Source organism: Lissotriton helveticus, chromosome 2_1 (assembly GCF_964261635.1).
Source record: "Lissotriton helveticus chromosome 2_1, aLisHel1.1, whole genome shotgun sequence".
Lineage (NCBI taxonomy): Eukaryota > Metazoa > Chordata > Amphibia > Caudata > Salamandridae > Lissotriton > Lissotriton helveticus.
The window spans coordinates 1,510,746,981-1,511,323,696 of record NC_136059.1 but is presented as its reverse complement, the minus strand read 5'-3'; the positions used below and the strand labels follow the sequence as shown (position 1 = coordinate 1,511,323,696).

The 576,716-nt window shown below is 45.3% G+C and overlaps 1 protein-coding gene across 2 annotated transcripts; it reads left to right on the top strand.

Moving 5' to 3' along the window:
- The first annotated feature begins 198,417 nt into the window (after positions 1–198,417).
- Positions 198,418–453,031, top strand: LOC144819826 (uncharacterized). Of its 2 annotated transcripts, XM_078677551.1 has the most exons (10): positions 198,418–198,639; positions 265,518–265,572; positions 289,664–289,726; positions 295,194–295,256; positions 307,918–307,996; positions 372,044–372,109; positions 408,570–408,632; positions 448,672–448,740; positions 450,134–450,196; positions 452,430–453,026. In XM_078677551.1, exons 1-10 carry the CDS (start codon positions 198,518–198,520, stop codon positions 452,603–452,605), a joined length of 819 nt encoding a protein of 272 aa, XP_078533677.1. In that variant the 5' UTR covers positions 198,418–198,517; the 3' UTR covers positions 452,606–453,026. The 2 variants fall into 2 exon arrangements, with proteins under 2 accessions (XP_078533677.1, XP_078533678.1); XM_078677552.1 differs by lacking the exon at positions 408,570–408,632 and having other exon boundaries at positions 452,430–453,031.
- Positions 453,032–576,716: the final 123,685 nt, after the last annotated feature.

The window sequence follows — 576,716 nt, the reverse complement described above, 5'->3', positions numbered from 1 at the left end:
AGAAAAAACACATCTATGCCGTTTTTCTATCTCTCTACAGAGAGCCGGCAGCCAGGACCTGGAAGGGGATGGGAGTGACACCGGAAGTGATCCTGCGAAACCAATGAAAGAAGAGGACCGCGAGGAGGAAGACGTTCACTCGTGTGGAGCTGGAAATGGAGAGAAGACGTCGGGAGGAGAGGCGGAAGTGAAGAATCCCTGAGGAGAGGCCAGCGCGAAGGAACCAAGGAGAGGAGACGCCGTGGACGAGGAACCGGACGAACCTTGGTGTTAGGAGTGGTGGAGTCCTCCGGAGGATGCTGAAGAGCTGCCGCAACTCTGGAGAGTTGCGGCAGGGCCGGTGAGTGAGGGTGTACCAAGGGAATTGGAGGCATGAACCAGGGAGGCGGGTAGGTAACCGAGGGGTGAGGGAGGGGTGAAATTTAACACAAAGTGCTGGTTGAGTATTCTACAGTTCCGGGTGGGGTATCTACCAGACAGCATATAGCTCAACCGTGACCCGCAGTACCCTGACACATGTTACCGCCTAAAGACTTTGTATTGTACTTTGATTGTTAACGGAGATATTACCTTTGTTTCAACTCCGGTTATAGTTTTTGGGTGTTTCCTTCACTCAGTCTTGTCCCCTCGGCACACTAATCCTTACTTCACGACTCACTTACCCTAAGAAACTTCATTTTGTTCAATTGCTGGAACACTGCAAGGTGTTCTTGACGGGTTAACCCTATAGCTACTAAGGAAACTTGTGTTCTGACGGCCCCTTCTTTTTCCTCTTTTATGAGCCTCCGGGGAAACCCCTTAGACTCCGAAGACGAGGAGCTGGAAACATCACCTACTACACAACCATTAAAAGAGGTAGAGCCACCTAAAGAAGATTATTGTGACGCACAAACATTTGTTTCTCCTGAAAATAAACCTACTGAAAATAAACCTCAACGTGTTCGCAAAAACATACAGCCTCCTCGCTTGTATATCAAACCTGCGCTCCCACAGGTCCCTTTGTGGCATTCTTCATCATTAGGTTTTTCCGCGCAGCTGCAGGACGGGGTGTGCTATGACCGAATGAGACGTGGGAGCACTTTGTAGGGTGTGGCCTACATAGTGATGTGAGAGTGGAAGGGTCAAAGAAATGTGAATTAAAAAATACCTGTCTACGTGGAACCTAACCTTTATTAAATCCTGTAGCTGGTATTGTTAAAAAGGGGGAAGAGGGAGAAACACAATATAATGAGTGTATGGCTCCTAGTCTACATGTTTCTAGCCTATCACCTTTTAAATACCTTTTCCTGGACCTTACAGTGTGCATTAATACTACCCAGATTTTCAAAAAGACTACTCAATCCCAGCTATTGATTTTTAACATATTCAAGCCATGGAACAGCTGTCCAATTACTTTGCTCTAGACAGTCCTCTACTATTCTGTGTGATCAAAATAATTCAGTAGTGGACTAATTTTTGATCCATATTAAAATAGGGGCCAGCCCTACCCTATCTTCTAGGTAGTTTACGGCCAATTAATTATGAGATATAAGGCTTGGAGTAGATTTTGGAGATCCTAGTAGCCTTTTTATAAATGTGTTCCCCATAACCTGTAGGAGTTTAGCTGCTGTATACCCCAAAGCAACAGCCCTGTATGTGCCAGCAGTCATGCTTTTATAAAGGACAATCATTTTTTGGGTGCTTTTGTCCTCTTTTCTTGGTGATCCTAAACATTGATTCACTCAACGCCTCCATGGATTGAGACCTCTGGGTTAATAAACTTTCCCACTTCCTTTTGTCATTAAACAAGATAACAAAAAAATGTGTCCTTTAAAATTGGAATCTCAACAATGAAAACAATTTTTGACAGGGTTTTTATTGGACTACAGGTCATAACATAGGTTTTCGTATGGTTAACCTTCAACTTCAACCCGTGCATAAAATTATTAAAACCATCTAAAAGTGCTTGTAATTCGTTTGCTGTATGAGCTATTAAAACCGTGTTGTCCGCTTACTGAAGTATGGGGAATAGATATAAGCCAATTTTGGGGATGTCAGGTGTACACAAATTAAAAAGGTATAGAGTGCATACATATATAAATAAACAAGCATTGGCATAGCCAATAGGTCTCGCCTTTGGTACCTTTTAAGTGTTTAGCTAAAGCTATTGGCTATGTCAAAGTGTTAAAGTTATGTTGTAGAAAATGTAGTGAATATTTTTCAATATGCTAGATAGCAGTCTAGCATATTAAAACATTTTCATAAATAAAAACAATGAAAAATGTGTTGGTTCCTCTGATCCACTTCGTAAATGGAGACCCTGATATTGTCCTTCTGGCTTCTGCTTATGTTACGGTACACTGGTGTACATAAGTGTAAAAATTGGTGGTGCAACAGCAAAATGAAATATTGTCTGTTGAAGCGCTCCATTACATTGGATTGTGGCTGTTCTTGCCTTACTCATCCAATTCTGCAGCCAGTGCACATATTTTTAGTTGCCCTCATTGTTTGTTTATTTAATGAATGTATTTTGTTGTGAGAGTTTATTTATATTTTAAACAGAGTGTGTTGGCAAATTGTTTTACTATTCTTTTATGTGCGCTTGGATTTTCCGGTTTAAATTATGTATTGTGTACTTTATTTATTTTTTTTTAAATCTGGATCCGCGGCACAGACATCAACGCAGGCGCACCACTTTCAGACAGGTCGAGAGGTCACCACATGGCTACGAGGTAATAAACTCGCCTTTTATGGCCAAGCAATTGGAAAGGAGGCAGGGAGCAGGATGTGGTGGGTCATATGGGGGGGTTCAAAAGCATTGGTTCGTTGAAAACAGCAACTACGGAAGGGGTGGGGGGTAGTAAAGATGGCTGCAGATGCACTGGTTGCTACGTGTCCCTGTGTAATGTAAGTGGTGCTCATGCAAAGCACTTCAGTCCCTTAGGGTTGAGATTTTTGTTTTGCAGATTTATATAGCGCGAACTCAACCCGAAGGTATCTGAGCGCTTTATATGAGCACCAGTTACGTTACACATTCATTATTTGGTCGGCACGGGGAGATTAAGTGATTTGCCCAGAATCACAGGAAGCTCAGCCGAGGCGGAGGCTTAAACCTTGTTCCCCAGCTCCAAAGTAGGCAGCTCTGGCCCTAAGGCCACAACCTCTCCCCCGTTAGTGCTACTTGAATGCGTGATAAACGGAAATAAATAAAGGGCACTGCAGTGCTGGATCCTTGTGTAATGTAAGTGGTGCTTATGCAAAGCACTTCAGTCCTTCGTGGCGAGTTGGCGCTACGTGGCGATAAAAAATAGTGCCTACGGACTTATGAAGGAGACCATGTAACGCCACAAGTAAAAGATCCAGTCCTGATGGCGGTCACAAAAGGAGATAGGGCGGTAACAAGGAGGGACTAAGGAGCCTCATTTACAATGGACGATGATGCCAGCCAATGAAATATATGGGCGGAGTTTCCACTGCACTTCCACATCTGTCCCTACTAAAATATGCCTCGCAGAGCGAGCAGTGCATTTGCTGCAACGCTAGGCTCGACCTAAAAGGGAGCTAATACACAACCCTGTCTGACACCTGACTAACTTGAATGGGGGGCAGATGGTCTCCATTTTGGGTATAACGTACCTGTGTATAGGTGTCTCGTGAAGGCTTTTCAAAAAGTGCAATATGGCCGGGTCAACCCCTGCTTTTCCTGGTATAACAGATAGGGTAACTCTGTCCACTATATCAAAGGCACAGGAGAGGTCCACAAAAGTCATGTGTATTGTCTTTCCCCAGGCCTTCACATATTTACCAAGAATCAGGGACAGATTTAGGGCCTGCTCAGTGGTACCCTAGTCTGGGCAAAACCCATATTGGGCTTCTGAGAGAAAATATTTTTCTTCCTCCCAAGCTCTGAGAGACGAGGTTGAAACAAGGGGATCAGCTGGTACCAAGGGTTTCACCTCTCCAATAAATCCATTAAATATAAATATTTGTGGAGGGAATTATAATCTAGATATCGGATTGCCCATAGTTAAACCAGCATACCTAACTTCTATTTATTATATTTCAATTTTGTTTTCAGGTGCACAAAATGGAAAAGTAAATATATTACTGAAAAATTATTTCTTAAAATGTCCAATTTAAAACACATTACATCTTTAACTGCAACATTCCACTTGAATATAAATGAATGTTTTACCTAACATAGAACCTAAAAAAAACTATGTATTTTGAGTTCCTAGTCCCTGCGATTCACAAAGTCATAGGGTTTGAAAACACAAAATGCCTGTTTAATATGCACTAAATATATTTTGCAATTTAGTAAAGCCTTTCAGACTCCCCTTTCAACAATAATTCCCTTACAGCCACCTGGCATTATCAGCATCTGCCCAATAAAATCATGTGCTTGGCCCCCTTCCTCGCAGGTCCATAGCAAATGCTTTGGTATCACAGTCTCCCTTGTTATACATGAGAGGAGGATTTTAGTTTGAAAACTAAAATTGCAATGCTGCTACACATTCCTGTTATTCCGGTATGAAAACACAAACGTACTTTGTGGAAACAATGAATGATAAGGCTTTCATGCTGTTTATGTGTACAAAACTCATTAGACCCTACACAGTTCTTCACATTTTTCCATTTCAGGTGTAAGTACTTGATGCATTGCATTCTGGTACTTGTAGTCCTGTCTATAATGGGAAAAGCAAAAAAAAAAATAAGAAGCAGGTTGGTAGAAAATAAAAGATATAGCTGACAAGAGAGAGTTGGAGATCTCTGCTTTACAATACTGCAACTTAAAATGTTTTTTTAAATATTGGATTCACTGAATGTTTTTATGTAACACAAAGGTAAATTTCTTTGTAGACTACTTTGGTTTAGAAAACAAATGCACAATGCGCTTGGAAATATGTTAGTAAAGCCGGTCACTTTCATATTCCAATGTTGTGCTTTTATTGGTTTATATATGTCAATTAATTTTAGACTCTGTGTATTGCATGTTGCTTTTAACTTTTGCCTGACACCTTATTCAAAGCATGCTTGAGGGAAACAAGAACTCTGGGGTTCTATTCAGATCCTTTAATAGAAACATTGGGAAATCACTTGCAATGACTAGCATTCTGGGCCCTCCCCAGAGTGTGGGGGCTGCGCGGCTGTCTGTTATGCCCCTGGTTACACTGCCCTTCACGAAGAGGGACTAATGGGGTCCATTTCCGTGAATCGTGAGGGAGGAGAGGTCACTTTAAGTGCACAGTGAATGGCACCAAAGATGTGCACATGGTGAAAGAAGCAGTGATTTTTTCAAGAAGCACTTTTAGGTCACGAATGTGCATGCAGTGGTGGCCTCCACCAATGTAAAGTGGAGAGGCGCGGGGGGTTGGGGAATAACAACCCCCTAAAAAAACATTTACCTGCCGTTGACGCTTCCGGCTGCCTTGGTGCTCCTCTCTAGTCCTCATACCAGCAGTCCATGGACCACAGCAAAGGTTCCTCCCCCAGTCCAGATGCTGCTCTAATGCTATACCTAGCGCAAGAGAAGCTTCCGGATTGGCCTGAGCAGGCTGGTCTGACGCTCGCTCAGGCACAGGGAGCCTGTGGCTTCTCTCCAACCCGGCTATGCAACACAGCTGGGTTGGGTAAATATAAGTGTGCATGTCTGTTTGGTTGGCCTTAAACAGCTAGCCAAACTGACATGCACACTTATAAGGGCTCACCACTCCTCCCTGCCGTGGCCTGGCCCCACCCCACCCAAGACGCCATGGTTCAGGCTGCTCAGGCAGGGATAAATAAAATGATAATAACATTGTTTGATTATCATTTTATTTTTCACCTGCTGGTAGTGGGTAAATGCTCCTCCGCTATTACGGAGGAGCCTCGGCTGTCAGTGCATGCAGCCACGACAACATGCACATGCGTTCCCTGAGGTCATCATCACACAGATTCAGCTCTCTTCTGAGTTCATGTCACTAAAGTATGTGTCTGTGGCCTCAACGTAGATTGAGCCTTTTTCACACCTTACAAAAAAGTGAGACTTTTGTGAAATGTGCGCTATACAAGAAATTATGACTATGACTATGACAAAGTCCCTTAACAAGTGTGTGCAGAGCAATGAGCAAAAACCAGCATTCCCTCCACACACCTCTAAGGATCACCTGGCAGGGACAGTAAAACAGTGGTAAATAAAGAGTTTCAGCACCCACTGTAACTGGAGACGTGACTCATCACTTATCTGAAAATCCAGTCTGAAAAAATTACTTTTATGAGGACTAATTATTCCACAGTTCCCATTTGTGGCAATTACAGGTAGCCTATAGATAGAGATTGGGGTACAAGATCCCTGCATGCAGCAAGGCTCACTGCTGAAGAGCACAAACCAAGCGGGTGGGAAGCACATTGAAAGGATTATACCAATGATACCCACACTTAGCAGCTACAGATACCCACATTTGTAAAGGAAGGTTCAAATTAAGAATGTGTGACCCAAGGGATTTTTAATGACAGTTTGCCGACAAGTCCTCAGTTCCATAGGCCCGCCTCTTTTGAAGGATCCTCATGTTCACTTCTTAGACCACCGTCTCTTCAGAGACTCCTCACCTTTTTCAGTACAACCAAGATGGATCGCACACCGCTAGCCTCTCCTCCGGGTCACCCTTTAGCACTCTGGTACATGTAGTGCATGTAGATGGACGAGTAAAAAGTAGTTCACCACAGTTGGTGCGAGTGGTTACTCGTTATCCCCAAGATCTCTGGACCCGAGACATGTCCCGGGTTTCGGGACAGTTTCCCTCGTCAGCAGAGCAGTGTTTGGGGTGGATGAGAAGGCCGCCAAGTAACCGTCACAGGCCCTGATGCCTCTCCGGCGCGCAGGTGCGTCTCCAAGAGCTCGTCAGCCCAAGGCTCACGGGAGCCGTTTAAGTACAACCAAGATGGATCGCACACCGCTAGCCTCTCCTCCGGGTCGCCCTTTAGCACTCTGGTACATGTAGTGCATGTAGATGGACGAGTAAAAAGTAGTTCACCACAGTTGGTGCGAGTGGTTACTCGTTATCCCCAAGATCTCTGGACCCGAGACATGGCCCGGGTTTCGGGACAGTTTCCCTCGTCAGCAGAGCAGTGTTTGGGGTGGATGAGAAGGCCGCCAAGTAACCGTCACAGGCCCTGATGCCTCTCCGGCGCGCAGGTGCGTCTCCAAGAGCTCGTCAGCCCAAGGCTCACGGGAGCCGTTTAAGTACAACCAAGATGGATCGCACACCGCTAGCCTCTCCTCCGGGTCACCCTTTAGCACTCTGGTACATGTAGTGCATGTAGATGGACGAGTAAAAAGTAGTTCACCACAGTTGGTGCGAGTGGTTACTCGTTATCCCCAAGATCTCTGGACCCGAGACATGTCCCGGGTTTCGGGACAGTTTCCCTCGTCAGCAGAGCAGTGTTTGGGGTGGATGAGAAGGCCGCCAAGTAACCGTCACAGGCCCTGATGCCTCTCCGGCGCGCAGGTGCGTCTCCAAGAGCTCGTCAGCCCAAGGCTCACGGGAGCCGTTTAAGTACAACCAAGATGGATCGCACACCGCTAGCCTCTCCTCCGGGTCGCCCTTTAGCACTCTGGTACATGTAGTGCATGTAGATGGACGAGTAAAAAGTAGTTCACCACAGTTGGTGCGAGTGGTTACTCGTTATCCCCAAGATCTCTGGACCCGAGACATGGCCCGGGTTTCGGGACAGTTTCCCTCGTCAGCAGAGCAGTGTTTGGGGTGGATGAGAAGGCCGCCAAGTAACCGTCACAGGCCCTGATGCCTCTCCGGCGCGCAGGTGCGTCTCCAAGAGCTCGTCAGCCCAAGGCTCACGGGAGCCGTTTAAGTACAACCAAGATGGATCGCACACCGCTAGCCTCTCCTCCGGGTCGCCCTTTAGCACTCTGGTACATGTAGTGCATTTAGATGGACGAGTAAAAAGTAGTTCACAGTTGGTGCGAGTGGTTACTCGTTATCCCCAAGATCTCTGGACCCGAGACATGGCCCGGGATTCGGGACAGTTTCCCTCGTCAGCAGAGCAGTGTTTGGGGTGGATGAGAAGGCCGCCAAGTAACCGTCACAGGCCCTGATGCCTCTCCGGCGCGCAGGTGCGTCTCCAAGAGCTCATCAGCCCAAGGCTCACGGGAGCCGTTTAAGTACAACCAAGATGCATCGCACACCGCTAGCCTCTCCTCCGGGTCGCCCTTTAGCACTCTGGTACATGTAGTGCATTTAGATGGACGAGTAAAAAGTAGTTCACCACAGTTGGTGCGAGTGGTTACTCGTTATCCCCAAGATCTCTGGACCCGAGACATGGCCCGGGTTTCGGGACAGTTTCCCTCGTCAGCAGAGCAGTGTTTGGGGTGGATGAGAAGGCCGCCAAGTAACCGTCACAGGCCCTGATGCCTCTCCGGCGCGCAGGTGCGTCTCCAAGAGCTCGTCAGCTCAAGGCTCACGGGAGCCGTTTAAGTACAACCAAGATGGATCGCACACCGCTAGCCTCTCCTTCGGGTCGCCCTTTAGCACTCTGGTACATGTAGTGCATTTAGATGGACGAGTAAAAAGTAGTTCACAGTTGGTGCGAGTGGTTACTCGTTATCCCCAAGATCTCTGGACCCGAGACATGGCCCGGGATTCGGGACAGTTTCCCTCGTCAGCAGAGCAGTGTTTGGGGTGGATGAGAAGGCCGCCAAGTAACCGTCACAGGCCCTGATGCCTCTCCGGCGCGCAGGTGCATCTCCAAGAGCTCGTCAGCCCAAGGCTCACGGGAGCCGTTTAAGTACAACCAAGATGTATCGCACACCGCTAGCCTCTCCTCCGGGTCGCCCTTAAGCACTCTGGTACATGTAGTGCATGTAGATGGACGAGTAAAAAGTAGTTCACCACAGTTGGTGCGAGTGGTTACTCGTTATCCCCAAGATCTCTGGACCCGAGACATGGCCCGGGTTTCGGGACAGTTTCCCTCGTCAGCAGAGCAGTGTTTGGGGTGGATGAGAAGGCCGCCAAGTAACCGTCACAGGCCCTGATGCCTCTCCGGCGCGCAGGTGCGTCTCCAAGAGCTCGTCAGCCCAAGGCTCACGAGAGCCGTTTAAGTACAACCAAGATGGATCGCACACCGCTAGCCTCTCCTTCGGGTCGCCCTTTAGCACTCAGCTACATGTAGTGCATGTAGATGGACGAGTAAAAAGTAGTTCACCACAGTTGGTGCGAGTGGTTACTCGTTATCCCCAAGATCTCTGGACCCGAGACATGGCCCGGGTTTCGGGACAGTTTCCCTCGTCAGCAGAGCAGTGTTTGGGGTGGATGAGAAGGCCGCCAAGTAACCGTCACAGGCCCTGATGCCTCTCCGGCGCGCAGGTGCATCTCCAAGAGCTCGTCAGCCCAAGGCTCACGGGAGCCGTTTAAGTACAACCAAGATGGATCGCACACCGCTAGCCTCTCCTCCGGGTCGCCCTTTAGCACTCTGGTACATGTAGTGCATGTAGATGGACGAGTAAAAAGTAGTTCACCACAGTTGGTGCGAGTGGTTACTCGTTATCCCCAAGATCTCTGGACCCGAGACATGGCCCGGGTTTCGGGACAGTTTCCCTCGTCAGCAGAGCAGTGTTTGGGGTGGATGAGAAGACCGCCAAGTAACCGTCACAGGCCCTGATGCCTCTCCGGCGCGCAGGTGCGTCTCCAAGAGCTCGTCAGCCCAAGGCTCACGGGAGCCGTTTAAGTACAACCAAGATGGATCGCACACCGCTAGCCTCTCCTCCGGGTCGCCCTTTAGCACTCTGGTACATGTAGTGCATGTAGATGGACGAGTAAAAATTAGTTCACCACAGTTGGTGCGAGTGGTTACTCGTTATCCCCAAGATCTCTGGACCCGAGACATGGCCCGGGTTTCGGGACAGTTTCCCTCGTCAGCAGAGCAGTGTTTGGGGTGGATGAGAAGGCCGCCAAGTAACCGTCACAGGCCCTGATGCCTCTCCGGCGCGCAGGTGCGTCTCCAAGAGCTCGTCAGCCCAAGGCTCACGGGAGCCGTTTAAGTACAACCAAGATGGATCGCACACCGCTAGCCTCTCCTCCAGGTCGCCCTTTAGCACTCTGGTACATGTAGTGCATGTAGATGGACGAGTAAAAAATTAGTTCACCACAGTTGGTGCGAGTGGTTACTCGTTATCCCCAAGATCTCTGGACCCGAGACATGGCCCGGGTTTCGGGACAGTTTCCCTCGTCAGCAGAGCAGTGTTTGGGGTGGATGAGAAGGCCGCCAAGTAACCGTCACAGGCCCTGATGCCTCTCCGGTGCGCAGGTGCGTCTCCAAGAGCTCATCAGCCCAACATGTCTGTTTGGTTGGCCTTAAACAGCTAGCCAAACTGACATGCACACTTATAAGGGCTCACCACTCCTCCCTGCCGTGGCCTGGCCCCACCCCACCCAAGACGCCATGGTTCAGGCTGCTCAGGCAGGGATAAATAAAATGATAATAACATTGTTTGATTATCATTTTATTTTTCACCTGCTGGTAGTGGGTAAATGCTCCTCCGCTATTACGGAGGAGCCTCGGCTGTCAGTGCATGCAGCCACGACAACATGCACATGCGTTCCCTGAGGTCATCATCACACAGATTCAGCTCTCTTCTGAGTTCATGTCACTAAAGTATGTGTCTGTGGCCTCAACGTAGATTGAGCCTTTTTCACACCTTACAAAAAAGTGAGACTTTTGTGAAATGTGCGCTATACAAGAAATTATGACTATGACTATGACAAAGTCCCTTAACAAGTGTGTGCAGAGCAATGAGCACAAACCAGCATTCCCTCCACACACCTCTAAGGATCACCTGGCAGGGACAGTAAAACAGTGGTAAATAAAGAGTTTCAGCACCCACTGTAACTGGAGACGTGACTCATCACTTATCTGAAAATCCAGTCTGAAAAAATTACTTTTATGAGGACTAATTATTCCACAGTTCCCATGTGTGGCAATTACAGGTAGCCTATAGATAGAGATTGGGGTACAAGATCCCTGCATGCAGCAAGGCTCACTGCTGAAGAGCACAAACCAAGCGGGTGGGAAGCACATTGAAAGGATTATACCAATGATACCCACACTTAGCAGCTACAGATACCCACATTTGTAAAGGAAGGTTCAAATTAAGAATGTGTGACTCAAGGGATTTTTAATGACAGTTTGCCGACAAGTCTCAGTTCCATAGGCCCGCCTCTTTTGAAGGATCCTCATGTTCACTTCTTAGACCACCGTCTCTTCAGAGACTCCTCACCTTTTTCATCCCCCCGATGATGTGAACCATGATGTTCAAAATATGAAACACTGCATTACCTTATATGCGGTTCCTAAAAATATGCTGCTGACATAACTGGAATAAGTTACAAAGCTAGCACATGCTATGACTAACACACAAGATGAACATTTGCTCTGAGAGATGTGATTTAGTCCTCTGTGTCATTTTTAGGTCTGGCCTGACATCGCAATGTTACAATACGTTATGTGATCAGGGGCCCTTGACCTTGCCTGGTATGTCGCTCCCCCACCGCTGCAGCGCCGCCAGCGCTTGAGTGCCCCTGTGCCCGGTTGCCTGCTGCTCCTTGGTGCTCTTTTTCCCTTTAGTTCCCCGCTCCCCGCTGCAGTTCCCGCCGCTTCTGCCCCTGGGGCCCGCCCCCCGCGCCCATTTGCATGCCCCTGCCACCCGCCTCCCAGCTGCTCCCCCCCCCCTTTAAAATGGCGGCCGCCGCGCGGCGCACCTAAGGCAAGCCCGTCTGCGCCCGGACCGCGCCCAGTGCCAGAACCCCTGGCCCCTGCACCAGCCGTGATGACCACCTCCGATACGACGCCAGCACCCTCATCGCTCTCAACCCAGGACGAACCCTCACCTGCTGCCGGGCTACCCCGAAGCGCACCCACGGTCCCTTCGCCTGCCAGAGCTTCAACTTCTCCTACATCGAAAATTCAGAAAAATGCGCCACGACAAAACACAACCAGCTCTGTTGCATCCTGATTAACACCCGCTCCACACGCAAACACGCCGTCGAGCTCTGGTACCTACTCGACACCGCATCTCCAGACATCGCCTTCCTGACCGAGACCTGGATGAACGAAGCCTCCTCCCCAGACATCGCAACAGTAATCCCCGACGGACACAAGATCGCCCACAGAGACTGCACCAACGGAGTCGGAGGAGGAATCACTATTGTCCGCAGGAAGACCATCAGGGTCTCAACAAACACCGACGACACTCTCAGCACCGCCGAACACATGCACTTCCAGATCCACACGGACCCCTAGACCTCCCTTAGAGGCACCCTCATCTACAGACCACCCGGACCCCAACCTCAATTCTGCGACACCATCGCCGACTTCATCAGCATGGACGCACTGACCTCCACCAACTACATCCTCCTCGGAGACCTGAACTTCCATCTGGAGAACAACAACGACAGCAACTCCTCCACCCTGATATACAACCTCGTCAACCTCGGACTGGAACAGCTCATCACGTCGCCGACCCACATTGCCGGACACACACTCGATGCCATCTTCTCCTCAAGCCCACACGTCTCCTTCAGCCACGTCTCCGAACCCACCTGGACCGACCACCACTGCATCCACTTCACCTTCCGGAAACCAGTCGCACATCACCGCACCCTATAAATCCCCCGTCGCTGCTGGGGCTAAATCACTGAAGTAGAACTACAGACAAACCTCGCACCAACCAACTCCTCCAACCCCGACGATGGCGCACGCACCCTCAGATGATGGATGGATGACTGCGCCAACACCTTAGCCCCGCTGAAAAAACAAACGATCAAAGACACCAGCAAGAGAGTGTTGGAGTTGCGAGTTGCTCTTTCCCCTTCAAGAGCGGCTCGCAATCTCCACATCATTCTATCTGCATTGTGAGCGTGCTTTCACGCTCTGTTATCTTTTGAATATGCCATGTTAATATTAGTATGTTGTATACCTCGTGCTTTGTTATTCTTTAAGACATGTCCTCGCAGCTGCGTTTTCGTTGTAACTGCCTTTATAGTTGTTGAAGGCAGTTGCAACAAGGACGCTGCTGGAGTCGCTTGTGGGCTTATTTCTGTGAACCTACTTTCTTGAATTAAACACTTATTAATCAAGTGCAACGCATCTGGTACCTCATTTCAATCTCTACCGAGAGCCAACTTGTTCACCCCGGAACTCCTAGCGTCCAAGCGCACCTGCTGGAAGTTGGAGAACATATGGCATGGCAAGAAGTCGCTTGGCAGCCGCGCAGCCCTCAAAGACGCCATCCGCAACCACCACCACCACCTCATCAGGACCTCCAAGAGGACCTCCTTCAAAGACCGCCTCAACAACAATGCACACAACAGCAAGGAGCTCTTCAACGTCGTGAAGGAACTCTCCAAACCCAGCTCCAACGCCAATGACATCCCGCCGTCGCAAGCCCTGTGCAACTCCCTCACCACCTTCTTCCACAGCAAGATCCTAGGATGCTTGATTCCGGTCCAGGGAAGACATGGCTTGGCAGTTCGGGCTGGACTGTTCCCATGAGGCACAGGGTCAAGACTGATTTGCATATGGCCATGTCTGAACTGGGGTGGCTTGGTGAGCAAAATAACAGTGGATTAAACCCAGATCTGTGACTGGGGGTGAATGTTTTGCCATTGTGCAACATTCCGTCCATCATCTTGTGTGTTTTGCTATTCACCCTATGTGGGAACGGTATGCCCAGACGTGGGTCCCATGCTAACTAAGCCACTGGAGTCAAGCTATCCTGTCTGATGACGACTGATAGCCAGAAACCGGTCCTAGGATGCTTGATTCCGGTCCAGGGAAGAAATGGCTTGGCAGTTCGGGCTGGGCTGTTCCCATGAGGCACAGGGTCAGGACTGATTTGCATATGGCCATGTCTGAACTGGGGTGGCTTGGTGAGCAAAATAACGATGGATTAAACCCAGATCTGTGACTGGGGAAGAATGTTTTGCCATTGTGCAACATTCCGTCCATCATCTTGTGTGTTTTGATATTCACCCTATGTGGGAAGGGTATGCCCAGACGTGGGTCCCGTGCTCACTAAGCCACTGGAGTCAAGCTATCCTGGCTGATGACGGCTGATAGCCAGAAACCGGTCCTAGGATGCTTGATTCCAGTCCAGGGAAGACATGGCTTGGCAGTTCGGGCTGGACTGTTCCCATGAGGCACAAGGTCAAGACTGATTTGCATATGGCCATGTCTGAACTGGGGTGGCTTGGTGAGCAAAATAATGATGGATTAAACCCAGATCTGTGACTGGGGGTGAATGTTTTGCCATTGTGCAACATTCCGTCCATCATCTTGTGTGTTTTGCTATTCACCCTATGTGGGAAGGGTATGCCCAGACGGGGGTCCCGTGCTCACTAAACCACTGGAGTGAAGCTATCCAAACTGATGACGGCTGATAGCCAGAAACCGGTCCAATGATGCTTGATTCCGGTCCAGGGAGGACATGGCTTGGCAGTTCGGGCTGGACTGTTCCCATGAGGCACAGGGTCAAGACTGATTTGCATATGGCCATGTCTGAACTGGGGTGGCTTGGTGAGCAAAATAACGATGGATTAAACCAGGATCTGTGACTGGGGGTGAATGTTTTGCCATTGTGCAACATTCCATCCATCATCTTGTGTGTTTTGCTATTCACCCTATGTGGGAAGGATATGCCCAGACGTGGGTCCTGTGCTCACTAAGCCACTGGAGTCAAGCTATCCTGGCTGACGAGGGCTGATAGCCAGAAACCGGTCCTAGGATGCTTGATTCCGGTCCAGGGAAGACATGGCTTGGCAGTTCAGGCTGGACTGTTCCCATGAGGCACAGGGTCAAGACGGATTTGCATATGGCCATGTCTGAACTAGGGTGGCTTGGTGAGCAAAATAACGATGGATTAAACCCAGATCTGTGACTGGGGTGAATGTTTTGCCATTGTGCAACATTCCGTCCATCATCTTGTGTGTTTTACTTTATTGTCAACACCAGCGCTTATGACAGTCTGCCACATGGTGGCGCTGTCTGTCTAATTTAGAGATGAGCACAACAGTTGTATATTAATTCAATATACATTAAAAATGAATAAAACCTGCCGCCCAAACCATTCTTATAGCTTCTGGCTTGGAATAGTCCGAATTGTCACACTTGTAGAGTGTGATAGTTAGTAGCTGTGCTGGTAGTGTTAAAACCTGAGTCGGGTCGGGGACAATCGATATTTGCCCGGCGGTATTGCCTCTGTGACCCTCTAGTTATTTAATCAATGAAGAGGCAGGCGCTGGAGACTGGAAAGCAGGAAACAAGGTTTTTATTCTCTCCGGAGGAGAACACAACAAAACCGGCAGAAGGTATCGTTCTGAGGTGCTCTAGATACATTTCTGAGGCCTGGCCTCTTATACACTGTTTTATGACTTTATTGTAGATTACACATTCATGTTAAAGCTTTGATGTATGGAAAAGACATTCCCGGAACTCCCCTTTGGGCCCGTTCCCACACACATTTACAGTTGAAGTCCCCACCCTAGTCACAACAGGTGATGAGTATCACGCAGCTGGATATTCCGCCGATTCACGGAATGTGGGGGGTTTGATCGGATCTCATGGAGTGGGGGCTTTGATCAACCCGGGGATCCTTTGATGGGGGAAGCTTTCTATTGTACGGGGAGGGGCAAGGAATGGTATCGGCAGAGCTGGGTGTCGGCCTGGGAACGGGGAAGACAAAACGGGCACACGGGGAAAAAGGGGGTTTGCATCTAAGGGCCGGAGATCATGAAAGGGAAGCAGGGAGGTGTCGCGCTGGGAACAGGATGAGGGCCTGGGGCAGAGCAGCGCCGAAGAGGGGTTTATGACTCAAGGCAGGTGCAAGCAGGGGGTGGTCAGCGTGCAGGCTTAGTGAAGGCGAAGGGCTATGTCAGGGGCCAGCGGCATGCAAAAGGGTTCGTTCTGATCGGGGCATCTTAAAAAAATGGCGGGCGCGCACGACAAAAGTGTGGCATCAGGGGAAGAGGCAAGATGGCGCAGATAATGTTCACCAAAACGTACTAATTTTCAACAGTCCTCCCTTTAACATATTCAAGACATCTTGCTGGTTCATTTTCTACTCGGTTCTATTGTGGTGGGCATGAGAAAGAAAACGGTAGGAACCCTAGATGAAAAGAGTTGTAAACAATACATTTTAACATTTCTAGTTTTTAGGAGGTGGGCCTATTTGATAAACTTTGATCAATTTGTTTAGCAGGAAAGTCATAGGAATGCAATACAAAAACGATTCTGTAGCGAGAGCAGCAAGTATAGTTCATACTGGCAAGTTATTACATATATATCAGGTTCGGATTGGAGCATGATCAATACAATGGCGGCTGGGAGAGAAATTAGGTCTAGCAGAAACGGCGATTGGGGATGTCAAATGTTCGAAGTTTAACGAGTTCTCATCATTCTTTGTTGCCTTTCGTTGGCGCTGTTGAGCACCGGCGGTGGAGCTACAAGTCCAGCTCTGTTCTAAGTTCTGCGTTGCAGGGCACGACCCTTTCCTCGCGTTTCTGGTCGGAAAGGTCCTTTTCGCCCTGTGTCCTTTGAGGTGATTGTCAGAAAGTTCAGATGGAAGAAGAGCGTACAAAACAGTCCATAGGGTAGGTCAGAGGAAAAGGGGGATGGAGCAAGGCCAAATTAGGAACAAACTAGGGGAACGAGAGACTTCAAATAGGCGGGCGTGTGACCGAATTCAGAGAGCGGGGACTTGTCGACAGACACTGGACATCGAGCAGGGGCATCAGGTCGACCCTTTCTTCTCATGTTGTCGAAAACAGTGCCTCGTCCTGCAGCTCTTTTCTGTCGTGGTCTCGCCTTGGCTAATGTCGCAGGTGTTCCTTAGTCTGCAGTCAGGCCTCGTGCTCCCACATCCGGTCCTTCTCTCCTCCAACAGCAGTACCCTTAAACAAGTTTGAAAAGACAGTCTTTAGAGAATTTGCAGATGAAGATAATCAAAAAGTCTATTTCTCTCCCAGCTCCAGGCAAAGAATGAAAATGCCCGTTATATTAGTGTTCACAACTGGCATATGAATGACCGGTGACGGGCCTGTTGGATTTACTATGACTTTCCTTTACAATTATTTATTACAGTCACGACAGTTCATCTGATGGTGACCCACCTTCGTGAGACGAACCTGGCAAAGATATGCCGTTCTCTAGAGTTTTACATTTACAAAGGGTACTGTGAGTCGTCAACATGGTACTACACAGGTATTTTGCTGAGAGACGAACATGGCTAAACATTTCCTTTCTATCGATGCATCCTGCTTTTCAACTACTACGGGGTTTATTTCGATGATTTCTTTACCTTGGACTAGTCTGTTAACCTTGTAAAACATCATTCTGGATCCTACGTAACCTTTTACAGCCCGATTACTTAATTAGGAAGGACAGGGGTTTTATGGGAAACAACCAGGGACATAGGAAACTTGTGGTAAGGGCATAAATCGACCCATCTCTCGCAACCGGAAATGAGGGGTAGTTTCATAATTCCAGTTTTTGGGCGGCTGATACAGGGGAGGTAACAGGGGTGATCATTTTTCCGGTTTGGGTATTGCGACAATTCGGGGAGGGGAGGGTCGCGTATTCTGAGGTCCTTGTTTTATACCATAGGAGCCGTTGACATGTAGTTCCCTTATTTCGGGTCAGATTAGGGAACCTCTGTCGTCTTACCTGTCCTTTCCCTTACGGCCCAACCTCGGTTCATTGACTTCTAGCGGAAAAGGAGAGGTAATGACGCGGCCTCAGGGTGATTGTATTAAAGACAAGTTTTTGTGCAAATACTGACGGTATTTGAAGCCAATTAGGTGGTGTGCTAGGGGTGGCAGTCTGCCAATTTCGGGGTCTGATCACTCGGAAGAGTGGGAGTGCAAAAATAGAGGGAGAGAGAGAGAGAGAGAGAGAGAGAGAGAGAGAGAGAGAGAGAGAGAGAGAGAGAGAGAGAGAGCGCAACGGCAGGCTAAATAGTACACGTGCAACAGAGAGGGTGGCAGTGTATTCAAGAAAGGCTATTTAGTGCGTTACACAGTAAAGGGCATTCACGGGTCTGCGTTAGAATCTTGTAATCATGCAGTTTGAGCATTAGACAGGGTAGAGGGGACGTGCCTTGAGAAAAAAGAAAGAAGAAAGGAGGTACCATTTTGTCGCACTTTCTCGCATTCTCGGTCCTTCGACCAGTTGGGTCAACGCCTCAGTCACACACACACATTCCCTCATAGTTTCGCATCATACGTGACATGGGTTCATTCGTCCGGTCTGGTTTAAGGGTGATCACTTTTTATCAGGTTGTGCTAATTTTTCGGGTTTGTTCGATACGTGAGTAGTTTGCAGGCGTGCTTAGACACCACCTTGCGGCGCTAGTCCGCTTCGTGTATTAGACATGGCAAGGCTTCAGATCTTCGCCACACCTCGGCTGTAATCTCTGATGTAACCTGCAGAGGGAGGAAAAAAAGGGGGGTGGGGGAGACAGCATTCGCGCATATTCAAATACATGGATTCATAAGTCCTTTACTTACCTCTTACTCGTCTTTCCTCCTCGGGGCAGGGTCCCCGGGGATATGGTTTCTGGAGTCGAGGGGGGGTAGTGTGTCCATATAGGTCGTGTGCGGGGAAACGTAAAAAGGAAACCAGAGGTGCTTAGTGCGAGGTATCTAGTCAAAGGATGTATCTCACTATCGGGATCCTTAAACCTCTTTCAACGCTGTGGCGTTCTAAGGTTCTTCGGTTCTTGGGTCAGCTCCGTTCCCTGATACTTTGGAACGTTGTACTTTATAACATTTACATTATTTCATTTCACCCTCCTTTTACATTCCCTCATTTACACCGTTCGTTTTACCCATCCTTGGAAGTCAAGGTCTTCCTCTACGCGAGAGTTCATGGGTCAGTCGCGTACTTTGAAGGCGGAGTGTCGTGTTGTCGATCCGATCCGTCCTCCAGGGCTGGGCAACCATCTTCTTTTAACCTTAAAGAGAGAGCAGAGTAGGGTGCACTGAAAAGAACTTTCCCACCGATCCCACATTTTTAAAATAAAGCATGCAATACCCGTCCATAGTTTCAAAAACTTTATTTTGCAAAATCATTTCAGCATGTGGATTATGAGGGTGCGGTCGTATTTGGCCGGTCGTGGCAATGGCTAAAGTGCGTACAGTGGGGGGTGTCGTTTGCAGCAATAAAAACATCGGAAAGTTTTACTCATTCATTTGTAAGAAACTAAAACGTCTATTAATTGGCTGGGGGTTCGGGGGCGTTTATTTTCATAATTTAGAAGCATAATCATAATAGTTGTAATCAGATTTCCTATATGCATACCGTACGTGTGCGTCGTAAATGAGGTTTACATCAGTTATAAAAATATAATACATTGTACATTTGTAATCAACATTTGTAACGGGGATCCTTTCATACTGTTCGTCGAGTGAGTTCTCCTTGTCTTTTCTAGCCAAGTGTACAAAGGATCATATAAAATCTCAGAACATCAAGTTTATATTAGTGCGAAGGAACACCACGAGGTGTTCGTAAGTTCCGATTGATACCAGCGCCATTTTGGGCGGGGCCGGCTCAGTCCGGAAGCAGCATCAGGGGGAAATGTTTCCCATTACTGGCAGTTTGGACCAGAGTCCTTTTCGGCAGTTCTAGAATTCATGCTAACAGAAGGAGTGGCAATGTCATGTTTGTTTCGTTGGCGATCAAGGCAGCCGTCCCTTACCGGAAGCCTGCAAAGGCCGAAGGTTCCGCCGGGGACCTTTGTAGGATCTTCGAGGCTGCGGAGATGCTGTCGGAGATGGGGGCTCGTGCTCCAGGGGGCAAATGTTCGAGTTATATTGCTGGTCGAAGTTACTCTAGTGGCCGGGGCCCGCCTTCCAGCGGACCCAGACGCCATTTTGAGGCCCTACAGGGGCCACTCTCGTCGAGTTTGCAAGAGTGGGAGAGATCCTTCGGAGTGAAAGGAAGAGGTCCCTGTTGTGTGAAAGCGGGACGTTCAGCTGGGGTGCAGCTGTGATGCCCCCACCTGGGGGGGGGGGCGAGGGAGACTCGTCCGCATCGTCTCCTTCTCCCGGTGCACTCCATGCCGCTCCTTTTCATCGCCCCGCATGAAGGTCTCTCCACATCCGGTGTTCCCCAAGTCCTGTGCTCAGTGCTGTGGGAGTATGGCCACCGGTGGCGCGCATTCGGCGCGGCACGAGTATCAGTGCAGTCATTGCAGGTTCGGTGTTCCGAAAATATGGCCACCATTGCACGTTCGGTGCTGCGCAAGTACTGGGGTGCCACCATGGTGTGTTCGGTGCTGTGGAAGTATTGGCACCATCGCCTGACTGGGGGTGTTCGGCGTCGGGCCGGGGGCTGGGAGACCTCCTATCGGTGGAGGTGGGAGAGGCTCGTCCGCGTCGCCTCTCCCTCCCAGCCCAACTTGGACAAATTGTTGTGGAGGTACGTGCAGGACATCCCGCCGTCCAGAGCTGCTGCGGCTGTTACGGAAGGGAAAAGAAAGAGGTGCCTCGTTCTTCTCTGGACATGTGGCGGGACTACTTAAGTCTATCCAGGCCCGTTGCGGCTGGCTGAGGAGACATGTGGCGGGACTACCTACAACTGCCCGGGCTGCTGGCTCCTGCCTCTCCTCCGGCTCCCCCATACGTTAAGATTTCCTGACCAAGAGTTGGCGGCCGGGCCCGCCTTATATGGGTTGCCGTTGGTTGGGCGTAGCCGTAACCCTGCCCTACTTTGGAAGGTTCCAGAAGGGGGGGGGGGCGAATGTTCTGTTTGACTTTCATTTTCTACAGTTTACCGTTATTATTCCTTGTTTGTTGTGCTAAATTAAAAGTTCAAGTTCATTAATGGTCTACGGATTTTGTTTTACCATTTCTTTCTTTCCAGGTTGCTTTTATGCTAAGTTTCTGCTAACAGAGGTTGAGTAACACGGAAACACGTGTAGAGGGATGACGCAGATTTGTACATTACATACACACAAACTCAGACGGGGGACAGTACAAGTACGACATACAAAGACCCAAGACGAATATAAAACAGTTATTGGTCATAATTATCTCTTTCCGTCTGTGAATTTGAAACGAGGCTGGGTTCCCGTCTTGACGTTGCCCGACCTAGGAGAACTTGAGCATGCCGCTGAAATTGTCCTGGCGAAATCTGTGCCATCGGGCATAATCAAACGTGGTGGTTCTGTCTGGTCTGTCTATGTAAGTCGGGTTCTTCTTTGTCTCGCGCTTTTTCTCGTACTGCCGGTCTGTCGTTCCTGTCGGCCCTTTGCCTTTACTCACGCTCAGTAGAGTCGGGCATTGGGCTTTCCAGTGTCCGACATACCTACAAAAAGCGCATTGGTCTGGCCCTAAGTCTGGTCGTCTTTTGCATAGTGTCGGGGGATAAGTTGTGGGTAGCGGTGTCCTGGGGTTGTCCTGTCGGTATATTTCTCTACTTGGTTTGTCCTCGTCTTTTCTCTGTCGTTGCATAGCCTCTCTGCGCCACATACCGAGACTGTCGAGCATAATTGGCGTTGTCTTATTATTTCGAAGGGCTATTTCTAACGTTTCTATTTTATCAAGGTCAAAGGATCCTGCCAGTGGCCACTGTTTGTCTTGACTCTCTTCGGTATACCTGTGCCACAATTTATTATAGGCTATGGTGACTAATCCATAGTTTATGAACATGTCCTTATTAGGGGTGCCTTCTAGTGGAGCTATATGGTCCACCTCTAATACACGGTCCGGGCTAAACAGGCTATTAATCAGTGGGGAGAAGACAGACATGACGGCTCGTAACGAGGGACTAAAAAGTCAGCACTGCCTATCTTATCACTAGGTGCAAAGACTGGACAGAATATTTCTATTCAACGTTGTTTGCAGGCAGTGAATACCTCATGGATCAAAAATAACAAAAAGACCAATAAATAACAATGGGGAGAATGAGTAGGTCCGCAAAGATCTGCGTTACCTACCCTTTTCACTATCTGCAAAAAGGGTGGTCTCTTCCCTGTTTGCAGACAGGGAATCTCCAGGAAACAATAGTTTTGCGAACAACAGTTCAGTTTCAAGTAATTATTGAGTGGGGGAGAAAAAAATAAGCACGGCTGCTGCCCTACCTATCCTCCACTGCTTGCAAAGAGAGAGCCCGTTGTTTCTCCGTTTGTAGACAGTGAATCTCCAAATAAATAAAGGGCAATACTAGTATTTTTAAACAATCAAACAATCAAGCAATCATTTCGCAACTTGTCGTGATTACACGACCTTACCCGGACCATGTGGACAGTTTCTTGTCTTCCGAATCCAGCGCCCGATCGTCCTCTTTTTCTCGTATTTCTCACGGCACTCCTGATGGTCCCCAGTCAGGACCGTAGATCACTCGAGAGAGGTCTGTTCGGAACTAGTGAAGTTCGGATGATCGGCTGCCAGACGAGGGTCTATTGGGCAAGAGCTCTCCCGATCGTTGCAGTCGTTCACTCTGTCGTCGGGACCTCTCCCACTGGATCCACGAGTCGCTGATGGGCCCCACGCTTGGGACGCCAATTGTTAAAACCTGAGTCGGGTCGGGGACAATCGATATTTGCCCGGCGGTATTGCCTCTGTGACCCTCTAGTTATTTAATCAATGAAGAGGCAGGCGCTGGAGACTGGAAAGCAGGAAACAAGGTTTTTATTCTCTCCGGAGGAGAACACAACAAAACCGGCAGAAGGTATCGTTCTGAGGTGCTCTAGATACATTTCAGAGGCCTGGCCTCTTATACACTGTTTTATGACTTTATTGTAGATTACACATTCATGTTAAAGCTTTGATGTATGGAAAAGACATTCCCGGAACTCCCCTTTGGGCCCGTTCCCACACACATTTACAGTTGAAGTCCCCACCCTAGTCACAACAGGTGATGAGTATCACGCAGCTGGATATTCCGCCGATTCACGGAATGTGGGGGGTTTGATCGGATCTCATGGAGTGGGGGCTTTGATCAACCCGGGGATCCTTTGATGGGGGAAGCTTTCTATTGTACGGGGAGGGGCAAGGAATGGTATCGGCAGAGCTGGGTGTCGGCCTGGGAACGGGGAAGACAAAACGGGCACACGGGGAAAAAGGGGGTTTGCATCTAAGGGCCGGAGATCATGAAAGGGAAGCAGGGAGGTGTCGCGCTGGGAACAGGATGAGGGCCTGGGGCAGAGCAGCGCCGAAGAGGGGTTTATGACTCAAGGCAGGTGCAAGCAGGGGGTGGTCAGCGTGCAGGCTTAGTGAAGGCGAAGGGCTATGTCAGGGGCCAGCGGCATGCAAAAGGGTTCGTTCTGATCGGGGCATCTTAAAAAAATGGCGGGCGCGCACGACAAAAGTGTGGCATCAGGGGAAGAGGCAAGATGGCGCAGATAATGTTCACCAAAACGTACTAATTTTCAACAGTAGTGTCATTGACAGCACTAGAAGGGGCAATGAGTGGTGCAAGCTGAAATGGCCTCCAGATGAGTTTTTTTTAAAACAAATTAAGCACTGTGTTACACCATTTTAGGAGTGGTTGCATATTGTGTGCCCACTGTAATTCTGTACACATTTGTAATTTTACAGCTATATGCCTGAGAGTTGCCTTGTGGAAAGTCGTATTTTTGATCTGCAAGAATGAGTCATTGGGTGGATGCTTGAATGCACAAGTGTATGGATTAGGGACAGAGTGCCATACTGAGCCTAAACTCACCAGTGATTGAAGAGGCGTTTTCTGTTGCAAAGACAACTTATTGTGGTTGCCAAATGCTTTTTAAGGTCAAGGGCTCTAAAACACCCCAGGCCATGTCCTGCACAGAACTGTTCTGATTTACACTTTGCATTGGTCTAATATATTCGGTTTAACAGCATGGGTAAGTAACACAGTTGTTTTCCAAAATGTGTTTATTCAGATTTTCAAATTAGAATACAAAGTACAACATGGCAGCGTTTGTTCACATGTTAACAGTTACATTAGCATTGAGATGTGGTTGGGGGCAGCAGGTCCTAGTCAGTATGGAATTCCAACACATATCATCAGGGGTAACACAGTTGAGTAACTCTTGCCATTACACAGTCACTTTCTCAATATATCTGTGTTTCACCCAGGCTCTGCCCAAGTCTCTGTTGAAATTGGCTCCTGGACTACAAAGAGCGTCCAGGGTGCCAAAATGCTCCTTGTTCCGCCCTCTGGGAAAAGAGGATTTGATTTAGTGCATACTTGGAGCAGCCACTGTCACAGACCAAATAGCAGACGGAGACAATGGCCGCACACCGAGCACGCATGCCAAGGGAAGCTGTCCGGAAGTGACGTGACACTAGGCCTCGCGAAAGATGTAGAGGGCACGTTGCATACTATGCAGGCCAAGGTTAGGCGCGCTGGTGTGATTTATTTCTTAAATAAATCAAGAGTAAGAAACGCCCACGTGGAGCTTTCCTCAGTAATGAAAACAATCTGAGTTAATGTGTCTTTTTTATTTATTTTCAAAGCATCAAGCCCACAGAGTAAAGTCAAGCACACAGTGGCACGCATGCATGCTTTGAGAATCAGCATTGGCAAAGCCAATTGGTCTCGCCTATGTGAGAACAATTGCCTTGGTTGGAGTGGAGTGGAGTGGAGTGGAGTGGAGTGGAGTGGCGTGGCGTGGCGTGGCGTGGTGTGGGGTGAAGACCAGTGCCATTGTTGTGAGTGCAATTGTGTGCATTGCAATTGTGGGGCGTGGAGTGGAATTGTGTGCTGTGGATTTGTGTGGGGGTGGCTTGAAATGGAGTATAGTGTAAGGGAGTGGATGGAATTGGGTCGAGGGGGATTGTGGCGAGTGGAATTATGTAGAGTGGAGTGGAATTGTGTGGTATGGATTTCTGTGGTGTGGAATTGTGTTGGATGGAGAGGGATTGTATGGCATGGAGTAGAATTGTGTGAAGTGGAATTGAGTGGCTTGGAATTGTATGATCAGGAGTGATATGTTATGCTTGGAGTGGAATGAAATTGTATGGAGTGTCTGTGTGACGTGGAGTGAAACTGTGTGGTATGGAATGGCATTGTGTGGAATGGAGTGTAGTTACATTGAGTGGAGTGACATGCTGCAAAGCACTTCAATGCCTCATCAGGGGTAGTAAGTACTATATAAATACAATTATAACTGAGTGGCGGGGCAGTGTGTGGGGTGGAATGAAATTGTCTGGCATGGGGTAGCATTGAGTGGAGTTAAGATTGATATTTGATATTTATTAAGGTGCTTTCGGCCCATATTAACAAACATAGCTGCTTTTGCACAAACAAGTTAAAAACGCACTATACAAATAAAATAGGTTAAAAACAAGACTAAAACACGATATGTACAGGATCAGGGATATATAAAACGGGCCTGAGAGAACCAGTTGTAAAGCAGTAGTTCGGGTCAAATAGGCGGGACAATTCGCAGAATGATAATAGAGCAAAGTGGACACAAAAAATAAACATATTAAATATTCTAAAGTTTTGTATGGATAACATAAGCCTGTTGCCCTGGTTGTGATGCTCATAAGGTCACCTACTAAAAAGAATATGTGGTCTGCTCAGTTTCTAGGCTGCTCTTTGCATAGAGACTTCGCGAGTTGAGTGGAGTGGCATTGTGTATTGTGGAGTGGAACTGTGTTGCGTTGAACTGTGTGGTGTGGTGCAGAATTCTGTGGAGAGGAATTGTGTGGAGTGGAATGGAATGGAATTGAGTGGAGTGGAGTGGTATTTTGTGGAGTGGAATTGTGTAGAGTGGCATGGAGTGGAATTGTGTTGACTGAAATTCTTTGGCGTGGAGCGGAATTCTGTGGAGAGGAATTGTGTGGCGTGAAATGGAATTGAGTGGAGTGGTATTTTGTGGAGTGGAATTTTGTGGCATGGAGTGGAATTGTGTGGAGTCGCATGGAGTGGAATTGTATCGACTGGAATTCTTTGGCGTGGAGTGGAATTCTGGGGCATAGAATTGTGTGGGGTTGCGTGGAAGTGTGTGGAGTGGAATTGTGTAGCGTGGAGTGGAATTGTGTGACATGGAGTTGAGTGGAGTGGTAATGTATAGCATGGAGTAGAATTGTGTGGCGTTGAGTAGATTTGTGTGGTGTGGAATTGTCTAGTGTGGCATGGCATTGTGTGGCATGGATTGCATGGCACAGAATTGAGTGGCATGGAGTGGCATTGTGTTGAGTGGAATTGTGTGGTGTCGATTTGTGTGGCGTGGAGTGGAATTGTGGCATGAAGGGAATTGTGTGGAGTATTGTGGAATTGCGTGGCATAGAGTGGAATTGTGTGGCATGGATTTTTATGGAGTTGTGTAGCATTTAGTGGAGTGGAATTATGTGGCATTGTAGGGTTTGGATTTGAATTGTGTGGCAGAAAATTGTGTGGCGTGGCATTCTGTGGAGTGCGACTGCATGATGTGAAGTGGCACTATGATGTGGAGTGTCACTCTGGCGTTCAGTGGAATTATGTGGAAGGGAACTGTGTGTAGTTGTACTATGTGTTGTGCCGTGGTATTCTGATTGGAGTGGCACTCAGTGGTGTGAAGTGGAATTGTGTGGCATTGAGCGGTGCTATGGGGAGTGGAGTGAAATTGTGTGGCATGCAGTGGAATTGTGTGTCAGGGAATTGTGTGGAATTGAGTGGAATGGAGTTGTGTAGCATGGTGTGAAATTGTGTGGTGTGGAATAGAGTGGTATTGAGTGGAATTGTGTGGAGTGCCATGGTGTGGAGTGCCATTGTGTGGCGAGGTGAGTGGGGAGGCATTGTGTGGAGTGAAACTCTGTGGCCTGGAGAGGAATTGTGTGGTGTGGAGTAAAATTGTGTGGCGTGGCATTGTGTAGTACTACTGTGTGGCTTGATTGGTGAAGTGGAGTAGCATTGTGTGGCATGGGGGTGAAGTGACATAGTATTGTGTGGTGTGAAGTGGCACTGAGTGGTATGGAATGTTGCCATAGTTGCCACTGAATTGCTCTATAGCGCTTGAAAGCCTCATCCTATTTAAATGCAGTTATAATCCAACATGTTACCAATTATGTCGACTTACGAATTGTGTAAACATCTGGGGCCTTTGACCCGATGAAGAAGCTTGTTAGAATGTACAATCCTTTTGCGAGAACTGGTTTGTTTACAAATAAATGTGTTTTAAACTGGGAGGGGCAAGTGTGCGAGGGAGCAACATATCTTTTACTGGTTGGGGAGCTGCAAATGTTCAAATCTTTTTCCAAACCGAAGTAGCAGGCATGCTCAATACTCAATCAGGATCGAGAATGATAGTGAGTAGCATCAACTTGTCAGAGATTTAAACCAAAGATATTCCAGATTTGAAAATCGAGGCAGCTCTATGACGAATCTCTCATATGTAGGAGGTGCGGATGGGAGGGGAAGAAGCCACATGGAGAATGGGAGGGTTTAGGGGGAAAGAAGCTATAGTACCTCAACCACACCGCAAGAAGTGGATGGACATTAATTAAGATGAATCAATCTGTGCTTGGTCTGTGCTCCACAGGAAGAAAAGGAAATAACACCTGACACGTGCTGGCCAATGAGGAGGCATAAAAAAAAGTGACAATAATGGTAATGCCAATGGACGGTAAGCAATGGGTGAGCTGCAAGTACTTTCTAGTGAACAATACCCTTTGCAGTGACAGTGCATGGGCTGTCTGCAGGCGGGACTAAAAACGGATGCCTATGTTTCACAAAGGGCCTGATTCACAAACGATTTATTTTTGACTAACTCATGGCTTATTCCTCAATTCAAATAGTATTGCTGGGGACGTGGCCAAGATGGCGGCAAGGTAGGACGCAATCTTTTGAGCTCCTGCCCGCCGTCCTCCAACATTAGCATTGTAAAGCCCCTTGAGAGCAGCGAAGACAGGTTTCAGCACTGGAGAGCCTCCCTGACTCGCTGTAGTCCTTGATCTCAGGGACGAAGAACGTCGGAAGTCGAATTCCCGACGCTGAGCCGGGCGGCGGTGGGAGTGGCCTGTCCTGCGAGGAGGCAGAGGTCTCGCTCAAGCGGCGGCCTGCGCTAGGGCCATCGAGGCTGGCTTCTGTAGCTGAGGCCTCTGCCGCCTGTTTGGAAGTCGGTGTCTCGCTGGCCGCACACCCTAACTGGTCCAGCTGATTCCCTGACTGACACGGCTGGATTTATCGCGGCCGGCGGAGCAGCCGCGAGGTGCCCTCGGCCCACCCCTGTGACGGCGTTTCGGAACTGGCGCCATTGCAGATCCCGGACTCCAGCAACAACAAGTGGTGGCACGGACAGCAGACCGACTGACGGGGAGGCATCGGAAACCGGCACGGAGCACCCTCCTTGAAACAGGAGGAGCCGGGTAAGAGACTGCGGCAGCCATTAAGGGGGGGGGGCCCTACTACACTTTTGGCACCCTTCTTTGGCAGGAAGCGAGGAGGAGTACGTGCCTCTGAGTTGAGACCAGAAGGGCGATGAAGGACCTCTACAGCGCTAAACCCCGGGGCCGCCCAGGTCATGCAAGCCACACGCCGGAGGGTGAGGCCTACGCCGGGAGGCAGCTTGAGGGGGTGGGAGACCCCTGGGATGACCTGCACATCTGTGGCCTCCGTAATTAGCGGCAACATAACTGGCCTGGTGCAACGAGTGCTCCCTATTGCTCTGGGACAACTGCACGCCCAACCTGTTGACGGCGGTGCCAGGCCTCTCCGTGGCGGGCCGTAGTACTTGCCTGGATTCCCCGTTGGGACTCACAATCCTCTCAGCGGCCTGGTCAGCGGTGCGCCCTTGGCTTAGACACTTGGTATTGACCTGCCGGAATCTCCCCGAGGGGGTTCCTTGCTGCCTGGCCCTGCCACTGTTGACGGTACGCAGTGCCCAGACCCTCTGCACCGTGTTGATCCCGGCCGTCCCACCACGCTTCCGCAAGCAAGCACACACCTCATCCCTTGGGCAACACCATAGCACATGTAATCCAGGGCTGGTCATTACTCACTAACGCATTGAGCCTGTCCTAACATCGCAATGGTGAACGGACAGCCCGGACTATCTCTACTGAGGCTGCCAACTGACTGCTCCTACAACCGCGGAACTCTCACTGGTTGACCTTTACCCCGAATCCTTTGGGAGTATGACCTCAGCTAGGACAAGGAAGCAAAAATCCCTGAAAGACATATTTGGCAGGGCACATTATATCCCTGACCTGGTGTCTCCCTCAACTAAAATGGCGGCATCGCAGCAGTCTCCAGGCAAAGGCGACGAACCTATTACGAAGGCGTTTCTGGAGTCGCTCTTTAACACCCTCAGATCCGACTTGCAAACGGTGAAAGCGGAGTTAACAGCAGACATTCGCAAGGATGTCAATGAGGTGGGGGACCGCGTTGCCACACTTGAAGACAAAAGCGACGCCACCAAGACTGACATCAATATGCTCCAACAGGAGATACTCCACCTCCAGGATCAACAGATGGACACACAGGTATACCCCGAGGACTTGGAAAACAGGTCACGCAGACACAACATCAGGATCAGAGGAGTGAAAGCCACAGACGACACTAAGGACCACTTTCCTTTCACTGTGGGTCTTTTTCGTCACATTCTGGTGGTCCTGGATGACACAGACATTGTCCTAGACAGGGCACATCGCGTGGGCTAGCCACGCGCACTCAACGCTCCCCCAGCGGATATTCTGGTATGCATGCAGGACTTCAAAACTAAAGAAGACATTCTCTCCAAGGCCAGGTCTTTGCATCCAATCTCATATAAAGGACACTCCCCTGTACTGTACCAGGATTTAGCCTTGATCACCCTCCAGCGTCGCCGGCAGTTTCGTCCAGTGAACGAGCACCTTAGGCAGAAGGGCATTCAGTACTCATGGGACCATCCATTCTGTCTCATATTCAGACTTAACGGTAAGCTACATCAGCTATGCTCACTCACTGAATCTTGCCAGATCCTGGGGTTGGCACTTCTGAGCGACGATGATGATCAACGGAGCACCACCTCGGAGCCTCAGGTCTCACCCTCTGGGTGGCAGTGACAAGGCCGACGGCACCGAGCCCGGAAGCATAACGAGGCGGATATAGCAAAAGGTCAACAGGATGCTTTGGCTTCGGCAGCGGAAGCACTGGCTGGGGCGACCCAGACATCCGAGTGAGTAATTGGGACTCTCCCTGATCACAATGACCTCTCTATCCTATGGGGGAGAGCGGGGGGAGCCAGACCCCGCATTTTGGTCTCACTCCACTAGCCCCGCTTTGATGACTTCCTGGACACTCAAGGATGGCGGACACTTTTTTTGAAACTTGCCATTTTTCCCCATTCCCCTTCCCTTGGCTGTTGTTGAGATTCTTTTTTAGATTGTATTGTTTCTGTTTTTGTTTTTTTTTGGGTTCTGTCCACCTCCCATCTACGATCCCTGGCACTTTACTTGCACCTGCACTCCTACACCGCCCGGCCAACCCCAGCACATTGATAGCCCGCACACTATGTTTGATTAGATCACCGCCCCCTGATGTTGCATGATACCCTCAAGGTCCTCACACTTAATGTGCGGGGATTGAATTATCCAATCAAGCGCAGGGCAGTCATCCACTATTTGGAACAATCCAAGGCGGACATCTGCCTCCTTCAGGAGACTCATCTCCTTCCCAGGGACCACCATAGACTGAAATCCAGGGGTTACCCGACACAGATGTTTTCCTCTTGTGGGTCCAAATCTTCAGGGGTAGCTATCCTAGTCTCCAACTCCTTTACAGGCAAGCCAATTTACCTTGGGGGGGGGGGGGGACACATTCGTAGTAGGTTCCATATACGCACCCAATGATGGACAGAATAGGTTCCTCCTTCACACACTTAGTGAGGCAACCGTTTCCACAGACCGTCATTTACTGCTGGGGGGAGATCTCAACCTTGTCTTCGCTAACGATATGGACCGTTCCTGTCAGAGAACACACCAAGCCGGGGACTTACTGCCGAGGGATGAGCCCATCTTCACGATTTGGGACTAGACGACCTCTGGCGACACTTCCACCCACGCACTCGCAGCTACACTTTTTTACTCGGGGGCACATAAAATATATGCAAGGCTTGAGTACTTTCTCTGTTCTTCCTCGCTCCAGGCTCACGCACTGAATGCCGACCTATTGACAGCCTCTCTCTCCGACCACTCCCCCTTTCTGGCCACCTTTCAATTGCCGCTTGTAATGCGACCTCACAAACACTGACGCCTGCGCGACACACTGCTTCAACACGCATTGGTTACTGAACAGATCCAGAAGGCCATCACAGATTTCCTTACCCTCAATGCTAATCCGCAAACATGCAGAGCTCACGCAAAGAGTTTCTGAACTCGAACAGATGCATCAGCGTACCAGTGCATCACGTGCCTGGCGTCAGCTTTGCGTGGAACGCAAGCACCTTGCTGCCCTGTACCAAGAAACTCCTATTACAAGGGGGGAGACAAATGTGGCCGGCTCTTAGCCAGCAAACTACAGGAGGCTAGGCAGAGGCAAGGGGTCCATGCCATTCGGACGCAAGGAGGGGAGTCAGTAACTGACGATGTGGCCATAGCCGAAACATTTCGGGACTTTTATGCCAACCTTTATAAAGCAGATCCTATAGATGCCCAGGTTAGTGCTGAATATATAGCTGAAGCCCAGATGCCAGCTCTGTCACAGGCTCAGGCCGAATACCTTGACAGGCCCATTCAGACAGAAGAAGTCGTCTCCGCAATCTCCCGCCTCAAATTGGGCAAATCACAAGGCCCGATGGATACACGGCTGCCTTTTATAAAACCTTCTGCAGTCAACTTGCCCCCATTCTGACGACCCTGTTCAACACCTTTGACCAAACGGGGGCCATCCCGGGGGAAATGCTAGAGGCGGCCGTTGTCGTTATCCCCGAACCAGGGAAAGACAAATCAACCTGCGGTGCCTACAGACCCATTTCCCCTTTAAATATCAACATCAAATTATTCACTAGCATCATGGTGGCCCGGCTAGCCCCATATATGGCTCAGCTGATTGAGCCAGACCAGACGGGGTTTATCCCACAGAGACAGACCAGTGATAACACCAAACGCATTCTGCACCTGATCGAACTGGCATCCCGCATCCCGGGTGAATTCATGCTCCTGGCCATTGACGCCGAGAAGGCCTTTGATAGGGTGAACTGGCCATATCTAGAGATGTTACTCATGGCTGCCGGTTTTTGTGAAAATCTGCGGACCCGGATCTTCAATTGTTATCGCTCTCCTATGGCGACAGTACGGGTCAACGGTCATACGTCCACTCGGCTCCCTATTGAGAGGGGGACCAGGCAGGGATGCCCCCCATCACCCCTTCTCTTTGCCCTGTACATGGAACCCCTAGCACTTAGGATTCGGCAACATCCTCTTATATCTGGAATTAAATTTGGGGGCGATATTCACACGGTGAGCCTCTACACAGATGACGTTTTGCTCTCCCTCTCTGACCCGATCACGTCCCTGATTGCCCTTCTTGTTGAACTACATGGTTTTGCGATAGGATCGGGATTTAAGATTAACATGGACAAATCCATGGCCCTTAACATCTCCCTATCTTCACACACTTTGGCCCACCTGCAAGAGAAACACCCGATGATCTGGGAGCCGGATGCAATACCTTACTTGGGGCTGCAGTTGGCCCCCACAATACCTTACATTGCCGAGCTTAATTATTCCAATCTCCGCACTCGCATACGTAAAATGCTTAGTAGATGGAAACATTGCCCGATGTCCTGGTTAGGACGGATTGCAGCGGTTAAAATGTCCATTCTTCTCCAAATCTTGTACCTTTTTCAGACGCTCCCTCTTAAACCTCCCAGGGCTGGATTCAGCAGTCACAGGCGAAACTATGGAGATTTATCTGGCAAGGGCGCAAAGCACGATTTCGATACCAGGTAGCGTTCCTACCGCCAGAGAAGGGGGGGAGTAGGGGTACCGGACCTCCAGTTGTATTTCCATGCCGCCCAACTTCGATATCTTGTGGTGTGGCAGCGCCTGGAATCTGGGAAACACTGGTTGTTTCAGGACCAGGCGGTGGCGGGCAGGCCGCTACAGGGGTTACCCTTCCTGCATAGGCAACACAGACCCCCCCAATCTCTACGCTTCTTATGTCACGAGTCCCATATTAGATTCCTGAGACCATACTAATATCTCAAGCCAGTTGACCCACTTCCCCTCGCCCCTCACACTGTTATTTGATAACCCTGAGTTTCAGCCGGGTACAGCTCATTCCACTTTTAGGGCATGGCGCTTCTCTCCCTGTAGATCACTGGGCCACCTCTTTGACTTGGAGGGCATAATTCCGTTGTCACGGATTAAGGAGGATTATGGCCTCGCGGAAACAGAGCGTTTATCATATTTACAGGTTAGACATTGGACTCTACACCCTACCATCAGACCACATGCACAGCGCCTCCTAACTCCATACGAAAAGTGGCTTGTGACACGTTCCTCTGACATGAAACCTATCTCGGATCTTTATAAAATGATGTTATCCAACATCACACACACACACAATGCGGGCCGCAATAGATGGGAAAAAGATTTGGGGAGAACGTTGACCCACAAAGAATGGGAAAGTATTTATCACAGGGCAAGGCACTCCGCATATCACATGGGCCTCACGGAGACCCTAACCAAAATCGCCACTTACTGGTACTATACACCTGAGCGTCTTCACCGTTTTGACCCACGTCGGAATGAGCTCTGCTGGAGGGAGTGTGGGGAGGTGGGCACCCTGGAGCATGTAATTTGGAGCTGCACATGTGTACAACCATACTGGACCCAAATCCTTGATGAAATTGACTCCCACTTTGAGACACAAATCCCACACTTTCCCACCTACATCCTCTTGGGTCTGCCAAACCCTCTAACATACCCCCTTAAGTCACGAAGGGGTTGATTAATCACTATCGCTTTAGGTGCAGCGGCGCGAAACATCCTCATACACTGGCGGTCCAATCAACTCCCGACACATGCAGGCTGGCTCCAATGGTTGTGGTCGGTGTTTGGTATGGAGAAACTTACACTGGCAGGCAGAGGATCTGAGTTCCCCACACTATGGCGGCCCTTCCTCACTCTATTGGTTTCGGAATTCGGGGAGCTCACATGCCCTCGGTACCTTAGTCTCCTCCGCCTTCCAGACACACAGATCTAGAGTGCTGACCCCAAGACCAGTCGCAAGGTACGAAGATGAGCTTCACTTGGTCCCTTCTTATCTCCTTCTTTTTGTCATCCTTTCCCTTTTTTGTTGTTCTAGGTGGACGAGGGGTGGAGGGTGGGTGGATGGGGGGAGGTTGGGGAGAGTATGTTATATTCCTTTTTCTTGTTATGTGACAAGAGCTCGCTCCATGCTTTTACCTTTGGGTAACAATATTCATTGCGACTTTGTTGTCTCTTATACACTGATACGGAGTATTGAGCTTTGTTTTATGTTCTTTGTCTGAAATCAATAAAAAGATTTAAACCAGATAGTATTGCTGGCTTTTTTGGGTGAAATCCATGAGTAAGCCAGGGTTACTCACACCCACTCATGCACTAATCATTATAAAGTAGAATCAAACACTCCCAGAAGCACGCCTGGAAAGCTGTGACAGGTACAGGTTTCCAGACATGTTTCTGGGAATTCGTGTGATTTTCTATAAAGCCTTCCCTTCCTCGTGTATAGTCCTCATTCTATGAAAATGCACAATTTGTTTCTCTACAGAAAAATGTTATCCCATGTGGAACAAATCCTCCTAAACGCCCCACAATTTTGTCAGCTATCCGTTCCCCTTTCCATCCTGCCAATGGGGTTACTCCAGCCCTCAGCTGGCATAAATCTCTGACCATTTCCAGAGAGGAAAGGGGTCAGCAAGGAGTTTGTGAATGCCCACAAACGTATATGTTAGTGGGTGCTCCAAACCTTCCATGGCAACCCACCTACAAACACCCTATTCCCACCTCTTGAGAGGGATTTACTACTGTGCATTTCTTCTCACTCGTGGCAGAGAAATCTGTAGTAGCAAATAAATTTACAGCCATCAAGAATGCCATTGTGGATTCCTGGAAAGCATAGATAAGGTAAATGTTGAAGACATACATTTACAACCAAATTTACCTTTGTGAATAGGTCCCAGTATCACAAGGAGAACCATTTTATTTTATAAAATAGTGTTCGTTCTTTAAAATGCAGTCTATTTCCGACAGAAAACAATGTTTGCCCACAACATCTACTGCCCACCCAGAGCTGACAGGTAAGAAATGAAGAGCTGTATTTCACATATCATGAAATGTTGTCACCAGTAGGCACAGCACACATATTTTAGGACCACGTTGTGCAACTTCAAAGAAGAAAAGTAGGCAAAGATGCACGGTTCTGTAAGTCAGTCATTTTTTTATATTTCTTTTTATTAACATTAGGCATTTCAATCAGTGTACAGTACAGAGAGTGAATCTTCCCACAATTATTACAACACGTCAATAATACTTTTTTGTGGATACAAGAAGAAGGGAGGGGGGTTGTAAACCTTTACTTACACGGGTCAAGGGGATGCGGGCATATCTGGTATTAAATCAACTGGAGGCACACAGATGTCACCCCTGTACCGATTCCATTGGCCCCAGGCCGTTTCTCCCTTGCGAGGTCTACCTCTTGCCAGATAAACCATTTTCTCCCGAAACATGCACCCGTCCATACTTTCTTTCCAGTCCTCTAGCTTAGGTGGTGTCTTGGACCACCACAGCTGTGCTATATTTCTTTTCGCTATCATAGCCCCTAGAGTAGCCCACCTCGTCTGTGCTATGTTCAGATCTGTAGGTTCCCAAATGTTAAGGGGACATCTTCTAGCCTCCGGTGACACTGTTACTCCCAATACCTCTTGCATAACCTCGTGTATCGCACCCCAATAATCCACCCCATAATGACATTCCCAGAGGACGTGGAGGAACGTGCCCACTTGACCACAACCTCGTCTGCACAATTCATCTTCAGATAGCCCCATCCGGACCAAGCGTGGGCCTGTGATATACACCCGGTGTAGTATTTTCAACTGGACTAACCGCAATCTTGCTGGGATCGCAACCTCCCTCGGGGAGGACACAGCCGATTGCCAGTCCTCATCGTCAAGCTCAATGCCATCCCTCATCCATTTATCTCTCAATTCTAACAATAGTTCTGCTCTATGGTTGATCAACTTCCTATAAATGAGGGAAACAGTTTTCTCCAGCAAATGACCATCCAATATTCTATCTTCCAGAGGTGAAGCCTCAGGCACGTCCTCCCCTACCGGGATCGCCGATCTCAACGCATGTCGAACCTGCGCATAGCGGAAGTATTCTACCCCATTCAACTCAAACTCAGTTTGCAGTTCAGTGAACGTCTTTATCCTATCCTTGACCCAGACATCACCAAGCCTAGCAATCCCTATCAAGTTCCACTTGTCGAAACCTTTCGTGTTCCAAAGTTTATCCAGCTTCTCCGAGTCAAATAACGGAGTGGCCAGCGTGATGCGGCCCTTCCATCCCAAAGAGTTGGAGGCGTCATGCCATATCCTGACTGCCACCTTAGTGGGTCCTGTCAAACTTTTCCTCGGCGATTTGGTATATAGGGCTCTATTATAATTACCACCTGCGAGTAGCCACCTATCCATTGCATATCCCGGGTCTGAGCCGGGCCCATACGTGCCTTGCTTTATGGCCGCTAATTGAGAAGCCCAATAATATCGTCTGATGTCTGGAAGGGCGATACCGCCATCATACCATGATAACGTCAACTTAGCCAGAGCGATACGTGGTCTACCCTCCCATAATAGTTTACGCTGTACTTCCTTCACCTCTCGGAAATAACTGGCTGGAACTATATCTAACGCGTTTTGAAGGGCGTAGAGAAAGCGAGGTAGGGACATCATCTTAAAAAGTGTGGCCCTTCCCAAAAGGGAAAGAGGTAACTTCCTGCAATTGTCTACATCACTTTTTAATCTAGCCAAAGGGGGAAGAAGATTCCTTTCGTACCGAATTTTAGGATCGAGTGAAATAAAAATCCCCAGATATTTAAATCCATCAGTTGCCACTTGTATCGGGTAATTTCGCGGGGGAATCGGGGTATCACCACTTAGAACATACATATAAGATTACCCCCAGTTTATAGTGAGCCCCGAATTTCTACCATAGGAGGCCAAAACATCACAGACGACCATTAGGGACTTTCTGGGTGATGTTAAATATCATCCGCATATAGGGAGATCCAGTCTTCCACCTGAGAGGACCACCGTATACTTCGGATAGAGGGCTCCCATCGAATCCAGGCTGCCAACGGCACAAGCGCAAGTTAAAACAACAAGGGGGAGAGTGGGCATCCCTGTCGGGTGCCTCTTCCCAAACCAAATGCCACCGAGACTCGATTGTTGACTACCACTTGCACGAGAGGCTCAGTATATAATAGCATAACCCATGCAATAAATTCCGGTCCAAATCCAAATTTAGCCAAGACCGCCCATAGATAGGGCCATTCTATTGTATCAAAGGCCATTGTTCCGTCCAGCGACGCTATTATCGCTTGTTCTTCCAAAGTATGAGCCCTGGCCAAAACTCTGTGTAACCTGCGAAGGTTCAACGCCGTATTTCTGTGGGGAATAAAACCGGATTGATCGTCGTGTACTAATCCACTAATGACCTTGATAAGCCTATTAGACAACACCTTTGCAAGAATCGTAGGCTCTGCGTTTAATAAAGAAATGGGCCTATAAGAGGCACACTTAGCCCTTGGTTTCTCTTCCTTGTCGATAACAACTATAGAGGCCACTCTTTGGTCATAAGGCCCTTCCTTCCGAGCTGCTACAAACATATCCCTAAGATAGGGCGCAATCCTATCAGGTCTGAGCTTATACAGTTCAATCGGGAGACCATTAGGGCCTAATGTCTTACCCGAATTCAAGGCGCGTATTGCCAGGGCCACCTCATCCGCAGTGAGGGCACTGTCCATAAATTCACGATCTTCCTCAGTTAGGCCAGGGAGTTGGATATCTCGCAACAACATGCGGGAGTCTTCTTCTGGTCGTCCCGCAACCAAAGTGTATACTGTGCGAAAATGATCTGCAAAATTGTCTACTATACTCTGGGGATCCAATATTTTTACGCCCTCCAGTGTCTCCAGTTCCGGAACCACCCGATCAGCCCTGTCTTTTTTTTATCCAGCCATGCAATAAGCTTCCCGGCCTTATCACCAACATCGTATAGCCGGCCCTGCTGCTCTCTACTCAGTCAGCCTGTGTTTGCCCAGGTAAATCTCTCCTCCCTCCAGCATGCTCTCTTGGCGGGGGGGGGGGCAGAGAGAGGAGAGGTGTTGGGTTAGTGTCAATGGGCAGTTTTGTGTAACATGAAACATTTACATTGTTGTTTATGACTCCTCTGACCTTTGTTGGAGACAGTGTGCTCCTAGAAGTTCATAAACATGACCTCTTGCAGTGGAGGAAAAGGATGAAGGGAGATTTAATGAGAAGAAAGCAAGGGGAGAAGGATGGAGAGAGATGGGTGAACGAAATAAGAGATGGATGAAGAAAAAGATGGAGTGATGATTAAGAGAAGGATGTATGTAGAGAAGGAGGGATGAAACGAGATGAATGGGGAGGACGATAGTGGTGACTGGAGGCAGGGAAAAGTGATGAGTGGTAGGGAGGCAGGAAGGATAGATGGATGAAGTAAAGAACAAATAATGGATGAGAAAGGAAGGAAAAAAGACAAATAAGGAGGAAGAGAAGTAAGGAAGGATGGTAAAGACAGGAACGGATGGATGGATGAAAAAGTGCATGAAGATGGGAGGAAAGCACAGTGATAAACAGGAAAGGTGGAGATAAGGAAGGGCAAAAGACTGAAAGACGGATGGAGGAAATGCAAGAATGTCCTAAGGGGAAGCAATTTCACTATCAACTGCTGGGTCCACTTGCCTCATCCCTTCTCTCTGAGCTATCAGGAAGATGGTTTAAAGTGGGGGTTATTTTATTTCCTGTGTCCATCCATGATCTGGCACCTTCTGGAATAGTGACCATTTGTGTGGAACGTACAGAAATGTCCTGAGTGTATCTGGCTAAGGATCTAAATAGAAGCATAGGGCAAGGATATGGCCAAAAAGGCAGGGGTGATACATTTGATTTCCTGTAGCATCCCACGTCCCCTAACCCCTGCTGTATTAGACATAATGTTCAAATTAATCACAAAGTCCCTTCCTGACCGCGGAGCCAGGGACGTCTTAACAGCATTATAGGCCCCGGGCAAAACAGTGCACTCGCCCTGCTTACACAACCACTCACAGCAATAAAAATGTTTAACGGAAAATTAGTCTTAAATTCTGACCTGCATGGGGCCCCTGTGCTCGTGGGGCCCTCGGGCAACTGCACAGCGTGCCCATGCATTAAAACAGCATTGCATGGAGCTACAAAATGGCGAATCATTGCCAGTGTGTAGTATTGTCTATAAGTGCTCCTTAGTCAAAGGACCTACAGAAATCGGGATAGGGTGTGACTGCAACAAGGGCCGGCTGTAGTAAAGCAAGACGCATAACCTTCTGTGTATCATCAGGACAAGATGCCTGTTTCGAATTTATTGTATTGTAATTGCATTTATATAGCGCTTACTACGCCGGACGAGGCACTGAAGTGCTATGCACTGTGCAGCATGCTGCTCTGAACCCCAAGGTTAGTGGTTAATTCAGTGATTATTGTTTATGTTGATCATTTGCTTTAGGCTTGTCCTCTACCGCAAACCCTTCTGTATGCTTAAACTGCAATTTCCTCGCTCCTATTTGAATATCCTGGTGATTAGAGCCCCAGCAATCCACCCCAGCGATCTGTTATCACTGACTCCTACATAGACGGTGTGCTTGGACTAGGTTTCTGTCGACAAGACCCTATAATTGAAGTTGTTTGGCTTCATGTCTGCACTTTAACCCTTTGCGTGCTGGTGACGAAACCACTCCGTCACCAGCCATGGACGCGCTGTGCTAATGACGGAGTGGTTCCGTCACGGCCCGGCCACCGCGCCTGCGCGCCATCAATTCCGCGCCTGCGCTGAGCGTTCTATTGAGCGGGCGGGGCCTTGACGGACCCACTCCGTCACAAGCACAGCACGTCCGTGGCTCGTGACGGAGTGGTTCCGTCACGAGCATGGTGGCACTGCGCGGCACCCCTCCCCCCCAGCGCCATGGCAGAATTACCGCCAAGGGGTTAACTATTTCCTGCTCTCTCTATTATGTTGTTGTCAGTCCGCTCCCAATACGTCTCCTAAAAAAATCTCCATTCATTTCAGCAACACAGCTTTAATTCCTGCCCAACCCCAGCTTAGCTTGTCCCTTGTCCCTAGCCTTCCCAGGCTTCCTTCCATGGCTCTCTTCTGTATATCTTACTAAGGAAGTCCTTTGACCCTGGTTAAATTCTTCATGCACAACATATCCGGCCAGCCCATCCACAGCTGCAGCGAAACAGGCACATTTGATTGGCTGTTCCGCTTTTAAACATTGACCAATAGATTTAAGAATACAGGAAGAAGCCAAATATGTTTGTCATTAGATAGGTATCAATTCACAATGCTTTTGTGGCCTTCGTCAGAGATGCTTCAAAAGAAAACGAATGCCATTTTTTAAATTTTTTTACCGAATTGGCAAATAGTAAGTATATCTACAATATATCCACACAGGAGTGTGGTGCACACATGTAATGTGTCCAAACAGGTTAACTTTCCGCACAAGTAAATTCCAACCGGGGTGGAAAAGGTGGGCACACTCAAGTTTCACAGCTGCATGAATCAGTAGTTGAACAAAACAAGTTAAGTTCTTTCTTTTCATTATGGTCTTTGTAGTCCTGTTTATCCCATTACAAAGCTAGGGCTACAAGTTCAAGAATGCAGATTAGAAAAAATGGACTGCATATGCTACTCACCCATGGACATAACAAAGTGACACTGACAGACTTGGCAACCTAGGGGGGCGTCAGAGTAGCGCCTGAGGCCGTGCAATGCTAATGTGTGCACCCCCATAATAATAACTTTTTAAACGTTCCCAAACGTGTACGCATGCACTTGCATCCGAACACCCACATGGCTTTGGTGTTAGTAGTTCACAGAATGTGATAACTTTCCCCAATCATTGTTTACTTTTTACACCAAGTTGGACAAACAGGTTAAAAATACCTAAAATCGGTCAAAACAGTTCAGAAACAAAAATACATGTTCTCTGCATGGGTAATGATGAAACTGACTAAACTGGTTGGGACATCTTTGAAGGTGTGGGCGCTACAATTTTAAACGTTTCGCATCCCCAAAAGTACTCAGATTAATCAGTGATCAGCAGAGATTTTTCTCTTGATAGAAGGTAGGGCTGATTGAAGCCTCATGATTGATGAAGCCCACCTGGTCTCGAAGGGGTAGGTTTCAAAGAGCTGCAAACTCTGAATACATAACTTCCTCTTTTATTACAAGACGTCTTTACTGGTTGGTGAATCGGACTTTTCTTTACTCGGCGGTTCAGGCGTCACTGTGCTTAACTTGTATCTTCAGCGGTGCCTAATTTCAATGGCCTTAGTGTTTGCAGCAAAAATGGAAAGATTCTCGTTTTGGGACAGAAAAGTAGACCCAGAAGTGTAGAAACTTGTAAAAGTGATGGCCAAAGAAAACCTACGAACTCGAAACCATGAACATTCTTAAAACAAGCCTTTGCAATGCAATAGGTCTCGCAGTTACGCGAGTTTAAGCTATCGGCATTGTAAATAACAATGCCTTTTATTTACTTTTTTAACCCCTCTGCTGCGCCGAACGTTCCGCGCTGGTGCGGAACGTTCTATTACGCGGGCGGGGCCGGAACATTCAGCGGACGTGCGCAGCACTACCGAGGTAGTGCACGCGACGTCCGCTGAACGTGCGCCGCACGGAAGGGGTTAATAAACAAAAACAAAAATAAAAGGCATTGTTATTTGCAATGTCAATAGCTCAAACTCGCGTCAATGCGAGACCTATTGCATTGCAAATGCTTGTTTGTTGTTGGGCTGCCTTGCCCCAGCAGGCATGATTTCGAAGGATGCCTTTATGGGGTTTTCTTATTTCATTTCGGAACTGCAGCCGTCTCAACTAGGCCTGGGTAAATTCCATTCCGTTAGTGGAATTTGGGTAATTTCGCGTTCTGCGGAGAACGCAAAATTGCCTAAAATTCTGCGTTCCGCGACTTCGTGAAATTTTTTGCTTGTTCGCGTTCTCAAATGCGTGTTCGCAAGATATTTCCCCCCGAGCACGCAAACAGCAATTGCAAACAGTAAAAAAGCATTGCGAACAAGCATTTCCGCGTGTTCGCGGAATTTCTACGTGTTTGCGGAGATTTTTTACCGTTTAGCGGAGATTTGCTTAACGCGATTACGCAAATTCTGCCCACCAAGCCTATTCAAGCAAATTAGACAATGTAAAAAAGATATTAAAAACATGCTTCACTGTCCAAAACTTCAATGGGTCTTGTGACATTTATCAACCACGTGCCACTCATCTCAAAGTATTTTTTCATTAGGTTACAATAAACCCTCAAATGTGTTAAAAGACCAGAAAATAAAACATCACAGTACATAAAAAAGATGCCTCTACTGTTATCTACATCAGGAACGTAAGTTGTTTTTTGTGCACTTAATTAACCCACTTAATTAACCCAATGGGCGCTGACCGGTAATCCATCTGATAATACTTCAATATGTACAGCAAGTAAGAGTCCGTAATATAAGGGGGGGGTGGAGATAGGTAGGAAGGGGGCGAAAATGTGGTCCTGAATAACTGAGTACGTACCTAGTGAACATCCTCCTCATGATTATATATATATTTATCACTGATGCAGTCCCATCCCCGACCTTAAAATTCTTTTTTACAATTAGTGTATGAACTGCTGGACTAAGTTATTGTGCTTCACACAATAGAGAGCTGAAAAACCAAAAGGGTGTATACTGCGACTAGCCACAGAAATACCACCCTGTTTTCCATATCGTATGTTTCTTTCCTGGAGGGCGGGCTCAATTCAAACAGGCTCACTTGTAAAACCCGTTTTTCAACAAATCTTTGAAAGTTGTCCCCTGCTTCATTATTTTGTTGTTAAATATGAGTGGCTATTTTTTAGAGCTCGGAAACGGCAACATAGCCACAGTCGTACTGTTGTTGAACTCTCCTGACTCCATTTTCATAAACAGTCCATGTCACGCTGAATAATACTCTCCCTAAATCACAGCCCTACCACACTTTCTCTCCGAGAACTGCGCGATAAAGACCCTTACCCCTTGACGTAAGGCGTTCTGGTGCTCCAAATAAAGCGACATTTTGCAAACCCCTAACGTGGCAAAGGTAACGATACATTGATGGCTCTAAGCCCTATCTGACATCCCAAGCCAATGGGGTTCTAGGCAGCCTCCTATATATCACCTTTAGGTGGTGCCAGTATAGGCCACGTGCAGGCCCACGCAATCAATCAATCAATCAATCATAGCATTTGTATAGCGCACAACTCACCCGGCGGGTCTCAAGGCGCTTTGGGAGGGGGGGTCCGCTACTGCTCGAACAGCCAGGTCTTGAGCTGCTTCCTGAAGGTGAGGTGGTCTTGGGTCAGGCGGAGGTGGGTCAGGAGGGAGTTCCAGGTCTTGGCGGCCAGGTAGGAGAAGGACCTTCCTCCTGTTGTGGCTCTTCGGATGCGGGGGACGGCGGCGAGGGCGTGGCTGGTTGATCGGAGCTGGCGTGTGGGAGCGTAGAAGTTGAGGCGGCTGTTGAGGTATCTCGGGCCTTGGTTGTGTAGGGCTTTGTGTGCGTGGGTGAGGAGCCGGAAGGAGATTCTCTTGTTGACCGGGAGCCAGTGCAGGTCTCTCAGGTGTCCGGAGATGTGGCTGTGTCGGGGGATGTCGAGGATGAGTCTCGCTGAGGCGTTCTGGATTCGCTGGAGTCTCTTCTGGAGCTTGGCGGTGGTTCCGGCGTAGAGGGCGTTGCCGTAGTCCAGTCGGCTGGTGACGAGGGCCTGGGTGACCGTCTTCCTGGTCTCAGAAGATCTTACGTAGCATGCGCAGGATATTGAAGCAGGACGAGGAGACGGCGTTGACTTGTCTGGTCATGGAGAGGGAGGAGTCCAGGATGAAGCCCAGGTTGCGTGCGTGGTCTGTCGGTTTGGGTGCGGTGCCCAGGGCGGGGGGCCACCAGGAGTCGTCCCAGGCGGAGGGCGAGGAGCCCAGGATGAGGACTTCCGTCTTGTCTGAGTTCAGTTTCAGGCGGCTGGTCATCATCCACTCGGCTACGTCTTTCATCCCTTCGTGTAGGTTGGCTCTGGCGGTGGCGGGGTCGTTGGTGAGGGAGAGGATCAGCTGGGTGTCGTCGGCGTAGGAGATGATGTTGAGGTTGTGTTGGCGTGCGATGGCCGCAAGGGGGCTCATGTAGACATTGAAGAGGGTGGGGCTGAGCGAGGAGCCCTGAGGAACGCCGCAGATGACTTCGGTGGCCTCTGATCTGAACGGGGGTAGGCGAACTCTCTGTGTCCTTCCAGCGAGGAAGGAGATGATCCACTCCAGTGCCTTCTCCTGGATTCCGACGTTGCTGAGGCTCTGCACTAGGGTGCGGTGGCAGACAGTGTTGAATGCCGCGGAGAGGTCTAGGAGGATGAGGGCTGCTGTTTCTCCGTTGTCGAGCAGGGCTCGGATGTCATCGGTGGCTGCGATGAGGGCGGTCTCGGTGCTGTGGTTGGCCCGGAAGCCAGACTGTGAGAGGTCGAGGGATCCATTCGTCTTGAGGAAGGCGGCCAGTTGCTTGTTGACGGTCTTCTCGATGACTTTGGCTGGAAACGGGAGGTGCGAGATGGGGCGGTAGTTTTTGAGTTCGGTGGGGTCTGCTGTTGGTTTTTTCAGTAGAGCGCTGAGTTCGGCGTGCTTCCAGCTCTCCGGGAAGGTGGCGGTGTCGAAGGAGGTGTTGATGATGTCCCGCAGGTGGGGTGCGATGACAGCGTCGGCCTTGTTGAAGACGTGGTGAGGGCAGGGGTCGGTAGGAGATCCGGAGTGGATGCCATTCATCGTGCGGATGGTGTCTTCGGTGCTGATCGGGGTCCAGGCGCGGAGGGTGGTGGTGGGGGGCATTGGTGCGGTCGTGGGGAGCGTTGGTTGAGTGCAGAAGCTGTTGTGTATGTCAGCGATCTTGTTGTGGAAGTAGGAGGCGAGGGAGTTGCAGAGGTCTTGAGATGGGGTGATGTCGTTGTTTCCGGCGTTGGGGTTGGAGAGCTCTTTCACGATGTTGAAGAGTTCTTTGCTGTTGTGTGCGTTGTTGTCCAGTTGTTCCTTGAATGCGGCTTTCTTGGTGGCGTGGATCAGTTGGTGGTGCTTTCGGGTGGCGAGCTTGAGGGTGGTTATGTTGTCCGGAGTTGGGTCTCTTCGCCAGGCTCTCTCGAGGGCTCAGCAGTTCTTCTTGGAACTCTTGAGTTCGTCGGTGAACCATGGGGCTTTCTTGCTGCCGGGTCTGTTAGGCGGGGTCCTCAGTGGGGCGAGGTCGTCTGCGCAGTTGTTGATCCATTTCGTGAGGTTGGCGGCGGCCTGGCTGGGGTTGGCAGAGCTAGTGGGAGGGTGCTGGCTCAGGGATGCGGCGAGCTGGTCAGCTGTGATCTTGTTCCAGCTTCTTCGTGCAACCTGTTGCTGGTGGTGGTGGATCGTGTTCTTTCTGAAGCTGAAGTGGATGCAGCTGTGGTCCGTCCAGTGGAGTCCGGTGGCGTGGCTGAAGGTGATGTCCTTGCTGGATGAGAAGATGGGGTCGAGTGTGTGTCCGGCGTAGTGGGTGGGGGTGGTCACCAGCTGCTTGAGACCGAGGTTGGCGAGGTTGTCCAGCAGGGTGGTGGTGTTGCGGTCGTTGTTGTTCTCCAGGTGGAAGTTGAGGTCCCCGAGGAGGATGTAGTCAGCGGAGGGGAGGGCGTGCGGGCAGATGAAGTCGGCGACGTCTTCGCTGAATTGTGTGCGTGGTCCCGGGGGTCTGTAGATGAGGGTGCCTCTGAGGGTGGTCTTGGGGTCGGTGTGGATCTGGAAGTGCAGGTGTTCGGCGGTCGTGAGGGTGTCGTCGGTGTTGGTCGTGATGCGGATGGTGTTCCTGTGGATGATGGCGATGCCTCCTCCCGTCTGGTTGGTGCGGTCCCTCCGGGTGATCTTGTAGCCTTCCGGGATGGTGATGGCGATGTCGGGCGCTGAGGAGGCGTTCATCCAGGTTTCCGTGAGGAAGGCAACGTCTAGAGATGTGGTATCGAGGAGGTTCCAGAGTTCGAAGGCGTGTCTGTGGACGGAGCGGGTGTTGAGCAGGATGCACTTGAGGTGGTTGCTGCTGGTGTTCGGCTTAGTCGGTGCTGGTGTAGTGCCGGTCCGGTTGCAGGTGTACTTGCAGGAGTGGCAGCTGAAGGGTCCGTGGGTGCGTCTCGGGTTTGGCTCGGTAGCATCCCGGGATTCGGCCGGTGTTGAGTGCGTGGAGTTTGGTGCAGTTGTAGGTCCGGCGGGTGGGCTGGTGCCTGCGGGGGCCAGGGGTCCTGGCGCTGGACGCGATCCAGGTGCGGAAGGGCGCAGACGGGCTTACCTTTGGCGCACCTTCGGCGCTCAATCGGTGCTCCCGCTGCGCGCGTCGCGTGGTCGCTCAGGGGGCGTCATAAGTAATGCGCCGGGAGGGCGGGTCAGCTGGGTGGCGGGAGCGGGGCGGCCAGTGGGCAGGGGGGGCGGAGTCGGCTGGAGGTCAGTGGCGGGAAGGAGGGCCGAGGGCGGCTCAGCGGCGACTGGGTCGTCCGGCGGCTGGAGAGGAGAGCTAACAGGTAGGGGGAGAGCAGCAGAAGGGGGGGAAATAGGTGTACAGAAGGCAAAAGGGGAAGGTGAATACAGGAGGCAGAAAACCAACAGAAAAACCAACAGGCAAAGGGGATACAGGCAGAAAAAAACAGAGGCAGCAGGAGGGGGGGGGGGGAAACACAGAAGGCAACGCAGTCAGCAGGCAGCGCACTGGTAATCAGCGGGCAGGAGCAGCGGTGGGTGGGGGCGACCTCGCCTGGAGCAGGCTCAGCGGTCGCAGGGCCATAACGCAAAATAACTGGGCCCCTGGAGAATGTGAATAGGCCCCTGGCTCTCCCATCTCTCACATATATTTATTGTCATGGGCTGAATGGGAGGCCCTGGGATTGGTGCGCACCCTTCCACTGCAGGGCCCTTCCATATGCACCTGGGTCAAAGAACTGCTTGAAGCCCTGCAACTGTCGCAATTTGAAGCACGGCACATTAAAAAAAATCACATATTATTAAAATAATTAGCGATGTTCTGTTCTAATATCTGATAAAAGTTAATGACATCTGCATCATATAGATAAGATACCCACACATTAAGCTGAACACGAGGCCATGATAACTGTGTGTAAACAATTCAACTTTCTAGCGGTGCTTCAAAATAGTTTGATGGTTTAGTGAGGGCGTAATGTCGAGAATATATATTTCCACTATTTTGTAAAAGGTTTTCCGTTAATTTCCTCTCCTGCGTTTCTTTTGTTCAACGCAAGACTGATCTCAATCTGTCTCAGTATCAAGTGGCGATGAATAATTGATACATTTAAGATGTCCCAAAACAGAAACATTAATCCACCTGTTGACTACTGGGCACTTTCTGCTGTACACAATCAGTCCTATCCTGCTACACAGATAAGTTGTGTACGGTATTTTTCCCCTGATTTGACATTACCAGCATTTCACCGACCAAAAAGGAACCAAGAGAAACCCAGTGGGCATAGGAAAGAAATGAACCAAAGAAATGTTTTTAAAATAACAGTGCCTATGCACGCTACTCCCCAACCCAAACTTTTGGAATACATTCACTACTTGTGGTAAAAGCTAAAAAGCTGAATCAAGCGCGCGGTGGGAGCGTGTGAGGCAGAGAGGAGACGCCATGCGCGTGCACATCGCCTGTCCGTGCGCACACATGGCTTGTCTCCCTTAGCGCACCAAACTGACAATAGTGTCGCCAAGGCGAAGCAGCGCATGTGCTGCGTTCACTAGGTGAGACCTAAAAAGATTGTACTAATCATGTGGGAATCTTTGGATTGGAATTTGCGGCAAGCGCCACACCTGGGCGTGCAGGAGTGGGCCGATGGGCCTGGCCAGCATAAATCTTCACATTTTGTGTCTTTGAAGGAAGAGCTGGAATGTGCAAGCCTCGAAGAGGGCGTCAAAGAACAGAAATAACGATTCAAGGGGGAGACAGGGCGGCTTCTCCATTTGAGCGGAGGAGCATCGCCCCACAAGCCCCAGAGCTGAAAAATAAAATGGTAATAACGTTTATTTATTACCATTTTATTTTTCAGCTACCCATCCCGAACTAAATATCAGGACATGGCGGGGCCAGTGCTGCTGAGTGGCAGAAGCAGGGAAGTGTGCGCTTTAAGATGCACATGTCTCTTTGGCTGGCTGTCTTGGGACAGCCAGCCAGACATATGCATTTTAAACTTCTTGAACCTAGCGGTCCTAGGCAGCTGGGTTAGAAAAAGCGCAGCTCTCCAGTGCTCTTTAGAGCACTGAGTGAGGCCGCTCCCTCCAATACTGGTGCTTCTCTCATGCTGTGAGAGCAGTGCCAGGGTTGGGTAGTGCAGTTTCCTTGTTCTGGAGCTTCCAGAAGACACCCAAGGGAGGAGGATGTCGAGCTGCAAACCAGGAAGGTAACTCTATTTTATTTTTTAGTATTTTGTGCGCCCTGCCTCATCACCCTCAGTACATACAAGCCACCACTGGGAGTCAAAGTGGGTAAGTCCCACTAAGCTTTCCCTAGAAACTTCAGCTAACTGTAAGGGTGTAGCATGGCACCAAGAAAGCAACAGATGCAGTGCAAGAGAGCCAGAAGCAAAGTAACATCCCAATATTAAAGTATCTTTTTGTCAAGGCATTTGTAGTGAGTGTTAGGCCTACTTTTATACTACCAAAAGTAAAATGTTTTAATCCAGTTCTGACTGTAATCAAAAGCGGGCAATGAACACAAGCCCATCAATAAGCCACCCGTCAAGCCGTGAAGGAATACGTGGGGGGACTCACCAGTAAATTAGGAAGATATCCCATAAAACAATGTTCTACAATCTCCAGAGATCTATCATCAATGTAGCCCCAGAGTTCCTCCCCATAAAGGGCCGCGCCAAGAGCTTGGGGATGGTAGATTTCAAAGGGCAGGAGATATTGGGCGAAAGAAAGATCCTCATTACAACCTCAGAATACCCCCAGAGTACTGTTCAATTTTAGCCTGCACTTTTGAATATGAGGTAGCCAATCAAATCGCTCAGTAAGCGTAACCCCCAAGTAGTCAAATACATGAACTCTCTCCAGCGGTACACCATTGAGAGTCTGTTTGGATCGGGTCACTGGACATGGATTAAAGACCATATATACTTGGTTTTGCCAATGTTAATTTCCAGGACCATCTGTTTGGAGAAGAACCCAAACCGATCCAGGAGCTTCTGAATCCCCATTGGTGTTTTTGAAATCAGAGGTGTGTCACCTGCAAATAGAAGGGCTGGAATCTTCACCCCAGCCATGCCTGGGCATCGTTCTTAGACTTCCCTAACTGGAGCATCAGGTCGTTCATATAAAGAAGGAAAAGGATTTGGGCCAGCACACACCTTTGCCTCATGCCCTGTTTGGCTGGGATGGGGTGTGTCGGCTCACTCTGTGTCCCACATCTAATCTGGGCAAAATTATTAGTGTGTAGCCTAATGATGACATTCAAGAGATATGATGGAACCCCAATGTCCAGACTTGTGTGCCGTGCTCACTGTGTCACTGGAACCAACCTGTACCCGGCTGATAACCCATAATTAGGGCGAAAGCGGCCCTAGGTTTCTTGTGTTCCAGTTTAGGGAGGACCTGGCTTGGCAGTTTGGGCTGGACTGTTCCCATGACTGATTGGCATATGGCTGGGTCCAAACTGAGGTAGCATAGTGAGCAAAAGAACAATGGGTTGGAGTGCTGCCCGAGCTATTGTCACTGGTTAGATTTCCTGCAAGCAGCCTCTCATCACCATTTGTGTGTTTCATGTAAACAGTACTACAACATTACATCACTGTCCAGAGAGGGTTTTTAATGACCACACAGCAGTGGAACAACTGCAGCCTTCTGCTCAGTGAACCAAACGTAGACCTTGAACAATCTGAGAAATATGAGGGCATTGTTCTTTTTCTCTCCTAAGTGCTTGAACGTGCAAAGCCTTATGCTAAAAAACACCATATTGCAGGCCTGGCCACAGCCCTAAAATGAGGAGTCTATTTCCTTGACAACCTTGGTGTTGTGGGGATAATTTCTAACACCAGCTATTTGCATGACTCTCTGGTTTCGAGTGTTGTTGGTGTAGTGTCTTCCTGGGCGAGGGCTTATGCCTCATTGTTTTGGCCTCTCTATCCATGATTGTTTCTCTGTCTGTGCCTACTCTACAAAGCTATTTTGGTCACCAGTGTTCATAGCCAAGTGGTTGTGCCTTTATAGGTGTGCTATTTGCTTGTGTCCTGAAGTATGTGCCAATCTGTCAACGTGCCAGTATCTTGGCATGTTTGGTCTCCAGTGTCCCATTGATAAGTCCTAGTGTTTTTTGTCTCACTGTCAGTTTAACGTGGTTTCTGTCCCAGTGTCTTTGTGTAAAAATAATAGAAATAAAATACAAACATTAAAATATGCAGTCCACCTTAGTTCGATCAAGTCACACATTCTATAGACATTTAGTACAGTTAAAAAAAACAGCAAGCCAACCTATCATTCACATCATTATAAGCTAGGCACACATTATTTTTTTCTAGTATAGGGCTCCTTTTAGATAGTCGATGACCGCCAACATCACCACATGATCAGGTAATAACTGTAAATGTAAAAAGGCAGGTCGAAATTGAATTCAACCCCTCGATTTTAAAAGTGGTAATAAATACCGCTTACGCAAAAAATCATAACATTTACAGAATAAGACCAAGTGTATTAGGGTCTGGGGCGAGCAACCATCACAAGGACAGGTTAAAAGTGCATGGGGATCATACTGACCAGGGGGAAAACAGATCATTCTACGGATAAAACCCAAGTGAAATTTTGTGAACAATGATCTATCCCTAGGATGTCTAACTGCAGTGAGGTACGGTTCAGTGCCAGTGCCAGTTTTCAGGAGCAAATTACAAAAACAGAGGACCTGGATTCCCACTTCTTTAATTTCCAGAAACCACACTATATTCCTTTGGTGATTAGGTTTTTATTCAACCGTTTATTTTCTTAAATTTACTTTTTTTTTAAATGGACTTTCTTCCATTCTCAGAATCACATACAATTCATACAGTACAAAACATTACTATACATATATACAAATATTTTTTGCAAAAAATAATTTGCCAACAATCACATAACTATAAACACCAATAGATCAGTTTGTGAATTTCAATGCCTGTTTATCAAAAGACCATATCACAATCAAATTTTCAGCCGCGTCGGCATTTATTCGTGACTGTGTCATTTAGGACTTGATTTAGAACTTTCCTCATAAAGTGATGTAGATACTCCCCTTGTTCACAAGAATTAATTTGATTGTGATATGGTCTTTTGATAAACAGGCATTGAAATTGCCAAACTGATCTATTGGTGTTTATAGTTATGTGATTGTTGGCAAATTAATTTTTCGCAAAAAATATTTGTATATATGTATAGTAATGTTTTGTACTGTATGAATTGTACGTGATTCTGAGAATGGAAGAAAGTCCATTTAAAAAAAAAAGTACATTTAAGAAAATAAACGGTTGAATAAAAACCTAATCACCAAAGGAATATAGTGTGGTTTCTAGAAATTAAAGAAGTGGGAATCCAGGTCCTCTGTTTTTGTAATTTGTATCTTAGGCCCTACCTGGTTCCTGTCATTGGGCCTAACCCCTGTATGCATTAGTTTTCAGGAGCAGGCAGGATCTGTTGGAGTATTTCTCCTGTGCCCTAGTTTCCCACTCATCTTTCAATCTATTTAGAAATTGTTCCCTAAAAAGGCTCTGATCTCCTTTTTAGGTCTCGCACCTGGCGATTACAACGCGAAAGCGCTGTCTCGCCTGCGAGACCTCTAGTCACCGGCTGTGCTTCCCAGGTGACAGGAGATGGGCACGCGCATCCGGAATCGGATCAGGTCACGCGCGACAGCATGCCGGAAACACACGGGCGCGCACACACACAGACACACGCACACACACACACACACGCACGCACACACACAGACACACGCGTGCACACACAGACACACGCACACACACTCACACAGACACACGCGCACACACACGCGCACACACCCCCTCCCCCCACCCCACTCACCGGGCTCTTTCCGCTACAGGCTCCGTCACTCCGCCGCATCAGCGTACCACGCTGGTTGTCCCTCTCTCCCTCGGCAGCGGGTCAGTCTCGGCAGCAAGCGGGGCTCTCCACAAGCACGGAAGCCCCACTAGCTCACACGCTGACTTCATGGGCACAGGAGCGCGGGGTAGGCTCTTGTCTGCTTCCTGTATTTTTGCGACCCCGCCCCCGTCCCAACACAGGTTGCCTGGCTTCCTGTCCAAGCCGGGCTACTGCGGTGAGTTTGTCAATTAATGTGCTTGTTTGCCGCGTCTGTCACTGCTGTAATGTTTGTATTTTCCCCCATTTGCTTGCACTGGCATCAGTTCATTACAGAATGGTGTTGTTCAGGCCCTGCCTTGGTTGTTCACAAGCCTGTGTTTAATGAACAGCTTCATTAAGCTTTCTAGTAGGGCCACCTGTCACCCTCCGGACTCATTAACATATTAATGACCCGACATTGTATTCCCTGACAGGCAACAGGGTTTTCTGATTTGTTATCTGGACATGGAGATTTTATGCAGGGACCAGAATGGAAATGGAGACCAAAGGAACAATTGTGCCTCTGCACAATATTTGGGTGCATTATCATCAAACACGCTGGATCCTAGAGTGTTATGTGAGCCCTTCAAAATACATATAACTGGAGGTCACTTCAGTATCCCGATTTATATTTTATTTAATTAACGTAAATCTGCATTGAACGTATGTTACGTGGCCTAAATTCACTTTAGCAGTGCTTGACCAATGCTTCTCTCAATGTTTTATGATGTCGAATAGAAATTCCTGATAAATATTTAGGTTTCAGATATAACTATGGAATGGACAAGAGGGGGTGGCCAGGCAAGATGGCGGAATAGACGTGCTTAGCTAAGGCTCCCGTGTCCCGTCAGTGAAATTATATGGAAGCATCCTGTGTACTTTGCACAGCGGAAAGTACAGTGTTCTGATTCTACGAGTCACGTGCTCTTTCTGGTGATCATCTGTAGTCCGTTATCCCCATCCTGCAGGTAGTCAGCGAGGGGACGGCAAAAGAGGCCTGCGAATGGGGAGGCGGCCAGCTCTGTCCATGCCGGAGACCGGGAGAGGTGTTCGTGGACGAAGAACACCCACCCACGCCTGAAACGATGCACTGGGCCCCCCAGAGCTGCGGCAAAAAAATAAGAGCTTGGCACCTGGGGATAGACTCTGATCGGGCCGGCGCCGGCTCCGCCGCGATGGTGAGAAGACAAGGGGATACCCGGCGACACCCCCAGAGGGAAATACGACATGTGGGGAAGATATATGACCCCAGTTCCCCTAGAAACACACCGCAACATCCTGGCAGCGAGATCGATTTACCTGGAGAGCTTCCAATAAGCAGGGGCGGCTCTAGGGTCATGGCGGCCCTGGGCAGGGAGCGTAGGTAGGGGGCCCCAGAAGAGGGGTCCGGGCAGGGCGGAGCGCGGAGACCAGTGAAGGGGGAGGGGGTCAGGGTGTTTGGAAGTGGAACAGAGCCGGAGGCCGCCAAATCCCTGCCAGGGGCCGCCACGCAAATATGTATCCATCCTCAGAGGAATATTATATTAAGGATATATATTGGCATGGTGGCCCCTGGGGTCTGGTGGCCCTGTGCAGGTGCACAGCTTGCACATGCCTAAGGCCGCCCCTGCACTAAGACAGTGCATTAAGGCTGATCGCCTGACTAAGAAGGAAGAAACGGCAACCACAATCCTGCTGGTGTGGTAGGGCAGATCAGGAGCCGAGATAATAGCCGCGCAGAAGATTGCTCCTGGGTGGGTCTGGATGGACTGTTTTGCCCCCCGGGAGGAAACAATTGGGAGAGCTAGAGAGAGACTGCGCGGCTGCCCCAGGCTAGGTGTGATCCTCTGTGGAGCCTAAGTGATCTTGGCCATTATGACCTGAGGAGGCTGGTGAGAGGTGCCGGGGACGTCCTGCGAGAGTCACCACGCTGGAAGGATTTACCCCATAGGTTTGCCCTGCGACTGATGATGTATTAGCAAGGCAGGCGCACTGATTGCTATCATACGCCAGCACTGGGACTCCTCGAGCTGATCACGAGTTGATGACAGCCCACGTGGAGAGATACCTTCCCTAGATTTCCGGTGAGGGAGAGCCTACCTACAAATGTGGAGTGCCGGGGGAGGGGGGGGGTGTGATTACCAGAAGATACGCTCAACCCACTGATCCAACCTGGGGGGCGTCTGCGGTCGTCATCTGAAACTCCCTGCGAGGAGGAGGCACGGTGAAGTGGACAATCCCTGGAGGGCACGGATATCCTGACTAGGCCACGGCCCGTGCTGGCTGGTGGCCTGGGCCTCACAGGAGACAAATGAGAAGACCGGACGGACTAAAGGAGACCACGGGCTGTCCCAGTGTAATTATGACCTGAGGGGTTTGTCCGAAGAAGTCAGGAGTGCAATTACATTGTGTAGACATTAGTAACAAGACAAAGCTTATCAATAACAAGCATTTGCAATGCAACAGGCCTCGCATTTATGCGAGTTTAAGCTATTCACATTGCAAATAACAATGCTTTTTATTTTTGTTTTCGTTATTAAAACATAAATAAAAGACATTGTCATTTAAAATGCCAATTGCTTAAACTCACATAAATGCGAGACCTATTGCATTGCAAATGCTTGTTTAAGAAGGTGTGGCCTGTTGACAATTTCCATACAGTCTATGGAGCGGACGGTGGACTTAATATCCTTTACCCACAGTATCCTGTGGCCATAGGTATACCCAAAAAAGTCCTCAATCACACTACTGTTAAGCCCCAGTCTCTCATCTGCCCAGACTGAAATCCAAAGTAACATTGGTGCCAGTTTGACTTGATCCTCAACATATTCCAGACCCAGATCCTCGTGAGCAAAGAAGGATGCACTATTTAGACCCAGGCCCAATAATTTGCCACAGAATCTGTCCTCTTCCTGCTGGATCACCTTACAGTTACGGTACCACCATATGGCTGCACTGCATCTCAAGACTGGAAGACATTTCATTCTATAGATTTGCAGTAAGGACAGAATGGGTTTATTACCTATTGACAAAGCAAATCTAAACAGAGCACAACAGGCTTGACTAAATTTAGAACATCGATTTAGCCAATTGTTCAGTTGGTCAAATAATACTCCCAGGTAAGGAAAGGTAGGAACCCTAGTAATTTTACGCCCCTTGATGTCAATAGGTCTGGTTTTAGCAACCTTCCTCCCACAAACCATATAACTAGTCTTTAAGATGTTTGTGTCCAGATCCAAATCATCCATAAAGTTGACAAACTTATCAACCAATAGCTTTAACCCATTTGCCTTTCTAGCCATCAGTACTGCATCATCAGCATGAAGCTGGGTGGGCACATTGACTGACTTTATCTTGGGCAGGTCCACCCCATTTTCGATCAAACAGGTGTTCAAGCTATTTAAATATAACAGAAACAAAATTGGCCCCATCACACAGCCCTGCTTTACCGCCCCCCGTGGTAGGCTAAATGATTGGGATGTCTCCCCTACATGCCATATCTGATACAAGCCTTTATGTCCATGTTTAAGGCTCTAAGGAAATTGATCCAATGCACTGGTAGTCCCAATACATCAAGAATATCCCACAGCGTTGACCTGTTTACCCAGTCAAAGGCGCTGCTGAGGTCCATGAATGCAAGAAAAATGGACCCGTTTCATTGTATTTGTGTACATACATGTACCTCAGCAGATTTTATGTGTTTCTACATCTGTGTTTGTGTTGTCCCAGAACATTGGTCCCAATGGGCACTGTTCCACTATCTCTGTAAGTGTCCATGTGCTAGTTCCAGTCTTTGTGTGCCTGTGTTTACCTCTCTTTTCATGTCTCTATGACTTATCACACTCCACCTTTCCCAGTATTTGTGCCAGGTTTTGTTGTCCTTATGTCTTGTCCGTGTGCATGTGTCCTTGTTTAGTGCTCTTGTTCCAATATCATTGTTTTTTTTGGGGGGGAAATCGGTTTTATTCATGTTTATTACAATACAAATCGAGTCAATCCAAGACCTCCACTCCCTCTCACGTCCCTCTCCCAACAAGTGGCATACGTGTTTGGCAGTCAGATAAAGTCCCACGAGGAGTCCTTGCAGCGTGGTGCAATTCCTTGGTGCCTGGTCCATTCATCTTTCATCCCTTTGTACAACATAATTGACCCTCGTTACTACTCTCCGACCCATCCACCCCTAGTGCAGATCGTGATCTAGCTCCTTCCATGGGTTCCACACCTTGTGGAATTTGCCGGGACAACATTGTGCAATGTAAATTTGTTCTTCCGCTTCCATGCACCAGTCCATATTTGCCTCCCAATGGCTTACTGTTGGCATTTGCGAGCTTCCCTATCTCTGTTTGATATCTCTCCTGGCCCCCATCAGGGCCAAATTACAAAATAGGAGCGCATCTTCTCGAATGTTTGACCCCCCCGGATTCCGAGGCGTGCCGCCTGGGATTCTCTCAAGTGTCTTATCTAAGTGTTGGGATACCCTTCGCAGGACCCCCTGCCAGAAGGGGCGCAGCCATGGGCAATCACACCCTGTATGTACAAGTGTACCTTGTTGTGTACAGCCCTTGAAGCTGCGGTCTATTGCGATTTTGCACATGGCAAACAGTTTTGATCTGGTAAATAACGCCCGGTGGAGGATCTTGAGCTGAATTAATTTGAAGCCTGCCCGGATCGCCACCTCTGCAAGTTCATCATCTTCTGGTTTGCCTAAGTCTCCCTCTCATCTCCCCGATAGCGCCATCAACGGGGGAGTGCTCTTTGACCGTAGCGAACAGTATATCACCAAAGTCAGATGTTGGTGGAGTGGGGCCCCCAGAACTCTGTAGTCTAGTGGAATTTCAATGGGTATCCCCACCTCTCGGGCCAATACAACCTCGTAATAAGTGCCTGAGTTGGACATCTCACAAGTATTGGCTCTTGTCCAATGTCCTTGTTCCATGTGGTATTGCAGCCCTGCTGTTGTCATTTGATTTCTAAACAGCTTTAGACATAGTCGGCCAGTGGATGTAGTAATGTGATTCACATTTCTTTAGCTCACAGTCTTCTATTGGTAGAGCATCACAGTGCTTTAGTAGTCTGGGTTGACTTTACCCATGACCTTTTGTCAATTTCAATGAGCTTTGGCTCAATATTCTCCATGGGTGCTGGCGAGGCCAGAGTGATTCATCAATTTACTTACACACCTGCTAGGGATTTAAGCATGCACAATGCTCAGCAGAATTATGTGTTTCTTTAATTTTGCTAACAGTTTGCAAAATTGCTGTTAGACAGTGCTTAATTTGAGCCGGAGGATTCTGGTTCTCGGTACCGGCCAGCACTCTGCACTGGCCTTTAACTGCCTGAACCTGCAATTATGACAGTTGCCACATGGGGGCACTGTTTGTATAATTTAAAGATGAGCAGAAAAATTGTTGTTTGTTATTTCAATATACATTAACAACAGATAATAACTGCCACCCAAGCCATTCTTAAAGCTTTGGCGGCCTCGAACAGTCTGAATAGTCACTCGCAATTCAGTGTGATGGTTAGTAGTTGTGTAAGTACAGTGGCAATGTGTGGTGCAAACTGAGGAGGCCTCCTGATGAGGGACCGGCACTTATTTTTTTACAAATCAAGCAATGCTGGTAGAAAATGCAGTTCACTGCCATATTAGACAATTAATGGCATATTTGGATTTTGTTGTATGTATGCTAACTTTTCTGTCATAATGGCTTCTGTTGAATGTAACTCCATTATCTGCCCAGTTTGAAAGCGCTGGGTGAGCCCTGTGATACCCAAATATATGGCACATCTGTGCTGTGTCGAGTGTGTATGCGGTATTCTGTAAAGACTGTATTGTTGAGTGTTGGGTATGTGGTGTGTGGTTAGAGAGGTGTTCTTCTGTGAGCACAGAGAGGCCCACCCATGGCATATCCTTGTTGTGCTGGATGTGTCTGCATGGTTATGCCTAGTTTGTGTAATGAGAGTTTGTGTGTGTTGTCCATACCCAAAGTTGTTTCTGTAAAGCAGGAACAAAGTTAGGAACCAACCAAGCAATCGCATGAGGTGTGAGGGGGAAGAGTGACTTCAAAGTGGCACTGACAAGGAGAATGCATACAGCACTGAGGCTGGGGCGTGTGCATGCTTGGCCTCATAATCAGCCTGTGTCAGCTGCAGGGCTTCCCGTGCCCACTAGTTTGTTCATGTTTTGGTCTTTAGTAAAGTTCTAGTTGTCACCTCGCTGACACTTCAGAGCGCTAGCCTGCCAGGGAGCTACTGTGCAGTTGGGAAGCTGTGATGAAGAATACATTATTTTGTGGTTGTTAAGATCCGGACCCTCAGAGAGAAGATGTGGCAATATCAGGTGGTAAGCGAAGTGCCCCAGTTCTCCTGTATGCCAATACTTTGGAGCTTTGGACGATACTAGGATTAAGTATGTCGTTCCCTGCTTTTGCCACTCTGCAACAAACACATCATGTAAAAGCAGGGGAGGGGGGGGGTGGAGGGGCTGCCCCCAAAACTTGTGCCGCCCAGGGTGGACCACTCCCCATCACTTCCACTTGCTACCCCACTGGTTCTCCAATGCTAGATCAGACCCGCTTTGATGAGTGCGAAGGCAGCAAAGCTGGGCTTGGCTTCTGGACCACTGACCATGCCCGACAAAGGCTCTACAACACTCGGTGTCTCTCTCAAATACATTCATAACCTCGCTGACTTCCTTTCTCAAAGACCTCCAAACTTTATTTGACTTTCATCCAGATCTTCCAGTTCTTTGTGTATATGTATAATTTATAGTGGTCTACAAATGACAATGCACAATAACAATACATACATGGAGGTAAAAATAAATGTATTATCCTCATCATCATGTCGCAGATGTCTATTTATAATTTCAAAATGGCGCGTGGTCCTCTGTACTCCCCTATATTGACCTAGCACGGTTATGTTTGAGAGAAGTGCTTTCTGTAATAGAGGGTTATCTGGATTTGATAATCCTAACTTTCTCAAAATCTTCAAGAACAATTTTTTTTCATAATCTTATTTTATTGAATTTCATGCCCTGGTAATACCCAGCCGGGCCGCATGTATATACGGATACATGCAAATATATTGGCATAATTTCTCCATTTGATGATACATATACTGAACCGTGCAACATGCTGCAAGAAAACTTGTCTGAGTCTCTTTGCTGGAACACCATGCGTTACCCCTCTACCCATTGTCGAACAATATATTGTGTTATGTATCCCACCCATATGACTCAACCTCTGTGTCTAGTGTTAGAGCCATCGATGGCTGAGGCTCCAAAGGGAGACCCCTGTAGTCCAGCCATCACTTCCAGATTCTTGAATGTTTCTGGGGACATCCCTTGGCTCGAAAAACTGGCACCTCCAGCCTCATGAACAATTTATGCCCCTCTTCCAGACGCCCACCAGGGGTGGCGTATCTGCCTTCCATAGTCGGGCTATATCTCACTTAGCGAGTGTTAGGCATAGGAATAGGAGATGACGTCTATACTGATTGCCCAAAATCCCTTCCGTGTTATGTAATAGAGCTAATCTAGGAGATCTAGGGAGCTCCCACCCCAGGAACTCTGCCATAAAGGCCATCACCCCCTTCCAAAATCTGTCTAAGGTGGTGCAAGTCCTCACTGTGTGGAGGAAGGTGCCGCTAGCTTTGCCACACTGCAGACACAACGGGGATGCCTCCATTCCCTCCCTCCAGAGTTTAGGATGTGTATAGTAAGCCCTAAGTAAATATTTGAATTGAATCAATCGCAATCGTGACCAGATCTCCACACCCCTGAGGGATTTCAAGGCCTCCGTCCAATCATCATTATCAATGGGTCCAAGATCTGACTGCTAGGAGAGCCTGGAGCGTAGAGGCACCATTCGTAACTAATGATTGGTATATTTCCGACATTTTATGCTCCACAAGACATTCCATCAAAAGTTTGCCTTCTAGTGGGTAAAAGCCGGGTAGTTCACAAGGGCAGCAATGTATGGCATCAGTGCATTACGTAGTTGTAGGAATTTCTAAAATTGACAACGGGGCATAGAGTATTCCACCTGCAGCTCTTGGATTGATTTGAGAGCACAGCCATGTAAAACATCTCCTTAAGAGGAGATCCCAGTCTGATCCCACCCCTTAAAACCCTGAAGAATCTGCCAGCTAAGGAAGCAGTCTATTGCGCCATAATGGGGTTCCATGCGTGAGGCGGCCCCACCACCCCATCCAACGGAGAGATTGATGCCACACGAGTATTACCGCCACCCTCTCGTCCCTGTCTTTCCAGTTCAATAATGTGGGCTTCTAATTGTATTAAAGTGTGTCTGCAACGCCTATGCTCAGCTGCACAGAAACTGATGTTGACCCCCTACATAGTTGACTTCATGGCCTTCCATAACGTGCCCTTGGAGGATGCTGTTACCACATTATGAGAGAAGTAATAATTCAAGGCCTCATGCAGATGGGTTCGATACGCCTGGTTCTGTAAGGGCCATGTGGACAGCCACCACTGGAATGGGGGTCTGCTCGGACCAAATAGGAGTCGAACCGCTATCAGGGAGTGATCTGATGGTCCTCTGGCATGATCATGGCATCCCCAACTCTATGTGTGAGACTCTGTGGGGTGAAAATGTGATCAAATCTAGAGTAGGAGGCATTAACTGGGGAGTAGAAGGTAAAACCTCGTCTTTGGGGTGGCGGGCTCGCCGTGTGTCCTCCATCCCATAAGTCCACAAGGGACTTTAGTTGAGACTCTGTCAGAGCACGTTACATCATTCCTGTCCCCGCCAATAACTGCCAAACTCTCCGGCAAGGATCCCCACACGTCCACCAGTGGGTCCACATAGCTCTGACCGAGGGGCGGAGGAGCTTAGCTGCTACCCAGCACAATATGTTCCCCGAATATAGTCCCATGTACCAATATGTACCTGCCTTGTGAGACTGTCCACAACTGCTCTAGAGTGAAAGGGATTCTGCAGGATATCCTGATGGTTACCTCTCTGGAGCCCCTTATGAAGTCAGAGTGAAATGTGTGTTTGTATCTGTAGTGGGTAAACAGGGAGTCTTGGTGCCCATGTCCAAGAACAATTTTTGAAGAAATGTTTTAACCAGTCTGAAAGACATTTTGAGGTCCAATACTGCTCTTTGACAGCCACAGACTATATATACACAGAATACTCTTGTGGGTCCACACATGCAGGATTTGTGGTGTTAGCCTAAGACTTTAACAAACAAGCATTGGCATAGTTAATAAGTGTTGTCATTGCAAGATCCATTGGCTTTGTCAATGTTTTTTTAGCTATGTTGCAAATGACTGGAAGTAAAGAAAAAAAAGCTTTATGGCACAGTCAGAGTTGACTGTGTTATAGCTTTTTAAAATGTTCTACTTGCATCTATGCTGCACTGAAGCCAGTGCTGCTGTATAACCTATACTAAAACATCCCTATAGATATATTGCCTGGGTGCCGCAGGCGCACTCCTGACCTTTGCATGCAGCCCCCTTTTTAAACGGGCAATATTTACTTTATAAGTTAATCAATGTGAAAGAAAGCAGGTAACGAGGGTGTCCTGCACAGTTAGCTTTTGGGCCACCTTCATTTATATAAAGACATTAAATGTTAAATGTTAAATGTTGTATACTTGTAAAGCGCACAGCTGCCCCAGCAAAGGGGCGTCCCCGCGCTCTATACTGCTGGGGAACCCATCCTGGCTTTCCCTGTGAGATGGTCCCTCCTGGGCATCTCCAAGGTGAAGACAAGCATCCCCGGCTCTGATGGGGCCGTAAGTGGAGATTAAGCAAGCTATTGCCCAGAGTTGCTGAGTGGGATCCATGGTTAGAGTAGGCACCGAGGCGAGAATTTTCGAGTCCGCTGACCTTGACCCAAGACCCTGCCGCGTCGGGAATCGAACCCTGGTCCCAGGCTGACCTCTGCTTCCGGGTCTGCCGCCTCTAACCAGTGAGCCACACCACTCCACTTTTACACATTCTACTACAAATGTGTAAAATATGAAAAAGTGTCTTCAAAAATGACATGAATGTAGTTTATTCACATGCAGAACTGTTTCATCTCAGTAGTACATCAGACTAAATGAATGCAAGTATTTTATTTTTTAGGAATAGTACTCAAACATGAATTTTGAAACGTTCATGCTTCCACCCTCCCTGACGATGCCAATAGTAAACTAAGAGGCAAGTCAGTTATGTGCACCCTTTAGATGGCCTGGGTTGCTATTCTACATGGACAACATTTTAGTAAAATCAAATGTTGGAGATGTTTTCATACAGCGCACATCCTGAAGGTATGTATTTTAAGATCGTATTATATGTAATAATAAAGAACTAGCATTGACAAAGCCAGTAGGTTTCGCCTATGTAAAATGTATTGTCTATGTCAAGGTTGTTGGTACATATTGTGGATGACTATAATAAAGATGTGAAATAACGGAAAGAACTGACATCTCAGGGACCCAGGCCTGGGTCTTGGCGTCGACTCAAAATCTTGTGATCCTGGCCAAATCATGTAATCTCCCCAGTGCCATAATTAGTGTTTTAGTCCAATATCGCTGGTGCTGGTGCTCTTATAAAGTGCTGAAATACTTTATAAAACTTTTAAGTGCTTCTTATAAAAGCTGCCCGTACTGTGAGAAAAGGTGACCCGTACACTTTTAAGGTGTGCCATTCTCCTAGGTGAGGAGAGGAGAAAGCCTGCGGGGGAGGAAACCAGTGAGGGGATAGAGGAAGGATCAGGAAGAGCGGTGATGGAGGAAGCGGTGCTCGCACTGTGCCACGGGGGCACAGACAGTTGCTAGAAAGCAGGGATATAACAGCCAGAGCTGGTTCCGATTAGGGAGTAGTAGTAAAATGTATCAATAATCGATATTCTATGGGTTTTCTGGAACTTTTGTCCCCTGTGCCACTGCACCTGCTGCATCATTCAAAACATGACCCTAATGCCTGCAAGGTAATTGCACTTGTGACTGCTTCCTTAGTAGTAAGATATAAGAATAACTTGTGTTCAGTGGGTTTCCTAGCGCTTTTGGCTCCTGTGCCACTGCACCTGCCGCACCATGCAATTGATTACCCTAGTGTGTCAAAGGTAACTGCACTTGTGACTGCTTCTTTAGAAGTAATATATAGTTATTTTGAACTGGAGAAGTAAAATATAGCAATAATCGGTGTTCCATGGGTTTCCAAGACCTTATGACCCCTGTGCCACTGCACCTGCCACACCATTCAAATCACGGCCCTAGTGCCTGCAAGCTAATTGCTCTTGACTGCTTGTTTAGTAGTAAAATACAGCAATAATCTGTGTTCAGTGGGTTTCCTTGAGCTTTTGGCCCATGTGCCATTGCATCTGCTGCACCATTCAACTCATGACCCTAGTGCCTGCAAGGTAACTGTACATGTGGCTGCTTGTTTAGTAGTAAAATATGGCAATAATCTGTGTTCAGGGAGTTTCTAGATCTTTTGGCTCCTGTACCACTTCACCTGCTGCACCATTTAAATTATGGCCATAGTGCCTGCAAGGTAACTGCACTTGTGATTGCTTAGTTAGTAGTACAGAGAATATGATAACACAATTTGAAAAGCAGCAATGGAAGCATTAAGCATACAAAAAAGCTGTTGTAGGTGAATGCACAACAAAGCAGGTAAAACTAGACTGAATACAACAGGAAGATTGTCATCGATTACGACGTCCTCCAGGATGTGAACACGAGATACCACACCACCAACAAAGATGAGATCCACACTTAACCTGGCACAAAACGTAAACACACTTTTAAAAGCTGCCAACAACAACATTACTGTTTGAGCCGGATTTGTTTGTTTATATCCGTATGCTAGCCAGCGAAGCTGCAGTTCTGGCGCGACTACCAAGCCCCTTGGGCAATTATTCACAATTCTACTTACAGTAATAACGTTTCCCATTCAGTAAAGCCATGTTCTTTCATTTTTCTTTTTTGTTTGAGCGCCTTCAAGCTGAAAGAATGGGCTTCTTACCATTCAACATGAGAAGAATGTACTAATAAACAGAGCTACTCAAAATGGAACACTTCCTGAATAACAGTGAAAAACAGACCATTCCTGAGAACAGAGATCTCAAGTGGGCTCATGTCAGGTGTGGATTAGTTTCCCCCAGGAGTGTTTCCTTGTGCATTCTGGTACATGTAGTTGTGTATTTACCATCTGGAAATGCACAATCACAACCAGCCGTTTTTTTGTTGTTTTTTTTTAGTAAAAATGAAGATAAAGTTCCAGGAGAAAGCATAACTAAGAAAGAAAATGACTGCATGTGCTACTCACGCCTGGCAACTTGCGATCTTCGAGTGCTGACTCACAAGTGATACACACTTACTGATGATAGTAGTGGTGCATGTGTGCGCGAGTCACTCGCTACAGCCAACATTTCTTGGCACAGGTAAATCTTTCCCAGTACCTTGAACCTTTCTCCCAGTGCAAGAAACATAAGCTCCAATTTTCATTAATAAGAAAAAAAATGATTTCTTTCAGAGGTACAAGCAATGCAACATCACGCAAAATGATGGTTTTTGTTAACCAAAAAACAGCGACACGAGGGTCCGACTCAAAACCAGCCCCCACCCCCTCAACATTAACAGACAAGAACCTGATTGTAATGAAACTGTGAAGAAGCACTATGGAGCCAGTAGGGTAAAACAGTTTCTTCTTTATTTGAAGTTACATCAGTAGAATAGAAATGGCCTATCCACAGGGCACCCCAACAGTAACTGAACCTTGGGGTTCTAGTGCTAACACACTCTAAACAACATAAAAACTCTAGAACGTAGAAAGCTTCTAAATAGAATGTGTTAGAGGGAATGTCCTGCAGAGACAGGTTACACACTAACTACTACACACCTTGCCTCTACACATTAGAGAAACTTAAGAAACATGAAACAAAGAAAGTTCAGTGCAAAACAAAGTCACGTAATGCTTCAGGAACTTTACAAGTGCAGGAGCTCCTGCGTAAAGGTGACAAAGTATCAGGAAGCACCACAGGAGCGTCTGGTTTGGTGTGACTACCAGAACGCATGAGAGCAATCCTACCCAGATTCCATATGCAGCCGTCATCAAGTTTAACCGCATTATGAAACAACTTTGTCATCTTAAAAGGTGGAGAATATTTAGAAACATTAGACTTCTGCGGATAACGCACTCTCACTCTGTCGCCCACACATACATCCGTGTGAGAAACAGCATGCCTTTCATCAAAGTTCTCTTTTCTTTTGATGGACTTCAGTTTCTGGGTTATCTGCCAGCAGAGGCGCAACTAGAGTGACATTTCGGGGGGGGAGGGGGGGAGGGGGGGGCTAAGACATTTTTTTGGGGGGGGGCTGAAACTTTACGCAATAAGCTGAGTGGAGGGGCAGGGGCTCTTTGAAGGGGTAAAACAACAACAAGGCCTCATTAACATGCACATGGTCTTTTAAAGACCTGTGAAGTGCTCGGGTGCGGCTGAGTGCGTGCCCGGGAGCTGTCTGAGCCCGGGCTGCCACACACGACGGGGGGGGGGGCTGAAGCCCTTTGATTCCACTGGGTGTTGCGCGCCTGCCTGCCAGAGTACTACATCAGGATTCAAAACACCTGTACACTTACCCCTCATCCACGATTGGAACATATAAGTGTTGGGACTCCGTCCTCTAAACAGTTCAAAAGGGATTTTACTCGTAGAGGAGTGAGGTGTGAGACAGTAGGCCATCACTGTCTCCACAATCTCAGACCTCCAGTCCCTGCCCTGAGCCATAGCTAGTTGGATAGATTCTTTAGCACCCTGTTGAACCTCTCTACCATGCCATTTGTTTCAGGATGATAGAGAGCACAACGTTTGTGCTGGTGCCTCTCTTTACCAAGAATTCTTCCCTTTCTTTTAAGACCAATTGGACACCATTGTCCATCAAAAGACATTCAGGGAGCCCTTATCTGCAGAAAATGTTGTTGAAACACTTAACAACATCTCTTGTCTCAATGCTTTGTGTAACTTTGATTTCAGGCCATCTTGAATAAATGTCCATCAGAACAAGAACATAAGACTGGCCAGATATGCTTGTTACTGGCCCCAAGAGATCTAAGGCCGGCTCTTGCCGACAGCGAGTGAGAGCGTCATGTATGACCATGGGTTGAACCCTAGTGTTGTATATCTTGTTGCATGCATTACACTCTGTGCAGTCTCTCACCACACGTTCCACAAGAATGTCAATTCCCAGCCACCAGAAGTGTAAACAAATTCTCTCTTTGGTTTTTGAAATGCCTTTGTGGCCCTGATGAGCTAATTGGATAATTTTCATCCTAACCAATGATGGAGGAACGAGTCTAGTGTACCCTCCATACACCATTGTCCATTAAAAGACATTCAGGGAGCCCTTATCTGCAGAAAATGTTGTTGAAAAACTTAATAACATCTCTTGTCTCAATGCTTTGTGTAACTTTGATTTCAGGCCATCTTGAATACATGTCCATCAGAACAAGAACATAAGACTGGCCAGATTTGCTTGTTACTGGCCCCAAGAGATCTAAGGCCACCTCTTGCCGACAGCGGGTGGGAGCGTCATGTATGACCATGGGTTGAACCCTAGTGTTGTATATCTTGTTGCATGCATTACACTCTGTGCAGTCTCTCACCACACGTTCCACAAGAATGTCAATTCCCAGCCGCCAGAAGTGTAAACAAATTCTCTCTTTGGTTTTTGAAATGTCCTTCTGGCCCTGATGAGCTAATTGGATAATTTTCATCCTAACCAATGATGGAGGAACGAGTCTAGTGTACCCCCCATAGTAAACCTCCACTTACAGAAAGTTCATCTCGTATATTCCAGAACTTGTGGAACTACTCCCTCAAGTTCCTTATGCCAGCCCTACCTTCTGTCACCAACCTACACACTTCACCGACAGCAGCATCAGTCTTCATAGATTTCCTCCACTCTTCTTCACTAATCACTTCCTCCATGATCTCACACATTTTGTACTCATCATCCTCCTATAAACTTTCTGGGTCGTCATGATTGTTTAGGAACTAGGCGTGAGAGACAGTCAGTGACTTTGTTCTCCACATCGGGTGTGTGATTTACAACAAAGTCATAGTCCTGTAAAGCAACAACCCACCTACAAATCCTGGATGACACTGCATCTAAGCTTGTCTTGCAAATCAGATCTTTTAAGGGTTTGTGGTCAGAACGAACCACAAAAGAGCTTCCCCAGAGATATTTTTTAACTTCCTGATAGCCCAAAAAATAAATAAAGCTTCTTTTTCAATTAATGAATACTGTACCTCTGAACCCACAAGTGCTCTAGACAGAAACATGATAGTCACTACCTTATCACCTTTTACTTGTTTGAGTACCACACCCAAACCCTTAGAACTAGCATCTGTAGTCAAGACAGAGTGGGCAGCAGTGTCAAAACTTTGAAAAGAGGGTGCACAACTCAAGGCTTTCCTAAGATCAGCAAATTCAGCTTGACAATGAGGGGGCCAAAGGAATTTTGCACCTTTCTTTAGGAGTGTCCTTAATGTGAATGTGCGGCAAGCAAACTGGGGAACAAATTTATTATAATATTCCACCATACCTAGAAAGGTGACCAGATCATCCCTTATTGTGGTACAGAAAGATCCTCAATGGTTTTCACAAGATGATCCTTAGGTCTAACTCCTTCCTTTGTCAACTTGTGACCCAGGAAGTCAATTTCTGAAAGATTAAAACTTACACTTGTTTTCCTGCAAAGACAAACCCCGGTACTTAAATCTCTCCTGTGTTGCCCTGAGCCTATCAAAATTTTCTTTTCGGGATGAGCCATGAACCAGAACATCGTCTTGGTACACACTAACCTCAGAAAACTCCTGCAAAAATGTCTTCCATCGCCCTCTGGAACACAGAGGCTGCAGAATTCAGGCCAAACAGAAGGCGAATGAATTGATATGTTCCGAATGGAGTTATGAAAGCTGTTAAGTCCATGGAATCATCATCAATTCTGATCTGATGACAAGCGACCTTAGGTCTAAGGTGGAGGAAACCACAGCACCCTCAAATAGCATCAGCATCTCAGCGATATTAGGAAGGGGATACCTGTCAGTAATGACATCCTGATGGAGGGCTTGCAGATTCACACATAACTTCTCCTCTCTTGAAGCCTTGTGCGCAAGAACTACCTGAACCAACCAATCACTCACTTCTGTTTCCACAATAATGTCCTCCTTCAACTTCTCAAGTTCATTGAGCATGGACTCTGTCAAAGCTAAAGGTACACTGGTGACATCAGCTCTAAGAGTGATTTTATGCATATAACCTGAGAGACACCCTAATTTTTCACTAAAGACTTGTTCAAACTCATCACACAAGTCACACATCTGGTCGATCTTCAAAGGGTCAGTGACAACAACATCCCCAGAAACTTTAGAAGAGGAGATGTCCCCGAGAACAATACAAGGATTGCCACTTGGAACCAAAATTACTCCCAGATCTGCTTGATGGATCCAGCTGACAATACTGTCTCCTCTAGAGGAGACATAAATCTTCCCCGCAGTCAATATCACCCATGAAGTAACCAAATAGTTTTATGGGCTAGCCTCCATAGGCAAGAGGCTTGATGGCAGGTTTAAAAACCTTCACTTTCCCCATCAACATTGTGTCAAAGAAGTCTTTAGGAATCAGAGAGATCTTTGCCCCTGAATCAAAGAGCACATTGATGGTATTGCCATTCACCTTGACATTTTCAACGGGGCTCTTACCCTTGCTCAGGCGAACCTGAAGCAGCACCCCCCGCAGTGTAACTCATCACAATCAGAATCACACTCGTTTTGTAAGGACATTTCTTTCACCCATTTACTCTTCTTGTATTTTTGAGCCCCACAAACTTTTGCTAAATGGCCTATTTTCCCACAACTGTTACATTTGGAAGTTAAGACAGGACAGGCCCGATCATAAGCCAGGTGACCAACCATATCACAACGGAAACACTTCCCCATAAAGCCCGTCTTAGATGTAAGAGTCAAAGGTGCATGATTCAAAGAATCTGTTTGTTTCAAGGAAGCTTTTATAACACTCTGCACCTTCTCACACAAAGTACCATTCTCTTTCTTCATGACCTCTACATAGGCGAGAGAGTGCTCTATTCTTTTTGCGATTAAGATGACCTCATCCAATTTTGGGTCATCTTTTTGCCATAACTCATCCTTAATCTTCTCTATGTTGCAACCCAACATGAATTGGTCACTGATATGTTCTTCGAGTGAGCCTTCAAACTTGCATGTGGCGCCTAATTTCCGAAGATCCATCACATACACCTCAACAGATTCTTGAGGCTTTTGCACACGCCTTCCGAAGTGGTACCTCTCTAAAATAGTACTCATCTTTGGAAGATAGTGTTTATCAATTTCTTTTAAACAAATTTCAAATTTGTTTAAGTTATCTGACTCACCCTCACTCAGGTTAGGAAGATGTTCATACACCTCTTGCCCTTCCGGGCCCAGACAGTACAAGAGTAGTGCAGATCCCCTTTCAGGACTTAAAGAGACACCACAAACTCAAGCATAATTAAGTAAAACCTTCTTCCACTTGGACCAGCGAATAGTAGGTTCACTCAGGTTTGTAAGAAAAAATGGAGGCGGGATGACATTTTGCCTATTGGCACAAAACTATTACAAATAAATATTTAAAATTCACAAATGTGATCTACAAAGCGGACGCAGAAAGTAAGCTTTGCGCCGCTTGGGTCAGCCTTTGCTTGATTGAAATTGGAGTGGAAGTTGTGGGACATAGTGAGAACGGTTAAAAAGTAAAAAAATGTTACCTGTGTATTCTACCCCAAATATTTTATAATACTATTTGCACTGTGCACCTTACCTGATCTTAGTTCACAGGGGGCATTCTACTAGTCAGCTGGTTCAACTCTTTGGTCCGCCGCCGGGTTTTTCCCATTTGTTGTGGAGGGAGTTGGTACATTTGGATCACGCTTGATCCACTTCCGGCTGACCTCCATCTTTGTCAGGTGACGATCTAGCCTATTTTCACTACATAAGATGGGCGAAACCCGGGCATACAGCGGACGCAGAAAATAAGGATTGCGCCGCTTGTGCCAGCCTTTGTTTGATTGAAATTAGGGTGGAACTTGTGGGACATAGTGAGAACGGTTTTTAAAAAGTTTTTTAATTTTACCTGTGTATTCTACCCCGAATATTTTATAATACTATTTGCACCGCGCACCTTACTTGATCGTACTTCTCAGCAGGCATTCTACTAGTCAGATGGATCAACTCCCTGGTCCGCCACTGGGTTTTTCCCATTTGTTCCGGAGGGAGTTGGATCAATTGGATTGCGCTCGATCCACTTCCAGCCGACCTCCATCTTTGTCAAGTGATGGGGGCGTGGCCTGATAGCATGGCTGGATAGTCACATATCTGCGTAGCTCCTGCCCCATCAGTCGAAATTCAACTGGCATCGGAGCACCCTCAGGCCCGAGGGTCTTGGTCGGGGCATGAAAAGACAGCCCGCTGCTGGAGAAAACAACTTTGGACCCCTGGGGACGCGGCAGAATGCCAATAACCAAGATGGTGGCCCCGGACTGTCCAGAGAGATAAAAGAATGCTGTAAGCTGCCCCGGATTACTTACGGGATGAAGACTTGAATCTGGGACCTAACCGGGGCCTCTACTCTCCCTGTAGCGATTGGGGGCCGACAGAGGCGGAGCCAGAAATGAGGGGCTGCCGTGGATTGCCTTGCCGAGGTGAAACCAGAGGCCCAGGTGCGCAATTTACGCGAGCCCGGTGCTGCATGAGTGCCGCAACCGGCCAACCCTATCTCCTGCCGCACATGCCCGAACTCATCACCGGGGACGTTGCGGTGTTCGCACTGCCAGGCGGACATTTGAACTGAAGGACCGAGGCACCTGTTCTGGTGGTGAGTCTACCCCCCCTTGTGATGACACCAACTGCAGCAGCTGGGCCATGCGGCGGTGACCAGTGGCTGGGGCACTCGCTCCATTGATCAGTGGAGGCACTGATTGAGCAAGGATTCGCACGTTACGCGACTTGCTTGTACTCATGAACCTCGAATAACTATAACAAATTAACTCAACATGTTTGTCTTACTAATTTCCCTGTTATTCTGACATTTTGGGTGTCCCAGAGACGCTTGCACATGTGTGTATTAACATTAACAACGCTTGTCATTAAAATGGCCGCGGCTTAGCGGGGTTTTCTTCTGCGCATGCGTTGGTCACAATCACGTGACGTGATGTACTCGCAGTTCTGGTGGGAATCTTTTGCACTTGCGCACTAGCATTAAGATGGCCGCTTTGTGTTTTCACATGCCGAAGCTTGCGCTGCTGCTTTTGCGCTACTGTTTGTGTGCCTCTAACACTAATGCTATAGTTATTATAAAGTAAGGGGTATAGAGTAGCTATTCATGGTATACAGTGTATTCATTTTTTTTTTTGTATTTCTAATTTGTTTTCGCTTACTTTCCATGTATCGTAACTCTTGGGCCTGGAAGGGAAGCAAACCCCATCTTAGAAGTCCCTACTGCGCATGTCACCCTGGCAGAGGGAAGAAAACCTTGTAACAGTGGAACTCAGCCAGCTGGCAGCCACAGCCAAGATGCTCCTGAGAAAGTGACCTGTGACCCAGCCGAACGAAGCTGAACTGTCCTACAAAAGCTACAATTGTATATATTCCATTGTATTCTGTAGAACATCTCATGGGAACCCCAAATTCAATAGGCGGTCCCAGAGTATGCTAATGAAGTCTTGTAAAGGTGAAATGTGGTTGGTGTGTTAACCTGGCCTACTTGTGGACCAATCGAAATTGGGGATTCTTACACTTGCAACATTTGGGGGGTGGTACACTGACCCGAAAACAGTATAACTAGCCTAGGTTTAGCTAGAGAAATTGTCCGACTTGTCCGAATAGCTGACCTGTCACTGACCCATCGCACTCAATAGGTGACTTGATACAGAGGGCTGCGGAGCACTCTGTCCGGAATTTCCATAGACTCGAGGGTTTGTAGAGAAACCCTAAGTTCTGGCGAAGCACTTTGCTGGGAAAGTCGATAACCCAATCGGGGTTCTGACCAATAGCTGCAGAGAGGGTGGAGCGCAGGCGTTGCTTCCGAACTGCGGGTGCTGGTCGTGCCTTGGTATTCCTGTCCTGATCCTAATCTGGGTTTCCTGTCCTGTCCTGGGGTGTCCCTTCCGTACTTGCTGTCCTACTGGCGACTGTCCTTCCTTGGGGTTTCCTCCCGTCCTTAACTGACCCGTGGCCAGGGTTAGTCTTCACACCACTCTAGGTAAATATAGTGCTGAAAAGTCTACTCTGCACCTTCTATATTTTCCTTTCTTTTGCTTTAATAAAGTCATTCTCTTGCATATTTGATTTTCCATGCTTTCCGCATTGCCAATTAAAAGATCATACTTTATGGTTGTTATTCTAGCATGCTCCTTATTTTTCCCCCGTCCATTAGTCACTTCATATTAAGTCTAACATTCTGAAACTGCTGTCTAGCATGTTCCCTGTTCTTACCTTCCTTTAGACTCTCAAATGGTTGGTTTCATTTACTTCCTTTATGGATATGTGTTCTTTATAATCTTGGTTATCGACTGTTTACTGGTTGTGAACCTTATGCTCTCTGATATTGATGAATTTTAGATAAAGGTTTTCGAACCTTCTTGAGTTTGTGGTTATTATGAAAATACAAAAATTGAATATAAAATATAGGTGTTTTGGTGTCTGCCTTTTTCTTCACAGCTAGCTCCCTGATCCATTGTGGTCATTAGGTACCCGTAGCAGTGGAGTGGTAAGTCGGGTACACTGGAAATGAAATAGGAAGGAAACTGGGATACTGGTAGTAGAGCGTAAGGTTACCTGATCTAGAATTATGGTGAATTGAATTTTATGGGCCCGACACGTGTATGGTAAATTAATAGTCGGGTGACCTGCGCGCTCTATCAGCACCACCCGGCCATGCGCCTGTGGAGGTGGACTGGGGCGTGAACAAGTGGCCCATAACTGAGATCGGGTTTGGGGTGACCGTTGGCAGACCTCGGACATTGAGTGCGGCGGACTGAGAGGCCCACCACCCTACTGTGGCATACTGTCCCGGACCAGGTGTAGCGCAGGGTGTTTGCGCTGATATCCTTAGGTTCCAGTTGGTCCCTGGGCCGGTCCTTGCACCCTTAGCCAGTGAGCGGGCGATCACCAGGGAAAACCTTGCAACATTTCCACTGGCTATGGGGAGAGATAGACTCCTTAGAGGCGCCCAATCAAACAAAATCATGCAGTACACTGTGCCCGGCCCGACCTCCTCCGACCGCATTATACCAGATCCTGAACGGGTACCTCATCAGGGATCAGGAGCCCGCGACAAGTCCAACATTTTGGAGGCCATACGAGAATCGTGAGTGGCGCTGGAGTCGAAAGTGGATGGGATGGCCATGGACATCAACCATCTGTGCCTAGATTTAAGAAAGGTGGCAGACCGAGTTACCACCACTGAAGGAGACCTGGGCACATTGAAGACCGAAGTCCAAAGACTGCGTGTGACAGTATCTGCACTCTAGCAGCAAACAGCCCATTGAAGATAGGGCAGACAACGCAGAGGGGCGGTCAAGGAGGAACATCCTCCAATTTCTGGGTTTTCCAGAAAAGGCGGAGGGGCCGGCGGCAGATCTATTTCTGGAAGAATGGATTGGCTCAACATTCCCAAACCTCAGGCTCTCTTAGATGATCGCAGTAGAAATGGCCCATCGCTCCCTCGGTCCCCCACTGAAACCGGGGTCCCCATCCAGAGCTCTGATCGCTCTTTTGTTCAACTTCAGGGACCTAGACACGATCCTGCAATTTATTCGCACAAACGGTCCGCCCATGTTTGAAAATCATAATATTCACATTTACCCGGACTACACCAAAAAAGTACAAGACTTGCGAAACGACTTCCTAGGTGTCAAACGACAACTGCAAAACCTCACTATCAAATACAGTTTAATGTTTCCGGCCCGACTCTGGGTACAATATGAGGACAGGGTCCACTTTTTTGGTACTCCGCAGGAGGTTACGGACTGGATGGACTAATTGGGCCTGGCTGGTCAGGACCAAAACCAAGGCTGGCAAGAACAGAAGAGGCGGAGTGGTCGGCAATGGAACCAACAGCGCCACACTGGAGAACAAAGACCCAGGCTACGGGAGTTATCAGACGGAGGTCGCATCATGGTGGGGCCGGATGGCACCCTACTAATGGAGATGGAGGCGATCCTGACACAGAACCAGTTTTCCCCATTGTGCCTGGTGCAGGAAACTCAGTCGGAGCCGGGGGACGCCACCAGTCCAGTCGATGGTGGTTCCTGAGACACTTGAGGGCCAGTTAACGAACTGAAACATTGGGGTAACTGGCAATTGAAACTGTAAATAGGGGACTTGGCCCAGATGGGATTAGAACTTGATACGGAACACCTACAAGGGGGCCCTGAGCCCCAGGGACGACAGGGGGAGGCTGAAACATTATTGAGAGGACTGGCACTATTCCGCCAATTTATATTTCAGACACTCCAACTATAGTGCGCTGAGGCGGCCTAGCTAGACCACCAGTCGGGCAGCGGCACGCGATGCCAGACAGCTTAGCTGTATATCTGAGAACGGGGAGGGTTATTTTTCTTGTGAACGTTCTACAGATCATAGTTGTTGATTCAAGTTGGGGGGGTGATCTAGGGGGAGGGTGGTAGCTGTGGAGCGGAGTCCTGAGTCCTCAGACCAGGGTTGGGTTGTGAGAATGAAGTACTACTGCCTGTGGGAGGGGGGGCAGATGGGATTGGGAGTTTACAATGTTATGTTTTACAGTTTAATGCCGGGACTGTACTATGCCACATCACCAGAGGTCCTGAGAGACTTCTGAGCGAGGGGGTCACACTGCAACACTATTGGGTTTCCTCCCCACGAGCAACGGGTGTCAACGCACCAACAGATGTCAAACTCATGCCAGGTGACAAACAAAAGTATAAAGTCATAACGTGGAATGTTAGGGGGCTTACCAACGTGGTCAAACGGATTCGGGTGGCGACGCATCTCAAACAATACGGGATAAGTTTAGCCCTTCTTCAAGAGACGCACCTATGGGGAGACTGTCTTAAATATGTCCAACGCAGGTGGAGAGGACAGTTTTTTGCAACCTCCTACTCTGGGTTTGCTAGAGGAGCGCTTATATGGGTGGCGCCAGGAGTCCCCTTTAAGGCTGTGAACACTAGACTAGATCCAGACGGGAGATATGTGGTGGTGGAGGGGACACTAGATGGGCAAGGCATATGTTTGGGAAATATATGCCCCGAATAGTGACGATGGGGAGTTTTTTGGGACGGGTCCTGGGGCAGTTAGACCTGGATCCAGATACAGAGCTGCTTGTCGCAGGAGATTTTAATTGTGCCCTTGATGGGGAGTTAGACAGGCACCCCCCCAAACTGGATGCCAAACCTAAAGTGAGAGAGGCTGTGTGCCAGATGCTCATTAACTATTGCTTGCTGGATATATGGCGACACCGCAACCCCTGCTGTTGAGTGTACTCATGCCACACACCTGCTGCCAACACATATAGTAGACTAGATGATTTCTTTATCCAGATGGCGTCTGCTCATCAGATACGGGAGACTCAGTATCTGGCCCGCTATCTGTACAACCACTCCCCCCTGCTGATAACATATACTTTGGGCCGGCCGTGATCCAAGATACTGTTATGGACCCGACCTGCAAAGATGCGATAACAAAAAGGCTTGATGACTTTTTTATATGAATTGGGGTACGGCCAGCACTAGGGCGCTCGAATGGGATGCGATGAAGGTTGTGTTGCGGGGGGTGTGTATGTCCACGGAGGTGGGGGTTAAAAGAGTGCCGGAACGAGGTTTACAACACCAACAGGAGCGATTGGCGGTTCTGGAAAAAGAGCTTCCCACAGACAGGGAGGGGCCCACTAAGTGGGCAGCACTATGACGGAAGATAGGGGACATCTGGGACTCATTGGGCAAATATAATAGAACCACGAGTAGACGCCGATGGTACACGGAGGGGGACAAGGCGGGGCGCCTACTGGCACACCTGATCTGGATGGAGAGACAGCCTCACCCGAATTTGACAATTAAAACTGAGCATGACCACATGGTCTATACACAACACGAGATCGATAGGGCATTTACCAACCATTTACAAAAGACATATTCTGAGCACCAACCCCCCACCACCCCACAGGTTGTGGAGGCCTACTTTGCTGAGGTGGAACTGCCTTGAGAGTCAGGAGTCCTTGGGGGCCCCATTCAGAAGGGAGGAGATAAGAGCGGCTATCGCCCATTTGAAGACCGCTAAGTACCCCGGGATGGATGGCCTAGCGGCAGAGCTCTGCAAAGAATATGGGGGGATCTTAATTCCTAAACTCCTGGAAATTACTGTGGAAGCTGGCAAAAACCACATACTCCCAGATTCCATGCGCAAAGCACTGATCGTGATGATCCCCAAACCGGGGAGGGATCCCCTGCTCCCCAGTTCGTATTGCCCAATTTCCATGCTGAACGTGTATCTCAAAATTATCATCCGAGTGCTGGCAAGTATGCTCTTTCCATATCTCAGACAGTTGGTGCATGAGGACGAGTCAGGTATTATGCCAGGCAGGAATGCATTACTGAACATCCGCCGTCTTGCACACGTCATGCAATCATTGAAGGGTAGTGCCCAACAGAGTACCTTAGTATTCCTAGATATCGAGCAAGCGTTCAATTCGATCTGATGGGAATATTTATGGCAGGTGCTTCTAAAAATGGGGATAGGCGAAGGATTCGTAAACTGGGTGAAACTACTCTTTGCTTAGCCCATGGCGAGGGTCAGCACGGGTCGGTACGTGTCGGATGCAATATCAATAGAAAGGGGGACACGACAAGGGTGCCCGCTCTCCCCCTTGCTGTTCACCCTGGCAGTGGAGCCATTGGCATGTCATCTCCGTGGGGTGCTCCAGGGGCAGGGCATCCGAGTGGGTGGTACGGAACATATTGTATCACTATATGCCGACGATGCATTGGTGTACCTGCGCCAGCGACATAAAAAGCTTCTAAATAGAATATGTTAGAGGGAATGTCCTGCAGATACAGGTTACTTACTAACTACTACAGAAACATACCTACAATGCATGTTACACTAACAAAAACTTGCTTCAGGACAACTGTTGATAAGAAGAAAACAGACTGCAGCTCAGGGAAATGAGCTATAACCGTGTTACTGTTTCCTATGCCCGATGTTTCAAGCATGGGGCTTGTTTACAACATGTGATCTAAACTTAAAGGCTGTATCTTTCACGAAAATGTTACCGCTATGTAAGGCAGAAGAAAAACAGCAATAAGCAAACGTATAAAGCAGATAAAAGTAATCCTGTTTTTGCCCATTTTTTCCAGGTACAGTTCAGAGAGGTCTGGCTATACACACATGAGACTCTTGGGCAGTTTAGGCTATTTGTAAGTGAGATCCCCTGACACACCAACCAGCAGAAAATAAAAAATTGCCAATGCACTTGGAAAGTGAACAAGCAAACGTAGTTCGGCATTCTAGATCGCAGTTTTCACTTACCAAAAAAACAGGCGCTCGCAGGGACAATTCTTTTCCAAAGTGGCAGGCCTGTTTATTACAGAAAACGAGTTTGTGAAAGAATACTGCAAACATGTCTTTCGCATGGGGAGGTACGAACTCAAACTGGACAGCCTAAAGCAAATAAAGCTAGCAAATGGGAAGCAAGAAAACGTGAGTTACAAACCACTAGGCCAACGGCAAGCAGTGGCCAAATGCATTCCCAGGTCAACTTTCTGAAACTCCCCAAGATGTCTTTAACACACCTTACAGTTGCCCTGTCTGATAGGTAGAGACCTCAAAATGCTTTGAAGAAGGTTCAAGATCGGCCTTGCAGTAGAGGAGTTTAACCTAATGTTGGCTACATCCTTGGGCCCGTCTTACAAAAACTTGACCAAAATCCAGATCAATTTAAATTGGGCTAAACCCCCATTCCTGCATTGACTCTATGTATCTTAGGAACTCTCTCACTCGAAAACTGTATCTAGAAATGGTCTTACTGGTGATCGAAAAGGTGACATGCACGTTTATTTTTCTCCATCCTTTGCTTGGAATTGGACAGCCAATGGTTGAAACCAATATATGTCAACATTGGGAAGGCTTAGTACTCAAGCTTTCAAGTTATGAAAATATTGCACTCATATTCATTTTATTGCTGCTAATTGTATGTGGAGGGCCTGAAGGAAGAGAGCAAGATTATTATTAATGGACTACTAATAGTCCCACAAAATTGGTTACCTCACAACTGGTGTCCATCAAAAGCTCATGCATACCAAGTGGGGATGTATACCAAGTTTATGTTGACTGATGGGTAGGTTTGGGCCATACCTACTAGAAAATAAGTGTTTGCTCATGATTCTTACGTTTATTTTATATTTTTTAATTTGGAGGAGTAAGCTCTGTAATCACAAAACAGTCGTATCAACATGTAATACATATGCAGCAGGGCAAAAAGAACAAAAGGGAAAGAGAGTGCCATTATACTTTAAGTAAATACATAAACAAGTAAAATATAAGAGTAAACGAAAATGTATATTCTTCCTTGCTTAATCTATCAAGGGTACCCAAATTCGATAGAACTTCTTCCCAGATCGAATGCCTCTGCTCTTAGCGATAGCCATATCTCTCTCTAGAATCTCCCTTAGCGTTGCCCACCATTCAAAAGCTCTAGGCGAAGTTTTAGATATCCAGGCACGGGCAACGCAAAGTCGTGCTGTTACTAACATAATTGATATTAGAGCTCTTAATCCTAGGAATACATCTGCCTTATAGCCAAGCATAATCTCTTTCTCTGCTAAATATACAATCAATTTTTAGACGATCAGTTATAATGCCCCGTATCTCCTTCCAAAAAGCAGCTAGGTCTGGGCAAGTAACAAACATGTGTAAGCAATTTGCAGCTATCATTCCACACTTGGCACACTTTCATTTATCGTTTGTGATTATGTTACTAGGATCTATCCACTTAACTATACGTTCTGGTGTGTAATAAAGCATAAACACTGTTTTAAACTGTTGCAGCTTGAGGTTGATAGAATGGACCGAGCTATCTAAATTCTCCAATGATTCTTCTAAATCAGCAGAACTAACATCTTGGCCGAGTAGCTCAGCCCATTTAAGTGTTATCTTAGAATTATCATTCTCCCAAGTTTGGGAAAGTAATTGATACGCCTTACTAATAGTCCGTTTTGATTCTGAGTGTATATATATATATATTGAAGTATATCTGATCCCATAGGTTGTTTTATACCTTTAAATCCCAGTAAATAATCTCTTATCTGCAAGTATTTATAAAACATGTTTTTAGGGAGACCGAATGAAGTCTGCAAATCTAAAAACGTACAAAACCCAGCAGCATTATACAGATGGCTAAGCTGTCTGATACCAAATCTAGCCCAGGATTTAGCTAGCGCATCATGAAAGATATCTGGGAACCTAGGATTACCCCATAATGGCATGTTAAGATGTATCAGAGGCAGAGAGTGATTAGCTGTAATTTCACACCATATATAGGCTATATCTTTAAGAGTCTTAAATCGAACTGTCTTAAAGTAGTTTGGATCATTTATTCTGTATATAAACATAATACTATCATTACCGATAGCGAGATTATAACAGCTTTGTTGTCTTCTATCGTCAAGAAGATCTCGCAGACGTCCTACAAAAGAAGCCCACCAATATAATTTAAAGTCCGGTAATTTAAGCCTGCCCTGGCAGTAAGGAAGTTTTAAATACTTTATAGCATGTCTCTGCTGTTTATAGCTCCAAAAAAAGCTACTAATGGCCCCCTCGAGTTTTCTGAAAATAGTTTGGGACTCTCAAAGGTATTGCCCTGAATAAATAAAGAAATGTAGGCAAAACAATAATTTTTATAATATTACAGCGTCCTATAATACTAATTGGCAGCTTGTGCAGACCTTCATTTTAGAAACCATTGATTTAAGTAGAGTATCATAATTCAGTTTCATGACCTGCCGTATGTCTGAAGTAAACTGAACAACTAGGTAAGTAGCTGACGCACAGGCCCCAGTTATAGCCCTTCCTGGTTGAAAGTTAAGGACAGTCTGAGTTTTACTAACATTAAGCTTACACCCTGAGAAATGTCCGAATATACTTGCTTCAGCTTGGATTGCTTCAATTGCTTTTGCTGGGTCTATAGAGAATACAGCAATATCATCGGCATAAGCCGTGATTTTCAGTTCTTCAAGAGCCTAGCATAACTGGCGGGATAGATGGATTGGAGAGCAAGGATTTAATGTATGGTTCTATAAATAAAGCAAAAAGTAAGGGTGATAGAGGGCTTCCTTGCCGAGTGCGCCTCAGAACCTTAAATGGTGTGGACTGGTAGGTTAGATAGATTAATTTGGAATTCGGACACCTATATAAGGCTCTTACCCAATCATAAAAACGACCATAAATATTATATGCCGTGAGTGTAGCCCATAGACAGTCCCATGTTACATAGCTGAATGCCTTTTCTGCATCATGCATAATCATTCCTATGTCCAAATTAGTTTTAGAGGCAGCATCAAAGGCAACAATAGCAGTGTTCACATGCGCGGTCGTGTCTCTGCCGGTTATAAGCCCATGTTGTTGGGCGGAAGCAAGTTGTGCCATAAAAGGTGCATTGCCAATATTTTTGCAAACATTTTTGCATCAGCATTTATTAATGATATTGGGCGATATGATCCACACTCTTTACTCAGCTTGTTCTTCTTTAAGAAAAAAACAATATTTGTCATATCCCAAGTCTTAGGTATCGATTTTTTTACAGTGATATGGTTCATAACTTTAAATATTATAGGAATTAGGCCGGCCTTAAAAGTCTTCTAAAATTCAACTGTTAAAGTATCTTCACCAGCTGCTTTCCCAGAGGGAAGAGCATCGATGGCCGCTGATATCTCTTCTGCTGAAATTTCTAGGTTCAATAAGTCTGCCTGCTCTGTTTCCAATCTAGAAGTCGTTTCATTAAATCCACACTTTTCCAGAGAACTGAGAAATGTTTCTTTATTAAACATGTTAGAATTACTGTATACGGTCTGGTAGAAGCCAGAAAATTGTTCGACAATCTCTTCAGGTTGTGTGTAGAGTTGCCCACCATCACCTCTTATGCCCATTATTACCTGTTCTGCACTTTTATCAGAGAGTTGGTGTGCAAGCACTTTTCCAACTTGCTCACCATATTCATACTGTAAGGCTTTATGTTTATTATAATTTGTGGCTGTTCTTTCTTTTAAGGACCAACTTAGCGCTGCACATTTTTCAATTAGAAGAAAATATATTTGGGAGTGTATAGGAGCTGCCGAATATTGAGTAGTATCTTTCATAATTTTATTTGCGTGTTCTACTTCTAATTGTCAAATTACGTCTCTAGTGTCCTTATTTGCCTGATTTTTAATTCGATTCTGTCTTAAAACATATTGATGAGTAGCTCCCCTTATATAAGCCTTAAGTGAATCCCAGACAGAAAAAAGAGAGGCAGAACCTTCATTGTCATGTATAAAATTACTGATGCATTCCAGCATGAATACTTTATATTCTCTATCTGTCAACAAATAGCGAGGCAGCGAGAATTGCCGAACTGGTTTAACAGATGAGCTAAGTGTTAGGGTCAAAAGTAAGGTGTTATGATCTGAGAGTAGTTTAGGGCAGACCTCACACCTGGCTACTTTGAGGAGGGAGTCACAGGTAAAAAACATATCAATTCTTGAATATGATGGTGTGGTGCACTATAATATGTATAACCGGGTGATGAAGGGTGCAGTATCCGCCAGACATCTTTCAAGCCATGTAGTCTAGCCATTTGCACAATAGTAGCCCTAACTTTCCTCATTCTAACCGAGGCACCTTGATTTGTCGAGTCAATACTAGGGTTCATAGTGAAGTTAAAATCACCTATAAATATTAAGTCTCCCTGCCAGTCAGAAAGCTCCATGGGTAAGTTCTCAAAAATAGGTGTATCATCAATATTGGGTCCATAGAAAGTACATAATACTTATTTATGACCATTGATAAGTAGCTGCACTATTATTCACCTGCCTCGATTATCATAAAAGGCTCTAAGCAAGGTGTAATCTAGCCATTTATCAACTAAGAGAGCAGCCCCTCTAATAGAGACTGTCTGAGATGTATAAACAACTATCTTATGATCCAGTTGTTTAAGTAAATGTCTATCTTTGTACGCCAGATGTGTTTCAACCAAAGCAGCAACATGAGGTTTATAATCATGAATTTCCGTCTGAACCAACTGTCGCTTGTTTTCTCAATTCAGTCCAGCTACGTTCCAACATAAACACTTTATGACTCCCATTATTTTAGTATTAGAATCATACAGAGGCCCCAAAACCAAAATACTGTAGTCCCTTTATCATAATTTTTCAGTAAAATAAGATCCGTTAAGCATTCCTAACATTACATGTGTATATGTTATTACAAATATAAAATATTAGATCAGACATATTCTTTCTGCTTGCTCTTTACAATGTTTTCTGGTTAACCACTGTACCCCAGCATCCCTAAGCCCCGACCAGCCCCACACTGGCCAAACCAGGGGGAAAACCTTCCCCCTCCCTGTTCCTTGGGGAAAAAATCACCCCATCCAGGCTGTTGATGGACCTGACAGCCAATGTGAACTTGCACCACCCTGAGTGCTACCCGCTCCATCCTTAACACACGCTATAATTATTTAAGGTAGATTACAAAAAGAATGAGAAAAAAAACCTTATGAAGAAAGAGAAAGACCCCACTAGAGCCTAATGATATCTCTAAGTCATATGGCTATCATAAGCACTATCAAAATATACATTCAACGCTTATAGAGTCTTAGGAGGCTGGTTGATTTGGAGACTTCCATTGATCAAGAGTTTGCTGAGCCTCTTTGAGTGGAAAAGCCAAGTATGGCCACCGCGAATAGCCTTAAATCTGGTGGGTTCTTGAAGGAAGACTTGGGCACCCGTGGCTTTCATAGGGTCCATCAGTTGGCGTAAATTCTACCGGCGCTCCATAGTTTCCTTACAATGATCTGACATCACAGAGAACGAGTATGAATTGTAATGAGCTAGGCCGAGAACGAAGAAAAACAGCCTGTATAAGCAAGACATTCCCGAAATAAATAATCAAAGGTCTAGGATGCTGGCTGCTAGCTCATGCTTCTCGGTTAAGGAACAACGGAAGCCTATGGCCCACTGAATCTGGGAGTCCCAGTCCCAATCCGAGAGATCTGGAAAAGATTTCTGGAATAGCTGGACCACATAGGCCCTAGGATTAGTACCATCCTTTTCCTCGGGGATTCCAAACAGCCGTAGGTTATTCCTTTGTTGTCTGTTTTCAAGGTCCTCAACCTTATTTTTTAAAGATATAATTTGAGTTTCATGTGTGTCTATTGTCGATATTGACACTGCAACAGTGTCCTCCGTATTCAACAAACGGTGTTGCAGTTCCGTTATTTCTTGAGTAAGTCCAGTTACTTTAGTTACTACCTCAGATAAACCCTGTTGTATCATAATACTATCAGCTGTGGCTTGGCTAAAGCTATTTAACATCTCCTTTCTCTATTCGTGAATTAATTGAAAAATAGAAGATAAAGTAGGTTCGGAATTAGTATCTTGCCTTTGATTGCATACATTTGTAGAGATGGTAGAAGTGAGGGCAGAGATAGTTGAAGAAGATAGGTCCTGGCCCGTACCGGTCTTATTGCCAAATGGGTGCGTTTCATCAACATAAGCACCAGGACCCGAGCTTGATCCTGGTTCCGATCCCGATGATTCTTGCATTTCATTGTTGGGAGAAGATCCATTTAGCCTTGAAATCATAGCTTTTACATCCCCTTTAGCAGTAAGCCATTTTCTAACGGGGCTAATTCTGTTAGTGCATCCATCTGATGCTATTGATTTTAACGCAATAGAGTGTAGCATAGCCTGTCCTTTAGCCTTCTGCTTCTTCTTCAGTTTTGCCCCTTTATTATGGCCGCTATCAGCTTCAAGTTGTCTCAGTTTTATGTCAACAGTCCCCTTCATATCAGATGAAAAATTGCTGCCTTTAGAAGCTGGATTGTATGTATCGGCAGAGGCAGAGGAGTAATTAGGGGAGTGAGCAGAGACCGAAACGGCATTCACAGAGTAAGTTAGCTTGGTCAGTAACCTGATCTGAGGTTGGGGTAAATATATAACAAGGCTCACCTTCACACATTACTTTCTCTTTGATATCTGTTTCCCCATGGTCGCTGTGTGTCTCCTGACCATTCCTAACTTCATCACCTCTATTTATTTTTTTTACCTGGTGATAAAATAATTACTGTATTATCAAACTCTGCCCGCTCTGTAGCACAGTGTGTGCCAGCCAGCGCCTTAACGTTCATAGTTAGCCCATTACAAGTATCATTACCAGCGTTTGGTAGGCTTAATTGGGTTACAGTTGCAATTGTATCCAGCTCTGCTAAAGTATCATGCGGTAGGGATTTCTGCAAGTTCTCATCAGGCAAGCATTCAGAAGCAGATCGGTTGTATCTAGCATTAATTTTTGTTATTGAATCATTACCTTGTATCTTTGCTGAAGTCGTCAAACTAGCATTCAGTTCGCTAGAAGGAGAACAAGCTACAGAAGTGTCTCGATCTCTCTCCTGTTCTCTCTCCTGTTCTGTCTCCACTGACTCCAGCAGAGCTGCTGCCACAGACTGTTCCATAGGAGCAGCTGCACAGGACTGTATGATAGCAGCCACCTTGCCTGATTGTAGCAATTTGAGGACAGGTCTCTCCATGCAAAAATGTTCCCCTCGCACATCACTGGTAACACGCAAAGCGGCAAGCTCATTAATTTTCATGCCCTTGCTTTGTCCCACCGGTGAGGCATTAGAAGGCGCTGTAACAGGGACACGCTGATTCCGGCCGCGCTGCGGAGCCATAATCTTCCCCAGGTGAGGCAGACACTGCAATCCAGAAAAGCAGAGGGAGTAAGCGTTCCAAGAGCCATAACCACAATTCAGATTCTGCTGCGATACACCTGCGAGCCAGACAATAGCAAGGCAAAGTCGCAGCGGTCGACAGGCAGCAGTTATCATCTGTACTTTCTCCCCTGAAGTCTTCAAAGCCGACAATAGCGGGAAAGAAGGATAGTTGAAGTCAGCAATAGCAGGAGCAGGGATAGGACCGGGAGCACCGGGGTTACAAGCTCACAGCGGCGGCATCAACCCGCCATCTTCCTTCCCCACGTGACCAGCTCACAGTGGCAACCAGCTCACAGCGGCCTAGTGATAGCAGGAGCAGGGATAGGAGCGGGAGCAGCCGGGGTTACAAGCTCACAGCAGCGCCATCTGTCTTCCCACGTGACCAGCTCACAGCGGTACCTTACATTTATTTTTAAGTTGCTAATGGATAGCTAGACTTGTTTGGAAGCCTTGGCCATAGTATCCTATGGATGCTGCTCTGCATATGTTTTTTTATATATTTATTGAAAGCTAATTTTGTATTGAGTTGATGACTTTTCTATAATGGGTGCCAATCATACCTGGAAATCTGTAAATTCTTTTACTTTTTATGTTAATTTTAATCCAGAATAAGTCAATAAAGCAATGGTATGTTCGAAATAAATAGAGTGCCCACACACATCTTCAGGTTTAAAGGAATAGTAATGTAACATGCAGGTTTTTCCTGTGTAGAACCCTTTCCCCCAGTGGTAGATGTGTGGCTGTGTTCTACTCAAGCCCAGACTTGTGCCACCTCTACTGGCTAGAGACTGGATTTCAGCTGCAAGTTGAACCTTGACTCATGTTCTAACGTTGTGTATCTTGTTTTCACTTCTGCAGGGAGTACACAGCAGGAAGATCCCAGAGAAGCCAATTCATATATGCATAGGATCTCCAGGCATAGAATGGCAGACGCGTAGAAAAATATTCTGGAATGCTTGAATTCTCACCCTCCCAAGCAGCTTATGCACCCTCCCAAGCACTTTATGGGGAATGTAACTGGAGTGGACTTATTTATTCACCTTTGAAAATAAAATTATTTGGATTGTAAGATCTGAGATATTCAGGTTTTCCCACAATTCTTCATCTCTTCAACAAATCCCAACATGGCATCCTTAGATTTGAGCAAAAGCCAGGGTTACTTTGGACCCACCTTATCTGCGTCGCCTCTTTCCTCTGTGTCCAGTGGCAAGAGTAATAATCACATTTGTTAGCTTCCTTTCACATGCACTCCCACCAAAATCCGAGACCCTCTTCACTAGGACCTTTTACATAGGGTTACTGGAATATTATGCTTGCTTTTTAAATTAGCAGTGTAAACTGCACGCTTGCGGACATGCTGTCTCCCTAGAGCTCCATATCCGCTCGTCCAGTGGCGCTTCATTGATTTCCTAGCCAACGTTTAATGCCATTATGGTGAGTCTGGAATGAGTTCATCCTACAGCATCTGCTATGGTGCCACTGCATGCTCTGTTCCCTGGTTGGATTCGGTGATGTTGGATGGGCACAAGTGGACCAAGGGCAGATCACTGAGATAGTTAATGATGGAATCCCATACAGCGGCAGCTCGCGACTCTTGTTCCCAACTTCATGGGTGAGTACCTGCTTTCAGAAACCCCCAAGCTTGAATTAGAGGAACCAAGAATGTGCAAGAATAGAGGACATACGTTTCCCTAGGTTTTAAAAAGAGTTTTAATGTAATATCACATGGAACTGTTAATAGATTTGAGGGAGATTTATTTACTTTGAGGTCTCATGAAAACAGATGTTAAAGGGGCATTTTTAGGGGTATATTTAACCCTGCAGAGGGGTGAAGTTTGGGGATGTGACATCTTAATATAAAAGAATTAAAAATGTTCCTATGAGAGTACATGTTCTGGAGACACACAGCAGAATGCAGGTTATGTGATCACAAATATCAGAGCGCGCAATGATGGTCTTAATTAGTGTGGCCTAGATTATACTGTGACGATCCTTTACAAAACCTGTCAAACAAAGTATGCTGGAAATATTCAGTTTCATCAGTGTACTGACATACAGAAACTAACTGCCAAAGTACTGCAGACGATACTCTAAAGTAATTCGCCAATTTGTACTTGTTTCACCAACTTTCGCAAAAATGTAATAGAAAACTGAACACGGGTATTCCCTTGATACTGACGCTTTGAATGTAAAGTACACAAACAACAATATTTTCCCCACTCAGAGTCTTTCTGTAATTTCAGAATCCAGTTGATATGTGAAGTTGTTAGCTTGGGTGGAAATTTCACTTGACCTATTACGAATTATTCCTATCGGATCCAGAAGCAAATTGGCTCTTGCATTGCCACCAGACATCTATTGAAAAAGTTTCACTTTTATTGTATCAAGGAATTGTTGAATGGTGTCTATTGATTTAGACTGGCTCTTTTATTTAACTAGTAAAAGTTCACATGTTTTAACTGCTGGACATGTGTAGACTATAATCCCAAAAGCTCTATAATAAGTAGCAGCCATTTGTAACAGGTCACCTGAAATTTTACGAATGGAGTGTCAAAGATTTGACTCATTTTCTATATGCAATTCTGTTCCCTGGTGCAAGCTGACATCTTTATATTCCAGAGGTTGCGCGTCACCATAATCGCTGCATGCAGAGGTGGCCTGAGATGGACACCTGACCAGTCCTCTGAAGATCTAAGTAGAGAGCACCACACTCTCCAGGTTTTTTTTAAACATAGTTTTTGGGTTTTATATGACATGTTACAATAATCCAGTACTTTAGCCAATGGTACATTCCAACATGGTTTCGAGCTTTGTGGTCATTTATATTTCAGCGATATCTTATCATAGAAGTAGCACAGGTACATCCGCTTCTTCAGTTATTGTACAGTCGCTTTGCATGTTCTACCATTGGCTTCAGCTGTTACAATTACTCTCTTCCGAGGGAAGAAACAATTTGTATAATAAAAACCCTTAACTTCACATAATTACCCACCCCCACCCACTTGACTGGCTCATCTATTGATCATGTGATTTGGAAGAGGGTAATACCTATCATACACAGATATAGCCTATGGAGAGAGTAAAATGTTTTAGCAATAGCTTTCAATAATGAGTAAACTAGTACTCAGCAAATACTCGTGCGGTATAACTATACAATGATTCAGCAGGAGGGGGTGACGTGTTTTGTGTATCGAAGGGCATAAAGGGGTCAATGGCCTTGTGTGATTGATTCTAACATCTGTTCCCATTCCAGGGATATGGGTGTTTTACTCATCCCTCTGAGTTCCTCCCTCCTGATGGCGACACTCTCAGCTCTGCCCCAGCAGACCATGTCTTTATGCCAAGCTTCTAGCGTGGGGAGGGGGGAGGACTGAATTCCATCTCATTGTGATGGCATGTTTCGCTATGAGGATGGCCATATCTGCAAAGCGGGGTTGTACTTTCTGTGTTTTCGGGGAGCAACGTAGACCAAGCAAGCAGCTCTCTGCTGTGATCCTACAAGCAGTACCCATAGTGTCTCTCGCTACCTGTCCAACCACACGCCAAAACCTGCCCAATTGTGGGCAGTCCCATAACATGTGCATTATGTCCACATCAGCCCTCTGCCATCTAGGGCAACAGACATGTGCCTCAGGGTATATACAGTTAAGGCGATGTGGGGTAAGGTTTGCCCTGTGTAGGATCATGTATTGGATACATTTAAATTTGTCATTGCGAGACACCTTTTTTGGGAACTCCAGGAGAGAAGACCATTCCTTGTCAGTTAGGTCTCTATCTATATATCTGGTCTATTTCTCTCGTAGAGCCATGAGGGATGTCCCTGCATGTGCCCAGACTCCTCTGTATAGTCATCTGATTAGGTGTCATCCCTCCCCCATTAGATATACTGCAGATATGAATTCATGTGTAGGAAGTTCGCTCCCGTCTGGGGACCAGTATTTTTTAATGTATCGAGTAATCGTGGATTGTAATATGAACGGGGAGCGAGGGACTCCTTGACTATTAGCAAAGTTGTTATGGTCCGTTAGCGTACCGTCAATTAATAACGCTCTCACTGTGCATACCCCCTCTTTTGTCCAGTATGAGATACTACGTCTGGTGACTAGTCCTGTTGCGGTGGGAATTCCGAGTAAGGGAGTATTGGGTGTATATGGAAGGTTCCATCTGGTGTATTGTAAGGCCCGTTATAGAAGTGCCATACGAAGCAGTGGGGGGATGTTTAGGGGGGCTTAGTCACAGGTAACAGTAGGGTGTGTACAGGGCCCCGGCCCAGGGTTTGTAAAGTGTAGTCTATTTCTTGTAAGTTGCGGCCTGCAAGCCAATATGATAGCCATTGTAATTGGCTAGCTAAGCAGTATGTGCAAAAGTCCGGTTATCCCAGCCCTCCCTCATCTGGCCTCAGTTGCATTTTGGCCAGGCTCACTCTTCTGTGCCCCTTCCCCCATATAAGGTCTGATAGGAGGGTGTCGAAGGTCCCAAAAATAGAGGCGGGGACCAGAACCGGAAGATTTGTGAAGAAGTATAATAGGCGTGGGAGAACCACCATCTTGGACATGGCTATTCTGCCCATCACTGAGAGAGGTAGGGATGTTCAAAAGGAGACCAAGGCATGTAGTGCTCTGATTACTTTCAGTAAATTGCCTTCTATAGGATCTTGGGAGGTCCTGTAGATTTGTATGCCGAGGTATTTAAAAGTTTGTGGGGCGACAGCTAGGGTGAACTGCCCGAATTTGACGGTCTCCAGATTTTCCCAGCGTGTGATTTCTTTTCATTGATAGCCAACCCTGAAATGCATTCAAATTGCTGAAATATACTCAGTATAGGTTCTTAGTCTGCTGCCAGGTCATGAATATATAGAATAAGGTCGTCGGCATATGCCGATACTACATGTGTCATATCTCCTATTATGATCCCTTTGTTTCCCGCCTCCTTCCAGGGCTAGATGGTAAGGGGCTCTAGAGCTAGTACAAACACCAGTGGTGACAAGGAGCAGCCCTGTCGTGTACCTTTTGCTACTGGATAGGAATGAGAAATGTGAGAGCCAGTACGGACCCGGGCCTTTGGAGCCGTATATAATAACTTAACCCAACCCATTTATCTCGGTGGAATGCCAAATTTATCCATGGCCGCCGCCATGTATTCCCAATTTAAAGTATCAAATGCTTACGCCAAATCAAGAGAGATGCATCCAGTTTCACGAGAGATGTCAGGGGCGGCTTCCATGACATAGTGCAGGCGCCTGATGTTCAGGGACGTACTGCGTCCCGGGACAAAGCTGCACTGGTCAATGTGAATTGATTTTGGAAGGAAGGGGAGAAGATGACTGGCAAGTTTTTACTTCGGATTTTGTATTCTGTGGGTAAGAGGGAGAGAGGACAGTAGCCTGATAAATCTCCTGGGTCTTTGCCTGGTTTGGGAAGAGACGGAACTAGGGCTTGCATAGTAGAGAGCGGAAGAAAATGAGTCATGAGCTGATTTGTACATACGCTCGAGATGTGGTGTTAATTTGTCTGCAACGGTGGCATAGAATTCTGCTGGGATACCATCCAATCCTAGGGTTTTATTGCTGGGGAGTTTGCAGATGGCCTCATTAATCTCAGCCAATGTAATGGGGCCGTCTAGCTCCTCTTGAGCGGCCTCTGTTAACTTGGGGTAGGTTAATCAATCCAAAAAGGTCGCTATGGACTCTGTTATTTCTACATTAGGGGCACTGTATAATGCCTCATAGTAATTACTAAAGGCTAGGTTTATTTCTTCCTGGGTATACACTATGGTACCATTTGGAAAGGCCACTTCATGTATGGGAACAGAGGGGGGTGTCTCACCTATCAGTTGCGGCAATAATGTTTCAGATTTATCTGCTTCTACGTGTTTATGTTGGGTGTATGCCTGATAGTCTATCAATCGAAGTTGTTCTAGGAGTTCTGCGTGCTGTATTGCCCTTCTTGCGGTGTTTCTTGTTTGGTGGGATTGTTGCTCGCCTCTTGTTCTAGTGTGTTTAAAGAGGCCTCTAGTGCTGTTAGGTTTTCGTGGAACTCGTGTCAGGCCGCCACCATGGCACAGATAGAGGTACCTCAGATAACAGTCTTGAATGCATCCCACTCTATGAGTGAGGTTGGATGAGGCAGAGTTGGTATTCTAATTTAAATAGTTTGTGATAGTCGACGCTAAAGTGTCACAGAAGACTGCGTCTTCCAGCATCTGCGGCCATAGCCTCCATGTGGGGACAGGGGTGAGAATTCTTCCCCAAACTAGGGTGATCTCGAGTGGATTATGATCAGACAGGTTTTCCCCAAATATGTAGCATGAGAGACTTGGGGTGTAATAAGGAGGGAGCAAAATATTCTGTCGAGTCTGGTGTGTACTTGGTGGGGTGGGGAGTAAAATGAATATTCACGGTGGTTAGGATTTTTTAACCTCCATACATCTTTTAGTGTCCAGCCTTCCGCCCGGTTAATAAGGATTCTGCTTGCTTGATTGCGGCGGCCCCTCAGAGAGGCGGGCGAGAACGATTTAAATGGACATCCAATATGGAATTATAATCCCTGCCTAGTACCCATGGGAACTCCACCCAGTCTTCCAGCACTGCGTTTAGATTCGTGAGGAATTTGTCTTGTTAATAATTTGGGGCATATATGCTACCAATAACTATATGTATGCCATACAACATGCCATGAACAAGCACGTATCTGTCCTGAGTGTCTGTGCGGTGTTCGTTGGACACAAATGGGACCCCATGCCTAACCCATATGAATGTCCGCCTCACAAATGCAGAGTATGATGTAGTAAATATTTGACCTCTCCATTTCTTGCGGAGTTTAACTGCCTCGGAGTCAGGGAGATGGGATTCCTGGATCAAGGCAATCAGCGCCCTTCATCGATTCAATTGCACATGAATCCTATAACGTTTATGCACGGATCCCATCCCCCTGACGTACCAAGTAATTACAGTATATTTACCTAGTGTGGCCATGTGCATGTTTATTCTATGTTACGGCAATCCTAGGGCCCTATTATTAACAATGGTTGTGATTTGGTGAGTGAGCCAGATACCCAACAAAACATTGCAACTGTAACTCCCAATACTCGGACTAACGCATAAACTATGCTTGTCCAAATGTTATATTAAACAATCTAAACTGCCATTTGGTTTTGAAATGTATTTGCTGCGGGTGGCGGTACCCATGTGTTGCATAATACATCACCTAGAGCGGAGCTACATGAATAACATTTAAAAGGGAACTGGGGGGGGGAGTTAAGTACATATGTAATGTCTTACTCCCCTTTGTTGTAGCTGCCTGGCAGTAGTCTTGGAGAGTCATCCAGCCTTGGGATGCCATTAGCCGAATAAATTTTGCACTGTTTGTGGAGTGATCAAGGGAAATAATATATTGTTACTATCAGAGTCTGAGTGCATAATATTCTCATCCGACTGTTCCAGCGATGAAGAGGGTTCCAATCTCAAATGGCAGCCGCCGCTGCCAGTGCTGGTTCCTGCCCCTGTAGAGCCTGCTCCAGTGAGGGGCTTTTGGCAGGATTTGACCGAGTCAATCGATCTCGGCGTGTTCTTTGTCCTGTTGCTTTTTTCGGGTCTCGGCGAGTTTTCTAGTGTAGTCTCTCCAGCACTTGGAAGGAGTGGGTAGTTTCCAGCCAGTCATTTGCTGCCCCTGGGCTGTCAAAAAAATGTGACTTTTGTTCGTAGATGATTTTCAGGCAGGCCAGAATCAGCAAAGCATATTTAAGATCCAGGGCTTGGAGCTTCTTTTTAAGAGGCTAATAGGAAGTTCTTTGTTTTTGGACCAGGACCATGTAATCTGGGTAGAGAGAGATCCAATGGTTTTTATACTGTATAGGTGTTTTCTCTCTTGCTTTTTGAAGCAGGATATAGTTCATGATAAGGGTTATCATTGCGCGCAGGGGCACACCCGGTATTGGTTTACCAGTAGGAATCTGGTGCGCTCTCTCTACACAAAAGAAGTCTGACAATCCCTCCAGGTATATCTGATTCCGGAGCCATTGTTCCACAAAAAGGGTGGCCTTGGGTCCTTCTGCTCACTCTGGTAGGCCTAATAAGTCAGACATTGTTTTGTCTTGCCCTGCCCTCAGTATCTTCCACCCTATTGAGAAGACTTGTCAGTTGCCACTGCATTTGTGATATGTTCTCTGAGTGTTCCTTGTGTTGAGGTAATAAGTCTGATATAATCTGTTTGCTGCTTTTTTCTGTGCTGGAGAGATTTTCGTGATCCGCCTTAAGGAGGTTGAGACCAGTAGTAAGGGATCTGATTTGGTGCTCTATAGAGCTCAGCGAGTCTCGAATTTCCTGTAGGATTAGATCCAGTTTGTCCGGAATAGTGTCCATATCAGTTGGCAGGATGCCGCTTAATGAGAGCGCTTGGGAGGCTGCCAGAGACTCCTTCTGTATCTGAGAGTCTGTAGATGGTATTTCTGGTGTCTTGCCTTTCATGCACCCCATGGTGAAGTATTCGGCGAGTACCAGCAAGATCACTATTGCCTGCTAGGTGATACGTGGCCCGAGCCGAGCGCTGAAATATTCCTCAGTGTTTAGTAGTTTGTGTACAGGTCACCCGCGTAGACTGAGAGGAGGGGAAAGGAGGGAAAGGGTCCTCGAAGACCTCCAGTGATGCAAGAGGGGGCAGCCCCAACAGGCTCTGCATTCCAGTCCGCAGGACAATTAGGTCTGACCCATGTTGACAGCAAAGGGAGAAGGGCCACTCAGTGCGGGGAATACTGATCAGTGACTTCACTAAGGGTCCCAGGGCCCCGATGACTCCTGTGTCAAGTTGATCCAGTGAAACCTTTTGGTACAGAAGGGGGTCACCGACTGCAGAAGCCAGACCTCAGCAGTTCAGTACATTGACTGGAAGCCCAAAACTGTAGATTTTACAATGTCCCCAGTGCTCTGGGAGGCAACTCAGGTTCAGCACTCTCATTGCCCAAGCAGGGCACCACATGGCAGGGGGGGGCCAAAACAGTCTTAATTATTTCCTGGGGGGCTTCAAAGGTGTGGGACTCATAGTCTGAAAAGGCCTACAAAATGGGTGTTGCTCTCTGCCGCGTCAGGGGAGGAGTCAACTCACCAAACTCTTCACATGCGTGCACCCGCCTCTCTCATTAATCTGGGCTGTCCGGGGAGCTCTTCACCGCTGCTCGTATTTGGCCCTGCGCATTCCTGGTACAGCAGTGCTCTCTTAGGCCCACAGGGCTCCCACTGCGCTCCGCAGCAGGATCGCTGATTTTTGGCTGCACCGCAGGGCCGTCATCAATGCAGTTCACCCAGGGCAGCCGCTTAGAGGGGGGAGGGGGCGCTGGCTCCCTTTAGGCCTGGCTGCCGTTTTCTGTCATCAGCCCAGCTCCTCCGCTAATCCTCGCAAGATGAGGGCATCGCCTTCGCTGGTAAGTCAGTCTCACGTTCCCGTAGTTTACCTTGAGGGGAACTTCCGTGTCGAGGGCAACGGCAGGCTTTCAACGCGGTCTCTGTGGCCGAGATGTCGACAGCGTGACAGCGCAGCCTTGGCTGGGTTAATCTCGTCGGCAGTAGCTCGTTGGGGCCACAACTCACACAGTTAGTCGCCCTTACTGCTACACGTAGTATAGGGGAGAGAGTTCTATTTGATCGCCCCCAGTTCCCGTGCTATTGCAGGATTCTCTGGGTCCCGCAGCGGAGCTCCACTAGGTTGCGGCCGCCATGTTCGGTGGTTAGCCACACCCCCTAACCACACTCTCCTAGTTTAATAAGAGAAAAAACCTCATCAGACATGAGCTTGTCCAAAGATCTTAAAGTCAGATTATTTTTCTTTAATATACTGTTAATGAACAAAGTTCCAAGCCATCATTGGTAAATACTGTATGGTTTATTTATCTTTTTTTTTTTTGTTTGTCCTCATCTTGCGATTACTGTATGCATACGGAGTATCAGGTGTTTGCCTCTTTGCTCTTTTCCGACACTGCCCCTTGATCTATCTTGGCTGGGGAGTTTTGACCTCTTGTTGGTTTTGAGGAGTTCCTTTACTCGTTACATAACAATGTTTCTGGCTTAGATCGAGGGGAGCTAGCCGACTTGGCTACTCGGCAAGTACCATACTTGTCCACCAGAAGATGTATCGCTTTAATCATAGGACTTAAGTTGAAATCTTATTTGGGCTTTAAGAAAGTTTCAAAACTATCCCAGAACTTAAATCTTTTGCTTATATTTCTTAACTTATCCAGTTTGTTAATTCTTATTACCGAGTTCAGCCATTCTGCATGAGTTGGGCATGAGGATCCTATCCATTTGATACAAATTTCTCTCCTTGCCAGAACTATTAACACAAAGAGGAGATTTTCCTGTTCTTTAGTAAGCCCCCCTTCATTACCTGAGTCTAAAATCCCAAAAATAGTAAGAGTAATACTCACAGTTATTTGTTTCAACAGGATAGTGCTCAGGGTCTTACCGACTTGATCCCAAAACTCTTTCAATTCAGGGCAGTTTTTAAACATGTGGATGTCGTCTGATTTTTCTTCTCCACATTTGGGGCATTTCTTTATTCCAGCATTTTTAAATTTGGAGAGTTTTTTTGGTGTCCAGTACGCCCTATGGATTGTATACAAATGATTCCTCTTCAGAGCCGCGGATTTCAAGTTGGACCAGCATTTATCTACTGATTTTTCCCAAATTAAGTCCAGATCCGTAATTACAATGTCTTTCCCCCAAATTTGGGTTTCCATATTGACGTTGATATCATTGGCCATTATCAAGGCCCAGTACCACTTTGCTACTTCTTTTGGTAATCGTGCTGTTCTAATCATGTCATCTTCTAGTTTTTCATTACCATTTGTACTGGGTAAAGTTCTAGACCAGCTCAGCATTTGATAGTATTTAAATTTAGACAGAGTATTGTTTGTCATTTCTTGCAGTTCTAACCATGTTTTTAAGTTTGGACCATTTAATATTTGTCCCCAGTATTTAATGTCGGCTCTTTTTAATGCCAATGCTAGAGTGTCTTTTAAGCATTCTGGGGTTCCAGGAGATTCCCAGATGGGAGCCCACTTGCTATAGTAGGATATTTTTAGAATGCTTCTAATTTGTGTCCATATCTTTGCTGCATCTCTTAGTATCTTGAGCTTTATTTTTTTGAAGTATTTGGGGTGTCCGAACTTAAGCAATACATGGTCCTCCAATTTTGTAATTACTTTAAAATAAGTAGGGTAGTGTTCGTGGTTTTTTAGTAGTACTTTAATGTTTTTAAATTGGAAAGCTCTGCAATACTCCACCAAGTCTGGGCTGGCCAACCCACCATCTTTCTTACTCCTCCTGATCTTTTTCCATGCAATCCTCGACCCTTTTGCTGCCCATATGAAGCTTGTTATGTTTCTCTGTGCTCGAGCTAATTCCGTCTTTCCAAATTCCATTGGTATCGCATTAAATAGGAAGGTAAACTTTGGTAAGATGGTCATCTTGATTATATTAGATCTCCCAATCAAGCTCAACGGTAGAGAACTCCATTTCTCAAGCAATTTTTTTACGTCTCCGGCAACTTTATTTAGGTTTCTGTTTGCAATCTTCGCTATATCATGGTTTATTAGAATTCCTAAGTACCTTATTTCGTTTTTCATACAATTGCTTTGAAAGGTCGTATTCCATGTCATGAGCTCTGTCTTCGTTTGATTCACCAGATATCCTGAGATTCTCCCGAATGTCATTAAAGTTTTCTCGATTCTTACTTTAGCTTTTTGATAATTATCAGTAAAAATCATTAGGTCGTCCGCATAAAGAGCGATTTTTTTCTCCCATGTGCCATATCTGAATGGAGTGATTTTGTTATTATTTCTTAGCTTATTTGCCAGTGGTTCAATATATAAATTGAATAGCAAAGGGGAGAGTGGACAACCCTGTCTTGTTCCTCTGGTTATCTTTATATTTTCTGTTAAGCTGCCATTAATTAAGACCTTGGATCTTGGATCTTTATAAATCTGGTTTACCATGCTGATAAAGTGAGGTCCGAAATTGTTCTTGACCATGACCTTCTCCAGAAAGGCCCAATTGACTCTATCAAAAGCCTTTGCGGCATCGACAGCAAGTATGGTAAGTGGAATTTTCTCATTTGTTGCGATATCTATTGCAGTTAGGAGCTCTTGTGTTACTTCATGTAAGTATCTTCCTTTAATGAAACCTTTTTGATCTTGATGTAATAATTTTGATAGTACTTTCCCTAGTCGAGCTGCCATTATTTTAGTAAAAATTTTATAGTCCGCGTTTAGTAATGATATTGGACGATATGACTCGCATTTAAGAGGGTTCTTACCGGGTTTCAGAATGATTGTGACTATGGCATCATTCCAAGAGTCTGGTATAGTTTTCTGTTGTGTTAAAATTAGGTTGATTATTTTAGTTAAATGAGGGAGTATAGAATTTTTCAGTTTCATATATAATTCGTTTGGCAAGGCATCCGGCCCCGCTGCTTTCCCCTTCCTCAACCTTTTAATGGCGTCTGCCACTTCTTCTTCTTGAACTTCTTTATCCAAAACCTCTCTTTCGTTCTCTGCAAATCTTAAAAGTGATGCATCTTCCAGGTAAGAATTAATCATTTGATCTGAGGGATTTATATCTTCCGTATATAGATCCTTAAAAAATTTCCAGAATTCGTGCTTGATAATGTTTTCATCAGAGGTAGGAATTGTTTGATCGTCCGGGATAATACTTTCCACTTTGTTTTTAGCTAGATCTGATTTAAGCTTCCATGCCAACCATTTTCCGCAACCTTCACCAAACTCATGTTTTGCCAGTTTGCTAGAATCCCATTTTTTCTGTAACCTCTCTTCCAAAATTTGATCAATTTTATCTTTTTGCGTCTGTCTTTTGTTAAGAAGATCTTGTTTCTTTTCCTCCTCTTGTTCTGTGAATATAGCGATGTCTAAGGAGCTAATCTCTGATTCCAAGTCTGAGATCTCTTGTTTTACTTGTTTGTTTTTATGTGCCCCTAGACTCAAGAGTTTACCCCTTATGACAGCTTTAAAAGTATCCCACGTTATCTGTTCTGTGGTGCCTGACGCGTTTAACTCAAAGAAGATGTTTGTCTCAGTTTCCAGCTCCTTTATAATTTCTTCGTCTTCCAGCAAAGTTCTTTCGACTGTGAATCTCCTTTCAGTTATGTTTTCTGTGATTTGTAGTTCTAATTGTACTGCTGAATGATCTGACAAATGAGCTGGTAGGTGAGATACTCTTTTCACTTTCTTAGATATTTCGTTGCTGACCAAAAAGAAGTCAATCCTGGATTTATGTCCCAGTTTTTTGTTGTACAGCGTGAACGGTTGTGATTTTTCTCCTTTGCTTTTCCAGATGTCTACCAGATTGAGATCCCTTTTATAAGACACGATCCATTGTCTCATATTCTTTAGGTTAGTATGTCTACCCGGTGGTGATCTATCTAGTTTTAAATCCATTACTAGGTTAAAATCGCCTCCTAGTATTATGGGAGAAGTAGCTAGTAGTAGTTGCGAATACAATTTTTTCAGTGGATCAGCATCGTCCAAATTCGGACCGTAGTACCCTGAGATAATAATGGGAGAATTTCCTATTTTGACATTGGCTATGGCCCATCTTCCTTTGCTGTCTGCTTCTGAACTGGTTATAATGGCTTTTAAGGACTTTTTAAAGATAATCGCTATTCCCTTAATATTACACTGTTGTGTAGTGCATATTAAGGCATCTACCCACCATAGGTTCTTAATTATTTGATCCCATTCTTCTTTTAACAGATGAGTTTCTTGTAATATTATTATCTCGCTTTTCTCAGTTCTGATATACTCTAAGATTTTATTCCTTCTACTTTTTGTCCTCAACCCGTTCACGTTCCAGGATAGGATTTTTACTTCTCTACATACACTCCCCATTTATTCTGTTCAATTGTTTGAGAATTTTGCTTCACTCCTAGTTGTTTTAGTTTTCTGGATATTCGCAGATGAGGAATTTTTTGATTTTTTTCCCCTATTTTGCTCCCCACCCTTTTTCGTGTAGTTTTATACTTTCCAATTTGTGCTTTAAGGTTACCCTCCCCGGGGAAGCCTCCATCTTCTTCTCCTTCGGTTATCTTCGTAACCCTTTTGGCTTCCCGATCCCATCCCCGTGATTTGTCTATGTACATTTAAAAAATGAATTTGTTGGTTGGTTTATAGCTCCTTCATTGTATTTTCAGAGTTTATACAGGATTATATGAAGTTGCAAGTTACCAAGTTGTCTATATGATTATATGTGGATTTTTAACTCGGAGGTCCTTCAGAACGCGTTTGTTCTCTGATTAGCTCTATCAAGTTTTTCACCTCTTCAGGCTCTTTTAAATTCCGCATTTTATTTCTCCACATAATTCGTAATGAGGGTGGAAATTTCATTTGTACTGTGGCGCCTAGTCGTTGCAGTTCAGACATTAGATTTCCCAGTTCCCATTGTCTGGTCTGAGAGGCTTTTGACATATCAGATCTTATTTTAAAATTCCAATTGTCTTTGTTGAACGTCCCTTTTTTCAATGCCTCTCCCAAGATCCTATCCTTCAGCATGTATGTTTTGAAATTGACTAGGATCTTTCTAGGGGTTTTCCTTTCTTTACTCTTTCCATAAGGATCTCTATGTACTCTCTGTATGTCCTCATCTAGAGTTCCTTTATCTGCCCATGGGAAATGTTCCATCAAAAGTGCCACTACAAATGCTTTTACATCATTACCTTCTTGATTCTCCGGCACATTTAAAATCCTTATGTTGTTTTTCCTAGCTTGATTTTCTAAGGATTCCATTTTTTCATTCATAGTTTTATTTTCCAGTCTCAGAGAGTTTATTTCCTTTCTGTTTTTCTCCACCTTTTTGTCCAAACTGGCAACTTCATTTTCTACTGCTGTGACTCTTTCACCTAGTGCGTTCAACTTGTTGTCCAATTTCTCGCAAACCTCCTGTATTTTATTTTGTTTTGATTCGGAGATGGAGAACTTCTCTTTCATTTCTATCCATATTTTTTCAAGAAGTTCGTCTGTATGAGTTTTTGTTATATCCATGTTAAATTCTACAGACCTAGAGTCGTCATCTCCCTTATCTTCAACCTCTTCGGTTATATTTGCAGTTATATTTGTTGCTGCCACGGAAGAAGCAGCTCCTCCCTCTGGTTTATTTATCTTTTACAAAGATATGAATCGTTCATAGTGCCTACAGCTCAGACACAGGTACAACACAGGACCCACAAAGACTGAAAATAAATGTGCATATTTCTGTTTACAGCTTTCTAAACGGAAACATGCTAATTAATTGTTGATCCTCCAGTTCGATTAATTCTTAACTACAGTTTGTGATGCTCAATTCTGTTATGCTAAAAACAATGAGCCCCACCATAACACACATCACTGCTGCTATTTTTTTGCTGTTTGCATTTAAGAAATGTCAAAAACCTGTGCCCTAATAATCACCACACAACCTGCTCTTCAAAGCCAGTTTACTCTGTACTCAGGGGTGGCTCTTCCACTAAGGCGGAGGAGCGTTATGCCACTGCTCTCAGAGCAGTGAAAATACGAAAAAATAAAATGCTAATAACTCATTATCATTTCATTTTTTTTGTAGCTGTGGGGCTGGCTTAGGGCAGGCCAGTGCTGGTATCACAGGGGGAGGAGTGGTGGCACACTATAAGTGCGCATGACTGTTTGGCCAGCTGTCTTTGGCCGGTCAAAAGGTCATGCACACTTTGCATGTTCCCCACCAGGCTGTAATGCACAGCCTGTTGACGAACATGCATAGGCTCCCACTGCCTGGCTGAGCGCTGAACCACGACACTCAGACCAATTACATGGCTGCATTGCAGCGTTGTGATAGGCTTAGGGGAGCCTGTGTGCTTCCTCCCTCAGGGACTCGCCATGAAGAGCTGCCTCGACAGAGTAGAGACGGCGGCCAACAAAAGGTAAGTGTTTTTTTATTGCTTGTTTTTTGGCTGTCGGGTACCTTTATCCTACCACACAGTAACACAACAACACTACCAAAAGGGCACAGTCTGCACCATGCCCATTACCTTTTCATCTCCCTGGTTCTGCCTACGAGGGAGCAGTGATGCGCATGCAGTGATGCATATGTGGCGTCCGCAGTACCTGCTGAATTGGAGTGAGAAAAGAATGCAGAAGTTGTGCAGGGAGAGGAAACCGGAAGGAGAATGGGAGATCGGCGATACCTACTCTGCAGGCAAACTTTGCATCAGCACACCTGTGAGGGGATGGCCACACTTACATATCATAAGGACCCACATCACAAGGAAGTGGAGATAAAATCATGACTCAGCTATTCGCAAAGTAACTCAGCTACAAGAAATATCAAACAAAAGCAATGCAAACCACTGCAGCCACGTTCAGTGGCACTAAAGTGCGACCCTGCTATTGCACATTCCTTCACCCAACTGAAGTTTAAAGGATGACCACAATATATGCAAGTCAAATTTAGCATGACCCAACAGCAAAGTCCAAAGTGTACAAACCGGACTCGAGCCTCGGCAGGTACGCTCAACATCCTGTTATTCTGGGCAAATCACTTAATCGCTGTGTGCCTAACAAAATGAATGTGTCCCTCTGTAATGCAACTAGTGGTCATGTAAGGCGATCTGATAAGTTTGGGTCGAGTTTGTGCTATATAAAGCTCCAGGAAAAAGAGACTGAGCACCAGTCTGTCGGTTCTCTTGCAAGTGGCCTTTTCAAGTCAGGCACCCACAGGACCCTCCATTGATACCAATAAAGCAGCCATCTTAAAGTCAGGCACTCTGAAATAAATACATTGCAGTCTGTGGGGAGCAATTTGAAGTCAGGCAGCCAAAGAAACAAGCATTGGCATAGCCAATAGGTCTCGCTTTTGGGACCTTATAAGTATTTAGTTATGTAGCAAAATATCCTTGGTGAAACAACATCAACTGTTGCATGGCTAAACACTTATTAGGTCCCAAAGGCGAGACCTATTGTCTATGTCAATGCTTGTTCTATTAGTGTGTGCCCCTTGTTAAAAAGCTTCGAGTCATTCAAACAAATAAATAAAAATACTATAATATCGCAACTGATGATTTTTTACAGCACCTGGGTTTTGCATTTAAACCCTTGGGCAACAAGACAATAGGTCATGTATTTCAATTTAAAATTTTCTGTCCGAAAAACATTTTAAAATAGTAAATAACCTCCACTGGTTGCCTTCATCTTTTTAAACAAGAATTGTTAAGCTATGAATTTAACTATGGTGTCCAGTTTTCATTCTGAAGAAAATGTCTTCTTATCACGGTATGTTCTCTGCTACTGCTTCTCTCAAATAGCGGGTTGTTAAAGATGTGCAAGTGTGAATCTGCAATGAAGTATGTCAGAGCAAGCCACGGTGTACCATAATCACCTTGTATGCTGTTGTGCTTATGTTAAATGTTCTGTGAAATTCCCTAAGAGTGACCTCCCAGCCAGAGTGGATCTGAACATCTGCAATGAATCAGAGTCTCAGTGGGGTGAAGGCCTGGGCGCACTCAAGTCACTGAGAGATGTCACGGCGCTGTTGGCACATAGGGAAAAACAGTGGGAGATGCCGGCAGCGCTGTGTGACTGTCACAAGTCACGTATTCTATAGGAGATATTGCTGCAGGAGGCCATTCCTGCAGTTGTGCTGTGGACACCTGGTTTTGCTGGGTTGTACATTGACCTGGAAGTGGTAAGAGAAACTGACCTCTTCTTATCCGCTCATGATGAACGCGAAAAGGCACTGGTCATCTAGATATCATTAAAAACAAGCATATGTGGCACGACTGAGAGGCCACAAGGAAAATCATGTTCTGGTAGGGAGCTGAGGAGCACCATTGCCAAGTCAATACTGCCATCTAGAGCACAGAAGTGTAAGACAGGTAAATGCTCTGATCCAGAAAACATTTAGCAGATTTAAGGAACCATGTTAAACAAGCGCAGCCAAGTGGCCGCAAAAGGAATGCGAGGTATGCAGCTGGCACCCGGCCACGCTGCTGCTCGCACACAAGAGGAAAGACAGATGGCGCCTGTGCTAGAGGAAAGCCAGATGGCACCTGTGCGCGTAATTGTGCGCGTAACCGCACGCTCTATGCCACAAGCAAAAGCGTGTGGTCAGATTTTTGAAACCCACTCACTAAATGTCTCGCCAGACCAGCGCATGCACTGGTTCAGGCGAGACCTAAAAACAATTTAAGTCTATTGGAGTGCCATTTTACAGTCAGGCACGACCTGAAAACAAGTGAAAAATCCTTTACATAACTTGGCAAATTCACAACAACCTACAACCACATCTCAACAAATGATAAACGATGCTCTGAAATGAGAAATAAACCAGTACAAAGCTAACCCAGAGTCAAGGAAGGGACGAGGAAATGCAGACAGAGACGGAACCAGGAAGAGGGGCAGCAACATATTTCCAACCCCCAGAACAGCTTCCTTTCTTGTCAGGAAACAACATGATATGACCAAAATGGAAGGAATGGCTAGAGGACTTCATGGAATTCGTAGAAGCATCTTGGGAAAAGAAGATAAATAAACATTAGTCACTATGAAGAACTTCACCGGAAAAGAGATATGCAAAATCATCCGAGAATTACTGTCCACAGATCTACTCCTCATCGTATGCGCCACTGAATATGAAATTCCAACCAAAGAAAAACGTTGACTATGAGCAGTACATGTTCATTCTTTCATTGCAAAAAAACAAAGATTCAATGGGTGATTTCATCACCAGCTTGCACCTGTTGTTCAAATATTGCGAATCCAGCAAATTTTCTGACGAGGACGCAATCTGCCTACACATCTTAGAAGGATGCCAGTCAGAATTTCTCTGACGACGATTATTGGGAAAGAGCTACTCACTAGACAAAATTGAAGAGCTGTTGCAGCTGCACGATCAAGCAAAAGCACAAGTGAAGAGGACTGGAAGGAGGAGCAGAGAAGAGAGAACTTCCATTCTGGCTCCAAAATCAGTCCAAAAATATCAATGAGACAAACACAACAGAAGCCACTATTAAAACAGCAAAGAAAATGCTATTTCTGTGGCGAGGCATACTCTCATGATGGCACATGTTTCGCGATGAGACAGGAGTACTCCAAAGGAGAAAAGGATATTCATTTTTAGGTCTCGGCTAGTAACGCGCTGAAAGCGCGTTCTCGCCAGAGAACTATAGTCGGCGTCTCAGCAGTCTGAGAACGCCGAAGTGAGACAAGACCTTGTCGCGCGCAGCGTTTTCCCATAGGATAACGTAGTGCGCGCGGCCAGGTCTTGTCTCCACAGCATGCCAATGCAGACCGGATCGCGTCGCGCGCCTCTCTGGAATGCAGGGGGAGTCTGCAGAGAGGCGCGCGGCGCTGATAAACAGGCTGTCTGCAGACGCCGTGGTGCGGCACCGATAAACAGGCAGGCATTGCTTCCTCCCGGCCGCTGTCCGTGTCCCGCCCGCTGTCCGTGTCCCGCCCACTGTCCGTGTCTTGTCTTTATTGAGATTGTGGTGGCCGCTTGTTTGCAGTGCCATAATATATGCGAGAACTATGGCATAGCAAACATCAGGAATGGTTTTTGCACAACATAGGGTGGTTCTTAAAACTTCTGTTCAGGACTTCTTGCACGTCTGTTCCCTCCCTGTGGCGAGGTTTTAAATGTAGTTTGAAATGTAATTTCCACAATGCACATTTGTCATTCTACTGTAGACGCGGTTTTGATCTTTGAAGCTATCGTTTCACTACTGGCGCGCGCGTCGTTCTCTGTTGCGGGTTAACACGGCTTCAGCATAGAGAGCTTCTACTGCACGGCAAGGTTTTAAATGCTGTTCCCGCAACTGTCAATCTACTGTAGACGTACTTTTGATAATTGAAGCGCGGTTCGATCTCTGTTGCGGTTTATCACAGCTTCAGCAAAGAGAGGTTCTACCGCACGGCGATTTTTTATATGCAGTTCCCACCTTTGTTAATTTAAAACACTTTAACTATAGAGGCGGGTTAGATAATTGACATTTGATCTCTTTTGCGGGTTAACATGGCTGCAGCACAAAGAGCTTCTACCGCACGGCGAGTTCCCGGACCAAGCGACCCTGCACTTAGTCATGTGATGCAACAAGTGGAAGTGCAGCGTTTGTTCACTTCACACCAGTCTGCTCTGCACCCGGAGAGTTCTGCCAGAGGCGCGAAGCAAGCTTCCCCCAGATGGTCAGCTGACAAGCAACAAACTTCCCCATCACCGGAATTGTACCGATTTCATCACTGTAGCGCCTCGAATCCGTAGCTACAAGATGGTGGCGAGCTCTTTACTGCACCAGGACAATCAGTGCACACGCAGCCACTCCCCCCAGCACAGGACGGAAGCCTCCCGGGAAGTTGCGAAGATTATTTCCAAACACCAGAAGCTGCACAACAAAGTAACCCATAAAACAATCAGCAGGCAGCATCCCAAGAAAGCAGCCAGGGTTTGCACAGACGTCTGCCAACCATCTCCCACAGCATTCTCTCTCTTCTTAAAACTCCTTGGGCGATGAATATGCTTTCATGCATTTTGTTTTCCTTTTCCACAGTTTTTGCTCGGCAGATTTCTGTCCACGGTGGGGAGCCGCCTCTTGGCGCCTGTGAATCAGCAGACCTTCTTATCACTTTCTTTTCTATCTTTCTTCTATTTCTCATCTCCTTTCCCTTGATCCTCCTGTCTCTCTATTTCAGAATTGTTAACTTCTCCGCCTCTCTAGCCCTTCTCTCTTTCGTAGTGTTCCACCTATTTTAATTCCACTCTTGCCTGTTCTTTGTGTGGAATATATGCTGCCTACTTTCCCTCCGCTTTTTCTCGGGTGTCTCTACTTTCAGCGACCGCCCTCCCTTCATCCTGTTCTACCTGTTCACTGACCCCTCCTCCTTCCTTAGCTGCTCGTGCCTTGTTCATCTGTGTTCCATCACAGATACTGTTTTGCTTTCTCAATATTCCCTAGGTTAAAATCCAAGGAAGAGAGCGATGCAGTGAGCTTTTCTAAGTCTGCCCACTTCCCACCTCCCAGCGACATCTCCTGCCGGAGAGGTGATGGAGCAATAATTTGCACGTAAAGCGGCTTGCTTATATCAAGAACCTCGAATGCCAATAATGAGATATAACCAACATGTTTGTCTTACTAATTTCCCTTTTATTCTGACATTTTGGGTATCCGAGTGATGCTTGCCTATGTGTTTATTAACCTTAACAAAGTTTGCCTCTAAAAATGGCCGCTGCTTGGTGGGATTTTCTTCTGCGCATGCGTCGGTCACAATCACGTGACGTGACGTACTCGCAGTTCTGGTGGGAACTTTTCGCGCTTGCGCACTTGACTTAAGATGGCCGCTTTGTGATCTCACATGCCGAAGCTTGTCTTGCCGCTTTCTGCTTTCTGTTCGTATCGCATTCATAATAATGCTATAGTTAATATAAAGTAAGGGGAGTCATATAGGGATTCCTGGTATACAGTGTAATCATTTATTTTCCATGTTCTAAATTGTTTTCGCTTACTTTACATGTATTGAAAATCCGTGAGCATGCGGGATGAAAATACTCCATATTGAACAGCCTTTCTGCGCATGACAGTCTTCTGCCGGTGGCCTTGAAACCCTGCCAAGCCAAAGTCCCAGCCAAGATGTGCCTGGGAAGATGCACCTTCACCTAGCAGAAAAAGCTGAACTGTTCTAAATGTATCATAATTCATAGATGCACTATTGTAACGTTAAGATTTATGTCATGGGAACCCCAAATTCAATAGGCGGTCCCAGAGTATGCTAATTAAGTCTTGTAGAAGTGAAATGTGGTTGGTGTGTTGACCTGGCCTACTTGTGGGCCAATCGAAATTGGGGATTCTTACACTTGCAACATTTGGAGGGTGGTACACTGACCCAAAAACAGTATAACTAGCCTAGGTTTAGCTAGAGAAATTGTCCGACTTGTCTGAATAGCTGACCTGTCACTGACCTAACGCACTCAATAGGTGACTGATACAGACTGCTGCGGAGCACTCTGTCCGTAATTTCCAGAGACCCAAGCGGGGTTTTGACCTTAAGTGCTGGCGGACCACTTTGCTGGGGAATTTGATAACCCAATCGGGGTTCTGACTGATAGCTGCAGAGAGGGTGGAGCACAGGCGTTGCTTCCGAACTGCGGGTGCTGGTCTTACCTTGGTGGTCCTGTCCTGATCCTAACTTGGTTTCCCTGTCCTGTCCTAGGGTGTCCATTCTGCACCTGTTGGCCTACTGGCGTGTTTTTCTTTGGGGTTCTTCCCGTCCTTAACTGACCCGTGGCCAGGGTTGGTCTTCACACCATACTAGGTAAATATAGTACTGAAAATCTATTCAGCATCTTCTATTTTTCCTTTCTTTGCTTTAATAAAGTCATACTCTTGCATATTTGATTTTCCATGCTTTTCGCACCACTAAATGAACAGGTCATACGTTATCATTGTTATTCTAGCATGTTCCATTTCTTACCCATCCTTTAAGTACATTCCTGTTTTCAGTTCATGATATATAGATGTTCCTTTTCTTTACCCTCCTTTAGCCAATTATAATAAATCTGCATTGAAATAGTAGTGTGTGTGTGCCACTTCTACCCTTCCTAATAGTCACATGTTATCTTTCGAGTCTCTATAGACTGATAAAAATTCTCGTACCATGTCTACCTTTGAAGGATATATATTCTAGTATGTTCCTTATTTTCCCCGTCCTTTAGCTGCTCCACGCCTAGTCTAAACCTGAAAATTCTTACTAGTATGTTCCCTGTTCTTACCTTCCTTTAGACTCATAAATGGTTGGTCTCATATACTTCCTTTATGGAAACGTGCTCTTTGTAATCTTGGTTATTGATTGCTTACTCACTGTAAATCTTATGTTTTCGGAATCTGATGAAGTTTAGATAAAGGTTTTAAAACTTCCCGTGTCTCGGGTTATTATCTGAGTGCAAATATAGACAAAGTACGTTTGGTATCTGCCTCTCTTTTACAGCTAGCTCCCTGATCCATTGTGGTCATAGGTACCCGTAACGGTGGATTGGTAAGTCGGGTACACTGGAAATAAAATAGGAAGGAACAAGGATTTCTGGTAGTAGAGTGCAAGGTCGCCCGATTTATGAATATGGTAAACTGGAAATTATATGGGCCCAATACGTGTATGATAAATTTATAGTCGGGAGACTTGCGAGCTCTATCAGTAATTTTCTGGTAGCAGAGGTGATGGTTAGGGACTAGTTAAAGGTAGGTAGAACTAGTTAAGATAGGTAGGTAGGTTAATTGCTGCTAATTGTGAAAATGTTGCTGCTAAACGAATTTACAAATGTTTTATTGCTTTGAAAATTAATAAATGTTTTAAATTGTTTTTCTTGCTGTTATATTGACAAATGTACTAATATTACTCGTTAGTGACTGTTATATGTTTGTCTGGAATCCCCGGGGGAAATTGAATAATGGGTGGTGAGGAGAATCCACGCCGTAGAGAGGTCACTTGCTAGAGGAAAATTGGTGCAGATTAGGCAGAACTGGAAGCACTAATTAGGGTTTTCTGAATGTATGATTGAATAAATGGTAGCAAAGAGTTCGCTGGCAAAACTTCTATTGTGATAAAACCTAGTAAGGGTCACACGGAAGGAGTAGCAGGTTCGTCTAAGCTTGATTGATTGCAAAGGAGTTCACTGGTGAAACTTTTGGCTTAGTATATATCCCGCAGTGGATGAGTCGAAGGAGTAGCAGGTTCACTAATGCTTGTGTGAAGAGTAGGCAGAAGGGATCTACTCGTAGTATTTGAAAAGTAAATAGAAGTAGTTTACTTGCAGTGAAAAATCTTTCCTTTCTAGACACTCGGGTACAGTGGCGAATGTGTTTTCGTTGTAAATTAAACTGAGCACTTTCACTTTAAAGGGTAGAAATCATAGCGTTTCTTACCTTGTGAAAGAGGGAGTCAGTTGCGGAGCTGCGCTGACGTCATTTTGTGCCGCGCTGGTATTGGTCGAGACAGCGGGCGTGTAGCTGAGGCGAAATTGTAAAGGAGGGGTGAGTGCTGAAGCGTGAGAACCTGTCTCACGAAAAGGCCGCGCACCCATTGGTCGAGACTATTTGAAATTGCACATTTGATTGGTTGCACGAAAATAAAAGACACAATTGGATTGGAAGTGACTTGTAAACAAAGTCGCTTGCGGAAAAGTATATGTGGCATACGTCTAACCCAGAGACCCGACCTGATCCAAAATATTTAGGGTTTGGAAAAGAGAAGTGGAAAGGTCGTAGATACAACATTATGTACGGAAACAAGAGGAAAATGACTTTAGTAAACAAAGTAAAGAATTATTTCAAAAAGGACAAGCCTATCAAAACTAGAGAAGGAGTTGTCATTCCACCACCTAATACTCCCGCATCATTCATGATGTTTGATAAAGGGTACCACTCTTGTGTATGGTTGGAGAATTGGGTGGAATACACTAAAAATGACGGAGTTTTGGTATTTCCGTTAGAGGGCACATTTAATGGCAGGATTCTGTTCAATTTGAGAACCCGAATGAACGATTAACATCCCAGACCCAGATTAACGCAGTACGAGGCCTTAGAAAAATGGGATATAGAGGCTTTTGAGCGAGACAGGCCCCGAATGGATAACGGGTTAACCAAATGGTATCCAAAAGTGAAACAAGAAACCCGAGAGAAAAGAATGAAAGAGTGGAGACAGAACATGATAGTGGAGGGATTATACCCTATGATGGCACTAGGAGAACCCATGGAAGGAAAAAAGACAGAAAAAACCAAACATTGGGTGACCAGTGGGGATTCAGATGACGATTATTTGGAGGAATTGTTCATGAAGAATCCACCTCCTTATAATGAAGGACCCAGATCCTCAAGTGTAGGGGATGTTTGCCCAAGACCTCCTCACCAGGAGGGATCTAGACCTGTAAATGTAAGAGAAGGCTGTCAAATACCTCCTTATCAGGAGATGCCGAGACCTTTAAGCACAGGAAATCCATTCATGAAACCTAATTATGGTGAGGGACCAAGTATGACGCATCCAACTGCCCCAACCCTGACTCCGCAAATAGTACCTGAAACAAGCCTGGAAAGAGTACTGCAGGAAAGAGAGCGAGAAGCTATAGCTAAACAGAGAATAGAATTAATTCAGAAAATCTCCCAATTAAACACAAGTCCTGAAGCCTTGACAATTCCAGTAACTATTGGACCAGTGGTTCCTTTGTATGGGGATAAGCAGGGGCGTCCCAAGACACCGATTATTTCCCCGGCTGTAGTACAGCCAAGAAAAGAGCCTTTAATTGTAGATGATCAGGCAAGCGAATGTGAATCTGTAATTTCCTTAATGGATTTGCCAGTAAAAGAGCTGGAAAGGGGTTCACAGAGAAAGAACACTCCTTTCTATTCAGGAGAAGTGCTGATTGAGTCAGCTTCTGGTACTAGAAGTGCCACTGTAGTGACTCCTGACGAAATTGAGAGATGGAGTAGAGAATTAGAGAAGCAAACTCCTCAATCAAAACCACTAGATATTTACAAATTAGGAATAGAATTAGAAGAACTGATGGCTGGAAATGTGGGGTTAGACAGACTGAATACCTTTTCGGAGGAGGAGTTGCTGTTTATCTGCAAGAGTATCACCCGTAATACCAGGGTGTTCCATGAGAAATTAGTGGACACCGCGGCTAGTATGGGAATAGATATTAGCAAATCAAAGGGTTTGCAGAAACCATATCGAGCAGAATTTTCTGACAAAGATTTGGAAAACATGAATGTGTCAGGGAGCAAGGTGCAGATCAGAGAATTGCTAAACCTATTACAAAAGTGGGGAGACTTAGAAAAATGGAAAGCCAGATGGGCAAAGAAAAAGGAGGAAATTAGATCAAAACAGATGGCTTCAGAGTATGTCTTAAAAGAAGCAGACAAGGCAAAAAAATTATATCCTATGCGAGAAGTGCCAGGTGGAAAGTATGTACATGTTCCATGGTCCCGACAGGCTATTGTGTCCTTTACCAATGATTTCCCAAAATTGCGAGAGAAACCTGTGGATTGGTACAGGCAGGTAGAAAGGTTTGTAAAGGTACAAAAATGCCTGTGGAAAGATCTGGATGGGTTTTTCGATATCGTAGTTCCCGTAGATTTGGGGACAGAATGTAAAATTGCTATTGGTTGGCCTAGTGAGGAATTCCCGAGGGACCCTATTACAGGAGCTCCTTCCGATGAGGTAATGAAAAAATACCATCAAGTAATGTTGCATTTGAAAGGAAAGGTGCCTGCAAAAGAAACTGATTGGACCAGAATAGATAGAACTACCCAGGATAGAGATGAAACTGTGCATTCTTATTATGAACGATTGTTACAGGTGTTCAAAACTTACAGTGGCCTAGATAACATCGAGATGAAGGACATAACCCATTTCATTTACAGGTTTGTAACAGGTTTAAGACCTGAAATTTGCCAATGGATCAAAGACAATAAAATCTGTTGGCAGTCTAAGAAAATTGATGAGGTTTTAAGGTATGCCAAATACTGTGAAGATGAGATGGCTGACAAACAAAAGGCCTTAAAGGAAAAAGTCATGTGGGCTCAAGTAAAATTAGCAGAACAACAAGAAAAACAGTTGAGTAACATGAATAGTAATACCCAAAATCAAGGGTCTGGGGGTGGAGGAAAACCCAGAGTAAAGATGAGCAGAGAAGAAGCCAAAAAGAAATTCCCCTGTCACGGATGTGGCCAATAGGTCATTGGAGAGACGAGTGTCCTTATGCACAGAATGGTAATATCCAAATCAATGATTTAAATCCACAGACGCAGAATGAGAAACCACGAAAGACCCAGCAACAGGTAAAGCAGAATCAGTTGCCACGTGCACCTAGGCAGAATTATAAAGGCAAAGCACAGCAAAGGGAAGACACTGAAGTGTGGGAAGGAAGGGAGGATAGAAATGCAGCTGTTTCACAATTCCTGTTAAACGACACATTTCTCTGTGATGATACCTACTGACGGTGCCTGAGGGGGGAGGACGAGGAGTGCGTACTTGGCGCCTCCTTACCTGTTGGCCAGACAGGGCCATACATTGAAGGAAAGGTTGAAGGAAATGATGTCACCTTTCTGTTGGACACTGGTGCCACTCGTTCTACTGTAAGAACAGCAGACGTTCCAAACCTACCCCTCTCGGGAGAAGCAATCCAGGTAGTTGGTATCTCTAATCAGCTAATTAGTACCCCAGTCACAAAACCCATGGAAATTAAGATTGGAAATTTTAAAGAAATGCACAGATTTGTTGTTTGCGACTCCAGTCCTGTAAACCTGTTAGGGAGGGATTTGTTGTGCAAAATGAATTGCACCATCTTTTGCACACCAAATGGCATTGAAATACAGACCCTAGATGAAGATGGAATTTACAAACTAATGTTAGCAAGATCCGATTCTGAAATTAAAAAGCTGACAATAGAAGATTTACCTGAAGAACTCCAAGAAACAGTAAAACCAGAAGTATGGGATTTTACTGGAAAGGATGTAGGATTAATGGCAAGGGTAGACCCGATTAAAAGAACCATAAAGGAGAATGCAGTGTACCCAAACATTAAACAGTACAAGATGAGTGCAGAAGTAAAATCAGGAGTTGCCATTGAAATTAAAAGATTGTTAGAAGCCAAAATCATACAGGAAGTGATGAGCAGTCCATGCAATTCACCCATAATCGAAATCAAGAAACCTAGCGGTAAGTACACGGTAGTACAGGACCTGCGAAGGGTTAACAAAATTGTGGTTCCCTGTTGTCCTGTCGTGCCAAACCCTGCAGTGATTTTATACCAAATTCCATGGAATGCTGGATGGTTTACCGTCATTGACTTATGTCATGCATTCTTTTCAATCCCATTGCATCCAGACAGCAAATTTCTATTCTCATTTGAATTCGACAGTCACGTGTTCGTCTGGAATCGCGTCCCTCAGGGGTATACAGAAAGCCCCTCAATCTTTAATCAGATTCTGAAAAAGTACCTTGAGACCCTAATTTTGCCCGGAAAATCAGTTCTGGTACAGTACATAGACGACCTCTTGGTGGCGTATAGGAGTCGAAAAGACTGCATGACTGACACCATTGCCTTACTGAACGATTTAGGTGAGGGAGGGCATAAAGTGTCCCCAGAAAAGCTGCAATTCTGTACTACATCAGTGAAGAATCTGGGGCACCAGATAGAGAGAGGTATCAGGAAAGTCACCTCAGAAAGAATCAGGATAATTCGAAACATGGAATTGCCAAACACTCAGAAGGAAATCAGAATGTTCCTTGGAGTTGTAGGTTACTGCAGGCAATGGATTGTGGAATTTGCAGTCCTAGCAAAACCATTGATAAAAATGACCAGGAAAGGAGCAAGTGACCCAGTGGAGTGGGATGACGAAAGCATGTCAGCTTTTACCAAATTACGAGATTGTCTCTGTACTGCTCCTGCATTAGGAATGCCCGATTATTCAAAGGATTTTGCACTGTTCTGTGACACACGGAACAATTGTGTACTTTCAGTCCTGACCCAAATTCACGGTATGACTCGACGTCCAGTGGCATACTTTTCTTCCACATTGGACCCAGTAGCAGCTGGATAACCTGGGTGTTTGAAAGCTGTAGCTGCAACCTGCATGAGTCTTGAACAGAGTGAGTCCATTGTGATGGGACATCCAGTAACTGTGTATGTTCCGCATTATGTTGTGATTTTACTGACAAGAACGAAAACCCAGTATCTCACACCTAGTCGGCTGACTAAGTACGAGAGAATCCTTGTAGGTGCAGGAAATGTAACCATCGAAAGATGTAACATTTTGAATCCTGCAACCTTACTACCTAGCTCATTCGCAGAAGAAGTGCGGGAAGAATTTGCACATGATTGCATTGACTTAACTGAATTCAGTACAAAACCACGCCCAGATATTAAAGAGCACCCTTTGAACCATGGAGATTATGAGCTGTTTGTAGACGGCTCATGCATGAGACACGAGGACTGTGGCTTAAGTGCTGCCTACTCGGTGTGCACTCTGGATCGTCCAGTGGAAGCATCTTATTTGTATGGAGTTAAGTCTGCACAAATAGCCGAATTAATTGCATTGACAAAAGCTTGTAAATTTGGGAGAAATTTGAGAATAACCGTGTATACTGACAGTCAGTACGGTTATGGGGTTGTGCATGACTTTGGCCATTTGTGGCTACAGAGGGAGTTCCTGACTTCTTCAGGTACCCCTATCCGAAATGGAAAATATGTGCAGGATTTACTGGAAGCAATCCAGTTACCAAAAGAATTGGCTGTGGTCAAGTGTGCTGCTCACAAATCTGGCAATGACGATGTGACAGCCGGTAATTGTTATGCTGACCAATTAGCCAAACATTGTGTAAAATACAAAATCTCAATCAATATAAGAGTTGGGGGAACTGGAAGCAGCTGCCAACTTTTGATGCTAGAGGGAGTGAATACATGGGAAGAGGTGAGAGACTTACAGGAAGCAGCAGAGCCACAGGAGAAACAGAGATGGAGAAACTTTGGGTGCCGCCGGAGAGATGAAGATGGTGTCATTGTTTACCTTGATGGGTTGCCTGTGTTGCCAGACTGTATGCTTGCTCCTATGGCTAGGCTGATACATGGACATACACATGTGGGCAGAGATGCGATGATTCGCATGTTCCGCCGAACATGGTTCAATTCGAATTTCAGAAGAGTAGCAGAGGCACTCTGCCAGAGGTGTTTGACTTGCCAGCAATTTAACCCTGGAAAAAAGACCATAGTGTTACCAGGGAAAATTGGAAAGGCAGAAGGCCCCTTCATTAGACTGCAACTTGACTTCATTCAGTTGCCTCTTTGTCGAGGAATGAGATACCTGCTTGTCATTGTCTGCCTGTTTTCAAAATGGGTAGAAGCTTTCCCTACACGTAGAAATGACAGTATCACAGTAGCAAAACTATTACTTAGAGAGCTTATACCTCGTTACGGCTTCCCGGTCTTAATTGAATCTGATAGAGGAAGTCATTTCCAGAACAAAATAATAAAACAAATCTGTGAAGCATTCAAAATCACGCAACATCTGCACTGTGCATATCGTCCAGAGGCTTCTGGAGTGGTAGAACAGATAAATGGCACAATCAAGTCAAGATTGGGAAAGATGTGTGAATACACTCAACTGGAATGGCCAGATGCTCTGCCTCTTGTGCTGATGGGACTCAGAAGTATTCCAGACCGGAACACGGGCTTGAGTCCACATGAAATCCTTGTGGGAAGAGCAATGCGGCAAGCATGGGTGCCAGGATACAAAATAATAAGCATATCTGATGATTTGGTGCTGGAGTATTGTAAGGAGCTGGCTGACCAAGTACGTTCTATCTCTTACCAGGTTGGGGGAGAAGACGTCGCCAGGGCAACGACTCCAACACATAACCTGAATCCTGGTGATTGGGTCGTAATAAAGAAGCACACCCGGAAGAGCTGCCTTGAGCCGAGGTGGGGAAAGCCACGACAAGTGATCCTGGTAACCACCACAGCTGTAAAGTGTACAGGAGTACCTCGCTGGATCCATGCCAGCCACACGAAGAGAGTGACTGAACCAGACCTAACTGAAGCTGAAGGTTGCCCAGCTGAAGGATCCCAAGCCTTTGGTCCTGACGCAGCTGAAGAGGGACAACCGAGCTCCAGTCGAGACGATTGGGTTCCACTCATCGATCTGACAATTGACCCAATCCGAACCAGAAGCCAAGCCCAGCTAGACAGACAGTGGGATAGTGAGGACGAGACAGGTGAAGAAGAAGCTACTCAGATCATCGAAATCCATGTAAGATCTGACTCTGAGGAGGACCAGATAGGGGAAGAGCAGGTAATTTACATTCTACCCAGAACACCTGCACCAGAAGAGGGACAGATAGAAATTAGGGCGGAAGTTCATGCAGAAGAAAATCAAGAGTTCGAAGAGTGTGAACAGGAACAGACAGGATTAGACAATTGTGTTCAGGAAGAAGAGGTCGAAACAGATCAAAGTCAGACTCAACAGATACCTGAACAAGGCCAGTTTAGGGACCAGGCAGAAGAAACAGAAGAAAGACCTGGACCTAGTCAGGTAGGGAACACTGTTGAAGACGAACAAGACTCCAATGTGCCACAACTAAACGAAAATAAAAGAATATTGGACAAAAGCCAAGAGACAGTGCCATTCAAAAGACTCCGAAAGGGTGATTCAGTACCTCGATTTGTGAAAAGGCTGAGACTACGTTTGAAGACGATAAACGAGGAGCCTGAACAAATAAATGAGGTGTCGAGTCAGACTGACCCAGTCCACACCAAGGTAAAGAGAAGAAGTGCTCGCTTAAAGAAACTGAATAACAAGTACGCAAGTTCTGAGTGGACATATTACGTATTGGAGGAGTTTGAGAATTTGGAAATAAGTGACGAAAGTGATGAAAGTGACGAAGAAGTGATTGCTGAACAGATCTGTGAAGAAGCAAACGCAACCTGAAAAGTTGCTCGAGTAAGCAAGCTGTGTAAATTTACAAAGAGGGGTTGCAACCTCTTTTGAGATAAAATGTCTGATTCTTCTGAGAGCGGGAGACCGAGACGAGGTTGTTGTAAAACATGCTGCCAAGTATGTTTATGTAGTGTAGCCATAGTACTGATCCTCTGGATAGGACTAACAATAACACTTCCTTCTATGATGAGCAAGAACCCAAGTCTGTACCCAAATAATAATTTACCTGACGACACTGTAGAATCACATACTAGGAAGACACCACGAAGAATAGACTCATTGGACAAACCACTTAGCCTGAAACGGAGACAATTAAACTTAGACGCATCAGATGAGGAAGGATTACACTTTAACAAGATTAAGAATAAGACACATTTGAATGTTTTCGCAAACCTGTTATTGCATTATGTAGAAACTATGGAAATAGACGACTGTTATGTCTGTATGAAGCTACCTACTTCTGTAGCTGAAGGTGTGACTTATCATCACCTGCCCTTAACCTATGGAATTTCCTGTAGTATACTAACTAGCTTATTCTACAAAAGAGGACCTTTATAGTATTACTATTCAAACTCTGATGTGACATTTTCTGAACTTCCTGTTCGAAGAAACCTGAACCCTGTACATACGACTAGAGATGTAGCTAAATACATGAGTGATTATTTTCTAACTGTAGGGAAAATTAATATAGATGATGCACACAAAAATAACCTGACCTGTTATTTACATGAAAAGGAAAAAGAATTTCTAGACATGGTAGAGAAGAGAAGAGAGAGTTTCCAAAAGAAGGCCAAAGACAAGAACAACAAGGTTCCTAAATGGGCAGAGAGTATAGGGAGCACCTCAAATGGTGGAACTAATGCTGCTATGCTTCTGGATTTTGAAAAGAAAGGGAAACTGTCTTCAAAGAGAAATGACTAGTTATTATAACAATGTTTTCATTGGTTCCAGTGAATGTGAACATAATTACAAGGTAATTGGAGGTTGGGGTTTCAAAGATGGGAAAGAGCCTGTGTTTCCTGGAATCTATTTTATTTGTGGGAACAAGGCTTACTTCAAATTGCCCGACCATTGGTACGGGAGTTGCTACTTTGGTATTGTCTTCCCAAAGATATACCATGTGGGGAAAATCACTGGAAGCAATGAAGAAACTAACCAATTAGTACGCAATAAAAGAGAAACTGCTGGTGAGATTGTAGGAGACATTTTCAGCGCAATAATACCTGCAGTGGGAGTGGTTCTGAACTCACATAAAATTTGTAAATTGTCAACAGTAGTAGATCAGTTATCTACTGATACTGCTGAGGTTTCCTGATGGTCAATACCGAAATGGTTGCGGTCAGATCAATGGTTTTACAGAACCGACTTGCCCTTGATACTCTATTGGCAAAAGAGGGCGGAGTCTGCAGAATGTTGAAAGCGCAACATTGTTGCACTTACATACCAGATAAAAGTGTGGAAATCCAGAGGTATGTAAGGAACATTACTAATTTGGCAAAAGAACTCAAACCACTGGAGGTTGACAGTGCCTGGAAGAGACTTACTGATGGTCTTTCCGCCGTAGGTCATTGGTTTGCTAATTTAGGTAGAAGTCTTCTGATTAAGGTACTAATGCCAATTGCAGGAATAGGTTTAGTAGTATTCACTATATTCGTTTGTTGCAAATGTCGAAAGCACCAGAAAAAGTATACTGTGAACCAGAGAGGGGTGAAACGGAATGTGGATGAACTTGAATTAGAAGAAATGAATAATCTGCTTTATAAAAGGGTGAAAATTCTCACCCTAATAAAGAAACAAAAGAGAAATTGAACAGAATGTTTGAAGAAATCGAATTGGGCAAAATATGAAAAAAGTTGGCATCTGGTTCTATTTTGTTTGTGATGATATAAAATATCATCAAAGAGGGGATTGATGGAGCAAGAATTCGCACGTAAAGACGCTTGCTATTATTAAGAACCTCGAATAACAATAATGAGATATAACCAACATGTTTGTCTTACTAATTTCCCTTTTATTCTGACATTTTGGGTATCCGAGTGATGCTTGCCTATGTGTTTATTAACCTTAACAAAGCTTGCCTCTAAAAATGGCCGCTGCTTGGCGGGATTTTCTTCTGCGCATGCGTCGGTCACAATCATGTGACGTGACGTACTCGCAGTTCTGGTGGGAACGTTTCGCGCTTGCGCACTTGACTTAAGATGGCCGCTTTGTGATCTCACATGCCGAAGCTTGTCTTGCCGCTTTCTGCTTTCTGTTCGTATCGCATTAATAATAATGCTATAGTTAATATAAAGTAAGGGGAGTCATATAGGGATTCCTGGTATACAGTGTAATCATTTATTTTCCATGTTCTAAATTGTTTTCGCTTACTTTACATGTATTGAAAATCCGTGAGCATGCGGGATGAAAATACTCCATATTGAACAGCCTTTCTGTGCATGACAGTCTTCTGCCGGTGGCATTGAAACCCTGACAAGCCAAGGTCCCAGCCAAGATGTGCCTGGGAAGATGCACCTTCGCCTAGCAGAAAAAGTTGAACTGGTCTAAATGTATCATAATTCATAGATGCACTATTGTAACGTTAAGATTTATGTCATGGGAACCCCAAATTCAATAGGCGGTCCCAGAGTATGCTAATTAAGTCTTGTAGAAGTGAAATGTGGTTGGTGTGTTGACCTGGCCTACTTGTGGGCCAATCGAAATTGGGGATTCTTACACTTGCAACATTTGGAGGGTGGTACACTGACCCAAAAACAGTATAACTAGCCTAGGTTTAGCTAGAGAAATTGTCCGACTTGTCTGAATAGCTGACCTGTCACTGACCTAACGCACTCAATAGGTGACTGATAGAGACTGCTGCGGAGCACTCTGTCCGTAATTTCCAGAGACCCAAGCGGGGTTTTGACCTTAAGTGCTGGCGGAGCACTTTGCTGGGGAATTCGATAACCCAATCGGGGTTCTGACTGATCGCTGCAGAGAGGGTGGAGCGCAGGCGTTGCTTCTGAACTGCGGGTGCTGGTCTTACCTTGGTGGTCCTGATCCTAACTTGGTTTCCCTGTCCTGTCCTGTCCATTCTGCACCTGCTGGCCTACTGGTGACTGTTTTTCCTTGGGGTTCTTCCCGTCCTTAACTGACCCGTGGCCAGGGTTGGTCTTCACACCATACTAGGTAAATATAGTACTGAAAATCTATTCTGCATCTTCTATTTTTCCTTTCTTTGCTTTAATAAAGTCATACTCTTGCATATTTGATTTTCCATGCTTTTCGCACCACTAAATGAACAGGTCATACGTTATCATTGTTATTCTAGCATGTTCCATTTCTTACCCATCCTTTAAGTACATTCCTGTTTTCAGTTCTTGATATATAGATGTTCCTTTTCTTTACCCTCCTTTAGCCAATTATAATAAATCTGCATTGAAATAGTAGTGTGTGTGTGTACCACTTCTACCCTTCCTAATAGTCACATGTTATCTTTCGAGTCTCTATAGACTGATAAAAATTCTCGTACCATGTCTACCTTTGAAGGATATATATTCCAGTATGTTCCTTATTTTCCCCGTCCTTTAGCTGCTCCACGCCTAGTCTAAACCTGAAAATTCTTACTAGTATGTTCCCTGTTCTTACCTTCCTTTAGACTCATAAATGGTTGGTCTCATATACTTCCTTTATGGATACGTGCTCTTTGTAATCTTGGTTATTGATTGCTTACTCACTGTAAATCTTATGTTTTCGGAATCTGATGAAGTTTAGATAAAGGTTTTAAAACTTCCCGTGTCTCTGGTTATTATCTGAGTGCAAATATAGACAAAGTATGTTTGGTATCTGCCTCTCTTTTACAGCTAGCTCCCTGATCCATTGTGGTCATAGGTACCCGTAACAGTGGATTGGTAAGTCGGGTACACTGGAAATAAAATAGGAAGGAACAAGGATTACTGGTAGTAGAGTGCAAGGTCGCCCGATTTATGAATATGGTAAACTGGAAATTATATGGGCCCGATACGTGTATGGTAAATTTATAGTCGGGAGACCTGCGCGCTCTATCAGAGGTGTGTGTGGGTGTTGGAGCTATGTGGGAGTCGGGAATTTTAATTAGATGGCAGGGTTTATCTGCTTTTGTAGTTGTTCGCGTTTTTTTATTTTTTCTGTCTTCAAGGGTTCCTTTTGACAGAGCCTAGGAGAGGCAAAATAAAAGCGGTGAAGAGCTTCTGTTTAGACTTTGCATGGGACCTCCGGGTGACCTAGGACTGCCATCAGTGCATTTTGGGCCCTCGCCAGTCGCCTTAAAGTGCTTCCTCATTTCCTTCTCAGTTTCCCTGTTGGGTATGCCTCCTGGCGCCCTCTGTGAACCCCATTTTGCTTGAGGCTTTTGGTACTGGTTTGCTTTGTGTGGGTGGCTCTGTGTTTGTGTGTGTGTGGCTCTGTGTCCGCTAATACTCTCTACTACTCTCTAATGCTCACCTATTGCCCTTGTAAATGACAATACCATTTATTTATGTTTTCAAAAAAACAAAAAATGAAAAAAATGACATTTGCAATGCCAATAGCTCTAACTTTAACAAAGCCGAGACCATTGCATTGTAAATGCTTATAAAAGATGTGTAAGGCATTACAGAAACTCATACAATCGTAAAACCGAACATCATGCAGTAAGGGACACTGGCAGCAGCATGTCAAGATCTCGCACATCATGAACAATGACTCAGATTAAGCAGTCAACATCCAGGTCATCAACTGAAAGCTCCACATCACCCTCAGTTTCTTTCCAGAGTGGTGAATATCTGCTAATGTTAGCTCATGGCGAAGAAGGCAAGAACAAGTGTCCATGAATCCAAATCACCAGGGTGAGTACCGCATCAACCTTGTCCTAGAGGGGCAACACTGAACTTCATCTGTACAGAAGAATACATGAAGATGAAAACAAAGGTAAATAAGCTACATCCAGCCATTGTGCAAATATAAATGTGGATGCTGAAAAAGACACTACTGTGTCTAGAAAAATTCACAATATTGACATGTAAAGATCGAACCACAGAGACCGACATACATGTAATGGATGGCTCAGGACCAGCAGAATGTCTACTCAGCCCTCACATGGCAGAACAATTAAACTAATTGCAGTCCTATACATCATGGATGATGGCAGTGAACGAGCACCCAAAACTGTTTACAGGCCTGGGGAAAATGAAAGACTTCACAGTTGGACTACACATTAAAGATCAAGTTAAATCTGTAGATAAGCACCACAGGAGGACACCCTATCACCTCCAGAAAGCAGGTGAAGAGGAACTACAAGAACTGCTAGAAGATTACATCATTGAGCGATTACAAGGACCAACGCCATGGGTTTCACTGCTAATGATAGTCCCCAAGCGTATGTTCACTTGGGTGTAGACATGAGAATACTGAACAACGTGATCTAACAGGAGCAACACCCAGGTCCATATCTCTGAGACATGATCCCACTCCCAAATGGGGCTGGAATACTCTCAAATCTTGACCTTAACAAAGGATACCACCAGCTGGACGCCTACAAAGACTCAAGCTATATCACAACATTTATTACACATCTAGGTTTATTTTTATACAAACAGTTCAGCTTTGGAGTGCTGTCAGTAGCTGAGGTTCTTTCAAGAGGTCAGCAGATGCATAATTAGCCCCATAGTGAATGCACTGTACTACAGGAACGATATCCTGATATTTGGAACAACAGTAGAAGAATACGACCAAGCATTAGAACTAGTATACCAAGTACATAAAAAAAACTGACACTTAATCCGGGCAAGTGTGAGGTTCACAAGACGCAACTGAAATTTTATGGACACATTTTCTCCAGCCATGGCATGAAGCCAGATCCAGATAGCTAAATAAGACATAAGCGCTAAGAGACTTCGGGGATATGAGGTTGTTCCTAGGGGTAGCGAGCTACTATGCTCACTACAACAAGAACTATGTGACAATCAGCACCGCTCTGACGGATCTAACCAAGAAGAGCCACAAGTTGATTTGAACCCCAGAATGTGAAAAGGCATTTCGAGAAACCAAAATAAGTCTCAGCATGGCCACAAACATTGCATACTTTGACCTGTCATGGCACACAGAATTCACTGTGGACAAAGGTCCAGTGCACCTAATAGTGATCCTAGCCCAACATCGACACAGCAAGGAAAGACGCTTAGTATCAAATGCAAGTCACAGTTTATCAGACATTGAACGATCATACTACCAAGCGGAGAAGGAAAGCTTAGCTGAAGTTTGGGCATGCAAGCACATCTTTGTGTTTCAGAAACACTTCAAAATAATAACAGATTACCAAGCACTAGCGACAATCTGTAGAAATCCCCCAGCAAATATGCCACAGAGAATAGAGTGCTGGGGAATCCTCATGCAAGAAAACTTGCATTCTATATGACATCACCTGGGAAAGACAACAACCTGGCAGATTGCATGTCCACTTGTAATAGGGTGGATAGGATATCTGTCATGTTTGTGATGGAATAAACTGTCTGCCGAACTCTAAATCAGGCCCTGTTTTGCAGGATGTTGAGCCGAGACTGGGGTCTCAACCTGGTTCCAAAATTGGTACCTCTGTAGGCCATATCTCCTCCCTTCATGGCTAAGTTGCTACCACTTCTTGATAACTTCAATACACTCATCAGACATACAAATATTAAGGCTGCCCGCAAATACTCTATAAACATGGGGGGAGGTTTCTCTGCACTCTTAGAGACAAATGCACTAGAAATATTTCTGCGGCAAGCAAAGATGGTGATTGCCTAATTTCACTGCCCACTCAGACCATCCCTCTCTTCGTCAATGACCTGTGGACTTACGACTGGTTTCACCTGGAGGCTGCGGGCCTCGCGGGCCTGCCGCATAGTACTGATTCATCGTAGTGGAGACTGGCTGCAGCTTGGCTTCTGGACTGCGGTTTCCTGGATCGGTGCTCGGACCGGGAGGCGGAGCAGAATTACAATTGTGAGGACAAACATGACGGGGCATGGAGTGAAGACTGCTAAGCCACGGACTGCCGGGTCTACTGTAGCGAGTGGCGCAAGCTCTGGAGAGGCAATATAGGAGTCTAAACAGCGAGAATACAACAGCAGCGCCAGATGGGAGCCCAGAAGGCCAAACAAACAATCAGCGACGGCTCTTCCAGGTGATGGGCTGCAGGAGGGTGGGTCTCTGCAACCAACCATTGCTTCCTGGTCCCCCCCTCCCCCACGGGAGGGGTGAAAAAGAAGATTGGCGAGCTCCCTATTGATTCAAGCAAAGCTGCCCATATACAAGGAGATGGAAACTTAATGCCTGAGGGGGCAGAACGATACCGCAGACAATGGAAATAACCCTCTTAAAATAGTCTCAGGAAACAAACAGAGTGTAAATCTTAGTGTAAATCTGGAGGCTGAAATGAATCCAGTTATACAAGGTGCAGATCAAAGGGATCAAGGGGAGGAAGAGGAGGTTGCCCCTAAAGAGATTACTCCGTCGAGACCTGGGAAGTTGAGCTTTAAACTGACGGGAATTCTATCCCCTGAATGGCCCGGGTGAGAAGTGTTTTGCCTTGACAGAGGGATCAGACTCTTCTAAGCAAGAGTGCTCATCCTATCCTCTAACAGTGAAGTTACTCTGGATTCCGACAATAGCACCTATCTGGACGATCCGCAAAAAACGCAAAGAAAGAAGAAGGCCTCAAGGATGAAACAGAGAGGGGGGAATGGAGGGCTCAGTAGGGAACAGTAAGCAACAGCTGAAATGGGACTATTCCTACGCCCATTTATCTTTTCAAGACCCTGGACTTAGCGACATGGATAATGTTAATGCAGGAATAGTAGGTGGGGGACACAAACTGTCACCACTATTTTCCTGTCCCTCAAATACAGGAGGATAATCGTAGTGAAAGCCATCGGGCAACGGTTGTCTCAAAGAAATTGCAGGCTAGGATACGAAAGTTGAGCCAAGTCTGTGGAGAATTTGCGGATCGACTGACTACAGTAGAGGGCTGAACAGAGTCCCTAGACACAGAAATGGAAACTCTGGAAGCTCAGAATTCATCGCAGGGCAGATGCCATACTCAAATTGGAGGATCAGGAGAACCACCAGCGGCAGAATAACTTATGCCTATTGGGGATTCCTGAAGGGGTCAGGGTGGTAATCCAAGAGAGTATGTGGTTAACCTGCTGAGATGAGCCTTTCCGGACCAAGATAAATGGGACTGAAACACAGAGTTCCAACAGGTCCATCGTTTTGCACTAGTGGTGAGAAAACATCCACAGAGTGAAGTCGAAAGACCCAGGGCAATGCTTGTTTATTTTGGAAATTTCCTATTGAGGCAATACACCTATGACAAGGCATGCCCAAATTGTAAAGAACTCTTTGAAAGGTTATCATTCTTAGATATACCGGACTTCTCACATGCTACTGTGGAGCGAAGATGGGGTCTTCTGCAGGTAATCAACCCCTTCCAAAAAGTAGGGACAGAAGTCTATCTTTTAAATCTGGCCAGGTTCAAGGTTATTATTAGAGGACATACCCGTAGTTTCACATCGGAGCTACAAGCCCAAGAATATTTGACAGAACTGAGCCCAGGGAATAGCAATAGCAAAGTGAAATTATATTTAAGGATTAATCCTTAATTGTACTACCTAGAAGAAGTAGTAGCGAAGGGCTGATGGGGAAAAGGACGCTTTTTTATTTACTGTATGGAGGGAGGAGTGGCGGGTGTAACGGGCTGGTGCCCACATCGTTCAAGCCATGCCTGATTGCTCATTTTTTGGGGGGTGGGAGAGTTGAAGGGGAAGGATGAAGGGACCGCACAAATTAATTGCATTTGGTGTTTGTTTTGAGAGACCGGGTACTTTTGTAGTTCAAGGGGTAAGTGTGTTATATGTGGTCTGTGGCTCAAGGAAGACAAAATATAACATGGTGGTATGGATGACAGGTGTCGGGAAGCTTCATATAGCCACAGTCTATACATGTGGGTTAAATGCCGTCAAGAAAAGATAGAGGGTGTATCTAGGGTTGCAAACACTGCAAGCAGACATTGTCTGTCAACAGGAAATCCACATGGAAGAGTCAAGGGTGGGCCTATTAAAGAAATTGGGCTATAGATTGATAAGGGAGGACCACCCAAGGATCATGTACACGTGGTGTTGCTTTTCTAGCTCAACACAATTGAATACAGTTTCCACAAACGCGATTGGATCCTTTGGGGAGATGGGTGATCACCAAGTGCAGTCTTTTGGGGACTGACACTTTCACGCTTTGTTCCGTGTATGGGTCCATAGTGGACGATCCCGGGATTATCAATTGGTTACCAAACAAGTTAGCACACTGGCAACTACCCATCATCCTCTGTGGAGATCTTAATGTTAATTTACCTAATTACTGGGAGTCCACTTTCAAAGTACGTAGGGAGGAAACCTAGAGTGATTCAAGCACTTTCACATTTATGTAGCAGGCATGGTTTGATAGACGTTTGGGCAATGGTGAGGACGTTAGAAGATAGCTTTACTTTTTTCTCAGGAGGGGCACGACAAGGCTGCCTATGTTCCCCATTGCTTTTCTCATTATATATAGATCCTTTTTTACAAAAATTGGAAGTTAATCCAAGTATACCACCCGTATTAGCTCATGGCTATAGAACCTCAGTTTTGGCATATGTCGATGATCTGGCCGTGGCTACCCCTAACCCCGAGCTCGCTATATAAGCTTTAGAAGAAAAGCAATAGTTTTTGGGGAACTTTCAGTGTATTCTCTGAACAGAGAAAAAACGCAGATAGTTATCAATGAGCATGTTATAATGATCAATAGCAGAGTAGTCGAGAGTGCTAGCTATTTGGGGGTTATAATCAGGGCAGATTTGGATGCTATTGTAGACAAAAATCTAACACCTGTATCGGAAATAACTAAGCATACACTGAGGAAATTGAATAATTTGCACTTAACGTTGTTGGGTAGGTGCAATTTAATAAAAATGGTGTATTTTCCCAAATTAGTATACCTAATAGGAGCCATTCCCCTTCTTTTTTCTAATCATTGGTTTCAAAAAAATTCGAAAATATATTTTCATAATTTATCTGGCTGATTCGAAACCCAGGTCAGTCAAACTGCTGACACTTCCTAAAGAACGCGGTGGGCTGGCACTACCCAATTTAAAGCTATACTATTGGGCCACGGCTTTAGTGCATTGTACGATTCTTCTGAGGAAATCACCTAGTGACGATCCACCGTCGTACCCATCTCCTTTTGAATTGATAATTGGGGTCGAGGCCCAGGGATGCCTACGGAGTCAATTAGAGCTGGGGTACTATAAAAGGGTCAGATTCAAGACTCTCATGACTGCCTATAGAATATGGGTGCCTATTCGTCGCCTTTTGGGATTAGGCAGGCTTAATTTCTATACTCCACTCCAGGGTAACACAATACTACCAGAGATATTCTCTGATTCATGTATGACTAAATGGCTGAGGTCCGCGATTAACAAAATAGGGTGATTTTATTCAGCCTCAAGTTTTGTTCCGTACGATGAACTTAAGACCAAGTTTTACCTTACACATAAAGAATTGTTTTAATTCCTCCAGATAAGGGATTTCTTACAGAAGAAAGGGTGGGCCAGGGAATATAGTAAAAAATGAATTGATGGAGAAATTAAATTAGTAGAGCCCCTCCCACCCCCGTATCGGGATTATATATTGTCTTCTAAATGGGTTTATGAAGGATGATATGGAGAAGTACTCAGAAAAATGTTCTTAATAATGTTCTCAATAAAAAAAAAAAAAAAAAAAATATTTATCACTGACATATGGCACAGCTCTGTAAACAGGACTGTGGAGTCTCCTGCTGGTTCCCTTTTGCATGAAATACCGACCCAACTCACAACCCTGAATCCACATGGGTGTGAACGCCAACTACAAGTAAAACATTTAAAAGATGAGTGAACACAAATTGAATTAGTGATGATTCCTCGCCCCGCTCTGTCATCTTCTCTGCTCGGCTGAAAAAAGCTGCCAACCGTCTGTGATCCGGATTTGCTGCTTAGTTGAAGGGATTGGATTTATCAAGGCGATAATTCAGGTGAAAGTCATCTCTGTCATTATCCGTTAATCACGCTGTATTTTGGGTCACGTGCAGAGGCGTCTTCCGGCACAACAGTACAGCTCTTTGCAGTTCACCAAAACCTGAAGGGACAGCGATCACGTGCCTTCCATCATCCCTCGCTCCCTAACGTCTTTCCGAACTCGCACAGCGGTTGGCTGACTTGAAGCTATCCAATAGCAGCTCTCTGTTTAAAGGATGGCCTAGCATCCGTCACGCTGCTCAGGTCATCACATGGAGACTACGGCGGGAAAAGGTCGAAGTAGGGTGACCAACCGTCCGTAAATTTCACGGACAGTCCGTAAATTAGGGCTTTTGTCCGTTGTCCGTGATGAAGGTCTTAACGGACGGCATTTGTCCGTAATTTTAGCTACTCGGATAAATAACAAAAGTTGATTTGCACAATTCAGATTCCCCAGCTGACGAGCAAGGGAGCCTCCTCTGCTGCATTCCGGAGGGAGGGGCAGACGGTGAAAAGAAATAAGGCCAGGGTGTCTGCTTCCCCAAAGAAATGCAAATGTGTGTAAATGGGTAGGTGGCAAATGTAAAGGCCGCTTGAGAGGCGCTAATTGATGATAGAAAGTAACCTGGGGCGCACCAAGCACACAGTTCGTGAACCACTGCATGGAGCTCGATGCAAAAAATAAAAGCTTAGCTGAGGAAAAAAAGGTTTCGCTCAAAAAGGCAATGACTGTGAACAAAGCGCAGGCAGCTTCGACTTCACTATAGACACTTGCTGAACTAGGAAGCGTTACCAAACCATCTTCCAGCGTGATGTGCTTAACCAGCGCCAAGTCCACGTTCACTCCACTCCTCACTGAGGTTTGCATTATGTTTATCCTCTCTCTGACTGCCAGAGCTATTTAAAATGCACGAAGGTAGGATTGACGTAATGCCACAGGCTGTCTTTTGAGCCAGGTATGCCATACGTGGCAAATAATAAACAATTTTCCAATCCTCGTGCCGAGGTGTGCTGTGGGGGGCAGGGGAGAGGGGCATGCAGGTTTTGGAATCTGCTGAAACCCCTATGTTCTTAGGAAATGTCTGCCTTTTTTAATCTTCTATTTCTTTTCCACTGAATAGCAGCTGGAACCGCTGGTTAATCCGACTATAAAATTCAAGTACGTACATGCCAATATCTGGAAAGAGATAAGAGGGAGGTTTAGATAAAATCCCGTGAAGGTATTGTCTCTGTTGGGCTTTTATTGAACAGGGGGATCTTTTTGGCTGGGGGACATGTAAAACAGTCTGATTGTTGGGTTAAACAGTGTCCCACCATAATCAGGAGTGCTGGAAAGAATGGTGGTTCTGTTATTTTACTTCTGGCCTTTAACATTAAAATAAATGTTTAAATTGGCTGCATATGCTCAGGTCGTGCATCTGTTTTGTTGCTAAGGATTGGCAGGGATTTGCATTCAGTTTCATTCAGTGATATACAGGGTATGATGCAAGATGCTGCCATTGAAGGCTTCAAGGCCTGGAGTTTAAAAGTAGAAGAGGTTAGGCTGATAAAGGAAGTGCTTGATTACGGCACCAGTACGGTGACACAATAAATGCTACACAGGGCATTTAAAGGTATTTGGCATTTATGTTTTTTGTGGCTGGCCTTCCTATATATCATGGTAAATAAGTAGCACGTTAAAACGCATTGGCTGTAAGCTATTTCCTTAGCTGTTGTATTGGGATCTAATGGGATGAAAGTGACAGTGCCTGTGCATGGGTGGGTTTTCTGAGTGTATTGCACAGTGACAGGGCACAGTGACAGGATAAGCCACGAGAGGGGCTTGGGAGGAGTGAAAAAACCACTCCTATAGAAAGGCAGAATCGAAAATTTCACTCAAACTTTTGCATATACCTCCTTCCATGATTTCAGCATCTGGCACACAAAACAGTTTATCAGCAGCCATAACATGTAGCACCCATGCATATACCTTTTAGAATTAGGTATTGTTAGGGGTGGAGCCTAGCATGAAGCATTCCTTCACAGTTCCCTTATCTAAGAACCCGGTATCCCTCCAATTAGTCATTGACACCCCATGGGGCTCTGCAGTGAATAAGATAGGATTACATCTGTGATTATAAAAGCATCATCCCAATTATTTTCAGGAAGAAAAACGAAGTACACCTGAGGCCAGGCTTACATTCCCCCACACGTCAAGAAAAGTGACATCATGGGGAGCCGTAGCTAACAGCCAATAGGTCAAGGGAGCCATGGGTCGAAAAAGTTTGGGAACCACTGGATTAGGCCAAAGCAAGCTGTGGAAGGGGATTTCGGGACACACAGAGAAGTATACTGCAAACTTTGAGAAAGAAAAGGGCACCAAGATCGAACACCTCAATACTAGGTGCTGTTTAATTTATTTTCAACTGCTGGGTGGCAAACGTTGGATAGCCACTTAGAAGTTTGGCAAAGAGCATATAGTCCTCCAAGTTTTTTATCCTACTTTATGGCACATTATGCAAAAGTGTGCAATAGCACCATAAAGGTTTGAGTGAGCACAGTTTTGTGTCACTTCAGCATACATTATTTCTTGGATATTCTGATGTTTTCCTTTGTTTGATTAGGAACTTCAACAATTTGTTTAGAAACGTAAACTTTCTTCTGCAGTATTTTTTACCAGCTTTTTTGTATCTCCTCTGATTCCTACATCTGGCATTGCCACCCTTTGACATGAAGGTGGAAATTTTCATTATGTACCACATTACCATTTAATTTTGGTCATCTCGTAATAGTGCCACCTGAAAGCAGAAGTATTAGATTTTTTTCCTACAACCTGAGGAGCCATTTTGTCCATCAAGTTCTGGCCTGCTACTTAGACCTCACATTTGTTTTTGTTGCGTTCTCATGTGCTTTCTTTGTTGCTCTTTGCTGTAGTTGCTGAAGTGGCTGACACGCCAGATTTTGTGGGGGCAGGACTGGAAGCTTCAGCCCGCACCAGCACACTTGAGGCCAGAAAGCAGGGTCCTGAAATTTGCACCAGTCGGGCGCATAAACAACGGATCTTTCACCCGCTGCGCAAGATACTCCCAGGCAAAGACTGGGCCAAAAGTGGGCCTGTTTGCGCCTGGAAGAGGCTGCGCTGGGCCATCGCCCGTGGCTGCTAGGGGAACTGTAATTTCGGACTACAAGCCTGTAATTAGCGTGACCTGCGACTTTAATCAGATGTCATTGTCTATTAAAAGCACCCTAGCTTATCTTGTTTTCTGCCCACTAGCATTGTTGGATGGCTAAGCGAAAGCTAGGTCCTAAGATGGAGGGAGCCACTGCCAAAAAAAAAAGATCAGTACATAGATTGGTATATTAAAAAGGATTGAAGATTCCCTGACTTAAATATATCAAGCTGGAACAGACGAATCTGGGAAGGCCGGCCCTCTTCTCTAATCCAACCGCCATGACTAAATCAGATATAGTCTGGGCTAAAAAATGTTTAACGCACTGTGCACTGCCAAAGGGAGGAATCCGAAATCTCAAAAACTACTATTAGGAAGTATGTTATGTTACAAACCTCACCATCCTTGGAGCCGTATCTTGAGTGGGTGGATAAACTGAGACAGATTGCCCTTAATTTGGTTTAGACTAGGCTTTGTGAGATGGCACCTCGGTGTCCCCCTTGGGCAGAGAGTTCATGTATATTACATACAGTGGAATCCAATCTCATATGTAATGATATGCCCTCTGTGGTGAGGGGCGATATGTCCTTTTTGTTGAAGGGTCATAAGAGGTACACACATCCTAGCCCTTGCAGTGTATTGCCGCTGACTTTGGGTGGCACTCATCCTGAATGGCTGCTATGGTCTCGCAGCACTCTCTGGCCTTTTCCTCAAATGTCCTCTTTTGTATCTCTCCGCTGGCATAGTCAGTGCTCGTCCAGACAGAAATTCACACTAGTTCACACAGCTTTTCTCTCCCTCAGTCGGAATCCATGGGCTGATGATGCCATTCTGGAGTTCATCCTCATCTGAATTATTTACTATTGCGCGACCTCCTCTGATGTGTCTGTAAAACTTAATTTTTGTCCCAATTTTTTTGTCCTGAATTTTGACCTTTTGTCCTGAATTTGTGTCCTGAATTTTGACCCTTTGTCCTGAATTTTTACACTCACTGTCCTGAATTTGCACCCATGCCAGTTGGTCACCCTAGGTCGAAGTCTCAGAGTTTACATCAAAAAAACGACCGGTGCTTGGTGGCTTGGAATAGATTTTGTGTTTTCTGGACACCCCACCTCATCCTTCCACTGGACGATTTATACTTAGTCACGAGTAAACCCCACCAGGGGCCTTACAGCCCCTTAGACGCATGGCTGCCCACACTTCAGTAGGAAGGCTCAGTGGTCCCTCGCCACATTCTGTGTGTCTGTTTGGGGGGGCGATCATTTTGCCTTACACCACATAACTACACGTTAAAATCAAATTTAAATGGGACTTCTGAAACTTATTTTGTGGATGCGAGGGCTTTATTTATAGCTCACTGGGAATATGGTTGCGGCAGGAAGCAATACATGCAAAAAAGATTTGTTTCAAATGTTAATCTGAGTTTTCAGTGCAGTGGAGTAGGAAGGGAAGTGCGGTGGGTACGGGCCGCCCCAGGTGTCATCACTGAGGGGGTGACAAAATGGCAAAAATATGTGTTTTAAACAAATTGTTTTGCCATTTTGTCAAGCCGGGGGTGACAAGTGTCATCACTGAGAGGGGGTGGCAAAATGGCAAAATTACATGCTTAAAACCCATATTTTTGCCATTTTGTCAAGCCGGGGGTGACAAGAAATGTTCCGCACCGGGTACCACCACCAATACGCCAGTGTTTAAGTGGTACCTTTTGTGAAAAATATCTAATGTTCGCAGGACTACCACGATTATAAAAATAGAATCATGATTAGGCATCAATACAATTGAAATGGGTATTAGCAACAACTTTAATTTATAGTGCTTAGATATAAAAAACTGATGTGAATCGCGGCATGAAACAATTTGTTCCTTTTGCCAAGATATTTGCTACCATCCTCAAAAGTGACAGATCTCCGTCAAAGCTCGTGTACTCAGCACAGCCTTTCTTGCAGTGCGTTTTAGATTCCTATGTGTTTAGAGAAAGGGACATCTCGCTGGCAATGTTGCACACGAAAATAGACCTGACTTGCTCCCATTACTCTGGATGGGCAGAGCCTGCCAGGCCTAGCCTCCCAGATGCCCCACAGAGGCCTGGGGGGTTGGGGCAACCAACAACTACTGCTGTCTACTCTGACCTATTATCATTAAGCCCTCCCTAACCGGTCTTGACCGCGGGCCTATGAAGACCAATCGCAGACCCCAGTGGTCGAAGTGCATTAAAAAAAAGTATGGGAACTGTGATGCTGCCCGCAATGGGACTGAGGTGAGTGAAAGGCGTGGCTAAATAAAATATTCTGCAACTTTTTTCGGTCTTTCACATTCAGGTAACTATATTTCAGCTTTAGGTTGCTACTTTTGTGGAGAAGTGTGGCTCAATGGTTAGAGCAGGCAGACCTCGATGTAGAACTCTGGCCAGGGACCAAGGTTCGATTCCCGCCTTGGCGGGTCTCGGGCTCATTAATTCCACTGACCGGATATTCTTGCCTCAGTGCCTATTCTGATCATGGGTCCCACGCTGCAACTCTGGGCAATAGCTTGCTTAGTCTCCACAACGGCCCCCACAACGCGAGGGATGCCTGGTCTGCACCATGGGGGTGCCCAGGAGTGGGCACTTCACAGGGAAAGCCAGGAAGGGTTCCCTTGCGGTATTCGTACAAGCGCCGGGAAACCCACTGCGGGTAGCTGTGCGCTATACAAGTACAACAAAAACATCTTCTAAAATAATGCAGAGCTTAAATGAAAATTAAATGCAAGTTATGTTAATCAGTGGGAAATGCACTATTGTACATTATGAAACCTCTAATAGTTAACGCACTGCACCAGAGAGCCACAGAATTGAATCCTGGTTGGTGCAGTGCATGTTTTTTGCTACAATGTCCCAGTCTGTGACAGAAAGCACTGTGAAAATGTAAGTCGTTATTTTAAACTTGCATACATACACTATAAAATAGGCTGATACAAAATGTGCAAAAAGGTTTAAGATAAAGTGGTTCCAAAATAAATAGTTTATTTTACTGTCTTTTAAAACCAAACACTTCACAGCTTAGATGGTAGCTCCCTTACAATACCGCTCAAAAAGAATACATTTGTGTAAACAGGAAGAATTTTTTTAATTTACTGTCTTTTAAAAGCACTCAGTTAACAGCGTAGCTGGGAGCTCCCTTACAATAGCTGCTTCCAAGCACCCTTTACATTTGCAGATTGACCAGTTGCTCACATTTACATTTCTTTCAGGGAAGCAGGCACCTTGGCAAGAAGGCTTGTTTCTCTTTCTGCCCCTCCTTCGTTTCACTTCACAAGAGGCTCCGTGCCATACACTTCATCTGAAGCATTTCAACTGTCAGAATCAACTGCCCCAGGAGGGTTGTCTTTTCACAAAAAATAGGGGATCTGTTTTTCTAAAACTAAAAAAGTATGGGCAGGCCTTGCTTTTCAGACCCCCCACACTTCAACCACTGACAGGCATCACTGTAACATCTTCTTGGCCCCCGATGATGGGACCAGGGACGCTCAGGCAGACAGTCAAAGGTGCTGCTAATCCTGATGAGCTATACACATGGCGTGCCGAGGGATCCTCAGCAAGCACTATGCAAGAGTCCAGGTCACCAGGTAGTGTTGTTTGGGAATATACCACAAATGATGATGCCTCTCCAGCACAACCCACAATGGGAGCAGAGTTTTAGTTGTATGGCGAGTCTGCCAGAATATGTTCCTGAATGGGCTGCCTTACCAATTTAGCCCCCCTGGCTTAACATTGGCTTTAACCAGGGATACACATTATATATTTCTTGTTGTTAACCAGACCCTTAAATGGGCAGAGAAAGGTGACAGGCTCCACCTCCATTTGCTTCAAAGGGTCAGGGAATTTGGTAATTGTGACACCAAAGGGAAAGAGAGACTGTTTCTTAGATCAGTTCAACATCCACAGTTTGGAGGTCACTCCCCTCCTTGTTCATTCTCAGGGATTGGCTGGACGGGCCTTTCAGTTACTCTGTAGGATGGAGGGCTTCTGGAGGCTTGCGACAATACCCCAGAGATCTTCAGAACCACGTTACGAAAGATGGGTGGATTACTGATTACAAGAGTGCTTAACAAAATCCTGAACTATAATGAAGTGTGAGAGGGATTCATGGATCAGTACCTTTGGACCCAGTTGTAATAATGTAATCTAACTAATAACACATATTCCCTCTTTATTTTTAGGTGTCAGCAGGATGGATGAAAGTCTCTTATGGAGATGCTTTTAGGATCAACTTTCTCATTGTCCAAAGTAGAACACACTCAGCCAAAAGACACTCTCATCATGCATTCCAACCTGAGCAGAGAGATATTCTGTGATAGGACATAGTATTTGACATACAGAAGACCCAACACAACACTGTGTGCCACACATCTCCATTCTTATACAGAGAATAGAAAAGACAACTGAACTCTAACTGTCCTCCCCAAGGACAGCACTACAGAAAGCCACACACCCTTAACACACTTTTCACGAAGTGCAATGTTCCTTGCGTGTTGGGGACCAAGAAACAAGCATGCTCACAACAAATACAACACCACACCACACAGGAACTGGAAAACTACTCAGTGTAAAGGTTTCCAGCCCACCAGTGCTCACTGTCTGCTAAGGACATTTCATAAGACACATAGCGTACATGGTGTTATATGAGAGGATTGCATCTACATTGGCTTATAGTAGAGGGGGTTATTTACAAGAGGCCTGCACCACCGGAGCGTGACTTTTTGCGATGCTCTGGTGGCGCAGGCCTATTAATCATATCCATGAAGCGATGCAAAGCCACCCTGCGTAGCTTTGCATTGCCTCATAGATGTGGAGTAAGGCGAGGCAGTCAAAGCGCTGCATTGTCTTACTCTGCGTCAAGGAGGCGTTCCATGGGCGTTGAGTTCAGTGTTCCCACACAACACCCATGGATTCCGACGCTGGCCCAGATTAGCAAAATCACGTAAACCTGGGGCAGCGCCAAAACCTTACTTCTCCCCAGAGCAGGCATAACGAGGAGAAAAGTTTCATTACTCCTCGTTTTTTCCTCTTTCCATGAATGCTGCGGAATAGAACGAGGAAAACACCTCCATGGATTGGTTTTGTGCAGGAAGGCAGTAGCGGCCCATGGTGTTATTGCTGGAGGGCGGTGGGGCGGGGAGGAGCAGGATGGGGGTAGTAGACTACAGCTTATGGCCTAACAGAGGTAAGTAAACAAATAAATAAATATAACGAATTTTGTTGTGCGCGCTGCATTGTCAAATGTGATGCAGCGCGCACAACGAAATTCGTTTAATTTATTTATTTGTTTACTTACTTCCGTTGGTCCATATTCCATAGTTTACTACCCTCGTAAATACGGTGCATCTCTGCCCTTTCGATGTGGCATAGGACAGCGCAGCAAAAAAGGCTTACAGTGCTGCCCTATGCCAAATCATTATAATGAGGCCCCATGTCAGTGCAAAGACACAATTCTGCTTCTGCATCTTTTCCCCTGTAATTACGGATGTGAAACACTTGCCAAATGCTCTCCCATCTGTAGATTTTAACATAAAATGTTTGGAAGTCAAATAGCTCAAATGTGACAAAAAGACTGATACACATAGGGCAGCGCAGAGGCAGACATTTTGCACTTGTTGACTGTTTAACCTTCAGCTTCTGATTACTTTTTCAGACCGTTCAATGATGAATGCTTTTGCCCAGGTAGTGTGAACGCCCCCAATTGATAGCTCGCTTGAAAAAATCCGTATATTTTTAAATGTCACTTATTCCGTGTGGAAATCATGATTTTGTATTTGTCATGAAAACGATTTGTTCTATTATTTTTGTAAATCAGTACTTCACCTCATACAATCTTTCTAAAGAAGCAGTTTTTTTACATGACATTAAGAGAAAACCCACACATTTTCCTTCTCTTTTTAAGTTCTGACGTCCTGAAACTAAATTTGCCTCCTAGTGTGACACTTAGGATACACATTTGTAATTTACATGAATGTTGTGTCAAATATGTTCTTGGTGGGAAAAGTACTTCCAAAACCCCGAACTCTGGCAATTGAGCTAATCCAAAAAGGAAGATGAGCTCTAAAATATCAAGGGTATATGCAAAATAAAAGAGGTGCTCCTTTTTTTTACAAGAAGAATGTACATTTAGGTTTGTTCTCTACTTAATGAAACATTGTATATTTTGCACAAACTATTTTATTTTGGGAGTTAGAAGGACCAGTGTTCAGTGCCTAATTTGTAAAAGAATGAGTATTGGTGGCCAAAGCTCTGGTCAGAAGCCCTCGGCCGACGCTATTGAGTGTAGGCGCTCCGAATATCAAGGCTGCGTAGCCTTAAATTCCATCTCATGCCTTTTCAATCCTCTACCAGACACTCCCTGCCCCTTTATCTCACCGTTGCGGGGCCCTGCGTTCTCCCTTTGTGTGGTGTATCCTTCTTTCTCTTTCATTTTTGAGGCTGCCCACGGCACACACATTGTGGGCTGTAAGAGGGCGGCCCCCTTAGTGCCGCATTAGGCACATTCCCGTGCCCTGTGTCCTCTGGGAGTTCCTCTTACATGCAGCGCCTCTGAGGCATCATTTCTGGTGTGCAGTGGGCTGGGGACAGGTTTATATACCTGCCCTTACCCACTGGTCACCCTCTTTGTTCTCCGCTGGACACGCTGTGTCCATGTCTCGCCGTCATGACGTGTGGCATTCAAGAGGTCGGGAAGTCCAGTGAGTCTGCCCCCACCCCATTTGCGGGTTTGGTGGTGGTGTTTGTTTTAGTGAGTGATGCGTCCGGGCGTTTCTGGGGCACGCAGGGCTGTGTTAACCGCAATATGTCTGGGACTGGCTATACCGCATGCGTCGTTCTTGGTACGGCGAGTGCAGGGGCTTTAACAGTGTTGTGGTGACTTCGATTTGACTTGAGTCACAGAGCATGTATGTGTTAAATTTCACAACTTGTAAACATTTCGGAGTGTTGTTACTATATATTTTGTCATGTAGGTAGTTCTTTATAAGACTAAGGAGTTAGGTCCTAGTGGGGTACGGGGTAGGCTGGACCCTATTAAACAGTAAATCACAAAAAAGTGCCTCCACCCGACATGCTTAACCAAAATTATTTAAATGGAATGGGCAAACGCAGTGTATGAGTTTGACCTGGTATTTTTATTTATACCTATTTACTTTATCAATTTTTTTTCTATACCTTTTTCAAAATTTCACCAAAAAGGAAAATACATTCATAATATTTACATTACAGTACATGACTATTTACAACCACATATTTACAAATTTCATACATTCCACAAACAAAACTTTTTACTAATACACATGAAAGATTTATAATTTCATTAAATCGAATCAATCACAATCAAAGGAAAAAGACAAAGTCAAAACAAAGGAGCAAAGCCAAAAGATGGAAATAACTTATAAAATCAGCCTTGACTGATTCAAAAACTCTTAATGATATTGCTTGCTCCTTCTGGTGTGCCGACGCGTTTCTAGTCCAGGGAAACCAGTTCCCGGACTGTCATCAGGGCTTTGTCAGTTTTCTGTATAGAATGCAGAAAGACATTTAGGATTTATTACTAAATTGCTACCTACTCCTATATCATGTTTTGCACAGTTAATTTTCTGAAGGAAGTACCTGTCTTTAGTAGGTCATTCCCTTGAAGGTCAACAAAACGAAAAAAGGGCTTCGAGTCAGCCTATTTTATTCAAAGAGAGACCGTTTCAAACAATGGGGCGTTATCTCATTATCTGCAATGAGAGAAAAGTTTTTTTCAGAGTTGAGATCAGATTTTATTGAGAAATTCAAAAGGGGAATACCCTGTTATGTTCATACCTTTTACACAGAGCTCAAGGTGATGGGCGTCGCCGTCAGGCGGTGTTATATTGTAATTTCACTCGAAGATTCTAACAAAAAAGAATGAATGTGGGCGTATATTAAAGGTGCATGCTTCCAACCATGTTTGGGGCATTGTCTTAAATCAATATACTGTCTGTCATACCTTTACCTGTGCATGAGGTCGATATTCAAATATGCAGCATGCGAATTTTCTTTAATTGTTGGAGGTTGGGAAAGAGAAAGGTTTTTTGGGTGTAAAAGAATTTGAATTCTTAATGAAAAAATTTCCTAGGACCCCAATCCTTTATTTATTACCAAAGATACATAAGAGTCTACATGAACCCCCGGGAAGACCAATAGTCTTGGGGTGTGACTCTTGCCTTGAACCAATATCAAAATATGTGGACTTCTTTTTGAAGCCATTTCTCAGGGAAGTTAAGTCATACCTGAGAGATACTACAGACTTCTTAACAAAAGTAGAGGGTACCCCTTTTGATGTGGACACACAAATAATGGTCACAATGGACGTGACGTCCCTCTATACGCAGATCCCACAGGACGAAGCGTTAGAGGTCATAGAACTGTACTTGGAACAGAGGGAAAGACCGCACAGGGTTCCAACAACTTTCATCTTGAAATTGGCTGAGGTAGCTCTAAAAAAGAACTATTTTGTGTTCAATGAACAATTTTACATGCAAGTGTAGGGGACTGCCATGGGATGCAGTCCTCTTCATGGCACAATAGGAAGAAAAGTATGTGGAAACAAATAATCTATTCAAAAACCACATAAAGCAATGGTGGCGCTATATAGATGATATCTGGCTCCTGTGGCAGGGGATCCAGGTGGATCTATTGGCGTTCCATGGGTGGCTAAATGCCAGACATATGGACATTACGTTTTCTATTGAACACAGTACAATCCGCATGACCTTTCTTGATGTGGAACTAATATGCGATGAAGGACAGCTTAAATCATCTTTGTACAAAAAAGAGATGGATAAGAACACGATCTTGCACCACAGGAGCTATCATCCGAGGAGCCTAAAAGCAAATCTCCCGGATGGCCAGCTGCTAAGAATAAGGCGTAATTGCACTGAGATTAGCGATTATGATGATCATGCCAATACATTTTGCAGCGAAATGATACATAGAGGATATCCTAAAAAATTATTGAAACATTCCTCTAAAAGGGCACGGTTCACTCCACGTGAATGCCTGCTAGAAATCAAACCAAAGAAAGAGTTAGACAGATTGGTCTGCGTTACCACGTTTAGCCCAGAGACACATAAAATGCGACAGGCTGTACTTAATAACTGCCACCTCTTAGAAGGACTAGAATGGCAATTCCCGCGACCAATTTTTGCATACAAAAAGAATTTGAGTATAGGCCAACAAATTGTAAGGGCTGATATCACTCCCCTTAATAAAAAAAAAGAGCGATCTACTTGCCCAGTGGAATATGAAACCTGTAGAAGGCCACCACAAATGTGGGAATTGTGTGGCTTGTCCTAATACTATTGTGGCCAAAGAATTTGAACATTGTGGAACTAAGTGGCAACATCATATGTTTACAAACTGCAGGACAAGAAATGTCGTATACATGGTAGAATGCCCGTGTAGAAAAATCTATATCGGTAAAACAAATCAACAGGTTAATCTAAGGATTAGCCAACACCGATCGCGAATTAAGAAAAAAGTCATGACGGCCCCTATGGTTGAGCACTTTGTGGAGAAAAACCGTAGTGAAAACGATTTCAAATGGTCTGTCCTTTTTTCAGTAACCCAAGAAAAGAGACCGGTGGATGTTGACCGAGCATTATTGCAAAAAGAGGCATATCTATACCTAAAGTTTAATTGTACACTGACAGGATTTAATAGCTTGAATGAATCATCAAGAAATAAAAAATTTAAGAAAGTTTTTGGCCACAATTTGCGTTTTTCACTTGCATTGATTGTCTACGGCCGGTGCATGAACCTTTGGAACAAATATCTATGGGTGTTCACCCATATTGACTGCGCAATGAATTGTAAACTACATGACCCAGAATTCATCCTTCTGGAGTTTTTTAATAATTAAAAGATTAGCAGGTGCGGGCGTAATTAGGTAAAAACTATAGCTAAGAAACATCAAAACTGACTATGCAGAATGCTTGGATAATCTCCGTAGGATTCATCGCGGTGTTCCCTGACGTTTGTGTTGAACAAACTACGTGGACCATAACTCTGAGCAAGAGATCACATGATATGAACTAGGTATTCCAAAATGGCTGCTCCAGCAGAAGTGTAGGAGGATTGATGTCTGATAATACGAGTGGTAGCAGCAGGTAAGCCATGGCTTTGACGGCTTTTAGCTCCCCAAATGAACAATAAGCAGGCCAGAATATAATTCCGCCCTTTCAATCATTTTTAGGGTCGAGTTAATATAGTAAAAGAAAAACGGACATTCAAGGTGAGGGAGGTGCCAGCATACAAGCAGGTATGTTGTGGCACACACTTTAAACGTGCTTCAATTATCGTGTTTATGTTGCGATATTCTTATAGAAGTGTTTTCCGCTTCAGAGTGTACTGGGCACACGCGGCAATGAAATAAAAGAAAATTTGCATGCTGCATTTTTGAATATCGACTTCATGCACAGTAAAGGTATGACAGACAGTATATTGATTTAAGACAATGCCCCAAACATGGTTGGAAGCATGCACCTTTAATATACGCCCACTTCATTCTTTTTTGTTAGAATCTTCGTGTGAAATTACAATATAACACCGCCTGACGGCGACGCCCATCACCTTGAGCTCTGTTTAAAGGTATGAACATAACAGGGTATTCCCCTTTTGAATTTCTCAATAAAATCTGATCCCAACTCTGAAAAAAACTTTTCTCTCATTGCAGATAATGAGATAACGCCCCATTGTTTGAAACGGTCTCTCTTTGAATAAAATAGGCTGACTCGAAGCCCTTTTTCGTTTTGTTGACCTTCAAGGGAATTACCTACTAAAGACAGGTACTTCCTTCAGAAAATGAACTGTGCAAAACATGATATAGGAGTAGGTAGCAATTTAGTAATAAATCCTAAATGTCTTTCTGCATTCTATACAGAAAACTGACAAAGCCCTGATGACAGTCCGGGAACTGGTTTCCCTGGACTAGAAACGCGTGTCGGCACACCAGAAGGAGCAAGCAATATCATTAAGAGTTTTTGAATCAGTCCAGGCTGATTTTATAAGTTATTTCCATCTTTTGGCTTTGCTCCTTTGTTTTGACTTTGTCTTTTTCCTTTGATTGTTATTGATTCGATTTAATGAAATTATAAATCTTTCATGTTTATTTGTAAAAAGTTTTGTTTGTGGAATGTATGAAATTTGTAAATATGTGGTTGTAAATAGTCATGTACTGTATTGTAAATATTATGAATGTATTTTCCTTTTTGGTGAAATTTTGAAAAAGGTAAAGAAAGAAATTTGATAAAGTAAATAGGTATAAATAAAAATACCAGGTCAAACTCATACACTGCGTTTGCCCATTCCATTTAAATAATTTTGGTTAAGCATGTCGGGTGGAGGCACTTTTTTGTGATTTAATGTAGGTAGTTCTTGGCAAATTTCACGGCAGCCCTGGCTTCATAGTGGGAGCTGCCAGCAAACTGTAAAAAGGGAAAATGTGATAGGACTCTGCGTTGTCTAATTGTACTGGCAATGTTTAAAGGTCACTGCCTCACCGTTTCAATACCGCAGTGAAGTTTATCAATGGCTCGTGCCAGCTCCCGTCATCTATCCGGGCCCCTCAATTTGGGGGGGTCAGCCGTCCATGAGCCCAGTTTGGCCCGGATGTAGCCGGGGGCCAGGGTAGGGGCACCAGGGGTTGTTCACCCTCAACCTGATTGACAACCATGGTGGCTTTGGCTGCTGGACGGTGTGGATAGGGGGACCTCAAGGGGCCACTGAGGTTGCAACACGGCCTGAGTTGAGGCCTTGGCTGCAGCATTTGCCCTGGGGCAGGGGCGAGAGTCCTTACTGAGGCATCCCGGGGGACACGCCCGCCTGGGTCACATGGTTGGAGGCGCGGGAGGGCTCAGGTAAAGTAGGGGGAAGCAATGTTGCTGTGCGGCAGCTCAGCCACCAGAGGGTCGACACGACCATTGCGACACCACAAGCGCGGACTGCCATGCAACTAACAAGCATTGACCTAGCCAACAGTAGTGGCTGGTTGTAGGTGTAGTGTTACTTTGTGTAGTATATATCTGGATGCTATAACAGAAGTTGCAAATACCAGTCGGCGGCACATTATGCTAAGCACACATTTTCAGCTCACATGTTTTAAGCCATGCCCAGAATTACACTGACCACGCCCTTTTGAGAGTCCCCCCCAGTAGTTTCATTCCATTTAAAGCTCTGGGGGTACGGTTATTGGGACCATGCAGGCCGTTTAAAAACCCTGGGCCAGAGTTGCATTTTGGGGAAGGCTGGAGACCATCAGGTCATGGGCAGGTAGAAGTACTTTCAAATGTTAGAAGGGGCAGCTGAGCGGCGGGCAGAAAAATTGTTCCAGCGAGTTATAGGTTTCTTGACAAATCGACAGACTGGAGTCGATTCGGGGCATAGCACCATCATGGCAACACTCCCCACCCCCAAGCACATAGCATGCATGCAAATAAGTACACACCACACAGATTTTGTTTTGGGAAAAACTGCTGCAGGTTTATTACATACAGCGTTATGTAATATGGTGGGCTATCTTACGGGCGATCCAAGGGCAGGCAACATTCTTGCCACCTGCCCGCCTGATGAGCCAAGCAGCACTGGGGTGAACCCCATCTGTGCTGCCCCTTCTGGTGATCCTCCTCCCAGATCATGTGACACCTGGTCCCTTATTACTCATGCCCTGTTCAGGGCGGAGCGTAGCAAGGGGAGCCCCCGGTTGTTCAGGCCCACAACCGCCCGAAGGACTAACGGGGAACCGACACGGTTTCCAGGAACCTCCCATGAGGCTCTTGGGCTCTGGCACCCCTATGTGCCGTGCAGAGGTACCCTTCTGTACCCATTTGCTTCCAGATCGTCCTGTAACTCCGCCTGCAACGAAAGAAGTACAAGATTACAACATTCTCACTATACTTCCTACCACAATCCTCGCCGGGTAAGCGGTAGGGTGGGAGACGGCGTGTCCCGTGAGGCAGCGGCCGTGGCTTGTCCGGTGCGACAAAGAGGTCGTCGGCGTGGTGAGGGGGACCTATATACCCCTCACCCCGCCTCGCGCACCGGACATGACGCGGCACCGCCCAGGAAGGGAACTCCACCAGAGTCCCTGCCCCCTCAGGAGGAGGGGGGGTGTGGGGTGCCCGATGCCACTAGAGGGCCGCCCTCTTGAGTGGCCTCCTGCGGTGGCCTCGGGCAGCCGCAGATATTTGCTTGGCCAAAGGCCTCAAGCTGGTGGATTCACCCACCTTTCACCATATTCGTCCTTCAGTAGTCTATTAACATAGACGAGTAAGAAGCACTCACATGTTCGTTCTCCTTTTCCAAGGGTCGAGCACAGTATATGGCCCCATAAGCTAAGTAGGTCACTGAGTAGCACTGCGACCATGTTTTGCCATTCTAAGCCCGAAGGAATGTGAAATACTGGGAACATTTTAATGAATGAATGTCCTTTGTGGGTACTCTATGGTTTTACTAATATTATGCCAGAGGTGACCAGAATAGATCGACGCCATTCATTGTTTCGTCTGTCCACTTGCTTTGTCTTCACCAACTTAATATGATGATGCCTGAGGTAAACGTGGAAGATGGATGCTTGTAACTGTTTTAATATCTGTTTGGTCTAGGCAACTACCTACATTGTGCGTCACACAAGGTTAAAACACTTGTGTAGCTTCAATATGCTATGGCCAGGAGGGCTTGGCAAGAAGGGATTAATCTTTCTCACAGTTGGGGCTATGACTTGTGATCAGGATATGTGGAAGGACTAGTCAATTACTCCTTTTCTCGTACAGGCAAAAAGGACTGCAGAGTCCTTATGATAGTAAAAGGGGAGCCGAACGCATCGGTTTGTGTGTCAGTTTTGTTAAACCCAAGGGTGTATGACGGGGTGTGAATCTGGTGATTAGGAAACCCAGATGGAGCATGGGTAGATTATTATGCATACAAATTTGTTACAGGCATGCACCGAGAGATGGGATTTTTCAACATCATGTAACACCATAACCTTAACCTGGTTTATTAATCAGGCAAAGGAGTGGCTGCCTGACTCTCTTTCCTGGAGATGGATAGTTGTTGGTATGCCTTTCTAGATGTTTGTGGCAAGCTTGTATGTTTTGTGGTTCCGCCCGCCTATGGCAACATTTTTAATAAAACAGCTGGATGGACTTGTTCCTTAATGTAGATAACAGAGCAACATCCCTGTGGCTAGTTGGTCCCAGTGCAAAGGGCTTAAATCTTTCTCATAGTTTGGGTCAGGTTTTGTGATCAGGACAGGTGGAAGGAATGGTTCCAGACCTTTATTTGAATTTCAAGTAACACCATGGTTCAGTGATATTAAAGAGCGCTGAAGTTAACAACTCCTTTTCTCATACAGACAAAAGGACTGCAGAGGATGGGAAAAGTGGAGATCAACCTATTGGTGGTGGGCCATTCTGTTATATTCATGCAGTATTACGAGGCATGTTTAACTGGTGCTTAGGAATCCCAGAGGGAGCATGGGTGATTAGTTGGCAGTAGGTCCACAGCAATCCACCAGTCCGCCTCTAGCACAGGTATTGAATTTACCTCAATTTTATTACTAGGATATTGAATATTCATATTGTCATTGCCTCAGACGGATCAATAAATTCACATCGCTAAGTCCTATAGGGTAGTAGTGCGCACAAGGGTTCGCCATTTGCTGCTCTGTCCAGGTTCCCAAGATGGCACCTGTTTAAGCATTACTGTCTCTCTCAGAAGGCACCAAGCAGGATCCTCCTGTGTTGTTACAATAGATGAACAATATTACAGCTCATGAATTCGAACACAAGAGAAAGTTTATACATTGGATATCTTGACCACATGTATTTTAAGGTGCCCTCAGGTCAAATGAAGCTACAAAAACAATTCAGGCAATTGATTAGGAGCACATAATTTAGCTTTGCAGGGCATAGGGGCATCCAGCACTAAAGGCCACTCCATCAGAAGTTGTGCCGCCATTTACAATGGTAAGGACAGGCACTCACAAATAACTGTTTTGGGCGTCATGTGAGCAGGCCATGTACACACCCTTTATATCAATGGGAGCATCCATGGCATAGACATGCGTCATTTACCCTTAGTGGCAAGACCCGGCTAGCAGCAGCATGCCCAGCCGGTGCTAGTTTGTCAGAGTCACATGCACGGTTGTCAAGCAAGCTAGACCATGTATCTAGGTCACACACATTAGGTAGAGGGGTTCCGGTGGGATCTACATAAGTGGGGTCTGCACCAATTCTATAACTGCAACTTTTAGATTACGACATAATGCCTCCACATTGCTCATATTGGTAACAGTTAAACAGCCTTTGAGGATGGTCAGCTGCACAGCATAACTGCACGTGGAAAATTCCTTTAGGGAATTAATGGTCAGATTGAATTACAGACATGTATTCCCCAAGGCCCCTTGTTTAGGAGCACAGAAAACTTGAAAGTAAAGTAGGCTGGATATAACTATTACTTCTACCTTCACTGGCATATTTTCGGGAGGTGCAGTGCACAGGTATTGCACTACAGTCAGGAAACATTGATAACCCAGCCACACGGTGGGCAGCGCTGTGAATCACAATAAATACAACTGACAAGGATCAGATGGGTTACCACAGCTAGCAGAGGTGCCACAATGTGGAACCCGGGGCACATGACAGTGTTTTTAAGCAGCACAACCCTTGCTGTTGACAACATTATTGTTCAACCACAATTCCCACTGAGAGGGAGAAATTAGGTATCCCAGCCAGCAAATCAAGTTAGGTATCTCAGCGGTAGAGGTCGAACGAGAGGCATGCCCAAACAAATACTGCTTTGAATTTCAATGAATTTTAACACTGGGAATGGTGCTACAAACCCCTTTCATGGTGCAGGTGGAGGTTAAGAAAGTGGAAAGAAACAGCAAGATTTGTATATAGTTAAACCAAGCAAAGGACTTACTTAGTGATGCGAAAGACAAGTACACACCGGTAGTGGGCGATGGCACAATTGGTTCAATAGAGTTCCATCAATAAGGGGGGTAGTGCAAACTTAGTGGTTAGTTACGGGAAAGTGCTCTCAGCAAAACCAGTGGGTACCAGAGGACGCTTCACTTAGAGACTGCTTTCCCCATGGCTGGCATATCCAGGTGGTGTAGAAGTGGTTGCCCAGAAAAGAGGGCATGGGCCTTTAGGTGTGGTGAACACTTGCTCGGAGGACATTGGCTGACAAAGTTTATCAAAGCAAATCACACCACCTTAATTTAAGAGAGGGCGGGCAAGATCTGAGTATTCAGTTAGCCATTGTTTACTCAAGCAAAAAGATGCATTGTTGTCTGCATCCTGGCAATATCTGTACCCGAATCTGGGTGCTGGGCAAACCACGCCAGGGTGGGTGCATCAGACGGTAGCTCGCATCTATCAAAAGTCTGCATCTAGACTGGGGTGGGATTCTGTACATCTGTTCTCCTCCTGTTCTGACTTCCCAGAAGCTTTTCCATTCCTTGTTTGTATTCTGGTATGCATTAGCAGAATTTGTGGCACTGGGCCACTCACACTAGGGTGGGGACATCAGCAGGGGATCCGGCATCTCAGGAACTTAGTCAGATGGTGACAGGCTGTAGGCAAGGATGACAGGAAATGAAGCAGAATACTGTAAAGATGAGTGTGGGTAAAGGGTTCCTGCAATTAAGCTAATAACCCTGCAGCCCTTCAGCCAGGCGGGTGCGTTAGTGTCTTCCAAACAGTGTGCGGTGGCTTTAATAGTGTTGAGAAATATGGCTTTGGAGCACAGTTGCTAACAATCACCAGAACACATTTTGCTGTCCCAGTCAAGAAGGTGCAGGTAAATTTGTTTGTGTGTTTTACTCCAGGTTCTCATGATCCAAAAGCAGTAGCATCTGTTTGGCATACTGGTATACATTTGGAAAAGTAGGGTTATGGGCTACATAAGCAGGAGCACCATTAATCCAGGGGGTTGGGTTAGTCTGTCACTCCTAAAAGGGTGCTGTTACCCAATAATTTTGAAAAAGTTGAGTTTGGAGCACAAATGCGGACAACTACCAGAACACATTTTGTATTCATATTTAAGAAGGTGCAGGTAAATTTGCTCATATGTTTTACTCCATGTCCTCAAATCCAAAAGCATTGGCAAACCTTTTTGACACACTGATTTACCTTTAGTAAAAGCTGTTGATGGGCTAAATGTGGACTTGCCAATCAAGGGCGGTAACCAAGGGCTTAGTCAACCCTGCAGTGTAACAGCACATAATTGCATACAGTGCACAATGGACCATATCACCCAGAACTGTGGTCATGGAGAGAGCAGTAGTTTTGACTCTCTATAGGTAATATCTCTTGCCAGCGCTGTACTCCTACACCAATGGAGGTCAGCAGGTAGAGATAAGGGTATTGTGTTGGCCACAAACAATAACTTTTTAACAAATATACTGATGGCCTTGGATGCGAACTCCACTATGTTTACCAGCGAATCCTGAATTCAAGGCCTGGGCGGTGATGGGTAGATACATGACTTGGCAACACCTAACAAGAAGGCCCTTAGTGGCACAGAGGGCAACATAAGGATTTCACTGTGAACTGTGGTTAAAGTAGAGTACAGCTGTTCCCAACTTCCAGGGAGGCCACTGAACATTCCTAAGGACGGGTAAATAAAGCTGTGGTTAAAATAGAGAACAGTAGTTCTCAATTTAAGTGGAGGCCATTGAACTTGACTACGGCAGGGAAAATAAGCCATGCAAAAGCCCACCAAGCAGGAGGGCTTGATTCAATTCTGATTCAAAATCAAATATATAAGAAGGGCTTGGTAAATAAGGCATTGTCTTGTTAGTGCATACACCACAAGGTCCCCACAATAGCAGAGGTAGATGGGAGTTGTCCAGCTCGAAGGACTGGTATCCACACGTTGCAAGAGGTTATGGAGCCTGCCATGGGTGGGGGGCACTGGATATGACGGCGGCCACATCCAGGGCTTTGGCGTAGTTACAGGGTGATCCGGAAGCTGATTGGTACGAGGGGTACCCTTTCAGGAGCATAATAGGGGTGCATTATGCCAAAATCCCAGAAGTCTTTATAGCAGGACCTTGGTTGAAAACGACGGCACCCTGCTAGTCCCTCGTGCGGTTGTAAGCCTGAGCAACCGGGGGCTTACCTGGATATGCTCCACCCCAAAAAAGGTGTGAGTAAAAGTGATGGGCTTGGGGTCCATGGTATGTAAGTGAGATAACCCCCACATAAAGGGTAGCACCGATTGGGTTGGCCACGGGGAAGTTTGGCTCATCAGGTGGGCAGGGCAGCTTAGTTTATTCACTGCTACCTGCCCTTGGAACGCACGCAAGTTAACCCACCAAGTTGGCATACTTCGTGTATGTAATAAACCTGCAGCAAACAGTTTTTCGTACAAAAGGTGTGTGGACTGTGTGTTTTAGTTTGCTTTTTCTGTCCTCTCTGCCTTAATAATCGAAAAATAAACGTGCCGTAACTGGATCCTGTGAAATAGTTCATAACTAGTCAGCTGTAATTGTTAAACATCTCTTTGTTTTACACGTACTGAGTGGCTGACTGCGACATATGGCGCACCATGCAACATTTACATACATAAATTGATTTATTAATTTTAAGAATGAACATGCTGGAGTCCAGTACCTGCTTCACCGAAGTCCTGTGAGGAAGGGATCTGTGACCTCTGAAGCTCTCCAAAACACTCCTGCCCTCCTCCCATCCAGAAAATAATTTTCAAATGCAGTGCCCGGAAGTAATTGAAGCAAGAGGGTAGCTTTGAAGATATTCCGCCATCTTGTCAATGAATGCGGCTGTTTCACTCCAGCGAACACAAAAGGAAACCCTCTGTTGTGTGCAGCGCTCCTGGCCCGGGGACAAATGCGTTTCATCTCTTCCCCATCTATTCATGCACTTTTCTGCTACTTTAAAAGCGTTTCCACAAATTGTGGCGATACGCTGCCAGGGTAAATATTGTGCTTCCTCAGGGAGAGTTATAGTGCTCGTGTTTCAAGTACGGTAGAAGCATGTCACTGAAAAATTTGGAAAAAAAGCTTCGAACTGTAAATAATGTAGACTGGGCTTTTAGTAGCAACTGAGCATTGCAGCTAAAATGAATTATGCGTGCACTCGCTCTTTTTAAGGAACAGCAAAGTACTGTTCTCAACAACAAAAAAGTTCATATACACTGTAACTTGAAAATATGTAGCCCTCGTTTGATTTATTGATGCTTTTCTATAACCTTTTATTCAGATATTTATTTAATGTTATTTATTTTTTATTTTTTATTCTTTAAGGTATGCAGAGTTTCCACCTTACTCCATGTCAGGCTGGACATAACTAAGCTTTTCTTTTAAAAACATTGTAAATAGGTATGTTAAAGCAGTAGATTTAATTGAAGCAAGCCAAGTCTACAAATTTCAAAATATATCAGCTAGCCAAATAAAAGCACAGGAATGTTGATGTAATGATGACATGAATTGAGGTGGCCACCAGTGCCTCGGAATAGGGGTGGTGAGGCGGGGGCGGATTAAAAAATAAAATAAATGTACCTTCACCGCCGCTCTGCTGTGCCGCTGCACGCCTCTCCTGCCGCAGTACGCCTCTCCCTCGTCTGCTGTGCTAGAAGCACCCAGGCTTCTGGACTCTCACAGCCACGGTCTGAGCGTCCTCTTTGGAAGCTCAGGCAGTGCCTGGGGAGGTTGGGCATGTACTCCACGGGGCTGTGCAACACAGCCTAATGGAGAACATGGCAAGTGTGCACAACGTTTAGGCAGGACAAACCATCGTGTGCACTTAGAGGAGTGTATACCACTCCTCCCGCGCTCTGGCATCATAGAGCCCAACCCCGCCCCAACTCCCGGATTGAAAAACAAAATGATAATAACGTCCTGTTGTAATCATTTTATTTTATTTTTTGCTTGGCTGAAATAGCAGTGGGACGACGCTCCTCTGCCTTAGCGGAGGAACCGCCACTGGTGGCCACACTGTGAGCTTAATTTCTTTGCTGCTTTTTCCGGTGTTTGGAATTCTGGCAAAATATGCACCTAAGCAGGTTAGAAATATAGTTTATTTTACCTTTTAATAGCAGGGAAAGGGCTTCCACTGGCTGATTTTTGCCAGACTCAAGGGGTCATTTAGAGTTTGGCAGAGCGGAAGCCTCAGCCCAGCCAAACCTAATGTTTAGAGGATGTGCACAGTATGACTCATTTATCAAAATGATGTGAACGGATATGAATATTACCCACACACACACATATGCACGCATGCGTGCACACACACACATAAACACACACAAATTACCCATTTGCAATCACCACTGGGGAGTTATAGTTAGGATGATGTTTCCATAGGTAAAGCATTTTTTGTTTCCTATTAACTTTAGTGCAGTTTAACGTATCAATACAAAAAATTTCCAAAAGAAAAGTTCTTCCACCTCAGCTCTTTTTCGGAAATTTTTGTGCTTATCTATGTAGCGGGGATTAAGAAAGAAGGGGGGTCCCAAAATGTGTTTTTCCCCGATTTATTTTTCCAAAGAAAGTTTAGATACACCTACCTTCCAAACAACTTAACAATTGTACATCAAGTTTGGCAAAAATTTAGATCTAAGTCAAGAAAGTGTGCTTTTTGTAATTTGGTGTAAATTCATTCAGTAGTTTTTGAGCAATTAAAGCTGAAAAACGTTCTATAACTCACATTTCGGAATATCTGTGGGGCCAACAGATCTCAAGCTGAGATCTGATTGGCTGCCACCACATGAACAACGATGTGGCAGCAGCCTTTCTTAGGACTCTGGACTTGCTCCCCATTCCTTAGGGCCAGGCTGCCAAGGGCGATGGACATCTGCTCCCATTCCCAGGAAAAGGGGGGGCCCTACCCCAGGAAACTTACTGTATTGTTTTAATGTTGCTGGAGGGTTACTGCACTCCTTGCAGCCACCCATAACTTAAAACAAGTTTGGTGGTACCCTTGACCCCACTAGCAGCATCACCAGGCTCCAAACAATGGAGCCGATTCCGATGTCGGACGGACACAGGTCCGTCCGACATCGGTCAAGAGCCGTAACCGTCGACCTGCTGTCATCGGTTACGGCCCTGCAAGTACGATGCGACCGAACCCTGTTCGGTCACATTCGTATGCTTCACAATGGAAGCATGCATTCCGAGAGGAATGCATGCCTGCATTGTGTAAAGCAGGGGTGCAGTTCATCCCTGCACCCTGTGGCCGGCACCCCAAGGGGCCTGCCACCGGGTGCAGGGATCAACAGACGGGCACCATCGCACCCATGGGGGCCCTGCTGGGGGCCCCCAGAGACAGTTTCTGACTGACTTTTCGTGCCGGATACACCGGCTCAAAAAGGCAGTGAAAAACTGCCATCGTACTCCCTTGGTTGTAAAGAGGCGACCGGGGGAGAACTGAAGGATTTCCGGATGGCAGACGGGCTCTGTGAGCCCTTCGTGAGCCATCCGGAAATCCGAGTCGGATTCCATTCCGACCAAGCCCATCGGAACATGGTTCAGAGTACTTCCGACGGGAATTGGAATCGGCCCCAAAAAAGTAAAAAGCCCTTGCAAGGCATTATGAGGTGTTCCATCTTTGTAAACGTGAATAATAAAGGAGTGGTTTCTTTTGCTCAATTGGTATTTATTTGATTTATTTATTTTATTGCTTGTTTATTATTATTTGTTACCTTTTTTCAAAGTTGAGGGCCACAAGTTGAGCCCCAGGGCCACCAAAGCTCCTGCCTGCTTCCCTGGTGGAGCACGGCCTAAGAGTATTGGGGCACCAGATTAAATTACACAAGGTCAGATTGATTTTAAAGACTGTATGCAAGAAAAAGAAAAAAAAAGAAACAAATTGATACAGCAACAATAGGGTAAGTCGGGAAGTGCCTCGGATATGTCTACTTTGCACTATAATGTTCTAAAAATATTCATGTCAGCAAATGTTTTGTAATTAATTTTGTAATACTATGATGAAAAGGAACTGATAAGAGGCAGTGTATAAGACATTCCTTGCCATAAAATAAATTGTTAAAACTGAGCCAAAGAAACAATATAAGTGTTTGCTTTATGTTTCTTTTTTTAGCCCAACTCATCTTGGATCACTCCTTTGGGCACTTTTGCATGTGCCTCTGGGTCCACAGTGTAGCTCTAACATGGACACTGCACGCCACAACCTTGTCCAATACTGATCCTGTAGGAAATTGTCTCAGAACATCACCTGTCTTCCACCCGAGAGGTTTGGTGAGTCCTGTGGTGCTTCGCCTTTACACTTACCATTGAGGTTTGAGGTTGTAAGTCAAAATCAAAGTAAAAAATATTGGCCTGAACCTATATCGACAGCACAATATTAACATCCAAAACATCATTACGGTCAGCATACGTGGGGTAGTATAGGTTTTCTATCCTAACCTCTTCTGTACTTAACTAGACAGTATGTTGACAGTCCTTAATATGCAGTCGATATAAGGCGGGCCAATATAACCTTAATATTTTGGTAGAACATTGAGACTAGGAGAAGAGGCACATGGCCGCGGATCCTCAGGGGTGTGACACATCTAGGTGCCACCCTATATGTGACGCACTGCAGCATCACCCATACAGGTACCCATCAGCGCTTTAGGCGTACACCATGTCATAAATAACAATGTTTAAGTATGGGAAATGTTATAATGCTGCGAATTAGAAGTAACGCTACACAGTAAACCTACAAATGGCGAGGGGGCATGTGTTCTTCCAAGATTCTAGGAGTCATTCATGTTAAAAATGTATTACATAAGCACATTTAAATATGAATAGTGGGAAGTGATGAATATGACAAAGTGGATACGGCACAGTGAGAAGAGATAGGTGTTAAATACATTTAAAAATGCCTCTGACAGTCAACATTAGGACAATTCCCATACAGAACATTGTTATTTGTGACATATTCTTTACTGTGTCCCTGTGGGCTATTGGGTTGCCCTGTTTTTCCTCATAATTTAGGTTTACACCACACAGCGCCCAGGGCACAAATCAGCCTGCCACCTCACCCTGTGCTACGTCATCACAGGGTGACGTGGAGTGAGGAGGCTCACTGACTCGACCTCACCTTGTGATGAGACAGGAGAAGGTGATGTGATAAACAAGAGTCTGGATGGTAAAGCCTGGCCGCGTGTACTGTGCTGGCTTCAGCATTCAGTTTCTTTATCAGGTGCCTGCGACGGAAGAGGAAGCTGTGCCTGCCCCAAGGATCCATGCACCAACAGCTGAGGTGCACAGACAGAATATTGAGTTTTAAATGTCAATTACACAAATATCGAGTTGGAAATATCTTGATGCAGATATATTGACAGCAAGAATATCGACTAGGAGGTAAGAAATATCGTTTGCAAAAATATAGTTGCTTAAAATTTCGATGTTTTAATTTGTCTTGTGTATTTCAGTATGTATTTTAAAAGTATGTGAATAATTTTTAAATTATAGTATTAAATTTTGCGTTGTTTAGTTCTGCATCGTGTTGCGGGTTTATAGGGGAATAGGGTGGGAAGTAATTTAATATGAATAAATTAATTCTTTTATTATTTATCAGAATTTATTAAATGTGATAATTATGTCAATTTTTAGGAGCGGGTTGTGGGTTTATATGGGAATAGGGTGGGAGTAATTTAATTATAATAAATGTATTCTGTTTGTTATTTATTACTATTTATTTAATTAACATTTTATAGTGTTAATTGTGGGAATTAATCATTAAATATGTAATTATTGGTTGTTAAATATTATTAATTAATAAATTGGTAATTATGTTAATTGTGTCATTTGTTTAGGAGCGGGTTGTGGGTTTATAGGGAAATAGGGTGGAAAATAATTTATTATAATACATTTATTATAATTTTTTAATTTATTAGTCTTTATTAAATGTAGATTTCATAGTGTTAATTGTGGGAATTAATTGATTCATAATTAATTACTAATTGGTTGTTAATTATTATTAAATAATTAATTGGTAATTATGATGATTAGGTCAATTTTTTAGGAGCGGGTTATGGGTATATAAGGGAATAGAGTTGGAAGTAATTTAATTATAATAAATGTATTAATATTTGTTATTTATTAATAGTTATTTAATTAACATTTTAAAGTGATAATTGTATGAACTAATTTTGTATTTATATTTAATAATTGGTTGGTAAATATTATTAATTAATTAATTGGTAATTATGTTAATTGTGTCATTTGTTTAGAAGCGGTTGTGGGTTTATAGGGGAATAGTGTGGGAAGTAATTTAATTATAATTAATGTATTAATATTTTGTATTTATTAATATTTATTTAATTTATATTTTATAGTGTTAATTGTGGGAATTAATTTACTATTAATTATTTATCTATTCTTGTTAATTATTAATAATTAATGAATTCATTATTTGGTAATTAATTATGATAATTGTGTTATGTTTTTTAGGAACCTGTGATGGTGTTTATAGGGGAATATGGTGGGAAGTAATTTATTTACAATTAATTAATATTTCTTTGTTAATGCTAATTAATTTATTAAAATGTAAATATGGCAATAGTGTAATTCATTTTAGATGTGAGTTCTGGGGTTTATAGTGGTAAAGGGTGGGAAGTAACATCTTTTAGATTATTTAATAAGTTGTTATTAATTGATATTAATTTATTAATGTTAAATTAGTTATGGAAATTGTGTAATGATTTGTAGGTGTGGGTTGTGGTGTTTATTGGGGTAGAGGGTGGAAAGTTATTTAAGTTTAATTAATTAATAATTAGATGATCATTAATATTAATTCATCAATTCATAAATATTTATGGTAATTGATTATTTTTATTTAGTGTGTGGGTTTCGGTTTTTTAGGGGTAACGTTTGGGGAGTAAATTAATTTGTATCTGTTTTATGTGTTTTGTTAATTGATTATATTTCTTTAATTTATCATTAATTATGTTAATTATGGAGGTATATTTTTTTATTTAGCTATGTGTTATGAATTTTGTGGCGTTATAGGGTATGAAATAAAAAAGGTTACATTTATGTAATAATTAATGTTTTTGATTATATATAATTTCTATTAAAATTAGTTCTTTGTAAATTATGTTTAAATAAAAAAAATCTTTCTAGATATTTGTTAGATCTTATTAACATTATAATACATTTTTATCTTTTGTAAAGTTTCAATATTTTTATATATGTTTTCATTTTTTAAAATCTTTTGTGTTGTAGTTGATATTTCATTCGTTTTGAATTTTCAACTGACTCCAATGAGAATATTAATTTTTCGCCCTCCGCTATCCAACACTTTCCCTACTGTTGCACTCACTGGAGTAGGAATAGACATTTTTACCCCGCCTCTATCCAACACTTTCCCTACTGTTGCACTCACTGGAGTGTGAATAGTAAGTTTTTCCTCTCCGCTATCCAACACTTTCGCTACAATTGCACTCACCGGAGTGGGAATAGTAATTTTTACCCCTCCGTTATCCAACATTTTCTGTACTGTTGCACTCACTGGAGTGGGAATAGTAATTTTTCCCCTCCCCTATCCAACACTTTTCCTACAGTTGCACTCACTGGAGTGGGAATAGTAATTTTTACACCTTCGCTATCCAACACTTTCCCTACTGTTGCACTCAGTGGAGTTGGAATAGTATTTTTTACCCCTCCGCTATCCAACACTTTCCCTACTGTTGCAGTAAATGGAGTGCAAAATGTAAGTTTAAATAGTATTAAATATTTTAATGTTTTAATTTATAATATGTTTTGTTATTAGATTTTATGTCATGAGTGTATGTATATATATATTTATTTGTACATTTTTATATATTTATAAAATGTTAAAATAAATTAAAATTAATAGTTTATTTCATTTTATTTCCATAACTTTATTCGATCTAATTTGAAAACATAGATCATCAAAGTATACATTTAAAAATAAATAAAACAGTGTCATTCTTCTCAGTGCAATACAGTTCAATACATATGAGTTATTAAAAACTAACAATTTGAAATAGCAAAAAAAGGAACAATGTACAAGTTCAAACCCCAAAACATTGAGGGTATAAGATTGGGCTTGCAAAGTACGCAATTCAATGGCTATTATTTGTGCAGGGACCATAATAAAAGAATAGATGCTGAACTGCAGGTTCTCGATTACCCCATAGATACATAGGTTTAAAAACAGATAAAAATAGAAAAGAGACTGTCATCCTAAGTTATAAAAACCCTTTAAAAATATTACATGTGTTATCTCTTCGAGCCTTGTGTGAGGAGTTTACATAGCATGTTCAAGGGTACAAATAAGTTTAAGGCTAAAGGGTAGCATAGCTCTCCAATTCTAATAAATGTCTCCTACGTTTACAAGCCCGAAGGAATGAGGCTACACAGAAACATACAAAAGGATCATTAAGCTTCTTCAGATAGAACAGGGCGACACAGCACTGCTTAAAATCATGCCTCATTAAAAGAGGTTTAATATATCTGGCTCTTTGCTCCTTATAAAAATGACAAAAGAAGAAAATGTGGAGGTCAGACTGAGCTAGTAGATTATCGTATGGGCAGATTGTCAGATTACTACGAGCGTACTGTTTTGAAGGGAACCCCAACATTAGGGGAATTAAGTTTAAGCAGAACCTTAAAAGAATAACCTTATGCTGCAGATTCCTTACCGAATCGAGATAAAAGTATTCGCCAACTGTCACTGGTGGAATCGAGTGATAGGTCCTTATGGTTATTTTTAACTTCTGGGACTCCTCCCTTTCATATGCTAGATTCACCAAAATTAGTGCCTTTAACCTCTTCTTAGGGAACCTGGAACACGAGGTGGGATTTACATACAGCCCAGGGACTCCTATTGAGTGCAAAGTCATTTTAACATACTCCAACCAGGGGATCTTATAAGCTTCATCCAATGAGAGGCTGTTTAATATAATAGTCTGGTCAAGATCCACTGTGTCCCTATTCCATATTCAGTGCTAGAGCATGATCAGGGCTACTCTCACCATGTCAGACACATAGGGCATATCCAGCTCGAAGTGTGTGACATGGTTTGAAAAGGAAAGAGGGAGCGAGGCGATCCTCTTGAAAAACCCATTCTCCAGCTTCTGTAAGGAGTCAGTTGGTGCTGTGCCCCAGACCCCTGGTTTTGAGCCTAGTTTGTTGATAAAACCGGAGGCTGCCGCCATAGTGCGCTCCATTGTTTGGGCCCTACTACCCACCATGTATGACCAGGTTTGTCTGGTGTCAAAAACAACCCCTAGGTATGAGAAGGTCTCCACAATAGCTAATTAGTTTATTATTTGTTTTAAAGTAAATATACATATATATTACATTTTGTTTATGTATGTTGACATTGTTTTTTAATTAAATCTATTTCTTATATTTCTTAAAATGTATATTGAATCCAAAGAATTATTTTAAAGTTAATTTTATTATTTAATATATTTAATATTATTTTTTACATATATAAAAAAATCGATATTTTGTACATCAATATTTTTTACATCGATATTTTTTTCTCTCGATATTTTTATACTTACCATTATAAATATAGGATGTCGATATTTTTGACATCAATATTAATGACTCGATATTTGTGTATGGGGATATTTTGGCGTCAATATTCTATCAGTGAACCAACAGCTGAGTAGGGCAGGATAAGTAAATAAAAGTCTGTTAAATGTTGTATAGGAGAGGGAGTAAGAGTGAGAGTATGTGAATGAGTGAAACTGAATGTGAGTACATAAAAGTGAAGGTGAGCATGAAGGAGTTTTTGGATGTCAGTGCGTTAAGCATGTGAGTCAGACACTTGGCCTGGGATAATGGAGGTCATTCTTGGCTCATGTGGTAACCATTACAAAATGCTGGAGCAAGCATCTGGAGGGTAATACTTCGCCTAAGGGGCACCTTTGGCAAATGTCTTGCACGTGTGTACTGAAGGTAGTTCTTGGCACTTAGGACACCCCTGCCAAAATATTGGTGCAGCATACTGTAGATAATTCTTGGCATAAGGGCCAACCATAGCAAAATGCTGGTGCTAGGATATTCAAGGTAATTGTTGGTATAAGGTCCACCTGTGTAAAAATGTTGGCACTGGCGCACTTAAGGTAATTCTTGTCATAAGGTACACACAATCCAAAATGCTGGTGCCAGCATACAGTACATAATTCTTGGCACAACTGGTATTATCCCAGATTTTTGGAAAACTGCGATAGTAAAATCTTTGCTAAAACGAAAGCATCTTGGACCCCACGGCTTGAATAATTTCTGATTTATCTCCCTTCTTTATTATTGGTGCAAGTTTTTGTTATAGCTGCTGTCCAGATAGTGTGACTGCGGTGTGGAATGTTGGTGTGTGTGATGCTGTGGAATGTTTGGTGAGTGAGAGAGGCAGTTGGAGATTGGGCTGAGCAGCAGGAAGGCTGCTCCTGGTGGGGCTCTTGATCTTAACATCTACCTTCATAAATCATCCTACATAACCTACCTTGGACTATTGAACATCTTTTCAATACAACAGTTTTTGAAAACCCTGTTTTCTATCAACTTCAAAACTATACTGAGGACAATTGCCACCTGGAACCTGTACAGGCTGGCTTCATATCGGGCAGAAGCACCATATTTGTGGTATTATTCATTGCAGTCGACCTTGACAGACAGCTTTGGTCTTATTAAACATTTTGACTGTGTTTGACACCTTAGTTCATGCCATCTTACCTGCTAGGTTCAGGTCCATTGGCATTTCAGGTTCGGCTCTGATGTGGCTGACATCTTATCTATCAAATTGCCATCAGATTGTAGCTCGCTATCTTACAAGTCTGAACCAGAAGCTCTAATTTGTGGAGTTCCTCACCATTCTGTAGCCCCCATTTACTTAATATCCACATGCATCACCATGCTCAGCTTCTAAGACAACCACAAAGAAATTGTATATGTATTCAGATGAAACCCAGTTGAGTGCTGGGTTTAGGAAGAATTATTCAGCCACTGCAGCCCTTTCCCGGGGTCTTCAGCTTGTACTTTGGTGGATGTCGCAAACCTGCCTGAAATTGAATCCTTCTAACAGGGATGTACACAGGCCCCTACAGCATCTGCAGTGCATGGGGGCCCTCAACCCTTCAAGGGGCCTCCATCGCTTCCGTGGGCCTTTATTCATCCCAAGGCCAATGAAAAAATAGACAAGGTCTGAGGGTCATGTCTTTAAATCATTATTGTCTCAGGGAGTGGTTGGCTCTCAAGCATGCCTTCACCCACATCAGTGTCCTCACTTCTAGCTGAACGGCTAAACGCTCACCCTTCCCTCTGCTAACATGCCCATCAGTTTTCCCACCTATCAGTCTGCCCTTCACTCCCTGCCCCATCTTCCATCCCAGCCTACTCTACCATCTACTCACTCCTGTGCACTGCTCACTCTCCCCGACTCATCCTTATACCCCTACTCCATCTTTAGTACACACAAACCCAACAGTTTTTGAAGCCACCCTCCACAACCTTTTCTTGCACCCAAATCCAAAGCTCCTCATCTCACCCTCTGCCCCCAAATACCTCACCCCTCTATCCATATCTACCCTCATAACCCACTATCTCCACCATTAGCGGCTGGTGTAAAAGAAATTACGTGGGCATCACAGGGTCGGGGGGAAGCACGAAGGGGCTGAAACAATATTTTGCTCACCACTCTGCTCACCGGTCTTCTCCTCTGGGCACAGGCTGAAGCTTCCAGCTTCCCCTGCGGCCAATCTTGAGGCTGCTCTCACCATGAGATTGGGCGGAGCGGGGTGGTTTTGCGCTCCATCGGGAGCTGGGAGCCTGTGCCTACTGATTGCTCCACTCAGCAACTCAGCTGGGTTGGGGAGATGTCAGTGCACATGATGGTTTAGCCGTCCTAAGACAGCCGGCCTAACCGTCAGGCGCACTGACAGAAGGGCCCCCCACTTCTCCTCCCCTGCTGCAGTGCTGTGGCCCCGCCCCCAAGGCTCAGCCACAGGACAAAAAATAAAATGATCTGCATTAAGATCATTTTATTTTTAGTTTGCCTCTGCAGGCAGTGGGGTGACGTTCCTCCACAATAGATGAGGAGCCGCCCCTGAGCTCCACCTCTGTCCCTCAGTTTCCTCCTGTGCACTGCCCTTCTATTTTCTTCTCCTGCTCCCTTTCCGTGTTGCACCTCCCCTTCACAATACTACTTTTCTCCCACCCACTTTTCCTCTTACTCTGACCCATTTGGCCAAACCTCTGACCTACCATCTCAGTACGACCTCTACTCCTCCCTACCCTTTATCTGCCTCATAATCAACAACCACACGTCCTAAACCCAACTCTATTATTTTTACTATCTATCCCTCGCCGACTAATCCAACTGTCTCTACCTTGACTCAACCTCCTCAGACTTCAGGCCTCCTGTCAGCGCTACTCCCCTTCAGAAGGCCTTCTGAAGAACCCTGCACATGAACTGTAAGGCGCTAATGAGTGCAACAATATAATCCATTTTTATTAAGCATTTGAGTGCCAATTGCAACCAAAACTCAGAAAAGAGAGTTAAACTGACTGGGCTGAAACATGTAAGATAAAATTATGTACATGGAATAACATTCTAATGGAACACTATGCCGTTCTCTACTTTACCTGAATTCTTTCTTGAGATGCTACAGTGTCCAACAAGACTCATTGCATGTTAGACCTGTCAGCCTCATGGTGGTCTTCCCCCTCCTGTTTTGCTGAATTAATTTAGTTGGCCTTAGGACTCTGTGCACTTTACCACTGATAACCTGTGCTAAAGTGCTTGTGCTCTCTCCTTTGAACATAGTAAAATTGGCTTACACTCAATTGCCACAATTAATTTACTTGTAAGTCCCTTGTGAAAAGGTACTACTTATGCTCAGGACCTGTAATTTGAATGCTACTAGTGGGCATGCAGCACTGATTGTGCCACCCACTTTATTAGCCCTTTAAAAACCCGTCTCAGGCCTGCCATTGCAGCCCGTGTGAAGTTTTAAACTGCCATTTTGACCTGGCGAAATAAACCTGTTGCCATGCCTAAACCTTCCTTTTTTAATGTATATGAGTCATCCCTAGCATAGGCCCTAAACAGCCCATAGGGAAAGGTGCATTACATTAAAAAAAGTTGTACATGTACTTTTAAGTGTCCTGGTAGTGAAAAACTTTCTGAGTTTTTTTCTTTACTCTTGCAGGGTCTACCTCTCCCTTAGGGTAACAGTGGGTTATCTTGTTACATTTAATAAGTCGTGCCTTTTTATTGGGAGCAGGTAGGAAAGTAATGTTTTGCGTTTGAGGAATTGTAATTTAAAACCCTCTTTATTAGTAATGTTGATCTTTAAGTCACAATTTTGAAAGTCCTACTTTTAGAAAGTTTAAATAACAGGTAAGTGGGCAACCCAATCTACCCTTGTGTGCTTGAGAAATAAAGTTAGAAAGGTAAAGATGCCTACAAGGGATTTATACAAAAACAGAATGATTTTAGATATTTCAATATAAATGTATGCAGTGACCATTACTCCACTCATTGGAATAGCTTAAAATGAAGTACTCTAAAGCAATTGGTAACATTCACTAAAGAGAAGAATGGATTAGTCGTCGACGTTTCGGTCTTCGTTGCATCTAATCAATAAGACCATCTTCAGGACTAGCGTAAATCTTGTGCAATTTCTTGACTCCTCTTTAGTAACAATATTATCAATAATTGGAACTTTATATGTATTTTTGTAAAAGAAGAATAAGGTATTTACATAATAGACCGGTGAAGGTAAAATAAATTGATATTACATAATTGTGAAAGAGTATGGACACAATCACAAAGATTTGGTTAAAAGAAAAAGATTGTTAAATATAAATGAATCTGTGCACTTATATCTTAATAGGTAGGGTGCATTATATAGACCCCCAAAATAAAAAAAATTGATGACTAACTAATCAAAAAATCGAAGGGAAGACTAGGATTCCTAAATGAGATATCTTCCAGTACCAAAAGAGAACCTAAAGCAAGCAAATTCAAACTTTGGTAAATATATCGAGATAATATTTTGAAAGTGGAAAAAAAATGTTTTGCCGAGTGATTAATACTTATAAAAATATTGAATCAATTGGATCTCTTATTTTTGAAAGAGTAAAGAAAATTAATTTCCTAAAACAAATATATGCACATAGGTGTAAATTCACATATTTAAAGAGAAGATAACATTTATAAGGCAATCTTCCAAATCAAGTTGTGGAAAGGAGCTGGACACTCCGATTACTTGACTAGCTTTAGTTACGATTTGGAATAAAGTAATTTATCTTGATCAAAAACTCACCTAGAGACCAGCTGATACATAGATACATTTAATACCTCACAGAATATATAGGACTGTATAGCCCACTGTTAGTGTATCGTTATTTTGATATACATGATTCAAAGATTTGGAAAAATGTACTAGAAAGTAGCAAAACAACAACACGAAAGGAGCTAACATTAGTTACAGAAACCCACATATTTTACGGACTCACTCGTTTATCAACGCCGCTGCATCTGTCTCATGATCAAGGTACGAGTTCCACGTGAATTGAAATGCCTTCCGTGTCCATGTGGATTACCATATATTGGTAAAACCACACACCCAGTGTTAATAATAAAAACTATAATCATGAACATCACCTGCGCCAGCTTGCTCGATGGCCATTTCTACGCACATATAGGCCGCAGCCATTTTGATCGATCGCAACCATTTTGTATTCAGTTGTTCACCTCTGTCTCACCTGTACCTCCACAAGTATCTGTTTGACCCTCTCACCAACTTAGTATGTGTGCTGGGGGCTATAATCTAGCAGGCATGCCCGTGTTTGATGTTAGCTTCTAAAAGGACATTCTATTGCCGCAACAAACCTTAGCATCCTGTTACTTAACCTTCCCCTTTGACCTGTCTTTAGTCAATGACGAACGTATGAACCTCTGCATTCCTTATTCCTCCCCACACCTGTGTATGCAACCAAAGATCTTAGATAGCAAGAGGTCCCATACTAACATGGTTTATTGCACCCCAAAGAATGCACCTCTTGATGGACAATGGAACTGGTTTTCTATCAACAGTGAAAGACATTAAACCCTGACCAGTCTCACATGTTCTCGACCCTGGGGCAAAGGCCAGCTGTCCGATAAACATCATATGTCCGACTGTTTATGCTTGGGAGGGTACGAACCGACTTGTCCAGAATGTATGGCATCCTGTCCGGGGCGGGGATACCAGGCGTACATGACTCTGCTCATAAAGATTACATTGTTGAATACTGTATACAAGTGACCTGTTGAAGAGCTGATGTTAGAGCACCTCCCGAAGACATCCCGGTGTCTGAGTCGACGTGTTCTCCTCTGGAGAAATAAACCTTTTTCTTGCCTTCCAGTTCCCAGCGCCTGACTCGTTATTTTGATAGAATCCTAAGTGAATTAAAGGCGACCCTGCGCCGAGCAGCTTTGGGGGTCCCAGAAGGGAGCTGTTTTTCACACCCAGTACGAAAATGAATATTACAGCACAAATCAAGGATGTTTTTCACAATTTGGCGTCCCAACACGGGGCCCATCAGCCACTCGCCGGTCCAAGTAAGAGAGGTCCCGACGACGGAGTGAACAACTAACCGATTGGGGTTAACCTGTCTTGAGAGGACCCTCGTCTGGCTGCCGATCAACCTGAACTTCACCAGTTCCGAATGGACCTCTCTCGAGTGACCTGAGGTCCTGACTGGGACCTCACAGGAGTGCCGCATTGATATCGGAGTGAGAGGACAAACAGGCGCTGGAAGGGGAAGACGAAGAACTGTCCTTACGGTCCGCGTAATGTTGTGAAAAACGACTGTTATTGATTGATTGATTGTTTGATCGAATACTAGTAAACCCCTTTGTGAGAAGTTGGCCTGGTATATGATGTCCACAGTTCTGTGGGCACCTTGTATCAGTCCAAACAATCCCTTATGGTGGTGGTTGTAAGTCAACCTTATAGACAAGCTATCCTAGGGGTAGCATGGACTAAACAGCCTTAAAGGCTTAACTCCAAAGGACATGTGAAGCCAGCTGTTTTACCATATACAATCCTGTAATATCAAATGAAAGGACACCACACAAGTTATATATTATCAAAATATATGTATTTATTCTTAGAATAATCCTCACTACTCTTTATGAGCAATGAAGCACAAGCGTTTAAATAAAAGCACAGTATAACATAGACAAGTTGCACGTTTTGGATGAGGCCGGTGGCCACTCAAACCATATATCAAAAAAGTGGTATAACAATCACTAATCGATCGGGGATAAGGCCTAGGGCCTTGTGAATCGCTGGGACTACACTGGACTAACAGCAGTTAGGACGGGAGTAGCCCGTGGGATTCGGGTGCAGTGCGGGAAGCACGGCTTGCACCAATGTAAAGTCAATGATGCGTAAAAGTTACAATGTTATTGCAAAAGGAGTCTTCCGACTGGACTAGGACTACCAAACTTTAGACTTAGACACTAGAGGTGTGTACCAGTGTGGGAACACCGGCGCTAGTAAGTTACCTCACCCACAGGAAGCGGGTGCACAGGTGCCAATCTGTGTCGGGTTTCGTCACGCAGTTCGATGGTGCCTGAGGATGAAGATGCTGCAGGCGTCCAGAAGAGAAGTGTCCGGTGCTATCCAAGGGTGGATCGAAGTTGAAGGGTACCTGAAAGCAGAGGGGACAGAGTCTGGGTCACTAGCCAGTGACCAGGAAGGAACCAGGAAGGAACCAGGCGATGTCGGGCACAATCAGGTTGATGTCGGGTGCCTTGTCTCCGCTGCCACGTGGACTCTGGGGCACCGAGGATGTCCTGGAGTGGATCACGAGCTGTCCCACGGACGCTATCGCTGTTGGCGGTGTCGGCTTCCGGATCGGAGTCAACAAGCCTTAGCAAGGGCAACCCACGCAGGATTCGAAGAAGGCTTTACACTCGGACCAGCAAGGTCAGAGCGGGTGCTCCTTTTCAGGGGAGCGAGGGCCAGTCTGGAGCAACCATACCAGCTGTGTAAATTCTTAGGTTCGTCGGTTCTGGGGCCACTAGCCAACGGGCAAGCGACCGGACCAATGCGTCAAGCAGGAAGATGCAAAAGGGCCCCACGCAGCACTCGTCGAGTGTGGAGGGGTGAGCTTCGGTGCACAAGCTGCTCGGGGCTGGAGCTTCTCAAACTCCAATGTACAGCTTCGAGGGAGCCTCGGGTGCTGCACGGTCAGCGCTTCGTTGTTCCTCCAAGATGGCCGCTCCCACGCTTCAGGTCGCCTCCACGGGTCTCAGCTTTGCAGGGACTGTGAATCAGGCTGTTAGAAGGCAGGCACGCTGGGTCTTGTCGATCTCTGTTGCTCGAGTTCCGGCGGGAACTACAACAAAGCAAACGTCGAGGTGCTGGATGGTGCCTGTTTGCACAGGGTGGTCACTCCTTGACCACAAGGGAGATTCTTCAGTCTTCCACGTTGAGTGGGATGTCGAAGGGTCCAGAGTTTCGTTTCATAAGTTTCAGTCAGGATAATCTGATGTGCATTGGCACTGCTCCCACCTATATTCCAAATCTGGGGGCTGGATTACCTGCTAGGTCCCTCCTATGGGTGGGACCCAGGAAGGGGGTGGTTACACCCCTTTCCTTTGTCCAGTTTGCCACCAAGACTGGGGCTGGAGTGAACCGGTTTGACTGGAATCTGCCCAGTGACACCTTGTGTGCCCCAGGCAGTGTCTAGTTTCATTCAACCCTCCCTGCTACAATCCCCTATCTCCTGTCTGGGGTGGTGTGACACCTCCCTGTGACAGGAAACTCTTTGTCCAGGCGTCCTCTGCCAAGTTTCGGTCAGCAGCAGGAGATCAGACATGTGTCTGTGGCAGCAGCATCCATTTTGTGATGCTGGGGCTCTGGTTAGGATTAACCGCGTTTTCAGTAAAGTAACATGTCTTCTCCCTCTAGAAGGGTGGAATGCTACCCCCGTTGCCAGAACTGGCGAGGGGGTAGTATTCCAAAGTGTATGACACCAAACACGACATGTTGTGATAAAGCCAAACCAAAGTTAGCATTAACCGCGAGGATTATAATGCACTTAAGAGTATATGGTATGGCAGTATCACTGGAACAGCAGTAAGGAAATGGTTCCGAACACTACAGACAGGCTCAGCTCATGCTAGAGCACCATCTCACATAAAACCAAGCACTCTGCCTCCAGGATAGTTAAGGCCTGCCATAGGAGTGACTGATAGGTATATATGTGTCCAGATATAGGTTTAGATATAGGTATACCATATCTAAGCAAGGGGTGATTACACCACCTTGCCCCAGCTGTGTGAACAGCCAATTGTGTCAATTTAAGAACCAGCCAGGGATGGCAAAAGCTATGCTTCAACCCCTGGTAGGCCTTGGATGCCCCTATGCCCTGGGCACCTATAGTGCACTGTACAGGGGCTGACAAGGAGTCCAGTACCAATTTGGTTATGCACCTAGGGTGCATGGAGTCCATTTTAAGAGAGAGCAGATAGCCTGGGACCCTGATTAGCAGGATCCCAGGCCAACTAAGTCGAAAACCAGCTAAACACAAGGCAAAAAATCTGGGGTAACCATAGTCAGGTATCCACCTTCCTACACCCTTTGAGTTATTTGGGTTTTTGAGACATTCCCCGCTTGCAAACAACGTAGAATAGGAATATTCCCTCTTTGCAGGCAGCGAAGGACAGGTAGTGCGGACCTTTGTCCACGACCGATTGAGATATTCATTTTGACTGATAAATACGTCATGCCTGTTATGTCTAGATTGTTTTGTAATTGTTTTGGACTGGACCATTTGTTAGAGGTCAATCATCCGGCACCGCCGGAGGGCACCCCTAACAAGGACATGTATGTAAAATATGGAATAGCCTTCATTGCTTATAGCGAACTATGGCATAAGTATGCTAGGAAGAACCGGGTAAATCAGTGGCCACTGACGGGATCTTTTGATCTCGCTAAAATAGAAACGCTAGAAATAGCTCTCCACAAAAAAAAACGACGCCAGCCATGCTTGACAGTTTTGGCCACTGGCGAAAAGAGGCAGCTAAACGAAAGAAAAGAGACGAAGCAAGGCAGGATAAAGAAATACGAAAATCGGCTTACCAAGCCTGTAAAAGGTTAGAAGACGAAATAAAGGAAAAGGAAACCGATAAAAATTAACAGGAATCGAAAATGTCCGGCCAATACCCTGTTAAAGTGCCATCAACTCTTTACCCCGAGTTGCCGGCGAAACAGAGAATAGATGATGATCTATTGTTAGGTCCCCCAATCATCTACATGCCACCTCCTTATGCCCCTACTCATCCCATAGTGCAACGCCAAGAACCCCAAGGTATAATCGGAGATGGCACAATCATCTCAGTCTCCACCGCCTCCGCTCCAATCGAGCCACTTGCACCAAGTGCCTCATCGGCAAATGCAATAGTGGAAATAGGATCGGAGGAAAAAGGGTTGCCCAGGGTCCCAAGATTAAGTAAGCATGAGCTGGCGAGCCTTGATAAGATAGTTAAAGCCCTCATGGATAGAAGGGAAACAGAAGAATATGTGACTGACATATGCAATTCCTATGTAGCGAACCACAAACGATGCTTTATTGTGCGCTTCTGTTACCACACGCTTACTGCCTATGAAGAGAAATACCAGAATGTAGGGCCCGAGAGACTAGTGGATCTTTATAGCAAAGTTGACATTGGGGATGAAAAAGACAACGATGTGACAGAACTCTTTTCTTCCACACTAGAAGTATTCCGCCACCTCATAGAACAAGGGCGGGTAGATACGGACAGGGCATCTAAAATAGCAGAACCCCGAATAGAAGAACCAGATAGCATGATGCCGATAAAAGAAGCTGCCCCGTATTGGGTTCCTCCTAGAGGACAAGGGACTAACGACGACATAAACTATCAAGACGCTAAAGGGAGGGTGGCCTACAATTGGGTATATCAGCCATGGGACAGGCAGGACATCTTGACGTTCCGTAAATCTTTACCGAATTTACGAAAGAACCCCACCGCCTTTTACACCGAACTAGGTAACGCTTTGGAATTCACAATAATGACACTCGCCGACATCGACTTGTTCTTTGGGTTATGTCTGCCAGCAGATGTGTGGAAACAGATTAGGAAAATAGACCACACAGAACTGCTCGGTCATACCAGGGAACAACTCGGCGTACTAGATAAACAGCGAAATCCTGGTCAGAAACCGGTTAAAGCCTTATTGAATCTCCCTGACATAATAGTGCAGAAAGTGAAAACACTGATACCGGAGAAAAAGATAGACTGGTCCAGAGTAACCGCGTGCCGGCAGAAACCACAAGAGGATGTCTCCGAGTATTTCTCGAGATTCGAAACAGTGTTCTCCGATTACAGTGGACAGGACATGTCCACTGCAACCGGACACCACTTATTTCTACGGAACTACGTCAAAGGACTACTGCCAGAAGTGTCGCAGAAATTACAAACTAGCGAAAGTAGTTGGGCGGCATCTAAACCGGCGGCCATTCTCCAAATGGCCCAGTACTATGAGCATCAGAAAAATGAAAATGACAGGGCTACTGAAAAGAAAAAGAAGGACTTGAAGGAAAGAGTAATGATAGCCCAACTCCAAGGGGTGAATACAGGAAGGGAACAATACAAGGGAGGATACCAGCAGAATATCCCTAGAGTACAGCCACCTAGAAACGACTCATTGACACCATATGTGCGACGCCAGGACTTAGGACAGGATCAATGTTCATTTTGCAAGGAATATGGACACTGGAAATCCCAATGCCCGGCTTTATTAGGAGCTGGTAGGGGCAAAGGGGCAAGGGAAATAGCAAGTGGACAGAGAGGAAGAGGACGTGGGAGAGGGAACTCAAGTGAAGCAAGCGAAGAGAGGCCAGGAAGAGTGAACACAGTTGATTGTCCTAGACAGAACCAGTATCAACAGACAGATTACGACAATACATACGACTTTGCATAGGACAGCCAGTGGCAAGGGAGGGATCCAGTCGAGCTCTATGTTGATCAGCAAGGCCCTTATGTTACCGCAAAGGTCCTGGGCACAAAGTCGCCATTTTTCGTAGACACGGGAGCAACACGTAGTGCACTATCCAAACAACTGATTCCAAGGGCATCCTTGTCTGACTCACATGTGACCTCAATAGGATTTGATGGTACGCCCTCCACCAACCCTTTGTCCAGACCAATCCCTTTCAACCTTGACAGCAATATTGTTGAAACGACATTTCTCCTTTCTTCCAACACCCCAGACACCATTATGGGTCTCGACCTTTTGAAGCACTTCCATGCGAAAATCAGGTGCTCGCCAGACGGAGTGCGTGTCATCTTATATGACAACCGCCAGCACCCTAGAGATAACCCTTAACAGCACATGTATCCCATCTCTGAGACTGACACATCCCTACTGAACACTTTGCCATCGTACTTATAGGCTAGGGCTGATTCGGACGTAGGGCGAATGATGATTGATCCAGTACACGTAACAATACAACAAGACGCAATCCTACAGAAAGTACCACAGTACAGAATCTCACCAGAAGGTGAGAAGGCATTGACAGACATCATACACTCCTTGATGGAGGCAGGGGTGGTAGAGGAAGTAGTGAGCAACGTTTGTAACAGTCCCATACTACCGATCATAAAGAGACAGGGAGAAGGGGATGGAAAAGCCTATCGCTTCATCATTGACCTACAGGAGATAAACAAAATCTTAGTACCACAATACCCAGTAGTTTCCGACATCACCATAATTTTGACCTTAATCCCGTCCACTGCCACCACCTTCACTGTAATTGATCTCAAAAACGCGTTCTTCTCCATACCTATTCACAAGGGCAGCCGCTATCTATTTGGATTTACCCTAAATTCTCGCTCATATAGATTTTGTAGAGCGCCCCAGGGGTACACAGAGAGCCTGAGCATCTATAGCCAAGCGCTTAAAAGACAGTTGGATGCTATACAATTACCAGGCGGTGTAACACTAATACAATATGTAGATGACATCCTTCTAGCAGCAGACACCACACCTTTAGCCGTCACAGCCACCATCAAACTACTCCATTTTCTTGCCGAGAATGGTCACAAGATCTCCCGAAAGAAATTGCAGTTTTGTAAATCGCAAGTAACCTATCTAGGTCACCTTTTATCAAAGAAGGGAAGGAAACTTACGCCTGACAGAATACAGACAATTCTATACACTCCTGTCCCAAAAAATCAGAAGCAGGTCCGCTCTTTGATAGGTCTCACCTCCTTTTGCAGACAGTGGTTGCCGAACTTCAATCTCATCTTCAAACCCCTTCTCTCCCTCCTAGCTAAAGACATCCCCTCACCTCTCCCCTGGACCCCTGAATGTCAGACAGCCTTTAAAGAACTACGCAATGCCCTTTGTTCGGCCCCTGTCCTAGGAACCCCAGATTACTCCAAACCATTCTCCCTCTACACACACGAGAAGGAGGGATGCTCATTGTCTGTCCTAACATAATCAATTGGTCACAACAACACCCTTGTGCATATTTCTCTGCCACCCTCGACCCAGTAGCCAGAGCACTGCCAGCGTGCTTGCGTGCTGTGGCAGCTGCCTCAGTATCAATACGACAAAGCGAAGGAATAGTGCTCTCCAATCCAATCACTGTGTTAGTACCCCAAGCAGTCGACACACTACTGAACCAGACCAAGACCCAACACCTGACTAGCGCCCGACTGACAGGATATGAGCTGACCCTGCTAGCACCACACATTACCCTGAAACGATGCACCACCCTCAATCTGGCCATATTGTTACCCCTGCCCGAAAATGATCTTGGTGTGACTCCACTACACGACTGTGTGACACTAACCGACGAACAAACAAAGAGTAGATTAGACCTCAGAGACACTGCCTTTTTAGAACCAGATGGAGAACTATGCGTGGACGGTTCCTGCATCAAACTCCCTGACGGCGCCACCTCAGCCGCATACGCTGTCACCACAGCCCAAACCATTCTAGAGACAGCCAGTATTGCTCAACGTTCCGCCCAGGCAGCAGAACTCATTGCCCTCACACGAGCTTGTATTCTAGCAGCAGGCACGACAGTTAACATATACACCGACAGCCAATACGCCTTTGGGGTGGTTCACCATTTCGGGATCCTATGGAAGGAAAGAGGGCTCCTGACTTCCCACAGTACACCCATCCTACATGGAGATTTAGTCTCCGCATTGACGGAAGCAGTCCTCCTCCCCAAAAAGCTAGCGGTGATAAAATGCCAAGCACATAAGAAAGTGACTGATCTCATTGGACAGGGAAATGCACTAGCTGATGTTACTGCCCGAGCCACGGCAGAAGACAGGACTACAACCTGAATGTATGTGACCAAGTCACAAGCTGAGCAATGGACGGACGCTAGAACCACTGTGAGAGACATACAGACGACAGTCACACAAGACTAACTGACCGAGTGGGAAAGGGTGGGACTAAAGGACGAGGAAAATTGCTGGAGAACTAAAGATGGAAATAAATGGTTGTTACCTAATGCCTACCTAATCCCTATATTGACCATGGCACATTTGCCAGCACACATAGGCTCCACCCCCATGATTGAACTGATCACCAGAGTGTGGCATAATGCCAAGATAACCGAATCTGCCAAACGCCTAGTGCAACAGTGTATAGTCTGCCTACAACACAACCCGGGGAAGGGGACAGTAGTACCACGGGGAGGGTTTGGAGTCCCTGACCACCCCTTTGAAGTCCTTCAAATGGATTACATCCAACTAGAAAGATGCCATGGTCTAAAATATGTCCTGGTGGTTGTGTGCGCTTTTAGCAAATGGGTGGAGGCATACCCCACCCGTGACAATACCGCCCTCGCCACCGCAAAAGTATTGCTCAAAGAATTCTTCTCTCGCTACGGCCTTTGTAGAATTTTATGGAGTGATAATGGCCCCCACTTCGTAGCCAAGGTGATACAAAACATACTGAGAGGGTTAGTGGTAAAACAGAAGTTCCGTGCCGTCTTCCACCTCCAGTCAGCGGGCCTGGTAGAAAGACACAATGCCACACTAAAGCTAAAACTAGCAAAGATAGTCGCCATGACCGAGTTGAAATGGCCCGACGCCCTTCCATTGGCATTGCTATCAATGAGTTCCACCCCCACCAAGCACCGACTGACCCCGTATGAGGTGGTCTTCGGCAGGCCTATGAACTATTGGGCGGCACCAAAACCAACCTCCATTAATGATGTCCCGGACATACTAATGTCCGATTATTTGTATAAATTGACGAACTAACCAACACTTATCCACCAACAGGTGCAGCAAGCCACACCAGACGTATCCAGGGGCCCGGGACATGATATCAAGCCTGGAGATTTCGTGCTGACAAGAAATTTTCAGAGGACGAAGAGTCTGGAACCCAGGTGGACGGGCCCCTGGCAAGTCTTGATCACCACCCGAACTACTCTTCGAGTGGAAGGAAAACGAAACTGGCTGCATGCTCATCATTGTAAGAAAGTCTCCCCAACACTGACAACCTGCAAAGAAGTGGATGTACAAGAAGAGCTGCTGACAAAAGATCGACCAGCCCTGAGTTGCTACCCACAAACAGAGACACTTGAACTGGCAGAGTTTCCGGACCCCACGATACCATCCAAGAAAGGGTACAACTTGAGATCGACGAAAGGAGGGTGCTCCGACAAAGCAGGCCACTAACTGAGTCAAAAGTCTCAGATCGGTAGCTAAAATCTACAAATTCTACCAGGAAAAGAGCTAGACAAAAGTATGTGGTCCTGCCAGTCATCGAGCCCCTTGAAGATGATGGAAGAACCCGGACGTCCGAAGAACAACCGCAAAGACTCCAAAACTGCCAAATTGCACAGCACAAACACAATCGCACCTGTAGCAGCATCTCTCGCCTGTCTCTTGCTAATGGTCACAGTCTGGATCGTTGAAGAGAGTGCTCCTGCTTACAGGACAATGTCACCCACCATGCAACCAACCACCAAGAAAGAACACTATCTGGTATCACTGTCGCCACATCTCCGAGAACGACGCAAAGAATTCTGGAATAATTCTTTCGTGCAGATGCTGCACCAGCACAATCTTGCCGCAAATGACACCAACTGTTGGGTCTGTGGGCTGCTACCACATGCCACTGAACACTCCATCCCTTTCATCCCTTCACCCTTTTCTCTACACGGATCTTGCCTTGCCAGGATGATGCTCCTACAAGAAAGTTACAAAGAGAATGCCACTTCTGATAAAACAATTGCTCAGTTCTACAGCGAGTTCTGGCTGAACAAAAAAGGAAGAACTGCCGCTCCTTTCTGTCCTCATACCTCCAATGCGACAATCCCAATGAACGTCCCATCCAAAGAACGAGTGAAAATCCAAATGTTCAACAATCCTGTCAGAACCACATTTTCCTACCTAAAGAAAAGAACTGCTGCAACACTGACTGTGGCCCATCTGTGATGAATGTCTCTGGCCTTGTCTGCATTGAAGGCCGTGGGACTAAAAATGAGGGACACAGCACTTGCAACATCATAAGCACTCTGAACACTGCCAACCCTCCAGCATTTGTTGCATCACCCAACATGTACTTTGTCTGTGGAACCAAAGCCTACACCTGGCTCCCAAGAAACTGGGGGGGGCACGTGCTACATCGCCATTGTCTTACCACCAACCTACACGGCTCCTGCAGGGCATCATCGAGAAAAGCGTTCTGGAGACATCAATCAGGCAGACTCTGCAGGAGCACTGTTTGTCGATGCAGTAAAAGGTCTCGTCCCGCTCTGGGGATCGATGGCAAACAGCCGAGCCATCAGGCATTTAACTCAAGCAGTAGAAACTGCCCTGAACATCACAGCTGGCATCCTCACCAACAACACTGGCGAGCTTCAGGCGGTCCGTCTGGTGGCCCTACAAAATCGTATGGTCCTAGACGTGATACTAGCGGACCGTGGAGGAGCATGTCGCATCATCGGTGCCAGCTGCTGTACATACGTCCCTGATACTTCACCTTCCGTCTATGAAGCTATCGAGCATCTCCACAGACTGTCTTCGGAAATCCATCAAGGAAGAGAGACTTGGAAGTTGGAATTGGGGTATCTTAAAGGAGTAGGGTTGGAAGCTATCAATGATCCTCTTGATCCCAGTATTGGTAATATGCGGTTGTTGTCTATGCGTACACTGTATACCGCCTCTGTTCCCTTTTCATAAGCACCTTGCGCCCTAAGACTATGGACACTCAGCTACCAAAAATGAGAATAATATATGAACAAGAGATACAGGACATTATGGAGATCGAAATAGACTGAGAAGCTGGCTAGTTATGTTCAAAGGGAGGACTGTTAATAATAAAAACGATAATCATGAACATCCCCTGCGCCATCTTGCTCGATGGCCATTTCTACGCACATATAGGCCGCAGCCATTTTGATCGATCGCAACCATTTTGTATTCAGTTGTTCACCTCTGTCTCACCTGTACCTCCACAAGTATCTGTTTGACCCTCTGACCGACTTAGTATGTGTGCTGGGGGCCATAATCTAGCAGGCATGCCCGTGTTTGATATTAGCTTCTAAAAGGACATTCTATTACCGCAACAAACCTTAGCATCCTTTTACTAAACCTTCACCTTTGATCTGTCTTTAGTCAATGACGAACTTATGAACCTCTGCATTCCTTATTCCTCCCACACCTGTGTATGCAACCAAAGATCTTAGATACCAAGAGGTCCCGTACTAACATGTTTTATTGCACCCCAAAGAATGCACCTCTCGATGAACAATGGAACTTGTTTTCTATCAACAGTGAAAGACGTTAAACCCTGACCAGTCTCACATGTTCTCGACCCTGGGGCAAAAGCCAGCTGTCCGATAAACATTGTTGTGAACGTATCTAGGACCCTATTTAAATATTCCTGATTTATGCCCTCATGTGGTTATAACAAATCATATCCTTATAAAGGGATAAGAATCATATCCATATTTAGTCATAGCCAATGCAGTCCAAATACGGCAAGGCTACTTCCATAGACTCCTAGAAAGCACAACGCGTTCTTTAAACAAACCAAGCCTCCAGCAGCCCGGGAATTCCCCCTGCTTCTGTTTTGATTTGTCCAAGAACTCCTGGAGTTCTGAAAGAACTGTAAGTTCTTAGTGACGTCTTATTTCCAACCTTACGTCAAACTCGGCACCTTCCAGGGATAAATATACCAACAGCTGCCCTAGCAAACACACGGTGGTTTGGAGCAGATCGACTATCTACTTGCCCGACGCCCTGCTGAGGCAAGTGCCGAAGGAAGCCGACCCTCCCATTGACGCACTGAGAAAGACGCTGTCTTTTCTCCTGCCGAGAAATCCAGCTCCAGTGTTTCCAGTCACCCTTGCGGGTTACTGGGAGATCGAGTCCTGAGAACGAGATACAAGACCTCCTTCATTCTATAAACAAGGTATGGAGCTGATTAGACCCTTAGAGAATTCTTGATTCAGATTCTTGGCAAAAACTAACTTAACTTAAACTGCAGCTCACTTACTCCTTCCCACATACTAGGCTTAGTTAGGTACACCGGGGTAGGCGTATTCTAGAAGCACCAGTTGAGTACGTTTAGTCAATGATTTTATGTATGTATATATTTTATCTATTTTAAACACGGTATGGCTTAGAAACTGTACCATGCTTTTACAGTATTTATTTCATAATACTCCTTTTACTGTACGCACTTTACTTTATGACAAGTATTGCAATTGTGGCAACTCACTTCTCTTGCATGAGAAAGAAGACTGGTCAATAAATAACCACTTTTATTGAAAACGCCCGTCTCTCTATTTCTCTGCGCTTCTGGTGAAACTAAGCATGCACGATTGACTGAGTGAAATAGTTATCTATTGTTTCCGCGACTTTGGAGATATACTCCTTATTCTGGAGGGAGCAAAGTTGTCATGTTTATGCAGTTGTCAGAAACTAACCCCTTCTTGTCTATTCAGGAAAGTTGAAAAACCAAAGGTGGTGATGGACGGAGCGTTGACAATACAAACACTCACCCCCAGTCAACTGATCTGGGTTTAATCCATCACCGTTCTTTAGCTCACTCCGCCACCCCAGTTCAGACATGGCCATATGCAAATCAGTCTGACCCTGTGCCTCATGGGAACAGTCCAGCCCGAACTGCCAAGCCATGTCTTCCCTGGACCGGAATCAAGCTTCCCAGGACCGGTTTCTTTCATTACAACCGTCTTCAGCCGGGCTTGCTTGACTCCAGTGGCAAAGTGAGCAAGGGACTCAAGTCTAAGCATACCCTGCCAACTTAGGGCGACCAAAGAAAAACCAAAGGTGGTGATGGACGGAGCGTTGACAATACAAACACTCACCCCCAGTCAACTGATCTGGGTATAATCCATCACCGTTCTTTAGCTCACTCCGCCACCCCAGTTCAGACATGGCCATATGCAAATCAGTCTGACCCTGTGCCTCATGGGAACAGTCCAGTCCGAACTGCCAAGCCATGTCTTCCCTGGGCCAGAATCAAGCTTCCCAGGACCTGTATTAAAGAAAATCATTGGATTTGTTACACTAACAGTATACACAAGTGTCTTGTGATGACAACAGTAAAAGCTTGTACACAATTGCTGATTTATGTTTTGTTTTAATTATAGTGTGTCTATTGTATACAACACATTTTATATGTTAAGAGATTTCCATTATTAACGGAACTAATATACAGGTCTCTTTTGTATATTGGACATTATGTAGGACATTGACTGCAGTATTCTTTCAAATATCTCTGCATGGTCTCTTTACTAACATCACCTATGGCACTAATAATCCACTCTCCATGAAATTCCTTGGACTATTGAGAGATTTCCTTCTATTTATCTAACACTATAACACTAACAATCTTTCCAATTGGCCCTTTTGGCTAACTAGCCTTAAGGGATGTTCCTAAAAAACGTTGAGTTCTTACACTATCTAGTTTCTCAATTGTCTCTTATGATAATAAATTGTGTTTGAGTTAACATATGCAAACATGCAGTTAAATTTGGAATCTGCTCTCCTCCACTCTCCCTCATATCAGGGTTCTGACTGAAACCTGGACTAAACCCTGCTACAACCCTGCAATTGCAGTGGCGCTTCCTGAGGGCTATCACATTCAAAAACTGGGTAGACCCTGCAGGGGGGGGGGGATTAGCTATAATCTATAAAGACCCCATTAAAATCTCCATCTTAGACCAACTATGTAATGACATATTGGAGATTCTAGTTTTCAGAATTGACTTACACTCACAACTTAGTTGGAAAGGAGCTCTCGTATACCGATCCCGGGACCACTTACTAATTTTGCCCCCCAACTCATGGATCTCATCTCTCCTTATGTTATTTCAACCAGAAACTTCTTACTTCTTGGAGATTTCAATGTGCAAAGTGAAAATCTTGCTAAGATAGAAGCTTCTTCACTATTGACAGACCTGTCCACACTCCAATAACTAAGATAAATAATGAACCTACTCACTTGGCAGGGCACAAGTTGGATCTAATTCTAACCAACTCCCCCAATATTCTTTATGGAGCAACCTTTCCTTTGACATGGTCAGATCATCCATTGATCGAATTCCGAATTAACGGCCCTAACGAAAATATAGCCTTCAAAACTCACCCTATAAGAAGGTATAGACAGTGGCACAAACTCACGCCTACTCATTTTCAAGATACTTTCATACCACCTCAGAATTCTCATTCTGATAGTGCAGAGGAGCGCTCGACCTCCTTCAATGCTAGAATGAAATCCACTGTCAACCTCCTGGCCCCCCTTAAACAGTACCCACCATCCACTAAACGCCTTCAGACACCATGGCACTCTTCCAATCTCTGGACCAAAAAAGTCACTGCAAAAATCTTGAACGACACTGGCACCTTTCCCATGACTTACAGGATAAAGAAAGATTCAAGCATGCACTGGCACAATACCATAAAAACCTGAAAACAGCTTGGAAAGCGCATATTGCTTTTCAACTTGAACAAGCAGAGAACTCCCCTAGAACACTATATCAGGTTTTAAAGTCTTTTACTAAGGTGTGCAACAGTGAAGAGGCCCCATCCGAAGTCTTATGCGGCAACATAGCAAATCATCTAAACCAGAAAATCGAAATGATCTACAACAAGATACCTTCGGCTAACTGCTCCCGGATAGGCCCTAAAATAGACCCTCCACTGATTATTCCCAATGCTTCAGTACTGGAGAACCTCCCGGCTCTCATACCGGAGGAGGTAGAATCTCTACTAAAAGTTGTTAAATCAGGGTCCCAACTAGACTTGATCCCTGCTAAGACCACCGCCCTGCTATCCAAGCAACTCGCTGCACCCATCTGCTCTCTTCTTAACAGTTCCATGAAGGAAGGCAGTCTCCCTCTTGAGTGGAAAGCAGCGCAGATTATCCACATCCGGAAAAAGCCTAACGCTCCCCCGGACGATGTTTCTAATTACCTATCTCCTTGCTCCCTCTACAGAGCAAACTTCTGGAGAAGTATATTAGCAAGCACATGTCTGAATTTGTCGAATCCTCAAATTGTCTTGATTTTTTGCAATCTGGATTTCGACCGAGACATAGTCCAGAGTCTGCGTTAGTGGCAGTTACTGATAACATCCGAATGCTAGCGGATAATGGTCAGGCAGTACTTTTGGTGCTGCTTGACCTGTCTGCAGCATTCAACACCATCTCCCACCAGACCCTACTCAGGAGACTTATAGGGAATGCCTTGAAATGGATGTCTAATTTCCTGTCCGATAGAACCCAGACAATTAACTTGTGCCCTTTTAGCTCGCAGACCACAAGAGTAACCAAGGGAGTACCTCAGGGCTCCTGTTTGAGCCCTACTTTATTTAACATCCGTGTTACTTCCTTGGCTGGATTACTGATAAATGTAGGATTCAGTCCTATCTCCTATGCTGATGACACCCAACTTCTTCTCTCCTTTGACAAAACCAACACCAACATTCAGACCACCTTTTCGAAGGGTATGAAAGTCATTGCGGACTGGATGAGAGATAACTTTCTGCAGCTTAATGCAAAAAATCTGAAATAATGTTGTTTGGAGAAGCAGCAGTGAGGTGGTCCCCTAGTTGGTGGCCAGAGGAACTAGGCTCTGCCCCAACCCCAAAACAGGTGGTAAAAAACCTAGGAGTCTGGATGGATCACAAACTAACATTGGGGGAGCATGCTATCACTACTGCTGGGGCCTGTTTTCACATACTCAGTCTCCTTCGAAGAGTCTTTCCTCTCCTGCCACTCTCCACATGGAAAACCTTGATCCAGGCATTGGTCTTAAGCTGCCTGAACTACTGCAACTCTTTGCTGATTTCTGCCAAGGAAACCTCCTTAAACAAATTGTAGGTAGTCCAGAACACGGCGGCCCACTTGGTGACCAATGCCCCTCCTAGAACTGCCTTTGTTCCTCTACTCCAAAAACTACACTAGCTTCCGGTGCGGAAGAGGATTAAATTCAAGATCTGTTGTATGGTTTACAAATCTCTAAACAACCTGGGTCCTAGCTATCTGACAAACTACTTGGCCAGATATATGCCATCTAGGCCCCTCCGGTCGGGGTCAAAAGCTCCCCTCCAGTTCCTTTGCTTTAAACAAGCTTGCATGGACGGTAAAGCTTTCTCCCGCCTTGTCCCACTTTACTGGACCAACTCCCTATTTATTTGCGACAATGCACTAACTTCCTGGTTTTTAGAAAGCTGCTGAAAAGCACACTGTTCTAATTCATCTCTCCTTGGTTGGTAATGGTAGTCTTAGCGTGGAGATACCCCTGTTGGGGTGATTCGGGCACTTTATAAATAAATGAAATAAATAAATATATGTTTTCTTATTATGATTTGTTAATTTATAGTATGCATTCCTCTTTTTGTATCTTATGATGACGAGTTCTACTACTCAACTATTGGATATTTGAAGAAGTTGGTGATTAATCCTTCTCTAAAGAGTACTCTACACTTAATATGAGGTATTCTTTTCCATAAAAAACTTTTAAAGCTGAAGTTTTTTAAGTTATATTAACTTGAATCTATCCCCATTATGATCAAGTTGACGGGATCAGTACATACTTAAGGTATGCTATTTCCCCTCCATAGGTTCTCAGTGATTTACATCTTCATATATATATTCCACTCCAATATGGCAGTTTCCAAATCTACTCGTCGAACTACGAATTTTAAGTTGAATGTTCTATACAAGCATCATTCTCCCATTTCCTCTGTGGATATAAAGCTCACTGCAACTGTGATATTGTTGCCATTCGTTTTTTAAATATGTGAATATAGGCATATATACATGCTTTTATATCTGTCAAATATATTCATAATATGCCATAGATTATTAGAAAATGGTTAATTAAGCCTTCGTATATATTAATGGCCAACGCAATCTAGATAGAATATTTACTTCATAGTGCATGTTCCAAGATGGCGCCCTCCATTTTTCTTACATCCGGGTCTCCATAAATAGGCAGTACCCCAGTGCTACGAATGGTGTTTCAATTCACGGGGAACTCGTACCTTGATTGTGAGACAGATGCCGCGTTAAACAAGTGAGTCCGTGAATTATGTGGTCTGATTTATTGGGTTTCTGTAACTAATGTTAGCTCCTTTCGTGTTGTTGTTTTGATACTTTCTAAAAAAAAATCCCGAATCTTTGAGTCATGTATGTCAAAATAACGATACACGTACGGTGGGCTATACAGGCCTATACATTCTGTGAGGTATTAAATGTATCTATATATCAACTGGTCTCTAGGTGAGTTTTTGATTTAGATAAATTACTTTATTCCAAATCGTAACTGAAGCTAGTCAATTAATCTGAGCATTAACGATTTTGAAACAAGCTATTCAAACAACTGCGGCAATTCTAATAAAGAGTGCAGCTCTTTTTCACAACTTGAATTAGACGATTGCTTTATAAATGTTATCTTCGAGAGTGCAGCTCCTTTTCACAACTTGATTTAGAAGATTGCCTTATAAATGTTATCTTCTCTTTAAATATGTGAATTTACACCTATGTGCATATATTTTTTTAGGAAATGTATTTACTTTCCTCTTTCAAAAATAAGAGATCCAATTGATTCAATATTTTTGTAAGTATTACTCACTCTGATAAAACTTTTTCAACTTTTAAAATATTATCTGGATATATTTACCATATTTTAAATTCATTTGATTTAGGTTCTCTTTTGGTACTGGAAGATATCTTATTTAGGAATCCTAGTCTTCCCTTTGATTTTTTGATTAGGAAGTCATCGAAAATCTTTTAAATTGGGTTCTATATAATGCACTCTACCCATTAAGATATAAGTACACCGATTCCTTTATATTGAACAATCTTTGGCTTTTAGCCAATCTTTGAGACTGTGTCCACACTCTTTCACAATCATATAATATCAATTTCTTTCACCTTCACTGGGTCTATTATGTAAATAACTTGTTCTTCTTTTTCAAAACTACATATATTGTTCCAATTATTGTTATTACTTTCAGAACGCCCCCCGACGCAGCCACATCGCACCCCACCTAAGAGACCTACACTGGCTCCCCGTCAACAAGAGGATCACCTTCAAACGCCTCATACACGCACACAAAGCCATACACAATGCCGGACCGGCTTACCTCAATGACCGACTCAGCTTCTGCACCCCCACCCACAGCCTCCGATCTGCCAACCTCGCCCTCGCCACAGTGCCTCGCATCCGGAAAAGCACCGGCGGCGGCAGATCCTTCTACTACCTCACTGCCAAAACCTGGAACACGCTCCCCGCCGACCTACGGCAGACCCAGGACCTGCTGGTCTTCAGAAGACTCCTCAAGACCTGGCTCTTCGATCAGTAGCAGCCAGGCCCGGACTGGCCGTTGTGGGCACCGGGCAATCCCCCGGTCGGCCGCAAGGTATGGGGGCCGGTTTTGGGCCCTGGGGGCCGTTTTTGTTGCAGCGCCGTTTTTGCAGCATCGGCTGAAAAGCGGCCCTGGCAAAGCGCTCGCACCCTTCCCCCCCAGGGGGTGGGGGGGCTGGCGAGCACTTTGCCAGGGCCGGTTTTGGTTCCCAGTCCGGCCCTGGTAGCAGCCCCCCCCCCAGCGCCTTGAGACCCTCACGGGTATGGTGCGCTCTACAAATGTAATGATTGATTGATTATAGAGAGGTCAAGAACTTGCACAAGATTTACATTTGTCCTGAAAATGGTCTTATTGACTAGATTCAACAAAGACCGAAACGTCGACGACTAATCCATTCTTCTCTTTAGTGAATGTTAAATTTATTCTTTGTTGAATTATGAATCCTATGATTAGAACATGCTCAATGTATTGTTCAATGAAGATGGATAAGTTATACATTGATAACTAGGATACCTTTGTATATCTGATTTATGTGTTCTGTTGCCAATGTTTGTTGAGTTTTTTGTTGTTATTTCGGTACCCCTATTTTGCGCTATTATTTTTTCAATTTATGATATATAAAATATCTTTTTTTACTCTGGTTCACCCAGTGCTTGTAATTTATTTACCAATTGATTTAGTTTAATTCATTTTGAGCTATTCCAATGAGTGTTATTAACTTTTAGAATGTTGGCATTTCATTGTCCCAACCATTTTGTGCTTGCAACCTGTTCCTGGGTCACATGACTAGGTGTAGTTGGCAATTGGCCTTTGTGTGCTCCTTCCAGACAGCATCACAAAAGAGAGCCTGGTTTTGGCAGGATGGGCCCCCTCTGGCAGAATTGGGGTCTGAGCTGTCACCTACCACTCTTGGACTTCAGAGGAACTGGCCCTGTGCACACACAAATGACTTCACACTAGCCTATTGAGCCCCGAGACAGACTAGGACCAGGGCAAGGAGGCTGGAAATTCCAGACACCTCTCTGGGGAACACTCTAAAAGCTTCTCCTCTGACTTCAAAGTGTTCACCAGGTATAAATATTGGACCCTCGGACCCAACTACTCAGGCCACTTCCGGACCTATGGTCTCCACAGGAGAAGGACTACCCATCTGTGTGAAGCCTGCCCTACTGACCAAAGACTGCTCTACTGCCCAAGGCCAGCTTTGCTTCTCAAGGACTCTTCTGCTGATGTGGATTGTCCTGCTGAGCCGAGCCTACCTGTTTGGGCCCAGAACCTCGAGAGCTACAGGGATACAAAAGGCTACTCAGCGCCAACGCAACTCGATGCAGCTCGATGCAGGACTGCACCTTGCAGCACCTGTTCGGCAGCTTCGCAAGTACCAACCCAGCATGATGCATCTCAACACCAACAACCGACTTAGCTCCACGCATCTTGATTCCATCACCGATGCATCTTGATTGAAGTCATCGCAGCATCAGCTGCTTTATCGACCTTGAAGCAATGTGACACCTCTCGACACCCGCATCGCAGCACCTTTTCTGCAGCTCCCCCAGTACCGACCCAGTGAAATTTACAGCTCTACTACTGCTAGCATTAACTGTAATGGAGCATGCAGTGGCAGCACCCTTACCAATGAATCTCTATGACCTTGACTCCTTGTTCTGCCTAGGCTCCAGCCATCTCACTCTTGGCCCTAAATGGTATACAAAAGAGTTGCATGCTGGAATGGAATTGGAAGCACATCACTGATTCAGCTGACAAACTTTTATGTAACCAACAAATGAAGTACTTCCAAAAAGCAATCATAAATACAACAAGCATTTGCAATGCAATAGGTCTCGCATTAATTAATTTTGATCTATTGGCATTGCTAAATATTGCAACACCAATTGCATCAAAAGTCTATAAATTGTAGGCCAAAAAAATGTGTATTTATTTTTGTAGCAATGGTGGCATGCTGCGCTTTAGATGAATATGTTTAAAAGTGAAGTGCGCCATACTGTGATTGCTGCAATAGTTAATTGTGGATGTGTTAACAATTGATGTGTGCACTGATGGCTGGTGGTGTGTGTGCCTGGTGAAAGCGTGACTGACGGCTGGTGGTGTGTGCCTGGTGAAAGCATGCACTGAAGACTGGTGGTGTGTGTGTGCCTGGTGAAAGCGTGCACTGACAGCTGGTGGTGTGTGTGTGCCTGGTGAAAGCATGCACTGATGGCTGGTGGTGGGTGTGTGCCTGGTGAAAGCATGCACTGACATCTGGTGGTGTGTGCCTGTTGGAAGCATGCACTGATGGCTGGAGGTGTTTGTGCCCGGTAAAAGCGTGCACTGACGGCTGGTGGTGTTTGTGCCCGGTGAAAGCGTGCACTGACGACTGATGGTGTCTGTGCCTGTTGAAAGTGTGCACTGACGGTGTGGCTGTGTGTGTGGTTGTGTGTGTGGTTGGGTGTGTGTGTGGCTGTGGGGGTGATTGTATGTGTGTGGTTGTGTGTGTGGTTGTATGTGTGGTTGTACAAGTGGTTATGGTTGTGTGTGGTTGTGGTTGTGTGTGTGGTTGTGGTTGTCTGTGTGTGTGTGGTTGTGTGTGTGTGGTTGTGTGTGGTTGTGTGTGTGTAGCATGCCACCATTGCTACAAAAATAAATACACATTTTTTTGGCCTACAATTTATAGACTTTTGATGCAATTGGTGTTGCAATATTTAGCAATGCCAATAGCTCAGTTTATGAACATTTTGGAAGTTACCTAAGTACGTTTGCCCACGCCGAAGGATCGTGTGGGTTGGAATTATCAGACTAAAAGAGCACATACTCAATCCCAGTAGATAAACTGACAATAGGGGGTTTGACTAATTGTTATTGAAAATTGGTAGCAGTCCAAGAGAGGAAAAAACAATGGTCATTTTTAAATGTAATGAGTGCGTGTAATATAGGCTTTGGCATACAGTGTAATATGACCACAAAATGCATGCATCATTGCGTAGAAGAAATATTTATAAGGGAAATGTCGAAAAGATAGAGGTGATGCTATATGTGTAGGTGTTGTGGTAGGCTTAGGGTGTGGGTTGTGATGCAAGTGTAAAGAAGAGATGTAAGTAGTGCTTTTGGTATAATATGTAGTGTGGTGCTGTAGGGTCTCTGTGCGGGTATAGGGTGTAAGTGGTGGTATAGAGTGTATGGTAAAGATGGCGTGGGTGTGGAGCATAGGTAATGTGTTGGTAGTGCTGTAGGTGGACATACAACCCTAGCTCTGCACTGAAGCACAGTGAGAACCTCAATCTTCCTAAAAAGGATTATGTCAGACGCACTTCAGAATCCATGGAAGCACACTATTTTCATGCAGAACATGTGAAATACACAGTGGCTTCCTGTTCCATGCTCCACTTCTATAATAATAATGAAATAAGTTGCCCATGCACTATGGAAGGAGGGAGTGGGCTTGAGTGACTGTTGCGTATCTTAATATTTTTTTTCAAATGGACATTGTCTTCTACTGTTAAAATATTTTGGGGGCTATTGCCCCCTGTTCCTTCTCCTTATTCGTAAGTTCTGCAGTGGATAAGCTACTGTCTGATACTCCGGCTGCCCGTCCGTTTTAAAGAATCCTTGCACTTAAGAGGCACTTTGTTTTAAATTGGGCCATTTTACTTAAACTTCTAATCATGTTTTTAAACTGCTTGTTTTAAAATGTTCTTATTGAGCATTGTTTGTTCTTATCAGTTAACACCTGGACACTCACTGAGTCTCCAGCTTTGCCACCTCTCCCCGCCAATCCTCTCTGGTCCACCTCAGCTTCATGCTGTTTGCGTGGAGGAAGGGTTACCCCAAGGGTTTTCCACTTCTGTTAGGCAAGTTAGCGGCCGCCATCTTGGGAGGGAGACAGTCTAGTATTCTCTCTGTTCCTTCTGCCAACGGGCATTTAACACGGGGATGGCGCCGATGTGCAGCAGATGAATGCAACAGGTGCGCCGCTCGCCAGCCGCTGGCACACCAATGGCAAGCCTGTCTGTGCCCGTCAGCATCCCGGAGGCGGCCAGCGTTGGCCATGTTGCCTGTCGAACCGCCAGGACGACGCACATTATTAGCTATGGACGTGATGCACTACTTAACTTAGGCAGCCTCCATAAGTGCCAGAATACTGTGGTAAGCACTGACAATGGAGTCATATCTCACTGCTCTCACTGTAACTGGTCTCTGGTCAGGGCCGGAAGGATTCTCCGACGGGCCAATCCAGAGAAAAAAGGCAACTAGCTCAGGAAGACAGGGGAAGTATTTTAAAGCTATATTGCTTAATACTCGCTCCCTGCAAAAGCATGAGGCACAAATCTATTACCTTTTATTAGACGAGAACCCCGACCTCATGTTTCTTACTGAAACATGGCTATCAGACTCCTCTAACCCTACCGTTGCATCTGCCATTCCCACAGGCTATAAAATCATGAGGAAAGACCAACAGGGGGTAATAGGAGGGGAAATCGCCATTGTTTTCAACCAGGAGCTAGAGTTCTACTCTATTTTACTGGACCAGGTGGAAGGTACAGAGTGCTTGGGGTTCCGCTGCACTTTCACCACACCACTGCATTCTTAGGATCTTTAGCCCACCGGGTGCACCTAGAAACTTCATTAACTTTCCACAGGAATGCTTCACACCGCTTGTTCTAAGATAGAGCATCTTTTCATTTTGGGGGACTTGAATCTGCATTTAGAGAAGCCCTCGGACCCACATGTGATGGCCGTGTCTGAAATCACGGCAGCCTGTAATCTTAATTCTTTTGTCACAGCTCCTACTCATTAACTGAGACACATTTATACCAAATCTTTTGCGATATGAAAGTGGATGTGGATCCTCCAATTCCGCTAACAGGGTCAGACCACTTCCTTGTTAACTTTCAGATACGAGTTACAGGAAAGCATGTCCCATCAGGGGAGAAAAAGACTGAACTCAATTACAGAGCCCCTAATAAAATATCTTTGCCTTTTCTTCAGAGGGCGATTGACTCCTCAGTCCCCTCTTTCGTGGGCACTTCCTCAGTGGATGGTTGTACTTTAGAAACATAGCTGAGGATTAACATCGATGCAGTCGCCCCTCTGACCTCGCGTACCTCTAGGAAGACTGGCCGTTCGGCGCCATGGTTCAATGAATCCTTGAGGGTCAGCAAAAGCAAATGCAAAGGCCTTGAGAGAAAGTGGTGTAGGTATTATCTCTCGGAGGATATGAATATTTGTAAGGCAGCTCTAAAATCACACTACAAAATGGTGAGAATTACCAAAATAAACTTATAAACAATAAAATTGCAACGACCAACAACAGGGGCAAGGAAATGTTTAATATCGTAAAGTTGTTCACGGCTCCTAAGGCTGTGAGCAAGGAAGCTCCGTTATGTTGGTTTAGATTTGAAAATCAATTGTTCTAAAACTTTGTCTATGTACTGTGGGTCAAGAACAAGCAAGCATCTGAAGCCAATTTTTGTAAATTCCAATCCCTTAGAAAGGACCCCCACCTTTCCATATCTGGGGATATTGTTCCATGAAAGTGGCTCATGGACTACTGCAATCCATGCTAGATCTCTGTTATTTTCTAAGACTATTATGGCCCTAAAATGCTTTATGAAAAAATTAGGGAAAAAACCCATAAAGGAGATTTTAACTGTTTACAATGCGACTTGTATATCTGTAGTCACCTATGGTGCAGGATTATGGGGTTACTCAAATATTAGCGCAATTCAAATCATGGAAAATAAGTTTTTATGTCACATTCTGTCCGTGCCCGAAAGTACTGCAACGATGATATGCCATGCTGAATTGGGAACACCTTACGTCACTGATACTATTAAAATTCAGCCAATCCTACTTTGGCATAGGGTTTGGACAAATGATGAATGTGTTGTTAACCGGGCAATTTTAAAGGATATTTTAGTATTGGACAATATCAATGACTTTAAATGGATATGCTACGTCAGAGACTTTCTTGAAAAATTAAGTTGCCCCCAATACTTTGAGGACCCACAATCAATGGAATACATATCTAGAAGTGACCTGAAAAATCTGTGTATGGCGTACCTCAGGGAAAAGAGACATATAGAGGAGGCGAGAAAAAAGACTGTTTCTGTCCATCAGGACATTTTATGCGGAGAGAAATTGCAGCCATATCTATCATTGTATATGTCCAATCATGAACGCTTCCTTTTGACCCGATTTAGATTTAATATTGTTTTTAGGACATTATCGTTCCCCGTGATGAATTGTTGGTCGAGGGATCTATGTCCTTGTCCATGTGATGATGTATCCCAACAATCCGATATACACATATTATTTTTCTGTAAATTTTATACTTTCTCTCGAAAGAAACTTATCATCCCTATCCTCAAAGACTTAAATGTATATAGATGTCGCCTAGCGTTTTTAGAATGCCAGAAAATGGAAACTGTTTTTATGGTAGCTTCAATTGCAGAATTTTTAAAATCAGTTTTTAAGTGTCGTAAATCAATTTAAATCGGTTTATTTTCTATATTGTATACATGAACTTAATTTTGTTGTCTTCCTTTTTCCGTGATTTTTAAAAAAAAAATGTTTACTTGACCCCTTGAAAATTGTACCTTTCATGCTACTTTCATGGTTATTTTGCTTTTATAACCGAATAAAGTACTTTTGAATCTTGAATCTTGAAGCTCCGTTATTTGCAGATTGGACGAGCCAGGTGGCCCATCCCTTTCATGAAAAGATAACGATCATCCAGCAGTCCCTCTCCGTGAAGGCGGGCTCTTCTCCTCGCACCCACGAGGGAATCATCATTCAACCCCTTCCTCCTCCGGCACTTTTACAATGGCCACCATTGTTACAGATCCCGGCCATCGAACGTGAGGATTCACTTACATATCTCATGGGCCTCAAGTCGGGATCACCAACAGATGCATGCCCACTAACATGGTACCTGCTCTAGCAGCCACCTTAAACCCACCAGTCAATAAGGTACTTAACTCCTCTCTTGAAACGGGCATTGTGCCACGACTCTGGAAGCAGGCAAAGATTCTGCCACTCCTAAAAAAAACTAATGAGGACCCTAATGTTCCCACGAACTATAAACCAATTTCCCTCATCCCGGCCTTCTCCAAAGTATTGGAGAAACATGTTAACAAAGTACTCATGGATTTTATGGAGAATCTGTCATGCACCCCACGCAATCCAGCTTTAGGGCCAACTACAGCTCTGAGACAGCTCTGTTGGATGTGACGGAACATCTCAGATAAAAGTTAGACCATGGGGGCAGAGCGATTCTCATTTTACTCAATCTGTTGGCGCCATTCGACACGGTGCCCCATGGGATGCTCCTCGACAGACTGAGGAACATGGGCATCAAAGGGAGGGCACTAGCCTGGATAACATCCTTTTTGGAGGACAGAGAACAGGTAATCTGGACGCCCCCATTCTCAGCCTCTATGCCCAGCATGCAGGTTGGAGTTCCGCAAGGCTCCTCACTAAGCCCAACTCTTTTTAATGTATACCTGTCACCTCTAGCATCCGTGGCCAAGGCACATGGTGCCAAAATAATTTCTTATGCTGATGATACTGAGCTAATTTTCACATGCGACAAAAGCACAGACTTCAATGGGGATGCAATTTGATCCTGCCTCACAAAGGTTTTTAGATGGCTGAAGCAGAACCAGCTCAAGTGCAATCCTGATAAAACCGAGATTGTCTTCTTCGGCCAGCCCGCTGTGGACAATTGGAGCCAATGTTGGCCCGCAGAATTCTCCCCTCCCTGTGCTGCCCAATCTACTGTCAAGAACCTGGGTATCTACATCAATAACAAGTTCTTGATACAGTCTCAGGATCAGGCCCTAGTAGGAACCTGTTTTGGTTTACTACGTATGTTGAAGAAATTCCTCCCGCTTCTCCCTCCGAATTCCAGGAAGATAGTGGTACAGGCGCTGGTCACGCCAAGCTTGGACTATGCCAATGCCCTCTATCTGGGACTACCGGACTACCTTATTCAGCATCTTCAGGCAGTGCAAAATTCTGCAGCCAGGGCAATTCTCAGATTGAAGCCCAGGTCGCATATGACCCCTCATCTCAAGACCTTCCATTGGCTTCCATTGAGGGAGCAGATAAAATTCAAGGTCATGGTCATTTTCTTCTCATCCTTCCATGGCATGGGCGCCGGCTACCTTAGAAAGCGAGCCAGCCGCTACACACCTACCAGAGCACTGAGATCATACTCTGCTGATTTGACCTGCATCCCCAAGACACGCCTGGTGCATAGAGGTGGTAGGTCCTTCGGCATCTTAGGAGTCCAAGCATGGAATAAACTGCTGATGGCTCTGAGAGCATCAACAGATCTTACCCACTTCACGAAACAGCTGAAAACATGGCTTTTTAGGAGATAAGCCTTCTAGTAGGGCAGCATATGTGAACTGTTAGCGCAGTACACTCCTGCTGGAGTAGCTGTGCGCTTTTATAAGTGCCGATCATTCATACATTCATGCATCTACACTGCCAGGCACCCCACTTCCGAGTGGGGCAGATACCACCTCCTATAATGGCCCATGTCTTGTATCACCACCCAATTCATTGGACCCAATTCATTAGATTGCAACTATTGGTGGACTAGAAGAGGCCCTCAACGGGCCGCTATTACACATGCATGAGTCGATGGTCTTTGCCTCCAAGTGGGTAACATAACACTTCACCTGACTGCAGCGTTCCCTTTGCTTCCAGGGACTCCTGCTGTACAAACTCAACCGCCTGCATAATGCTCCCATCCCAAAATTCCAACACTTTCCTCCCTTAGTCTCTGTCTTCCACTCACTTCCTGCTCCGCATCACGGTCCCGCAGAGCCTATCCCTGCATGCCTGATGTCAACTCTGCCTTCTGGTGCTGCCCTTCGAACCCATACTTTTAATCCCTGTTCCCCTTTTAAACCTGAAAATTCTGTAGTTGGGGTCTTGGGGCAGAGCAAGCCAATGCCGTTGCAGCCACCTCATCACGAGAACGCTGAGACCTGATCCCTTCCTCCAATTGGCCCAAAAAGGTGAATCAGTTCTACATCCCCGGAGCCCATAAAACTTCATGGGCGACTACCCATAAAGTTTTATGGGCTCCATGCTCATAACTACAGCAATTACACTCAGAAAAAGTACAAACAGGTGTAATGTTCCTAAATAATTATTAAAGAGATAGATCTACCAAGATTATATAAGAATACGGAATATGTTGTAATAATCGTAGGGTAGTATCTGCTCCGAGCCATTCCGGAATCTAAAAACATAAACAAATTCCTGATAAGGTGCAACCCTACCTACACTTTAAATGCAGCAAACACGAGTTGACCGCTGCAAAAAACAAAAGAAATTTCTGATATGTAGCAATCCCAAACGTAGAGCCATGTACAGCACTGCCACCTAAGGGGATCAACAAATGTAGGCACTCCGTTCATTTTCACCTTCCATATAATGACGTACCCAACAGGCAGTGCTTTCATCAGATCACTCAATCTGTAAGGTGCTATCTTACACCATTTCTACTACAACCAATCCTGTCAAAAATGTTGTCAAAAACACTGTCAGTCTCATGATGCAGGAGGCAGCGACTGGAATGGTGGCTTAATTGCGTCATGTCAGCCAATCCTACTCTAAAAGTAGACGCAGGCCCGCAGCCAACCGGTAAAATTCCCACGTTATGGGGTAACAATGCGGGGGCCGCGACATTAGGAGCGGGCCCCCTGCTGCCCTTTCATCTTCCCCGGCGGGCGCCCGTAGCTGGTGCAGCCCGTGATCGCCGGATCTGCATCCTCCATCCACCTGTGTGGCCCGACCGCAGTGTGTGGATTGGGGCCCGTGGCCACAGCGGACAGGCGGGACAGGTTACACGACCGGGAGAGGATTTTAATTATAGAGCTTACCCCCTACATATGACGACGCCGCTAACGCCCCCCTGGGAGAGCCAAGATAGACATCAGCTTTTTGTCGAGCATGAAAGATGGGTGGAGACCTGGGGATTTGTTTTAACACCCCTCCAGCTAATGACACGGGTGGACTGTGGTGCCCAGTACAGGAGCGTGGGAGCATTTAGACCAGGGATCATATGTGTGCAGCAGTGGTGAAAGGAGGTGCAAATACTGAAGATGCTCCTCCTTTTGATTGTCTGGCTCCTTTTCCCCTCTTGTTCTTCCTCCGTTGGGTCGGCTTCCTGGTTTTCTTTGGACTTGGCCCTCGTAACTTTTGGACTGGAACTCGTGTGCGCCCCGCCATTTTGGGACCCTCTCCTGTGGTCGCTCTTGCCCTGGGTGCATCTTGCCATGTTGAGATGGTTTCCAATGATGCCCACAACCGGGGTCTGCCATTTTGTTGATTCTTGACCTTTCCTTTGGTCCCTTGGATTCCATCCTGCTGACCTTCAGACATTTCACTTACGCTGGACTGCCTTATCTCTTTCTCCTTCTCAGGTCCCCCTCTCTCCTCTCACCAATCTCAGCCTCCGACTCTTCTCCCCCACCTACCGCTCTCTACCCCTTTTGATTTTTTTTTATTTCCCCGTTAACTCTGTAAATATGTGATATATACTTGTCCAGCCTAATCGCTAGTAAAATGTAATCCTGAGTGTCCTGTCCAGGACAAGGGCACTAGGACCCTGGGGCAGCGCAGGGGCGAGGGTACACCGGACACCACATCCGGTCAAGGGGTGGGGAGAGGACACTCTGATGCTGGACCTCGAAGCATGAGGTCGTGATATGCATATGCTGTAAGGTAACAAGATAAAGGCATACCTGTACAACACTATCGTGTCCTGCGTGTTCTCCTGGGTCTGGGAATACGACATCTGGCGACGAGGACAACGGACCGCATGCTGTGCCATCGGAACATCGTGAGTTGAACCAGGAGCCCACCCTGGATTGTGTCGTGGTCAAGAAGGAAGAGGGAAGAGTGAAGCGCCGTCCAGAAGAAAGCAGCGACGTGGGAGCCCACCCCGACCGCCGCAAACGAGAAAAAACGAGCCCGGTAAGCGCCAGCCAAAGAGCGCGAGCTTCAAGATACAAAAGAAAAGCCAGCGCGAGCTCTCGCGAGAGTCTCGGCGGCCATATTGGGGCCAGGCACGAGGGCCAATAGGGACGAAGAACAAGCGCGGCGGCCATTTTGAGGTCAGCCTGATCCGCGATTGGCTGCGAAGTCCCGCGAGAAGACGGCGGCCATCTTAGAATCAGGCTGTACAAGCCAATAGGGATGAAGAACAAGCGCGGCGGCCATCTTAAAGTCAGGCAAAGGGCGAAAAACATCAGAAAGTGCCGATCAAAGAGGAGAAAAGGCACAAAGAAGGACAAATAACGACAAGTGAGCATAAATACATAAATACAGGTGCAAATAAAGAAGAAGAGGGGCCAATAACAGGACAAAGGAAAGAAAAGAAAGGAAATAAAGAAAAAGGCACAAACAAGCATATGCAAAGGCAAAAAGAGGCAGAATAAGGAAATAAGGGTTGAACAAGGGGCAATAGGACAAAGAACAGAAAAGAAGGTAACAGCACAACGAACAGGTGCAAATAAAGAAGATACAAGAGAACAAAGCACAGACAAAGAAGAAAACAAAGACAGAACAAAGGGTGACAAAGACGGATAAGAGAATCGAACTAAAGGAATTGAGCGCTAATAAAGCACAAGCGAAGACAAAAACAGTGAATAAGAGAAAAAGACAACACGTAAAAGGACAAAGGAAAGAAAAGAAAGGAGATTAAGATAAAGGCACAAACAAGGATATGCAAAGGCAAAAAGAGGCAAAATAAAGGACAAAAGACAGAAAAGAAAGGAAATTAAGGAAAAGGCACAAACAAGCATATGCAAAGGCAAAAAGAGGCAAAATAAGAAAATAAGGGTTGAACAAGGAGCAATAGAACAAAGAACAGAAAGAAGGTGACAGCACAACGAACAGGTGCAAATAAAGAAGATACAAGAGAACAAAGCACAGACAAAGAAGAAAACAAAGACAGAACAAAGGGTGACAAGGACGAATAAGAGAATCGAACTAAAGGAATTGAGTGCTAATAAAGCATAAGCGAAGACAAAAACAGTGAATAAGAGAAAAGACAACAAGTAAAAGGAAAGAAAGGAAAATAAAGACACATAAGAGAAAATAAAGACGACAAAGTGCAGAGCACAGAAAACAGAAGAGTGCCAGAAAGAGCACGGGAAAAAGCAAAGAAAAAGACAATAGAAAAAAAAAAAAAAAAAGAGTGCCAGGAAGAGCACGGAGAATAGAAGAGTGCCGGAAGAGCACGGAGAATAGAAGAGTGCCAAGAAGAGCACATGAAAGAGAAGGGTGCCAGAAAGAGCACGGGAAACAACAAAAGAAAAAGACAATAGAAGAAATAACAAGAAAAAAAAAAGAGTGCCAGGAAGAGCACGGAGAATAGAAGAGTGCCGGAAGAGCACGGAGAATAGAAGAGTGCCAAGAAGAGCACAGGAAAGAGAAGGGTGCCAGAAAGAGCACGGGAAACAACAAAAGAAAAAAACAATAGAAGAAATAACAAGAAAAAAAAAAAAGAGTGCCAGGAAGAGCACGGAGAATAGAAGAGTGCCAGGAAGAGCACAGGAAAGAGAAGGGTGCCAGAAAGAGCACGGGAAACAACAAAAGAAAAAAACAATAGAAGAAATAACAAGAAAAAAAAAAAAAAAGAGTGCCAGGAAGAGCACGGAGAATAGAAGAGTGCCGGAAGAGCACGGAGAATAGAAGAGTGCCAGGAAGAGCACAGGAAACAACAAAAGAATACCAGGAAGCGCGCACGAAAGAGTGTCAAGAAGAGCATAGAAAAGAAGAAATGACAGACCCCAAGCCAGAAAGACAAAGTGCACAATACAGAAAACCACCACCATTCAACTTGTCGGAGCCACAAGTAGGAACAAGGTGGGAGAATTGGATCAGACATCTGGAGAGATACATGGAGGAGACTGATGTGACAGAGGCAAAGAAACTGGGTCTATTACTAAATTATGCAGGCGATGACATTGGGGACCTCCTAGTGACGCTACCAACAAAGGAAACAACTACTTATAAAAAACTAAAGAAATGCTTAACAATGAAATTTGACCGGCAAAGAAATATTGATCTTGAAAGATACAATTTCGCAACTGCGTCTCAACAAATAGGCGAAACACCAGATGACTTTGCGACCAGGCTGAGGAGACTTGTAACACATTGTGAATTTGACAAATTTGACAACACACAAGCAATAAGATTGCGAATAATAGAAGGATGCCGTGACAGGAGCTTTCGTGCAAAGATACTAAAAGAGCCAACATCACTAGAAAAGATCCTGGCCCTAGCAAGAGCCGAGGCTAGAGCGACAGCAGACGCAAAAGAAATGGAGCGAGGAAAGTTCACAGAAGAAACAGCGCCGTGCCTGTTGAGCAACGTCACAACACAAATGATGGGTCTTATGGCAACTGAAAGACTGGAAGAAGATGATGCCATCACAAGCACCCCACCGGAGCGAGGAAAGTTCACAGAAGAAACAGCGCCGTGCCTGTTGAGCAACGTCACAACGCAAATGATGGGTCTTATGGCGACTGAAAGACTGGAAGAAGATGATGCCATCACAAGCACCCCACCGGAGCGAGGAAAGTTCACAGAAGAAACAGCGCCGTGCCTGTTGAGCAACGTCACAACGCAAATGATGGGTCTTATGGCGACTGAAAGACTGGAAGAAGATGATGCCATCACAAGCACCCCACCGAAGGGGCTAACAAACAAAGGAAAACGTGTCACGTGGACCGAAGAGCACCACAAAGAATTGAAAGAGACCAGACTTGCTATGACGGCCGAGGACGACGCAGCACATGCTGACCGGGGACAGCGCAGAAAGCCAAATTCAGATGCAACGAAATAGAACTGGTAGCAAAGGTGACACAACATCAACAAAAGAAAAAATTACCGAAGACAGGTGGTGGAAATGAGAGAATGAAGAAGAGTGAGACTATCACACACAAGAAAGGAAAAAGCGTGGAACAAGAAGACACTGCTGTAAGAGCTCAAACAGCAAACGCAACAACAAAGGCTCAGGAGAAAAAAGGAAGACATGCGACGAAACGGAAAAGAAAGAAAGGAGGCATTGCGATGGTCAAAGAAGGACAAGCGAGGAAATGGAGCAACGAGATCCCCGGAGGCAAATTGAAGATGACAAAACCAAAAGAACGGATGGCAAAGGCGGCAGTTTGGCCAGTGTCACGTCACAGGGCACCTTTCGCATGTCAGCAAGGCAGACGCAAGAGAAGCGGAAAGGTCAAAGCAAGAACTATAGAAAGGCACACAAAAGGAAGAAGCTCAAGCGGATATCAGAAAACAGCGATCAAGAAGGAAGCACATGGAACGAAAGAGACTAATTGAAGAGGTGTAAAAGAAGAGGCCTCTGGGCCATCGAACAACATCTCTCTCTCTCTCTCTCTCTCTCTCTCTCTCTCTCTCTCTCTCTCTCTCTCTCTCTTTCCTTTCTCAAAAATGTTTGTTTTGCAACAGGGGGGGAGATGTCCTGTCCAGGACAAGGGCACTAGGACCCTGGGGCAGCGCAGGGGCGAGGGGACACCGGACACCACATCCAGTCAAGGGGTGGGGAGAGGACACTCTGATGCTGGACCTCGAAGCATGAGGTCGTGATATGCATATGCTGTAAGGTAACAAGATAAAGGCATACCTGTACAACACTATCGTGTCCTGCGTGTTCTCCTGGGTCTGGGAATACGACACTGAGCAAATCTACTATTTGTGTATATATATATGCATATAGAGATAACTCTAACCACTAGTATATTTAGTAGACCCTTGCACTCACTACCATTCCTATGTGATTCTTAGAATTTATCCATTTGTATCTCTTCCTTGTGTGACTTTACAACTTGTACACTTGCAATTTTTTTCTGTTTGTATCTTTTATGTAACTCATGTAATCCTGAGTCCTTATGTATCACAACTGGTTCGTTTGTAAGGCGCTCTGACACCTGGGTAATGTTCGCGCTATATAAAATCGCATTAAATAAATAAATATATATATTTTTTTAAGTGACCACTCCGAAGTGACCAGTCGGACCACGTAAAAGAGGAAAAAAATAGACAGAGATAGGTGAATTGGGAATTTTCAGTTGAGTCCTTATTAAGGGCGACAAGTACAGCACGTATGTGTGCCTAGGAAGGGCAAAAACAGAACGCCAGTCTTTAATCCTTTTCGTACGTAATTAATTCTCTACTTGTGTACCATGTCACCTAGCAAAGAACACTTTTGCTTATCGGGATTACAAATGAACAAGTGGCCTCTTAGTGGCTTCCAGTCCCCAGTCACTCGTGCGTTTTGTACTTCTTGTAGCCTGCAGGGTTTTCAGTGTATTTGTTTTGATCCAAACTGGGCTTTCCCTGCGCCCATGGCAACAGCAACAAACAGAGGCACCTCGGCCGCCGTAGGAATGCGAGCCTGGGAAACAAAAGCGCGCGGCGGGAGGCCGGGTGGCTGCAGTCAGGTACTGCATCCAGGGCCAGCGTCACATGGGGGAAAGAGCGGCAGGTTCCGGCCAGGGCTGACTTTGAGTTACGTACCGTCTGCTGAGCCAGCTGCGCTTGAGGGATGCCGATTTCCTCCGGGGCTGAAGGGCATGTGGGCGTTGGGGTGGACACGTCCATCAAGTGGATACCTGACGGAGGGACAGACTTCCCGACCCCTAGGGACGTCAACTCCTACCTTCAAAGGTAAGCCACTGAAGGCTGGGACTGCTGCTGCGTCTGGGGAACTTATGTTAACTAAAATGCGCATAAGTGCTAAATATATATGTATATACATATATATACGTGTGTGTGTGTGTGTATATATATATATGTATATATATACACACACACACACACAAACACAGGGGCACAATTTTTTTCCTACATTTGGCACACACAAGCAAGCTCCGAATAATGAAAATAAAGTTACACCTCCTTTATCAGAAAAAAACCTCTCATATATTTTCGTATTTGCATTTTTGGAGACATTGTGTCAGTTTGATGTGTATTGTACAACTTTCAGTTCGCCTATATAGAAGCGCAATGCCTATGAAAAGGTTGGGTCCATAACACCGTAGTACATTGAAAACCGTAATCCATTCCACACAAAAAAGACAAAGCAAGTGCCAGTTATTCTTTCTTGTTCAGGGTGCTTGATTGTGTTAGAAAAAATGTCAACATATAACGGTTTTGATTATTAGAGCAGCGGTTAGGCTGTCAACTATCCTGACAGAACGTTAGGGCAAAAAGGCAAATAACGATGTACTGATAGTGAACGCTGTACATTTGGGAGTGAGTGGACTGTAATGTATATGTAAACTACCTCGAGTAAAAAAATACGTAACAAGTGCAAAGAAGAATGTTTTTTGAAAATTAAAAATGATAATTTGTGCTGCACTCGGGTATGGCCGCCAGTGGCATGGCCAGAGTGTCATGGGCCCCTGTGCAAGGAAGGAAACAGGCCCCCTGGCTGTTTGTTGGTTGAACTGTGAAATACAGCATGCATCTGGGTTCAGTGGGCCCTTCGAACCTATGTGACCAGTTGCCACTGCACCTGCTGCACCATGGAAGCCACGCCCCCCGTCCTCACACAGATCTCTCAATAAATAGTGTCCAGAATGGAATACGCCAAATGCGCCCATATTCCAGGTGAAACAGAGAGGAGGAGAGCCAGTTCTTCCTGACACCGGTGAATGGCAGAGGGGCCACTGTGATATGACAATTGTTAGGGCACCAAGAATAGCATGTGTCTCTTCTGGAAGTATTTCGTTGACCACGCTGCACTGGTCACTCAACTTTGTCTCATCTCTCCTTCTTCTGCCACTTTAGTTTCCATAAAGGGCCAGTGACCAACAGACAGAAACAACACGTCAGTTTGGGACAATAGTTTGGCTCACTACAGTGCATGGCAAATTGCAGAACAATGAAAAAAAAATAGAGCATATGTGGCGTAACGTCCAGAGCTGCCGACTTTGGAACTGGAGGAACCGGGTTCGAGGTTTGGCGTGGGTTCAAAATCCTGTGATTCTGGGCAAATCACTTAACCTCCCAGGGCCTTAAAATCCAAAACATGATTTTGTCCTTGTGTAATAAAACTGGCGCTCATGTAAAGCGCTACAATACCTTTGGATCGAGTTCGCGCTATATAAAACTGCAAAAGACATGCAGCGTTCGACTTTTACAAATTAAGAAAAACAGTCGCTTATCAAGTGTATACATTGCTGGTGGGAGTCTTGGATTCGTAGTTTGCTTGTTGACTTGGTGTTATGGTTTGGTTGGGCGTTGCTTTAATTATTTCTCCCTCGAGGGACCCTCCAGGGGAGGGAGGCGTTCCGTCATTTCTCTAAGTACAAGAACAATCGTTCCTCAGTCCCAGGGTACCTTTTCGCCTGCACGCTTCGACTTGATGCTCCACGGCAACTTTATACACGTCCGCTAGGGGTCACCATCGGTTCACGGATATAATAGAATGTTTGAAGCTTACACACAGAGAGAAAGCAATGACTGTCATACTACTTGCAAAAGCAAGGTGCATGGTTCATTGCTTTGTGGCAAACCTCTCACAGCAACAATGTAGCCGCACACTTAGAAGGTGTGTTTTTTCAAAAGCATTTCACTAATGTGACAAGTGGGTAGAGTCGGATATTCATTGGCGCACAATACCGAAACGCACTGTACCATTGTTCCTCTCTTGGAGGGTCTCACCGGGTACCCTAAGTGAGAGGCAAAAGTGACGTCAGTGGTGGAATATAACAGTGCTTAATTTGTAAATAAATACGTTCCAGGGCCCTCGTCAGGAGGCACTGCAGTTTGCACCAATCATTGCCTGTGTAACCATCGCACTCCTACAAGGGTGACAATTAGGGCCAGTGGCGGCTGGTGGTCTTTGAAAGTAGTGAGCCGTAATACCTTCCACAAGTTCACCCCATTTGTCTCAAAATTTGCCTCACACAAAATGAAAGAAAACCTCATTTTAATCTGTAAAAAGGGAATCACTATTTATAACTTCCAAAAATATCACTGTAAAACTATGATTTAGAAAACAATCCACTGTTTGCTCAAATGCTTTAGAATAAGCCTTATCTTCCTTTCAGTTATGACACCTACTATTTTTGCCAACGGTATAGTGGAGCCTTCTACATTGTAAAAGTAAGACTGCAAATGAATGGTTACTTATGACATGCTGAGTATTACTTATGACACGCTGAGTATTTTACAAACGTTTGTAAGTGTTACTAGTTAATCAGGAGGGTTATAAATTAGTGGAGTTAGGATTTTCTGAAAAAAAGTCTTCAGCTACTTCCTGAAATGTGGGAATGAACTGTCCAGTCTCAGGCCTACCTACACAGAGCTGCCACCTAGGCGCTCTTTTTCAAGTTGAAATATGGTCAAATATTACTAACACAGGCTAGGCAAATCGCACGGTTACCATGAAAGGTTACACTCTCTCCCCAGTATTTAAACTTGCATTTTAAAATCACATGCACAGCACGAGGAACGTCTGTCTACACGCACACTTTACTTAAATCACAACTGTGGCTATATTTACATTGAGAATTTGCAGCTTAAACAACTAAATCGCACAACATTTAGGCAAACATGTATGTGCTAAATCTCATAATTCCTCCAGCATTGTTTGTATATAACAGATTAAGTTTGATGATCTGGCACACTTCAGATTTCTAATGTAAATTTAGAAATGGCTGGATCTAGATGATGGGTTGCAATATTCGGGGGTTATCTCTTGCCTTTCCGAGGGATTTCACACAGATCTCACAGGAGGAGCACCACTGCCCGTCCCCATCCTGCACTGACCTACCCACGGACGGACCCCTCTCACACAGCACAGGCATGGAGGGTGGTACTGCAAGGAAATGCCACCGTGAAAACAGAATAGAGCCAGAGAGGGCTGCAGGCTCAGACCGTGTCCCTGCACGCAGAGCAGCCGGGGCCCCGGGGCCCCAGGCTTCAGTCACAGCCGGCATTACAGGCGGGTGGGGGGAATGGGGTCGTCGCGCCCGAAGGGAATGAGGGAAGGTGGGATGGGTTTAAGGGGGGAAAAAATGACTGTATTTCAGCAGAAGTGCGGTCATGTCTTGAATGCTTTGGCGAATCAGAATTGTATTCACAATATGTCACGCCTACTTGAAATATTTCAGCATGTTTCAATAAAAAAGGCTTCTCCTTTGTGTGACATAAAGAATGCCTTGCAGTAGTTTTACACCACTTTATCAATACATCCTTGGTCCCGAGTTTCTTTTTTTTCTCAGCCACAGAAAGCTGTCTTTATAGTAAATGCAAAAGGAGGAAGCTCGCGCCCTTTATGATCCGGGCTGTCTTCTCGTTAAATGATTCAGAAAGAGAAAATATTGTTAAAAAAGAACGAAGTCACGGTTCTTCTGTCCACCTCACTGTACGAAAGACGATGATCCGTGGGAGTTAGTTCTGCATCACGGTACTACTACTAATCCCATTCCAGGAAATAACAGTCGGGGTGTTTCATCTTCCCGTCCCGTGAATGATTTATGGGCACTTAACCGAAGTGACAACCACTACTTTCAAAGACTCTTAGCATGCACTCGAGCAGCCCCCCTTCGCCACTCAGATATGAGTCACAAATAATGAGCATTCTCTATAGATCCCGACTTATTATATGTAAAATATCAAACAGGCAAACACGTTTTCAGAATACCCACTGAAAAATGCAACACTACAAAAAACCTGTCCGAAGAAATCAAGTGTTCTTAAAACTCAAGCAATCTATACACTTTTAAGCTATCCATTCGACCACTTTCAATTTGTAACATGTTTGCTCGCAGTTGCGGCCGGCAAGACGGGCGGGTGAGGGGGGGGGTCAGGTCCAGGAGAGTGTTGCGCAGGGGATGGCAAGGGTATAAAATAAAGAAAACGTACCTTCCTCCGGACCTCGGCTCCTTCTCCACACCACGGGCCGAATCACGCGCCGTGCCACCGCCTCAGAGACCCGACGAGTGTTCCATCAGTTGATTCAAATGCACCCAGGCTGCGCGGTAGAGTCTCAGCCAATCCTGGCGCTGCATTAGCAGCACCACTGCGCCAGGATTGGCTGAGAGCAGGGTTAGTGCCTGCCCTTATGAGACCCCGGGGGCCCGGGTCCCTCGCACGCTGAGTCGCTGTTGGGGAGGGAGGGGGAGGTACTCTACCATGAGCGCAAGCGCGGGCAAGTCCAGAAAATGTGTATCCAGACATTGACATGCGCAGAAGACTGCAGCTGCGCTGTTTCTGCAGATTACATGCTGTACTGTGCTGTCAATCCCTGCCACAGGCAGCCCCGCCCCACACCTTCCGCGATGTCAGCCAGCCTTGTCCCGGTAATTGAGGCTTGAGCTAGGGTAGTTTCGTGCGTGCTCACGCTCAGATTATAATATGTACATTTTTTATTCCTGCCTCAGCGTGACGGTCGTCCTTGGCTAGTGGGGCAACGCCCCAACGCCCCCAATGGACGCACCGCCACTGATTAGGGCTATTCCAGGTCCCCAAAGCTATAAAAATGGTTTGGTATTAGTCATTTTAATTTCTAATGACTTAATAAATAACTGTTGTTTTGCTTAGCTCTAAATTAGGATAACAACACCATCATGCTGCAGACTTCCCATAGCGCCGGTGTTGACAGATAAGTGCGCTGCGGAGCACTGGTAACCACCGGCTCAAATTAAGCACCCAGTGCCTAATTTGTAAAATATTAAGTGCAGGTGCTCAATTTTTTTTAGGAGGCCACACCCACTTCACCGACTCCGCCCACTTACTTCCTTTATTGGCTCTACCCACAGCCGCAAGCCTGAACACAACAGAGCCACCTCCTCACTTCTGGAGTTCTGAAAGAAGCTGAATACCTGGCTCTTCCCATAAGCACCTCGGGGACTTCAAACCTACACACCTGCCCAAGTGTCTGAATACCCTCTCGGATGATTAGTGTGCTACACAAATCAATATACATAGCATAATATAATATATGGGAAGCCTATGACAACAACTTACAAGTGAATGCGAATTTGAACTAGAGAATGTGTGTAAATCTCCAAAATGCAGTTTTAGGAAAGGTCATTTGAGTACTTGAGGCGGCTTTGCAAACTTAAGAGAATGTGCTTGTACTGAGCTGTTTAAAAGAAAGAAAGAAATGAAGGAAGGAATACATTGAAGAAGGCAGCAACAAATGCAGGTAGGAAGGAGAGTACTCCCATAGAAAGTAATGGAGGCAGCGACTTAACATTTTAAAAAACATGGGAACGAATTTTAAATCATATTTACTTAGCTTAACGTTTTAAACATATAAATATATTATATTTGATATTAACATTATAAATAAATAAAACATAATAATAATGGCTTTTTTGTCAAAGTAAACATTAATGTTTCTTTAAGTTAAAAAAAAACTAAATTATATTAATTAAGGTAAAAAAGGTAAATTTTCAACCAGTGAAATCATGGACATGGAGTCTCTTACGTAGCAGCTACGTAAAATACCTTTTGATCCAGTAACAGACACTCTCTGTACTATGGACGTGGAGTCCCTTTATACCAATATCCCTCAGGTAGCAGCTCTAAAGGTGATTCAAAAGACTTTGGACACACGCCCACGCCCACATGCAATACCGACGTCGTTTATTTTACAACTTCTCGAAATCTGTCTGACAAGGAACTTTTTTACATTTAATGGCCTCTTCTATCAGCAGATTAAGGGCACGAGTATGGGCGCAATTTTTGCTCCAAATTTGGCGGTATTGTTTATGAATGAGATTGAAAATGAGGTGGTATTATCACCCTCTAACCCCTTCTATTCAGGAATTGGGTTGTGGCGCAGATACATTGACGATATCTTCATGATTTGGAGATGTGAAGTCAATGATCTACGCCACTTCCTACACTGGATGGATAACAACTGCTGTGGCCTTCACTTTACCTTGACATCCAACAAATCTTCGATTGACTTCCTGGATCTTACCATCTTTCACCAGGAGGGAGTCCTTCTGACTCGGTTGTTCAGAAAAACCACAGAGCGCAACACGTTGTTAGACTACTCTAGTAATCATCCCAGAGCTCTGCGCGATTCACTCCCATTCTCCCAGTTCTTGCGAATTAGGAGAAACTGCTCCTGTAGGCAGGACTATTTTAAAGAAAGTGCCATCCTAGCGGACAAACTTAAAAATAGGGGCTATCCAAGGAGAATTGTCAAAAATGCACTCAAGAGAGCATGGTACAGACCCAGGGAAACCTTACTCACGCCTACCACAAAGACACCACAAGAAAGACTTGCTTGTGTTACTACTTTCTCTCCAGTGTCGAATAAAATGAGGAAAGTGGTACTCCACCACTGGCCTACTGTTAATGCGGGCGTACTGGAAATTGAACGTCCCTTATTTGCTTTTAAAAAAAGCAAAAATTTGAAGGACCATTTAGTGCGAGCAGCATTGCCAAGTCCCACTCAATCTTCCACGCTTGAAGCCATATGGGGCCTGTCCCCCATTGTTGGACATATGAAATGTGGTAACTGCAGTGTGTGTGACATGACCATTGAGGGAAAGACAAGAATATTTAACAATATCACTTTCACTAGCTTTTCCCTTACAAACTGTAACACTTGTAATGTTATATATATGATTCAATGTCCGTGTAACAGAATGTATGTGGGCCAAACTTCGCAAAAGGTAAAAACAAGGATCTGCCAGCACAGGAGCCGCATTCGCTGCCAAACTCCCAATGCCCCACTTGTGGAACATTTCATTAATGCCAAGCATAAGGAAGACGAGTTCCGCTGGACTGTGCTAAAGGCATTAAAGTTACCGACTAGAGGAGGAAACATGACCCAACTTCTCAACAAAGAGGAACTGAAATGCATCATACTCTTGGATACAATACAGAATGGCCTGAATCGTACTGAGGATTGGGCTGGGTTGCTCTAAACTCCTCGGATAACTTGCTTGAAAGACGGTCTCCAATATGGAAAGAAGCAAAAGAGACTATCCAAAAATGTATACGTATGGAATCTATGGAGGATCCAAAGATGGTTCAAAAGAAAAATCACTTTAAGTTTGCTTTCTAATAATGCTCAGCACTGTTCAAAAGACTGAACACATTATTTACTGATTGCAATTGTACGTTGAAACTAGAAATATTCACAAAAATGTCCAAAAATGTTTATAATGTTGGTCAAAATAATATTGACACAATTGCATTGTTTTTTCCTCAACAATGAATCTCAATATAATCTAAATGCATGAATGCGGGCACTTAGTCACCTTTATCGCCCTACGCTCTATATAATAGACACCATTCTAAGATGGCTGCCGTAGTGACACGTACCCTCACTCCCCCCTCCTTTTCACTTAAATGCACCAAGCCGGTCAGCAACTCACTTCCGGATTGTCGTTGAGTCGGGTTACTGCCATTGAGCACGCCGACCGATTTCTGCTCGATTCAGGAGCAAGGCAGCATCGTCTGTGCACTAAAGGTAAGGGCTGAAATGTCGTTCCCCGTGCCTTGTGTCCATAGCAAATGAAGTTTAATTGAATTAATTAGAATCCCGTTCTTCGCAGATTGTGAAATAATTTGGAATATCCACCCTCGTGCGGCTGGAATTGACATGCAATTCTTCGAAATGGAAGAATCCCTACAAACGGGTGACATTATTATGTCTACCGAGTAGGAATCGAGGTAACTATATGCACTGATCGCACACTGCCTGCCACGCTAGAAACGTATACATACTGTAAATGACCCGCCTTTCATTTTAGGCACCGTCCACTTCCACCGAACTCTACCCCTCTTGATTCACTGGAGCAGAGTAATTAATGCTCTGAAAGGTTTGTCCCGTTTACGTACAGCTTGGAATCACAATAGGCACTAAGACACTTTCCTTGTGCTGCATGTTACATGGTAGTCTCGCTGTAGCTCACAGTGGCGCTTCACGATCTGCATGCACACGTCGTAGCAATCCCGGCTCCATACTTGAAACCATCACTCCGGTCACCATCACGCTATTGTGTGATAATTTCTCAGAATAATTGATCGACTCGAAATAAAATCTGCGGGCACTCGTCGGGAATGCATGAGATTGGAACACTATAAACAAGATGTCGTCATGAATGGTTTGATCTGTCGCACAAGCACTTTGGCATGAGACGGAAGAATTACATGTGACTCCATGTTTAGAGTACCTGAAACAAGTGTTGTTTTTAAACAAGAATCCTTCTCTTTTTCTTCCCATCTTTTTTCTCCACTATGAACAGGCTTATTTCAAAAGTACTCACAGGCAAAACATTATAAAGTCCTGATGATGATCCCAGTTCAATAGGAGCCTAGGGATCGAAACACCGTCGACACTTTTTACAATTCTGTAACCTGTCTATTGTGTTAATTTTGTTACAGTGATTGTCTGTCTGAACTTGCTTTGAAATTGTATTAATGATGCAAGGGACAGTTGGCTCCCATGTTCTTTTTGCCTGATATTCTTTACCTTTTTTCCTTTCTTACTTCCTCCACCTCCGAACCTTGTTCGAGTGTGTTCTGGATAGGTACAGGCTTGTACCCTATCAGTTTCTTAATCGGACCTCTCGCTTGGTCCATGTATTTATATCTATACTTGAATAAAAATTCAGGCCCGGCTGGGTACTGAAAAACTTTCTGATATAGTACTGATTGGAGTCTATATGCTATTGAATTGTTAATAATCTCTAACCCTAAGGACCGTTGTTCTCCTTAATAGGCATTTACAATGCGGCGCACCATGGTGCAAAAACGGCACAGATGCGTGACGCATCTGTGCCGTAAAAGTGACGCATTGCTGGAGTTGCGTCACAAGCGCGATGCAGCTCCAGCAATGCGCTGGGGTCCCTATCTAGTTAATGCTGCGTCAATCCTTACGCCTGCTTCAGGCAGGCACAGGGTTTTGACGCAGCATGGGCCTAAAAGTGACTGAGTGAAATCTTGTAGATTTCACTCAGCCACTTTTAGGAGGCGGTTCCTGCGCCGGAACGCCCCCCCTGCACAACGTGACGCATCTCCCAGATGCGTCACGTTGTAAGTACCCCTGCACCATGGAGCAGGATTTGCGCCACCGCTGCGTCACTAAAGTGACACAACGGTGGCGTAAATGAGGCGCAAGGGGCTTGTAAATCTGCCCCATTGTATTTAATTCTTGGCAAAAGACTGGCACTGGCATACTGTCTGCAATTGTTGCTATAAGGGGGTGCACCCATTTCATATAGGGTCTACTCATTGACATACAGGGGGCTACCACTGCATATTTTGAAAAAACAGAGTCAACTTCTGGGTCACGTCATGCTACATTGGCTTGGCACACCATTGGCTTCTGAGCCAATTTGTGTGAAATCTGTCCACATTTTTTCAACATTTTCACAGGGCACAATCTCTCCCCTCCCCCAACCCCCCATGCCCTCCTAGCGAAGTGTATTAGCACGATCAAAGCCTGCACTGCTACAGCCAACTCGGTTCCTGGTCTCTGTGCTTTTCAGCCACAGTTGTTTCTTTTTCATGCCCGATGCAGCTGGCATTGTGGAAAGTGACTGGACGGAGGTGACTGTAATTGGGCAGCATAGGATGGCCATCTGACAAAGGATGGGTTCCCCTGTGCATGTGATGGCTTTATCCCTCGGATGGTTGCAGCCCTGTTCAAATATGTGTAATAACTAAAACAGATGTGTACTTCTTAAAACAGATGTGTACTTCTTAAAACAGATGTGTACTTCTTAAAACAGATGTGCACTTCTTAAAACAGATGTGTACTTCTTAAAACAGATGTGTACTTCCTCTATCACTTTTTTTGTTATTTTTTTAGCCCTGGTTTTAATTTCACTCTTATTGTACTTTTTTTTTTTAATTCGTTGCTACCTAGGATATCATCCGGATCAAAGGCCACATTACTTCACTTCCTGTAATGCTACCAGGGGTAATGCTTAGTGGTGTCACTTCCTACGATGTCGTCACAGGTCAAAGGGCATGTGATGTCACTGCACCTAACCCTGGGATTTTGGTGAATCGACGTTCATGAAAGTCAGGCCTCTCCGGGGAATTGGAGATGCACCCGTGCAGATCTGTGTGCATTTGTCTGTGACCGAGTTATAAATACATTTTGCAAAGAGGCAAGATGCATTTTTTTCTGAACAATTGGCTACATGCGTGGCGTTTTGCACATGCAAAATAACCTCTTTGCAATTTTGATAATGTAAAAAAATGCTTCTATCACCTTGTCTGCAAGTGTGCAGATGAAGAAAATATGCTCTTTCAAATCTCTGCCATGTCATAGAATAATCATGGTCTGTCTCGGTTCTATTTAAACAGAAGAACATATTTTCGGGGAGGAGGCCCACATAAAAGAAATGAGGGGAGTAGATAAGATGCGAATAATAAGTGGAGTTCACATGAGTAAACAAAAAAGAACGTTCTCTGCTGGTAAATCCAATGGGTTGGTTTGGAAATTGTTGCATTAAACTTGCCCAACATTTGGAGGCGAGAACATTCCTAAAAGTTCATGCTACTATAATTGCACATTGTTAAAGAAGTTTACATCAAATAATTGCTAGGATGGCATACATCTGAAAATAGGGTTTCCTTTGTCGATACATTAACAAGTGCTTAATTTGTAAACGAAAATAAGTACCAGGACCCTCCTCATGGGGCCACTGCAATTCGCACCACCTGTTTTCATGCCAGCACTGAAAATGACAATAGAAACACAACTGCTGGCCTTCGCACTCCTACACGTGTGAGATGTCTGACTATCCCAGGTGCCCAACACTACAAGAATGGGTAGGGGGACAGGTATTAGTCCCTTTGAATGTATATTGAATTGATAAATTACTGTTCTGATCATTTCTAAATTAGACAGACAGCGCCACTATGTGGCAGACTGTCATAAGTGCTGGTGTTGACAATTAATTGACGGTGCTGAGCCACGGAAACCACCACTGAAATTAAGCACTGGTATTAACACACCCAAGATGTCACCCATGTCCTTTTGTCAAACTTTCACCAATAGGATACGCATGTCCTTAGTCATGTAGTTTTTTGTAATTGCATATCGGAGGTTTTATTTCTGCGGGTGATTTTGGGTATAAAACTGCTTTGTAATGTAAGTTTTTCACAACCCTTTCTGATTTGTATCTGCTAGACCCAGACTTTGTTTTGTTTTTATATAGATCAAGTAGTTTTTTTGGAATTGTTTCATCCAGTCACGTTCTACGAATCAGTGGTTTAGTAATATTATTTGTGTGCATCATTCCTTCAGCTTCTAACTTGTCTTTTTACAGACGTGTTCACATGGAAGCAATATGGCTCAGTGAATTAAATGCTCAGTGCTGACATCTGCTGTCATTGGAATATCATGAGTTGAAACACTGACATTTCAAGTCAGCCTTTTGACTTTCTAAGGAAGGTAAATAGATATTATTAAGTCGGATAATAGTACAGACTGTTATTTAGAGAGTCTAGGACTAACTGATTATAAAATGTCTCCAGAAGTGAAGCACTTCTTTCCACTTTGGTGATGCACCTCTAGAAAAGAACAGAGGGGACGGTGATGCAAAGGGTTAAAGAAAAGACAACACATCACGCGCACATGTATTAACCTTTGTTGCTTCTCTTTTATCAGGTGGGGGTTTCCTTGTCCTTACTTGACATTTTGCTATAAGAATAACTCCGCAACATAGTACTAATGCACTGACAGTCAATGCAACACCCCTTGGCGATTAATTAGTAATCCGCTCTGCTTTAGATGAGAGGCGATGAAAACAGTGAATGAGGTTAGCAGGTGCAATTGCATGGCTTACATTGTCAACACATCTGCTTAGTACATGGCCTGCAGCAGAGCCACTTTAAAGATTATGGTGTCTATGGCCAAAGCATGTTTTGCACCCTCCTATGTGGAACATTTAGATTTAGCAGTGTTCAAAATAATACATAAATGACTGGAATTCTAGAAGGTGCAGTCGGTACAGGTAAGAGTGGTGAGGCGAGGCATGGAAGTCGACATACGACCAGTGGCTGCTTCTCCGCTAAGGCGAAGGAGCGTTGCCCCACTGCTTCAGCTGCAAGCTGAATGCAAAAAATAAAATGATAATAACGTTCATTGTTATCATTTTGTTTTTTGCATTCAGCTTGCAGCTGAAGCCAGGGGTTTCCCCCGCGCATCCCAGGGGAAGAAGTGCTGCTGCATCTAAAGAGCGCTTGCCGCTTTGACCGGCCCTCTCGGGCTGGTCAAAGCGTCATGCGCACTTTGCATGTTCTCCACTGAGGCTACATAACAGCCCGGGTGAAGAACATGCAGAGCCTGCCAGTCACTGTCTGAGCACTGAACCATGGCGCTCAGACCAATCACAATGTTGCTAAGGCAGCGTTGTGATTGGTCAGGGGATTCTGGCAGAATGGGTGCTTCCTGCTGAGTGGAGAGGAGGACGGAGAATGAAGAGGCGGTGGCTGCGGTCGGCGGAGAAAAGGTAAGTCCATTTTTTAAAATTATAATTTCCCCTCCCTTCCTCCATCCCCGCCTCACCATCCCTGGTCGGTAGCAGCTGCTACTGCATATGACAGGCTAGGAAAAACAAAACAAATAAATAAATAAAACCACCTACCTTGCGCTCATCAGATCGCCAAGCCGGCGATGCAGCAACCACAAGGGAAGTGGTTTTATTAATTTCTTTTATTTTCCCTATCCCGCCATATGTTGACTAGTGCCCACCGCCCCACCCTGCCTCACCGCTCTTATCTGTACCGGCTGTGCCTGAATCCCAGGCCTCATACACATAACGGCTGGCTGGAATCGCAGAGATTTAGGGGACATGCTTAATTGCAAATAGCAGGCACATATACGCTCATTCAGGGACATTTTATATTAACTATACAGAATACGCGAAAAAATTATAGCGCTGTTTGTTTATTTCTACAATACAATAAGGGGTATTCCCTTTATAACCCAAAAAGCATCTGGGAACAATATATTTCAATAACAACAAGCATTGGCATAGCCAATAGGTCTCGCTTGTGGGACCTTATAAGTATTTAGTTTTGCAGCACAATATCCTTGTTGCATAATCGGATATTGTGCTGCAAAACTAAATACTTATAAGGTCCCACAAGCGAGACCTATTGGCAATGCCAATGCTTGTTATATAGTGCGGACAACAGTAGTGATACATGAAGCAAAAATTACAAGTGAGCATGTTACAAAAGCAAACGTTACGTTACATGAGACAATAGTGACAGTTGTGCAAGTATCAAGAGCAAACAAAATACAAGAGGTAGCAAACAATATGTTCTTAGAAGAAACAAGCTTCTCGGCATTGCTGGGTGGGGGAGTGGGGGGGTGGGCGGGGGAGCAGCAGGCAGATGCGAGTGGAGCGCGCGCTGGAGAGGGAGGGGGTGGGAGGACTAGGCAGCGGGAGAGAGGGAGAAAGGAGCGCGAGAGCCCAAGGCGATGGCGGCGGCAGAAGAGCGAGGGAGCAGTTTTTATAAAGCGAGGACAACAGTAGTGATACATGAAGCAAAAATTACAAGTGAGCATGTTACAAAAGCAAGGCAATAGTGACAATTGTGCAAGTATCAAGAGCAAACAAAATACAAGAGGTAGCAAACGATATGTTACTAGAGGAAACAAGCTTCTCGGCATTGCTGGGTCGGAGCAGCAGGCAGATGCGAGTGGAGCGCGCACTGGAGAGGGAGGGGGTGGGAGGACTAGGCAGCGGGAGAGAGGGAGAAAGGAGCGCGAGAGCCCAAGGCAATGGCGGCAGCAGAAGAGCGAGGGAGGCGTTTTTTATTATATAGTGCGGACAACAGTAGTGATACATGAAGCAAAAATTACAAGTGAGCATGTTACAAAAGCAAACGTTATGTTACATGAGGCAATAGTGACAGTTGTGCAAGTATCAAGAGCAAACAAAATACAAGAGGTAGCAAACGATATGCAATAGCATATCTGAGGGAACACGGCCTGGGGGAAGCTGGCTGGGGAGGGGGAGGAGAAATGCAAGGAAGGCTGTAATTAGGGGAGGAGAAGCCGAGAAGCCGCAGAGCGCACGCTGGGCGAAGCCCTTTGATGTGCTGTGCGGCAAATGGAGGGAGGCTGATGAGCGTTCATGTTTGAACACGTGGTTCACATGAACTTCATGAAAACGCCAGCAAAAAGCTGGTGGTTTCATGATGTTTTCGCCACTTGAATTCTCGCTCCGCTCGATGCGCATGCGCGCATCGATAGGTCGCGAGACCTAAAAATGATGCTGTGGAACCAATATGTATAAATCCTTATTACAGATAGGTCTATCAATTACCCATCTGACCTTACATAATTTTTCAGAAATAAATCAACTCAGTTATATATTCAATTTAAATCCTGAAACCTAAAAAAATCAATCCAAAAAATATATATATATTCTTTATATAGTGTGTTTTATTCACTCATATCTTTTTTTGTATATTTATTCTTTTACTTTCCACATTTCTTTTTCAAAGAAATATACACTTCTTTTGGGTTCTTTAAATCTAAAAATACAATATATACAAATTTATCACATAATATACATAAATCTCAAAAGGACATTTTTAGAAAATGAAAAAGTGAAAAAATGACTACACTATTTACATATTGTTTTGAAATAGCCCCTATTCTTTAAATGGATACTCTATATCTTGTTATCTAAAGAGTATTCCTCAATCTTACTGGTACACCCTACTCTTGCAGTTTCCGGGAAATAGATTATTTTATCCCTACTGTTTTAAACTGCTCTTTTCTTAGTTGTCGCCAAATTTTAATTCATTGGGTGTCCGTTTCCAAGGTTGTCGACGCGTTTCAGCCCCTTTGGATTCTGGGCCTCATCAGGACTAGGGCTTTAGCCAACAAAATAGAATTATGTTGCACCGATGCATTGGAAAACGTATCCAGTTGGATTTCGGGAGTCGTGACTGATAAGATATATTTATTCTGCGTATAGGCCTGTCCACTTTCCTTTTATATAGTTCAAAAGGTCCAGGGACTCACTTTTATGATTTCAACGTGATTTTCGCCAACTATGCCGCCTCGGTCACCAGGACATTGTTTGCATAGCGATAGTCCTACCAGGGATCTAGAGATCCAAGTATGGCGCCATAATACCCTCGTCTTCTCGCTACTGCTGATTGCCTCTCTCCTCTTCCTTGTTGTTTATTTCTAAGCACTTTGTTATGTGAGATAAATTGATTGCTTCTTGACACTGCAGCAGAGGAAGCCTCGGGGTTACAGTGATGTGCTGAGGCGGTGTATGCTTGTGTATATATACATAAAATTAATGAGATGTAGACCAGTTCCTGCCTGCTCTGAGGGGAGAGATTGTTCGGAGCTCAACGCACGCCACAGCCTCTGATTTTAGACTCAGATCTCTTCACCAGGTTGAACAAAACAAAATCCACTGACAGCAGTGCAAATCCTCAGGTTAAACATTTGCCTTCATGCAGGCTAGACTTTATCTTGTTGTAGGAAGAACTTCTCTGAGGATACAGTTTTCTTACAGGCTCAAGAGCCAATCCAACAGTATCAAGGGATCTTATATGCTCAGATCTCAAACATTTTCTCAGGTTGAAAAGTTTGTGCAGGTTCAGTCGTCAGAAAAGGAACCGACACGCATTATACAGAAATCATTCAGTTCTTGGACATCAGCCTTATTCCTCAGGTGGCAGAGATATTACAGACTAAGAGCCTGATTTAGAGTTTAGCAGACAGGTACTCTGCCACTAGCGTAACAGATATACCGTCCGGCGTATTACAAGTACATTATATCCTATAGAACTTATAGTAAGGTGGGCGGGATATTTGCCACATTTGTGATGGAATAATGCACCCACCAAACTCTAAATCAGGCCCTTAAGTCTCAGACAAAAAATATTCATCAGTGTACACAGATCTCACAGCCTCAGCCAGATGACCTACCCTTCAGTCCACAGATCTCCTAAAGACTCAGGGGCATATTACCCAGCAATAGCGATAATTATAGCTATTGCTTGGTTAGAGGCAAAATTTTACCGCTGAGCTGCAGCGATTTTTATCGCAGATAAACCTTGGTATTACCAAGGTTTATCGCAAATGCGATAAAAAACGGCCGCAATGCATGAATATCGCTGAAAAGTCAGCGATATTCATGCATTACTGAGCTAATGCTCTTAGCCATGTTATCCACCTCCCATTGGATAACATGGCTAAGAACTGCTCAGGGCAGGTGTTAGCTTTTGGAGATATTCGCGCTTAGCGCGAATATCTCCAAAAGTTGGTAATAGGAGATAGGGATGTTAGCGACTGTTTCCAGTCGCTAACATCTTGGCACGCCCACTTTGCATGTCATTAGTGATAAATATCACTGACATGCAAAGTGGGGCCCAAGATGGTTGCTATCTCCTACTAGCTGTCGCTAACTGGTGTTAGCGACAGCTAGGTAATAGGGAGATAATTTTATCTCCGCTTTCTTGGCTTTTAAAGCCAAAAAAGCGGAGATAAACCCCCTTGATAATATGCCCCTCAGTTGTCACAAAAGTTCTGTCCCAGCTTACACACAATGTAAAAGCCAATGCCTTCGAGTGCTTTCCTTTGGGATACAGAGGTCACACAGGCTCAGGCACTGGAAAGCTGCCTCCAGGTTACACACTGTGCAGAAATAATAAATAAAGAGAAATGAAATTTGTACAAAAATGCATTGACAAAACCTTTACATCGACAAACTATGGAGGTCCATCATAATCCTTCAGTGACGTTTGTACCAGAGTAGGGTCTCTCGGGCATGACAGATCCAGACGGTTTGTGCTGCTGTGTTGTTCTGGATCCCAAATAAGGCGTGGAGCTGCTAGTGGGGCCCTAGCAGGACGCATGCTGACTGGTGTCTGCAGGTAAACTACAGGTGTGGGAGACAGCAAAGAGTCTGTGTGTCTGCATGAGTGTAAGTTTTTTGTGTGTTCACATGCTTGTGTATATGTGTGTCTGTGTTTGAGTAAACGGCTAGCAGTATGTGTTTGTGAGGAGAGCCAGTGCTATCTGGCTTAATTCTTGGTCTTCCTTTAGTTCCACCTCTCCTTTCTATGGCCTACAATGGTGGCTCTGGCATAATGGTGCCCTCTTTAACCGACTGTGGGCACAATTGAGTTAACTTTGTCTCTGGCATGAAGGCCATGAACTTAGGATGCTGATCTTTGACATATTGGGGCATTCAGAATGTGGATGTGGCTATCCCAGACAGGGAAACAGCCATTACAACGCATCTGTTTTCCCGCATAATAGTACAACGCAAGCGTTACCATGCATGCGTTGTAAGAACGCATATTCATTTCTATGCATTTTTTTACAATGCATGTGCTTTTAACACGCATGCCTTTACAACGAATTTCGTTGTAAAGGTATGTGTGGTAAAATCAAACACAAGGAGATGATGGACGCAGCGCTGAAACTTTTCAGACACTCACCTCCAGTCACAGATCTGGGATGAATACATCATCGTTCTTTAGCTCACTTTGCCACCCCAGTTCAGACCCAGACATATGCAAATCAGTCTTGACCCTGTGCCTCATGGGATCAGTCCAGACAAACTGCCAAGCCAGGTCTCCCCTAGACCAGAAACAAGCATCCCGGGACTGGTTTTGGGGTAACACCCCTCATCTGCCAGGCTAGCTTGAATCCAGTGGCAAAGTGAGCAAGGGACCCACGTCTGGGCATACCCTGCCAACTTTGGGTGAACAAAGCAAACACAAGGAGATGATGGACCGAATCCATTGATTCTTGATCAAATTGCATTTTTGCTTTATCCGTGTTTGCGATGTCTTTTAAATGTTTGCGTTATTGTATTTTAATATGGTTTTATGGGTTGTTACCCGAAATAAGCGTATTACTGACTGACTGATATATGTTCATTCGGAAGCGAAAGCTCAAATTGCAGGGCTATATATGTACAAATACGCACATCAAAGAGGCCAAATATAGAAAGAACATGCAAATAGGTCAACCTTCCGAAGGACTGAGGGGTACTAATAAAAATATATAGACTACGGCAGCAGAGAAAGACGGCTGGTGCCATCACGTTCGCCTGTTAACTTGACTTTTCGTATCATGGGCCCTGCTTGGTTCCAGTTTTACCTTTTCTTTCTCAGTCATTATTCACATTTGTATTTAGGCATGCACTTTTTGTAATAATGTAACTCAAAGACTACTACTCCCACCTGCTGTGCTCATTTCCCGCCTGCAAATGACTCACAAGCTCTCCTTAGTCGCAAGCTTGACTTATTTTTTTCTAATTACTATTCCCTACTTATTTCTCTTTTTTTATACAGGACCTTTCTGAATTATGTTATGCTTTTTCTACCACTGTGACTGGGACAAGGTAATACACAATTTGCCTGACTTTCCGTGATATACGTTCCAGTGTTACATATGAGCTTCTCACCTACCCTTCCGTATGGTGCTGTCTACTTCTAGGAGTGCACTTCCAGTAATTAAAAATGCAGTTTCATTACAGTGAGAACCGCTCAGTAATAATAGTCAGTAGGTACCCAGATGTGTGCTCCATCATTCACAGTCTTCAATGGCAACGCCATGAGCCACTTACCACTAAGCAGGGCGTGCTCAGAATATTCACTAACCACTTGACGTTGTGCGCCTGCGTGTGATGGTTGTGTGCCTGGGTGCATGTGTGGTATGGTTCCTGTATGTCCTATGATTTGAGCGTCATTGTTTTTCTGTTCCTCTGTGTGTGAATGGATTTATTTATGTGTGTTTTGGCTGCATATGTGTATGAATATGTGATCAATTTCACAGTGTATATGGGCGTTGTGTGTTTCTGTGTACAAGTGCTGTTAAAAAGCCAAACCTATTGGCTCTGGCAATGCTTGTTCTTTATTTTTTGGCACTATTTTCGTGGCATTCCTCCATTTTTTTTCTGTCACCTCACCCCACCCCAGCCCTCTTACACTTACTCTGTGCCTCCCACTCAATTTTGCCCCAACAAAAGTCCTTCTACCCCGTCCTTTCTCTTTTTAGAGTAGTTAAGTCAAAAAATTCAATGTTGCTTCTCTACCCCCAAATTAATGTGGTTATTGTATTATAACTGAAGACCCATGGCCCAAATTCACACGTTGAAGGCTTGTAAACAGTGATTCGGTATGGGTTTCTTATTTTGCTCATATATGAACCCCTTGCTGATGTTACACCACCAGCATGGCAGGCAGCTACCTACTCCAAACACTTTAGATTTTGAGTAATGCTTCCCAACACGTCGCTTTATTGCGGATATTTGTCTGCACTTGGGCTAAGTATCACATTAGTATTTCTTGCACATTTCTTAAGCTACTGGAACATGCCCCCTGCAATGAGTTTAAATGTGTAGAAGGAGGAGCGAGGCACGAATAATGCCTCTCAGGAGGTGTTCACAATGTTTTCGAAGAAAACAGCATCTCACAAAACAGTAATTTGCTATTACACAGCTGTGCCGGGTGCAATATTTACGAGGGCGTAAAAAGAACTATACATTATGCTGCTGTCTTCATTAATCTTATAATGTCATGAAATCCTGTCACCCGCCCAGGAACCTCTGCTCAGGTCATGCTGAACATTAAGCCCAGTCACCTTGGCAGCTACACCAGAACAAGCATTTGCAATGCAATAGGTCTCGCATTAGTGAAAATCTGAGCTTTTAGCGTTGCAAATGCTAATGTTTTTATTTCCGTTTAAAATGATGCCAGTAGTAGCGTAATAAGAAAATAAACTCCACTAATGAAGGAAAGGGTGCAGTACCAGAGGGACACCTAGTTACAGCCTCTGGTACTGCACCCTTTCATGGAGACCTAATATTGGAGTTTTGTTACCCAGTGACTTAAAGAACGAGCGTGAGCATTTTGTTTTTAGGCTTTTGTAGCCTTTGCAGTATGCAGCGCTTTTACTTTATATGTTTGAAGTTAAAGTCATCTACGGGCCTTCCCATCTCTTTTAGAGTTCCAAAAGTAACTGAAGACCCAGCTTTTCGACTAATCAACTGGACCCTGCTAGCACCTGGATACCCTCACGGGTGACAAGAAGTGCTCTACAAATCTACTGGTTGATTGATTGATTACTCCCTTATAAGATGCATAATTGGTAATACAATAAATATACCTTAAGTAATAAATAATCTCATTCTTTAGCATACCGAAAAGGGCAAATAAATAATATTTTGCATCTATAGCCTCTCACAACATGATACACCAAGTCTAAACAGGCCCTAAAGAGTGGACAAGTAGAGAAAATGAGGGGGAGAGAAACAAAGTAAAAAAGATACATTGAAGACATGCTAATTTGTAATTGATTATCATCCACATTCTCACACCTCCTGCAGAAGAGTAGATGCCTACACCATGTTAACTAGAATCAAAGTTCAAATTTTCTAGAAAAGCTGTGGCCACCTCTGCTTACGAAAAGACTTCTATTTCCCACTGTGCAGCAACCTGAGCTTCATTGAGAAACCGACTGATGCGGTCAACCCTTTCACCACTATTTGTTTGTAATTGATGACTTGTTCATTGATAAGCTATTAACCCCTTCCGTGCGGCCGCGATTCCTCCCCCCGTGTGCTGTAAACAAATGAACAGGGCGGGGCCGTGACGAACCCCAGCCGTCATCAGCACACGAGCACCGTGGAGCGTGACGGCTGGGGTTTGTCACCAGCATGGAAGGGGTTAAGACTCAGATCAGGAAATACTAAGAGCTTGGCATTTCCCTTCTGCACCACTTTCTGTCTCACCACTGCTCACAAGAGTCTTCCCTTCATTTTACAAACTTCTGTGAAACCTTCATTATTCTGATTGTGTTTGAGCTTACAATTTTTGGTGCCATTCTATATTCAGACCTTATGAAATATTGCTCATTCCCAGCTTGGACTCCTATCAGCACTCAGATCCAAAAGCTTTTGGGACATCTCCCCGACTAAAGACTGAGACAGGATTTGCAATGGGAATCCTAACCGCCTACCTACCTCTCTGTTTAAATTATTGATAAGTTGAATTATTTACTCTCACTTGGTGATGTTTACAACCACTTGATTTAAATGAAGTCATGTCTTGTATGATGTATTCCTGAACAGGAATCTTGCATCCAAGCCTCTGAATCATGTGGTACCACAACACAACTGTAGTACAGCTGGACTACTTGAGGGGCGGCCTGCACTCATAACTGCATATTAGAAGACAATCTCCCTCAAATATCTGGCAGCTTGAGGTCTGCACTTTACTGCATCTGGCGCGGCTCCTATTACTGTGATTGGCCCCAAGCCCATCGTACTAGAGAATTGTCTGGCTAATCCGGATTAAGCATGGCTTAGATATGGTTACTTGTAGTGAAGTGGAGAAGTGAGGATCCTGCCCAATTTGCTTGATGCTGTAATAGAAATATTTCTGCTCTCTAGGGTGAGAGAATGGAGAGACATACTGCAATGAAGCTCCTGAGATGCAGTCCAGCAGAGGTGGTGGGATGCTTGACATTAAAGTCTCACTCGAAAGGCACCCCTGTAGACATTGATGGCATGCCATGGCTGACTCATGAGGCTCTATAGATTCCTCTGATGACTCCAACATGGATTTAGGGTTGTTTACTGGCTCTTTGGTGATCCCCATTGTGTTAACCTCACATTATGGTTACGTTGTCTGGTATGCATGTCTGGTATGATGGGGTGAGAGTTTTGTCCTGTGGGATTGGGCTGCCACTGTGGGTGAGGGAGGTTGAGGTATGGGGGAAGGCCTGATGGAAAGGAAAATCAATTGTCCATAGAAGTTTTGCTGCATGACACTTATTTTGGGCACAGTACATGCAAAACAGATCCTACATAGACGTTGACACCCTGCAGCCCATCTGCAGCTCATACCATAAATTTGCACAAACATAGGTTTCTCCTAGGCCACTGACATGTATATCCTGGAACATTAGGGGATTGAATAATCCGTGTAAAACGAGGCAAGTACTATCATACTTGGATAGACACCAGGTACAGATTACACGCCTACAGGATATGCACTTAACACCGGCCACAGTGAATAGCTTTGCTACTGGATGGGCATCATATAGACTGCTGTCATTGTATTCATCATTCTGCCAGGGAAGGGCCATAATAATCATACAAAGGATTACATAGTGGGAACTGGGATCCCTCGTAGATGACTTGGGGTCACTGTGCCATGACATGGGGTAGGTCGGGCACATGGAGAGTGATGATTGCCACTTGCTATGGCCTGAATGCTGATGACCCATGTTTCTTTGATGGCTTATGAGGAAAAATTCTCTCCACTAACCCGCTCTCATTGATCTGGGGGTCGGGGACTTCAACTGTGTGCCCCACGGAGGTCTTGAGTGATCCTCCCTAGATACCGTAGCTTAGCATCCCAGCATTTAAAAGAGACAATAAAAAAAGCACAATTTGTGCAATATTTGGAGGTTCAGGCACCCTACTGTACATGAAAGCACATTTTACTCCTGGGTACATGGGGATGGTAACGTATTGACTATTGGTTGCTAACTGGGGAGATAGCCACGTAGGTGCGCAATGTACATCACACTGCGCACATGCTCTCTGACCATTTGCTTGTGTTGTTGAGCTTAGAGGTCTATCGCGTAACATGAATGTGGCAGCAATGGTGCCTTGCCCCTGTGGTCCTACTTGACCTGGTCTTTGCGGATAAACTGCAGGGAAAATAGCGGATTTCTTTAAGCGCAATGAAGGCAAAGTTGCCTCCCATGGCACGGTCTGGGTGTCCTTCAAGGTTACCATTAGAGGAAACTTTATAGCTAAACTCAGCGGAATCCTCCATGCCCTTCCTAGACACCTCACACAGCTGGAAGATGTGCTAAAGATACTTGAGAGGACACTTGAGGAGGATAGACGGAATGGAACACTAGAGCAAATCAGAACTAAAATCATTAAATACAATCGGACAGCCACACAAGGATGCAAATTTAGAGGCAAATATGTGTGAGCTAGGAGGTATGGTGAGGTGGAAAAATCATTAGCCACGGTGATGAGACACCCAAGAGCTGCTAATTGTAGGAAGGTGGATACCTGACTATGGTTACCCCAGATTTTTTGCCTAGTGTGTAGCTGGTTTTTCGACTTAGTTGGCCTGGGATCCTGCTATTCAGGACCCCAGGCTATCTGCTCTCTCTGTAAAATGGACTCCATGTACCCTAGGTACATCTCCAATTGGGAATTGGGTCACCTTATGAGCCCCTGTACAGTGTACTATAGGTACCCAGCATTCCACCCTTCTAGAGGGAGAAGACATGTTGAAACTACTGTACCCGGTTAAAGTTAACCAGAGCCCCAGCATCGCAAAATGGATGCTGCTGCCACAGACACAAGTCTGACCTCCTGCTGCTGGGAATCCTTCCAGCGAGGGAGGCCTGGAAAATAGGTTTCCTGCCTGGAGAGGTGCGAGCACCACCCCAGACAGGATTTTGTGTATTGGGACAGGGAGGGCTGAATAGAATGAGACATGCCTGGGGCACACTAGGTGCTCCATGCATACCCCAGTTCAAACCGGTTGCTGGGGCACTCCAGCCCCAGCTCTGGCGCGAAACTGCACAAAGGAAAGGGGGTGTAACCACCCCCCTTCCTCGTCCCACCCATAGGAGGGACCTAGTGAGTAAACCAGCCCCCTTTAGTAGTATAAAGATAGGAGCTGACCCAGGAGACTTTAGATTTGATCCTGAACTGAAACTTGAAACGAAACTCTGGACCCTTCGACATTCCACCGACTTGAAGACTGAAGAATCTCCCTTGTGGCCAAGGAGTGACCACCCTGGGAAACCAGGCACCATCCAGCAACTCGGCGGCTTGCTTTGTCCCCGTTCCCGCCAGAACCCGAGCACAGAGCCTGACAAGACCTTGACTCCCGGACCTCTCTGACCCCACTGCACGACTCCAGCACAGCTGAGCCCCGTGGAAGGCGTCGGAACCCGTGGACCCAGTCAACTTGGAAAGTCTTCAACTTGCTAACAGCGCAGCTTCTGAGTCATCCTCGAAGCTGTGCACTGGGGACTGACACACGCCGACACCGAGCTCCACCTGCACCGAAGACCAGCCCTCCACACTCCACGAGATCTGCGTGGGGCCCTTCTGCTTGTGTTCTGCTCGACGCGTTGTCCCGGTTGCTGGCCAGTTGGCTAGTAGCCATGTGACGACGATTCCTTTGAAACTCCAACACTGGTCTGGTTGCTCCAGACTGGCACTTGCTTCCCTGAAAAGGTGAAGTACCTCAGACCCACCTGGTCTGCACCAGAAGCTCTTTGTGTATCCTTCATGGGTTGCCTTTGCTTAGGCTTGTTGGCTCCGATCTTTAAGTCGACCCCTCCATCCGCGAGAACCTTTGTGGGACAGCTCCTCTCCAGCACCTGGTCATCCTTGACGCCTTCTGGTCCGCGTGGCTGCAAAGACAAGCTTCCCGACAGCACCTGATTGCTCCTCGAAGACGTCTGATTCCTTCCTGGTTCCACCCGGTCACTGGCTAGTGAACTAGACTCTGTCCCCTCTGCTTTCAGGTCTTCTTCAACTTCGATCCACCCTTGGATCCACCCGGACATCTTCCTCCTGGTCGCCTGAAGCATCTTCTTCCAAGGCTCCATAGAAATCAACGAGAAAACCCGACACACTTTGACACCTATGCACCCGCAGCCCGTGGGTGAGGTAACGCGAGTACTTCGGTGCTCCTGTAGGGATTGACTATCCTAGTGTCTAGTTCTGTTAGTTGTATCTTCCTAGTTAGACCGGAAGTGTCCTAAATCTTCGTTACTTACATTTTAAAGTTCCCATTGACTTTCTATTGACTCTCGCGTGAGTGTACTGACACTGCACGCGCTGCCTGTGGCCCTCCTACTCCTAACCTAAGGGTCAGATAGTGTAGCCCCAGCGATTCCCTAGGCCTTCTCCTTTCACAAGTCATGGTTCTTATACCACTTAGTTAGTATATGGTTTTACGCGCCCCTAGGGCCTAACTGTAAATTGTGCTATTTAAAGTATTTCTAAGTGTAACTTGTTATGTGCTTTTGCCTCTGACCTCATAAAGAGTTCAGAGGAGTGTGTTAGTGAATAAATACATATATATTTTATATATATATCCTGTGTGGCGTCCTTTCATTTGGTATTCAAGGGGTTACATATGGTAAAACAGCTGGCTTTACACGCCCTCAAGAGTATTTTAGCCTAAGACTGTTCTGTCCACGCTACCTCTAGGATAGCTGGTCTATAAGGTTGACTTTACAACCATCACCATAAGGGTTGTTTGGACTGGTGCAAGGTGCTCACTAGAATAGTGAACATCATATACCAGGCCAACTTCTCACATTGGTGTGCAGCGGTTGGGATTAGAGCTTGCTGTTGTTTTACCACTTGTAATCTTGAGATATCATTTGAAAGATCACATAGGTACCTATAGGTACATATAAAAACAAGTCTTAGTATACTTAAGTTCTACTGAACTTAGCTGTTGTAGAGCCTGGGCCTAGCACACCCTGACTACAACTCCTAGATAGGTTCTGTAGGAAAACACATAGTGTAGGTAGGTGCAACACCACACCTCACTAGAAACCATGTCTCAGACAGTGAACCCCAGTGGTTCTCTGCCTGCAGAGGTAGATCCCTTGGGGACTGCCTCAAGATATAAAGCCTTAGCCTTCCAAGAATTGAGACAATTGTGTACTTCTAGAAGGCTAAAACAGGGTTCAAACCCTACCCTCAAATTCCTAGTTGAGCTCTTAGAAGAGTATGATGCTCAAAGGGCACCTGACTCAGGTGCTTCAGGTAGTGCAGAAGAAGTCCTTTCCTCCACAGAAGATACCACTGATACTATAGTACCAGATGAGGTAGATGAGCAAGAGGAGGATGATTCTGATCTTGAGGTAAACAGCCAGGTCCCAGTCAGAAGACTTAGCCAGGCTAACTTAAGCATACATGGGAGTCAGTATGGGCAGCCCTCATACAGACCTCCAAGTGGGCTTAACCAGAGGCAGAGAAGAGGGAGATCCCACTCCAGGGACTCTCTCCACTCTCAGGCTTCGAATGGCTCTCATGGCCCTGCTCAGAGAGGGATGGCCTCCCCTCAGAGAAGGGAACAAGAGGCAAAGATGAGAGAGGCTGCTCTTAGGATTGAGAGGCAGGAACTTGAGGTTGCCCTGGCCAAAGAGAAGCTTGTTCGTGCTAGAGAGCATAGAGAGAGTGGGTTAGAACCCACTGGTGGCAGCAATATCCCTAAGGATAAAGACAGGTCCTATGACAATAGACACCTGAGTAAGGTTGTGCCCCCCTACAGAGATGGGGATGACATCCACAAATGGATAACTGCTTTGGAGAGGGCTTGCAAAGTACAGCAGGTACCCCAAAGTCAGTGGGCTGCAATCTTGTGGCTCTCCTTTTCAGAAAAAGGTAGAGATAAGCTCCTCACAGTTAGTTATGAGGATGCTAACAATTACACTGTCCTGAAGAGTGCTCTTATTGATGGGTTTGGCTTAACCACTGAACAGTACAGGTTGATGTTCAGGGATACCCAGAAGACACAGACTCAGGGCTGGACTGATTGTGTAGATTGTGCTACTAAGGCTCTGGAGGGCTGGTTATTGGGCAGCAAAGTACAGGACTTTACCGGATTGTATAATTTGATTATGAGGGAGCAGATCCTTAGTAATTGTCACAACCAGCTTCTACACCAGCACCTGTTGGACTCAGATCTGCCCTCTTCTCAAGAATTGGGTAAGAGGGCAGACAAATGGGTCAGAACCAGGATTAGGCCTAAAAATCAGGGTGGTGACCAGAAGAAAGATTCTACCAAGCCTCAAGAGAAAGGTGGGGATAAATCAAAGGACAAGTCCTCCACAGGGCCCCAAAACTCCAATGGTGGGGGTGGGTCCCAAAACACTTCCTCTAACCAAAAGAAACCTTATTGCCATGTCTGTAAACAGCCTGGCCACTGGAAGACTGACAGCAGTTGCCCAAGGGCCAACAATAAGGAAAACATGCCCCCAAGTAATACTCCCAGACCTCCTGTTACTGTTAGCAGTTATCCCCCAGGTGGTGGGAGTGCCCCCAAGAATTTGGCTGGGTTTACTTTGGGAACTCAGGTGGACTCTGGCCTAACCAGGTCCCCTAACATAGCTATTCTTGTCTGTGAAGATGGCATGGGGTTTGCCAACTTCACTGCTTGTCCCAACACTTTGAGCAAGTACAGACAGGAGCCCCTCATCAATGGTCCGAATGTTGAGGCCTTCAGAGACACAGGGGCTAGCATCACTATGGTGACTGAGAGTCTAGTCCCCTCAAGGCAACTTTTACCTGGATCCACATACCAGGTGACCAACATTGATGGAGTACAGAAAGATCATCCCATGGCAGTAGTTAATCTCAGCTGGGGAGGTGTCACTGGCCCCAAGAGAGTGGCAGTGTCTACAAACTTGCCTGTAGATTGTCTACTGGGAAATGATCTGGAAATCTCAGCCTGGGCTGAGGTAGAACAAGAAACCCATTCTAAAATGGTAAATCTCCATGGAAAGGTTAGTGGGGCTGTGATGGCCACAGCCCCAGCTCAAGATATCCTCCCTGAAAAAGTTGGTAGGGTTGTGCTAGTCTCAGCCCAATCTCAAGCAGGCTCCTTCCCTAGACAGATTGACAAGGCTGTGATGGCAACAGCCCAGACCCGAACTGAGTCCCTTCCTGAAAAGGTTGGTGGGGCTGTGATGGCCACAGCCCAAACTCAGGCAGATTTCAGTGTTGTGAAGCCTGAAACTATGGATCACTCCACTCAGACAGAGAGCATTGGGGAGGAAGACACGTCTCCCCCCACCAGACATTAGGTGAGAGTCAGCCTTCTCAGTGAACTGACCCTACCCCTTGTGAAGGAACTGCCCCAGAGGTAGTCCGGCCTAGCCTGGCAGAGCCCCTGATGTCAGTGGACCCTTCCAAGGTGGGACCCAGTCTGGAGCAGGTAAACTGCCCCTCTCTACCCTGCCTCAGTCAGCCCAGGGCTGTAGAGGTCAGGAAGGCCAGTGGATCCCAAAGGGCCCCCTGTCCACAAGAACTCCCCCATCAGCAGATTAGGGACACCAAAGCTAGCAGCCCTAGCAAAGTGAAAGTTTTAAAAACTCCTGAGGGATCTCCCTTACATTTAGTTAGGAACCTCCTCCAGATGGACACTGTTGGGCACAGCCAAACCTGGGACCTAAAAGCCCCAAACCTGACCTGTCCCTCCAGTAAGCCAACAGAAGGGACCCAGCCTCCAGCTGTAGGTAGCCAGAGGTTGACCCTGAGAGCACAGTGCAACTCAGTCATTGAAAGAAAGGCATATATGGTGGATAGTGATTGGAGGAAGCTGAGCCCAACGTTAGTGGAGCCCCACTTCAATACTCCATTCCCACACCAGCCTTTTACTTTGCCAAAACACACCACAGGTAGAGATTCCTTATGGTGGAGACCCTCTGATACCCTTAGGGTGAGGGATTGCTTAGTGGACCATGAGACAGGGGGTAACCATGCCAGTGCAGGTACTTCCTTATATGGCCACTTAGGCAATATAGGCTTACCTGGTCAAGGATAGCCTTATCTCCTTTCGTTTGGGGGGGGGGGGGTTGTGTAGGAAGGTGGATACCTGACTATGGTTACCCCAGATGTTTTGCCTAGTGTTTAGCTGGTTTTTCGACTTAGTTGGCCTGGGATCCTGCTATTCAGGACCCCAGGCTATCAGCTCTCTCTGTAAAATGGACTCCATGTACCCTAGGTACCTCTCCAATTAGGAATTGGGTCACCTTATGAGCCCCTGTACAGTGTACTATAGGTACCCAGGGCATAGGTGCATCCAAGGCCTACCAGGGGCTGCAGCATGTATTATGCCACCCCTGGCTGGCCACCTAAACTGACACAACTGGCTGATCACTCAGCTGCGGCAAGGGTGTGTAATCACCCCTTGCTTAGTTATAGTATTCCTATATCTACCATTATATACAGACACACAGTAACCTATAAGTCACTCCTATGGCAGGCCTTAACAATCCTGGAGACAGAGTGTTTGGTTATGTGTGAGATGGTGCTCTAGCATGAGCTGAGCCTGTCTGCAGCTTTCGGAACCATGTCCTTCTAGCTGTTCTATGATATTGCCATACCATATACTCTTAAGTGCATTATAATCCTCGCAGTTAATGCTAACTGTGGTTTGGCTTTATCCAAACATGTCGTGTAAGGTGTCATACGCATTGGAATACTACCCGCTCGCCAATTCTGGCGACGGGGGTAGCATTCCACCCTTCTAGAGGGAGAAGACATGTTGAAACTACTGTACCCGGTTAAAGTTAACCAGAGCCCCAGCATCGCAAAATGGATGCTGCTGCCACAGACACAAGTCTGACCTCCTGCTGCTGGGAATCTTTCCAGCGAGGGAGGCCTGGAAAATAGGTTTCCTGCCTGGAGAGGTGCGAGCACCACCCCAGACAGGATTTTGTGTATTGGGACAGGGAGGGCTGAATAGAATGAGACATGCCTGGGGCACACTAGGTGCTCCATGCATACCCCAGTTCAAACCGGTTGCTGGGGCACTCCAGCCCCAGCTCTGGCGCGAAACTGCACAAAGGAAAGGGGGTGTAACCACCCCCCTTCCTCGTCCCACCCATAGGAGGGACCTAGTGAGTAAACCAGCCCCCTTTAGTAGTATAAAGATAGGAGCTGACCCAGGAGACTTTAGATTTGATCCTGAACTGAAACTTGAAACGAAACTCTGGACCCTTCGACATTCCACCGACTTGAAGACTGAAGAATCTCCCTTGTGGCCAAGGAGTGACCACCCTGGGAAACCAGGCACCATCCAGCAACTCGGCGGCTTGCTTTGTCCCCGTTCCCGCCAGAACCCGAGCACAGAGCCTGACAAGACCTTGACTCCCGGACCTCTCTGACCCCACTGCACGACTCCAGCACAGCTGAGCCCCGTGGAAGGCGTCGGAACCCGTGGACCCAGTCAACTTGGAAAGTCTTCAACTTGCTAACAGCGCAGCTTCTGAGGCATCCTCGAAGCTGTGCACTGAGGACTGAGACACCCCGACACCGAACTCCACCTGCACCGAAGACCAGCCCTCCACACTCCACGAGATCTGCGTGGGGCCCTTCTGCTTGTGTTCTGCTCGACGCGTTGTCCCGGTTGCTGGCCAGTTGGCTAGTAGCCCTGTGACGACGATTCCTTTGAAAATCCAATGCTGGTCTGGTTGCTCCAGACTGGCACTTGCTTCCCTGAAAAGGTGAAGTACCTCAGACCATCCTGGTCTGCACCAGAAGCTCTTTGTGTATCCTGCGTGGGTTGCTTTTGCTTAGGCTTGTTGGCTCCGATCTTGAAGTCGACCCCTCCATCTCGGAGAACCTTCGTGGGACATCTCCTCTTCAGCACCTGGTTGTCCTCGACGCCTCCTGGTCCGGGTGGCTGCAAAGACAAGCTTCCCAACAGCACCTGATTGCTCCTCGACAAAGTTCGGTTCCTTCCTGGGTCCACACGGTCACTGGCTAGTGACCTAGACTCTGTTCCCTCTGCTTTCAGGTCTTCTTCAACTTCTGTCCACCCATGGATCCACTCGGACATCTTCCTCCTGGTCGCCTGCAGCATCTTCTTCCAAGGCTCCATAGGAATCAACGAGAAAACCTGACACACTTTGACACCTATGCATCTGCAGCCCGTGGGTGAGGTAACGCGAGTACTTTGGTGCTCCTGTAGGGATTGACTATCCTAGTGTCTAGTTCTGTTAGTTGTAGCTTCCTAGTTAGACCGGAAGTGTCCTAAATCTTCGTTACTTACCTTTTAAAGTTCCCATTGACTTTCTATTGACTCTTGCGTGAGTGTACTGACACTGCACGCGCCGCCTGTGGGCCTCCTACTCCTAACCTAAGGGTCAGATAGTGTAGCCTCAGCGATGCCCTAGGCCTTCTCCTTTCACAAGTCGTGGTTCTTATACCACTTACTTGGTATATGGTTTTACGCGCCCCTAGGGCCTAACTGAAAATTGTGCTATTTAAAGTATTTCTAAGTGTAACTTGTTATGTGCTCTTGCCTCTGACCTCATAAAGAGTTCAGAGGAGTGTGTTAGTGAATAAATACATATATATTTTATATATATCCTGTGTGGTGTCCTTTCATTTGGTATTCAAGGGGTTACATATGGTAAAACAGCTGGCTTTACACGCCCTCAAGAGTCTTTTAGCCTAAGACTGTTCTGTCCACGCTACCTCTAGGATAGCTGGTCTATAAGGTTGACTTTACAACCATCACCATAGGGGTTGTTTGGACAAGTGCAAGGTGCTCACTAGAATAGTGAACATCATATACCAGGCCAACTTCTCACACTAATGACAAACCAGAAATACTGAATGAGAGGGATGGGTCCTGTCAGGACCCTGTCTGTATTAGAGATGCCTTCTTACAATACTACGAAACATGATATGCTTCTGCAGGGAGTCCCAGTGATTAGCACCTATTGCTGGACCTTTCCTCTGCTCCTTGCCTACATGTAAGACGCCGGGCCTAGATGGCTTGGAAGCAGAATTTTATAAGCGCTACAGTGGGCTCTTGGGTTTCAGGCTATTGATGGTCTTTTAGGAGGCCCAGCTGAGGGGCTCCCTCCCTCAAACTATTTGGGAAGCAGTGATTATTGCACCATTGAAACTCAGTAAATACCTGACCCTAGGTGATTCGTATAGGCCATTATCGCTTCTTAATAGTGATGACTAAACATTAGCTAAATTAGTTGCCAACTGGCTTGCACTGCTTATGACTCACTTGGTCAGACCACATCAGTCTGGATTCATATCAGGGTGCTCCACAGCATATAATTTGCACACCCTGTTTACAATTCTGCAGACACTCAATCTGGATCTAGAAGAAGCAGCAATATTTCTAGATGCCACTAAGGTATTTGACTCCCTGGAGTAGAATGATCTTTTTTGCATCCTTGGGAGAATGGAACTCACTGGACACTTCATGGGATGGATACACCGCCGACATACAAACCCTATCAGGATCAATGAGGAGTTGTCAAGACCATTTGCACTTTGGCACGGCTTCAAACAAGGGTGCCCTCTCACTCCACTCTTGTGTGCGCTTGCTGCGAAGCCACTGGCTGCCAGGGTGGGGCAGATATACATGGAACATACTCTTGCCATAGAACGGGCATATATTGAAATCTCTATGTGCAGATGATATCACCCTTTAAGTGCGCAAGTCAAGCACAAGTCTTAACATCATACTTCGTGTGTTTATCAAATTTGCATCACTCTCAGGCATCCATATCAACTGGGGAAAATCATGGATATTTCTGTTAACAGCCAACACACCAGAATTTCTCCCAGATTATCCGCTCTGTTGGTGCACATAGGAGCTCAAATACTTGGGGATTTGGATACATCATGACAGAGAGGCAGTGATAAGGGTGAACTACGGGGTCGTCCTTGAGGCTTTAACTGCCCAAGTCTTGCAATGGATTCTGCAACTGCTCTCTGGCTGATCACAAAGGGCTTATGAAGATGGTAGTGCTCCCTACATTTTTCTATCCATTCATCAACATACCCCTTTTGTGCCTTCCCTCACTTATGTTTTTTTCCCAGTAGTGAGTTTTATGCTGCTGTTACTTTGCAATCTTTTTCCTTCCTTTTTTTTACCTAAAATAAAATACAACAAAAAAAAAACTTCGTCTTGCTTTATTCTATGCAGTCTTCCAGTGAGACCTTCCAATTCTCCTTTGTAGCTTTCACAGCATTTTCCGTCTTGTTGGTCTCTGCCGCCTTGTTTCCATTTAGTCTGAAAGTGGAGCTCAAAACGTTTCACCTATTCCCAGAAGAGTGCACTGCCCTTTTTAGGCTGAGCCTGGGCTGCGCATATGCATGTGCTAATCTGCGAGGCATGTTGTATTGAGGTGTGGGATAGAAGTTCCGCCCATTTGCCGCTCATCTTTTCAATTGGCTCCTTTTACTGTCCTTGAAAAAGTGTTGCTTTTCATTTGTGAATAAGCTTAATAGTTCCTCTGTGTCACCGCCTCCTCTGCATTTGTAAACTCCCATAACAACTGGACTTTTTACTTGTGTTGTTACACGGTCTGCTTTATAAGTCGATGAGCACTATTTTCTTTAATGATCTTTCCCTATTCCACCCACGACATCGCAGCAGGCAGCCTTCTTTTATATTATTTGTATTTACATTATAGCGTGGTCTGCTTTAACTAAAGCAACCTCGCTTATTTAATTATTTTATTTACAGCACTGGCTGCTTTCACTGTAGTGGCCACACTTATTTATTTATTTAATTAACAGCGCTGGCCGCTTTCACTTTAGCTGTCGCACTACAGAACCTTTTAAATTATTTATTTTTTCCACTTTGGGTGAAAGCGCACCATACACGCTTTCACTACCCGCTGTAACCTGCATACGGCGAGCAGCGTCTAAAGAAGGAGGTGCGGCCACCATTAGAGTGGTCTCGCATTTGCAGGAGTTTGAGCTATTGCCATTAGAAATAACAACGCCTTTTATATATGTATTGCTTTAAAAAACACATAAATAAAAGGCAGTCATATACAATGCCAATAGCTTAAACGCTCCCAAATGCAAGACCTATTGCATTGAATATGCTTGTTTAAAACTCTGGTTTGTACATGTCCCTGTCGGCTATGGCGTTGCAGTGCTGTAAGACGGCTTGGACTGGAGACCAGCGTTCCCACTCCACTTGTCTGTCAAAGCCCCACAACAGACACTGAGTCTCTCAGGCAGACGGCGGCCTTCATTCCACTGGTTTGGGCCCTTTGTGGGAACTGTGGATGGGGCCTCAGCTGGATGACACGTCATGGCTGTCAGAGCCCCATGGGGACACAATGCTCATAGACTGCTCTTCTGCCTCTGTGGGCCCAACCAACGCATCCTCAGTCTACACCCCTTTCCTGCTTGCCCCTTCCTGTCCAGGTGGCAGGTGCCATATTGTTTAGATTCGTTACAACTACAGAAAATGTAACTGTCTGAGTAACTCTCTGGTCCTTGGTTTTGCTCTGTAACGCTCTCTGTCTCTGCACAGGGGCGTCCTGCCAGAGGAGCCGTGCCACCGTCAGCAGGCGAGCCACATGTCTCCTGCGGGGGGGGGGGGGGGGTGATGGGTTGAGTCCACAGGCAGTATCCCCTCCCTAAGGACGCACTCCCAAGCCTTCATCTCTCCAGATTCGGTGCACCTGCCGGCGCGCGTGGCGCCGACCCGTCGCGCGCACAGAAGCACTGATGGGAATAAACCCAGGCCACCTCTCCGAAATGTGTCTTCTATCAAGTACTGCTACTGTGTTCTCCTGAGGGAATTTGTCCTTTTCTTAACACGAATGCTTTAAACATTACATCACAGTTTTGGGTGCATAAAATCGAGGCAAAACCAGGTACCATCTCAAATCCAAAGTTAATGGTCTGAAAGACATATATTAAACATTTATAATAGATGCGCGCCTTTCACGCATTACAGCACACGGTATTGCACAATTTCGCGATGTATGTGTCTAATTTCAATAGACACTAACAGCAACGTTTAGGCAGCGGGGTGTGGTTCTTATCCATTCAGCTCCCTAGCGCCTGCCCTGCGCAGCGCGTGGTCTGAGTGGAATGTTTACCGCTCGTGGACCTGCCTCCAGGGAGGACTTCCCCAGCCGACAACCTCTCAAGGCCGTAAGGACACAATCCCAGATAAACAACAGCGGTTTGCATTTTAAATTGGTCTCACTTGCGCAGGGCTGTCTCGGGATATTTTTAGCGTCCTAGGCATTTTAGCTTCACTCCACCCTTTCGCCCCAGGCAGCTAGACCTCGGTTCAACGCCCGCCTATACTTCACCCACCTCCAGGTGGCGCTGTAGACGGCTGCTTTGCAGAGAGAAACCTTGCACTGTGCACGTGCACACTTTGCAGCAATGCCACTTCATCCCAAGCCCTTCTATTCATTCAGTTATTAACTTGGCCAAATCTTAAAGTTGAAGATGTAATACTGCATTTGTTCGGTTGTGCAATACGATATTTTGGGGCGTGGCAAAGAAGGTGGAAATTGGCTTATATTCAGCTTATAAATATAAGTTTTGACGCATTTCATGCATTTGGAAGGTACAGCCTGCTCTCGTCATGGAAAGCTTGTTAAATACAGGTGTTGTAATGTGTCATTACCTTAATATTGAAATGCTTACTGTTTCAAGAGTTTTTGGATAGCTAGCACCGGCAGCCTTCAACATTTTGAGCAAGTGCAACACCAAGGCTTGGATTTCGGAGCACCCATGGTCATATTGGGAAACAAATTAGTCCGGGAACCAACAATAAAAGTGGTCCACAATTGCTGATCAAGTAGCTTAACAAGTGGCCCACATTTGCAAATCAGGGTAAATTTGATCATGTAAAGACAAGCTGTATATGTGTTTAGGCAACTGCATGCATTTGTGCTTTTTGCAGTCTATTTTGTTGCAATACCAGAGAAAACAAGCACTGGCAAAGCCATTCGGTTTTTCCTATGTGCGATCTAGTGGCTTTGCTAATGTTTTTTAGCCATGGTGCAAATGGCTGTATGTAAATAAAAAAACTTTGACACAGCCAGCAGCATGGACTGCATTATAGTGATTCTTTCTTTACTTGCAGCTATGCTGCACTGAAGCTAGCACTGCTGTATAATTAGGGTTCCTGGTTTTATGGCATTTATTTTTTTAACATTTCTGTCTGTATTTATGCATATTTTTTTATGGCCATTTTATCTGTATTTATCCATATTTATTTTGTGTTTTGCATATAAATGAATTTGAAAAACTACACTTCCGTATTTATTTAACTGATAGACGTGCACTCATACTTTGATGTCTGTCGTGGTTTAGCTTTTTAAGCTGTCAAATAATACATAACAGTACATCCAATGGTAAATACTAGCATTATACCATAAATGTATGTTGACATATGACTTTATTTAAAGAAGTTTCATTCTTTTTTTTAATTTCCCATGCTGTCCATATGTTCAGCATTAGGCCCATAATTCATGAAAGTGTACTCAAGTAGTTGTTTAGCACTGATTGCTCAAAATTGCCCAAACTCTTTCATTCATCTGTTCTTTATTTTCTTGTTATGTTCTTTAGCCTTGGCCAACACATGTTTCGTCATTTCGGGGAAACAGTGTTATGGCTGCACTTTTGGATAATTTGGGGCCAGATGAAACATCAATAAATTGATAATTGCATGAGCAGAATCTGTATATGCACAGCCACATCAAACAACAATCTCAATGGACATTGTGTCCACAAGGACGATATAATAGTTCTTTATATTTTGTCTACTGAGTCAAAAGATAATAATAAGCACAATTCTCAATTGATCTGATGCATGGGTTGCCATCAGGCAATTTTGACACATCTGCTATAGAATGATTTTACTCAAGCAAATCATGTTACTCAACATATCAATAGAGGTATAAACCGACATGAATGTCACCTTAATATAAATGAGACTATATGATAATCAATACATCATATCGCATAAGTGTACATTTTCATGTATTTTAGCCCTGATGAAGTTGCGATATTGATTACCCGCAGCTACGAAAATCGTGTTTCCCAAGGCTAAAGAACATAACAAGAAAATAAAGAACAGATGAACGAAAGAGTTTGGACAATTTTGTGTAATTACTGCTAAACAACTTTGGGCCCGATGTAGGTAAAACGCATTTACCGAATCATACCGAATCGGTATTTGGAAATCGGTAAATGAAATGTAGGTAAAATAAATCGGTAAAATACAGAATCGGTACCAATCGGTATCGGTGTACGATAATTACCGAAACGAAAGTTGCCGAATCGGAAAATACCGAATCGGCGAATACCGACTCGGCAACTATCGAATCGGTAAATGCTATACACCCCCATGGGCCAAAAGGCCCATAGGAATACATTGTAAATACCGATTCGGTATTTACCGAATCGGATTTAGACGAATCGGCCATTACCGAATCGGTAAACACGGAATCGGCAAAAAAGTGAAAATGAAACTAATGACAACAGCCAATGAGGTTGAAGCACCCTCCCCCACCCTAGCAGGGAGTGGCTACCCAGGCAGGTGCAACTCATCAGAAGTTTCTGGAGAGGCAGTTTGAACTGAGCATTTGGAGTGAGCAGCAGTGGTAGCAGCATCCTGAACTGAGTGGAAATGGCAAGCAGCTCTGAGAGCCAGAAGGCTGAGCGCAAACGCAAGGCCAAGTTCAGCACCAAGGAGCTGCAAATGTTGGTGGAGGAGGTGGTGAGGGTCCACAGGCAGCTGTTTGGGAAGCTGTCCCTCACAGTCCCAGAGAGCACCAAGAGAAACCTGTGGATTGCAATAGCTGGGAGGGTGAATGCAGTTGGTGTCACCCACAGGAGCCTGGACGACCTCAAGAAGAGGTTCTATGACATTCGCAGCCTCACAAAGAGGAAACTGGCCGACCTGCACAAGCAGGCAGGACTGACAGGTGGAGGCAGGAACCCAGCCCCACCACTCACTGACCTTGAGGAACTTGTGTCCACGACAATTGAGAGAGAGAGTGTGGTGGGAGTTGGGGACCTCGACAGCTCATCCAGAGCCACAGCAAAAGGTAAGAAGCATGCGCAGCATGACACACCCTACCAGCCACCTCCCCTTCAGCCCCAATGCACAGCCAAACCCCAGCCCAGTAGTGCTTGCAACATACATGTGCAATGCATCAAGGAAAATGTAGTCAGCTGCATGTAGTAACAAATGCCAGTGCACATCCAAATGAAATGCACCTAGAAAATGAAACAGAGTATTGAAAATGACATGTGCAATGTTTTAATTGAAGTGACTGTTAGACATTTGCACTCAGTTCACAAATGCTTCTTTATACCTAGGGGCACCATCAGGCAGTGGAGCAGCAGCTACACAAGCTCCAGCTCCAGAAGCATCAGACAGTGCGGTGGCAGGGCAAAGCAGCACTGTACCATCACAGGAGGAGGAGGAGAACAGCAGTGCCATGGGCCATGAGGAAGACACAGGATATACCCTCTCATTTCCACACTCCCCCCTACTGTCATTTACGCCCCCATTGCAGTTCTCACCAGAAAATTCACCAACACAGACCCACCCTCCACCTGCCACATCTCCTGCCAGGAGGATCACCGTTGCACCATTAAACATCATGGAGGGAGCAGCGGCTCAGGATACAGCACCCACCCCTGCAACAGCCGTGGCACCCCAGCCCACACAGCAGGACAGCAGCAATCGGCGCAGGCCACGCACATCCAGCCCTGCTGTACCAGCACGGGTGGGCAGTGTATTTCAAGGGCTGGAGGGGAGTATGGTCCGGATCCAAAGGATGCAGGCCAAGTCGATCCTGGCTTGCCATCGCCAATTGCGGGAGCACAACCTGCACATGGGGGAGATGAGAAAGGGGTTCAATAGTTTAGTGGAGAGCAACAAGGAAATTGCTAATGGACTGGGGCGCATGACTACTGCCATTACCCAGCTATGCAGTAAGATGGAGGAGCACGAGCACTGTAGCCTCAGGGATGCCCGGCTGCAAAACCGGTCACTCAACCGCCTTGCTGTAGCTACCGCCCAGCTATGCCGTCGAGGGGCTAACATGGAGGACTGCCTCACCAAGAACACTTCTGAGGTGACCAGGAGCATGTCCCGCATCACCACTGCCATGGAGGCATTAATAATTTCTAATACGCTGGTGAACCCTGCCCTGGATGTGGGTGAGGCTGGGGACAGCAGCAGCCGCAGCAGCCCGGCCAGCGCTGTATCTGAGCCGCGCCGGAGCAGCAGGCGCTCCGCAGAGGCTGCAGGACACACAGAAGGGGGTGAGCCACATCCAAGTGGGTCAGCTAAGCGCAGCAAGAAGTAAGACTGCCAGGGAGGGTGATGCAACCCGGACTATTTACTATACCCACATATTCTGTTTTTGTTAAATGTGTTGCACATCAGTGCAGTTACTTTGTGCCAACATTAGTAAAACTTTGTCATTTCAACATCCATAGACGTCTCTGTGCATCTGTACTCACTCAGAAATAGTTGGCTGTTATCTCCTCACGTCTGTACCTCCCGTCAGTTGGTGTAGACACTCCAGCAGGTTCTGTTAGTGGCACAGCTATGTCATCGTCAGGTTCCTCGTAGTCAGACAACTCTACCTCTGTGCCCTTCTTGACCGCAAGGTTGTGCAACATGGCAGATACAGCAATAATCTTGCAGCAGGTGATGGGGGTATATTGTCTAGAACCTCCGGTCTTGTGCAGGCATCTGAACCTGCTTTTCCAGATGCCGAAGGTCCGTTCAACTACATTCCTTGTGCTTTTGTGCGCACGGTTATACCTCCTTTCGCTGGGTGTTGAGGGGTTGAGGTAAGGGGTGAGAATGAATGAGCGGAGGGCATATGCACTGTCGCCTAGAAGAGAATGGGGTAACATTACTCACATGCATACATGTACTTCACACTGCTATTTAGGTTATGGGGGTCTGACACTGTGTCTTACCTAGGAGGTATCCTTCACCGAATTCCCCTGCTGTCAGCCGTGCATAAATGCCACTATTTTGAAAGATATAGGAGTCATGGGTACTCCCTGGAAATTTTGCTACCACGTCAGTGATGACACACTTGGCATTACATATTACCTGCACATTTATGGTGTGCGTTGATTTCCGATTTCGGTATATGTATTCCGTGTCAGCAGGGGGACAAATCGGAATGTGTGTGCCATCTATGCAGCCAATGATGTGGGGGAATCCTGCCATCTGGTAGAAGTCTGCTTTTGTCTGTACCAGTTCAGCATGGGTTGCAGGGAAGGAAATGTATTGGTCCATCCGTTCAATCATGGCGTCTAGGAACTTGTGGAAGAACCGGGACAGGCAGCTCTGGTTCACCCCTCCTACCGCAGCTACTGCACTTTGAAAGCTGCCAGACGCAAGCAGGTGTATGCTGCATAGCACCTGCACGTGCACTGGGATTGCGTGTGCCCTTGGGGTGGGGTGCAGCATCAGGGGTTGGAGGTCCCTAATGAGCTGTAAGATGGTCTCTGGGTCCAGCCTGTACCTCTGTAGGATCTCTGCATCTGTCTGCATGGACAGGGTGAGACGCTCTCTATACACCTGCTCCTCTCTCTGCCATTCCCTCTCTCCATCCTGCTGTAGCCGTAGCCGTCTTGCTATGACATAAAAAGCTGCCATGGTGCCAGCAGAAATGCATTTTGGGCCCTTTTTTATAGGTTGCACCTGGTTACCACCTGATTAAAATCTATGGTAAATACCGATTCTTAAATAACGAATTTGACGCTAAATCGGTATTTCAGACCTTTCCTACATCTCAATCTTCAGTTTTGCACACAGATTCGGTTTTAAACTGAATCGGTAATTCTACCGATTCGGTAATTTTACCGATTCGGTATTTTTTCCCGATTCTGTGTTTTTTCGATTCGGTATTCTACCGAATCGGTGATTTTTCCGATTCCATATTTTTTACCGAATCGGTTTGTTACCGATTCGGTATATTTGCCGAATCGGGGAAATTTCCGAATCGGTATTGTAACGAATCTGTAACTTTTCCGATTCGGTATTTTCAACGATTCGGCCGGTTATGGGACTGCTACATCCCGAGGGCTCGATACCGGTCGGTAACGGCCGAAAATGGCCGAAAATACCGATTTTCGGCCGTTACCGACTGACCTACATCGGGCCCTATATGAGGACACTAGCGTGTGCGGGAGGGCGGAAACAGTTACATTGTTGACCTAGGTCACTTATTAGGAAGGAGGGTGATCTCCCAGCCTCTAAGCGCTGCAACACACTTTACAGAATTACAATAATATCACACTGATCTATTGAGCACCATATCACTTCTATAAATTCACCCAGAAAAGTAGAAACAATTTATAATTCATAAAAGTCAGAACGGAGAGTCACTTAAAAGAAATACTATTTTCTGTATTTATCCACTTTTAAAAATAAATGCAAACAGAAAACACATTGTTTTTTGTCTGTATTTATCTGTAAAAATCCGAAAAAATGGAAAACAGGGAGCCTTATGTATAATCCATACTATAACGTCCCTGTAGATCTAGAGTCGGGAGGCCGCAAGGGCACTCCTGACCTTTGCATGCGGCCCCCTGTTTAAAACAGGCAAGCATTTATTTACAAGTTAATCAATGTGAAAGAAAGCAAGTAGCAAGAGTGTACTGCACAGTTAACTTTTGGACCACCTTCCTTTTTAAAGACATTCTGCAACAAACGTGTAAAATATGAAAAAAGTCTCTTGAAAAATGTTACATTTTTTTTTTATTCACATGCAGAACTGTTTCATCTTAGTAGTATTAGTACATCAGATTAAGGGCCTGATTTAGATATTGTCAGATGGGTTACTCCGTCACAACGGATATGAATATCCTGTCCGCTGAAATATGAATCCTACAGGACATTATGGGATTTAGATTTCGACCGACGGGTTATCCGTCCCCTTTGTGACTGAGTAACCCATCCGCCAATATCTAAATCAGGCCCTAAATCAGTGCAAGTATTATTTTTTTTTTGGAACACTTTTCAAATATGAATTCTGAAATGTTCATGCTTCCACCCACCCTGACAATGTCAATAGTGAACTAGGAGGCACGTCAGTTATGTGCACCCTTTGTGTGGCCTGGGTTGCTATTCTACATCAACAACATTAGAATGAAATCAAATGTTGAAGACACTTTCGTAATCATATTATATGTAATAATAAAGAACAAGCATTGGCAAAGACAATAGTTTTCAGCTATGTGACATCTACTGTCTTTGTCAATGTTTTTTGTACATGTTGCAGATAACTATAATAAAGATATGAAATAACAGAAAGAGCTGTTGACTTGGGAAACCAAGTTTGAGTCTCGGTATAAGCTCAACATCCTTTGATCCTGACCAAATCATGTAATTCCTCAAGTGCCATTAAAAATTTCTTTGTGCAATATAACTGGTGCTTTTATAAAGCGCTGAAATACTTTATAGAACTTTTAAGTGCTTTTTATAAAAGCTGCTCGTAGTGTGAATAAAGGTGATCCCTACACTCTTAAGGCATGCCAGTGTCCTAGGTGAGGAGAAAAGGAAGACTGCGAGGGAGTAAGCCTGTGAAGGGAGCGAGGAAGCGTCTGGAAGCGCAGCGGCAGCGGCGATAGAGGAGGTGGTCATCACACTGCACCACAGGGAGCACTGGGACCGCAGACTATCGATAGGGAGAGGGGAGATATCAGCTAAATCTGGTTTCAAGTTGGGAGTAGTGGTAAAATATAGCAAGAATCGGTGTTCTGGGGGTTTCTTAGATCTTTTTGCCACAGGGCCTCTGCTCCTACTCCTCTATTCACACCCTGACCCTAGTGCCTGCAAGGAAACTGTGCTTGTGACTGCTTGTTTAGTAATAAAATATAGCAATATTGGTATTCAGTGGGTTTTCAAGACCTTTCAGCCCATGTGCCACTGCACCTGCATCAGCATTCAAATCATGCCCTACTGCCTGCAAGATAATTGAACTTGTAACTGCTTGTTTAATAGTAAAATATGGCAATAATCAGTGTTAAGTGGGTTTCCTAGATCTTTTGGCCCCTGTGTCACTGCACCTGCTGCACCAGTCAAATCATGACCCTAGCGCCTGCATGGAGAAATGAGACAACTGTTTATATCCAGTAATATATGTGTTCCGAAAAAGGCACAGTTGCAGACAGAATACATAATTATTGTGTAGCTAAATATAAACACAAAAGCTTAAATAAAAAGTGCCTTTAATCTTCTCCAACTCTCCAAAATGAGTTCCCACAGATGTCATAAATTAAGCATATAATTAAACATCAAAGTGAAAACAAAGCTTTGTTAAATTGTGTTACAATTTGGCTGGGTCTTTCCTGTGAAAATATCTTATTCTGTGCTTGACAGTGAATGTGCCTTAAACATTGCCCAAGATCACCATATGTTAGGCTGACACTGAGATTGAAATGCATTTCTGTATTTTGTTCCTAAAAAGGCAGTTTAATAAATTAAATAAACTCGCCAAAGAAGAGGAATTTTGTAAAAAATTTGCTAAATGTGAAAAAGTCTCTGCAAATATTCCCAAAATGTATTTCATTCACATGCAGAACTGTTTTACCTTAGTAGTATTAGTACTCAGGCTAAATCAGTGCGGTTTGAAAATGCTCTCCTGAACTTTTCATGTGGTCCCCTGTTGAAAACAGGCAAGCATTTATTTACAAGTTAACCCACTTGAAAGAAAGCAAGTAACTAGTACATAAGACTAAATCAATTCAAGTTGTTTTATAAGTAATTCTTTTCAAACATGATTTTAGAAACTTTCATGCTTCCACCCACCCTGACAATGCCAATAGTGAACTTCATGCCCCACAAATGAAAAGCAAATGTTTTGTGTAGCTGAATGACAAGATACCTTTTGAGATGGCTATGTCTAAAATAAAATCAAGAAAGGGCACAAGCAGGCTCCATAGAGAAAGTACTCTGCATTCCTCTTTCCTGTAAGCGATCTCACTTTGAAATCAGTCGAAAGCAAAATAAACACCAGGCTCTCTCCAAGACACAGCTTAACATTTCACTGCGGTGTTTGAATGCCCTGCAAATGTGATGAAATAAGAACAAAAATGTATGTAAATGTAGTAGTATTTGTATAGCGCCCGAATCGACCACCGAAGGGGTATCTCAGGTGCTTGTACGCATACCGCTATGGAACCCTTCCTGGCTTTTCCCTGTGAAGTGCCCACTCCTGGGCAACCCCAAGGTGAAGCCAGGCATCCTAGCGTTGTTGGGGCCGTTGTGGAGATTAAGCAAGCTATTGCCCAGAGTTGCAGAGTGGGACCCATGATTAGAATAGGCACCGAGGCGAGAATTATCAGGTCCGAGGAAATTGAGCCCAAGACCCACCGAGGCAGGAATTGAACCCTGGTCCCGGGCTATACCTCTGCATCAGGGTCTGCCGCTCTAACCATTGAGCCACACTTCTCACAGGTCTATGGGCGGGTGTCAGGATACACCATTAATTGGGACAAGTTGTTGCTGTATGTTCTGAAGGGTCCCCTGCCGAGAGGATGCGAACTGCAGATAGTCACCACTAGGTTTAAGTACCTGGGGGTATTTATAACGCACAATCACGAGCACCTCGTTGAATGAAATCTAATGCAACCCCTGACGAGATTTAAAAAAGACTTTAAACACTGGCGCATGCTGCCTTTGACACTTCTGGGCTGAGCGGCACTCTTTTAAATGGTAGCGCTTCCAAGATTTCTATACGCGCTACAAAATACGCCATTTCCGGTCCCCCCGGCTTACTTTGGAGCAATAAATGCAGAGCTAACAACGTTACTCTGGAACGGGCGGGCACCGCGTATAGCACTCCAAAAACTCACTAGAAGCTGGTACGATGGCGGGATTGCCCTGCCAGATGTTAAAGCATACTATTGGGCTTCCCAATTAATTGCGATTAATTCCTGGCTACATGTTCCTCAGGAAGACCCGGCGTTTATGCTGGACAGACATCTCCTGGGGGCGTCAGGGATTATGAGCGCCTTGTACAATAAAAAAAGGAAACAAACGATCAGGGGACCGACACTACACACCGTACGTGTGTGGTTCGAGGCACAGCGAGAACTAGGATGGAGGGGGTGGTCACGAAGGCCACGCCACTGTGGGATACAAAGAGACTGGGGATGCTAGGAAATACGAAAGGATTCCGAGCCGGGGACTCCATAGGTATATCGACGGTGGGGGACCTATGGCAGAAAGGAAGGGTGGTCATGTTCGCTCACCTACAAGCCACATATGATCTGGCGGAAACTGAGAAGTTCCGATATATACAGATTAAACATGCATTACAGACACTGATACCAACGGACTCGAACCCGGAAGACTTCTCGCCACTGGAGGACAGACTCCTGACTGATCACCTACAGAAAAAAGCAATTTCACTAACATATAAGAAAATAATAAACAATAGACCAGATCTTACAGTGACCCTGAAAGTTAAGTGGGAGCAAGAGGTAGGAGAAATCGATGAGGCGGAATGAAGAGAGGCGCTCGCTTCCCCTAAGGAAGCTGCCATTCCTTCCAGGCTACGATTAGTGCAGCTCAAAATCTTGCATTGCACGTATTATACAAGAGTACTTCTCCACAGGATAGGTAGGGCGGATGCGCCGCACTGTCTTAGAGAATGTGGGGAAACAGGAAAGTTCTATCATACCATTTGGAGTTGCCCCAAGATAGTGGAATACTGAATGGCAGTAATGAGGACGCTCTCCCAGGTGATGATCACTGTGTTGCCAAGTCCAAGGTGCTGCCTACTCAATATCTAGGACCCAACAGACTTAAACAGGACGGCCCAGGACTGGGTGACATTAGGTATGACACTCGCCAAAAGGAACATCGCGCAGCGCTGGGGTTCTAGGATTGGGCCCACTCTCACTCAGTGGTGCAGAGATATGGACTTAGCCATGGTTGCAGAGCGGTCGCTCTATATTCATAGGGAATGTCTGAAAAAGTGGGAGAGGGTGTGGGGGGGATGGAACTCCTACCGAGAAGGGATATGTGAACCCCCTCCACCAGAAGATTCAGATTCAGATGTCAGTGATTGAGCAAAACATGATGTATAATCTTCTGCAATTTGCCCACACGGGAGAGCGAGGGGTGAGAAGGGGAAATGTGATGAAGGTGTTGGTCCGTATGCAATGTAAGACTAGATGTGCTTCTGGCAACAATGTATTTACAAGATGAGCATAGTCCATTGTCATTGAAATACTCTGCAAACTGTTTAATAAAAACTGTTTTAAAAAAAAAGAATCACAGGCCTGTTTCTTACAGAAAACAAGTTCATGGAAGAATACTGTAAACACAGCTTTGGTGTAGGGAAGTACAAACTCAATCTGGGCAACTTAAAGAAAATAAAGCCAGCAAATGGAAAGCAAAAAAACATAAGTTACAAACCGCAAAGCCAAGGGCAAGCAAAGGACAGAATGCATTCAAAGGTCAACTTTTTGAAACTCCCCGAGATGTCTTACACATAACACACAGCTGTCTTGTAGGCTGCAACCTAAAAACATTCCAATAGACCACAAAACAGGCCCACAAACAGCTAAATAAAACTTGTATTAGTCTTCCCTGCTGAAACTGTTTTGTTGGGAATGGAAGATTGCACTTTCTATCTTCTGTGAAAGTGGGAAATGCTAAAATCTCAGCTGGTGAAGGTGTCTGTGTCTACCTCTATGAAGCAGCCGCTAGCGTTGCTATTGGTGTTGTTGAGTCTTTGAAGTACTCCTGACCAGCAAACGTGATTATCGTCCCATGAAATCATCATGGGCCGAGCCGTTAGGCTGCCTGCTGTGCCTGTTTATGCACTTGTGAATATCATAGATTATATGAATCTTGACTACTGCATAGAACTGGCTGATGTGGTGAGCTCTACCTCTCATCAGGTTGGAGCTGTCCCTGCTCTCCCGTACCAGGAGTAGTGTCATGACCTCAGTTCAGGACACTGGGTGGTCATCAAAAAACATGTTTGGAAGTCGTCCCTAGAGCCCCACTGGAAGGCACCCTTCCAGGTGATCCTTGTGACTAACACAGCTCTGAAGTGTGGAGGACTGCCTACCTGGAAGCATGCATCGCATACTCAGCGAGTGAGATGTCTGCTGGAGAAAGTGACAACTCCTGTCTCTGATCCACAAAAACAGCTTTTAGGTCACCCCAAAGGAGCAGAGGGGGTGAAGAGAGTGATCGAGAGCCTCAGAGTCCATTTGTAGTTCAAGATCCTAAATTGAGTGAAATTATTGTGAGTCCTGAGCCTCTAGTGAGTGAGTCTGAAGTCACTAAACAGGCCCAGCGACACGCACAAGTGGGGGCTGATACTAATCCTGGCGAAGGGCTGAGCGGTCTGATTAGACGGCCTGAGACGGAAACGAGTGGCCAAATGGGCGAGGGTGTTCTAGACTCACGCGAACACTGGGCAGGCTATCATTAGAACATTGTCCTACATTACCAGAATCTGATGGCACGTTTCCTACCACTGGCAGTGTACTGAGGTCTTCTGATTCTGGGTCCCCGACAAATATGGGTACTACACATGACATCCATGGTCCCGTGAATGGCCCCTTGAATGGCAACGAAGGGTCAGACTCGGAACCTCATAGCCCTCCCAATACTTTGCCACAGTTGGGGCCTCTTGTTAATAGGAAAAAGCTTACAGGAAAGACTCCAATGCCCAGCATCAGGGACAACTCCCCCTTGGCTTCAGATACAGAACCGTTCACAGTCAACTCAGACGTCAGACTCTGCAACCCTTGTAACGGGAAACAACCTTTACAACGCAACTTTTACAACGCACTACCCTTACAACTAAACTTTTACAACGCAACATACATTACGTCGCATGCCATTACAACGCAACCATTACAACGCATGACACTACAACGCATACCACTACAACGCATGTCATTACAACGCATACCATTACAACGCATAACATTACAACGCATAGTACCCTTACACTTTCCAACACTTACCCTACTGTTGCACCCCCTGGAGTTAGAATAGTAATTTTTACCCCTACACTATCCAACACTTACCCTACTGTTGCACCCCCCTGGAGTTAGAATAGTAATGTTTACCCCTACACTATCTAATACTTACCATACATGCAATGTAATGTTATGCGTTGTAATCGTATGCGTTGTAAAGGTAGTATGCAGTGTGTTGGAATGCGTTGTAAAGGTAGTTTTTAAAAATTTGTTGTAATGGCATGCGTTGTAATGGAATGCGTTGTAATGGATGTTGCGTTGTAAAAAATGCGTTGTAAAGGTGTGCGTTGTAAAAGTATGCATTGTAACATCATACATCCCTTGTAGCTCCCAACTCCTTTGACTCCGATACCCAATGTTACAAATTTTGTGCCATCCTAGAGTAGAAATTAAAGCCAATTAGAGAGCGCTTGGACCACACTGACAGCAATTTGATAGAAGTACCTAACCAGCTAAATGCCTTTGTAAGCAGAGGTGCATCATCATTACAAACAAAAGCTATCGCCTGTCACAAAGTGACAGTTAATGTTATTGAACCTGCATAACCCTCTGGATTAACACAGAATCCTTGTAGGAATTTTGTAAAATCTAGTACTGAACATATAAACTCATCGAATTTTAGACCATCTGGGGACAGAGTGTTTAATCAAGATCTAACTGTAGATTGCCTCAATCCCAATAAAGAGACATTGAATCTGCCCCCACAGCATGCCCCTATGTCTCACTGTTGGCAGGTGTTCCCCCTCTCAGGCCTGGCCAATAGGAATCATGGGAGGAGCTACGAAATAAAACCAGTGACTGGCTTGTCAAGCACAAACATTTTAACCCAAAGTGGATGAATGAAATTATAAGTGTGCGGAGAGCTGGCTGGGTAGGCCGATCAAGCTAGAATAGTGATGAGGACAGAATTAGTACATTTTCGTAAACCATTCTATGTGAAAAATATACAAATATACAGAAGGCACAAGAGGATAGAGCTTGTAATGGCACCAGAATTTGTGCATTCCTCTTAGGTTACTTTTATAAACCAAGTATGATAAGCTTCCTGTATGGCCCACCTGACGACATAATCCTGGGTCTCTATTGATTTGTCAGATCAGGATCCCTGCCCTAGGTGAGCTTGATGAGGTAGAATGACTGGAACATAAATGTCCGCAACTAGAAAGAAAACAGCGGTAACCGTGATAGTCAAAATGCCCAAAGTTGTTACCTCCCCATTTTCTGGATGCACCAAGGACCCTTGTGATTCTGTGTTAAAGAAATTAAGTTGGAATGTGTCAGGGCTTCCATCGAAAATAGTGTTGTCTGCATGGCAAATCTTTATAAGCCAATATGATATTATCATGCTTCAAGAAACTTGGGCCACTCAGAATTTGATAATTGGTGGCTTTCAGTGCTACAGTATTGCGGCAACTACCTCTTGATTTGGCACATCAGGAAGTTTAGGCACATGGGTGAACCTCTCTGCTGAGAGTTGTGCTAGATCAATCGAGACTTCGAACAACAGCTTTCATTTCGTGAAATATGAAGGGTTTGACTTTGTATCTAATAATGATTTTATCAATACCTCCAACAGCAAATTTCCAATTTTATTTGATTATATCGCCTCGCTGCTGAGCAATGTTGTAAATAAATGGCACTCTGTTGGGCTTTGTTTGGCAGGAGATTTTAATGCAAGGCTCATTCTCAGACTAATTTTGTGAGTTCTGTCAAAGGAGTTGTGGCAAATATCCCCGTAAACCCCTTGGCGCGCCCAGACACTAGAGGCTTAGAGCTGTGTCATACTTGGCTTCCCACGATTTGAATAACGTAATGGACACAGCAGGTTGTAATGATGTATTAATACCCACTTAGAGGGGAAGAGGTTGCTCCTCTACAATTGATTACTTTTTTTATATCGACTAAGTTGACAGAGCTTTTGATGTATGGGAAAGTGGTTCCCTCAAACTTTGAGGCTCATAATCCTATTGAGGTAGCAATCTTAATGTCCCCAAAGTCGCAATTCAGAGTGGACTGAGTACCCGGTAACCTTGAGCCATCTACAGATGGGTTACGGTTGGTTTGGAGGCTTCAGGATACATCCAATTTTTGTATTAAAGGAATTAAGGAGAACATGTAACTGGTAGGACTGGCCTTGCCTAGTGGAAGAGGATATAGATCATCAGGTGGTTGGTGCTTTTAATAAACTCTGTATCAACATAAGGAAGCTTTTATTAAAACCATCCCGGCCCGCAAACAATGAACCTATGTGGTTTAACCACAAGTGCTCTGCAGTTAATTTCTCACTAGGCAGGGTTTTCACAACGAAACCTAGGGCAGCCATGAGGGTGGCTTCGCTGTGAAGACATTATAAGGAGGTCACTACCAGGTGGAGGGGGGAGGTGCTAGCCCAAAAGTGGAAAACTTTAGTATCTGCAGCATATCAGAAGGATAGTTAATTATTTTGGTCTGCAGTAACTGAAATGAAATGAAGGAATCAAATAGTCTCCACAAATAGTTGACATATCCCTAGTGAGACATGGGAGGTGCATTTTACAAATATGTGTGCTTCTGCAGCAGCCAAGAGTGAACCCCCCTCCCCACACCCACACCCCGGTTCCTAATAAATGTGCAGGTATCCGGTTACCACTGAGTGAGGTAGAATATGCTATTACCTAGAGTATTTGTGGTAAGGCACCCGTCCCTGATGGCGTTCCAATTGATGTTATAAAGTGCATCCCATATTTTTGGGCCCCCCTGCTAGCAAATATTTGTAATAATCTTGCTAACTCCATTTCCAAAATAATGGACAACTTCTATCTTAGTCCCAATTTTTGGGAAGGAAGACGGGTTGCTACATACCTATATCCCTAATTGACACTACAAGTAGAATTTTAGGAAGGGTACTGTACAACAGAATTAAGGATTGGGTACAGGACTAATCCATTCTGTATCCATATCAATACGGGTTTAGAAACTGGGTTGGGACAGTCGAGCACTGTCTGAACCTGAATCTGGTCATTGGGAAATATATTGTAGCCAAATAATTTCCTTTATACCTGGCTTTTAATGGACCTCACTTCAGCGTTCGATTGTGTAATCGCTCAAAGCTATGGGCTAATCTCGTTTCCTGTGGGATGGGTGAGGCGCTGGTGCACTTTTTTTTTTTTTTTTAAAACTTGTTTTTATTGTTGCAGAAACCAGGATAATATGCACCGTCATTATGTCATATCGCGGCATCAACATTCTGCCGTAAACAGCCACTCATGCAACTATTCAAATAAGCTGTTACTTTTTACAACTAAACCATAAACAGGGTCTCAACAGTTGTCAGTTTGCATAGTAAAATTCAACATTCTCGCTTGAGTATAGGTTTCCCTAGGCATTTAATATTGTACATTACCCGACTGGTATCATCCTCATTCCTTTTCATCAGGCTCAAACATCCCGCCTCCCCCTACTTCTCTTGTCCCACCCCTACTCCTCCCTTTCATGTTAACTCCTCCTCGTCCCCTTCACTATCAGTCTCTTCATCCTTGGGTAGTGGCTCACATATCTCCCCCCTATATACATTCCACGGTGACCATATTTTATTCCATTTTCGTGGGTTGAGCCTCTGTTGGTAGACTGCCCTTTCAGTAATCATTAGCATGTCCATGTTTCTACTCCACTGATTCAGGGTCGGGGTGGTGCGTGCTCCCCAGTTCAGTGCTATGTCACGTTTCGCTAACATCATCCCAATGATGACCCATCCCTTCCCGTGTAGTGTGAGGTCTGTCGGCTTCCATACATTCAGTAGGCATACTCTGGGATCAGGGATCACTGAGGTGTTCAAGGTCTGGCCCATTGTGCGTGTAATTCTCCGCCAGTAACCCTGGATATTTGGGCAGTCCCACAACGTATGGAACAGCGTACCCTCCTCCCCACAATTCCTCAGACAGTAGGGGTGCTCAGCCCTCCTGATCCTGTGCAGTGTCGTGCGGGTGTAATAGACCCTATGTAGGACCTTAAACTGTACTAGTCGAAAGCGTGTGGATATACCCGCTTCCTTGGGCGATGCCAGTGCTGCATTCCAGTCAGCCTCATCCAGATCCCCAACCTCTTCCTCCCAACGTTCCTTCAGTTTTACCAGTGGGTCTGGCAAGTTATTAATCAGCTTGCGGTATGTGAGTGAGGTAGCACTTGCTTCCATGTAGTCTGTCAGAAGCCGGTCCTCTAACGGAGCCGATTCTGGGATCGCGGTGCCCGGCTCCATCACAGATAGGAGTGCATGTCTGATCTGTACATATCTGTATGTTTCAGTTATTCCCATCTCGTATTGTTCCCTCAGGGCCGCGAAGGAGATCACCCCTTCCCCCGTCCACATGTCCCCCACCGTGGAGATCCCAATGTCGTCCCATTGGTCAAACCCCTTACTACGTCGCAAGTTACCCAGGCTCTTGGCATCCCATAGTGGCGTTAGCTTGGTGATCACACCCTCCCATCCCAGTCGCCTCTGAGCTTTATACCACAGAGTCACCGTGTGTTTGGTCGGGCCGATCAACTTCGTTAACAAACTTTTGTTATATAACGGTGCTATCAGAGTCTTTATGCCTAGTTGCCTCCTGTCAGCCATGTACGCGGGATCGTTCTGTGGCGCATGTAGCCACTGATTAATCACTTTAAGGTGCGCTGCCCAGTAGTACAATTCAAGGTGTGGGAGCGCTATCCCTCCGCTGTACCAGTCCTTTACCAGTTTCGCATGCGCGACTCTGGCCGGTTTATCACCCCACAGTAGGCTTGATACTTGCGCCGCTACCTGTTTGAAAAACGTTTGTGGAACAATAGCCGGCGTGTTTTCTAGGGCATACAGAAAGCGTGGCAGTGCCATCATTTTGAAAAGCGCCGCCCTGCCTAGCAATGTCAAAGGGAGGGACTTCCAGTGTCGCACATCTGCCTTGAACCTATCTAGCAGTGGCTTGAGGTTCATGTCTAGGAAGGTCGCATGTTCCCGGGTGATGTGGATCCCCAAGTACTTGAAGGAGAGGGGTTCGATCAGCAACGGGCAGTCTGCCGTCAGGGGCGGTGGGGTGCCATTCAGCATGTAGAGTACTGATTTCGACCAATTAATTTTATATCCTGATGCCGTGCCATGTCTCTCGCATAAGGCCAGTAAGGCCGGCACCCCCTGCTCGAGGTCCGTGAGGTAGACCAACATGTCGTCGGCGTACAGGGAGACCCTGTCTTCCCAGTCGCTTCCCCACTGAATGCCCTTCAGCAGCTGTGTGGTCCTGACGACTGTCGCCAAGGGTTCCAAAACTAGTGCGAATAACAACGGCGAGAGTGGGCATCCCTGCCTCGTGCCTCTCGCTAGCGGGAATTCACTCGATATGTGGCCATTGGCCGTCACTCGCGCCACGGGTTCAGTATATAGTAGCCTGACCCACGATATGAATGTCGTGCCGAAACCCATGTGTGCCAGGACCGCCAGGAGATAGTTCCACTCCACCATGTCAAACGCCATCCTGGCATCCAAGGAGAGCACCGCCGCTGGTTCCTCGAGCAGTGGGGCGCGTGCCATTACGCCGTGAAGCCGGCGAAGGTTCATTGCCGTACTCCTGTGTGGCATAAACCCCGATTGGTCCGGGTGTATCAGGTGCGCCAGCTGCGGCAGCAACCTATTGGCTAACAGTTTCGCCAGGATTTTACTCTCTGCGTTAAGGAGAGATATTGGGCGATATGATCCGCAGTCTTCCGGTGGTTTACCTGGTTTTGGGATCGCTATTATGGTGGCCGTACGCTGATCGGGTGGTAGCCGCCCCTCTCCCAGACACTCTTTGTACATTCGGAGTAGGGGCGTAGACAACGTCTCGGCCATGGTTTTGTACCACTCAATCGGCACCCCATTGGGGCCGAGCGCCTTCCCAGGGTGTAACGCCTTTATCGCTGCCCGTATCTCCTCTGATGTCAGGTCCGAGTCTAGCTCGTCCCTTTTATCCTGCGGTAAAGTATTAGTATGTATGCCCTCTAGTGACCCCACTGCTATTTCTTGGGTAACTACGAAGTCAGGGGAGTACACTGATTGGAAGTATTCCGCCAGTACCTCCACTATCCTTGACGGGCTGGTCTGCAGCACTCCGTCCGGGTCCCTCAGCTGCAGAATGGCCTTTTGTCCCCCCCTTTTCTTCTCTAGCCAGGCCAACAGTTTTCCGGCCTTATCGCCCACGTCGTACACCCTGTTCGTTGTTGCTGCCATTGCATCCGCTGCCCTGCGGCGCTCATGGTCTGCGTGACTCTGTTGACACAGCCGGAGCACGTGCCGCGTGTGGTCGGTCGGGTCCCTCTCATGATTTTGTGTGGCCTGTTCCAGTCGGTCCTCCAAGTCTAGCAGAGTCTGGCGCTTCGTGCGTTTATGGTGTGTTATAGCGGAGACGGCCTGCCCTCGCAGGACCGTCTTGTAAGCTTCCCACAATGTAGTGTGGGAGCGCACTGACCCTGTATTCTCAGCAAAGTAGGACTCAGTGCCCCTTTTTAGTGTTTTGGCTATTGATGGCTCGTGAAGGTAGCATGGGTAGATAGGGTAGATGCGTTTGCGTGCATGTTCATGACTGGAAAGTACCATTGTCAGTGGGGAGTGATCTGAGATCCCTCGTGGACGGATTCGAACATCGGCTACAGTGAGGAGGCCCCCCCCCATTGTGAGGAAATAATCAATTCTCGATAAGCTGTCATGTACCGCCGAGTAATATGTGTACTGACGGTCCCCGGGGTGAGACTGCCTCCAAACATCCACCAACCCCTGTGCCTCCATGAAGTCATGCAGTCGGGAGGGCCCCGGTGTTTGTGTGCGCACCGGGAAGCGGTCCATCGTGTTATGTGCCACTGCGTTGAAGTCGCCCCCTATGATGAGGTCCCCTCCCGGCAGTTCCAGGAGGAAGTTCCCCAGCTCTGGGAGAGCCGTGGCATGCAGTGCCGGTGGGACATAGACTGACACCACATTAAGCGGTCTCCCCTCCCATCTTCCGTGTAGCGCCGCAAAGCGACCCTGTGTATCGATTTTAGTGGATTGGACTATGAATTTTGACGTGCGGTGCAGTAAGATCCCCGTACCACGGGACCCTTTGGTAAATTCAGAGTGCACCACCATGCTGTACCCCTTTCTATCCAGGGCCCGTGTCGCTGTGCCCGTTAAATGTGTTTCCTGCAATAAAACCAGAGCAGGATTCAGCCTCTTTATGCCCTGTATCACTAACCCTCTCTTTATTTTATCTCCCAGGCCCCTCACATTCCAAGACATAATGTTCAGCGGGATTGCCTGCCCCATAGTATCACCTCCACCCATCATGATTGGACTGATATTGAGTCAGCATGTCGTGCCATGGTACCTGTACCCTACGCGCTTGCGCCCTGTTTCTTGTGTCCTGACCCTGTAAACTGACCAAAACCCCAACTATTCCCCTCACCCCAACTCCCCCCCTCCCTGCCCTCTTGCTCAACGGACTACGAACTGCCCGCCCCCCCAACTTAGCAGAGTGCCTGATCCCCCCCCATAACATAGTACTTGCTCCTGGTGCACTTTTTTGATTATTTACACAGGGATATGAAAGTCGGAATTTGAATTAGCACTCATGGAGATGTATCAGGTGATGCTGATTTTAATTGTGGAGTGAGGCAAAGGTTGTTTTAGCACCTCTTTTATTTATTCTATATATGAATAAGCTGCACCCTTTTTTTAAATGTCTTTTACGAACTATGTTCCAAAAATTAAAGGTTTGTCATTCCCTTCGCTCCTCTATGCGGACGACGCAGTGCTGATGCACGAACACCAAAAGTCCTGCATCTTCTTGTGCATGCCTTTGTGGGCTCTGGACATATTGGATTTGCAAACTAATTTTATCAAATTATATATCATGGCACATGGCCCCAAGAGACAGCAGTTGAAACCTTGTCTGTAGATTCAAACAGCCTAAAATGCACTAGCACTTTTCATATTTAGGTGTCACTTTTGCTGCAACAGCATAGTGGTCATCACATATCACTCATGTTGGATGAAATTGTCAAGAGCCATTGGGTCACTCGATTTTTCGATTCTTTAAGCTTTATTCGATTTAGGTTTCAAATCATAAAAGCATAACAGTCATAAAAATCATACATTGCAATAACACAGAATATCTACAAGTTAAAATATGAACCCAACCTTTGGGTGCAATTTCCTTTATGATTACGTTCATTTTACAGGGTCAGCTTTAGAAACAATACCATTACAACTAATTGCCCCTTAATTATGTCATTTAATAACAGACAGAATTAATCTATTGAAGAACTTTCCATGTGTAAGTCAAAGATAACTGTTATACAGTGTTTCAGATCGATTAAAACATATTACGTCCGCTCAAAGCGCAGACACTTCTGCCCATCGGATGGTTACGCTTTGCATTTGATCTTAATGGGCTGAGGTATAACATGCTGGGGTAAAAGTCATGTAGATCCCAGGTGGATATAGGGCCATCTCCTTTTTGGGGCTGCCAAGTTTGGAGATATGGGACAACGTGTTTATTCCTGAATTTTACTAGCACCAGGTCGCCGACAATGTCTTTTGGGAGGGATCCTAGCCAGCCCACCCTTCTAACACTCATTATTCTTCCGTCCAAGTTAGGGGACAGGGGTCTATTTTTTGTTAACCACTATGTAACCTTGTTTTTTAGGTCCCAATGTCGTTCGACTTTTCCGCTTGTGAGTGCTGGCACTCCCAAGAGAACGCACAGAAACGGAGCAGCCTCCTGTGGTAGGTTTATGTGATTAAATATTCTTGGCATGTTGCCATAGTTAGCAGCTGTCCCTTTATGGAATATAGATTCTTTGCTCAACCCTACCCTGGCGGCAGTGCGCTCTACTAATGTAGAGTTAGTGGTTACTCTAGGAATGTTTGGAGGTGACGTAGGTGAGGCTACAGGTTGAATTTGGACATTATTGCTTTGTATAGTTGATTTAGGCACTTCTGTGGCAGCGAGAGACTGGGGTTGGTTATATCTTGCAATGTTTTTTGAGAGTGTCAAGTTGGCCTTGATCATTTCCTCTATTCCCGTAAGCTTATCCCCTAGACTGTTCATTTTTTCTATCACCGGGGATAATATAGATTTGATCAGATGGTCAATCTGGGCCAATAGGGTTGCCTGGGTAGAAGGTGCAGAAGAGTTTGATTTCCCAGCAACCTCTGGGGAGGTGGTGGTGACGGCCAATGTGGGGCTTAAGCACAATTTTAGTTGTTTTGGTTGACTTACCTGGTGTTTAACCCCATTTTTCTTTCTTTTAACAGAGGGGGCCTGAGGGAGCACTATGTTTTGGGGGATAACTTTTGTAGATAGTAAGTGGGGGGTACCTAACAGACTATCATTTAGGTGGAATGATGTGCTAATCTGGGGACATGTGCTTGCCATAGGACAGTTCAGGGCGCTAATTTGCTTAATTCTCGGTTCCAGTGGAGCATACTTGGTTTTACATAGACTTTTTAATTCCTCCAGTAGTGATAGATTTTGTACTATGTCGGCTGCCTGTGAGGGAGATTGCTTGTTAGATGGACTATCTATGGACGGGTATCGCTCAGGTCTCTCAGTTTCACGAGGAATGGGCGGTGTTGTCCTATCTAAGTAGTGGTCGAGTGTCCCGTGAAACAAACCTCTCTGGGGGAGGGCATTATTGGTAACCCCCTTACGAATCATAGTGAGACTGGGTTCAAAGTAGTGGACGCCGGAACAGCAGCAAGATCTAGTAATGTCAAGGTTCACAAGACCATATCCAATAGGGAGGACCGTAACCAGGGTTCTTTACCTCCTCTTGTTATGAAGCCAAGGGGGCTGGCCCGTCCCGTCCACCGCGGTCCTCTAGCCCGGCATCGCCCGCGCACGTCCCGTGACGCGGAAGGGACTCTGACCTTTTCAGCGCCTTCCGGGCGCGTCAGTGGGCGGGAAGGGGCGGAGCAAACAGACAAAGGATTGTGGGGGCTGTAGTCCCCCCGCTCGGCGGCCGCGTGGTGTTCCGATTGCAGCAGCAGGGGGGACCAATAGCCGGTGGAGAAGCAAGCGCCGACTGCGCTATGACCAGCGAAATCCCAGAGTCCCGGGTGAGTTCTGTATCAGGATGGTCACCCGCTCCCCAGATGGGTCTCTGACCTTTTCAGCGCCTTCCGGGCACGTCAGTGGGCGGGAAGGGGTGGAGCAAACAGGCAAAGGATTGTGGGGGCTGTAGTCCCCCGCTCGGCGGCCGCGTGGTGTTCCGGTCGCGGCGGCGGGGGGGACCAACAGCCGGTGGAGAAGCAAGCGCCGACTGCGCTATGACCAGCGAAATCCCAGAGTCCCCGGTGAGTTCTGTATCAGGATGGTCGCCCGTAAATATATCAAAGGATAAAGTAAACTGTGCAGAAATGTATCTGTCCAGGGTCTTTTTTAAAGGCTAAAAAAAGAGTTTACTGCAGTTTAGAGTCCCCAACCAGCTTCAAACCGACGATTAAATCAGCAGCCTCACCCTCTTCGCTCCCTTGTCTCCCTCCACTCTCACCTGCTCAACTCTTCCAACTACCAGGAGAACCAGGCATGCAGGGGAAAACTCGAGGTCGAGCACGGGTGTGTAGAACTGCCGCCTCAGAAAATCGAGACTCCATCAGGAAACTGCCTCCCTGCTGCGGCTGCCATCGCTGTAGTCACGCTGCATATCGCGGCCAAAACGCGTCCGAAAACGGCCGAAAATGACGCCTCCAAAAGCCACCAAAGTGCCTCAAGTCGGCACTCGAACGCCAGCCAGCCTGCACGTCGTCCAGAACGCCGGCAGCAGCATCACCAGCAGCCGGCCATCAGCGGGGGGTGGAGCAAGGAGCTCAGGTGATCAGCTCACCATCATTGTGTCCACTGTGTTGAATCAATTTCCTGGGTCACTCATAAATTTGCCCCTACCATTTGGAGTGGGAGCTCTTTTCCCCCTGTTGCATATTTATAAAACACAGTGTATTCTGATTGCCACATACGGAGCTGGGGTGTGGGGTGTCTCTAAGAGAGATGCCATCCAGCATGAAGAAAAGAGGTTTTGTAGGTTGGTCCTGTTGGCCACTATATTGTCATCCCACTTAATTTGTCATGAAGAACTGGGTGTCCCATTTGTAGAAGATTACATTAGAGCCCGCTCCACTTTATTATGACTAGGAGTCTGAAAAAATAAGTAAGCGAGCTTGACCAGTGATATCATTATGGATTCCCTAAAATGTGAAGGGGGGCTAGCAAATCCATGGCTAGCGAGCATGGAATCAAGTGATCGTAGGATTGGTTTGCAACATGTGTTTACAGATCCTGAGCTTACTACTAATATACGCAAAAAAACGTACAGTAAGCCCCATGCAGTGTTGATTATACCATATGCATAAAGGGGGAAGACCATCGTGGCTGCCTACATGCATATGGTTGCAGAAGACCCCCCACCTCCTATCAAGAGATCTTGCTAGAGCAATGTGTTACTGGGAACGCAACTTAATGTTCAGTTTTAGGCTGCCTCAGTTAGATATTTACTGGACTTCCGACTGGTGTTCCAGAAGAATCTTGATTTAAGCCCCTGCCCTTGTGATGTGAGATCTGGGCAGACTATGCAGCACTTTACATTTTTTTGCAATTTTTATATCAGGTACATGAAGCATTGCCTGCTTTTACCCACTAAAATCTGTAACATCAGGGACTTTAGGATAGCTTTTAATCTTTTGTCACAACTCCCTGATGATGACATAAGTTTTCATGTTGGTGATTTTTTGAGAACGGCTGTCCTGGCTCGAAGCTCCATGCTTACCAAATAAGTCTGCACCATAGTTCAGAATGTACTGTATTGATTAAAGAAACCATTAAACTGGTTTGGATTTTATTGCTGTCATTTTTATTATGTATTAATATGCTCTATGATATACATTGTGTTTTTATGGATACCTTGTGCATCTGAATAAAAAAAATTGACAGAAGACTGACTGCTAGCTATCAGGTGTATGGCTTTGCAACATCATATCAGATAAGAGTAGAGACATACATGGGTTTGCAAAGAATATTACTGGATTGAAGCAAGATTTGAAGGATCTGGTAGCATCAGATGCATGGAAAACAATTGGAAAGGGATTCGCTACTGTTGGTAGTTGGTTTGGTACGATAAATAGTGGACTTTTAGATGCTATATTGAGGCCTATTTTGATTTTTGTGATTTGTCTGTTTGGTATGTTTAAAGAATTAACGTACATGAAATCAAAGAAAGTGTTGGTTGCAGGAAAGTGTGTTAAATGCAAGAGATTTTGAAAAGGAGGAAGGACAGTGTAGAGCCTATGATGAAATGAAGGTGCTGGAAATGGCAAGGCGTAAGATCGACTGCATTTTGAGATGGTCTCAGGAAAGGTTCACTTGATTTGTGTGATGGCTATCCTAGCCATTAGAGGGGGTATTGGAACAGCATTAGGTTAGAGCTCCACCCTTTATCATATACACACGTTATATACTTAACATGGGTTAAAACCATTGATCTGTGTGCAGTATACTAATCGAATAATATTAGGTGGCCGCATTTACCTTTAGTTAAGGGCCACGGATATAATCAAATTGTAATCCACTTATACATTTCAATTAGAAATGTATATCTCCCTTTAATGTACTCAGTATTCACTTACGCTAACTGTATTAATTGAACATTTATTTTGATTTTTAATATTAACCTAGCCTGTGATTAGGTCCAAAGTGCATGCGTTGCACTTTTGCCACTGCTTGTCAGTAGTTGTTTTCTACCTCCTCTGCATATGTGCTATCAGATTCTTTGTTAGTTAAAGAAAAGTTATTTGTTTTATACTGATAGTGAGGTGCAGTAAGGACATTTTAGCAGTGGATGTGGAGATGGGATGCTGAAAAGAATTTTCTGTACCTGGCAGTCCCTGGAAGTTTTTTGTTGCTTTAATTTGTGTTCCATATGTTAGTTTAGACAGACCCTGTCCTGTGTTTTGGGAGAGAAGATGGTTTCTGTACTCTGCTGAATCCCCACTCTGAGTGGAAAGTTTTATGTTCGAACACTTTTTCATTTCCCTTGAAGCATAATGCATTTCATATGATATTGACACCTTCTTCCTTTTTCTGACCTTCAGAAATCCCCAGTTACTCTAATTGCTTTATTTAGAACATGGAAATTCTTTATGCAATACTTAATTTGTGTATTCTGCTTTCTCTTTGTGGTTAATCTTTTATTCTTTATAATACTTAGATTCAGTTTGCTTGACAATTTCAATATAAATGGTGTAATGAAATATTTCCAACTAATCTGACTTGTGACTTAACTAATCTGCTAATAAACCTTCATGGCTTGGATATCATCTTCATTTTTGCGGAGCCTTACAGGTTTCACAATTAATCGAAATGTACTGCTAATGTTAGCTCCTTGCACATGCTTTAAGTTGACAATCAAAGGCTCGTACGATCAGTGGGGGATTCTGTGTGATGATTTTATTAGGAGATTAAAATATAAGGGTCCCGCTCCATCATGAAAAAGCATCTTTACACACACAAACCAAATCTGCTCAGAAAGGCATCTGTATTTTGGTTAGCTTTCATTAGACATTCTGCTTGAGACATTATAGAAAGAGAATGCATGCTTATACTCTGTGATTGCAGTATAGGGTTTCTAAGTGACACCAGTCACAGACCCTGGGTACTCCCCCGTCACGTGATCACAAGAGTCTGTCATGCCTCTGGGTTTCTTTGGGTCACTGTGTGGGAATGGGTGGACCAATTGAGGGGGTGGGGTTCTGTGCCAAGAACTGACTACATCCCTCCTCACTCCCGTCCCCAAGACCACCACCTCAAAAAAATAAAACAAAAGCTTTCTGAGGCTGCCACCAATGTCCTATGTATTTTCAAAACTCAAAACCCTGAATGGATATTGGTCCATTCAGTATAGGGATTTCCAACTTTCTTTCCCATCTGGTGACTAAGTGAAGGGCCTTATTTACTCTCACTAATTAAGTTCCTGGTTTTTATTCATATTCTAAATAGCAACCTTGGCCTGTTTGCTTCAGAAAGCGGTCAGTTACAGTAATTAACTGTGTTGATGTGTCTTCCAAGAACGGATCTTCACTGTACTTTGATGGAGGATCACATCCCACCACTGCAGGTTACTCATAACCCAGGATACATCCATCCTGCACGATACTGGAGAATCAAAAAAGAGGAGAAAGATACAGGATGGCTGAGTTTCTCATGTACCTCGAAGGATGGATGCATCTTGGGCAGGGCCACTGGAATTATGCTGCAAGCGAGGACCACATTTTGCAGCAGGGTTGACTAAATAGGGCAAGAAAAGGCAACTATTGCAGCACATTTTGAAGCAGTATTACTTCAATATGTTGTCAGTTTTACTCACATTAACTGTACGGGACAAAGATTTCACCTCATTGAATCAGTTTAACGCCTAAATGCAGCAATCTCCAATTTAAAGGTATTTTGACTCTGGGCTGCAGATTGGCGGCCACTGTATGGTAACTTTTGTACCATTTGAGCTAAAAAATAAAACTTTTTGTAGTAACATCTTGAAATTATGCAGAAGATGATGGTTTTTTTTTTTACAGAGTTTTATATCGCGCAAACTTGATCCGAAGGTATTGGGTATCAGAGCGCTTTACATAGCGCCAGTTGCGTTACATGAGGACACATTCCTTTTTGTTAGGCACAGGGAGATGAAGTGATTTGCACAGAATCACAGGATGTTCAGCGTCGTTTCCTAGACTCGAACCCGGTTCCCCAGATTCAAGGTCGACCGCCCTAGCCGTTAGGCCGACTCCTCTCTTAGGTGGCAAGTGTGGCAACTCCATAATTATGTAGAAAATGCTGCTGCCACAGCATTGCAAATTTCTAGCACTGGGGCCTGGTTAGCAGGCTTCAGCGCACTGCCAGAGTCAAAAACAAGCATCTAGTATTCCAAAAGGGGCAAAAAGTGGGAGGCATCTGCAAAATGGCCTGTTTTCTTACAGTCGTCTTCAGGTTATCAGGTCAGCGTGCGCCTGATGTAACGTATGCTATCTTGCCTGTTGCATCTGTGAGCTTTGATGCTGTAGCATGAGGTGAGCATGCTGGTTCACAGTGCGTATAGATATAAAAAACATAAATAAATGGATATGTATGTACAGTGCTTAATTGGAGCCGGTGGATGCCAATAGGCCTATCAGCCTCATTTTTGAGGAATGGCTCTTATTTTTCTTCATTAGAAATTTACTGAGAGAAAGAGAAGGAAAACACACTAAAGGGGAAAGAAGAACGAAGTGAAAGACTGAAAAAAAATTCACGAAAGGAGGAACATGCAAGAATGAGATAAAGGAGTAGAGACTGCCTGGTGGTGGATTAAAGATTGAAATTGACTTACTTGATTGTTTATGATATCACCTCACTGTACTTTTAACACTATTGATGTATCTATGTATATATGCTCCCCTCCTCTGTAAAGCGCTCTAATATCTGCGAAGATCTTGTTCGCGCTATATAAAACTTTCAAAATAAATAAATAAATAAAGATGCATGAAGTGGAATCAAGACTACGCAGCATTGGTATTAGGTGTGCTGAAATTTCATGGCTCCGGCACAGGCTTCTGGTCAAAGCTTTTGGGTACCAGCACTCATTCTTTTACAAATTATGCACTGCATAGGTAGGTAGTAGACTTGTATGGTGCAAAGCTAACTACAAAGCGATTTTACTGATTACACCTTACTTTAGTTTTGCGTCCAGTCCCTCTTTTGTTTTTACCCTAAGTCAGATGGGTATTTAAAGACATTTGAAGATGGCGCGAGTGCCAGACGCCACTGTTACATGAGGAGTACTCTTCTTACCGATCGGAGCTTTCAAGGTAACAGCAGTTATGATGTATTTTAGGGCGGGTTGCCTTCTCAGTTGATTTTTTCCGGATTGGGATGAATTACTTTGACGGCTTGTGGATATGCTGTCACACTTTTATACTCATTTTCTTTGGTGCTTGATTTACGCATATAATGACTATTACACTTTGCTTATATAGCTAGTATTTCCCGAATTTCGTGATGATTTATATACCCAATGACTCGTGGTTTTTTTTTGTGTTGAAATTTTTTATTGAAATTTGCAGATAAAAAATACAAATGTGTTGACAGACTCGTGTTTTTAAGATAGTTTTATAGCTTATGATTGAGCATATTATATTACAGGATTTTGCTTAGATGACATTGAGGGATTTTAACTTATTGAATATGAGGACAAGAGTTTACTTTTGACGTTGCCAGACTATATGCAGTAGTTGGTGAGTTGGCCTGGAGTGTGATACTCCTAAGATTCTTGTTTGTGTGCACTGGTTTATTGGTTCCTTCTCGGTTATTAGTTTATACAGAGCACCATCTCTGTTATTTCAGTCACTCACTGGGTGTCTTTCTGAGGTAGTATTCTTGGTGTCTCTGGGTGATATACCCTTTTCGGAATCTGTTGCTTTACTTTCTCTTTTGTGGATAATACATACTAGAGTCATGTGGCCTTTTGCCTTTGCCCTTTTTTCTGTAACTATTGAATATACAGACAACCTTTGTTTTGGCCATATCGGTTATAATGTGAGCTCACCTGTTTAATTTTAGCCCTGAAGAAGTCAGTGGATACTTCCACTGAGACGAAACACGTGTTGGCTAAGAGTTGTCTTGCTGTTGGCTGAAGTAATTGGCTAAATATTGTTTTGCTGATAGCCAAAGTAACCACTTTCGAACCGAGTTTGGAATAAACAAGATCTAAGAAGACTTCTATGAAGAAAAACTGTGTGGACTCATCAATTTATTATGGACTCTTTCTTTGCTCAGGATATTGATTGTTGAGTTTTGTATATATATGGACTTTTGTCTACATAGTTAGCAACGTAGGGTGGTTGTTACCCTATATCCTTTGAACATTTTTTTCTGATATTACTGTTTACTGTATGATTTTCTAACAACTTAGGTCATACCACACCCATCCATTCGTCCTTTTGCATTTTACAAAGCAGTGATAGCTATATAACATTGATCTGACAGGGCAATTTACGGTTTAAGGGGTTTACAAAAATATTAAATAAATAAAATGAGAGACCGTGTACAATACAGGAAGCAGGTGGGCACAGCAAGTAAAAGGGAGGAGGATAGATGAAGAGGGCTGTTAGGAAGTGATATCAGAAGGCACCATGTTCAAGGGGTAGAGTGGGAGAAGGCGAGGTAGGCAGAGACGGGCATTGGGTGGATTTGAGCGACAAGGGTCTGATAGTGGAGCGCTCCTTAGAGAGCAGAGCACCACGTGTGGATAAATTGCGGCATAGTGCTGTTTGAAAACATGGGTCTTCAGCTCCTTCTGAAAATGGAGTAGAGAAATGTCTTTCTGAATGAGATGTCATGCTAAGCTCTTGATTCATAACAGGAGAAGGCTTGGTATCTTCTCTTTTCCTTCATGCTTTTGCTTCTGTCCAGGCTGGTAATGCCATGCTAGGTGTTGATGAATGAATGAATGAATGATGGGAATCTTATATTGCACAACTTAGCCCAAGGGCATCGAGGCGCCTAAGCAGGTCCAATAATATGTGGTGACCAAAGAGGTATTCTACAATTACGCTTCAGAAAAAAGCCACATTTTCAATGCTTTGCGAAACAGAGCAATCGAAGGTTGCCCCAGGATTTCGGGAGGAAGAGAATTCCATAGCCTGGGTACAACCGAGGAAAATGCTCTGCCTCCCCATTTGGCTCTCACAAACTTGGGAACCACAAGAAGATTTTGTGTCAGTTATGTTGGAGTGCTGCCATTGCCTGCCATGGAGATGATGTAGCAGGTCTTGACTATGATGTGTCTGGGTAGAGGTAGCCATTGGAGTTCTGTCAGTGATGTGTGATTCTGTTGAATTAATAATACGCTGTAACAAGATGGGCCTCTGCAGGTAGGACACGCTTCAGAGTTGTGAGGTTGGACTCTGGGACGCTGGCCAGCTGCCATACCAAATAGTGAATACATTAGTAAATGATTCAATGTAAGTGGACAGGGTAGGGCTGGGGTACAAAATAGGCCACACACCAGAATGAAGTTGGGCCACATTTATGTTCTGGGGAGTAAAAAACACAGAGTCCAGCATTTGTAAATTGAGCAACTTAGGAATTTGTTAAAGCATGCTGGCTGGGTGGTTCTGAGTGGTGGGAACTGCAGGTATTTGTGCTTGGCTGTAGCCAATGTTTGGGAAATATTAGAGAAATGCTGCAGTGAAATTCACTGTGTTCCGTCTGTATCAGAAAGATGTATACATTGACACACCCCTGATCTTTTACCCACAAAGCTCAATTGGTCTATCCACGTTGCATGTGTGGAGATAACAGCATCCACAGCCTGATGCACACTGCTGCTACCTATTGCAGTCTAGATTTTATTTAAACCGGTTTACAGCGCCAGCCCACAAACGGCCATGAAACCAGCCCACCACATGATAAAACCAGCTCACACAGCCATAAAACTTGCTCAGAAGACTGGTCTGTTTGCTACTGCCAGACTGCCTTGTAGTCCAGTTCGACCCTGGATGGGATGTACGTTGTTACAACGCATGCGTTTACTACGCATGCCTTTACAATGCAGGTTTTTCAACGCAAGTCGTTAAAACGACTTGCGTAGGGGGGTGCTGGATAGTGAATAGTTTAATTTACTAATCCAACTCCAGTCCCCGTGGATAGTAGGGAAGGTGTTGGATAGTAAATTAAACTATTACCTATCCTAGAGTGCCCCCAGCGCAATTCATTGTAATGACTTGCGTTGAAAAACCTGTGTTGTAAAGGCACTGCGTGCTAAAAGTTGCGTTGTAAAGGATGTTTCCCCCCTGGATGTGGACATCTCTTGGTTTGAAATTACCATTAAAAATCACAACACTAGGCTACCCTCTCCCAAGTGAGAGGCCAGAATCACTCTCATATGGTACTTTAGCCAATATAGTGTTCACCTCTGAATTCTTCTCACGCAAGAAGTCTGACTAAACTCTGTAATCTTTTGCTTTTTTCAAAGGTACTTGGATTCTTTCCCTCAAGCCCGAAAAAGAAATATCGAAGGAAATTTGCAGGTAAGGTACTACATTCCCACCCAAAGCAGAGTTGGGCGAAGGTTCCCAATCCCACCACTGTGACGTATTTGTTTTCTGCAATGTTGACCACATTTGATATGAAACACTGAAGTTGCTTCTTCTTCAGTGGCATGCTTCTAGCTTCTTTACATGCATAAAAGAAATGTAAATTTCAAGTGGGGTAAAGTCAAGAGTTATCCTCAATTTCCTGTGCAAGCACTGAAGCAGCAATTGAAATATTACTTTTTATTTTATCATCTTACTCCTGATTCAACAGCCTTTTTCACATTGTTTCGGTGATTTCAAATTATGAGGAGATAAGCAAGGTGTGCTCAAGTTCAAGATTCAGTTTCACTGGGGGAGCTCTATCGGCGTCAGTACGAGTGAGAAAGACAGAAATCAGATATGGCGGGGGATTAATTCCTCACCCCCAGTGTTAAACATACCGAGCGTCTCATTAACTCCAAGGGAAATCAATCAATCAATCAGGATTTATAAAGCTCGGCAAATCACCCCTGAGACTCTCAAGGCGCTGGAGTTACTAGCTGCTTTGCAGTGCTCTGTTCATTTGAACAGCCAAATCTTGAGTCCTTTCCTGAATTCCTGGAGCTATGAGGCAGTCTGGAGGTGTAGGGGAAGATCATAACGATTTAGGAATTACTGGGGGAATCTAGAATTCTGTGTCTGATCTCCCTGAGTATTACCTCTTTCTTACGGATGTATGTCGTTACAACGCATGCTTTTACAACGCACGCCATTAACAACGCAACTTTTACAACGCAAGTCGTTACAACGACTTGCATTGGGGGGCGCTGGATAGTGAATAGTTTAATTTACTATTCCAACTCCAGTCCCCGTGGATAGTAGGGAAGGTGTTGGATAGTAATTAAACTATTCCCTATCCTAGAGCGCCCTCCAGCGCAATGCGTTGTAATGACTTGCGTTGTAAAAGTTGCGTCGTAATGGTAGTGCATTGTAAAAGTTGCGTTGTAAAGGATGTTTCCCCTTTCCTACCCTCAGTTTTTTCCACAGATTTCAGATGTATTCAACAGTCAAAATCTACGGGGAACCGTGACAGTCTGGCTAAACAAATTACCAGCCCCACCAGAAATTTCAGGTCTCTCCTAATGAGGGCCTGATTGGCATAGCAGAAATGGTAACGGTGAGAGGGAAGCCTGTCAGTTTTGAGGTGCACTAAAAATGTTATCGGAGTGGTGTAGGCTACCATGTAAGTGCACTGAAAGAGCTGTGCTGGGTGTCTTTCTGTTGTGTGTCGGAGAGTGCCGTTAGTCAGGATGAGGTGTTTTGATAGAGCTGTGTTGGCTGTCCTAGTATTGGAATAGCAGGAAGTGCTGTAGGTCAGCATTAAGGGGCTCTGATAGAGCTGTGTCCTAGTATTGGAATTACAGAGTTGTCTAGGTCAGGATTGAGGGTGTTTGTGAACCGTTAGTGAACTCACTGGATAATGCTGAAAGATAGAGGTGCATTTACAGGGGTATTTAATTACCTGGCTGTGTATGCTATGCAGCAATAGTAACAGCAAGTCGCGTTTCTACTTATTGCTTCCTCATCAACGCCCGTCCTTTTGGGATTCAAACTTGTGACTACCAAGTTTGACACAGATCTCAACAACGAGGGTTTAATTCACTGAAATATCTTGCCAGTGCAGGGTTGGGCTGTTCTACAAAAATAATACACTAGCAAAAATGTATCTGAACCCACTCCTAGACAGGATTCTGATATATAAAGGTGTTTTTAGGGTCTTATAAGCATGTGATCCCGGATTTGCAGCCTTAAAATATCGTTTTACTATTTCCAAAAATGGAAAAGTCTTTCCAACCCATAAAAGGGCTTTTGCGAAATTGTCTGGATTGCAAATAAGAGGGACATTTTCACTCCTATTTGTGATTTGCTATGGGTTGTTGTAAACTATAAAACAGATGCCAACAATTAAAAATGTGTGGCATCTGATGGGGAAGCTGTCCCATCGGACTGTTCCTACTTTGGGAATTGTGTAGGTGACCTCGGGGGCAGAGGGGTGATGGGGTGTTAGGCCCACTACCAGACAATGTCTGCCCTAATGGAAAACAAACAATGTTTTTCGGAGTACAAGTAGAGAGATAGAGGTTTGCTGTTCCTTGCAACCCTCCATCTCTGCACGCGCAGCCAATCACAGGGGGTTGCCAATTGAGCCCTGTCTAAGGAATATTCAACATTTTGTGGCCTGCTGCGATTGGACAATTTGACATGTGTCCTATTCGTACATAGATCACATCTCAAATTCCATTTTTATTCAGAAACCATTTGGTTTGCAAATTGCATAACCGAGGTCTGTGAATGGAAATAGTACATCAGGCCCTTGGTATGCAAGCTGTGCTCTGCATTACCTTCATGTCATTGAAGGGGCTGCCTCACAACCAAACTACACTGCATCTCTTTGTATTGTTCTTCAGAAACTCAAAAGGGTTCTCTCTCCTCACTGCTGCCAATCAAATCCTCATCCTCTGAGTGCACTTTCTATTCATGTCAAGCAGCCCAACTTTACTATGCCGTAAATGCGTACCGCGAACTTGCTGTACTAGCTTGTTGCTAACAACATAGTGTAATCACCACTAGGCTCTTTAAAAGATGATAAACCCCTTTGCTGGGGTTCCCTGCAGCAAACATAGAAGTTGCTATATTTACTTATGGTGGTGACCTATGCAGCACACCCTCCCACCCCTTATAGCTCTAGGGAGGAATCAAACAAATGTCAACAAGTTCTGAAAATAGATTCTAACAATACTAGTTTTGCTGCTTGGCCACAAAATCAACAAACCATCTGCTAGCCCTGTGAATGCAATACAAATTCATGCTCCTTGCCTTCAAAACAGTCAACTGTAAATGCCACCATGATACCAACCGGGACAAAAGGCAGTGCTGATGTTTACTCTGCAATGACATCATTATGGGGTCTACATCACAAACATCCTTCAGCTTCATGGTGGGCACAGACTCCTATAGAAATATAGCACCTGGGGCCTCCATCCAGAGTAATCTAGGAAGGGACTCCAGTGACAACGAGGCCTCGATAGTTCATAGGAAGGCTCAGTTCTGCTGCAGAACTACCTGAGCGAGCCACCTTCAAATCTGACATTTGACGGCTAGCTTGCATCAACTGGCTCTTTGGCCTCTCGCACAAGATTCGACATGGTCAGTATTTACGTGGACAAACATATGCATGCCATTCACTCTGAAAGCATGCTATGAATAAAGAATTCCTTACAGCTACATTAAGACTCACCTTTTCATTCTCAATTGTATTGGTGTCAGACAAGCATCTCTAGGTACTGCCAGAGATTATATATTACCCACCTTGTTAGAGGGCCGATCCCAGGGGAGGGCAGACTCGACACCTGACCACCCTGTGACCCACCTCTCCTAGGAACACAGCCGAGCACTGGCGGGAGACCCCTCCGAGAGAGGACCTCCGATCTAGGATCGTACACGCTGCGCTAGCACCACTCGACAAAGGGACACTACACCGTAGGATTAAGAGAATGTATTCTTTATCTTTGTTAGACCTGGCACCTTGGCGTGAGTTTCCCTTCCACTTTTTGCTGTTGTGCCTCCAATGTTTTGATGGTGTCTGCTACTCAGGGCACTGCGCCACGGCCAACCCGTGCCGCAGTGCAAGTGCTCCCTACTGTAAAGTGTACATGTGATTGATGTCCATGATTGGTTCATTGGATTCCCTGTTAGTCCCTAGTAAAGTGCACCAGGAGTGCCAGGGCTTGTGAATGCCAATACTGCTAGTGGGCCTGCAGCGCTGGTTGCGCCACCCACAGAAGCAGCCTTAAAATGTGTCTAGGGTCTGCCATTGCAGAACCTGCGTGCAGTCTGGTACTGTCACCCTGGCTGGGCAAGTGCACCCACTTGCCAGCCCCTGAACCTTCCCTTAACTTCATATTAGTCACCCCTATAGTAGGCCTGAGGGCAGGGTGCATTGTAGTGTAAGGTAGAACATGCCCTGATGTGTGTGGCATGTTCTAATAGTGAATTACTGCCAAATTCGTTTTTCACTATTGTAAGGCTACCTGTTCCCTTCTAGGCCAGATGGGCTGCTGGAATTATTACACTCTATAATCCCAGCAGGCTCAGGGAACACGGTAGAAATTAATGTTTAGTATGCCTGAACTCAGAATAATAAAATACTTCTTTTAGTAAAGTTTATTTTAATATCCTGTGTTTGCAAATGCTACTTTTAGAAAGTTAGCATTTGCTTGCCTAACCATTTCAGCCCGCCTCTGCTTGGATGTGGATCTGACTGTCTGGTGTGTGTGAGTGACAGGGCTGGGAGTTGACAGGTAGTGATTAGCAGGAGGACCCCTTAATGGGTGGTGGGAGTTTCCCCTGAATGATGCATCAGGCTGTGCCCCTGCCACCACAATGCTGGCTCCGCCCTCCTGGGGAGCGACTGATGACTCAGCCTGCACCTGGCCCAGGAAGGACCGAAGCCTGTAAACAAAGTGCTCAGGCCACTCCTGCCCTCTCAATGCCGGCTCCGCCCCCCTGGGGAGCGGCTGATGTGCCTGCCCTCACACTGAATGCAGAAGTCATAAGTACCCACAACAAGTACTCAGAGACTGGAGCAGTTATGCAGAGGCCCCCCTGGCTTGCTAGAACAAAAGAAACTGGGTATAAAAGTAGGAGCCCTGCTCCTTGTAAATTAGATCCTGTTTGTGCTACAAGAGAAACTCTGCCCGAAGAGAAGGACCTGGAAGGACTACAAGGAGGAGTGCTGACTCTGGCCTGTGTCTGGTGCCTTGCTGCCAAAGGAGAGGAAAGAAAAGACTACCAAAGACTTTTGCTTATTTGAACTTTGTGCCAAACTCTGCTGAAAGATCTCCAAGGGCTTGCCTGTGAACTTGCCCCCTGACCAGCGCTCCAGGAACAGTGAGCGCTACCCCCCTGAAGAAAAGCTGCTGCTGGCGTGTGCTGTGTGTCTCTACAGCGCCAAGGAAAGGAGAGTTGAGAGCGCTGTGCCTGCCGCCACGCTCTCTACCAATTTGTGCAGCTGTGCCCCTTCCCTGACCACCGTGACTGTGGCCTGTTCGTGTGCCAGCCGCAAAGTAAGGATCAGCCCCGCGCTGGTTCGAGCGCCGTGACTGTCCGCGCTGAGCCGCCCTTGCAACGGAAAGGGAGGACCTGCCCGGTCCAAGCATCGCCGCCTGTGTGACCCCCGAGGTACAGGCTGCTCCGCAAAGACCGGCACTGCCAAGATTGTGCCCCTCGTGACTTGGGCGCTGAGACCCCCTGGCCCCCGCAGCTGGAAGTGACTCGCTGCGGAGCCGTGCCTGGATTGTGCCCCGCGCTCCGTGGAGTGCACCCCCCTCAGCCCCGCCTGCCTGCAGCTTCCCCCCTTCAGTACGAGTGAGCCGGACTCCGGAGAATCCTGCCCCGCATCTGCACCGTCATCCCGGGTGCCCTGTTACCTGCGCTGAGACTCGCAGGCCGCCGCACCCTCCAGGAAGACAACGCGACGCGGGACAGATCCCCGGACAGCCGTCCGCTCCAAGACTTACCAGCCAGCCAAGGTACTGTGTTCTTTGACCTCGCGGTGTGAGCGTCCTACGTCCTGAGCTCGCACCGCGCTCCCTGCTTCCCAGCGCGAGCCGCCCCTGAAACCAAGGCTCGCACTGTGCCAGATCGACGAGGCCCACGCGGGAAGCGTGAGCTTTAGCCGGCCGGGCCCGTTCTCCTCTCTGAAACGAGCGGAGACAGCGGAACACGCATTGAGGCGCTCCAAGACACTGAACCTTGCTGGAACCTGGGCAGAAGGCCCAAAAGATTGCTTATTGCTGAGAAAGAACTGTGACATTGATAAAAGAGTAACTGGAACCTGCTTTCAAAAAGTAACCAAGACTGTATTTACAAGCCTGCTTGAGATTTATATAAAGAGATATATTTTCACAAATACAGTTTGGTGTCATTGTGTGGTGGGTTGGTTGTGATGGTGTAATATTGCAAATGTTTAACCCTACATGCCCCAGAGATTAGCCTAAGACTGCTTAAGCCACACTACCTAGAGGGTAAGCAGAGGTTGTCTTGAGGGTAACCCTCAGCCCTGACGAGGAAGAGAGAGGCCCTGCTTGTCGCCAGTGTTGCACTGCGCCAACCAGAGACTCCCCCTTCCTACATTGGACGCAGCGGTGAGGATTTGCGAACTTACATTTGCAGTGTTTTACCTTAGCTACTGACCATTGCATAGTGATTACAGTCCAGTAACTTAGCCACAGACTTTTTGATTTTTTAATTTTGCTAAAGAAGAAGATCCCTAGTGTTGCAAACATGCCTGGCACAAACAGCATTGATGGAGGAGAGTCCATAGCCTCTAGTGCGCAGGGGCTAGAATGGGATGCATCAAAGCTGGATGACTACACAAAGAAGCAGTTGAGTTATTTTTGCAGGAAACTCAAGGTTCCACACGCAGGATGCAGAAACAAACCTGAGTTCTACAAGGCCATGAGAGCCTGGATTGAATCTAGGAAGGCACCTGAGGATCAGAATGCACCTGTGGATCCTGTGGGTCTGGAAAAACCAGACAGCGTTCTTAGCTTTGGCAGAGGCCTGTCGCCAGAGGAGCTGGCAGACAGACAGGCAACCAGGGATCATGAGATCAAGATGGCAGAATTGAATTTGAAGGGCCAAATGGAGCTTGAAAGCAAAAAAATGGCTCTGGAAGAAAGAAAACTCCAGTTTGAGTTTGATATGAAAATGAGGGAGATGAGTCTAAAAGAGAAAGCCTTGGATCGTCCTCCCTCTGGTGGCAGCACAACGCCGGTGCAGGTAGAGTCAAGAGTGCACATCCCCAAAGATGTAGTTAAAGAGTTCTTTAAGGGGGATGACATAGGACAGTGGTTTAGGGCATATGAGGTAGCCATGCTTTCCCACCGGGTCCCTGAGAAGGATTGGGGAGCGGGGTTATGGGGAAGGTTCCTTAGCGAAGGAAGGGACACCCTGCTAGATTTGCCCACTGAAGACCAGAGATCCTATCCCCATATGAAAGAAGCTTTAATGACCAGGTATGGGCTTACCCCTGAAATGTATAGGCAGAAGTTTAGGGGGTGTCATAAGCGGCCTGGGAATACGTATGTGGAGTTTGTGACTTTTTTTTGCAGAGCACTGGATGGTTGGGTGAAGGGTAACAAAGTGAATGATTTTCAAGGTCTCTTTGATTTAATTGCATGGGAGCACTTGTCTGATCAATGTTTTCCCGAGTTACGCCAGCACCTGATTGATAGCAAGTTGTCCAACCCGAGGAAACTTGCTGAGGAGGCGGACCGCTGGCTCAGCACCAGGGTCCACAAGGGTCCAGTGGGAGACTCCGCCAAGGGTGGGCAGGGTCCCCAGCAGAAGAGTGGGGGGGACAAGGGAAAACAGAAAGGGTTCCAAAAAGGCCCCCAAAGTAATCCCCAAGGGGACCAGCAGAAAGGTTCTCAGCCTCCCCCACCCCCTAAGCAGAATGGGGCCCCGACAGGTCGACCTGTTCCCAAGGGGCCCTTCAATTGTTACAAATGTGGTGACCCGGGGCACATAGCCAGTGACCCCAAGTGTCGCCTGTTTGGAAAACCAGCACCCACTGGTGCTCCGCCCCGACAAGTGACCAGTGTTCACTTAGGAGAAGAAGTGATGGTCCCGGGGGGTGGAGATCCTGTTCAGATGACCCTAGTCTCGCTAGGAGACAGTGAGATGGTCCCTACAAGCTACCTGCCCTCTAACACTAAAAAATATGGGCAGGTGGTTACCATCAATGGTAAGAAAGCTGAGGCTCTTAGAGACACAGGAGCCAGTGTGACTGCAGTGAGGCATCACCTGGTGTCTCAGGAGCAGGTTGTACCCCATGCCTACTGTAGGGTTGTCAACGCTGACAATTCAGAGAGTCAGTGTCCGATGGCTCAAGTTCCCTTCGAGTGGGGGGGGATCTCTGGTACTCTGCAGGTCTGTGTGAGGAAAACCATGCCTGTTGACTGTTTGCTAGGGAATGACTTGGAGGACTCCCCTTGGGAAAAGGTGGAGAAGACGACTCACCTGAAGATGGTGGGTCTACCTGACTGGGCGTGCGTGACCACCCGGTCAATGGCAGCCAGTAGGGGTGATCAAGAGGTCCTGGGGCCTAACGGAGAGGCCCAGGAACCGGCCTTAGGGAGAAGGCGCAGGGCGCGCGGGAAACCGGCCCCTGAAGTTCCCACGGTCCAGGAGGAAGCAGACCTTGAGGGGGATGCCCTGGAGCCTACTGGGGAACAGATTGCCGAACTGGGGGACCTGCCTGAGCTGACCCATTGGCAGCAAGAAGGAGGCCCCTCCAGGGAGGAATTCTGCAGGGAGCAGAAAGAATGCCCTTCTCTCGTGGGTATGCGGCAGCAGGCTGCAGACCAGGCCAATGGTGTTCAGGCCAAAACACATTATGTGTACTGGGAGAATGACCTCCTGTACTCAGAGCCTAAGGCTGCTGAACCTGGGTCAGCCCGTGTGCTGGTGGTACCCCAGAAGTTCAGAGCCTTCCTACTGGGACTGGCTCATGATGTGCCTTTAGCAGGACATTTGGGGATGGACAAGACCTATGACAGGCTTGTCACCCACTTCTACTGGCCCCAAATGCACAAGAGCTCAGATGCTCATTGTAGGACCTGTCCAACTTGCCAGGCAAGTGGGAAGAGCGGAGGGAAGAACAAGGCTCCCCTCCAACCCTTCCCTGTGGTCAGTACGCCATTCCAACGAGTGGGTATTGATATTGTTGGGCCTCTGGACCCCAAGACAGCCATGGGCAACAGGTTCATCCTGGTCTTGGTGGATCATGCCACCCGGTACCCTGAAGCCATCCCTCTGAGGACAGTGACGGCCCCCGTGGTGGGGCGTGCACTGATGGGAATTTTCTCCAGAGTGGGATTCCCTCTAGAGGTGGTGAGCGACAGGGGGACCAACTTTATATCCAAGTATATGAAGTCCCTTTGGCAAGAGTGTGGTGTAACCTACAAGTTCACCACACCTTACCATCCCCAAGGAAATGGGTTGGTTGAAAGATTTAACCGAACCCTGAAAGGCATGATCATGGGCCTGGAAGGTCCAATGAGGCGTAAGTGGGACGTCCTCTTACCATGCCTGCTCTTTGCATACCGCGAGGTGCCACAGAAGTCTCTAGGGTTCAGCCCCTTTGAGCTGCTGTATGGCCACCCCGTGAGAGGACCACTGAGTTTGGTAAAGGAAGGCTGGGAGCAATCTCCCAGGAAACCTCCCCAGAATGTATATAGCTACATGCTGGCCTTCAGAAACCAAACCAGGCGCTTCAGACAACTTGCTGAGGCAAATCTGGAAGCAAGCCAGGAGGAGATGAAGCGGTGGTACGACCAGAATGCCACTCTGGTAGAGCTTCAGCCTGGACAGGAGGTGTATGTCTTGGCCCCAGTGGAACCCTGTGCACTTCAGGATAAGTGGACAGGCCCATTTGAGGTTGTGGAGCGCAAGAGCTCAGTGACATACTTGGTGGACATGAAGACGCCCAGGAATCCTTTAAGGGTCTTACATGTCAACCGCCTCAAGCCCCACTTGAAAAGGTCCGAAGTGGGCATGCTGTTGGCCACTGATGATGGAATGGAAGAGGAGTCTGAGCCTCTTCCTGACCTCTTAGTGGCCTGTGAGAAGGATGGGTCAGTGGATGGAGTTAACCTCTCACCCACCCTGACCCCTGAGCAACAGGAAGACTGCCGCCAGTTGCTGGGGCAGTTTCCAGACCTGTTCTCCCTGGTTCCTAGTGTCACAGATTGGTGCGTCCATGATGTGGACACAGGGGACAGCTTACCTGTGAAGCACAAGGCTTACAGGGTAACTGACAGGGTACGGGCCTGCATCAAGGAGGAGGTCTCCAAGATGCTTGCTCTTAGGGTGGTTGAGTCTTCCAGCAGTCCTTGGTCCAGCCCCGTGGTCTTGGTCCCAAAGGCTGCTGCGCCGGGAGCCACACCTGAACTCCGGTTCTGTGTGGACTACAGAGGACTCAATTCAGTCACCAAGACTGACGCGCACCCTATCCCCAGAGCTGATGAGCTCATTGATCGGCTAGGGGCTGCCCGGTACCTCAGCACGTTTGATTTAACGTCTGGGTACTGGCAGATCGCCTTGACCGATGGGGCAAAGGAGAGGTCAGCATTCTCCACACCAGATGGGCATTTCCAGTTCCGGGTTATGCCATTTGGGATGAAGAATGCCCCTGCCACCTTTCAGAGGTTGGTCAACCAGGTGTTGGTCGGGCTGGACGAGTTCAGTGCCGCCTACCTGGATGACATCGCAGTGTTCAGTGGCACCTGGCCAGAACACCTGCGGCACCTCTGGGAAGTGTTGATGGCGCTGCGCAAGGCAGGCCTCACAATCAAGGCAAGCAAGTGCCAGATTGGGCAGGGTTCGGTGGTGTACTTGGGACACCAAGTGGGGAGTGGCAAGGTGGCACCCTTGCAACCCAAAATTGAGACCATCCTGGCTTGGGAACCCCCCAAGACCCAGACTGCAGTGAGAGCCTTCCTGGGGCTCACTGGGTATTACAGGAGGTTTGTCAAGGGCTATGGCACTATTGTGACCCCCTTGACAGAACTGACTTCTAAGAAGCAGCCCAGGAATGTGATTTGGACTGACACCTGTCAGAAGGCTTTTGACACCCTGAAGACTGCCATGTGCACGGCGCCCGTGCTCCTGGCTCCTGATTTCTCCAAGGAATTCATAGTGCAAACAGACGCTTCAGAGCATGGTGTAGGGGCTGTTCTCTCACAGATGACTGAGGAGGGCTTTGACCAACCCGTAGCCTTCATCAGTAGGAGGTTACTTCCACGGGAAAGTAGGTGGAGTGCAATAGAGCGAGAAGCATTTGCTGTGGTCTGGGCGCTGAAGAAGCTAAGACCCTACTTGTTTGGGTCTCACTTCCGGGTTCAGACGGACCACAGGCCCCTCAGATGGTTGATGCAAATGAGGGGTGAGAACCCAAAACTGTTGAGGTGGTCCATCTCCCTACAGGGTATGGACTTCACGGTGGAACACCGCCCTGGCACAGATCACGCCAACGCTGATGGTCTGTCCAGATTTTTCCGCCTTAGTGATGAGGAACTCCCTGGGGAAGGGTAGTTCTCCCCACATTTCAGCTGGAGGGGACACGTGTTAGACCTGGCACCTTGGCGTGAGTTTCCCTTCCACTTTTTGCTGTTGTGCCTCCAATGTTTTGATGGTGTCTGCTACTCAGGGCACTGCGCCACGGCCAACCCGTGCCGCAGTGCAAGTGCTCCCTACTGTAAAGTGTACATGTGATTGATGTCCATGATTGGTTCATTGGATTCCCTGTTAGTCCCTAGTAAAGTGCACCAGGAGTGCCAGGGCTTGTGAATGCCAATACTGCTAGTGGGCCTGCAGCGCTGGTTGCGCCACCCACAGAAGCAGCCTTAAAATGTGTCTAGGGTCTGCCATTGCAGAACCTGCGTGCAGTCTGGTACTGTCACCCTGGCTGGGCAAGTGCACCCACTTGCCAGCCCCTGAACCTTCCCTTAACTTCATATTAGTCACCCCTATAGTAGGCCTGAGGGCAGGGTGCATTGTAGTGTAAGGTAGAACATGCCCTGATGTGTGTGGCATGTTCTAATAGTGAATTACTGCCAAATTCGTTTTTCACTATTGTAAGGCTACCTGTTCCCTTCTAGGCCAGATGGGCTGCTGGAATTATTACACTCTATAATCCCAGCAGGCTCAGGGAACACGGTAGAAATTAATGTTTAGTATGCCTGAACTCAGAATAATAAAATACTTCTTTTAGTAAAGTTTATTTTAATATCCTGTGTTTGCAAATGCTACTTTTAGAAAGTTAGCATTTGCTTGCCTAACCATTTCAGCCCGCCTCTGCTTGGATGTGGATCTGACTGTCTGGTGTGTGTGAGTGACAGGGCTGGGAGTTGACAGGTAGTGATTAGCAGGAGGACCCCTTAATGGGTGGTGGGAGTTTCCCCTGAATGATGCATCAGGCTGTGCCCCTGCCACCACAATGCTGGCTCCGCCCTCCTGGGGAGCGACTGATGACTCAGCCTGCACCTGGCCCAGGAAGGACCGAAGCCTGTAAACAAAGTGCTCAGGCCACTCCTGCCCTCTCAATGCCGGCTCCGCCCCCCTGGGGAGCGGCTGATGTGCCTGCCCTCACACTGAATGCAGAAGTCATAAGTACCCACAACAAGTACTCAGAGACTGGAGCAGTTATGCAGAGGCCCCCCTGGCTTGCTAGAACAAAAGAAACTGGGTATAAAAGTAGGAGCCCTGCTCCTTGTAAATTAGATCCTGTTTGTGCTACAAGAGAAACTCTGCCCGAAGAGAAGGACCTGGAAGGACTACAAGGAGGAGTGCTGACTCTGGCCTGTGTCTGGTGCCTTGCTGCCAAAGGAGAGGAAAGAAAAGACTACCAAAGACTTTTGCTTATTTGAACTTTGTGCCAAACTCTGCTGAAAGATCTCCAAGGGCTTGCCTGTGAACTTGCCCCCTGACCAGCGCTCCAGGAACAGTGAGCGCTACCCCCCTGAAGAAAAGCTGCTGCTGGCGTGTGCTGTGTGTCTCTACAGCGCCAAGGAAAGGAGAGTTGAGAGCGCTGTGCCTGCCGCCACGCTCTCTACCAATTTGTGCAGCTGTGCCCCTTCCCTGACCACCGTGACTGTGGCCTGTTCGTGTGCCAGCCGCAAAGTAAGGATCAGCCCCGCGCTGGTTCGAGCGCCGTGACTGTCCGCGCTGAGCCGCCCTTGCAACGGAAAGGGAGGACCTGCCCGGTCCAAGCATCGCCGCCTGTGTGACCCCCGAGGTACAGGCTGCTCCGCAAAGACCGGCACTGCCAAGATTGTGCCCCTCGTGACTTGGGCGCTGAGACCCCCTGGCCCCCGCAGCTGGAAGTGACTCGCTGCGGAGCCGTGCCTGGATTGTGCCCCGCGCTCCGTGGAGTGCACCCCCCTCAGCCCCGCCTGCCTGCAGCTTCCCCCCTTCAGTACGAGTGAGCCGGACTCCGGAGAATCCTGCCCCGCATCTGCACCGTCATCCCGGGTGCCCTGTTACCTGCGCTGAGACTCGCAGGCCGCCGCACCCTCCAGGAAGACAACGCGACGCGGGACAGATCCCCGGACAGCCGTCCGCTCCAAGACTTACCAGCCAGCCAAGGTACTGTGTTCTTTGACCTCGCGGTGTGAGCGTCCTACGTCCTGAGCTCGCACCGCGCTCCCTGCTTCCCAGCGCGAGCCGCCCCTGAAACCAAGGCTCGCACTGTGCCAGATCGACGAGGCCCACGCGGGAAGCGTGAGCTTTAGCCGGCCGGGCCCGTTCTCCTCTCTGAAACGAGCGGAGACAGCGGAACACGCATTGAGGCGCTCCAAGACACTGAACCTTGCTGGAACCTGGGCAGAAGGCCCAAAAGATTGCTTATTGCTGAGAAAGAACTGTGACATTGATAAAAGAGTAACTGGAACCTGCTTTCAAAAAGTAACCAAGACTGTATTTACAAGCCTGCTTGAGATTTATATAAAGAGATATATTTTCACAAATACAGTTTGGTGTCATTGTGTGGTGGGTTGGTTGTGATGGTGTAATATTGCAAATGTTTAACCCTACATGCCCCAGAGATTAGCCTAAGACTGCTTAAGCCACACTACCTAGAGGGTAAGCAGAGGTTGTCTTGAGGGTAACCCTCAGCCCTGACGAGGAAGAGAGAGGCCCTGCTTGTCGCCAGTGTTGCACTGCGCCAACCAGAGACTCCCCCTTCCTACAATCTTCAAGAAAGAAATGGATCTTTATGATCCGCAGATTCTTATGTACAGGCGAGCAAGGGCTCAGAAATGTCTCGGTAGGGGTAGGGTAGCGGGACGGTCTCAAAGTTCAAAGTTACTTGCGGGTGCGTATCCTGCGCACAGCTCTCAATCCTCGAGCCGGGGGATACGGGGTGATATGGGGTCCAGCCGGACCAGGGTAGTGTCTGAGCCGCGATCGAATCAGCAGGGCTCGAGCAAGGAAGTTGCAGTTCTTGCGGTCTTGGGGAGCCGCGATCAAATCAGCAGGGCTCAGGAGTTCGGTTGCAAGGGAGCCGCGACAGCGTCAGCAGGGCTCAGGTGGTCTCGGGCAGAAGTCCTTCTCCGCTCGGTAGGAGCCGCAACAGCGTCAGCAGGGCTCAGGTGGTTCTTCAGGTTGCAAGGGAGCCACGACAGCGTCAGCAGGGCTCAGGTGGTCTCGGGCAGAAGTCCTTCTCCGCTCGGTAGGAGCCGCGACAGCGTCAGCAGGGCTCAGGTGGTTCTTCAGGTTGCAGGGGAGCCGCGACGAGGTCAGCAGGGCTCACATAGTCCAGGATACAACTGGGGAACGTCCATAGAGCCACTCTTGATATAGGACTGCTCCCCTTTGATGTCCGTAGTCCTCGCCGGCGGAGGTCTTAGCCCCTGGGGGCCGGTTGTTGGGGGTTCCGCCTCGGCGGCTCCTTTCATCCTTTCAAGTTGGGTCTGGAGGGATCCCAGACACTCAGCGGCCCTGGAGCCAGCCCTCAGGGAAGCCGGATGGGGTGATCGAAACTCATCTCTCGAGGGAAGGTGGGAGGTGTGATAGAGCTACTCCTCCCTCTCTCACTCACAGGGAGCGCTCTACCCCCTGGCCGGGTATGGCGCCGAAGGCCGAGGTCGGGCTGGGGCCGGGGCGGCCATCTTAGGTGCAGGGACATGGGTCTCGGCCTCGGGTACCAGGGAAATGGAGGGCAAGGACGGGGAAGCCCAGTGTCGGGGATGTGGGTCATGGAGGGAATGGTCGGGTGAATCAGGGTCATGGGGAGCTGCACGGGTCAGGAAGGACCACGCCACGAGGCCGGGTCCAACACGCGCCCCCCCCCAGCTGAAGATCGGGGAGAACTACCCATCCTCTTGGGGGTTCTCTTCGCTGAGGCGGAAGAACCTGGAGAGGCCGTCAGCGTTGGCGTGGTCGGTACCGGGGCAGTCCTCCACTGTGAAGTCCATCCCCTGGAGGGCGATTGACCATCGCAGCAGTTTGAGGTTCTCTCCTCTCATCTGCATGAGCCACCGTAAGGGTCGATGATCTGTCTGCACTCGGAAGTGGGTTCCGAACAGGTAGGGTCGGAGTTTCTTGAGGGCCCAGACTACTGCGAACGCTTCTCGTTCGATGGTGCTCCATCTCTGTTCTCGGGGCAGTAACCTTCTGCTGATGAAGGCCACGGGCTGATCTATGCCTTCCTCGTTGAGCTGGGACAGTACGGCCCCGATGCCATGCTCGGCGGAGTCTGTCTGGACCACAAACTCTTTGGAGTGGTCCGGGGCTTGAAGCACGGGGGCAGTACACACGGCGGTCTTCAAGGCGTCAAACGCCTCTTGACAGGAGGGGGTCCAGTGCACGCGCTTGGGCTGCTTTTTGGACGTCAACTCTGTGAGGGGACCCACTATGCTGCCGTGATTCTTTATGAACCTCCGGTAGTAGCCGGTGAGGCCCAGGAAGGCTCGGACCTCGGTTTGGGGGGTGGGTTGTTCCCAGGCCAGGATGGCATCGATCTTTGGCTGGAGAGGGGCGACCTGCCCGCTTCCGACCTGATGGCCGAGGTAGGTCACTGACCCCTGCCCAATCTGGCACTTGCTGGCTTTCACCGTCAAGCCTGCCTGGCGCAGGGCTAGCAACACCCTCCGGAGGTGCCGGAGGTGCTCGTCCCATTGCGAACTGAACACCGCAATATCGTCCAGATATGCGACGCTGAACTCTTCTAGCCCGGCCAGGACTCGGTTCACCAGTCTCTGAAAGGTGGCCGGGGCGTTTTTCATCCCGAACGGCATCACTCGGAAGCGATAGTGCCCTTTCGGGGTGGAGAAGGCGGACCGCTCCTTGGCTCCCTCTGTGAGTGCAATTTGCCAGTAGCCGCAGGTCAGGTCGAAGGTACTCGGGTAGCGAGCAAACCTCAGTCGGTCCATGAGCTCATCGGCGCGGGGAATGGGGTGGGCGTCTGCTCGGGTGACGGCGTTGAGCCCCCGGTAGTCCACGCAAAACCGAAGTTCGGGGACAGCACCAGGGGCCGCGGCTTTTGGGACCAGCATCACTGGGCTGGCCCAGGGACTGTCGGAGGGCTCGATCACTCCTAGGGTGAGCATTTTCGAGACTTCGGCCTGGATGCAGGTCCGGACTCGGTCAGGCACTCGGTAGGCTCGGTGCCACACCGGCGGGCTGTCTCCGGTGTCCACGTCGTGGACACACCAGTCGGTGATTTTGGGGACCAAGGAGAACAAATCTGGGAACTGCCCCAAGAGCTGGCGGCAGTCTTCACGCTGCTGAGGAGAGAGGGAGGGAGAGAGGCTCACTCCATCTACGGAGCCATCCTTCTCTTTGGCACACAGGAGGTCAGGGAGAGGCTCCGTTTCTTCTTCTGCCCCGTCGTCGGTGGCCAAGAGCAAGCTCAACTCCGTCCGCACGAAGTGAGGCTTGAGGCGGTTCACGTGGAGGACCCGAAGGGGGTTCAGAGGGGACTGGATGTCCACCAAGTAGGTCACTTGGCTCTTCCTCTCCACGACCTTGAAGGGCCCGGTCCATTTGTCTTGGAGGGCACAGGCTTTCACCGGGGACATCACCCAGACCTGCTGGCCCGGTTGAAACTCGACCAGAGTGGCATTCTGATCATACCAGCGCTTCATCTCCTCCTGACTTGCTTCGAGGTTGGCTTCTGCCAGCGCTCGGAATTTCCGGGTCTGATTTCGGAGGGTGAGAATGTAGCGGAACACATCTGGGGGAGGCTCTCGGGGGCCGTCTCCCATCCCTCCTTGACCAAGCTGAGGGGGCCTCGGACGGGATGCCCGTACAGCAGCTCAAATGGGCTGAACCCCAGGGACTTCTGGGGGACCTCCCGGTATGCGAACAAGAGGCAGGGGAGGAGGACGTCCCACTTGCGCCGGAGGGGCTCTTCTAGGCCCATGATCATCCCCTTCAGTGTTCGGTTAAACCGTTCCACTAGGTCATTTCCTTGGGGATGATACGGGGTGGTGAATTTGTAGGACAATCCACATTGTTGCCACAGGGACATCATGTATTTCGAGATGAAGTTTGTGCCGCGGTCACTCACGACCTCGCGGGGAAAACCCACTCGGGAGAAGATCCCCATTAGCGCTCGGCCTACCACGGGGGCCGTTATCGTGTGGAGGGGGATGGCCTCGGGGTATCGGGTGGCGTGATCCACCAGGACTAGGATGAATCGGTGACCTTGGGAGGTTCTAGGGTCCAGGGGCCCTACTTTGTCGATCCCGACCCGCTCAAAGGGGGTCCTGACGACGGGGAAGGGTTGGAGGGGAGCCTTGCGCGTTCCTCCACTTTTTCCACTAGCCTGGCACGTGAGACAGGACTTGCAGTGGGCTTCAACATTCACTCGCATCTTGGGCCAATAAAAGTGCGTAACTAGGCGGTCATAGGTCTTGTCCTGGCCCAAGTGTCCCGCCAGGGGTACGTCGTGGGCCAGGCCCAGGAGGAATCCCGGAAGCGTAGGGGTACCACCAGCACTCGGGCTGACCCTAGCTCGGCCGACTTCTGCTCACTGTATAGGAGTTCATTTTACATAGACTCTCGGTGTTGTCAGCGGACAGTACGGGGCACAGGACATTTGGAATGATCTGGTCCTCTCTGACTAGGTGACTGAGGACACCGGTGATGCTCGCCCCGGTGTCGCGAAGAGCCTCCACCTGGTGGCCGTTCACCGTCACCAGTTGCCGGTATTTCTTGGTATTATCGGGTAAGGGGGCCCCGGGAATTATCTCTCGGTGTCCTAGGGAGACTAGGGCCATGGCAGCGGGTTCCCACTCTTCGGTGTCCTCCATCTCCTCCCCTAGGGCTACGTTGGCTACCTGTCTGGCTGGGGGAGCTGTCGTGAAGGGTCGCGGGCCATGGGACACTGGGGGTCACTGGCGTAATGCCCTGGCTGTTGGCAGCAGTAACAGGAAATAGTGACCCGGTGCCCACAGTTGCCCGGGGGGGCAGGATTGGCTGGTGGGGGTGCTGGTACGGGGTGGGATTGGCCTCTGGGGGGACTACGCTGGGGTCCTGACTGGGAATCCCTCTGTCTTCCTTGGTTCCACCCTCCCCTCTGGCGGGGAGATCCCTGATTGCTTCGGGAATAGTCTCCTACGGCCCCCGGGGGACTCGGGTGTTCACCCAGCGATCGGCCTCCATGGCCAGCTTCCTTGGGTCTGCAAGTTTGCTGTCCAGCAAATGCTGGCGTAGTTCCACAAAACAGTTCGCGGACAAATGTTCCCATGCGATAAGGTCGGTAAGTTCTTCGAAGGTGGTAACTCTGCTGCCCTTGATCCATCCTTCCAAGGTTCGACTGTAAAAGTTCAGGTACTCCACCCACGTGGTGCCAGGGATCTTCTTACAGTCCCGGAATCGCTGGCGATACATCTCGGGGGTGAGCCCGTATCTAGTGAGGAGGGCCTCTTTCATGTGGCTGTAGGAGGTCTGCACAGAGGACGGCAGATCGAGCAGGGTGTCTCTCCCCTCGCTCAGGAATCGGCTCCACAACCCAGCTCCCCAATCCTTCTGCGGAACTCGGTGTGAGGTCATGGCGACTTCGTAGGCCTTGAACCATTGCTGGATATTGTCGTTCTTATAGTATTCTCTCACCACATCCTTGGGGATGTGGACTTTTAGCTCTACCGGGGGGACGGTTTCTCTGTTCCCCGGGGTTCGGTTTTCTTCGCTCCGGGCCTTTAGCTCGATCACCTTCAGGCCACGCTTGTGCTCCAGCTGGAGTCTCTTGCCTTTGTGTTCCCTTTGGAGTTTCTTCTCTTCCAACTCTCCTTGTACTCGCAGCTGCTCTACTGCTAGCTTCTTTTCTGCTAGTTTTAATTCACACTCAATTTTGAGTTTTGCAAATTCGAGTTCATGATTGCGGTTTCTTTCTCTGTCTGCTAGTTCTTCCGGGGAGAGGCCCCCATCTGGTGCGCGGCTCCGTACCGGAGTGTTGTTGCCCACTCTTGAGTTGCCTTCGGGTTCGGCCGGCTGCTCTTCCCCTCCTCCTGTCGGGGACAGATTTTCCTCGGACTCTACCCTAGCTTGTAGGGCTTTCTGCATATCCTCCTTTGTATTCAGGCCTGTGGTAGCGATTCCTTGTGCTTTGCAAAATTATTTCAGGTCTCTGTGTGTGTACTCTTCTAGCCGTTCCGCACGGAACGTGGTACTCACGTCAGCTTCAGTGTGACTCTTGGTGTTTGTTTCCGTCATCTTTGTTTGGTAGTGCGTCAGCCGCTTACTGTACGATCTCTAGATTATGGGCTTGGATCCCGTCGCTTGCCACCAATGTTAGAGGGCCGATCCCAGGGGAGGGCAGACTCGACACCTGACCACCCTGTGACCCACCTCTCCTAGGAACACAGCCGAGCACTGGCGGGAGACCCCTCCGAGAGAGGACCTCCGATCTAGGATCGTACACGCTGCGCTAGCACCACTCGACAAAGGGACACTACACCGTAGGATTAAGAGAACGTATTCTTTATCTTCAAGAAAGAAATGGATCTTTATGATCCGCAGATTCTTATGTACAGGTGAGCAAGGGCTCAGAAATGTCTCGGTAGGGGTAGGGTAGCGGGACAGTCTCAAAGTTCAAAGTTACTTGCGGGTGCGTATCCTGCGCACAGCTCTTAATCCTCGAGCCGGGGGATACGGGGTGATCTGGGGTCCAGCCGGACCAGGGTAGTCTCTGAGCCGCGATCGAATCAGCAGGGCTCGAGCAAAGAAGTTGCAGTTCTTACGGTCTTGGGGAGCTGCGATCGAATCAGCAGGGCTCAGGAGTTCGGTTGCAAGGGAGCCGCGAAAGCGTCAGCAGGGCTCAGGTGGTCTCGGGCAGAAGTCCTTCTCCGCTCGGTAGGAGCCGCGACAGCGTCAGGTGGGCTCAGGTGGTTCTTGAGGTTGCAAGGGAGCCGCAACAGCGTCGGCAGGGCTCAGGTGGTCTCGGGCAGAAGTCCTTCTCCGCTCGGTAGGAGCCGTGACAGCGTCAGCAGGTCTCAGGTGGTTCTTCAGGTTGCAGGGGAGCCGCGACGAGGTCAGCAGGGCTCACATAGTCCAGGATACAACTGGGGAATGTCCATAGAGCCACTCCTGATATAGGACTGCTCCCCTTTGATGTCCGGAGTCCTCGCCGGCGGAGGTCTTAGCACCTGGGGGCTGGTTATTGGGGGTTCCGCCTCGGCGGCTCCTTTCATCCTTTCAAGTTGGGTCTGGAGGGATCCCAGACACTCAGCGGCCCTGGAGCCAGCCCTCAGGGAAGCCGGATGGGTGATCGAAACTTGGGAGGTGTGATCGAGCAACTCCTCCCTCTCTCACTCACAGGGAGCGCTCTACCCCCTGGCCGGGTATGGCGCCGAAGGCCGAGGTCGGGCTGTGCCCGGGGCGGCCATCTTAGGTGCAGGGACATGGGCCTCGGCCTCGGGTACCAGGGAAATGGAGGGTGAGGACGGGGAAGCCCAGTGTTGGGTATGTGGGTCATGGAGGGAATAGTCGGGTGAATCAGGGTCATGGGGAGCTGCACGGGTCAGGAAGGACCACGCCACGAGGCCGGGTCCAGCACACCTCCAAATACAGAAATGACAATTAGGAGCTGTTATAATACATAGTCTAATTTAACACAGTGAAACAAATAAGATAACTGCTCTTTTGTGTTCCATGACCTTGCTTCACATTTACACTAAACACAGAGTCCAGGTAAACATGCTCAGCCAAAGGCAGCATGTCATTGGAGGAGCTAATGGAAAGGTCTTGATGCTCATCAGATGGAACATTAACACTTGTGAAATCGACTTGTTCAAAAGTTAACTAATGTTGGCCATCAAATTTTACTACTCCATCTAAATTGATTTGGGCAAACCTCAAGTCTACAATCGAACAAATACTCTTGTAATGTTAAAGGAGCAATTAATTGTTAGCTGTATTTGAATATATGATTGGAAGCATGCATGTAGTGAAATGAGTCGAAAAAACGTGATCACTTAAAAAGATATTGGACGGTGGCATATATTTCAAACTATCATTTGCATACAGCGGCAGCTCCTCCGCAATGGAGGCGCTTCACCCCACTAGCCCAGAGCCAGCAGCTGAAAAATAAAACGATATTTTACTATTGTTTTATTTTTCAGCTGCTGGCTCTGAGCCAGCGCGCACAAGGAGGGGTGTTGCCGGGCCATGGGAGGGGGTAGGAGGATTGTTGCGCACTTAGGTGTCTGTAATCCGGTTGTATTCTACAGCCGTGTTAGAGAAAGGCACAGACTCCCTGAGCGGTACGTAAAACCAGCCTGCTCAGGCCGATCCCCACACTGCTCTCATAATATGAGAGCAATGTCTAGATTGGATGGGGAGTCTGTTGTCCCAGGGACTGCCGGGAGCAGCAGAATGGAGGAGCACCGAAGCACGAGGCGGCCACAGGCACAGGTAAGTTTATTGTTTTGTACTTTTTAATTCAACACCATCCCCCCCCAACCCCCCGACGCTCCTGCTGCCCTGCCGCCCCACCACTCTATAGTGGCAGGAGCCACAACTGTTTGCATAGAGAAACAAATCTGCGTGCAAAGTTAGAGGAAACAGTATTTTTGTTTGGGGACATTGAAAGACTTTTCTGGGTTATAAATAGGGATCCCTGTTTTATTTATTTATTTGCGGGTTTATAACGCGCTAGGATCACCTCCCAAAGGAGTATCTCCGCGCCTTTGGCATCCTTCCTGCACATAGACAGTGAGTACATGTCCTATGTAATAGTTTTGAAATAAAAAGGTTTTTAATTGTTTCCTAAACGGAAGATATTCCTTACAGAGTCTTAAGGAAACTGGGAGGCTGTTCCACAGCGTTGGACCCGCAATTGAGAGGGCTCTACCACCCTGTCTAGTCTTTTTTGCTCTCGGGACCTGCAGCAGAGCTTGTTCACTGGATCGTAAGGATCGCAAATGTTTATAGGGGAGAAATTTATTAAACAAATACCCAGGGCCTTTCTTGTGAAGACACTTGTGTATTATGCAACAAGTCTTGTACTTCACCCTTTGCTTGACCGGAAGCCAATGCAGGGTGTTCAAGAGGGGTTTGGAGGGGGTGCGAGGGGGTTGGTTTAGAACAAGGCGGGCCGCAGTATTTTGGACCACCTGCAATCTGGCAATTACTCCCTCATTAGCTGATAGAAGCAGCCCATTACAGTAGTCTAAACGACTCAACACCAAGGCCTGCACTAGCGTCCTCCTGGTAGAGTCAGGGAGCAAGGGAAACACTTTCCTTAACATTCTGATGACATGGAAACAGGAGCCCACCACTTGATTGCTATGTTGCTTCAAGGACAACTCCTGGTCCAACCTCACACCGAGATTTTTTACCACCTGTTTATGCTCTGGGACTGGTCCCAAATCCTGCGGCCACCAATCTGGGGACCACAGGAGTTTGGCCTCACCGAACAGCATCACTTCCGTTTTAGCAACATTACATTGCAGGAAGTTAGATGCCATCCAGTGGGCCACTGCCTTCATCCCCTGGGAGAAGGAGTTCCTTACCTCATCGGTAAAGTGTGTAAAAGGGAAGAGGAGTTGGGTGTCATTTATGGTATTTATTTTTTCAACATTTCCTTCTGTATTTATCCATATTTATTGTTGCCCATTTTATATGTATTTATCCTATTCATTTTGTGTTTTGCATATAAATGAAGTTGTAAAACTGTACATTTCCATATTTATTTAACTGATAGATCGCACTCCTAATTTGATGTCTGTTGTGTTTTAGCTAGTTAAGCTGTCAAATATTACATTCCAATACATCCACTGGTAAATACCAGCATTATACCATTAATGTATGTTGACATTTGTCATTAATTAAAGAGATGTCATCCTGTTTTTTTAATTTCCCATGCTGTCCATATTCTCAGCTGCTGGCCTACAATTCATCAAAGACAGCACGGAGAGTTACTTAAAAAGAGCAACATTTTCTGTGTTTATCCACTTAAAAAAAAAAAAAAAAGCAGACAGAAAGCACATTGTTTTCTGTCTGAATTTATCTGTAAAAATCCGTAAAAATGGAAAACAGGGAGCCTTATTTATAAATCAGTCAGAGCACTACTATAATATCCTCTAACCCTGTTGTAGTTAGCTTGTGCCATACACAATGTTCTTGTATCTTTTGTATTCAGTAGACAAATGCAACCTTGCCGAGGCAGATGGCTTCAGACAACCCCTTTAGTTACGATGACATGGGCAAGAATCAGCCCCATCGGAAAAATGAGATCCGATGGAACACCACAGATCTGTTTGGTTTCATCTGGAAATTTTGGTGGCTGAAAGCAGTTGAAAGCTCCTGGTGCAACTCAAGGCAGAATGAGGCATTACTGGGGGAATTGGACCAAGTAATTCTTGATTTCTAAGGGGACTCCCAGGGTTCCACTTGTAACACCCCCCTTGTATAACTCTATCCTCATGGATTAATTGGTTCCCCCAGTACCACAGTATTGGTAGCTCGGGGGGACAGAGTGCTGGAAGGATTACCGGGACACTTATAATGAGACCCACTGATTGCTAATAATCAGCGTGCCTGCTCTTTGCTGATGAGGTAGCCCCAGCAAACTATAAAACCCTCCATATGCTTCTCCCTTGGTGGACCCAAATGAAAAATTCCATGGTCAAGTAGTTTTCAGGACTCTTTTCTCCTTAGCCAGGACGCTGATCTCATTCTTTGATATGCTTTTCCTGACTTTGTTCTAATGCCTGCATCTTCACCCCCAACAAGAGCAGATACAAAAGAGATGGAGTGTATGAAAAATACCCAGCATGCACATACATGTATGTAGCCCTATTGCTGAATGTGGGTATCTAGGTGTTTGAAGTGTGAAGTCTTTACAGTTCACTCATAGCACACAACTAGCGGGATACAAAAAAGCATTTTGAGATATACAAAACTCTGCAAAGGGAGGTGTTAGTAATTGGCGGGATACATCAGACAAAGTCACTTGTAATTATAACGTATGGGTTTATTGTGGCATACAGTCCCAATCAACGTGAAGTAATTCTGTCTTTCCTTATTTCTGCAGAGAGCCAGCGTCCAGGACCACCTGGAAGATCAGGAACCTCTCGGGACAAAGAGAGTTCCACAGGTAAGTAGGTTGTTGTTTAATAGGTTTTCTTTTTAGGGGAAAGGGTGTGAGGGCAACACCAACGAACCTAACCTGACACCCAGTGGTACAAAAGAAATAAAGCTTTCTTTGCAATTAACATTCTTGACTAGTATGGGGAAGGATAATCACTTGGTGTTTCTTCTATCCCCCGAAAAATCAATGTATTAATGAATCATTTAGATATTTAGGTACTCTCATTATAAATCACATTTGCTTACTCTGGTGAATAACAACTGTATTAGACCCACTTTCTGTCTTGCTCACGCATACTTCAATGTGGAGAGGATATTTGGGTCTATCCTTTTGTTAGAATCCAGCATCCCTGCTATCCCCAGTTCCCAAGCCTTCATATACGGGTATGAACCTGGACCAGCCACGCTCCTCCAGCAGTATGTTGTGGTGATACGGAGAGTCCTGGGTCTCCAGGATGCCTCCGTGCATTTACACGGGCATGGTGCAGGTTCTGGGACGTGGAACTCAGCGTCTTGCCCTCTGTCCATTTTCGCGCGGCTTCTTCTTCTGTTCCCTTGTCCATCGCCTTCTAGTCCTGCTTACGTGCCTCTGTCAAATACGCTTCTCCTTTTAGCCCACTTCATTGGTTCTTCCTCCATATTGATGTCTTCGTCATCATGCTTCCAGCTGGTTTGTTTGTCCCACTTAAAGGGACTGTCGTCCAGTGAATCCCGTTGAGTTAGTACTTCACGAGTTTCATTATCCTTAAAAGACAAACGGTCCGACATGTAGCCGGGAACTGGACTGGCAGGTGCAGGCTGCGAATAGAGAAGGCCATTGTTTTTATTAGACATATGGGGAACATGCCATGGTTCATCCTCTAAAATGTCCTCCCCTCCCAGTTCGGGGTCGCGGTTTGTGTGACAGTCCTCCCCCCGAAGCATTTTCTGTTTGGGAAAAAAGAGGGATTCTAGAAAGAAAGTCAGCATTGCCATTGGTAGAACCCTTTCAATGTTGAACCTCAAATTGGAAAGGTTGAAGAGATAGAAACCACCTATGAATGCAAGGATTGTTGCTTTTAGTACAGCTCATCCAGGTCAATGGAGCATGATCTGTATAAAGTGTGAAAGTCGACCTTCTAAGTAATAACAAAGTTTTTCCATTGCCCATTTAATGGCCAGGCATTCCTTCTCTACAATAGGATAGTATTGTTCACGAGGGAATAACTGGTGACTGATTTAAAGGATGGGTTGTTCGAAACCTTCTTTAAATATCTGAGATACGACAGCCCCCGCCCCTATCTCAGAGGCGTCAGTCTGTAGGATGAGGGGTCTATCAAAATCCGGGGAGGCTAATACTAGACTAGTGGTGATAGCTTGTTTTAGGAGGTGGAAGGCCTCACAAGCTCTGGGCAAAGGATGAAGCAGAACCTGTTTCGCAAACCCCTTTTTTAGGAGATCCATCAAAGGCTCTACGATTTCCTAATACTGAGGTATAAATCGCCTGTAATATCCTAATAGTCCTAAAAAGGCCCTTATTTCTTTTTTGTAGTGGGGAAGGGGGTGTTTAAGATGGCTTTTACTTTTTCCTCCTGTGGTTCTATCATCCCATTTCCAAGTAGGTATCCTAGATATTTACATTTAGGGAATCCCATTTTGGATTTCTTGGCATTAATATGGAGATTGGAGTCGTATAACTCCTGGAGTATCTTGCAACAATGTATAAGATGGTCTTCCCACGTAGGGCTGAAATTTACAATGTTGTACAGATATGCTGAGGAATATGATTGGTGTTCCCTAAGAACTTGGTTCATTGGTCATTGAAAGGTTGGCGGGGGCTCCATGCAAACCAAAGGGAAGAACTGTGAACTCATATAATACCATCTGGCGTGGAGAAGGATGTCTTTTCCTGGTCTCCTGGCATAAGGGGTACTTGCCAGTATCCTTTTGTTAAGTCCAGTGTGGATATGTATTATGCTTTTCCTAATTTTTCCAGAAGCTCATCTGTCCTAGGAAAAGGGCATGCATCAAATTTGGAGATGGAATTCACTGCCCTGAAATCAATACAAAACCTTATAGATCCATCTGGTTTGGGAAGTAGGACAATAGGTGAAGACCAATTACTTTGTAGAGGTTTGATGACACCATCTGTAAAGTATCTATCTCGGTTTTAGTGGCCTCCCTCCGGGCAACCGGTATTCAGTATAGCTTTGTTTAGTTAACAACCAGGTTGTCTAAGGTACACTGAGGCGAGTTTGTAGTTAAAATCCCCTGAGCTTCTCAGGTGGTGGACCTAACCATTTCGTAAGTAGGTTAATATGATAATATTGTTGCTTTCATGGGGACATTTGTAGTCAGTAGGTTGTATTCCCTATTTTAGCTACTATCTTATAGGACCCTTTCCACTCTGACCGGATCTTGGCTGGGGATGTGGGTAAGACTAAGAGTACTAATACCCAATCGTTTACCTGGAGATGTTGCCACCTTTTTCCTTGATTGTGAAATGCCTCTTGTCTTTTTTTTTTTTTACTTTTTTCTAGATTGGAATGAGCCAACCTTCGAAGTTTTTCTTTCCTGAATTTTAATTGTTTAGTATATTCCAGTAGGTTCCCCACTTCCTCCCCTTGGTCTTTCTCCCGGGCTTCCCGGGTCATTTCCAATAGGATCCTGGGTTGACTTCTATACAGTAATTCAAAAGAAGAGAAGGCAAGACTAGTCTGTACTGGTTCTCGAATAACAAAGAGGGCAAGAGGAAGGATTGGGTCTCCTTGCCTTCCTTCTCCCGGTAGCATTTTGTTTCAAAGAGAGTTTGAGAGTCCCGTTATATCTCTTGACTAAACAATCCATTCGAGGATGATTTACAGAAGTTTTCCTATGGGTTAGATTTAAGACCTTACAGCTTGTTTCATAAGACAAGAGACAAAATGGGTTCCTTGATCCGTGAGTATTACACGTGGAAACCCAACTCTAGGAAAGTTTTCAATCAGTTTCTCAGCAATGTTGTTGGTAGTGGGGCTTTTGAGGGGAAAAGCCTCCGGATAATGAATAGCATAATCTATCACTACGAGAGCATGGGCGTTCCCTTTACTGGACTTTCAGAGGGGACCTATAAGAGCCATTCCAACACATTCAAAAGGTTTCCCTGTAATAGGAAGAGGTTGAAGTGGTATGTATACGGGCAATAGGGATTTTTTCTCTAACATATTTCACATATTTGACAATATGACTTAATAGCTGCATAGATTCCAGGCCAGTAGAACTGTATACAAATATTCAGGGTTGTTTTATGAGTGCCCATGTTTCCCGCCAGAAGGTGGGAATGGGAGAAGAATAGGATTTGATCCCAAAATTCATAGAGAACTAATAATTGGTGGTTGTCTCCAACTTGTCCTAACCAATAAAACAGACCTTTTCTTATGAAGAATTGAGGGTATCTCTTACTAGGATTCTTCACATTATTTTGACCTTCTTGCCATGCATTGTACAACGTGGCATCATTCGATTGGGTCTGATGGAAATTCCTATCTAAGGACCGGGGCTCTTGACTTATAAGGGCGGTCTTGGGTTTAACATTGTTTTGTTTGTCCCCTTCTGCTGGTACCTTTCCTACGGTAGACAAGAACATTTCCAAAACGGCAGGATTGTCTGTTCCTATTATAAGGTCTTCAGGAAGATTGTGTAGGACTCCTACTTCTATAGTGGCCGGGGAACCCTTAAGGGGTGTTTTGGAGAGGATAGCCACAGGGTATGTCTTTACATCTCTATGTACACAACATATATTGACAAATCTTCCCAGGACAACTTGAGATTCCTTAATCAGTTCCCCTTGTATGACAGACTGTCTGCAGCCTGAATCTAATAAGGCAGTGCTCAACAGCCATTAACATGCACACTTAAATAGTAACAATGCCCCTATTCTTTGGTATACAAAATTGATTTAGGAAGATAGCTGATATCCATGAGTTTTTCTGTGGGCTTCTTGTGGAGACACAATCTAGTGATATGGCCCCATTCGTAACAATCAAAACATTGAGGCCCGCTATAAATCACCGGCTCCGTCTTTTGGGGCTTGGAAATCACAGGCTCGGTAGCAGCTTTCCAGGGTTTCTTTTAAGGGCTTCCTTGGGAATTATTCTGGTAATAGCCTTTATCACTCTCCCCAGTGGACATCTGGGGTTGTGCCCTTGAGATGGTGGTGATGCTGTCTTTACCATTGTTGTGTTGCAGAGGAGAGGGCCTCCATATATTGTTCCAGATATATCAAGTTCATAATCTCCTCTTTACAGTTTTCGGTAGGGCGAAACCATTTATCTGCGGCCATTGTCAATTTGAAAAATAGAACCTTTGGGTTATCTCCAGTAGACCCTCTTTCTCTCCTGAACCTAACCATATATGCTTTGGCATCCATACCCAGATAGTTGAACAGAATATTCCTGATCCCCTCATATGATGTAGTGCCATATAGATTTGCTACCTGATAGGCAACCTGCCCTTCTCCGGTTAATAGTGGGGTGGAAAAAAGGCCATTTTTATATGGGCCAAGCGCACGCTCTGGCTTCCCTCTCGAAGTTCAAGAGAAATGCGTCCAGGTCTTCTCCTAGAGCTCATTTCTGTAATGCCACCTCAGGGTAGGAGATATGAATCCCTTGCACAGAAGAGGCCAGTTGTAACTGGTCCTTCACTACTTTATGTATGGCCTCTACCTGAGACTTCATGGTGTCACGAAAAATCTGTCAATCGGCTTCTGCTGATGAATCTGACTTTCAAGGGCCCACTCCAGCTTCCTCTTGCTCTGTATCAATTGTTGAACTTGGTTCTCCATTTTGGGTACCAATAGAGCTATTCCCACATTCTCCACCATGTGTTAGTAATTGACGGGATAGATCAGTCGGACAAAGTCACTTGTAATTATAACTAGGGCACCCTGCTTTCCATTTGTTACTGATTTTTACAGAGAAATACAGATGGAAAACACAGTCTTTCCTGTCTGTATTTGTTTTTAAAAGCAGAAAAATACAGGCAATTTGCTTCTTTTGAGTGACTCACCATGCTGCGATTAATGAATTTCAGGCCAATAGCTGTATAGAATGGCAGCATGAGGAGCTACAAAGCTTAATGAGAAGTGCTTAAATTACTGCATATCTCAACATGTAAATGTGCTATTATACACATTATTTTGATGTGAGTTTATTTTCTTCTTATTTTATTATTGGTGGCTGTGTAGTATGCTAAAACCTGACAGGCATCAAAGTATGAGTGCATATTTATCCGTTAAATAAATGCAGAAATATATGGGTTATCACCTCATCTGTTCACAAAATAAAAATGCATATATACTAATTAGATGGCCAAAAAATAAATATGGATAAATACAGGCAGAAATGTTAAACAAATAAATACAATAAAACCGGGAGCCCTACTTATAACGTATGCCTTTCTTGTGGCATATAATCCCAATCAATGTAAAGTAATTCTGTCTTTCCTTATTTCTGCAGAGAGTAAGCGTCCAAGACCACCAGGCAGATCAGGAACCCCTCGGAACAAAGAGAGTGCCACAGGTGAGTAGGTTGTTGTTTAATGTTTAATAGGTTTTCTTTTTTAGGGGAAAGGGTGTAAGGACAACTCCACCAAACCTAATTTGGCATCCAGTGGTACAAAATAAATAAAGCTTTCTTTGCAATTAACAGTCTCGACTAGTAGGGGGAAGGATGATCATTCGGTGTTCCTTCTATCCCCCAAAAAATCAATGTAGTAATGAATCATTTAGATACTCTCGTTATAAATCACTCTTTGGTTACTCCAGTGAAAAACAACTGTATTAGACCCACTTTCTGTCCTGCTCATGCATACTTCAACGCGGAGAAGATTCTTTGGTCTATCCTTTAATTAGAATTGGGTGCCCCCGCTATTGGGAATGCTGTCCTTTCTCTTTCCCCAGCTCCCAAATCTCCATATACGGGTACACACCTTGGCTAGCCATGCTTCTCCAGGAGCATGGCAGGCGACCCAGAGGGTCCTGGGTCTTTGGTCTCTCTCCATGCCTCTTTGCGGTCACGTTTTAGTTTTCGTTATGTGGAACTCAGCATCTCGCTCTCTTGCCTTTTTAGCAGGACTTCTCCTTCCGTCCCCTTGTCCGCCTCCTTCCGTCCTGCTTAGTGCCTCCATCAAACACGCTTCTGCATTTATCCTGCTTCTCATTGGTTCTTCCTCCATATTGACTTCTTCGTCATCATGCTTCCAACTGGTCTGTTCGTCACACTTAAAGGGACTGTCGTCCGGTGAATTCTGTCAAGTTTGTACCTCATGTGTTTCCTCATCCTTGAAGGACAAGCGGCTCGACATGTAGTTGGGAACTGGACTGGCAGGCATGGGCTGCGAATAAATAGAGAAGCCATTATTTTTATTAGACGTATGGGAACATGCCATGGTTCATCCTCTAAAATGTCCTGCCCTCCTAGTTCGGGGTGGCGTTCTGTGTGACAGAAGGGCTCAAAACCATGCACACCAAAAACGTTAAGGATTCGCTGTGAAATATCTACGAAATCTCAAATAAAGATTTGCAAATAATAATTAAATAATCACAAGAAAGGACTCTCCAAAAAATACAATTAACTCAGACCAGGAAATGAACATGGCTGCCCTAGTTGCTCTGAAGCTAATGACAAGCCTGTCTAGTGGATTACACTGTTAGTATACTTAAAAGGTTTGCAAACTGACTGCATGTGTGCATAATTTAGACAAGTATGTCCAACGGACAAAACTCTATAAGTTGCACAATCCAATAAAAGTGCATAGGCATGTTAAAGACTGATGCATAGCTTGATGGCAGGTTAAAACATATCTGGTTGCTGTTGTCTTAGTGGTGATTTTTTTGCATGGAGGCAGTAGTCTTTCAGTTAACTTAATAATAATGGTGAATGGGTTCATTTTTACATTTGCTTATGGAAGTTAATCATTGGGATGTTCTGTGGCCAGTGTAGGAGATAATGCCCCCTTGACTCTTTTTCCACTGCCACACAATTGTCTCTGTATGCTTAAAAATATTTTTAATGAACCTTTTCCTGCGTGCCGTTTAAAGATTTTGCTGCATCACTTATGTGAATGGAGAAATGCTGACCTCTGACCTCATGTCTTGAACATAGAAAGTTCTGTTTGCGACGTTTCATCAAATTTGAATGACAATCGACTTACACCTCACACCTCTTCAATCCACCACCAGACACTCCCTGCCCCTGTATCTCATTTTCCTGCCCCTGTATCTCATTCTTGCAGGTTCCTTCTATTATTCTTTGTGCGTGTTCCCATCTTTCTCTTCTTTCTTTTGTCCCCCTTTTTCATTCTTTTGCTCTGGGTCAGTTTGATTTTTTGTTTAAATTTGTTTATTGAATTTCAAAATATTTGCTGCTATTAAAGAAGCATCTGCTCGAGTCACATATTTGTGCATATATCACAAAAAGACAAATAGCATAGGCAATCTAAATATTAAGAGCATGTATGCTTTACTTGTTTGCGCATCACATTGGATGTATCGTGTGTGTTAATGTTTTAAGAAACTGGGAATGCATGAACTTGGACAGAGTTGTGTTGTACCACTTGGGCTCATGAGATAGGACCTACCCGGCGTGCCTTTGTTTCCCCTGCAATGTGTGCTGTGATTATAGTTGTTTCTCGTCTACCTGCTGTGGGTTTGAGATTCTGGTTGCGACTAAGTGAATATATATAATGTACCTGGTTGTGTTCATAGCTCGTGGGGCAACCCAACTCCCTATTTTGCAAGGTACCAAGCAGCATCTGACATAACATGCGTGAACCACTGGGCCATGCCAGTCATCTACGTCACACTGAGGTCCCGGATGACTCCAAGTCATCTTGCCATGAGCTCCTGAGATCTAGTAGTATCATGTCCCATGCCGCTGCCAGTGGGAGTGTCCGTAAACCCAGTGCATCCTCACTGCGCAATGCCACGCTCTCCGCCTGTGCCAGGACGTCAGTGATTGCTGCCAGGCTTTTATTTTCAAAGCTTCCTAGTTGGCAGGGTATGCTCAGACGTGAGTCCCTTGCTCACTTTGCCACTGGATTCAAGCAAGCCTGGTTGAAGACGGCTGAAATGCCAGAAACCGGTCTAGGAAGCTAGATTCCGGTCCAGGGAAGGCATGGCTTGGCAGTTCGGGCTGGACTGTTCCCATGAGGCACAGGGTCAGACTGATTTGCATATGGCCATGTCTGAACTGGGGTGGCAGAGTGGGCTAAAGAACGGTGATGGATTAAACCCAGATCTGTTGACTGGGTGTGAGTGTTTGATTGGTTCAGATGCTCCGTCCATCACCACCCCCTTTTGTACCGCTTTGTTTGCATAAGTTGGCAGGGTATGCTCAGACGTGAGTCCCTTGCTCACTTTGCCACTGGATTCAAGCAAGCCTGGCTGAAGACGGCTGAAATGCCAGAAACCGGTCTAGGAAGCTTGATTCCGGTCCAGGGAAGGCATGGCTTGGCAGTTCGGGCTGGACTGTTCCCATGAGGCACAGGGTCAGACTGATTTGCATATGGCCATGTCTGAACTGGTGTGGTAGAGTGGGCTAAATAACGATGATGGATTAAATCCAGATCTGTTGAGTGGGTGTGAGTGTTTGATTCGTTCAGATGCTCCGTCCATCACCACCCCCTTTTGTAAGGCTGTTATATTCGGCGGGTCCGGAGATTTCCAGCGCCTAGTGATTAGGCGTGTGGCTACAATAAGATCTGTGAATCGGGACGTTACTTTATGCTTCTTGGTTCTTTGGAACAGGCTCAGGAGGCAAACTTCTCATGAATACTCTACTGTGCGACCTGTGCAGTTGGCTAAGTGCGGTATGACCGCTCTCCAATAGGGGGTGAGGGTTGTGGAGGCTCACAGCATGTGCAGTAGATCTGCATCTATCAATTTACATCTCGGGCACCCGGCATCTGTTCGATTAAATCATCTGTTGATCTTGGCTGGCGTCTTGTATTCCCTCTGAAGGATTTAGTATTGTATTAAATGGAATCAGGCGTTCCTCTGGATATGTGTAGGTCCTTCTATTATGTCCGACCACTCGCTGTCAGTGAATTGTCTTTGCAGGTCTGCGTTCCAGCACTGCCTGAGTGGCACCACTGACTGTGCCGAGTGTGTCAGCAGGGACTTAGCAAACCATTTGGTAAGGTGTCTGCCAGTGCCCAGCTGGTGAACATATTGAACAGTGAGATGAATCGAGGGCTCATGAGCCATGTCTCCCGCCTGGGACTTGCAATGCCCGCATTAGTGCAGCATATAACAGGAATTGGCCCTGCTGCAGGCCACTGACTTCGGTTAGCGTGTGGAATGGCACTAATTACTGGTCTTGATACAGGTCTCCTGGGGTCTGCAGCCCCTCCACTTCCCAGGGGGCAAGCTCTCCAGCTGAGACTGCATGGTGGCGGCTTGGTGTGCCAAGTATGGGCAGGGAGGGAGAATACGGAATAGTTCCTTTTGTGAGCTTTAGGCTCCAACTAAAGCATTTATTTGCAACCGATGCCAGGAGCTGGATTGGGGCTGCAAGCCTCCTGCCAGGGTGGAATAAGGCTATGCTTTGGGGCTGTGTGCAGCCAGGTTGCAGTGTTGCAATGTCTTCCAGCTGCATGCCACTGATCCAACAAGCCACCCATTGGAGTTGCGATGCCAAATAGTGCTCTATGTTGGGGACAGCTAATCCACGTAGATCAACCGGTAGATAAATCTATGCTATTGTTACTCTACTACAAGTGACATGCCAAATGAACTGCTGTAGATCTTGCTCTAAAACGTGAAAAAATTAGGGTCTGATGTATATTGGCAGGTTTGTGAAGTGGTAGAGCTGCCGCGGGATCACCACCATTTTCAGGAGTGCAATACGGCTCATGGTGGCTAGTGGGGGTGCACCAGAAGGACATCTGCGATCTTACTGCCTTCACGGCCCGCGCAATGTTGCCTTCCAGAAGGTCTTCTGATTGGCGATAAACTCGGACTCCCAAGTAGCAGAATGCTGAACTCTGCCATGGCACCAGTACCAAACCTGGATCAGGGGTCATCTCGTGAATGGGTACAGGCACGACTTCCCCCAGTTTACCCACAACCCTGACATCGAGGCAAACTCCAGCAACGCCCTCTCCACCGCCGAGCATGACCCATGGACATCCTGGAGGTATATCAGCAGATCGTTGGCATACAGAGAAACTGCGTGCATGTCGTCGCCCAGAGGGATGTCCCACTCCGCGCCGGTTTGGCAGAGAGACACGGCCAGCGGCTCAATGGTGAGTGAGAATGGCAGCGGGGAGAGTGGACACCCCTGCTGGGTGCCACGCTTGATTGGGACCGCTTGTGACACATAGGGACCCGTCTTGATTTTGGCTATGGGATCCATATATAGCAGCTTAACCAGACCCAGTAATTATTCCCCCAGCCCATACTTATTAAGGGCAGCAAATAAATAGTCCCACTCCAGGGTGTCAAAGGCCTTATTCAGGTCGAGGACCATGCAACCCGAGTGTGTCCAACACTCTCTGGAATAATGGGCACACAGAAGAAACGCTGTATATTCAGTGATGTGCAGCGGGCAGGTACAAAGCCATTTTGGTCGGCATGTCCCAACTGCGGTACCAAAGGAGCAAGTCTACACGCTAGTATACTGGCCAATACCTTGTCTGTGTTCAGTAGCGCCAGTGGTCGGTAGAAGCCTAGTAGCTCTGGATCCCTATCCGGCTTGTGTAGCGGGACCAGCAGCGACTCGCGAAGCGACACTGGGGAGACAGACGACTCCTTTGCTCAATGGTACATTGTGCTCTGGGTCAGTTTGATGAGGAAAAATAATTGCTGTTCCTTGATAACGAGAGTGGTGGCCCTACCTGAAATTTCGAGCTCATATTTAAGCACAGAAAAATGTTGTACATCTGGCACCATGTTTTATATTTCCAGAAACAATTCTGTGAAATCAGTTCAGATTAAGAGCTGATAGAAAATTCCATCCTTACAGAGTAAATGGAGAAGAGAAACAGAAAAGCAGGGGAGCTCGGTTTCTAGATCGGTCTACAAAAGGCTAGCTGAAAGGAATGAATCTACACCCTTTTACAGGGGGTATTATTTTTTTATTTATGGTTGTTTTTAAAATACAACTATCACTCTTAGAAGTCTCTTGGCACTAAGTGGCTTAAGAATGAGATGGAAAAAGGATTGTTGGACATCGCGAGAAAAGCCAGGTTTTTTTAAGGCCGCCCTAAATTATTTTACGAATTACCTGAGAAAAACCGTGGGGCCTTGAACAATACTCACAACTTCCAGTTTTTCGTAAGCTGTGCTGTGTCGAACGGGAGCAGCTTCCGAGCACGGAGAGGCTGCGCTCGCGCCCGTTACTTGTATTACACGTGTTTACATCAGTAAATATTCATGACTGGAGCTGCGTACCAGGGCCTTTTAATTAGCGGCGCGTGGGCCTCGAGCGTGAGCAGCTGGATGCGGCTCCCCCGCCTTCCCGCGTGTTTCCCTTCTGGCGCGGAAGGTTTCATGTACCTCAGGCCTCAGACGGTAGTAGCTACCCTGGCACTCTTGTCCCTCTGCTGTTCGTTTATCAATGGTAGTGTGTGAGTAGCAAAGGGCGTAAATTGTCTGTGCCTGCGATGTTATGAGGGGCAGGGCATGTCAGTGTCCCTGATTGGGCCTGGTACCTGGCCAGCGCTCTCCTTTCTAGTGGTCCTGTTCAGTCCTTTTAGACAAGGCATGTTTTGCCTTCATGGGTTACGACTATAGACGCTTGTATTCCAATTTTCTACCCGCTCTGGGCCCCAAACCACAACAGGCCTCTTTTACAAACACGTGGAATAAAACGTCGGTTATCTGCGGAATGGAAAGAACATTTTAAACTTTTTAAGGATTCCCAAGGACTACGAGAGTAACCCAGAACAAGCATGACAGTAATCGATTTTTTAGGAAGTATTACAATGTGTAAACATGTGATATGTAGAGTTTTCACATGGTGGTAAATTCCAGAAGCAGTTGTATCCCTAATCCAAATGATGTTCATAGGTGGATAAGGAAATACAGCTTTTTTTCTCATTGGTTTAATATTTTTCTTGAAACCTCTTTTTCTAGAGAGTATTAAATAGCAAACGCTTCTTTTTCCACTCTACAAAAGCACTTTACTCACGTCTTCCACAGGAGCACATTTTGGCGTATGTCCCTAGTGGGAAATTACCCATAAGAGGTATTTCATTGCTCATAAAACCTAGAATTTGAGGGTGTTAACCTAATTATGCTGGGAGTCCTGTCCTGAAATGGCTTCAGTCCCGCGCCTACCACCACTCACCAAATGTAAGGCCTGTATTCAGTGTCTCTGAGCAGTCAGCTGCCGCTGAGCGATATCTGTGATGCGTGACATCAGTAAATGGAGCGCTTGCACCACTTTTTTCCTTGAAGTTGAACCCCATGTCACCAGCCTGCGCTACGGCTGGGGCAAATTGTGCAGATGAATGGTCGCAGATTTATTAGAGCAAGCAATTCAGGTGGCCGCTCGCAGACTGTTAATCATTTAAATTGCTTTCATTCAAAATCTTATGACCTTCACGTACCGTGTGGAAAACATTCCTCTTTCAGGAAGCATTTCAGTCCCTCTAATGCACCTTGAAGATTACGACATTTTTTTCTTGCTGGCAAAGCGCGGAGATACCCTTATGGGATTGATTCCAGCGCGATATAAGAAATTAAAATAAAATAAAAAAAAATACAGGCTGTGAATGTCTTTGATTTATATTTTGGTTGATACCTCCTAAAGACTGTAGGCTTGACTTGCTAACCATCAGCTTGTCCCTGTGCACCAACCTCCAGGCGGGTTTGGGTTGCGAGTGCCATCTCTGCTTTGAGAGGTAACTCATTTTGTTTTCAGGCTGGCCCTGCCCTTTGGCATCTGAAAGCCTGCTGTTGCGTTAATGTATGCCCTCCCTCTGGCGAATTTGTGACCCAGACACTCTTTATCCCGATGTGTTTACTTGCTCTTTACTATTATTCTACTGCGACTTAAATCATTTTTGAACATGCGCTTTTTAAACCAATTTAATTGTTTTGGGTGTGTGGGAAATTCTTTTGCCGTGAAGTGGAGGATTTCTCTCTCTCTGCCCGGTGGAAGGTGGCTTCTTTTTATGTGCACTTTTTGTTTTTATTTATGTATATACTGATTTTTGCTGTGGGCTTATTGGCTTATTTGAACAAAGCTGATCAGCTGGCCAATCTCATTCGGGTGCTCCTTTGGCGGGAATTTTAATGCTGGTCCCTTTGGGCCCCTTTGTTTTTGGAGCCAGCAGACTTCAGGGACCATTGTGTCCACATTTTGTGCACCTTTGCTCTCTAACTTTCTCCGGATCATGGCTCTGGCATGCCGAGGCTTGCTTTGTGAGCCAAGCCTTTGCTCTTACCACTGGTGTCCTATGTCCTCTATTACCATATTTAAGTGCCCTGTACCCCTAACTCTCCCGGTAGCCACACCCTATATAATCAGTCACTGTCCACTCAGAGCTATACATTGTGAAATAATAGACTTTAATTTAAATATAGGAAAGGTGCGTTTATCAGGATTGTGCATCCAAATATGGTTGAGCAAAAATATTGTCTGACAGAAATATTCTATGTTGAAAGTCATTCAAAAAATATTGTCCTTAGGTGTGTAGACTTTAATTTATTAACTCCATTGAACTGATATTTTTGTAAACAATCTGTAGGACACAATTTTTATGCCAAATTATGTTTGGTTACGATATTATTGTGCCATTCCCTTTATTGTAGGTTCACAACAGCATTCACAATGTGATTGTCCTGCTACCGTCAATGTTGTTGCTTTGGGGTAATTTAGTGGTACAAAAGGGGGTGGTGATGGACGGAGCATCTGAACCAATCAAACACTCACACCCAGTCAATAGATCTGGGTTTAATCCATCACCGTTCTTTAGCCCACTCTGCCACCCCAGTTCAGACATGGCCATATGCAAATCAGTCTGACCCTGTGCCTCATGGGAACAGTCCAGCCCGAACTGCCAAGCCATGCCTTCCCTGGACCAGAAACAAGCTTCCGAGGACCGGTTTCTGTCATTTCAGCCGTTGGCAGGGTATGCTCAGACGTAAGTCCCTTGCCCACTTGGCCACTGGATTCAAGCAAGCCTGGCTGAAGACGACTGAAATGCCAGAAACCGGTCCTCGAAGCTTGTTTCCGGTCCAGGGAAGGCATGGCTTGGCAGTTCGGGCTGGACTGTTCCTTTGAGGCACAGGGTCAGACTGATTTGCATTTGGCCATGTCTGAACTGGGGTGGCAGAGTGGGCTAAAGAACGGTGATGGATTCAACCCAGATCTGTTGACTGGGTGTGAGTGTTTGATTGGTTCAGATGCTCTGTCTATCACCACCCCCTTTTGTACCACTTTGGGGTAATTTAGGGCATCAAAAGCAAGGTGATGGATGAAATGTTTGAATTAAACTCAGACACTGGCCTGCTCGGTATGCATCTCAATCAATTGTTTTTCTCCTGCAATGCTACCCAGTGCTTAATTTGTCTCCCAAAAAATAAGTGCCATGGCTCTCGTCAGGAGGCCACTGCAGCTTCCACCACAGGTTGCTTCTGCTGCCAATTATAGTAATAATACAATTACTAACCAACTATTCAAGGCCCCCAAAGCTATAAGAATGGCTTGGGCAGCAGTTAATTGTAATTTCTAATGTATATTGAATTCATAATTAACTGTTCTTGTGCAGATCTCTAAATAAGAGACTGTCACAAGCTCCGGTGTTGTCAAATAAGTGATGGTGCCCAGAACCGCAAACCACAGGCTTAAATTAAGCACTGATGCCACATCAGTTTGGACCCAGCCCCAAGCAAATCAGACTTGACCATGATTCAATGGGAACAATCAAGCCCACACTGCCAAGTTTACTTCTAGTGGCACAGTGACGTTGGGACTCATCTCTGGGCACACACGTAGGGCATCAAAAACAAGGTGATGGATGGAATGTTTAAATTAATCTCAGCCACTGGCAATCCCTCAGACCGATTCCTAATCTATAATGTTTCACTCACCTTGCTACAACAGTTTGGACCCAGTCAGTTTGGGTGTCACGTGTGGCACGCACTGTATCTCATGGCAGGCACTGTGATGAGTCCTGTTCTGGTGCTAAAGAGGAGGGATCACCCTCCTTACTTAAAAGTTAAACACAAATTCGAGAGCCCCACTCTACTGTATGGGCTGGCCTCCCTTTCCGGAGAAGCAAAAGTTTTTGTGTTGTAGAACGCTTGTCCACCAAGATTACCCCTTAGTGACAGGCTTCATCATTGGGTCCCTTCCAATTCCGCTGTGGAGTGTGAGTTGCACGGGAGCAAAGAATAGTATCAGACCAATAATACTAAAAGAGAAGAGATGGAGGGGCCATTTTGGGTTAGTGGCAACTTCTATTTAATAAATCCCCCCAGTCGGTATGAATAAAATATGGGAAAGCAAATGGGAAGTTTGAATGAGTATAAGAGCCCTAACTTCCTTCTTTGGCCTGGTCTTCGTGTTTCTGCCTCCCTTCCCCGTGGCTATCGTTAGGACTGTAAGTCTCACTCCCTGAGACCACTCCTTACTTCTTAATGCATAAACGTGAAGTGCAAAATAATCACGCTCTCTGCATGCCAAATGAAATTCTTAAACCTACTTGGTATCTGTTCCATTGCATCTGTAACACAAAGGGAGAATTAGCCTGAAATGTCTATGAGCAGATTCCTGTGTACCGGTTTTTGGTGTAGCTGTTGAGATTGCCGCTAACAATTCATTTGACTTTAATCTATAGCCTTATCACCATGTAGTGTCAAGCTCATGATCCTGTAAGTATTAATGGCAGGATCGTCCAGATGTTGTGAACCCAAATTAATAGGAGAGCACATCTAACTCACTCGCAGGACGTTGCCCCTGTGATTAGCCACTCACACACACTGCACTACTTACATACTACACAGTTCATACATAAAAAAAACACATATTAGCGCTCTATAGGTCCCATAGATATCAAGGTAGCCTGGAGTCACGCTCTGTATATAAAGAGGAAAGCGTATTAGACCTAAAATATGCTTTAGCGTGAACCTTCAATGAGGCTTCCTACGGCTATGGGGTACTTGTAATTTGTAATTTGTAACTGAGTTTTGTATCGCGCCAACTCACCGACAGGTCTCAAAGCGCTTCTGACAAGTACAGCAACAAGAGAACAAAGTGGAGATAAAGATGTTAACTAGACTACGGGGATGTAAATGCGTCCTTGAAGAGCAGAGTTTTCAGGGTTTTTCTAAACCTGAGAAGGTTAGCCTCTCTACGGAGCACCTCCGGTAGCTTATTCCAGATGGTGGGAGCTTGAACTGAAAAAGCTCTGCCTCCTTTTGTTGCCAATTTGAAACGTGGGCAGGATAGCAGGAGGGAATCGGAGGATCTGAGGGCGCGCTTAGGTTCATAGATTCTGAGCCTATCTTTTATGTAGGCTGGCGCCTGACCGTGAATTGCTTTATGGCAGATGCACATGTTCTTGAATTCAACTCTTTGTTTCATAGGGAGCCAGTGCAGCCTATAAAGCAAAGGAGAGGCATGGGTCCGCCTAGGTACTCCGAATATCAGACGGGCTGCGTCGTTCAGGATGACCTGTAGACGATTGATGGAATTTTTAGGGAGGCCTAGGTATAGTGCGTTGCCGTAATCAATTCTCGACACAATAGTAGCTGAGACGATGGTTTGGAGCATGCTCCTTGAGAGTAGAGGGGCAAGCTTACGTAGCTGCCTGATCAGATTAGTGCATGAGCCAACGACAGCGGACACTTGGTTAGTCATTGATAATTCCTGGTCGATTTTCATCCCGAGGCTCTTTACATTAGAGCACGGTTTTGGGGTAGGTCCAAGTTCTTGTGGCCAGAATAAGTCATTCCAGGGGGAGGTAGAAGTAGAAACTACAAGAACCTCCGTTTTATCTGGATTTATTTTCAATAGGTTGGACGACATCCAGTTCACTGTGAACCGTAATATATCTTGGGCTAAGGACTGAGCCGATATGGTATTGTCGATACTCAGCAGTAGTTGAGTATCATCGGCATAATTAAAAACTTTACAGCCCATGTGTGCCAGGGATTCTATCAGTGGTTGTAGGTATAGGTTGAATAAGAGTGGAGAAAGCGCAGACCCTTGCGGGACTCCACAAACTAAGGTACCTACTTCGGAGACCTGATCTGCTAACTTTGTCAAGGTCCCACTTGGCCCAGTCACCAACACTTGTGTCATCCATGCCAGCATAGTATTGCTGAGGCTCGTGTCCCAAACCTTTAAAAACTTGCCTCAGAGCTCCCGAAGGCAGAGTTTGCGCGTTACGTGCATTACTCACAGGATGCTGGGTACCGATAAAACGTAGATATCTCCTGTTCTATTGTTTAGATGCATATTTTATGCCCATCAGTTAGTGCCTTCATTTTATTCTCTAGCTGCACTGTGTGCAGCTATGTTGGTGTGGGACGCAACAATGATGGCTCTTATAGATCCAAGGCAACCACTACTTAGTGCCATTGCCATTACATTGGGGGATGCTGAATGACAGTCAGCTGTTTGATTCCTCGTTTTGCGTTTATAAGACCAAACTAGCACTATGTTGTACAGATATTAAATTGTGATACACATTTTAATAATGATATAATTACATTTGAACAGTAGTTATCAGCCTTGATAGGATGAGTGAATGTGTGAACACTATGGCACTGAATGTTCTATGACTGCCAGTTCTGCTAAGACCTCAAACCCACCCGTCTACCTGTTGACAAATATTATCTAAAGACCTCTGTTTCCTAGATGAGCACTGGACACAATAGCCTTTTTCCTTCAACGTTTTAATCACATTTTGGCTATTTAACGCGGTCTAAATACCATTTGTACTAAGGTACCTCAAGATTTCTTCTATTTATTTTTGTTGCTTATTCTTGTGTAACGAAATCCGAATATGTTGGGGTAATGGAAAGATGGCAGGTCCTCACGAGATGACCATAGTTCTTATGTGTGTTGAGTACAATGTGATAATAGGAAATATGGGATTATGTAAGAAACGACACGTCGGCCACAATGGTCCACCAGTTCCCACATGAGATTCCACACTTAAAGACTTAGACCATTAGCCCTGGTACTGGCCACAGGAGTAAACCTGTTTTTCTCTTTCTCAAAGGATGGGGCGAACCACCATGAAGCTCTCTTGGAGACCGAGGACTCACAGCTTGTTACCAACAATCAAAACACAACAAAAGGTAAGGAGGAGGTGTGTGCTATCACCCACGGGGCAGCGATGGTGATTTAGAAGCGAAGCGGGAGGCGGTGACAATGTAGGGCAAGCAAGATGGCAACCGCTTTAGAGAGGCTGAGATGGAGAACAAAGATTATTTGTGTCTGAAGTTCAGGAGATTGGACTTACAATTGAAGCTTGTATTCTTAAAACATCAGGCATTTACTTCCAGCTCTTCCAAATAGTTTTGTGTCTCGGCACTACCACAATGGTTGAGACCTAATAGCCGCTAGTTCTTCTAAACGTAGGATAACTTGAAAGGTATTCTGAAAGTGATTACCTAAACTGAAATTTGAACAAAATTCAGTGAATTTTATGAGTTTTGGACATCCTTTACCTCAAAACAATCTTGTACAGATATGCCCTGCAGAGGATTTATTCGCCCAGCAGTAGTATACACTTGTTTCTTTAAGCCCAACTGGTTCAGAAAAATAAACTATAAATAATTCACACATAATACATTTTTATTAAAATGTGCAACATATATATTTTTTTATGGTTTAAATCTTTTATTAATTTTCCAAATAATTTCCAAATAATAAGACAAACAAGACCCCCAGCTCAGTGGAAACAGTGCAATATGGGCAACAAGTGCCGTAAGTAACAGCATTACCAAGTTAAGATGAGCGGAGCGGGTCTGTGGAAAACAAATAAAAAAAGGGAAAGGGGAAAAATCAAAGCGAACAACTTGAGTCCAAAATTACCTCCCCCACACCCACCCCCCCTCGTCCACCAGAGAAGGGGAAAAGGGACAATCTGGGAATCAACGTGGTCGCGTGCAATGCCGTGAAGAATCACTATGTGGTAGCTGTGTGTCAGAGAGGCGAAGAAGTCTGAGGTATCAGGGGCATGTCAGTTCTTGGGACTCCGATATGAGAAGGGTCAAGAAGGGCAGCCACAGCTCTTGGAAGTCAGACCCCTTGCCAGCCAACGTGAGAGTCTGTTTCTCCATACCTAACACCAGCCAAAGTCGTTGTAGCCATCCGGAAAAGTTTGGGGGCTGAGCAGTGCGCCAGTGCATCAGGATGTTCTGTGTTACATCGCCTAATGGGATGGCAATCAATCCGCCCGCCGGGACTTGAGCGGATATGTTATGGGATTGGGAAGGCCCAGGAGAATGTACGCAGGAAATCTCGGGAGCTGTGTTTCGAAGTGGGTGTCTATTTCGTCGAGCACCTGAGTCCAGTCTCATTGGATACTGTCACAGCCCCAAAGAAGATATACCAGAGTGCCCACCTACCCGCTACCCCTCCAACAAAGGGCGCTTTGTCGTTAATTAAATAGGTGCAGGCATTGCGTCGTGTAATACCAGCATGTGGCTATTTTAGTCAGTGTCTCAGTGAGTCCCATCTGATATGCTGAGTGCCGAGCCTTGTGGTATATGCCTTCCCAATCCTTGTGGCTAAGTGTCCTTCCTAGGTCTCGCTCCCAGCGTGCTCGACCGGCTTGTATGTGTACGTGGTGGATGTCAATAGCATTTTATACAGGTCGGAAATTATTTTTTTATCCGATGTGCGGGTGATGAGCCACTTTTCTTAAGGGGTCTGAAGGCGTTGAGCCTCGGGTTTGATGTGTGGGTGAAGTGCCCAGTGTCGGAGCTGTAGGTAGGGCAGGCAGTCTGATTCTGGAAGTCCGTAATCCGCCTTAAGTTGTGGGAATGGAATAATCCCCGCCAAATCGAAGAGGTGGCCCAGGGACCGGCATGGGGTGGGGCTCCAGGCGGGAAAGGCCTTGGTACCCATACCAGGCTGGAACTCCATATTGTTGAACAGTGGTGTGAGGGGGGAAGGGTAGGTAGTCAGGTTATGGGCCGTGTTAGTGCAATCCCAGTCCTCCATAATCGTGCTTGTGATGTATGATGTGTAGAGATTGGGTGGTCTATGCAGTTTATGGAGGAAGGGAATGCCCTGCAGAGGCATGGCCGCCACTGCCTCGTCCTGAAACAGCCAGTGCTTCTCCGATTCTAGGCAGTGCCATTCCACTAGATATCGAAGCTGTGAGGCATAAAAATAAAGTTGGAGATCAGGAACTCCTACTCCTCCCTTCTCAGGAGGAAGGATTGCTATCACATGTTTAAACCGGGGTTTGCGACCCTGCCAGATAAAGAGCGCCAGGTCTGATTGGGTCTGTTGAATCCAGCCTGTGGGAGGGCGGAGGGGTAGGGTCTAAAAAAGGTACAAGATCTGGGGGAGGATGGTCATCTTAGTAGCCGTTATCCTATTTAGCCAGGATAAAGTATAGTTTTTCCACTGGCCTAGTTCCTTACGTATGTGCGAGTGAAGCATTGAATAGTTGGTGTCAGCCGTGGCCTGTATGGAGTGAGCTAGACGAATTCCCAGGTACGGAATCGAGGATTCTGACCATTGTATGAGATGTTCTTCCTTTAGACGAGCTAAAGTATGCGGGGAGAGAGAGATATTGAGTGTGATCGACTTATCCATGTTAATTTTAAACTCCGAAGCCTGTGCGAATTAATGCATTTCGATGAAGAGGGATCTCAGCGCGGGATTCGGGCTTGAGAGGGAAAGCAGGATGTCATCCGCGTACAGACTTATAGTGTGCACGTCTCCTCCAAACTTGATCCCAGAGATGAAGGGGTGGTGTCTAACCCGTGATGCTACGGATTCCATGTGGAGTGCGAATAAAAGGGGTGAAAGAGGGCCCCCCTGCCTGGTGCCTCTTCCAATGGGGAAGCGAGAGGACGTATGGCCATTGACCAAAACTGTAGCTTTGGGGGAGCGGTAGCAGTTGAGGATCCGAGTGCGCAGTTTCTCACTGAGGCCGACGTGGGTCAGGACCTGATCCAAGTAGGGCCTATGCACCATGTCGACGGCCTTTTCCGTGTCGATGGCCAATAGCATACATTCCCCCTGAGTGCGAGACGCCTTTTCGATTAGATGGATGACCCTTCTGGTGTTATCACTCGTTTGTCTCTAAGGGATAAATCCTGCCTGGTCCGGCTCAACTAGTTGGGACATGTAGGGCCCCAGGAGGGTCGCCAATATACTAATATAAAGTTTAATATCTATGCTCAATAGGGATATCGTCTATACGCGCCGCAGGATGTTTTATCTTTTCCAGGTTTCGGGATGACCCCTATCGATGCCCCAAGCATCTCTTCCGGGATAGCCCCGGTTTGTGCAAAGGAGTTGAACAAGCCCGTCAGGAGGGGGGCCACCTGGCTGCAGAACGTCTTAGAAAAGGCCGCCGAGTAGCCGTCCTGCCCGAGTGATTTGACAATCTTGAGGCGGGAAATCGCTGCTATTACTTCTTCTGTCTCAATATCCCTATCTAGATAATCGGCCTGCGCCGGGGTGAGGGAGGGTATGTGTGCTGCTGCCAGATAGTCGGTGCTATGGTGAGCGTCAAGGGGTTCACTCGAATATAGCTCCACATAGAAGTTTTGAAAAAGACTTCCGCTATTGTAGCATCCTCAGTAGTGAGTTCACCACTAGTAGAGCGGATGGCTTAAAAACCCTGCCCCTGTCTGGCTTCCCGTAGTTTGTGGGCCAGGAGGCGACCACACCTATCACCACCCGTGTAATATGAGTGGCGGAGACGGAGAGCTGCAAATTCAGCCCTATCCTGATCTAGTGCTGCTAGTTGCTTCCGTTCTATATGCAATTGGCGCCAAGCCCGGGAAGCGCCAGTCCGCTGGTGCATCTGTTCCAGTTCCACAACCCGCTGGGAGAGCTCGGCCCATTTGCGACTGCGTTCAAGGTTGTTGGCTGTGGATATGGCTATGAATTCCCTTTGTATAACTGCCTTTAGTGCCGCCCACTGTGTCGCTAAGGAGGTGTCTGAGTTGGCATTAAGGGCAAGGTAGTTTGTGATGGCTTTCTGGATCTGTTCTACTATTGAGGTTTGATGAAGCAAAGTGTCGCGCAGGCGCCAATGTCGGACGGGCTGTCGCGTTGACAGAAGCTTAAAAGTGGCAATAACTGGGGAGTGGTCCAATAGAGAGGCCGTCAGGATCTCGGTGTCAGTCGCAAGCGCATTTAGTGAGGAAGAATTAAGGAGATAGACCAGCCTAGCATATGTTTTGTGCGCTCCTGAGTAAAAAGTGTAGGCTCGACTGCGGTGGTGGAAGTGGGGCCAAAGATCTATGAACCCCAGGTCCTGAAGGCGGGCCCTTCCAACAGGGGAGAGGGCGCCAGTCTGGCCCGACCTCTGGCTGGAACGGTCGCTAATGTTGTCGAATACAAGATTCAGGTCCCCTCCCAACAGTAGGCATCGTTCTGTAGTAGCAGTCTCCTCAGTGAGTGCGTCGTGAAAGAACTTGTCTTGCCCTTCATTGGGTGCATCTATAGACCCCACAGTAAGAGTCACTCCTCCCACCAGGAACTGATACGTGAGCAGTCGGCCTCTGATCTCCGCTTCCTTCTGTAGCACTCTGCCCTCAAAGGATTGGAAACCTAATATGGCAACGCCAGCAGATTTGGTGGGATTAGAGGAGAACATCTGTGTAGGGAAAGCGCAGGACTTCATCCTATGGTGATCTTTGGGGAGGAGGTGGTTCTCCTGTAGGGGGCATATATCGGCCTTGGAGTGCTCCAAATAGTGAAGGACGGCTCTACGCTTAACCAGGTTATTCAAACCTCGCACATTGAGGGTAAGAATTTTGAGAGAGGTGTGTGGCATCTAAATTTGGGAGAAGATGAATGCTATGACGTGGACAACACTTCCTGGCAGGTGAGGAGGTGTTGGGAGAGGAGGACCATAGTCCGAACTTGCACAACCTCCACGGCGCAGTGAGGGGGGGTGGACGAGGGGACCCACACCCCAAAAAAATCAAAAACTCTCCAAAAACTAAAATCCAATATAAAACCAGAACAACAACTTTTGGAACAAATAGTCCTAAAATGTAGTCCGTCATCTCGAGATGACCAGCAGAACAACAAAGTGGGGTCCATAGTGTGACCAAGCAGGAGGTCACGGCACCGCCCGCCACCCACTCAGGATCAAAGGGAGAACATCCAAAGAACTCAATGACCCGTGTCCCTGCACTTGTCGCCAGGGCATCCGACGCGGAGGTGAGGGCTGCCTGTTGACTCCTGGCTATTTCAGTCTTGTTTGGTTTCTAGATGCGCCTTCTCCGGCCACCCCGATGGGGAGATCTCAGGCCCCAAGCCGGTGCTACATTGGGCGTCTTCATCACATAGTACGACGAGGCTAAGAAGCCGGCAAGAATCCGTGAGTGAGCGAAGTTGGTGGAGTTTGCCATTGTGACGAAATATAAGTCCAAAGGGATGACCCCAGGAGTATGGAATTCCTTGCTGTCGAAGGTGCTCAGTCACAGGGCGAAATTGCCGGCGGCGTTGAAGCGTGATCAGGGCCAAATCTTGAAATAGCACCGGAGAGTGACCCTGGAAAGAGATGGGGTGAAGAGACCTCGCATTGGTGATGATGGCCTCTTTGGTTCTAAAGTCCTGAACGCACACAAGGATGTCAGCTGGGGAGCATTATTCGCCCGGGGTGGTCTGACCCTGTGTGCTTGGTCAAGTATAATCTCAGCTTCGTGGGAGTCACCCAATATATGGTGGAAAAGGCTCTTGGCAAATACAAACAAGTCTCTGGTGTCCTCTGTTGCCTTTACTCCCCGTATCCGGATGTTGTGTCTGCGAGACCTATTTTCCAAATCTTCCAGGTGAGTTTGGATGTCAATATGTTGTTCTTGTAGTCGAACCACCTCCTGCTGGAGTATAGTTGCCTCAGTCACTGCGGTGTCGCTCTTCTCCTCCAGGACAGCCCCTCGATCTCCAACGTCATCCACGTCCCTGCGGATCTGCTTGATCTCAGCAGTGAGATCGTTTTTCACTGTTTGCAGGTCTGCTCTGAGAGCTAGGAAGAGCAACTCCAGGAATGCCTTTGTGATGGGCTCATCGCCAGTGCCATCCGACTGTGTCCGGACATGGCATCGGGGGCCGCAGTCGCCATGTTGGGGATAGATTGCGAGCATCCAAACATATCCATCAAGGGCTTCACCTTCTTCGTCCTGGAAGCGGACATGCTCAGTTGGCACCCCTAGATGAGTCGTTGGGTGGGTTGTGGGCACTGAATAAATCGCGGCCACCGTGGGCATCAGGCGAATAGTGCGCGCCGTCATGTCGCTGCTGAGACCAAAATGGGGCTCCGCTGCTGGTCGCTGTAAAGGCTTCGTTAAGACAAAGGCAGGTGGGCGAGTCCGGACCTGTAGCGGGGGAGTCCAGGTAGCCTCGCTGATCCGAATCACCGCGTGGGAACTGTCACTTGCCAGTGCTGCAGATGCACGGTAGTATGAGGTTAGGGTCCAAGATCTCTACCGCCAGGCCGGACCTCCAGACAATAGCTCCTTAGGCCACGGTCTCCCACGTGGGCCACCGCGCTCCAGTGTCCCTTCCGGTACATGAAGGCCACAACCCCCAACCACTCCCAGTTAGCGTGGTCTCCTCCCCAGCGCGGCTGCAGGGTGTGTGCTTTTACCAGACATCCACAGGGTTATGAGTCCCTCAGGGGCAGGGCCCACCCCCGCATGTGCTGTGGGGCCTAGGCATTGATGGAGCCTGTGCCGATCCAGCAAGCAGTTCAATAGTGGGGGTCAGGGCCACTGGCAGCCCACCACTCCCAAGCACGATGACAGGTTGTTGGGCGTTCTGCTTATTTTCGGGAGATCCGAGGGCCCGCCATCCTGCCGCCCCCGGCCTCTGTGCTCCAGGCGGGCGACCCCAAAATCGAGGCTGGGGATCCTCTCGGCCCTATGTGCTGCTAGGCCTCCCTAGAGTGTAGGCGTCCAATGCCCCCAGGCACAAGGGTAACTTGCGTGGATCCCTGTGAGTACTCCGTCAGAAGCGAGAGGCAGTTAAGTGTGTCCCAGCGAGCTCCGGCCTCTCTCATGATCAGCCCAAAAATCTAGAACGGGGACGCGCTCGGGCCCTCGGGCCCAGAGTCTCCCGAGGCAAGTCAGGGCCGGTGATCTCGGGCAGGCGTGTGCGAAGCTGGGCAATCCGCGGGTCCTCCGGGTTGTCTGACAGGTGGCTAGACTCGGAACTGCTGGCCTCGATGGTCTGAATTTCAGACCACCCATTGTTGATGCTTCCTCGTACAGTCAGCGAGGGGTAAGCTGGATCGTCTCCCTCGCGGTCCCCGCGAGGCAACTGCTTATGGCGTTGGTGCTCGAATCTCAGGGCAGCTGTGGGCAGAAACCCCTCGGGGAGGCTCTCCGATGGGACCCGGGGCTATGCTAGTGCCCCGCGGGGACCAATATACGCCATTGGGCAGACTGCTGGCAGGAGCTCCAAGCAATAGGTCCTACCTGGCCGCCATCTTGGCCACGCCCCTCCATATTTATTTTTTAAATGGACACGTTCAAAGCAAGAATCTTAATCTTTCGTTTTTGCTAATAATAAATTGCACTTCTACCCCTTCCTTAAAGGACCTTTAGGCAAAATTCATTAGGTGTTTTCAAAAACAACCTTTCTTTTTATTGGATGGAGGAAAAGTTAGCAGCGAACATTCTAAGTGATAATGCACATTTAGCTCACATAAATACTTTTCCTCTTTTCTTTTCTTTCACTTTAGTGCGACAGTCACCCATCCTTCAGCACAGGTCAATCCAAACTCATACTTTCATTTTTAAGACAGAATCTAGCATTAAGTACAAATCATTTCAGAAGCCTTTTCCTCACACGGTGTAAGAATCTGACAATGTGGTATTGCTCTCTCAAATACAATGTATCCTTGGAAATTTTGATTGCTTGACCCAAGATTTGTAATTGTAATTTGAAAGCCCAGAAGGACTATGGCCCACACATCACTTATACATTGTTTGGAGCAACATTTACCAGTGTTTCCCGTTAAAAATGTTGCCATTTGTAGTTACAAGTTACAACTTCTTGCCAACAGTAGATGGAAAGTTGTGACTGGAAAGTTCAGCCAAGACTTGTACTAGAAGAGTTTTACCTTTTTTTACTTACCAGGACTACTCTGTCGCCAATAAACGAATCATGGGGCTTCTGGGTTATCCATTGACCTATTTTAAGCATCTAACCTATAGGCCTTTACAATTTATGTCAGTTTCAAGACCATCAGTGCAGAGCAAAGAGAGTTATCTTCCCACTCTAACATTTCCACAGGGGGGTCCAAGCAGAGGCAGCCAAAGCGCTTATTACAACCCATCAGTCTCAGCATAACTGGCCATGCCCTGGATACAGTTAGTTCGCCATCTATTGTCCAACCTAACCTTCAAGGAAATGGAAACACACCACATGCAAAATAAACACATCGTACACAACATGTTACCATTTAGCTGATGCGGCAGAATGTGGTGACGGGAAGCATAGCAATGCCCCAAAGCATCAAAGGATTCACGACACGAGTCCTCAAGTTCTTCTGAGCACCGAGTCTGTGCAGTGGTGTCTCGGTCACCGCATTCCCCTCCCCACACCAGTGTGCCATTATTTCTGATGGAAAATCCCATTGTGACCCTCAGCATGCTTCTGCAAAGCACATTACCATGTTAAGAGAAATACTTTGTCACTGGGACAAATTTAAAGCTTACCTTGCACTCAGACTCTTTGCTCAGAATGTTTCATTATGTCCACAACTCTTGTGGAGTTCACCACCTTCACAAATGTTCGAGCCTCAGATTCATTGCTGGTAATGAAGATTATCAGTAAGTAACTGGAACAGTACACCATGGTCAGACGGAAAGGCACCCAAAACAGTGAAAGCCATACATATTTAAATGCACTATTTCAACTCCGCTGAGTGTTTCTCAAGGTAATTGTGGCATAGGAAAGAGAACAGCGGATTGTTGGTGAGTGTTGTACTTTGTGTAGGGGAGCGCAAGAGTATGCATGTGGAACAGACCTTAGAGTGTACGGTGAGAATGTGTGTTGATAGTTGAAAAGGAGCAGATTGCCAAGAGGTGTGTCATCTGCTTGCTCTAAATAGTGTATGACCTATTTGTTGAAGATGTGTTGAAGAATCCAACCCTGTGTGCCTATTCACTTTATATTATTGGCAAGGAGCGGGCACAAGAAGATCATGTTGACCAACCAAAAGGTCTGCAACTGATTGTCCTGGACTCCTGTATTTCTGTGGCTGTAGCAGAGTAGGTTGGACTTCCCCTTTTCTTTGGATTTCTTACTGCAGAAAGGAGCTGATTAAAATTTGACAGCAATATTACCCTGAACTGGAGAGTCGCACAGTTCGAAGCTGTGTGTGTATAAACGAGAAGTAGCCATTAACATGTTGGATTGAAAGTCTCCTTGCGGGACCATACAACTGCCTGTGTGCAGAGCATCGTGTGGTGACCTACAAGACGTTTCTCACCAAGGCATAGCACATATGTGGGAAGTGGCTGCAAGGGATCTGTTTATTGTCTTTCTTCAGCAATAATGATTTGAAACCTCTTGTTATTTTCACCATCAGCTTCTATTTCTATTGCAACTAAGCATTACTTTGCCAATTAATTACCAGTGGTACACATAACTAACAATGACATTTCATGTTCCTTTACCATGTTAAAAAAGTTTAAGGCACAAGTAATTAACGGGTTTCTCAAGAAACACTTTAAAACCATATTGACTTTTCAGCCTTCAGCCCTGTTTTTGCAACACCCTGGCAAACCAAGTATTGAATAGGCCATGTGGTTAGATGTATTCAGTCCAATATTGAATTACATGAAGGTGTTAGTTGTGATCCCCGAGGACATTTTTTCTTGTGAATCTACGTCTTTGGGCTAAAGGTCTCGAGGAGTTGAAACATTTGCCTCTTTTGGTTGATGCTGAGGAGGGGATTGGTTTGTAAGAATATGCAGTTCAACAAATGCAATAAAGATTTGAAAAGTAGATACAGATCAACATTGTTTGAGAATATCACAAGCTTTTTTCTCATTGTTAAAAACTAGGGGCCAGATGTAGGAGAGCAAATACCGGTCGGTAACGGCCGATTTCGGCCGTTACCGACCGGTATTTGGTGTTTGACATGTAGGGGCCATCATTTTACAGAATCGGTAAATTTACCGAATCGGTAAATTTACCGATTCTGTAAAATACCGAATCGGTAATTTTACCGATTCGGTAAATCCACATGTAGGTGACACTCCTAAGAGTGCCACAGGCCCTTAAGAGTCGGTATTTTACCACCCAATCCTATTGGGTGGTAAAATGCCCTTAGGGCATGCATGTGTGCCACATGTCACACATGCCTGTATTTGGGGTGCTAGAGGGTGTCAAAGTGACACCCCCTGCACCCTTGCAGGATTCGATATTTACCGATTCGGTAAATACCGAATCGGTATTGCCCATTGATTCCTATGGGCTTCAAGGCCCATAGGAATCAATGGGCAATACCGATTCGGTATTTACCGAATCGGTAAATACCGAATGTTACTGATTCGGTAATTTCAAATAAAAAAATACCTACATCTCCCTCCTTCATATTTACCGATTCATAAATACCGAATCGGTAAAATTCGGTATTTATGAGTCGGTAAATTGATGTTACCTACATCTGGCCCTAGGTGAAGACATTGATGAGTAGATAGCTTTACTGAACACGTTAGCAGTATCATGTGATTTTTGAAACATCACACATGAACAAGTAATAATAGATCAAATCCGATTGAAAACCATTAGTTTGAAAGTTAAAGAGAGGTTACGGGCTGAAGGACTGACAATATGCTACACTCAATTATAAACATAGCAAGATGAATTGAACAATTTGAAAATTATTTCAAAGAAATACAAGCAAAAAGTTGATCAGAGAAAGGAAAAGATTCATGTTATTATCAAAGGAAGAAAGATACAGGTTATCATTGAGACACTCAATCACATAAAGCGAGTTATACGTTTTGCCCAGCAGTGCTCATTTAGGAAGATTTTGTATAGACATGAAGAAATTCAGAATTAACAGTGCCAATAATAAATCAGTAGCCTTGAAGATAGCTGTTGTAATTGTATTGTGTTATGCTTTGGTGACAGAATAGGAACGGCAAGAGACCTCACTGTTATATAGAAGCACATGATGAGAACAAAGTAGATGCCAAAGGACTTGGTATATCATTATATAAAGGATCTGGTGAACAAGCTATAGGGTCCCGGAGTTCATATTTTGTAGATATTTGGCCAGGTAACTACATAGACGCAAGTTGGAATATACTAAATATTTGTGAGCAGACTTGTCATTTCAAGGCAGGAGGATCAAAGGAAAGTTTATTTGTGAGAAAATGGTATTTTTGTGAGAAAAGGGACATTGTTAGGGTGGTCAACGTACCAGAAACCCTCTTGTTTACATTGTCGATGATGAATTATACATTGAACAGAAGTCTTATATCTATGGGGTGGAAGGATGATAGGCATTTGCAATTAATGATTTAAAAGGATTCAAGAAAACATTTAGTGGATTTTTAGGCAGGTTAGTGGGCTTCAAACATCATAACATTTTGAAACGAGATGCCATACCGGTGAGGCACCATGTTAGTAATGAGCCTTTGACTTACAAATCCAAATTGAAAGAGTAGTTAGAAGATCTTTGTATGAAAGTTTTAATAGGGCCTATTGAGTCCTCTGTCTGGTTTTCTCCAGTCTTAAGTTCCCTTAAATTGTCAAGTGATTTGACACTATGTGTTGACTTAACAAGTTCCTGTTTAGCCGCATTAGGTTGAGACGAGGGCCCTGAACATTCACGAAAGTGCTACTCGTAAGCCGGACCCCTTCCAGGAACTCATAGAGTTTGTCCCCTTGAACATGAGAGTACAGACTTAGAGGACAACATCCTCTTACAATTACTGCACCTTAGCGAGTGTGTCACTTAGGAGCATATACACAATTTGTTAACCCCTTTCTTAACTCACCTTCACACACAGGTCCTGATTAAAGCCAGAATTAACACAAGGCCTGGCTGAAACTAGTTGACCACACCGGATGGGGGAACCCATAAGTCTCTCCAACCACATCCACTAGCCTTGCTTTTAAACACTGCCAAGGGCCCACAAATAAATTATCCTGTGGATCTTGGGACCCTTAGGACAGTTTTTTAACTTGCACCCTTAACACCATCACTGCACACTCACTTAACACTATCCGCTCCGCTGTAAACAGACATCGCAGCACACCTGAGGCACGCTCGGTGCCTTGGGTGGGACCCGATGATGAGCAATGCCACCAACTAGGTTGGTGGGTGCGGGCCCTCATTCAAACTTATATGTTTTTCTGGCTCACACTACATGAGCTTTACTAGTACAGCTAGCTCTTTTTGATTATCACCATAATCCTACGGAGAAGTGAACTAGCAATTTCTGTTCCTCACTCTTCTTTTGATACTTATCATCATTCATAAACTAATGACATCTTTGGCAGAGGCAATTGTGTTTTCTACCATGGATTTGGCAAAGTCCTATTACTACGTGGAATTGGAGGAAGAGTCAAAACATCTTACAGCTTTCATGACACTTGACGGTTCATTTCAGTACCAACCAGTGAGATAACATTTGTACTAACCAGTGCGATGTCTGTATTTCAGAGATGTATGCACAAACTACTAAAACAGTCAGAAAGGATCTCTAGCTTTCAAGGACACTGACCTTTTGGCAATGGTCAGAAAGAGCATGATAATCATTTGGAATCAGGGCTGGCTCTCCTAGAGATTAACAGCCTTACTGTAAGAAATAATAAGTTCAAGTTGGGTCAAAGTTTAGTGGAATTTTTGGGGCCGACTGTTTCAGAGAAGGAAATAGAGCCAAAGAAGAGTTTAGTGGATGCCATTTTTAAAGTGCAAGAAGACAGTTCTAAAGAACACGTTGTTTCATTCTTAAGACTTGCAGAATTCTATGGTAAGTTTGTAAAGGATTTTGCAAGCAAAACAGAATTGTTTTAACTTTAGCTTAAGAAGAATGCAACACTTCTGTGGCAACAGGAACAATGTGAGGCTTCCAATTTTAGCAAAATGGTTTGTAAATGGTCCATCCTTGAAATCCTTTCTGATGGAAGAGCAATGCATTTTATCAGAAGATACAAGCAATTGATGGTTGGGAGAATTCGTGTTCCAGAAATGTGGTAAGAGTAAAAGGACTGTGTCATGAACCTTAGATGTCAGTAAAATAAATAATTTCAGAATTGAGAGAGTTATTGGCATGTTCATCAGCTGAGCATTTTCAAACCTTCTTATGGAAAACATCCTTCATAGTTTGCCCTGATCATAAGCCCTATTTAAGTGTTCTTTCACCACGTGAGAGAAGGACTACTGTTAAGGTTGGTTACACATGCAGCTAAAATGCAAGTGCTTTCCTTTGTCATTGAGTATATGTCTGGAACAAAAAAGTCTGCAGTGATTTTATGTCTGTGAGCTGTAGAATCTTCATGTGATGACAACTGGGAAGATGAGTAGAAGTTTCAAGTGGCCTTCAAAAGTACCGATTGAGGAGGAGAATTTGATATTGGCAAAGAAAGTGAGTTTTCCAAAAACGATTGCTAATTCTACTAAAAGTCACTCTCCTTCTTCTTGATGCAGGGATCCAGAGTCATTAGGAAATTTGACTGTAAGGATTATTTTTGTTTCTGATCTACTACTACACAAAATGGAGAATTAAGAAGCTGTAAACTAATAAAATAGTCAAAATAAGGAAGGGAGAATTATGAATCAAAATTATTAAAAACAAACTTAAACCTGAGATAGAAGTGAAAAATCTTTGTCGCGAATTCTATAAAATTTTCTATTCTATGTCAGGACCAGAGGCTTCAGATTAGGCAAGTTTAAAGCTTAGCAGCAATGATGGAAAAATCATTACTTACAAGATCATAATAGAATTCTTTGAACATAAAGTCTGGTGTACAACCTACAGATAATGTACGTAAAGCATCAAACGATTTTGAGGCGATTGCTCCTCTGACAGAATGAGCTCTAAATATAGAGTTCTCAATGCCTGCTACAGATAAAATACATTTGATCCATCTAGCTAACATAGGACATGAAACTGGAGCATAGGTTTTTATGAAAGAGACGAGTGGCTCTCCAGACTGAGACTTCTGAACTCTTCAGTAACACATTCATAAGATTTTAAACTCATAATTTCTTATCTCCTGGAAAAAGTATGGTAAGATTTTGTTTGAAAGCAGATTTAGCTTTTTTGGATATATAAAATGTAACTCCATAAGAAAAAAAATACCTACCTGCTTGATCCAATGCACAATTATACAATACTCTTTTACAAGAGACTAGGCAAAATAACATGGATATTTTGGCTGATAATTGTTTTCTGGATAGGTATTTATTCTCTGCTGTTTGTTGAAGGAATTTAAAAATAATAGAAACATCCAATAAAGTTGAATATTTAGGAAAAGGAGGAAAAGAAAAATGGGTACCTCTTAAAAGCTTAGAAACTAATGGATGATCACCAACAGGATGATTAAGTAAATGGCCTTCAGAAATGGCTGAACGGTAAGAATTTATTGTTATATAAGAAAGACCTTCAGAAGTCAGAGACGCTAAAAAAAATCACTATACAGGTTAGATCTGTGGTCACGGGATCTAAATCTCATTCCAAGCACCAGCTAGACCATGTGCTCCATGCTGAATTTTATTTGTTTTGTCTGGATTCAGCTAATGTTTTGACAATGTCATTCGCTGGAATCTTTGAGATGTCTAGAGTTCCAGACTGCAATTTTGTTTTTTACCTTTGGAAGATGCGTTGCTATGACTGAAATAATGTGTGAAAGACAGAAATGGCAAAACTCCTTGGCTATCCCTGCAAAAAGGCGAGATTATGTTCCTCCAAAATGGTTGATGTATTGGACTGCTGACACATTGTCCATTTTCAAAAGAATACAACAATGGGATTTTTGGCTGGATAAGATGAATTTGCAAATGAACCTGCTTAGGGCCCGATTCCGATCTGGGTCGGAAAGCTCTCCGACCGAGCTGGATCTTTTCTGACCGAGCCGGACTCCTGCAGTCCGACCGAGCGAGTATTATGCGGCTGCATGCTGCCGGACTCGGTTCGGTCGGTCTCCAAATAGAAGTCAATGGGAGCCGGTCGCACGACGTATACATGGGCTCCCATTGACTGAATGGGTACGTCTCGCACTAAGGCGCCCCCTACAGTGGGTACGCGTCGGTGCCATCCACACCGTACATGCATGTGTTGGGGAGACCCTTGGGTCTCCCCCTGTGTCCGAGTCGTAAGGCTGCGGGTGACAGGGGGTCCGACGCGGACCTCTACAGGCAACTTCCCAGACATTTTGCAAGCCGGAAACTTCGGCTCGAACTGGCTGTCCGACGTGTGCACTGTACTGGCACGGTCGTAAATAGCATCCATTGCAGGGAACAGTTTGCTTACAGACGAGACGTATGGAGTGGTTCAGACCCGGAAACGATTTGGTCGGTGAATTTCGTGTTGCTCGCATTGTACTTGCTCGCTCGTACAGCTGTACGAGTCGAGCGGAAAAAACGCATACGGCTCTTACTTTTTCCAGCCGGATCGCGTTCGGTGCCCTTCCAAGCGAGATCGGAATCGAGCCCTAAGTGTTCTAAGCAGTTAAAATGAAGAAAGGTCTGTTCCAGAGACCATCTGCTTCCTGTTGTTATATCTCCATATGTTGCACCCCAGCGTAATTGACTGGCTAACTCTCGATGTATGTATGAGGTAAGCTGTATCTGATCTGAAAAAGAGAAGCTATTACTCAAATGGATGACTTTTAATCTTTGAAGGGCACAATAATGTAAAGGACTCGGAAAAATAGCCTGGATTAATGAAGCTAGAAGACTTACTAGTCTTGCTAACCAACGAAGATTAATCCAATTCTTTGTTAGAACTTTTTAAATCTCCTGTTTTTATTTTTTTATTGTTTTTATTGAAAAAGAAAGCAGGGCTATTGCAAGTACATGGCATCTACATTGAGCATTATGGACTGCGACCAACGTCGTTGACATCACACACATCGCTAATACAGGATACAGCCTGTTGGCACATCGTGGGACCACGCCACCCCATCCCCCCTCACTCCGACACATCATCCATGTCCTGCATGGGTGGGTCACAGAGATAGCCCCTGAATTTGTTCCATGCACCCCACACTTTCTCCCATTTTCGGGGGCAGCCACGGTGCGTGTATACCACTCTCTCTGCCATCATAGCTGCATCCATATCCTTGCACCATTCTCTGAGTGTTGGCACCTTCCCGGACCCCCAGTTTCTGGCGATATTACATTTGGCAAACATTACACCGAGCGCAACCCAGTCTTTTTTTTTTTTTTTTTTTTTTTGTCCTCATTTTGCAACTTTTAAGTAAGGAGATATCAGGGTCCCACTTTCCTTTATTCTCTTGCCTTCCCACCTTCTTGGTGGATTCCGGAATTTTTCTTTCTGGGAAATTTGGGGCCCCTTACTTCCAATTACTTATTTTGAAGGTTACTCTCCGGGGTTGATTGAGCTAGCCATTCTGGCTTCTCTATTTGGCCTTCAAACCAGTTGGATTGTTGCTTGCATTAATCATAGGACTTAGGAGAAAGAAAAAAAAAAAAAAACAGCCATCCTATTTCAATTAAATCTTTAGCCTCCAGAATGGTGATTCTCCCTTAACTCCCAAAATTTATATTTTTTAGAAAATGGTTTCTTCTTTTTGTCTAAACTGTAAATTTTTAAAATTGACGTGAGCCACTCACCCTTAGTAGGTGGGCTTGGTGTGATCCACTTTAAACAGATCTCTCTCCTAGCCAAGAGAATCAAGATAAACACTAGATTTTCTTCATGTTTTGTTAACTTGACTACTGAAGGAGAGCCAAAAACCCCAAATAATATTAAATCAATACTCACAGTTAGCCGCATTCCCAGTACCTCTTCGATAGTCTTACCCACTTCCTTGCAGAAACGTCGAGATGGGGGCACTGCCAGAACATATGCAGGTCATTGGCCTTCATTAAACCACATTTTGGACAGGACTTCACCGTAGGTCCGCTGAATTTGGATAATTGTTCCGGCGTCCAATAAGCTCTGTGGGTGGTATATAAATGGTTTCTTTTTAATGCCGCAGATGTTACTATTGACCAGCATTTGCTCATTGATACTTGCCATAGGTAGTTCGTATCCAGCGTTGGCAGCTCTTTCCCCCAAATTCTCTCCGGTATCCGAAATTCCTCCTCCCCTGCAACTATGAGAGCCCAATACCAGAATGATATTTCCTTCTTGAAGGGTTTTTCCAACATTTTCGTTTCCAGTAGGATATTGGCAGTCTTGTTTTCCTTCACGGACTTTATCCAGCTCAAGAGTTGGTAATACTTAAATTTGGCGAGTGAGGAATTCGTGGTTTGATTCAGAATCTCCCACTCCAAGAGTTTATTCTGATATAGCAGTTGTCCCCATGTCTTTATTCCTGCTGTTTTTAGGGGAGTTGAGAGGGAGTCTTTAAGACACTCCGGTGTAGTAGGTGAGTTCCATATTGGGGCTTTGTCACTATAGAGTGGGATATTCACTGTCGATCTAATACAGTACCAAGATTTGGTAGCTGCCCTCAGCATCTTCAATTTAATTTTTTTGAAAAATTTCGGGTGGCCGAATTTAAAAAGGAAGTGGCTAGTATTCTTGGTTAACTTCTGTAAATATAGTGGGTAGTCTTCATATGGACCTAACATAACTCTTATATTTTTAAATTGAAATGCTCTACAATATTCCAGGATGTCCGGGGTAGCTAACCCTCCCTGGTTTTTCCTTCTCCTTATTTTAGTCCAAGCGATTCTGTTTTTTTTGGATGACCATATAAAACTTGATAACTCTCCCTGGATTTTCTTTATGTGCTCCCTGTTGAATTCTAATGGAATTGCACCACAAATAAAAGTAAACTTAGGCAAGATCGACATTTTTAGAATATTCGATTTTCCCAAGATCGTCAGGGGTAGGCCTTTCAATATATTCAATAATCTCTTGACTTCCCCCTGTATCTTCTGGAGATTAACTTGTGCTACCTTATCTAGATCTTTGACCAGGTCGATGCCCAAATATCTGATTTTTTCTTTATTATAAGAGCTTTGATAGTTCTCATTCCAAGTCATGGTTTCTGTCTTGGACTTGTTTATTAAGTAGCCCGATATTTTCCCAAACTTTGTTAATGTTTCCTCAGTAGCTATGAGATCCTCCTTTAAATGAGAGTGAAAATCATGAGGTCGTCGGCATAAAGAGACACTTTTTTATGCCAGTCTTGGTATGAAAAGGGAGCAATATCAGGGTGATTCCTGAGGCATTCTGCTGCGGGCTCAAAGTATAGGTTAAATAGTATTGGGGATAAGGGACACCCCTGGCGTGTCCCCCTCTTAATCGAAATTTGATCGGTCAGCTCCCTGTTTATTAATATTCTGGCCTTAGGTAAATTGTAAATATTTTCTACCATCTTTAAGATATTAATTCCTACATCGAACTTTTTTAACACCTCACTTAGATATATCCAATTAACTCTGTCGAACGCTTTTGCGGCGTCGACAGTAATTATGGACAGAGGTAGATGGCGGCCAGACACCAACGCCGGTCGTGAGCTTCGCACCTTTTCCTAGAGAGACCATGGGAGGAAGTGGCTACGAACGGACCGGAACGGACCGGAGTCTGTGAGATTTCCGCAATGCAATGCAATGCAAAATTAAGGAATCATAACATAGCATAACTGCCAAAGACTACTTTATTACGCCTAAGGAAACTGTTCTTTTGCAAGTACCAGCCTGCCGAACACACCGCCTCACCTTCACAGCCCGCTCCTGCGGCAGCTGCCGATGGTTCCTGGGTGATTCTGTGTTCACCGGAGCTCGCCGGGAGGTGAGACGGGGGTCGGGGAGCTGTTTTGAAGTTTGGCGTGGGCTGGCTCAGATCTGTTATCGACGTGGCGCTTGGGGTGATGTTCGACATGGGGGTGAAGGAGGCGGGTTTTTTTCGAAGGAGAGAGGGAGCAGGAGCGAACCCGGCGGAGCAAGGATCCTGCGGAGCCGGCCCCTCGTCCTCGCCTCACTCAGCGGTAAATTGGTGGGAGGCGGCTTCAGAGGCTCGTCGGTGCTGTCGGAAGGCTGCAAGCCGCGTTGCTGTCTTCCTGCGAGGAAAGGCTGGGAGAGTTGCAGGAGGCTTCCCTGTTCCGAGTTTGGCTCTAGGTAGAGAAGGTATTTGCTTGGAAACAGGGAAACCAATAGTTTTAAGAGAAATAACAGTACTTCCTGGAGCATTACAGGGGAGCTTAAATGTTGAAACAGTAAAGAACTTGAATTGTCTAACCCTAGATAAAAACAAAAAAGACCTGCTATCTGCCCAGTTTTCGTTACATACATGTTCCAATCAGAGTAAAAAAAGTGAAGTGAGTGTTCCCTTAGCAAAAGTGGAGGGGGTAAACTCGAGTTTTGATGAGGCGGTCTCCCCTGTCCTAGCAGCTAGTGTTTGTATTGTGGCACAGGTAGGGGTGGCTCCAACCCAGAAGAAGGGGGTAAGGTCTGGTTTGACTCCCCCGGGAAATGTAGAGAAAAAAACTAAGGAGACCCGTAGAAAAGACATAAATAAAAAAGACTTAAGTTTGGCCCCAGATCCAGGTAATTCTGAAGGTACAGGTAGGTCTGTGTACTGCCTTAGAAATAGACAATTCCTTAAGGCAAGTCTCCCACCAGTCACTAAACAACCTGTGATACCTAAAATTACCAGGAGAGTCTCTCGTAAAGCCCTGAAGCCTCAAGTAAATAAATCTAACAATAAAAAGGGACAAGTACGAGACAACAAAGAGACAGGCATAGAGGGTAAAGCTCCTAAGGTAAAAATTACTCCTTCACTGAGGTCTTATTTTAAGGTCCAAAATAGTAGCGAAAAAAGCAAACACACACCAGTTGCGTCTGAAGGCGTAGTGGGAGTGGATTTGGAAATGGAAAATAGCCCTGATAGTGATTTAGTACCAGACCTAGTAAACTCGGGAGGGGTGACGACTGATCAGGACATCTGTCTCATCCAGGAACCAATCCCGGCTCACGCTTCAAGTCGGGTATCCTCGCCCAGCCCAGAGCCTTCCAGTCCTGAGTATAATAAAGGCACTAATTCCAAAGCTATTTTTGTCCCTAGCCCAACCTCGAGCCCACTTCAAAGCCCGACACAAAGTCCTGTTAACAGTTCTTGTGCAAATCTGCCTAAATCTGCCTCCTGGAACCAGGTTACTGATTCGGAACCTGCACAAGCTACTTCTAGTAACAACACAGAGATTCTTTTAGAAAAAATGATGGAAGAGATGAGAGCAAGATTTGAGATCTCGAAAGTAACCAAAACAGAATGCATGAAAAGTTCGAGAGGCTGGATGCAAAGCTTAACGCTCTGGGAGAGAGAGTTACTACAACGGAAAGAGTGGTGGAGGGAATGAACAAAAAGATGGAAACAACTGAGAAGGAAATTAGGTCCCTGAAAGCTAAGGACAGAAATATTGAGGAGAAGCTGGAGGCTTTAGAAAACCAATCTCGAAGATGCAACCTCAGACTTCTTAATGTTCCGGAAGGCAAAGAAGGCTCAGATATAAAAAAAATTGTGGTTGCATTGTTGGAAGATCATTTTCCATGGAGTAAACCACTTGGACTGGGAGATGATATCCAACGGGTACACCGAGACCCCTTTGGCAAAACAAAAGAGAGAAAGAACCCGAGGAAAATTCTAGTGAATTTTAAGACATATACCCTTAAAGAAAAGCTCCTGAGTGAGGCACTGAAAGGAGGAGATATCAGCAAAGATAATTGGTCGTTTAAAATCCGATCTGACAGCGCAAAAGTTACCCAGGACAGGCAGTGGGAACTAGGACAGTTGATGCCAGAACTAAAATCTCTAGGCGCAACCGTTCAGATGAAATTTCCTGCCTCTCTTAGAATAATGTGGAGGAATAAAATGCATAATCTCAAAGACCCGAAGGAAGTAGAAGCACTCATGGAGCTTATGCGTGATCAGATCAAGATTCAATCTGTAACACAAATCTAAATGCAGAGTTTATAGTTACCTCCATAACTTAAAGAGTAGTAGCGCACCTTAAGAAATATGAATTTAGGTAAGGAGCTCAAAAGGGGCCAGAAATAGAGCCCAAAGGAGGAAAGGGAGGCTTCCCCAGGGAGGGTGGGTGTGTCTCCCCACTTTTGTTGTTTCTTCTTTTTCACTTTTACTTACACCCTAATATTCACATTCTAAAAAAAAAAAAGAAAAAGAGGGAGGGGCAAAAAGAGGTGGAAACACACGTGGGTGGGGAGCAAGATAGGGTAAAAATAAAAAATAAAAAATGTCCTCGTAAACACTTTGGAAAAAAAAAGAAGGAGAAATCCGGGGAATGGCGATATAGAAAAAAGAAATGACTCGGAAGGTAAAAGAAATAAAGATAACCTCCTGGAATGTAAATGGGCTACGCACAAAGAGTAGACGGAGAAAGATCTTAGAATACTTAAAATCAATAGATAGTGAGGTAATAATATTACAGGAGACACACCTTTTGAAGAAAGAGTGGGAGGAGATAGTGAAAAACTTGAGGTGGGTGGACTCGTATGTATGCACTAATCAAGACTGTGTCACAAAGGGAATTGCTATTTTATTTAAAAATTCTTTGAGAGCTAGATTAGAATCCGTAGAAATGGACCCTAAGGGAAGATGGGCGATAGCTAACATTAGAGTGCTCAATCATTCTCTATCGGTGGTGGGATATTATGGCACGAACCTAGATGACCCTTCTCCTCTACAGATTTTGTTTAATCATTTAATCTCTGTACCAGGTTCACTTATTATAGGAGGGGATTTTAATATCATCCCGGACCCGAAAACTGACCGATTTCCAAGGGGGAAACAAGCAAACCTTCCAAAAATGAGAGAATGGTTGAAAATCTATAAAAGGGACCTAAATGTAATTGACATTTGGAAAGAAAAGGGAGATAAAATAGAGAACTTTACGTTCAAGAATAAAAAAATTAGGGATTCAATCTAGAATAGATTTTTTTCTAATAGACCAAGGTCTGTTAGAAAAGACTCAACAAGTGGTTCATCTACCAGCACACCTTTCAGATCACTCAGCGGTCCAACTGATACTATCACTAAAAGAAGTAGTGAAACCCCCAAGATGGACATTGGACCTCACGGTTCTCCTAAATCCTGATAATATTACTAAACTTAGGCAAGAAACTAACAGCTTTTTCGAGATAAATAACGAGAGTGCCCCATCTCATATAGTTTGGGACTCATATAAAGCAGTGACTAGAGGAGTGATTCTGAGTCTTGCCTCGCATAAATCAAAAGAGCTTAAAAGAGAGATCCAAAAGATAGAAGATAAGATTAGCATACTAGATCAACAGATTTTAACAGACGCTGGGGGGCCGGAACTAGAATCAGAAAGAACTAAGCAAAAAGACAAACTGTCTGAGATCCTGGAAGATAGAATCAAAGAAAGATGGGATTGCAGTAAGTTGGCCCATTATGAATACGGGGAAGGCTGTGGAAAACTACTAGCATGGAAGACGAGAACAGAAAGGTCCAAAAATAAAATGACATACATAGACCCTAGTAATCCAGCGCATAATGGTGCAGAAGAAGAAATAATAAGGCAAGAATTTACAGCTTTCTTCGGGAACTTGTATTCTGAGGACTGTAATCCAACAAAGGAAGAGATAAATAAATTCCTAGATACACAAAATCTTCCTAATTTATCACAAGAAATGAAAGATGAGTTAAACACCGAAATCACTACGGAAGAAGTAATGGGAATCATAAGAAAGCTAAAAAGAGGTAAGGCTGCAGGTCCAGATGCCCTTCCAAATGAGCTATATATTAAACTAATGGACATCTTAGTGACACCTCTTACTTCCCTCTTTAATAAAATCTTTCTGGAAAATTGCAGCCTCCCGGAGTCTTGGAATGATGCAACTATTACAGAAGTGTGAATCGTATCGCCCTATATCTATATTAAATTGTGACTACAAATCTTCACCCAAATAATGGCAAAGAGACTTGGACGAGTAGTGGGCACATTGATTAACTCTAATCAAAAAGGGTTTGTGGCTGGAAGAAATCTACAAGAATTAACTCATGAGCTAATTGGAGCAGTGGATATAGCTATGAGCGTAACCCAGTCTTGAGCAGACTGGGAAATATCTTTCGGTTCCCGAAAATTCAGGAGACAGCACTTTGGCTCCGGGACAACAGATACCTCCACCACCTGTGATAGTGTTCGCATGACTCTGACCCAGGACTCTGCAATCCGGGGGCACTGCCATATAGTACGAAAAAAGGTTCCCACCTCTCCACAGTCTCTCAAGCAAAAATGGTGTGCGGCCCTCCCTAAAGTGTGGAGGGTAACCCTGGTATAGTACACGCGATGAAGTATCTTAAGCTGCACTAAACGGAGTCTTGAATATATGGCCACTTCCCGTGGGGACAACAGGGCCATCTGCCAGTCTGCATCGTCGATATCACCGATGTCAGTGGACCATTTGCGCCTAAGTGTCAGCATCAGGTCTGGTATGTTATTGATTAGTGTACGTTAAATCTTCTTTTTAAAGTTGAATCTTTTGAATTGGTAAGGATAAAGAAATTTAAATGGAGTCAATGGCAAAACCTAGGAAAGTAAGTTGCTTTGCTGGAATTAGTTCTGATTTTATGTTTGTTTATTACAAATCCTAGATTCTAAAGACAGGTTATAGTCAAATTCAATTGTTGTTGAAGAATGAAGGGATCTTGAGACATTATGAGTATGTTGCCTAAATAAATAATTAGTTGAAGTCCTTTAACTCTATGAAATTCTACAACTGGTTTCAACAATTTGGTGAAGCACAATGGTGCTGAAGAGAGACCAAAGGGAAGGGCTAAACATTTGGAAATATGTTTTTTTCAATTGAAATTGGAGGAAACACCGGTGGAGAGCATGAAGTAGAATTGCTAAGTAAGCATCTTTCAGATCCAGTCAGACCATTAAATATTTTTCGCTTAAAAGATCTCTCAGACAATGGATTCCTTCCATCTTGAAATCTGGAATCTAAGAATTGAGATCCTGCTCTTTTCTGGTCCACAAGAATTTTTTTTCTGAGGAATCCTTTCAGACGCAGAGAAGATGGAGGTATAGCTTATTTTTTAATAATGGGTTATATTTACTGATCTGTGAATTTCTGTTTGAGTTCTGTGAAGCATATCTTTTTGGTGAGTTTTTCTGAATAGGAGTGGAATAGAATTCCAGATGATAACCTAAAACTGTCTGAAGAACCCGTGAATCTTTAGTTATTTTCATCCAATTTGATACCAAATGACAAATTCTTCCCTCCAATTTTTTGAGGGAAAGACATTTGGTAACTTACCTTGAAAGGAATTGTGGGATAAATTCCCACAGTTGTTGCCACTTAGAAATTATCCTCTGTAATTTCTTCCTCTGGAGGGAAACAAGGGAATATTCCTCTGGCTTTTATTCCAAGAATCTCTCCATCGAGGGAATCTCTGTATGGAGCCTGATGGGTAAAACGGCTGATGGAGTGGCCCCTGACTCTGCCAGCCCTGATGAAAAGGGTAAGTTGAAATACTTTACTCAATGCTGATTGTGCCTTTTCTGGTGAAGTACAGGTATTGCCAAATTTGGAAACCTCTTTGACATATGGTTCTCCAAATAAAAGATCATCAGCTGATGGCCCAGCTTCATTAGTTGATCACAGAGTTTGGGGTCAATAGGCAGAAGAATGTATTTTCTTCGTTCTGTAGATCAAACACAATTTGCATTCCCCAGAACACAAATAGCTGTCTGAGCCCAGCCACTTGGAACATCAGGATCAATAGTGTTACCTTGATCCTTGGATATGAAGGCAAGGTCTAGAATTTTTGATGAAGGACCTTTGAAATCTAATAGTTTGGGTTTATAGATTTTCCGAGACATGCCTATACCTTTTTGGGGGGTCTTTAATGGATTTTCCTAGAAAAACTGCCAATTTAGGATCAATATCAGTTGTGCGTGCAACATGACGTGATAAAGTTGGCCTTGGGCATTCAGCTCGGTGTTTATTGCGAATTTCTTTAGGAAAAGGTTTTCTCGATCTGTTGTCAACATATGCTGCAGTTTTATGGGTCTGTGTCCATTCAGAGGAAGAAAGATGGATAATTTCTTCTGTATCAAAAGTATCAAAAACAAGAGATGAAGACTGAGAATTGGAAGTGCCTTTATCAGTGTGGTTAACTTCACAAGACCTTTCATTTTCATCATCAGAAAAATCTGTGTCACAATAGTCATCAAAATTATTCCCTGAATGAACACTGTCCAAATCATTATTATCATCTTCTTGTTCAGAAGTATCTGTAAATGTGTCTAATTAGGCTTTTTTTAATTTCTAGAGCACCAGATTTCTAAACAAGTTTCTTTTACTTCAAAATTGGAATGCCAAATTCTTCAACTGGGTCTTGTAGATAGGACAACAAAGATTGTATTTGATGTGTCACAGGTCCCTAGGTTTTAGAAACATATTTATGAACATAATTCTTTAAAGCTTTATCAAACACTGGTTTATCAGACCCAAACATAAATTCTGAAATAAATTCAGATACGAAATCCCCAGGAATAGATGAAAGATTTGTTTTTGACATACCTAGTACATATATATAAAACATTTCAGGGTGTTATTACATCATAAGGGGCTTAAATTGATTACTGCCTAATGACAGAAATCAATTTAAGCCTCTTATGATGTAATAACACTCTGTAAAATATAAAGGGTATTTCGCTACTATCTTGGTAGATAAACAGGCCACAACGTATAAATACAATACATTGATAATTATTTGAACCTTCAAATTTCTTGGCATCATCAAGAATATTGGAAAAACAGGTAATGAAAAGGTAAAATATCAGTTGACTGCCTGGTAAGCATGAAGTGAGAGGTAACTTGCTCTTGCAGATGGGTTTAAGGTAGTGTTTAAGGAGGGGCTTGACAAGCGTGCTGGCGAGCATAGGAGTGGTATCATACAGCGATATAAGAAAAATGGATGAGCTGCCAGAAATTGAAGGATGCTAGCATGTCTAACAAGGAAAGGTGATGTATGGAAAAATGAAGGGGAGGCAAGAACTAAAAATACTAAATATACTTGTCTCTTGATGTTACACGCGACCGAATGGCACAAAACAAACGTACATGTAAAATGGCACCGGTTGACAATCCTGTTGGTATAATTCAACCAGACCAGCAAAGGGGCAAATAAAAACATTTAAGTAAAGTGTGATTAATAACAAAAGTCTGCGCACTCCTTAAAAACATTTATTTAAAAGACATAAAAGACATAAGATGACTAAAGAGACAAATATATTAATTACAAAATTCATAAATGTAATACAATTAATAATGGTTTTCTGGCCACTGAGCAGCAAAGAAGAGGATGATTTCCATTGGCCATTATGGCTTATATAGTCATCTAAATGCTGATTGGCCATTATTCATTGGACCTTTGGGATTTGTAGTTTTGTTGTATTCATGGGTATTGTTGTTTTTGTGCATGAATACATTGTGTTATGTTTATATGTTTTATGGCTGCTTAGAATAAACATTGAGAGGGGGCTGCATAATATGAAACCTCTGTTCCTGATTTAGAATTGTGGAATGTGTGCCATGACTGGGCAGTCTACTAACACTTGCAAAGTCCCTCCAGAGGCAGTTGATTTAACTGGGCCCTTGGCATAAATTGGCAATCAATATTATGTCTTGTTTACGTACATTGACACCAAATATGTTTTACACCTTGGTGCTTATAGATTGGTACTCAAAGTGGCCTAAAGTCAAGATGGTAGATAACCTGGACACTTATGCGGTAATTGAGGTTTTGGAGGATGTTTTTGGAAGGTATCCCTCAGACAATTGTTTTGGATAGTGGTGTTCAAATGGTTTCTAGGAAAATTAGGACATTTTGAACAAATCTTGAAGGTAATGGGCAAGTTGGATGTATGAATTATGTTGTTTTGTAGTTAAGGAAGCTATGCAATTAGTTGTAAAATCTAAACTATGCTTGGAAAAGCACTTCTGTCGTGTAGTTCCTATATACGATCTGCGCATTTAGAGAACATACACTGTAGGATTGGTGTCAGAATGATTCTAAACACCCCCACCGGGTATGTTGGCCTGTGTACCAGCTAGCTCACAGTGCCACTAGAAACTCCTCCTATCAAGGAGAGAATAGTTCTTGGCAACTCTCAAACAAGACAACCCTGATCCCTCAGGACCGTGGAAACAGTATACTATTTTTCGCTCAGTCACTCGTGCTCACTTAGTCTTTAGAGATATACACAGAATAAACGGTATGGACCTTTTTTAATGAGCATTTATTGAACAGTCGTTATTCTAGTGTAAAACAGGTGTGCTGAAACAACCATTAGACAGTAACAGATATATATGATTAGAAGCACTAAGAAAGTAACAGGATAGAAGATTTCTACCATTTTGCTATAACCATCAATACAGGCAAGTATATAAAATACATGACAATAAAATGTGTACTCTTACGATGCTACCCTAACTAGATGTACCTAAGTGTACCTAGCATGTATATAGGTGTTAAGCCAAGAATCGCTCTAGGATAAAGTCAACCCCATTACCTGAAGTGAGAGACTATGGAACCCGTCTTGGTCTCGAGTTGGACTCCCTGCAAGGGATGTTAGACCACTGTGAGCTGGAGTATCTGCATGCAGCAATCTCAGCGTCTCGCGTCAGTGTGTCGGCAGGGAAATCCTGATCTCCTCTACTTGTCTCAGCAAGATGTGATGTTTTTATACCCAAAGGTCTTTCCGGAGGTTCTACCTTGCTGTGCCACTTGTCAGACTTAGGATGACTTTGGGAATTAACTTTATACATAGTTATTATCCAGGAGATGGTAGTCCTGCTCAGTTTCCAAGATTCTTCATGGATAATCTATAAGGCTTTTTCCTGGGAAAATCCTGCGTTCTCTGTCCATTGTTGTATCTAGTTAAAAGGTCAGTCCCCAAGAGCCGTTATGTGTGTACTGTAGGGGAGAGTATAGGTAAAAGGTTACGATGTAACCTGAGCCTATACTGGGGTACCTTTATGGAATATAACACTTCAAATCACACTTTTGGCACATAGAACAACACCACTTTCTGAAACCAGAAAGATACCTTTGAATTGTTGAGGGGAGGGGGTGCCTGCAACAGAATTGTGTTATTGGTGGTTGTCTGAACGATCTTGATAAATGAAGAATAATGGGATAAGGACATTTAGGGAAGTGTTAAACAAAAGACGAGAATGGCCAAGTATATGAATCAAATGTGTGTTATTAGAGTTGATATAAAGAAGTTCTCCGATGGTGGGAAAGGGTGATTGAGGTGGTCAGATCCTACTAAAGTGACTGGAGCATTAGGAAGTGTGCTAAGGTTAGAAGACGGTAGGAGTTGGAATCTGGGAAGCCTATTAATGTGCAGAGGATAGGTGAGTGAACATAAAGAGGTGAAATCTGTTGGTGACGTTAGTTTCCATGAACTGGGTGATGTGCAAGGAAGTTACTTTGGAATACAATGTGCACCTAGGGTGATGAAGAATGTATGTGTTTTTTAAACTGCTTACCATGCAGGGTGTGGTCTGAGTTGTAGGGGCTGCAGGAACCGGAGGATGCCTAGTAAATATAATTTCTTAATAATGGGATGTTAGTTTGCTTTTTTGTATGTTTCATGTTGTTGGGAGCGCCTTAGCATCTTTTAGTTTGTGTTGTTTAATTTAAGATTGAAGATATTTTGTATGGATGGGGAAGTGAATAACAGAATGTTGGAGAGTGTAGTGTTCCATGGAGTGGAGTGTGAGAGTACCTACTTGGAACTTAGTGTACGGTGAGAATGTGAAGAATTCAGATCTGGTGCCTATTCATTTTGTAATTGGAATGAAGTTATTTTTTAGCTAAAGAGAGAGGATGGCTTTCCTGCCTCCTGCGTTTATCCGTCCCTTAAAGCACACCCTTTGATCGGAGGGCGTGTATCCTTCCACTGCTTACATGCAAAATGTTTTTTTTTTCCTTTTGTGTCAGGCCTTCCAGGTTGTTGTGTGTTTCGCCGGGATAGACTTTTTAGTGATGCAGAAAGAGTGCCTGCTTCTTATATTTCAGTAAGTGAAGCATAGGAGAGGATGTGTGTGGCCTTACGGCAAGAACTGCCGACTTTGAAGCTGGGGTGCCAGTTTCGAGCCTTGACTTGGGCTCAACATCCTGCGATTCTGGGCAAATGAGTGCTTTAAATGGGCCAGTACTGCCCGGTATGGAGTACCAGCAATTTTTTATTTTGAGAGGGAGAGTACTGGCACTTCTCAAGAGTGATATAACACTTTTAATGGGAGAGTACTGGCACTTCTCAGAAACTAGCAGGTACTCTACTACAGAGTACCTGCACTTCTTTTTTTCCATTTCAAGCACTGGGGCAAATCACTTAATCTCCCCATGCCTACCAAAAATTAATGTGTCCTTGTGTGAGGTAGCTGCTGCTCATGTAAAGCGCTCCAGTACCTTCGTGTCGAGTTCGCACTATATAAAACTGCCCAAAAAAAACGATGGTGGGCACTGGCTTGCTCTGCAGACGAAATTCATAACTGTAGACGGCCCCAGACATTGAGCAGGGAGAGACTCCCCAAGACGGGATCTTGGGGACATGCCTGCCAAGCATCACGCATTGGGTGTGACACTCACGCATTTCAGTGTGGTGTTCCGCATCACCGCACTGAAATGCATTGTCACGCATTAATGCCACACTACTCTAGCTACCCAGGGTGAGAGCGCATGCTGCAGGCTCCTGTGCCCCGGCTCTCAGTGCTTCTCCGAACGTGCTGCCAGTGTCGGATGCCCCACAAGACTCACCTGTGCTTGTGAAGCAATTCCGCAGAGACGACAAGGGCCACCGCCCCTGTACCCACCTAACCCGTGCGGGAAGTGGCACCCAGCAAGGACGAGATGGAACCATGTTAGAAAGGCGACCCCGGGGGAGGTAGAAGATGTCTGGCCGACCACCCCTAGGTCCACCCCTCCTTCGAGAAGTAGCCGAGCGTTACCGAGAGGCCTCCTGGGTGAGGGTCCTCTCCTAGGATCGTACAGCAGAGTAATCACAACACTACACACGGACACCACACAGGAGGTCAAATTATTAAGCTTTCATAGATAATAAAGGTTGCTGGTTCTTGGTAGTATATACAGGCAGATCGAGGGATCCGTAAAGTCTCGTAAAAGGGGGGTAAGGTAGCGGGACAGTCTCAACTTGGGTGGAAGAAGGGATACCCTACGCACAGCTCTCAATCCTCGAGCTGGGGGGTTCCGAGAGGTCGGGCCGCGGCAGCGCCAGCAGGCTCTCAAGATGGTTTCAGCGAGGTAGGCCGCGGCAGCGCCAGCAGGCTCTCAGCGAGGTAGGCCGCGGCAGCGCCAGCAGGCTCTCAAGATGGTCTCAGCGAGGTAGGCCGCGGCAGCGCCAGCAGGCTCTCAAGATGGTTTCAGCGAGGTAGGCCGCGGCAGCGCCAGCAGGCTCTCAAGATGGTCTCAGCGAGGTAGGCCGCGGCAGCGCCAGCAGGGCTTCCAGTCCAGGATACAACTGGGGTCCTGCTCCGGGGCTGGCCCAGATATAGGGCTGGAGTCCTTTGATGTCCGGACCCTCGTGCCTGGGGGCCTGAGGGGCCGGGATGATGGTGTCCAGACACCCAGCAGGGGAGTGGAGCCAGCGCCCAGGGAGGCCGGAGGCGATCGATACCAGGCGTCCGGGGACGGCTGGGGACCATCGAAACTCCCCTTTCCTCCGGGATCCGTCGAGTGGCCACTCGACCGCCTGGGTGGATCCTGGCGCCTCGATGTCGGGGCTTCGCTGGAGCCGGGGCTAGGGCAGAGGCCACGTACCCCGGACGTGGAGGTTCCAAGATGGCGTCGGGGAAGGCCTCGTGTTCGGGCGTGATGGGCCTGGGATGGAGCTAGGCCGGTAGTGTTGATCTGGGATGGTAACCGGACCGGCAATGTTGGTCATGCATGGTCGGGCTGGAGGGGCTGCCCGAGGCGGAGTGGAGGGCTGATGTCGTCTGGGGCCCGCCGCGCTGGAGAGGTAGGACCACGCCACGAGGCCGGGTCCAACAAACCAGGGATGGGAACCAAAAAGAAATGAAGAGGTCTTGGTGGCAGTGGAGTAGGGTAAGGTCTTGACAAGACTGAGGAGACCAGAAAACCCCAATTAGGATAAAGCACTACTCCTGCTTCGGAGTAAACCACGAAACATGCAGGAAGGAGCCCCTATTCTCTGGACTTACCAAGGCGTCATATGCGTGCAGGACCAAGGAAAGAAAGGTCATTTAATAAAGCGCCCATGCGCTTCTGCAAACAACCAAAGTAAAGTGCTCCTGCGCTGAGATGAGGCAAGCGAGAAAAACCATTAAGTTCAGATACGCTCCTGCGTGGAAAGAAACAACCAAGGATAAAGCGCTCCTGCGCGGGGAAAACAATAACCAAGAAACTAGCGCTCCTGCGCGGTGTGTCTCAAGTAGAAAGTCTCCAGAGTAAGCGCTATAGCGCGGCCCAGTACATTTGTTCAATTTGCGCTCCTGCGCTCAACTTAAATGTAATCACAGCAGCGCTCCTGCGCAGCTGCATGAGAAAGGAGGACTCCGGGAATGATGCTTTTCAATGTCAGTGCAATGCAAAAAGCGGCAAAAGAAAATGTCACGAACAGCACAGACGCGCTGTCAGCTTTACCGTGACTCGTAATCCAGGCAAGTTCTACGGTGCTACGTAATGCAGGGAACTGTCTTCATCAACTGCATGCAGGGAACAGTCTTCGTCAACTGCTGGGCTCCGGACGGGATCCGTAAAGAATCAGAAGCACCGAACCGGCGGGAATCTACGCGTTTAAGCGTTTTCCCCCGGAAGTGCTTCAGGCAGGGAAAATAGACCGGGACTTCACCTCCGCCCGGAAGTGAGGATATTCCGATGCCTGCATGTGTTTTGCGGCGCTCGGAACGGCGAAAGGCCGCTACATGACAGCCAGCAGCTGCTCGGCTCTGCAAGTTAATAGTTAATTGTTTGTTCGCTCTCAGCTCGAGTTGCTGAGAGTGACTGCTACAAAGTTGCGATGTTCTCCTGACTGCATATTTCCTGCGGCGCCGCGGCTTTGACACTAATTAGCCGTCGGGCCTGCTTTCATGGCTTGCTACACCGTGGGGGGCCCGGGATAGTATGTGACCGTAGTGTCGCCCTCCTCACGTCCGGGGGATGAGAAAGTGAGAAAGGTGGGCCAGAAACCAAAGCGGCGGGGGATTCAAACTGAGTTGAGGCAATGTGGACTGTCTGTCTGTGATGCGCAGCCCTACAGTTTATGGCCTGCACCCCCTGCCTGCGTTCACGTTGCCAGAAGACCGGCGGGGACTCTCACCGACAGGACTGTGGACACTGAGGGCTGCCCGCGCCGTGCATCAGAGGCATCAATCATGATCCCGGGTGTAAATTAGAGCGGATGGACCAGGTTGCTGACGCAGATACAGTAGACTCAACTCGTCATTTATTTAAGTGTTAATTGGGCACAGTGCGTCATGTTGCCTCTCATGGCGCTCCGTTAGCTGAACTGCTGCTGACTCTTGTGCCTCGCACCGGCCGGGCCGCCGCACAGTGGGGCCTATCTTATGGCCGTTGCTCGGGCGCCACCAGGATAGACTCACATGGACAGGCCGCAGCCTGGAGTAACGCGGGCGCCGGCGGCAAACCAAATTGATTGCCGCGAGGGCTGCTCGAGTCCGCCTGAGCCTGCAGTCTGCTGCAGAGAGTCGCCGATGTCAGTCATGCAGCGCTGCCTGGCTGAAGATCCATCAAGAACAGTTGGTAAGTAAACTAGTAACCACTTGACACCCACCGAGTGTCTGTCAGTGTATCTTAATGATATAATTGCCAATATGCGCGCTATCAGGCACATCAGTAGATCCGCGCCGACTAACTGTTCATTATGTTGTTGGGACTCCAGCCTCTCACAGTGCAGTTGGGCCGGCCTGGTCACGCCAGTCACTGACACTCGCATCACAGAGAGGGGCCGTCCCGAGTCCTGAGATTGATGCCGGTAGCGGGGGTGGGGTGACATTGGCTTGCAAACTGTATTTTGTTTTTCTATTATCCGCTCGCAACACTAGGCACCAGTGTGTTGTTGCGGTTGTTAGGGCCTCACACCTCCTGTTGGGGCCGGGTCCCAAACGCGGGAGAGAGGCCTAGCCTGGAGTGATACTAAGTTGCCCCATTTATGTGTCCCTATGTTTTGATGGGCGAGTTCCCCCTTTTTTTTTTTTTACGTTTTTATTGAAGGATATGATGCAATAAAAGGAGTTAACAATTAAATTAGCACAAACGAAGCATTAAAATTTGACACAAAGAGCAATAGCAGGGGCATGACACTCGAAATATAAATAGATAACTGCACAATTCATGATGTGGGGATAAAATACATTTACATTCAGATAAATATGCCAATAAAATACTAATTCCAGATCAAATTCTGGCATCCCTCCACTTCATAACAGGGGCCCAAAATCGTCTTCCCATCTCCTGTTTTTTAGCTCCTTTGAATTCATATGAACAAGACTCGATATTGTGGATGCCCAAGAGTCTCGAGAGCCACATCTGGAAGGAGGGTGCAATAACATCTTTCCAGCCAGCTGAAATCAAGATTCAAAGCACAGCTACCGACATAAAAACCAGGGCTTCCTCATCCTCTGCCAGGGCCAATTTAGAGTCTGTACCCATTAACACCAATGTAGGGGATAGATCGATCTTGTGACCTAGCAGCCCCTCCAAGAATTTCATAATCTCATCCGTGAGTGGGCCCAACCGGTCACAGGTAACAAACATATGTACTAGGTCTGCTTGACCTGAATTACACCTCGGGCAGCAATAATCAGCCCTGAGACCCCAAGCAAATAATTTGGCCGGAGTATAATACAGATTAAAAACTGTTTTATAGTGCTGAGCCCGTAGGTTAGAGGCCCGAAAAAGCTTTTTATTTAAACCAAGTGCAAGATCCAGATCAACATCCGAGTTTTCCAGTTTAGTAGCCCAAGCGCTTTCCATTTTTCCAATATCGTCCTGAATCCTCACCACCAGAAGATCGTAAACCACTTTAACCTTTCTACACCCTCTAACCAGGGCCTCAACCACAGGAATATCTACCGAAGGCTTCAGTTTAGGTCTTAAGGTCCTTAGGGTGCGAGCAATTTGTCCATACACAAACCACTGGTTGGCAGGAATGCCAAACCACATTTGCAGGTCCTCAAACCCTATGATCTTATCGCCCTCCATGACACCTCCAATGGTCTTAACACCCATTCTCTTCCAAACCTGGAGATTCCTATCAGCCCTCAACTGAGGAAGAAGACTTGAGTTTCCAAAATGTAGATAAGAATTTACCTTTGGGGCATTAAAAAAATTCAATATAGCTTTCCAGACCAACCAAGGCCCGTGTAAAGTCTTAAAGCGAGCCTTCATATAAAACCTACGTTCCACTTCGCACAGCAACAGGCCAGTTGCTTTCCCCCCCAACAGCATCTCAAAGATTGGGGGAGGCCCCTGGGTGCCTGAGTTTGAATGTCCCCAGCAGGTCCGACATCAAATTGAAAAAAAATAGACATTTGAATCAGGAGGCAGGACCAATCGTACAATCTAAGATTTGGGAGTGCCATACCCCCCCTTTCCCTCTGCAATGACATAAGGTTGGTGGAGCGTCTGACCTTGCCATACTGCCATATAATACTTATAAAGACGGACTCCAGCTGTTTCATTATTTTTTCCTCAATAAAAAGGGGTATAGCCCTAAAGAGATACAGCACTCTAGGGAACATTAACATTTTTAGAGCATCAACCCTGCCTACCAAAGAAAGATGCAGCACATCTATTCTTTTCAATTCAGTCTCTATAGACTTAATTAGAGGGGGCTAATTCTCTTCTATTATTCTACCCACGGAAGCATTAATTTTTACCCTTAAATAAACTGCTGAGTCCACAAATCTAGAATCGGATTTCACAATATTTTTTGAACAGACTATCTGTGTTTTAGATTCATTTAGGAGGTATCCAGAGCCCTGACCAAAGACCTTCGCCATCTGTGCCAGAGCCGGAAGTGCCTGCTAGGGGTTCATCGTGAAAACAGCCAGATCATCAGCATACTCTAATATCTTATTGACATGGCCGTTAAAAATCACAGGAGGGATACTAGGACTCTCTAATATTCTCTGGATAAGGGGATCAATATACAGAGAAAAGAGTATAGGGGAGCAGGGGCAACCCTGGCGCGTCCCTCTCTTTATATTAAATTTATCCGACTTCTCCCCCATAACCGTGACTCTAGCAGCCGGATCCACATACATGGCTTTGAGCACTCTGATGACTTTCTCCCCGAAACCCCTCCCTGCCAATATACCCCAGAGAAAGCTCCAGACAACGCGATCAAACGCTTTCTCTGCGTCGAGCAGGATCATGACGATCTCCCCCCCCCCCTGGCATCCTGGGCATCAAACAGTGTTATAGCTCTGCGTGTATGATCTGTTGTACCCCGCCCAGGAACAAACCCATGCTGCCAAGGGGAAACGAGACCGCCAATGATCCTGCCCAACCTCTTAGCCCAGATCTTTGAATAGAGCTTTGTATCGGCATTAATCAGCGATATCGGCTGGTAGGACCCTGGTTTCTCCGCTGGTTCCCCTTCTTGTGGAAGATTATAATATTGGTTTCTTTCCATGAATCCGGGACCGCCCCTGAGTACACGATCCCATTGAATAGGTCGACCAACAATGGGACAATCTCTCGTTCCATTGCTTTGTACACCTCCAGGGGGATCCCTTCTGGGCCGGCAGCTTTTCCGGGCGCTAACTCCCGCAATGCAGCCGGGACCTCGGCATGCGATATATCTTTGTTGAGGTCCGCTCTGGTTACATCATCCAAGCGGGGACCCCTATCCAGATAATCCTCCCCCTGGTTACTCTCAGTGTCCCCGACATCATACAGTTTTTGATAAAAAATTTCAAACACACTCAGTATATCCTTAACTTCAGTAAAAACAATTCCATCCTCCTCAATGCAAGTAATCAGATTCTTAGATTTTTCCTGCCTTAGCCAAAGGGCAAGAGCTCTACCAGCTTTCTCTCCTGTTTCATATCTTTTTGCCCTTGAAGATTGAAAGTCCCTGATTGCCTTCTGTGTTACCTCCTTCTGCAATGCCGCTTTAACTGCCAGCAATACATTATGGCTTTCCTTACCATCTCCACCAGAGACGATGTCCCTGATATGCTGTTCCTCCGCGGTAACCAGCATGCCAATTAGTTTCTCTACCTCCTCCCTATCCTCTCTTCTAAGCCTGGCAGAACAGTTGATCGTCTCTCCCCTTAACGCGGCTTTAAAGGCCTCCCACACCCCATTCCGTGACGTACTATACCTATTTGCTGCAAAAAACTCTCCTACCCATTTATACAAATGATCTACAAACCTGTTGTCTGCCAACAATCTCCTTTCAAATGTCCAATGTGACTTTGACCTTTCCACCCTTGACAGATCACACATTAGCAGCAACGGGTTATGATCTGAGATTACTCTTGGGAGTTTAATAATCTCAACTTTCCCCATTTCCGGAGAGGAAATAAAAAAGTAGTCTAATTTTGAGTACTTCTGAGCAGGGTTTGAGAAATACGTAAAACCCGGATTCTGGGGCTCTTTAGTTCGCCATACATCCTGCAGCCCGTGCGAACTAATAAGAGCCTGAACTGATCTGAAGACTCTGGGTTTCCGCCCCACATAGGATATTCCATTACCCCAGTCAGAAGTGATATTTAGATCTCCCGCAATTACTAAGGGGATAGGCCAGTTAGCTAACTCTACTTCTAGGAAGTCAAAAATTTCAGGATTGTTTTTCTATTGTCCGCTCCCAACACTAGGCACCAGTGTGTTGTTGCGGTTGTTAGGGCCTCACACCTCCTGTTGGGGCCAGGTCCCAAATGCGGGAGAGAGGCCTAGCCTGGAGTGATACTAAGCTGCCCCATTTATGTGTCCCTATGTTTTGATGGGCGAGTTCCCTCTGCCTTTCTACCCCGTTTCTGCATTAAGTTGTAGTGGCAGTCTGCCCATGTCTTTATACCCCTGTGTCTTAATCTCTCAAGCCTGCCCCAGTGTCAGTTAATCCATCTCTTTCTACCTCCTTGTCTCTCAGTTGGAGTGTACACAGTACCCCACTGCATAGGGGCCTTTCACAGCCTTCAGATGCTCCCATTTAAACTTCACTGATGTACATTTCACACAGTGCAGTAATACCTGCCAGACATTTCACTCCTGCAACAAAGGAAGCAGGGGTGCACTGATGTACTAGTATATGGTTTCTCATTGAGTAAATGGTTGTAATTTGTCATTTTGATATGTTTCTCTCGTCTTCATTGATTTGTTTTGCTCCCCAGAAAGTGAAATGAATGAAATGAAATGAAATACGATTTGTAAAGCGCATGGCTGCCCGTGAGTGTCACTCATACTCGTAGAAATGGCACTCATAAAAACACTGAAATTATGAAAATTTCACACATGGCAATCTGAAACCTTGGCAGCTATGTAGGGAGTCTCCCTGCTCAACAGCCAGACTATCGACTTTGCCAATCCTTTTGATTATGACATAGGGACTAGAAAGCCCCTCCTTCTGCTTTATAAACCTCACTTAATCAAACATTAGATTTCTTCCGCTAGCCGTGTGCAGCAGTCCGATTCCTGTAAATGATTGCTTTCAAATCTGTCTCCACTTGACCTGTTTACTCGGCCCTCAAGAAGCGGAGACTCTTTTGTTGAGTGAGACAATTGCGGCCTCTTGTGGACAGAATCAAAATACATAAAAACACAACCGCGTCATGTCTTCATGCGAGAAGTACCTCAAGGCGTCTATGAACAACAGTGAACCATTCATAATTCTGAATGGGCCGTGTAGTGTCCTTTCTGAGGCACAATGGATTACTGTGTCTGCAGGTGTATCATTAACGTTGATTTGTTGCGCAGCCACACCCAAAGCCATCTTTAATTATAGTGACTTGCAGAAACTCCGTCAGACCCACAACAAAGGGATTCTTGAGGCATGATTAATAATACATGGGCTTCCCTTCTTGTAAATAATTTACAGTAAGACTAGGGGAGGTTGCTAAGACAGACATGGCAAAGAACCAACAAAGTGGAGCGGAACGGGAACACATTATGATGAGGCGCAAACAAAACCCAGGCACGAGAAGTATTTTCGCCTGACTTTTGCGCAAAAAAAATGGGAAAAAATGTGTGTAAATTGGTTTATCGTCCATTTTGCGCACGTTAATGATATTTTTGGTGTTTTGTTGGGTGCAACTACGTTTCTGCCCATGCTGTACAAGCATTTGAGTGAAATGACTTTTTTCCTATGAATTTTGATGATTTTTTTTTTATCTGTTTGCATATTAGTAGAACGTAAAGCAGGGTTGTGGTATCCCGCTTTACATGATTTCACTTATATTGTATTATTTATTACAAAAGATAAAAGAGTCCAGCTCCTTTGTTGTCTAGACCATAGTCATCTAAAGTTGGATAACAGCGCATCAGACCGTGCAGCTGTTTCTATTATATTTTTCCCATGAGTGCACTTCCATTTTGCTCATATTCCTGACCTCAATCCCCAGTAATAGACTGCAGCTTTATATGATTTTACAAGGAGGGTAGCTTCAGATGGGGGTGGGGTGAGTGTTTTGGCTATGACACCCCCGAATAAATGTATTCTTGGGTTGGTAGTTGGGTCTGAGAGGCCTGAGTCGTGTCTGCTGTCTCTGTGTCGGTTTTTTCTTGTCCTGGTCAGCCAAGAATGATAGACAAAATAGTGACCTCAGAGGAGTGGGGGGCATGGATATAGGTGTTGGTGGAAACTCGGTCAGCTGGGCTTTCCATCCGTTTAGGCGTATCCGGGCCCTTGCTGGAGTTCTCCACCAATACCTATACGGTGGGACGTACAGTCCTGTTTTTATGCACTCAGGACTCCTAACAGTGTGTACTTTGGTAAATCTTTATTGAGTCTTGAATAGCACTTCAGGCGCTTAGGATACTTTTTTGGATAAACTTCGCCATCAAAAGGACACTTGCTCGACATTGAGAATTCCTATAGGTCAGTGAGAAAGAAAGGGCCATCTTTTCGTTTTGGGGTTATTGAAACATTAGACAATACTCCACATCTACGTGTTTACACGCATCATATTTACTAGTTTTGCAGGCATTCGGTGTGGGAACAGAGGTTAATGACTTGGAACAACCTCTTGTGTATGTTGATCCAGCGTTGGATAGAGGAGCAACGGAGGATGGGTTGTTTACTTATCACTCATACATGGTTACCCAGAACTCTTGTGTCCGTATTGGTCTTCAGGACTCCATACTTTGGGGAGTTGACATTCTTTGCTTACCTTAATTAGCCTTGAAAAAGTCCTTCGGACGAAACACGTATCGGCTACCTGTGCTTGCTTTTGTACACGAATCACTGAGAAGAATAAAAAGAAAAAGAAAATATCCAAATGGACTTCCTTTGATTACTGTATGGATTAATGCCCATTTGACAGTGTGTGCCTCGGCAATTGTGTAATTTCTTTGCGGGGGCAGTCCTGAAAGCTTCTGGAGGCCCGGCAGTCGGCTCTGCACCGCTTGAGGTCCCGGTCGAGAGGGAGGTCGCAGGAACAGTCGCGGAGTCACCACCATCACTCCTCTTCGAAATCTTCGTCTTCAGGTAAGTCGAAGCACAAAAAGAAGGTGAAGGATCACCATCGCTCTTTGCGTTCTCCTCGTCCATCGACCGACGCGATGAGGGATGTGGAAGGTAGTCATCCAGCTCTGCCCGCGGAGCCTGTTGGGTCGGCTCTGATGAGCTTCCCTCCGTTCTCAGGAGCTGGTGCGACCCCTCCCCAACTTCATAGTTTTTACAAAGCCCTCTACTCCATTTTTGGGCAGCCAGACTCCACCCGCGTGCCTTCAGGCCCCGTGGACTCGGCTGGGGGATCTACGCCTTCGATGCTGGCAGCTTCGGCCCAGGCGCTGCAGGGCCCCCAGGGATCCAGGCCTGGATTAGTGCCAGTTGACCTTACGACACTCCCTCTGGCGCCAAATCCATTAGCAACACCTCCGCCCCCTCCGACGCCAGTTGTGTCTCCAACCGACGTTGACCCGAGCCCCCCCCTCGACCAGGACACAGAGCCGGACCGGCATCAACGACACTTTTGTACCTCTGTTCTACCCTGGTGTTCCCTATCGCCCTGAGTGGCAACCAGAGGAAGGTGAGGAGGACTGCGAGGGGTCTGTGGACCCTCTGGCAGACCAGTTGGAAGAACCAGACTAGAGAGAGAGGAGTTGGGTGAGGCCAGTGGTCTGGACACTTCTCCCCACCGTGGCATGCTTTCTCCCCCTACCATGGTTACGGAGGAAGCAGCCTCTAATGCTGTGGTGTTGCATAGGGCAGCTGAGGCCTTGAACCTTGAGCTTCCTACAGTGGCGGTCAGGAATAACCTCGTGACCGAGGTGCTTCAACCGGCAGCGGCCTCTTCGATGCCCCTGCTGCCATTTATTGAGGCCCTCATGGACATGCTTCTGGGCACTTGGTTTAAGCCCAGCACAGGGGCCCCTGTGGATAGGATGATTGCCCGATGCCACCCCCAAGCCCCGGGTGACCACCATTTTCCTCTCTCAACACCCTACCCTGAGAGCTTTGAGGTCCAAGCCTCAACTTGTCAGGGCCAGTTCCCTACTGCTCCACCTGATAGGGAATCCAAGAAGCTGGATCACCTTGGGAAGAAGATGTTTTCTTCTGCCAGATTAGGACTGCAGTCACTTCAAACCACATGTCTCTTGGGCCGTTACACCCACTCTGTGTGGGTCACGGTCGCTCAGGTGCTGCCACAGTGCCCAAAGGAGGCCCGGGTCATGCTCTCTCATGCAGTTGCTGAGGGGAGAGATGCAGCGAAGTTCGCCATACGATGTGGGCTGGACACCGCCGAATCGCTAAGTAGGACGATTTCAACGTTGGTAGCCTTGAGACGCTATGCCCGGCTGTGGTTCACTGGCTTTTTGGGTAATGTCCAATCAACTCTTTTGGACATGTCCTTTGATGGCCGTCTCTTGTTTAGCAACAAGGCGGATAATGCGTTCAATCGCTTCAAGAATTATAGGGCTACGGCTAGATCCTTGGGCCTCGCTACCACCTCTTGCCCAGTGCAGTCTGATTTTCGCCCCTTTCATGGCTATGGAAGGGGTGCCCCTCCATGTTCTGCCTCGAGCCACAGGCCTACGCAAGCTGCCAGCCTTTGCGGGGCCGGGGTCATGGGTCCCACTGTCCAAGTTGTGGATTGAGCCTGTCTGTCTCCTAGGAGATTCTGAATAGGAGCAACCAGCTGCCTAGACCCCACCCCCAGGCCAGCAGACCATTGGCTATTCAGCTACCAGGCAAGTCTGAACCCTCCTCCCACACATGCCCAGGCCCCTTAAGGCCTAGCTGGGTGCACCCCAAATCATCCTCCTCCATCTTGTGAGTTGCAGCCTACATGTGCCCCAGATTGCAGTGAGCAGAGTCCAGGAAGTGGTCAGGAGACAGACTAGTGCTGTCTCTTCTGAAGACAAAAAGTTGTTTAAAAAACGATTTTCACTTTCTGTGTTTACTGTCTATGCCTGTGGTTGTTACAGTTAAAAATTGTAGTTTTAGCCTGCCTGTAATTGCATATTTTATCACCTGTGTTGTGTTTTAAATGTGTGGTTTTCCCTGCCCATGATTGCCTTCATTTAGTGTGTTGAATTGTGGGATTTGCAGTCCAACCTCTGTAGTTTGTCCCTTTCATTCCTTGGTGACAAATCGGTTTTCCCTCCAAATTTCTCCTTTGCTCTGTGCTTAGGCCTGTGTGCTCAAACAGGGCACTCCCAGCCACCATTTTGTGTTCACAAGCCAGTGAGGCCAGCCCCCTGACCCCCCCAGCAACAGGGATTTTCTACATCAGAGGGTGCTTCTGTGAGCTATTTAAACTGTATTTACTGGGGCTTGTGCACTTCGTTTTTTGGCCAGCAGGGGGAGTAAAGCTTTATTCAAACAGTATTGTTACATTTCGAGTTAGTGAAGCCTTTACCTGCAGAAGTCCAAAGTTGTGGATTGAGCCTGTCTGTCTCCTAGGAGATTCTGAACAGGAGCAAGCAGCTTCCAACTCCCTGGCCAGCAAACCTTGTCTGAGGTTGCTGGGACCTTATATGGTGTGCTAGTGGTTGGCACATGTGTACACTGATTGGTGGTTGTATCTGGTGTTTCTATTGGGTTAGGGTTAATGTCCTCATTGGTTGGGTATTTGAGGGTTCTGATTGGTTTCTCGGTCTGTGATTCAATCATTGCAGGGGCGGGACTAGGGCTAGGGTTATGATTTCTATTGGAAGTAGGGACTAGGGCTTCCTATGTTATTGGTTATTGGGAGTAGGGTGGGACTAGGGCTAGGGTTAGACATTTAATTTGAAGTAGTTATTTAGGGCTTATGGTGTGATTGGTTGTTGGACCAGTTGTGGGACTAAAAGTAGGGTTAGGCTTTCTATTGGAAGTAGGGAGTAGGGCTACCTGTACCATTGGCTGCTTGGACTTGGGTTGGGACTAGTGGTAGGGCTAAGGCCTTTATTGGACGTAGAGATCAGGGTTTTTGAACTGATTAGGTGCTTGGACTAGGGTTAAGATTGGCTGCAAGGTCCTGGTCTCCTATTGGTTCTAGATGTTAGGGCTAGTGTTGTGTTTGGATAGTGTTAGGGTTAGGGTTCCCATTGGCTGAAGGGGTCACCTGATTACTAGGGCTATAAAAAAGGCCAGGCTTAGGGCGTCTCAGCCCGGGCGGAGAGGCGAAGGGCGGAGAGGACAAGGGTAGTTGCCTGTTTGAGCCTGTTAAGGTTGGAGAGGACAAGGGTAGTTGCCTGTTTGAGCCTGTTAAGGGCGGAGAGGACAAGGGTAGTTGCCTGTTTGAGCCTGTTCGAGACTGGTCGGGACTAGGGCCAGAAATGCTGCCCTTTTTCTCATTTAACAATACCCAGCCTACACCATCCACAACCACAAACAGAGCAACGCACTCACACCAAATATACACCACGCACAACACTATGCACAGATTAATGTACCAGCATGCACCACCAACCCAACCAAACCACATCTACACACCCTACTATCCCAACTACCACACATATCCACCATCACCCACAAACAGTACACAACTCTATCCTATACCACTAACCAATACACTCATTACTAACACAACGCCAATCAACACCATACATAACTACATCCCACTCAGACACACTCTCCCTGCTGTAATTACACCTAACAGTCCACCTTTTATCACTAACAAATATATAATGATCCTTCCATCAGTTGTCCAACAAACACCCTCCTCTCCTTTCTACCATAATAACACTAACACACAACACACACACTGCACACCACCACACTTTGTAACTCTTGAAACAAACCAGTCTAAGAAAAACACTCTCACCTCTACTTCATTCCCCCCCCACACACAACATACACTTTACACATAAACACATCACCACCCCCTCTACGTCACAGCGTCCTCTCACAAGCAATACTACACAACCAAATCAGGTGCATGAAACATATACACCAGCACCTCTTTTCACCACACCTCAAAAGCAAAACATATCACACACACCAGTACAACAAGATCTTCAGAGCGCAACACCTCATAATACTTACCATCACAAAATACATACATATACCCACCTTTCAAAGCACACAAAGGAACAAACTCCAATGCCAAGCTTTCACTCTTCCACCACACCTAACACAGATACAGCAATACAGCACCTCTCTTCTAACCGCCTCTCATCCATTGGACAATTTAGAACATTACGACAAGACCCACATGCTGCACCACCTCCCCTGACTCATACACCTTCCGCCTTTAACACACGCAAAAAATATAAGCAACATGCCACACCTCACAACTTTGCTTCCCCAAGTCTACCGCACAACAATGTTACACCACAAAAGCAACACAGCACTCCAACTCATTCTCAAACACCATCTCCAACACATACACATGCAGACCCATCAAAATGTCTTCTTAGCATGCTGGATGAGGAACACGATAAAGAACAGCTACACGATTGCTATCCTAATACAGCTAATACCAACACTAAAAACACACCTGCTACACACCCACACAATACCGATCACTCTTCTACAAAACAAAGTCCCACTATCACCAAAGGCCACTCTCTACACTGTCTACTAATAAATGCTTGATCCCTCTCTAAAAACAAGCATCACATTTACAACCTTCTCACCGATGCAAAACCAGACATACTATTCATAACCGAATCATGGTTGGGAGAGGATATGGCTCCAGTCCTGCATGAAGCCATTCCTCTAGGCTATCAAATAATCACCCAAAATCGTATAGCCAAAAAAGGAGGTGGTGTAGCTGTTGTATTCAGGCAAACAATAACATATCACTAAAGGTGACAACATCTCCATAAAGAATTTTGAGGCTCTTCTAACAAGATGCAATCCTACACCGTCTTCCACCTGTAACTTCCTGCTCCTTTACAGACCTCCACCTTGCAAGGCAACATTCCCAGACGCACTTCTAGACACAGTTTCAAACCTGATAACAATACACTCCAACCTATGCGTTCTGGGTGACCTTAACATTTGGTTTGATAAAACCAATATGACCCATCCAAAAACAATAATCACCGGCCTAGACGCATTGAACCTGCATCAGATTGTCCCCAATCCGACACACATCGCTGGACATATCCTAGATGTCATTTTTGCTAATACTGAACTAGGTACCTTTCAAACTATAACTCCAGTCACATGGTCAGACCACCACTTGCTTGCTTTCCAACATAAAACAACACTAAGCGACTCACCTAAAACTACCTTATATCCATCCACCTATCGGCTGTGGAACAAACTCAATTTGGAACACTTGGAAACACAACTAACATCCAGTATAAATCTGGAAACCATACATTCTGTTCAGAATCTATATGAGTGGCTACAGGAAGCTTTTGACATCCTGATACCATTCAAAACCACACAACAGAACAAAAGAAAAAAAGCGCCTTGGAGAAACATAGAAATAAAAGACATAAAACAAAAATTAGAAAGCTGCAACGTACCTGGCTCAAAATAAACGCCAAACAAGACAAACTTCACGTACAAAAAATTAACAGATTATATAAGGCGGCTATCAAAAAAGCTAAGAAAAGGTACTATTCAGACAGAATTCAAAACGCTAAATGTGCAAATAAAGAATTCTATAAAATACTCAATGAATTTCGAAAACCAAATTGCCTAGAAGGAACTCATCCTGTTACTCAAGATTTCACAGACAAACTGGCAAATCATTACACGGACAAAGCAGACACGTTGGACTCGTACTTACAACAGAAACAAAGTACCAGCACTAACCCCTGTACAAAACAACTATCCAAAAATGCTCTAATCAAGCCTCTCCGTTCCTTCCAACACATCTCACATGATGAATTTATGGACCTGGTCAAAGCAAGCAGGCCTGCCGGCAGCCCTTCTGACCCCTGTCCACCACAAACTTTCAAGACAATTCTTTTAACAACCTCTGCTGCCATTCCAGTAAGAAGAATCATCAACGATTCCTTAACTACTGGAATATTTCCAGAAGGACTCAAAAAATCATACATACGCCCTTTACTGAAGAAAACAAACTTGGACCCGCTGAACCCTGACAACTACTGACCCATTACAAATGGACCTTTCCTGGGCAAACTGATAGAAAGAGCAGCGTTCGCCCAGATGTCACAATTCATTGAAGAGAATGACATACTTTCAGATTTCCAAACAGGATTCCGTCTGGGAAGAGGCACTGAATCAGCCCTCCTTGCCATCTGGGATGAGCCAAAGAATACAGTTGACCGAAACGGGGTTGCTGCGCTACTCCTCTTGGACCTCTCAGCTGCCTTTGACACGGTTGACCATGACACTCTGAAACAAAGACTTTATGAAGCCGGCATAGAGGGAACTGCTCTAGACTGGATCGCGTCCTAACTTCGAAACAGAACTAATGTCATCCACACCCCACCTTTCTCGTCCAAACCGTACTCCACAAAAGCAGGGGTCCCTCAAGGTTCTATCATCTCGCCCATGCTTTTAAACATCTACATGAAGTCTTTACCAGTACTGATCAATACATTTCACCTCACGTGCTACAACTATGCAGATGACACGCAAATACTCCTTCAACTGGAATGCCCCAAAGACATTGGAAAATCACCAATTTTCAGCTGTCTCAGAGCCGTGGATCAGTGGATGACATGGAGCCATCTCAAATTGAATGCTTCAAAAACTGAAATACTCACGTGTGGCGATTGGAAAAAATACAACCCGCTTGCCGCATGGCCTGATGAACTGGGATCACTGCCTAAAGTATCGAAGGAAGTAAGAAACCTCGGAATGACCATGGACTCCAAGCTGTCGATGAATGTCCAAGTGAATAAACAAGCAAGATCAAGCTTTGCTACTATAAAAACCCTGCAACGAATTTTCCCTCATTTGGGATTTCCACACAAGGTCCAAGCTACCATCTCCCTTGTTCTATCCAAACTCGATTACGCCAATAGCCTCTACCACGGATCACCTTTAACGACCATGAAAAGACTACAATGGATTCAGAACTCGGCTGCCAGACTATTCTTGCATATCAAACCACGAGACCACATCTCCCCTGCCTTGAAAGCCCTGCATTGGTTACCGGTTGCCAGAAGATCCACGTTCAAGCTGCTTTGTATTACCCACAAAGCAATACATGGACTAGGACTACTCTTCATCAGGAATAAAATCACCAAACACATTCAACAAAGGAACCTACGCTCTAAAGGAGAATCTCGTCTCAAAATCCCACTATACAAAACATGGGTGGCACATCCTTCTCTGTTCAAGCAGCCAAACTATGGATCTCTTTACCCCCCAACATAAGATCCACCAACAACCACCTTATCTTCAGAAAACTACTCAAGATCTAGCTCTTCCCCACATAAGCACCATATGGAAATAGAAAATTACAGCATATCCCTCTGTATATAAGGATTTGTTTTCACTCTAGATATGTACCTATCTTTGTGTATTACTTTATAAAACATGTAAAACAAGTATGTTGTTAAGAGAAAATAATAATAATGATAATAATATTCATCAATAAATAAAAATCATCTTTGGTCTACATGTACATACTTCCATTGTACATCTAAGTACCTTCCATGTACTTGGATCTATGTGTCTGTTACTTTTCTCCTGAAAAAGCATATCCAATGCACTACCCTATTTCTCATCCTCTGCCTCTATCAATATATTTAATCTAAATATTCTTACTTCCTTTATGCATCTATATACTTTCAATGTACTTATGGATCTATATATTTATCACTTTCTTCTAATTTAGCATTTCCAATGCACTAGCCTATTTCTCAGCCTATACTTCGCTCAATATATCTTCTAGCCCAACCTTCTGACTCATCTCAAACTTCTTTCTACTACTCCTTCTAATGCACTACCCTATCTCTCATCCTATAGATCTATCAATATATCCTCTACATCCACTCTCATTTATCCCAAACCCCATACCACTACTATGATCGCCAAAATAACCTTTTCTAGACTCTCTCCTGCTCTACCCCCCCCTGCATCATCTGACACCTCTTTTTACTACACCGATCCCCCAAAACAAACATTTCTAAACTCTCCCCTCTGACTCCTTCCCTCCAAAACTCCTTTTTACTCGCCCAAAAGCCTCTTCCTACTGCTAAAACTTAAAAAAAAAAATCCTTCACTCTTTTATCCCCCCGCTATCCTTTTTCAATCAAAATTAACAGACTAACATGTTCACTTCTCAAATTCCATATTCCATATTCAACTATACTAATATACTGCCCAAATAACTGAATAACATATCTACTACTCAAATTACTTCATATTTATACTATGCTAATGTTCAACACTAATCCTTTATGGGATCCGGAGTGGCGTGCTACTCGCCAGAAAAGCGCTTCAACACCCATCAGGGGTAACAAGTGCTATATGAATGCAAATCTTTCTTCCCCTTTTATCCATCCGCTATCCTTCTCACTCCAAGTAACAGACTAATATCCACCACTGAAATTACCTTGTATTTCACCATATTAATTCACCACTAATCCTTTATAGGCTCCCTGAATAGCATGCGACAACAAGCGAGCGATAAATAAATACAAACCTTTGTCCTACTCTATCCTTTTGCTATCATTCCAAATCCAAATAACTGACTAACCTATCCATCACTTAAAATGTACTTGCATGTTTCACTTTACTAATTCAACACTAATCCTCTATGGGTCCCGGAGTAGCGTGCTACCTGCCGAAAAAGCGCTTTGACGCCTCGTCAGGGGTAGTAAGCGCTATATAAATGCAATTACAATACAATACAATATTTATATCAGCATTGGCATAATGCAAGCAATCTATACAATTGCACAAAGGTGCGCCAAGGGGAAGTGAACGTATTGTGCTCAGAAAATGTGCACATGTGAATGTTTCAAGAAGTGAAGTAGGGAAATACACGAATGACACGATGAAGCCTACGAGAACAATAGCCTGTATCTCAGAAGGTCCAAAGAGGGCCACAAAGCTATGGGGAATCTAAAGTGGAAAGATTCTATATAGAAATCTGATGAAGGTTAGGTGAACAGGCTGGAAACCGAGTGAAGCAACAGTGCACTGGAGAGGTACTCTCCACGTGAGGGAGAGCCACAAACACAACAAATATCCCTAACAGCAAAAGTGCTGGGGTACCAAACTACAAACTACATAAAAGGGATCCTGACAAGGATATACAGGCAGGTGGCTTCGGGAAAATAAGACTTGTGATAATAATGTCAGAATCACTCCTAAGAAAGGCAGACATAGGGTTAAATTCCTAGATATTTGGATTGAGCATGAGAATCAACACCTTTCCGTGTCTCTCTTTACCAAACCTACTGCAAAGCTTATAGAGAGATGCCACACACTCATCCTATACCGTAGGCAGGTGACATTTACTCCCTCCTTGTGTAGTGTTCTATTTATAGTCTTATTTTCCTGAAGCCACCTGCCTGTATATCATTGTCGGTATCCCTTTCATGTACTTTGGCCTTAACACCTTAGCAGCTTCGTAAATAAACCTCCCCAGTGCTGCGCTGTCCATTATCCAGTGCTGAACTGGACGTCCAGCGGTCGCACGCAGCACTGGGGAGGTAGTGCCCGTGACGACCGTTGGCCGACGGCAGCACTTAAAGGGTTAATAGGCTTGTTAGTCCCTCCTCTGCGAGGCATGCTGTATACGAGTATCGCCTTGAAGCTCCGCCCACTCTCTGCCCATATTTTTCATTGGCTTGTGTCATTGTCCTTTGTAAATGTTGGCTTCTGATTCGTTAAAAGGCTTGTTAATCCATCCTTAGTACCGGCTTGTCTTCATTTGCAACCTCCGATGAGGACTGGCTCTTTTACTTCTGTTGTTACACGGTATGTCTTATTTAGCCTTGAAGCTCTATTTTCTTTAATGAGTTTCTCCTACTGCAGGCATGAATTGCTTTCCTGCAGTATTCAGCGCGCCAGGTGCACTTTCACTTTCCAAGCCGCCTAGGTCTCGCATTCACAAGAGTTTGAGCTATTGGCATTATAAATGACAATACCTTTTATTTATGTGTTAGTTATCAAAACAGATAAATAAAAGGCATTGTAATTTTCAATGCCAATAGCTTAAACTCTCGCAAATGTGAGACCTATTGCATTGAAAATGCTTGTTTAAATCTTTTTGCCGTACCAGGGACTGAGTCCCCAAGTCCTAAAATATCTGCCATTACATCTTTATGAATGTGATGGCAATCACTCATATATTATTTTTTGATCTGTTGGATCCACAGATCTTCTGCGTCCCTATGTATACATCATTTTTAAACTGTAACTACTGAACTCATTTACACCCAATCATAAAAAAGTATGCTGTCTGGAAAAAGATCTAGCTTTCTGCCAAATTTGGTGTCATTCTGTTAAGCCGATTTGGCTGCAGCTGTGCTAATTTTTCCTATGGAAAAAAGGGAGAAAACCTGTTTTGACCTCCCCCCCTTTTTCTGGCTCCCACTTAACAGATCACACCAAAAGTTTTCAGGAAGGAGCTGAGGTGGCCGAAACTTTTTTTTGAAAAGTTTTGTGAAGATGGGGAACGGGGTCCTGGATGCCTCAAAAAAGGCTCAGAGAGGAGGGCTACATGACCCGCTGTCCATTAGAAAAATATATCGGCCACAAGGAATGAGGCCTTGAAAACTCTCGGGGGCACACACTGCTGCTACATTACAAAGATATTGCCTCTAGGGATGGCTTCTTAGGACCCTCCAAATGCTTGGAGTGGGGGGCACACACTCTGTCCCCAAATAAAAAAATATAAATGAAGAAAGCAAGATTGTGAAATGATTGGAGTAGCCGCTCATTTCGCATTCACTCCTGCAGCTGGGTATCGCCCCATAAAGCCCTTCAAGAGCTTTAAAAAATATATTTATTTTGCTCATTGTGCCTCTTGAAGGGGCAGTGGCAACGGCAAGCAGTTTCTTTTAATGCTGTGGGGGCTGCAGAAAGCACAGCGCCACCCCTATCAACATTTAAGAAAATGCATTAACTCTCTTGGGTCAATGAATCCATGACCCCAGGAGAGTTTACCATTATTTTCAAAGCACTCCAAGCTGTATGCTCTTCAACTAGAGCGCAGAGACCCGTTGTGGTTCACAATCAATCATTTCTTGCAGAGCGCGACTTGTCACCTGTGAGGGTATCCAGGCACTGTGCTGCAGAGTTCAGTCAAAGAGCCAGGTTACGAGTCCCTTCCTGAAGTCTGTCAGTAATGGTGTTGTTCGGAGGTGGAGGGGGGGGGAGCATTCAGGATTTGGCGGCGAGGTGGGTGAAGGAATACCCTGCAGTGTGGCAATGACAAATGTGCAGTGTCTGGGTGACGTGGGCAGAGCGAAGCTTTCTGGCTGGTTGGTGGAAGTTCAGACAGTGGTTCGTGTATGCAGGTTCTTGGTCACGAGGGACTTTGTAGGCATGGGTCATGAGCTTGAATTGGCGTCTCTTCTGGATGGGGATCCAGTGGAGGTCTTTCAGGTGCTGGGTGATGTGGCTCCTTTTGGGCATGTTGAGCATCAATCTGGCTGCTGTGTTCTGGACCATCTGGAGTCTTCTCATGAGTTCGCTGGTGGTGCCTGCATAGAGTGCGTTGCCGTAGTTGAGCTGGCTGGTGATGAGGGCATGTGTTACTGTTTTCCTGGTGTTGATGGGTAGCCATTTGAAGATTCTGTGGAGCATGCGAAGTGTGGAGAAGGAGGCTGAGGTGACGGCATTAACCTGCCATTTCATCGAGAATCTGATGTCCTAGATGATGCCAAGGTGGTGGGCATGGTCTTTTCTAAGTGGGGGTAGGTCCGAGTTTTGCTGGCCACCAGGAATCGTTCCAGAAGGCGGTGTATCTGCCGAAGATCAGCATTTCGGTTTTGTCTATGTTGAGCTTCAGGCATTGCCCTTCATCCAGACTAAAACATTCCTCATGCAGCTGAGGAAGTTCTTTTTTGTGGTGGTGGTTGCTGCTGAAAGAGAGAGGACGAGCTGGGTGTCATTGGCATAGGAGATGATGTTGTTGCTGTGGGCTTTGATGATGTCTGCTATCAGCATGGATGGATGCTACAGATAAGTGTGTTTGTGAGGTGGAAGGAGGGAGGTGGATACTCTGCGTTTGTCCAGTGAGGAAGGATGCCATCCATCTGAGAGCGACGTCTTTGATTCCAATCTGATGTAGTTGGCCGATGGATGTGTGGTGGGAGACAGTGTCAGAGGCTGCGGAGAGGTCCAAAAGGATTAGGGTGGCTGATTCTCCTCTGTCCAGCAGTGTGCGAATGTCGTCTGTTGCGGCGATCAGGGCTGTCTCTGTGCTACGGTTGGTTCTGAAACTGGATTGGGAGAGGTTTAGTAGGTTGTTTCTCTCCAAGTGTTTGATGAGTTGGAGGTTGATGGCCTTCTACAGTACTTTAGCCAGAAATGAGAGTAGTGAGATGGGGCGGTAGTTCCGGAGAACGCTGGGGGGTGCAGAGGGAGTCTCGAGGAGGGGTCTGACATCTGTGTGTTTCCATGTATCTGGAAAGGTGGCTGTGGTGATGGAGGCTTTGAGAATGGTGTTGAAGCTGATGACTGATCTCGTCGCTTCCGAGGTTGAAGGTTTGACAAAGGCAATATGTCTGCTTCACATACGTTGACTGAGATAACTACAACTGGTGATTTTAGTGGTTTTGTTATTTTAAAATGTTATTTTAACAACCTTTTCATTTAATACCTTCCGGCAGTCGCCAGTAGGTAGTTATGGTTAGGACCAAGTTTTCATAGCCAAAGCGTTCTTTGCTTGACGAATGTCCACAAACTTTTTAAAACTATTTTGCCACTCCCTTCAGCTGCTGTCTGGAAAGTTCAGGGTGATTCGTAGACCGGGGGGGGGGGGAACATCCTTTACGACGCAACTTTTACCACGCAGTACCTTTGCAACGCAGGTTTTTCAACGCAAGTCATTACAACGAATTGCGCTGGGGGGCGCTCTAGGATAGGTAATAGTTTAATTTACTATCCAACACCTTCCCTACTATCCACGGGGACTGGAGTTGGAATAGTAAATTAAACTATTTACTATCGAGCACCCCCCAACGCAAGTCGTTGTAACGACTTGCGTTGAAAAACCTGCGTTGTAAAGGCATGCGTAGTAAAAGCATGCGTTGTAACAACGTACATCCACCGGGGGGCCTAGAAAAAGGGGAGTCCCAAAACATGTTTTCCCCATGCAATTTCCCATTGGGATTTTGGACACGACTACAGCCCGAACCGCTGACTGGAATTATACCAAATTTGTCAGAAAGCCTGATCTTGGTTCAAAAAGTTCTCTTTTTGTAATTTGGTTTAAACCCATTCAGTAGGTTTAAAGTAATTAAACATTTTTTATGTATATCTAGGGATGCAGTGGGTCCACGCATCCGACAGATCTCAGGCTGAGAACTGATTGGCTGCCACCACTTCAATCATGACTCGACCTGAGTCCCAAGAAAAAACACAAAAACCACAAAAAAACCACAACGGGGCAGGTTTAGGAATACCCTGACCCCTAAGTCTGGCGGTGGGGTCCCATTGGGGCCCAAAATATTTTTTAGAAACTTTGCTGCAAATCTGCGGAGAATCCATGGTAAAATAAAAATACAAAAGCACAGTCTCATGCTTGTTTTTTTATCCCCCAAATGGGCCATGTCTCAGGGGGAATTGTTTATATTAAAATGGGGAAGGGGAGAAGCCCCCCTCCCCAGACCGATTTTGGCCCTGGGTACCCCATCTTCTGGGGTTTCACTGATATTGAGAAGGGGAGGTGGGCTCCACAGCCCCCTGTTTTCAGCCCCAGGGACCCCAACCCCCGAAACCCAGCCGCAGTAATACGGGGGAGGGGCACTGCATGCCCCCCATGCCATTAATGGCCTGGGGACCCCAACCCCCAGGGCAGACTCCTGCTATGCCCCAGGGTGCCCACCCCCTGGGACATAGCCGTTTGCCTGCCCGCTCTGGCGCGAGCAGGGAAACGTTTATTTTCTCCCGCTTGGCGGGAGCAATATCAAAACTCCCGCCAAGCGAGAGCAAACATTAAGGAACTAATTTCGATCTTGGAGGATGGGATACGCTGCTACAAACGGATATCCCGTCTGCCATATTACAAGTGCATTAAATCCTATGGAGAAGGACACACAAACTGTAAATAGCCACTATAAAACCATAATGATCTAGGTGGATTCTGGTTGGTTCATAGGAGCTAGATGTAGGGGTGCTGCAGAACCCCCAAAATAACAATGCTAGAGTTCCGAAGGAGAATGAGCATTAAAGATGACTTTATATTTGTGAGATACCCCCCAGGACTGGATTATTTTTCATCTGTCACGTGGGCGTCCATATCCTGTGCCTTGATCTGTGGTCTTGTTTTTAGTGTTTGTTCTCATCGCCTGGGCTTAGACTACCTTACATAATATACAATATGGCGTCAAAATCTGAGGTGGACAAGCAGCAGCCAAAGGTGCCTAGGGGATCTAGATTCACCCAGACCAACAAGCTGGACCGCTATACGCAACCTAAAGGATCGCCCTCCGGTTCCGGTAAGTCTCAGGATGTCGGCGCGGAGGCGTCTGCAGCCGTGACGGAGCCCATGTTACAAGATGTGATGGCAGCAATTACGGGGGTGCGTACGTCCCTAGGTAGTAAGATGGAGTCCTTGGATCATAAGTTGGACACAGTGAAGATCGAAGTTAACTTGATCCGGGCGGACCTCACTAAAACCAGCAAGAAGGTGAAATCTCTGGACATTAAAACAGCTAGTCTCACGGATGTGGCGTTGCTGCAGCAGGAAGTCAGTGATCTCAGTGCCGCAAGTGCAGTCGCAGGTCGCAAATTGGATGAATATGAAGGGATGGCCCGCAGAAATAACGTGCGCATTATTGGAGTGCCTGAGAAGGTTGAGGGACAGTCTGCTGATCTCTTCGTTGAGGATCTCATCCTCAATCATTTGAAACCATGAGGACTGGGGAATTTTTTCACGGTGGAGAGGGCACACAGAGTTCCGGGTGGAAGACCGCGACCTGGGGCGCCGCCCCGACCGATAATTGCGAGGGTGCTCAACTTCAGAGATAGGGACGCTATCCTGCAGGCTTCCAGAAGTGGAGGTCCTCTTCAGTACGAAAACGCCGCGATCAGTTTTTTCCCGGATTTCACGCAGGCGGTTCAAAAACAGCATCAGACTTTTATGGTTATTAAGAGGAGACTCCGGCATCAGATGGCCCCCGCAGGTCGTACGATATGCCAGGACACAACGCTTATTCTGTTACGTGAAAGCCAGTATAGAACGAGATTAGACGACGAGAGTTGCACGAATTACCAGGAGACGGAGTGGGAGGGGAATGTACAGAAGGGGTGGGAGAGAGGGGGAGGGAAGATGAGTTAATCATTTGTTTGATCCCACGAAACTATAGAGTGAGAATACAGACATGTGAATGAGATGTGTTGCAAACCGTAATTGGACTAACTGTATTGCCGCTAGTTCCCTGTTTAGGAATGAATATGACCAAGTGGATTGTTATGGTTGGGGGAAAAAAATATGAAAAATACCAGCTGATGTAACATAGACATTTATTGCACTGTCATATCTCTGATGATACAGCTGTGAATAAAGAGTTTAAAAAAAAAAAAAAGAGAAGACTCCGGGATAAAGGATTGAAGTATGCTATGCTGTTCCCTGCCAAGCTGCGAGTCGAACATGAGGGTAGGGCTTTCTTCTTTGACATTTCTGAGGTCGCAGCGGACTGGTTGGATACGATACACCCAAGGGAGGAGCGGCGGAGTCAGAGCGGAGATGAAAGGGGTGGCTCTCAGGAGAAAGAATAAGAACTGATGGTGTTGCGGGCGTTGTCGGTGTGGGTGGGGGTGGGGCGTGTGTGGGTGAGTATAGTAACTAGTTGATTGGCTGCTTTGATCATATGGGCCTGATGAAACTGTTCGGGGTTGAGCGGGTGCATGGGGGCGGTACTCCTCCTCAAAGTTACTCTTCGATAGTTCAGTAGATAGATGATGGGGCGACAGGCACACTGCGAGTTGGGGGCGGATGGATATCTTGAGCAGGGGTGCAGGGTGGGGGTGGTGAGTTGGTTTTGTTTTGGGTTGGGCTTATGTGTTATTTTTCAGTTTTGTTTGTCACATTCCAAGGCTTCGTTCAGAATGATAGTTTGTCCATTGTGCAGGAACTGGAGAGACGGCTGTCCCATTACGTGTTTTATGATGGGGGTTAGGGGTCTGAAAGTGTTAAGCTGGAATGTCAATGGGTTGGGGGACAAAATTAAGCATAGTGTCGTCCTTCAATATTTTAGACGTCACGCTCCAGATGTTGTCCTGTTTCAAGAGACTCATCTGGTGGGTAATTCATGTAAGGCTTTGCATAGGATGGGGTACCGGATGGTTGGGCATGCAGGATTTACTTCCGGGTTACGAGGGGTGGGGATTCTTCTTAAGAAAACACTCCCGATTGTGATTGATTCTGTGATTGAGGATGACAGGGGCAGGTATGTGGGGATATCGAGCTGCTGGGAGGGGCAAATCATATCAGTGGTGTCAGTATACGTCCCTCCGGGTATGCAAGCAACTACATTTGTAGATTTGGGGAAAGCCCTACTGGACTTCCCGAGGGGCCTTTTGCTTCTAGGAGGTGACTTTAATGCGGTTGTCTCTGGCACTGTAGACAGACATCCTCTTAGGGAGGTGGGGCGCGCGCAAAGATGGCTTCCCGAGTTTATGGATGCGTTGGGGTTGATTGATAGTTGGAGGCTGCTTCATCCGGACCAGCGACAGTACACCTTTCACTCTGGAGCGCATGGTAGTCTTTCACGTATAGATTACTGTTTGGTGCCGGCGGCTCAGGCATGTTGTATTGCCGAGGCTACTCACTTGACGAGAGGCATATCAGATCACTCGCCATTATGGGTGAGGTTTGGCGTCCCTCCGGAATCGAGCGGTAGGATAGCTCCCATTAATCCCTGGTACATCCGTAATTCTAAAGTCCGTAGGGAATTGCTGAAGACATTGGACCATTATTTTCAAGATAATGAGAGTTCGGTCTCGTCCCCAATTTCATTGTGGGAGGCTTTTAAAGTGGTCATACGGGGTCAGGCTCTGTCGCTCATTGTGGGGGCGAAGAGGGACCGTAATGAGGAAGTGGTGACTATAGAAACTGATATTGTGCGGCTTGAGGCGGATTTGGAACAGGAGGTGTCCCGGGCTAAATTACATGTCCTGCGTTTAAAGCAACTTGAGTATAAAGCGTTAGTTACTGACAGTGCCAGAGCTTTTAATAGGGAGCGGCAGGGCCGGCTGTATGATGTCGGTGATGAAGATGGGAAGTTATTCCCGGGAGGTGGAGGGGTTGCAACGTAGATTGTTATGGGAGGGTAGACCTCGTATCGCTCTGACGAAACTGACGTTACCTTGGTATGATGGTGGTATTGCCCTTCCAGACATTAGGCGGTGTTATTGGGCGCCTCAACTGTCGGCCATAAACTTGGGGACGTATGGGCCTGGCACAGACCCGGGATTCGCAATGGATCGATGGTTACTCCCTGGTGGTAATTACAATAGAGCTTTGTATACCAAGTCGGCAAGGAAAAGTTTGACAGGTCCACGAGTGTGGCAGTAAGGGTATGGCAGGACGCTACCACTTCTTTGGGCTGGAGGGATCGCCTCACGTTGGCCACCCCGTTATTCGATTCCGAACGGCTGGGTAAATTATGGAACACGAAAGGTTTTGATAAGTGGAATCTAATAGGGATTGCTCGGATTGGTGATGTTTGGATCAAAGACAGGATTAAGACGTTCACTGAACTGCGTACTGAGTTTGAACTAAATGAAGCGGAATATTTCCGCTATGCGCTGGTCCGACATGTATTACGGACAGCGGTTCCGGTGGCAGAGGAACTGCCTGAGGCATCGCTATTGGAAGATAGGATATTTGATGGTCATTTACCGGAGTAAACTATTTCCCTTATCTACAATAAGTTGATTAATCATAGAGCGGATCTCCTGTTAGACTTGAGAGATAAATGGGTGAGGGATGGTATTGAACTAGATGATGAGGATTGGCAGTTGGCTGCTTTGTTTCCGAAGGTGGTTGCGATTCCGGCGAGATTGCGACTAGTTCAGTTGAAAATACTTCATAGGGTGTATGTCACAGGTCCACGATTGGTCCGGATGGGGCTTTCTGATGATGGTTTGTGCAGGCGAGGCTTTGGGCAGGTGGGCACGTTCCTCCATATTCTCTGGGAATGTCACTATATGATGGACTACTGGAGTGCTATACATGATGTTATGCGGAGGTTAGTCATCAATGGAGCGCACACCGCTAGCCCCTCCTCCGGATCGCCCCTCGGGACTCTGGTACTTGTAGTTCTTTAGTGGATCACCCAGGTGGGTGCAAGTCGGTACTTGTTGGACTGATGAATCTCTAGACCCGATACATGTCCCGGGTTTTAGGATATCGCCCAAGACATGTCTCGGGTTTCGGGATAACTTCCCTCATCAGTAGAGAAAGATCGTTAGGGGTGGAAGAGAAGGCCGCCACACAACAGTCAAAGGCCTCGATGCCAGAACCGGCACGCAGGTGCGTCGTCCAAGAGCCCGTCGGCCCAAAGCTCAAGGGAGCCATATTGTGTTTAGTCATCAATGGAGCGCACACCGCTAGCCCCTCCTCTGGATCGTCCCACGGGACTCTGGTACTTGTAGTTCTTTAGTGGATCACCCAGGTGGGTGCAAGTCGGTACTTGTTGGACTGATGAATCTCTAGACCCGATACATGTCCCGAGTTTTAGGATATCGCCTGAGACATGTCTCGGGTTTCGGGATAACTTCCCTCATCAGTAGAGAAAGATCGTTAGGGGTGGAAGAGAAGGCCGCCACACAACAGTCAAAGGCCTCGATGCCAGAACCGGCACGCAGGTGCGTCGTCCAAGAGCCCGTCGGCCCAAAGCTCAAGGAAGCCATATTGTGTTTAGTCATCAATGGAGCGCACACCGCTAGCCCCTCCTCCGGATCACCCCTCGGGACTCTGGTATTGTAGTTCTTTAGTGGATCACCCAGGTGGGTGCAAGTCGGTACTTGTTGGACTGATGAATCTCTAGACCCGATACATGTCCCGGGTTTTAGTATATCGCCCGAGACATGTCTCGGGTTTCGGGATACCTTCCCTCATCAGTAGAGAAAGATCGTTAGGGGTGGAAGAGAAGGCCGCCACACAACAGTCAAAGGCCTCGATGCCAGAACCGGCACGCAGGTGCGTCGTCCAAGAGCCCGTCGGCCCAAAGCTCAAGGGAGCCATATTGTGTTTAGTCATCAATGGAGCGCACACCGCTAGCCCCTCCTCCGGATCACCCCTGGGGACTCTGGTACTTGTAGTTCTTTAGTGGATCACCCAGGTGGGTGCAAGTCGGTACTTGTTGGACTGATGAATCTCTAGACCCGATACATGTCCCGGGTTTTAGGATATCTCCCGAGACATGTCTCGGGTTTCGGGATAACTTCCCTCATCAGTAGAGAAAGATCGTTAGGGGTGGAAGAGAAGGCCGCCACACAACAGTCAAAGGCCTCGATGCCAGAACCGGCACGCAGGTGCGTCATCCAAGAGCCCGTCGGCCCAAAGCTCAAGGGAGCCATATTGTGTTTAGTCATCAATGGAGCGCACACCGCTAGCCCCTCCTCCGGATCGCCCCTCGGGACTCTGGTACTTGTAGTTCTTTAGTGGATCACCCAGGTGGGTGCAAGTCGGTACTTGTTGGACTGATGAATTTCTAGACCCGATACATGTCCACCCCTAACGATCTTTCTCTACTGATGAGGGAAGTTATCCCGAAACCCGAGACATGTCTCGGGCGATATCCTAAAACCCGGGACATGTATCGGGTCTAGAGATTCATCAGTCCAACAAGTACCGACTTGCACCCACCTGGGTGATCCACTAAAGAACTACAAGTACCAGAGTCCCGAGGGGCGATCCGGAGGAGGGGCTAGCGGTGTGCGCTCCATTGATGACTAAACATGTTATGCGGAGGTACTGGGGGTGGCAATTTTGCCGGAGGAACGGAGATGCCTTCTTAATATTTGGGAACCCACAGATTTGAACACGGCGCAAACTAGATGGGCCACTTTAGGGGATATGGTAGCAAAACGAAATATAGCACAGCAGTGGGGATCCAGGCGACCGCCCACGCTCGAGGAATGGGAGGATAGTATTGACTGGTGCATGTTCCGGGAGAAGACCGAATATATGGCCAGGGGCCGCCCTCGCAAATGGGAGGCTGTTTGGGGACTGTGGAATCGCCATAGGGGAGAGATCTGTGTACCCCCGGTTGACATACTGCAGGAGATACCTGCATCTCCGTAACCTGTATTTGTATTTGATCATGACCTCCCCTTCCCCCCTCCCTTCCTGTTATTTTATTGTTGCTACTTTGTAATAAGCTGTGGGTATGCTTGCTCTCTGTTCTGTGCACTTATTGGAATGCCTTGTGTTTCATAAAAAGAAATGTAAAAAAAAAAAGATGACTTTAAATTTGGTTTTTATCTTGTCAGATTGCTATGTGTGTTCTGAGGCAGAAGTCAAACGTCAAGCTTGTCTGCTCACAAATTGCTGCTCATTCTTTTTACATGGAGATTGGTGTTTACTTCTCTTTCTTTGACCACAAACTGAGAGGATTTTGTAAAGTGAACTATGACAGCCTTGCTGGTGTGAAAAGAGGGACTGTAGAATGCCATTGTTTCACACAACAAAATCAAATACCTATAAACACAATGTACAAATATTTCAAAAAAAGTAAGCAGTTGGGAAAACCCAAATTAAGCACTTCTTTGTAATTCTGAAGTGTGATGGAAATAGACTTTAATGGGATCAAAAGATATTAAGACACTTACTTAGTGACGCGCAAATGACAAATATTCTCTGAAACTTAATTTCCACACATTGTTTGTGCACTACACAGTTTTATCAGCAAAACTGTATGTCTGTGCAGATTTAGTGATTATTCCCGTGGAAAATCTGCTGTCTGTAAATGACTATGCACTTCCAGCCCATGCTTTAGTAATATATTTGTGAGAGAGTGCTCTAAAATACACCCTTACCACGCTCTTGCAGAATGGGCGTAGTCCATTTGAGACACTTGTTCTTTGTGTGATGCCTAGAGTTTTCAGAATGCCTATGACTTCAGTGATGTAACATTGATGGCAGCACCCCCACTCTGAAAACTGTTCCAGCACCACTGGGGGGATGGGTGCATAATGCCAGACTGGAATACCCTTTATTAAAAATAATGAAATGCCTCTGAGTGGCCCTTGACTTACTCTTCTCTTTGAAAGGACACAACAACTCACAAATCACAGCAACCAATCACAGCAGCAGCTCACAAAGCATAACAGCAATTTACAAATCACTGCATCTCGCAGTGCACCTAAGACTTGAAGCATCTCCTCTACAGCCCTGATGCTAGAACCGTTACTGAAATTACTGAAAGATCTGTAATGAGAATGACTGGAAAATAAGACAAAGGCAGGGATTTACTGAACGTGCAAGGGATCAAAATGACAGATGGCTGTAGGATGCTGGGAGAAAGCGGCATCAGGTGGAATCAACACTAGCCTGCCTTGGTAGTCGGTAAATTCGGCATTTGGAAGCATTCTCAGCGTGCTCCAAAGTAAAACTAAAGCACCGGCAAGTGTTTATTTTTTGCAAATTAAGTTCTGAGTCATTCTACATTTAATAGCCAAGATAATTGTACTTCGAAAGTAAATATAATAAAATGTTGCAGAAGTAAAGATGCATTTATGAACCACAATAAACTTGTTGCAAGCTTATCATTTTTAATTATGCCAAGGTCGTCCCCATATTTGATAGCTATGATGGACATTTGAGACTATCTATCTATCTATCTATCTATCTATCTATCTATCTATCTATCTATCTATCTATCTATCTATCTATCTATCTATCTATCTATCTATCACCTGATTATGGTCTCTTGGTGCTGTTGAAAATAGAAACTGCCTAGAGGATCTTGCAGAGATGTACTAGTCTAGATTGGTTGGTCTAACGGCCATGTTTTATTTTGTATTCTAAAGGACAAATGGTTGGCTATCAATTTAATCTGAATGGGCAGGGAATTCAGACTTTAACACCTTTGAATCTAAAAGATCCTCTGCCCCATTTTCCACAGCTGAATCTTGGGACAGCAAATAGATGACGAGACGCTAAGCACTTTCAGCCAGATTCATCAAACAAAAATACGCTCGCAAAGGGGCCAGATTCTGAGAATCTGGCCCTTTGCGATCGGTATTTTTGCATTTGGGATGCATCATCCCAAATGCAAAAATCGCTAATTAAGAATTCGCTAAATTGCGATTTTTTGCATTTAAGGAATCTCAAATTGAGATTCCTTAAATGCAACGCATTAAACTGAAAAAAATACAGAATTCGCTATTAGGGCTGGCAAATTACCATGAAGTACAACTTCATGGTAATTTGCAAAAACTTTGAAAAATGCACTAAAGTGCATTTATCAAAGTTTCATGTTGCGCACACACATGCCCTAGGGGCATGTGTGGGCGCAACATATGTGCACACATCATTTCAGGGGTGCAACAGGGTGTCCTTTGGACACCCCAGCACCCTTGAAAGCGCAATCTCAATTTGCGAATCGCTAATTGCGATTAGCAAATTGAGATTGTCTTCCCATTCATTCCTATGGGCCTCTAGGCCCATAGGAATGAATGGAGAGATATTATTAGCGAGTCGCAATTAAGGAATTATTAGAAATCGCTATTTTTTTAGTGATTTCTTGATGCATAGCATTTTGCTATTCCTTAATAGCGATTCGGTATTTTTCGCTATTAAGGTTTAGCAAAATGTGTTCTTGATGAATATGGGGGTTAATGTCTTAAAAATATTCTGAGACATTAATTTAGTGAGAGTGGTTGTGCAGTGCAAAAGATTCTGTGCATCACACAAATACACTTAAACATACCGGCTTCGTGGAAGGAAGATTTAAAAGCATTTAGGAATCTATGCTGAGAGTACTCAAAGTATTCAATCCAAAAAGGATTCGAGCTGATGCTCTTAGAGTGTTGCCATCTACTCAAAGATTTGCAGGGATGGCCTAAAATTGATTTAACCCCTTCCATGCTGGTGACGAACCCCAGCCGTCACGCTCCACGGTGCTCGTGTGCTGATGACGGCTGGGGTTCGTCACGGCCCCGCCCTGTTCGTTCGGCGGCAGCACACGGGGGGACTCACGGCCGCACGGAAGAGGTTAAAAAATCCACACAAGACTGAATGAATGCTTTTGCTACCAGGGTCTTCTGTGCAAAGTCTGAAAAGGGAATACAATTTGAAATGGCTTTATAAGAATGTTTTATTTTACTCACTGTAGACATTTGATTAGTGAGAATCACATATGAATCAATGAGAACAGTTGTCTCTAGCACTGGGCCACACACTACAGATATGGACCTTCTTATGAATGAGCAGAAACTCCATCCATACAGATTCAAGATAAGGCAATTTCCATTCATCCACAAGCGAATGAGATGTAGACCATACAGATGACACCATATTTCAAAAGCACAATATTTTCCATATTGCTATGATCTCTATCTTGATGTACATTGAAACCTCTTCAAGCTGATGCTGCCAACCAGTCGGGTTTTATTTAAGGCATGCGTGGTGTGATTTGCCTAAACCATTTATTGAGATTGGTTTAATGAAGGGTTCTTTCAGGCCAGAGGAGCTTCACATGCTCCTGTTTTTTCTGTGTCTAGGACGCAAGTCTGATTTCCCGATGCTGCTAATATCCACAATAAGAAAGAGTGCTTCCAATGTTGCAGTGTGTTGGGTCTTTTCCAACTTTCTATCTTCAGTTAGTTCATAAAATCATACTCATCTCAAAGATCTAAACAGGAGGGTAGTTCAATCCATAACATGGCTAATCATTTTGTACACAGTTCCCAATCTGTAAAGTAAGGTGCAGGAGTCTAAAGTCTTCATCTGGAGAATGCCACTGGAATGCCAGGTTTACCAAATAATTAAGCTGCCTAGTTTTGCTTCCACCTCAAGCCTCTTACGTCCACCCCCCTTCTCTATGTCTCTCTATTTCAGTCTTGCAGACCCATTTTCATCTCAGCTTTCCTCCTTTGTCACTGTTTTCCTATCTCTGTTTGCCTCCTTATTCCTCTCTTTTCTGTTTTTCTCTCTCTTGCTCTGTTTCAAAGTCTGATGATGAACAATGAGCCCCGGGCCCAAAAAATAAGCACTTGCGCCCTGCGGTCACTCACACATATTAAGCACTCTCTGTAATACTGGATGCAAGAATCAAAAGATAACTCTAATTTGTTTTTCTCAGGAGACGGCAAAACCCCGAAGCGGAAAATCCAACAGGAGGAAGGAACAGGAAGTCCAAGGATATCAGGTGTGAACCCCAATGTGGTGTCTCAAAATGCCCTTAACAGTGTAAACTGCCATTGGTTAGTATATGTGATGAAACTTTCCAGGAGAGTTTAAAAAGAAATTATGTTAATCCTGTGTACAGTCCCAAGAGATTGGGCGTCTTGGCTAAAAGAGATTTGTGATTTACTTTCTACAGGTGCCCTTCAAATTGTAGAGAATTATATTAATGGCTTCTCATTTTTCATCTATCTGTGGGAAACGTCAATGTTGCTTTAAGGTGGTGCCTCCCAAGTAGTATACTTGGTGACATAATCAAAACCCCTTCTGAGGGTTTGACCCCTACCGGAGAACGTGGTGACATGATGGACAGGAATGTTGCAAAGCTACTACATGAATCCTGAATAGTCTACTACTCTCAGGTTCTGAATGAGCATTGTTCCAGACATCACATATGGCATCAAAAAACAATAATTACCCCAACTTTACCAATGACTTTCACTGGCTGCTGCTCACGATGCAACTAGGTATGGCGGCAAGGGGGCATAAATACATCAAAATAATACAACAAAATTATGACTGTCCGCTCCGTCTTCCTCCTCTCCGACCCTCGACTGGCGCACACTGCGCAGGCTCCCAGATGCCAATTCCAGCACTGCTCTCATGCTGGGAATGCTATTTCCAGCATGAGAGAATCGCGGGGAATGGTCTTAGCAGCTTGGTTTGCCACTCAGACAGTGCCTGGGAGCCTGTGGCTATTCTCCACCCAGCTGTAGAACATAGCTGGTTGGAGAAATGCTAAGTGCGCATTTTGGTTTGGCCGGCCAAAACATCTGGCCAAACCATCATGCACACTGATTCGGCGCGGCTCTCCAACAACCCTCAATACTCATCCCACTAAACCCAGGAACAATTGATCCTTACTCATCGGTGGGGCCCATAGCACCATGAGTCACACATACACTCATACAATTACTCCTGAATCAGTGACAAAGGTGAGCTGCTGGTTAGCGGGGTACCTACGTTTTATACTTTATAACTTTATATACATCTTATAGTTCTCAGCTTATGCTAACCAGTTACCTGGAAAACTTTACATCAAGGTACTCCACTATTTGGTCAATGGAAAATCTAGTAGAAGTTAGTTGATGGAGAGTAAGACCAGCTCAATCATAGTAATCCTATAACTTTAGCAATTTTATTCTGTCATGACATTTCATAAAATTAAAACCAGACTCGAGTTTAGTTTTAAATTGATTTTATCTACTTCATTTAAGATTTATTTAGACAAGCAAAAGTAAGCATTTATTTAGTACATGTTAGAGAAAATTGAAATATATGACCAAGCTGTCTCTCTATTCTCCTCAATGCCTCTCTTAAAAAATAAATCTCCTCATTCGATCATTCTTCTTTGCTCCATAAAAAGTTAAGTCCAAAAATGTCAGTCTCTCGCACCATAAAATTGTCCCGACGGACAGCATGCCGTGGTGCAAAAAATTGGAGGAGAAAGCTTTTTCACCCCTTTCAACTACACTCTTTTATACCCTTTTCTCTAACTATCTAGTTCAAAATTGAAAACGTGGTCCATTCGAGGGGTGGTGATGGTCACCTCATTTAATCTTCGTTCATACAATCGAATCTAGCGAAGTCATCATTAAAATTTTCTAATGGCATTCATCTTCCGATTTGTTTGTCCTTCTCCTTTTGTTACTGTGGCAGGGAGGATGAAAACACAGGGACTTTTTCTGGGGTTAAGGTAGGTTTTATTGTTCTTAAGGTTCTTTTCTTGCTTATTTTCGGTCTGTAATATGGCAACGTGGTGTCGGACTCTTTCTCTGGGGATAGGTGACCTCGGGGAAAGCTTCTTCCTCTTCTGATCCACTCCAGCGTGACGTCGTCGCCAGTTGAGGAGCAGCTCAACAAAAAAAAATGAACACTTGTTTCAGTCGGGTGTCCGAATTACTTAATCAGTGAGGGAAGGGAGTGAGGATTACACCGTGCAGTTTCCTGATTTCTACGTGACGGGTGCTCAGGATAGGGTTGCGGGGATTTGATGTAGCAAGGCAATTATATTTTACCAAAGCCCTTCCTTCCCGCCCAACCCGAGATACGACTCCGTACCTGTGAGAGCCATGCTTCTCCTGAAGCGTGGCTGGGCGAGTCGCCGTGACGTTGGCCTCCTGGCTTCTGCACGTCACGGCGTGGGCCTCCCGTCAGGCTTCTCTCGGTTGTCCCCTCGTCTCTCTCCTTTCCGCTTCTCTCCTCCGTCGCTATCACTACTCCTCCGGTGATATAACACACTGTGCTTTCTCCATCTCCGGGATTTGTGCTTCCTTGTTTGCCTGCGTCACCAGATGGGGCGGGGCTAGGGGATAACTCAGCCCAGTTAAAGAAACACGGGCCCGTTTCTTCTTCCTCGTAACCGAAGTGCGGGTCTGTGATCTGCCAGGCTTCCGGTTGCTGGGAAGAGAGAGGGAAGAGAGGGTTGTTCACGTGCTTCTCGGCACCAGGTATGCCTGTCTCTTCATCCGTTCGACTCTCCTCGTCACACACCAACCCCCCTGGATTCTCCCGATCGGGGAGAGGAAATCTGGAGAGATAGTCTGCACTCCCGTTCTCTGATCCCTTTCGATGGCATACTTTGAAGAAGAAGAAGGGCTGAAGAGACAGAAGAAGAAGAGAAGCAAGGGTTGTCCGATAAACGAACAAGTTAGCTATTCTATCCACTAAAGCAATTACAAAAACACAACAATGCAAACCAGATGGTCACACTAAAACAAGCTAATATTGATTTGCTGTTATTGAGAGAGGCAAGGTAGAACTGAATATAGTTAACTAGCATTTGAATAGGATTAGTATATTGGTTGCAAGGCAAACAAACAAACAGACTGTTGTCACCAAAATAAAAGTTTGTAAGTATTTATTACAGCTGTTTTAGAGACAGTTTGGAATTTATAATGTGTTTAAAAACATATTAATGAGCATAAATATATACAAATCACAAAATTTAATATTCAATAGCATCATACATGATTGCACACTTTACAAACATTTTTTTTAAAAAAAGATTAAAAACAAGAATCAGGAACAAACAAATGTCGACGCGGCGTTTCGGTTATTATTGAGAATACAGACACCTTCTTCAGGACAGATTCTTTATGTTAAAACTCTATCCGACTCAGTTATATGCTGAAGTCGTTACGCTACTTCCAGATCTCTGTCTGGATAGATCAGTCTGTTAGCGTGTGTGTCCTTAGTTTAAGGAACTTTAAAAAGGTTATTCCCAAAAAGGCTGGCTGTCTGGAGGAGCCACCGATAAACTAGAAGTTATTCACAGTTTGGCTTTCATTGGTACTGTGTAGAAATCGCTGCAGCAGAGAGCCTTCTTATATTATGGCACTGCGGACTTGGGGGTTGACCTCCCTGGTTTCAGTCTTTGATCTTTTTCAATGAATACGGCCTCCCTGCTCTTATCCGGACAGCAATCTTATTCCTCCTACTTTGAAAGTAGGAGGAATAAGATTGCTGTCCGGATAAGAGCAGGGAGGCCGTATTCATTGAAAAAGATCAAAGACTGAAACCAGGGAGGTCAACCCCCAAGTCCGCAGTGCCATAATATAAGAAGGTTCTCTGCTGCAGCGATTTCTACACAAGAAGGCTCTCTGCTGCAGCGATTTCTACACAGTACCAATGAAAGCCAAACTGTGAATAACTTCTAGTTTATCGGTGGCTCCTCCGGACAGCCAGCCTTTCTGGGAATAACCTTTTTAAAGTTCCTTAAACTAAGGACACACACGCTAACAGACTGATCTATCCAGACAGAGATCTGGAAGTAGCGTAACGACTTCAGCATATAACTGAGTCGGATAGAGTTTTAACATAAAGAATCTGTCCTGAAGAAGGTGTCTGTATTCTCAATAATAACCGAAACGCCGCGTCAACATTTGTTTGTTCCTGATTCTTGTTTTTAATCTTTTTTTTTAAAAAATGTTTGCAAAGTGTGCAATCATGTATGATGCTATTGAATATTAAATTTTGTGATTTGTATATATTTATGCTCATTAATATGTTTTTAAACACATTATAAATTCCAAACTGTCTCTAAAACAGCTGTAATAAATACTTACAAACTTTTATTTTGGTGACAACAGTCTGTTTGTTTGCCTTGCAACCAATATACTAATCCTATTGAAATGCTAGTTAACTATATTCAGTTCTACCTTGCCTCTCTCAATAACAGCAAATCAATATTAGCTTGTTTTAGTGTGACCATCTGGTTCGCATTGTTGTGTTTTTGTAATTGCTTTAGTGGATAGAATAGCTAACTTGTTCGTTTATGGGACAACCTTTGCTTCTCTACTTATTTCCCCTGGTCCCACAAATCAAGATAGGGGGCCTCCTTACTTTTTCTACTGAAGAGACAGAAACCATCGAAGGACCCTGGGATTATGAGAGATGTTCCGACTCATCCACTGTAAAGGGGCATGATCCGTGTAAAGGGTGAATGGGTGTCCTTCGAGGTAATACCTCAGTTTATCTACGGCCCACTTTATTGCAAGGCACTCCTTCTCTATTGTGGGGTATTTCAGCTCTCGGGGGAAAAAGCTTTCTACTGATGTAGAGTATGGGGTGTTCAGTACCTTCTAAGGAACGTTGTGACAACACTGCTCCTACCCCGTAATCAGAGGCGTCTGTGTGGAGAATAAATGGCCGGGAAAAGTCAGGGGAGGACAAGACAGGACTGGTTGTTATTACTTTTTTTAGTGTGTTGAAGGCTTTCCACATGGAAGGGGTGGGATGATGGTAGGTTAGAGGTTTGCAGTCCTTTTTTAGTTTCTCTGTTAAGGGGGCCGCTATCTCTAAAAAGGAGGGAATGAATCTACGATAGTCGACTATCAATCCTAAGAAGGCTCTCATCTCTTTTTTGTTTGTAGGAAATGGAGTTTCGGCAATGGCCCTGACTTTTTCAATTTGGGGTTCGATGACTCCGTGACCCAATATATAACCCAAATACTTTACTTTTTGGTATCCCACTCGGGTCTTCTTTGAGTTCACATGTAGTGCTGCCTTTTGTAGCGCTTGAAGAACTATATGGAGGTGTTTGAGATGACTCTCCCAACTGGGACTGAATATTATAATACCGTCCAGATAAGCCGAAGTAAAAGAGTGGTGTTCTCTTAGAACTTCGTTCATTAGGCGTTGAAACGTTGCCGGTGCGCCATGGAGTCCTAAGGGCAGGACATTGAATTCGAACAAGCCATCCGGTGTTACAAAGGCTGTTTTCTTGCGATCTTCCTCCCGTAGTGGTACTTGCCAATATCCTTTGGTCAAGTCTAATGTGCTAATGTATTTGGCTTCTCCCAGTTTCTCAATGAGTTCGTCGATTCGGGGAATCGGATAGGAGTCGAAGCCGACAGGTTGTTTAGTGCGCGGAAATCCATACAGAATCTTGTGCTACCGTCAGGTTTAGGCACCATCAGTATTCGTGAAGACCATTCACTCCTGGACGGTCTTATCACCCTTAGGCGTAACATTTCCTGGACTTCTTTTTGTACTGCCATCTTTTTGGCAGCGGGTATCCGGTAGGGATGTTGCTTGATAACCGCCCCAGGGGGGGGTTTCAATCCTATGCTCTATTACCGTTGTGTTCCCAGGATTGTCTGAAAAGAGCGGAGAGAACGGGAGCAATGTCTCATGTAGGTTTTCTTTCTCTTCCTGTCGAAGGTCGTCATTTATTACCAGCTGTTCCAGAGTGGACACAGAGGGAGAAAACGTGGGTAACGTGAGATGAGAATTTTTTGGGGGTGGTCCTATCCATTTTTTTTAGAGCATTTATATGGTAGATTTGGGTTTTTCGTGGTGACATCTGGATCTTGTTACTGGTTTTCCCAATGGTTTCGATAACCCTATAGGGACCCATCCATTCTGCTTTAAAAAAAATGGTAGAGGAGGGTAATAAGACCAGGGCCCAGTCATCGACTTCAAGCCTTCTCCATCTCTTTCCCTTATCGTAGCAAATCTTTTGTCTTTCTTGGCTCTTTTCTAGATTGGAATAGGCCAACTCCCTTATTTTTCCCAGTCTGTCTTTCAGACTCTGGGTGTATTCTAGGATACCGCGTTCTTCCCCTGAACTTTCTCTTTCCCACGCTTCCTTGGTCATCTCAAGAAGTGTTCGGGGTTGGCGTCCATAAAGCATCTCAAAAGACGAACACCCAATACTACTCTGTGTCTGTCCTCGTATCACATATAGGGCTAATGGCAACATCAAGTCCCATTCCCTCCCATTTACTGACAGCATCTTCTTCAATGTTGACTTGAGGGTTCCATTGTAGCGTTCGACAAGACCGTCCGTTTGCGGATGGTATACCGATGTTCTAATGTGTTGGAGATCCAACACTGTACACACCTCTCTTATTAATCGAGACACAAAAGGTGTGCCTTGATCGGTTAGGATCTCTTTAGGAAACCCTACCCGGGAAAACAACTCAATACATTTCTCAGCTATTGTATGGGAGGTAAGGCTTCGGGGAATCTTGTGGCGTAGTCCACTATGACAAGAGCATACTAGTTCCCTTTCCTAGTTTTTGGAAGGGGTCCTATCAAATCCATCCCTACTCTTTCGAAGGGAGTGCCTATAATGGGGAGGGGTTGCAAGGGAACGGCGGCAGGACGGTGGGTATTTTTCTTTTGACAGATCTCACAAAATAGGCAATGCGTCTTGATGTCTTTATATATACCTGGCCAATAAAAATGCCTTAGTACATTCTGGGTGGTCTTTTCCCTCCCAATGTGACCCGCTAACAAATTTGAATGTGAATAAAACATTTCTGTTCTCTAAAAGTGTCTGGGATCAATAGCTGAAGGGGGTCCTCTACATTTCTTTGTCTATATAGTAACCCATCTTGAATAAGAAAACGGGGAAACCTGGGGTTAGAAATGTCCTGTGTGGCATGTGCCTGTTTCCAGGCGTTATAGAGGGTGGCATCGTTGGCTTGGGCGAATTTAAAACTCCTATCACCCCCCCAGGGTTCCAGAGTTATAAAAGCGGGTATGGGGTGGTTCTCTTCTTTTTCTCGGGGCGCTTGGAGGGGAGAAAGCCTCATAATACGTGCAAAGAGCTCAAGGAACTGTGGGTTATCCGTCCCTATGATTATCTCTTCCGGGAGTGTTTCTAAGACCCCACCCTTACTTTATGAGTAGTACCCTCTGTAAGCTCTAAAGGTATGTTAGCAACTGGGTATGGTTTTACGTCACCATGCACACATCTAATGTACACCATGGTATGAGGGATCACTTGGCTGGGTTGGATAAACACTCCTTGTATAACGGACTGCCTGCAGCCTGAGTCTAAGAGGGCCTTTATCTGGTTCCCATTCATCCTTACACTTACATGGTATGTGCTTCCCATTTCTGCGGATTATAGCACAGACTTGGGGACGTATCTGACCTTCATAGGTTCTTCGGTCGTCTTCTTGTGAGGACAGAGACGGGCAATGTGTCCCCAGGCCCCACACTCAAAACATTGAGGATCTTTGAAGCTGGGTATCTCAGGTCTATATGGGCGCTGTGTGATAGTCTCTAAGTTTAGGCGTGGTTTTTTCTACGGTTTGACAGGAGGATGGCGAGGAGCTTTTTCGATCTCCTTCGGTTCTGTCGTGGTTGGGCCCGAGCGTATGTGGACGCCATCTCCATAGCTTGAGCTGTGGTTAAATGGGAATGCTGGCGTAACCACTTCTGGGTACCGTAAGGCAAAGCCTCCAAGTATTGCTCTAGATAAATCTTGTCCATTATTTCTTTCTTTGAACTAGAAGTTGGGATGAGCCATTTGTCGGCAGCCATTTTTAAGCGGAAGAACAAGGTCTTCGGGTTCTCTCCTGGGGTTCCCCTCTCTTTTCTGAAGCGTACTCGGTAGGCTTCGGCATCAAGTCCGAGATGATCCAATATGATGGACTTTATGGCAGCATAAGGAGCATTCCCGGTGTTATTGGCCACTTGATAGGCAGCTTGGGCTTCGCCTGTTAAGAGGGGGGCGAGGAAAAATGGCCATTTCTCTACAGGCCAGCCGCAAGCCAGGGTAGTCCTCTCAAAATTGAGGAGGAATGTGTCAGGGTCTTCCCCTGACACGTACTTCTGAAGAGAAACCCCTGAGGGGTTTGGGGATGCTGTCTTGGCTCTCTATATATCGCAGTAGAGGGTTCCCCCACCATTTTCTGTAAGCCCTCAATTTGAGCCTAAATTGTATTTTTAAATGTGTCTCAGTCTGCCTGGGCTGACGAAAGTTGTTGCTCCACAGCCCATCCGAGCTGTTCTTGTCCCTTGACTAGTTGTTGGATCAATGTTTCCATCTTGGGAGTACAGATGGCTACTTGGCTGCCCGCATTCTCCACCACTTGTGGCGGGGAAGATGAAAACACATGGACTTTTGCTGGGGTTAAGGTAGGTTTTATTGGTCTTAAGGTTCTTTTCTTGCTTATTTTCGGTCTGTAATATGGCAACGTGGTGTCGGACTCTTTCTCTGGGGATAGGTGACCTTGGGGAAAGCTTCTTCCTCTTCTGGTCCACTCCAGCGTGACGTTGTCGCCAGTTGAGGAGCAGCTCAACAAAAAAAAAATGAAGACATGTTTCAGTCGGGTGTCCGAATTACTTAATCAGTGAGGGTAGGGAGTGAGGAATACACGGTGCAGTTTCCTGATTTCTACATGACGGGTGTTCAGGATAGGGTTGCAGGGATTAGACGGAGCAAGGCAATTATATTTTACCAAAGCCCTTCCTTCCCGCCCAACCCGAGATACGACTCCGTACCTGTGAGACCCACGCTTCTCCTGAAGCGTGGCTGGGAGAGTCGCCGTATCGTTGGCCTCGTGGCTTCTGCACATCGCAGCGTGGGCCTCCCGTCGTGCTTCTCTCAGTTGTCTCCTCGTCTCTCTCCGTTCTGCTTCTCTCCTCCGTCGCTGTCACTTCTCCTCCGGTGATATAACACACCGTGCTTTCTCCGTCTCCAGGATTTGTGCTTCCTTGTTTGCCTGCGTCACCGGAGGGGGCGGGCTAGGGGATAACTCCGACCAGTTAAAAAAACACGGGCCTGTTTCTTCTTCCTCTTAACTAAAGTGCAGGTCCAAGATCTGCCAAGCTTCTGGTTGCTGGGAAGAGAGAGGGGAGAGAGGGTTGTTCACGTGCTTCTCGGCACCAGGTATGCCTGTCTCTTCATCCGTTCGACTCTCCTCGTCACAGTTACACAATTTGTTATCATTTTCAGAATCATAGTTCCGTTCTCACAGGTTTAGATGCAAGCATCATTTGGCATACTTCCGTGTCCTAGGCGAAGCTGACCTTGACATCATTCGCCTCGCCTCGCGTACAGGCCATTCTATTTACTCTGAATTTTCCAAACAGAAGCTCAAACATGAGCACGCATGCATGGAGGCCTTTTCTTTCAAACTGATGACACCGTTTCAGTCAACAGCCATTTTCAGTAACAGGCCACATAGGCCTCAATGAGAACTAATGCGAAAACAAACAGAAAATTAGATTTCGAACTATAGCCCTTCTGTTTACCTTCCACCATTCTAACATTCCCAGTTAGTTATTACCTTGCATAAGCAAAACAAGTAGCATTCTTTTTACTTACCAAGTGCATTTTCTTTCTTTTGCCAAGACTTACATTTTTTCTAAAGCATAACACATATGCTTGTTCGCTTAAAATCTATCATTATAGCACTATATTAATATGACTCGTTCAAGATTATTAGTATGTTATTTTTGCAAATAGCGATTAGTTTCCCACGTGTAATGTAAAATGTCTAAATTGATTAGTTTTCATGCATCACACTGGTTTTTTTCGTTATAGTTATGAGAGCTTGATTTCACATAGGGGTACACAAAATGTTTTGTCACTTCCTTGCTCCTTCAGCACTTAGTAGTGCCGACAACTCCTCCTGAAGCTCAGGAGGATGGCCCGGACCCGCCCTCCGACTCGGCTACCCAGCAGAGTCCTCACTGATGTCAATGCTTTTCACATCACAAATGATAGCATCAACTACTTGCACGTTTAGTGAAAAAGCCATTTTGAAATGGTACTGGGTTTTGATGTCACAGTTTGTATGATTTCAGTCTGTTGGTCCTTACATGGCGCAGCACATATAGCCGACCAATCCTGACCTGCCTTCTACTTTCATTCAAGCACCAAGTCACAGGTGTAACTGTCTGTAGAGTGCTTCTGATGGTAAGTGCAGTAGGTAAACAATATGTATGGGGGTGTAGGTTGGAAATCATTTGCAGTGCTACCTCACTACTGGCAGTTCAATCACACAGGAAAGTTAGTAGAGGCCACCCATACCATTTCTCTGCCAGTAAAGCCATTACTAACCTGCTGAATTGGGGAGCACACATGAAACATTCTAGACTTCTACGCCATTTCATTGAGTAAAGTGCAGTGCGGGCTCTGCAGCCATCTTGTGTTGCTGCAGTGTTTCCTATTGTACTGCAAGGAGAAGGACACAATTACTTTTACTGGAACCAGGGCGAAGTCATGGAGAAGTGTAGAGGATGTAATATGTTATGGGCCGAGCGGCGCAGGGCACGCCTAATATCTCCGGCTTCACTTGCCTTGTCAGACAGAGACACGAGACACTCTGTTAGGCGTAGAAAATCAGGTTTATTAGCTGCAGCTAAGCACAGTTATCCAAGAAGTACTGGGTAGGTTCTTAGGAGACTGCCACTTAATTCCGTGGCGCACAATCTTTTATAGCACACATATTTACAACGTCTATTCCCAAAGCATACAAAACTGACAAATAGGAAAAGTTTGAAAACAAGCTATCAAGTATCTTGAATACGCCCTTCTTTCAGATCCCGTGTTCTCCCCTCCCCTCAAGTTAATCAATGCTAGTGCCTGTAATCCAGTTTGCAGGTGGCAGGACGTATCTACATGCCTCAAAGGATAGTTGTGTAATAGGAGAATACAAGGAGAGAATAGCGAAGGCCAGTCAAATAAGATAAAGTAAGGGAAGAATGGTGGGACCCAAACAGTCAACTAAGACAAGGATCAATCAGTCTAGACATGGATTAAAAAACTTGGCCAGATCCTGACATCGGTTTCGTAAACAAGGACAAGGGGTTACTTTTTAACAGCAGAGACGCATAGCAGCTGGGAAAGCAAAAACACTGCGTTCGCCGTGCTGCCTGAGTGAAGGCAACACAAAATGGCGGCTGAATACAAAATGGCGGCTAAATACGAAGCGAAGTCGTAAATCACAGAACCTCATGATGTCATCACTGTTGACATGTGTATCTAATGTGATATGACCATCTACACTTGTTTCATGTAACTTTCAGACTCTTTCATCAAAACATATATATTAAGTAGATAACAATCCCCATGAAACATATCAGAAAAAATGTGGAAAGCTGAATACAAAATGGCGGCGAAATACGAAGCGAAGTCGAAAATCACAGAACCTCAGACCCTCCTTTTGCCATTACTCAGGCAAAACACAAAGGACTCAAGTTAGTCTGAGTCAATGTCAATGGTCATAAGGTCATTGAGCTGTTGCTGCAACATCATTTTAATGTTCTCTGTTTTCTGTGACACAGGCTTTGGGACACACAAGGTGGAACAAAGACCACAGATGGCGGGGCCACACTGCAAACAAAGACAGCAAGAGAAAATGATGGCTAAAATCATTCCAAGGAAAGTTAACACTTTCCATCCCCATGTGGACAGTAGTCCCCAAAACCATCCCATCACAGACCAATTTCCTGTGTCCTGGTGAATGGACTCGGAAATCACGTGTAACTTAGAAATGGCTTGGTATACTGTAGGGGCATTATCAAGAATGTAAATGCAGCAACTAGACCCAATCAATTTGCAGACTCCTCCTCTATCTGCAAAGACAATGTCTAAAACCATTCGGTTTTCCAAAGTCATAAGACGATCTGCCTGAAGTTCGGCTGTCAAATTACTCAAGGCTCCGAAAGTCACATTTATCGTAGCCTCAACAACACGAACTAGCTGTCTAATGTTTCTGTTTTTGGCCATTGGGCCCCAAAAAGGAAGAAACCCTTTGATAAAGTCTCCTCCCTCTTGTCCAGCGCTGTCTCCAGAAACAATAACCCCTCTGCCATATCTTTTTCTGTGATGACCTGAAGGAGCTGTGTATGTCGGGGGGAGAAGGAAATCCACATAACATGTTCCTGAGAAATAGGTGGGAAGCCATGTGTAGGCTCTATCATGACAAACAAAATATGTACCTTGAGATGGTACCAACGGTGAAGAAATCAAAGGTGAATAGATGTATGTATGGGAACAAACACTCTTTTCCAGTTTATTCTTATTATTCTGACCATTTATCTGCAGACATAAGTTACCTTTATGAGGTATGGTCCAAATTGGCAAAGATCTTCTTTGTCTAGCCTTATCAGTGAGGCTAGTAACGTAACGAGTCACATTCCAACCATCATATGCTCGTTTCTCATTAACGGGAATCCTACTAATGTCAGTAATTGTAGCCATAGTCACTGTTCCCTTTATCAAAGGACTATGACTAAAATCCGCTCCACCAGCATATGAACCACCGGGAGGATATCGAAGTTGATTCTGGTATGCATTAGAAAACATAGCCAGATAAGCCCAAGCGGAACCTTCATAAGAAAATGGGAGGACTAAATATGGCATCCCTTTCTCTGTGTTATGGGGCATAAGCCCACAAACCCAACAGTCAGTAGTGTTTACTACCAGTTGATGCTGATGTAACAACTGGATGAATGAATTGTTGAAGTATTCTGTTCTCCTAATTTGCTCATGATCTGGGAGTGTATAGAACTTATGCGGGAGATAGTAGTAGAAGAAGGCAAAGAAACAGAAGTAGGAACAGGTGCTTGCTGCATAGAGTGGACAACCCAGCCCACACAAGCTAATAAAATACATAAACATACTAAAACACACAATGCTTCGCCACATCGACTAAACAATAATTTCTTATACATATTTTTCATTTGAATCTTTTTATCATTCCCTTCCACTTTATTATCCATTCTCTAAAGCATTGCTCACAGTAATCTTCCTGGATCACTTAGTTGTGGTTATTAGCGGTCCTATGACACTGCAAGTCCTGCTGACCTAGGTCACTACTCAGGTCACAGCCTAAGACTCATACCGTGACCCTGCAACTTGATGGATAGTGAAAAGAAAATGTCTTTTTTTTTTTAAAGTAACCAGAAGAAAAAGAAAACAAAGTTCAATTGTCTTTTGTCAACCTAGGTCTTAGGTTGTACCGTGTTTTGCCAGGTATCATTTGGTCTCGAAACAAAGTCTCTGGGTTCGTCGTGTTCAATCGCAAATGTGTTGGTACAGCTTCTTGCAACACGTCGTCATCTTCTTTCTCAGAACTTGTCCAGTCCAGGCGTGGAGAAGTGTGGCTCAATGGTTAGAGCAGGCAGACCTTGATGCAGAGCCCTGGTCAGGGACCAGGGTTCGATTCCCGCCTCGGCGGGTCTCCGGTTCATTAATTCCCCTGACTGGATATTCTCGCCTCAGTGCCTGTTCAGATCATGGGTCCCTCGCTGCAACTCTGGGCAATAGCTTGATTAGTCTCCACAACGGCCCCAAAAGTGCTGGGATGCCTGGCTGCACCTGGGGGGTGCCCAGGAGTGGACATTTCCCAGGAAAGCCAGGAAGGGTTCCTAAGCGGTATACGGACAGCGCCGGGACACCTCCGGTGGAGGTAGCTGTGCACTTTACAAATTCCGACATTTACATTTACATTCACTACTGAAAGGTACAAATCGGGGTACTTTTTCACTCTCACTGTCACCTACGCCTTCTCGGACCCACTGGTCGTAAGGTAAAGGCAAAGGTACCCTCTTACAGTGCACGCCGTGGACCCAATTTTTCTTTCCGACGACCTTCACCGCTGTACGTGTGACGAGGAGCACCTGTCGCGGCGGCCCCCAACGAGGTTCCAGATTCTTCTTCCTCTGAAAGTTCTTCAGACAAACAAAATCACCGGGCTGAATGGAATGACCTGGATCTGAGGAAGCCTCCGGCAAAGCGTTTTGAACCGGTTGATGAATAACACGTAATTTAGTGGTGAGGTCATGTAAATAATCAACCAACAATGTGTAGGGAATATCAGAATACTTTTTAGGTCGAGGGACTCCCCAGACATTGGCTGGACGCCCAAAAACGACCTCATAAGGACTAAGTCCTAAACGAGAATGTACAGTTGTTCTCGTAGAGAGAAGTGCCAAAGGTAAAGCATCGGGACAAGCAAGACCCGTGCTGGCCTGAATCTTTGCTAATTTGAGCTTGAGAGTGCCATTATAGCACTCCACCAAACCCGCTGACTGAGGGTGGTTTGCCGCATGGAATTTTTGCCTAATATCAAGACCTGCACACACCTTCTGCATAATTTGGCCTACGAATTCACTTCCATTGTCACTCCAGACAATGCGCGGCAAACCAAACCTCTGGAAAAATTCCTTCAAAAGGACTTTGGCAGTAGACAAGGCAGTATTATCCTTTAGGGGATAGGCCTCTATCCATCTGGAAAAGGCACAGACCACCACCAGAACATACTTAAGGTTATTGCAACGCTCCATATAAATATAATCTATTTGTAATACCTCAAAAGAGTACGTAGGAGGAGCAAAATGACCTGCCGGAGTTGGGGTTCCCTTTCCTGGATTATGCATCAAACAAACAATACAATGCTTTACCACATTTTCGGCACATTTGGGGATACCTTCATTCTGCCATACTGGAGCCAGAAGTTTGCATATCCCTTTCGCACTGATATGAGCTGGACCATGCGCCATAGTAACTACAGGCAGTACATAGGCATCTGGTAACAACCAACGTTAGTGTTCTGACAATTCCGTCCAACACCCTGTTGCGTCCAACATTCCCATACTCTCTCTCCACTTACTCAATTCCTTCTCAGTTGCTTCTTCTTGGATCATTTTCACACTTTCTACTGTGTCCTCACACATACCTACTTCTCTGACCCATCTTGCAGGACCTGCAACATACATACGACTCATAACATCTTTTGCTGTCTCTTTTGCTACCTCATCTGCAAAAGCATTCCCACGACCCACATCATCAGTGATCCTTTTATGTGCACTGCACTTCACAATCGCTATCTGAATAGGCAAGGCAAGTGATTCGAGAAGATCAGTTACCAACTGACCATGCTATATTTTAGTCCCATGGGAAGTAAAGAATCCTCTTTCCTTCCACAAACGACCGAAGCTATGAGCCAAGCCAAAGGCGTATTGGCTATCAGTGTAAACAGTCACTCTCTTTCCTTTTGCCAACACACACGCTCTCGTCAATGCAATCAACTCAGCTGCTTGTGCTGAATTCTGTGTAATGCGTGCAGTCTCGACTACTGTATACAAAGTAGTAACAGCATAAGCTGCAGTCGTCTCGCCATTAGGAAGCTTGAAACAAGACCCATCCACCCATAGGATCCCATCCGGGTCCACGAGTGGTGTATCTTTTAAATCTATTCTGCCTTTAGTTTTCTATTCTGTACGAAGAAAACAATCATGCTGTTCTTGAGTATCTTTCTCTTCTGGAATAGGTAACAATGTTGCTGGATTTAAAACATTATGGGCCAGATGTAGTTACATTTTATTTTACCACCTCTTAAATACCGCATCATACCGACTCGGTATTTAAGAAGTGGTAAAATAAAAGTACCGAGATGTAGGTAAATGCAGATGTGCATTTACCGAATCGGAAACAGTCGGTATTTTCCGATGCGGTAAATACCGACCAGTTAATGCCCATTCATTCCTATGGGCTTTGAAGCCCATAGGATTGATTGGGCATTTACCGGTCGGTATTTACCGCATCGGAAAATACCGACTGTCACAAGGGTGCAGGGGGTGTCACTTTGACACCCTCTGGCACCCCCAAAAGAGGCTCGGGTGCCATGTGGCAGGCATACCTGCCCTAAGGGCAGGTCTGCCTGTCATATGGCATAGGTGTGCATGCACACATGTGCATGCACACCAGAATCGGTATTTTACCATCAAATAGTATTTGATGGTAAAATACCGATTTTTTTAATGCTTGTGGGACTCAGAAGAGTCCCACCTACATAACAATTTTCCGGAATCCGTAATAATACCGACTCGGTATTTTACATAATCGGTAAATTTACCGATTTTTACCGAGTCTGTAAAATACAGGGCCCTACATATCAAATTGCTTTTACCGGTCGGTAACGGCCGAATTCGGCCGTTACCACCCGGTAAACGCCTACCTACATCTGGCCCTAAATCGCTTAATATGTATGTGACTAGCTAAAAGCGTCAACTCATACCCAGACAAGCGAGCGCTCGTGAGGTGTTGCGTTTTTGTTCTGTTCAAGAGAGTGTCCACTGCGTGTGGTACCATAACAACAAGAGTATGATCCAATACCAATCCAGCAGATTGACGAATGGAGATCGCTGTTGCTGCTGTTGCTCTAAGACAACTAGGTAATGCCTTAGCTACTGGATCCAATGTAGCCGAAAAATAGGCACATGGTCTTTGTTTGTCTCCAAATTGTTGCGTTAACACTGACAATGCACAACCTTCTCTTTCATGCACTTAGAGTGTGAAAGGCTTACTATAATCTGGAGCACTCAACACAGGAGCAGAACACAAAGCAGTACGTAAATCAGAAAAACTCTTTTGACATTCATCAGTCCAAGGAAGAGGTTGGGGTGTATCTTTCAGAGTAAGTGCCAACAAGGGTTTAGCCAACAAAGAAAAATTCGGAATCCACTGTCTACAATAAGAGGTAATGCCCAGAAAGGCACGCACCTCTCTTTGTGTGGATGGTACAGACATTCGTGCAATTGCATGAATACGTTCTGGGGTCAAGCGCCTTCCCTCCTTCTACAAGAGATGACCTTAATAGGTAACCTCTTGGCGGCAATATTGTAATTTAGAAGGCGACACCTTATGATGTAAATCAGACAAATGACGCAAAAGCGAAACAGTCGCATTTTTACAAATATCCTCTGAATCGGCAGCCACTAACAGATCATCCATGTACTGAATAAGAGTAGCACCTAGAGGCAAAGAAAAAGCATCAAGCTGGGATTTCAAAGCCTGACTATAAATGGAGGGACTCTCACAATAGCCTTGAGGTGCACATTTAAATCGAAAACTTCGGCCTCCAAGAGAGAAACCAAAGAGATCCCTACTCTCCTCAGCAATAGGAATCCTAAAGAAAGCATTTTTAAGATCAATAACTGAGAACCAAACAGCCGAAGCAGGAATCATTGTGAGCAAAGCAGTAATATCCGGGACAACAGGAAACTGACGGACAACAATTTTGTTGACCTCTCGAAGATCAATCACAAAACGGTGTACAGGAGGCTTAGAAGGATCAGTACGTTTAAGAACAGGCAGAACAGGACTATTGCAAACATTTCCTCTCGTTTCTTCAACAACACCCTTCGGAACTAAATCATAAACAATAGCCAACAAAGCTCTTTCACCATCATTAGAAATCTTATACTGAGGAATGCATGGCAATTTAACATCAGGCTTGACAGTAATCACGTAAGGTGGAATTTTGAGCAAAAAAACATCATTCGGACCCGTGGCCCAAACCGTAGCAGGAAGTGAACGCAATTCAAGTGGCAGTTGATCCTTAGATAGATACATAGGGGAAACCAATTTATCACCCAAAGTAAGATGTACACCAGAGGGGGAACAATACAAAGTTGCATGTAGACGTTTCAATAAATCCAAACCCAACAAATTCTCACCACAACCAGTCGTTAAAATGAGCGGTGCTTCCAAATCATAAGGACCAATGGAGATAGGCAAAGGACAAGAAACCGGGTTGCTAACTGGGGCGCCAAAAAATCCTACAGAAACATTTGTTAAGCCAGACAAAGGTGCCCCAGGGAGTTTGGAGTGAATGATAGAACTGCCCATTGCACCAGTATCCAAAAGAAATGGCTCTGAAACACCCAATGCAACAACATTAACATAAGGCCCATTCTGATCAACTGGAACTGATACCACTCCCCTGCTTTGTCCATGGCTGTCCTAGCTAGTATGAAAATCCTGATTTTCGCTTTCAGTACATTAATCGTCATTGTAATATTGTGCAGACTGAGAATTCTACTGATCAAAATAGTTCATAGTATTCTGAGGGGGAAAAGAACGCTGTTCCTGGGACAGCGCACCTCGCCCTCTACCCCTAGGTGTTGACTGAAAACCACCACGGCCTCGTGGCCCTGGCAGTCCACCATTACGCTGCAATAAAACCGGACAACTACTCTTAAAATGACCTTCCTCTCTACAATAGGCACATTGATTAGGACCCAGCAAAGGTCGCGGAACAAAAGGTGCAGGTTTCTGTAACAATCTTTGAAACTGTGAAGGCTGTTGCAATTGACGCTGAGCAGAACGAGGGGGATAAGCTTGTTGCAAAAGAACCTTCGTCTTTAATTCTTTAGTCTTTTTCTCCACTTTATCCTTTTCTTCCTTATCCCTATTCTCGTAGTACTGAGCAGTAGCTAATATCTGAGCAGACGAAGAAACGGCCCACGAACTCTCAGAATCTTTCAATTTATGCGATAATTCTGGAAGTAAATTAAATACAAATGTATCCACAAATAATCGCTGTCCACCCTCAGAACTCATATCTTGACCACTATGGTCAATGAACGTCTCCTCGAAACGGGTAAAGAAATCAGAGATACTCTCATCTTTCTTTTGTTTACACGCAGCTAACTTATCCCAATTAACACGTAGGGCAGGCATCATCGTTTTCATTAGAGCTATTATTTTACCAGGCAATTCTGTGATCAAATCATCGGGTTTAGCACCACCTACTTGTGCTGTATCCGCAGCAGTTATAGCAGCCCAATTACTACCTAAAGCTTGGTCATGGTCTTCCCTACGAATCCTAGCCCACAATGCTTAAGGGACTACATTTCCCATTAGCAAATCAATATCTGCCAAATTCATAACACACGCATCAACAGTCTGGGACAGCTCTTTATAATACCCAGCAGGATTCTTACGAGGGTCCGGTAAAGACTGTTTAAGCGCCAAAACTTCCGATCTTTTCCAGGGGACATGTACCCATATACGCTGGAAATGAGCAGGGACACCTGGAACATTGCCTGCCTGTGGAAGCGCATCTCTCCATATTGGAGGAACCTCTCGCATAGGATAGTGTTTCACTTTATGCCGGACCGCAGGATCAGGTTCAAGAGAAGCTTGAGAGAAAAAGGAAGACCTAAAAGCGGCAAGTGTCTGGACAGCATCCTCGACATCGGAACCCACAATAAAACCTTTATCAAATTTTGCCTGTATGTCAAACAACCCCTGAGGAGGTAAATCCAAACGCGTATCCTCCCATCCTTTAAGAAGAAGATTACACATAACATCAAAAACATATCTCTGCGTGGGCGCATTCCACTGAAGAAAAGTATCCAGGATATCACACGCACTATACTGTGGACCATTCATGAGCCAACTGTGAGCTAGAGAGTCCAACCTAACTCGCTCGTCAGAACCTGGAAATTGACTACGGGATTGCCTTCGAGACGAAGTAGGAGTCAAGTTAAGAGACCCAAAGAAAGGTGAGAAAAGACCAGAAACCGTATCGACTAATCGTTGACGAGCCGTAGGAGAATCTGACAATAAAACCGGAGACAATGTATTAAGCAGAGCAGGAGAAGAACTAACAGTTGTAAGAGGAACTGATGGTAAAGGAGACTGAGGTACAGAAGTTGGTGGGAAAGGAGGTGGAGGTGGAATTACTGGAAGAGGCAATTGTGGAAGAACCGGAACAACTGGTTGAACAACAGGTTGCTGGACAACTGGTTGTAATGGGGGTGCATTAGCACCTAGTATAAAAGGCGGAGGTAATCTCAACAAATGAGACATTAAGGGATCTTCGTCAAGATCTTTACTCTGTGGGGGAGTAGGAAACACAGGATAACATCTATCTATTGCCATACGATGCTGTCTTTCTGAGACTTCAATCATCTGATCAGTCTCATTATTCTTAAGCTGTTGAGCAGCCTGTAAATTCATCATATCTTGCGCTTTCTTATCTCTTTTTGCCTGTTTAATTTCTTTTTGTTTGGCTTCCTTACACCATAGGCGGAAAGAGTCAAACATTGCCGGCCGGGCTTTTCTCTTAAACAAAATTGCTTCTAGGTTATCTAATATGTCAGGCTCAAAGCTACCATTTTGTGGCCACTGCAGAACACCATCTTTCTTCGTGTAGCGAATCCATGTTTCATTAAAAATAATGGGGCCAAGACCATGTTTCGAATAGAGCTCATAAGTGGGAGTTCCAACTGGAGGAATTGGACAAGAATCCTCTAGCCAGGAATCCCTATGACAGTCAAAACAGCAAAACTTCCTAAACTTACTAAGCCCAGGCATTTCGTAACGAACTGGACTGTACACAAACTTCAAGGGGGTTAAAACAATGACCACAGCACAAACGTACTTACCCCTTGGCTTCGACTAATGCAATAGTCGAATAACAAAGACAAGACAAAAGGGTGGGCGCTACCCACAAATACTTAACTAAGTGTTTTCTCACGCCAACAGATGTCCGTCTAACGTCTCGCGATACCAATCATCACCAGAGGGCCAAGGCAGGGTGGCAGTCGGGGCAGCAGTCGTCAGCAGCCGTCGGAAAAGAGTAGGCGCGCTGCAAAAGACTTTCGGTCAACTTCGACATACAGGGGTCGCTTGACGTGGTTCGCGAATCCTCCAGAATTTTCTTGCGAGGCTCCTCACGACCCTCGGGCTGAACCGTTACCACTGAAGCCGCCCACACGTAGGGCGCCAGTTGGAGAACCGGGCCTTAAGGGCCGAGCGGCGCAGGGCACACCTAATATCTCCGGGTTCACCTGCCTTGTCAGACAGAGACACGAGACACTCTGTTAGGCGTAGAAAATCAGGTTTATTAGCTGCAGCTAAGCACAGTTATCCAAGAAGTACTGGGTAGGTTCTTAGGAGACTGCCACTTAATTCCGTGGCGCACAATCTTTTATAGCACACATATTTACAGCGTCTATTCCCAAAGCATACAAAACTGACAAATAGGAAAAGTTTGAAAACAAGCTATCAAGTATCTTGAATACGCCCTTCTTTCAGACCCCGTGTTCTCCCCTCCCCTCAAGTTAATCAATGCTAGTGCCTGTAATCCAGTTTGCAGGTGGCAGGACGTATCTACATGCCTCAAAGGATAGTTGTGTAATAGGAGAATACAAGGAGAGAATAGCGAAGGCCAGTCAAATAAGATAAAGTAAGGGAAGAATGGTGGGACCCAAACAGTCAACTAAGACAAGGATCAATCAGTCTAGACATGGATTAAAAAACTTGGCCAGATCCTGACATCGGTTTCGTAAACAAGGACAAGGGGTTACTTTTTAACAGCAGAGACGCATAGCAGCTGGGAAAGCAAAAACACTGCGTTCGCCGTGCTGCCTGAGTGAAGGCAACACAAAATGGCGGCTGAATACAAAATGGCGGCTAAATACGAAGCGAAGTCGAAAATCACAGAACCTCATGATGTCATCACTGTTGACATGTGTATCTAATGTGATATGACCATCTAGACTTGTTTCATGTAACTTTCAGACTCTTTCATCAAAACATATATATTAAGTAGATAACAATCCCCATGAAACATATCAGAAAAGATGTGGAAATCTGTCCGTCTGTAATGCAACTGGTGCTCATGTAAAGCGCTCCGATACCTTTTGGTCGAGTTGCGCTATATTAAACTGCAAAAAAAAAAGTTAACTTAGGACAAATATTGGGAAGCATCCATCTCTCGCAGCCTTTCAACATATCTCAGTCAAAAACATGGTCAAACCATGGACATCCACAGTTTCTACATCAGCCTACACCATGGCATAAACCTTCATTAGACCTATCAATGATGATTTCCCAAGAACTCCAATATTGTCAATGGGAGGGAACATTTCATATGACAGCAGACAATGCAAAACTGCAACTAGAACTGACATTCTTGCTTACCCTGTGCTGGGTGCCCTTCTGTTTTATTTGATAGGATGGGCTAGGATAATATTTATAGAGCACACTTATACCCGAGGGTGTCAAGGCGCTGAACACACAATGACAAGACAAGGAAGCAGAGACAAAGCGCATCTGCAGCCACTTAAGATGTGAAGAGCTAGGTTTTCAGATGCTTTTTGAAAACTAGATAAGAGTCCGCATTGGAGATAAAGGTGGGCAGGATGTTTGATAGCTTGGGGGCCACTACCGATAGGAGTGGCTGTCTATTGCTGATGACCAACCCCAACTTTCTTCTTCCACCTGAATCTACCTATTAGGGGATACCAATGTTTAATTTGTAAAGGAATAAGAGTTGGGGCCCAAATTATTCTCCAAATCCTGCAGCCAGCGCAATTAAATGATGGGAGTGCTGCGTGCCGAGGCTCTGTAGTCTTGATTCCGTCTCAGGCCTCTTTTACCCCTCACCAGACACTTCCTGCCTCATTATCTCTGTCTTGCTTTCTCCCTTTGTGTCTTTTTACCCCAAAAAAATTGCAGAGATTGGAGGACCAGGTTGGAGTTGCTGGCTAAACCACTGTTCCACATGCTCTGTTTTGAGTCAGGTGAACCATCAGTTTCCCAGCACCGGGTTAAGAGCATTGGCTGCCCAACCCCTTCTATTTAGAGTGGACCTCTAATATGCTTTTTTTTTTCATTCGAACACACATTATACTTACACGGTACTTTTCTTTTCTATCGCAGTATCCCTGATGAAGGGGCGCAATATGGCCCCGAAATGCATTGGATGTATTTAAAACAAAGGAACAGTGTTATACTCTGAAAATAAGAGTGAAAGTTTGCAAAAAACAGCACTATTTGATTATCTACTAATGAAATGAAAAAGTGAATAAAATACTACAAATGAGTCATGAAACAGTTTGGAACTCCTAATTGCTTGGGAAAATATATTGTGTGCCCATAAGGATGGGATCAGTGGCCCACTGACCTCACGTTTTTCCTGTGATTATTTAACGCCGAGGGACACCTGACGTTACTTGTGTAGCACCAACAAACTCAACGAAATTCTCGAACATTCAACCAACCCGCTGTGCACCCCAGCACACTGTATTTATACTGTTATCTTCTCGTGTCCAAATTGGCTGGGTTAGCACGCTATAACCAACATGCAACATAACTATGAAGAAATTGCGAAGAGCACCGAGGCTCGTGCCTCTACATTTGCATTCAAACCGGATGAAGCAGACCGAATCTATGCACTGATTAGGGAAGAAACCACACAGGAGACCACCACCCGCTCAAAAGAGCAATATATAAGACAACTGATATATCTAAGTAAGAGACGCATCAACCAGCAACTGCATGCCAGCACACTGGTCAAATATCACCGTAACCAGCGTATACCGAGGGGCCTCAGAATCGCCTTGAAACCATCACTCTGCAAGAACTCAAAAAAATTTCAGGAAAGATGGTATGAAATCCTGAATAAATGCTCTCTGGACTTGATCTTACTAATTATTGAAGAACTCTCCGGAATACTTGAGGAACTCACCACGGAAATTGAAGAAACATCTAATGAATTATCTAAATTGCTATCCGAGGATGAACTAAATCAAATTTTAGAAGATGTCCAGACACAAATTAAGAAACACTCTAATGAGATCAATGAACGTAAAATACGCAAGTACAAAAGAGACACCACGGACTACAGACTGGGAGAAGTCTACACCTGGGCGGAAATCTACGCTCAAAAAAGGAGAAATAGACCACCAAACTCCCAAACGGAAACCTCATCTTCAGATAGTGATAGCACACAACGACCCAAGAGGACCACTACAACCCATATGAGCGCCGATACTAATGTAGCGCAGCAACCAACTACGAGTTTCCAATCAGAACCGAACCCTTTTTTAGAACAGGGCCAGGCACAAAAAGGAGACCCCGGAGAGGACAGAACAAGGGAAAAAGAAAAAGAGAAAGAACCACCTATTACGAGAAGCACAACAGGTACCATCAAGGAGAAGAAATCCACCAAGAGGACATAAACTGTGAAGAACTGGTCATCAATATCAGTGAATATCGACTGTCCAAACATGAAAAGACATTACTACAAAAAGGCACATCGTTTGTGCCAACAACCAACACGACCAACCTGGAACTGGAAGTTAGCCTATTTAAATTGATGCGTAAATTACGTCTACGCCATTTCTTTGAAAACGTATTACCCGAACAACCCACACAAGACCAAGACCAACTGTTAGGGTTAAGACCACATAGCATATTCCAATCACCAGTTAGCCATAAAACCTTGGACTTATTTGAGAACAGAGTCAAGAAGGACCTAGCGAACATCAAACACGGTCAGAAGCGTTCCAGGAACATTACACAAAAAGACAGGGACACCCTAAAAAAACTGTCTTACAACGACCGGATCATATGTACCAAGGCTGACAAAGGGGGCGCCCTAGTCATTATGGATAGAGATATGTATGAACGGAAGACCATGGAACATATCATGGATACTACAACATATATGAAATTGGATAATAATCCCACAACAGAATACATGAAAACCCTGACGAACATTCTTGAAAGAGCACATGAAGCAGGTATAATCAATGACAGGACCAAAAATGTCCTCACCAAAACTAACCCCAAGAGCCCCACACTCAGAATGGTACCAAAAATTCATAAAAACCTCAAGGACCCCCCCATGAGACCCATAGTATCTACGTGTGGAAGTCTACATGAACCGATCGGCCAACTCCTGGATAAATATCTACAACCAACGGTGCAGTCCATGAGGACATACACCAAGGACACGACACATTTTATTTCTAAGCTCAATGACCTCCAAATCAATCCACAAGACCACCTGATTCTCTGCACTGCTGATGTCCGATCTTTATATACCTCCATACCTCATTCACTGGGCATAGAAGCTATTGAGCAAGCGCTCCTCAAAACAGATTTAGGCACTGATTTCCAAACATTCCTGATGGAACTGATGCTCTTCATTCTATACCAGAGTTACTTCAAATATGATGACTGTTGGTACCAACAACTTGTAGGCATGGCAATGGGCAATTCAGCGGCGCCTGTATACGCCAATATCTTTATGCAACAATATGAGGAAACCCACATTTTCACTAATGAAGAATGGACAAGAAACCTATTACTTCTAACTAGATATATAGACAATATCTTCATCGTCTGGAAAGCCTCTGAGACTGAACTACAACACCTACTGGAGAAATTTAATCAGATTGACGAACGGATCCAACTGACATGGCAAATTTCTAAGACTACTGTGAATTTTCTCGATGTTAAAATCACCATAAACCAGCATAACTTTGAGACTGACCTCTTCACCAAACCAACTGACCGGAACAACATGCTGCACTTCACGAGCTTTCATGAACCAAACCTCAAGCAACATTTACCATATTCACAAATGGCAGGGGCTAAAAGAATTACATCAGACCCCATCAAATCCAAACAACGTATTGAGGAGGTGGCCACCAAGTTCTCACAACGAGGATACCCCCAAAACGTCATCGAAGAATCCAAAGACAAAATTGCTAGAATGGAAAGAACTAAACTCTTACAACCAACCGAAAAAAAACAACAGACCAGGACAGTGGTAGTTTCAAAATTCTCTACAGCAACCAGGAGATTTAAACAAATTATCAATCAACACTGGCCGTTGTTGAATCTAGAACCAGACTTTGGACAAATCTTCAAAGAACCGCCTCTGTTTGCTTTCTCCAGGGCACAGAACCTGGGTGAACTCATCCGACATAAACCCATCAAAAGGCAGAAATTCACAGGCACTAAACCATGCATGAATTGTGGGAACTGTAATTCCATCATCAAAGGCAGTGTCATCAATCACCCTATGAAAGGTCACACCATAAAACTAAAGGTGAATGCAACATGCGACTCCAGCAACGTGATCTACGCCCTAAAATGCCCCTGCGGGAAACTGTACATCGGTAAAACTGAGCGCAAAATAAAAACGAGGCTTACAGAACACAAATCTAATATTCGATTGAAATCTGTAAAATCATCAATAGCCATGCATTTTGTGGAAGCGAATCACAATATTTCACAACTTAAATTCATCATCCTTGAAATGATACCAAAAATTGAAGGACGAGACAATACCAAATTCCTTTTGCAATGTGAAAACACCTGGATCTATAGACTTTCTACCCAGAAGCCATTTGGGCTTAACGACAGAATAGAACTTTCCTGCTACCTATAAAAGTTGCTCAGTTGAGCAAAAAAGTGTCTCCTGTGTGAATGTACTGTGATACATCACTTTAATATTATATGCTTGAACATGTGTATACTATTGTTTTATGTTTATTTTCCAAGCTGCTATTTTTTTATTTCAACATTCATATTTTTCCCCCACTATTTCCCCCCCCCCCCCTTCGCGACCCCGTAGGACAAACACACTTTGCTAACATACCCCAATCACCACCGCTACCCAATGATCTAGTCTTTCTTCACCCCTCATGATCACGTGAGCGCGAGTCCATGACCCTTAGTAAACATCGCAGCCGGCAGTCAGGCTCTAACCAGCGTTGGTGAACGGAATGCCTTTGGCAGAACCCCAGAATCTTCCTCTCAGGTCAGTCCCGTTTCTCATTACATGAGAACGGCACATTGTATGTAACCTTGCACTTGACTTTGCCGCAACTCGACGGTAACCCGCTATGCGTAATTTTCTCCCCAGACTCACCTCACCGCTACTTTTGAAAACACGTAAGACGACCCTTTTTTTATATTTTTCTTTATTTCACTGGTACCATGGCTTTTGTTAAGGGTGACCCCATAACTTGACACCCTGATTTTACCCCACGCCCCTACCACACATCGAACACACATTATACTTACACGGTACTTTTCTTTTCTATCGCAGTATCCCTGATGAAGGGGCGCAATATGGCCCCGAAATGCATTGGATGTATTTAAAACAAAGGAACAGTGTTATACTCTGAAAATAAGAGTGAAAGTTTGCAAAAAACAGCACTATTTGATTATCTACTAATGAAATGAAAAAGTGAATAAAATACTACAAATGAGTCATGAAACAGTTTGGAACTCCTAATTGCTTGGGAAAATATATTGTGTGCACATAAGGATGGGATCAGTGGCCCACTGACCTCACGTTTTTCCTGTGATTATTTAACGCCGAGGGACACCTGACGTTACTTGTGTAGCACCAACAAACTCAACGAAATTCTCGAACATTCAACCAACCCGCTGTGCACCCCAGCACACTGTATTTATACTTTTTTTCATTTTGTCACCACCCGGTCAAACCTGGCGCTCACAAGCAGAAAATAATAATAACACACACACCCTGGGAGGAATCTCACAGCGATTGAGGAGTTATTTGTTTTTTGTTTTCCAGAAACAAAACTGCTTTGAGAGTTTGTTTCTAAAAAACAAAAATGTTTGGTGCGCTTTCACCTAAAAGACAGCAGCCATGAGCAAACTTTTACGGCTTAAGTATGAGTAGCCTGACTCGTGGGGGCATGGCGGTGGTGGTGGTCCAGCCACCACCACACCAGCCGTCCGACCTCCCCATTATGAGCAGGGCTTTCTGACCGCCATTGCACCGCCGCAGCCACCAGGGAACGGTGGTCAGGGCCTCACTAATATGCTTGTGGTGCCGCTGCGGCACCACCATGCATATTACGAGTTTTCAGGACCACCAGCTTTGTCATGGAGGTCTTTACTCCATGAAAAGGCTGTTAGGTCCTGAAACAGAGGGGGCCCTACATGGCCCCTTGTTGCCCATGTGCATAGGGGTGCATGCAGGGGGGCTCAACAAGTGCCCCTGTCTACGTGAACCTCCAGTTCCTGCACAGCATGGACTTTACAATCCATGCCGTGCAGGAACTTTTTTTGGTGTTCACATTGCAGTGCCCATTTTCAGAGGCAACGCAATGGGACTGCCAAAAAAAGCCCGCCAGACATGAGAAACACTTCTAATCTGGTGGGTGGGCAGCAGCAAGTCTTGGTGGTGCGGGAACATTTAGATCTGTTATCAGCTTTAGACATTATTTTTGTATTTAAAAAAAATTGTTTATTATTCCATTTTGCAAATAGTAACAACAATGGATACACAGATTTACACTTTTATACATAAAAAGGTATCCACAATCATAAAAACACAGGTAATAAATTCATAAAATTCTCATGATCATTTAAAAAGACCAAAAAATGAAAGAATCAATAGGAATAATGTTCCTTTGGGTATAATATGCTCAATTGAATGTATCTGTCAACGCTGCTTTTCGGTGAAACTATCAAATTATCATGACCTTCTTCAGGCCATTATTGATTTATTCAATTATGATCACTCTCGAATAAACAGAAAGATTATCTATTGACTTTGTATTTGCAGTGGCTCAATCTAAAAAGACTTCCTACATTAACTACTTCTATATTTAATAATTCCTCCTACCAATCTATTAAAGAAACAGTTTTCAATTATTAATATTTAAAAGCAGTTGCATATGGGTAAGTATACATAGGAGAATTGTTCTGCATTTAACTCATAATGTGTTTACATTCTCATAATATCTTTACATTTATAAAACACATCTAAATATTTTATTCAAATACCTAAGAACAAATAATAATTGGTCCAATTCTCCCGATTTTTCATTGACTTACTAACAAAAGCTGGACTAACTCCCAGGGGAATGCTCTTAAAAAAATATATAGACAGCACCCAAAGAAGGACCATACCTTTCTTTTGGGCAGATTTGGTATCAATCAAGATGATACAATCTATCTTGTGGAGTAGAGTTGTAATGGTGTCCTCCAAGTGGGCTATCTCACAGATTTTATTTGCCTTCACCCTCTCTTATTGTGGTGTTCCATTTGGGTTAAGGAGGAGTTAAGTTTAAATAGGCTAATCATATGAGATTGCCTTACCTTGGACAATAGGCCCTATATGCCCTGGCAAAAATAACAATTGATGGACAGAATGCAGAGCAATGTCATACATTCGCCACAGTACAGAGATCTGGGCCTAAATCCATCGTATATTGCACTCCGCACCACCCCAGGTCAGACATGACCATATGCAAATCAGCCTTGACCCTGTGCCTCATGGGAACAGTCCAGCCCGAACTGCCAAGCCATGTCTTTCCTGGACCGGAATCAAACATCCAAGGACCGGTTTCTGGCTATCAGCCTTCATCAGCCTGGATAGCTTGACTCCAGTGGTGTGGAGAGCATGGGACTGACGTCTGAGCATACCCATCCCACTCGGGGTGACAAGTGCAAAAACAACAATTGATGGACAGAATGCAGAGCAATGTCATACATTCACCCCAGTACAGAGATCTGGGCCTAAATCCATCGTTTCTTTGCACTCCACACCACCCCAGGTCAGACATGACCATATGCAGATCAGCCTTGACCCTGTGCCTCATGGGAACAGTCCAGCCCGAACTGCCAAGCCATGTCTTTCCTGGACCGGAATCAAGCATCCAAGGACCGGTTTCTGGCTATCAGCCTTCATCAGCCTGGATAGCTTGACTCCAGTGGTGTGGAGAGCATGGGACTCATGTCTGAGCATACCCATCCCACTCAGGGTGACAATTGCAAAAACAACATGGCAGACGGGCTGAAGACGGCTGGAATGCCAGAAACCGGTCCTCGGAAGCTTGTTTCTGGTCCAGGGAAGGCATGGCTTGGCAGTTCGGGCTGGACTGTTCCCATGAGGCACAGGGTCAGACTGATTTGCATATAGCCATGTCTGAACTGGGGTGGCAGAGTGGGCCAAAGAACAGTAATGGATCAAACCCAGATGTTTTGACTGGGTGTGAGTGTTTGATTGGTTCAGATGCTCCGTCCATCACCACCCCCTTTTGTACCGCTTTGGCCGCCATAAGTGTGGCAGGGTATGCTCAGACGTGAGTCCCTTGCTCACTTTGCCACTGGATTCCAGCAAGCCGGGCTGAAGACGGCTGGAATGCCAGAAACCGGTCCTCGGAAGCTTGTTTCTGGTCCAGGGAAGGCATGGCTTGGCAGTTCGAGCTGGACTGTTCCCATGAGGCACAGGGTCAGACTGATTTGCATATAGCCATGTCTGAACTGGGGTGGCAGAGTGGGCTAAAGAACAGTGATGGATAAAACCCAGATCTTTTGACTGGGTGTGAGTGTTTGATTGGTTCAGATGCTCTGTCCATCACCACCACCCCCTTTTGTACCGCTTTGGCCGTCATAAATGTGGCAGGGTATGCTCAGACGTGAGTCCCTTGCTCACTTTGCCACTGGTTTCAAGCAAGCCGGGCTGAAGACGGCTGGAATGCCAGAAACCGGTCCTCGGAAGCTTGTTTCTGGTCCAGGGAAGGCATGGCTTGGCAGTTCAGGCTGGACTGTTCCCATGAGGCACAGGGTCAGACTGATTTGCATATAGCCATGTCTGAACTGGGGTGGCAGAGTGGGCTAAAGAACGGTGTGGATCAAACCCAGATCTTTTGACTGGGTGTGAGTGTTTGATTGGTTCAGATGCTCCGTCCATCACCACTCCCTTTTGTACCGCTTTGGCCGCCAGAAGTGTGGCAGGGTATGCTCAGACGTCAGTCCGTTGCTCACTTTGCCACAGGATTCAAGCAAGCCGGGCTGAAGACGGCTGGAATGCCAGAAACCGGTCCTCGGAAGCTTGTTTCTGGTCCAGGGAAGGCATGGCTTGGCAGTTCGAGCTGGACTGTTCCCATGAGGCACAGGGTCAGACTGATGTGCATATAGCCATGTCTGAACTGGGGTGGCAGAGTGGGCTAAAGAACGGTGATGGATCAAACCCAGATCTTTTGACTGGGTGTGAGTGTTTGATCGGTTCAGATGCTCCGTCCATCACCACCCCCTTTTGTACCTATATGCCCTGGCAGCACTACATAAAATTACATTTCCAAGCTCTAGGGAGGACAGAGCTATTTGCTAACCCTAAGGGCATTACCAAAGCTGATATCGTTTGGTTGAAGCAGGCCTTCTCCCGTTGGATGGCAGCCGATAGGGAGGCCCCTGCCTTAGTCAAACAGTTAATGGGTCTATATTGTTTGGTAAAAACTATTGAAGGTATAGAACTCCTCTTAGAGATGCCAGGTCATCATTGGTGTCTACTGACACACTTCAGGCTGGGCATATTCCATCAGTTTTATTTGCAAACGTACCTGCTTCAAAACAACTGATCTCCCAGTATGTGTCTGCTATGAGGTTTCGACCTCAGATACTTTACACAATGTTCATTTGCGTCCAAGATTTAGTACCCTTCGCTGTAAAGTAATTAAGCCCCTCCTGTCAACCACTGACTTGAGACTGGTTAGACCTGCCTTTTTATATTTACAGCTTTTATTCACAACCACAGTTTGTTTTTATATGTGTCCTGGTTTCTGGCTGGAGTTTTTAATTCTAGATATTAACTTATTTTGATGTGTATTCCTTGTATGACGCTGCTATCCCCATGCCATCTGTTTTTAAGGATTCGCCCTTAGAGACATCATATTTAGCGACATTTGTCTACAGATGATTTGTATAGGACGCTGCTTCTTCTTTTCTATTCACTGATGAAAAAGTTGTATAACACTGCTATTGTTCAGTTTTGTTTTCTTCTTGCACTCTGTACTTTTATGTAAACTTGTATGATTGTACAAATATCAAATAAAGTTATATATGATGATGAGTTGGAATTTTGCGAACTGCTGGATACTGTTGACGGGTCCCTCAAGACCATGCAGAGAGGCAGCCGGTTGATGGGCAGTGGTAGAAAGCCGGGAGGGGTCTTTGACATTGGGATGCAGGCAAACACTCCTACTGAGTAGAACCCTGACTACCGAAATGTATTTTGCCCTTTTAGGAAAAGTTCATATGACTTTCAGAGAAAGGAGAAATTAATCATTATTAGAACATTGGAATGTCGGGAGCTCCATTGAAAACATTGGAGTGCTCCGGGCTTCAAATGGCCGTCAAAAGCCTGGAGCTCCAACAATCCAATATAGTCATTCAATCAATCAATCAATCAAAACATTTATAGAGCGCGCTTCCCACCCGTGAGGGTCTCAAGGTGCTGAAAGTGGGTGGGGGGGTGCTACTACTGCTCGAACAGCCAGGTCTTGAGGTGTTTCCTGAAGGCGAGATGGTCATGGGTCATTCGTAGGTGTGCGGGAAGGGAGTTCCATGTTATGGCCGCCAGGTAGGAGAACGATCTTCCTCCGGCGGTGGTTCAGCGGATCCGTGGGATGGTGGCGAGGGCGAGGCTGGCGGAGCGGAGCTGGCGGGTGGGAGTGTAGAACGAGAGGCGGCTGTTGAGGTATTCGGGGTCCATGTTGTGGAGCGCTTTGTGTGCGTGGGTGAGGAGCCTGAATGTGATCCTCTTGTTGACGGGGAGCCAGTGCAGGTTTCTCAGGTGGGCGGAAATCTGGCTGTGGCGAGGGATGTTGAGGATGAGTCGTGCGGAGGCGTTCTGTATGCGTTGTAGTCGTTTCTGAAGTTTGGCGGTGGTTCCTGCGTATAGGGCGTTTCCGTAGTCCAGTCGGCTGGTGACGAGGGCCTGGGTGACCGTGTTTCTGGTTTCGGTGGGGATCCATCAGAAGATCTTTCGGAGCATGCGCAGGGTGTTGAAGCATGATGACGAAATGGCTTCGACTTGCTTGGTCATCGTGAGGGAGGAGTCCAGGATGAATCCCAGGTTGCGTGCGTGGTCCGAGGGTGTCGGCGCGGAGCCCAGTGCTGAGGGCCACCAGGAGTCGTCCCAGGCGGAAGGGGATTGTCCGAGGATGAGGACCTTCGTCTTGTCTGAGTCCAGCTTCAGGCGGCTGAGCTTCATCCATTCTGCAACGTCTTTCATCCCTTTCTGTAGCTTGGTTTTGGCGGTGGCTGGGTCTTTGGTGAGGGAGAGTATCAGCTGGGTGTCGTCGGCATAGGAGATGATGTTGATGTTGTGTTTGCGTGCGATGGCGGTTAGGGGCCTCATGTAGATATTGAAGAGGGTTGGGCTGAGTGAGGATCCTTGGGGTATGTCGCAGATGATTTCGGTGGCTTCTGAGCGCAAGGGAGGGAGGCAGACTGTCTGGGTTCTGTCGGAGAGGATCGAGGTGATCCAGTCCAGGGCTTTTCCTTGGATCCCAGTGGTGAAGAGGAGGGTTATTAGGGTGCGATGGCATATGGTATCGAAGGCTGACGAGAGGTCCAGGAGGATGAGGGCGGTTGTTTCTCCGTTGTCCATCTGGGTCCTGATGTCGTCGGTGACTGCGATGAGGGCGGTTTTGGTGGGGTTGTTGGCTCGAAATCCGGACTGGGATGGGTCGAGCGAGTTGTTTGCCTCTAGGAAAGCAGTCAGCTGTTTATTGACGGTTTTCTCGATGACTTTGGCCGGGAAGGGAAGAAGAGAGATGGGGCAAAAGTTCTTGAGGTCTTTGGGGTCTGCTGTGGGTTTCTTCAGAAGGGCGTTGATTTCTGCGTGCTTCCAGCTCTCGGGGAAGGTGGCTAACGCGAATGAGATGTTTATGACGTTCCGGAGATGGGGTGCGATGATGGTGTTGGCTTTGTTGAAGATATGATGGGGGCAAGGGTCCGAGGGGGAGCCGGAGTGGATGGAGTTCATGACGTTGGTGGTGTCTTCAGAGCTGATGGGGGTCCAGGCGCTGAGGGTGGTGGTGGGAGTCACTGGTTCGGTGACTGAAGACGGAGTCTGGGGTTCGAAGCTGTCGTGTATATCTGCGATCTTTCGGTGGAAGAACGTGGCGAGGGAGTTGCAGAGTTCTTGTGACGGTGTGATGTCGTTGTTGCTGGCGCTGGGGTTGGAGAGCTCTTTGACAATGTTGAAGAGTTCCTTGCTGTTGTGGGTGTTGTTGTCTAGTTGCTCTTTGAATGATGTCCTTTTGGTGGTGCGGATCAGCTGGTGGTGTTCGCGGGTGGCGATCTTGCGGGCTGTCATGTTTTCTGTAGTTCGTTCGTGGCGCCAGGTTTTTTCGAGGGTTCGGCAGGATTTCTTTGAATCTTTGAGGGCGTCTGTGAACCATGAAGTTTTCCTGTTGCCGGTCACACCTGGGGAGTTCTTCAGTGGTGCGAAGTTGTCGGCGCAGTTGGTGATCCACTGTGCGAGGTTGTGGGCTGCATCGTTGGTGTCAGTGGTGTTGGCTGGTGGGTTCTGGCTCAGCGATGAGAGGAGCTGGTCTGTGGTTACTGTGGTGAACAAAGGCCTCACAGAGCCCGAGAGATTTCAATCTCCTCGGGTCCGTGAGGCTTTGTTTTACTTGTTAGAACATTCTGCCCTCTAGTGGTGGAATGTTCTAATAGCCTTATAGCCCTCTGTAGCTGGGCTATACCCGCATTAAAGTCCTGCTCCCTTGTTAAAGGCCCTCGCCTTCAAGCTTGTGCCTTTAATGGCTGGCATAGCCACTATGGCTGGCTATAAGGCTATAGTAATGAATTAGTAAATTGTACTTCAGTTACATTTTTATGGCTAGATGGAAAATCCCAAATGTGTAAAAATCAACAACAGGAATATGTGGCAAATCTGAAAGGACCCGGTATGAGTGTTTGAAATACTTGCAAACTATCAGAAAACCTCAAGAGGTTGTGTTAATGTTCTTTCTATTGGAGCAGGTAAGAAGCTTTATCTCCAGGAGACCTGTGATTCATTGAACACAAGTGAAGTGTAAGTCTCTCTGTGATCAATTCTGAAACCTGTGACTCATGCTACACCCCTGGGCAAAGGAATAAAATGCAGGTTGGTGCCTGTAGAGGAGATGTGCTTTTTACAGTCTGTCATCCGGGGTCAAGCACTTGCTGCACGGACAAAGAATTGAAGTCACCTAGAGGCATTTAAGAATGTTTAACATATGTTGTGCTTCAGAAAGGTCTACAATTGTAATGAACAATAGTAAAAAAAGGTTTATTCTCATTGTCTGGTATAGGTTGATGGTTGTGTGTTTCTATCTCACATATACACTTGCAAAATGAAAAGGCAAATGATATGTATCCTTATGTTTAATATGATCAATATCAAGCAAACTGGATTGAATGCACTACTAAGATTGCGTGTTGGAATAGTGAAGCTATAAAATATCATAGTAACCCGGCCCCGGCACTTTGTATCTGTGCCTCATGGCCTACTGGGCATGGCCTTTGGCTATTGCCTTGGCTATGGCCTTTACAATTCTGCATATCAAAGTATGCAAATAAAACCAAGGCTGTATTGACAATTAAAAGATATGTAAAAGAAGAGCCATTTGCAGCATCAATTATGTCATTAGCATTGAAATCATCAAAGTGATATGTTATTTTACCAGCAAAGGTATTGCTAATGAAATGTATGATATGGATGCCCTAAACCTAGTCCTTACTCTCAAAGATCCCACAGGGCACAGCATCTGCCATGCACAGTTATCACTAGACAAAGTTCATGGCCTTTGCCCATGCCCTACATTTACAGCCAATGTATCCAGTGTCCGCAGGGCACGCCCTTCACTTATGCATAAGGAGCTCCTGACACTGGGCGTGTCCTTTGGGTACGCCCTGTGCCCAGTTATACTTCCCCTACAGCTCAATATGTAGCCTTGCCCGGTCCCTTTGCCATCAGTGCCCTCTTATAACATACATGAAACTCGTGAGCTAGTTTGCAAGCTTGTCATGAACCGACTGAGCTAGTGATCATGTTTGATGTTTTGTGGTCCTTTATTCGCAGTTTTGCAAATCATGTAACATCATTTTTCATTTTTTGGGCAGGAAGACAAAGGTCAGTTTCCACCATTTTGATATACACCGTCTCCCTACTCTGTGAAACAAAGTGTTTTCCCCTTGCTCCAGATCTCCCAAGTACTACGCATCATGGGTTAGATTAACACATTTTAGTGCTTGTGTCTACATCACTGCACTAAAATGCTAAGGTCAAGCATAACTAGTGAGCTCCAGTCCATGTGTGATGAGGTGCTGCAGCTCTGGCAACTGACCTCCCCCAACAGCGTGCTTGATGTACTGCACTAGGCAGAAGAGCAAGTTGCACCCAGGTCAAGGAAGAGAGACTTGTTGCTATGGAAACCAGCCTGGGCCCAGTGAAGTTGTTTGATATAAAACTTTTGTTGCTTACAATAACCGTGAGCAGCTGCTTCGTAGGCCTCGGAGCCCAGCTCTCACTCCCCTCTCATCACGTGGTAGCCTCCTTCTCGCCCGATAGTAAATTTGTCTGTGCACCATAGTCCCGTACCGACAGAACATTGGCCATGGAGTTAAAAGCTCTGCACCAGCAGCGCCATAAAACGGCCGAGCAAACAGCCATGCTCCCATATGCTCTTAATTTCTTTTTGCTTTGTGATACATTGTAATATGTGATTCATGGTTCATGGATTGCTTGCATTCTGTAGCATGGTAAATAATTTACTAAGAATGTGTAAATAAGTGAGATGCCAATTCTTTTTATGAGCAGATGTGAAAACCCCAAAACACAAAAATCAACAACAGGAACATCAGGGAAAACAGAGAGAATCAGGTACATACTAGAGTTGAGTGTGTGAAATACTTGCAAATGAAATGTAGGAATGGTTCTTAAATGTGGTAAATAAACCTGCAAATATATCTTTTGTAAAAATAGACTCTGAATTTTAGACTGACAACATTTTGATTTTGCATACATATCTCTCAACAAAAGCGTTGTCCTGTGTTAAATGAAAATTTGCCTAACAAAGTGAAGGTAAGTTTCAGTTCTATTAAGGACACGGAGGTGAGGATTATGGGTTATCTTTCTTCGCTTTAATAACATATCTTCAAATAGCACCATTTTAAGATGTTCAAAAACACCTTTTTCCATGAACACCAGGGAAAACAGCAAACAGTTCATGAGTCCATCTTTAATGTCCCAAAACCTGAACCCCATTTATTCCTTCATCACTGTCTGGACCCCTCTTCCTTCACACGAATCACGCCATCAGTTCTGTTTCACGAGTCCTGTTTTGATCCATCATTTCCTGCAAAGACACGCTGTGTCAGTAATCATTTCTGACCATATTTTGTCTCAACAGGTCACATTTCAAACATTTGTTTCGTACAAAGAAAAAGAAGCTTCAAAAGATTAACAACAAGAAGGTTCAACTGAAATGTCCCCAAGACAAACAAATTTACTTGCCACTGTACCGGGAGGATCTGAATCTTAATGATTGTGGTTGGGATAATCCTCGCCTCTGTGTTTAATAGAATTGAAGCTTACCTTCACTTTGTTAGGCAAATTTTTATTCTAAGTCAGGAGCAGAAGCGAGGATTATGCTAGTTCTCCAGTATTGGGGTGTCTTTCATAGATTCACATGCCTGAATCATTCCCCGTCTTTGGAGTGGGAGTCCCACGGTACATAAAAAAGCAATAATATGCACATAAAAAAAACTAAAAACTTTGGTAATAACCAACCAGGAAGTAAAGTAGCCCTAAGCTACAAGAGCAAAAACTTCCACACTCATGACTATCCTAGTCATTTTGTATAGACCAAACTGCAGCCAATCAGGCGACTGCACCCACCAGAATGTTCTCCTCAGAGGCTCAGGCTCTCAGATTTTCTACCGCACATCGTGTGAAGGGAGTCTCCCTGAGCTCTGCTCAGTACTTCACAACTTTGGCTGGTTTTTACCTACTTTAAAGATGTCATCTTCTAAATCTCTCTTCAGGCCTTGTGAATCTTGTGGGAAGCTTAGGCTTTTTAAGGAAGATCCCCACAAGAAATGTATGTATTGCCTGTATGAGACCATGAGGTAAAGGATTGTAAGATCTGCAGGACCTTTCCTCAGAAGACCCTCAGAGACAGTGAAGGTTGTCTCCTCCTGTGGTTACAGAAGATCAAGGACCAGGATAACCCCCTATCTGAGGTAGGAAGTGTAGCCTCGGGGTCAACTATGTCCTCTAGAAAGAGGAAGGCTGAGGAAGAGGTATCTTCTCCTGGGGCTAAGGTGTCGAGAAAAGCTCAATCCACCAAGTATTCTGGCTTGCCTTCCTCCTCTACCTCTATGAAGGCTTCTCCACCTTCAAGATCTGGTCCTAGTACGCCCCCGAGAAAGTCTGGAAAGTCTTTGTCATCAAAAAGACTGTCACAGAAAGTTTTACCTCAAAAAATTATATCGTCGACGACGCTGCCGTCGAAGGCTCCTCCGTCAACAATCATCATCATTGACGCTTCTTCGACATCGACGGTCACCTTTTCATCGCCGAAGCCTAAAATGATGTCTTCGACCTCTCCCCGTCGGCGCTGGTCTCAGTTTCAGTTCGACCCATCTCATCTACGAAGGTAATGCCATCGATCGTCGACGCTCCATCATCGACGATGTAGGTCCTGTCGACGATGCGCTCGTCGACGGGACCTACATCGTCGATGATGGAAACACACCTCGACGGCGTATACCCCGTCAACGAAAGCCACCCCTTCGACGGGTTCCTCGCCGACGAAGATCTCCTTGACGTCGACGACCTCACTGTCGACGAAAATTACATCGTTGTCGACGGCTACATCGTCGACGAAAATTGCCTCGTCGACAAAAACATCGTCGACGAAGATTGCATCATCGTCGAAAACAACGTCAAAAACATCGTCGACGATATGTAAATGTAAATGTAAATGTCATGGTACTTATAAAGCGCACTGTCACCAGACGGTCGCCTTGCGTTGTCGCCTATTCGGCTTCCTGGCGCTGATACTCATACCGCTGTGGAACCCCTCCTGGCTTTCCCTGTGAAGAGTCCACTCAAGGGCACCTCCAGGGTGAAGCCAGGCATCCTTAGCGCTGTTGGGGCCGGTGTGGAGGTTAAGCAAGCTATTGCCCAGAGTTGCAGCGTGGGGCCCGTGATTAGAATAGGCACCGAGGCGAGAATTAACAGGTCCGAGGAAACTGAGCCCGAGACCCCGCCGAGGCGGGAATCGAACCCTGGTCCCTGGCCAGAACTTTGCATCAGGGTCTGCCGCTCTAACCATTGAGCCACACTCCTTCACTGATTACCCCGTTGACGAAGTTCACTGTCTCGTCAGCGGCCAATGTCCATACACCTTCTCCATTGATGACACCGTCGACGGTTCTACCGTCGACGCCTCGTCTTTCATCTTGTAAGGAACTACAAGTTTGGTCTGCTGCACCATCTTCAGTCTTCTTTGCCTCGCCGTCTACGGCAGCTTCTTTATTGGAAAGACGGGGTTCTGCCCTAGTGGCTCTCTCCCCGCTGAAGTTGCCTGAACAGCTATTGGACTCTGAAGAGGATGAAGAACAATCTGATGTGGATGAGAGGTCCCGCGCAGCTAGGAGTCCATCTGAGCTGCTTATAAAATATCAGGACGAGGATCAGGAGGAAGAGCAGTTCCTTGAGCCTACAGGTCAGGTCCCTGCCACGGTGACTATGGCATAGATGCCATTAGCTCTCCTTACCAACTTGCAGTATATGTTGGACGACTACTATCGCTGGTTCCCTCCATCGGCAGAGTCTCTCCCTTCGACGCATATGCCTCAAGCCTCTGTAACGGCGTTTAGACCTCCAAGACAATCTTCTCCAAATACGATCTACAATTCCACCTTCTCCGGCGCCATCCTACCATACTCAGGAGGATGTCACCACTGATGAAGACAGGGAAAAAGGAGAAGTTGATGCTAAGTCTGTGCTGTCGGAGTGGGATGACTATCAAACACAAACCCCATCTCCTTCTGGTCCAACTGCTGCGGACTCTCCGCATGTAGATATAGGAGGATTCCATCTCATAATGGAAAAAGAAATGAAGAGGTTTCTAATTTCCATGGTAACAAAACAGGATGACTGTTTCCTGTATGATTTTAAGGACCAACCAATAATAGACTTCATCTGGAAAGAGGGACTAAAAATCATGTCAACACCAAATTCTCTCCCTGCAGTCTTGCCTCGCGTGGACAAGAAATATAAGGCACCTCTCACCTCACCGGCACGCCTTATAGGGCAATCAAAGACGGATTCAGTCGTCACCCAAGCGGCTCAGATATGGGCCAGGAACACATCTTCACAGGTTACCCGTCCACCAGACAGGGATGGCAGACCTCTGGACTCCATTGGAAAAAAAGTCTCAACTATAGCTGCAACTACTGTTCGTGCTGCAAATTCCCTAGCAATATTAGGGAGATACGATAGACAAATGTGGTCGGATAGCTCACCATATATTGAAAAGCTTCCAGAGCCTCAAAGATCAGAAGCCAGAAAAATATTACATGCAGGGGAGTGTACTTCTGCAGAGATGATTGATGCAGCAGCAGATGTGGCATCTACAGGATTCAGACAATTGGCGGGGGCAGCAGTGCTGAGAAGGCAGGGTTGGCTGAAGTCAACATCCTTTCACCAGGAGGTCTAGGCTAAGATCATCGATATGCCTTATGATGGGGAGTTTCTTTTTGGCCAGCCTATTGATGAGGCTTTGCAGGCCATAAAGGAGGACACGAAACGGCAAGGTCACTGGGAAGCCTGCAGTTTCGTAAGTCGTCCTTTTGTGGTGCCAAAGGACATGGATCCTTTTCCAATAGAGGGGCCTACTCTCAGCAACGTTCGTATCAATCCTCGCAAGGTAACCAGAGATATCAACCGTACAAACAGCAAACATACGGCCAGCTAGGTAACAATTACTCGCAAGCAAAAAGGAAGTCTTCTTACCGGGGACGAGATTCCTCCAGAAACAAATGAGACATACCACCTGCCACCATCTCTGCCCATTCCCAGGTAGAAAGTTGGAGGAAAAATATCCTGTTTCTTCTCGAATTGGTCCAAAATGACTACGGACAGGTGGGTCCTGGATGTAGTGGCCAGGGGCCACGCTTTAGAATTCATCGAAACCCCTCCAAAAGGTCCACCACCAGCTCATCCAAATAAATGTAATGATTCGGAAAGGATGTATGTCAGTACAACGCGATCTTATAGATCGCGGCACTTGACATCGCAGATTTTACAACGCAAGTTGTTTCACATGGCCACCCTTGACCTTCAGGATGCTTATTTTCATGTGCCGATCCTTCCCAGGCACAACAAGTTCTTAAGATTCAGAGTGGCTGGCAGGGATTTTCAATTCAAGGTTCTCGCAGTTGGACTTCGTTCAGCGCCCCGTGTTTTCACGACAATGTTAGCTCCAGTGGCAGCACATCTTCGCTTGGAAGGCATTCAAATTTTTCCATACTTGGACGATTGCCTTATCAAGGCCAGTTCTTTAGGAACAGCAAGAGCGCATGTTCAAAGATGCCTGTCACTATTCCAGTCTCTGGGTCTCTCAATCAATCTCAAGAAATCCCATCTAACTCCGTCTTAAAGGAAGTCTTTCTTGGAAACCACACTAGACACTCAACTCACTCAGGCTTTCTTCTCAAAAGAAAGACAGCTCAAGATCTGCAAGATGACTCTCTTACTGCAACAAAAAGAGTACGTTTCAGTTCGGATGTTCAAATCTTTCCTAGGGATGATCTCCTCCTGCATCCCTCTGATACCCAACTGTCGTCTCAGAATGAGACCTTTACAAGAGGAGCTCAGTCTCCAATGGTTGCAGGCTTCGGGGTCATTCGACGACATGATCAGCATAACTCCTCGTATGAGAGAAGTATTTCACTGGTGGATTCAGAGGAAAAATTTGCAAGAGGGATGTGCATTCCTGATGGAAGTGCCAAGGTTTACCATCACCACAGATGCTTCCCTCGAAGGATGGGGTGCACACCTTCAGGGAATGGAAAGTGGAATGTGCAACAGAGGAACTGGCACATAAATCTGCTAGAGCTACGAGACATTTTTCTGGCCTTGAAGTCCTTTCGAACAGTCATCAAGGGGTACGTGGTTCTAATTCGAACAGACAATACAACAAGTATGCATTACTTAAACAAACAAGGTGGTACAAGGTCGGCCCTTCTCTCTCAGCAAGCGCATGAGATTTGGGATTGGGCCCTGGATCACAAACTCAATCTTTCAGCGGTTCATGTTCCAGGGATATCCAATATACTAGCGGATTCTCTCAGCAGATCTGCAATATCCAATCACGAATGGGAGATCCATCAACCGACTCTGGACCGAGTCTTTTGGGAGTGGGGTCAACCCGACCTGGACTTGTTTGCAACAATTCAGAACCGCAAATGCCCACACCTTGCAAGCTGGATTCCCCACAAGGACTCATGCGGGGAAGCGCTCTCGATGAACTGGTCTCAAATATATGCATACGCCTTTCCTCCGATTCCATTGGTTCCCAGAGTCATTCGTAAAATGAAGAGACAGCCGTGTCGCCTCATTCTCATTGCGCCCAGATGGCCTCGCTAATACTGGTTCACCGAGGTTCTCCACCTCTCGGAGTACGATCCCATTCAGTTGCCACCAATACCGAATCTTCTGACCATGCAAGGGGGTCAAATTTGTCACCCGGATCCAGCTTCCTTGAAACTAGCAGCTTGGCTCCTCAACACATTGAATTCGCCCATTTAGATATCCCTGCGGATTATAAAGAGGTTCTAGCCAATGCTAGAGTGCCTGCTATGAATATCCGGTGGGACAAGAGCTACAAGAAGTGCTGAAAACCTCATTTTGAAACCACAAAAATTCAACAAGAAAAAAACTTATAAACGATCCTTCTCAGGTATGTCACCCAGGATATGGAATGCCCTTCCACCGGAAACTAGACTGAACCCCTCTACTTCAGCCTTCAAATTGGATGTAAAACGCATCCTCATGGCAAAATTCATGTAAACTCAGTCCCAAGTGTCTTTTAGGACTTCCATACCCTTTATCAATCCTGTCTACCTCAGTGATGTTTTTATTTGACATGCTTATCAATATTGTATTACCATGAATCATCAGGCCGCTCCTGTTCTACATCTTTTTGATTTGTTTTTGTTTGCTTTGTTTTCTGCTGCTCTGCACTATGATCCTGGTATATCTTTAATGTATGATTTAATTATACTCTTTGACTGTAAAGGGCCCTGATACCCGCAAGGGTCTTGTTCGCGCTCTATAAAACTTTCAAAATAAATAAATAAAAATAAATAAGACATACAAACTCAAATGGAAAAGATTCTGTGCCTGGTGTCACTCTGCCAATCTACATCCGATTCAGGCTAAACCAGAACCAATCTTGCCGTTCTTTCTTCAGTTGGCTAGATCGGGTTTATCTCATTCCACACTGAAGGTATTTTTGGCAGCCATTTCCAGATTCTGTCAAGAGGGCTCTACCTCTCTTTATTCAGCAAGAATAATTCAGCAATTTTTTAAAGGACTATTCCGAATGTTTCCTCCTATTCGACATCCACCTCCATCCTAGTCTCTAAATGTGGTGCTCGCTCAGCTCATGCGTCACCCCTTTGAACCTATTAATAAAGTAGATCTCAAGTTCCTTTCATGGGAGGTTTCTCTACTTTTAGCACTGACATCAGCATGAAGGGTCAGCGACATTCAGGCATTCACGATCAAGTCTCCTTTCTTGCAATTCATTTCAAATTCAGTGGTGCTTCATACCAATCCATGTTACATGCCTAAGGTTCCCTCTGACTTTCATCTTAATGAGCCAGTAATTCTAAAGACATTTTTTCCAAATCCGCAAACAGCGGCAGAAAAAGCCTTGCATTCCCTAGACATCAGGAGATGTCTCAAGTTCTATCTCCAACGAACTGCAACAATACGGAAAACTGAACAATTATTTGTAGCATACGTCAGGGATAATCTGTATCCAAACAGACTATAGCCCGTTGGGTGTCCTCAGCGATTAGTCTGTGTCATCAACAAGCGGGAAGGCCTCTAGAGTCTTTGCCAAGAGCACATTCTACAAGAGCGGTCTCCTCTTCTACCGGTCTCTTCGCTGGTGTGCCTCTCCATCAGATTTGCAGAGCTGCAACTTGGTCCAGCAGGCATACACTCACCAAACATTACTGTTTGGATGCTGCAAGTAATGCAGATACTTCAGTGGGACAAGCAGTTCTTCTCAATCTTTTCAAGTAAGGTGAGCCTCTGTTCTCCCTCCTCCTCAATGCTCTTTTTAGACGCTTATTCTTACATGTTGTTCTCTGTTGCCATGCATGCATATATGCTGTGATATAAGGAGCGTATAATGAGCATTATGGTCTGTACTGCTATCTACTCTGATTCAGGCATGTGAATCTATGAAAGACACCCCAATACTGGAGAAGAACAATAGTTACTTATCTGTAATCTGTGGTTCTCCAGTATTGGTGTCTTTCATAGATTCACATGCACCCTCCCACCTCCCCTCAGAGGCTCCTCAGGCGATTATATTAGCTTCACTCCTGTGCGAGAAAATCTGAGAGCCTGAGCCTCTGAGGAAAACATTCTGATGGGTACTGTTGCCTGATTGGCTGCAGTTTGGTCTATACAAAATGACTAGGATAGTCATGAGTGTGGAAGTTTTTAGGTCGAGTAATTCATTACTCGGAACCTATTGTGTTAGAACAAACTCCCCGAACAAGCCGGATTTCCTACAATGCATGATGTGCAGTGGAGCATGAAGCTTCCCTAGGCGCGCGCTTGGCCTCGCACACCACCATCAAAGGCTTCTGCTCCCCCTCACTCACACCCCATCCCCATATGCTCTTTTCCTCCCTCCCACTCGCTGGCTCCCCCCGGCTCTTGAAGCGCGACGCTTCACCAGCGCTTCCCTCCCACTCGCTCACTACCCCTTCTCCCCCGCCCCCCACCCGACTTGTTTGTTGTTCTTTGGGGCCGGCCACGCAGCCAATGCTTGTTTCCTGTGCAGCCAGCACCCCTCCCTCCTTACTATGTGCCACACGCAATTATCTGTGCCCTCCAGCAAGGGTATTCTTGAATGGGAATTTGTGCCTGGGACACCTCACGCTCGTTATCGCCGCTCGTCTCCTTGCTCCTCCACCCCCTTCCCCCTCCCCCACACCCCCCCCCCCATCCCCAGGCTGCACGACACCTTACGCTCGTTATCGCAGCTCCTCTCCTTGCTCCTCCGCCCCCTCCCCCCAAATCTCCAGGCTGCATGACACCTCATGCTTGTTATGACCGCTCTTCTCCTTGCTCCTCCCCCCTTCCCCTGAGGCTGCCACGGAGCGTGCATGTAGGACAGTCACACTGTGAAGCCACCATATGGCCCACGGCCTCCCAGTGCCCTGCTGTGTTTTTATGGGGGTCGCGCACATCGCCGAAAGTAAGTTCACATCCTCCTCTTATTGAATTTCAAATGCTTGTTTTTTAAGCGGCGCAGCAAACCTCATGCTAAATGCGGCCGCCCTACCATTTCTTTTCTATTTCTTTACTTTTGTTACAATCTCAACACCCACGCGGGTGCCGTGATTTCATCAAAAGTAAAGGAATAGAAAAACCTGATGCCGCGATTGCAGCAAAAGTTACAGCACACTGAACTAGTATTTTACACATAGTGGTTCGAGGGTATCCATTCCCACAGGAGACAGGTGCTACTTCCGCCATTATCTTTGCTGGGCTGAACTGACAGTCTGTCGAGTGGCTGGGACAGTGAGTGGCTCAGTCCCACCATCGCTGCTGATATTAGTTAGTTCTCTTATGTTGCAATAGTGACAGTGTAGAATATAGAGCTTTGTACCATCCCTCTGCCATTTCTGAGAGCCGCATGTAATAAGCTTTACGCCTGCTTATTATAAAGGCACTCAGCATATCGACATCGAAAGGATGGAAGGTTGGGTTGGCCTTGCATGACTTCACGCTTGTGATCATAGCACAGAGCAGGGAAGAGTATTTAACTAACTAAACCGTGTTTAAATCACTTGTCCCTGTTGAGAAGGGCACAACCATGCATTGGCCTCCCTCCATCTCGCAGTGAGTAAGGACTGGTGCTTCAAATCCCAACATTCAGAAGGCAAAACACTCGTAATGAGTCGTTCTTGGCAGTACCAAATATCTGGAATTACATTTCCCCTAACCGGCGGCAGCACTGCTCATGTATTGCGTTCAAAAGAGAAATGAAAGAGCTCCCATCCCAGTGTCAAAATATCTCTGCTCCCCACCCCCTCCATGTGCGCGCAAGCTTCCCGAATCAGGGGTATTATGACCCACTCCACCACTTCCCTTCATTCGTTCAGACAGCCTCTTGCAAAACATAGTATCTATCTTGAACGTGAACATTTTTGTATACAGGAATTTTGGCTGCACTGAGGTTGAGTCGATTCTCTCTTGACAAGTAATATTTTCGGATCAGTTTCAAAATGAAGCACCGTGTTGCCCCTTTTTCTCAGGGTCCGTATGTGATGTGCTGGTCTTTGTCAGGTTTTCTTTTTGACTTCTAGGACTTGTAGTCTTGTTTATCACATTATAAAACAGGACTACATATCCCAGAATTCAAAGGAAAACAACATTTGCAATGCAATAGGTCTTGCATTTATACAAGTTTAAGCTATTGGCATTGTGTATGACGATGCGTTTTATTTATGTTTTGTATGTATGCAAATTTTCTCATGTATGCATATTTCTCTTTCTCTTTCAAAGAAACTTTAAACTTAAAAAAAAACATTACTTGTTTCTCTTGTTGCTTAGGGCTACTTTACTTCCTGGTTGGTTATTACCAAGGTTTTTTGGTTTTTTTATGTGCATATTATTGCTTTTGTATGTACCGTGGGACTCCCACTCCGACGACGGGGAATGACTCAGGCATGTGAATCTATGAAAGACACCAATACTAGAGAACCACAGATTACAGGTAAGTAACTAGTGTTCTTCAATGCTTACTTACTACCAAAAGGGTCACTTCCACCACCGGCTTAAAGTAAAAGCTCTTGAAGGTTGAGTCTGAGGACCAGTTCGCTGCGCACATAAAGTCCTCTGGATGTGCCCCCAGACAGAAGGCCTTGGAGGCCATTGCTCCTCTTGTGGGGTGTGCTTCAAACACTTTGGTATCTATACCCACTTCTTGCATTACCCAACTGACACATTGGGCTATTTTAGGGGAAGATACCACCTTATATGGTTGTATTACTGTCAGACTACGCCTTGGACAGGAGGTACTTCGATACCAGTCGATGCTGCATCTGCTTCAGATTGACCAGAATGTGTGGTAACAGGGGGAGTTCCAGAAGAACGGGAAACCATACTTGTGACCTCCAAATGGGGGTAATGAGGTCTACCTTCGCCACTTGTTGGTGGGCCTGCGCCAATGAGCAAGTGATCGTCGAGAATGGTGGATAGGCATAGCTCCACTCCTGACTCCAATCTTGGAGAAACGCGTCCGTCGTAGCTGCATCTCCAACTGATCAACCGGAACAGCTGGTGATTAAGTTGGAATGCAAAGACATTGACCGAGAAAGGGCCCCAGGAGTCAGCAACCCACCGGAAGACCTGATGATCCAGCTTTCATAAACTGGAGTTGTGATAATGTCTGGAGTCCCAGTCCACTTCCTGGTTGGTCTGGCCTGGAAGTTACTCCGCCTTGACAGAGAAGTGATGCTCCAGACAAAAGTTCCAGAAATCCTTTGACATGTCTGCTAGGAGCCAGGATCTGATACCCCCTAGGTGACTGATATATCTCACTGCAGAGACGTTGTCCACCTTCAACAAGATGCAGGACTGGAATTGATATTTGGTCCAACACTAGACCGCCAATTGTCCCGCCAAGAGCTCTAGTCAGTTTAAGCTCTGTTCCCACAATGGGCACCCCAGCCGGACCTGCTAGTGTCCGATTCAGTGAGCAGGTTGAGAGTGGAACCGAAGATTGCTCTCCCATTCCATGCCTCCATATGGGGAAGCCACCATCCACTTTCCTCTCTGGCTTTGTCCGTCAGCGGCACCAATTAGGCATATGTCAAACCCCTTCTCAAGTGATGTGCCTTCAGGCACTGTACGGCTCGATAATGGAGTGGACCCGGGAAGATTGCCTGTATCGAGAATGAGAGGAGGCCTACCAGGTGGGCAATCTGTCAGAGTGATGTGCAAGACCTGGTTAGCGCCTGCCAGAGTTCATGTCATATTTTTGCCATCTTCCAATAGGCGAGGCTCAGGGACGCTGATGTGGAGTCCACAATGAAGCCCAAGAAGGTCGGTCTTTGTGCAGGGGCGAGAAGCAACTTCTTCTCATTGATCACAAACCCCAGGCCCTGAAAGAGGTCTATCACTATCTGGAGCTATGAAATCAGTTTCTGTTGGCATTGAGCCATGAGCAACATGTCGTCCAGGTAAACAATTAACCAGATGCTGTGTTCTCTGAGGAACTCTATTGCCGGTTTGAAGACCATGGTGAAACACTAAGGCGAGAGGCCAAATGGGATCATGGTTAACTTGTAAACCTGAGACCGGTACCGGAATTGGAGAAATCTCCTATATGGGGGAAAAACCGGGATGGACAGGTAAGCGTTCTTCAAGTCCAGAAGTACCATCCAGTCTGACAACAGCAAGGCACCTCTAAGTAGATGGATGCCTTCCATCTTTAAGTGGCGTAATACAAGCCACTTGTTGAAGTCTCAAAAGTTGATAACTGACCTGCGACTACCCTCGGACTTGTCGACTAGAAAGATGTTGCCTAAAAAACTATTAGGATGCAGGTCTGAATGACAGATAGCGCCTTTGTGAAGGAGAGCCCTGACTTCTTCATCTATAAGTGCTGCGTCTCGGGCAGAGAAACATATGGGTAAACTGGGAAGGGTAACCATAAAACTCTATGTGGAAACCCTGTATGGTCTGCAACGCCCAAGCGTCTGAGGTAATGAAACCCTGTCAAACCCCCTGCAATATTGATCTGAGCAGAGGGAAGGATACCTTACCATTTGCATTTGCGCTGCCGGCCTGTCCTCTCTATCCACCTTCAACACGCAAAGATTGCCGTCTTGTCGGGTAGAAATTGTTGAAGCGCTCGTTATTCTGGTACTGGCTGCACCTGGATCCTTGTCCAATGGGAGGGATTTAGTAGGAGGGATGGCCGGTTGAGCGGCAGCTGCCTCGACAAGCCCCCCGGAAAACCTGTTGGGTAAATATGTGCTTGATGTTGAACTGCGCTTTATCCAATGAAGTGAAAGTCAGTAAGAATTTTCCAAGTTCTTTACGAAAGGGGTCACTGAACTGTCTCTCCTATGCCTCTGCCCCCATCTTGGAGGAGGCAAGGTCCCCCCAGCTTGGGGTCAAGTTTGGTAAGCAAAAAGCGGTGCCACTCTGCCGAGAGGCCACAGTTAGCGTTGCCCATAAGAATTATTGCACTCTGCGCCCAATTCGAAAGGACCTTCAGGGGAAATGAGGGAGCCTGACACTGTGGCCTCTTCTCCATGTTCAGGATCCTGGTCAAAGGACCTATGGCATCTAAAAGCTTATCCTGGCATGAGTGCCACTTCCTATCTATCCCTTTCTTAGGGTCCTTCATGTACGTCGCTATGAAAGTGGCCATTTTCAAATCCATATCAGGGGTGAGGGCCACTTTCCCTCTAGGGTAGGCTGTGGACACACTGCCCTGAGGCAATTGGGTTTAAAAGGCTCACAATCAGGATGCAGCAGTTCTGGGGATAAGTGCACACCCTTACAATTACTGGGTCTGGTATGTGTCCCACAGAAAGCCTGAAGATATATACCCCTGAACAGCAGGGACAAGGCTTGGCAGCTCGCAGGATCCGTCAACGCGCTCTTACCTCATGTGAATGGGAGAGCAAGACACGCTGCGTGGAGCGAGCGCGGCGCACCACAGCATTACCCTCTAGCGGGCGAGAGCTGCACTGTGTTAGTCAATAATAATATCAATAATGGCTCACTCGTGTGAGGAGCGCTAAAGCGGCCCGCAACCGAGCCAGGGATCTGACACAAATACAACACCACCCAGACTCTGCACCTCTAATCAGTTGCAAAGTACCCCAACAACATTAACTCTTACAAAAAACACATAAAAGTATATGAGGAAAGCCCTCGAGAGAATAAGAAGAGAACTTAACTGACTGCTGAGCAGCAAAGAAAGCGGATAACCAGGAAGTGATGAAGGAGTATATGGTATTCCATGCTGTGGACATTAAAGAAGGACTCATGAACTGTTTGTTTGTTTTCCCTGATGCTCATAGGAAAATGAGTTTTTGAAAATCTTAAAGTGGCTGCTGTTTAAAGATATGCTATTAAAGCAAAGGAAGATAAAACATAATCGTCGCCTCCAGTCCTAACATAGAATTCAAATCTCACTATCCACGTAATTCAGAAGTGGCTACTGTTCTAATTCCAGTCCTAGCATGCTTGGGGCAAGTGTTTCATAGCATAATTAGGTGCATGTTGACATTTCTGCAGGCATATATCAATGTGGGGATGAAATGTGGCTAATTTATGTTTTGGGGTCTACTAGTTCATTACAAACTGTTTTTAGAGTCTGTGTTTTCACATGCTACTATTAGAATACCTAGCAAGCCTCTTTATCCTTAAATTTGTCAGAGTTAATAAGCTTCAAATAAAGTACTTGTGAACTGCACTGGGTGTGCACATCACACAGGGGTCCCTTCTGACACTTGTATCCCCTTGTTCAAAGGACTAACATTCAGGAAGGGTCCTGCAATTAAATGCTGAGGATGACTATTTATGGCCAGTCCTGGGAATTCTAGGTTTATGGCCCAAAGACAGTGGCCTGAAGTCACTTGGAGGCCCCACTATCTTATTCTTCTGTCAGAATGAGTGAACGAAGACACGGAATCAATATATGCACTGCTCCTTCATATTCAACAGAGAGAAAGCTGGGATTGAATGTGCTGCACACTTGCCTGCCCCACTTGCACGCCCAGAAAAGGAGTACAATACATACACTTTGCGCATACAGTACTTCTGAAAAAGACTCCATATATGCCTGACAGGTATCATCTATAAAGAAGGATAGCTAGCAGGAATAAATACTTTTAGTACTGTTATATGGGAAGAGTTTTGGTATCAAGTGTGAGAGACCATAAAGGTGCTCTTATCTTGTCTTGTCTCAGGGCTGCACAGCTTGTACAAACGACAACTACACAGTAAGAGTAATAAAACATGAATTTCCAAAAACATATATTTTAGAAATATAAAAAGGTTAAGACTCTGAGACAATATGCATATATTTTATTTAAAACAATTTACACAAATATCATAATATTTTCTAGCAGTGGAGCAGTGATTACATCAAGCATGCCCAATAATATATGCTCATGCATTGTTCCGTACATTTCACCATAAACTCCAATATACAGAAAGTGCTGTTTTCTTTATCCTATCACTAGGCTAAGGCCTTTCTGAATTAACTGAATATATTTTGCATTTGCCATTCCTATATCAAGACATTTCATTCCAAACAAGTGACTTGTGCATTGCTTCAAGTCAAGACTTGATATTTCCTAGAAATCGGTTTTATGTTTTTTTTTCTCTGATCTAAAAATAACAATCTAAAAGAAGATGAATTAATGAATTATTCTGGATTTGGCTCTCCTTTCGCATATGAAGCACCCATTATGCACACTTATTCTACTTCTGAAACCTGGAATTTTCCAATCTAGATCAAATTCAATATGAATTTGTAAAATTTACATCAAAGCACATTTGCCAGGAATTAGGGACAGTTAAGGAAAGATCCCCTTATCTCCTTGAGTCTCCAAAGATTGTATTGCTGATTTATTAGTTAACAGAAAATTTGTATCATTGATTTGACTAATCTGAGTTACCCTTTGCCTGGGTAGTCTTTTAGTTTTATTCAAAGACTGGTAACGTTCTAGTTCGAATATATCTAACCTTAAATCAGACTTCTCAGTAAGGGGTAAGATGTTACAAACATGTTAAGCTGATCGGCTCAATATGTTCCTCAGCGCAATTACAGAATGTTTATCGTTATCCTCAATTTTGTTTTAGAAAGTATTACAACCTTAAAGCAACACATCCCATGAATGCAATCTAGCTCTATCCTTGGGCATGGATCATTGAATTTGCTGGAAAGACAACAGTCTTTTTATCCACTCGCTTTCGAGATACACACAGCTTACTCTTTTCTTCCAAGACATTCAGCTCTATAAAGGCCTTGTGGTATTAGTTTTCTATTTAAAGAATCTTTACTGGTTCTATGAGGTACCACTAGAGTGTCAAACCTTTTATGGTAATTTAATTGTAGAAAGTAAAGATGTTTTAAAGACTGCCAGATGTTTGTACCATTTCAAATTGTCTGCAAAATGGAGACCCAAATACTTTTATACACTGACCTGTTCAAGTGGAACCTTTAGGAAACAAAACAAACTTGTTTCTCCTGTTTTTAAAAGATCAGCATTTTAGACTTCCCCACAGTGACAATATATATATTAGAACTGCAGTTCACTGAGTGCTGGAAGTTTATGTTGTAAACTTACTGGGGCATATCATACAAATTAGATCCTTGGTATACATAAGGAATGGTATGTGTGCAGCACCAGGTTTTGGGGGAAAATAATTTGTCTTCTGAAGAAAACTGGCGAGGTCGGAAACAAAGAGACTAAATAGCGGCAGAACACATTCCCCAGGCGTAGAGTGTTTTGAACTGGAAATCCACAAAACAGCAGTATAATTTGATTACATTCCAATCGAATTCTTAGACCTGTCCAGAGGACCACGCAATGAATCAACCCTGTTCCCTTGGGATAACTCGTGTGCCAAAGGCCAAACTCGCAAGATGGTCCAAAAGAGTCTTTGCTTAGATGTAGGGTCAAGCAAAGAAATCAGCCTACAATTTTCTAGATATATCCAACTACTTTTCTTACTGATCAACGTAATAATTGGGCTTCACTAAGAAATCTGTTATCTTCCCAGTAAGCGCGACTCAAGTCAAGAAAAGACTGAGTATCACCGCCCCCACCCCCCAAGGGGTTCAGCTATAAAAATTGCTGCAGTGAGACTCTCCAGGACTCCTGTCTGTGACGACTTCATATCCTCAGTTATTTCAAAAATTATTATCATGAAAATCTCACTATTGTGCCAAGCTGCGGCATTAACATTTGAGCTTTTATATAATTCGGAAATATAAACGACCAATTGTGTCTCATCATCTCAGGCCTCCAAATTTCAGGAGGAAATAATTAGCTCATTATTGACCAGCCGCCAAACCTTTCTTGTGTGATAGCAATGAGTTTTATTTCTTTTTCAGAGAATTAATTTCTCATTTATTAACATGCTTTATTCCACAATGGATACTATTCAGTTGTTTTCTTTGGGCCTAAATGTATGCTCCACTTTCAAACTATAAAACACCATTTCGATGAGCCAGTTACACCACTTGATATCACAAGAGCCAATAGGGCTTAGCAATGACTTTTCAATTTTAATCCTAAACTATCCAAACTATCTTTGATATTGGCTACCCAAATTATATGGGTATAAACCCTGCTCAACTCAAGTGTGGAGTTTTTCTCTTTTACATAATGCTCCTTCACAGTTACTGCTGTAGAAAGCTGTAAGGATCTCACCGTGTTTCCGCAGGAGCACCCAGGAGCTGAAGACAGGTCCACAACTTCCCACCAACACCACTGCGACTATCAGACTCTCGTTCATGGAGGTGCTTGAGGGGAAGAAGGGAAACAAAACAAGGAAAGATTTGGGGAAGAAATACTTGGAGCGATACTCTCTTCTGGCTGGTGCAGTGATACTCTCCAAGGGCTGGCTGACGTATGACTAGAAGGACTGTAAGGGAAGGAACAGGTTACAAAACAATGGAGAGGTGGATGCACAGAAACTATGTGTTGGAAATATAGTTACCTAAAGGTCTTCTCTTTATGCCAAATCAGTAATGGTAGAAGGGATAGTGGATACTGTTCTCTACAAGTCATAAGAAAAGAAAAGACTTTGAAAATATTTCATGTGCTCTGATTCACTATTCCCCCCATCAAACCCTATCTCACCATATAAGGTTGAGGATTGGACTGTGCACAGAGTCCTAAGAAAGCAAACAGTACAAACAGTATATCCACATATAGTGTCTACAAGTCAAAGGAAACAAAAGCGGGTTATAACAGTTATTCTTAAATGATATTAATAAATTAGAAAAAACAGTGCTGTGCACTGTTTACCAGTCTTTCCTGCTGGGACGTAGTGCAGTCAAACACTGGAGTGTAGGCTTGATGTAGTTGCAGCCCATACACAGAATAGTATGCTCCTCTGGTATCGGGCCAATAGAGTGGGGAAATAAGTAAATGGGACGGGCGGAACTCCAATAACCAAAAGAACCCCCCGAGAGACCAGCGGAACAGCCCAGCCCAAGTCCGACCAATCGACGGAACAACAAGTCCAGTCGACCGGCGAGACATAGCCAGAACAACCCGGCCGGCCCTCGGAAATCAATGGGAGGAGTCCGGCCCATGGGGTCGGGGAAGATACCCACAAAGAGCTCCCGAGTAGGAGCTATGGTAATAGCGTATCGGGAGAGCTAGGGGAAAACAACAATGGGGTTCGAGGGCAACAAAAGGTTCAGGGACCAGGATCAAGGGTGCAGCTGGGAAGCGGAGGAGTTTAGGAAACAGGAAATGCCGCAAAGACGGAAGTGACGAGAAGAATCAAGGCTAGAACGCAAAGCGCTGTGATGAGGGGAAGTCAGGCTCTTAAGCCTGCCTGACCTCCTTGCGCACTGATGAGCCGCCATCTTGATCACTCCGGGAGCAGTCGTGACAATAGCATAGGATCACTAGCTTCCAAATTAACCACCTTAATGTGGTTAATTAAATTAAAATGCTCAATAGAAACAAATGAATAGTCTATACATACTCTGCTCTTGCAGTATTGAAAGGTTGCAGTTCCTGTGACAACGCTTATAAAACAACCATTGATATTGATTAGGTTATGTTAAACTAGAATTGTCAGCACCTGATTAGATCTATCAATCCTATTCACCTCTGCTGATACCATGGTCAGTATTTCAAACAAATGAAGTTGATCTTGTAAGAATGCATCCAAAAGGCAGAGTGAAATTTTTTATTAACCTCTCCTGTCAACATGAATATTGATGTTGGAAAACGACAATGTAAGTCTGCCAGATCATGATCTTTAATTAATTCTTCATCAAAGGTTAATGCATTTGGTGAAATATAAACATTCAAACAAACTAAGTAGCAGCTATCACTAAACAGATTGTTCATCAGTATGAAACATGCAAACAACCAATTACATGATGTCTCCATCATTGAAACTATCTTCTCACAAAGAACAGAAATCAAAATGAGCTGGCCAACAAACGAATGACCTTGAGTTGATGGTTAGGCACTTTTTTGCACTTACAACATAATTGTCGAACAAAGGGCTCTCCTGCACCAAGCTTGCTGAAAAACTAGAATAGAATATTTCTCAAGAATAGATTTATATAATAAATTCAAACTAAAAAGGGCCATATAACCATGAATATTCCAAATCATAATCCTTAAGTTAGTGGGGTGCCCTTCCACCTAAGTTTGACATGATTCAATAAATTGTTTCGCACAGATATCGCTATTTTTTTTTCAGTAGAATTAGCACCTCCATTTGGTTTTTTCTTCTTCTTTCAAGAGGCATTATAGGAAACGTGAGGTACTTCTAGTTGTGAAGGAACCAAACTGAAATGTTTTGTAAAAAAAATTGGGAACATCATGAGGATCAGATGGTATTTCAGTTTTTATTCTTGTAGGATCCTCCGTAAACTCTATGCATTGATAGAAATGTTTGTCTTTTGCTTCCTGTATTGCAAATGCAATTCGTTTTTAGAGAAATCGGACTTTTGTTATTTTACTCCTTTTCATCTAGCACACAGCTTTCCAAACATTTCATGTTGGTGACACACCTTTTCGACAATGTTCATGTTGCGACACGGTAATGCCAGAACCACTTAAGGGAGGTTCGTGGAGGGGGGGGGTTGTCACCGCACTTCCAAATGCGGGAGCCTCACTCTCACTGAATGGGACTTTAGTTCTCCGTGGTGTGGTAAATAAATAATTAATTACCGGTACTATTTTTGAATACAGTGAATAAAACAGATAGCTCAATAAATAAGAGACAGGATTCGAGGTATCTTGAGTCTACAGGCTTTAATCAGGCATAAGGGACAGGAACAGGACAGCCTGCAATAGAAAGCACGGGACGGCAGCTGCCAGGGAAAATGGGAAAGGATAAGGGTAACTTTCAGTAACAGTACACAGTATATATATTAAAACAATTGCATTACATTCAATACAGTAGGCGTAGCAGTAGGCGTAACTAGTAGCAGTCGCGAAAGATAAGGGAAAAATGATGTAACAAGAAGGCGTGTACAGGGCGTATACATAGACATGTGATGTAAACGTAACAGAAGTGTCATAAACGGGGCGGAAACATGGAGGGGGCTACCTGAGCAGCTGGGACCTTTAACCTAGTGGTGCGCGCAAACGGGCAATGACGTGTTACCAGGGAGAACTGGGGGCTATGACTTCTGCGCTAGAAGAGGAGACTAAAGTCTGGAGTGTCAGAGCGACATGTACCTAAAGCATATCTAGTATCTGGTGTTTGGAGTACATGTTGATAGAATCCAAAAGTTATCAGGGCAAAGGCTACTAGACACTAAGACTGGTGCGTGCATAATTCTACATGTATTGCGTGTGCTAGGAATATTCTATGAACATTAATACAGTATTTCTCTTACATGGAGACAGAAAGGCTAGACCATGACGGAAACTATTGATGCGATTCAGTAGCTTAGGAATGCAGAGAAGGAGGGCTGGACTGACAACTAGAAGCATAACATACTCTTGGCAGACTGGGAGGCAGAGCCAGGCCGGGCCGGGCACTGCGAGGCAGGAAGTAAGCGAAGGGTCAGGGATGCAGGTGGGGGCTGTATCGCTCCTCGGAGAGGGTTCAGGAGACAGGAGCTGAATCTGATGTCCGGGCCCTTTTGAGGCCTAGGAACGGGGACAATTCAATGAATTAACGTGCACACTGTAAAATGTGGCAACATAGGTTTACATAGGCCTAATACTCGTTGCTTTCACGAGAACTGGAAACTGGCATATTGGAGATGGACACAACTATAATTGCGTCTTTAATCGATCATAGGGGGATACATGCATATCGATCATGCACATATAGCATAAGATGGGGAACACGTAGGCACATACAACATGGCAAAATTTACTTTTCCACATTCCCTCCTTGTGCCCTACGTTTCCATCAGGAAACATCAATATTCATGATACCATCTATCATTTCATATAGCATCATTTGCTCGTCTCGAATTGTCTTGGAACGGGATTTAGGACTAGGAATACAAGAGGTAGCACACATGCCGCAAATCGCAGGGCCACATTGTATACAGAGGCAGCAACTGAAAATAATCATTACTGCAATACCTATAAATGACAATACTTTCCATCCCCAGGCAGATATGATACTCCAGAGCCAACCGGACCATGTCCAGGTGCCTGGATTCTGGTGTAACTGATGGGCAATTTTATGAAGTCTGGTTATAGCTGAATAAACAGACGGCGCGTTATTAGGAATGAAAATGCAGCAACTAGATCCGATGACTCTACATGCTCCTCCTCTATCGGCCAGTATGACGTCAATAACGAGACGATTTTGGAGCACGACAAAACGCATAGCAGATTGTTCTTCAGTTAAGTTACCTAGAGCAGAAGTAGTCTCATTCACTACTGCTTCAAGGGTTCTGGTTAACCTACGTATTAACTTACTATTCTGGACAGGTCCTATAAAGAAAAAGAAACCTTTATTGAAGTCTTGATATTGTTCTAGAGCAGTTTCAGTTTGATCGACAATTGGGGACTCGATCTCCCTTCTATGTCTGACGTGTACTAGATGTGTGTTTCTGTGATAATCTGATGGGGCTAGGAAAACTGGTGGCAGTAGGAAGGCAATGTAACATGTTCCATCCCAATCGAGGGGCAGACGAACATATGCGGTCTGACCACAAACAAAATAAGAATGACGTGAAGCTTTGAAAATAGATTTCCCACTGTCACTATACTCGACAGTAGTAGTACAATCACTATGTCCTACATGTGCGGAACCATTCTTTCTGACACATAATTCGCCTTTGACTGGTAGTACTGAAATAGTAGGCAAATCTGGAGTAGTATCGGACTGAACATTCAGGACCATGAAATTCGAAGAATAATTACCTAAATCATATACTTCATTTTCTAGATCTAACCCTGTTCTATGGGAAAGACCTTGCTTGTCTGGGAAACATGTTCGATTCAGAAGGGACATATCATTGGAGGATGACGTTAACGTGGACCATGCTCCACATGAACCATTATGTGAAAACGGATAAGGAAAGAGTGGCAGAACTCCCTTCGGTGTCTGGAAAGGGGGGAGTCGACCACACACCCAACAATTAGTGGCATTGCTGGTCTGATGTGAATAGTGCAACATTCGGATGAATGTGTTATTACGCATAGCAAGACGATAGGATAGCTCGTGAGGAGGCAGATCACTAAATGTGTGCTCTACTGTAGCATTAGAAAACATATGTACATGTGAAATTGGAAAACATAAATATAAAGCATAACTTATGCATGTCACCATAAGACTCAAAAATAACAAGAAAAATAGAACGATAATACATCTTTTGGAGTTTTGACTAACTCTCTCACTATGTGGGTCTGTCTCATACATGTCAGGAACCTGTCTAACCGTTTCACCCGAGAGGGACTTAGACAATTAAACTGGCTGACTTATTTTACTAGACCTCAATTTTTCTTTATACTCCTGCTGCGGAGTTTTCTCTAACAGGGGAATTTTGAACTCAGAGTCTGTTTTTAGGCAGTCTTTAGGAATAAGGCAGTCCTTAACAAATGTCTTTTGTCGCAATCCATGGAACTTCTTGATATGGCTGAGGTGCACCCACCCCTTCCTGCCTTCAAGTTTGACCGCGGTCCTTGTTGTTAACAACACCATTCGAGGCTCCTTCCACCGGGGCTCCAGCGAACTTGAACGATCAAAATTGCGGACCAAGACATGTTCACCAGGAACGACTTCATGCGGTTTCACCTCAGTGTTGTCTGGAAATGCAGCGGCAACCTGTGAACGACAAGAGTGTAGGGCAGACATCAAGGAAGCTAGGTAATCTGTCAGCATATTACTGGAAACATCTGTAATACTACGGGGTCTAGGTGTACCCCACATGTTGGGAGGGCGGCCGAATACAACCTCATAAGGGGACAGACCTGATCTGGAATGTGCAACCATTCTCATATAGAACAGAGCAACTGGCAGAGCTACTAGCCAGTCTACACCTTTTTCTCTACATACTTTTGCAATGCGGATTTTCAAAGTCTGATTATGTCTCTCTACGAGACCGGCTGCTTCAGGATGGCGCACACAATGGAACTTCCACTGGTACCCTAACAGAAGGGAAACATGTTTCATGAGCTCGGATGAGAATGGCTGGCCGTTATCTGAATACACGACCCTAGGTAATCCGTAGCGGGGAAAGAACTCACGAACCAACTGCCTGGCAGTGGTCGCAGCTGTGTAATCTGGAACTGGATATGCTTCTGTCCACCTGGACAAAGCGCATACAACTACGAGGACATACTTGAAACCTCGACATCGCTCCATCTGAATATAATCCATCTGGAGGACTTCAAAAGGGTGGTCAGGAGGTTGGAATCCACCTTGTTCCACCGGGACACTTTTACCTGGATTGAACTGACAACATATCATACAGGTACGGACTTTCTGCTTGGCTGCAGCTCGTAAATGCTTGTTGAACCAAAGGTTCTGAACACTGTCTAACATAGCTTTCTCTCCTAGATGTGCTGGACTATGTGCGGTATTAATAATGACTTGAACCATAGAGTCGGGGAGAAACCATGTGGCTTTTCCCTTCGTCAACCATCCTTGATCTGTCTGGACCCCTCCTTGTTCGGACCATTTCTTGATTTCTTCAGGAGTAGCATGTAACTGTATGTCTATGACATCTTGTGTAGGGTCCTTGACTGTCATACAAGTAGTCTGATCTGGAGTGAGTATCTGTGTCGTGTTAACTGGAATGTCTGGAGTCTGAGCTGTAAGCTTGGCTGTTCGATCTGCTAGATCGTTACCTTGGGAAATGATGTCAGTGACTTTCGTATGTGCCTTGCACTTCATGATAGCGATAGCTGTCGGTAAATGTATTGCATCTAACAGAGCTTGAATGAGGAGACCATGCTGAATCTTGGTTCCATGAGAAGTCATGAAACCTCTCTCCTGCCAGAGCACTCCAAAGTCGTGTACGACTCCGAATGCATAACGTGAATCTGTGTATATGTTTACTTTCTGGTTCTTGGCACGTATACAGGCTTGGGTCAGAGCGACTAGCTCTGCTGCTTGAGCAGACAGGGTGTCAATACGATGTGTTTCTATAACTTCGCTTTCAGTAGTCACTGCATACGCGGCTACTAGTTCTCCTGTACTTGTTCTCATACATGAACCATCCACATAAAGTGTCAGGTCGGGATTAGGTAATGCAATGTCTGTCAGATCTTGTCTTGGCTTTGTCATAGTGTTAACAACTTCCACACAGTCATGTGTGGCAGGATTTGAAGTAACTGACGGTAACAGTGTAGCAGGATTTAGAATGTTGCAGCGTCTGATTTCTATGTGTGGCTGGAACAGTGTCAGTTCATAACCTGTTAAACGTGCAATTGTCAAGTGCTGAGTCTGTGTTCGGTTTAAAAGAACTTCCACGGAGTGTGGAACTTGTACTGTCAGGGAGTGTCCTAACACTATGGAATCACTTTGTCTGATAGCTAGAGCTGTGGCTGCAACTGACTTGAGGCACGCAGGCAGAGCCTGGGCCACTGGATCTAATGTGCTCGAGAAATAAGCACAGGGCTTGTATTGTCCTGCTTGATCTTGTGTGAGAACCGATAATGCAGTACAATCACGTTCTGTGACAAAAAGTGTAAAAGGCTTACAGTAGTTCGGTGTTGCTAGAACAGGTGCTTGACATAAGGCTTTCTTTAATTCATTGAAAACAAGTGTATGTTCCTGGGTCCAAGGGAGGACAGTCGATACGGCTGCCTCCTGTGTCGTTAACTGTATCAGTGGCTTGGCTAGAAATGCATACTGAGGAATCCATTGTCTGCAGTAAGAAGTGAGGCCGATAAAAGCTCGTACCTCCTTCTGTGTCTTGGGCTGTGGAAGACTCGCTATTAACTGGATACGGTCAGGTGTCAACTGCCTACCCCACTTGGACAGTAAGTGTCCTAAGTATACCACTTGCTGGACACAAAATTGTAATTTGGAAGGGGACACCTTGTGCCCCTGCTCGGCCAGGAAATACAGAACAGTAAGTGACGCTCGCTCGCACTCACGTTCAGAACGGGCAGTGATCAGTAGATCATCGACATACTGGAGCAGGGCAGTGTCAGTTGGCATGTGAATATTGTCTAGTTGTCTCTTAAGTGCTTGACTGTAAATACTAGGACTTTCTGTGAAACCTTGAGGAGCTCGTGTGAATTTATAGCTTCTTCCATTTAAACAAAAACCGAAAAGGTACTGGCTGTCTGGATGAATGGGGACACTGAAAAATGCGTTCTTGAGATCGATAACTGTGAAAAATGTGGCTTCAGAATCAATGGCTGTCAAGAGGGATGAAATATCTGGGACTACTGGGTACTGAGGTATGATACATTTATTAAGCTCTCGAAGGTCAATCACTAATCGATATACTGGAGGTGCATTTGGATCAGTACGTTTCAGGACTGGAATGATAGGAGAATTACATACATTGGAGTCAGTTTCTATAACCACTCCTTGGGCAATGAGCTCGTCAATAATTTTGGATAAGGCTGCTACAGCCTCAGGTGGCAATTTGTACTGTCTGATTCGTGGCAAAACTACACCTTGCTTTAGAGTCACACGATGGGGTGTGATATGCATACAACCTACATCAGTTGGACCTTGCGCCCATAAATGCTGTGTTACATTCAACAATCTCGGATCAAAATCACGTAATACATAATGACCCTTAAAGTCTCTCAAAAACAAACGGACCCCTTCTGGGGAGCAGCAAATAACTGCTCCTAATTCTTTTAATGTCTTAATGCCTAACAAATTTTCTGGACATGATTTCGTAAGTAATAAATCAGTAGTTCGGGACAATGGACCAACTTCTAGAGTAACAGGTTTCGAAATTTCATTAACAATCGGCTTTCCTGAAAATCCAAGGGAAACATTTTTAGAGCCTGAGAGTGGAGCCCCTGGAACCTCGTCATGACTGATGGTAGTCCTACTTGCCCCTGTATCAATCAAAAACTTTCTGTCTTTCCCTAATACTTGACTGTGTACATAGGGACCCTCTTGATCTACAGGTATCTCGATGAGAGGCAAGCCTACCTCCCTCTCTAGGCTGTTTCATGAATACGGCTGATACTCTGTCTGGGCATACTGGTACATCTGCTGTGTAACATGCTGTGTTGCAGCGATAGGCTGCGGTGCTGGAACTGTCTGTTGTGCATTCTGTGGTGGTTGAGAAGTCTGTGAAACTTGTTCTTGTCTAGGCGGACGTGGTCTTTCTTTAGTTTTACCAGTAGCTATGTTGTGTTTCAGAACTGCACACTCGTTTATAAAATGACCTGGCTGTTTACAGTAATTGCAAGTCCCTTTAACGGGAGCTGTAGGATGACTGGCTTGATTCGGACCCCTCTTCTGATTGTCTTGTGGAACAGATTGTGCAACTAATACTTTCATTTTCGTGTCTTTCATACGTCTCCTTTCGTGTTCCTGCTCTTCCCTGATTCTGTTCTGGTGATACTGGAGCATTTGTAACATTTGTGACGGAGTATTAGCTTGCCAGGTACTTTCGACTTTCAATACTCGATTTTTAACTTGTGGTAAAGAATTCTCGACTAGTTTGGTAACAAAAAGATGAGGGAACGATTCACTACTTGTTTTCAGACCACTGTTAATAATAAAACATTTCTCAAATCTAGAATAAAAATCACTAGTGTCTTCATCTTGTTTCTGTTTACAAGCTGAGATTGCATCCCAATCCTCCTTTTTCATGGCTAGTAATCTTGGCAAAACTTGTATCAATAACTCGGGCAGATCTTTACATTTCTCCCCAAGACCGGTACCTGGTACTCGTAAACCATCTTCAGCTTCTAGAGCTGTCCAATCAATCTTTTTCTCTCCCACCTCCCATTCTTTTTCCTTGAGTTTTTCATATACCCCTGCGGGCAACAGGACCTTTAACATTTTAATGATATCAGGATACGTGTATTCTCCCATACGGAGCATGTCTTTTAATTCTCGATGGAACCCTGCTGGGTCTTTGTCGTGACAGGGAATTAACTTTTTCATCTCTAAGAGTTCCATCTTTGTGATAGGGGTGTAAACAAATACTCGTTCTAGTTCACCACCCGTTCCTCTAACTGGGTGTACTTCTCGTAACGGATTCTGTCTATCTATGTAAAAGGATTTACTTTCTGGAGGTGAGACATGAACAAAATGCGGATTTAGAAACGTTCTATATTTGTGGCGCTGTTCTAGAATGATACTAATTAAATCAGTACCTAGACCTCTCCATCTATACTGGAGTAACTCGTTCAATACATCATGTAGCGGACCTGGATCAGAATGCTGTCCCTCATACAGTGTGATGAGGTGCTGGATCATATACATACCCACCAATCGCTGCTCGGCTGGGGGCAGTTTCAGAAACATTTGTGCCACTATTTCATCTGGAAAAGTGGTAGAATCAGTAGTCCTTCGGACTGCTGATCGGGCTAGTTCTTGTTCATGCATTGTACTTAGTTCACTATAACCGATTCGTGATTTCAGAATGTGATCGGTAGCTTGGAACACTTGCTCAAGAGAACCCTGTTCGGGTGCTGGAGGAGGGAAAACTTTCTTGTGATCTGGGCGTGAATGTCGGTCGGGAAGTCTAGTTCTACCTACATACGCTATTCTGGAGGGATTCTCGTCGTCTACCTCCTCGGTATCAGAGTCGTCTTCTTTCTCGGTTACTTGTGCTGCTTCTCGTTTCTCGTGTAACTTTATTATTTCCCTACGGATTTTCTTGTACATACTCTCTATACAGTTCTGTGTCTTGTGTCTTCCCTCGGCTATATGGTCACTCCACCTAGTCAGGACTTTCATTTCTTCCGGATCTTTATCCGGATAATCTTGTTCTCTTATTAAACAATTAATTAAAAACTTTAAAAGCATGAGCTGAATCTCGACTTTTCTTTCAATCATGGCGTCGCAAATACTTTCTGGATCTACTCCTGTACGGATAAAACGATATATTCTGTCTAGATATTCTTTCATATTGGGCAGGGTGTCCAAATATTCGGTCACCCGTCTTACACGCAATGAATATATGACCATATTACCATCGCCTGAAACTGGATCATAACGGCATTCGGTAAGTGCTCGCTTGATATCTGTAAGTGTCTGAATTTTTGGCGAACGCTGTAACGCTCGTTCATGTAGCTCAAGTATCGTCATACGTCTGTGTTGAGGCGGGGTTCCAGGAGGACTTCCCCCTGTGGCTCCTAAACTAGAATCGTCGGTGTGTACTGTACGTGCTGGGAGAGTGATTGATGTAGCGGGTACATGTACTGTAGGCTGGACCGGGGGTGCTGTAGCAGGTGCTGCAACGGGTGCCCCGGTGGCTGGAGGAACAGGAATTACATTATTTACAGGAGCAGGCGGAACAGGATTAGCATATGCTGGGACTGTGTCGTCCAAATAGGACGAGAGAAAAATATCAGCTGCGGTCGGTTTGTGACGTAGCTTAATCGGAACTAATGGCGGCGGAAAATTACATGGTGCTTCCGGGGTTGCTTTTGGCAAGCCCTCGGCAAGAAGAGGATACATACCCTTAATAAGGGCATTTCTCTGTCTGTCTGACTGTTCTGCTTTAACTCGTTCACCTACTTCGATTAATTCCCTTTCTTGGGCTCTTTCTGAAGATTCCCTACTTAATTCTGTTTTTCTGATTTCTTTTTCGGTTCTTCTATGAGATTCTTTGCGCCATAACTCGATGGCATCTTTCTGGGACTGTCTGGCTTTCTTTTTCCATAATGCTTCTTCTACTCGCATGATGCACTCGGCATCCCACGTACCTGATACGGGCCATCTATATTTCTCTTCTAACTCCTTGGTGTAATCCACCCATAAGTCTAGATATAATATGGCACTTAAGCCATGCTTGTGATACATAAAATGACCTGGACTGTCCCTAGGCGGGACAGGAACTGCTTCCTCGAGCAACCCTTTTCTGGTTTTTAACTGACGTAATTTGGAGAATAGAGGCATTGTCTAGGCTGGAATCTAAACACAATACAATACACGATAAACACAATAATGACTGGAAAAACAAATCACTCATACCACGACATTGAAAACACATTAAATAACATTTAGAATAACAGTTCGGACAGAATATTACCTGGTATACTGAGAACAGAACACATGAATTTCTCGAGAACGAAACTTACTAGAATGACTAGATGTACTGCTAAAACAGTACGAAACTTACCGGTCCCATAAAGAGACACGTCAGGACCCGCGTCCACCTAGGTGAACACTTCGTGTTGGATCTGCGTACCCAAACCCACGGACCAGAAACAAATTAATTGACCCTGTCTAGATACTACCCCAGCAACGGTACTCACCGGGCAGCAAGAACGGAAGGCCTCGGACTGGACTGGACTGCTACGACGACGGACTACGAAACTTCGGACTTCAGTTACAGGTGGGCCTCCGGATACCTCGGACCTTGTTCTCTCGGCTTGGGCTCTGGTCGGGACTCGCCGCGTTCCTCACCGCCTCGTCTGGATGCTGGACCGCAACCTCCGTCTCCTCCGTGGACCTGAGGGATACTTGAAGCAGAAATATCTGCCGGTGCGCAGTAGAGTTCCGTCACGGCTGCAGAGGGTCAGGGGGCCTGCGTGGCTTCGCCGGCGCGTGGGGAAAGGGCAAGTCCCTGTTCGGGTGCCATTATGTGGTAAATAAATAATTAATTACCGGTACTATTTTTGAATACAGTGAATAAAACAGATAGCTCAATAAATAAGAGACAGGATTCGAGGTATCTTGAGTCTACAGGCTTTAATCAGGCATAAGGGACAGGAACAGGACAGCCTGCAATAGAAAGCACGGGACGGCAGCTGCCAGGGAAAATGGGAAAGGATAAGGGTAACTTTCAGTAACAGTACACAGTATATATATTAAAACAATTGCATTACATTCAATACAGTAGGTGTAGCAGTAGGCGTAACTAGTAGCAGTCGCGAAAGATAAGGGAAAAATGATGTAACAAGAAGGCGTGTACAGGGCGTATACATAGACATGTGATGTAAACGTAACAGAAGTGTCATAAACGGGGCGGAAACATGGAGGGGGCTACCTGAGCAGCTGGGACCTTTAACCTAGTGGTGCGTGCAAACGGGCAATGACGTGTTACCAGGGAGAACTGGGGGCTATGACTTCTGCGCTAGAAGAGGAGACTAAAGTCTGGAGTGTCAGAGCGACATGTACCTAAAGCATATCTAGTATCTGGTGTTTGGAGTACATGTTGATAGAATCCAAAAGTTATCAGGGCAAAGGCTACTAGACACTAAGACTGGTGCGTGCATAATTCTACATGTATTGCGTGTGCTAGGAATATTCTATGAACATTAATACAGTATTTCTCTTACATGGAGACAGAAAGGCTAGACCATGACGGAAACTATTGATGCGATTCAGTAGCTTAGGAATGCAGAGAAGGAGGGCTGGACTGATAACTAGAAGCATAACATACTCTTGGCAGACTGGGAGGCAGAGCCAGGCCGGGCCGGGCACTGCGAGGCAGGAAGTAAGCGAAGGGTCAGGGATGCAGGTGGGGGCTGTATCGCTCCTCGGAGAGGGTTCAGGAGACAGGAGCTGAATCTGATGTCCGGGCCCTTTTGAGGCCTAGGAACGGGGACAATTCAAGGAATTAACGTGCACACTGTAAAATGTGGCAACATAGGCCTAATACTCGTTGCTTTCACGAGAACTGGAAACTAGCATACTAGAGATGGACACAACTGTAATTGCGTCTTTAATCGATCATAGGGGGATACATGCATATCGATCATGCACATATAGCATAATATGGGGAACACGTAGGCACATATAACATGGCAAAATTTACTTTTCCACATTCCCTCCTTGTGCCCTACGTTTCCATCAGGAAACAACAATATTCATGATACCATCTATCATTCCATATAGCATCATTTGTTCGTCTCAAATTGTCTTGGAACGGGATTTAGGACTAGGAATACAAGAGGTAGCACACATGCCGCAAATCGCAGGGCCACATTGTATACAGAGGCAGCAACTGAATATGATCATTACTGCAATACCTAGGAATGACAATACTTTCCATCAACAGGCAGATATGATACTCCAGAGCCAACCGGACCATGTCCAGGTGCCTGGATTCTGGTGTAACTGATGGGCAATTTTATGGAGTCTGGTTATAGCTGAATAAACAGACGGCGCGTTATTAGGAATGAAAATGCAGCAACTAGATCCGATGACTCTACATGCTCCTCCTCTATTGGCCAGTATGACGTCAAGAACGAGACGATTTTGGAGCACGACAAATCTCATAGCAGATTGCTCTCCGGTTAAGTTACCTAGAGCGGAAGTAGTCTCATTCACTACTGCTTCAAGGGTTCTGGTCAACCCTCTGGTTGTAAGAATGCATCCAAAAGGCAGAGTGAAATTTTTTATTAACCTCTCCTGTCAACATGAATATTGATGTTGGAAAACGACAATGTAAGTCTGCCAGATCATGATCTTTAATTAATTCTTCATCAAAGGTTAATGCATTTGGTGAAATATAAACATTCAAACAAACTAAGTAGCAGCTATCACTAAACAGATTGTTCATCAGTATGAAACATGCAAACAACCAATTACATGATGTCTCCATCATTGAAACTATCTTCTCACAAAGAACAGAAATCAAAATGAGCTGGCCAACAAACGAATGACCTTGAGTTGATGGTTAGGCACTTTTTTGCACTTACAACATAATTGTCGAACAAAGGGCTCTCCTGCACCAAGCTTGCTGAAAAACTAGAATAGAATATTTCTCAAGAATAGATTTATATAATAAATTCAAACTAAAAAGGGCCATATAACCATGAATATTCCAAATCATAATCCTTAAGTTAGTGGGGTGCCCTTCCACCTAAGTTTGACATGATTCAATAAATTGTTTCGCACAGATATCGCTATTTTTTTTTCAGTAGAATTAGCACCTCCATTTGGTTTTTTCTTCTTCTTTCAAGAGGCATTATAGGAAATGTGAGGTACTTCTAGTTGTGAAGGAACCAAACTGAAATGTTTTGTAAAAAAAATTGGGAACATCATGAGGATCAGATGGTATTTCAGTTTTTATTCTTGTAGGATGCTCCGTAAACTCTATGCATTGATAGAAATGTTTGTCTTTTGCTTCCTGTATTGCAAATGCAATTAGTTTTTAGAGAAATCGGACTTTTGTTATTTTACTCCTTTTCATCTAGCACACAGCTTTCCAAACATTTCATGTTGGTGACACACCTTTTCGACAATGTTCATGTTGCGACACGGTAATGCCAGAACCACTTAAGGGAGGTTCGTGGGGGGGGGGGGGGTTGTCACCGCACTTCCAAATGCGGGAGCCTCACTCTCACTGAATGGGACTTTAGTTCTCCGTGGAACCGGGCTAACAAAAGGCTACACAGTCACAAGCCTTAATAGTCACAAGATACCATTTTGAACCCTAGTGGAGTCTAAATATAAGGGCTAATGTCGCTGTCCAAGTCCCTGGCTTCTTATCACACTGCCCACAGATGATACCTCACCATATGTGCCTGTGGTCCCTTTGCCAAAAGAGGTAAGGTACCAACCTCGCTTCTTGTCACCAGACAATGTTTCCAATATCGGACCTTTAACTCAAAAGGAATGAATGAGTGGAAACTTACGATGATAAACAGGGGTAGCAAGAACAGCCAGGGGTCAGGAGGGCAAGCAAACCACCCCTTCAGGGACACCTGTCTTTACACCCACACCACAAACTACAAGTCCCAGGATGCAAGTGCTTTTCCATAAATTTGTCATGGCCGCAGGCGCCACACATGACGTAGTGGTGAGAGACATATTCTGTATCATAAATCGTTTTCTCTGAAATACTCATATGTAAAGTGTTTTGTGAATTAGTTAAACACAGTAAGGGTCCTTACTTGTGCCATGTTTTTATGGGAGGCTTATTCCTGCATCATAAACATGTCCTCGGTTTTACAGAGCTCTAAACATCTTTGTTCGCACACCGCAGAAACACGAATCTGTCAAATCTTTATTAAATTGGCAAATCCATTACCCTGTATGTTATTAAACAATTTAAAAAGTGCCTGGAAATCTTGCATTGCGGGGATTGTGCCAAATGTTTTGCCTTGGGGCCCGATTCATAAGCAGACACATTAGTTTGCATTCTTTCACGTTAAGCGTGAGGTGCGTTGTTGATAGCACTTATAAACCGCTTGTTTGAAGTCGTCAATTTATCAAGGTGCTTTAGATTCAGCTACTGCTAAAACTGTTCATATGTTTTTTGTCCCAAAACGGAGCACGATGCATCAGCATTCAAGGTATTGTTTGAGGGTCAGTGTGTAACATCTACCCCCCGTTCCTCCTTGTCCCACTCGTGTCAAAACTTACCGAGCACAAGGAATGGGGAGCCGAGGGGGCTCTCTGAGCTGGACTGTGCATTCGACGCGCGCGGCAAAGAGACTGAAGCTGCACGCCCACGCCTGAAGGTTTCCCTCACCGGGGTCTTCATCTGCGATGCGCAGTACTGTCCTGCTAAAAATGAATAAGCGCATCTCCTCGCCGTTCCGCGACAAACCAACGGGAAACAACCTTTACAATGCAACTTTTACAACGCACTACCATTACAACAAAACTTTTACAATGCAACATCCATTACAACGCATGCATTTACAATGCAACCATTACAACGCATGACACTACAATGCACACCACTACAACGCATGGCATTACAACGCAGTCATTACAACGCATACCATTACAACGCATAGCATTACAACACATAGTACCCTTACACTATCCTACACTTACCCTACTGTTGCACCCCCTGGAGTTAGAATAGTATTTTTTACCCCTACACTATCCAATACTTACCTTACATGAAATGTAATGTTATGCGTTGTAATGGTATGCGTTGTAAAGGTAGTATGCGATGTAATGGAATGCGATGTAAAGGTAGTTTAAAAAAATGTGTTGTAAATGCATGCGTTGTAATGGAATGCGTTGTAATGGATGTTGCGTTGTAACATATGCGTTCTAAAGGTAGGCGCTGTAAAAGTATGCATTGTAACATCATACATCCCACACCAACACATGGCAGGCGACACAGTACTGTGTCGCGCCACACAGTTTGGAAAGCTCTGATCTAGCAAAACCCTACCAAGAGCAAGCCTGAAGAATGTATTTTTTTAATGATGGAATTTCTTGGATCACAGATAAGAGTTTGGAGCAACTTAAAGGGTGGATTTTAGATTTCCGCTGCCCCTTCGTTTGAGGTTTGAAGTAAAGTACATCCTTGCTCTTCACTTCCGGTGGATGCTTAGATTCAAATTTTCCACATGTTCAACACATTCCACAGGCCTTAGATTTTGTCCTCCCTAGTTTTGCCTGTCATTTCCTTTCTCTCACATGATTTTGAGATCTTGGGTCAAAGAGGGGACCGGTGAAGAGGTGGCTTGCTACAACAGAGCTGGGTCTGTGCACTGCCATTACTTCTCAAAGGATCTACAAAGAAAATGTTCACATTTCATGATTGGCTACATCATCCTTAGAGGACCTTTTTGTGAGTCTGGTGCTATCTTTCCCTTTGACTGACCCTTGAACCCACTCCTGTTTCACCTTCAAATCAAAAAACGAAATATCATTAGCACCCTATTTTTCCAAAAACTTTTCACAGGTTTAGAAGTTTGAGAGAGGAAGCAAGAAATAAAAAGCTCACTATTCTTTGTAGAGATATCAACAGGTGGAATAACATCTAATGAAGCTGATACTGGGGAAAGAAATTGTCCCGCCGTCCAATAGGTAGATCACCTAATGTGTTGAAGGTGATCTGGTGTAAAATCACTTAGCTTGTACGATGATTCTTTGGGATTAGGTTTCCACTAAGTTGGTGGAAATGGAAAGTCCAACCGGTGCCCCCACGGGCAACCCGGTGAAGAAGGCGATGTAATTTAGCCAAGGGTTCTCTCTGTATATTTATTGTCTTCTCAGTAACATCCGGTACTTCAGTTACCTGGGGAAAGGGGTCGTGATGTTTGGATACCACCGCGCCCAACCCCCTTTTCAACCGTGTGGAAAGGCTATTTTGAATAGTGGAAGATTATCCACTTTTGTTTGGTTGTTGTAACATATTGGAATTATACAGTATAATACGTTCCTTTTCCTTCTCTTAATCACTTGAGCACCCTTTCTCCTTTTGCACTTGCGCCGTTTATATCTATAACTATTGTATAGAATTGTAAATAAATGTGTACATTTGGTTAAGTTCAAAATTTGAAGTGTGGCAACTAATTTTTCTTTGATTTTGGGTACTATTTTATGTTTTGCATTTAATGTGTACAAATCCAGTGTGAAAGCGAATATATCTCCCATTTGCTTGAGTCTAAACATGCAGAGTTAATGGCATTTCTACATAGAAAATAATTCCAGACAGAGAATTTTCGTTGATCAATAGTTAAGGACCATTGTTTTTCTTTATAATACGATATACCCAGGTCCTTTGACTCTATGGGCAACACCCCATTGAATTAATGGAATAACATCTAAACCATTGGGATAGGTTTGATTTGCCTTGGATGCCATGGGTGTCTTGGGATCCTCCCTTGATCTCGAGGCCAACCCTTCGATCTGTTTTGCTCACTGGGTATTCGCCAAAAAGAGCTTTTAACATTTTCCGAAATATTATTAACATTAGCGACAACATATTTAGCATCAATAGCTCCAAAGCCGCTCCAACCTCTAAAGAGCGCAAAAGTGTGGTTCCAGCTTGTGTACCTATTGAAAACATCGATTCCTGAATTGTGGGAGATGAATATGCTGCTGGCAGATTCAAACTGCCATCCACCATAGAAACAGAACCTTTATTGGATCTTTAGCAATGGGAGGAGGATAATCGTGGAGTTCTCTTGATTTCAAAGTCAAAATGTGGCCGGGAATCAAGGGCTATCAATTAGTTCTAGGCTGCATTGACTCTAAGGCTCAGTTGAGCTAACTCAGAAACTACGGAGTGAGCAGGGTTCAAATCAGCATTTGTTATTAACACAGCTGAGGCAGAGGCTTTCTCTGCTAATAATTTCAACGGTGCTTAGTGGAAGAGGCTAGCAATCAAGTACCCGAATGGTAAACTCTTGGTTAAGTACCAGAACCATTTCCAGTCTCATTTCCTAACTCTTCAAGGAATTCAAGGTGTTCTGAATATTCAAAGTGTTTGAAATTTTAAAATGTTTTGCGACAAAATTACAGAGTGGTAGACAGAGGAGAACCATTGGCTTCCTTAGGGTGTATAGAAAGGTTGGGGGATCTGGTCATCCCCAAGGCACTCTATACATTGATCCGGATCCTGACCATGACCCTTTCTCAATCCTCGTAGTGGGCGCAAGTGCCTTTTAACTCCCATCTGAACATAACGAAAGGATGGCATGTCTTTGTGACTTTTTCAACAAACATATGAATCTCAACAAGAGCCCGCTTCACTCTAGGGAACCTTAAGATACTAGGCTATGTATTCAAGCCGAAAAGTGCCTCTAAAGAGAAGGTACAGCTTCAAAAAGAAAGGAAAAAGGAACAGCGGCTCAGAAGCCTGACTGGGTTGCCTCGCCCGCCAGACCTTTACAGGGCCTCCCACCAGGTCCACAACGTTCAGGAGAACAGCCAAACCCTAACACAAGCTCCTTGCCCGGGACTTGACCCTTTCTCCTACTCCATTCTCCCTGCCCCATCCACCCCTGCGAGTGCCTACCTTCTTGCGTGGGTCCACCGACCAGCTACTGGTCCACAGGACCAACACACAGGGCCCATGTCACGGAGGGGAAGAGCCCAACAAGAGGCAGGGGAAAGAGACGGACCAGGCCAACAGACACTACTGAGTCTCTCTCTGGACTCGCGTGGGGTGAGCCCAGACTGGGCACGAGGGGGCATGAGCTACCAGCTGCTTCTGAGGGTGGCTCAGGCCGAGCTCCACGCTTCTTGCGTGCCTCTCCAGATCCTTCATGGCTCCCTTCCTGCAGCATTGGTGTCTGGCCTCGATGATCACAGCGTCACTCGTCTGCAGGTCTCCTTACTTGGCAGCGCATCTCCACTCAGCTCCCCGCTCATCAGTCCAGACCTGGTTGGCAAAACAAATATACAAAAGTAAACTCCACAGAAGGAGTAGGGAAAAGAGGGGATCAATGAGTGGTTTTCTTTGAGAGTTTGTAAATACTCATCAACTTGTGAGCTTGTGGATATACACAAACTTCTCTATGACCCTTTCCCGCCCTAGAAATGGTCAGAGATGTATTCCAGCAAAAGGCCGGGGTAAATCTCCTTCCCCGGTGAGAAGGGAACCTGGGGATTTACAGGGAAGCAGTATCTTCACAGAAACATTTTTTCACCTAGAGAAAAAAAAAGTTCAATTACTCAACGAGCTGCTTTTCCTTAATGCACAATTGAGCCTTTCTCCCCATTCTTCGTTGGGGAAGCAACATAATTTTTTTTAAATCACGACTCACTCAGTAATACAGCTAGTAGAAAGCTGTGTCTGGTGCGACTTTTTAGGTGCAGCACTGCTGGGTTAGGTGCGTAAAAGAAAAGAAAATGCGCCTTTGGGCACAAGTTTTTTCACTAGTGGAGATGTAAAATTCCCTTTGTGAATTGGGCCCAAGTAGTTAATCTGCTTGTTTCTTTGTGAGCTCCCTTTAAGCTTTATTGTCCAAAGACATGTTTCACTGGCAATGTGTGCCCTGTGTAGTCACTCCAACTTGCTTTTCCAACTCAAAAACTTTGCTTCAACTATAGTACCTGCATCAGATGAAAGCTCGTATTGAGCTAACATGAATTTCGGGCTGCTACATTCACCAGCCTGCAGTAATGCTCACTTCGCATCCGACTTGCCTATCTACGTGTTGCCATAATGCAATATTTTCTGAAATCTTAGTTGTGAGACACCTATGCGTTTGTTTAAGGTGGGTTACACCACATTTAACTTTGTACTGAGATTAGCTCAACATGCTTGCATTCCTCATCTGGTATATTTCGATGGTTTTGTATCTTCATCCCACAAAGTCACTTACAAACCTAAAAAGCAACATGCTGATAACTTTATGATTCGATGGGGAAGCTGCAGGACATATTGTTTGACTGCGCCATTGTGCTGAAGATTTATGTAAATAAGATCAATGTCACTGAATGGAACGGATGCATTGTTAGAATTGGGACACGTGACAGAAAGATAAAGAGCCTGATTTAGAATTGGGTGGGAATGGAACATCATCAAAATCAATAACTAATATTATGCCTATTTTCGTAAATATTTTTTTATGATTTCAATGAATAAAATTAAAGGAACTTTATTACAAAGGGAGCTCGTTCGAACCCCAAATTCTTGAAAATGACTTTCCTAAATAGTCTCAAAGTAAAATTAAATTAAATAAAAGAAAATGGAAAATATATACGATATCAAACCCTCAAGTACACATGTACCCCCATTGTTGTTTTAATTAAATTGTAATCAAGATTAGACAGTACTTTTGGTATGTGTTTTCTCTGATTGTATCATTTTTAGAATATTATGATATTAGTTTTGTTTTAAAAAACACATGACATTCATTCATTACATTTTGCATGCCCTTTCAATTTGTTATCTTAGCAGTCTAAATTCAACTGCTGGACTCAAAGTTATCTCTCAGTGGATGAGTTGAAGTTCTGAGGATTTGTTTCGGATGCAAAAGTGGTAGCAATTTGTACAGACTTTTTAAACCATTATGCTAAATACAAATATTCCTACCTAAAACCTTTTAAAATAGTTAATTGATTTTTACTCAGTTGTTTGTGTGGATTTCCTTTTGTGTTATATTGGTGAATATGAGCTTCAAGAATCTCCTCTTAGACAAATTAATTCTGATGAATATTACCCAAAACAATCTTTTATTCATCAATATCAGGTGATATTTCTCATTCGCCTTAAAGAGTATTCAGTTATGGGGAATGACTAGGGTTCCTATTGAAGTCCAAACGTGATCTAAAGTTCTGGGGTCTGGGCCCCAATATTTATACAGCAAAATCCTTTGTTCTCTGGTGGCAGATAAGCCCTGTGCCCAGTCAAAACCAGTTCTGTCCTCTCTGGTGCAGCTTCCTGGCAGAAGGTGGAGACAGCTTTGTGTAAGACAGGCCAGGCCCATTCTGGTGAAAGGAAATCTACTCCACCTACTCGAAATGCAGCCCAGGTCTATTCAGCCCAGCGCTGACTCACCCTGGAAAGGCAGGACACACCTAACCCCCCAAGTGGCTGTCGGAACAGAATGCACATCCCTAGCCCCTGTCAAACTAAAGGCAGACAGTCAATACACAACTTAGCAGAGGCATTCTGGATGGCTAAGCAAGAAAATACCTTCTTTCTAAAAGTGGTATTTTCAAACCCAGAATGTAAAAATCACCCTTACTAAAAGATGCATCTTCTCATTCTGAGTTCATGCATACTAAACTTTATTTTCCTACCTTGTCCCCAGTGGTAGTTATGCTTAAAAGATAAGCAAACTCCCCATTCTATCCTATTGGGACAAAGAGTCTTACAATAGTGAAAAACGTATTTGGCAGTATTTGACTATCAGGAAATGTCACACACACAAGGGCATGTCCTACATTTCACATACACTGCACCCTGCCCACAAGGGTTCCTTGGGCCTACATTAGGGGTTACTAACATGTAAGAAAAGGGAAGGGTAGGGCCTGGCAAGTGGGTGCACTTGCCGCCTGGCAAGTGGGTGCACTTGCCAAGTTAACATGGTGGTACCAGACTGCGCACAGACTCTACAGTGGTAGGTCCTAGTTACATTTACAGGCTGCTTATGTGGGTGGCACAATCAGTGCTGCATGCCCACTAGCAGCGTTTGATTTTCAGGCCCTCAGCACACTCAGTGCACTGTACTAGGGACTGACTAGTAAATCAAATATGCCCATCCTGGAATCACTAATCCTTAACAACAATTTACAGGGAAAACTTGCACTTTGGCACTGAACAGCAGTGGCAAAGTGCTCCAAGCATCTAGACCAGCAAAAACGAAGTCCAACACACAGCAAAATAACAGGAGGCAAAGGCAAAAAATACAGGGGAAACCCACGCCAATTATGCCAGGTCTAACAATCACTACTTCCAAACATTACCACACGTGATCTTTAATGTTGACAGTGAACCAGAGAGCAGCCCTTTTATAACAGTCTTGCTGACAGAATCTAGCTTATTAAATTCTGCTTTAAAGCCGGGAAATTGCTTTGTTCTTTAAAGGCGATCATTCATAGCCATCAGTAAAAGGACAAAATATAATATTTTATACCTGTGATAACAATTATGTGAGGGCTTGTAAAAAACGAACAACTTATTTTTGTTTAGGAACAGACAGCAAAACCCCAAAGCGGAAAATTGAACAGCATCAAGATCTAGCAAGTCCGAGGAAATCAGGTAGCACTCTAGATGACTTCGTTATATTCTATCATATATATAATATTAACTGTTTGTGGTTATTAAGTGTCAAGCTAATTTCCATGACAGCATATGCCATCTCTGAATATTAGGAGCGTCTGGTGAAGAAGATGTGTAATGCTTTCTTGTGCAGTAATCTTATTGCTAACAATATCATTGTAGAGTAGTAGTGCAGCATTTATATAGCGCTTCATACCCTGATGAGGGCTACCAAAGCACAATACGCAGTATGTTGTATTTCTTTTGTTCCTGTGCTGGAAGCATTTTGGTGTCATGAGTGAGTGACCAGAGAGGTGCTCCTACATTGTCTTGTCTAAGGGCCCAAAAAGATTTTTCAATTAATGTCCGGAGTATGACATGGATTTATTTATTGACTGTAAACCTAGCTGCAGGAATTTAATGAAGTGCTGTAGAAGTCGGATTACAGTTAGCACAGGCAGTTAGCGCACACAATGATAGGGGGAGAAGGACGCACAGCAGGTACAGAGCTAGGCCAGGGATTCATGGTGGCCAACAGAGAAGAAGCTATCAGGGAAGGGTCCCTTGTAAGCAGGCGTTGAGTTTAGTTGCTGAGTAGCAGTTATATAAGGTTTGGTAGATGTGCTTTGTTACAATCAAGGATGTATGTAAGTCATAAGAGATGTAGGTTTATTAGGTTCAGATCAGGGGACAGGCAAATCAGGTAAAGCCCCACCAGGAGAAGCATCCTCATGCCCAGCCCTTCACAATACATCTGTCCCCTCATCCAAGCACAAACACTCCCTACATCCCAACCATCCAATGACCTCACTCACTGGCTAAGCAGCAGGGAAAATCAAGACTGTGGGGAGAATGCATAAGATAGCAAGAAGCCACAACATGCTTCTTAAAGAGGCCAGGTTTAATCTCCCTTCAATTGGCAGGAGGGTTGGAGTCCGTCTGATTACGAGGGGCAAGGAATTGCTTCTAGTTCTCCTTATCTTGCATTTCTGGAGCATGGGCCTGGTGCGGTAGGGGCTCCTGGCATTCAAGAGTCTGTCAAGCTGAAGAGTTTCTCTCCCTGTCCAGATTAAATCAGGTAGGGACTTAAGCAGTGGCCTGCCTAAGACTTGTAGGCATTCATAGCCTTTCTATGGTTTCTTTTGTCTGAATATCTACTAGATTATCAGATCTCTTCATAGTAAAATGATTATACAGAATAAGGAAGGATGCATTCTCAATGTTGAGGCTATTGTCAGGATCTTGCACTTTCTGTTTTATAAAACACACACTTTACACCAGAAACAAAGTTCTCTTTTAGAGCTGGTATATGTCACTGTTCGGAAAGGAAATTAAAACCAGTTAACATTTAAAAAATGAATGAACTAGTAAAATGTGTTTTGTTTTGGGCCAGATGTCAAAACCCAAAAGCTGAAAAACGACCAACCGGACGATCTAACCAGCACCAGAAAATCAGGTAAGAAAAAGGGCATGACTGCAAGAGAACACTGGCAAGAATATCCATATTTCTTAGGTTTAAAGTCACTTTTTGTAACAGCCTAAAGTTGTTTAACACACCCATGCTCATCATCCAGAGAGGCATAGGCTATGTTTGATATGTTGTAGGTGACGAGCCCTTTAGACAGTCAATGCAAGCGGGAGGGTAAACATCACTTACAACAAAACTTTTACAACGCACTACCATTACAACGCAGTCATTACAACGCAAACCAATACAACGCATTGCGCGGGGGGGCGCTCTAGGATAGGGAATACGTTTAATTTACTATCCAACACCTTCCCTAGTGTCCACGGGGACTGGAGTTGGAATAGTAAATTAAACTATTCACTATCCAGCACCCAAAAGCGCTATGCGTTGTAATGGTATGCGATGTAAAAACCGCGTTGTAAAGGCAGGCGTTGTAATAGCCTGCGTTGTAACATCATACATCCAAGCGGGAGAGCCGGCTGACTGCCCGATATGTTGAGTTAGCACAAGAAATGACATAGAGATACAGGTGGAAGGGTTGGAAGCAACTTGGTAATGTAAAGCGAGAGAGAACAATGACCGGTAGGAGAAGGAAGACAGCAAGGAGAGGAAAAATACAACAGGAAGAAGACAGAGGCAATAGTTATAAGTAGGCTGACCCACCTGCCACAGAGGCAAATTATGGGAACATACTGTAAAAATATAAGACCAAGGGTCAAAATTCAGGACATAAGGCCGGGGCTTTGGTGAAGGCCGGGGCTCTCACTGGTAGGAATACAGCTCTCCTGGTGCCTGGGATCGGTTCTTGGAATCTCATTGGCATTTTTGGATAGTCTTTCTGCTAATCCATCCACCTTGGTAGCCCCTCCTATGACTAGCACAGATCAGGGTCAGGTTATCCTGGTTAACAGCTAATTCGCCATTTGTAGAGTGGTTAATCTTCTTTCTATACTCCATAACGCAGCTCTGGGATATGATGTGCTGAATCAAAAGCATTCAGCTTAATATCCCTACTTCTAGAACAAATCAATCAATTAGTCCATCTAGTATAGCGAGACTTATCACCCCGAGTAGGGGGGTGGGGGTCTCCAGGCGCTGGAGTTCTGCGAGCTTTGTTTGAAAAGCCTTTTTTTTTTATTTTGAGTTTTATATAGCGCAAACTGTAACCGAAGGTATCAGGGCCCTAGTTGCATTAGAGACGGACACATTCAATTTTTGTTAGGCACAGGGAGATTACGTGAGTTGCCCAGAATCACAGGATGTTCAGCGTCACTGCCGATACTCAAACCCAGTTCTTCAGCTCCGAGGTCAACTGCCCTGGCCATTCGGCCACATCATCACATCCTTTCTTGAGCTTCTTCTTGAAGTTTTCCAGTGAGGGGGAGATATGCAGGTGGATAGGAAGTTCGTTCAATGATTTGGTGGCGATGTAGGAAAAGGACCGTCCACTGCAGCGACCCCCGACAAATGCAGGGGATATGAGCTTTTTTTTTACCAACTTTTTTTTTGCAGTTGTTAAACTATTTGTACTATTTGCACTGAATTCATGGTGGCAGTGAAAATTATTTTACGGTTCAGAATAAGGCACGGCTTTGATAATGATATTGTGCTTTGGAAACTCTGGGCCCGATTCACAGAATTAACTTAAGACAAAATCCTAAACTTACTACTTTTGGTATTCACATAATGCACTTACTACTTTTGGTATTCACAGAATGGATTTACGACTACTAACTTTATGTTCGCACTCGGGCCGGAGATTCCGGCCCGGAGGCGGAGCTTCTGGCCCTGAGGTGGGGACTCCGGCCTGGAGGTGGGGATTTAGCCATGGCCAAAATCACCACCTCCGGGTCGGAAGTCCCACCTCTGGCCCGGAAGCTCCGCCTCCGGGCTGGAAGCTCCGCCTCTGGGCCGGAAGCTCTGCCTTCAGCCCGAAAGCTCCGGCCCGAGTGCGGATGTAAAGTTAGTAGTCGAAAATCCATTCTGTGAATACCAAAAGTAGTAAGTGTATTCTGTGAATACCAAAAGTAGTAAGTGCATTCTGTGAATACCAAAAGTAGTAAGTGCATTCTGTGAATACCCAAAGTAGTAAGTTTAGGATTTTGTCTTAAGTTAGTTCTGTGAATTGGGCCCTCTGTTTTAAGTACACTATGACGTAGCCCTCAGTTCACATATTCAGCACAGATAGACATCATTCTCAATAATGTATTCTTTGTTGCAGAACATGAAGCTTACCAAGGAAATAATGAAGAAGCACCATACAGAGAGGCACAACTGGAAGCCCAGGCCAGCAGTCCAACCCCTGCGGATTCCACGTCAGCAGCCAAAGATGGCGGGTCCACCAAAGGCAAAGGATCCAAGACTGGCGCCAAATCGTCCACGTGCACCGTGTTGTGACAGAACCTATTTCCCAACCGTGGAATGACTCAAGGTGTTACACCAAAAGGAGAACTTGTTCCTGACCACCAGATACTCGCTCTCTCGGTGAGGCTGCATAGCAATGTCCCGTCTCGGTGTGAGAATCAGTTGGACGAGCGGTTAGGAAGTAGAAAAGAAGTGGCGGGAAAAAAACAGCGACAAAGACCGAGTAGACAGGTGATTCAGTTAGAACTGGAGACTGGTGGTGTTTTATGTAGGTGGGAAAGATCGTGGATGGCTCTATTTCATCATTTATTTCATCTCGGGTGTCAAGAGCCAAAGGTGGAAATGGAGCACAGAGTCGGGAACATTGATTTATGACACAATCAATGCAGTTAGTACCTTGATTGGATTTGAGATCAATGTTGCTTTCAAGTATCACCTTCGTTACAGGGACTGGCAGCGCTTTAAAAACTGGGTGACTTCAGGATATCTGAGGAAGTGAAACCCACTCCCAATTGTAAGATTAACAGATGACTGCAAAATACTGCTTGGGATGTTCTAGTTTGGTTTGCCGAAAAATATTTTGCTGTTAAACTACTGAGAATTTAATATTTTATTTCATGATCAAGATTTTTTTATGAAGACTCTTCTTTAAGAAGAGTGTGAAATAACTAATTTGATTCTCCAAAAATAAAGTTCAAAACTTTCGACTATTTACTTTAAGCTTTGTGGCCAAAACACATCATCCATTGCATTATGTTATGTTTTTAAATGAGTGGGAAATGTATCTTTTATTCCTGGCTGAACGCGCAGTAATCTACAGTATGAGATAGGATGACTTATAACTGGCTGTAATTGGAGGAGAGTGTCTATATTCCTGAGGATCTTTATTAACCTGCTGGATTTATAATTAATGTGATTCATTTTCCTGATAATAAGGATTTCATGCATTTCGGAAATGCATTACAAAATATTCCTATCACAGTGATGGCCATGTGTTCCCAATGATGGATGGTGGTGGTGCCGGACCCCATTCAGGTGTGTCACAGGGCTAACGGTGGCTAATGGACCAAGGCCATTGGGGCTGGGGTCGTTTTCCTCGGATGTCCCGGGGTCTGTCCAACTATGATAGAAAACTGGGCATGGTACAGCCCCTTCAGCACTTGACTCAGGCTCACAGGAGAAGGCGACGGGTGAACTACAAGCCCCAATCTCCACCACTTCTTTAAGCAGGGGCACAGGAGGAAAGCCATGTCCCATGCATCTAGCGAGCCAAGCTTTACTGCAGCGAGGACGCGCATCAGTAAGAGGCAGGGCAGGGCTCTGTACCTTTTATTCACCATTCTGGGTCTTCAGCAACCCTAAAGTAGCCTTGTGTCTTCGTGAGTACTTTCCACTTACTGTAAAAACCTATTGCACTATCATTAAATACCACCTATTGTGCTATTCCTGCATACGTTGTATGGTATTAACCGGGGACCCTGAAATGTTTGGATTTAAGCAGGATTGGCACATTTTAAGTTGTGTTTAATGGTATACATACTAAGTTATTTTTGTACATTAGTCTCCATCCGATTGCAAGGGGAAACACAACCATTGGTAAATGCATTAGGTTTCACCTATGTGATTAATAATAAGCTGTTTTTTGTTTGTAGGTTGTAGATTGCTTAGTAGTTTTACAATATTTATTCATTTATTTGCAGAGTTTTATATAGCGCTGGCTAGACCAGGAGGTATCAGAGCACTTTACAAAGAGGTGGAAAAAAGTTGGAATAGTTACATATACGTACACAAAATAAATAGGAAAGGGTGGAATACAAGAAAACAGCAAATGATTAGCCAGTGATGGTTAATATATAAAGGACAATAGTAATGCAGTGGTAAAAATAAAAGCAGGAAAACAGTCTACAAAGGGGTGGAGGGGGAAGGGGAAAGAGGCTGAAGAATACAGTAATTCAAAAAGAGTCCCGCAAAACCTTCATTAAAAAAAGAGAATATCAGGTAAGTTACAGAAAGTCTGTTAAAGTGATATCACTTGTTTATGTACAAAAAGGCATTATATAGTGCTGTTACTAGTGGTACAGATCAGGTAAGTAATAGCAACATTTTGAGAAATGAAAGAGGGAAAAAATAGAATTAGTTGATGTAATAGCAATATATTGGGGCTCATTATAATGTTGGGTGGAATCACTTCCGCTCGACACCGACTCAGTCATGAGACCGACTGACACCCGGTCGGTGGTCCCGGCCACCCCATTAGGATGCGGCTGAACACTGTTCGGTCGCATTCCTATACTTCACTATGGGAGCATGCATTACGTCCGTAAACCGGCCATAATGCATAACCCCCAGAGTGAAATGGGAGATGCAGTTCATCCCTGCACCCCGTGGAAGGCAGCTCAGGGTGTCTGCCACAAGGTGCAGGGATCAATGGGGGGGCACCATAGATGCCCCCGCGGCCTCATACCGGAGGCAATGCACCAAAGGAGGCCGCTGGAGCCCCCTAACTTGCTTTCTGACATTGTTTCCATGTCGGACAGACCTGCATGGAAACCGTGTCGGAAAGCGTGCAATGAAATTTCAAGGGCGGAAAGAGCCCCCCCTTGAGATTACAGGTCGCATTCCGACTGGTGGATGGGCTCTCCGAGCTCACCGAAAGCCAGCCAAAATGACCGGACGGCTTCCTTTACGACCACCTCCATCAAAATGAGGGGGCAGTCGGAAAGGAAACCGACCGGCCCATTATGATGCGGCCCTAAATGTCCTGACTGAAGGTCGGAGCCTTAACAGGCTGTATCGTAATCTGCCCCTATGTGTTTAGAGGAGTTCTGACAACTTTTGGGCCCTGTACCAGTGCACCTGTGGCACCATTCAAATCATGACCCTACCTGTAAGGTAACTGCAACTGTGACTGCCTGTTCAGTAGTAAAATATTGCAATATCTAGTGTTCGGAGGGACTCCTAGAACTTTGGGCCCTGGTGTAACCTCAACTGCTGCACCATTAAAATCATGACCCTAGTGCCTGCAAGGTAACTACACTTGTAATTGCTTATTTTGAGTTAAATATAGCAATATTTGGTACTTAGAGGAGTTCTGACAACTTTTGGCCCTGGTGTCACTGCACCTGCAGCACCATTGAAATCATGGCCCTTGTGCCGGCAAGATAACTGCACTTGTGACTGCCTGTTTAGTAGTAATATTTAGCAATATTCTGTGTTTAGCAGGGCCCCTAGATCTTTTGGCCCGTGCCACTCCACCTGCAGCACCATTCAATCAAGCCCCTTTTAATGGCAAGATAACTTCAATTGTGTCTGCCTATATAGTAGTAAAATTTAGCAATAATAGGTGTTTCGAGGAGATCATGACAAATTATGGGCCCAGTGCCACTGCACCTGCTGCACCGTTGTCTGCAAGGTAGCTGCACTTGCGACTGCTTGTTTAGTAGTAAAATATAGCAATAGTAGTTGTTAAGTGGGGTGTCTAGAGCTTTTGGTCCTGGTGCTACGGCACCTGCTACACCATTCAAATCATGACCCTATTGCCTGCTAGATAAATGCACTTGTGACTGTCATGTTTAGTAGTAAAATTTCGCAATAATCTCGGTTTAATGGAGTCCCTAGGGCTTTTGGCCCCAGTGCCATGGCACCTCCTGCACCATTCAAAGCAAGTCCATTTTCACTGCAAGATAACTGCATTTGTGACTGCCTGTTTAGTAGTAACATGTAGCAATATTTGGAGTTTAGTGGAGTTATGATAACATTGTGACTGCCTGCATACTGGTAAAATATAGCAATTTTGGATATTTAGTGGTGTGCCTAGAGCTTTTGGTCCTGGTGTCACTGCACCTGCTGCACCATTGAAATCGTGACTCTGTTGTCTGCAAGGTAACTGCACTTGTGACTGCCTGTTTAGTTTGACATTTTAGCAATATCTGGTTTAAGTGGGGTCCCTAGAGCTTTTGGCCCTGGTGCCACTACACCTGATGCACTATTCATATAATGACCCTGTTGTCTGCAAGGTAACTGAACTTGTGGCCGCCTGCTTAGTAGTAAAATATAGCATAGCTCTTGTGTATAAACTTTATTTTTAATGTGCAATGTTTATTACAACATTTACCATTTTATCATAATAGCCAAATTGATTAAGTTGAGCAAAAATCAATCCGAGAATGCTTACAAAGTGCAAAGAAAGGTACGGATGCATGAATAGGAAATGCCACAAACATTCAAAGGCTAAAGCATCTGCTTTACACAACTAAGTAATACAAAGCAAACATTCCAGAATACTGTTTGAAGCTGTCTGTCTTTTCCATGGGAAGAAATCTTATCTTGAGAGAAGAGATATTATCTTGATAGTGAATGGGGCTTAAACAGTGTGAACAGCTTTAATAGAAGTATACTAAATGTGTGCAGCCAGGGGAAGTTAAAAACAAGAAAAGTTCCACACAAAACGAATGAACACAGTAATTCAGCGATTGAAACTGATAAGAGCGCCCTTTTAAGATATATTAAACACAAGAGATTTCAGAGGAAACGATGTGCAGGCGAAACCTAAAAAGGGAAAACTGCATAAAACGTCTTGATTAGGTTCCAGTGCAATGGGGAAATGGAAATCACTAGACGCCCCAGAGGAGCAAAGAAGAAATCAAAGTCTGCCAGAAAACTGCGCCCTACAAGATGTAGATGTGTTGATAGCAGAAATAGAAACCATGCTCAACACTGGCCCGAAACAAACTGCTGGAAAAGGGCCATGTATGTGCATCACAAAGCCTTACAAGGACAGGCCAAAGTCAAATAGGGAAACCACCGACAACCAGAACAAATTTTATGGATTTGGGAGTGGATCTTGGTAGGCTCAGTGCTTCAGGCATCAATAAGTCACTGCCTAACTTAGATTTGTCCCAAGTACAAACGATAACCTTTAGACCAATGACCCAACCAGCAGGGAACCCATGTTCATTCCCGAAAACAGATAGCCAGGTTTATGAACCGACCATATATTGCACCAACCGCTATGTACGATTGGCAGAATCCATGAGTGACACTCAGATCCACCCCTCCCCCACCCTCCAGCCAATGCAAATCGAATCTGGGTCTGGAGATCTAAACATGCACCCATTACTAAATTTAATCAGCAGAGACCTAAATGAAGTAAAGTTAGCCATCCTCAAAATCCTGGCTGAAGTATTGGAAATAAATAAACAATTCCTCAACTCACAAAAAATGTAAGTAGGCAGAAAATCATCAGCCAATGGCAGATTGCCAGAGATGTATATATATGATGGGGACAACTGAATTCAACGATAACTACAAAGGAGGACACAATAACCATGGTGGCTCCACCCAATCTTTAGGTCAAAGAGCAGCGCAATTATCCAATCGCACATCCCAATGACCGCAATGGTTGGCCATGCTTTAAAACCACACTGTAAGGTATGAGGGCTCGTGAATGTACTCTAAGGGGCGGTCAATGGGGGCAGTGGCGAAATAAATTCTTTTCCTACAACCTATGTTAATCCCAGGCCCCCGACAGCACAAACAGGCCAAACAAAACAACTGTATTTATGATCAAAGTCCCCACGCTTAGGGCCGGACAGTGAGAAAATGCAGTCACTAACAAGGTCATGCACTGGATACGCAACAACCGCAGATGCTATTGGTTGATACACTCCGACATCACATTTGCACAGAGACAGGAACACAATTGCACCTTTTTTGGCACAATCAAATTGATCTTGAAATACCCTAAACTAGTTGATGGCTTAATATCTCTGGATGCACTTACAATAGCTCTGACAGGCTCAAATATACAGTTCAAACAACAGTTAACACATTATTTTACAGGAACTAGTATTTATTTATTTTATTTAAAAAGTTTTATATAGCGTGGATAAGACCCATGAGGGTATCAGAGTGCTCTACAGGTGAGCTAAAGAGAGAGGAGACCTAAAAATCAAACGACAGCGTGGTCAGAGGTGCCAGGGCAGGGAAACTGTCGGCATGGCATACATAATCATAAACAGTCAAAGGCATGGAGAATAAAGGAACAAGAATAAACAAAACATGTTACAAGGTCATAAAGGAGTAGCTGGGGGAAAACTGAGAATAAAATTAGTACAAAAGTGCATCTAATCACATACAATTAAAGACAGGTACAACAGAGGAGACAAGTCTTTGAGTGCGTATAAGGCAAGGGGATTCTAGGGCAGAAATGTGTTCATCAGAAGCTCTTTAACTTCCTTTTTTAAATTAATAATAGAAGGGATCGCCCTGATTTCCGGAGTCAGGGAGTACCATATTCGCGGGGCGATACCTGAGAAGGCTTGATCATATGTTTTAGATTTATGGAATTTCTGCGGCTTCAGCAGAAGGGTGCTGGTACTTCTGGAGGTCCTAGAGCCATCAGATAGTACAAGTTTTTGTGCGAGGTATAGTGGGGTGTCGTAGTGTAAGCTTTATGAGCCATGCAAGCAATTTTTAGTTGTATCCTTGCTTCATAAGGGAGCCAATTTAGGGATTTAAACTCTGGTGTAATATGGAGGTATCTATTTGAGCCTGTGATGAGTCGCGCAGCAGAGTTAAGAGAGGCCCTGAGTGGCGCCATCTTCGATCTAGGGAGTCCACAGAGGGTTGCACTACCGTAGTCCAACTTGGAGATCACCAGAGAATGCACAGCGGATTTGAAGTCGGTGGGGGGGGGAGAAAAGGTTTAATTTTCCTTAGGATGCTCATTTGGAAGTTGGGTCCCTTGGTGAGGGCCCCAATATGTTTCTGCATATTCAGGCTCTTGGCGAGCATTATGCCCAAGGAACTCGTGGAGTCAATGATGTGTGGTATGCAATTAGGAGCTGTTAGCTCATTCATCCATTCACAGATGACTGGAGAATGGTTAGGTGGGGTGATTAAAAGGAATTCTGTTTTCAGATCATTTAGTTTGAGATGATTTAGAGTCAACCAGTTTTGGGCTTTCAGTAGGGTGGCGTTAAGGGCGCTGATATCATCAAGGGAGGAGACTTTCAGGTACAGTTGGGTATTGTTGGCATACATATGATAGTAGATATTGGATAGTTTTGGGATTTCAGTAAGAAGCTCCGTGAACAGGTTGAAGAGAGTCTGGGAGAGTGTGGACCTTTGCTGAACCCCGAGATTGACTGAGGAATGGTTAGAAAGAGATTGATTGTACCTTGAATCTTTGAGTTTTATTGCGGAGAAAAGATGCAAACCAATTAAGGACGGGCCCTGAAAACCCCATCCTTTGTTCTAGTAGGTCGAGTAAGCAGTCATGTTTGATTGTATCAAAAGATGACAATAGGTCGAGGAGGATCAGAAGGCAAGAATCGTTCTGATCCAACATTTTGTGCGGGTCATCAACAATGTGGGTGATGATGGATTCTGTACTATGACCGTGGCGGAAGCCAGATTGGAATTGGTCTAGTAGTTTGAAGCATTCTATGTGATTGCAAAGCTGAAAGTGAACACATTTCTCAATAAGCTTGGTGAAGGTCGAAATGTTGGAGATTGGGCGGAAGTTGTTACGGTCAGCTTGATCTGCCATCGTTTTTTTAAGAATGGGGGTAACCTATCCAGCTTTAAGACAATCTGGGATAGAGCCTTGAATCAGTGATGCATTGACTATCGTGGCCCAAAGTGGGAGTAGGGATAATTTGATTTCTTTAAAAAAATGTGATGGTAGAGGGTCGTTGAAGTAGTTGGATGGTTTCAGGGCTGAGAGCGTTTGGAAAATGATGTTATCGTCCAATATATCGAATGCGCTCCAGGATGCATTGTTCTTGAGGGTAAGACCTGGAGTGAGCGACGTGCCAAACCTTGACAGGGGTGTGTGAGCTGATAGGAGATGAGTTTGGCAAGAGCTCCAAGGCAGTCTGCAGCTCAAGTTCCATCTTAGTTGTCTTTCCGATGAAGAAAGAGGAGAAATCTTCACAATTCGCCAATAGACTTGATCCGATCCGGGGGATGTTGATATTGCTGTTCGATTGAGATTTAACAATTTCAAACAGTTTGGTCGAGTTTTTGCTGGGTTCAGTTGGTGTGTGAAAAAGTTAGCTTTTGTTATAGATGTTCCTAAGTGATCTCAGATGTTTGAGATGATTGTGGGATGGCGAGGATCACCACAGTCTTTCCACTTGTCTCAGGTTCCTTCTCTCAGTGTTTAGACTGCTGTTGTACCAGGGTTTGGAGACTTTGGAAGAGATTCTTTTAAACAGTAAAGGGGCGACCGTATCTAGAATGATTATCATGGACCCATTGTAGTGTTCAGTGAGATCATGGCCGTCGGTCATAGCATCGGGGAGGTAGTATGTTATTACTGAGTGTTGTCAAGGCAACAAGGTTAATGTTTCAAAGTGATCTTTGCCAATGTTTTTTTTTTGGTTGAGTTTTGCTCGTGCTAACAAATTCTGAGATGAGGAAGGTGAGGCAGTGGTGATCAGTCCAGTCACAAGGGACGATAGAATCAACTTGAACGGATTTCGGATTGCCAATGATTAGGTCTAGGGTAGCTCCTTTGATGTACATAGGGCTGTCACATATCTGGGTTTGATCAAATTCACTAAGGAAAGATTTGAGACCATCTACCGAAAGGCCATTCGAGTCATTCCAGTGGAGGTTAAAATCTCCATGGAAGATCTGAGTGCCGTGATGATCTGCGTTGGTAGAGATAATTTCCATAATCTGTTAAATAAAAGAAAGATTGTCTCTTGGGGGATGATAGAACAAGTGGAATTTGCAGACTTCTCTGGTTTTGCTTGCGACCTCGATGCATAGGTATTTATACGCAGGGAGAGCAGCAGAGTGAAGTTGTGTAACCACAAGATTGCTATGGTAGAGGCAGTCAATACCCCCCTCCCCCGCCCCCCGGGTGGAAGTATCTGCCTAACCTAATAATGTCATAGCCAGGCGGAACAAGTAGGTCAAGGCTAGGAGCAGAAGAGATATTTACCCAGGTTTCGGTCAGCATTAAGAGATCCAGCTCTTGGTTGAGAATGAGGGCAGCAATATCTGCTGTTCAATGGAGCAGGATGCATTTGAGCTTCGAATTGGTGTTGACCGGAGATTTGTGTGAGGTGGAGACTAGTGTGAGGTTGTTGTTATTTAAGGCTCTGGGATTAGTCCTGGGGTCTCTATGCGGGTCAGCTTGAATTGCCTTGATTTGACAGTGATGAGTTGTATTGTTGGCATATGTTGGGTCATAGGAGTGTAGGAGCGAGAGAATATCATTGTCAGTCAGAGGATGAATTAATCTAATGGGTCAGGTAGGGTTGTTGTGGAGGGGAAAGTTTTTCCATTTGAAGTGAGGGGGGTTGAGATTTGTGGAGAGCATTGAGAGAGGATGACGTGCTGGAGGCCTAGAGTCGAGGTATGTGGGAAAGGCGTGGTTATGAATGTTTGAACCGAAAGAGTTGCTTAGACGCCCCTTTTTCGCCAATTCAGAGTAGAATGCTTTTAACATCAGACTTGAGTTGTTGAATGGCCAGGGTGATCTCCTCCAGCTTGGAGCCGAGTGAGAGGTTGGAGTGGGGATCTGAGACTTGAGGCTGGAAGATGTGAGGGAGGGGGTGTTCAAGGGGATAGTCCTGGAAAGAGGTTGGCCAGTGAGAGCCATCTGTGGCGAGGAAAGGTTATGAGTGAAGCGAGTTTTGACGAGCAATGGAGGAGGGCACTTTAAGTGGCTACATGAGGGCTCTGAAGTGTGAGGTGTCTGTCTGATATAAGGGGTTGGAAATTCTGTACCAGACTGTGAGGAGAATGAGCCTAAGATGAGGGTTTTGGGCCCGTTGATAGTCAATGATAGTATTTTGATAGGACAGAGGTAAGGAAGGGGTGAATATGAGATTGTTAGAGGTGTGTATTTCAGGGCTAGCTACTCTGGGAGAGCGGTGGGCGTGTTTGGCTCATGATGGCGGGCTGCTCGGACCTAGTGGATGTACAAAGGAACATCTGAGTCATGCCATATTGACTTCTGAGGTAAAATCAATCAACCCTAATCTGGCTTCAAGCACCCCTGATTGCAACAGTCTTAGGTAGGCTTCCACAGATCAGACCATAGAGATGATCAATTCTAACCCCATTCTGAATGACCCCTTGATTGTAACAGCTTTAGACAGGTTTCCCTAAAATAGGTCACTGGTTCAGGAAACTCCGCCTGGTCGTTATAGATTGAGTGCAAAATTGTGTAAGCAGCTAAGCATTAGAGAGAAACAATACAATACTTAGTGTTGCCAGACGAACATAAGCCTGAGTCTGAGAGCCGGCTCCATGACAAAACAACCAAAGATAAAAAACTGGGAGGCAAGACCAAGCCTAGTAGATACACAACAAAAGACAGTGCTAGCTTACACCTCCTGTCATGGATCATAGCAGGCATATGAAGCAAACTGGATGAATCAGAATGGGGAAACTACATTGACTACTTTGTGTATTACTGCAAGAAACGTGAACCACATTTCAGAGCAGGATCTTAGACCTTCAGTATCGGGGTTACACCATCTAAGGCAGGTCGCCCATCAGGCGGCCTATGAATTTAGATTAGAATTACACTTGATTGCCACATAAAGCGGCATTCAGTAGACAGCCAGGATGTCCTCGTTCTAACTATTAAGAGCAGTAAAGGTCTTGCAGGTCTGTTCCCAATACACTTTACACATATTGGAATGCCATTTCTCCATAGACAGGTATGTCTGAAAAATAATACTAGCGATATTTTATCATGACAGATATGAGCCTAGAGATTAGAGGTAAACAGGTAAGGAGATGCTCAGTAGCAACCATACGACTATTTTCAATAACCCTCGAGTACGGCCTACGGGCATGCAATGGTCATTCAAAATCTGATATGCAGCAAGTATTTACTTTCTCTAAAAGCTTCATTAAAAGTAGGATTGATTATATCATGCTGGATGTCGACCTATGGCACTTTATAGAGGACTTTAGAGTAACCAAAAGAACAGACAGTGTTCTTGATGCTCTCCACCTAACGCTATGGAACACAATGCTGTGGGACCTAGTAACTGACCCAAAAATATTAAAAGAATGTCTCTAAATAGGCAATAATAGGAGATGCATGAAGTGACAAAAATACTTGAAGCTGACCAGAAATCACTGATCTGTCTACAGCAGATTAAGGGGCAGATGTATCAAGCGTTTTTTTGTTGGAAACGCTGCGAATCGCAAAATAGCAGCGTTTGCGACAAAAAAACGGGAAATGTGATGTATTAAAAAAATCGCATCGCAAAATTTGCGATTCCTTAATTTTGCGCTACCATTTAAGGAATCGCAAAAAGCGATTCCTTAAATGGTATGTAAGAAAGAAGAAAGTTTTGCGATTTCACTCTAAGAAATCGCAAATTACCACCAACTTGTAGTTGGTGGTAATTTGCAAATTCTTTTACAAATTGACTTTATTGCAATTTGTAAAGGTGGCATGTGATGCTCATACATGCCCTTAGGGCATGTATGTACGCCATATGCGCACACATGTCAATTTCAGGGGGTGCAGCACCCTTGAAATTATTCTCAATTTGCGATTCGCAAATTGCGAATCGCAAATTGAGAATAATTTCACATTCATTCCTGTGGGCCTCCTGGCCCATAGAAATGAATGGGAAATTATTCCTTAATTGCGATTAGCAATTGACATACTGGGCCCATAATGAAACTCTAACAAAGGTGAGATACCAATTGGGGACCTGCATAAGATTCTGTTTCAGGAGCTAGGCACCATATGCACCAAAGGCTATAGACCATTACTGATAAATTAAAAACCATGGTTCTTGAGAATTCCAAAAGTTTATTCATAGCAGTTATAAAATCCCACTAGGTCAAGTAAACAAAACTGTCAGGACGCATATTGACTAGACCTACTTGAGGCCACAAAGAGGAAGAACACAATAGGGTATTGGTGGATAATCACAGCAATTCAGTTGTTCAGTTATCAGCCCCCTGGAATGTGTTGTGTGTTGTGCAGCCTAGTGAGTGAGTGGGTAACACACTTTACAGATTTATAAACATAGTACCCTCACCTCCCTAATTCTACCTGTAATCCATCAAATGCCCCTCAAAGCAATGGCTTTGTGGAAGCTGACGTGGGTTTCTTCTCATTGAAAGAAACCACAGAGAATCCAAAATCCCTCCAATTAGGAGGTCTCCAGGGACCTTGTCTGGTCCTGGAGCTTTGCTTATGATCAGAAATCAATTTATGGGGCCTATACATAAATCTGTAATCAAATGGGTAAAAATGTAGCTGACTCTTAGGGCAATAATCTCCCTCCTATTTGCAGACGAAACTCTCCAACTGTGAAGAACTCCAATGGGTTTGCAGAATCTTTTTGAACAAAGTTTGCGAACTTCTGAGACCTAAGGGAATTGGAGGGTAATACAAATAAGACCCACTACATGATATTCAACTCTTACAAATTCTTTAAGGGAGGTTTCACAATGCGGGTAGTGGTGCTCACTAAAGTGGAGGATTTTGATTATCTAGGAATCCGCGTTGATAAATCCTAATGTTGGAAATCACAACTAGAAAAAAGCAGTACAATGCACATTACACCAATCACCTACAATTGAGATCCACTGTGCTCAAGCTCAAACAACTACGTTGTATGGGTCAGGAATATAGTGCGATTTAGGGGCCTAATTTAGGCCTGTGCTACCGGAGTGTCACTTTTTTTGACACTCCAGTGATGCAGGCCTCTCAATCATATCTATGAGGCGACGCAATACACCCTGCGTGGCTTTGCATGGCTTCATAGATATGGAGTAAGGTAAGGCAGTGCAAATCGCTGCATTGCCTAACTCTACATCAGTGATACTCAAAGTACGGCCCGGGGGGGCGCTTGCGCCCCTCTTAACCTTTACATGCGGCCCACCTGGTGCACAGTAGCACTAGCTGCTGAGCACTTACATTCAGATTTTTTTTAAATAAACGGAAAAGCATTTATTAAACTGAAAATAAATGCTTGCACGTTTATTTAGCATGTTTTAGACCTCCTTTCACAATCCCTGACCCACCCAGACCCCCTACCACCAGCCTGCTGGCATCAGTGCAGCCCTCGGTCACACCACCGACCATACTTTGTGGCCCCTGTGCAAATGTTGGTGAGTACTCATGCTCTACATCAAGGAGCCATCCCATGGGTGTTGCTGTGGGTTGTTCTGTCAATCCCAGATTTAAAAGGATCTGTAAACCTGGGAATGAGTCAAAACTGTGCGTCTTCCCAGGGGAGGCGTAACGAGGAGAAATAACTTTATTTCTCCTTGTTTTTTCCTCCTTCTATGTGTGCTGCATTCTGCAGCACACATAAAAAGAGGAAGCACCTACAATGATTCTTTTTGTGCAGAAAGGTGTCTCTTCATACACAATAAACAATTGTGCCAACAACTCAGACACTCTTGCACCATAGGGCAAGGGTGCCTGCATTTGCACTATGTAGTAATTTATTTGCAGGCAGAGAGGACAGGAATGCGCCGTATTTCATTAATATGTTATAAAGTACAAGGGAAACCCAATTAAGCAATTGGTCAGGGACCTTGGGTGCATATACTGTGTCAAAAGACAATGGTCCCTAGGCAGTAGGGAAGATTGAAAAGCAATAAATATAGATCAAGAATCGGTTCTATATTGTCTGTCCAGCCGGACAGTGTTTAATAACAAATACAGTTGTGTAGTCAGTGATCTATGCAGTATCAAGTGGGACACAGCCTGTGTCCTACTACCACACATAGACAAGTGTGACATACATAAAGGGTGGGGATTAGGCAAGAGGAAGAAGTCTGCCTACAATTCACATTTCAAAAGGGGGTGGTGATGGACAGAGTATCTGAGTTAATCAGAACACTCCTACCCAGTCAACAGATCAGGGCTTGATCCATCACCGTTTTGTAGCTCTCTGCACCATCCCAGTTCAGAACCTGGCTATATGCAAATTAGTCTGTCCCTGGCCCAGTGCATCATGGGAACAGGGCAGACCAAACTACCAAGCCAATTCTTCACTGGAAAGGAAACAAGCTTCCGGGGACCGGTTTCTGGCATTACAGCCGTCTTCGGCCCGGCTTGCTTGAATCCTGATGGTGCAGTGAGCAAGGGACTCACATCTGAGCATACCCTTCCACACTTGTGGTGGCCAAAACGATTCAAAAGGGGGTGGTGATGGACAGAGTATCTGAATTAAGCAGAACACTCCTACCCAGTCAAAAGATCAGGGCTTGATCCATCACCGTTTTTTAGCTCACTGCACCATCCCAGTTCAGAACCTGGCTACATGCAAATTAGTCTGTCCCTGGCCCAGTGCATCATGGGAACAGGGCAGACCAAACTACCAAGCCAATTATTCACTGGAAAGGAAACAAGCTTCCGGGGACCGGTTTCTGGCATTACAGCCGTCTTCGGCCCGGCTTGCTTGAATCCTGATGGTGCAATGAGCAAGGGACTCATGTCTGAGCATACCCTTCCACACTTGTGGTGGCCAAAATGATTCAAAAGGGGGTGGTGATGGACAGAGTATCTGAATTAAGCAGAACACTCCTACCCAGTCAAAAGATCAGGGCTTGATCCATCACCGTTTTTTAGCTCACTGCACCATCCCAGTTCAGAACCTGGCTACATGCAAATTAGTCTGACCCTGGCCAAGTGCATCATGGGAACAGGGCAGACCAAACTACCAAGCCAATTCTTTACTGGAAAGGAAACAAGCTTCCGGGGACCGGTTTCTGGCATTACAGCCGTCTTCGGCCCGGCTTGCTTGAATCCTGATGGTGCAGTGAGCAAGGGACTCTTGTCTGAGCATACCCTTCCACACTCATGGTGGCCAAAATAATTACAAAAAGGGGGTGGTGATGGACAGAGTATCTGAGTTAATCAGAACACTCCTACCCAGTCAACAGATCAGGGCCTGATCCATCACCGTTTTTTAGCTCACTGCACCATCCCAGTTCAGAACCTGGCTATATGCAAATTAGTCTGACCCTGGCCAAGTGCATCATGGGAACAGGGCAGACCAAACTACCAAGCCAATTCTTTACTGGAAAGGAAACAAGCTTCCGGGGACCGGTTTCTGGCATTACAGCCGTCTTCGGCCCGGCTTGCTTGAATCCTGATGGTGCAGTGAGCAAGGGACTCACATCTGAGCATACCCTTCCACACTTGTGGTGGCCAAAACGATTCAAAAGGGGGTGGTGATGGACAGAGTATCTGAATTAAGCAGAACACTCCTACCCAGTCAAAAGATCAGGGCTTGATCCATCACCGTTTTTTAGCTCACTGCACCATCCCAGTTCAGAACCTGGCTACATGCAAATTAGTCGGACCCTTGCCAAGTGCATCGTGGGAACAGGGAAGACCAAACTACCAAGCCTTTCCAGTGAAGAATTGGCTTGCCAGTGGCATAGTCAGTATGGGGCAAATGTTTGTTGGAAGGATGCAAAGCACTGGGTCAACTCTTCTCGGGCACATCAGTACTCATCTTCTTCTGGAGGGAGAGATCACTCCTTACCCCTTCTTGCAGACAGGAGTTTTCCAGGCATTCCAGGACTGGGAAACAACTCTTCCTTCAGATCAGACTCCAGCTGATATTCCCTGCCCCTGTGAAACCAGCTGTCAGGCAGACACCAGCTCTGGTTGCACAGTAGTCCTCTGGGTACTCAGTGTAACAGCCTGCTTTGGTCACAGAGAACTTGGAACTAGAGCAACACTTGGATCAACAGCTCACACTTTTATACAGGAATGGCTGACAGGGGATGTTTATATACTTTCTGCACTTTCTCAAGAGGTTTGGATCAATTCTTCTTTCATGTGTCCTTCTCAGGCTGTCTTCCAAACTCATCTCTTGTCTAGAGTAATGCCGGCTGGGCTTTAATAGTGTGAGCAATATAAGGAACGCCCAACTCGTTATGACAGTTATAAACAGAAGTATTAGCTGGTACAGCTAAAATAAACTTTAAAAAGGCATTTTCAACAAGCTGAATGGGTAGAGGGTCTTGAGAGCCCCACACAACCGCACCATAAATAGCAATGCTCACACATTTAGCCTGGTAAATCTTAAGGAGAATCTCTGGAGACCTTCTACCCAATTCTTTTGCAAAATTGACCACGGCCGCAGTCGACTTCATGAAAAGGAGACTCCTACTTTTGACAGCCTGGCACCAAGAACCAGTACGGTCAAGTAAAATACCTAAGTACATAAACATCTTCGGGGATGCTACCATACTTTCCCCTACTGGTAGACTCCCGCATTTCTGTCTCCCCTTACTACATATCATGACATATGTTTTCTTGGCATTCAGTTTTAAGCCTAAGTTGTCCATGAAAGTGGTATAGGTAGTGAGGGCTTGTTGCAAACCTAATTGAGTGCGGGCCATCAGCACTGCGTCGTCCGCGTAGAGAAGGGAGGCTATCGGGCGTTTGTTGATATAGGGTGGGTCGTTTGCCTTATCCACCATAGCTTGTTCCAAAGCATTTGTATAAAGAGTAAACAAGAATGGCGCCAGGAAACATCCCTGTCTAACCCCCTTTCTACTCTGAACGGTGCAGTGCATTCCCCCTTGGCACCATGTCGTACCTTGGCGGTCGCCCTGTGGTAAATAAATAAATAATACCCTATTTTTGAATGAATAAATGAATAACAGATAGCTCAATAAATAAGAGTCAAGATTCGAGGTAGTAGGAGTTTTGCAGGTTTAATACAGCATAAGGACAGGAACAGGGCCACCTGCACAGGAATAGGATGGCAGCGCTGCCGGGGACAGGATCGGGAATGACGGCGTAACTTCTAATAACAGTACATGAGCATATATACATAACGCAAACACATAGCATTACATTGCAATAGGCGTAGCAGTGGGTGGAGCAATAGGCGTGACGCGTAGCAGTCGCGAAAGATAAGGGTGAAAAGAGGTGTAACAGGGCGTATACATAGACATGTGATGCAAACGTAACAGAATATGTCATGAATGGGGCGGAAACCATGGAGGGGGCTACCTAAGGAGCCGGGACCTCTAACCTGATGGTGCGCGCAAACTGGCAATGACGTATCACTAGGAGAAGCTGGGGGCTTCGAACTCTGTGCTAGGAGCAGAGACTGAAGTCTGGAGAGTCAGGGCGACATGTACCTAAACAGTATCTAGTATCTGATGTTTAGAGAACATGTTGATATAAACTAGAAGTCAGGAGGGGAAAGGCTAACAGACTCTAAGACTGGAGCATGCATTATTCTACATGTAGTGCGTGATGAAGAATATTAAATGACCATTAAATGCAGTATTTCTCTTACATGGAGACGTAAAAGCTAGACAATGACGGAAACTATTGATGCGATTCAGTAGCTTAGGAATGCAGGGAAGGAGGGCTGAACTGATAACTGGAATCATAACATAGTCTTGGCAGACTCAGAGGCAGAGCCAGGCTGAACCGGGCACTGCGAGGCAGGAAGTAAGTGAAGGGTCGAGGATACAGGTGGGGGCCGTGTCGCTCCTCAGCGAGGGCTTCAGGAGACAGGAGCTGAATCTGGTGTCCGGGCCCTTTTGAGGCCTAGAAACGGGGACTTTACAATGGAATAACGTGCTCACTGAGAAACGTGGCAGCGTAGCTTTACATAGGCCTAATACTCGTATTATTCACGAGAACTGGAAACTGGCATACTAGAGGTGGACACAACTGTAATTGCGTCTTTAATCGAACATGGGGAATAACATATGCATATTAATCATGCACACATAACATATGATGGATGACACGTAGGGACACAGAACATGGCAAAATTTACTTTTCCACATTCCCTCCTTGTCACTACGTTTCCATCAGGAAACATCAATATTCATGATACCATCTATCATTTCATACAGTATCATTTGCTCGTCTCGAATTCTTTTTGAACGGGATTTAGAACGGGGCTTGGGACTGGGAATACAAGAGGTAGCACAAATGCCGCAAATCGCAGGGCCACATTGTATACAGAGGCAGCAGCTGAATATAATCGCTACTGCAATACCTAGAAAGGACAAGACTTTCCATCCCCAGGCGGAAACTATGTTCCAGAACCAACCGGACCATGTCCAGGTGCCTGGATCTTGGTGTAACAGATGGGCAATTTTATGAAGTCTGGTTATAGCTGAATAAACAGACGGCGCGTTATTTGGAATGAAAATGCAGCAACTAGATCCGATGACTCTACATGCCCCGCCCCTATCGGCCAGTATGACGTCAAGGACGAGACGATTCTGTAAAACGACAAATCTCATAGCAGATTGCTCTTCGGTTAAGTTACCTAGAGCAGAGGCAGTCTCATTGACTACAGCTTCAAGGGTTCTGGTTAACCTACGGATTAGTTTACTATTCTGGATAGGTCCTATAAAGAAAAAGAAACCTCTGTTGAAATCTGTATACTGTTCTAGGGCAGTTTCAGTATAATCGACAATTGGGGACTCCCTTCTATGTCTAATGTGTACTAGATGTGTGTTTCTATGATAATCAGATGGGGCTAGGAAAACTGGTGGCAGTAGGAAGGCAATGTAACAGGTTCCCTCCCAATCGAGGGGCAGACGAACATATGCAGTTTGACCACAAATAAAATAAGAATGACGTGAAGCTTTGAAAATAGATTTCCCACTGTCACTATACTTGACAATAGTAGTACAATCACTATGTCCTACATGTACGGAACCATTATTTCGGACACATAATTCGCCTTTGACTGGTAGTACTGAAATAGCAGGTAAATCTGGAGTGGAATCAGACTGAACATTCAGGACCATGAAATTCGAAGAATAATTACCTAAATTGTACACTTCATTTTCTAGATCTAACCCGGTTCTGTGGGGGAGACCTTGCTTGTCTGGAAAACATGTACTGTTAAGAAAAGACATATCTGTTGAGGATGACGTTAACGTGGACCATGCTCCACACGAACCATTATGTGAAAAAGGATAAGGAAAGAGTGGCAGAACTCCCTTCGGTGTCTGGAAAGGGGGGAGTCGACCACACACCCAACAATTAGTGGCATTGCTGGTTTGGTGTGAATAATGTAGCATGCGGATAAAAGAATTATTTCGCATAGCGAGGCGGTAAGAGAGTTAATGAGGAGGCAGATCACTAAACGTGTGCTCTACTGTAACATTAGAAGACGTATTTACATGAGAAACTAGAAAATACAGGTAAAAGGCATAACTGGTGCAGGAAATCATAATGCTGAGAAATAATATGAAACATAGAAAAATGATACATCGGATTGAGTTTTGACTAACTCTCTCACTATGGGGGTCTATTTTATACATGTCAGAAACAGTCTAACCGTTTCACCTAGGGGAGGACTTAGACAATCAAACTGGCTGACTTATTTTACTAGACCGGAGTTTCAACTTATACTCCTGCTGCGGAGTTTTCTCTAACAGGGGAGGGTTTGTAGCAATGTCTTTTGCGGGACAGTCCTTGAGAACAATATTTTGGCAATCCTTCAAATCCTGGGAAATGTTCTTTGAGACGGGTTTCAGTCCATAAAACTTCTTTATATGTGAAAGGTGCACCCAGCCTTTGCGACCCTCCAACTTCACGGCTGTACGGGTGGCGAGGAGGACCTGTCGGGGCTCCTTCCAACGAGGCTCCAGCGGACTTGAGCGGTCAAAATTGCGAATTAAAACCATGGATCCTGGAACGATTTCATGCGGTGCCACCTCGGTATTGTCTGGAAATGCGGCGGCAACCTGTGAACGACAAGAGTTGAGGGCAGACATCAAGGAAGCTAGGTAATCTGTCAGCATATTACTTGAAACATCGGTAATACTTCGGGGTCTAGGAGTACCCCACATATTAGGGGGGCGGCCGAAAACGACCTCGTACGGGGATAGACCTGATCTGGAATGTGCGACCATGCGCATATAGAATAAAGCGACTGGCAGAGCTACTAGCCAGTCCACACCTTTCTCTTTACAAACTTTGGCGATGCGGATTTTCAGGGTCTGGTTATGTCTCTCTACGAGACCTGCTGCTTCAGGGTGGCGTACACAATGGAACTTCCACTGGTATCCTAACAAGAGGGAAATGTGCTTCATTAACTCTGAGGAGAATGGCTGGCCGTTATCAGAATATACGACTCTAGGGAGTCCATAACGGGGGAAGAACTCACGAACCAACTGCTTGGCAGTGGTCGCGGCTGTGTAATCTGGAACTGGATATGCTTCTGTCCACCTGGACAAAGCGCATACAACTACAAGGACATACTTGAAACCTCGACATCGCTCCATCTGAATATAATCCATCTGGAGGACTTCAAAAGGGTGGTCAGGAGGCTGGAATCCACCTTGTTCCACCGGGACACTTTTACCTGGATTAAACTGACAACATATCATACAGGTACGGACTTTCTGCTTGGCTGCAGCTCGTAAATGCTTGTTGAACCAAATGTTCTGGATACTGTCTAGCATAGCTTTTTCTCCTAAATGTGCTGGACTATGTGCGCTATTGATAATGACTTGAACCATAGAGTCGGGGAGAAACCATGTGGCTCTACCCTTCGTTAACCATCCTTGATCTGTCTGGACCCCTCCTTGTTCGGACCATTTCTTGATTTCCTCAGGAGTAGCATGTAACTGGATATCTATGACATCTTGTGTAGGGTCCTTAACTGTCATGCATGTAGTCGGATCTGGAGTGTGTGTCTGTGTCGGATTAACTGGAATGTCTGGAGTCTGTGCTGTAAGCTTGGCTGTGCGATCTGCTAGATCGTTACCCTGGGAAATAATGTTAGTAACTTTCGTATGTGCTTTGCACTTTATGATAGCAATGGATGTCGGTAAATGTATGGCATCTAACAGAGCTTGAATAAGGAGACCATGCTGAATCTTGGTTCCATGAGAAGTCATGAAACCTCTCTCCTGCCAGAGCACTCCAAAGTCGTGTACGACTCCAAATGCGTAGCGTGAATCTGTGTAAACATTAACTTTCAAGTTCTTGGCGTGTAGGCAGGCTTGTGTCAGAGCAACTAGCTCTGCTGCTTGAGCGGACAGGGTGTCAATACGGTGTGTTTCAATAACCTCGGTGTCGGTAGTCACTGCATATGCGGCGACTAGTTCTCCTGTACTTGTTCTCATACATGAACCATCCACATAAAGTGTCAGGTCGGGATCTGGTAACGGAATATCTGTCAGATCTTGTCTTGGCTTTGTCGTAATGTTAACTACTTCCACACAGTCATGTGTGGCAGAATTCGAGGTAACTGATGGTAACAATGTAGCAGGATTTAAAACGTTGCAGCGTCTGATTTCTATGTGTGGCTAGAACAGTGTCAATTCATAACCTGTTAAACGTGCAATTGTCAAGTGCTGAGTTTGTGTTCGGTTTAAAAGAACTTCCACGGAGTGTGGAACTTGTACTGTCAGGGAGTGTCCTAAGACTATGGAATCACTTTGTCTGATAGCTAGTGCTGTGGCTGCAACTGACTTGAGGCACGCAGGCAGAGCCTGGGCTACAGGATCTAATGTGCTCGAAAAATAAGCACATGGCTTGTATTGTCCTGCTTGATCTTGTGTGAGAACAGATAATGCTGTACCTTCGCGTTCTGTGACGAAAAGTGTAAAAGGCTTACTGTAGTTTGGTGTAGCTAGAACTGGAGCTTGACATAGGGCTTTCTTTAACTCATTGAAACTGAGTGTATGTTCAGATGTCCAAGGGAGGACAGACGATATGGCTGCCTCCTGTGTCGTTAACTGTATCAGTGGCTTGGCTAGGAATGCATACTGAGGAATCCATTGTCGGCAATAAGAAGTGAGGCCGATAAAAGCACGTACCTCCTTCTGGGTCTTGGGCTGAGGAAAACTCGCTATTAACTGGATACGGTCTGGTGTCAACTGCCTACCCCTCTTGGACAGTAAGTGTCCTAAGTAGACCACTTGCTGGACACAGAATTGAAGCTTAGAAGGGGACACCTTGTGCCCCATCTCGGCTAGGAAATACAAGACTGTAAGGGATGCTCGCTCGCAAGCACGTTCAGGACGGGCTGTGATCAGGAGGTCGTCGACATACTGGAGCAGGGCAGTGTCAGTTGGCATGTGAATGTTGTCTAGTTGTCTCTTGAGTGCTTGACTGTAAATACTAGGACTTTCTGTGAAACCTTGAGGAGCTCGTGTGAACATATAGCTCCTTCCATTTAAACAAAATCCGAAAAGGAACTGGCTGTCTGGATGAATGGGGACACTGAAAAATGCATTCTTGAGGTCTATGACAGTGAAAAATGAAGCTTCGGAATCAATGGCTGTTAATAGGGAAGAGATATCTGGGACAACTGGATACTGGGGAATAATACATTTATTAAGTTCTCGTAGGTCAATCACTAATCGATATACTGGGGGTGCATTTGGATCAGTACGTTTCATGACTGGAATGATCGGAGAATTGCATACATTGGAGTCAGTTTCTACAACTACTCCTTGAGCGATGAGCTCGTCAATAATTTTGGATAAGGCTGCTACAGCCTCAGGTGGCAATCTGTACTGTCTGATTCGTGGTAACACTACACCTGGCTTGAGAGTCACACGATGGGGTGTGATTTGCATGTAACCTACATCAGTTGGACCTTGCGCCCATAAATGCTGCGGAACATTAGACAATCTGGGATCAAAATCTCGTAATACATAGTGACCCTTGAAGTCACGTAGGAACAGACGTATTCCCTCTGGGGAACAGCATATAACTGCACCTAATTCTTTCAGTGTTTTAATGCCTAATAGGTTTTCTGGACATGACTTAGTAAGTAACAGATCAGTAGTACGGGACAATGGACCTACTTCTAGAGTAACTGGCTTTGATATTTCATTTACGATAGGTTTTCCTGAAAATCCAAGGGAAACATTTCTTGAGCCTGAGAGCGGAGCCCCTGGAACTTCGGCGTGACTAATTGTGGTCCTACTTGCCCCTGTATCAATCAAAAACTTTCTATCTTTCCCTAGTACTTGACTATGAACATAGGGACCTTCTTGATCTACAGGTATCTCGATGAGAGGCAAGCCTACCTCCCTCTCTAGGCTGTTTCATGAATATGGTTGATACTCTGGATACTCAGACTGTGCATACTGGTACATCTGCTGTGTAACATGCTGTGTTGCAGCGATGGGCTGCGGTGCTGTAACTGTCTGTGGTGCATTCTGTGGCTGAGGAGTCTGTGAAACTTGTTCTTGTCTAGGCGGACGTGGTCTTTCTTTAGTCTTACCGGTAGCTATGTTATGTTTCAGAACTGCACACTCATTTATAAAATGACCTGGCTGTTTACAATAATTGCAGTTCCCTTTAACGGGAGCTGCAGGATGACTGGCTTGATTTGGACCCCTCTTCTGACTGTCTTGAGGAACAGATTGTGCAACTAGTACTTTCATTTTCGTGTCTTTCATACGCTTTCTCTCGTGTTCTTGCTCTTCCCTGATTCTATTCTGGTGGTATTGGAGCATCTGTAACATCTGGGACGGGGTATTAGCTTGCCAGGTACTTTCGACTTTCAAAACTCGATTTTTAATTGGTGGACTTGAATTCTCGACTAATTTAGTAACAAAAAGATGAGGGTATGACTCACTACTTGTCTTGAGGCCACTGTTGATGCTAAAACATTTCTCAAATCTAGAATAAAAATCACTAATGTCTTCATCTTGTTTCTGTTTACAGGCTGAGATTGCATCCCAGTCTTCTTTTCTAGTTGTCAATAACCTAGGCAAAACTTGTATTAATAATTCTGGTAATTCTTTACATTTCGCTCCAAGACCGGTACCTGGTACTCGTGCCTTATCTTCAGCTTCTAGAATTGCCCAATCGATCTTTTTCTCTCCCACCTCCCATTCTTTTTCCTTGAGCTTTTCATACACCCCTGCGGGCAGCAGAACCTTTAACATTTTAATTATATCTGGATACGTGTATTCTCCCATACGGAGCATGTCTTTTAATTCTCGGTGGAACCCTGCTGGATCTTTATCATGACAGGGAATTAATTTCTTCATCTCTAGGAGTTCCATCTTTGTAATCGGAGTGTAAACAAACACTCGTTCTAGTTCGCCACCCGTTCCTCTAACTGGGTGGACTTCTCGTAACGGATTCTGTCTCTCCATGTAAAATGGTTTACTTTCTGGGGGTGAGACATGAACAAAATGCGGGTTCAAAAACGTTCTATATTTGTGACGCTGTTCTAGAATGACACTAATTAAATCGGTACCTAGACCTTTCCATCTATACTGGAGTAGCTCGTTCAGGATATCATGTAACGGGCCTGGATCAGAGTGCTGACCCTCATACAATGTAATGAGGTGCTGAATCATATACATACCCGCCAGTCGTTGCTCGGCTGGGGGCATTTTCAGAAACATTTGTGCCACTATTTCGTCTGGAAAAGTGGTAGAATCAGTAATCCATCGGACTGCTGATCGGACTAGTTCTTGTTCATGCATGGTACTCAACTCACTGTAACCGATTCGTGATTTCAGAATGTGATCGGTAGCTTGGAATACTTGTTCTAGAGAACCTTGTTCTGGTGCTGGATGATGGAAAGTAGACTTGTGTTCTAGGCGTAAATGGCGATCTGGAAATCTAGATTTTCCTACATACGCTATTCTGTCGGGATTCTCGTCCTCTACCTCTTCAGTATCAGAGTTACTTTCTTTCTCGCTTACTTGTGCTGCTTTACGTTGATCGTGTAACCTTATTATTTCTTTACGAATTTTCCTGTACATACTTTCCATAGCACTGATGGTTCTGTGCTTACCCTCGGCTATATTATCACTCCACTTTGTCAGGGTTCTCATTTCGGCTTGATCTTTGGACGGGTAATCTTGTTCTCTTATTAGACAATTGATCAGAAACTTTAATATCATGAGCTGGGTCTCAGCTTTCCTTTGAGACATGGCTTCGCCAATGCTTTCTGGATCATCCCCTGTACGGATGAAACGATATATTCTGTCTAGGTCTTCTTTCATATTCGGTAGGGTGACTAGATACTCGGCCACCCTTCTTACACGTAATGAATATAAAACCATATTATCCTCTCCTGGGACTGGATCATAGCCGCATTCATCAAGGGCTTTTCTTATTTCTGCTACAGACTGATGTCTGGGCGTACGCTGTGACGCTTGCATATGTAATTCGGCTGTTGTTAAACGCTTATGTGGCGGCGGGGTCTGAGGAGGACCTCCCCCTGCGGCCCCTAAACTAGAGTCGTCTACTGATGCTCTTCGTCCTGGCAGAGTGGGAAATGGAAATGTAGGCTGGACTTGTATGGCGGGCTGGACCGGGGGTACCGTAACAGGTACTCCGGTGTCTGGAGGAGCGGGAAGTGCCTGATTTACAGGGACTGGCGGAGCGCGAACAGGATTTGCATATTCTGGGACTGTGTCGTCCAAATAGGACGAAATGAAAATATCAGCTGCGGTCTGTTTGTGACGTAGCTTGGTCGGAACTAATGGTGGCGGAAAGTTACTGGATGCCTCCGGGGTCGCTTTTGGCAAGCCCTCGGCAAGGAGAGGATACATACCCTTAATAAGGGCATTCCTCTGTCTCTCTGATTGTTCAGTTCTAATTCGTTCACCTATCTCGATTAACTCTTTTTCTTGTGCTCGTTCTGAGGATTCTCTACTTAATTCTGACTTTCTGATTTCTTTTTCGGTTCTTTTATGAGCTTCTTTGCGCCATAACTCGATGGCATCTTTCTGTGACTGTCTGGCTTTCTTTTTCCATAATGCTTCTTCTACTCGCATGATGCACTCGGCATCCCATGTACCCGATACGGGCCATCTATACTTTTCTTCTAACTGTTTGGTATAATCTACCCATAAATCTAGATATAATATGGCACTTATGCCATGCTTCTGATACATAAAATGACCTGGACTGTCCCTAGGCGGGACGGGAACTGCTTCTTCTAACAAACCCTTTCTAGTTTTTAACTGACGTAATCTCGAAAAGAGAGACATTGTAAACTTGAATCGGAACACAATACACTAGACGAGGAACAATAACAATTGGGAGAACAAATCAGGCATACCACGACATTGGAAATACATTGAACAACATCATAACATAACAGTTCGGACAAAATATTACCTGGAATACTGAGAACAGAAACACAAGAATTTCTCGAGAACGGAACAGACTAGAGTTACTGGATGCACTGCTGAAACAGTACGGAACATACCGGTCCCATAAAGGGACGCATCAAGACCCGTATCCACCTAGGTGAACACTTCGTTTGTGGGTCTGTGTACCACCAACCCACGGACCAGAGTCAATTTAGATTGACCCTGTCTAGATACTACCCCAGCGACGGTACTCACCGGGCAGCAAGAACGGAAGGCCCCGGATCGGACTGGACTGCTACGACGACGGACGACGAACTTCGGACTTCAGTTACGGGTGGACCTCCGGATACCTCGGACCTTGGACTCTCGGCTTGGGCTCTGGTCGGGACTCGCCGCGTTCCTCCACCGTCTCGTCTGGATGCTGGACCGCCTCCTCCGTCTCCTCCGTGGGCCTGAGGGATACTTGAAGCAGAAATATCTGCCGGTGCGCAGAAGAGTTCCGTCACGACTGCAGAGGGTCAGGGGGTCGGCGTGGCTTCACCGACGCGTGGGGAAAGGGCAAGTCCCTATTCGGGCGCCATTATGTGGTAAATAAATAAATAATACCCTATTTTTGAATGAATAAATGAATAACAGATAGCTCAATAAATAAGAGTCAAGATTCGAGGTAGTAGGAGTTTTGCAGGTTTAATACAGCATAAGGACAGGAACAGGGCCACCTGCACAGGAATAGGATGGCAGCGCTGCCGGGGACAGGATCGGGAATGACGGCGTAACTTCTAATAACAGTACATGAGCATATATACATAACGCAAACACATAGCATTACATTGCAATAGGCGTAGCAGTGGGTGGAGCAATAGGCGTGACGCGTAGCAGTCGCGAAAGATAAGGGTGAAAAGAGGTGTAACAGGGCGTATACATAGACATGTGATGCAAACGTAACAGAATATGTCATGAATGGGGCGGAAACCATGGAGGGGGCTACCTAAGGAGCCGGGACCTCTAACCTGATGGTGCGCGCAAACTGGCAATGACGTATCACTAGGAGAAGCTGGGGGCTTCGAACTCTGTGCTAGGAGCAGAGACTGAAGTCTGGAGAGTCAGGGCGACATGTACCTAAACAGTATCTAGTATCTGATGTTTAGAGAACATGTTGATATAAACTAGAAGTCAGGAGGGGAAAGGCTAACAGACTCTAAGACTGGAGCATGCATTATTCTACATGTAGTGCGTGATGAAGAATATTAAATGACCATTAAATGCAGTATTTCTCTTACATGGAGACGTAAAAGCTAGACAATGACGGAAACTATTGATGCGATTCAGTAGCTTAGGAATGCAGGGAAGGAGGGCTGAACTGATAACTGGAATCATAACATAGTCTTGGCAGACTCAGAGGCAGAGCCAGGCTGAACCAGGCACTGCGAGGCAGGAAGTAAGTGAAGGGTCGAGGATACAGGTGGGGGCCGTGTCGCTCCTCAGCGAGGGCTTCAGGAGACAGGAGCTGAATCTGGTGTCCGGGCCCTTTTGAGGCCTAGAAACGGGGACTTTACAATGGAATAACGTGCTCACTGAGAAACGTGGCAGCGTAGCTTTACATAGGCCTAATACTCGTATTATTCACGAGAACTGGAAACTGGCATACTAGAGGTGGACACAACTGTAATTGCGTCTTTAATCGAACATGGGGAATAACATATGCATATTAATCATGCACACATAACATATGATGGATGACACGTAGGGACACAGAACATGGCAAAATTTACTTTTCCACAGCCCCGCTGTATAACTGTCTCAGAAACTGGACCAATGACGGGTCCACCCTCAGATCCACTAAGATGTCCCATATTTTACTGTGTATAACACAGTCAAAAGCGACTGTAAGGTCTACAAAAGCTAAATAAAATTTCCCTGCTTTGGCCTGGGTATATTTCCCAATTAAAATGCTAAGATTAAGAACTTGCTCCGTAGTACCCAACCCCTCCCTAAAACCATATTCCACGTCCGTTAAAATATTTGTTTCCTCTGCCCATGCTTGAAGTCGGTTTAAAACTGTCCACCCTGCTGCCTTCATCAAAAAATCTAATGAGGATATTGGATGATAGCAGGCTGAATTTTGCCGGTCTCCTTTCTTAAATACACTTGGCCAGGGTCAGACTAATTTGCATGTAGCCAGGTTCTGAACTGGGATGGTGCAGTGAGCTAAAAAACGGTGATGGATCAAGCCCTGATCTTTTGACTGGGTAGGAGTGTTCTGCTTAATTCAGATACTCTGTCCATCACCACCCCCTTTTGAATTGTTTTGGCCACCACAAGTGTGGAAGGGTATGCTCAGATGTGAGTCCCTTGCTCACTGCACCATCAGGATTCAAGCAAGCCGGGCCGAAGACGGCTGTAATGCCAGAAACCGGTCCCCGGAAGCTTGTTTCCTTTCCAGTAAAGAATTGGCTTGGTAGTTTGGTCTGCCCTGTTCCCATGCTTGTAATACCCGAGTTAATAGAGGAGTCCAAAGGGGAAGATTCGATTTAAACACATCAATTGGAACACCGTCTGTGCCTGGGGCTTTTCCACTCTTACTTTCAATTATCGCTCCAAATACCTCCCCATCTGTAAAACGAAGATCTATAGAATGGAATTTGTGGGACTTTTCTCCCAGCAGGGTACACGGATCCTTTCCTCGTCTGTATCTACCTGGGAATTATAGACCTTGGAAAAGAAATCAACCCATTGCTTTTCATTGATTGCCACCTCAATGGATGGTTTATTGGGAGTGGTAAAGAACGGAGCGTTCACCACCCGCCAAAAAGAAGCGCTATCTGTACTCTGCGAGGCTTCATAAAGGCTGTTCCATGCAATCGCCTTTAACTCCTTTTTTCGTAATCGCAATGCCAGGCTATATTCCTTCCTACACTCTTGGATTTCCACACTATCCCGCACTGAATTGTGAAGAGCCATCTTTAGTTTGGTATATGCTTTTGTACAATTTGAATCAAACCGTCCCTGACTGCGAGCATTTGTTCCTTTACTCTCCACCCTAAGTTGATTTTGTATTGCTAATGTTATTTAGGAATATGCTTTTAATATAATGTCATGAGAAGTGGACACCTCCAAACATGTTAAAATAGAATTATAGGACTTAGTCACTATCAATGTATTTCTGATTGTAACATTTTAATCTTGGAGACCCTAATCAGGTTGGAAACATAAGTACAAATTCCACCTTTGGCTCTCCCATGTTCTGAGTGGACTGCTGGAGTGTGATAGGTCTGAAAACCGTTTATATGGGTTTCACCTACTGCCCATGTTTCTTGTAAACACAATATATCAAATTTCCCAATAAACTCAATCCAGACAGGTTTGTTCACTTTATTTCGAAGGCCTGCAATATTCCAAAAACGTACATCAAGATTGACGTCCTTAGATTGTGCTAAGCCTGGGGGTGGTTCGGTTAAACATGAAGATTCTAGAACTGCCTGTGTATCATTAACGTGATTGCTCATCCTAAATGGTGTAAGTGTACTACTAGGTGTACTTATTGCCCCTCAGTCCTGATTACCACTGCAGTGAAGTACCCCCCATTCTTTATTTAGGGAGGTAGCCTGTATGTTTGAGCAAGGTTCTGCAATATTCTGGGTAACGAAACCTCTTATGGGGCCCATGTTCTCTCTCGTTGGATAGTCAGTCAATCAATCTCGTCCAGTGTTCGAAGGGGCGCATATCTATTAGAAGCTTCTAAATGATAGGAGGATTGATCAAAAACCTACCAGGTAGATCGATACCTAGTTTGCCCCATACAGTGTGCGGGCTGATAAAAAAAGCCTAGTGGGAGAACGTTGATACAGGTATGAGAGATGTTTTTATCCCTGACTTCTCAGAACATTTCCCTCACTAGCTGTGGGGTTCTAAATGTGAGGGTGACACAATCTTCTTTGAATACTCTCCTGTTGTTTCCAACTCACCTAATTCTCCTGGCCACCTTAAATTGTTAAACGTGGCATTGGCCAACTCTTACTTACTCCCCAACCAATGAATGGCCTTGTTCCGTAGCGAGACCCAAGTTTCATTTTCCCCGGTCAGAGATGTGGAACATTAGCCAAGATTACAGTGTATGGTGTAGCAGCCGGGGGTAAACTTAATGGACTTATTGGGGTTTCTACATGAGGAGAGGCGTTAAGGGTGGCTCTAATGGGTAGATCAATGGGGTGTCCCTCTCCCAAACCGGTGCTCTTCCCTCCCATCCCCGCTTTCCTGCTAAGCGCTTCCCTAGGTTGTGAGCTGTTTAACAACAGACTTACTGATGTTTTTAAATGCTGCCCACTCCCCTGACCCTTTGTCCCGTTACTGAAGGGCCGATTCCGATCCGGTAAAAAGCGCTCCGAATTGCGTATCGGAGCGTTTTTCCACGTACGAATCGTACCTGTAGGCGTCCCCGTACAAATCTGCAAGTATGATCACAATCTAAAGCGTCACTCCGTACGCCTCGTAAAAAACGCCGTACGAATCGAAAGTCCATACGATTTGCCGTCGGCTGACGCTCCACGCTACGTCCGAACGTAAATAGACCGCGTCTTCCAAACCAGGAAGTACGATCCGTGTAGAACACACTCCGTACGGCTCTTTTTCTACGAGAGCTCAAAACTACCGTAAAACTACACTCCGGCCCGAACCGCACCCCGGTACGCGACAAGCAGGACATGAACGCCATCGTCCGCCTCATCCCTATCCTGTACGGCCACCACCTCGTACGTAGAAACCGACGACGGCGCAGAAGGTGAGTACAAGGAAGTCCAACATACCTGTACGTGTTGCCACACGCGCACATCTCCATTGCACGACTGTAATGTCTGGGTACGTTGCGCCACACACTCCCGCACTTCATCAGTGTAATACGGAGACGTGCCGCACCTACGTCATCGACCTCGGGGTATGGTACGTCACCGCACTCCACCAGTGCAATACGTGCCGCACCTACGTCATCGAGCTCGGGGTACGGTACGTCACCGCACACCACCAGTGCAATGCGTGCCGCATCTACGTCATCGAGCCCGGGGTACGGTACGTCACCGCACTCCACCAGTGTAATACGTGCCGCACCTACGTCATCGAGCTCAGGGTACGGTACGTCACCGCACTCCACCAGTGTAATACGGAGACGTGCCGCACCGACGTCATCGACCTCAGGTATGGTACGTCACCGCACAACACCAGTGCAATACGGAGACGTGCCGCACCTACGTCATCGAAGTACGTCACCGTACAACACCAGTGTAATACGGAGACGTGCCGCACCTATGTCATCGAGCTCGGGGTACGGTACGTCACCGCACACCACCAGTGCAATACGTGCCGCATCTACGTCATCGAGCCCGGGGTACGGTACGTCACCGCACTCCACCAGTGTAATACGTGCCGCACCTACGTCATCAACCTCGGGGTACGGTACGTCACCGCACTCCACCAGTATAATACGGAGACGTGCCGCACCGACGTCATCGACCTCGGGGTACGGTACGTCACCGCACAACACCAGTGTGATACGGAGACGTACCGCACCTACGTCATCGACCTCGGGGTATGGTACGTCACCGCACTCCACCAGTGCAATACGTGCCGCACCTACGTCATCGAGCTCGGGGTACGGTACGTCACCGCACACCACCAGTGCAATGCGTGCCGCATCTACGTCATCGAGCCCGGGGTACGGTACGTCACCGCACTCCACCAGTGTAATACGTGCCGCACCTACGTCATCGAGCTCGGGGTACGGTACGTCACCGCACTCCACCAGTGTAATACGGAGACGTGCCGCACCGACGTCATCGACCTCGGGTATGGTACGTCACCGCACAACACCAGTGCAATACGGAGACATGCCGCACCTACGTCATCGAAGTACGTCACCGTACAACACCAGTGTAATACGGAGACGTGCCGCACCTATGTCATCGAGCTCGGGGTACGGTACGTCACCGCACACCACCAGTGCAATACGTGCCGCATCTACGTCATCGAGCCCGGGGTACGGTACGTCACCGCACTCCACCAGTGTAATACGTGCCGCACCTACGTCATCAACCTCGGGGTACGGTACGTCACCGCACTCCACCAGTATAATACGGAGACGTGCCGCACCGACGTCATCGACCTCGGGGTACGGTACGTCACCGCACAACACCAGTGTAATACGGAGACGTGCCGCACCTACGTCATCGAAGTACGTCACCGCACTTCACCAGTGTAATAGACGTGTGGGACATACATCTGCTATGTCAGTGTAAGTGTAAGTGGTGTGTAGAAAACACACCCACCAGTGCCCAGCATCAGAGTGTGTGTGTGGCTAACACCCCCACCACTGCCCACCAGTGCCCAGCATCAGAGTGCGTGTGTGGCTAACACCCCCACCACTGCCCACCAGTGCCCAGCATCAGAGTGTGTGTGTGGATAACACCCCCACCACTGCCCACCACTGCCCACCAGTACCCAGCATCAGAGTGTGTGTGTGTATGACATCCCCACCACTGCCCACCAGTGCCCACCAGTGCCCAGCATCAGAGTGTGTGTGTGGCTAACACCCCCACCACTGCCCACCAGTGCCCACCAGTGCTCAGCATCAGAGTGTGTGTGTGGATAACACCCCCACCACTGCCCACCACTGCCCACCAGTGCCCAGCATCAGAGTGTGTGTGTGGATAACACCCCCACCACTGCCCACCAGTGCCCAGCATCAGAGTGTGTGTGTGGCTAAGACCCCCACGACTGCCCACCAGTGCCCAGCATCAGAGTCTGTGTGTGGATAACACCCCCACCACTGCCCACCAGTGCCCACCAGTGCTCAGCATTAGAGTGTGTGTGTGGCTAACACCCCCACCACTGCCCACCAGTGCCCAGCATCAGAGTGTGTGTGTGGATAACACCCCCACCACTGCCCACCAGTGCCCAGCATCAGAGTGTGTGTGTGTGGCTAACACCCCCACCACTGCCCACCAGTGCCCACCAGTGCCCAGCATCAGAGTGTGTGTGTGGATAACACCCCCACCACTGCACACCAGTGCCCACCAGTGCCCAGCATCAGAGTGTGTGTGTGGCTAACACCCCCCCCACTGCCCACCTGTGCCCAGCATCAGAGTGTGTGTGTGGCTAACACCTCCACCAGTGCCCACCAGTGCCCAGCATCAGAGTGTGTGTGGCTAACACCCCCACCACTGCCCACCAGTGCCCAGCATCAGAGTGTGTGTGTGGCTAACACCCCCACCACTGCCCACCAGTGCCCACCAGTGCCCAGCATCAGAGTGTGTGTGTGGATAACACCCCCACCAGTGCCCAGCATCAGAGTGTGTGTGTGGATAACACCCCCACCACTGCCCACCAGTGCCCAGCATCAGAGTGTGTGTGTGGCTAACACCCCCACCACTGCCCACCAGTGCCCAGCATCAGAGTGTGTGTGTGGCTAACACCCCATCACTGCCCACCAGTGCCCAGCATCAGAGTGTGTGTGTAGCTAAGACCCCCACCACTGCCCACCAGTGCCCAGCATCAGAGTGTGTGTGTGGATAACACCCCCACCACTGCCCACCAGTGCCCACCAGTGTCCAGCATCAGAGTGTGTGTGTGGCTAACACCCCCACCACTGCCCACCAGTGCCCAGCATCAGTGTGTGTTGATAACACCCCCACCAGCGCCCACCAGTGCCCAGCATCAGAGTGTGTGTGTGGATAACACCCCCACCACTGCCCACCAGTGCCCACCAGTGCCCAGCATCAGAGTGTGTGTGTGGCTAACACCCCCACCACTGCCCACCAGTGCCCAGCATCAGAGTGTGTGTGTGGATAACACCCCCACCAGTGCCCAGCATCAGAGTGTGTGTGTGGCTAACACCCCCACCACTGCCCACCAGTGCCCACCAGTGCCCAGCATCAGAGTGTGTGTGTGGCTAACACACCCACCACTGCCCCCAGTGCCCACCAGTGCCCAGCATCAGAGTGTGTGTGTGGCTAACACCCCCACCACTGCCCACCAGTGCCCAGCATCAGAGTCTGTGTGTGGATAACACCCCCACCACTGCCCACCAGTGCCCACCAGTGCTCAGCATCAGAGTGTGTGTGTGGATAACACCCCCACCACTGCCCACCAGTGCCCAGCATCAGAGTGTGTGTGTGGATAACACCCCCACCACTGCCCACCAGTGCCCAGCATCAGAGTGTGTGTGTGGCTAAGACCCCCACCACTGCCCACCAGTGCCCAGCATCAGAGTCTGTGTGTGGATAACACCCCCACCACTGCCCACCAGTGCCCACCAGTGCCCAGCATCAGAGTGTGTGTGTGGCTAACACCCCCACCACTGCCCACCAGTGCCCAGCATCAGAGTGAGTGTGTGTGTGGCTAACACCCCCACCACTGCCCAGCATCAGAGTGTATGTGTGGAGAACACCCCCACCACTGCCCACCAGTGCCCACCAGTGCCCAGCATCAGAGTGTGTGTGTGGATAACACCCCCACCAGTGCCCACCAGTGCCCAGCATCAGAATGTGTGTGTGGATAACACCCCACCACTGCCCACCAGTGCCCAGCATCAGGCTTTGTGTGTGGATAACACCCCCACCAGTGCCCACCAGTGCCCAGCATCAGAATGTGTGTGTGGATAACACCCCCACCAGTGCCCAGCCTTTACATCAAAAACATACCATTGTTAACCGCATTACCATCAGGAGATTGACACATGTTAACATACCTATATTTGAACATCACACCAGCTCCCAGGCACAGAGCAGTCACAGACATTATCACACAAACTAAAGTTCAGAAAATGAAAAGAATTGCTTTATTCAGCTGGTTCAAAATAGAAACGCAAATAAGAGTCCTTGCTCATTAAAGGCCAATGGCCAGTCCAAAAAAGTCTGAGCAACAGTTTGTGCCTCCATGGGTGTGATCACACACAAACTTGCCTGCACATGGCGTTTAATCCGCAGTGGAAACTACGGGGGCACCATCTGTGGAATCCTCCGGCACCGCATGGACAGGAGAGGGAAGGACAGGTGGAGTGGGTGCAGGTGTAGTGGATTCATCCACACTGGTTGGTGCATCACCGAAAGTAGCTTTCAAAACCTGGCTGCACACCTCAGCCAGTGCGGAAAAACTACCACCTGAACCCAGGGACACATTGCAGGTGGAGGTAGAGGGCTGTGAGTCTGTTCTCTTGGGTGTGTGGATGTGTGTGTGAGGTGTCTCCCCTCTCCCTGTGGGTGTGCCTACATCCCCTTGAGATTGGGTGCGTGGAGCTTTGAGCTTTTTATGCTGTGTGGGTGTGCTGGGTGTGTCTGACCTGTGGCGTCTGCGTGTATGCTGTGTAGGTATGTGAGAGGCAGAGGTGGATGGGTCTGAAGGATGGGGGGGACAGATGCTGCTGGGTGTACAGAGCTGCCGTCAGTGTTGACTCTATGGCAGCCACACTCCAACGTAGATCAGACATGGCCGATGACATGCCCTCCATGAACGACACCAACTGTGTAATCAGTTGTGTATGTCCATGGAGGACAGTCAGCATGGATGTCTGACCTACTGCAATCTGCCGGAGTAGGTCCACAGTCTCAGCACTGAGGGCAGCAGGGGACACAGGGGCAGGGGCTACGGTGCCGGGAACAAAGGAGACACGGGGGCTAGCACGGACCCTAGGGACACGAACGACTGGGAAGGTGGAGATGGTACTGGAGGAGGGGAGGCCAGCCAAAGATGACGAAGTGACCATTGCTGCATATTCCCCCTCCTCCTCAGAGTCTGACTTGGATTTGTCGGCATGGTAAGATGTGTCAGTCACATGTCATCCGGCCTGCAGACTCTCCTCACCCTCTGTGCCACTGCCTCCCTCTGTCTCCTCAAAGCAGGTGGCACTGTCGGTGTGTCCCTCTGCCTGGTCCGCGCCTGTGTCTCCTCCAGATTCAGATGATGATGCTGTGGGCAAGGAGAAGAATAAAAACATATCAGTCACCTGTACACATCAGACATATCAGCTACAAATCATTTGGGCTCATTTCTAAACATGGTATGCATCATGAGTCACATGACACTGAACTCTGCACAATGATAAGTCTAGTTGTGGCCAATTGTGAGAGACACAACGCTCAATGTATAGTAGGATACAAGCAACAGTCAAGGCAAAAACTATTATGATCGACACAATGATGATCCACAGCCTGACAACAGGATAGCTGATGATGCATCACAGCTCATTTACCCACCCTGCCAACCAAACCCAGACCTGGACATGTTTGATTTGCTTAGACCTTGTGCCACATGGGAAAAGTCCTGCCTGAACTGACATGTGATGCCATCCTGGGACCTGAACCAAGTGTAACATCACCTCACACTGGCATCACAGCTGTTGACACCCAAAGCCTCATTGTGTGGCTGACCATCATTATTAGTTACAAACAACATTCTACTTATTTGGCGAATATGCACACACGCACTGCCCAGTGTGAGTATGCATAAGCCCAAAATATTGCACATGTACATTGTGCACCTGTAGCCAACACATGACAATTCGAAAGAGTACCATGGACAAAGGCCACTGAGGCTGACTCGTGCAGAAAACACATGTTGAGGCTCAAGATCAGTGCCAAAATATGAAGAATGGCAGACACAGTGCACATGTGGTGCTACATGTAATGTACCAACAGGTGTCACAGACCCCCCTCCAACATGATGATGTGCAAAGGAAGATGCATACTGAGACTTTGCACTTTAGGAGTACATGTGAAAAACAAACATCAGCCAAAGCGCAGGGCTAATGTGGAGTAGGGCAAGGCATATAAAGAAGCAGCTGCAGAAACTGGGACATTCTAATGCCAATGCATGGAGTGCCTGTCTGGCCACACCACTCAAACTATGGGAGTGTTACCATGCCTTGGAGCACTGCAGGGAGCATGTGACACACATGACAACAAACAGACATGTAACTACCCCCTACGTGCTGCTGTCCCTCCTGCAACTGCCTATGGAGGTCTGGGAACACCACTTCCAGGACCCGGAGCATGTGGAGGGTGAGGTGGCGGGTGCCGCCATGCCGGCGTGGAGCTTCCAGCTTCAGCTGTACTCTGGCGATGCGGTGGGTCCAGCACCGGATGTCCTGCCACCTCTTCTTGATGTTTCTGAGCCTCCTGCGAGCCCCCCTCACTCCTGACAGCCCTGGCGATGTCCACCCAGATTTCACCCTTCTCATAGGCAGATACCTGTCACAAATGTAAAGTAAAAGAGCATCATTACACCTGGTCCATGTTCCAAACACACACATATGTGCACAAAAAGCTTGATGACAACAGGGCATCGTAGGCCCCACACATTAGCATCATTGTCCAGGAGTATGTGGCCTGTGAGCAAACACTACTGCATTACATGCCATTGAAAGGCTACAGATGACATGACGGGTGCTAAACACTCTTAGAGCATGGCACTCACAGAGCAATGTATGCTACATCTGGGTGCACTGCAGCACGTGACACGCTGTCACACACCCCACTACAACAAAGAACCCTCTTGAAACAACACTGTACACCCTGGCACTCACTCCCAACTACATTGCATCTATACACTATACATACACAGTGGCTATAATGTCACACACACAACAGGTGCACACTCCAAGGTATTGCACACATCACTCACCTGATCCTCTGGTCTCCCATACAGCTTGCTGTAGTTGGGCAGGAGGGCATCCAGCAGGGCCTTGTTCTCACCATCAGTGAATGCAGGTGCCCTCTCCATGCTCAGCTAATCAGGGTCCAGAGGATTCAGAGACAGCAGCTGTGGTTACCACACCAATGTTGTGCAGGCAAGTGCCGTCCCACAGCCACATGCTGCCTTATATCTGTTCTGCAGAGGGTCTGTGAGTCCAAGGAGTAGTGTGTGATAGGCCACCATAGTTAGCATCCTATTTTCTATCCAATCACATCACACATACGGCCATCACACACATATGCATGGTTTGAAAACTGAGCCTGAGCTGAACAACAACTTTTGCAACATTGTATACTTTTGCCAAACTGAATTTTCTAGAACACCTGTAGGAGGCTCACAAATCTCTGTATCCATGACAACCTGGTTGCATTTTGATCAGTCCACTGTTTCCCTATATGTTCCCTATGTATTTTTTCAAATACCCACACAAGTACGGTGACATTGCCGTTGCTAATGCAACCCATTCAATGGTGTAACGAGGCGTACACACGCACGTACCATTGGGGTACGCTTTGCTCCCGTATGGCTGAAACGTAATAGGGAAATGAGGCGTACACACGCACGTACCATTGGGGTATGCTTTGCTCGCGTATGGCTGAAATGCAATAGGGAAATGAGGTGTACACACGCACGTACCATTGGGGTACGCTTTGCTCGCGTATGGCTGAAATGCAATAGGGAAACGAGGCGTACACACGCACGTACCATTGGGGTACGCTTTGCTCGCGTATGGCTGAAATGCAATAGGGAAACGAGTCGTACACACGCACGTACCATTGGGGTAGAGTGCGTCAGACATGCTCAAGTGAACGATTGTGTAGGCTGCGTCTCTGTCCTCCTTCATGTCACCATTGGGAGAGTGACTCCAGGAAATCACATAGCAGGGATGTAGTCTACACATCATGTTGACGATGTGGATGCATACATCAGCATGGCATCCTTACATCAGCATGCCCCAGGTGTGGCAGACATTGAAGAAGCACAGGGACTGTGACCTTGTGCCTCAGTGGATGTGTGAAGAGCTGGCGAGACATTTCATGAATCATTTTGCACATGTGCATCACATGCATTCAACACTTCGCCCCGGAGTAACGTCTGCAACATATTGTGATGCACACCAACACTAGAATGGCACACCATTCAGTACAGGGAACTGGCACATGATGACAGCAACATGCCCACTGTCACAGAGGTGTAATAGACGCACAGCATGACCCTGTGTGACCACGTGATGTGTGTGCCATGTGCGACATTGTGCATGCTGTTTGCATATGAAATGAACAGGTCATTATCATATTACTCACCCTGGAATATCCCCACGTGTCATCTTGGATATGGCAATTTCTGCTCAGCACTACACAAGTGTGTCAGTAGGCATGTCCTGCGGCTCAGCGTGTGTCGTTGGCGTTGTGTGTGCCGCGATGACGTTGTCTGAGTACTCATACATCAGGTCCTCTTTTTTCACAACACCAGCGCTGGTCCCATATAAGCGTAAACGTACTCATTTTTGGACCAAAATCTTAGTACGATCACTTCTGACCATCTCACTTGGATTGTCTGACTCAGGACGGTGCCAATAGGGATGTCCGTTTCAAAGCCTGTGAGGATTGCGACCGACTCATGTTGGTGACTGACCCTCACCGTCGGTGTCGCCACTGTTTTCACGTCAAGCACGACAACAAGAGCTGCTCTGACAGCCGGGACCAGACATATGAATCCAGGTGTGATTAGTCCCACAAGCCTCTCAGACTCCAGCAGTTGGCCCTGCACCACAATAGCTCATGGTCTGGACGTAGGACAAGTGCCTGGGCGTGGGTGTTGAGACATCAGAGCCCCTGGATTTGACATCAGTCCTCCAGGGCTAAGTCGTCAGGTAACCCAAATAAGTCAAAGATATGTCATCGCACTTCCAAATCACCACAATGCACGTGCAATGCTGCATGGGATTCGGGTGACACCGCCCATGCGGCTCCGTGAGATTTGCAGCCGTCGTAGCCTGCACCACGACCTCCGCTCCCTGCCCTGCATGTGACGCAGGAGGACTAAATGCGGCCTACGCGGCGGCTTCTGGCCCAGCGGACCCGTCTGGGGGCACTAGCGCGTCTGGTGATTTGCCCCTGATGCCTTCACTCGCTTTGTCCCTGACGCAGGCGGCGCATTCGTCCTGGAACCGCTGGGACAGACAGGATCTGAATGCTCATCCTGGTCTTTGCTGGTTCACCTCACAACCTCACTGGCAACTGTCCCCCAGGTGTCAGCCTTGGCGCCGTTCTCGGTGGTGCTGTCCCCGATACCACACACTGTACGGCTCCGTCATGGGAACTGTGCGGCAGAACACCGCTATTAATGCTGCATGGGGAGTTAAACTTCAACGAGCCGGGCACAGCTCATGATAACCCTGAATATCAGGGAATGGGTGTTAATGAGTATTGGGAGGGTCATGAAGACCCACTGACACGTGAGTGTCAGTCCCAAGACGACAGGACAGGTGGAATGGGGGATGCGAGTGGTCTGGATACCTAGCCAGACACTGGTGATGTCTCTACTCCAAACGTGTTTTTGGATGAGCGGGCAACGTACAGTGTTGTGTTTACGTGGGCGGCCGGAGCCTTGCCACTTCATCTCCCCGTTGCTGCCGTGAGGACCAATCTCCTCACTGAGGTCCTTAAACTCCAGTCACGCTCCGCTGAGCCTCTGCAGGCCTATCTTGAGGAATGTACTGTATCTATATTGGCCAGCATGTACAGGCACGCTGCATGTTTGGCTGTAGATAGGCACGTTGTCAGACGCCCAAACCCCTACCCGGACTGACCATGTTCCCTGTCCTCCCACCCCACCCCAGAGAGCATGGGCATCCAGGCCTCCAAATCACAGACCACATTCCCGTTTGCTCCGCTGTAGAGGGTATCCAAGAGGTATGAGCAATACGGAAAGATGTCATCATCCTCCCTGAGTCTGGGACTGAGGTCTTCCAACATCACATGCCTCTTTGTCCGCTACCCACACTCTCTGTGGGACATGGTTGTGTAACTGCTGGCAGAGTGTGCATTGTAGGTACGGGCAATACTTGGCCAAGCCCTTGTAGGATGCCAATCAGCGACACCGTATTTTATCCGGTGTGGGCTGGATATCCCTGACTCACTGGGCAGATCGATGGCATCCAGGGAGGCAAATTTGTCAAAAGCTTGGTATGTATTCAAAGTCGGGAATATTCTACTAACTACTGTTCCTTACTGATATTTTGTTACAAAAGGTAAGTAACTAGTTCATACAGTTCAGTACATCTGCTGTAGGAGCATCTATGTTGTGTCCTTGGCGTGATGACAGGGTTTCTAATGTACGCACACCATGCCACTTGTGTAAATGAACCGCTCATATGTGTGATGGCATCATAGACCATTTGTGACAAATCAAACATTTATGCTGTATAATGATGTTCATGTAATAGTTAGGGAAATTTCACACCGCAACATGACTATGTCAGAACTGTGCAAATGATGGCACATGTGGTGTGTGTGTGTGTGTGTATTGCTGTCAGCTGTCTGGATGTGCAGACAACCTCCTACTGACATTCACATGACGTGTGTCACTGACATGATACATTGTCATGCTCACTAAGACCTTTCCATCAGATCATTTGTATGCATGTCATATCCATTCCACAGACCACAGGTCTTTTACTTTTCACGGAGGAGTGGCTGACAGCTGGCACATGTTACATCAGTGTGTATCCCACGCCACACTCAAAATTGTCTAGATTTGTTGAAGCAGTGTTGCTTGTGCCATGTACATTGTTATTGTCTTAGTCAGACAGTTGTACACATTTTCGAAAAATTGTGTATTGCAGGGCACCCCCTCTGGAAAGGCCGTTGCCTGACTTGGAAGCCATGAGGGAACGCAATTGCATCCGTCGTTATCGCTTCAACAGACAGTTGATCAAGGACCTGACGGACAGGCTGGAGGCTCACCTACAACCACGACACAGGTATCCAACTGCGCTGACACCCAAGGTAAAGGTGATGGCAGCCCTCCATTTCTTTGCCACAGGTACGTTCCAATTTACCATAGCTGATGTGGGAGGGATGTCTCAGACAATGTTCAGCCGTGTATTGACGGATGTATTGGCAGCGATGTTGCTCCACCTTGATGAATTCATCACATTCCCTACTCCAGAACAGTTGACAGATGTCAAGGGGGAATTCTATGCCCTGGGACGCATGCCACATGTAATTGGTGCAATTGATGGTACACATGTTACTCTGGTGCCACCACAGGCTCAGGAGCAAGCGTATCGCAACAGGAAACACTACCACTCGATAAATGCCCTGGTGGTGTGTCTTGCCAACATGATTATCTCTCATGTTCGTGCTCGTTTTCCAGGATCGTGCCACGATGCTTTCATCATGAGGCGTAGCAGGGTACCACAGATGATGCTGCAGCTGAAAACCACCGGGCATGTCTTGTTGGAAAGTGTACCCTGTCAGCTATGTATGTCAGTATGTCACAACTTCATGATCTGCATCATATTACACACTCATTTCCATGATGTCAATTTGCAGGAGACGCTGGATGTCCAAACATGCCGTGGCTAATGACTCCGCTACGCAACCCCAGGACAGCTGCAGACCAGCGGTACAACAATGCTCATGGGAAGACCAGGCGGGTGATCGAGCGAACATTTGGACTCCTGAAGAGCCGGTTCAGGTGCCTGGACAAGACAGGCGGAGCCCTCCAATACAGCCCACGGAAGGTGTGTGACATCTTCACCGTGTGCTGCATGCAACACAACATGGCAGTGGAGAAGGCCGTGCCACTCTACCTTGATCCTGATGAGCTGGAACATCCGCCCGTTGAGGATGAAGGCCTTGCCCAGGATGCCAGTGACGAGGAGGATGAAGATGATATCTGGAGTCACCTCATCCGCAACTTCTTTTCATGATGGTGAGTCATAGCAGCTTTTATGTAAAACATGTACTATAGAGTTGCATGGGTAGCATGCTGTGTATGCAACAGACTGTATGCAAGGTCACTTGGATGTTTGTTGTGCAGTGTCACACAGGTGCAGATGTAATGCAACACACATACGTGGTATGTGTGTACTTGGAATGTACAGGTGTACTACAACATCTGGATATTCAACAGGACATTGTCATAATGACATTATACAGAACTTGACCCCTTGTGAGCCACTCTCATCCACAGCTCGCCCTGCCTGTTGTCCGTTCGGGTCATCGTGGTCATCCTGCTATTGCTCATTATGATTGGAACGTCAGCCAAATCAACGGAGCATGCATGGACATGTGGAGAAGTCAATTTGGGTAAGGACTCATATGAGGCTGTTTAGCGTTGGTATGTTTTGAAACGTGTGGTACATGTTCATGTGCATGTAGGGAGGCCATGCATACATGCAACAACATTATGTTACTTATTACATGTATGCCCACTCCCATGACAGGATAGTCACCCCATCTGACAGTCATCTGTCGTAGTTTTACACTCTGGTGAATGCATCAATGTGTGTAGACATTGACACTGCAACGTTGCATATACCATGGTTTGACATTGTGCCAGAGGTCAAAACCACAGACTCTGTGGGGGATTGCAGCCTCACTGTGTGCATTAGAATGTGACTGGTTCCTCACCTCCACCTTGTGGGCCAGTCCAGTTTGATTACCATCAAACCATGTCGTGTAGGTGTGGCCCAGTGTATGTTCCACATGTTAAGACAACTGTCCTGTGATTCTGTTTACATGGATGCATTGCCCCTTGTTGCAGTATATCATGTCACTGTCATGTCATTACCTCAGTGCAGGTTGCAAAGACTGCTACGCCAGCCTTCACAGTGAGTAGCAGTTCTGTTTTGATTCACATGATGCCATGTATGTTTTGCATGAGACATGAAAATGTTTGGATGATGCATATGTGATTTATTGTGTTGCACCAGTGGAGTGCGGTCATTCACATGATTCTCTAGTCCCGTGCAGCATTTCTGTGCAATGGTAGGGTCTCATTATGTGGCTTGAATCAACATCACTTGCAGTGCATATTTCTTCTACCTGCATATCATGTTTAGCATAGTAATGCAAAGTTGATATATCAAAAGACTGGCTACAGAGTGCCTTCATTGCATGTAGGTCATTAGCTTCCTCATCATATGTGATTCTTACAGCTGTTGTGGGTGAAGTCAAGTTTGCCTACATGGCCCTTATGGGTACCCATAATCAAATACAGATATTACAGTTAGCGTAAGTAGCATTGCCATATGTTTTCATTTGTTTGTAAGGTCCACCTCATCTGAGCCAGTGAATTAGTTTTTAACAACATAGATCTCATTGCATGGTAGCTCACTTGTGAGCGTTACACAAGACTCTAATGGATGACAGACTGTCCTAGGTTTTATGTGTCCGTGTCATAGCATCGGATCTCATGTGATAGCATGATGACTAATCTAAAATTGTCTCCAGTCAGTACACTTCACAGGTGTGACTGGTACAGTGTATCAGATGAGGTTTTTGTAGTGTCAGTGACATGAGAATGTACTCCTAATGGTTATTTGCCTCTGTTTCAGGTCTCCCTCCCAGCAGTTCCCATCCTCTCCTTCCCTCGCCTGATCACCCTTTTGTGTCTGACGTTTTTTACTCAGACCAAGGGGCTATTTGGAGGTGGAACCCATTGAGCATCACACCACTCTGATGAAGAAAGGTACGGGCAGTCCTTGACAGCCTTGTAGCTAATAGTACTGCTACATTACAGGTGACATAATTAATAGTGTTATTTGGACTTCTTGCCAATGCACATGTATGTTTGATAATGCTCCATGGGCTCACAATGTAAATAATCATGTTGGGCATGACGTCTGATTTCTACAGAATATTGTGCCGCCTTGATGTCAACGCACATGTCCTTCTAATGTGCATGTATACTATTTGGCATGAAGTAAGCTTATGCTTGTTATGTGTTTACGTGTACAGTGACCACACGCATGGTGTTGGGGAAGGCTAGAATACTATGTTGTGTGTGAGGTAGATGGCTTTGTAGCTTCTGTTTAGCTTTGAACACACTAGCTGTAGTCTACACCTGCTGACGCTGTGTGTCCTGTGCCTCACTTGTCCGTAAGGGCCCTGATCCAGTGACTGTGATCTTTGGTGATTACTGTGCCATTTTATTTGCAGTGACCCTGAGGGAGGCAGACACTCCTGCCTTCACATACACATGTCACTTTGTGGCTTGCCAATGCCCTTGTGGTATGTGCTTGTTTTGCAAGTTGTCACACCCCTCCTGCCGTCATGTCTTCACTCATTGCTGCTGCTGCATACACAGCCACCATGCAGCGCACACTATCCAGGAACACAGACACCTACAGAATGACCCTCCTTCCATCCATTTGTAGAGCATGCTCCTGCCACCCTACACACAGACAACACCAGACAATCACCCTCCTGGTATCACAATGCTTCAAACTCAGACATTGCAGCTTCTATGCCTGTGTGTGCAACACATACTGGCGCGACTATGCAGATTCACATGACATTGGGTCTACGTACCACCAGGTCATGTGCCGTGTACAGCACACACACACCTTCCATAGGCACAATATTGTACAGTGTTGCCTTGTCAACACCACAGCAGAAAAAATCTGCTTGCTTACAGTCATGTGGCAGTACACAACCTGGTCACACCACTTCAACATAGCTGTCACAGTCAGTCAAGTAGTCACAGGGGACACACACCATGACCACGTCTCTTGGGTGTGGTTTGATTTCCCCGTTCTGGTGTAGGTATTTGTCAGACGTGGGTAGTTGTTCTGTATGCGTTGCTCCCATTACAGTAGTATAGTACTTGTAGCTACATAGGGGTAGGTCACCTATTCAGGTGTGCTTGTGTAGAGTGCTACAGCCCATTGCCCACAGTCTGTCCTGCCACCCTTGTCCTGTGCGCCATTCATCACATCCACAGTACTGCATCATGCTGATGATAGTTCATATACCTGAGGACACAGTTGTAGGTACTCCCTACGTGGGCAACTAGTTTTGTCACACTGATCTGTACACCTCAAAGTGAATCTCCTGGGCCTGCCTGTGATAGCAGTTTTGGGATCCAAACCCCCCGCCAGCATTTACTATCCCACACAGGTGTGTCTTTCCATCCATGTATCTAGTTGTTAGGAATTTCTCACCGATGTGTGTCCTCACTCAGATTCTGATCCAAGTGTGTGGATGGCTGCTGTTTGTTGGATACCCTTGCATTTTATACATTTGCACACACATATCAATTTATGCTGTGCTTCAAAGATAACTCACTAAATGCGTATGAGGTTTAGAATATTTATTGGGGGATCTTGTGCAGGAAATGTGAATAGGTCCTGTACAGAAAGGGGTGGAATCCAAAGTTCACTGCTGGAGATGAGATGCCTTACAGTTTCAGTCAACAGAGCCCAGGCCACAGTGCTTGGCATCATTGGGCAGACTGTGACCAGCAAATCCATGTGGGAGAGTCTCATAGGGGATGATGTTGCACCCAGGAGCAATATGCCAGGTCCAGTGTCCTGGGAGATGTGCATGGCCCACTGCCCCTCAACATCTTAGCCGTGGACGACCCACCGTCCTTGGGGGACCCTCACGTGCAGGCATCGACGATGCATGGGACGCTACGTCAGAGAGTTCCTCCTCCTCCTCCCTCCCTGTGGCTGGTGTTGCACTTTGCCGTGATGTTGCTGGCCTTGTGACACAGGGAGGGTGCTGCATGTTGGCAGCTATCTGACGTAGCGATTGGCTCATTTCCCGATGCACCATCAAGATCTGAGCCAGACTTGCCTCCACCCGTCCATAATGTAGGTCTTGCCTGGCTATTTGCTCTGCCTGCTGTTGTTTCACCTGGTTGAGGGCCTCCGCAAGCTGGCTTATCTCCCTGGTGTCCCGCCGGTATGCCTCCAGGATGTTAGCGAGTTCAGGCATACCGGGACCTGCAGCTGACTGGCCAGAATCTCGCCTCCGCCTTGCGCCACTCCCACCACCCTGACCCACACGAGCACGGCCTGCGCTTGTGGGCACATCCGATCGACGGGCCCCCGAGTGCTGGCAGGGTGGAGGTTGTCTGCAACCTCAGGGGTGTCCGACAAAGGGTGTCCCTCATTTTCAGACAGGCTCTCTTGTGGATCATGGTATAAAGAAAGGTGGTCCTTGACATTAATTCAAACAAAACCTAAATGAGTATCACTTATGTCTTGGAGATGCGATTAAATCTGCATAAATTGATTCAAGCAACGGGGGGAGATATATTGTGGATTGTGGATCATGGGCAGGGCTCTGACCTGTCTGCTGGGATGTGGTGGGAATGGGTCCGGTGGTTGGCTGAGATGTAGCTGGTACAGTTGCTGCAGGTGTTTGGGATCCAGAGGAGCCAGGTTGGTTGGGGTCATCCACAGTGCATTGAGTGGCGTCGCTGTCGGTGGGGTCTGGGTCCTGCTGAGCCTGGGACTGGGATCCTTCTCCCCCCTGGTTGGGGGGGGGCTCCACACATTGCCCTGTGTGTGGGAGAGACAGACACTGTTAAGGCACTATCAAGTGACATCTTGTTTAGTTATCCATTATCAGCATCACAGTTCCACAAGCTTTACATTGTTGACATTGTTCAGTTGTGTATGTAGTGGTAGTAAATTGACATGTACTCTGGGGTATTTTCATTCTTCCATTCTCTTGACAATGACTGACACAGCCATTGCTGTGTCTTGTCTTGCCGGCACAACACATGTAAAGCATTGCTCAGGTTCACGCAACATCCAGGATACGGTGTAAATCCTTATGTCTGCGTCAAGCATGCACAGAGTTTAGATGCAGCATGTTGATGTAAGAGACAGAGCATCATTAATTTGCATAACATCTACTACTTTGGATGTCTTTTGCTGTTCCGTGATGGCCAAACAATGCCAACTCCCCTGGACCTCGTACACACACTTATAGATCATGGCTTTTGAACTTGGCACTTCTCAAAGACGCATCACCTTGTCAATACCCATGTCCATGTTGGTACTTAAGTGCATCCACAACGTTCATGAGATGGGGCATGTGCATTGTTTGAGAGGCACAATGGACTGGAGCATCTGCAATGTGCATGTATGAGTTGTATGCGTATTCATATGGGTGAGTGTTTTGTTGTGGTGCATGACAATTGGGACAGTGTTTCACTCCAATGCCTGTCCCCAGGGGAAGAGTTTCTGTAAGGGGGGTGTATGACAGGTCATGCTAGTAGTTTGCGTGTGATCTGCAAGCGTCCATCATTCATGATTTGGCTGCCCCCTGATGTAGCATGCTGGCATGATCGTGGTTTTGTGTTCATGCACAGGATGTGTGACCTTGTCCTGGTGTTTGTGTTTGCAGTGATCATAGGAGGGACTTGTGCTGCCTACACCTGTGCCCATTGTGTACTACAGAGCTTTCCGAGATGTGTGTCCTGACACAGTACAGTGTCGCCTGCAAATGGTGGGTGTGTTGCAGGCACTTAGTAGATGGCTGCTGGTAATTAGGAGACATCCCTAAACATTCTGCTCTATGGTGTTTGTAAGGCCTGTGCTGTGCCTCGGTGCAACTGTGTGTGTGCCCAGGGAGCTGGGGTGAGGTGACAGAGGGAGGAACACTGAGGGATGGATACAGAGGGAGGCAGGCAGACAGAGGGAGGGAGGGCGACAGAGGGAGAGGGCGACAGAGGGAGAGGGCGACAGTGGGAGAGGACGACAGAGGGAGAGGGCGACAGTGGGAGAGGGCGACAGAGGGAGAGGGCGACAGAGGGAGAGGGCAACAGTGGGAGAGGGCGACAGTGGGAGAGGGCGACAGAGGGAGAGGGCGACAGAGGGAGAGGGCGACAGTGGGAGACGGCGACAGAGGGAGAGGGTGACAGTGGGAGAGGGCGACAGAGGGAGAGGGCGACAGAGGGAGAGGGCGACAGTGGGAGATTGCGACAGAGGGAGAGGGCGACAGAGGGAGAGGGCGACAGTGGGAGAGGGCGACAGAGGGAGAGGGCGACAGTGGGAGAGGGCGACAGATGGAGAGGGCGACAGAGGGAGAGGGCGACAGAGGGAGAGGGCGACAGTGGGAGAGGGCGACAGAGGGAGAGGGCGACGGAGGGAGAGGGCGACAGTGGGAGAGGGCAACAGAGGGAGAGGGCGACAGAGGGAGAGGGAGACATGGATGGAGACAGGTTGTTTGTGCTTGCTCGCTTGCTACACTGCCTTACTGTGTCACAAACTATAGCATCTCTGGAAGGTGTGTCCGCAACATGAAATAGTTTAGAAGCTGTGGTCTACTATCTTGTGTGATATTTCCCTATCCCTGTGCATTGGACATGTTGCTTGGGTGAGGCCCTGGGACATATGGGATGAGAGCAGCCTCCTACCCTTCACCTCCCACCCTTTGTGCCTCCCCTTGCAACAAACCACATTTTGTTGTGTCCTGCTGGGACTCATGGCCACCCACCCCATGCTGCTGGGCACTGTTGTAAGTCCACCCATGTAACATGGTTTTTTTGTACACTCACGAGACTCAACAGCTCCTTCTATTCCATGTACTCCCACCGGTGGCAGCAGGTCCATGACTTTCTCCTCCCAGGGATGGTATACAGGAGGTCTGCGGGGACCACCACCTCCAGTGTGGTGTGCAGAGGCGTAGTCCTGGTCCATCTTCTTCTTGACCATCCTCCGCAGATCATACCACCTGGACTGGCATTCTCCCTTGGTGCGCTTGATGGGTGCAACAGCATTGACCCGGTCTACGATCCTCTCCCACAGGCGTGTTTTTTCTGCTATGCTGGTCTGTCTGGCCAATGGCCCAAACAGCTGTGGCTCGACCCTGATGACTTCATCTGTAAGTATCTCATTCTCCGGGTTAGTGAACTTTGGATTCTTGGGTGTGGTCATGGTGTGGGGTGTATGTGATTGAGGGTGTGATGGTGTGTATGGATGAGGGTGTGTGGTTCGGATTGTGAAGGGGGTGGTGTGGGTGTAGATGTGATAGGGTGTATGTGTGAAGGTATGTGTCTGCAATTGTTGGTGTGCTCTCTGTTTCTTTGCAATAATGGGTATTTTGCAAAGGATGCTGGGTTGTATGTGTGGACCCTTTTATTGGTCAAATAGTGGGTGTGGCTTAATTTGAATTGGTTGTGTGTGTGTTATATGGGGTGGGTGTTAGTGTTGACCTCTGTTTGCCTGTTTGGCTGTGACCAGGACATTGATTCTCAATGGTGTGTACACAGGCGACATGTTCAGTGTTGTTGTGCGACTTGTTTGCAAAGTCCTTGTGCTGGTTTGGGTGTTGGCGTTATGTGTGCGTGTCGTACTTGTGCGTGCGATTGACTGGTATGGGCCGTTGGCGGGTGGGGTTGTTTGCGTGGGCTTGTTGGGGGAGTGTGCGTGTCGTACTTGTGCGTGCGATCGACTGGTACGGGCCGTTGGCGGGTGGGGGTGTTCGCGTGGACTTGTTTTGGGGGTGTACGTGTCGTACTTGTGCGTGCGATCGACTGGTACGGGCCGTTGGCGGGTGGGGGTGTTCGTGTGGGCTTGTTGGGGGGGGGTGCGTGTCGTACTTGTGCGTGCGATCGACTTGTACGGGCCGTTGGCGGGTGGGGGGTTCGTGTAGGGGGGTGTGCGTGTCGTACTTATTCGTGCGATTGACTGGTACGGGCCGTTGGCGGGTGGGAGGGTTCGTGTAGGGGGGTGTGCGTGTCGTACTTGTGCGTGCGATTGACTGGCACGGGCCGTAGGGGGGTGTGTGTGTCGTACTTGTGCGTGCGATTGACTGGTACGGGCCGTTGGCGGGTGGGGGTGTTCGCGTAGGGGGGTGTGCGTGTCGTACTTATTCGTGCGATTGACTAGTACGGGCCTTTGGCGGGTGGGAGGGTTCGCGTAGGGGGGTGTGCGTGTCGTACATGTGCATGCGATTGACTGGTACGGGCCATTGGCGGGTGGGGAGTTCGCGTGGGCTTGTTGGGGGGGGTGCGTGTCGTACTAGTCCCAGCAGAAAATGTTGAAGCTGAAGAAATCTAAAAAAGCTCTGACATGGAAGTGAGAACTGCTGTGTTAATGCCTCAAAAGAAAGCATAGTATCATCTTCAAAAAAAGTTGCCTTAACATATGCATTTCCAGCTGCCCCCAGCAGTTGAGCGCACTTTCATGCATGGATAATGGGCGATTCGGATTTAAAACAATAGCGTATATTGATTATACTGGGTGACACCATGACTTGATCATAAACCTGTAGAGTCTTAAACCTAGTCTGCTTGAAGTAGACCATGTCTTTAATGCCTGTGTGTGGTTCAACATTCACCCCCCACTCTAGATTGTTGTGTAGTTCCTATATATCCCATACAGAATCTGCACGTCCGTATAACATGAACTGTGGGTTTGGTGGCAGACTGGTTCCAAGCACCCCCACCAAGAATGTTAACTTGTTTGCATTAGCTAGCTCACAGTGCCACTAGAATCTCCTCTTATCGGGGAGAGAATAGTTTCTGGCAACCTTAGAACATGACAACCCTGATCCCTCAGAATCGTGGAAACAATGTACTACCTTTCGCTCAGTGACTCGTGCTTACTTATTCGGTCTCAGAGAGTTGCACAGAAGAAACAGTTGGGTGTGTTACAATAAGAATTTATTGCACAGTCTTCTAGTGTAAAATAGATGTGCTGCAACACCGTTAGACAGTAGCAGATATATATGATTAGCAGTACAGTGAATATAAAGGGTTAGTGCAGTTCTACCATCTTGCAATGATCATGATTACATACATGAATATAAAATTCATGATAAAAAGAAAGCGCGTACTCCTACGATGCCTATCTAGATGTACCTAAGTGTACCTAGCATGTGAGTAGGTGTAAAGCCAAGAATCCCTCTAGGATTTAATCTAACCCCATTACCTGAAGTGAGAGAGTGTGGGACCCCATCCTGGTCTCGAGTTGGACACCCCGCGAGGGATGTGTCAGACCACTGTCAGCTGGAGCGTCTGTATGCAGGAGCCTCAGCATCTCTGGCCAGTGTGTCGGCTGGGCAGTCTCGGTCTCCTCTAGTTAACACTAGTAAAATGTGCTGTATTTATACAGAAAGTATCTAGGGTTCCTTTGTCCCTTGTTTCTTGTATTAGCCATAGTTGGATTTCAGGATGACGTATGGGATGAACCTTGTACATAGATATTATGCAGGTGGTGTAGCCCCTGCCTGGTTTGCAAGAATCCTTATGAATATTCATTCATACTGTGTGAGTCGATAGATTTTTTTTAAAACATATTTTATTGCTGTTTGTATTCATTCTTATACATGTGCATTCATCATTACGACATACTTCTTCATATATGTGCGCTTATCGTAGCTTACACTCTTTCTGTCTCCAAATCATTACTAAGAATTCAGCGCCTTTTAGCACAAAATGCTACAAGCATTCTATACAGATGAGTATACCCCTAACTTCCAAAACTATCCCCCATCCCCCTGCAGTGCTGTCAACTAGGGTATTGCTCTCCCTTCCTCCGAGTTTTGCTATGAGCAGATAGCTGGATTATCAGTGGCGTTGTGTGACTGCCCAACCCTTCATGTGCATCTTAGTTTTTAGGCACTTCCTTCTCTTGGTGCTCTTTCCAGTCTCTCACCCTGATCCCGATTCCCGGGGCTCCTGTGTCTGGATGATCCCCTGGGGGTATTGGGTTCAGATCCTTGGTCAGCGTTTTTCAAGTCCTCTACCAGTGCCTCCCAAGCTTGTGCCCTCTCAATTCTATCTATGCCCCTTCTCGTGTTCCTAAGCAGTATTCTGCCCTTGCAACTTGCCCATTTCTCCAGATCACGTTTCCATCTAAGGATGCTGGGGCCCGTTGGAGCTTTCCACTTGCTAGTTATTTCCTACTTCACCAATATAAAGGCTAGGTCTTGAAATGTAGCTGTTATCTTAGTCTTAGCTGAGTGAGGAAACACATTAAGTAATGCATGTTCTGGCGTGCATGGCACTATTCACCGCGTAACTCTTGCCGTTTCCCTTGACACTTCCTGCCAATAGTTCGCTAACAGGGGACAGCTCCACCTCATGTATATGTAGTTAGCTCCCTTTTCTCCGCAGCGCAGGCATTCCGCGTCCTCCATGTGGAAGAACCAATTGATTCTATTCGGTTTGATGTATGCCCGATGTAGTGTATAGAAGCTGATAAGACTAAATCTTGATTTGCGAGAGACTTTAGTGGCCCTTTGTAGTATATTTTCCCAATCTTTGTCCTCTAAAGGTCTGCCTAAGTCAACCTCCCATTTGGTCCGTAATCCCTCCAGTGGCTGTGTGGAGTCTCGTCTGATTGCCCTGTGTAAGCATGTGAAAGCTTTTATTATGCTTCCAATCAGGCTTATGTATTTACAGGTAGAGTGAGTCGATGGTTCTGTCGTCCCTACCCCCCAGTGTCTGCGTATTGCCCCCGTGACCACCCCGTAGAGTAGGAAATGTCCCTGCAGGATATCCCAGTCTGTGTGGAATGCCTCAAAAGTGAGCAATTCCTCTGTAGAGGTCTCCAATATTGGTAACCCCTGCTTGTCCCCATTCCTCTATCCTCCTCCATTGTCCCCAATGTGGGAGTGCCTCAAGCAGTGCGACTGACATCTCCGGTGAGTATGGGCATTTGTCCTTCTCATTTGCAGGCATCTGCCCCAGCATCGCTGTATCACCTTACGTTCATTTGTACAGACATGCTGCGGTTTAAGTGTATCCATCAGGGTGCCCAGTACTACTGCCCTCTCAGGGTAAAGGGAGGTCTCCTTAGTTTCGGGTCTAGACTTCCCACCACCCACTGTGTGAACCTCTGCTGTTGTCCCACCAGATAGTATGCCTCCATCTCTGGGACCCCCCTCGAGTTGCACCCTCATCAACGTGAATAGTGCCACCCTCCTTCTGCTCGCTCCCCATATAAAAGCTGTGAAACTAGAGTCCAACTCTCTGAACCATGCTCCCTGTATCCACACCGGTAGTGTGGTAAAGAAATATAGCAGTCTGGGGATGGCCACCATCTTCATCAGGGAAATCCTCCCTGCCACAGACAGAGGTAGGCCCCCCAAAATTCCATGTTGCCCCGAAATGATCTTAAGGCTCCCCCACATTCCCCTCCTGCACATCCGATATGGAGTGAAAATCTTCACTCCTAGGTATCGGAAGCATCGAGGCTCCCACTGCAGCTTTTTCATCACTTCAGGGGGTGGAGTGTCTGTCGTCACCGGGAACAGCTGTAATTTCTACCAATTCACATGGAGTCCCGAAAGTGTGCCAAGCACTATCATCATGCTTTTAGCTCCCCTCAAGTCTTGGTCTTTATCTTTTAGAAGGAGGTCATCAGTGTACAGCGCTGTATGATGTGTTTGTCCACCTAGCTGCATCCCCTCATATGCATTCCCAGCCCTCGCCCTGCATGCTAGTGGCTCTACAGCCAGGGTGAATTAGAGGGGGGACAGGGGGCACCCTTGACATGTGCCCCGCTCCACCCGTTACTGCGCTGAGATCGTGCAGCCTGTGTGGACCCTAGCTACCAGTCCCTCATAGAGCAGTTTCACCCATCTGATAAATCCCTGCCCAATCCTCATTCGTGCCAGCACAGCATACAGAGTTCCCACTCTAGGCTCTCGAATGCTTTCTCTATGTCAATAGTGAAGACAGCTTCACTGGGTACCTCCTCTTTGCTCAATTCTAGAATGGCAAGCAGGCATCTTATATTAAGAGTTGTGTGCCTGCTTGGTATGAAACCTGCCTGATCCTGATGGACCAGAGAGGTCATGTGTGGTAGTCATCTAGTTGCCAACAATTTGCTTAGGATTTTAAAATCTAGATTTAACATGGACAGGGGTCTGTCTGCCGTGGACTCTAGAGGCAGCTTATCCGGCTTGAGTAGCGGGATCACCACCCCTTCTCAAGTAGTCTGCAGTGGTACTTCTCGTTCCCCAGCCTCCGTATGAAATTCTACCAACCTGGGGGCTAACTCTTCTACGTAGGTAGCATAAAATTCCTGAGGAAGTCCGTCTGTTGCCAGGGTCTTACCTTGTGCTAGCACCTTTATGGCCACCCTAACTTCATGTTCAGAGATTTCCGCCCCTAGCTGTTCTGCAACTTCCTCTGAGAGCGTGTCCAAAGGGAGCCCTGTCAGGTACTCAGCTATTGCTCCCGCCCCCTGGGTCCTGAGCTCCTGTAAAGGCGCTCATAGTAGTCACAGAATCAATTATTTATTTCTTCCTGTCTAGGTACTGGTCTCCCCGCCTTGGCTGCAATTTCTAGTATGTTGTTTCCCGGACGGGTCGGGTTGGAGAGCCATGCCAAGAGTCGACCTGCTTTTTCTCTCTGCATGGGTCCTATCAGTGAAGGCCCTAATGGCAAAGGACTGCAGTCGCTCCTCCTGCACAGCTACCTCTTCTTTAGCATCTAAGAGTTCTTGTCGTAACTCAGGGTGTTCGTGGCCACCTCAACTCTACTTCTATAAGTGCTTAGACCGCCCTCTTCACATCTGTGACCAATATCCTCTGTACCCCAATGGATGCTGCCATACACCATCCTCTAACGACAGCCTTAAAGGCCTCCCACTCCGTTTCCCTGGAATCAGTGGAAAGAGCATTATCAGCAAATTATGTTATGATGTGGCCCCTAATCTCCTGTAAAAACACCTGGTCCTCTAATGCCTCCGGCTTGAGGCGCCAGGAAAGAATAGGCTGTGGTTGTGTGCCCCACTGTAATCTGACAAGTAGCGGGTTGTGATCCGAGACAGTTCTAGTCAGATGTGTCGCCCCCTCGAGCAGTGCATGTATGTCAGGTGAGGATAGGAAGGTATCTAGTCTGACTTGTAGGTCATGGACATGTGAGAGGTTAGAGTACTCTCTAGCAAGTGGGTGCGTGCATCGCCATGTGTCTATTATACCCCATGGGGTCTGGCATTCCCTAAAGGTTCTGGCTATGTTCTGAATTGGGGATTCTCAGACCGGGGGGTTCGACCTGTCTAGGTCAGGATCCGCAATAAAAGTGAAAACGCCCCCCCCCCATAATGACATAGCCAGTCAAGAAGGGTGCCAAGGCTCCAGACAGCAGCTCCAGGAAGCCAGCCTGGTTGACATTCGGACCATATATGTTCATTAATGTCATGTCTTGTCTGTATAGTCGCCCTAATACTACCATGTAGCGATCCTCCGGGTGTACTTTGTGGCCAACGTGCTGGAAGGGGACCCTTTCCCGTACCCAGATCCCCCTCGCAAACGCCGAGTACAATGTATAATATGCTTGCCCTCTCCATCTGTGTTGTAGTGCAGCATCCTCGGAGGCCAGTGTGTGGGTCTCTTGGAGCATGGCTATATGCACCCCTCGCTAATGCAAGTATGAGAATATTTTATATCTCTTGTGCATGGAGTGCATATCCCTGACATTCCAGGATATTATGCTATATGTTGACCGTTTCATCTTTATTAGTTATTGTTCCCCTCTGCCCCTGCTCTCCATGGACCAGGCCGCCAATGAGCATCCCAGAGCCCAGCAGTGTTTGCTGCCCTGCCTCATGCTTTTCTGTCGTTGACAGCAGTGCCCCCATTTTCCAACATAAAACTGCTATAACATTCCAACTCCCCCTCCAAGGACAAGTGAGAAAATCTCCCCCATCCAAACAACGCACTCACGTGCCAGTGCAACTATTGCCCAAAGTTCAGGTAGTGGCTAGGCCAGTGTCTGCTTGGAGGAGATCCTTGTCCCCCCCGCTGGGTTCCCCCCTCCCAATGCATGTTACATTTCTCAAGTATCTCCCATTTCGAGGGCCCCCTCCACCTCTTAATGCCACAGTTTCAGTATACAGTTGGCCCCCTCCTTCAATATTCTATTGATGCTTGCATGCCCTGGTAGTCTTCAAACAATGGTGTCTGCCAGTCTAGGTGTTATTTCGGGGAGAGTCTGGCTGGACTCCCCCAGTGTGCTAGTGCTGATGTCCGAGGCTGACACCCTCGGGTCCTCCCCGGACATAGAGGAGGTGTTCCGCAGTGCTGGTGTGCTGAGTGAAGCCACTGCTGCTACCGCTCTCTCTCTGGCCTGCCATGTCTCCTCTGCTGTGGGTAAGCTCCTGGAATTCCCTCCATTGTCCGCAGGTCATGCAGAGGTGCCCGAGCTGTTCCCGTCTCGCCTCTTTTCTGGTGTGTGCTTGTTGAGCCAGTCCCACATGTCTTGTGGAGTAGCAAAGAATTTGGTTTCCCCCGACGCGACCAATCAAAGCTTGGCCGTGAACACCAGGGAGTACTGGATTCTCATCTGCCGGAGTTTCCATTTTACTGCAGTGTAACATGCTCGCTGCTTCTGCACATCCCTGGAGAAGTCTGGGAAAATTCTCACTGTGCTGTTGGCAATTCAGAAGGGGCCCTTAACCCAAGCGCGGCTCAGCACGTGGTCTCTGTCCTTGTAAAATAGGAATCGGGCCACTACTTGTCTTGGAGGCAGTCCAGGCGGAAGCGCTCTAGCAGGGACTCTATGCGCTTGATCCAGGGCAAAGTAGGAGGACACCTCAGTTCGGATCAAGTGTTCCAGGTAGGCGACCATGTTATTCCCCTCAATTGCCTCCGGCAGACCTATGATTCACAGGTTGATGCGGCGTGCGCTATTTTCTGCGTCATTCGCTCTGAGTTCCAGGACCTGTACTCGCTTTTCTATCTCGGCCCCAAAAACCGAGCAAGGCGCACCCTGTGTCCAGGGCCCGTCTAGTGAGCCTCAATGCTGCAGGTTCCCAAATGAGGCCTCCCGGTCTCTCCGGCCCGCTGCAGCCCACGCCCCGAACTCCAGCTGTCCCTGCGACAGTCTGCAGCTCGCTAACTGTCTTTGGCCCCCACTGCAGCTGGGGTGAGGGCCCGCTATGCCCCAGCAGCCATTCATGCGTCCCAAATGCTCGTACCTGCGGGTCCGTGAATTCTGCACTGTTTCAGTCTCCCGTTACACTGAGATCTCGGCCGCAGATGTCGCCGTTCACCCAGCCTTTTCTCTCCTCTTAGCTACTCCCAGCAATGTGCCGCATCTTGCCCAGGATCAGGGAGAGCAAAGCGCAGGTCTCCTCAGTCCCCGCTCTCACTCCGGGGACCCCTCTAGGCACTGCTGGGCACTCTCCATGCCATCGCGCTAGGCCGCCACCGCGGCCATGTGGTCTTCTCTGGCCGAGCTTCGTCCGACCTGCTTCCCCTCTAGGCTCCAGGCTGTGTGGCTTTCAGGAGAACGGGTGCCCTGCTGTCTGTGCACGCACAGCGGGTGCCTGCGATGCTCTCCCAGGTTGGCAGCATTAGCGGCTCTCTCCTGCCCTGTCAGTTAGGCTGCGGTCACCATTTTGTTTGGCCTCGCGGTCCCGGAGTCAGGTTAATTTTCTAGGCGTTTTTCGGCTCTCACCGACTTCCGCCACGGCGTCCCATTACCCCCCTTGTTCCTGACGTTGGGGGAGGTGGCACCTGTGTCTCGGGGCCCCTCTATATCGGGCAGGATGTCACGGGATGAGGGATCACCGGTGGGAGCTCTGATTCAGGCTCCCGTCTCCATCGGCGTTTGACCACGCCCCGTGTGAGTCTATTGATGAAGTTATAGGACGCAATTGTTCAGGGAAAAACCCTCCTTCTGCGCCCAGGACTAGAACTATCATTGAAAAACAATGGGGTAAACCCAATAAGTCAACAGGACCTGGGTACTTGTATATATATAGAAAAAGTGGTCCTAGACACAATTTTTTAAAACAGAAACAATCAATGTAAGTGTTAATTATTCACACTAGACAGTCAGATTTAATCTGAACAACAAAAGGAGATGTATTATTGGTTAATACTGCTATCAATGTAAAAAAATGCAAAAAACCCAACACAACAGTACCAAAACAAATTATACTGCAGTTTATTTACATATTAATAAAATTGGCAATAAGAAAAATAGAAAAGGTTGGTGCTCAGGTGATGAAAGGGAAAGCTTAAAGTACAGGATTCAGAATAGTTCAGTGCAGAAAAGAATTAATTTACATTGCACATATATAAAGCCTACCCATACAAAGTATATACACACTATTATACAGGGGGACTGGGGAAATGGTATAGGCTTTAAAATTAAAAGGGGGGCATAATCGTCGACGTTTCGACCCTGGCGCAATACGGGGAAATCGCGACCTCTGCTACGGGTCTTCCTCAGGACAGGTAGGGGACGGGGAAAGGGGAGCACCTGTAAGGTAAGTATAAATATATTTTAATTACTAAAGGGGTTCAATATTACCAAAAATTAAAATTAAAAAGGGGGGTGTTGGGTACTTTACCACGGAAAGAACTGTGGCGGTGTATCAAGGCCAGATCAGTTGGACGGTACACCTGCAGAAAGATAAGCAAAAAGGGGGGGGGGGAGACTGTTAGCCCATCTCCAAAGGCGCAGTCACCCCACTATAAACACGCCAACCACGGGGTGTTTAGCCCTTTGCCCGACTCACCTCTGACTGGTAAATCCAGTTGGAAGTCAAAGATGGTGAGTTTGTATATGGACAAGCAGGCGATATCAATCGTGCTGAAAGGAGGGGGAAAAAAGAGCTAATCAATCCCCAGATACAATACGGAAAACAAGCAGTCAGGTCTAATGAATAGGGATGAATTCCACTCACCCTAGTCTGGTCAACCAGTAGAGAAGTGACCGGTTAGTTGAGAGCGAGGAAAAACGGACCTGTGTTGGAATAAACAAACCGGGTTTAGGTCCAACAGAGTAACCGACGCTACTGGTGATTTACTAGTAGTTACAGGCACTCGCAATAAATGACGCCACTGAGGTTAGTAAAGGGCGTCAGCAGCCGGACCCAGGCAGAGGGAAAAGGTAATTTTACCTAGTATTCCTTCGTTGGTCCCTTAATATGTAAATCCCAATGAAATATAGTTGTCAGAGATTGTGGCTCGTAGCTGCAGTTTGAATCCGGCAAGTCCCGATTCTCTCATCCGGGAAGAGACCACGTGATTGTGCACCGCCAATCACGGCTATTAGTGTGTTACAAGGCGTGCAAAGCTAAACAAAGGACTACTGGTTAGGCGCATGCAACTAAAGGTAAAGGAGGGACTACCTTGGTGCACAGCGCTAGTCCTATGGAGGAGCCCAAAGGATCGAATCCTGTCGCCATTAAGGACCTGATTAAGCCATAATTTTGAACAAAAACGAATGAGAAACATAAATAACGGGGGTCAACAAAGTTACCCATCAATTTAACAAGGACACGTGCACATCCCTCACAAAGTCAATTCATTTTCAAACACTGTCATCAGAATTGGAACGACAGTCGCACTTAATGTGAATGACAATACAATGAATAAAAAAACACAATAATTACATAACAGTACAATAAATTGTCACAGGCAATAGCATGTAAGAGGAACAGTTGCATGGAAAGCGTTACAGCTATTAACAATTCCCTGTAGGAAGTGTACATACCAGAGAGAATACATTCAGAAAGAAGTCTGGGGGTGGCACAGATAGAAAGAAATTAGCCATTTGGCAGTGATGCCATTTGCCTCATTACTTCCTCCTGCTCATTCAGACCCTTATTTACAGTATTAAAGAAATGCATCCATCTGCATTCACGGATGCTGATGGATTGTGCAAAATTTCCTCCCCTGGGATTTAGGTTCACTTTCTCAATTACACACCATCTAAGACTTTCCGGGGTATGATTGAATTTGACAAAGTGTTCAACAAGTGGGGCTCCCTGCACCTTACACCGTACCCTGCTGCAGTGCTGCAGGATGCGGGTTTTTACCTTCTGGGTAGTTTGCCCTATATACATAAACCCACAGGGGCAGAAGATGGCATATATTACCCCCATGGTATTACAGTTGGTATGGCTTTGGAGGGTATGAGTGTAGTCATTATATGTACATGCCTTAATTTCCATAGCCATAGTACAGGCCTTACACGATCCACATTTAAAATGGCCTACTACAGCGGGGAGGTTCCATAGGGTAGTCTGATTCTCCGTACTTTTTTTGTGTAGCATTGAATGCACAACATAGTCTCTCACACTCCTTCCCTTACGGAAGGCATGCATTGGAGGATCCGGCTGTCCTGTTTCTTCTGCCACCAGATGCCAATGATTATTGATAATCCTTTTGATCTCAGTACTCCTAGTATTAAATGTAGTAACACATATTAATCTCCCATCCTCATTCTCTGTTCTTGTTTTGGGTTCTAACATTACCTCTCTATGACAAAACCAAGCTCGTTTACGGGCTTTCTTTACCAGACTTCTGGGATAACCTCTTTCCACCAGCCTACTCATCAAAATGGAAGATTCGGTAAAATAATCCACTTTACAACTACAATTCCTCCGCAACCTCAGGAACTGACCATAAGGGAGATTGTCCCTGAGGTTACGGGGATGGTGGCTAGAATATCTCAACAGGGTATTCCTTTCTGTCGGTTTTCTAAACAGAGTAGTGTGTAAAACACCCTCATCCTCCTTAATCGTAATGTCTAGGAAATTTATAGCTTGGTTACTACACTCCATAGTGAACTGGATATTGTCATCTTTTGTATTAAGCCAGTTATGAAAAGTGAGTAAATCCTCTTTTGAGCCTTTCCACATAAGTAAAACGTCGTCGATATATCGACGCCATAAAGTAATCTTCTCTCTATGTGGATTGTTCTCGCAGAGAACTAAGTTGTTTTCAAAATAATCCATATAGATAATTGCCAAATTTGGGGCAAAGCTTGCCCCCATGGCTACGCCATTTATCTGCATGAAGTACTCTCCATCAAAGATGAAGAAATTACGTTTCATGGCGATATCCAGAAGATCTAATATGAATTCGGTAGGGACTTGATGTGGTCTAATTCTGTCTTCCAGAACAATCCTAATCACTTCCAAGGCTGCATGTTGCGGGATGTTAGTATACAAGGAGGTGATATCCATTGTAACCAGCAGCTCCTTGGTGGGGTCAAAAAATTTCTCATCCACCAGCTTAATCACCTGCATGGTATCCCTAAGGTAACAGGCTGTACTCTCTGCAATGGGTTTGATAAAGGTGTCAATAAATTTACAAAGCGGTTCGAGAATTGAACCGCACCCAGAAATAATGGGTCTCCCTGGTGGATTTTGAAGCCTTTTATGTACCTTGGGTAAGGTGTAGATCGTTGGTATGCGAGGGTGAGTGTTATTCAAGTAATCATATTCATGTTTAGTGATAAAGCCCTCAGAGAGAGCATTATCAGTCACCACTTTAATGGCAAGGGCAATGTCCTTCGTAGGATTAGTTGGTAATTTCACATAATTTTCAGCCACCGATAGTTGATTTAGGATTTCTTTTGTGTAGTCCTCCCTATTCTGAATCACAATTGCCCCGCCTTTATCGGCGGGCTTGATCACTATTTCTTGATTTTGCTTCAAATTTTGGAGGGCAGTCCGTTCCTGTTTGGAAATATTATATTTAACATATTTCTTGTCCATCAGTAGTTTATTTACATCACCCATCACAATTTGTTCATATGCTAACAATTTGTGTGGCATCATCTGCGAGGCAGGTGTAAAAGTAGAAGGTGGCCTCAGACCAGTATTGCTAAATACTGGCTGGTGTGGTATTTTATTAAAGAAATGTTTCAAGCGTACTTTACGGAAGAACCGGCAAAGCTCCAATTTTAAATTGAAACTATTCGGCAAATTAGTTGGGACAAAAGATAAACCTTTCTCAAGGATTTTTTGTTCATCATTGGTCAAGACATGATTGGAAAGGTTAATCAAGGGGCTAGTCTGATTAGCCACGACATGTGGCTCTACCACCTGTAGTGTTGTTTGCGAGTTTGTATTTCGCCGTGTGATTCCTGTCGGAACTGGACCTGTTTGCCTGATCGAGATCGGCCCTGGTTCCAATTCGTTTGCCCTCGGCCCTGATTCCAGTTGGTCTGACCCCGTCCCCTGGGGCGACCCCAGGGGCGGCCTCTGCCACGATGCTCTTGCCATGGATCCTGCTCTAAAAAATCAGATTGGGGGTCTTGTTGTGCAGATGCACTGGTAGTGGGTTGCTCAGAATCTGATCCACTACTAACAGAGGAGTTGGAAAAGGTGTTGTACTTCCTATATCCACCCCTACCCCTAGTACTATATCTACCCTGGGATTCCTGGTTATAGTAACCCTCTGCAAGGTATGGATAAACAGTTTTTTTATCAAAGAATTTAATATCCTTAGATAACTTGTCCAACTTAGTCGATTGAGTGAAAATGTCAAATTCCTTCAATGTTTTTTCCAAACGCTCTAGAGCTTCCTTGGCATTAAGTAGAGCTGAGTCTTCTATAATCTCTTTTCTTAAATCTCCTATTTCTTTTATTAAACGCTCAACCTCCTCCAATGCAGTCTCCACCCCTAACACCATCCAATGTCTCGAACAGTTATTTGAGATAAAGCTGAATTTGCCCTTAAATTTAGGGTTATCTACAAAGATCGCAGGCTCGTTACGAACCTGCAGGCCTACTGGTATGACATTTGATTGTAGATATTGAGTGAGGGAGTGTCCATGTAATCTTGTTCTAATGAGCTTTTTTTCAAGCCTTTCTAATTTGTTAACCTTTTCATTTAGTGTAGAGTCGATTGGAGTTGTTATTCGACCCAAGAAGCTACCAATTCCCTGTACCTCTATTAAGTTTTTGATGTAATCTTCACTATAGGTCAGTGTCTCGTTCTCTGACATATCCTGACAGTTTCCAAATACACAAACATATAATAATACAAACAATTATAGACAGAAAAACCCTCGCAGGAATCCCTGCTCAAGAGATCATTGAAAAACAATGGGGTAAACCCAATAAGTCAACAGGACCTGGGTACTTGTATATATATAGAAAAAGTGGTCCTAGACACAATTTTTTAAAACAGAAACAATCAATGTAAGTGTTAATTATTCACACTAGACAGTCAGATTTAATCTGAACAACAAAAGGAGATGTATTATTGGTTAATACTGCTATCAATGCAAAAAAATGCAAAAAACCCAACACAACAGTACCAAAACAAATTATACTGCAGTTTATTTACATATTAATAAAATTGGCAATAAGAAAAATAGAAAAGGTTGGTGCTCAGGTGATGAAAGGGAAAGCTTAAAGTACAGGATTCAGAATAGTTCAGTGCAGAAAAGAATTAATTTACATTGCACATATATAAAGCCTACCCATACAAAGTATATACACACTATTATACAGGGGGACTGGGGAAATGGTATAGGCTTTAAAATTAAAAGGGGGGCATAATCGTCGACGTTTCGACCCTGGCGCAATACGGGGAAATCGCGACCTCTGCTACGGGTCTTCTTCAGGACAGGTAGGGGACGGGGAAAGGGGAGCACCTGTAAGGTAAGTATAAATATATTTTAATTACTAAAGGGGTTCAATATTACCAAAAATTAAAATTAAAAAGGGGGGTGTTGGGTACTTTACCACGGAAAGAACTGTGGCGGTGTATCAAGGCCAGATCAGTTGGACGGTACACCTGCAGAAAGATAAGCAAAAAGGGGAGGAGACTGTTAGCCCATCTCCAAAGGCGCAGTCACCCCACTATAAACACGCCAACCACGGGGTGTTTAGCCCTTTGCCCGACTCACCTCTGACTGGTAAATCCAGTTGGAAGTCAAAGATGGTGAGTTTGTATATGGACAAGCAGGCGATATCAATCGTGCTGAAAGGAGTGGGAAAAAGAGCTAATCAATCCCCAGATACAATACGGAAAACAAGCAGTCAGGTCTAATGAATAGGGATGAATTCCACTCACCCTAGTCTGGTCAACCAGTAGAGAAGTGACCGGTTAGTTGAGAGCGAGGAAAAACGGACCTGTGTTGGAATAAACAAACCGGGTTTAGGTCCAACAGAGTAACCGACGCTACTGGTGATTTACTAGTAGTTACAGGCACTCGCAATAAATGACGCCACTGAGGTTAGTAAAGGGCGTCAGCAGCCGGACCCAGGCAGAGGGAAAAGGTAATTTTACCTAGTATTCCTTCGTTGGTCCCTTAATATGTAAATCCCAATGAAATATAGTTGTCAGAGATTGTGGCTCGTAGCTGCAGTTTGAATCCGGCAAGTCCCGATTCTCTCATCCGGGAAGAGACCACGTGATTGTGCACCGCCAATCACGGCTATTAGTGTGTTACAAGGCGTGCAAAGCTAAACAAAGGACTACTGGTTAGGCGCATGCAACTAAAGGTAAAGGAGGGACTACCTTGGTGCACAGTGCTAGTCCTATGGAGGAGCCCAAAGGATCGAATCCTGTCGCCATTAAGGACCTGATTAAGCCATAATTTTGAACAAAAACGAATGAGAAACATAAATAACGGGGGTCAACAAAGTTACCCATCAATTTAACAAGGACACGTGCACATCCCTCACAAAGTCAATTCATTTTCAAACACTGTCATCAGAATTGGAACGACAGTCGCACTTAATGTGAATGACAATACAATGAATAAAAAAACACAATAATTACATAACAGTACAATAAATTGTCACAGGCAATAGCATGTAAGAGGAACAGTTGCATGGAAAGCGTTACAGCTATTAACAATTCCCTGTAGGAAGTGTACATACCAGAGAGAATACATTCAGAAAGAAGTCTGGGGGTGGCACAGATAGAAAGAAATTAGCCATTTGGCAGTGATGCCATTTGCCTCATTACTTCCTCCTGCTCATTCAGACCCTTATTTACAGTATTAAAGAAATGCATCCATCTGCATTCACGGATGCTGATGGATTGTGCAAAATTTCCTCCCCTGGGATTTAGGTTCACTTTCTCAATTACACACCATCTAAGACTTTCCGGGGTATGATTGAATTTGACAAAGTGTTCAACAAGTGGGGCTCCCTGCACCTTACACCGTACCCTGCTGCAGTGCTGCAGGATGCGGGTTTTTACCTTCTGGGTAGTTTGCCCTATATACATAAACCCACAGGGGCAGAAGATGGCATATATTACCCCCATGGTATTACAGTTGGTATGGCTTTGGAGGGTATGAGTGTAGTCATTATATGTACATGCCTTAATTTCCATAGCCATAGTACAGGCCTTACACGATCCACATTTAAAATGGCCTACTACAGCGGGGAGGTTCCATAGGGTAGTCTGATTCTCCGTACTTTTTTTGTGTAGCATTGAATGCACAACATAGTCTCTCACACTCCTTCCCTTACGGAAGGCATGCATTGGAGGATCCGGCTGTCCTGTTTCTTCTGCCACCAGATGCCAATGATTATTGATAATCCTTTTGATCTCAGTACTCCTAGTATTAAATGTAGTAACACATATTAATCTCCCATCCTCATTCTCTGTTCTTGTTTTGGGTTCTAACAGTACCTCTCTATGACAAAACCAAGCTCGTTTACGGGCTTTCTTTACCAGACTTCTGGGATAACCTCTTTCCACCAGCCTACTCATCAAAATGGAAGATTCTGTAAAATAATCCACTTTACAACTACAATTCCTCCGCACCCTCAGGAACTGACCATAAGGGAGGTTGTCCCTGAGGTTACGGGGATGGTGGCTAGAATATCTCAACAGGGTATTCCTTTCTGTCGGTTTTCTAAACAGAGTAGTGTGTAAAACACCCTCATCCTCCTTAATCGTAATGTCTAGGAAATTTATAGCTTGGTTACTACACTCCATAGTGAACTGGATATTGTCATCTTTTGTATTAAGCCAGTTATGAAAAGTGAGTAAATCCTCTTTTGAGCCTTATGTGAAATTACCAACTAATCCTACGAAGGACATTGCCCTTGCCATTAAAGTGGTGACTTATAATGCTCTCTCTGAGGGCTTTATCACTAAACATGAATATGATTACTTGAATAACACTCACCCTCGCATACCAACGATCTACACCTTACCCAAGGTACATAAAAGGCTTCAAAATCCACCTGGGAGACCCATTATTTCTGGGTGCGGTTCAATTCTCGAACCGCTTTGTAAATTTATTGACACCTTTATCAAACCCATTGCAGAGAGTACAGCCTGTTACCTTAGGGATACCATGCAGGTGATTAAGCTGGTGGATGAGAAATTTTTTGACCCCACCAAGGAGCTGCTGGTTACAATGGATATCACCTCCTTGTATACTAACATCCCGCAACATGCAGCCTTGGAAGTGATTAGGATTGTTCTGGAAGACAGAATTAGACCACATCAAGTCCCTACCGAATTCATAATAGATCTTCTGGATATCGCCATGAAACGTAATTTCTTCATCTTTGATGGAGAGTACTTCATGCAGATAAATGGCGTAGCCATGGGGGCAAGCTTTGCCCCAAATTTGGCAATTATCTATATGGATTATTTTGAAAACAACTTAGTTCTCTGCGAGAACAATCCACATAGAGAGAAGATTACTTTATGGCGTCGATATATCGACGACGTTTTACTTATGTGGAAAGGCTCAAAAGAGGATTTACTCACTTTTCATAACTGGCTTAATACAAAAGATGACAATATCCAGTTCACTATGGAGTGTAGTAACCAAGCTATAAATTTCCTAGACATTACGATTAAGGAGGATGAGGGTGTTTTACACACTACTCTGTTTAGAAAACCGACAGAAAGGAATACCCTGTTGAGATATTCTAGCCACCATCCCCGTAACCTCAGGGACAATCTCCCTTATGGTCAGTTCCTGAGGTTGCGGAGGAATTGTAGTTGTAAAGTGGATTATTTTACCGAATCTTCCATTTTGATGAGTAGGCTGGTGGAAAGAGGTTATCCCAGAAGTCTGGTAAAGAAAGCCCGTAAACGAGCTTGGTTTTGTCATAGAGAGGTACTGTTAGAACCCAAAACAAGAACAGAGAATGAGGATGGGAGATTAATATGTGTTACTACATTTAATACTAGGAGTACTGAGATCAAAAGGATTATCAATAATCATTGGCATCTGGTGGCAGAAGAAACAGGACAGCCAGATCCTCCAATGCATGCCTTCCGTAAGGGAAGGAGTGTGAGAGACTATGTTGTGCATTCAATGCTACACAAAAAAAGTACGGAGAATCAGACTACCCTATGGAACCTCCCCGCTGTAGTAGGCCATTTTAAATGTGGATCGTGTAAGGCCTGTACTATGGCTATGGAAATTAAGGCATGTACATATAATGACTACACTCATACCCTCCAAAGCCATACCAACTGTAATACCATGGGGGTAATATATGCCATCTTCTGCCCCTGTGGGTTTATGTATATAGGGCAAACTACCCAGAAGGTAAAAACCCGCATCCTGCAGCACTACAGCAGGGTACGGTGTAAGGTGCAGGGAGCCCCACTTGTTGAACACTTTGTCAAATTCAATCATACCCCGGAAAGTCTTAGATGGTGTGTAATTGAGAAAGTGAACCTAAATCCCAGGGGAGGAAATTTTGCACAATCCATCAGCATCCGTGAATGCAGATGGATGCATTTCTTTAATACTGTAAATAAGGGTCTGAATGAGCAGGAGGAAGTAATGAGGCAAATGGCATCACTGCCAAATGGCTAATTTCTTTCTATCTGTGCCACCCCCAGACTTCTTTCTGAATGTATTCTCTCTGGTATGTACACTTCCTACAGGGAATTGTTAATAGCTGTAACGCTTTCCATGCAACTGTTCCTCTTACATGCTATTGCCTGTGACAATTTATTGTACTGTTATGTAATTATTGTGTTTTTTTATTCATTGTATTGTCATTCACATTAAGTGCGACTGTCGTTCCAATTCTGATGACAGTGTTTGAAAATGAATTGACTTTGTGAGGGATGTGCACGTGTCCTTGTTAAATTGATGGGTAACTTTGTTGACCCCCGTTATTTATGTTTCTCATTCGTTTTTGTTCAAAATTATGGCTTAATCAGGTCCTTAATGGCGACAGGATTCGATCCTTTGGGCTCCTCCATAGGACTAGCGCTGTGCACCAAGGTAGTCCCTCCTTTACCTTTAGTTGCATGCGCCTAACCAGTAGTCCTTTGTTTAGCTTTGCACGCCTTGTAACACACTAATAGCCGTGATTGGCGGTGCACAATCACGTGGTCTCTTCCCGGATGAGAGAATCGGGACTTGCCGGATTCAAACTGCAGCTACGAGCCACAATCTCTGACAACTATATTTCATTGGGATTTACATATTAAGGGACCAACGAAGGAATACTAGGTAAAATTACCTTTTCCCTCTGCCTGGGTCCGGCTGCTGACGCCCTTTACTAACCTCAGTGGCGTCATTTATTGCGAGTGCCTGTAACTACTAGTAAATCACCAGTAGCGTCGGTTACTCTGTTGGACCTAAACCCGGTTTGTTTATTCCAACACAGGTCCGTTTTTCCTCGCTCTCAACTAACCGGTCACTTCTCTACTGGTTGACCAGACTAGGGTGAGTGGAATTCATCCCTATTCATTAGACCTGACTGCTTGTTTTCCGTATTGTATCTGGGGATTGATTAGCTCTTTTTTCCCCCTCCTTTCAGCACGATTGATATCGCCTGCTTGTCCATATACAAACTCACCATCTTTGACTTCCAACTGGATTTACCAGTCAGAGGTGAGTCGGGCAAAGGGCTAAACACCCCGTGGTTGGCGTGTTTATAGTGGGGTGACTGCGCCTTTGGAGATGGGCTAACAGTCTCCCCCCCCCCTTTTTGCTTATCTTTCTGCAGGTGTACCGTCCAACTGATCTGGCCTTGATACACCGCCACAGTTCTTTCCGTGGTAAAGTACCCAACACCCCCCTTTTTAATTTTAATTTTTGGTAATATTGAACCCCTTTAGTAATTAAAATATATTTATACTTACCTTACAGGTGCTCCCCTTTCCCTGTCCCCTACCTGTCCTGAAGAAGACCCGTAGCAGAGGTCGCGATTTCCCCGTATTGCGCCAGGGTCGAAACGTCGACGATTATGCCCCCCTTTTAATTTTAAAGCCTATACCATTTCCCCAGTCCCCCTGTATAATAGTGTGTATATACTTTGTATGGGTAGGCTTTATATATGTGCAATGTAAATTAATTCTTTTCTGCACTGAACTATTCTGAATCCTGTACTTTAAGCTTTCCCTTTCATCACCTGAGCACCAACCTTTTCTATTTTTCTTATTGCCAATTTTATTAATATGTAAATAAACTGCAGTATAATTTGTTTTGGTACTGTTGTGTTGGGTTTTTTGCATTTTTTTGCATTGATAGCAGTATTAACCAATAATACATCTCCTTTTGTTGTTCAGATTAAATCTGACTGTCTAGTGTGAATAATTAACACTTACATTGATTGTTTCTGTTTTAAAAAATTGTGTCTAGGACCACTTTTTCTATATATATACAGGACTAGAACTAGGTAAAGGTTTAATCCTAAAAGGTTTGTTGCTGTGTAGTGTAGGGGAGGTAATGTAGGTGAAGGTGTATGATATTACCCGGGCCTATATTAGGGTACCTATATGGAACATAATACCCACTCCTCTTCCGAATAGTCAACAATAATAAAATGCTAGTGAAGTACTTTCTGTACTAGGTATCAGTGCATAAAACTATCAGTGAGCCTTGAAAAAACATCTTCTTTAAAATCATTTATAAATAGCCTAAGAGGGAAAAAAATGTTTTTTGGAACCGTTTACTTAAGCCAAAGTCCTAGATGAGTTTGTTTATATAAGTCGAACCACTAAAAGCGTCAGAAGGCCATGCTTTTCCAGCGAAAGTGTCAATTTCAAGAAGTGCACCAAATTTAGTTGCGTTTTGAAACACAAAGGAAAAAGCTGAATTCTTTCCCAGCACAAGATGAGCCAATTATAGATTAAGTGTCCGAGCTAGGAGACGCAATATCGTTTTTGCTCGCCGCTGCAGAGGGCGGTCCTTGTAACACCTCGCTGAGTACATCAATGGAGCACAGATGATACTCAGAACTGCCAATAGCTGGTGCAGTGGCAGCAGATGCTATAGTTGGTACCTGAGTGCTAGTGGTAGAGCTGATGCTCAGCCCAGTTGTAGCAAAAGACACCTGCGGGTTCACGAGGAATGCAGCCATCAAAATAGGAATACGCTGGGGACATTGCCGAGCATGGACCTCATGGGTTCCAGCCTGGTATTCAAGTCTGTGGGCCTGTCCGATGCAAGTGTCAGACAGAAATCCAACACGCATTCTTCTCTGCAAAAACAGGCATTGAAGAACAGGTAAGATGCAGTCCATCCAGACTGGTATAAAGCATAGGAACTAAGAGGTACTCAGTTCCCGCCCGTAGGCGAGGTGTGCCCAGATGTTGTACCATGTGCTCATGGTATGTGCGCTCCAGGAGTGCCTTTGCCATCTTGTTGGTGATTGGGCCGTCCATTGCGTAGCAGAAAAATGACAATCAGGATTCCTGCTATTAAGAGCAGGATCAGCGGTAGACCTCCAAATAATTTTCCCAATACGGAGTGTATAAAATTTGGAATAACTCCGATGACTGTCTGAAAGGTGCTTAGAAATCCTGACCCTATGGTCTTAAATAGGTGTGCAATATCCCTTGTATCAGACATATTAAAGACATGGCCCACCATTTCTGCAAAATGAAAGGGTCAGTTTTTACATATAAGTGCCTGTATCTCAGTCGAGGTCCTTGCAATTTGAAGATCAAAGGTCTCTCGGGTGGAGGTTAAGGGTACGGTTTGCTGTAAAAGCATGGCTTTCAGTCTGCTCAAAGTATCAAACTGTATAAAGGAAAAGTTCAACAAACGCCATAAAGGCACCTCCCTGACTGTATTAATTGGGGGAAACATACTTGCATACAGCAAGTAACCCTGGAGTTCACAGTGACCAGATAGGCAATGCCCGGAAGCATCCCACAGCAACCTTGATCGTTCAGCATCAAGTAACTCCCATTCAAGAGCAGCTTGAATATCGGAGTAATCATGGCTGCTGGAGTCCCTTTCATGTGGCAGGACAAGTACGCTACTGAACCATTACAAGCTCTATGCAGTGAAATATCCTGGCACATGAGAGCACCGCTTAAAGCGTTCTTGCAGTTTGTACCGCTTAGAAACACTTCTCGATCCCCACTCCAGCATCAAAATCTTTATGGCAATTCCCAAGACTCCTTAATGTACTCCTTAACCATATTTCATATTTGCCTGCCTGTTTTTGCTCAAGGCAATATTGAAACCGAAAAGTAGTGACCGGTAGAGTTATGTGGTCATGGATTAGCCATTCCGTTGATGGTGATTCTGCCACTGTAAATGATAATCTATCCAGTTATTCAATACCCAGCATTGTATATTTTGCTCCCCTTTGTGCCATTACTACCTGTTTATCTGTTAGATTGTATTCAGAAAACAGAGACGTACTGTTTATAAAATGCCAAGGTACATGGCCTGCATGCAAAGATTGCAGCGTCCAGCTGAACAACATAATAGAACGTAACTGAGATTGCCCATGTTGTAATTTGGTCAAATCTTGTTCCAGTATGTCTATTGCAGAAGATACAATGTTGCCTAAGGAATATATCCTGGATGTTAAAGTTGTTAACCCATTGTCCACTACAGCTAATGCCTTTAAGTTAATACGGTCTATTTCCCGTATTCTCTCTGCGGCCTCTTGTTGGGATATTTTCCAAATTTCATTATAGGCAGCATAAATGCAGGCATATATGAAACGTTTCTGATGGAGTTTCCTGGGACCTAGTCAAAAATCCCTAAGATCTATGTCTTGTGTGAGGAAGGATAAGTGCTTTTTCACTTTGGGAGTGTTGAGGTTTCTAGCCAATCAAGGCACAACTTCCCAACACTGTAGGATGTCACTACCCCTGGGTGTTCTCTTTGTACATAGCGTGGGTCTGAACTATGGATACTGAACCCTTTGGTGATACTCCAGAATCTTTTCTGACAGCTTTTGGTGTATAAGGGCCAAACCAACCATTCTTTCCAAAAGCGGGTCTGATCTATTGTACTGTTAACTGTCATCTACTGTTGCCCCTTCCTGTGAAATTGAATTTCACCACCCCTCCATCTGTGTTGCTGTTGGAAAACGAGGTGTGTTCAGGTCCTTGTTCTTGGCTAGTCCAAGACAAAAGATGTCTGTTGCACAGAGTCATTTAGAAATATCATCTGCTGTGGAATGAGGCATGCTCTAAATAGCGGTTCTGTTCCCTGGACTTGCCAGTCCCTAGAACCCCAGACTGATTTTAAGTCAAAGGTGTCATTCCATAGGTCAAAACCCTGTTCAGACAATTGGGCAATAAAGGAAGCAGAGTAAATCTGTTTGGTGTTATAATAAAATGACGTCGGGTCAGAAGTGTTAAACCCTGAAAAATATTACAATTTCTGTGAAAATGTTTGTAAACTGCTTTTTGGTGGTGTAGGGCAATGTTCCCACTGATGGTACTCAAAACCATTTCTAGGTGTTATAGATTTGTGCAAGAAATGATGACCATAATGTTGGTAACAGTAACAAAGTGTCATAGTCTGAGGTACCTTCTAGCATTTCTGTGTTCAGAAATGCGTCAGTTTTCTCTAAATCAAACAACATATTATTAACAGTTTCAGACTCCCAATCATCAGAAAGTGTACTGGAGGTAATGATATCACTAAATGAAATTTTAAATACATGAGAAATGTTTAAAAGTTCAGTAGGGCCGAATATGTCGAAATCAACCTTGTCCTAAACTATACCGTCTGGTATAGGAGCTGCTGTAATGTTCACTGATGACAAGTCTCTTTGTTCACGAAGAAAAGATTGATGTGGCTTCAGAATAAAATTAACTTTTTGGGCTGTGGAGCTATGTTGAAGGTATTGTCCATTAATAAGCATGCTAAAAGTTATAACTAGACCTAGCCAGATTAGAAAGATCAGTATCTAAGTAATTACCCAGAGTTCTACCCAAGGCGAAACCAGGTAAGTCTTTTTGAGACAGTTCAGAAAGTCCTTGACTTGTTGTTTGCATGTTTGTTGGGCTGATGTTGTTTATGGTTCACTTGGATCCGATCAATTGTTGGAATTGCATCAGGATTTGTTGAAATTGTATTTTGCTCTTGTCGAGGCATGTTGACATAGACATCTGTATTAGGTCTAATTGCAACTTGGTTGTTATTTTGAGTTTCATTTTGAAGTTGAACTTTTGGTTCAAGGGGACCAATTTCCATAGCATTGTTGCATAGTCCTTCATTCCGTATAGGTGACTCTTCGAACGTGATGAGTCTTTCCGCTTGAACTTCTTGAATTGTAGCGAGAAGAGGGCGTCTGTTACTTTGGAGTCCACATGGCCTACTGCTCAGTATTGGCCAGATAGTGTGGTTTGATTAGGTCAATTGAGACAAATCTTTTCTCCTTTTTCCCGGCAAGAGGCGGCAAAAGCATCAAGTTCCTTAAATTGGTAGGACTGGTACAGGCTTTCTGTATGATGGTCCAAATTCTTTTTTATCTGCTATTTTCTCTCTGACCAAATCCCCAACTTTTGAGATCTCGACAGGTCTTGCTGTCACTGCCTTGATTTCCCCAGTGGCTGTTCGTTTCACCTCCACATTACTATGCAAGGCTCTTGCTTCATTGAATTCCTGTAAGATAACCAAACGATTATGGATGTCAAAATGTTTTTTATCTGCCACTGTGCCTTCACAATTAAGATCAGGTACCCACATTTTTGTCCCAAATAGGACCTCATATGGAGTGACACCCCCTAGGGAACTTCTTGGCTGGTTGTTGAGGGCTCTCTGTACCCCATATAGATTATTGACGTAACTACCACCCTTGCCTAATACCCTAACTGTTAAATATTGCTTTAGGTCCCGGTTTTTCATTTCCACAACCAAATTTCCCTCAGGATGGTACGGAGAGGAGTACCGCAATGCTATGCCCATACTTTCCATGTCCTCTTTGTAAGTCCGAGAGCTAAACGCCAGGCCACGGTCAGAATGTAATGTGCCAACTGCGTATGTCCCTATAAAGACTCGTAAATCTTTGATAACAGTTCGAGCATGAGCTGAGCACTGAGGCCAAATCCATAGGAATCTTGAGCATGAATCCACTGCCACCAAGATATACTTGTAAGCCCCATCGGATTGTAGGGGGCCGCAGTGGTCTAGATACACACAAGCGAGAGGTTTGTCTGATTTTAATAGCGGTGTCTTTGCCGGGCGTATTATGGTAGAGCCTTTCATCTGCTGGTAGATGTCACATTTCAAGACATAGTCTTTAGTTTGCTTTGTTAGACCTGGTCACCAATAGCGCTGTTTCAATGACGAAATGGTCGCTGTAACACCTGCATGCGTAGAGCCCAAACCCTCATATGCGGCAACCATCAAACCTTGTCTACGATCCATATTTGATATTACTCTAGGAATCTGAGCATATGGAATGTTATTTGCATCTAACTTGTAGGAGTACTTGAGTGGAAATGTCTTTGGTATTGCTGAGCTGCCCTTGCGTTAAGCAATGATAGCAACCATAATCTCACCATCTATCCTTGTTTTTGAACGAGTGATTGCAGCTACGGAAGCTGCGTGTACAGCCCCCTTGGTGGCTTCATCAGCCAATGAATTCCCTTCAACGTGAACGCCATCACGTTGATGACTCAGTGTATGAATCACATCAGCCCGTGGTAGTTCGTTTCTGAACTCAACTACCTGTCCCATAGCATTTTATGCTTAATTGTGCCACCTTTTGTGTCTTTGAACCCGTTCTGTTCCCAATGATGTAAATATTCATTGCACACAGTAAAAAGAATCACACACTATTGAGGTACTGGGTTTTTAAGAACCGGTACCGAACCTACAGAACCGGTAACCCAGCGGTGCCAGGGGATCAACACCCAGAGACCTCGGGTTCTCCTGAGTCAGACCTACAGAAACTTCAGAGTCTTCCAGGTGAAGTCAAAGATTTGTTTATTGGCTGCAACCAAGGTGACAGGGTCCTAGAAGTACAATACCAGTATATTCAGGAGACTGCACACTTTCACAAAGTTAGGTTTCTCTTCTTATACACAATTTTCACCCTTGGGCAAAACATTCCTTGGATTCGCGGTATTTCATTTATGGTTACTGATTACAGAAGAAAAGCAGAGTCATGATGACATGTACATATTTCACGTCGTGCTGCTCATAACAAATCATCCGGCAAGGCCCAACATTTCATCAGATATCGCTGGACCCCTAATAAAAATGGTCACCTCCCCATCATAAAATAAGTGAGGAAAAGGAGTGGAGAAAGATGTGAGCGAGATATGGCAGGTGTGCGCGCTGAAATGGCTTTATGGCCGGTTGGGCCTAGATGCTATCTTGCTCGGCCACTGGGAGGGAACTGACCTAACGAGTTCGGCCTGGGGCAATGGTTCTAACTTGTACTGGGGTCAGGGAGAAGTCGATTAAGGAGTATGTGTCCTTGTGGAATCAAATTCGACTGGATTAAGGCCTATGTAGAGGGCAACATGCAGCTAAGGGTTTAGAAGGTAAATGACGATTTCGAGGTGAAATCGTCACTCGAATATGCCGAAAATACATGTACTTGATGTACTCGTCATTCTCGGTCTTTTGATATCAAATTCGTCCTATTTCGACGAAGTTTTTATTCTCGAGTCCAATACTATAATATGAATCCAGATTTTTCAGAACCACAGACCCTCCTTTTGCCCTTACATAGGCAATTAATCTATCCTCATGTCAATCTGAGTCCAGATCTATATTCCTAAAGTCATTGAGATGTTGCTGCAACATCATTCTAGTGCTGAGCTCATGTCTTGACACAGGCTTCCTTACACATGATGTAACATAGAGGCCACATATTGCAGGAGCACACTGTATGCATAGACAGAACAGAAGAAGAATGGCTAAGACCATCCCAATGACCATCAGAATTTTCCATCCCCAGGCAGATATCAGTCCCCAGAACCATCCCATTAATGACCAATCTCCTTTATCCACATGAATAGATTCGGAAATCTTATGTAGTTTGGAGATGGCCCCGTACACTGTTGGAGCATTATCTGGAATAAAAATGCAACAACTGGACTGGATCAATTTGCATACTCCACCTCGGTCCGCAAGTATTACATCCAAAGCGACCCGGTTCTGAAGGGTCATCAGTCGATCCGACTGGAGCTCAGCAGTCAGGTTACTAAGGGCACCAGCAGTTTCAATCACGGTGGATTCAACTACCCTTGTTAATTGCCTTATGTTTCTGCTGTTAACCATGGCTCCCCAGAACGGCAGAACACCCATTGCAAAGTCACCAAATTCTTGACCTGCAGTGTCTTCTTTACTCAAAACACCTCTAACTACCCTTGTCCGATGGTAATCCGCCGCTGCTGTGTAGGTGGGAGGTAACAGGAATGAAACAAAACATGAGCCCGAGAAGTCAGGGGGCAACCATGTATAGGCTCTATCATGACAGATGAAATAAGTACCCTTAGCGGCTAAAAAGGCAGGGGAAGTCTGAGATCCAAAAACGTACGTTTCTGTGCAGACACTCTTCCCTAGCTGAGCTCTGGGATTCTTACCAATACCTTGCAGACACAGGTGACCTTGATGGGGTACGATCCAGATAGGGGACGATCTCTTGGCTTGCTGTTTCTCACTTAATGTAGTGCCATATCCGGTCACATTCCAACCTACATATGCAAGTATCTCATCATCCGGGGTATCTTCGTAAGAAGTTACTTCCTTGATCATGTCAACTATACCCTTGACTAGGGCGCTAGTCTTGAGGTTGTCTTTTACAGAACGTAGGGGTTGGATTTCTCGTGCATATATGAACATTGTCCTATATGCCCATACTGACCCATTGTGACTAAATGGCAGGACCAAATAGGGGATACCTCTATCCGTGGTGTGGGGCATGAGACCACACACCCAACAGTTGGTTGTGTTCATTACAAGTTGGTGTTGGTGTAATAGCTGAACGAAGGAGTTATTAATGAACTCTAATCTCCTATTTGATTCGTGGTCAGGCAAAGGGAGGAAAGAATGAGAGGGAACAGTAGGAGGAGGTATGGGTGATGTAGTGGGCGCAAATGTCACATGAAAATAAAATAAAACATAGCTTATCAAAAAGACCATTACGCTAAGTAGCATAAAAATACACATTATTATAAAAAATTTCTTTTTCATTGTTTTCAAAAGTCTCTGCTTAAAGTTCATTTGTTTGGCAGTTCTCTCCACATCAAGAAACTCCATCCTCTCTAAGGTGCTGCCCGCGGCGGTAGGTTGTTTCTGCTAAAGGATGCTGCCGTCAGTCTAGGGTGACTCCCTTGGACCAATTGGAACCAGCGACCTATTGTCGTCAGCTGCACCCAAAAGTCTTTAATCAACCGCGACCCTAGCAGCGGAACCCGGATGGCGGTTCAAGAAAAACAAAAATAAGCAAGTTACCTAGATGGGAGAATCTGCACTTTCAAAAATAGGATTTGGGGAAAAAAAAACGTATTTTATTAGTCCACAGGTTTTTCTCTCGGATCAAAAAATAAATCACTTTTACTTTTAGTCTGTTTTTCTTGGTCGCAAATTGTAGCGTCTTTTCCCGGGTACTGTCTGGTCCAGAAATAGTAGCTCAGGTTCCACAGAGTTCAATTGTTCTGATGGCGGCGTAGTTTCTTGAAAAATGTTCCCACTCTTACAATCACGTTTAGCTTCTTTTACACGTTCATCAGTTGTGCGCTCTGAGTCAGCGCCTCCTTTTCGGACCCCTTGGTCATGTGGCAGAGGGAAGGGTATCTTCTTACAATGGATCCCGTGGACCCAATTGGCCTTCCCCTCCACTTTAACAGTCGACCTTGTGGACAGGAGGACGAGGTGAGGCCCGGTCCATCTGGGCTGGTCGTTTCTTGTCCTCTGGAAATTGCGGACCAATACCCAGGAGCCGGGGTCAATGGAGTGACCCGGTGTCTCAGAGACCGGAGGCAAGGTGTTGTGGACCTGTTGATATAAAACACGCAATTTAGCCGTCAATTCATACAAATAGTCAAGCAAAATGGGGTGTTGCAGCTCGCTAAACTTCATGGGCCTAGGCACTCCCCATATGTTGGCTGGCCGACCAAAGATTATCTCATAGGGGCTGAGCTTCATTCGCGAATGCACAGTCATTCTGGTGGATAGGAGTGCTAAGGGTAGAGCGTCGGGCCATTTAAGACCCGTGCTCGCTTGGATTTTGGCCAATTTAAGTTTAAGCGTGCCATTGTAACATTCCACTAATCCAGCTGATTGGGGGTGATTTGCAGCGTGGAACTTCTGCCTAATGCCTAGCCCTTCACACACACTTTTCATCACACAACCCACAAATTCACTTCCGTTGTCCGACCAGACCATTCTAGGCATTCCGAACCTGGGGAAGAACTCTTTTACAAGGGCTTTCGCTGTGGACAAGGCAGTATTGTCCCTTAGGGGATAAGCTTCTACCCATCTTGAGAAGGCACAAACAACCACGAGCACATATTTTAAGTTGTTGCACCTCTCCATGTGTATGAAATCTAGCTGCAAAACCTCGAACGGATACGTAGGAGGTGCAAAATGACCAGCTGGAGTTGGGGTTCCCCTACCAGGATTGTGCTTCAGACATACCATGCAATTCTTGACAACATTCTCTGCACACTTGGGAATCCCTGAATTCTTCCACACTGGGGCCAACGACTCGCAAATCCCTTTCGCGCTGATATGGGCCATCCCATGAGCCATTGTAACCACTGCAGGCACATATGCATCGGGTAACAACCATCTCTGTTGCTCTGTCGATTCAATCCAACAACCATTTGCATCCATTCTCCCTGTACTTTCTCTCCACATGCTTAACTCTTTCTTCGTGGCCTCAGCTTGGATGGACTTCACACTTTCTATCGTGTCTTCACATATTCCAACATCACCAGTCCATCTTTCTGGGCTCGCGACATACATTCGGCTCATCATATTCTTTGCCGTTTCCTTAGCAGTTTCATCAGCGAATGCATTTCCATGACCAACATCATCAATCACTTTCTTGTGTGCACTACACTTCACGATCGCTACTTTCAGGGGCAACGTCAGTGATTCAAGAAGCTCATTCACCAACTGACCATGCTGAATCTTAGCTCCATGCGAAGTCAGGAACCCACGTTCTCTCCACAATCGTCCAAAACTGTGAGCCACTCCAAAAGCATACTGACTGTCGGTATAGATAGTCACTTTCATTCCTTTGGATAACACACATGCTCTCGTTAGTGCCACGAGTTCAGCGGCTTGAGCTGAACCATGTGGTATTCACGCAGTTTCAACGATTGTGTGCAAAGTTGTGACAGCATACGCTGTAGTCACGTTACCATTTGGGAGTTTAAAGCAGGAACCATCCACCCATAATGTACCATCACATTCAGCAAGAGGAGTGTCGAATAAATCAACTCTCCCTTTTGTCTCTTCCTCTGTTCTGAGGAAACAATCGTGCTGTTCTGAAGCATCCGATTCCTCAGTAATTGGTAACAATGTGGCTATGTTCAAGGTACTGCATCTTTTGATGTGCACATGGCTCGCTAGTAGCGTCAATTCATAACTGGACAGTCGAGCACTAGTTAAATGCTGTGTCTTGGTCCTATTTAACAATGTGTCTACTGCATGTGGGACCATCACGATTAGTGTATTATTCATTACTAGACCTGCAGACTGTCGAATAGAAACAGCTGCTGCTGCTGTGGCCCTTAAACAACTTGGCAATGCTCGTGCTACCGGATCCAAAGTTGACGAAAAATAGGCGCATGGCCGCTGTCTATCTCCGTATAACTGAGTCAGCACGGACAATGCACAGCCCTCCTTCTCGTGGACATATAATGTGAAAGGCTTACTGTAGTTGGGGTTACCTAACACAGGGGCCGAACATAATGCTGTGCGTAATTCGAGAAAACTTTTCTGACACTCATCGGACCAAGGAATGGGATTGGGTGTATTTGTACACGTTAGTGCCAATAAGGGTTTGGCTAATAACGAAAAATTTGGAATCCACTGTCTACAGTACGATGTAATGCCCAAGAAAGCGCGTACTTCTCTCTGCGTTCTTGGCACATTCAATTTAGCTATTGCCTGAATTCTTTCTGGGGTCAGTTTCCTTCCCTCCTTCGATAAGAGATGACCTAAGTAGGTCACTTCTTGTCGGCAATATTGAAGCTTGGAAAGTGACACCTTGTGATGTAGATCACATAGATGACGCAGTAATTCCAACGTGGCCATTTTACATATTTTCTCAGTGTCCGCAGCTATGAGCAAATCATCCACGTACTGTACGAGAGTGGAACCTTTGGGCAAAATCATTGTGTCAAGCTGACTTTTCAGAGCTTGACTGTATATTGAGGGGCTTTCACAGTAGCCTTGAGGAGCGCGTTTGAAGCGGAAGCTGCGACCACCTAAACTAAAGGAAAAAATATCCCTGCTTTCCTCAGCAATCGGGATACTGAAGAAAGCATTTTTCAGGTCAATCACCGAAAACCAGGATGCGGATGCTGGAATCATAGTCAATAATGTTGTAATGTCGGGGACAACTGGGAATTGTGGCACCACTATCTTATTTACTTCCCTAAGATCGATCACAAATCTATACACAGGTGGCTGAGAAGGGTCAGTTCGTTTTAAAATAGGCAGAACAGGACTATTGCAAACATTGCCTCGTGTTTCTTCAATTACGTCTTTCTCGATTAACTCGTAAACAATCGCTAGCAAAGCTTTTTCGCCTTCATTGGATATTCTGTATTGGGGAATTCGTGGCATTTTGACATTCGGTTTCAATGTTACAATATATGGTGGAATTTCTAAAAGACCTACATCATTCGGACCAGTAGCCCAAAGAATATCTGGAAGAAATGCCAATTCTGCTGGAAGTGCATTTCTCGACAAATACATGGGAGAAACCACTTTCTTACCTAAAGTAAGTTGTACTCCTGAGGGAGAACAGTACAGAGTCGCATACAATCTTTTTAGCAAATCTAATCCTAGCAAATTTTCACCACAACCTGTTGTCAAAATAAGGGGTGCTTCGAATTCACAAGGACCAACAGAAAGAGATAAAGGGTCAGAAATCGGATTTCTAACCGGGGCGCCAGAAAAACCTACGGAAACGTTCATTTCGCCAGACAAAGGTGCGCCAGGGAGTTTGGAGTGCATAATCGAACTCTTTGTAGCACCAGTATCCAACAGAAAAGGTTCTGACACACCCGATGTAATCACCTCAACGTAAGGTCCACTCTGATCTACTGGAACTGAAACAACTCCCTCTCCTTGTCTAAGGCTGTCCTAGCAATCATTACTCTCCCACTGCTCATTTTCTGTGTAATACTCATCGACGTAGTATTGAGCTGTCCTGTCAGATACGTTATTTTGCTGGTCAAACCTGTTCATAGAGTTTTGTGGTGGAAGGGGACGTGCGTCCTGAGGGGCGTTTCCACGCCCTCTACCTCTAGGCGCTTGCTAACTACCACGACCTCTTACGCCAGAAAATCCATTTGCCCGTTGTGGCAGGGCAGGACAGTCATATTTGTAATGACCCTCTTGTTTGCAGTATAAACACTGGTTGGGACCTACGCGGTTTTGATTGTAATCGAATCTCTGCAAGTTTCTCTGAGGCTGCTGAAAAGTGTTCTGGTACTGATTCGGACCATTATTATTTCTGTTACCACCACCACGTGGCGGATAGGCTTGCTGTAGCAAAACCTTTGTTTTGAGTTCTCTAGCTTTCTTCTCTACTTTATCTTTCTCATCCTTGTCTCTATTCTCGTAGTACTGTGCGGTAGCTAATATCTGGGCTGAAGATGAGACTGCCCAAGAACTTTCTGAATCTTTTAATTTCCTACACAAGTCTGGAAGTAGATTGTGCACAAATTTATCGACAAACAATCTCTGACCACCTTCTGTGGTCATATCTTGACCGCTGTGGTCAATGAATGTTTCTTCAAATCTGGTGAAGAAATCTGAAACAGTTTCTTCTTTCTTTTGCTTGCATGCAGATAACTTATCCCAATTTACGCGTATTGCAGGCATTATTGTTTTCATGTAATCTACTATCCTACCAGGTAGTTCCGCTATTAGAGGCTCAGGCTTGGCACCACCAACTTGTCGTGCATCTGCAGCAGTAATATTACCCCACGTGTCACCTAATTCCTGGTCATGATCTACATGACGAATTTTTTCCCCATAAAGGCTGTGGAACAACGTTCCCGAATAACATATCGATATCGGCCAAATTCATTATACATGACCCAGCAGTTTGCGACAATTCTTTATAGTACCCTGCAGGATTTTTACGCGGATCTGGTAGTGTTTGTTTGAGTGCTAAAACTTCAGCTCGCTTCCATGGAACATGTACCCATACTCGGTGGAAGTGGGGCAGGACAGGTGGGACAGCTGTCGCGTCACCCTCTCTCCACTGTGGGGGAACTTCTCTCATAGGGTATTGTCGTGCCTTTTTCCTACTAGATGCACTAAATTCCGATGGTGACCCAGAACTGCTTCCCTTACTTCGATATGATAATAGCATTTCAACTGCTTTTTCTACACCGGGACCTACAATCATACCCTCTCCAAACTTAAATCGTACACGACACATCTCTTGTGGGATGCATTCTTGATCATTGTCTTCTAAATCCTCGCCAAGAAAGACACACATTTGTTCGAACACATATCTCTGTGTCGCTGTTTCCCATTGATGGAAAACTTCCATGACAGACTGTAAATCATATTTTGCAGTGTCCATGACCCATTTCCGAGCTAAACCATTCAGGGAATCTCTCTCTTGATAATCAGGCACTTGACTTCGCAACTGTCTTCTACTTATGTTAGGGGTCGCAGCAGGCGACCCAAAAAAGGGGTAAAAGAAGATTAGTAACAGTGCTGGCCATTTTCTGCCGAAGGGAAGGTGAAACTGAAGGACAAACAGATGAAAAAACGGGGTGAGATAAGGCTGTGGTAGAGATGGCTGAAGAGGGATCAGTAATAATAGATGTGGTACTAGGCAAAATCGTAGAAAACACAGGAGAAACAGAAGTTGTCGGTGGGCCTGAAGGAGGCTGCACCGAAGAAGTAGGAGCCAGCTGAAGAACAGCTGGTGGGTGCTGTGGAAGAGCCGGAGGCGCAGCTTGTGCAACTAAAGGTTGCGGGGGTGCTGTGGCATTCTGCGCATAGGGGGGTGGTGAAGTTAATAATTGCAACATTAATTGGTCTTTTTCACGCTCTTTTGCTGTCCCTTGCTGAAGAGACGGCAAAACTGGATAACACTTATCTATTGCCATTTTACGTTGCCTGTGCAACTGCTCATTTATCTGCTCTTCCTCATTATCTTTAAACTGCACGGCAGCTTTCATTACTGAAAGTCCCCCTTCTCTCTTATTTTTCCTAGCTAATTTAATTTCTTTTTGTTTGGCTTCTTTTCGCCATAGGCGGAAAGAGTCAAACATCGCCGGCCGGGCTTTCTTTTTGAAGAGTTTAACTTCAAGGTTGTCTAAGGTTTCAGAATCAAAGCTACCATATTGGGGCCATTTTAAAACACCATCTTTCCTAGTGTATTTAATCCATACCTCGTTGTAAACGATGGGGCCTACCCCATGTTTAACGTACAGCTCGTAAGTCGGAGTTCCAACTGGAGGAACCGGACATGAGTCCTCCAATCGGGAGTCCCTATTATTACTACCAAGACAAAACCAATTCCCGAGTCTAAGACTAGGCATCCTCGCTCTCTAGTCTAGTTCCAAAACTTCAAAGGATTTATCGATTACGATATTTCTCGTGAATACACGAGTCCTTCGGTTATGGTGCTTGCAAGTACCAATAAAACCTTTATGTATCTCCAAGATACCACAAAGTAAGTCCAACTAAGGACTAGGAGACGCTCCACTTATACTTAACTGAAAAATATCGATGGCTTCACCAGAAGACTCGTCTCAGCGTTTCGCTCTACCGAAAATTTCAAGGGTCCAACATCAGGGCGATAGCCAGGGCAGCAGTCCTTGTAGCCGTCGGGAAGCGGGGAACCTCGTAGTAAAGACCTTCGGACCACGTCGACATGCAGGGGTCGATGAGGTGGTGGGCCCTCCTCCGGAATTTTCACACGAAGCTCCTCACGATCTTCAGGCTGATTGGTAACACTGGAATTGCCCGACGTTGGGCGCCAAATGAGGTACTGGGTTTTTAAGAACCGGTACCGAACCTACAGAACCGGTAACCCAGCGGTGCCAGGGGATCAACACCCAGAGACCTCGGGTTCTCCTGAGTCAGACCTACAGAAACTTCAGAGTCTTCCAGGTGAAGTCAAAGATTCGTTTATTGGCTGCAACCAAGGTGACAGGGTCCTAGAAGTACAATACCAGTATATTCAGGAGACTGCACACTTTCACAAAGTTAGGTTTCTCTTCTTATACACAATTTTCACCCTTGGGCAAAACATTCCTTGGATTCGCGGTATTTCATTTATGGTTACTGATTACAGAAGAAAAGCAGAGTCATGATGACATGTACATATTTCACGTCGTGCTGCTCATAACAAATCATCCGGCAAGGCCCAACATTTCATCAGATATCGCTGGACCCCTAATAAAAATGGTCACCTCCCCATCATAAAATAAGTGAGGAAAAGGAGTGGAGAAAGATGTGAGCGAGATATGGCAGGTGTGCGCGCTGAAATGGCGTTATGGCCGGTTGGGCCTAGATGCTATCTTGCTCGGCCACTGGGAGGGAACTGACCTAACGAGTTCGGCCTGGGGCAATGGTTCTAACTTGTACTGGGGTCAGGGAGAAGTCGATTAAGGAGTATGTGTCCTTGTGGAATCAAATTCGACTGGATTAAGGCCTATGTAGAGGGCAACATGCAGCTAAGGGTTTAGAAGGTAAATGACGATTTCGAGGTGAAATCGTCACTCGAATATGCCGGAAATACATGTACTTGATGTACTCGTCATTCTCGGTCTTTTGATATCAAATTCGTCCTATTTCGACGAAGTTTTTATTCTCGAGTCCAATACTATAATATGAATCCAGATTTTTCAGAACCACACTATCAGCGTGGGGAATTCGTGATCTGTATTCACCAGTGCCATTATCAAGCTTTTATTTCTGCCAGCTGTGGCATACAGTCCCCTAGAGACTGTGTTTTCGTGCAACTTGGATAGAACTTTCCATCCTGCATACGACCTTTAATGATTGCGCATGCCGCACTGTATTTCTGCTTACTCCCTATGGCCGGCTGAGCAGATCCGTCAGTGTAAATTATATATTCATACTGATTATTATTATTATTATTATTATTATTATTATTATTATCTAGAGGCAAGATTTAATTTGGTAGAGGGTATTCTTGTTCATATTGCAGGAATGCTTGTGTTTTTAGACTTGGATCAAATCTGTATTCAACAACCTTTGCAGTAAGAGAATTAGCCCATTGTATTCATCTTGGATGTAGGTCTTTTGCATTCGGAATGCTAGCCTTTGTAACAGCTTATGAAGCTGGTACCGGGGTTACGACAATTATGCATTTTCCCTGAGCCAGTGCCCTTTCTCTTGCTACACCAGTCTGAACGGCTGTCAGTAGTTTCTCAGTTGAAGTGAAACGTATTTCTGCGTTTGTGTACAGGTGTAATTTGCAAGCGACGATTGGTACTGTTTCGCCTTCATTGAAGGTTAAGTAGGTATACGCACATTGACCCGCTATTACACGGATCGCAAAGTTGTGTACGTTTACCCATGTCTGTAAGTCTTTCGAAGCTATCATGTCTTCTTGTAGTGAACGTAGGATGTTTGTGTGTTCCTGTGTCTATAGTCTAACTGAAAAGTCAGGTTTTATTAAGTCGTAAAAAGGTTTTACTCTTTCTGCGTAATCAAAAATGTATGTTCTGCTGAAATTTAGGAATCCTAGTATTGATTGTACATTTTTTTAAGATTTTGAAGGTTGGAGCAGCGCACATTTTTCTAAAAAGTTGGCTGCCAGACTTTTCCCTTCACTTGACAGCTCATACCCTAAAAACAGGACATTGAAGTGGGCGATTTTAGATTTTTTACAATTGAACTTGTAGCCCTTAGAGGCGAATTCCATGATTATGGTGTTCACCCTGGTCAAGTGCCTTTCTAAGTCGTTGTCCGTCAGATAAATATCATCCACATAGGACAACGCTCATCAAAATTTTGGAATAACTCAGTTACTCTTACTGAAAAACCCCCTGGGCTGTTCTTATACCCTTGAGGGAGATGACAAAATTGTCACTGGGACCTCAACGCTGAGAATGCGGTTACATTTCTGCTTTCAGGCACTATATTTTGGCAGAAAAATCAATTTGCGATATCAAGTGTAGTTTTGTATATCTTCCGCACAATGTTATTCATTAATGCGGCACTGTGTGCATTTTGGACAGCGAATGTCTTTGTGCATGTGTTTAAATGCCTGTAATCTATAACTAGACGATATGAGTTATCCTGTTGCATTACGGGAAACAAAGGATTGTTCATTGGTGAGGTGCATGTTTTAATGACCCCTTGATATTCAAGTTAATCTAAGATCTCCCTGACCTGTTTTTTAACTTCTTGCTTTATTGGATATTGTCCCTGTGCATTTGGTGAGACCTTTAACGGGATCACGTGGTGGGTTGAATCCTCATCCCATCCGGCATGATTTTTGTATAATTTTGGAGCTAGGGCAACTGCCCACTCCCTTGCATATGTGTGTTTAATATGAATGGGAACAAAGTTGGAGAAAGCTGGAAAAATTATATTTTCTCCCCTAGGGCACTCCATGACGAATGCTGGCAGCCAATCTTGTTCAGCTAATAGGATGTCTTAATCAGATGATAGATCCTCCCAAAAGAGACCTTTAAGTTTCCTGGGCTTTTCCCCCTCCATTTGGAGTGTTATTTGATGTAACCTATGTGGGACGCTTACCCTTGTATCTGGTGTTTCCACCGTGATGTAATCATTCAAGTCCGCTGTCACCAGAAATTCCATCACGTTCTGGCGAGCTATTGTTACCTCTGCCACACTGTCTAGCATCGACTGAGCCCAATCCCCATTCAGACGTTGTGTCCTCAGAATTCTGGGCATGTCTGATCTTCAGGCCTGCAACTTTTTTCTTTTTAAACTGAGGTTTTGATTTTGGCTTTTCTTCTTTTTTGGAAGTACAGTCTTGAGCAGGCTGCTTGTCTCTGGACTTTGTATGAGATGAACGCGTAGAGGTTGTACCTCCTTTCGGAGGGCTCCTGTGGAGGAGCTCATCCTCTGGATTGAGATCTCTTTTCTCTGTTATTTCCTTTTTTTTATTAATACTATCCCACTTCTTTTTGGGAGAAGCAGGTGTCTGCTTGGAATTATCCTTATCAGGACTGCCCACTAATGTGGTTTTAGAGCGTTCCCACTCGAACTGTCTCTGCCTAATTCTGTGTATGCAGTTTCTATAATTTTGGGTAATTCATGTTCCTGTTGTAAAGGACCAAACTCCCGTAGGCGTTGGCGGATTACCACTGATGCTGCCTCTCCTTTAATATTTACTAATACTATTGCTGATACCTGGGCGTAATTACCTAGTAATTTCATTGCTAAGTTCAGAGCAGTTTTTGCCCCGTACTCATTTTGTATTTGTCTGGTATAGATGGCTATGAAGATTGTACCCCAAGAGGTACAATCCTCTATTTGTAGTGTAATCCCCATGGGCAAGCATATTGTCAGCATTCTGTGTTTTTCATATTGGCTAGTATTCGGGAATACTGCTTCTAACTGTGTTATTTTCTGAGCTATCCAGAATGGTATCTGTTCATGTTTCGCGGGCATTTTGCCCATTACTGCGTGTAATGTTTGTGGAGTAATTTTAGTTGCTGTACTTTGTGTAGGAGCTGTATTAGTTGTAACTACTGCTTGTTGGACTGTAAGTGTCCTCATGACAAATAGCGCTATGTTTCTGTAAAGTTTTATCAGCTCCTTGTGTTGTTCTAATAATTCATCTTGTGGCATTGTATCGATGTCAGGATGTGGTGTGTAGGCTGCTAATATCGGCTATGTTGCTCCTGGTCTTCCTAACGGACCAAGCCTTACTCTTCTTCTTGTATGGGGAGGGCGCATTTGAAAGAGTATTCATGTTCCTGGTACGTTAGTGGAACTTCAATGTCTTCATACGGAATGTATTCCACTGGTATGTCATCATGTGTGTAATATTGAAACATTTTTGTTGTTGCATTTGCTGCTGGGAATGTAACCCAGGAATAAAATACCTCTGTTTGAAAATCTTCATGTGCCTCTATCACAAATACTACTATGCCACCTCTGGCTGTTAAACCGTGTTGAAGTAGTTTAAGGGTGAGTGCATGTCTAATATTTGGATGAAATTGTATTCTATGGGGATCTTCCTCCTCGTCTGAGTGAGGAAGTACGTGTGTCAGCGGGTCTAAATCTCCTTCTTGGTTAGTCATTGTGTTTAGAACACGGAATAACTTTCCAAGGAAATCAAAATAAGGTATTTTGCACAATTTAGGAACAATGTGTCCTTCAAGCTTGATTATCCAGTAGCTAATAAATAGAATGCTTCGCCTACTCAGCTGTGGCAGAGTTTGTGTCTACCCACTCCAGACGTCTCTGGCGTTTGGTGAGTGGGGGTCTCTGAGAATAGCACAACTGAACTACTTAGATTCTACTGTTAAATAAGTACCCAACCAACATTGGTGGAGCCATATTGAGTAGTTCCTATTTATCCTATACAGAATCTACACGTTTGGATAATATAAACTGTGGGTTTGGTGGCAGACTGGTTCCGAGCACCCCCACCGAGAATGTTAACTGTTTGCATTAGCTAGCTCACAGTGCCTTATTGGGGGGAGAATAGTTTCTGGCAACCTTAGAACATGACAACCCTGATCCCTCAGAATCGTGGAAACAATGTACTACCTTTCGCTCAGTCACTTGTGCTTACTTATTCAGTCTCAGAGAGTTACACTGAAAAAACAGTTGGGCGTGTTACAATAAGAATTTATTGCACAGTTGATCTTCTAGTGTAAAATAGATGTGTTGCAACAACCGTTAGACAGTAGCAGATATATATGATTAGCAGTACAGTGAATAGAAAAAGGTAGTACAGTTCTACCATCTTGCAATGATCATGGATACATGCATGAATATAAAATGCATGATAAAAAGAAAGCAAGAACTACTACGATGCCTATCTAGATGTACCTAGCATGTGAGTAGGTGTAAAGCCAAGAATCCCTCTAGGATTTAGTCTAACCCCATTACCTGAAGTGAGCGAGTGTGGAACCCTGTCCTGGTCTCGAGTTGGACACCCTGCGAGGGATGTATCAGACCACTGTCAGCTGGAGCGTCTGCATGCAGGAGCCTCAGCATCTCTAGTCAGTGTGTCGGCTGGGAAGTCTAGGTCTCCTCTAGCTAACACTAGTAAGATGTGTTGTATTTATACAGAAAGTAGCTAGGGTTCCTTTGTCCCTTGTTTCTTGGATTAGCCATTGTTGGATTTGAGGATGACGTATGGGATGAACCTTGTACGTAGATATTATGCAGGTGATGTAGCCCCTGCCTGGTTTCCAAGAACCCTTATTAATGTTCATTCATACAGTGTGAGCCTATTGATAAAGTTATAGGAGGCTATTGTTCAGGGAAAACCCCTCCTTCTGCGCCTAGGACTAGAACTAGGTAAAGGTTCAATCCTAAAAGGCTCGTTACTGTGTAGTGTAGGGGAGGTAATGTAGGTGAAGGTGTATGATATTACCCGGGCCTATATTAGGGTACCTATATGGACCATAACAAGATAGTCTGAAAATAATGATCCGAGTGGCCATCACTCCTTTCCCAGGACCATAGTAAGTTAGAAAATAAAACATGCCAGGTAATAGATTTGGATAGCAGGTAGGGACATTCCGCTGTGTTCCAGTGGCAGCTGGGGATAATGCATGTTACACCTCACCTTTTTATAGCTCAATATGAACCATTGCGACAATTATTCAATCTTTTTAAAGAAGTCCTTGGGGCGATATAATGGTATACATCTGAAGGTATACGGATACTTAGGAAATATGATAATTTTAATAAGATTACACCTCCCTACAAGCCCTAGGTGCAATTGGTTCAATTTATTAAAAGTTTTCATAGAGTAATTCTAAACCTCACCATAATTCCAACATTATCAGGCAGAGTAAAAATTGAATCAAAACCCATTTTCTGATTTCTGCTGTTTCTCTGAATCTACATTGTCTGTGCAATCATCAACTTCTTTTTACGCTTCACGTCAAAACAGTCACTGCAATATTTAGCATATTTCAATATCTCAGCTCTATCCTTGGTTTGCCACCCCATCACATTCTGCTGAGTATGAGAACTTAGCTCAAGATGCAAAGCCATACTTAAAGCTGATACGAATCTTCTGACACCCTCTTTCTCAGGCTTTTCTACTCTGCAATATTTGCTATAGGTCTGCACAAGTCTCTCATAAGGAGCATGATTTGACTCATTCACCTCTTATATAGCACTCTTAATCTTTGCCCAATTAACTTCTTTCTCTGATGCTTTCTTTTTCAAATGATCTATTACTGCTCTATATTTGTCAGCAACCACTTCAGCTGGAGTACTGCTAGGCACAACTCTAGTTGGTTGCTCATTTGGCCAAGCAACAGCTGCCTTACACTCTGTTATTAAATCACTAGGAACAACAATCTCAAAAAGCATTTCCAAATCAATTGAAAACATTTTCAAAATCGTCATCGATCTCGGAACCTCCCTGTACCACTTGTCAGGTTCCTCTCTCAATTTTGAAAAATTTGTCAGAAAGGATTAAAGATCACTCCTAGTCCAAGGCACAAGCACATAAGTCCCTCCATTCACTTATCTCAAAGGATATTCTGACACTGTTTCTTGTACTAAGTCCTTAATAACCAGACTTGCCTTTGTCTCTATTCTTTTCTTTTCAATACCAACTTTCTTATTCCACTTTTCTCTGTATTTATTTAAATCTCGGCAGTCTTTATTTTCCTCAACTAAATCTATACTGCAAGCTCACAAAGTCACCAAGTCCAATTCTTTTTTCTCCACTTCACCCAATTCCATTTTGTCATTTTTCTGTAGATTCCTCATTCTGCGGAACCTAGTATTCATCAGTTAATTCCTCAAATGTATCATGTGCTTCTTTCACATACCTTGCTGCTTCTCTGATCAGATCTCATTTCATCTACATGTTATGATATCAGTCTACTTAAATCAATTGTTCCCTATAACATATCTTCAAATCCAATCTTTAAGAGCCCAATATTAATCTCCCTTTCTCTCGGAGGGTAATGACCAGTAGCAGACACATCCGTTTAGACAGAAGTTGAAACAGCATTAGTATCTCTATTAGTACTTGGCAAAGCTAGCATTGCATTCTCAAGTGGGGCACTTGCACTCACTGTTGTACTCGCCCCTGTCACTGTATGTGCTGCCAATCCCTGGGCATTCATATTCGTTTAATTCTATGGACCCATATCAGGTACAAAAGTAGAAACCCCTTGTACTTATGTGTTCAAAGGAGGGCTGGACTTAAAAAGATAATCTAAAAAGTTACCCTACTCATCTGAATCTTGTTCTTTGTCTTGGTTATTTCTCTCTGTCACTCTCTTTAGCCTTCTTCTTGTCTGTTGTTCCTTTTACTATTGTAGGAAAACCTCTCACTCTCACTACCATATCCTCTCTCCAACTTCTCTCCTGAATATCCCACTTTTTTCAAACCACTGCTTCAATAAACCCAAATACTGCTTCTCGTTTTCTTTCTCCGTGTATCTGTTGCCATATGATCCCATCTATTTTATGCCTCTAATTGTGTGGGCCTACATAATGGCTTTCTCTCATTCATTGTCTGACTCAGGAAATCCAGATTTCTAATGTTAAAAGTACCCTAGAAAAGACACTGCAAGTCCTTGTCACCCGAAGTATAATGATGCCAATCACAAATCCAGGTACAGGTATAAAGCTCAACATCTATCAACATTTTTATGCATGTGATCCCTCTTGAGGGATATTCTGCCCGTTCATAAACAGTACACTAGGAGCTTTAGCCTTTTTTAAAACAGCGCTAATTATTCCTATTAAAAATATTCCAAAAACTGCACAAAAGCAAACAAGGGAACTGCAACCGATCCCATTGCAGCAATGCCATAGATCAACCAATCACAGCATGACTTTGATAGCAACCAACCAATGACAGTGTGACTCTGTAGTGATGTCTCACCAATCTCAGTGTGATTACTCAGGTCAGTCAGCCAATCACAGCGTATCTGAATGGGAGAACAATGTACAACCTTTTACTCACTGAGCACAGAGAAATAAACAAAATTATTATTATTAAAAGCAATTTATATGGCGCAACTAAGCCCAATGGGCGTCAAGGCGCATAACCAAACAGTAACAGCTGTTAGAAATACCGCTATGCAGTTATACAACTATTGCGGGTATGCCTTGACGAAATACCAGGTTTTAAGGGCCTTTTTAAAAGAGGATAGAGAGGACTGTGTCTTGATATCTTGGGGGAGAGAATTCCACAACTTTGGTGCAACAATTGAGAATGCCCTATCTCCCCATCGTGCTCTTTTGGCTCGAGGGACGACCAACAGATTCAACTCAGCAGATCTAAGCGCTCTCCCCGGCTGATAGGGAGTAAGCAAGGCGCTTAACGGATGCGTAGATCTTTCTGATAAAGCTCTATAGGCTAAGCAAAGAATTTTAAAGGAAATCCTCAGTTGAATAGGAAGCCAGTGAAGAGTCCTTCTGGCCATAGTGGCAGATGAAGTATTTGGGAGTGCTAGGACAAAACGGGCCGCAGCATTTTGTACAATTTGTAGCCGCTGGGTGAGCCCCTTGTTGGCATCTGCATATAGTACATTGCAGTAATCCAACCTCGAGCCCACCAATGCCACTACTATCTGCTTCCGTGCTGGGAGAGAGAGATAATGAAGAATTCTCCTGAGTATTTTTATAACTCCCCAGCAGGTAGCAACCGTGCGATTAACCTGTAGGGTCATAGACAGCGAGGTGTCGAAAATAACGCCGAGATTCCTGGCTGACTGGGAAGGAGATGGACAAGTTCCCAGCGTAGACGGCCACCACTCAGTAGACCAAATATCCTGGTCCTTGCCAAAGACCAGGATCTCGGTTTTATCGCCGTTCAACTTCAGAGAATTCTGAAGCATCCAGTCAGACACTGTCTGCATACAGGTTCTGAAGTTGGCGGCAGATGTAGATACTGAGTGGGCTAATGACACCATAATTTGAGTGTCATCGGCGTATGACACCACTTCCATCCCCTGAGATTTTACTAACCTCGCAAGGGGTGCAACATAAATGTTAAATAGGGTCGGACTCAAGGCCGACCCTTGGGGCACCCCACATTGCAAGGATTTGACAGGGGATAGAAATTCGCCGAGCTTGACTCTCTGCTCTCTATGTTGTAAAAAAGAGTACAGGAGGTTAAGAGCCACACCTGAGATCCCTGCCTCCCTCAACCGAGATGTTAAGATGGAGGGAGACAGGGTATCGAATGCTGCGGTAAGGTCCAAAAGGACAAGTACCGTAGTATGTCCAGCATCTACCTTCATACGGATATTATTTACCACCATGGTCAGCGCAGACTCCGTACTATGGACTTTGCGAAAGCCATGTTGGGATCCATCAAGATACCCAGATGAGTCTAGAAAAGTGGAAAGATGACAATTAAGGTAAGACTCAAGTATTTTTGCGGGAGCGGGTAACAGCGAAATAGGTCTAAAATTTTTCAGCTGTTCCGGGTCCAGCGTGGGTTTCTTGAGTAATGGCTTGACTATCGCCCTCTTCCACACTAAAGGGAAGATGCCTTGGGTGATAGATCCATTCATCACCTCTAGCAAAGGTGGCAACAAAGTGGCTCTGCAATCCTTCAGGATTTTCAGAGGACATGGATCCAGAGGGGATGAGGATTTAATCCTATCAAGAATATTATCAAGTTTTTCCAAAGTAAGAGGCGGAAAATCCGTTAAGGTATTAACATGGTCAGTCGACCAGGCTTCCAAACTCTTCAAAATTTGAAGAGAGGAATCATCCATACTAGTTCTTTGCGTTTCCAGAGCCGTATAGATATCATCAATCTTCTTATAGAAGAACTCTGATATGTTGTCACAAAGCTCCTGTGAGCCCACTACTGGATCCGGAACCTGAAGAGTACAAAGTGAGTCCACGATCTTAAATATCTCACTAGAAGAAGTAAGAGAGGTAGTGAGATTGGTAAAATATAACTGTTTTTCTTTGATGACCGAGGACTTATAGTCAACTAGCAATTTCTTATGTAGTTCCCTATCCTGTGGATCCCAGTTTTTTCTCCATTTCCTCTCTTGTCTTCTGCATCCCTGTCGTAGAAGTCTAAGAGATTCCGTATACCAGGGAGCAGTAGATTTACGGCGCGCAGAGTATCTATAGGACAATGGAGCTAGTTCATCCACCGCCCTGGAGATCGAATCAGAGAATAGTTCGGCTCCTTTATCCACATCCCCCGAGGCAGAGTAGCTGCCCTTGTTTATAAATGGTGCAACGGCATCACTCGTAAAATTTTGGAAGCTCCTCTTTGGCCCTCTAGTAAAGGTGCAAGGGTCGGTCTTTCCTTCCAGAGAATAAGTCATCTGAAGAGGAATGGCGAGATGATCAGACCATACTAAGGATACCGGAGTGTCTACAGATAGTCTGTCATCATTGGTAAAGACTCCGTCCAAAATGTGGCCCGCCCTATGTGTAGGAGTCTTTACAAGTTGGATACAATCACAGGCCGCCAGCGCATCCACCAGCCTGGTGGAGTCATGGTCCTCCAAATTATCCAAATGGAAATTAAAGTCTCCAAGAATGGACAGGCGAGGGTTACCAAAATATGGTTCGAGGATTCTAAAAAGATCCTCGGTAAACGAAGATCTGGAACCCGGGGGTCTATATAAAAGGATTCCAGAGAAAGAGACTGAAGGAGCACATAATATTGAAAAATGTAGGGCCTCAAAAGAGTCCGAGACTACAGTCAAAGGTTTAATCGTGCATTGCAAAGCACTACTGCAAAGGATGGCCAATCCACCACCTCTACGTCTAAGTCTATCGTATCGAAACAGATTATACCCTTCAGGAATAGCCATTAAGAGATCGTGGCCAGAAGACTCAGAAGCCCAAGTTTCAGTAACAAACATCCACTCCGGCTTCCTATCTGTCACAAAGTCATGGAAGGCAATATTATTCTTAATAATGGATCTAGCATTAATCAAAAATCCGTTCTTTATTATTGGACTCTCAGAGGAGCTGAAACTGCTCCTATGTGCTGATAAGGGAAGCATAAGGGGTAGAACAGCAGAGTCACACGTATGACAGCAAGAGGAGTGTCGAATACCATCCGGAGAGAATTTGTGGGTACAGGGTAAGATCTCAGGCTTAAAGGCTAGTAGCTCTGACATAGAATAGTAAAAAGGTACCTCAGATTGGAGGGACGATGGGCCAGAGTCCAGCCCGTCCTTAGCGCGGACGGGCGCAGACGGGCTGAACTCTGGCGTAACTCCGGCGATAGTCCGGCGGTCCCGCTGCGCGTATCCGCTGCGCGTCAGCGTGACCTCCATTTAAAGGCGTCTAGCGTCCTTTTGACGACTAGAACGCGCTGTAAGCCCCGACCGCCCCAAGATGGCCGCCACCGGTGAATCCACACCGGGAAATAGATCAGGGTAAAGGTCCGCCCAACAGCGGTGGGTTTAGCAATTTAACGGGCAGGCAATGAGGACAGGTAAGGTTTGGGCAAAAAGTAAGTATCAGCTCTGTAAAAAACGGACAGAGACAAAGGAAGGTTAAAAATGCGCGAGTGGCCGCTCTTCGATCAGGGACCACCCGCAATGCGTGCTTAAAATACAATATAGCTGAAATTACCTGGGCACCTGATTTTCCCTCCTTTTAAAGGCGTCTAGCGTCCTTTTGACGACTAGAACGCGCTGTAAGCCCCGACCGCCCCAAGATGGCCGCCACCGGTGAATCCACACCGGGAAATAGATCAGGGTAAAGGTCCGCCCAACAGCGGTGGGTTTAGCAATTTAACGTGCAGGCAATGAGGACAGGTAAGGTTTGGGCAAAAAGTAAGTATCAGCTCTGTAAAAACGGACAGAGACAAAGGAAGGTTAAAAATGCGCGAGTGGCCGCTCTTCGATAAGGGACCACCCGCAATGCGTGCTTAAAATACAATATAGCTGAAATTACCTGGGCACCTGATTTTCCCTCCTTTTAAAGGCGTCTAGCGTCCTTTTGACGACTAGAACGCGCTGTAAGCCCCGACCGCCCCAAGATGGCCGCCACCGGTGAATCCACACAGGGAAATAGATCAGGGTAAAGGTCCGCCCAACAGCGGTGGGTTTAGCAATTTAACGTGCAGGCAATGAGGACAGGTAAGGTTTGGGCAAAAAGTAAGTATCAGCTCTGTAAAAACGGACAGAGACAAAGGAAGGTTAAAAATGCGCGAGTGGCCGCTCTTCGATCAGGGACCACCCGCAATGCGTGCTTAAAATACAATATAGCTGAAATTACCTGGGCACCTGATTTTCCCTCCTTTTAAAGGCGTCTAGCGTCCTTTTGACGACTAGAACGCGCTGTAAGCCCCGACCGCCCCAAGATGGCCGCCACCGGTGAATCCACACCGGGAAATAGATCAGGGTAAAGGTCCGCCCAACAGCGGTGGGTTTAGCAATTTAACGTGCAGGCAATGAGGAAAGGTAAGGTTTGGGCAAAAAGTAAGTATCAGCTCTGTAAAAACGGACAGAGACAACTTCTAAATCTTGTCCGCTCAACCCAGACAGGAGAAAATCAGCAGTACAGAATAGTAGGCAAAATAAAACATATTATATGTCCCAAAATGAGCAGCAAAATTGTAAGAAATTGGATATCATTTCTAGTAGCATCGGAAAGGTCTCTGGCTACCTGCTAAATTTACAGTTTAAATAGGATATCTTCTGATAGAACATAACTAAATATGACAATCCATCTCGGTGTGAGCAAAAGAAATATAATTTTCACAAATCAGAGCACAATATTATTAAACATCATATTGCCTTATCATCTAAGTGCTATCCTATTAGATGCATATTGATTCAGTCCTTCTTGATCAGCTGAAACATTACTTAGCTCATGTTGGAAAAGTTTCCTCGAGAACCATGTCAACGGGAAAAAAAATATGACTTTACTTGACTGTGTGATGCAGAAATAATAAACAGTGAGCATGCAGGGAGAGGCATCCCTTTTAAACAAAATGGTGTTGAGGCCTAACTGAGGCCAAGTTAGCATAAGCCAGGAAAAGGGACTTTAACACGTTGATGGAGCAAGGTTACGCATGTAAAGCGACTTGATTGTATTCAACCCTCTCTAATAATTCATAATGTACTAACTAACATGTTTTGTCTTATTAATATTGCATTACACAACATATTAGGTATCTAGAGGAAGCTTGCCTATGTGCTTTTACTAACTATAATCCGCTTGCACTAAAATGGCTGCTGCTACGCGGGATTTCTTACTGCGCATGCGTCTGTCACACTCATGTGACATGACGTATCTTTCGCTTGGAGGGACACTTTTGCTTCTGCGCACTAGAACTAAGATGGCTGCTATGTGTTATTAACGTACAAGAAGCTTGCATAGCTGCTTTAGCTAAGCTGTTCGTTCTGCTTAATTTCTAATGCAATAGTTAAAATAAAATAAAGGGAATAGAGTAGTGATAAGTGGTATACAGAACATTCATTTATTCTTTGTTCTAAAATTGTTTGTCTTTTTTTTTACATGTAACATTTCGGGCCGGATGAAAGCCCACTGCACCCATTTTGAACATGTGCACAAGACTCCAAAAGCTCAAGAGTCAGTGGTATTGAATGGAAGCCAAGTCCAAACTTGTGAGAAGATGTGCCTGGGAGCGTGAACTTTCAACCCCAGGAGAGGAAGCTGGACTGTACAATACTGAACGCTATTGTTACTGATTGATACATTAATTGCCGGGTGGAATGAAAGTGCAGGGGAAAATAAAGTTATGGGCGGGAATGTTAATTTTAATATCATCAAGAAAAGTTTCATTTTTGGTATGGTGTGATGACTTCTCCTCTCTTCTTGTCCAATCGAAATTGGGGATCTTTACACTTGCAACATTGGGGGGTGGTACACTGACCTGGAAAATTGGATAACTAGGGTAGGCTTAGTTAGCTAATTTGTCCGACTTGTTAATAGCTGACCTGTCACTGACCCAATGCACTCAATAGGTGATCGAGAGCAGAGGTGCTGGCGGGGCACTCTGTCAGAAGATTCGATAACCCAATCGGGGTTCGGGAGCAAGGGTGCTGGAGGAGCACTCTGACGGAAGATTTGATAACCCAATCGGGGTTAGGCTGTTAGCTGCAGAGAGGGTTGTAGCGCTGGCGTAGCAACTTTAACTGTGGGTGCCGGTCTTAGCCTATGGTGGTCCTGTCCTGATCCAATTTGGCTGCACCTGTCCCGATTTCCGGCCGGCACCTGTTGTATTGCTCGCACTTGCACTTTTGGGGTTCTATCTTCTAACTGACCCGTGGCCAGGGTTAGTTCTTCACACCATTCTAGGTAAATATACTATGTGGGTATGTCATTGTACTGTTTCCTTCTCTCTTCCCACCCTAATGTAAAATGCGTAAAGACTGCCTTATAAAATCTTTGCATATTCTCATTCTAATCGTTATTTTCCTGATCGAAAGTTTTCTGGTTACAAATGTATGGATTATGACTTTTAAAGAATTCTAGATAAAGAGTTTAAACCGTTCCTGAGTTTGTGGTTATTGTACGAGTGCAAATGTTATTTTTTTCTAGCTATTTTCTTGCTAACTCCCTGATCCTTTAGGACTTTTAGGTACCGGTGACAAGGATTGGTAAGTCAGTGGTATAGGTTCTAAAAACGTATTTATATAAATAACTGATTAGAGGAAAGTGCACAGGTTACCTGATTAAAACTCACCATATGTTGTTTTATGGGCCCAGGTGAGTATGGTAAAACCGAGTCGGGTGACCTGCGCACTCTATCAGTATTTCTTTTGGTAGCAGAGGAAAGATTAGGGATTAGTTAAGATAGGTAGTTAGTTAAGTTTGACTATTGACTGTATTGATGAATATTGACTTGTATTGATTTTCTGTATTAACCACGACTTGTTCGTACCTGTTTTATGTTTTGTCTGGAATCCCCGGGGGCAGAATAGCGGGTGGCAAATGGAAGCCACACTGCAGTGAGGTCACTTGCCTGTAGAAAGTAAGTGCATGGTTAGGTGGAACCGGAAGCACTATTTTAGGGAATTTTCTGTATAAATGTGTGAATAATTGATAGCAAAGAGTTCGCTAGCAAAACTTTTTGTATGATATCACCTAGAAAGGGTCAAACTGAAGGAGTAGCAGGTTCTTCTGAGCTTGATTGATAGCAAAGGGGTTCGCTGGTGGAACTTTGGCCTTAAAATATCCTAGAGAGGATAAGTCCAAAGGAGTAGCAGGTTCCCTAATGCTTGCGTGAAGAGTAGATGGAGGGGATCTACTTGTAGTGTGTGAAGAGCAAGCGAAAGGGATTTACTCGCAGTGAGTGAAATGATCTTTTCTTTGAATTAGTCACTCGGGCACAGTGACGAATGTTTTTACGTTGTTGAATAATAAAATCTGCATTAAAAGTTAAAGAAATTAAATTTTTGTATTACCTTGCAAAGGAGGGACTCAGTCGCGGAGCTGCGCTGACGTCACTCAGAGTCGTGCTGGTATTGAAACAGCGGGTGTGTAGCTGAGGTAGTAATGGTAAAGGAGGGGTGAGTACAAGAGCGTGAGAACTAGTCTCACGAGAAAAGCAGCTCAACTATTGGTTGGATTTATTTTGAATTCAACATTTTGATTGGTCACTGAAAAATAAAAGACGCACTGGTATTGGAAGTAATTTTGTAAATAAATTGAGAGTCATCCTAAAGATTTTTTGGGTTTAAATTATATATGGCAAATAGGTCCGATTGTAGGAGGTAGACCCGATAGAAAATATCTAGGGTTTTCACAAGAACAGTATATAAGAGGAAGACCTTATATCATGTACGGAGAGAAAAGAAAAATGTCATTCATTAAAAGAATTAAGAACTTTTTAAAGAAAGATAAAGCAATTAAAACAAGAGAAGGGATTATTATTCCACCATCAAATACGCCCGCATCATACATGATGGTTGAAAGATACTATCACACTTGTGTGTGCTTAGAAAATTAGATGGAGTACACAAAAGATGATGGTGTTTTAGCATTTCCAGAAAATGGTACGTTTAATGGCAGAGTTCTGTACAATTTGAGAACTCGTATGAATGAATTAGATCCCAGACCTAGATTAACACAATATGAGGTATTAGAGGAATGAGAAACTGAGGCTTTTGAGCGAGACAGACCCAGATGTAACAGGAATTGGAGTATGTTTTATCCCCGATTTCCAAAAGAGACAAGAGACAAACAAATGAAACAATGGAGACAGTCCATGTTAGTGGAAGGATTATATCCTGTATTTACTTTAGAAGATCATACAGGAAGTAAAAGGACTGAGAAAACAAAACATTTAATGACTAGTGGTGAATCGGATGATGATTATTTAGAGGATTTCTTAATGAAAAATCCACCACCTAATAATGAGGAGCCAAGCACAGTTAATCCAAGTGCTCCGTTCCTGAAACCACCTCTGATTCCGCAAGTGGTACATAAGACTTCAATAGAAAAGGTACTTCAGGAAAGAGAAAGAGAAGTATTAAATAAACAAAGAAGTGAGTTAATTCAGAAAATTTCTCAATTGAATACAAGTCCTGAAGCCCTGACAATTCCGGTACCTATTGACCCAGTTGTTCCTCTGTATGGAGATAAACAACCTAGTCCTAAAAATACCGTGCTAACTACTCCTGTAGTACAGCCTAGAAAAGAACCCTTAATAATTGATGATCAAGCAAGTGAATGTGAGTCAGTGATTTCCCTGATGGATTTACCAATAAGAGAACCAGTGAGTGACTCCGTCAGGAAAACCACTCCTATAAGTTCTAGAGAAGTACAGATGGAGACATCCTCAGGTACAAGAAGTGCCACTGTAGTAATCCCAGAAGAAATAGGGAGATGGTCACGAGAAATAGAGAAACCAAAGTCACAGCCAAAGGTATTGGACATATTCACATTAAGTCGAATTAGAGGAAATGATGGCTGGTACTCTGGGATTAGACAGGTTAAATACATTCAGTGAGGACGAGTTGTTGTTCATATGCAAAAGCATTACTAGAAATGTTTCATGAAAAATTAATGGATATGGCAGCTAATATGGGAATTGAAATTGGCAAATCTAAAGTGTTACAGAAACCATATTGAGCTGAATTTTCAGACAATGACCTGGAAAATATGAATGTGTAGGGTAGAAAAGTACAAAGTACAAATTAAGGAGCTTATGTCATTATTGCAGAAATGGAATGGGGTGACCTAGAAAAATGGAAAACTAGATGGGCAAAGAAAAAAGAAGAGGCTCGATCAAAACAAACTGCATCTGAATATGTATTAAAAGAAGCAGAAAAAGTATAAAGGTTGTGTCCCATGAGAGAGGTACCAGGTGGAGGTTATGTACATGTCCCATGGTCCCGACAGGATATTTTGTCATTCACAAATGATTTCCCAAAACTTGGAGAGATGCCTGTAGAATAGTACAGACATGTCGAGAGATTTGTGAAGGTTTCAAAATGTCTTTTAAAAGATTTAGATGCGTTATTTGACATTGTCGTTTCTGTAGATTTGTGGACAGAATGTAAAGTTGCTGTTGATTGGCCAAGTGATGAGTACCCTAGAGACCCAAAGACAGGGGCTCCCTCAGAAGATGTAATGAAGAAATACAATCAAGTAATAATGTATCTCAAAGGGAAAGTACCTGCAAAGGAAACTGATTGGACTAGAATAGATAGAACCACCCAGAATAAAGATGAATCTGTACATGCATATTATGAACGCTTGTTACAAGTATTTAAACAATATAGTGGACTCGATAATATTCATATGAAAGACATGACGCATTTCATCTATCGGTTTGTGTCAGGATTAAGACCAGAAATTTCACAATGGATTAAAGATCATAAAAGTTGTTGGCAGGCCAAGCCGATTGATGGAATTCTTAAATATGCAAAATATTGTGAAGATGAACTTGACAATAAACAAAAAGAATTAAAGGAAAAGGTAATGTGGGCACAAGTAAAATTAGCAGAGCAACAGGAACTCCAGTTAAGTCAAATGAACAATACCCAGACTCAAAGTGATGGTAATGGGGGTAAGCCAAGGGGAAAATTCAATAGAGAGGAAGCCAAAAAGAAGTTCTCTTGTCACGGGTGCAGCAAATTGGGGCACTGGAAAAATGAGTGTAAGGCTGTGCAAAATAACTCTGTTCAAACTAATAATTTGAATCCACAGACGCAGAATGAGGTACCACGGAAGCAACAGCAGCAGGTAATACAAAACCAGTTACCCCTTGCACCTATGCCAAATTTTAGGGGCAAAGCACACGAAAGTGTGGATACCACAAATTGGGAGGAAGTGGTAATAGAGACACAGTAACATCACAGTTTCTGTTGAGCGACACATTTTTCGAGGAAGAGACATACTGACGGTGCCTGAGAGGGGAGGACGGGGAGTGCGTACTTGGCGCCTCCTTGCCGGTAGATCAGTCAGGTCCATACATTGAAGGAAAGGTTGAAGGAAATGAGGTCTCCTTTCTATTGGACACTGGTGCTAACCGTTCTACTGTGAGAACAGCAGACGTTCCAAACCTTCCCCTCTCGGGAGAAGCGATCCAAGTAGTGGGCATTTCTAATTAGTACCCCAGTCACAGAACCAATGGAAGTTAGGATAGGTAATTTTAAAGAAATGCACAAATTTGTCGTTTGCGATTCTAGCCCAGTGAATCTGTTAGGCAGAGATGTATTGTGCAAAATGAATTGTACCATCTTTTGCACCCCAAGTGGTGTTGAAATTCAAACTCCAGATGAAGACGGAATCTATAAATGAATGCTAGCAAAACAAGAAATGGAGAATAAAAAATTAACTGTAGAAGACCTACCAGAAGAATTACAGCATACTATAAATCCTAATGTGAGGGATTTTACCCAAAAAGATGTAGGATTAATGGCAATTGTCAATCCGATAAAAGTGACAGTAAAAGAAGGTGCAGTTTACCCAAATATTGGACAGTACAAAATGAGCCCAGAAATAAAAGCAGGTGTTGCAGCAGAAATAAAGTGTTTGTTTGAAACATGCATTTTACAAGAAATAATGAGCAGTCCATGTAATTCGCCCATAATTGGCATGAAGAAACCGTGCGGAAAGTACAGGGTCGTACAGGACCTCCGCAAAATTAATAAGATTGTTGTCCCATGCTGTCCAGTTGTGCCAAATCCTGCAGTGATTCTGTATCAGATACCGTGGGTAGCTGGATGGTTCACCGTAATAGATTTATGCCACGCATTTTTCTCGATTCCATTACACCCGGATAGGAAATTTCTTTTTTCTTTTGAATTCGAAAGTCATGTGTACGTCTGGAACCACGTTCCTCAGGGGTATACAGAGAGTCCATCGATCTTTAATCAGATATTGAAAAAGTGCCTTGAATCTCTGGTACTGCCCGGACAGTCAGTCCTGGTTCAGTATATAGACGACCTATTGGTGGCGTCTAAAACTCGAAATTACTGTGTTGTTGATACCATTGCTTTACTGAATCATTTAGGTGAAGGAGGACATAAAGTGTCACCTGAAAAGTTGCAATTTTGCACCACCAGTGAAATATCTGGGGCACCAGATAGAAAGAGGTGTCAGAAGGGTTACCTCAGAAAGAATCAGAATAATCAAAAACATGAATCTACCTCAAACTCAGAAAGAGATCAGAATGACGAAGAAAAGAGCAAAAGACCCGGTAGAATGGGATGACGAAAGCATGACTGCTTTCTTGAAATTACAAGAATGTCTGTGTACAGCTCCAGCATTAGGGATGCTTGACTATTCAAAAGACTTCGCACTATTCTGTGATACACGAGATAATTGTGCACTTTCAGTTCTGACCCAAACTCACGGTCTAATGAGACGTCCTGTGGCATAATTTTGTTCTACATTGGATCCAGTGGCATCTGCATTGCGAGGATGCCTGAAAGCTGTAGCTGCAACCTGCAGGAGCCTTGAGCAAAGTGAGTCCATTATTATGGGACATCCAGAGACAGTGTATGTTTCAACACGCAGTTGTGATTTTGTTAACAAGGACCAAGACTCAGTACTTAATTCCTAGTCGGCTGACTAAGTATGAGCGAATCATTGTGGGTGCAGGAAATGTAACCATTGCCAGGTGTAATATTCTGAACCCAGCAACACTGCTACATGATTCACACTTTGCAGAAGTGAAGGGAGAAGTTGAACATGATTGTATCGACCTGACTGAATACAGTACAAAACCACGTGCAGACATAACAGAAGAGCCATTAATAAATTATGAATATGAGCTATTTGTAGATGGCTCATGCATGAGACATGAGGAAGGAGGTTTGAGTGTTGCCTATGCAGTGTGCACACTGGGGGGTCCAGTTGAAGCATCCTATTTACCTGGAGTCAAGTCTGCACAAGTAGCCGAATTGGTTGCATTAACAAAAGCCTGCAAATTTGGGAAAAATTGGAAAGTAACCATTTACACTGATAGCCAGTATGGTTACGGGTCAGTGCACGACTTTGGCCAAGTCTGGATGCAAAGGGAGTTTCTGACTTCTTCAGGTACTCCTATTAAAAATGGTCATTATGTAAAAGTTTTCTGGAAGCAATTCAATTGCCAAAAGAAATGGCTTCAGGTACTCCTATTAAAAATGGTCATTATGTAAAAGATTTGCTGGAAGCAATTCAATTGCCAAAAGAAGTGGCTGTGGTCAAGTGTGCTGCTCACCAATCTGGAAATTACAAAGTGACAGCTGGTAACAGATATGCTGACCAATTGGCCCAACATTGTGCCAAATATAAAATGGCTGTAAATAAGAAAATTGATGCATGTGGAAACAGCTGCCAACTTATGTTGCTTGAAGGTATGAGAACGTGGGAGGGAGTGAGAGATTTGCAAAATGAAGCAGAACCGAAAGAAAGGGAAGAGTGGAGAAAAATAGGTTTTCAGAAAAGGGTTGAAGATGGTGTCATTGTTTACCTTGATGGTAGGCCTGTGTTAACAGACTGTATGCTTGCTCCTATGGCTAGGATGTTCCACTGAGATTCCCACCTAGGGCGGGATGCCATGATCAGGTTCAATGCGAGGTTCAGGAATGTAGCAGAGAGTCTTTGCCAGAGGTGTCTAGTTTGCCAGCAAATTAATCCTGGAAAGAAAACTGTAGTGTTGCCAGTAAAGATTGGAAAGGCCGAAGGCCCATTTATAAGACTACAGATTGATTTCATCCAGTTACCCCCTTGTCGAGGACTAAAATATATTCTTGTCATTGTTAGTTTGTTTCCAAAATGGGTGGAAGCTTACCCCACATGTAGGAATGATAGCATCACTGTAGCCAAACTCCTACTCAGAGAACTCAGGCCTAGGTTTGTGTAAGGGGGTGGGTCCGGGAGTCCGGTTAAGGGCACAGTCCTTACCAAAGGACAAGAGAGCGCTGTTCCGACCTGGAATCACAACAATCCTAGTCACCCCAGCAGGCCACACCTACCTCTCGTATCTTCTCACAGCAAGGCGAGAGGACGGACGGAGGCAGAGTTGACCCCGGAAACAGTACCCTACCACAATTGGAAAGAGAGCTAGCCCAGGAAGGGGTGTCTTGGACCAGAGATGGAGTCGGGAATCAAACGGAGGATCAAGCGGTAAGAAGAGACGAGGAGAGGAGCAACGTCGCATTGGAGACAGCCCAGAACGAAGACTGGATTGGCACGGAGGACACCGAAGACTGCTGGAGCGAGGAGTGGTGGTGTCCCCCGAATGAGGCTGTGGAGCGGCCGCAACTCAGGAGAGTTGCGGCGAGGCTGGTGAGTGCCGGAGCTCAGGGGAAAGCAAAGGTGGGAGCATGGGAGGAGGGAGGAGACCAGAGGGAGACGGGAGGGAGAAAGGTTACGGGTTTATAATCACAGGCACTTATGATTTGTGACCAACGTTTCTACCGCACGTTTCCTCACTTACGGGTCCTTTTTCTTGCACCACTGTATATAAACATTCCCACCCTTCACCTAGGTTGCCTACCTGATTTTTCCCTTCTCTTCATTTCTTTTATTTTAAACGTACAGTAGAGAAGATTCACAGAGTCGGTTTACCTTGAAATTGTGGCATTGTTTGCTGGTAGACCAACCTTCCTCTGTTGTAAGAAAGCCTGAGCTAGGGCTACACAGGTGGGTTGATGGGTAGAATAACCCCTACGTTAAGCAAGGGACATTATTACTGACGGCCCACACTTTTTCTCCCTTTTTGTGAGCCTTCGGGTGGAACCAACCATGACGGAAGACCCCAGGCAGACCCCCTTGAGTACCAGTTCAGAAGAGGAAAGCAAAGTCTCTGCACGTACCATCACCACAACCCAGGCAGAAGATCCCTCCAGAGGGAAAAGAGAGACTAACCCTGTTGTGAGACCTAGGAGTGCCTATCCTGATAATAAATCTACCACCCTTGGAAAATATATCCAGCCTCCACGTCTGTATATCCGCCCCGCCCTCCCACAGTTCAGTTCTCCACTAACAATTGAATCAGACCGAGGCTGTCATCTTAATAATGAAATATTTGGCCTAATCTGTGAAGCATTCAACATTAAGCAAAAGCTGCACTGTGCATACCGTCCAGAGGTTTCTGTAGTGGTAGAACAACTGAATGGCACAATCAAGTCAAGATTGGGAAAGATGTATGAATCTACACGTTTAGAGTGGCCAGATGCTTTACCTCTTGTTCTGATGGGACTCAGAAGTATTCCAGACCGGAACACAGGCTTGAGTCCTCATGAAATACTAATGGGAAGAGCAATGAGGCAAGCATGGGTGCCAGGACACAAGCTGATAAATATATCTGATGATTTAGTACTGGAGTACTGCAAAGAACTGGCTGGCCAAGTGCGTTCTATCTCTCACCAGGTTGGGGAAGACGTTGTCGCCAGACAAGCAACTCCAGCACATGACCTGAACCCAGGTGATTGGGTAGTGTTAAAGAAACACACTCGAAAATCTTGCCTTGCACCAAGGTGGGGAAAACCACGTCAAGTAATTTTGGCTACCACCACAGCTGTAAAGTGCGAAGGAGTTCCACACTGGATCCATGCCAGTCACACAAAAAGAGTGACTGAACCTGATGAAACTGAAGCTGAAGGTTGTGCAGCTGAGGGGTCTCAAGATATCGATCCTGAAGTAGCTGAAGAGGAACAACCAAGCACCAGTCAAGATGATTGGATTCCAGTCGTTGAGATACCTGCAGAATACGTGAGAACCAGAAGTCAGACTTATCTAGACAGTCAGACTGATAGTGAGGATGAGATAGGTCTAAAAGAATGTACTCAGATTACAGAAATCCAAGATAACAGTAATTCTGAGGAGGACCAGATAGGGAAAGATAAAGATACCCAGACAATCGACACTTCACCAAGAACTCCAAAGTCTGAAGAGGGTCAGATAGGTATTAGTGCGGAAGCTTAGGCAGAAGAAAATCAAGGGTTTGAAGAGCTTGAGCAGGGCCAGATAGGAGTAGAAAAATGTGTTCAGGAAGAAGAAGGTGAATCAAATCAAAGTCAAATTCAGCAAACAACTGAACAAGGACAGATTAGTGACCAGGCAGAAGAACATGAAATACGACCTGGACCAAGTCAGACAGAGAGGGATACAGAGGATAACATTGAAATAGATGTGCCACAACTGAATGAAAATAATAGAGCACTGGAAGAAGACCAGAGCACAGTGCCAGCTAAAAGGCTCAGAAAAGGAGACAAGTGGCCTAGGTTTGTCAAAAGACTGAGATTTCATCTAAAGACAATAAATGAAGAACCAGAACAAGTAAATGAAATAACAAGTCAAGCTGAACAATCTGCAGTACAACCAAGAAGGAGAAGTCCACGACTGAAAAGACAGAATAACAAATTCAGAGGCCCTGAGTGGACTTACGTCATCCTTGAAAATTTCGAGAACTTAGAAATAAGTGACGAAAGTGATGACAAATTAATTGCTGATCAGACTGACGGAGAAGTGAGACCCACGTGAAAAATTTCACAGGTTAAAAGACTGTGTAAAAGCTACAAAGAGGGGTTAAGTCTCCTTGGTCAGAAATGGCTGATGATACTGTTAATGAAAGACCGAAAAGAAACTGTCTAAATACATGCTGTAGTGTGATGCATTCCTATACGTTCTGTATCGATCCCCCTATTCCTGACCCTATTCTGGTTAACAAGTTAACTAGCAGCCATCCCATGAGGCAGAAAACCCCCATGATGCAGGAACCGTTATCTGATAAAGCCACACTACGGCACAGGAACGTGTTATCTGATTAGGTCATAACGCTTGCCATCTAATTAGACAAGCGATATTCCTGCAGCCCCTGATAAGGCATACGGAGTTCTCAAAACAAATCAAACCTATGACAGACCTGGGAAAAACCCTGCGGCCATTGTTTTGATTTCACCGAGAACTTCAGCAAAAGAATGTGCTAACGACCAGGTCGTATGACATCCTTATTGACGTATCTCTGTCCATCCTTACATCAATCTCGGCACCTTAAAGGTATAAATATTACCGATATTGCCCTATGCAAACACACGCGGTGGTGAGGAGATCGGAGCAGCCAGACTTGCCGAAGCCCAGAGCAGAGCAGACCCCGCTGGCGCAGCCCCGCCTTCCTGACGCGCTGAGAACGGGGAAACATCTTTTACGACGCAACTTTTACCACGCAGTGCCTTTACAACGCAAGTCATTACAACAAATTGCGCTGGGGGGCGCTCTAGGATAGGTAATAGTTTAATTTACTATCCAACACCTTCCCTACTAACCACGGCGACTGGAGTTGGAATAGTAAATTAAACTATTCACTATCCAGCACCCCCCAAACGCAAGTCGTTGTAACGACTTGCATTGAAAAACCTGCGCTGTAAAAGCATGCGTGGTAAAAGCATGCATTGTAACAACGTACATCCCTGAGAACGAGACGCTGCTTTCTCCTGCCGAGAAATCCAGCTCCGGCGCTTCCGGGTAGCCCTCGCAGGCAGCCTGGAATATCGAGACCAGAGACGAGAGATACCATCCCTCATTCATCCTAGATTCCAGGTACAGAACTGAATAACCCCTTGCAGAGAATTCTTTAGTCAGTCACTTGGCAAAACAAACTTAACTTAAACTGTAACTTTCTATTCCCGCCCACGTATTAGGCTTAGGTCAGGTACACGGGGTAGGCGTAGTTAGAAACACCAGTTGAGTACGATTAGTCAAATGTAAATGTGTATGTATTCATTTTATTCATTTTAAACCTTCATATGGCTTAGAAACCATATCAATGTTTTTACAGTATTATTTTATACTTCTGCTTTTATTGTATGCACTTTACTTAACCATGAGTATTGCAATAATATCGATCCATTTCTCTTGTATGAGAAAAGAGACTGATCAATAAATAACATCTTTTATTGAACACGCCCGTCTCTTCCTTTTCTCTACAATCTGGTGAGACTAAGAATGCACGTACTGACTGAGTAAAATAAGTCGTCTTTTGTTTTCACATGACTCTAGAGATACACTCTTGATTAGGGGAGAGCAAAGTTGTCATGTTCTATGGTTGTCAGAAACTAAATCCCTTCTTGTCTATCCAGGGAGGTTCAACTCCTCCTTGCCTATTCGAGAAAGTTTCTAGTGAACTCTGAGCTAGCTGGCAAAACCCAAAACTTTAAGTCTAATATCGACAGTAGTAGACCTAGTTAACGTCTGGTCTAGGCCTATACTATTGAAGGTATTATTCCAATGCGCAGAGCCTATTGGGATAATAGGAACTACACTACATGGCGCCCAACGTGTTTGGAAGGGCGATAAAACTAACGTAAGACATTTAGAGTAACTCAGTCGTGCTTTTTCACTCAGACCCCTTTTTTCCCATAATACTCCAAAGACGTCTGGAGTGGGTAAAAGGTAATATCCGCCAGACCTCGCAGGAGGAAACTCCTATGTATGGTCCTTGGTTTAGTCAACGTTGAAGGATACACTGTTCCAAAATATTGTGCATCTAATCTTTGTTTCCATAAGAAACCTGATCTGCAAACAAACTAAATAACCTTCCTGTCGGTAAAATGGTAGACAGTGATGAAGAAAGAGAGACAGTTAGGATAGCAACTGAACTCGCAGCAGCTGATAATGCACTGCTAGACACAGACCCGGATATAATACTCATCCCGGTCATCAAGAGGAAATCTATAACTTTAAAACTTATAGAAAATGGACTGACACCTAGAGGTGGCACAGTCATATTCGTGATTGAGGCACACGAATATCGGCAGACAGAGGTATATTATTCATGGATACATTTTCCAGCAGCAAATGCTGTAACAAAGTACTTCCACTATTACAAAACAGAGGACCCTCCTAATGAGTACACTCCTTTCGAGGAGGTGGAAGTACCACTTAAATTTCAAGAGCATCTGCTCTTATTTAATGGCGCCCTAAAACATAATAATCACATCACCAGGCTCGGTCCATTAGGTAGACCAGGAGCAACGTGGCCGGATCTAGCCGGATACACACCACATCCAGACATCGATGGGATGTCTGCAGCAAACCTTTTAACACAGCTAAAACAATTAATAAAATTACATAGACAATTAGTCCAATATGTGATGCGGACTTCAACAATTCAACCAGCAATTAAAATTCCACAGCTGAACCCTCACCAGGGGAACACAAATAAAATTACACCACAGAACATACAATCCTGCCTAGGTAAGGTACCAGCTAAACGGGAACAAATACCATTCTGGTTAGCACAAAAAATCACCCAAATAGAGGCGGTGTTTCCAGACACCACCCCGTTAGAAAAACACAGGATTCTGACTATCTGTCTTCCAATGGGAATCGCACCACACGTGGAGGACTGTGACACTTGGGGTACAGTCTTTGCTTCCATCTACACAAAAACGCACGGTGTTCCATCCATTTCGGTAATACCAGATGTGCTAAAACAAATTCAAGACGAATACGGTCCAGAACCCGCTTTAACTCTTGGTATGAAATTACTAAAAGACTTCAAGCAGGTCTCGGCTATATTATTAGCCAACATAAAGGGAGAAGCAGCAAATGTGGCGATCCGCCAGAGGTTAAAGGAGACAGATATAGCAGACCAACCAGCTGAAATTGCCAGAATTATAGAAAAATCCTATGAGGAACTAGGTAGAGATAGTTTAGGTGGAATACCAGTAAAACCACAACTGATTGAAAGTCCCGAAAAAATATTTTTTAATAATAATTCAACATCACAAAAAAAGAGCTGGGATGGAAACAAACAATCCAATCCTAAAGAAAAGAAATTCCAGTCCAGAGGAAGGTCTCCTAGGCGGAGAGAAAAATCTCCGAACCAAAGACACAGGTCACCCCAAAGTGACCCCTCTGGGAAAAGATATAACCTTAGAAATAGGGATAATATAAAGAAGCCTGATAGATATCAAGACATTGATACACGTCCCTCTCAATCTTTTCAGACTTCCTCGCAGAAATCGGAAAGAAGAGGACGATCAGAACAAAGAGAAGAGCACGCCAAGTCCAAAGACAAGGAACCTGCTCATCTAAAAAAGAAATTACAATTTCCAAAAAAGAAGGTAACCAGTATCAAGGTAGTTAACAATGCCGAGAATACTGAGGACACAACTGAAAAACGGAGAATGGGCTCAGACAATGCTAGACAGCGCAGCAGAAGTGAGCATAGCTCGCAAAGTCCTTATGAATCTTCTGGAGACAGTGGACACGAATGAATATCTTCAAGTGGAAACTGCAGACACCAGAGTTAGCAAACCTCACAAAATATATGCAATAACTTTACGTATAGAAGGGGATAAGACTAGAAAAATAAGGGGACTATTTTGGGATAATCTCTCCAAGGGCTATGACATCCTTCTAGCTGAAAAAGACTGGCCACCAGAGTTTGTCAGGGAGTGCCCTCATGGCGAAGAAATAATTATGCCTGCCTTCTCAAATCATATCCCAATTCATAAAAAATACACACTTGCCAGAAAGTGGGCAGTAGCTCAAGCTCCTGCTTTATATAAAAATCATGTAGGATGGGATGAGGACTCTCCTCCTCACAAAATCCAGTTAAAATCACAACCTACTGCACAAAGACAGTACCCAATTAAGCAAGAAGCTAAAAAACAGGTAAAAGAAATCCTAGATCAACTAGAATACCAGGGGGTGATTGAAACGTGCACCTCACAAATGAACAACCCTTTGTTTCCGGTCTCCAAACCAGACAATTCATATCGTCTAGTTTTGGATTACCGACACCTTAACTCATGTTGCAAAACTTTTGCAGTGCAAAACTCGCATAGTGCTGCACTAATGAATAACATAGTGCGCAAAAAATACAAAACAACATTAGACATCTCTAATGGATTCTTTTGTCAAAACATAGCACCAGAGAGCAGATATTTGTCTGCATTCTCAATAAATGGCACTCAAAAACAATTCTGTCGGTTAGCCCAGGGGTACAAGAATAGCCCAGGGGTATTCTCAGCGAGAGTAACAGAATTACTACAAACATATGATGACGAAGCATTATCTTATGTCGACGACATATACTTAACAGATGATGACTTGGATACTCACTTGAAGAGAGTGAACACCATAATACTTGGGTTCGCAGCAGAGGGTTACAAATTCAACTTTAAAAAATCCAGAATTGCCCATCTAACAGTCCTGTTCTTAGGATACGAATTATCAAGTGAAGGCAAAAGCCTGGCTGACAATTTTCCTAGAGAAATGTGCCGTACTCCAAGCACCTAGAACACTAAAAAACCTACAGTCAATTCTAGGCTTCCTAAATTTCGGAAGAACATACATTGCAAATTACGCAGAAAGGGTCAAACCCCTTTATGATCTAATAAAACCAGATTTTAAAAGAACCAATTGGACTCAAATACACACAGAAATTTTGAGATCCTTACAAACAGACATGTTAATTAAAACAAAATTAGAAACACGTGATAACACACGCAATCTTGTGATTCGAGTCATCCCAGGAAGATGCGGATTCACATACCTGACCTCTAATGAGGGAGAAAAGGTACCAATTGCATTCAAATCACACTTGTACACAGAAAGTGAAAAGAAATTCAGCATTAAAGAAAACATGGTTCATGCAGTTCAAACCGCAATAGCTAGAGAAAAAGATCAAGCGGACGGTAGACGTATCATAGTCAGAACAGCAGAATCAGCCTTTGAGGCATTAACAACACCTTGTAATTTACCAACAACAACATTGAATCCGGAATGGATACAATGGGTGAATTCAATTACAACGGACAAAGTATACTACTACTTTGATCCAGAACTAAAGGAATTGAAAAATCTAGAATATGAAAGAACATTCCCTCTGCCTATCGACATTCTGCCCTTACGACAATACGCTTGTGTAATCTACACAGACGGACATGCTCAACCCTCCGTTTGGGGAGAACAAGCATACAACCCAACATGTGAGATTACAAAAGAAGTGTGGCGCGGAGGTAAACTAAGACCTCTATTAACAAAAACACACTCAGTAGAAACTAATTCAGAACAACAGACTGAAATAATAGCATTGAAAATGGCGCTAGATAATGCGGATCGCGAATTCCCGACACTTATAGTGTCCGATTCATATTACTGCGTCAAATCATACAACAACGATTTGCAGACATGGATTCAAAACGGTTACAAAGATGACACAGGTGCAACAATAAAGCAAAAACTGCTTTGGGAACAAATAGCTCTTTTACAAAAAGAACTACCAAAGACTCACGTGACACACTCACTGAGTCATCAGCGTGATGGCGTTCACGTTGCAGGGAATTCATTGGCTGAGACAGCCACAGCGGTAGCAACTAAATCGGCTTCCGTAGCTCGAAAAAAGCGTACAGTGAAGTATATTGACGGTGAAACAGTGCTGGCGGTGAAAACGTCATCAAAAGGCGACTGCTCAGCGCTACCGATCAACTATCCACTCAATTATACATACATAATCGATGCAAACTCCGTCCCTTTTGCTCGAATCCCTGGAGTGGGGGATAGAGTGATTCCAAACATGGACAGGAGAAACTTGTTAATAGCAGACGCACATATGGGCGAGGGTCTCAGACACCTCAAACTAAAAGATTCTCTGGAAGAATTACAATCAAGGTACTGGTGGCCAGGCATGAGCCTGCATCATACCATTTTTGTAAAGAACTGCCCAAACTGTAACAGAAATCGCAGTGGTGAGAGAAACGGTGTAATACCGTGTCGTTTCACTCCAGAAAAGATCAACAGTAAAAAGCAAAGCGTCCGATTAACATATACAGGCTAGTTTCCATTTATAATGTAGATCACCAGCACTCGGCTGACGTCTGGACTGTTATACAAAGATTTGCGAGTCTAAATGGCATATACGCTAGAAGCATGCTACGTTTGACCATTGTTTTCACTCTAGCCCTCCAGCCTGAGGGGAAACATGGCCAAATGAGTATAGCACAGCGGGACTCTTCTCACTTCCTTCCTGAGGGATACGGGATGGTGTAAAGAAAAAACCAAGGCATAAAGCTATCTATAACAGAAAGGATATTAGGTTCGGGAGCTGGGTGGGTCAAACATCTAATAAGTGTCCAACGTAGTCTAAATAACTTGCCAAGAAATTCTCTGAAGGGATTCAGTCCGTACGAATTATTATTTGGAACTAGGATGTTAGTCTTAGATCTCGACAGTCAGACTTCAGTGGTGAAGAAAAAAGGTTTGATATCAAAGATCGTTTGGCTATTTTGCAGGACTTAAACGAAACAAGAAAAGACCTGAGCAACATAAAGTTGAAACAGCAGCCAACAACCACTGAAGAACCACCACCTGTCCCAGCAAGACCTGTCTGGATTCCAAAAGTCGGGGATCTAGTCAGAGAAAAGATCACGGTAAAGAAGGAATTTGGGCCTTCTTACAGAAAAGCAGTTCCTGTCTTGTCTGTCAACGGGACAAGATCAGTTGTACTACCGCCGCTTGCTGGTAAAAAGGAGAACCGAGTTGTATCCATCGACCTGGTAAGACCACAACATGTGGCCGATAACAAATAGTAGGCCAAGTGGACTCCCGAGAAGTAGTTGAACACCAAGATTTGCTACTAACACAGAGGTTCAATCTAAGAGGCTAATCACATTCGAAACGCCTACAGAACTACAACAAGGACTATGCAACAATGCAATGTAACTTAGACCTCTGAAAACCCAAATAAAAACATTTAGCAGAGACACACCAATCTATAATGAAGTAACAAACGACTATGCAAGAAACAGTAATCCTGAAGCAATTGGAACAATTGACAGAACTGCATCCGGCTACTTCATAAACTTCGATGATTCCTCTGAAGGCTTCACTGAATCAAAAACACAGCCATCAACAAAAACCTTTAAAGATAAAGTTAAAGTACTTTTGAAACAACTGAAAGAAACATATCTAATTTCTCCATGGATTGAATTTTGGGTGGGTTTTGGTGCATTTATCCTCATACTTTGGCTCATCATGGTACTAACTTTGGGACGCTTCATTGAGGGAAAATATGCTAAAATGGACACAGCAAGTCAGAAAATCAACTTGATCCTCAAACCACACACATCTTCACACGTCGAGAAAAGAGAACTTTCTTCAGTCAACTTCACAGCCAATCCTATACCGGGTGGGGTAGCATGGGACAAAACTGACTAAGAAATTTATGGGCCGGTTGAAATCCTGAAATATCCACACCAAATTAAGATCTCGTTGAGTGACTTTGTAAAACCAAGCTCATTTGCTGATGATTGGGACTTTGAAAGTATAAATAATATGATGTCTGACTTAGTGATGTCTGCTAAATTTACCAAACATGATTATTTGCAGGGTTCGACAAATTATGATAGTATGTACTGTTATAACCACTATGGTAACCATTTTCTACATAGATCTGCACAACCTAGAAATGTTTTAAATTATAATCAATGGGAACATTGTGCAACCCCTCCAAAAGGAAGCTCAAGAACCGTTTATGACAAATATTCATACTTTTCAGGTTTTAACACAAGTAATGCCGAAACATTTTATTTCAAATTGTCAAATAAGACAGGGACAAAGACCATGATAACAAACACGAAATTGATATATTCAGACTCATTCTTTGAACAAATGAATACTTTTGTTTTTGATTATTGGGACAAAAATGTTGAAGTAAAAAGTGTTTGGGGTACAAAAGAATGGCAAGTACAGGGTATAGAATCTTTGTTTAGAGCCTGCATGATCCCAGAACAAATTATATTTTTAAATGACACTGTTCAACAAACTACCTGTCTTGGCTTAGCCAAAATCAAAGACTTAAATAAACCGTCTATTCCAAAACCAACAATGAACAGCAATAGCTCCACAGATGAAGAGATAGACGTAAATTATGTATTAAACCAAAACAGAACACATCCTGATTGGAAACAGTGGTTGATCTGGCCCACAGATACTAATAACTGTCAAAACAGATTCCTGAACAAAACACAGGGGTTCAAAATGACCAGGCCAGACCCTAGATATTCCCAAAGACAACACCCAGGAATAATAACCACCTACAGTGTGGGCAAATTATGCCTTCAATGGCTACAAACTTCCACACTGGCAGAAATTAAGCAACACCTAACTTTACTTACTGATGGTGCTGACTTGCGTGATTTCATTATGGGACCGCGCAAACAGCGTCAGAAACGTTTCATAGCAGCCTCTGTATATGCAGCATACAACGAGGCCTGGAAGGTGACTCAAATTGAGACAGCAGAAAGAATACGGGAAATTGACCGTAATAGTTTGGAAAAATCACTTTCTGTAGTGGACAATGGGTTAATGACTCTGTCCTCCAGAATTTTTTCTCTTGACAGCATTGTGTCTTCAGCAATCGACATAATATCGCAAGACTTGCTGTTGTTACAACACGGTCAGTCTCAATTGCGTTCTATTGTACAGCTTGGTTGGACGTTACAAAATCTGCGTTCAGGCTATGTGCCTTGGCGTTTAATCAACACAACGTCACTATTCAATATCTTTAACCTTACTGATAAACAAATCAGTATGGCCCAGAAGGGTGCTGATTATACAATCCTGAGCATTGAAAAACTCGAGAGATTACCAGTGACAATGTCAGAACGACCTGTCAGTGAATGGATAATACATGGGATAATTAATATTCCAATATCAACCTTCAGGTTTCAATACTGCCAAAAATATATACAGGCTGGCATGTACGAAAAATTGGGAAAGGGGTACATTAAAACAACATGGAACTTGCCCTATTCACATGCATGTGTCAGTAATAAAGGACAGAAAGTGTTTCTTAGTGGCAATAATTGTGCAATGTCACTGAGCGGTACACTTCTGTGTAATGGAATTAGTTTGCATGGAGCCTGTGAAGGGAACTCAAATAACCTTTCATGTCACCAGCTAGGCTTACCTGCAACAGAGATAGAACCATTCTTTCAAAGACTCTATAATGGGAGTTACATTCTAATTGTAGATCGCAGATGCTGTAGTCTTATGCCCGGGACTCCTTATCTCGTAACTACGACTGCGAAGGTCAAGTGCTGTGGACGCTTATTGTTCCCCAGCTCCCTTCCAGACAGGGAGGCAAGGGCATGGCCCAACTTGAAAATTACTTCTATTCGAATAGATACTTTAAGCAGAATGAAAACAGTGCTTCTTCAGACGCCGACCAGACTCACGTCATCAAAAGAAACGTATGATCTCCTAGTCGCAAGGACGACTGCAGAGATTCACTCCTTATTATCAACTAATTCCCCCATACATTTCGCAGAAATCCTGAATGAAATCTTAAATATTTCTGATACCAGTGGAGTCTCAAAAGTATTTAAGACGATTTCGATGGCATTAACACCATTCAAAGCCATACTGGGTATTTTTCCAGATTTCGTCCATTCGATTTTTGGCGGACTTCCCCTCATTTTAGGACTGATTGCAAGAATCCTATTCCTAGTCCTTATATTTCGTTATGGCAAACCATGTCACAGACAAAACACCTGCGACAAGGGAAGAAACAATCCTAGCCATTGGATACCGGGACCGGATATCAAAAATCCTGGGACTATCCCGGCTTAGAGACCTGAACATGACTTGGTTTCTTTCATTTCGACCAATGTGGCATCGATGTGTTTTACCTGTATTGCGGTGCTTGCTATGCGGAGAAGAATGCGTGTTAGACACCTGTCTGACTCTACAATCAGATGCGCCAATGGATGCAGAAACATTGTTGAGTCCAATAAAGGCTCATGCTTTGTGCTGCCCTCAACGGCTACCAATCCTGATGACGGCATTCGTGGAAGCTTCACCACTACGATTAAGGGGTAGTGAAGTTCAAGATGAAAGCAGCATTGATCAGGTACGACCTTCTGTCAGCAATACTAATCAAAACGTCAATGGAGACAATCATGCGCACGAATGCATGGTTACATCTTTTTCCGAGTTAGTGGAACTCTCCCAGGAAGCTGTTGACAACTTTTTCGAGAGTCTAAATGATATGATGTTCTCACCAGAGCAGAAATAGAGACTTTTGAGCAAGCTCGCACACGGCGTTCCCTGAATTTGGCCTTCAACTAGAATAGCAAAATACCATGAACAATTTTCCCTCCAGTTCACGGACAGCAATTTTTTTTCAGCAGCCCCAAAGTATTTTTACGACTTTTTCGGGACACTTATTTTCTGCTTAAAGTAAGAACTATTCTTAGAGAACTAAAATTTCTATTTTTAGATACTTTATAGACATTAGCTGCCCGCTGGTATGTTCATAATTATTTTATTCTGTGATGGAATGGTCTCGAAACTTTTTTCTGTATTAAGAGCCATTTCATGTGTAAATTCTCATATACAAATTAGTGATAATGTATAGATATGCGTGCTTACTTTAGGATTATTCTACAGCTTGAGTGCATATATTACATGTGACTGTTTTTTCCGTATATTTGATAATTTCAAAATGCATTTATGTATTTTGGGGTGGTAAGGTATACACGATACTCTACAGTATGTTTTACTATGCATAGATTCGTAAATATGTCCATAGTTAGCGTGGAGTGGGTGTGATGTATTCCTATAGGTTCTGTATCGATCCCCCTATTCCTGACCCTATTCTGGTTAACAAGTTAACTAGCAGCCATCCCATGGGGGCAGAAAACCCCCATGATGCAGGAACCGTTATCTGATAAAGCCACACTACGGCACAGGAACGTGTTATCTGATTAGGTCATAACGCTTGCCATCTAATTAGACAAGCGATATTCCTCCAGCCCCTGATAAGGCATACGGAGTTCTCAAAACAAATCAAACCTATGACAGACCTGGGAAAAACCCTGCGGCCATTGTTTTGATTTCACCGAGAACTTCAGCAAAAGAATGTGCTAACGACCAGGTCGTATGACATCCTTATTGACGTATCTATGTCCATCCTTACGTCAATCTCGGCACCTTAAAGGTATAAATATTACCGATATTGCCCTATGCAAACACACGCGGTGGTGACGAGATCGGAGCAGCTAGACTTGCCGAAGCCCAGAGCAGAGCAGACCCCGCTGGCGCAGCCCCGCCTTCCTGACGCGCTGAGAACGAGACGCTGCTTTCTCCTGCCGAGAAATCCAGCTCCGGCGCTTCCGGGTAGCCCTCGCAGGCAGCCTGGAATATCGAGACCAGAGACGAGAGATACCATCCCTCATTCATCCTAGATTCCAGGTACAGAACTGAATAACCCCTTGCAGAGAATTCTTTAGTCAGTCACTTGGCAAAACAAACTTAACTTAAACTGTAACTTTCTATTCCCGCCCACGTATTAGGCTTAGGTCAGGTACACGGGGTAGGCGTAGTTAGAAACACCAGTTGAGTACGATTAGTCAAATGTAAATGTGTATGTATTCATTTTATTCATTTTAAACCTTCATATGGCTTAGAAACCATATCAATGTTTTTACAGTATTATTTTATACTTCTGCTTTTATTGTATGCACTTTACTTAACCATAAGTATTGCAATAATATCGATCCATTTCTCTTGTATGAGAAAAGAGACTGATCAATAAATAACATCTTTTATTGAACACGCCCGTCTCTTCCTTTTCTCTACAATCTGGTGAGACTAAGAATGCACGTACTGACTGAGTAAAATAAGTCGTCTTTTGTTTTCACACGACTCTAGAGATACACTCTTGATTAGGGGAGAGCAAAGTTGTCATGTTCTATAGTTGTCAGAAACTAAATCCCTTCTTGTCTATCCAGGGAGGTTCAACTCCTCCTTGCCTATTCGAGAAAGTTTCTAGTGAACTCTGAGCTAGCTGGCTAAACCCAAAACTTTAAGTCTAATATCGACAGTAGTAGACCTAGTTAACGTCTGGTCTAGGCCTATACTATTGAAGGTATTATTCCAATGCGCAGAGCCTATTGGGATAATAGGAACTACACTACAGTAGAAGGCGGTAAAGTTACTGTCTGAGATGCGATACTTAGACGTGGCAGTTGGGATTGCTCGGTTCCTACGATCTGTTAAACAGAATTTTCAAATATGAAATGTAATGGGGATGGGGTGGTGAGGAGCGAGGTTCATTTAAAGGTTTGAATTAATGTGTAATATTTAGAACGTTTTATGGACAATTGTCTAAATAAACTTGTTTTTGAACTTGAACATGCTGTAGAATATGCACATGTAGTATAGTAATAGTACTCGTAATATGGTTAGGATTGACAATAGCTATCCCCTATCTAATGAGTAAACATGTACAGAATGACACTAATATACATGAGAAGGTAGATGCTCTTGAAAAGATAGATACCAATGAGAAAACACTTAGCATTAAACAACAGAAGGTAGATTTAGAAGCATCAGATGAGGAAGGATTACATTATACTAGAATTAAAAACAGAACTCACTTAAATGTAGCAAATCTATTAGTACACTATGTAGAAGCTATGGAAATAGAAGATTGCTATGTATGTATGAAATTACCTACATTAGTTGCTGAGAGGGTTACGTATCATCATTTACCCCTAACATATGGTATTTCATTAAGTATTTTAGCTAGTTTATTCTATAAGAAAGGGCCTTTGCAGTATTACTATTCTAATTCAGATGTGATAGTTTCTGAACTTCCTATACGTAGTAACCTGAATCCTGTACATACTAAGAGTGATGTAACACGTTATATGGGCGAATACTTTCTAACTATAGGTACAATAGATATAGCTGAAGCACACAAGAAAAATTTAACATGCTTATTATGTGAAATAGAGAAAATATTTTTGAATAAGGTTGAGAAAAGGAGAGAGAATTTCCAAAGAATGGCAAATGATAAGAACCATAAAATTCCTAAATGGGCTGAAAATATAGGGTTCACCCCAAATGGCAAGAGTCATGCTGCTATGTTGCTGGATTTTGAAAAGAAAGGGAAACTCTTTCTCCATAGAGAAAGAACAAGTTATTATAACAATATATTCATTAGTTCCAGTGAATGTGAACACAATAATAAGGTAATTGGGGTTGTGATTTCAAAGATGGAACTGAACCTGTGTTTCCTGGAATTTATTTTATATGCGGAAACAAGGCTTATTACAAACTGCCAGATCATTGGTATGGGAGGGGAAACATCCTTTACAACGCAACTTTTACCACGCAGTGCCTTTACGACGCAACTATTCCAACGCATGTCATTACAACGCATAGCGCTGGGGGGGCGCTCTAGGATAGGGAATAGATTTAATTTACTATCCAACACCTTCCCTACTATCCACGGGGACTGGAGTTGGAATAGTAAATTAAACTATTCACTATCCAGCACCCCTAAGCGCTATGCGTGGTAAAGGCATGCATTGTGAAAACTGCGTTGTAAAGGCATGCGTGGTAAAAGCATGCGTTGTTATGTCATACATCCGTATGGGAGCTGTTATTTTGGAATAGTATTCCCAAAGATATATCATGTAAACAAAATCACTGGAAACAATAAAGAAACTAATGGATTAATACGTAGCAAAAGAGCTAGTTTTGGAGAAATAGTAGGTGATATATTTAGTGCATTGATACCTACAGTGGGAGTGGTTCTGAATACGCACAGAATTTGCAAATTGTCAACAGTAGTGGATCGTTTATCGACTGATACTGCTGGAGGGTTCTTAATGGTCAATACCGAATTGGTTACGATCAGATCAATGGTTTTACAAAATCGACTTGCTCTTGATACATTATTAGCAAAAGAGGGCGGAGTCTGTAGAATGTTGAAAGCGCAACATTGTTGCACTTACATACCTGACAAAAGTGTTGAAATTAAGGGGTATGTAAGAAATATTACTAATTTGGAAAAAGAGCTTAAACCACTGGAGGTTGATAGTGCATGGAAGAGACTTACCGATGGTCTCTCCTCTGTAGGTAGTTGGCTTTCTAATGTAGGGAAAAGTTTTGTAGGTTGAATACTGATGCCAACTCTAACAACGTCATTGCAAAATTGTTTCAAAGGCAACCAACACCTGGGTGAGAATCAAACTGGCAGGGGACACTGTCAAACACAAACTGCCCACAGACCGAGGTCTAAAGCAGGGTTGTGTCTTAGCGCCAACACTCTTCAATCTGTACACGGCAGACCTGGGGAAAGCCCCACAAGGCACAACCTTGTTAACCCTGAAAATCGGACAGCAATTTTTACACGTGCTACAGTATGCTGATGATCTGGTGATTCTCGATAACACCTGAGTACGCTTTCAAAGATGTTTAAACACACAAAACATCTATAACAAGGCATACGAGCTTGTGGCTAACCCCTGCAAAACTAAAGTCGTAGTCTTTGAATAATTCCCAAAAAGTTTGTTTAAAGTGGAGGCTGGGCAGTAACAACATAGCAACAGAAAGAGCATACCACTACCTAGGAGTGTGGCTAAACGACAAAGGAAAGGCAACCACATAGCTGCCAAGGTTTTAGATTGCTTATGCGTGACATTTTCAACATTTTAGTGTAATTATGAGTGACGTTCAATGACTATAAGTGACATTTTCTCGTAAGTAAAATCATGCATTAAAGTCCCTGGAAACTGACAAATATAAGAAATTACTCCCATTTGAGCAACAAGAAACTCTAAGAAACTCTGTTACAGGTTCTTCTTTTAATCCTATTATTTATAAATACATAGCACCCTCCAACCCCTCCCCTCAGCCACAGGTGCGGCTGGACTACAAGTAACAAAGGGATCTCTGTGACAAAAGCAGTAACCCACTGAGC

Coding starts and splice junctions, on each gene's coding strand:
- LOC144819826 (XM_078677551.1), top strand. CDS start 198,518: ATGCCGATTTCCTCCGGGGCTGAAGGGCATGTGGGCGTTGGGGTGGAC. Junction 198,640..265,517: donor GTCAACTCCTACCTTCAAAG/GTAAGCCACTGA, acceptor CTTTTTTCAAAG/GTACTTGGATTCTTTCCCTC. Junction 448,741..450,133: donor AGCAAGTCCGAGGAAATCAG/GTAGCACTCTAG, acceptor GTTTTGGGCCAG/ATGTCAAAACCCAAAAGCTG.